Genomic DNA, 453,756 nt, shown 5'->3' with positions numbered 1-453,756 from the left:
GGGTGGGTCCTGGAGTCAGGCTCCTGCTGAGATGGATAACTATTGTTGTCACACGGCTGGCAGTGTGGAGAAGGTATCTGACCAGGTGTGCAAGGATTTTTCTTAGTCCATGGCTCACAGAGCTCCTGTGTACCCATAGTTGGCCCCTTTGAGGGGGAGAGGTGCTGAGGACTGACAGGGACCTGGCAGTAGTGTGGTCCCCCAGCTCAGCCTGAGGGCATGAGCCCCAGATTTGGAGGCAGACCTGGGCTCCACACGTGGCCCTCGCTTAGCTGCGTGGCCTCTAACAAGCCTCTTAGTCGTTCTCAGACTCAGTTTCCTCATTTGGAAAACAGGAATGTCAGTCTCACTCATAAGGTGGTGAGGATAAACAACCTCAGCCTAAAATACGGCCTGCAAGTCCGTAGGTAACTAAATTGCTCTATAATCATGTAAGAAGTGGCGAGAATAACAATGGGGAAATCAAGGCTTTTGGTGGAGAATAAGAGACTCTAATGTTAACAGCAGAGCATTAGGGATTTCCTTTGTTGTGAGGGCTGGACCGGCGGGGTTTCTTTCAGGCTTTATGCTTGATGCCAAGGCCCTCTGTACTCCAGACATCCTTCAGTGGAAGGGGAAGTGGTGTAGATAACACCAAACATCATCCAGTCCCCAAAGCACTAACTGGTACTGTCCCTTGCAGTTAGAGATAATCTTTCCTTAAAATTTATGGAAGAGTTTTCATGTACGTGCTGGCAAGACCGTGGGGACTCTTGCTGGGGAGAATGCCCATAAGACAGAAGGGGATGTCCTGGATTACAAGAATTTGATGAAGAATTGATTTTCATTCCAAATACTTTTGACACAGGAGAGACTCAGCTCATTGAAAGTACCGGATAATGGAGTCAAAAGGGACTTAGACATCTAGTCCACTGTCCATTCCTTTACAAGTGATGAAAGCAGCTCAGAGAACTCAAGTGACTTGCCAAAGGTCATAACTGCTGGGTGGCAGGACCAGGTTGGGAACCCAGGTGTCTTAACACATGGATAAGAACTCCCAGGCCATCCCATCAGAGCCACACAATCCCTGTTGCTTACACTCTTTCCACGCTGACATGGGGACCAGTGACTGCTGCATCCCTAAGTTTCTACCTCTTCTGTTATTGCCTGAGCTTTAACCTTAAGAGAAGCCACATTACAGGAAAATGGCATAGATGATGCTGAGTAGGCTTGGTGGGAAGTTTAGTGGGGCAGAAGGGAGGAAGAATGGACAGAAGTTTTATGTAACTACACAATAAGGTTCAAAGGTTGCTGTCTCTCCATCCATCACCCCACTCCCAACTTTGGGTAGCCTCTAAGGCCTCTCTTGGTAGGAAACCAGATCCAGGGACAGGGAATTAACTGTCACTCCTCTGACTGATCGCCTAACACTCTAGCTGGGGACAAGGTGTTATTGGAGGCAGCAGCTCCAGATAAATTCAGCAGGAAGGCTACCTCTGCAGCATAGGTTGTTGATTTTCCAACTGCTTGTGTCTTGTTAGCTTGAACTTCTCATGTTTGCTGATACCACATTTTACCATCAAGAAAAAAGTTGAATCGGAAAACTGCATGTTTTGATTATTTTAAGAAAACCCAAAACAATGGAAGGAAGCTGGGTAAAAAGGATGCAGGAAGAGAAACTGTTGGAGCTAGCGTGTGTGGAGCAGTGTCTCGGCAGTCTTCCTTGATGTACAGGTATTCCAAAGGCACTATCTGTACCTGGTTTCAGGGACCCTCTTTTTTACTCACCCTCAGACCAGGCAAGACAGAGCACCCCAAAGTGGATGTTTTAAGGGGAGTCTCAAGGAGTATACAGAGACTAAGAAAACCGCTGGAGGGAAAGAAGAAAGGGAATGAATGAAGGAGCAATGGTGACCATTTGTCAATCGTTTGGGAACTGAAAAGACGTGAGAACTGTCCCTGAAAGTAGACAGGGAGAAAGGGGTTGTTAAGGATAGAAAGGAGCAGAATAGCAGAGTGTTATGCTACAGACTCCAGGGCAGGCTGCCTGCTTTGGAATCCTGGGATCCTCTTAGAGCCAAGTTACTTGACCTTTTTTTTTTTTATACTTTAAGTTGTAGGGTACATGTGCACAACGTGCAGGTTTGTTACATATGTATACATGTGCCATGTTGCTGTGCTGCACCCATTAACTCGTCATTTACATTAGGTATATCTCCTAATGCTATCCCTCCCCCCTCCCCACAATAGGCCCTGGTGTGTGATGTTCCCCTTCCTGTGTCCAAGTGATCTCATTGTTCAATTCCCACCTATGAGTGACAACATGTGGTGTTTGGTTTTCTGTTCTTGTGATAGTTTGCTGAGAATGATGGTTTCTAGCTGCATCCATGTCCCTGCAAAGAACACAAACTCATCCATTTTTATCGCTGCATAGTATCCCATGGTGTATATGTGCCACATTTTCTTAATCTAGTCTGTCATTGATGGACATTGGGTTGATTCCAAGTCTTTGCTATTATGAATAGTGCCACAATAAACATACGTGTGTGTGTGTCTTTATAGCAGCATGATTTACAATCCTTTGGGTATATACCCAGTAATGGGATGGCTGGGTCAAATGGTATTTCTCGTTCTAGATCCTTGAATCACCACGCTGTTTTCCACAATGGTTGAACTAGTTTACAATCCCACCAACAGTGTAAAAATGTTCCTATTTCTCCACATCCTCTCCAGCACCTGTTGTTTCCTGACTTTTTTTTTTTTTTTTTTTTTTTTTTTTTGAGACGGAGTCTCGCTCTGTCACCCGGGCTGGAGTGCAGTGGCTGGATCTCAGCTCACTGCAAGCTCCGCCTGCTGGGTTTACGCCATTCTCCTGCCTCAGCCTCCCGAGTAGCTGGGACTACAGGCGCCCGCCACCTCACCTGGCTAGTTTTTTGTATTTTTTTTTTTTTTTTTTTTTTTAGTAGAGACGGGGTTTCACCGTGTTAGCCAGGATGGTCTCGATCTCCTGACCTCGTGATCCGCCCGTCTCGGCCTCCCAAAGTGCTGGGATTACAGGCTTGAGCCACCGCGCCCAGCCCTAACTTTTTAATGATTGCCATTCTAACTGGTGTGAGATGGTATCTCATTGTGGTTTTGATTTGCATTTCTCTGATGGCGTGTGATGATGAGCATTTTTTCATGTGTCTGTATGAATGTCTTCTTTTCATGTGGCTGTATGAATGTCTTCTCTTGAGAAGTGTCTGTTCATATCCTTTGCCCACTTTTTGATGGGGTTGTTTTTTCCTTGTAAATTTGAGTTCTTTGTAGATTCTGGATATTAGCCCTTTGTCAGATAAGTAGATTGCAAAAATTTTCTCCCATTCTGTAGGTTGCCTGTTCACTCTGATGGTAGTTTTTTTTGCTGTGCAGAGGCTCTTTCGTGTAATTAGATCCCATTTGTCAATTTTGGCTTTCGTTGCCGTTGCTTTTGGTGTTTTAGACATGAAGTCCTTGCCCATGCCTATGTCCTGAATGGTATTACCTAGGTTTTCTTTTAGGGTTTTTTATGGTATTAGGCTTAACATTTAAGTCTCTAATCCATCTTGAATTAATTTTCGTGTAAGGAGTAAAGAAAGGATTCAGTTTCAGCTTTCTACTTACATGACTAGCCAATTCTCCCAGCACCATTTATTAAATAGGGAATCCCTTCCCCATTTCTTGTTTTTGTCAGGTTTGTCAAAGATCGGATGGCTGTAGATGTGTGGTATTATTTCTGAGGGCTCTGTTCTGTTCCATTGGTCTATATCTCTGTTTTAGTACCGTGATGTCTCCAGCTTTGTTCTTTTGGCTTAGGATTGTCTTGGCAATGTGGGCTCTTTTTGGTTCCATAAGAACTTTAAAGCACTTTTTCCAATTCTGTGAAGAAAGTCATTGGTAGCTTAATGGGGATGGCATTGAATCTATAAATTACCTTGGGCAGTATGACCATTTTCACAATATTCTTTCTATCCATGAGCATGGTATGTTCTTCCATTTGTGTCCTCTTTTATTTCACTGAGCAGTGGTTTGTAGCTCTCCTTGAAGAGGTCCTTTACCTCCCTTGCTACATCCCTTGTAAGTTGGATTCCTAGGTATTTTATTCTCTTTGAAGCTATTGTGAATGGGAGTTCATTCATGATTTGGCTCTCTGTTACTGGTGTGCAAGAATGCTTGTGATTTTTGCACATTGATTTTGTATCCTGAGACTTTGCTGAAGTTGCTTATGAGCTTAAGGAGATTTTGGGCTGAGATGGATGGGGTTTTCTAAATACACAATCATGTCATCTGCAAACAGGGACAATTTGACTTCTTCTTTTCCTAACTGAATACCCTTGATTTCTTTCTCTTGCCTGACTGCCCTAGTCAGAACTTCCAACACTATGTTGAATAGGAGTAGTGAGAGAGGGCATCCCTGTCTTGTGCCAGTTTTCAAAGGGAATGCTTCTAGTTTTTGCCCATTCAGTATGATATTGGCTGTAGGTTTGTCATAAATAGCTCTTCTTATTTTGAGATACGTTCCATCAATTCTGAATTTATTGAGAGTTTTTAGCATGAAGGGCTGTTGAATTTTGTCAAAGTCCTTTTCTGCATCTATTGAGATAATCATGTGGTTTTTGTCTTTGGTTCTGTTTATATGCTGGATTACGTTTATTGATTTGTGTATGTTGAACCAGCCTTGCATCCCAGGGATGAAGCCCACTTGATTATGGTGGATAAGCTTTTTGATGTGCTGCTGGATTCGGTTTGCCAGTATTTTATTGAGGATTTTTGCATCGATGTTCATCAGGGATATTAGTCTAAAATTCTCTTTTTTTGTTGTGTCTCTGCCAGGCTTTGGTATCAGGATGATATTGGCCTCATAAAATGAGTTAGGGAGGATTCCCTCTTTTTCTATTGATTGGAATAGTTTCAGAAGGAATGGTACCAGCTCCTCCTTGTACCTCTGGTAGAATTCAGCTGTGAATCCGTCTTGTCCTAGACTTTTTTTGGTTGGTAGGCTATTAATTATTGCCTCAATTTCAGAGCCTGCTAATGATCTATTCAGGGATTCAACTTCTTCCTGGTTTAGTGTTGTGAGAGTGTAAGTGTCCAGGAAATTATCCGTATCTTCTAGGTTTTCTAGTTTATTTGCGTAGAGGTGTTTATAGTATTCTCTGATGGTAGTTTGTATTTCTGTGGGGTCAGTGGTGATATCCCCTTTATCATTTTTTATTGAGTCTATTTGATTCTTCTCTCTTTTCTTCTTTATTAGTCTTGCTAGTGGTCTATCAATTTTGTTGATCTTTTCAAAAAACCAGCCCCTGGATTCATTGATTTTTTTGGAGGATTTTTTTTATGTCTCTATCTCCTTCAGTTCTTTTCTGATCTTAGTTATTTCTTGCCTTCTGCTAGCTTTTGAATGTGTTTGCTCTTGCTTCTCTATTTCTTTTAATTATGATGATAGGGTGTCAATTTTAGATCTTTCCTGCTTTCTCTTGTGGGCATTGAGTGCTATAAATTTCCCTCTACACACTGCTTTAAATGTGTCCCAGAGATTCTGGTATGTTGTATCTTTGTTCTCATTGGTTTCAAAGAACATCTTTATTTCTGCCTTCATTTCGTGATGTACCCAGTAGTCATTCAGGAGCAGGTTGTTCAGTTTCCATGTAGTTGAATGGTTTTGATTGAGTTTCTTAGTCCTGAGTTCTAGTTTTTTGCACTGTGGTCTGAGAGAGAGTTTGTTACAATTTCTGTTCTTCTACATTTGCTGAGGAGTGCTTTACTTCCAACTATGTGGTCAATTTTGGAATAAGTGCGAAGTGCTGAGAAGAAAGCATATTCTGTTGATTTAGGGTGGAGAGTTCTGTAGATGTCTATTAGGTCTGCTTGGTGCAGAGGTGAGTTCAATTCCTAGATATCCTTGTTAACTTTCTGTCTTGTTGATCTGTCTAATGTTGACAGTGGGGTGTTAAAGTTTCCCATTATTATTGTGTGGGAGGCTAAGTCTCTTTGTAAGTCTCTAAGGACTTGCTTCATGAATCTGGGTGCTCCTGTATTGGGTGCATATGTATTTAGGATAGTTAGCTCTTCCTGATGAATTGATCCCTTTACCATTATGTAATGGCCTTCTTTGTCTCTTTTGATCTTTGATGGTTTAAAGTCTGTTTTATCAGAGACTAGGATTGCAACCCCTGCTTTTTTTTGTTTTCCATTTGCTTAGTAGATCTTCCTCCATCCCTTTATTTTGAGCCTATGTGTGTGTCTGCATGTGAGATGGGTCTCCTGAGTACTGCAAACTGATGGGTCTTGACTCTTTATCCAATTTACCAGTCTGTGTCTTTTAATTGGACCATTTAGTCCATTTACATTTAAGGTTAATATTGTTATGTGTGAACTTGATCCTGTCATTATGATATTAGCTGGTTATTTTGCTTGTTAGTTGATGTAGTTTCTTCCTAGCGTCGATGGACTTTACATTTTGGCATGTTTTTCCAATGGCTGGTACCAGTTGTTCCCTTCCATATTTAGTGCTTCCTTCAGGATCTCTTGTAGGGCAGGCCTGGTGGTGACAAAATCTCTTAAGCATTTGCTTGTCTGTAAAGGATTTTATTTCTCCTTCACTTATGAAACTTAGTTTGGCTGGATATGAAATTCTGGGTTGAAAATTCTTTTCTTTAAGAATGTTGAATATTGGCCCCCACTCTCTTCTGGCTTGTAGAGTTTCTGCTGAGAGATCTGTTTGATGGGCTTCCCTTTGTGGGTAACCTGACCTTTCTCTCTGGCTGCCCTTAACATTTTTTCCTTCGTTTCAACTTTGGTGAATCTGACAATTACGTATTTTGCAGTTGCTCTTCTTGAGGAGTATCTTTGTGGCATTCTCTGTATTTCCCGAATTTGAATGTTGGCCTGCCTTACTAGGTTGGGGAAGTTCTCCTGGATGATCCTGCAGAGTGTTTTCCAACTCGGTTCCATTTTCCCTGTCACTTTCAGGCACACCAATCAGATGTAGATTTGGTCTTTTCACATAAACATAATCCCATATTTCTTGGAGGCTTTGTTCATTTCTTTTTACTCTTGTTTCTCTACACTTCTCTTCTCGCTTCATTTCATTCATTTGATCTTCAATCATGGATACTGTTCCAGTTGATCGAGTCAGTTACTGAAGCTTGTGCATTTGTCACGTAGTTCTTGTGTCATGGTTTTCATCTCTATCAGTTCATTTATGGACTTCTGTGCGTTGATTATTCTAGTTATCCATTCATCCAGTCTTTTTTCAACATTTTTAGTTTCTTTGCGCTGGGTACATAGTTCCTCCTTTAGCTCTGAGATGTTTGCTCGACTGAAGCCGCCTTCTCTCAACTCGTCAAAGTCATTCTCCGTCCAGCTTTGTTCTGTTGCTGATGATGAGCTGCATTCCTTTGGGAGGGGGAGATGCGCTCTGATTTTTGAATTTCCAGCTTTTCTGCACTGCTTTTTCCCCATGTTCGTGGTTTTATCTGCCTTTGGTCTTTGATGATGGTGACGTACTGATGGGGTTTTGGTGTGGGTGTCCTTTCTGTTTGTTAAGTTTTCTTTCTAACAGTCAGGACCCTCAGCTGCAGGTCTGTTGGAGTTTGCTTGAGGTCCACTCCAGACCCTGTTTGCCTGGGTATCAGCAGCAGAGGCTGCAGAAGATAGAATATTGCTGAACAGCGAGTGTTGCTGTCTGATTCTTGCTCTGGAAGCTTCGTCTCAGGGGTGTACCCAGCCGTGTGAGGTGTCAGTCTGCACCTACTGGGGATGTCTCCCAGTTAAGCTACTCAGGGATGAGGTCTGTCTGTTCTCGGATCTCAACCTCCGTGCTGGGAGAACCACTGCTCTCTTCAAAGCTGTCAGACAGAGACTTTTACATCTGCAGAGGTTTCTGCTGCTTTTTGTTTAGCTATGTGCTGTCCCCAGAGGTGGAGTCTACAGAGGCAGGCAGGCCTCCTTGAGCTGCAGTGGGCTCTGGCCAATTTGAGCTTCCCAGTGGCTTTGTTAGGTGCCCCTTCCCCAGCCTTACTGCTGCCTTGCTGTTAGATCCCAGACTGCTGTGCTAGCAATGAGGGAGGCTCTGTGGGCATGGGACTCTCCGGGCCAGGTGTGGGATATAATCTCCTGGTGTGCCTTTTGCTAAGACACTTGGTAAAGTGCAGTATTAGGGTGGGAGTTACCCAATTTTCCAGGTGTTGTGTGTCTCAATTTCCCTGGGCTAGGAAAAGGAATTCCCTTCCCCCTTGTGCTTCCCAGTCGAGGCGATGCCTCACCCTGCTTCAGCTCTTGCTAGTCAGGCTGCATCCACGGACCAGCATGGAGTGTCCACATGCCCCAGTGAGATGAACCCAGTACCTCAGTTGAAAATGCAGAAATCACCTGTCTTCTGTGTTGCTCACGCTGAGAGCTGGAGGCTGGAGCTGTTCCTATTCGTCCATCTTGGGTGCCCCTCCTGCCCACTTTTTTTTTCATTACTTGACATTTAACACTACAGTCCTCTTACCTGTAAAATGGGCACACTGCAGTGATTGCCTCATATACTTATTGTTAGGATTAAAATAACTACTGTAGGGAAAGCATTGAGAAGGGTGTTGGGCGGAGAGGAAGTCCTGTAGAAGCATTAGCTGGTAGTACTTGCAGTGGGTGGAATAAAGCCCTGGGTTGGGACTTAACATCTTGCGGTTTTCCTTCTGCTCTGCCCTCGACTGTGCTGCCCCAGGTTCCTTCTCTATAAAGTGGGATCTATAATGACCAGCCTACCTTATCGGTATAGGAGAGAAAATCTTCATGTCTGAAGGTCAGTGATCACAAATGGCATACTTGACTTGTGCTTCTTCATTTTGGGGGTCCATGGTATCAATGAACTTATTTTACTTCTGGGCATCTTGGAGTTGCAGATTCCATCATGCAGAATGGCCCTTTGGAGGGTTTCCCTCCCATCCCCCTGCCCAGGTACCTGAACTGTCCAGGGGAGATGGCACTCCTCTTGCCCTCTGGGGATGGAGCTTCCATAATCTATGCCCTCAACCCTCTTTAACCCTCCTAGTGTCTCATGGGAGAGCTCTTATAAAACGGACCCCTCCTCCTCCCTCTAGCAGCCCCTCTTTCTGTTCTGCGGTCCCTTGTGCACCTACTCCCTGCCTCTTATCCCTTTTGTCCTGCTTAACGTAGGGGAAGGTGAGGACAGCTGGTCTCCACCTACTGTGAAGACAGGTGTGGGGGGATCCGCCGTCCAGGGGCTCGCCCCCCACTCCTACCCCAGGGCTGACCCCTGGACAGTGGATGACCCTTTAGGGCGGCGGGAAGGAGGCTTTGCTGGCGGGATTGGAAACTAATCAGCCAGACAGTTCGTGAGATAATCCGGCTGAATTTTTACACTTGAAGCAGGTTGTGGGGCGTCGCCCGGGGCTTGGGGGAGCAGGGAGCGATTACTGTCTCGCCTCTCAGCCCCACAGACCCGAGTGTGTCCTGGACTCAACCCAGCTGCGGGACTGCGCTCCTTTCTCGAGGCCCTGCTCGCAGCGCCCGGGCGCCCAGGGCGCAGCGGGGAGAGCTGGTCTCAGGCTGCGCGGCGCCGGTGGCCGGGAGGGATGGGGGAGGAGGCGGCGGGACGGAGCTGAGCGCGATGGAATTAGCCCCGTGGCGGCATAAGCCTGCCCAGAAGCGCGCGGCCGCGGGCCGGCGGGGTCTGCGTCCACACCATGGCTACTCCCGGGCCGCGTGGTGAGTCTCCGGGCTGGATCCTGGTCCTGGTTTCTGACAGGTGGTTAGGAAGGAGGGAGTGAAGGAGGAGGTGGCATCTGAACTCCCACCCTTAGGGATTAGTGACCCCCAAGGGAGCCTGGGCAGGGTGGTACGCGAAGTTGACCCCGTTTTCCCAGGATAGGGACTCTGTGGGACGTCTATGTAATTTCCAAGACTTTTTTTTTTTTTTTTTTTTTTTAAATCAAGGAGAGGGAAGGTAGGACAACAGAGGTGTGGGGCGGCCGCTTCTCCGTGATTGGTTACCAATGCCCACCTCTGTGATGTTGCCTCTCCTTGTTACAAGTCCTGGGGACGCTTAGCCTACAGCATCTGTGGGTGAGTAAAAAATAAGCAGTCGGAGTGGGTCTAACTCGGCAACAGTCCGCTGAGAACAGAACAAATTTGACTTTGGCATCCCTGGAGTGGCCTCTCAGTTTTTCAGAAGTGTCTTCCGGTATCTTACCCCAAACCGGGATTCCAAGATGAGTCATTTACACCCCAGGCTGCAGGGAAACACACCTATACCTTCCCCAGGGACTTGTCTTAGAAGAAAAGCAAATGGAGGTGGAGTATGGAGAAGGAAGACGTTATTTTACTGCTTTTGGGCAGGACTGACTTTGCCTGGGACGGGAACTTTGTCGGGTGTTGTGTTTCTGGTAGTTCTTGAGAGAGGCATGAAGAGGGAGGTGCTCGCTCCTTTGGCATGAACAATGAGCTGAGTGGACTGGGAGGTGGTGTCAGTCACAGTCCTGATACTTTGTGAGCAGACGTGGGGAAATACCACCCCAAGACCATGTGGAACCTCGTCTGGGACAGAAGGTCCCACTGAGCAAGGTCAGATCTCAGCCCAAAGGCAGGTGGCAGGTAGAGGGAGGATCTTAGACAAGGTGAAGGTGCTTCCAGAGGACTGTGGTCCTCTTGACCCTCCACCTGCCTGGCTTTTGTCCTTGGGACCTGGCATCAGAGCCCCTGCCCAGTCGCTCTGTCACCCTGGCTCAGCTGCTGGGCATCCAGGGTTCATTTGCTCCTCTCAGTGTGTCTTGATATGCACCCATCATTTCCGGAGCCAATTACCTGATTCTTTCCTGTCCAGCAACTGCTTCTGCTGAGTTGCTGCTATGTAGTTACCAGAGCCACTCTGCTGGTTGATTGTAGAGGCTGTGTGAGGGGTAAAGGTGGGATCCAAACACACACACCTCAAGTTCTAGTCTAGTTTCCAGGTGTGCCATCTTTTCATCTTTCATTGTGGGGCAAGGCTGCAGGGTGAGAGGCTTTTGGGCCTACTGTGGAGTGTGTCTATAATTTTCTGGAAAGTACCCGCTCTGTGGGCCCTTTCTGTGGGCTGAGAGAATCCCATCCCACCCTATGCATGACATTACTAGAACACATGCATAGCAGGTATTGGGCTGCTAGGGAGGCCGTCATTGCCTCCAGTACACAATATAATCCATTTGTATTTGTTTAAAATTTGTTTTAAAAATTTCAATAGTTTTTAGGGTACAGGGTTTTGTTTTTGGTTACATGGATAAGTTCCTTGGTGGTGAATTCTGAGATTTTAATGCACCTGTCACCCAAGCAGTGTATGTTGTACCCAATATGTAATCTTGTATCCCTTACCTCTCCTCCCAGTCTTACCTGCTGAGTCTCCAAAGTCCATGATATCATTTTTATGTCTTTGCGTCCTCATAGCTCAGCTCCCACTTATGAGTGAGAACATATGGTATTTAGTTACCCATTCCTGAGTTACTTCACTTAGAATAATGACCTCTAGCTCCATCCAATTTACTGCAAAAAACTTATTTTGTTTCTTTTCGTGACTGAGTAGTATTCCATACACATACATACACACACACACACGCACACACGAACACCCCCCCCCCCATTTTCTGTATCCACTCGTTGGTTAATGGGCACTTAAGTTGGTTCCCTATCTTTGCAATTGTAAATTGAGCTGCTATAAACATACATGTGCAGGTGTCTTTTTTATATAGTGACTTCATTTTCTTTGGATAGATACCCAGTAGTGGGATGGCTGGATCTAGTGGTAGTTCTACTTTTAGTTCTTTAAAGACTCTCCATACTGTTTTCCATAGTGGTTGTACTAGTTTACATTCTCACCAGCAGTGTAAAAGTGTTCCCTTTTCATCACATCCATGCCAGCATCTATTAAAATTTTTGACTTTTTAGTTATAGCCATTCTTGCAGGAGTAAGGTGGGGTATCTCATTGTGGTTTTAATTTGCATTTCCATGATGATTAGTGATGCTGAACATTTTTTTATATTTGTTGGCTGTTTATATGTCATCTTTGGAGAAATGTCTGTTCTCCATAACTAAGTAACTAAGTGGTTAGCGAAGGCCGCTCTTAGGAGATGAATTTGAACAGAGATTGCATTAAATGAAGGAACAAGCCTTGCAGATATCTGGAGAATTATCTAACAAAGGAAGTAAAGGCAAAAGAACCCATGGCAAGGAGATGCTTGGGCTGTGGAGGAATAGTGTGGGGAAGCTAAGGGCTACAGCAGAGGGATCAAGAGGGAGAGAGTTAAGAGCCAGCCAGGTCGTGTGGGGTCTTGTGGCTCAGACCATGTGTTCCTGGCATTCAAAGGGAAACTGAAGACAGTAAGTAACATGGCTCTCAATATCTAATAAAAGGAGACTGGTTTATCTGCACTAAAATATCATGAGTTCATGGTGATATTGATGTAAGACATTGCCCAACATAATGAGCTGTATTTTTGTTAGTAGGTTTTTAAAATGAGTATTTATCACGTGGGCATTTATCGTATTAGTTTTAATTTTAAAAGAGTGATGTTTTTGCTTTAGTCTTTTCTGGTCCATTCTACCCCATTACACTTTAAAAATTGCTATTTGAAAACCATGAAATTTATATCATAACTAATTAAGTTAAACCTGTAATCCTAAAAGTAGTGACTTAGTCATAGGGAACTCTCAATGGCTAATAGTCCATTTGGAGTAGTGACTCTGAGTCTCTCTTTCCTTCCCTGTGTAAGAAAGGGATTCGCGGCACTCCCTCAGGAAGAGTTCTTAGGAAGAGTTCTTAATCGCATTTCCATTTGTTATCCTTTCCTTCAGCCTGCAGAACATCCTGTAGCGTTGCTGGAGGTGCAGCTCTGCTGGTGACATTCTCTCAGCTTGTGTTTCTATGAAAAATGTCTTTATTTCATCCTTATTTTTGAAGGATACTTCATTGGATACAGACGAATGATTTGACATCTTTTTTTCCACCCCCAACCCCAGCCCTCTGGGTATCACTCTTTTGGTCTCCATTGTTTTGACGAGAAGCTAGCCTAGATCCATATTTAAATATTCTTCATTATCTTATTAATGTATAATCTCTTTTTAATCTGGTAGTCTTCAGGATTTGATACTCAGTTTTGGTTTTCAGTACTTTGATTCTGATGTACCTAGGTGTGGTTTTTTTTTGTTTTGTTTTTTAACTTGAGTTTGCTGGACTTAAATGTGTTATTACAAGTTACTGTATTTTATCGGATTTTGAGATGACTTCAGCCACTATTCAACTATTTTTATTTTTATTTTTTTCTTCTTCAACTATTTTTTTTGACCTGCTTTTGTTCTTTTTGTGGAACTCCAGTCACATGAATGTTAGACTCTTTGGTATTGCCCCACTAGTTTCTGAGGTGCTGTTAAATTTTTCCAATCTTTAGTTCTCTGCTGTCTAGATTTGATTACTTTTATTGGATCCATCTTTAACTTCACTAATCCTTTCTCTGCTATCTCCAGTTTGCTGTTAATCCCACCTGATGGATTTTTCTTTCTCATAATCGTAATTTTTAATTCTAAGAATTCCATTGAAAAACAGCTTTATTGAGATACAATTCACATACCATAAAATTTACCCTTTAAAGTTGTCCAGTTCAGTGGTTGTTGGTATATTCACAGAGTTATGTAACCATCACCGCAATCTAATTTAAAGTATTTGCGTCATCCTAAAGAGAAAGTTCACACTCAATGGCAGTCACTCATTTTTCCTCCCTCCACCAGCCCTTGGCAACCGCGAATCCACTTTCTGTCTGTATGGATCTGCCTATTCTACACATTTTATATAAATGAAACCATACAATATCTGACGTTTTGTGTCTGTGTTCTTTCACTTAGCATAATGCTTTCGAGGTTAAGGTGTATTGTTACATGTGTTGGTACTTCATTGTTTTTTATAGCTGAAGCATATTTCCTTGGGTGGAGAGGCTACATTTTGTTTATCCATTTGCCAGTCCATGGACATTTGTGTGTCCTAGTTTTGGTTACTATAAATGATACTGCTATGAACTTTCAAGTACAAGGTTTTGTGTGTACTTGTTTTTTAGTTCTCTTGGGCACATACCTAGGAGAGGAATTCCTGGGTCATACGTTTAACTTTGTCAGACTGTTTTCCGAAGTGGCTGTACCACTTTACATTCTCACCAGCAATTTATGAGGGTTCTGATTTCTCCACAAACTCACCAGCAGTGGTTATTATTCATCTTTTTATTATAGCCATCCTCATGGATGTGAAGTAGTATGTTGTTGTGGTTTTGCATGAACACAGGAGCCAGACAAGCCTGTCACTGGAGAAGGAAAAGCTCCTCTGCCTGCAACCCCCTGAGCATGCTTAGGCTTCCTGGTCTTAGAAGTGTGTGCCTCAATGATGGGAAGGACCTTCCACTTGGACGGCTTCTGTGTGGCTCTTCGACTTCTAAAACATACGTTAGAGAACCGATGATAATACCAGTTTAAGAATCAGAGGGTGCAGGAATGGATTCTACACAATCTGTCTAAATTCAAACGCTCAATGTTGCTGAATGTAGTTAACTTGTGCCTAAATGATTTGATCCAGTTTATAGGTGTACTTGGAGGCATGCCCACCTCCCATATCAATTGGAAGGCAAGCATCTTTCTCTAAATTGACAACATCGATATGTGGCATTCCAGAAGGAGCCTCAAGAAGCGACAGAATCCGTTGGCCAACTACTGTCACACAAGCTCTCCATCCATCCATCCATCCATCCATCCATTTAAAAACCATTTAATAAGCATTTACCATATCCCTGCCTTGTCCTAGGTGCTGAACTGGATCTCAGAGCCTACTTGAGGAGACAAATGTGGAAATGTGTAACTTTAACACAATATAAGGTGTGAATATGCCACCCCAAGCTTTTCATTTTCGGTAGGCCTCTGTGACAAAGACTAATAGCTGCTTACCAAAATCCATGTTCTCGTCTTCTTCCTGAACACATGACTCGACCTTATTTCCTAGCCTCCCTTACAATTAGTTATGACACTGAATTTTAGTCAAAGGAATCTGAAGAGTGACATGTGCTGCTTCTGGCCCTGGCCCCTAGAAGCCTTCCTTGCCTGTTCCTCCATGTGCTTTCTACCTTTCAGAAAACAGGAATGGCAACTTCCAGGGCCATGTTGGAAGTCGTAGTTAAAGTTGGCAGAGGCTCCATCACCCTGGGTTCCTATGAAGCAATGGTGCAAAAGAGCCATCCCACCAAATTGTTTACCCACCTAGAACTATTACTTTAGCAATAAATGAACTGTTATGTCTTATTCTTGTGTATGTGTGGTTTTTTTTTTGTCCATGTGTTATATCAGCTAGCTGGACATTACTCTGACTCATATAGTATCCTTCACCATTAGTGTGGATAATAGTAAATTACTTATAAGAGCATTAACCCAGTCCACTGAGAGACTGTTCGTGTCAAATCTCCATACTTCTAAGCCTTGCTCAGCAGAGCTTTTCCCAAATTTCCACCAACCTGACAGATTTCACCCACCTTGCACTTCTGCATACCACAGGTGGGGAGAGAGACTCAAAGGCAGGGATGGAGGATGGATCTAACTCATCTTTGATCCTTGCTGCAGTGTAACACATGGTAGGTGCTCAATGAACGGGTGTTTCATTGAGTAGATAGTCCAATTGAAATGTTGAAAAGAGCAAAAAGAAACTTCTAGGCAAAGTCATCTCTTCTATGCCTTGTGGTTTAGAATTCTGGAGCTTTGGATTATGTTGCATCAAGTATTCTCGAGGAAAGTATTTTTTTTTTGTTTTTTTTTTTTTGTTTTTGACCGAGTCTCACTCTGTCACCAGGCTGGAGTGCAGTGGTGCCATCTCGGCTCACTGCAACTCCACCTCCCGGGTTCAAGCGATTTTCCTGCCTCAGCCTCCCAAGTAGCTGGGACTACAGGTGCACCACACCCAGCTAAGTTGTGTATTTTTAGAAGAGGCAGGGTTTTAATGTGTTGGCCAGGATGGTCTCGATCTCTTGACCTCATCATCTGCCTGCCTCTGCCTCTGCCTCTGCCTCCCAAAGTGCTGGGACTACGGAGGTAAGCCACCTCGCCCGGCCACAGAGTTTTTTTTTTTTTTTTTTTTAAGTATTGGCCTTGGTTACAGATGCTCCTGTGGCCTACCTCAGGACAAGAAAAAAGGTTGGGATCTTAGCTTATCTTGCTTTTCTCTTTTTGAGACAAGAGTTTTGCTTTTGTTGCCCAGGCTGGAGTGCAGTGGGGCAATCTCGGCTCACTCCTGAGCTAGGAGGCTGAGACAGGAGAATCGCTTGAACCGGGGAGGCGGAGGTTGCAGTGAGCTGAGATTGCCCCACTGCACTCCAGCCTGGGTAAGAGAACAAAACTCCATCTCAAAATAATTACTTTTTTAAAGTATGAGGGTCACTTTTGAATTGGGATCGAAGAGTCCCGTTATTTTTGGCCCTTGCCAATTGTCTCTGTTTGAAACTATTCGCTAACAAACTTTTGATTACATACCTGACTGTCATGAACCTCTGCTTCCAGAAATAATGGAATAACTGGTCCTAGGATACACATTCTCATCAATTATAATACTGGAAAAATATGTAAATCAGTTATTTTCAGGCACTGAAGAAGCACCAGCACAGAAGTACAATCCCTGAGAGAATGGAAACTTAGCCCTCTGAGTGCAGGCTATTTACTGGGGTTCAGGGATCTGGAGTCCACATGGAGGAAAGGATCCCACTGAACTGAGAAGACGGAGATAAAAATTTGGAGCAGCAAAATGAAATTATGGGGAAGAACACAGGAGGAATGTGTATGAAAGGAGGTGTCCAGAGGGCTCTCTGGGGACCCTTCCTGAGTCCTTGGCTAAGAGTGAGGCTTCACATGCACAGGGTGAGGCGTATGAAGTTTGCCAGAGACGCTGCTGCAGCATTGGGATCAGAACGGAAATGGTGGAGGTCGAACGGTACTGGGAGATGTTGAAAGTCCATCCCAGCCAGAGTAGCAAGACCTCATGGCACATGTCCTAACACACCAGGCATGTAGCTGAGACCTCCAGGGGCTTCGTTTTAGGAGTAAGAACCATGCGGTAGAGAAAAATTTGGATGGTCCCTGAAGAACACTAAGGCCAAGCCTGAAAAGATCAATAGGGAAGGCAGAGTTTAGAGGCTGAACCCTTCCAGATGAGAGCCTCTTGAGAAATACCTTGGATTTTCCATGACATACGCTAATAACAAATTCCTACATAAGCTCAAAGTGATCAGCCCATAGTTGAACTTCCTGCTAGAAAAAAAATTCTAACCCTCTTGATAGGAAGATAATGTTTTATCATTCAATGTCCAGCATACCATAAAACTTACTAGACATGCAAAGAAGTAGAGATAAGTGATCCATGAAAAAGAGACAAAGGCAGCCAATGAAGTGGAAGGAAATATTTGACAACCATATATCAGATAAGTTAATATTTACGGTATATAAGGAACTCACAGTAGCAAAAATACAAATAACCCAATTAAAAAATAGGCAAATGAACTGAATAGGTATTTCTCCAAAGAAGACATAAAAATGGCCAACAGATACAGGAAAAGGTGCTCAACATCACCAGTCATTAGGGAAATGCAAATCAAAACTACAGTGAGATGTCATCGCATACCTGTTAGGATAGCTATTATAAAAAAGACAGGAGATAACTCTTGGAAAGAATGGAGGAAGAGGAGCCCTTATACACTGTTGGTGCGAATGTAGTTTCGTGCAGTCATTGTGGAAAACAGTTGGAAGTTGCTAAAGAAAAAAATGGAACCACCACATGACCCAGAAATTCCTGTTCTGGGTGTATGCTGGAGGCAGTAAAATCACTACCTGGTAAATATCTGCACTGCCGTGTTCATTGAACCATTATTCACAGTGGTCAAGATATGGAAACAACCTAAGTGCCCATCACTTTATGGTATAGAATTCTGGAGCTTTGATTATGTTGCATCCAAGTAAATATTCTATAAAATTCTATGAAAATTCTGGAGCTTTGATTATGTTGAATTTAACTACAGAGTCATGTACAAAGAATGAAGTTGGACTCTTTCCGCACTCATACATAAAAACTCAAAGTGAATCGTAGATGTAAATGTAATAGTTAAATCGATAAAACTAGAAGACAGCATAGAAGTAAATCTTCACAACCTTGGTCTAGGTGATGTTTTCTTAATGTTACACCAAAACCACAAGCATAAGAGCGATCTGCATTTGGCTAGGCCACAGTAGCCTGGTGGAAGAGAACTTATGAGAAAATAAAAAGTGTATTTCTCAAGTTTTTCACCCACTAGTTATTATGGTATCTCCAGTCACCTTTAAAGTCTGACCCAGTAATGATGGGAGTCCCTAGGGGTGTCTCCAGTGCATTCATGAACAATTCTCTTGACTTTTACATGGTATTACCATAGTGGTGGATGTTTGCTGTTGAACCTCCTTTTCCCACACACTAAGAAGGCACTTGGCTGCCCTCAAAGATTATTATGTGCCAGGCCATATGCTTGGGGCTTAGGGTACAGTGGTGAACAAGATAGGTACTATGCTATGCCTGTCCTTAAGCAGTGTGCAACTAGCTGATTAAGCTCACTGTCTATACAATATGAATTTACTCATACCAGTTAAAAAAGCTATAACAGAGGCATTTTCTGAACACTTTTCTACAGATGTTAAGTAAATATATTTGGGATATTTTGTAAAATTCTCAAGATTGTTCCTATCCCTCACGTCTGCTGCTTCCTTCTATAACCCCCAGCATCTCACCCAATTCCAAAAACTTCAGTAGCCCGAGACTGGGAGCTATGATTGGAAGAGTTGTTTTAGGCTTTAATCTCAGTCCCAGTCCATTTTGGGTAGAAGAAACCTGTTTCTTCTTCGGAGAGATGAGAATAAGAAAGATATCATTAATATTGGTTACACCCAGGAAGAAGAGATAGGAGACGTTTATGGATGGTGGAGAGTGATGAGGGACATGGAACCCATTGGATATACCCAGAATGTCAATGGAAAAGCAAACAGAGCAAATCTGTTGCACAACAGGTTATAATTGAGTGAACAGACCAGTTTTGACCAATTTTATGTTGTATACTGGTTACTTCCTCATGACATATAAGGAGGGGCATTTATACCTTAATCTCATCAGCCACACTCCAAACCACGGTGTAGGATGGGCTGCCAGTGAGGAGGTTTCATTTAGGCAACTCATCCAAGTCCCAACTTGTAAATTTTGTCATTGAGAGAAGTGCTTCCTGAAATGAATTTCTTATTTGATTACATTCTCAATCAGATAATTCTCTCATATTCTCTTGGTCTTAACTGTTAAGATCTTGAGTCTGATCGTTGACTATAAATGCTATTTGTAAAAAGGCCTTTTTAAAGGGTGAGGGATGTTAAGAATGTCCAGTCGGGAAGGGATTTACCAAGTAATGTTGGCCATTCATCTTCCTTTTGCACAGCATTGCTTAGTGGTGAAAAGTGTGGACTGAGTGTGCTGGTGGTCTTGGACAACTTGCCTGGCCTCTCTGTGCTTCAGTTGCTTCATCAGAAAATGGTAACAACAATGGTACCTACCTCAGGGTTGTCGTGAAGATTACATCAAGTGATACATGTAAAGCGTTTAAAACAGTGTCTGACACATGTAAGGTGTTGGTGATTAGTGTTGTAGTTGTTATTAGCAGGGCAGTTCTATGTTCAGTTCAGCACAGGGGAATCCATCCTGTTTCAAAATTCACTCGTAAGAAAGGAGTCCTCAGTTCCCTACATTGTTACCTCCAAAAGCTTTTAGAGCTCTTATTGCGTCCAGAGTCCTGTGCTAGGAATACAAAGATATAAAAGGCAAATCTTCTGAACTTCTAGAGGACTTCCTTTAGTGGTTAGGGAAGGCTTGGTATAGGAGTAGGACTTTAACTGGGTATGACTTAGATTAGTGGAGAGGACATGCCAAACAGAAGTAACTGCATAGGTGGAGGCACAAAGTGAACATCAGTCTGGGGACAGGTTTGTCTAAAGAGGAATGTTCTTGTCTGATGGAAGGATTTGGCAGCAGAGACATGTAACAACCAGCTGTGTAAGTCTTTGAATGCCAAGTTGTAAGCCTCAAGACAAGGGAAGTTTTGAGTAGCGGTGTGACCAGTGAAATAAAATTTTGTGAATTTTATAAAGGGTACCTGCGTCAGAAAAGCAGTTAGGAATCTGTCCATCCATTTATTCACCTACCTACCTGTCCACCCACCCACCCACCCATGCATTTATCCATCCTTCTGGCACCTTATTTATCCTCGCTACAGCTGGGGCCATCTTTCTAATGTAATATAATTATGTTGTTCTCTTGCTTAAAATCTTTTCACATTATAATAAATTGTGAACCTTGTTAACAGTGGGATTTGGGGTGGTCGTGTGGTTGGGGAGAGAAGTTTAGAGGCAGAAGGGCAAATAAAGCAGATCACCTTCTGGGAGCTGCAGGCGGTTCATTCTCTCTGGAGTTTCTGTGCGTGTGTGGCTGTGTGTGCACAAGTGGAGAGTCACTAGCAGGAGATGACATTGGGAAGGTTGACAAGACTTCCCATGGGCCTTGTAGGCCGTGTTAAGAAGGGTGCACTATACAGATAGGGCCCTTTCTGTGCCCCTCAAATCCCACCATGTAGCTGGCCCCCTTTGGGGACTCTGCAGGCAGAAAAGGAGGGTGAGGAGGCTGGCAGTCCTTGCTCTCAGGAGGGCCATGATCTCAACCAGCCAGGCCCGAGGCCCATTACAATGGATCATACAAATCACTGCCTTTCTTCCTGGAGTCTTCTTTCCTCCTTTGACCATTGGTAGATGCCTAGTTAATTCTCCTAGATGCATGCAAAAACCGTGTCCTCTGGGAGCCTCCCTGACAGCTCTAGTCTGAGCTGAGGGCTTCTGCTTCCATGGATCTTTCATACTTCCATGTTGACTCTCCTCCCATTCTGGAGATTATCTCCTTGTTAGTTTTCCTTCCTCACTAGTCTACCTTCCTTCCTTACTAGTCTACCTTCTTTTCTTATTAGTCACTTTCTTACCAGTCTTCCTTCCTTACTAGTCTGTCTTCTTTCCTTACCAGTCTACCTTCTTTCCTTATAGGTCTTCCTTCCTTGCAATTACCTAGGGCTTGATGGAGGGAACCACATTTTGTTTAGCTTTAACTCCAAATGTTTTATACAATGCCTGGCAAGTTAAATGGGTCTGCAGTGAATGAACAGAGATGTGAAATACTGCATATGTATCATCCCCACCCCAAACTCCCAAAGAGTGGTCAGTTGCTGTGCTTGGAGCCTGGCACGATGGTGTGTGCAATGGGGATATGGGGGGAAGGCAGCAGTGGATGAGTGTTGGGAGATGAAGTGGTCCAGATGGGTAGGTGCGGACTGGATCATGAAAGACCCTGTATGTCATATACAATTTAGTCTTCATCCTAAGAAGAGTAGGAAGCCACAGAATGGGAATAACTTGGTGAGATTGTTTCAAAATGGTGTGAGCTGTGGTGTGAGCCCAGGATGGAAGAGAAGCAAGATTAGTAGTAGGGAGGCCGGCTTACTTCTATCAGAGGGGAACAAGGCAAGGCTGCAAACTCTGGTGGTGGCATCATCAGGAAAGGGGGGCATGTGCATTGGGGGGAGAGGGCTAATTCTGAGCCAAGGCTATAAGGCAGAGCCCAAGAGGCAGATGTGCAAATGGATTTTATGTGTGTGTGTGTGTGTATGGAGGGAACTGGAGAGCAGTCCTGTTACTGTGGCTGCATACAGAAGCTGAGGAAAGTGCTCTCCCACAGGACCTCTGGGGCAAGGGGTGGGGTAATCAGCAGGACCATCGGGCCCAAATTTTAAGCTCGGAGCTTCAAATTTTGGCTGTTGTCCTGGGTCCAATTCATGCAGTAAGCAGGATGAGACCTGGGTGTAAATGTTGATTCTAACTGAAAGGAAGTGACCAGGGCACTTGAGGTGGGGTTCAGGGGGAGGGCCTTCAAATCTGAAAGCACCCAGATCTCTCTGAGGCTCCTACCAGGGCATGCCTTCAGCAGGATCATGGCTGCCTACTCTTTTTAGGATGAAGACCAAATTGTATGACATACAGGGTCTTTCATGATTGAGTCCGCACCTACCCGTCTGGACCACTTCATCTCCCAACACTCATCCACTACTGCCTTCCCCCTATGCCCCCATTACCCACACCATCATGCCAGGCTCCAAGCACAGCAACTGACCATTCTTTAGGAGGTTGGGGTAGGGATGATATATATGCAGTATTCCACATCTCTGTTCATTCACTGCAGACCCATTTAACTTGCCAGGCATTGTATAAAACATTTGGAGTTGAAGCTAAACAAAATGTGGTTCCTTCCATCAAGCCCTAGGTAATCACAAGGAAGGAAGACCGATGAGGGAAGACGGTAGACTAGTAAGGAAGGAAGGTAGACTAGTAAGGAAGGAAGACTGGTAGGAAAGTGACTAATAAGAAAAGCTAGACTAGTAAGGAAGGAAAGCAGACTAGTGAGGAAGGAAAGTAGACTAGTGCAGAAGCCTGGGAGAGTGCAGTTGCTCTGTCTCCCTGCAGGGCAGCCCTGGGCCTGTCTGGTTTTGCTGGAAGCAGTGGTTTTGGGAGGTTGGGGACGGAGGTGGCCCCTCATTTCAGGGCCCTTCATACTTCAGCCGCCAGGAGTTAGGAATGAGACAGTAATGATGCCAAGAGGGAAACTTAGAGGAAAAATCCAACTGCCTGGAAGTCCAGCTCCCTCAGGACACCTCCTCCTCCTGCTGCTGGTCTCTCTTGGAGGCTCTGGAAGCTGCCTAGGTCCCTGCTGACTCACCTTGCCCCCCACTCCATGCCTAGTGATCTCACTTTCTGCCTTTTGTCTGCACAATCTGGCCCTGTCTTGCTCCTGACTGTGTCTCGCTCCTGACTGTGTCTCCTGGTCTCCTTGGCTTTGGTGTTTCCACTGTCAGCTACATGCCCGAACTTCTCTCATTCTTACCAGCTCTCCACATTCTGTGCCTGCCCCTCTCCCCTATTCAGAAGGGCCTTTCTAGCTCTCGGCCTATGCAGTGACCTTGAAGGCTCCTGCCAGACTGTCTGGGGATGTAGCATTATTTGGAGGTCCCAGCCAGAACTCCTGCCTCTCAGCCCCCTCCCCCCCTCCCCCCTCCCCCCATTAGAGATGAGGCCTTCAGGCTATGACCTCTGCCTCATCAGCATGTAGGCTCCTGCCATCTGCAGAACCTTTTAATGTTTTCAGAATGCTTTTTACCAGTAACAGGACATCAGCATGGGCTGTTTGTACTTTGGTGTAAATTAGCTGATTAGCAACAGAGCCAGTGGTTAAATGAGGAAATGGTCGTTGGAAGCCCTGATGGTAGATGGACAGGGGAGGGTGGAATACGGGGCACAGAAGCTGAGGAGGGGCTTTGGGCAGGCTCAGGAAGGAGATTTCGGAAGGACTGGTGCAGGGAGACTCTGAAAACAGGCTTCACTTATTTTTTCATTGAAATTTGGGCCTCTCCATCTTTCAGTCTCTGTTCTTTTCTCTCAATGTCTCTGATCCTGCCCCTTCTTCATCTGCCTCTGTAGAGTGACCTAAGGTACCTGCAGTCCTGCGAGGTGGTGAGGTTGGCTCCAATTAGAATGGACAGAGGTCTTGCCTGAGGCTACTGATATGAAACAGCCAAGACTGTACCTAAAGGATTAAAAAGTGTGTGGTCATCCCTGATGAGTAAATCCACTTGTACTAATGGTGGGGACAGACAGCCAGTGCTTCTCCTGCTTAGTCTGGGGAAGCTTCCAGGAAGAAGTGGATGGTGAGCAGGCAGTGGGCTGGGAGAGAAAGGGAATTCCAGGGACTTGAAGCAGAGCAACTGGAATGAAGTGCAGAAGAGACGGATGAAGGAGGCAGCACCTCTTTCATCTGCCAGGGCAGGGTGGCCCTTGAGTGGACATCATCTTTATCATTTCCCCCGTGACGTATCCAGTGGTCTTGAGCTTTTTAGACGTGCATCTAGAGGTTTCGAGGTCTTCTCTGGGGTAGAGTCCTTCTGTTCCAAGTTCTGTTCTCACCCTACAGAGGAAGTAGGGTTTGATAATTATCCTGTGCATTGTTCATAGCTCATGTGCTTCCAAAGAGTGTTAATCTTTTCTCTTACTGTATCATCACACCCACTTTATGAGGAAAAGATATAATAATGACCCCCTTCCCCCAATCATGGAAGTAGAAACTAAGCTCAGAGAAAGGGCTTGTCTTGGGGCAGGGTGCTGGTGGTGAGGCCTTCCTCCAACAACATCACATGGGTCCTCATGGCCTGCACCTCCTCCCAATCCTGCACCTCCTCCCAATCCTGCACCTCCTCCCAATCCTGCACCTCCTCCCAATCCTGCACCTCCTCCCAATCCTGCACCTCCCAGCTTGTGGAACCTTACTCGTGTCTAGGTTGGAAGGAAATTAGCTTTGCTAGTAGTATCTGAATGTTCTGGTCTTACACCTTGATTAGCAGCTTTTTGAAACAAGAATGGATTGCTTTGGATTTTCTGGGTCCCTAAGGACCAAAATAGTAGGTGGCCCAGCTGGGCGTGGTGGCTCACGCCTATAATCTGAGCACTTTGGGAGACCGAAGCGGGCGAATCACGAGGTCAGGCGATTGGGACCATCCTGGCTAGCATGGTAAAACCCCGTCTCTACTTAAAAAAAAAAAAAAAAAAAAAAAAAAATTAGCCAAGCGTTGTGGCAGGTGCCTGTAGTCCCAGCTACTCTGAAGGCTGAGGCAGGAGAATGGCATGAACCCAGGAGGCGGAGCTTGCAGTAAGCAGAGATCTCGCCACTGCACTCCGGCCTGGGTGACAGAGCGAGACTCTGTCTCAAAAAAAAAAAAAAAAGGGTGGCCCACAACTAGATGAGGAGTGTGTAGGGAAGCGTGGTCTGGGCAGAGGGAAGAATGCATGTAGGATGCTGGGCTGGGGAGCATGGTGTGCTAGAGCAGAGCTGTATGGCGGACCCCAGGGAGCCAGCAGGAGAGGGGGTGGAGAATGGAGGGCAGTATGCAGGGTCCCAGCCGGAAAGCCATGGGAGCCCCATAAGTTTCTGCTCTTGAGGGTGTCATGGCCAGATGGATGTTTTGTAAGGACCCCTGGCTGCCTCGTGGGGAACAGGGACAGGGAGCAGGGAGACCTGTTAGGAGGGCATCACCGTTCTCCAGGTGAAGGAGACTGAGAGCTGGCACTAGGGTGGGACTATAGAGGGGTGAAGAACAGAGGGGTTTGGCAGGTATTTCGGGGTAAAGTTGATGGGATTGATATCAAATGGGATACGGGTCATGAGGAAGAATGGCTATCAAGACTGCTGCTAGATTTCCGGCACGTCGACTGAATGTTTGGTGGAGCATTTGCAGGAGCAGGAAATGCTGAAAAAGAATCCTGTTTTGAAGATCATACGTTTGGATTTGGACATGTTGACTTTGAGGGGCTGGGAAACATCCAAGTGTAGATGCTGAGCAGGCAGGGGAATGTGTGGACCTGGTGCCGGCAGATGTCGTCAGCAATAGGTGACAATGAAGGTCTCTGGAGGATTGAGAGTGCCCAGGGAGAGAGCTGGCACGTGGAGAAAGGCCCAGGCCCCAGCCTTGGAACATCCATCTCCTCAATCCAGACATGGGTAAGCCATGTCCCCACCCTCATGGCACTGCGGTCACCCAAGGATCTGTTGTTCAAGGCATCCTGGAAGGAGAGCCAAGGCAATGGTGAAGGAAGGAAAGATTCTTCCCAAATGGGTGACATGTTCCACAGGCTGTGTACGATGGCCTTTCCTTCTGATTGACCTCATTCACCTCATTCACCTCTTCTAAGCTTCTTAGGGAGTTCTCAAGGTGTATGCTTACCTGCCCCACCGTTCCTGAGGGCAGGCGTCATTCACGTTCCCCTTGGCCTTCCTCTCACGTCTGAAGCTGGCTCCCTTGTGTCTTTATCGCCTGGAGTGCCTCTCCCGAGCTGGGACAGCTGGGATGGCTGAACCGTGGGCTGTGCTCTAATCACTTGCGGGGAGAGGGAGGGAAGGGAAGCAGGGTCCCCAGGCGGCCAGATCTGTGTGTCAGAGAGCGAGCTGGGGGAGCAGCTGCGATGGCTAGTGAGGGCCCTGAATGTCAGCCTCAGACTCCAGGTGGCACCTTTAGGGGATGGTGGTTCCTGGACAGCAGCCGGACCAAAGCTTTGTATTGCCCTTGAATCTGAGCTGCTCTGAGCCATGGGTGCAAATCTGAATGTAGCTGCCAGGGCAGGGTGGCCCTTGAGTGAACACCATCTTTATCATTTCCCCCATGACGTGTCCAGTGGTCTTGAGCTTTTTAGACATGCAGCTAGAGGTTTCGAGGTCTTCTCTGGGGTAGAGTCCTTCGGTTCCAAGTTCTGTTCTCAGGCACTTGGGGGCACAGGTATGCAGAAAGGCACAAGGGAAGTGGGAGGAGGCAAGATGGAGCACAAGGGAGGAAACCCCTGTTTTAGAGCCCTGAGCCTGAGCCCCATCACATGTAAACCAAAAAATATCAGAGACAGGCCTCAACCAATTTAGTTTATTTTGCCAACATTAAGGATGTGGTTGGGAGAGAGGTCTGTGACTTTCTCCAAAGACAATTTTGAGGGCTTCAGTATTTAATGGGGAAAAGCAGGCTGCGGGGGGAAAGGAGGAGTCTGTGGGAATCTGCATGTTGCAAGAGAAAAGGAGCAGTTAGGGAATTGTTGATGATGTGTTCGTCTTGCGCTTTGGACAAGGTGAGTATAGAGTAGCTGCCTGTGGAGCTATCTAGCCTTTTATCTGCAGCTGTCTGCTTAGGAACAAAAGGAAAGGCAGCGTCTTGCCTGACTCAGCTTTCAGCTTAATATTTTCCTTTCAGCAGAGTGATATGGGGTCCTGAGTGTTCGTTTTCCTCCCACAAGGCATGCCCACGCCTGCCCTTCTGTGCTGTCTCCCTAGGGAGTGCCTCCTCTGCCTCCCGGCCGTTCAGAAGCTACCCACCCTCCAGGACCCAGCTCCAGCTCAATTACCCCAGAAGCCGACTTTGACTTCTTAGTCTTTCTGGTCTCCCACAGTGTGGACTAGAGCCCACAGTATAGAAAGGAATGATGAAAGCTTTCCTCTGCTGGTCACAACTGTGTTTCCTGCATGTCAGCTCTATCTTCATAAAGAGATTATGTTTCTCAAGTGCAGGGACCGAATATTCTAGGCCCCCTGAAACTGTGTTGGAGGGCTGAGCACCTAAGGGGCTGCTCCATAAGTTGGCAAAGGGCCAGGAGTTCTATTTCAACAGACCGGAAGAGTTGCCTTTTGTTCGTTCATTCACTGAGCAGGTGCTTAGGGCTGAGTTGGAGGCATAAGGTGTTACTTCTGCTCACTTGGAGGTTAAAATGCAAACACTGACGATTCTAATCACAGCCTTTGATCACGTGCCCTCAGGCTCATCACCACTCTGGATGCTTTGCAGGCCTTTTCTGTTCTCATTCTCACTGCAATCCTGCAAGTGTGAGAGTCTCATTTTACAGCTGGAGAACAGGCACAAAGAGGCAGGTCATAGAGCTGGCCAGTGGCAGAGCTGAGGTTTCAGCCTGGTCACTGGCCGTGCTGCTTTGCTAGGAAGTGTTTCTCAGTCTGACCTGCCCTGAGACCTTGGCAACTCACCGGTTCCAGTGGGGTCTGTGCAAAGTGCAGCTGGAGTATCTGATCCTCAGTTCCCTCCAATTCTAACATGCGGTCATTCCATCACCTACTGGGGACCTTTCCCTTCAGGGGCAACACTGGATTTTTTCTGAAGTGGTCCTGCATTCGTGCTGAGAAGGGACTGCAGACCTCTGGGGCCTGGGTAGAGGCAGCAGGTGTGTGAGGGCCCGGAAAGGACACTGAAGGACAGTCCTTGTTCCGTTGTTTAGAGGGCCCTCTTGGTCTGTCCTTGCTCTCTCCCTGAGGGAGGTGGGGGCTGGCCAGGGTGCCCGCTGGTGCTGCTGCCTACAGGAGAGGCCCAAAGCCTAAGCCTTTGGTATTAATTCAAGGTGTCTCTCCAGGCAGTGCCCCCCCGCCTCCCCTGGCTTGCTCGATGCCGCCCCTTTCTTGTCTGGGGATTATGAGAGATTGTGACAACCTTGATCCGAAGGAGCTCCTGCTGGTGGCTCCAGGCCGTGTGTGTGTGTGTGTGTATATGGCTGTGTGTGTATGTATGTGTGTATGTGTGTATATGGCTGTGAGTGTATGTGTGTGTATATGTGTGTGAGTGTGTATATGTATGAGTGTGTGTGTGTACATTGTGTATGTGAGTGTGTACATTGTGTGTGTGTGTGAGTGAATGTGTGTATGTGAGTGTGTATGTATATGTGTGTGTGTGTGTGTGTGCGCGCGTGCATTCTGGGGGCTGCACTTCCTTCTCCATGCTCCCTCCCCTGTGGCCAGTGTGAACCTGGGCTGTAGGGACTAACCAAGGAGACAGCTGTGAAGCAAAATGGGCCATTTTCTCAGGACTAGTGTGAGTGCGCTCAGTACCTCAGTGTCTTGGATTTCCTTTATCTGAGGCTGTTTTGCCTCCCTTGTCTTTCCCTCTCACAGATATTCCCCTGCTCCCTGGCTCCCCACGCCGGCTGAGCCCTCAGGCAGGGACCAGAGGGGGCCAGGGTCCCAAACACGGACAGCAGTATCTCCAGACACCAGGTGCCCGGGCCCCAGGTCTGCAGGGCAGTTCCAGCCGAGATCCTGGCCAGCCCCGCGGTGGAGAGAGTGCCCGCAGCAGCTCTGTGAGTACTGGGCAGGGGTGGGATTGGGGGACAGGCCGGCCCTGTTTGAGGCCCCCAAGGAGCCTCTGGACCAGGGCATGCTCCAGTTGGGAGCACGTGTGTGAGTGAAAGAGAGAGGCCTAGGGTTTGGGTAGGGTCTTTTCTCCTCTGTCTCCAAGTCAGGCACACTTTCCCAGTGCCCTGTTCTGGTCAGAGGAGGGTCGGGAAAGGAGAAGGCACGGGAGGCCAGTTGATGCTGCCAGTTGGTCTGTAGACCCCCTGGCTCCCCTCCTGCAAGCCTGAGCCTTCTCTGCTATGGTGGCTCTGAGTCTCTCCCTTGTGCCTGGAGCTTCATCTGGTTGCCCAGGTGACCTCTCAGGTGGCTGCAGAGGCAGCTGGGTTTCAAACCAGTAATAAACAGGGAAACACCCACGGGGAGAGGCCGGTCCCTCCCCTGCTTCACCGTGTTCTCTCTCCTCCTCCTCTTTCCACCTCCCCACCTCTGGCGTGGAAGAGAGCAGAAGTCAGTTCCCTGCTGCTGTCTTTGACAGGGCCCTCACCAGTGGCGGGAGAGGAGGATGTGGGGCTGTGAATAGTGCCTGGTGAATTCCCGGGGGTGGGAGGGTAGGGGGCAGGCCAGGTGACTAGAAATTGGTCTTTGTTCCAATGGATCCAGAGAACCTGCCTGTGAGTATTCTGTTTAAATATGTAGAGTATTTGCAGGCAGTGGTGCAGATCTGCAAGGAGGTGAGTGTGTGTGGGCCATGGTGCCTGTGGAAGGGGGTGTGTGTGTTAGAGCGCACTCGGGTAGATACGCGTGTACACAGGCCCCTTCACCTGTATGGTGCAGGCGTGCTGGTGCAGGGAGACAAGGCTAGAGGTGGCTGTGTGTGCATTTGCAGGTGCTTGCGTGTGTGTGTGCAGGCGTGGGCGTGTGGCTCTGTGTGTGGAGGCAGGAGGTACAGTTGTGAGGGGTTTGCTGCTGCAGGTACAGTCTGTGTGTGAGTGTGTGTGCGTGCATGGATGCTGGAGCATGTGTGAAGGCACCAGTGCCCAGACTGTCAACAGGTGGGTGGAGGGCTGTACAAGCTGGCATGACAGATTAACTTAGGCCATTTGGTCCTTTTATTGGAGGCACTGGGGGCCTCTGGGCCTGAGGGGCTTGCTTCTGAGTCCATTTCCCTGAGCCCAGAGCATAGATCAGCCTCCTCTGTCTCTCAGCACTTACTCACCAGACCTTGCCCTGCCTCTCCTCTCTCTCTGGCCAGGTCATCAACAACTATCTGGATGCCAATGAGTCTGTGTCCTTGGAAGCCCGTCTTAGCCGCATGCACTTCCATGACAATCGGAGGAAGGTCGACTATGTGCTCGCCTACCACTACCGGAAACGCGGGATGCACCTGGCCCAAGGCTTCCCTGGCCACTCGCTGGCTATCGTCTCCAATGGGGAGACAGGCAAGGAGCCTCATGCTGGGGGCCCAGGTGACATTGAACTGGGGCCGCTCGATGCCCTGGAGGAGGAGAGGAAGGAGCAGCGGGAGGAATTTGAGCACAATCTGATGGAGGCTGGACTGGAGCTTGAGAAGGACTTGGAGGTGAGTCATGCGGGTGGCCAGGGACTTGTAGATGGAATGGCACCGCAGAACCAGGCTCCTAGTGAGGAGTGCACCTGACAGAGTGCCTCGGCTTTATTCGGCAGGTGGACTTTTTTTCTGCTGGAGAAACCAGATTTTCTTTCTTTCTTCTTTAAAATTTTTTTTTGAGACAGAGTCTCACTGTCACCCAGGCTGGAGTGCAGTGGCGCGATCTCGGCTCACTGCAAGCTCTGCCTCCTGGGTTCCTGCTATTCTCCTACTTCAGCCTCCCGAGTAGCTGGGACTACAGGCGCCGCCACCATGCCCGGCTAATTTTTTGTATTTTTTTTTAAGTAGAGATGAAGTTTCACCGTGTTAATCGGGATGGTCTTGATCTCCTGACCTCGTGATCTGCCTGCCTCGGCCTCCCAAAGTGCTGGGATTACAGGCGTGAACCACCGCACCCGGTTTTCTTGCCCACGGACCTTAGAAACAGTCTTACATTGCTAGTGGTCCTGCCTGGGGGATTCCAGGTAGTAGTAGTGGGGGGGTGGTGGTGTGCCAATCTGTTTGGGAGTTGAGAGTTGGCCTAGTAAGACATTAAAGGCAAGAAATTTCTTCTTGACATTCTCAGGCCACATCTGGTGGCCTTCTCCATATGATTTCCTTGGGAAGAAGACCGAGTTTCCTTGTTGAATTTTGGAATAAAATTCCTCTATATCAATCTCCTTCACTAAGGAATGAGCTTGTCTGGGACCCCCGAGGGGGCTGATTTGAGATATATTTGGAAACTCATCTTGGGACATTGGACGTATTTTATCAACCTGTAAGCTACAGATACTCACACCTGCGGTCAGTGCAAGGGAATATGTGGAAATCCATTCATACACATATCCACCCATCCATCCATCCATTCATCCATTCATCCATCCATCTGTCCACCCACCCACCCATCCACCCATCCACCCATCCGTCCGTCCGTCCATCCATCCATCCATCCACCCATCCGTCCGTCCGTCCATCCATCCATCCATCCATCCATCCATCCATCCATTTATCCACACCACACTGATCCTTTAAAATGACCTTCCCTTGCCAGGCGCGGTGGCTCATGCCTGTAATCCCAGCACTTTGGGAGGCCGAGGCAGGCGGATCACGAGGTCAGGAGATTGAGACCATTCTGGCTAACATGGTGAAACCCTATCTCTACTAAAAATACAAAAAATTAGCCGGGCGTGGTGGCAGGTGCTTGTATTCCCAGCTACTCAGGAGGCTGAGGTAGAAGAATGGTGTGAACCCGGGAGGCGGAGCTTGCAGTGAGCTGAGATCGTGCCACTACACTCCAGCCTGGGCAACAGAGTGAGACTCTGTCTCAAAAAAAAAAAAGAAAAAATGACCTTCCCTTGCCATCTCCCCCAAACTCATTCTTACCCTTCCCACCTTCCCTACCCTCCTCCAGGTCGTGGGCCTCATCTTGGGTATGGGCTGGTCACCTTGACCTCAGGTCTTTGTGCTGTTGCCCTCTCTGCTTTAGGCACTCTTCCTCAGACCTGTGCATCACGTTCCCTCTCTTCAGGTCTCTGCTCAAATGTCACCTCCTTCTAGACATCTTCTCTGAACATCCTAGCCAAAATACCCCCACCCCGTCCCTCTCTGTCCCTCAATCCTGCCTTACTTTTCTTCATCACATTTAGCATTGCTACCTGGTATAACAATGGTGGACTTTTTTTTGTTTGTCTGTTTTTATCTGTGCTCCCATTAGCTCCATAAAGGCAGAGATCTTGTTTGGTTCGCTACACATCCCCAGCACCTAGGACAGACTCTGGCACATAGAGGTGCTTAATAAGTGTCAGCTGAGGATATGAGTGACCTCCCTGAGCCTCAGGTCCCTTATCTGCAAAATAATAGATGCCTTGCTGGATTATACTTAAACATGCCTCACCATTAGATGGGGTAATGAAAATTCCAGCACAATGTCTGGTACATAGTAGGTGCTTAATAAATGCTTATGATGATTTTAAAAGGTGTCATGCTGAGGCTTGAGGTGCCATTTTCATCAGAAGTCTGCCTTATAAGATTTAAGTTGGCTGGGTGCGGTGACTCGTGCCTGTAATCCAAGCACTCTGGGAGCCGAGGTGGGAGGATCGTGAGGTCAAGAGATCAAGACCAGCCTGGCCAATATGGTGAAACTCTGTCTCTCTTAAAAATACAAAGAAATCAGCGGGCGTGGTGGTGCTTGCCTGTAGTCCCAGCTACTCGGGAGGCTGCGGCAGAAGAATCACTTGAACCCAGGAGGCGGAGGTTGCAATGAGCTGAGATCGTGCCACTGCACTCCTGCCTGGGTGACACAGGGAAGACTCTGCCTCAAAAAAAAAAAAAAAAAAAAAAAAGATTCAAGTCAATGCTCTCCTCAAACTGGAAGGGATCCCCAGAGGTCATACATCCTTTCCTTTCCCCTGTCCCCAGGCAGAATGGCATGTGGCCTGGCTCATGCCTGGTGGTGCTGGCCTGTGCTGCTTTGCCAGACCCTTAAGGCAGAAGACACTCTTCTGCTTTCCACCCATGTAGGAAGAGAGTGCTCTCTTAGGGATGCTTTAGGCTTCCTTGCTGTTGGAGTGCTGATTTTCACTTTTTGAAACCCAAAGCTCACTTGGTGGCTCCAACTAGGATCTGCTAACATGGTGTCTCCAAGGTAAAGATGCATTCTGAGCTCCAGGAGCTTACCAGTGTGGGAGCTGTAGTGCATACCTCTGTTGTTGGGTCTGAGGGAGCAGAGGCCACGGCTTCACTCAGCTGCTCAGTTGGGAAGCAGTGCTCAAGAGGGTGAGCTCTTAAGGCCAATTACATATGTTCACATTCCAGGCCTGACTTACTAGCTCATGACCTTGGGCAGGTTACCTTACCCTTTTGGTAAAGCTTCCTGGTCGGTCTATAAAAAGGAAATAACAGGGCAGGGTGCAGTGGCTCACATCTGTAATCTCAGCATTCATCTCAGACGGTGAGGCGGGTGGATTGCTTGAGGTCAGGAGTTTGAGACCAGCCTGGCCAACATGATGAAAACCTGTCTCTACTAAAAATACAAAAATTAGCTGGGTGTGGTGGTGCGCACCTGTAGTTGCAGCTACTCTGGAGGCTGAGGCAGGAGGATCGCTTGAACCCTGGAGGTGGAGGTTGCAGTGAGCCGAGATCGCACCACTGTACTCCAGCCTGGGTGACAGAGCAAGACTCTGTCTCCAAAAAAAAAAAAAAAAAGAAAAGAGAATAATAATAACAGTACCTTCTTCAGTGGGTTATTACGAAGATGAAACAAGGTAACTAAATAACATACCTAGAACACTAACAATGAATATTACTGCTATTATTATTTACAGTTGCCAGGTTTAGCAAACAAAAATGCAGCATGCCTAGTTAAATTTGAATTTCAGTTCAACAATGAATACTTTTTATTTTCTTAGCGTGTACAATGAAATATTGGAGACATACACTAAAAATTATTCACCGTGGATTTGAAATTAAAATGTAACGGTCCTGTCCACCCTTAATGCTACAATCAACACCACTGCCCATCTCGATTGCCCCCGTCTCTCCACCATGCTTCATTCTGGTTTCTGTCGGATGTTCCCTGCTTTGGAGGGCACAGAGGTGGCTCTTGGGACTGACCAGTGTTAGACTGGGGTCCTGGGTGGTGGTTCCTGTTGTCCCTGTTCCTGTCCTAGGCTCCTCCCTCCCAGCCCCCACCCATGGCTTCAAGGCCACTCAACACTTTTGCATGAGGCTACTCCGGTTCGCACAGCCTCCCCCAGCATCCCTGTCATCAGAGCCTCCACCTCTCATTGTGGCCTACTGTCTGGCAGTGTTGTCTCTGTCTTCCAAAAGGCGGTTATTATGATCAGTGTTGGGACCTCGAATGCAAAGGGTTGAGTTTACCCTACTTTTCAACCATGGCACGTTACTATCACTGGTCTGCACAAGAACTCTTGGGTTATCTGTTTAAATCTCCCCCGACCCTGCTCTGCCTGCTACCTCGCAGTCATTCCAAGGCGTCATCATTCTGGAAAAGATATAGTGTTTGTTTTTTAATTAAAAAAAAAAAAAGACTTTATTGTGTAGAACAGTTTTAGACTTACAGAAAAATCGCAAGATGAGACAGCGTTTCCATCTACCTCATTCCCAGTTTCCTGTATTATTAACACCTTACATTAATAGGAGACATTTGTTACAATTAATGAACTAATATTGGCACATTATCATTAACTAAGATTCACACTTTCTTCAGATTTCCTTACTGCTGCCTTTTTTTTTAAACCTGCGATTTTTCTTTCTTTCTTTCTTTCTTTTTTTTTAAGATGAAGTTTTTGCTCTTGTTCCCCAGGCTGGAGTGCAATGGTGCCATCTTGGCTCTCTGCAACCTCCGCCTCCCGGGTTCAAGCAATTCTCCTGCCTCAGCCTCCCGAGTAGCTGGGATTACAGGCGACTGCCTGTAATTTTTGTATAGTAGTAGAGATGGGGTTTCACCATGTGGACCAGGCTGGTCCTGAACGTCTGACCTCAGGTGATCCACCCGCCTCGGGCTCCTAAAGTGCTGGACAGGCGTGAGCCACCACGCCTGGCCGATTTTTCTATTCAGGGTTGTCCTTAGACTTCTCTTGGTGGTGACAGTTTCTCAGAACCGTATGCATTCTTAATTTACATAGAAGGTACTGTTTTATAGCCCATTCTGTTTTTTTACTTTTTTCTGTAGCACTTTATTTTTCAGATCCATTCACATTCTGCATGTACATTGACTCCATTATTTCATTTTTATTTATTTTTGGGACCAGGTCTTACTCTGTCACGCAGGCTGGATTGTAGCAGTGTGATTTCAGCTCACTGCAGCCTCAACTTCCAGGTGCCAGTGATCCTCCTGCCTCAGCCTCCTGAGTAGCTGGGACCACTGGCGTGTGCCACCATGCCCAGCTAATTTTTGCATTTTTTTGTAGAGACGGGGGGGGGGGGGGGCTTCACCATGTTGCCCAGGCTGTTCTTGAACTCCTGACCTCAAGAGATTCATCCACCTCAGCCTCCCAAAGTGCTGGGATTAGGGGGGTGAGCCACAGTGCCTGGCCAGACTCCATTATTTTTATGAATGAGCAGTTTGCAGCCACCACAGTGTACCTAGTCACTCCCCTCGTAATAATGACACTTAGGTTGCCTCCAATTGTGTGCCACTGCAGAAAAGGATGGAGAATGAATCATTGCCTCCTTTGGGGCCAGCGTTCTGTGATACCCCCGCTCCCTCCATGCCATATTGGTGTTCAACCGTGATTGGAGTTTCATCAGCTGGAGCCTGTGAGGTTCTGAACGACTTTTCACCATGTTAAGATGCTCGGCCGTGGCTGTGAGCAGCAGCCTGGAATGGGGCCTCGCAGGAGAGGGAGACTTGCCTGACTGCACCTGGTGGCGGCTTGAAGCGAAGGTGCGGTGTCCCCACTTGCTCCGCTGACCCACCCTTCTGAGCTGGGCTAGCTTTTAGGCTCCAGGTGCGTTAACTTTAAGGCAAATGGAGAGCAAATGGGTTCCTATCAGACCCATTAAAAATGATTCACTTAGCCTTACGGATCAAAAGAACTTTGCATCCACCGAACTGTTTGAATATCAGAGAATTCACTTCCCACCCTCCTTGATAGCTGTGCTTTTGACAGGATGATAATTGGTGCATACTTCCCATTTGGCATTTCACTTTTTCATTTTTTGTGCATATTTCCATGTATTGATATTACCCATATTCATATTCTAAAGACAATGTATTTTATCAAATGTCTTTAAAGTATGAACATTTGCTTTCTTAGTTTGACTATTGGATTAGAATTTCATTTAAAGTCATCCTTGGAGATGCTTACGGGTGTCAGAGACATCTGCACCCTCACTTCCAATTCATATAAATGAGGGCCACCTGTGGGTGCTGCGCATTGCATCAGAGTGGGAGGCTAATGTAAGCAGTTCAGGAGGCTGCCCCAGCCTTGAGTGTCCAGAGAGTTTCCTGTAGTCTTGGCGGAACTGGGAGTGGGTAAGCTGAACAGGCTCTGACACAGCTCTCGGGAGGTCTGGTCGGCCCACCTCCTCCCACTCTCTCTTAAAGAAACCTCCTGCTTTGACCCAGAGAGCGAGCAGGGCAGAGGCAGAGACTCACGTGCACAGGTGTCAACCGGGGCACCTGAGGGAGGAGTCTGAAAACCAGGCACAGGGCAGTCCTGTGGAAGCCAGGAGGACGTGTTTGTAGACTTTGAGTTAAAGGCCTTCTCTCACCTTGCAGGCCCTGAAATCCTAGTGGACATGGCTCCAAACTTTATCCTTGTGGGCAGCTAGATAGCTGACATTGGAAACGGAGAAGACGGCATGACAGGCCAGGTGCACCCTTGCTAGGGGCTGGCTTTCCTGAGATTGGGGGACCAGGGAACTGATAGCAGAAGTTGGCTTTAAAAGTCAGTGTGGCCTGGCATCTCCAGCAGGTCTGTGGCCGTTCTTGGAGGGGACAGCATACCATCAGGGAAGCCTGGGGGCCCATACTGCTTTCGGGAGGTGGAGCTCTCCTCTCTGTCTTGGTGTCAGTTGCGAATCCAGGAATGGCCCAGATCCTTTCTCTGTAGAGAGGAGACTCCCTCCTCTTATGCCATGAGGTGTCTCTGACCCCTGACTCCTCGCCCTGTAGGTGTGGCAGAGCCTGGGTGTCTGGCAACTCAACCTGACTTGCAGCACTGAGCCAAAGGTGGCAGGGGGACATCTCGGGTGTGTGACGTCGTGTCCTCCCATGAGGCCCATTTAGCGGAGAGGACTGAGAAAATCAGAATGTTGTCTTGCTTTCTGTTTTCTGTTTTCTTTTTTCTTTTTTCTTTTTTGAGATGGAGTCTCACTCTGTCGCCCAGGCTGGAGTGCAGTGACGCAATCTCGGCTCACTGCAACCTCCGCCTCCAGGGTTCAGGTGGTTCTGCCTCAGCCTCCTGAGTAGCTGGGATTACAGGTGCCCGCCACCATGCCTGGCTAATTTTTGTATTTTTAATAGAGACAGGGTTTCACCATGTTGGTGAGGCTGGTCTCGAACTCCTGACTGTGCGATCTGCCTGCCTCGGCCTCCCAAAGGCTTCGCTTTCTTAAAACCAGCTGCCACTGTTTCTCGGGCTCTGTCGCCATCCCACTTTCCCACCTCCTTTTCAGGAAGAGGTGGGGGTGGCTTTCAGAAATTCTGTCTTTAGAGCGAGATTTAATCTATGGTTTAAAGAAAGAAAACAGAGTTTTCTGAGTGCCTTTTTGGAGCCTCACGATGTGTGGTTTTGCTTTCACTGGTGCTCATTTAGTCTTCATGGATACCCTGCCAAGGGGGTGTTATTCCCAGCTTGGAGGAGAGAGGCCAACTGGCTTGGCCAAGGTCATACGGCCACTAAGGGGTCCTGCTGGGATTTGAACCCTGTTTGAGCTTTAGAGCTTCTAGGATCCTAGTCATCCCAGGGAGAATGAACGAAGCACTTTATAGCAGTTTTCTGTTCCTCCCTCCCCGGAATTGACGGAGATTCTCTGCAGAGGCCAGCAGTTACTTGTTCAAAGCGGGACGGATTTATGGAGTACCTGTTCTCCCTTTCCAGAAGGAGCATGTGACGCCACGGCCGCGAGCCCACTGGAGTCTGGGCTTTTTGCTCTCGCTGGAGGCTGCTCTGTGGCGTCTGAAGCACAGGCTGGCCCTGGGTGACCATTTTTTGGGATCCAGCTCAGTCCATCGCCTCACAGGGCGAACACTCAGACTCGCTGCTGTCTTCCTCACTCTTACCTGTATAAAATTTGTCTTGAAGCAGTTCTCTTATCATTCTCAAGTCTGGCTTTGGTTTTGCTTTGCTGGGGAAACTAGGGCTTAGAATCCTTAGGAAAACCTTGCTGTTTGGTTTTCCAGGGTGACAGTGTCCCCTGGAGGCCTTCCTGCCCATTGGTCTGCCTTGGGCATCCGCAGACGGCAGGCTGCTGGTGCTGGATCGGGGAGTGGTGTATTTCCATGGGATGGGGATCTCCAGGCCCCCACTGACTCCATTATAAAATGAGTCTGTTTTCTCCTCTGGAGTGGGATGGGGGCGTGTGTTCCTAGGAAAGGATGTAGCAAATGCAGGGAAAATGCAAATGTCGGTTTTAATGATGCCCTCGTCTCTACTATTTGTTGGTGCCACTGCGGTGCTCTCCTGAGTGTAGGGAACAGTCATGCCGCTGCCGCTCACACTAATGACTGGGGAAGATGCGACGATTTCCCCCTGGCCTTGGCTGTGTTCCTGTCCCACTTGTCCCACCTCCAGGCAGCAGGCTGGGACCTTGGGCTTCTCCCTTGCCTCTTTCCTACCCCAGGGGATCTTTGAGGAACATAACAAAGAACTCTGCAGTCCCTGCCTATGAGACCGCACAGCTGAGGAGAGGGAGGCACGGTAGGGCTGGCTGGATTTGATCTCAGAGGGGATGCCTCCAGGCAGCCTGGGGTGGGGATGCACAGGGAAAGCAGGGAGGGGCAAGGGAAGCCCCCGAACCCCCAAACCCAGGTGCATGTCTATTTCCATCTCCAGAGATTTTATAATGAAAACATTAACCTTCAGCATTCTCCTCTGATGCTCCTTTTAGCACCCCCCACCCCCAACCTCCCCAACCCTGAGGAGGTTAGAGCAGCTGGTGTCCTTTCTCACTGACTAGGAAACGGTAAAGCACCTTGTCAAGCAGGCGAGCAGCAGGGCTGGGCCTTGAAACAAGGTCTTCTTGCTTCTGCTCCTCTCGTTCTTTATTATCTTGTACTCCCCAGGGGTGGCACTCATCCAGCCATGGAGATGAACACTGTCCAGGTTTTGTACAAAATTGGGCAGTGGGTCTAGTGAAAAGCAGGCTGAAGGTTTACAAGCAGGAGGAAGGGAGCTGGGTGTGGCTCTTTTCCAAGTCCTTTATGTCTGGAGTCTTTTACCAACTGACACGGTGCTTCTGGAGATTTCTAGGATTCCTCAGAAGGGGCTGGACGGAGGTTTCTGGGCTTTGACATGCCATATCCCAAACTGCAGCACCAGATGGCACGGCTCAGCAAACGTCGCGATTGTCCTTGTCAAGGGTTTCTGGTCTGTGCATCACCTTAGCCAGCTGTGTGCTTTGCTGATTTTCTTTGTTACCAGGTGCCACCTGTGATGTGTGAGAAGGTGGGATCATAGGACATTACAGTCGTAACAGCTTGAGATAATTTCTTTCAATTTCATCTTAGAGCGGGAACTGAAGCCCAGAGAGAGCCTGTGACTGGCACAAGGTCACACTGCTGGTTAATGCCTTAATCGGATTAAATACTGACATTACAGAGTCTATGCAGACAAATAAGCCAAGGGCGTCTGGCTTTCTTACATTAGTCTTTCCCCTAGCAAAGTTATTATCTCCCTGTCCGACTGGTATTCCTGATATAACTGTACCTGGTGTTCGTGGCTGGTGCCTGCCCTGATTCACAATATGTTATGCTGGTTGTTAAATATCTTGAGTATCACCCGTGCTTCCTACTGTCATTCACATCAATGTCTGCATTTGGTGAAGAGAGACTTGGGGGACAGTCGGTCTCTGTCTTGCTAATCATCCGTCTTCGTGGCACTGCTAGATGTTTTGGGCTCTGAGACACACATTGAGGGCGAAAGCCCTTCTCCATCCGTCACTTGATAAGTTCAGGGCCTTTGTCGGTCTGGGGCTGGTTGGGCAGTCACAGCAGCTGTAAAGCAGCTGCCAGGAGGGACCTGCCAGGCTCAGCCTCTGGCCCCTCTCTCCTGCTTTTAATTTAGCAGACATTTACTGAGCACCTACTAGGTGCTAGGTCCGGGGTGGGCTGGGAACTGAGGATGCTGAGGTGAATAAGACGTGGCCCCTGCTTTCAAGGGAAGCAGACCTGACCTGGGAGAATCACATAATAGGGTCTAAAAGTGTAGTAACAGAGGTGAGAAGAGAGTCCTGGGAGAGGGACCGATGGTCCGACGGACTGGGTAGGCTTAACTCTGTTTTGAAGGTCTGGGTGAAATCACCTTCCCTCTCCCTGCCCACAGATGCTGGGTTCCAGCAGGAGTGGGTGAACTGTGTTTCCTCCCCCTGTCAGATCTCCAGGAAGAATTTGCCTTCAGGATGCTGAGTTGCTGGCGTGGACTGTGCAAGTTTGAAAGGTTTAGCTGAAGTGGGTGGTGTACGTGGTAGACAGAGTCTTTGAGGCTTTGAGGTCTGAGGATGCACAGAGTGGTTATATCTGGACTTGCCAGATGATGAGGGTGGTTCTTGGGGCTACTTCAGCCTTAAGTGTCCCTCCTTCACTGCAGACACAGTCTCCCTGCTACCCTGGACAGCTTCTTAGGGTGCTTATATCTGATGTCTCCTGGGGCCATGTGACAGTATCAGGGGTTCTTGAATCTTGAGGGTTTTGTGGATAGAATTTAGGGGTAGAATCCACAGACTTGAACACTAGAAAATTACATCTTTATTTTCATCAACGCTTAACTGACATTTAGTATCTACTTCAGTTAATGATATAGGCAAAAACCTACATGAAGATAAGTTCCTGTGACTGTCACTAGTAGAAATAACACATGGAGGCCAGGCGCAGTGGCTCACACCTGTAATCCCAGCACTTTGGGAGGCCTTAATGGGTGGATCACCTGAGGTCAGGAGTTCAAGACCGGCCTGGCTGACATGGTGAAACTGTGTCTCTACTAAAATACAAAAATTAGCCAGACGTGGTGGCATGTGCCTGTAATCCCAGCTACTTCAGAGGCTGAGGCATGAGAATCGCTTGAACCCAGGAGGTGGAGATTGCAGTGAGCCGAGATTGTGCCACTGCCTTCCAGCCTGGGTGACAGAGTGAGACTGTCTCAAAAAACAAAACAACAACAACAACAAAACAACAACAACAAACACATAGATTTGTATCACATCAAATTTGTTGCACAAATCTCGAAAACAAATTAGAGTCATTTCTACTTAGAAATTATGTTAATTTTTAGATGCGTCTCTAGGTCTCATTATTTCATGTGTTAATAGAGAAGGAAGTCTATCACTACATCAAAAATTTATATTTAACTCTTTGGATAACTCTATTTTCTATACATTTAGTCTCCTTGTTGCCCTGGATAATTATTTTATACATTTAAAAACATTCTGAGAGGGGTCCATAGATTTCATCAGACTGTCCTGAGGTTCCATTCCATGGCCCCCAAATGCTTACAAACCCTTGAACATATTCCCCAAAGCCTAGGAGAAGCCTTAGGTAGAGCGTGGTAGTCCTGCTTGGCTGCTGTATGAAGGGAGATCAAATGGGAACGTCCGCCACCTGCTCTCTGGGGACCCATTGCCCAGAGAGGGCTCCTGAAGAGTCCTGCTGCAGGTGCACTTGTGGAGCACAGGATGATGCTGGGCTCCTGTGTGCGGCTGCCGCTCCATGTGCATGGCTAACTGCGCTTTGGAAGCATGTCATTTAGTCCATGGTGTGCCTGAACCCAAGAAGGGAGCTGAGCACTGGAAGACCTGGGTTCTAGGACCTTGTCTGCTGCCAACTGGCTTCTTTCTGGATCTCGACTTCTATTCTGGAAAAAGAGAAGGTTGGGTGTGAAATCAGGGATTCTCCAGCTGTGTATCTGACAGTACCGTCTTCCCATGACTTGGACTGAGGTAGTCTATACCAAAATAAAAACATTGATAATATTTTTGCAATTTACTAAAAAGTAACATGAATAAAGATAGTTTTCTCAATTTACAGTTGTTCTAACATATCTTTTTGTGAAACCTTTGGAAGCTGTTACTCCTTGCCTACCAGTCAGTACTTGTTGAGGGCAAAAGGAGTGGGTGAGAAGTGAAAGAATATTAATGGGAGCGTGTGGAATTGGCCAATCATGTTTAATTTCTAGGCTTAGTTTGAGTTGAGGGTTTTTCTACAGAATTGTTCCTAGTTTTAATGCTGGAATTAAGCATGTCGGTACGTTAAGGACCTTTGTAAAGGATCTTGCAAACAGCATCATGACCTGTGGGTGTTCTCCTAGCTCCCACCAGTCTCCAAGGCCCCTTCCTACTCTGCTATTCTGTGGACCTACAGCACATAATGATGCATTCTGCTCAGAAGGCCGACGACTCTTGTTCTGAGTGGACTCATGAATCTCTGTGGAGTGAAGGCCGTTCTCCAGAGGAGATAATGCTGCTGTTTACATCCAGGCACCAATACAAGCAATGGTGTGTCCCACTTATTCCCAGCCTTCCCTGTTCTGTGCACACAATTGTAAGGGAAAACAAAGCGAAAGTTACAATGGAAGCAAAAGGAAGGAAGAACAGCTGTTGGGGCTGTTAGCTGTGTCACTGTCTGCTGAGCGGGGCATGCTCTTAGGAGGCCTTACGTTCTCTTATCTCTCTTGGCTTGCCCAGGAGCTTAGCTAAAGTCAGAGGGTTCCATGATGATTCATGGGAATGGACATTTATGGCCTAATGGCTCCTAGGGAACCCTGGGTCCATTCTGATGTCTCCCAGAATGTGTTTACCATTCCTTGAGCATCACTGGCTTGGGAGTCTCGGCTGCTGCAAACCACTCCACTGTGGCCAGCAGTTGGACTCTCTGTCCAGCCCAGCTCCCTGGGCAGTCGGACTCTCGGCTTGGATAGGGTGACTGCTGGTATTCGTATTACTACCTTGTTGAGTTTCCGCTCAGGAATTGATTATTCTCAGGTGTTACGGGCTGGGGTCTGTTTGACTGTGGATATTTTAGCCAATGTTGTTTATCCCTTTTTTCTGGGCTCTTCCGGCCCAGGGAACTTACACTTAGCTCATCCACACTCCATTGGAGGGTGAAGGCTTCTTAGGCCTCAGAGAGGATCTGTGATTCTTAGTACCTTTTCAGGAACAGGAAGCAGAAGGAGTGGAATTTGTTGGGTGTGCTGTTCTGTTGTTCTGTGCAGACACGGGAACCCCCAAAGGCTTCAGAGTGGAAGCCCCAGGGTCCTCGGAGCTGGTGTGGGTTTGCTGCTGTCTCCCTACACACGCGGCCCGTGCGTGGTTACGAGTTTGTGTGTGTTGCTATGTACTGCTCTCACGATGCACTGTGGAGCTGGGGAGGTTGCATTCAGACCAACTCAGGCCACGCCTGTGAGCAGGGTCTGGCATCCCAGCTCTGCCTGCTGAAGGCTGAGAGCATCGGTGTATGTGTGGGAGCTGCCTTCCCCACTGGGCTCCCCAGCAGCATGATGTAGCAAGAATAACTTAGGGTATGGAGAGCGAAGGGCCAGGTTCACGGATGTGTGTCTTCATGCAAGGTTCTTAGCCATGCTGGGTCTGTTTTCTTATCTGGGATCTGTATCCCACACCATTCATGGGCAAAATACTTCATGAATTGTAATGTGTCGTAAAATAAGCCAAAGTTGGCTCTCCCACCCTGTCTACCTTTGTGCTTCAATTTTCCTTTTTTTTTTTTTTTTTGGCCTACTTTATAAGCTGAGTTGAATTTCCATCGTATTTTCTGAATGAATGAAACTGCCTGATGAATGGATGAGACATCCCCAAAGGGAGAAGGTGCAGGGAGTTTACTGTCTAGTTAGGAAATTACAAAATTCATGAACAGAGAGTTAACAATTCAAGGCATATATGCCAATTGCCTCTTTCCTGGGCTCCCCGAGTAAAAGGTTTCACAAATTCCAGTTATTTGAATACCATGATTATGAGTTTGAATACCATGACTTACTAGAGTCACAGTTTTAGGCATAGCCATTTACTATCCGGACTATTATTTGCTGAATGTTTTTGTTCAATTGGCTCACTTTTGAAACTTAAATTTATTTTAAAGGGAAATATTCTGTCATTATCAGAAATGGAGACCCAATATCACTGGCCAACAGATAGACAATAATTATAAAAATAGGCACAACAGGAACAAAACGATATCATTCATTTCTAGCTGAATACTGTTGACTGCAGGAGGTCCAAGACTGGGACCTGCTTTTACTCTGAGAAGGAAGCTTAGCTAGCATCAGAGAGGTTAAAGACATATTGGTAACAAACGGATACTTTATTTTTGCAGGATAATTGAAAGGGGACTTTCTTGTTATTTAAAAATGTTATTTGATGCTATGTTGCATCCATCCATCATCTAATGCCCCTCATTCTGTACTTGGGCAATATTACCAAAGTACCTAGTATACCCTCTGGAGCTATGCTTGCCCCTGGATGGATTGAAGACTTTTAGAACAGAGACTGTGTCTTTCTAATTTATTTTTATTTCTATTTATTTTATTTATTTTATTTTTATGTGTTTATTTTGAGACAGAGTCTTGCTCTGTCATTAGGCTGGAGTGCAGTGGCACGATCTTGGCTCACTGCAACCTCTGCCTCCCGGGTTCAAGTGATTCTCCTGCCTCAGCCTCCCGAGTAGCTGGGATTACAGGCATGCATCACCACACCTGGCTAATTTTTGTATTTTTAGTAGAGACTGTTTACCATGTTGGCCAGGATGGTCTCGATCTCTTGACCTCGTGATCTGCCTGCCTTGGCCTCCCAAAGTGCTGGGATTACAGGTGTGAGCCACTGTGCCCGGCCTTTATTTTATTTTTGAAACATAGAGATGGGGTCTTGCTATGCTCTTGACCAGGCTGCTCTTGAACTCCTGGCCTCAAGTGATCCTCCTTTCTCCCAAAGTACTGGGATTACAGGTGTGAGTCGCCATGGATAGCCTCTTTTTTTTTTTTTTTAAAACAGTGTGTGACACATTGATAATATAATAGCCTTTAGTGCTGTTTGTTGAATGATTCAAAGCAAAACACCTATCAAAGATAATACATTGTACAGTTGCTCCAGGGAGGCAGAGGTGCCCAGGAGCTGGAGTTGAAGGGAAGGCCAACTGGAGAGGAAGCTCTTGGTGCCTTCTCCTAGCCCTGTTGCCATGTATAGCAGCCTGGGATCTCTGCGCATCAGCTCCTATCCTTTTCCCGCACTGAAACCTTCTCCAATTCCTGCTTCTCATTCAATAGCAGTGTTGCCTTTGGTTCTCCCATCTCCTTCCTCAGTCTGGGAAGAAAACACCACAGCAATCTGCAGCCTGCTCAGAGCCACCCACCCTGAGGAGACGCCCGAAGAGAGCAAAGCTAAAAGCTGAGGTGGGAGGAAGGGATGGGGGAGAGAAGGTGAGAGAGAGGAGACCTGTGGGGTAAACCCGAGTCCCTGAACAGGCTGTCCTCTGGTCCAATGTTTTGGGGATTTGATGACCTGTTGGAGAAAGAGGTTTAGCTCTGGGGTGTTAGCAGATTTTTTTCTATCTTTCCACCCTTCCTTCTTCTCTAGTTCTTGCCCTGTCTTCTTTCTTTCAACCCTCTCTGGCTCTGTGCCATTGGGCAGATTCCAAGGTCATAATGATTACTGTTGTCATGGACTTGGATTTGTCATGGGCTCTTCAGAAAAAAGATGCAGACACGATTTCCTAGGTACAGTATGTCAGGAACTGTCTCCTTGTCCTGAAGTCTTCTCTGGTGGTGGGATCTTACTTTTCCAGTCATCAGGAATTTCCTATTCAGTGTTGCCAGGAGTACCTGTTCTCTCTTTCCTGCTGCTGGGGCCTCATGAATCTTGGGCCCCTCCCTCTCTGATCACTGTATTTTTGCTTTTGAAGTTATTAGTAATAACAGATGCTTCTACTGTGCTAGGAACATAAAGTAACTCATTTAATCTTTAAAACTACTCCATGAAGCATATACTACCACTGCCCCTATTTTGCAGAGAAGAAAATCAAAGTTACATCACTTGATCAGGGTCATCCCAGCACCGGCCCCCAGGGGAGTGGGGGAGCTGACATTCCACACTGTCCTCCTTGCCAGAGCCCCAGGTGGCCCCAGGCGCCACATGGCCCTGACATGCCACAGCACCGGGTGCTCCCTTCAGTTCTTTCAGCGTCATCCCCCAGCCTCAGCCCCCGGGAACTCTTGCTGCCAGTGAGGGATTCAGACCCTGAGAGCCTGAGCTGTCAGTCACTGCCACATCCTTCTTCTCCAGGGATGAGGTTCCTGTCGTCTGAGTTTGGCATGGGGAAAGGGGAGTCCTAGCTCCCACCATCTGGATTGTCAGCCACTTAAGAAAGTTCAGGGGAGGAGAACACCTCTGAACTTGAGAGTATCCTCTGCTTATCATTTTTTTTTTTTTTTTTTTGAAATGTAGTCTTGCTCTGTACCCAGGCTGGAGTGCAGTGGTGTGATCTCCGCTCACTGCAAGCTCCACCTCCCGGGTTCACACCATTCTCCTGCCTCAGCCTCCTGAGTAGCTGGGGCCACAGGCGCCCGCCACTGCGCCCGGCTGATTTTTTGTATTTTTAGTAGAGACGGGGTTTCACCGTGGTCTCGATCTCCTGACCTTGTGATCCGCCCGCCTCGGCCTCCCAAAGTGCTGGGATTACAGACTCTGCTATATCATTTTGTTTCCTGTTCCCTTTGTTCTGCTGACCCCGTCTTCCCTCCTCTCAGCCTAGGTGGGAGGTTGTGGGTTGGGAAGAGCTGGATCCCTGCTGATACCTTTTAATTACCCATGGGCTGTGTTCGTGGTGAGAATCAGTCTGCTCAGTATGGCCCCTGAGACAGGTGTATGGGTCTGGAGCCAGCAGGCAGGGGTGAGAGGGAGCAAGGCTTCCCAGGGGGAGCAAGGCTAGAGGATGACACTGCAAAATTTGAAGATCGGGAAGGAGCATCGGGTGCTGTGGCGTGTCGGGGCCGTGTGGTGCCAGGAGCCACCTGGGGCTCTGGCAGGGAGGATGGGACAGTGTGGAGTATCAGCTCCCCCCGCCGGAAGCAGTACTGGGACAAACCCACAGGTGTGCGTGCTGCTCATTCCTGCTACAGGCATCAGGAGAGGTGGTGGTGGGCCTGGGAGGCGTCTGCCCTGGGCACACTCAGCCTTCCTCTTCTGTGGCCTGCCTTCCGTGTGGTTTTCCCATCACTCTCCCTCCTTCCAATCCTGCTCATTCAGACCCTTCAGTGTAACCCTGCTTTGTGGCAGCTGCATTTTTCTCAGAGATCAAAGCCTTAGGTGAATGGCGGTGTATTGGGCACCAGCAGGTGGAGCAGGTTCTGGAAATCACATCATATTGGCTCTTTCCTTTTTCAAAGACCATGGTCCCAGATGGGAGTCCCCCCTTCTTCACTCCAGCTTCCATAAGCTGCATACACTGGAGACTAATGCCGCAGCCACCAGGCAACATTTGGGATGCAACACTCCGTGAGCGCAGAGGCCTGCATTGCTCTGGGGTGGAGAAAGAGGACGATCATGTGGTGGGCACATTTCGGGAGGTCAGTGTTTAATGAAGAAAGCAGAAGCCAGGAAACTGCCCAGGGTCATGCAGGATGACCCACGTCCATGTGTGGGTTTCCTCCATATGGGGGCTACTCAGGGAGCATGAGTGCTTAATCTGTTCACCACCTCCTGCATTCTGGGTCACTCCTTCCTGCTGCTAGGATGCTCAGAAGTGGGAGCTAATTGAGTCATTAATCTTAGCCTAAACCGAACTGAATTACACAGATATGCTGATATCTTCCACCCTCAAATGCAGAGTACAAATCCCTCCAGGACCAAAGGACCAAAGGGCTGCGGTTTATCTGTGCTACCACCTATCATGTGTGCCAGTTTGGATAATTGCCAATTGTGTCTACACACACACACATCTTTGCACATCCTAGCTGTCTTACTGTAATGTTTGGAACCAAGAGTGGCAGAGCTGGGAAGGTTTCTTGAAGAAGAATGTTCTGGTGCAAAGCACAGTGTGACTGCCAGCCGGAATCTGAATTTCAGCTGAGCCACTAAAGCACGTATAACTGTGGGGAAATTATATGGTACTTCACATCACTTCTGTTTTCTTCTCTGTAAAAGTAATCTGGCTGAATTGTTTGAAGAAGGATGGTGCATAGTGGGTCCTTAATATTTGTCGAATAAACAAATAATTAAATGATATAATGTATCACTATACTGATGCATTATACTGATATATCTCTGAGTATAATCTAGCCTGTAAACTGACTGTAGTATACATATACTGATATATATGCAGTGCCTGACATATATCAGAAGCTCAGGATTAGCTGTTCTTAGAGTTTCTTAATATTTGATCCAAAGATCCCTCAAACTCTTTTGTCTTTTTCTGGCCTCTGGGATGACCTACCTATAAGTTGGATGTAATCTCCCATCCTAATTATTCCCCATTCCTCTTCTGGCCTAGCTTTACAGACCAGCATGAGACTTCGACACTGCCCAATTGTCCGGTGCTGTGGAGAGTCTCCATTCAGAAAGACAGCTGCCTTTGTCCTTCCTTGTTTCTAGAATCTCTAAAGCTCTGCCAAGGGCTAAGACCCCCATGTCACATACCTCACCAGGAAGCTGGATGGTCCCTAGGAAGACTCAGCTAAAATCATAGAGACCTTTGCATTCCTGGGTCCATCAATAAGTCATCCACCTTTGTGCCCTGGTTTGTGCTAGAACTCCCCTCCCCTCTCCCCTCCCCCCTCCCCCCTCCCCCCTCCCCCCTTCCCCCCTTCCCCCCCTTCTGTTCCCTTCCCTTCCCTTTCTGATTAAGTCTTGTTCTGTTGGCCGGGCTGGAGTGCAGTGGTGCGATCATGGCTCACTGAAGCCTCTCACTCCTGGGCTCAAGTCATCTTCCGCCTTGGCCTCCTGGGTAGCTGGGACTATAGGCACAGGCCACCACGCCTAGCTAATTTTTAAATTTTCCTTTTGTAGAGATGAGGGTCTCACTATATTGCCAAGTCTGGTTTCAAACTCCTGGCTGCAAGCCATCCTCCTGCCTCAGCCACCCAAATTGCTGGGATTAAAGGCATGACCCATCTCGTCCGGCCTAGCTATTTTGAATGCCATTCTTAAAACTCACATCCAAATTTAAGTGTATTAATATATAGCTTGTTATCATGAGTTTTTTAAAAAAGTGGATAAGCAACCTAATTGATCTGCTTTTTAATCCTGGACTTTCAGATACCAAGTTTGTTCGAAGTGAGGAGCACTGTAACTTTCTCACTATGCTGTGGTGGAAGGGGATGTCTCCTCTTACACATCTCTGAGTGTAAGCTAGCCTATAAACTGACTGCAGGAAGAGGGAATATAAACTGCCTCTTTTGCTCGCTCATGCAGTATCTCAAAACTCAGGAGGGAAGTCCTTCCTAAGATCTAACCGAAATCCCTCCAGAGCAACTGTGTGTTGGCAAAGGAATAAGTCAAATGGCATCTGTGTGATTGGCCCCTCGGAGTCTTACATACATGGGGAATTGTCTCTGGAGCCTCATTTTGAGGAGGAGGGATTCTGTGTCTCTGCAAATAGGAGTTCCTTTCTCAGCTTCATCTCCAACTCAGGACAGGTCATGTGGTTCTTCCCAGCTCTTGAATTTCCGTTCCATTTTTGGCTGGTTTGAGTTCCTCCATCTCGTCTCCTGCAACACCTACTGAGCAGGTCAACTCGCCGTATTCTGCAGAATCATGCGGTCTTGTGCCTCAGAAGCTTGAAGGTCACCTTGTCCATGGCCCCAGCTCTGGACAGGCTGTGCATGTCGGGGTCCTTCAGACTTCTTCCCAGGGGGCTTGCCTATCCCCTCACATAATATCTCCCTATGTTTCTAGAGTCTGATCCAAACCTTTCTTGCTGCCATCTCAAACGCTTGGTCCACGTAGTGGCGGCCTCCAGGGAGGCAAAGAACAGCTGCTTGGCCTCCCCCTTGTTCCTTCCTTGTTCTTGTTGGGGTATCACCTCCATGCATCCAGCTCATGAATCCCCCAGCAATTTCTTTGTCACCAGATCACATTGCAAGCTCCTGTCCAAATGCTGTCTGGCTGCTTCCTGTTCCAAGCATCTCCCTCCCACCTGAGTATTTGTGTTTCTGATTATTTATCCCCAGATGCAAAGGCCGCATTTTTCCAGGTTGAATCTGCTCATTGTTACTTCCTGCCTGGGTTTGCTAACATCTCCAGGTCCCTTTTGCAGCCACCACTGCAGCCTTGCTTGGCGTGGAAATGTGTATTTCCAGGCTTCAGAAAGCAAACCATGTCGGGAATGGGACAAGGAGAGTCAGTGACCCTGCTGAGAGTGGCCCCACCTCATCTGAAGTCAAGGCCCTCCCCAGGAGAACGTCTGAATTGATGAACACAAAAAGCCATCAAAGTGCTGCCGGCAGGGGAATGACCTAGACTGAGACCTGTCCCAGCTGTTGGGCTTTCTCTGAGTCTCCTGAGCCGAGAACAAGGAGACGCTTTCCTGCCCTCTTGGCCTTGACGCTTTCCAAACAGCCATCACCAGTTCTAATTAAATACTCAGCAGATGAAGTGACCGAGCGCCAGAGGGGAGGTTGGGAAGATGCTGTGTGCTTGGCCATTTCCTGTCTGGGCCCCACCCACGGGGAAGGGGGTCGTGGTCAAGCTGCGCCAGGATGGCAGGGGCCACATGTTAAATGCAGAGGCAGAGCAAATACTCCCCCATTTTTTTTTTTTAAGGCAGAGTTCACTTTAGTTTTTTTTTCTTTTTTCATTTTATTTTATGGTAAGCCCTCGATGACTCAGAAAGTCAGAGTTGGAAGGGACCTTTGAGAGTCTTTAATCGGGGTCTCATTTTACAGATGGAGGCCCGTGGAAGTTCAGTAACATACTCCAATTCACAAACGCATTTTAAATAGTCCTCTGCCCTCTAGATGGGGGCTAAACACTGGGCATGGACAGTTAAATCTCTCGTGACTAGGAGGGGCTCAGAAATGGATGTCTGATCCAAACAACCCTGTCTTCCAGGGAGTAAGTCTCAGCTCGCCTGCATTTTTCCTCACTCTTTACCTTGAGCCAGAGCTAGAAGATGACACTGGGTGTAGTGGTGCCTCGCCATCCTCTCAGGGCTCTTGGTTGTCCCTGATTACATTGAAATCCAGGGCTGTGATGTGGGTTGAGTTGGATACTGCTTACGAGAAACCATCAGAACTTGGGTGATGGGGAACTGCTGACAGACTGAACCGACGCATCCTGTCCCCCTTCCCAGTTCTCTTGCTTCCTACCCACTGCAGCTTTGGAGAATTGAACATGTTGCTCGTTAGGAGGGTTCCTCAGAAGATGCTGATGAATTTGGAATGATTTTTAAATTCATCTGGGGAAATAAACAGCTGCAGCTTGAAACACAAACACAGACACTTGTGCTGCTGTGTGTTCCCTCTCCCACCGTCCCTCCTCCCTGATCTGGGAAAAGCACACACACCCAAACCATGTAGAAACACAGAAACCCATATGCATAAACTGAGCAACCACTGTGCGAAGGAAAAGGGATGAGCTGTCCTGGAGACGGGCAGATTCAGTGCTGCACCAGCAGATGGCATGGTTCTAAGAACAGTCATCTGGAATCCGAGGGACCTTGGCATCCCTGGTTTGCAGAGCTCTTTGCAAAATGGAGCTGTTTCTCTCTTTTAGGAACCTTCTATTTCCCTAGGGAAAGGAGAGGAGAAAGGGAACAAACATTTGTTGGTCACCTGAGTCCATGCCAAAAGTATATGTTAACAAAATTGTTGTGAAGTAGCAATTGTTAGATTATTATTCCCATTTTACAGAAACAGAGGCTTGTGGGGGTTAAGCTGGGGCTCGGGTTGAGGTCTGTGACTTTGCATGACACAGGACTGCTTTCTTATTCCCCTGGCGCTGTGGGGATGATGCCTGACTGAGCATCTCAGAGTCCAAGGTCTCTGAGGGACCACGTGATTTTAGGGGACAGCTGCTAACCCACTGAGTGTGTCTGTTTCCTCTCTGAAGATGGGAATCATGCACTTTGGCTATTTGGCTGAGTTGCTAGAATTCTTAATAAGGTGAAGTCTCCAGTTCTCTGAGGTGTGATTAGGAATGACAAAGAGATGTTTGCCAGTCCTCTAAGCTGGAAGCATCACCCAGAGGTGACTGTCCCGATCATTGAGTTTACTATGCATGGCCAAGGTGTTGGCAGACTCCGGAGTCCTGGCTCAGATGGACAGCAGGGGGAGTCTCTTCCATCTTCATGAGAGACGAGCAGCTTCTTGGGCTGCAGCTTGGTTTTACAGGCTCAACTTTTTTCCTCGAGAAACTCCTCTTTCTAAACCCCATTACCCCCTCTAGCTATGGCTTTCTCATTCTCCTCTCCTTTATAGCTAGGCTTTTAAAAAAGCCTCTTTTGGAAGTATAGCATATATCAGAATAGTACACACATTTTTAGTGTACAACTTGATGAATTATCACTAAATGGACAAACTAGAGGAACTGCCATCCAGATGAAGAAATAGAACATTTCCAGCTCTCCAGAAGTCCCCCTTTGACCTCCTTCCAGTCATGACCCCACCCCCACCACTCAAAGGTCATGACTATTCTGACTTCTGGCATCACAGATGAGTTTTGCCTGTTTTTGAACTTTGTATAAATAGAATAGTATAATATGTATTTTGTGTCTGACTTTTGTTTTTGCCCAACATTAAGTGTGTGGGATTCATCTATATGGTTGTGTGTAGTCGTGGTTTAGGCATTACTAGATAGTATGTCATCGTTTGAATGTACCACATTTTCCTTATCCATTGTACTGTTGATGGATGTTAGGGTTGTTTTCTGTTTTAGGATATTATGAATAGTATTGCTATGAGGAGTATTTTACAGGTTTTTTGGTAAATGCATTTCTAAAGGGTACACACCTAGGAGTGGAATTGCTGGGTCATATGGTAGGTGATGACCAGCTTTAGTAGACACTATTGAAAAGTTTCCAAAGTGTGTTTGCATCAATTTATATTCCCGATTAGTAGTGTAGGAGAGTTCCAGTTTCCCTACATCCTGCCAATACTTAATATTGTCAGTCATCTTAATTTTAGCCATTCTGGTACATATGTAGTGGTATATGTCAGGGTGGTTTTAATTTGCATTATCTGATGACTACTAACAAGATAAAAACCTTTTCATATATTTTTTTTCCAGCAATTTGGATGTCCTCTTTTGTAAAGTGCCTGTTTGAGTCTTTTAGGCATTAAAAATGGGTTGTCTCCCTTTTTCATATTGACATGAAGGGATTCTTCATCTATACTTGGTACATCTTTTGTTGAGTATGTATTTTGCATATACCTTCTTCTTCTTCTGTGGTTTCTCTTTTCACTCTTTCGGTGGATAAAGTTTCTTAATTTTATTTTACTTCATTTTATTGATCTTTTCCTTTATGTCAGTGCTTTTTGTGTCCTGTTTAATAAATTATCACCTATTCAAGCTAAGAATATATTCTTTAATGTTATCTTCCATAACATTTATTGGTTAACTTTTCACATTTAAGTCCACAGTCCACATAGAATTGATTTTTTTTTTTTTGGTCTGTGTGTGGCATGAGGTGTCAGTCAAAATTAATTTTTCCCCACTTGGATATCCCATTAACCCAACATCATTTATTGAAAGGGCCATTCCTCCTCATTGCTCCGCTGGATTATTGAAGCCAGGAATCAAGAGTTTGTCTTTGTATGGGATCTCCTTCTGGACTTTATTTTATTCTGTTAGTCTGTTTGACTATCCTTGTGCCAATATCTCATTATCTTAATTACTGCATATCTCACTTTTTTTGGAAGTTATTTCTACTTACTATGCCCATTTCTTTACCTCTCACTCAGCCTACTCCAATCGGCCTCTGCTTCCACTGCTGTGCCTCAGATGCTCTTGTACAGGTGGCCAGGGTAGTAGGTGTTAATCTGAGCAGTTTCTTTTTTCTTTTTTCGGTTCTCAGCTTCCTTAACCTTTGAGCAATATTCAGCCTTCCTGTTGGAAACACCATCTTCCCTGATGCCATCCTTACTTTTCTGACTTCCTGCTTCTCTGGCTGCTTCCTCTAAGTCTTCTTGACTGGGTCTTTCTCCTGTATTGAATTCTTTTTCATTTTCTTTTTTCTTTTTTTACACCTCTCGTGTCTCTGCATCTATCTGATGATTAAATGTTGGACCTTTTCAAAGCTCATCCCTAGATTCCCTTCAAAAAAGAGAGATTTAAGACCCTAAAAATCTTAAGGAGTGACTTTACAGTCACTCTTAAGATGATTTATTTTATGTTCAACATTTCTGTTGCCATCTTTACCGTAAGAGAGCTCCAAAATTTATATTTCCAATTAGAATTGTCTTCAAAAGTTTAAACTATGGATTATCCCAACTGGAATTTTTTCTTCCAAAACTCTTCCTGAATTACCCTTTTAATCCAGTTTTAAATCCTTTAAAAAAAAAAAAAAACCTTTCTACCTATTCTCTGTGCACTCAGATCCCAACCAGTTGGGGCTTCAAATAAAGGATTTAATTTCTTTGAGACTCAGTTGCCAAAAATCATTAATAGGGGAATTATTTCTTTCCTTCATAAGGAAATTTAGAGAATTATTAAAATAATTTCTGTAAATTTATTTCCTATCTTTAGAGACAGATAATATCTTTACACAGTGTTAGTTACCATCCCATTTAGTTTCCTGTGAAGCACGCATCATCTTCAGTGGTACTGTTTTCACCTTCATTCTGACCGTCTAGAAGGTGGGGCTTAAAAGGAGGGGAAAATTGAAGGCATTGTATCTATTAAAGCTGGAGTTTCAATGTTATAAGTGAATACTAATCAGGATTTTAATAAGATTTGAAGTTTTTTTGTGTAGTCTACTGGTTTTCAAGTTTGAGGATTATCAGAATCATCTGGAGAACTTGTTTATGAATACATCTCTATGTGTGGTTTTATTAGTTGTTGCTCTAGGGATTACAACAGATATACTTTTTTGTTTTTGTTTTGATTAATATATATTTTTTATTTCAATAGTGTTGGGGTACAGGTGGTTTTTGGCTACATGGATAAGTTCCTTAGTGGTTATTTCTGAGAGTTTAGTGGACCTGTCACCTGAGCAGTGTACACTGTACCCAATATGTAGTCTTTTATACCTCACCCCCTTTCCAGTCCCCAAAGTCCATTATATGATTCTTATGTCTTTGTGTCCTCATAGCTTAGCTCCTATTTATAAGTGAGAGGATAGAATATTTGGTTTTCCATTCCTGAGTTACTTCACTTAGAATAATGGCCTCCAGCTCCATCCAATTTGCTGCAAAATACATTATTTCATTCTTTTTTATGGCTGAATAGTATTCTGTGGTATATATGCCACATTTTCTTTATTCATTCATTGGTTAATGGGCACTTCGGTTGGTTCTTTCTTTGCAATTGTGAATTGTGCTGCTATAAACATATGCGTGCATGTGTGTTTTTCATATAATGACTTTTTTGTTTTCCTTTGGGTAGATACCCAGAAGTGGGATTGCTGGATCAAATGGTAGTTCTACTTTTAGTTCTTTAAGGAATCCCCATACTGTTTTTCAAAGTGATTGTACTAATTTACATTCCCACCAGCAGTATGAAAGTGTTCCTTTTCACCACATCCATGCTGACATCTATTGTTTTTTGACTTTAATTATGACCATTCTTGCAGGAGTGAGGTGGTATCTCATTGTGGTTTTAATTTGCATTTCCCTGATGATTAGTGACGTTGAACATTTTTTCATATGTTTGTTGGCTATTTGTGTATCTTCTCTTAAGAAATGTCTCTTCATTGCTTCATTGGTTCTGTTGATGTGATGGATTATGTCTCTGTCTGCAGATGACATGATTGTATATTTAGAAAACCTCATTGTTTCAGCCCCAGATCTCCTTAAGCTGATAAGCAACTTCAGCAAAATCTCAGAATATAAAATCAATGTGCAAAAATCACAAGCATTTCTATACACTAATAATAGAGAGCCAAATCATGAGTGAACTCCCATTCACAATTGCTTCAGAGAATAAAATACCTAAGGAATACAACTTACAAGGGATGTGAAAGACCTCTTCACAGAGAACTACAAACCACTACTCAAGGAAATAAGAGAGGACACAAACAAATGGAAAAACATTCCATGCTCATAGATAGGAAGAATCAATGTCATGAAAACGGCCATACTGCCCAAAGGAATTTATAGGTTCAGTGCTATCCCCATCAAGCTACCATTGATCTTCCTCACAGAATTAGAAAAAACTACTTTAAATTTCATATGAAACCAAAAAAGAGCCTGTATATCCAAGACAATCCTAGGCAAAAAGAACAAAGCTAGAGGCATCATGCTACCTGACTTCAAACTATACTACAAGGCTACAGTAACCAAAACAGCATAATACTGGTACCAAAACAGATATACAGACAAATGGAACAGAACAGAGTCCTCAGAAATAACACCACACATCTACAACCATCTGGTCTTTGACGAACCTGACAAAAACAAGCAATGGGGAAAGGATTCCCTATTTAATAAATGGTGTTGGGAAAACTGGCTAGCCATATGCAGAAAACTGAAACTGGATCCCTTCCTTACACCTTATACAAAAATTAACTCAAGATGAACTAAAGACTTAAATGTAAGACCTAAAACTACAAAAACCCTAGAAGAAAACCTAGGCAATACCATTCATGACATAGGCATGGGCAAGGACTTCATGACTGAAACACAAAAAGCAATGGCAACAAAAGCCAAAATTGACAAATGGGATCTAATTAAACTAAAGAGCTTCTGCACAGCAAAAGAAACTATCATCAGAGTGAACAGGCAACCTACAGAATGGGAGAAAATTTTTGCAACCTATCCATCTGACAAAGGGCTAATATCCAGAATCTACCAAGAACTTAAACAAATTTGTGAGAAAAAAACAACCCCATCAAAAAGTGGGCAAAGGATATGAACAGACACTTCTCAAAAAAAGACATTTATGTGGCCAAGAAACAGATGAAAAAAAGCTCATCACCACTGGTCATTGGAGAAAGGCAAATGAAAACCACAATGAGATACCATCTCACACCAGTTAGAATGGTGATTATTAAAGTCAGGAAACAACAGATGCTGGAGAGGAAGTGGAGGAATAGAAACACTTTTGCAGTGTTGGTGGGAATGTAAATTACTTCAACCATTATGGAAGACAGCGTGGTGATTCCTCAAGGATCTAGAACCAGAAATACCATTTGACCCAGCAATCCTATTACTGGGTATATACCCAGAGGATTATAAATCATTCTGCTATAAAGACACATGCACACGTGTGTTTATTGCAGCACTATTGACAATAGCAAAGACTTGGAAGCAACCCAAATGCCCATAAAAATAGACTGGGTAAAGAAAATGTGGCACATATACACCATGGAATACTACGCAGTCATAAAAATGGTTGAGTTCATGGCCTTTGCGGGGACACGGATGAAGCTTGAAACCACCATTCTCAGCAAACTAACACAGCAACAGAAAACCAAACACCACATGTTCTCACTCACAAGTGGGAGTTGAACAATGAGAATATATGGACACAGGGAGGGGAACATCACACACTGGGGCCTGTCAGGGAATAGGGGGCTAGGGGAGGGTTTAGGCTAAATACCTAATGTAGATGACGAGTTGATGGGTGCAGCAAACCACCAGGGCGTGTGTATACCTATGTAACAAACCTGCACGTTCTGTACATGTATCCCAGAACTTAAAGTATAATTAAAAAAAAAAAAGAAATGTCTCTTCACATTCTTTGCCCACTTTTTGATGGGATTATTTTTTTTTTCTTGCTGATTTGTTTTGAGTTCCTTGTGGATTCTGGATACTAGTCTTTTGTTGGATGCATCGTTTGTGAATATTTTCTCCCACTCTGTAGGTTGTCTATTCTGCTGATGATTTGTTTTGCTGTGAGGAAGCTTTTTAACTTAATTAGGTCCCATTTTTTTTTATTTTTGTTATTGTTGCATTTGCTTTTGGGGTCTTGGTATGAATTTTTTACCTAAGCCAATGTCCAGAAGTGTTTTTCTGATATTATTTTCTAGAAATGTCATGGTTTCAGGTCTTTAGATTTCAGTCTTTGATCCATCTTGAGTTGATTTTTGGATATACTTATTTTTTTTTTTTCACAGTCTGCTTAGAATAAATACTTTACCACTTCAAATGGAGTAAAGAAACCTTACCATCTTAGAAGTTCCCTTGCCTTTCTTCCTTTATATTGTATTTGTCTTGTGTATTATAGTTACACAAATTGAAAACTCTGTCAGAAAGTGTTAAAGTTTCTGTTTTCAGTTGTCAAACATTTTACAGAATTTAAGAAGTGAGAATAGTCTATTTGCTTAGACAGTTAACATTTTTCTGGTTCTTTATTCCTGATGTTCTAAGTTTCCTTTTGGTATATTTTCCTTTTTTCTGAAGAATTTCCTTTAGCAATTCTTTGAACCAAGTCTGTTGGCAATAAATTATCTTAGTTTTCCTCACTGAAGAGTCTTTACTTTCATTCCTGAATGGTATTTTCACAGGTTATAGAATTCTTGGTTGACAATTCTTTTCTTTAAGCATTTTCAAAATGTTGCTTCACTACCTTCTGGCTTTCGTGGCTCCTCATGAGAAATCTGTGGTCATTCGAATCACTATTTCCCTGTAAGGAATGCATTGTTTATCTCTGGCTACTTTCCAAACTTTTTCCTTTGTCTTTTTCAACACTTTGGTTATGATGTGTCTAGGTGTGGATTTCTTTGAGTTTATCCTACTTGGGGTTTGCTGAACTTCATAAATCTGCTTATGGTTTATACTTCTCACCAACTTTGGAAAGTCTTTAGCTATTATATTTTCAATTTTTTTAATATGCTGTACTCATTCTTCTGACCTTCTGGAGCGTCAGTGGCATTAATGTTAGATGTTTTTCGTATTGCCTCACAGGTCTCTGATATTATGTTCATTGTTTTCAACATATTTTTACCTCTCTGTTGTTCAGGTTGGAAAATTTCTATTGATTTCTTCAAGTATACTGACTCTTTGTCACTTCAATTCTGTTATTGAGTTCATTCAGTGAGATTTTTCTATTTGGTTATTTGGTTATTTTTTAATTATAACATTTCCATTTGGTTCATTTTTATGTCATCTATTTTTTTTTTTTTTCCTGAAAATGTCTCTTTCTGTTCATTTCAAGAGTGTTTGCTCTTTCTTGGGCTGTTTTTATAATGACCACTTTAAAGCGTTTGTCAGATGAGTCCAATGTCTTTGTCATCTTGGTATTGGCATTTGTCTCTTGTCATTTCTCACAAAACACTTCCTTGTTCTTTGTATGTTCAGTAATTTTAAATTGTATCCTGGACATTTTCAATATTATGTTATGGAAATCTGGGTTTTATTTAAATCCTATTTGTGTTTTATCAGGCAATTGATCTGGTTGGGTTCAAGTTGCAAGTTCGGACCAGAATTCTGTAGGTAGTTTCAAAATCAGTTTCCTTTTCACAGCCTTATGCTATTTGAGTCTATCCTATGGATGCTATCTAGTGGCCAGGTTGAGACCTGGTTAGTGATATATCATGTAGTTCAGTCTTTACTGTCTTAAAGTATATAGTGTGCTATTTAGGGTCAGATCCATGCATACGCAGCTTTAGGGTGAGCCAAAGTGTTCATGAACAGCTTATGGGGGCATTTTGCTGAGCTCTTGCCTCTCCATGATCTTTGCAGAACCTTCCAGTTCCCTGAGACTTTCTTTGCCATCCTTCAGCCAGAAATCTTGGAATCTACTTACCCTCCTCTGCCACATACTTCCCAAAACTGCACCTGTGTCTGGGGCCAAGTGATGAGAGGACACACACAGAAAAAAAATCAACAGGGGTTTGCTCCAACCTCTTGGGAGCAAAGAGGAATGTTCCTCTCACTCTCCTCCTAGGGGACTGTGGTCTAGCATATGAAAAAATGGAGAAAAGAAAAAAATGGGGACTTCCTTCCACTCTTTCTGAGTTTTAAGAGATGCCTTTCTTTTTCTAAAGCCAGATATAGAGGGCTTCTCCTTGGCTCTCTCTGTCCATGCTAATGACCTCTTCTGGGTTTTGGACTACTTGAGTCTAAGCTGGGGGATCCTGGACAAAAAGAAAGTAATTTTGAGGTGGCATAGAAGGAGAAGGTATTTGAAGAGAAATGTTTGAACTCTACACTGTCTATCAGGATTGTAAATGGACATACCCCAAAGGTGGAAAGAGTGGAATGTGATGAGGTCTGAAAGCAAGTAAAAAGTCAAACTCAATGAAGTGAGTTTGGGAGATTCAAGTTCTATATGATCTGTGACTTACAAAACATGGGAAAGACAGACAGTGTTTTCTGTGTCACTGCAAGGGGAACAAGACAGCAGGTGACCAATCCTGTAAGTGAATAGCAGATATTCCACTGTGCTGCAGAGGAAGGCAGTTACTGGAGGAAAAGACGTCAGCCCAGGTTTGTGTAGAAGGCCGTTAAAGATATTTATCCAGCAGTAAGCATGAATTGATTGTGTACCAACTCAGATATTGTACCTTTGTGAATTCTGCCCCTGCTGCCTCCTCAGGGATGCTCCCGTTTCCTATGCATGCCTTTATCATGGGCCTCACTGACTTGCGCTGTAGTTAAACTGCATGTTCGTCTCTACCTTGAGGATGGGGACTGCATCGTTTTCAATTTCTACGTTCCTAATACAGGGCTTGGTAAGAAATTGTTAGGCTGAATTCTTTTTATCTCACAATTTAATGTGTGCCTTTAGGAAAACCCTAGAAGATAGAGTTGCCTAAGAGTATTTAACTTCAGATTAAGGTATTTATAAAGACAAAGCAGTCTCTTGACATATTTTGACATGTGAACCTCTACTCTGAGGTGGGCAGAAGGACCTCTTCTGATGGGGTCCCAAAGGGCTTAAGACGGGACTGTCCCATTGTCTAATGTGCTCCAGCGTGACAGGTTGGAGGCACATTCTGCATTGGCCTGAATGTGCCAGTGGGTTGGCACTGAGGCTGCCAGCACCTCCGAGCAGCTGCCATAGTAGAAGAAAGAACTCTGGCCATGGGAGGCCTTGTTATTTTCCCCAGGCCCCTGAGAGAATTTTTCGTGCCGCCAAGGGCTGAATACTAGTGGGAATTAATCACTTCTAGGCAGTGCTGGTTTTCCCAAGATGCAGATCTAGACAGAAAAAAAAAAGAAAGAAAGAAAGAATGGAATTTTAAGCCCCAGGGGCCAGACTGGAGGGGATCTGGTGAGTCCTATTTTCCATCTGCTTTTGCTTGTCTACAGACACATTGCCTCTGATTGTCTTTCCCTTCTGGACTTTTAGCCTTAAGGGCCTGCATTATTTGTGCAACTCCTATGAGTCCTCCAGGCCACCAGGAGGTAGTAAAGAGGCTTGGAGCACTGAGCGAACCTCTATGATCAGTAGGAAGTTAGTACTACCTTTAAGAAAGAGTTGACTTCTCAGTCAGGCACTGACCTAAAAAGTTTCGTTTCCCCTCCACCTGAGAGCCCCACTTTGTCATTCCTGGGTTAATGGTCTTTCTGGTGGCCAGTGTACCACAGCTGTCACCAGCACAGGGGCTGTGTAAAGAGGAGACCCAGTCCTGGCTCCAAGAGACTGGCAGTCTGGGGAAGGAGATGGGACACATGTAAGATGGGTGTGGTTTAAGAGTCCCACCTTTGTGGAGTTGTCCTGATTTCCTCATCTGCACTCCTGGACGCTTGTTATGCTGACCCATGTTTTAGCAAGTATCTTTTTGTAATGTAATGTAATTGCTTTTTGTCCAACTGTTCCTCAGTAGCATATAAACTCTCTGAGGGCAGGGACCATGTGGAATCAACCTCTGCACCTGTATGCCAGAACAATGTAGCTCAGTGGTTAAGCACTCATGCTTTGTGGACAGACAAACCTGAATTCAGATCCCTGTGCACCACCAAAGGTTTCTTCTCTCTCTCATAAGACTTCACGTTTCCACACACATACACACACAAAACTGGGGGGCATGTTAGTGTCTACCCCACAGAGCTTATGTGAGGGGCACAGAGGATAATGCTTGTAAAAAGCTCAGAGCTGTGCATGGCATATTACAAGTGCTCAAAAAAAGAGTTAGCTCTTCTGCTTCCTTCCCAAGAGTTTCCATCCTTCTCTGTCTCCCTCCTTCTTCATTTCTAAAGCCATGCTCAGAAACAACTGATGTCTGAAAACATTAGTTGAATGACTGAGAAAATGATGGAAGAGAGAAAACAAGTTTTGTAACCCAGTGATATGGCTAGTTGAGCCTCCCGGGGCTAGCCGGTCCTCATTTGCTTGGACGCTGTTGGCAGGCTCTGCTGTGGAGCAGGGAAACATGGGCCACCCTGGGGAGCCGCATCCCCACAGTGGAAGTGGTTTATCCCCAGGGCTGGGCTTAGGAGCCCTTCGTGAGTGATCTCTCATCATACATTTTTACTGAGGGTGCTGCTGTATCAGGTAAGGTTACTTACTTAAATAATTTAATATCAAAAGATATAACTTTCACTTCCCTATATTTCAGTGAATCCATCATAACATTTCATTGGGGTTTGGGGCTAGTGAATGTAGCTCCTCTTTATGTGTGGATTTTACGAATTTCTTACTCTTCTCTGCTTTTGAAAAATCCTAGCCTAAGTTTTAATTATGATCACATTCAAGAGACATAATATTTACTATAAACGTTTCCTTTTATTGTGGTTAAATATATATTACACAAATTTACCATTTTAGCCGTTTCAAAATGTATAGTTCTGTGGCATTAAGTACATTCACATTGTAGCGCAACACAACCATCACTACCATCCATCTCCACAACTTTTTCCTCTTCCTCAACTGAAACTCTGTACGCATCACACACTAATGCCCCAGCCACCCTCAACCCAGCCTTGGAAACCACTATTATACTTTCTGTCTCTATGAATTTGACTAAGGACCTCATATAAGTGGAATCATGCAATGTTTGTCCTTTCATGTCCTTGTATTTCACTTAACATAATGTCTTCAAAGTGTATCCATGTTGTAGCATGTATCAGAATTTCCTTAAAAAAACTTTCTTAAAGTATAATTAATATGAAAAGAAATACATTAATATGTACAATTTGTTGAGTTTGAACACATGCAAATACCCTTGATACCATCACCATAATCAAGGTAATAGACATATCCAACATCTACCAAAGTTTGTGTCCCTCTATTTTTTAATTCTTTAAATTTCATTTTGTATTTGTGGTAAGAACATTTAATATGAGATCTAACCTCTTATATTTTGAAGTGCGTGATACTGTTTTGTTGACTATAGCCACTATGTTGTACAGTAGAACTCTGGAACGTATTCATCTAACATAACCTAAACTTTATACCCATTCAACAACTCTCCATTTCCCCTTAGCCTCAGGCAACCACTGTTATATTTTCTGCTTCTATGAGTCTGACTACTTATTTCACATAGCATAATGTCCTCCAGGCTCATCAATGTCACAAATGGCAGGATTTCCTTCCTTTTTAACGCTGAATAATATTCCATTGTGTGTATATATCACATTTTGTTTTATCCATTCGTTCACTGACAGACGCTTGCTTCCATTTGTCTTGGCTATTGTGAACCATTCTGCTTTAAACATGGGTGTACATATATCTGTTCAAATCTCTGCTTTTCCTCTCTGCTTTTAAACTTGCTTAGGATGGTCTGGGAAGCTTAGACTTATGGGCTAGAAAGGGTCTGTTCAGGGCCTCTCCTCCTAAAACACAGTTCCTGAGTCCCAGGTCAGGACTCTATTCGGATTCCTTTTGGCCTACTCCAGACTCCTCCTGGGCTTCATTGGCAGTAGGGTGTGCAGTTAGCACTGGTTTCCCATGCTCATGGAGAAGAGCAGTGGTGCAGATCTCCAGGAAGACAGATGAGATAAAGTTTGCTTTGGCTTTGAGTGGAGTTAGCCTTAATGGACTAAGGAGCCCTTTCTTGAGTAGGTGTTGATTCATGGTCAGGGTCTGTTTTCTAGAAAGAGGCAGAAATATACTAGCTCAGGAATCTTAATTAGCCATGGACAGTCCTCAATATCCCCATCGTGGCTCACCAAGGATTGCAGGGTGTTGAGGGGCATTTCAAAGAAGTCAGGGCTTGCTAGTAATGTTGCACAGTGGTTAAGGGCTTGAACTCTGGGTTTAGACTGCCTGGATTCAAATCTTGGCTCTGCCATTCTGGGAAAACCTTTCTTAGGTTCACTCTTTTTTCATCTTTAAAGTGGGAAAAAGAATAGTGTCTACTTGTTGAGTTCATTGAGATAATTAGTGATACAGTGCATTAGAAGCCCTTAGTACAGTGCCTAATAGATAGTAAGCTGCCCATTTAAAGTGAGTTATTATTGTTATCGTCTGGTTTTATTATTGCAGCCACTTCTCTTTGGCCAGCTTTGGTCATTGGACAGTAAGCATGAACCTCAGACATAGCCTGGGCTGAATCTTTAGTGCAATTTTCATTCAGTTGCTCTTTTCTCTGCAAAACCTTGAGATCAGCTCACCCAACCTGAGAGCTTGGTGAAAGCTCTGACACCTTGTAAAGCCTCACTCCTTCCTAATAACTTTCTGTGTGAGTCAGGGGCCACCCTGAGTGTTTATACTTCCAGACCCCAGGGGTGGGGAAGGGGTGGTGGCTGCCACTGGCTTCATAGCTTCCAGGCAGCCAGGGCCAATTGGAGAGGCCAGCTCCACCAAAGGAAATTTTGTTTGGCTTCCACGGAATAGGAATATTAATCTGACATGAGGCCAGGGAAGGCTGGACCACAGGGAGATGAAATAGTGGAGTAAGAATGTTGTAGTGCTTTCTGGTAGAATCAGGCAATGGATGGCTGCAGCAAATCAGAACCAGATTTCTGTACATGGTTCTGATGGTGGTGGGTGGGCAGGAGGTGTTCTTGCTTTAGGGTCCCCTCTGCGCTCCATTAGCAGTCCTGGCTGGGGGCTGTGTTTGCCCTTCATCATGCTGTGGGAGAGAGTGGGTTTGCCTGCTGGTTTCCTTTTACTTTCGTTTGGTCCATTTTCTGTTCAGATGGTCTAGAGCAATCTGCAGGTACAGCATGTTGTCTTAGGTCATGAGTTGAGCAAAAGGATCTCAGTGGTGGTTGTTTCTTTCCAATGCACACTCACTCTCAGGCAAGGTGGAACCATCTTCCCAGGGCAGGCTGGCACCTTTGCCTGGGCACCAGGAACAGTTTCCTGGTGTTTCAGTTGCTGTTGCCTGCTCACTACCTCTGGAACAGTGCAGAAAGTGCTGGCTGTCCTGGATCAGTATAAAGATGGCCACGGGGCCCTGTCGAATCCTGCCTTCAGGCCACCTTGCCACAATGCAGTGATTGCTTTTCCTCAGGAGTGATTTGCAGGCATAGCAGTGGTAGGGCCATGGGGGAAGGGGATGAAAGGACAGACTTTAAAGTACGTGCTTGACCTCCACATCAGCCCACATCTGAGGCTGGTCAGGTGGACAGAGGAAGAAGCATGACACCTCTGAAACTGAAGCTGCCCTTGTGCTTTGAAAGGAGGCTCGTAATTTCATCCTCTTCTCTCATGAATTTTGCAATGTCCTGGTGGTGGCAGCTGGAATCACTACCCACAGTGGCTGTTATCTGGTAGTGCCTCGCACCTTGACTGGTGAGAGGCGCAGATTCCAAATGTTCTTCCCTTTATAATGGGGCCATATAATGTCATAGTTAAGTGTGCAGGGTCTGGAGGAGGACTGCCTCTGTAGGTTTCCCATCTCCATTATTTATACCGGTGTGACCTTGGGCCACATTTTTAACTTCTCTGTGACTTGATTTTTTAAATCTGTAAAACAGGAATTTTAATACATACCTGACAAGACTGGGGTTAGGTTTAAGTTAGATAATGCACAGAAAAGGCTTAGAGAACTTCCTGCCACACATGGCTTAATCAATCAATGTTAGCAATTACAACACTTAATTCTAAGTACATGGTGCTATTTAAAGTGGATTTAAGAAATCCGGAAAATGTCAGAGCTAGAAACGACCTATGAGATCAGTCATCTCATCAAAGTCCTCATTTCATAGATGGGGAAACCAAGGGCTAGGAAGGCAAAGTGTCTTGCCAAGCCCCAGTTCCTAGTGGTAGAGGAGTAGGGACTTGAAGTGAAGACCTGGGCTCCCAGCCTAGGGCCCCTCCACACACTGCTTCTTCACGGAGGCCACCTCTCAAAGTTTGAAGAAAGTCATACAGAACATCCAGAGAGCCTGGCAGCTGGGCAGACGTCACACACACACACACACACACACACACACACACACCACCCTAGTGTCAAACACGCACACATGCACAGACCACCCTAGGATTTGTGCTATTTGCAATCAGTGGCGTAAATGACTGAGCAAGAGAAGGTTACTCAGGATGCATATTAAACAGCTAAATGGCATTTCCATGAGTGTTTCTACAGAGTGGTTGTGTATTTGTGAGAAGGCATCTCTAGGTCTGGCTCAGCAGTAGAGTAGGTGGTCCAAACCCTGGGGGACATGTGTCCTCTACCTCAGGTGAACCTCACTTCTAATGGAGGGGGTGTATGCTCTGCACTTGGGCCTCAGATATTTAATTGCTCAGTTTTCAGCATGCTAGGTGGTGAGTGACGGGAAGCCCGGGAAGGGAAAATGGAGCCACTCATGAGATTTTAGGCTGACACAAGCTGTGTGTGTGAGTGGGGCTGGGGCTGAGGGTTTCCAGTGGGGCACGTGGTGGGTGCTGAATGTTCCCTAGTGATAAGGAGCTCAGGCTCTCTTGGAACCCTGGCAGGGAAGCCACAGGAAGCGTCTCTGCTCACGCAGCAGTCGTCTTTGCTCTCGTCTTCCCATTCAGTTCTTGACCTCATCCTCCTTATAATTTCCCCTCTGTCTCTTCCTCTGCCCTCCTGTCTAGCATCTCTCCCCTTTGTGGCTCTGAGGACCCCCGAGTGGTCTACGCAATGCCCTCTGGCCCCAGTTTGATCAAGGTCTCTCTGTTTTCTCCTGGGGCTTTAGTCTGCAGCGGTGTCCTTTGCATCAGGAAAACAAAGGCAGCTCTGTTTGGGGATGTGGGCGACTTGGCTGTGTCCTTTTCTCCATTCCTTTTGCTCCCTCCTAATTGCTCTTTCAGACCACCCAGCGGATGCCTCTCCCACCTTTGACGTTGCCTCCAAAGCTTGGAAAAGAAGAGCCATCACATGACCCCAGTCCTTTGGCCAGTAGTCCCTCTGATGTCTGCCCAAGCTATGAATGTTGTCTGTCTAGCCAGCAGGCCAGGACCTGAAGCTGGCTCTGTCCCTACTGTCTGCCTGTGGGAGGGGAAGAGCAGTGCCCAGCCTTTCTGTTTAATGGTACCATTAACGTCCATGCCTTTCAAAATTCTCTTCCTCAAGTAAAGATAGAAGCAGCGTGGAAGCTTCTCAAGAGGAATGGAGTCTCATTCCAGAAAATAACTCCAAACTGTTTCTCATTTGCAGCATGAAGACCACAAACCCAGTGTTTTATATCCACCTCCTTCTGGTGTACCTGGGGCCCTGATGGGAGCTTGAGTTAGAGGCAGGCATTATTTCTTTAGACTGTAGGATAGGTAATGGACTTCAGTGACTGAGTTGATGAAAGTCAGTTAAAATCTCAATATGAACTTAGAGATGCTTTGACTGTTCCTTTCCTTGCTGTTCTTAATGACTCTTGAAGAAAAAACAAAAAAACAAAAAAAACTTGTTTTGTTTTCAGTGCCCTTCAGCCCTGTCTTTATCTTGTCATAGTTATTTACATTTGAGTTTTCTTTCTTTGCCTTCTTTAGCCACCCACCCACTCATCTCTAACCTTTGCCTGAAAGAGTTAATTCTGTTCTCCAGCCCCAGCCAGGAAGTTTCCATGTGCCAGTAGGATCAGTCCAGGATGAGCATGATTGAAATCACTAATTTATTTCTATAGCTTCAGTCTCCATCCTGGAATGGAACAATGGACCAAAAAGTGTTCCAGACACATTGTTTGTTTAACAAAGGAACATTCTTCCAGCTGAATTGTATGGCTATTGGATTTTATGGTTTGATTGGTTAGCCCTCATAAGGGGTTTATATTTCTCCTGTTGGAGCTGGAGGGAGTGATGGGGGTTTGGGGGTCCATACACCCCTTTAATTGTTATATCATGACTCACCTGAACCTGGTCTCTCACCTAGTCAAAAACTATGACTTCTTTAACATGGAGCCTTGCATCCAGAGGATTGGTTAAAGCCTGTAAATCTCACAAAAATGAACACACTCTATAGCCCCAGGAGAAATTACAGTATTGTCCCTTCTGAATTTCAACCCCTTTGGCTTTGAGAAGGCCGTTGATTTTATTATTGATCATTGAGTTTGATCTGATGCATTTCACAGAGACTTGGCTCTGTGGCTGTGCCGTTGGCTCCAGGGGCAGCAGCTATGCTGATGACGAGTTTTTCCGTTCCCCCCGCCAGAAGGCAAGAGGTGGTAGGGTAGATGCGCATGTACTCCTCCCTTTCTTCTGGAAAGTCTGATTTGGATGCACAGATATGTGGGTTTCTTTAGATGAGATGGTGTGTGTTAAAAATTGCTCTTGACATTCTGCCACAGACAGGGGGATAGATGGAGTGACCTTTGGAAGACCCCTCTCAATAGAATAGTTATAAAGTGTTTTCTTGCTTTTCTGTAGACTGCACATTTCTTTTTTGTGTAGACATGTAGAATACTAGATAACTTAGTCTGGAAGGGATGCTTTGAGGTCATCTTTGTCCATCACTCTGGTTCTGGATAGAATCATCACAAATCCAATCCATAATGAGGACAGTAAGTTCATTTGGAGGTAACCAATATGGATGTGCATCCATCCATCCACCAACCCATGCACCCCTCAATCTACTCATCTATCCATCCATCCGTCTGTCCATCCATCCATCCATCCCCCACCTACCCATCCACCCATCCACCCATCCACCCATCCACCCATCCATCTATCCATCCGTCCACCTACCCACCCACCCATCTATCCATTCATCCACCCACCCACCTATTCATCCACCTATCCATCTCTTCATCCATCTATCCATTCATCCACTTACCCATCATTTATGAAATACCTACTGAATTCTAGGAATGTTCCTAATCTGCTCCTTATTATTTAATTTATTTTGGTATTTCTGTTAATTGAGAAGATCCGTTCAATCCTTGCTTGACTTGATTTTTCTATTGCATTTGAAACAGTTGACCCCTTCCTCCTACTAGACATTTTCCCTCCCTCAGGTGTCCAGGAGACCATGATTCTTTCCTGAATCTCCTCTGCCTGTATGGGCTTCCTCTTATTCTCTTTCATGTGTTCTTTCTTTCTTATCTACCATTGAAATATCAGTGTTCTCAGAGTTCTGTCTTCAGATTTTTTTCTCTTTTTCCTTTCCTTTGCTCTTCTTACCCACACTTTCTGGGCAGTTTCACACATTTATGTGACCTAAGTTACTATCTAACTACCTGTGATGACTCTCAAATGCTCTTTAACTTGCACTTATCCTGTGTTCCCCAGGCTCTTATGTCTGTCTCCTGAATATATGTGCCTGGATTTATGTTTTAGAAACATCTCAAGTTTAAGGTCTTCATAAAAAACTCAGTATCTTCTCTGTAAAACCTGCACCTTCTTTATTCCTTGTCTTGCTGGTTGTCTTAATCATTCTCCCTGTAAACTACAATAGAATCTGGAAGCCTCCCTAGATTCTCTCTCTTCTCATGTTCTGGTGGGCACCAGGTCATGTCAGTTCCATTTCCCATATCTGTTTCCACCTTACCTTCCCCATTGCCACAATCTAATTCCAGCACTCACTGTCTCCCCTTGTGTGATTGAACTTGTTTCTAGATTTGACCCTCCAAACCATCTTCATGCTGTATCAGAGTGATCTTTCCAATGCAAATCTGATTAAGTTATTTCCTCATTAAAATCTTTCAATGGCTTCTAAACACCTAAGAGCAAGTTCACACTTCTTGAGCATGTTGTACCAGGCTTTCACAATTAGTCTTTTGCCTACTTCTTTGCTTTTACTTGACCCCAAATGCACACCCTAGGCTGGAGTCAAACCAAACCACTTGTCATGCTGCTTCTTGCCTCCAGCCCCTGCCCCTGCTCCTCTCTCCATCTGGAATACTCTTTCCTTTCTTAATATGTTGGTCTTAGCTCAAGCATTGTCTCTTCTATGAAGTCTTCCTTGACCCCTTAGGTTTCCTCTTCCCCACTTGTATTGCACCCTGCAAATATTGTAATAATTTGTTTTCATGTCTGTTTCCCTCCTAGATATTGAGCTTCTTGACAATGAGAATAGTGTCTTTTGTCCTGATAACCCTAGTGCTTCACACAGGTCTTGTATTGAGAAAGAGAGCTTACTTAGCACGTGTTTATGACTATACCGTTCCCTAAGATTATTTTTCCTTTTCTGATCTGTATCTGAGTTACAATAACTTGTTTATTTAGACTTTTATCTTATCATGTCAGAAATTCACAAGGAAACTGAAGGGCTTCTGAAATTGGCTTTATTTCTTGGGTTTGGGTATAGTCCCTTCTTATTTACCTGCCTGTAGCTTCATCTGCTGATTATTGATTATTTGAAGAAAAAATTGTTTATGTGGAATCAGCTTCACTTGGCTCCTTAGCTCTGACTCTGCTTCTGCTTCGCTTCCCTGTTCTCCGTCCTCATACCTGGGGAGCAGGAAATACAAACAGCTTCAATGTCAAGCCGTGTTTTAAGTGGAGAAGGATGAAGAACACTGTCACGTTCTCACAGGCCTTCCACACTTGTAGACGCAATAACTGTCCCACTTTTAGTGTTCCTGATAGTCAATTCTTCTTTCTTTCTTCAAACCAAATGTTAAGCCTGAGCAGGACATGATTAGCAATCTGTTTGAGGATAAAATGTTACAAGGTATGCCTTTGTTCCCTGCTCCATCTCCTTGAAAACCGCACCTTCAGTGAAGGTACCAGACAGTGTGTTTCTTCAGGAAGTCTCACATCTTGGTGCTGCCTTTCCTGGCATCTCTAAGTCACAACAGATCCTGTTTCCAGCAAGTTTGTATGGCCACACAAAATGCTGTGTAAATCACTGTGGGAATGTGATGTTCCCAGCAATCTGTTGGCTCATTTAGGGATCGATGATCTCTAGCTTTGTTGGTGTTGGATACTCATTTCTATGTTATCTGAATCCAGCTTAAGAGAAAAATCAATAATACCAACGTCAGGGGCATGCATCCATCTTCTAATTAGTGAATTTATCAAGTGTTTTGGACATACTTGCTATGACCCAGGCATTGTGCCAGGACTGGTAACACAGTGGGGCACAGAACTGGTGCCCGCTCAAGGGGGCAGCGTGGTATTATGGAAAGGCATTTAAATCCTCTAGACCTGAGCATGAATCTCGATTTCAGCACTCCTTAATGTGTGATCCTCACCAGATTAGTCAACCTTTTACTGAGCCTCAATTTCTTCATCTATAAAATGAAGATTATTCTACTTCCTTTACAGCATTATTGTAAGAATTAGAGATAAAATACATCACACACAATCTGGTTGGTATAGTGCCTCATATTTGTTTGACAGAGAGTCATAATTATTATTCCCAGTCGTAGTGGTGATTGTAGTAAAATGGAAAACCACAACTTTGTGTGCCTTGGCTTATTGCAATAGCTAAACTGTATAGTGGTACACTCCCTGATAACAGACATGATTCTTAGTGCTGCATAGGTATTAACGCTTTAAACAAGGGGTCTCCAACCCCCGGGCCATGGGCCGGTACTGGAGGTGAACTGCATGTGAGGGAGTGAAACTTCATCTGTATTTACAGCCACTGCCCATCACTCACATTGCTGCCTGACCTCCACCTCCTGTCAGATCAGCGGCGGCATTCGATTCTCATAGGAGGGTGAACCCTATCGTGAACTGCACATGCTAGGAATCTAGGTTGTGCGTTCCTTATGATAATTTAACTAATGCCTGAAGATCTGAGGTGGAACGGTTTCATCCCGATCCCCCCACCCCAGGTCCGTGGAAAAATGTTCTTCCATGAAACCAGTCCATGGTGCAAAAAGGTTGGGGATAAAAGGTTGCTTTAAACAACCATCTTATGAGCTTTTATTATTTTGTAGCAGGGGAAACTGAGGTGAAGGAAAGTTGAATAGCTTGCCCAAAATCACATAATTGGTAATGGCTGACTGGTGATTTGAGCCCAGCCTGGGCCCCTCACGTTATGTTCTTCTAGCCATGATATCACACTGCCTCTTCATGAAATGCTCAACCCCATCATATTTCTAAGTTGCTAACCCTATGAGACTGCCAGAACAACTACCTCAAATTTCTTGGCTTAAAACTATCAAAATCCACAAGTCCAAAATGAAAGTGCCGGCAGGGTGGGTTCCTCCTGGAGGCTGTGAGGGAGAATTGTCACACGGCCATCTCCGCTTCCCGTGGCTGCTGGCAGTCCTAACTCCAATCTCTGCCTCCATCTTTACATTGCCTTCTTCTCCCTGTGTGTGTCTGTGTATCCTTTCCTCTACTTATAAGGACATCAGTCATTGGGTTTAGGGCCATCTTAATCCACCATGACCTCATCTGAATGAATTCTATCTGCAAAACCTCTTCCATAAATAAAGTCACATTATGAGGTTCTGGGTGGACATGAATTTTTTGGGGTAAGGGCGCTACTCAACCCACTTCAATAACCATTTGCTCTTTACTTTAAAGTAAGAATTGATGAAGGAATGTTTATTTACTGTCTTTTTTTAAAAAATTATGTTTTAAGTTCTGAGATACATGTGCAAAATGTGCAGGTTTGTTACATAGATATACATGTGCCATGGTGATTTGCTGCACCTGTCAACACATCATCTACATTAGGTATTTCTCCTAATGCTATTCCACCCCTAGCCACCTACCACCAACAGGCCCCAGTGTGTGTTGTTCCCCTCCCTGTGTTCTCATTGTTCAGCTCCCACTTTTGAGTGAGAACATGCGGTGTTTGGTTTTCTGTTCCTGTGTTTGTTTGCTAAGAATGATGGTTTCCAGCTTCATCCATGTCCCTGAAAGGATGTTAACTCATCCTTTTTATGGCTGCATAGTATTCCATGGTGTATATGTGCCACATTTTCTTTATCAGTCATTGTTGATGGGCATTTGGGTTGGATCCAAATCTTTGCTATTGTGAACAGTGCTGCAATAAACATAAGTGTACATGTGTCTTTATAGTAGAATGATTTGTAATCCTTTGGGTATATAGCCAGTAATAGGACTGCTGGGTCAAATTGTATTTCTGGTTCTAGATCCTTGAGGAATTGCCACACTGTCTTCCACAATGGTTGAACTAATTTACGCTCTTACCGACAGTATAAAAGCGTTCCTATTTCTCCAGTCCATTGGAATTATGTCCTAGAATATGATGGGGTTCTAAGAGCATTATTTTAATTACTTCACCTGCCTTTTGAGAATAAGACAGATGTGGAGAAATATTGTCTTATAAGACAGATGTGGATAAATACTGTCTTATTCTAAAGAGGCAGATGAAGTAATTAAAATAATGCTCTTAGAACCCCATCATATTCTAGGACATAATTCCAATGGGTATTTGGGCCATGGCCAGAATAGAGGACTGAGGGGGACGCTTCCTTCCTCCTCAGCTGGGCTGGCCCTGTCCCTGGGAACCACACAGACTGAGTCTGCAGAGGCAGTTTGAGGCCAGATACCATCCTTCTTCCCCCATGTCTTCGCCCTGGTCTTCTCTCTACCCAGTGAAATACCTCAAATTCCTTCATTCATTTTTCACTGGCTATGGGCTTGAGTTATTCACCTTTCTCATCTCTCTTCTCTGAATGAGCTCTGGTTTTCCTGACCTCTTGAAATGAACCAGTCATAGAGGGGCTGTTCCTCTCCGTCATTCTAGATGTAGCCTAGGATTTATCATCTTTTTACAGTGGCCACGTTGTGCTGCTGACTGCAGTGATTTTGAGCATTTCACAGCCTCTCTGAGCTCAGTCTGCTCTTGTGTATACTGGAGATCGTTGCCCTTAATCACAAGAATACTGGGAGAGCTAAGCAGCCTGATGTGTTTGATGGTGTCCGTCACCTGTGCAGCATGATGAATGCATTAGTGGTAGTTACTAGGCATCTGCTACAGGTTCAGTTTAAAGAGGCTGGAAGCTCCCACAGATGCTGCCTTCTATGATTGATCCCAGTCCCTGGAGGGTCATCAGTCAGGGATGGTTAGTGTGGGAGGAGACGGAGGAATGGATCCAGGAGCTGGAGTGTCTGGTTCAAACTTTTGATCAGTTGATGTGCCCTTTGATGTAGCAGAAAGGAGTTCCCTTCAAGAGCAGTGCTGAGGCCAGCAGGCCAGCTTGCCTTCCCCTGCAGTCTCTGGCAGGTATGGTCCAAACTTGTGTGGCTGGGTCTTCTTGCTGTGCTTCTTAGTATCTCATGGTCTGTCCTAGTGATGATTTCCTTAGGTCGTTAGATGTGAAACAGGTACTATCAGATCAGGGCATTAAGAGGACAAGCATTTATTGGATACCTATTATAGATAAGGTACAGTATCAGACACTGGGGTTCAAGAGGTAAGAGACACAGAGCTGGCCTTCAGGAAGTCCAGTACAGCAGACAGACCTGTAAACAATTTCGGTGATGAGAGAGGGGCCAGGTGCAGATATGTCTATCAGTAAAGCCTGTCCTAGAGCAGGAGTTAGCAAGCTGTGGCCTGCCAGCCAAATCCAGCCTACCACCTACTTTTGTAAATAAAATTTTACTAGAATTCAGCTACACTCATTCACTTATGTATTGTTTGTGACTTCTTTTGTGACTCAGCATCAGAGTTGAGTAGCTGTGACAGAAACCACGTGACCTGCACTTTACAGAAAAAGTGCTGAGTCCTGTCCTTGACGATGGGTCAGTAGATAAGAGTTCCAAATAAAAAACGACATGGACTCTAATCCGTGCAGGCTGTCTGGATTTCTGTATGTACAACGAACACAATTCAGAGGAAGATGAGCTGGGGGATCTGGCTGGGGGGAACTTTGCAGCCATGTGTGAGGTTTCTGATTGGGAACGAATGCCAGCAGGCACAGCAAGTCTCAGGAGGCACGGGGGGCTTGGTGAGAGCTGAGAGCACAGGGGTGCACGCCCACAGCTGCACAGAAGGGCAGAGAGGGGACAGAGTCAAGCACGGGGCAGGAGGCTTTGACAACAGAGAGGCTTGTGGGGATTTGAGGCCCTGTTGAGATGACAAAAGTGATTGAATATGAAGCATCAAAGAAACGCGCAGCTCTGGAGTTGGGAAGGCCCTCAGAGGTCCTCTAATCCAAGCTCTTGCCTGCGTCGGGCAAGAGAAAGGAGAGGAAGGGAGGTGACTTCCCTAAGCTCACTCAGCTAGTGAATTGGGCGGATCAGGTCTCAGTTCTGTCCCGACCTAAGCCAGGGAGCTCTTCCCCGGTTGTGAACTGAGCCCTCGGACCTTGTGGCCTAGCTCTTTAGGAGAAAGAGCTGGGAAGCTCAAGCTCCATCCCTCACAGCCCCTCTCTTGTAAATTTTCTGTAGCTGTCAACCTCCTGGTCTTTTTTCCTAGCCTCTTTTATGATTGCCCAGTCTAAAAGCTGTTCGAGGGCAAAGTCTGTGTCTGGTCCAGCTCTTTGAGTTCCTCCCTGTTCGTAATGGGGACTCCACAGATGTGTGTAAACGCACTGAGCATTGAGGCCTGTATCCTGGTCTTCCCAAGCATGCAGATGGGAGGTCTGGGCTTCTCTGGGCCTCTCTTGGTTAGGGTGGGGTACATCCGCTCTGGCCTGGTGTCCCTAGAGCTGAGAGGCTCCTCTAAAGGACTGCGAGGCTGCCACTAGCCCTGGAGGGGCTTTGCAGCTCCAGCGTGCAGTTGTCGCATACTTAGTGGCCACCTGCTGAGGCTTTCCTGTGAAACACTTCACCACCCCTGCACAAAGGGCTTCTTTCAATGCTGAATGTGTCCCAAACAGCCCCATTAGCTCAGGGAGGATTCAGTCGGGATGCCATGCATCTTCAGTGATTGACAGAAACACCTCATTTGTTCTGACGTGCTGACGGAAAGGCTGCAAGAGCAGCCAGAGAGGACTCTCCAGCCCAGCCCATCCTTAATCGCCAGGACATGCTCCTCCCAGCCTCTTTCAGGTTTTAAGCAGGCTCTCCTTGGCTTCCTCTATAGCCTGCTGGATGGGCCCCAGCCCAAATTCTTCCAGCGAGGCAGGGGTGGGTTGGAGACGTGGACGGGTCCTGGAGTGTAGTGGGGCATATGGTGTGAAGTGAATTGGATGCTATTTGCCCACAGAGTCCCAGATTCATTTGTCATCTGCACAGCAACCCATGGATTGTCCTGAGTCAGTGACTTAGCCGGTTTAGTGACAGAGCCAGAGAGCAACGTGAGGCCAGAGTTCAGGAGCCTGGGGACACCAGGTGCAGAGAGAGGAGTGGAGGGGCGGGGGGAGGAGAGAGAGAGAGAGAGCTGCCTTAGGCACTTTCAGGCAAAAGTAACAAAGTTGTAACTCTGGTAGGGCTTATAAACTTCTCAGCCCTCACCCCATCTTTATCTGGTTTTATTTATAGCAAGATGGAAATTAGTGATTGACAGTAGCTTTGCAAATAAGGATGGAGTGCTATCCAGCTCGGGTTACCAAATGTTGAAACAAAGAGAGCCTCCAGTGCAAACGGTGCCCTATTGCTGAAGGAAACTAAACATGTATGTGCACCTGCCACATATACACCAGGGAGCGGTGTTTCCCACATCTGTGCACACTGGATCTTCACAATGGCCCCGTGAAAGGTGTTATTTTTCCTGCTGGTGGACCAGGGCTCAGCCTGGTTAAATAACTACCTAGGTGACACAGACAGGAACTTGGAGGTCTGACAGGTTCCAGAGCCCATTCCTTTGCATTACACGATGCCTCCTCCCAGAACCATGGGCACATCTTTTCCCTAGAAAAAGAACTATTTAGAAAGATTTTCTAGACCCCTAGTAGGACTGGCCCTCTTTGTGGGCTGAAATGGAGGTCCAGGTAGCATATTAAAAAAAATTAAGATGTACTTTTTAATACTGTTACGTGCACTCTTCTACAATGTAGAATTGAGTGGTTTTTAGTATATTCACAAAGTTGTGCAAACAGCATGTAGGCGGCATGATTTGAGGCACTTCAGAAAGGGCCCTGAACCTCCTAGTGGGCCTGATACCTGTTGTTAGTCACTGGTTTGAGATGAAGCCTTCGAAGCCCCTGTCACAGTAGAGCTGTGTGGGGTCAGATATTCATCAACCTCCAATACCTTAAAAGGGTTGCTCATCATAGATTGAAAAACAGCCATGTGATAGTCCCCGAGTGAGGGACCCTGGGTTAGACTATGAGCTCCTTGAGGCCACCCCAAGGTCTTCTTTTTTTTTTTTTTTTTTTGAGACGGAGTCTCGCTCTGTCGCCCAGGCTGGAGTGCAGTGGCGCGATCTTGGCTCACTGCAAGCTCCGCCTCCCGGGTTCATGCCGTTCTCCTGCCTCAGCCTCCCAAGTAGCTGGGACTACAGGCGCCTGCCACCGTGCCCGGCTAGTTTTTTTTGTATCTTTTAGTAGAGACGGGGTTTCACCGTGTTAGCCAGGATGGTCTCGATCTCCTGACCTCGTGATCCGCCTGTCTCGGCCTCCAAAAGTGCTGGGATTACAGGCTTGAGCCACCGCGCCCGGCCCCAAGGACTACTTTACCTGGAAAGGATGTGGGTTGAGTGACAGGTAAGCCAGGATGAGCGTGAGTTTTTGGTACTTGCTCTCTGGACGCCCAGGACATAGACCCATCAGAGTGAGGTCAGAGGCAGGTGGATGCTCCTATGGAGAGTTCTGGGAAAAAGCTGGGGGTCATGAGAGGGAAGAAGGACAATGGAAAATGCATTTTGCTCCTGTCTTGTTTACCTGGCCCCATTAAGAGCTGGCTGACATCCTAGAGCTAGTTTCTGGACTGCTTGTCTGATTCTGTCGGTTGTAGGATAAGTAAAAAGAAGTTAGAAGGTTGTGGATTTCCAGTTTTCTCTGCTCTCAGAAACATTCATGCAGCTTTCCTGAGCAGGTCCTGTGGAAAGGCCTGTGAAGGGTTCCGAGTAGGACGAGCTGGACTTTCCAGCACAACCACAGGGGGTCTCTTTCTGGGCTATGAGTTTAGGAGACGTGGATGGTTGCACTCCCCACCAGTGGGTTTCTGACATAAGCGAAAACAACAGAGATTGTATCCATTGGTTTTACTTATTCCATCAAACCGTTTAGAGCAGTGGTCCCCAACCTTTTTGGCACCAGGGACTGGTTTCATGGAAGACAGTTGTTCCACGGACTGGTGGGTGGGGGGATGGTTTCGGGATGAAACTTCCACCTCAGAGCATCAGGCATTAAATTCTCATAAGGAGCGTGCGGCCAAGATCCCTCGCATGCACGGTTCACAATAGGGTCAGTGCTCCTGCGAGTTATAATACTGCTGCTGATCCGACAGGAGGTGGCACTCATGTGGTGATGATGCTTGCTCCCCTGCCATTCACCTCCTGCTGTGCGGCCCGGTTCCTAACAGGCCTCAGACTGCTACCAGTTTGGGAACCCCTGGTTTAGAGTGCATACTCTATTCTAGGTATAGAATGTCCTGTGGACACTTGGACACTGTGTTAGGTTTCCAAGTGCTTGGGACTTAGTGTTGAGCAAAATAAGGACCCAGTCTTTAAGAAATTATTCTTTTATTTGACCCTTAAAAAATATAAATATCCCCAGGAGGGATTCTGCCTGGGCTTATGTGTCATTTACAACCTATGTGGATGACTTTTGTAGATTCCATTCTTGACTGTAGGTTTTGCTTTGGGGCAGTAGAGAGGCCATTACGTGCTCACATCTCTCTCTGGCCGTTTTCCTGTGAGTTGGCATCCAGGCTAAAGATTGGCGCCATGGCAAGTCCATGGGGTGCCTTTATGCCAATTAGAAAAAGGCCTCCCTTCCTCAAGTTGCTGTTTTAATAAAAAATCAACTTTTTTGATATTACTTAATATACTGATTCTGTTAGATCAAAACACTTTGCCATCTTCCAGAAAATGATCATAGTAAATATGCTACTGAATATAAGCTATCTTCTCTTTGGTGGTGCGCCCTTGAAATAGCACCTTTGTGCAGTGCATCACGCGTACCACTGCCTGTGGCCACCTTGGTTAGGATAGCAAGTACCAAACTTCAATACATACTGGCATTCGGCAGCTGGAATGTGCTGCATTTCTCTTTCAGCAGGGAGGTACCTCACCCTGAGTAGGACCTTTGATCTCTTCAAGTTTTAGAATACGAGAAGAGTCGGGGGGACCTTTAGGGAAAGAAGACAAGAAGAGATGCAGTTCTATTTAGATGGTGGAAATCTCGGTGACTCTGTGCTCTAGCTCACATCTGGGTTCTCCCAGGAGGCTGGAGCTTTGCAGCCCATCAAAGTACATTTGCAGTAGAATGATTAAGGCTAGTTCTTCATGCTAAGGTGCCGAGAGAATTCCTGCCCTTCTTGAAGTCACAGGATCTTCAGTAGGAGGGGACTTTCACAGTTCAATGCTGTCATTGTATAGGGAAGGAGAAGGCAGAGCCCTGGGGTGGCTCAGGTCTGACGTTGCTAAGGTGCCAAAGATGAGAAGTGGCAGAGCTGGCACCAGGACCTGGTCTCTGTGTCTCCCCTACTGCCCTGGACTGGGGGAAAGCACCTCTGGAAGGGCGTGGGTCCAGATGAGCAGGAAACACTATGGGCTTCCTTTCTCCAGAGGCCTCTCAGAAAGGTCAGAATCCTGTCGGCTTGGGATGTAATGAACCTGCCATGCACAGCAGGTACCCTAAAGACACCTTCCTCCCCAGGCTTCTCTGCAGATGGATTGCTCTGCACATTTGGCTTTTTACTTTCCCCTCTGTTGTCCCTGGTGCCATGATGGGCTGAGTGTCAAAACAAGTTTTTGGTACTTGCTCTCTTCATCTCCTAAGACACACATGTTTAGTGAGAGTGCCAGTATTCTTGGGCTGCTGGCATGGGGGAGGGCTCTTGCCTTTTTTCAGAGGAGCTGGATTTCACTGTGACTCGAGGCAGCAGTTATGTTTCTTCCTAGGGCCAGGTAAGCCTTACTCAAGTTTCCTGAGAAGGAGTTATACCTTATTCTCCTGATTATTTTTATCGTGATTATTGATTATGAAGTTGTCAGCTGAATGGGGGCAGGTGCCTCAGGGAAGCCACTGTCATCTTGCAGAAAACACTGTCAGCACCGTGGCTATGTGAGGACAGTCCCCGTCACATGGGGGACACATCCACCTCAGCGTTTCCCCTCTACTTGTGATTTGTCTTCTTTCCCTCTGGCCCCTGAGCAATCTCTGGTTTGTGTTCTGGCCTGAGCAAGGGTTAAACAAGCAGTTGACTCAGGGGTGCCACACATGAGGCATCGGGATAGGGCTGAGGGCCTAGAGATAAGGACAGAGAGACCTCAGACAGAATTTTGACCCAGCAGGGGTTGGAGTGGGAAATTCTTCTCTTTGTCATGTTATTGGAGATGATGCCACCCTCATTTTTATTGAAGATTTACCCCCGGCTTTGCTCTGAGTTGGAAGTGGGAAGGAGCACAGTGAGCCACAGGGCTGGATCGTTGTCCCCCTGGAGCTGAGAGTTTGGTTGGAGATAAAAGAGTCAGACGTGGAGTGATGCCCATGGTCAAAACACGGCCCTGCTGAGCACAGAAGAGTAATGAGCAGGGAGACTGGTAGGGCTCACTGTGGGAGTCCAGAAAGACTTCTTGGAGGAGGTGTGACTTGGGCTGGTGCTGGAGCGGAGGATGGCCTTTGGAAGTGAGCCTTGGAGAGTGCGAACGGCCCCACTGGATGGGACCCATGGTTTCCATTTGGACTTCCCTCCAGGCTTCTCGACCCCTACTTGCTGCTCGCCTCTTGCGCCCATTCTCTCATTTGCCACCTGTCTTCCATCTGCTCCAAGCCCTCATCACCTCTGCCTTTTTCCAACTTTCCCTTCCCCTCCAGGGTCTGTGTTTCTGATTATTCCCTCTAGTTGGAGATCCTTGCATTCTTCTGCATTGAATCTCATTTTGTGATTTCCTGTCCCATATTTTGTAAACTCCCCAGGTCCCTTCTCATTTATATCCCCGTCCTCTCTGGTGCTGTTTGCAGAGCCGCCCAGTTTGTTATCATCTGCAGATTTAATTAGCAGGGCTGATGACCCCTTTTCTTCCAGACCTGCGGTCTCAGGCAGGACTGGTTCCATGTGGTGTGCGCGCCGGGTCATGGCTGTGGAAAAGCATGTTTGGGCTGCGTAGAGAGGACACGATCCAGACTGGGCTTTTGCCTCATAGAGGAGGAGAAAATGCCCCAGGAGCCAGCTTTTTCTAGGAAAAAAGGGAGGAGGCTGGAAACTCAATTGCACAAACCCCCTTAATTCAAATTCTTCTGGCCAGAAGACACCACCTGCAGAATCTAATTATTATTAGCATTGAGCACCTACTGTGTGCCAGACATTGTGCTAGGTGTCTTTCTTACATTATTGCTGATATTCACAAGCATTCTATGAGGTCACTATTGCTTCCAGATTCTTCTTTTTCTGCTTGATCAGAAAGGAGACTGAGACTCAGATCATGTTACATATCAGTGTCACACAGGGAGTAAGTGGCAGAGCTGGGATTTTCAGTGGGGTCTCTCTGAGCTCTTCCTTTAGTGCGCCCATATGACCTTCATCCTCTGGCCTCCGGAACACTCTAAGCTAATGGATTATTATTTTTCTTTATTTTAAAAATGATTTTGAGTTTTGTGGGTACATAGTACATGTATATATTAATGGTGTACATTAGATACCCCGATACAGGCATGTACTTCATAATAATCACATTGTGGACAATGGGGTATCTGTCCCTTCAAACACTTATCCTTTGTGTAACAAACAATCCAATCTGACTGTACTCTTTTAGTTATTTTAAAATATACAATTAAATTATTATTGACTATAGTTACCCATTATGCTATTGAATACTACGTCTTATTTTTTCTATTTTGATTTTGTACTCATTAACCATTCCCACTTCCCGCCCACTCCCCTACTATCCTTCCCAGCCTCTGGTAACCATCCTTTCACTCTTATTGGATTATTTTCATAGTGCTCTTGGCAGCTGGGCTGATCTGGATATTTTTGGAAGCTCACAAAGTAATCAAATCCACTGGTTTTTTTTTTTTTTCATTATAGTGATAGGTCTTTTTCTGTGTCCCTGATTAGTTCATCAGTATCAGATCCAAGATCTAGATTTTAGCTAATTCAAGAGCCTTTATTCATAATTCAAGTTCTTTAAGCTCTACCTTAATATCTTTCAAGGCTGAGTCTGGTGGAGTCAGGGCCATGGGACTTGTGTGATAATTGCTAATCCTGCCTTCTGTGTCAGGTCGGACAGATGTGCAGGGCAGCACAGTAATTTTCAACTTCACTTCCCTGAGCCCTAGGGAAGTCTCAGTGGAGGACTGTATATTCCAGGAAGGTTATTTTTTCCTAGGACTTTCTAGTACATCGAAGCGTGTTTGGTGTCTCTCACTTCGTCCATTAAATATGAGTGGTGTTTCCCTGTCATTGTGACAGTCAAAAACCTCATCCATTTCTAAGGACTATAGTTCTTGGGGTTTGCATGCAAGTGCCACAGAAGCCACTCAGAGCCCAAGTTGGGGTTGAGCAAGTGGGACTGTAGTTCTCTGGAACACAACCAGGTAGCTTGTCGAAATATTTGAAGAAAGAGTTCTTTAGCTGAAGAAAGCTCGTGACCAATGTTGTAGAAGATTTTATAGCTTCTTTGTACATGTTCAAAGTCTATACTGCCTCTTTTTTTTTTTTTTTTTTTTTTTTTTTTTTTTTTTTTTGAGACGGAGTCTTGCTCTGTCGCCCAGGCTGGAGTGCAGTGGCTGGATCTCAGCTCACTGCAAGCTCCGCCTCCCGGGTTTACGCCATTCTCCTGCCTCAGCCTCCCGAGTAGCTGGGACTACAGGCGCCCGCCATCTCGCCCGGCTAGTTTTTTTGTATTTTTTAGTAGAGACGGGGTTTCACCGTGTTAGCCAGGATGGTCTCGATCTCCTGACCTCGTGATCTGCCCGTCTCGGCCTCCCAAAGTGCTGGGATTACAGGCTTGAGCCACCGTGCCCGGCCTATACTGCCTCTTTATGTAAGATCTCTGTTATGAAGGATTAATGGCCACTAGAAAGAAGGCCAGAGCTTGTCTTTAGAAAATTGCCCCTTCTGAAGGTCACAGCCTGGATCTATGCCACATGGGAGGCTTGTTCTTTCATTCTATTAGATCACAGCCTAGACCAACCCCAGAGCAGGTGGACACTCCCTGCTATCACTTGTATTTGTTGGTCTCACTGGAGAATGGGAAGAAGTTTCTAATTTGAGCTCCACTGGGAAAGGAGGAAGGCATTTTCTTAAGGGTTCCTTTTCCTTAACTAGGCGGACTCTCTCATCATTTTTCATCTTGTTGAAAATGTAATAGACCTGGGTGAAAGTATGGGGTTGATTTGTCAAGGTCACTGTTGCGAGGTGCATCGGCAGCAGCAGCATAGTGGGCAGTACAGCCAGCACAGGCCAGTCTAGTCTCAGCCCTCTGGATCCCCAGGCTCCACTCGGTTTCAGGCCGGCTGGTCTCCATATGCTGCACATTCCTCTCTGCACCTATGTTCATCCACTTCTTCTCTTCCATGCCGCTCACAATGGCATGTGCGCTTCCCATCATGCGGTGGTCAAAGTGCCGCTCAAGCTCCCTCTCCTCCACAACACGCCCTCTGGCTCCTCTAGCCCAGAGTCAGCTCTTTCCAGTGGTTTCTTATATCAGTGAGAATGCTTGGCCACATTGGCAGAACATCCAACTCAAACCAGCTCCAACAACAAAGGGAATTTATAATCTCAGGTGATCAGGAAGCCCATAAGCAGATCTGGTGAGGCGTGATCCCTCAGCTCCCATGATGTCCCTAAAGACAACCAATTTCTCTATCTTTCTGCTCAACTGTCTGCAGGGTCCACTTCATCTTTTATTTTTTCACTGATCCCCCTTGCTAACCCAGGACTTCCCTTTATGGAGTGAATTGATGGCCGCTGTTATCCCCCAGAGTCTGACAGAAGGAGAAAACTGCTTTCCCTGGAAACCCTGGCCGTCATTTCCTCACATCTTATTGGTTTTGACCACATTACAAGCATATTCCAGAAGGAGTCATTGTAGCAGAGGGTTGGATATGCTGATTGGCTCAAACTAATTGGGCATACCCTGGATTTGGGGTGGGATCAGTTCTGTTAAAAACATATGACTGAGCTCTAGTAGGGGTGTTTCTGTCAGAGCAAAACTTGGCAACTATTGATGAGCGAAAGGGAAGATGACAAACAAATGGTCATTCATAGTCGTCCTGTCCCTTTGGACGTTCATTGCCCCATCGTTATCTGTCTCAGATATTATATATCATTTATCTGGTTTCCAAAGAGAATGAAAATGTTGTGATGGCCTGATGCTGTGAATGCATAATGGTGTGATAGCCTGATGGTGTGGTGGCATGATAGTGTGAATGCATGATGGTGTGAATGCATGATGGTGTGAATGCATGATGGTGTGAATGCATGATGGTGTGATGGCATGATGGTGTGAATGGATGATGGTGTGATGGCATGATGGTGTGGTGGCATGATGGTGTGAATGCGTGATGGTGTGAATGCGTGATGGTGTGAATGCGTGATGGTGTGAATGGATGATGGTGTGATGGCATGATGGGGTGGTGGCATGATGGTGTGAATGCGTGATGGTGTGAATGCGTGATGGTGTGAATGCATGATGGTGTGAATGCATGATGGTGTGAATGGATGATGGTGTGATGGCATGATGGGGTGGTGGCATGATGGTGTGAATGCGTGATGGTGTGAATGCATGATGGTGTGAATGCATGATGGTGTGAATGCATGATGGTGTGAATGGATGATGGTGTGATGGCATGATGGGGTGGTGGCATGATGGTGTGAATGCGTGATGGTGTGAATGCATGATGGTGTGAATGCATGATGGTGTGATGGCATGATGGGGTGGTGGCATGATGGTGTGAATGCGTGATGGTGTGAATGCATGATGGTGTGAATGCATGATGGTGTGAATGGATGATGGTGTGATGGCATGATGGGGTGGTGGCATGATGGTGTGAATGCGTGATGGTGTGATGGTGTGATGGCATGATGGTGTGAATGTATGATGATGTGATGGCATGTTGTGGTGGCATGATGGTGTGAATGCATAATGGTGTGAATGCATGATGGTGTGATGACATGATGGTTTGCATGATGGTGTGGTGGCATGATGGTGTGGTGGCATGGTGTGAATGCATGATGGTGTGATGGCATGTTGTGGCATGATGGTGTGATGGCATGATGGTGTGAATGCATGATGATGTGATGACATGATGGTGTGGTGACATGCTGGTGTGATGGAATGATGGTGTGAATGCATGTGGTTGTGATAGCATCATGGTGTGATGGCATGATGGTTTATATTTCTTTTATATGCCGTAACTCTTAGCATGTAACTCTTAGCACATTGGTAAGCACACAGTTGCTGCCCAATAAATACTTGTTGAATTGAACTTTGTTGGCATGATTGAATCATAGGAAAATAGCGTAGAGATTCTTTAAGGGAGAGATGAGTCACTGCTAAGAGAAGGCAGGGGTGCATCCTTGTGGAGGAGGAGTTAATTACTGATAAAGGATTTAGAGAGGTGTCTTGAGGTTGAAAGGAAAGTAGCAAAATCAAGGAATAATGCAAATCTTAAGTCAGGAGAGACATTAGAGATAGGGATACTCTGAGAGGTAAAATGACCAGTTTTTAAATGCCTGGGAATGCTTCTCTCTGAGTGGGGTATTTTTCACATGGGCCAAATAAATGAAAGACAGGAAGGGGATACTGGGCATTCTTGCTCAAAGGTTTGATGGCTATTAAATGTAGTGGTGCTCACAGTGTGACCCTGTTATTTACTTGTCTAGGCTGGGACATTTTTGAGAATGCTAAAATCCTAAACTTGATGGGATGATGAGGCAGGAGGAATAAACAGGGACTGTTCCAGGCCAGCCAGGACCTACTGATCATCTGTGGTCTGAGTATCTACTAATGATCAGCTAGGGCACCCCTTTGCCCATTGCTCTCTTGCCTTCCATTCCTCAGTGCTCTCCGTGTCCTGGTGGGGGCGAGGGAGAGGCACACCCGTTGCTGAGAGTTAGGATCCACAGCATCTGATTCCACTTGCAGGATGGCAACTGTCCAGAACAATTTCACTGTGATGAACAGGAAAGAGCAGCATTTTCCTTGGATCTTTCCTCACAGTTCATCCAGGATCCCCTGTTTGGGCTGGTTCTGTGTGCTGGAAGCCCAGACACCAGCCTACTGGCCTCCCTGAGTTTTGGGAGAGGCCCTGTTCTTTCTGCCAACATCCTTGGGACTTATGGATTGTCATTCTCTCATTTTTGGTAGAAATGTTGCGTCTGGCTACTTTCAGCCTGTTATCTTTGAGCATCGCAAACTCCCAAGAGAAATGTTCACTTTTATCTTCAACCTCACTTGGTGTTGTTCAGTTACATGCCAGGTGCTCTTGCCTCGGTGGGCTCAGCTGTGATTTTTCTTATGTGGGATCCAAGAAGCACGGTGGGATTCCCATAGGGGTCAAGGACACGTGTTTTTTGGCCCGGGGGGCATGGATATGCCCTGTGCTTTGAGTACCAAGGCAGAGATTTCACAGTGCCTATCCCTGCACTTGCTCTTTAAAAAATCCTTTTGTAGACACTTCATAGTTTACAAAATACCTTCATATGTACAACCTCATTTGATTCTGAAATACCATGAAATCATTATTCACTTTTGAATACTTATTATTAATTAAAAGCTAACAAATATATAACATATTGTTAAGTAAGTAATGTTTATTTAACATAAAACATTATAATAAAAATAATGATTTTTTAAAACAAAGGGTACAAGAAGTGTTGCATTGTTTTACATTTTTGCGTATCTTTTCCCTCTAACCTTTTTGAGGTATAACTGATGTACAATAAACTGCACGTATTTAAAGTATCCAATCTGTTGAGTTTTGACATATGTACAAAACCATCACTGTGAAACCATCACTGTCTGTAATCAAGATAAGGAACAGAACGACCACTCCCAAACATTTCCACGGGTCCTTTTGTCAAGTCTATCCTTCTGTCCTCCAAGTGGTATTATTAATTATTACAATTATTTTAACATTGCCTGTCAATCTCAGAGAGCTTTGGTGGCTTGTTGGAAATGGTGCAGCCGGTAAGTGACAGAGCTGGGGTCCAAGCCCTGGTCCTCAGACTCCAGAACCATGGCCTTCCCAGGGCCTATCTTACATAGTGAGGATTGTTCCACAGTTCTTCCACCTGTAGGATTTCTGAAGTAGAATCACGCCCAGAGAAGCCTTAGTCACACTCTGTTGCTGACTCCCCATAGGTTGGGTCTTTCAAGGTGCCATGCTGCCTTTGGGGGCCTCTGCAGCCATGGGTTGAGTGGAGAGGAGGTTCTTTCACCCTTCATATGTTGGAGGGTGTATTAGTCTGTTCTCATGCTGCTAAAAAAGACATTATCAGAGACTGGGTAGTTTATAAAGAAAAAGAGGTTTAATGGACTCTCAGTTCCACGTGGCTGGGAAGGCCTCACAATCATGGGGGAAGGTGAAAGGCATGTGTTTACATGGCAGCGGACAAGAGAAAATTGAGAACCGAATGAAAGGGGTTTCCCCTCACTGTCTCTACTAAAAAAAAATACAAAAAATTAGCTGGGTGTGGTGGTGGGTGCTTGTAATCCCAGCTACTCAGGAGGCTGAGGCAGGAAGATCGCTTGAACCTGGGAGGTAGAGGTTACAGTGAGCCAAGATTGCAACATTGCACTCCAGCCTGGGCAACAAGAGTGAAATTTTGTCTCAAAAAAAAAAGAAAAAAGAAAAGAAAGAAAGGGATTTTCCCTTATAAAACCATCAGATCTGTGAGCTTATTCACTGCCATGAGAATAGTATGGGGGAACTGCTCCCAGGATTCAGTTATCTCCCATGAGGTCCCTCCCGCAGCACGTGGGAATTATGAGAGCTACGATTCAAGATGAGATTTGGGTGGGGACAGAGTCAGACCATAGCAGAGGGTTTGACTCCTTAGTCTCCCTGGGCTCCCCTCACTGCTTCCTCTTCACCTGGACTCTAAGGAGTTGTTCCTGGGCTGCCTCTGGCTGGAGTGCAATGATGTGTGATACACAGAGTGGAGACTGTGGTGATAGGTCTAGAGATCACCCCTTCTGGGTGTCTGCCCAGGTTGGCACCCAGAAATATGACAAAAGTGGCTGAGTTTTCATGTCCATAGGACCCTGGGTTGTCCCAACCGGTCGTTGGTTGGGAACCAGGTGAAGTCTTTTCTGTAAGAAGGAAGGGTCCTGCTGCTGGTCTTGGTCGGTCTCTGGGATGGGGCTTGGTGGGCATTTGGCTCTGTCTTCTGCCTCTGCTGATGATTGGTCACCTTCACCTTGGCCTATGCAGGACAGGGTTGGAGAGGAGATTCCAGTGCTCTCATCCAGGAGCTCCCAGGAGAGCCAATTTCCATCTTTCCTTCCCTAGGCAGGAAGTTCTTGCCTGTGCTTAATCCCAAATCACTGTGTCTCAGGAGGACCAGGCAGAGCCTGCCTCCGATCAGAGGCTGGACGTTCTTGAGAGCCAAAGGGCAGTGAAGGCTTTGGTCTTCACGATGACACAGGTTAGACTATGGTGTTCCTCAAATGGAACAGATGGGAGGCCTGTCTCAGACGAATTCCTGCTCTTATTTCAAAAGCCCTCTGTCTCAAGGCTACACCTCCCCCTCCTCCTTTGCCCGTGGCGGTGGCTGCCCTGGCCACCGTCTCAGCACTGCTGTCCTGCAGCTGCGTGAGCTTCAATCGTGATGATCTGAGAGTGTGGGGCGCCCAGCAGGCGGGATTGGGGCGCTGGTGATGCCTTAGGGGAGTCCAAGGGAGTCTGTCTCCTCTCTGCCCCTCCATCACCTACAGGCTCATCCCCCACCTTTCCTCATAGCGCCATTCCCAGGCCTCCATGTGCTGCAGCTGATGTTCTCGCCTCACAGCAGGGCCCGGGACCAGAGTACACTCAGGCCCCTTGGGTCAGCATGGAGGTGGCTTGGCAGGGCTGTGGGGAAGGAGGCCTGAGGAGTATCAGTTTCCAGTGTTTGGCTGGGGCTGCCTCCCGCTCACTCTTGTCTCTCTAGAGAGAGGACGTGGTCTTGTTTATTCACATGCAAGCTTTGGATAACAACAAGACATAAACAATGAGGATAACTTCACTGGGAGCGCGGCCTGCAGTCACTGCTAGGGGCCTGGAGTGCTGGAGAGAGGTGGCTGGGGGTGACAGCCCCTTCTTTCCCTCACTCCCTAGCCGATTCCTCCTTCTCCTGCCTCCCTAATTTCTTGTGAAGGGAGGTGCTGCGGGACTGCCGTGGACGGTTGGCAGCTCTGAGGGATGGCAGGGTGGGATGAACGCTGGTGCCAGGAGACCTGGGTCTGCTGGTAATTAGCTGCGTGTCTATGCTCATGAAGCGCGGCCTCTTGGGCTGGAGGCCTTCCTTTGTTACTGGAGAAAGATATGTTCGGTGCGCTTGGAGGTGTTTCCAACTCTAGAGTCCTGTGGCCAAATCAGTTCGCCATTCTCAGATTCCTCTGTGTCCTTAAGCTGGCCCTGCCTTGAACTGTCAGCATGGGGTGGTGACTGGCACCATGGCAGTCAAATGCTTGCTGAGTGAAGACATCAAAGACTGACATTTGAAACCTTGTCTATTTTCCAGAGTATTCCTGATTCTTCTCCTTAATGCTACAACACCCCCAGAAGCCTATGAGACAGAAAAGTTTCAGATATATCCAGTTCAGGTTGTGTTTTGTGAGCATGAGTGAGGCTGTGTCAATTCCTTTGGCCTCTAGGAAAGGGAACGGTGGTCTGCAAATGCAGTGAGCACCTTGGGGCTACCAAGAGGATGGAGAGGCCCTCTACAATCTTTAGATGGTTCCTGGTCAGGTGGAAACTTGAGTAACTTTAACTATCAATATGAGAGAAACATTCAAAATTGATACTTAAGGGTAATTGAATTATTTTCTCAAAACTGAATTAGATTTAAATTCTGTTGGCCAAAGGTCACCAATTACTCTGTGGGCCGTGGTAGCCAATTTTTAGAAATCGGTCACAGGATCCAAATGGAATCCACTAGGAAAACAGTATATGTGTACTGAAGTTGCCAGAAATATTTACTGAGCACTTACTATATGTCAGGTACTGTGGTGGCTGCTGAGGACAAAGCAAACAAGACAGACTAATTCTTTGTCCTCATGGAGCGACACGTCTAGCAGAGAAGGGTATGAGATGCCTAATGACACAGTGACTGTGATAGTGGGTCCGTGCTATGAAGGAGAAAGACAAGAAATTGTACAAGCAAGAGGAAGGGACCGAGTGTAATCCACGGTTCAGGAAGAGCCTCCCTGAGGAAGGAATTTTTAAGCTGAGATTCAAACAGGAGTTGGGTGGGATGGGGGATGATGAGAGCTTTGCAGTGGAGGGATAGAGTGTGAGGAGGCCTCCGGGTGGCAAGCTGGTGGAACAGTCAGATGACAGTGAGAAGGGCTGGGTGCTGGAGCCTGGGGAGAAGGGTGAGAGGGGCTGGTACCTTAGACCATGTGCAAATCATCAGGCTTGCTGTCGAGTTAACTTTAGAGAGGAAGGGGGGTAGGGAGGGAGCGAGACGTCAGCAGACTGGGTAAGGCACAGATTCAAGATGGGACCTGACTTAGCATCTTTGTGAGCTCAGTTCTCTACCAGTTTACTTAGTGGAGGACAAGTCTGGGAAACCAGTGGACATCATGAGTTAAAAGCAATGGACAGGTCAGATGTGGTGACTCATGCCTGTAATTCTGGCACTTTGGGAGGCCATGGCAGGTGGATCACTTGATTCCAAGAATTTGAGACCAGCCTGGGGAAAAATGGCAAAACCCCATCTCTAAAAAAATATTTAAAAATTAGCTGGGTATGGTGGTGCACACCTGTAGTCCGAGCTTCTTGGGAGGCTGAGGTGGGAGGAATGCTTGAGCCTGGGAGGCAGTTGCAGTGAGCCAAGATCGTGCCATTGCACTCCAGGCTGGAAGACAAAGCAAGACCCCGTCTTGGGGGAAAAAAAAAAAGAGAGAGAGAGAGAGAGAGAGAGAGACCAGTAAACTCAGAAGTCAGGCTCTGACTGCGGAGTATTCGTTTCCTTTGGCCACAGTACTCACACCGTCTTCAGGTAACTCTCCCTGATACCAAGACCTAGAGAAGCAGGGTTTGTAGGGCTTTGTGAAAATGGAGTCACAGTGAAAGGATTGCATAGGTTTTTGAGACATTTCAACTGAGTTAGAGACATTTCCTGCTCTGTTATATATTTCACATTTCTTGCCCCTGGAAAAATTACCTGCCTTAGACTGACAGGCCTGGGCCTTCCCACAGAAATATCTGTGCCCTGGTTCTCCCTTCCCTGATGACAAGGACCAAATTATGTGTTACAGCTCATTTTACATGAACTGAAGTTTTAGTTGCCTGTTGGGATTTGGGAGCCCCTCCAGTCATATTGATTACTTATTTATAACATCTTCTTTAGGGAAGGGTTATATCCTCTGATGACTAATCTCTTAATGTTGTGTTAAATTTCCTGTCGATTTCAGCAAGTTATATTTTCTGACCTTGTCCCCAAATTCTGGAGGTGCACTGTATTTTGAACCTGTGATTTCCTTTAGGACATGTGGGATATTTTGAAAATCTTATAGATAATTTTAAAAGTGCAAGGCAATAAAGGAACCAGGATTACTCATTCACAATTTTAATCTAATGGGAACTGGTTTTCCCCAGTGAGGACCTGCTGTGTGTGCAGCCTCGTGGTAGGTGCTTGAAGAATACAAAAGAAGTTTCAGTTACTGTCCTGCAGTCAAGAAGCAGTCATTTTACTGGGGTGGAGCTAATTGCTATAGTAACGCCTGACATTTCTCCGCATTTCAGGAACACCAGCACGGCTTCACCTACTTCATCTGCAGTTCTCACAACAGCCGTGCAACATTTTTCATGCTCCTTATTCGGATAAAGAAAGTGAGGCTCATTTGGTTAAGTGACTTGCCTAAACTCCCACAGCTGCAAAATTCCAGAGGCAAATCATTTTTTTTCTTAATAATTGAGACATAGGTCTCCCTTTATTTTCAGGTGGTGAAGATTCTAGAATTGGTAGGAAATACTGATTCTATCTGAATCTCTAAACTACGAGGGAAGCTATACACCTCGATAGTTTTTGTTCCCTTTCTGATCTTGTTCCATAATTTATTTTGGTTGTTTTCAGTATTCTGCTATTAGGAATAATGCTGTCACAAATATAATTTCTCCTTTTATTTTTAGTTGATATAACTGTACATACTTATGGAATACAGAGTGATATTTTGATACATGTATGCAATGTGTAATGATTAAATCAGAGTAGTTAGCATATCTGTCACCCCAACATAGAATTTCTTTGTGTTGTAAACATTCACAATCCTCTCTCCTTTTTGGAAACATACAATAATATTAATCCTATTCACCCTGCAGTTCTACAGAACACTAGAAGGTATTCCTACCATCTAGCTTAACTTTGGATCCATTAACCAACCTCTCCCCATCCTCCCCTCCCCACATTTTCCCCAGCCCCTAATAATCACAATTCTATGCTTTACTTCCATAAGCTCAAATATTCTTTAGTTTCCACATACGAGTGAGAACATGTGGTGTTTGTCTTTCTGTGTCTGGCCTATTTCACATGACGTGATGTCCTCCAGGCTCATCCATGTTGCTATGAATAATAGGATATCATTCCTTTTATGGCTGAATATGATTCCAGTGCATATATATAACATCCCTTCCTCTCTTGATGGACATTTAGGTTGATTCAACAAATAATCTAATTAAAAACTGGGCAAAGCATCTAAATAGACACTTCACAAAAGAAGACATAGAAATGGACAATAGGTGTATGAAAAAAATGCTTAACATCACTAATCGTCGAGGAATGCAAGTCAGAATCACAATGAGATATCTCACCCCAGTGAGAATGGCTATTATAAAAAAGACAAAAAAATAAAGGCTGGAAAGAACGCAGTGAAAGGGAACTCTCAGGTATTGCTGGTGGGAATGTAAATTGATATAGCGACTGTGGAAAGCAGAATGGAGGTCCCTCAAAAATGAAAAATGGAACTGGCACATGACCTAGCAATCCCATTCCTGGGTATGCATCCAAAGGAAAAGAAATCAGTATATCAAGGGAATACCTGCACCCTCATGTTTATTGCAGGACTGTTCACAATAACTAAGGATTCAGATCTTATTCTGTCTGACTTGGAAGCTCCAAGCTCTTCTACCCCTACTATGCCTACAAGAACCTCCACCCACAAGCAGGGCTGAAGGGACGTCAGAGTGGCCTAGGGGACAAGGGAATTTTTTTTTTAAGTCAGTACATGTTAACCTTCAGGTTTAGATTCCTGGGCGATGCATTCGGTGATGGTTGTGCTCCCTAGCTTTCAAGGGCTTATTTTTTTTCTTTGGAGACATGGCCAGTCACACCAGCTAATATTTCACATTAGTGGGTATCTTTTCCTTTTTATGAGAAGGTAACAATATTGTATAACATGAAAGGAGCATGACTAGATCCACAAAACTGCATTCCTGCTTTTGTTTTCATTTAAAACAAGTTCCTGTTGAGGATAGTGGAGATGCGTGCTTTGCTGGAGGAAGTTAACAACCCCATACTGGGAAACGATTTTGCATTGCTTAGTGTCAGATTAGGCTGCAATTGATAGAGCCTCTAAAATCACCGTGGATAAACAAGGTAAAATTCTGTCTTTCACATAAAAATCTACAGGCAGCCCAGGGCTGCTATGATACTCCCTAGAGCCAGACTCAGTTTCTTTCTTGACACTTCGCTGTTTCTGGCCCGGACTTTAACCTTAAGGTCTAAAATGTCTGTGTCCATCTTCCAGGCAGCAGGTTAAGGGATGGAAGAAAACAAAGGGGCAAAAAGCACCTACTTGCTGTTTTTGAAGAAGGTTACCAGATACTTCCACCTCATGACACTGGCCAGAAATACTGTTTATGGAAACACCTAATCGCGAGGGAGATGTGGTCTTAATGCTGGACGGCCATGTGCTTTGTTAAAAATGAAGAAATGAGAACGGCTGTCAGGGGACAGCTAGCAGTCTGCCACCAAGGTCTTGGAATTTGACCCTTGCCCTCCCAACCCTACCTCAAACTTTGAACATCTGCACCCACTTAATGGATATTTGTTACATACTTGAGCAACCAACCCTAAAGAAAGTTAAAACAGCATTCATCACAATTTGAAAATAAAGACAAAGGGTAATATGTTAACATTCATAATAGTCATGATCTCCTCTTAGCGAGAGGGATGATGCTGTTTGCCATCTTTCACCAGAAACATAATTTCTGGGGCCATGATGGAGAGCTGGGCTTGCAGGTCAGCTTCACAGATGGTTTCTTTTCTTTCCCCTTATTTTCACTTAATTGGAAAAGCTTAAATTACAGTTAGAAGTAGCAGCAAGTGATTGATGATTCTGTCCAGTAGTCCTGCATAACCAAAGATAAAACTGGGGAGATTGCTCACTGAAGGCCACTTTCAGTATTTTGTCAGAACAATGTCACACTTGGGATTGGGAAGGTTTCATCTTAGGGCTGCCACGTAGGTTCCTTATCAACCCTTGGATTTGATTTTAGCCTAAACGCATGCCTTTGTGTTGTGTTACAGTCCTTGGGTGTGTTTCTTAATTATCCTGAATGACTATGTCATGTCTGAAAACTATTTTTATTGCACTATCTGTGTAACTCTGGGCAAATCATTTACATTTTCCCTGCGTTGGTTTCCTCAACTGTAGAATAGAGATAGTGGTGGTAGTACTACTGGCCTTACAGCGTAGTTGCGAATATTGTGTGAGCTAACGCACGTGATCACCTAACTCAGTTCTGGTGCATAATACACACTCAATAAATATGCATTGTGGTGATTGTTATTTTCAGGTATTTTCAAACTCTAGACTATCCTTTTTGTACCAAGCCTTTTGTACCATAGTCCAATCTCCTTGTGAAATCTTGGTTTATTCTTCATTTTTCTGCCTTGTAAGCCATGAGCTTTCTTTCTCAAAGTGAGGTTTGGTTCTGGACGTTTGAATTACTGAATGTATTTTGGAGCTGCCGTTGAAAAATAATAGAGATAGTTTTCACTTGCATTAATGAGTGCCATAAAATATCTTTTTATTTTGTTCATCATTTCAAAAACACATGTGAGCACCTCCATAGACAGTGTTCTTCAGTGGGGGAAGTGGTCGTCTATTTGCCATCTATCTCTCTGCCAGGCAAACTGAAAATGCAGACAGTCAGAGCCTGTGAGTTGATTTTCTATATAATCTTCAACACTAAACCAAGATCAGAGGGCGTACTTAATGAAGGATTGTGCTCTCAGCTTGTTCTTTCTCTCTGAACACAGTGAAGGAGTTTAAACACAACACTTGTGCTTAATTTTGCAGGTAGTTTTAGAAACTTCTCACCAATAATGAGACTTTTGCCAGTTTTTCCTACTTGGTTTTGGCCGCCTTTAGTTTTTTAGTGACAAAATTAATTAAATTCATGTCAGAAAGTAAAGAGTTTTTCCCCGTGTGTGCTTGTTCTGAAAAAAAAAAGTGAGTGTTTATTTGAAGATGCGGTGCCTTCCTCTCATAATCTGACACCTATTTGTAACAGACATGGTGACAAGGCCAGATGAATTGCTGGGTCAGTAAAACCTGACTTTCAAATACTCATCACTGCATTTTCTGTCCTTTTCATTTTTTGAGAGAAATCAGCACACAACACAATCACTTATTCTGAGACGTAGATTCATGTTCTGTATTCATATAGGAGCCCTGTTTATGATATTATTTTGCATTGTACCATTGTCATTATGATTTACAGTATTACTTCTAGGCTCTAGTAGATCACTTTTGTGGTTTGGGGCTATAACAGCATGATAGTAGAACAAAAATACAGACTTGAACAATAAACACTAAAAATATGTGAATGGAGTCAAGTTGCGGGCTATTCACTGAATGCGAGCAGAGGAAAACCAACCACGTGTTATTAAGAGTGTAATGAGATTTCCGTGAAAATCATGATTGCTTATATTTCAAATCTGTGACCAAAATTGTTTTAACTTGTTCTTTTTTTTTCCCCTGAAGCTACCAAACTTCCAGGGGCCACACTTTGGGAACACTATCCTACTGTTTTCGATGAGAGCGTTTTTGGAATAGACTGATGAACGGGGTACAGGTGGGAAGGGACTGGTCCCTGGTGAATTTTAAAGAGAACGAAAATGAGACACTAAAGAACAACGGGTTGGGCTTCTTGTGTGGAACAGTTGGAGAACCAGGAATTTAAGCTATGTACTTACAAGTGTTTCCATTTGTTCTTCCTTTGTACCTTGCAGAATAAAAGCCAGGGATCCATCTTTGTCCGGATACACGCCCCGTGGCAGGTGCTGGCCAGAGAGGCAGAATTCTTGAAGATCAAAGTTCCTACCAAGAAAGTATGAGCATGTTTCTCCTGGGTTGTGGGCCTCCTGAGGGCCGGATGGATGCAGATAGTTTGGGAATAGGGCCAGGTGGGATGTGGGTTTTGTGGAATTGAAATCACACTTGCCTCCCCAGCGACCCATGATGTGGGGGGAACGGGGAAGAGTTGGGGTGGGGAGAGAGATCCTCCCACCTCAGAGCACTGGCTGGGTTTGCTCCACGAGAAGCAACACATTGTCCCTGTCCGTGTTCTTCATTTTTCTGTTTCACCTCCTTTCTCTCTTTTCTCAGGGTCCTAGTACAGTCAGATACTTCTTTAGTGAACAGAGTAATGAGAGAAGGCCGCAAGCCATGCTGACTGCATCAGCAGCGTGCAGGGGAAACGGCACCAAATTTGCTGTGGAGATTCTGATTCTGATTCCGCCACTAAATATTGTGTGGTGGCGGGTTTCACTGATCTCTTCTGTAAATCAGAAGGTTCTTAATCAGGTGAATTGATTAACATCACCTGGTAAGTGTTTTCAAAATGTTCATGCCAGTGTCCCATCTCTGGGAATTTGACCTACTTGGTTGGTATGGAATGAAGTTCTCATCGGTGTTAGGCAAAAAATCTGCAGGAGGTTCTGATGCACATCTGGGTTGACAGCCACACAGTTTAGATGATGTTTGAGGTAGTTTTTTTTTTTTTTTTTTTTTTTTTTAATCCAGGATAGCCTATACATAATTTAAAAATCTACCCAGAGGCCAGGCACAGTGGCTGACACCTGTAATCCCAGCACTTTGTTGGGGGAGAAGTGGAAGGATCTCTTGAGGTCAGAAGTTTGAGACCAGCCTGGGCAACATAGCAATTTTAGAGGAAAGGAGTGGCTATTGACCTTGACCATCGGTGATGCCTCTTCGGGAAGGTCCTGTGGCAGATGGTACTCTACTTTAACCATGGGTGAACTCTGGGTGGTCTCTCTTTCTTTCCCTCCACCCTTCTTCTCCCTCTCTCATATGCACCACACATACACACACACACACACCTCTCCATAGTGTAGTTGTGTAAGTGGTGACTCACCACGGCAAAGATTATCTTGCTCATTGTAACTACCATCATGATAGTTTTCATGCTCCCCACTGTGAACAGAATTCCATATTTGTTGCCTTCTGTACCACCACTGTGATCACCTGCCCCCTCGTCACCATGCCCACTCTCAGTGCCATCATTATAGTCAGCAACACCATTCTGATTTACATTGTGGGCTAACACCATTTTCACCACCAACAGATCTGCTATCTCCATCAAAAATCACTCATCAAATACCAGCATGTGACTGATACCGTCATGAGTCCCCTGCTTGAGAAGAATAAAGTCTATGGATTCTGTTCTTATAGATTTATTACAATGGACAATAACTCCACAGCAGGTGGACAAATGCTTATTAAACAATGAACAAACACAAACATGAATATTAGCTGCAAACATTTTGCCAACGAAAGGTGATTTTTGGTGACGGGAGCGCTGTTCACATGCCTGAAGTGTCTTAGTTTCACAAGGACCATGCTGTGTCTTTCCCCTTCAGTTGCACTGCTGTGTTTTTTGTCTCCTGGTTTCAGTCCTCTCAGTCTTAATACCACCGCCCTCAAATGCGGGCACCATCTTTGTTTTGGATCTCCGTTCCTCCTTAACTAATGTTCTCTGGATTTCCTGGCAACATGACACTAGTTTCAGCTTTGGGTGGAGGCTTCTGCTGCCTGCTGGTGGGGTCCTGTTTTGGCCAACCCTATCACACTCCTCTTTCTTCTGTCTTCCTTCTAACTCCAGTATATTCTTCTCCTTTCTGTCTGGTTTATCTGAATAATGTTTTCTTAACCTCATTCTATTTGTGTCTTGTTTCCTATGTTTTAATCTCTGCTGCTGATCCTTGGAAAGGAGGTGAGCAAAACTCTAATGCCCATGTTATGATTTCTGTCCCCCTGGGTAATTCTTTTAGGGGAAACCTAGAGACATAGGAAAAGTGTGTACTTTTTCAACCTCCCCTCGCTTATTTTCCTTCTTCGCTTTCCTTCCCATCCCTCTACTCTCATGCTTTTCCTTCTCTTCTCTCTTCCTTCCACCCCCTCTTCTGATGCCTCCTCCTAGCCTCCCTCTGTTCTTTGCACACGCTATGACACCTCCACATCTCTCTTTTTTTTTTTTTTGAGATGGAGTCTTGCTCTGTCGCCCAGGCTGGAGTGCAGTGGTGTGATCTCAGCTCACTGCAATCTCCGTCCCCCAGGTTCAAGCAATTCTCCTGCCTCAACCTCCCGAGCAGCTGGGATTACAGATGAGCATTACCACGCCCAGCTAATTTTTGTATTTTTAGTAGAGACAGGATTTCTCTGTGTTGGCCAGGCTGGTCTCCAATTTCTGACCTCATGATCCGCCTGCCTTGGCCTCCCAAACTGCTGGGATTACAGGTGTGAGCGACCACGCCAGGCCAGACACCTCCACATCTCTTGTCTTTCTACCACCTTCTCCTGCTCAGTCCTAGACTTGGCTTCCCCAGTAGTGCTCGCCTTTTGTCCCTCTGGTATCTCCTTTATCCTTTCACATGCTTATGCTTTTTAGAGCACAGTTTTGCATAAATGACATATTGGCCTTCAGAGTTTCAGTGCCCCTATACATGAACTGTTTGGAACTTACATCTGTAGTTTAGGTAGTACCTGCACTTGAAGTTGTAGATGAGTTGGCGAGGGTGAGAACATACTCACCCATAAAACAGCCATCTCTGGGTTTCTCTCCCGGCTTTCCATTTTGGTAGACACGGCGCTAGTTGAGTCCTCAGAAGGAGAGACTTTCTAACTTTGGTTCCGCAGGTATTCGTCGTGTGATTTGGGGAGCTCATCCCATCTCTCAGAGCCTCAGTTGCCTCATCTATGATATGGGCATACTCATACCTGTCCTATTTTTCTTAGAAGGTTGTTGTAAGGATCTGATTCTTAACCAGTGCTGTGTAAACACAGGACGTTGTTGTGTCTGCTTTCTGAAATATTTTAATGTGTATTCTCAATTGTTAGTCCCCCAATCAACTTCCTTTCTGACCAAAGAAGTAGCCAGCACTGATAGTGCTCCCTCTTTGAGAAAGTCCCTGGAGAGGCACTGAGGGAGCAGAAGCAACCCATGCCCTCAGGGTGCCGACAGTCACAGGGCAGCATGGGAGGAGTGCAGGTGCCCAGGCATCAACACAGTGATGGGATACTGTGTCAAGTAGTAACTCATTAGCCCAGCACCAATTCTGTCAATGTGGTGGGTTAGGGAGTAGGGAGAGGCAAAGCCATGTGGTTGCCCCTCCAAGGCTGCAGATAAAACAGAACTTTTTCCCAAAGTTTCTGGGTCCCAGACTCGACTCAGGTGGACTGTTTTGGCTTCCTTTTGGCACATTTCTTTTTTCTTTTCTCCCTCCCCTCCCCTCCCCTTCCCGTCCCTTCCCTTCCCGTCCCTTCCCTTCCCTTCCCTTCCCTTCCCTTCCCTTCTCTTCCCTTCCCTTCTCTTCCCTTCCCTTCTCTCTTCTCTCTCCTTCCTTCCTTCCTTCCTTTTCTTTCTTTCTTCCTTCCTTTTCTTTCTTTTCTTTCCTTCCTTCCTTCCTTTTCTTTCTTTTCCTCCCTTCCCTTCCCTTCCCTTCCCTTCCCTTCCCCTTCCCCTTCCCCTTCCCCTTCCCCTTTCCCTTTCCCTTTCCCTTTCCCTTTCTCTTTCCCTTTTCTTTCTTGATGGAGTCTCCCTCTGTCACCCAGGCTGGAGTGCAGTGGTGCAATCTCAGCTCACTGCAACCTCTGCCTCCTGGGTTGAAGGAATTCTCTTGCCTCAGCTTCCCAAGTAGCTGGGACTATAGGCACGCGCCACCATGCCTGGCTATATTTTGTATTTTTAGTAGAGACGGGGTTTCAACATGTTGACCAGGCTGGTCTTGAACTCCTGACCTCAAGTGATCCATCTGCCTCGGCCTCCCAAAGTGCTGGGATTACAGGCATGAGCCACTGCACCCGGCCCTAGATCTTCTTTGTATCATAGAAGTCAATGGCTTGTAGTGGAGCTGACAGAGGGTGTTATACACAGGTGAGGGCGGATATAACTTGATATGCTGGGTAGGATGCTATGTTTGTAAAAATTAATCTGAGGCTCTGGTCCCAGGGGTGGGGATCTGGGTTAAACCCAGTTCCTGAGTTGAGAGAGGAGCGTAGAAAATGGAGGACGAGACTCGCTGTCTGTGGAGGGCTAGTGTTGGGGCTAGCGGCATGCTGTGTTTTTAAAATGGGTTTGGGAAGTGATCAAAATGAGAAAAAAACCACATTTGCTGAGAGCCACATCCTGGCGGTGAGGGAAGTGTGGAGGAAGAATGAGGCATGGCGTGGGATCAGTTAAGCATTCTCCAGGCAGTGGAGGGTTGGATCATAACTCAGTGGGGTCCAGAGAGACCGGGAAGATGGGGAGGAAATCACAAAATCGAGATCTCAAACCTGGACAAATCCATTGTAATGTGTCCAGGGACTCCAAGTCCTGAACACAGATATTAACGGGGAGGGGGAATCTTGGAAGGAAGCATTTGTTTTCCAAAAACAACAACAGAAGAGCCAGCATTTTGCGAGGGACACTCAAGATCCATGCACAGAAGGGTGTGGGAAGGCCTGGCCTTTGGCCGCGAGCAGCCTGAGAAGGTTTGAAATGGGGTATGGAAGCAGGTGCTTTCTCACCTCTGCTCTTTACCAAGATGGCTCTTCTAGAGATGGTGGTCAACATCTCTGTTGATTTCTCATTTGCTTTTTTTGTATATATGAATGAACACTCTGTTTCTCATCCTTTACATTGTCTTATTCCTCAAGCCTCCAGCAGAGACAAGGTCGGTGCAAGCTGTTAGGGACGACTTTCTTTTCAATGAAATCATGTTAATCCAGCCCTAGTTCACTAAATTTGGAAGAAGTGGCGTGCCTGGGATGGGTGAAAAACCACTTTTGTCCAATCATCAGAGCTTTTGTATCTATTATTAATAGAGTGATTGATGTTGCAGGGGTCTCATTTGCTGTCCCTCAGAGCATGCCAGAACTTTAGCTTATGTGTCCTTTGCATGCAAGTAGATGCTGTTAACTTCCAGCAAGTCATGCCTTTTTAGGAAAACAGGCTCAGAGCTCCATACATCTCCAAAACAGGAGTAATACACATTGTGGAGGGAAGTGGTGATGATGTACTCGAATGCCTGGTAGAGAGGCACACACAACACATGAGAACTGCCGTTATTACTGCTGTTGGTATTGTTATTCATAGCAAGGTGTGCAGGCAGCGCAGTTGGTACAAGACTAGGACTGTGTCTGCTCTTTGATTCTCTCCTCTCTTCTCTGCAGTGTTGGGGGAAGCAGGCCCAGTCCCTCAACTCTGCCAAGGCAGCCAGAAGTACAGACATGAAATCTGTGGAGATGCAGGAACAGATGGCCTTTGGACTATATGCTGGGGATTTCCATTTCCTAGAGCACGGGTCCTTGGGGCGTCTGTAAACACAATGGCTCCACGTGCGAGGTCTGTGGTGCAGTTGCTGGGAAAGCCAGTGAGAAGACTGCTGGGGTCCCGTGGTGCAGGAGGCAGAGCTTGAAGGCACCCATTTTAAGGGAGAGACAGCAGATGTGACAAGTGGTCCACCTGGAGTTCTACTATTGACTGTGCCCCCATTAACCTGGGGTTACTTGATTCATGTCTTAATCTGTTTCCTAAAAAGGACTTGAGATGGATTACAACCAAAAGAAGGAATGCAATGGATCATTTTTCTAAAGGACAGATGAAAAGAGGCATGTAACTGGGGAGGGGAGGAAGTAGGGAAGTGCAAGGGAAATAATGATAGTGGAAACTAAAAATAAGGGTGATGGATGCAGGTAAGACAGAGTTGCATTCTGGGCTTTCTGGTAGCCAAGACAGAAAGGACTGTGGCTCACAGTCATCTATGGGAATCAGCATCTGTTTTGCCAAAGAAGGCAAAGTTTTCCTGTTGTAAAGGACATGAACAATACAACGGACTATGTTTTCAGTAATAAGTTCACACAAGCTTCTGCAGTGTTCTTCATGTGACCATTACTTACACTGATTCTGGATAAAACTGAGGATGTAATGTTAAACTGTACTTGAGGGAGGGTTGAATACAGAGTAATGTCTGCAAATTTTTTTTTTAAATTTATTTTTATTATACTTTAAGTTCTAGGGTACATGTGCACAACGTGCAGGTTTGTTAACATATGTATACATGTGCCATGTTGGTGTGCTGCACCCATTAACTCGTCATTTATATTAGGTATATCTCCGAATGCTATCCCTTCTCCCTCCCCCCTCCCCACAGTAGGCCCCAGTGTGTGATGTTCCCCTTCCTGGGTCCACGTGATCTCATTGTTCAATTCCCACCTATGAGTGAGAACATGCGGTGTTTGGTTTTCTGTTCTTGGGATAGTTTGCTGACAATGATGGTTTCCAGCTGCATCCATGTCCCTACAAAGGACATGAACTCATCCTTTTGTATGGCTGCATAGTATTCCATGGTGTATATGTGTCACATTTTCTTAATCCAGTCTTGTCACTGATGGGACATTTGGGTTGATTCCAAGTCTTTGCTATTGTGAATAGTGCTGCAATAAACATACGTGTGCATGTGTCTTTATAGCAGCATGATTTATAATCCTTTGGATATATACCCAGTAATGGGATGGCTGGGTCAAATGTTATTTCTAGTTCTAGATCCTTGAGGAATCACCACGCTGTTTTCCACAATGGTTGAACTAGTTTACAGTCCCACCAACAGTGTAAAAGTGTTCCTATTTCTCCACATCCTCTCCAGCACCTGTTGTTTCCTGACTTTTTAATGATTGCTATTCTAACTGGTGTGAGATGGTATCTCATTGTGGTTTTGATTTGCATTTCTCTGATGGCAAGTGATGATGAGCATTTTTTCACGTGTCTGTTGGCTGTGTAAATGTCTTCTTTTGAGAAGTATCTGTTCATATCCTTTGCCCACTTTTTGATGGGGTTGTTTGTTTTTTTCTTGTAAATTTGTTTGAGTTCTTTGTAGGTTCTGGATATTAGCCCTTTGTCAGATGAGTAGGTTGCAAAAATTTTCTCGCATTCTGTAGGTTGCCTGTTCACTCTGATGGTAGTTTCTTTTGCTGTGCAGAAGCTCTTTAGTGTAATTAGATCCCATTTGTAAGTTTTGGCTTTTGTTACCATTGCTTTTGGTGTTTTAGACATGAAGTCCTTGCCCATGCCTATGTCCTAATGGTATTACCTAGGTTTTCTTCTAGGGTTTTTATGGTTTTAGGTCTAACATTTAAGTCTCTAATCCATCTTGAATTAATTTTTGTATAAGGTGTAAGGAAAGGATCCGGTTTCAGCTTTCTACTTATGGCTAGCCAATTTTCCCAGTATTATTTATTAAATAGGGAATCCTTTCCCCATTTCTTGTTTTTGTCAGGTTTGTCAAAGATCAGGTGGTTGTAGATGTGTGGTATTATTTCTGAGGGCTCTGTTCTGTTCCATTGATCTATATCTCTGTTTTGGTACCAGTACCATGCTGTTTTGGTTACTGTAGCCTTTTAGTATAGTTTGAAGTCAGGTAGTGTGATGCCTCCAGCTTTGTTCTTTTGGCTTAGGATTGTCTTGGCAATGTGGGGTCTTTTTTGGTTCCATATGAACTTTAAAGCAGTTTTTTCCAATTCTGTGAAGAAAGTCATTGGCAGTTTAATGGGGGTGGCATTGAGTCTGTAAATTACTTTGGGCAGTATGGCCATTTTCACAATATCGATTCTTCCTATCTATGAGCATGGTATGTTCTTCCATTTGTTTGTGTCCTCTTTCATTTCACTGAGCAGTGGTTTGTAGTTCTCCTTGAAGAGGTCCTTCACATCCCTTGTAAGTTGGATTCCTAGGTATTTTATTCTCTTTAAAGCAATTTTGAATGGGAGTTCATTCATGATTTGGCTCTCTGTTTGACTGTTACTGGTGTATAAGAATGCTTGTGATTTTTGCACATTAATTTTGTATCCTGAGACTTTGCTGAAGTTGCTTATCAGCTTAAGGAGATTTTGGGCTGAGATGATGGGGTTTTCTAAATATACAATCATGTCATCTGCAAACAGGGACAATTTGGCTTCTTTTCCTAATTGAATACCCTTTATTTCTTTCTCTTGCCTGATTGCCCTAGCCAGAACTTCCAGCAATATGTTGAACAGGAGTGGTGAGAGAGGGCATCCCTCTCTTGTGCCAGTTTTCAAAGGGAATGCTTCCAGTTTTTGCCCATTCAGTATGATATTGGCTGTGGGTTTGTCATAAATAGCTCTTCTTATTTTGAGATACGTTCCATCAATTCTGAATTTATTGAGCGTTTTTAGCATGAAGGGCTATTGAATTTTGTCAAAGGCCTTTTCTGCATCTATTGAGATAATCATGTGGTTTTTGTCTTTGGTTCTGTTTATATGCTGGATTACGTTTATTGATTTGCGTATGTTGAACCAGCCTTACATCCTAGGGATGAAGCCCACTTCATCATGGTGGATAAGCTTTTTGATGTGCTGCTGGATTTGGTTTGCCAGTATTTTATTGAGGATTTTTGCATCGATGTTCATCAGGGATATTGGTCTAAAATTATCTTTCTTTGTTGTGTCTCTGCCAGGCTTTGGTATGAGGATGGTGTTGGCCTCATAAAATGAGTTAGGGAGGATTCCCTCTTTTTCTATTGATTGGAATAGTTTCAGAAGGAATGATACCAGCTCCTCCTTGTACCTCTGGTAGAATTCGTCTGTGAATCTGTCTAGTACTGGACTTTTTTTGCTTGGTAGGCTATCAATTATTGCCTCAATTTCAGAGCCTGCTATTGGTCTATTCAGGGATTCAACTTCTTCATGGTTTAGTCTTGGGAGAGTGTATGTGTCTGGGAATTTATCCATATCTTCTAGGTTTTCTAGTTCATTTGGGTAGAGGTGTTTATAGTATTCTCTGATGGTAGTTTGTATTTCTGTGGGGTCAGTGGCAATATTCCCTTTATCACTTTTTATTGAGTCTATTTGATTCTTCTGTCTTTTCTTTATTAGTCTTGCTAGTGGTCTATCAATTTTGTTGATCTTTTCAAAAAACCAGCTCCTGAATTCATTGATTTTTTTTGAAGGTTTTTTGTGTCTCTATCTCCTTCAGTTTTACTCTGATGTTAGTTATTTCTTGCCTTCTGCTAGCTTTTGAATGTGTTTGCTCTTGCTTCTCTAGTTCTTTTAATTGTGATGATAGGGTGTCAATTTTAGATCTTTCCTGCTTTCTCTTGTGGGCATTCAGTGCTATAAATTTTCCTCTACACACTGCTTTAAATGTGTCCCAGAGATTCTGGTATGTTGTATTTTTTTCTCATTGGTTTCAAAGAACATCTTTATTTCTGCCTTCATTTCGTTATGTACCCAGTAGTCATTCAGGAGCAGGTTGTTCAGTTTCCATGTAGTTTGAGTGGTTTTGATTGAGTTTCTTAGTCCTGAGTTCTAGTTTGATTGCACTGTGGTCTGAGAGATAGTTCGTTATAATTTCTGTTCTTTTACATTTGCTGAGGAGTGCTTTACGTCCAAGTATGTGATCAAATTTGGAATAAGTGTGATGTGGTGCTGAGAAGAAGGTATATTCTGTTGATTTGGGGTGGAGGGTTCTGTAGATGTCTATCAGGTCCACTTGGTGCAGAGTTGAGTTCAATTTCTGGATATCCTTGTTAACTTTCTGTCTCGTTGATCTGTCTGATGTTGACAGTGGGGTGTTAAAGTCTCCCATTATTGTAGGGGAGTCTAAGTCTCTTTGTAAGTCTCTAAGTACTTGCTTTATGAATCTGGGTGCTCCTGTATTGGGTGCATATATATTTAGGATAGTTAGCTCTTCTTGTTGAATTGATCCCTTTACCATTATATAATGGCCTTCTTTGTCTGTTTTGATCTTTGTTGGTTTAAAGTCTGTTTTATCAGAGACTAGGATTGCAACCCCTGCCTTTTTTTTTTTTTAATTTTCCATTTGCTTGGTAGATCTTCTTCCGTCCCTTTATTTTGAGCCTATGTGTGTCTCTGCATGTGAGATGGGTCTCCTGAATACAGCAAACTGATGGGTCTTGACTCTTTATGCAATTTGGCAGTCTGTTTCTTTTAGTTGGACCATTTAGTTCATTTACATTTAAGGTTAATATTGTTATGTGTGAACTTGATCCTGTCATTATATTAACTGGTTATTTTGCTCATTAGTTGATGCAGTTTCTTCCTAGCATTGGTGGTCTTTACATTTTAGCATGTTTTTGCAATGGCTGGTACCAGTTGTTCCTTTCTATGTTTAGTGCTTCCTTCAGAATCTCTTGTAGGGCAGACCTGGTGACAAAATCTCTAAGCATTTGCTTGTCTGTAAAGGATTTTATTTCTCCTTCACTTATGAAGCTTAGTTTGGCTGGATATGAAATTATGGATTGAAAATTCTTTTCTTTAAAAATGTTGAATATTGGCCCCCACTCTCTTCTGGCTTGTAGAGTTTCTGCTGAGAGATCTGCTGTTAGTCTGATGGGCTTCCCTTTGTGGGTAACCCGACCTTTCTCTCTGGCTGCCCTTAACATTTTTTCCTTCATTTCAACTTTGGTGAATATGACAATTATGTGTCTTGGAGTTGCTCTTCTCAAGGAGTATCTTAGTGGTGTTCTCTGTATTTCCTTAATTTGAATGTTGGCCTGCCTTGCTAGGTTGGGGAAGTTCTCCTGGATAATACCTGCAAAGTGTTTTCCAACTTGGTTCCATTTTCCTCATCATTTTCAGGTGCACCAATCAGATGTAGATTTGGTCTTTTCACATAATCCCATATTTCTTGGAGGCTTTGTTCATTTCTTTTTACTCTTTTTTCAGATTTGAGGCTTGTATTAGTTAGGGTTCTCCAGAGAAACAGAACCAACAGGACACACACACACAGAGAGAGAGAGAGAGAGAGAGGTATCATGAGGAATTGGTTAATACAATTATGGGGGCCGGGAAGTCCCAAGATCTGGAGTTCATGCGATGGAGACCCAGGAGAGCTGATGGTGTATTTCCAGTCTGTGTCCAAAGACCTGAGAACTAGGAGAGCCAACGAATAAGCTCCAGCAGCCTCAAAACACAAGAACTGATGTCTCAGTTCACGTGTGAAGGCAGGAAAAGACTGATGTCCTAGCTTATGCAGTCAGGAAGGAAGGGTTTCCCCTTACCTGTGGGAAGGTCAGCTTTTTGTTGTATGCAGGCCTTCAACTGATTGGATGAGGCCCACCACATTAGGGAGGGTAATCTGCTCTACTCAGTCTACTGACTCAAATGCTCATCTCATCCCAAACACTCTCATAGATACACCCAGAATGTTTGACCAAATATCTGGGCACCCAATGGTCCAGTCAAGTTGACACATAATATGAACCATCACAAGGCTTGTAATTTCAAAGTCAGTAATCCTCTTCGTAATGGAATGAATAGTGACATTCAAAAAATATGTCCAAGACCTAGTCCTGGAACCTGTAAATATAATATTTGGAAAAAAGATCTTTGCAGATACAATTAGTTAAGGATCTCAGGATGAGATCATCCTGGATTTAGAATAGAACCTAAATCCAATGACAGGTATCCTTATAAGAGAAAGGCAGAAAGGTATTTGAGAGTGGAGAAGGTTATGTAAAGAAGGCAGAGACTGGAGTTATGCAGGCTTAAAGCCGAGAATGCCTGGGGCCATCAAAAACTGGAAGAGGCAAGAAATAATTTTTCCCTTATAGTCTTTAGAAGGAGTGCTGCTCCACTGATGCCTTGATTTTAGATTTGTGACCTTCACAACTGTGACAGAATAAATTTATGTTGTGATAATTTGTTATGGCAGCACTATGAAACTAATACACTCTTCTTCTGGGCAGGAAGCAGTAAGCAGACAATTGAGGACAATTGAAGGTCTCTGGTAGGCTTGTTGGCTTTCTCTATTCCAAGAATCCACTTTGCAGATTCTAAGATCACTTGGAATAGTCTTGTTTATTTGTTGCCATTGGGTTTGGGAGTTCTATGGAAGAGTCTTTGTGCATGGATCTTCCTACATGACCTTGGTGTGTCTATGACGACTTTTTCATTGTCCATTCCTGTTTGATGAAATAGAAGCAGAGGCTCACCTTGTTATGAATGGTGAAAGGAGACCCAGTGTGGCTAATGTCAAGAAGAGCTTACTCTACTCAAGAATTATTTTCCTATTTATACTTCTATTTCCAAATTCAGTAATTGGCTTAAGTAACAGCTTCTGCCTTGGTAAGAGGTGTCTGCAAAGAAGGATATTAGCATGTTTTAAAGCTTGTCCACATTTCATAATTCTTACATTTGACTTTGAGGAAAAAGATTCATAAAACCACTTTGAATTATGCCAGTCAAAACAAATTATCTTGAGATCAAAAGACTTATAGTCATAAATTCATAAAGAGATAAATTAATTGAGTTTTAAATATAGTTAATACTGCATCCCATGTGCTAGACCATTTTGTAAGAGCCTTATGTACATGATTTGTTTTTACCTTCACAACAACGATATGAGGTAGGTATGAGCGTTAGCTTCATTTTATAGATGAGAAAATTGAAACTCAGGTTAATAAACTTACCCAAGGTCACACAGCTTGAAGGAGTTAGAGTCAGGGACTCAAAATCATGTCTGTCTGACTCCAAAGCCATGCTCCTACTCTCTCACTTGACTGGAAAATCCCTAACTGGACTTGAGGTAGTGGATAGTGTGGTCTAGAATGGCACTTCTCAAAGTGTATTTTTTACAATGATAGTCTTTATTCTTCTTTTGGAATTTTTTTTTGTTTTGTTTTTGAGACAAAGTCTTGCTCTGTCGCCCAGGCTGGAGTGCAGCAGTACAGTCATGGTTTATTGCAGCCTTGACTTCCTGAGCTCAGGTGTTTCTCCCACCTCAGCCTCCTGAGTAGCTGGGACTATAGGCACACACCTCCATGCCTGGCTATTTTTCAGTAGAGACAGGGTTTCCCCATGTTGCCCAGGCTGGTCTTGAACTCCTGGACTCAAGTTATCCACCCACCTCTGCCTCCCAAAGTGCTGGGATTACAGGTGTGAGGCACCATGCCCAGCCTAGTCTTTGGTTTTACAAAAAAAAATGTTTTTTCATGGTTGAACAAATTCAAAAAACACGAATGATTACAATTTACCAGAACAGTCAAAAGTTTTGAGAAGCCTTGTAGTAAAAAAATAAAAATAAAAAACAAACACACACATATACAAAAACTCGTTCAATTTTTTTCAGGCCTTTTCTGCTGAACGCTTGAACACCTATTAATATCCTGGGAAACCAAAATTCCACAGAACATACTCTGGGGAATTCCATCCTAGATTAAATAATCCTGGACTAGGAGAGGCAACAGATTTTAATGGTCATTTTTTAAAACGATATTGTCTTGCTCAGTGCGTTATTCCACATTCCTGCATCACAGCTTTCTCACCCATAAAGTAAGAAGATTCGCTCCTAAATTATCTGTCATAGCTTTAAAATGTTGTGGTCTACATGTAAAGCAAATGACAATTTGTGAATTTATTTTTTTCCTCTGTTACTGATGTTGGCTGAGGGGCCTGAGGACAGTTACCTTTTATGTTCAGTTACATTCTGATTGTTCACAGATATCTAAGAGTAAAAGTGTCGTATGTCTGTCACCTCTTCAAGTTTTGCTCTAAATAGGTAGTATACTTAGCCTGTGGTGCCTATTCTGAAGCTGCCCTGTGTCTCCAAGCCTGGTAAAGTCACCAGACTTTCTCTGGGTTTACCCATGCTGGACTGCTCTTTCCAAACCACACCTCTCTGTGGAGCCTAGACGGAGCTCTCTGATTTAGACTCTCGTCAAAGCAGAGTACTTTATTCTTTCCTTCTTGGGCTGGAGCCTTTCTAAATGCTTTAAGTATTTGCCCCTGGTCCTAGAATGTTCTTCCCATTCCTGTCTGAATAAACAAATACTACTCATCTTTTGCTCCCCAGCCTAAATCTCACCTCCCTCATAGACCTTTCTTCATTCCTTCAGCCTGAACTGATCTTACCTTTTCTGGACTCTTAGTCAACAGTGAGTATTTATCTTACTTGTTAGTTTTTCTTCAGCTGCTTCAGGTCCTAACTCTTCTGTTTCCAAATATATCATAAACCGCCTGAGAACAAGTACTGTGGTTTATATCTCTTACGTGTTCCCTGCAAACTCTAGTATGGTGTTCCTCAAACAATATTTGCTCAGTAAACACCAGGTTGATTAACATATTGATGCTTCCCCTGCCCGGTGTCTTGTTTGGGTTGTGACCTCCTAGCAGAGTCGCTCAGGATGATAAGAGATGTTTCAGCTCACAGCTGTACACAGGCCATGTGAAATTCAGCAACAGGAGCTGCCCGACGTTCTCTCCTCACCCTGACCAACTCCTTCCTTTATCAGAACTGTTTTTGATAGTTCAGTAAATCCAGAAAGAAAAATCAGGAGAAATTCTCTGAGTTTGTTGTTGTTTGTTTATTTTATTGTTTTATTTACTTTTTTTGAGATGGAGTATCAGCCTCTGTCACCCAGGCTGGAGTGCAGTGGCGCAATCTCGGCTCACTGCAAACTCCTGCCTCCCAGGTTCAAGTGAATCTCATACCTCAGCCTCCCAAGTAGCTGGGATTATAGGTGTGCACCACCACAACTGGCTAATTTTTTTATTTTTAGTAGAGACAGGGTTTCACCATGTTGGCCAGGCTGGTCTCAAACTCCTGACCACAAGTGATCCGCCCACCTTGGCCTCTGAAAGTTCTGGGATTACAGGCATGAGCCACCGCGCCTGGCCTGAGTTTTATTAAGGATGGAGAACTTGCAGATCCTTGGTCATGGGAAGGAGATTCACTGCCAACTCAGCCTTCAACATGACGTTCTGGACAGATTCTTGTTATTATCGTCAGTAACTTTTTAAATGAGCTAGAACTGATGCCGTTTACATAGGGTTGGTTGGCTATAGGTGGGGTCTTCCTCTTGCTGTCATTGCCTGTTCTCTAACATTTGTTTTCAATAGAGGGACAGCTGGAGGGGTGGGGTTTATATTTGATACCTTTATGAGCTTTTCGGTGCATGCTCTTTGATTGCTTTGATTGCTATTTAAATAGACTGGAAAGAGTGCAGAATGCTTTTATTCATTTTGTTTTCTGTAATGCTTCTCAATGTCAAAAATAAGAAAAAATAATTAGTGGTACCTAAGTGCTGCCGTTCCTGTGAGGAACCTGAGGTGGTCCTGGCCGTGTTGTGGATGTGCATATGAGCCTGGGAAGACCCCAGGCGTGATTGACTACATGGAGGCCTGTCAGTGGACAAGTGTGACTCAGGGCCCAGAAACAGTGAAGTTAAAAATATGAAAATGTGTTACAATAGCAAGTTACTCTAAACCATTTTATCAGCATCACCCACAGCAGTGCCTGGTATACAGCAGGCACTAAGTAAACGCTGGTAGTGAACGGACGAGTGAGTCATGTATACCAGATCTCACCCGGTGGTGGTGGTGTGCTGGAGGGTGATGCTGAGATGGATTCTGAGGCTCCATCCAAGGGCAGTAGGCAGGAATCCTGTGCTCCCTGAGGGCTGCCTGCCAGAAAAGGGCAGGGCGTCATGGTGGCACATGTACCATTATAGCTGCCCTGATCTGGGTCCTTTGCTAAAGGCCTCCTTCAGTTAATGGGAACAGATTGTGTATAAGAGATCCTTTGGAAAGTTACATTTTCCATCCACCCAGCCGACCATCCAGTGAGTATTTATTGAGTATTACCATACACCAGATACTTTACTGAGGGCTGGCGATGCAGTGGTGCTCATAACTGTTCCCTGGCCCCATCGGTAGGGGGAGGATTCAGATGTTGTATGGCTAGTGATAAATTGGGAGGCAAGGCTGGGCATGGTGGCTTGCACCTGTAATCCCAGCACTTTGGGAGGCCGAGGCAGGAGGATCACTAGAGGCCAGGAGTTCAAGACCAACCTGACCAACAAAGCAAGACCTCATCTCTACTAAAATTTAAAAAAAGTTAGCTGGGTATGGTGGCATGCACCTGTGGTCGCAGCAACTCAGGAGGCCGAGGTGGGAGAATCACTTGAGCCCAGGAGGTTGAGGCTGCAGTGAGCTGTAATCATACGACTGCACTCCAGCCTGGGTGACAGAGTGAGATCTTGTCCCCAAAAAAATAAAAAAAGTAAGATAAATTAGGAGGCACCCACAGAAGAAAAAGACTGGGGTATGATGAGAGAGCCAACCAGAGGAGACTCATTTAGATGGTCGTGGGGGAGAGGAGGAGAAGGCGCCATTTAAGCTGAAATGTGAGCACTGGGTAGGAGGCTGTGGGTGGGAAGAGCAGGTGAGAACCTTCCAGAAGTGGGAAGGACATGCCCACAGGCTCCAAGGTAAGAAAACCCTGGGCTGCCTGTGGAACTGAGGGGAGCCAGGGTGGGAACAGCTCGGAGAGGGGGGCAGGGGCTGAGGCTGCCAAGGGAGGCAGGAGGCATGGCGCCTAAGAGGCCTTGTCAGCCTGTAATTTTAAAAGTTTGGTTTTAATCCCAACTTTTATAAGTCAGCAAACATTCATTCATGTGTAGAGGACCTGCTGACAACAGAATCAAAAACTATAAACAAATACAGAATTAGACACTAGAGAATGTACACTGTGTAAATGCATCACCCTCTGTCTACACTCAGTGTTGTTGCTGAGGGGAAGTTTACCTGTGGACACGGGTGGGGCCAAGGGGAGTGGGCAGCCCCTGTTCTCGCTGTCCTTGATGTGCAGAGAGAAAGTCTCCCTTTGGCTCCAGGTTGTATCTGACCTTGGCTGCTCCTGGCGCTGTCTCCTTTTTGAGCGGGGAAAGGCTTAACACTCACTTGTATGGGTGAATGCGCAGCAAGCGAGCAGGGACAGATCTCAGCAGTATGGAACCCCTCAGGTCCTGGTGCAGTGTGTGTGTGTGTGTGTGTGTGTGTGTGCGCGCGCGCGCGCACGCACCTCTCGCAGGCATCACCTGGCAGGGAGAGCAGTGGGTGAATTCCACGGCATTTTTGGCTTCTCTTGTTCCTCCCTTCTTCAGCTCCAGAATCTTCCATCCTTGCCCAGCTAGTGACTTGTACCCCTTTCCTGCTGTTTGGCTTCTCTGTGTGTCTGAGCCTTTAGGGTGAGTAGAAAGGTGTGATGAGCATCTTTAGCCCAGCCCTAGCCTCTCAAGATGAGTGAGATACCGTAAGTAATAACCATGCAACTTCGATGATCCAGCGACTAGAGGAGGAGCAGAGGAAAGCACCAGTAAATAAAAAGAGGCAGACGACGGGCATTAATTTCTGTCGACACGTGTACTCCCAGCTGCGGCACACGTTCTGTTTTTACGTCTGGTCTGCATTCCTCCTGGGTGACCTTTCCTGCCTGTTGCTGGGAGAGACACTCTTAGGCCACTGCAGATACTAGTGACTCATGGGTCATTAAGATTATGTGGTTTCTATCTTTTACTGTTAGACCTTTTCCTTGATCTTTGGGGTCATTGGCTCTCCCAATGTTTGTGCACCTTGGGCATGTTAGTAAAACTTTCTATGCCTCAGTATTTTTATCTGTAAAATGGGAACAGTGCCTTGTATACTGTCCAATATATGCAGCTTCATTCCTCACACCCCAGGAAAGCACATGATTTTAATATAAAGAGGAGACATATCAGCCCTCAGACCACACTGCTATGCCCCTCTGGAGAGGAGAGGCTGAGGGAGACGAGGAGGAAAAAAGAAGTAAGAAGACAGTAAACCCCTTAGACTGTGACAGTGTGAGGCCAAAGTGAGCTTTTATGAGAACCACATTTGAGCCCTGGAATAAAAAATAAGAGCAACATACTTTAAAAATTATTTATGATTTTAAGCACATGAAAGGCGTATCATGTACCCAGGGAGGGCATAATGGGGAACAGCTGGCTAGCATGTGTCTTGCCATTTCTGAGGTTGTTCATCATTCTCTGATGTCCAAGAATAACAGTAATAATGATGCCACTGCTGATTGTATTAATAACAATAAAGAGGATTGGGGGGTCTTTCCTGAATCCTGCTGAAGGCAAGAGGAGAGCCTGGGCTGCTGGGTTTGGCAGGAGCGGAAAGGGGCACTACAGCCTGCTTTCTTCTCAGGGGCAGTCCATGGAGCCCAGCTAAGGATCAAAGGACGTTAGGTTGAAGGAAAGGGCTCTAGAAGGGGAAGGCAGGAAGCCTGTGTTCCTGGCATGATTTTACCACTGACTGTGGCCTTCCCAGCCCCTCTGAGTCTCAGTGTTGTCATCTATAAAGTAGAGATGCTAATCCTCCCTGGCAGGCACACCTTACAGAGTTTGTATGGACCGTGGATGAAATGATGCTCAGGGAAGTGCTGGGTACACTGCAAAGCATTCTAAGTACAGAAGGGGTTGTTATCATCCTTGTGTTTCTCCAGGGCTTACCACACTCAACCACCAAGCTTGGGACTGGACATCTAGGAAGTACCCAGAGATGCTTGTGCCATGAATGAATGTTTCTTTTTCATTAAATGTTCAAAGCCATGGAGTGGTAGCCTTGGATAATACTTTTTAAAGTATTTGGTCCAGCTGTCTCTTTTATGACTTGTTAGGTTGGTCTGGAGTAGCGCTCTGTCTAAGGCAGATTATCCTCCATTGCCGAGTCATCTGAGCACACTGCCCGGTGCCCTGTGAATTAGGGGATTTTTCCATACAGCTGGTGGGCATAAGTGCTATTTCCTTTCAGACGGTTCCCTCTCCAGTCTTGGGTACTTTTATCCCACTCATGCACTAAATACTCAAAGGGGACCTTCTGCAGCCCTCTGGGGTGCTGTCCTGTGAACTCTAGTTGCCTTGGTCTCCCCAGACTTAGAGCTCAGTCTTCTCAACTCAGGGAGTTTCCTGGCCTCCACCTGTCTCCTCTCCTCTCCCAAGGCAGTGAGCGGAACTCACAGGGCTCCCCTTGTCTGCCTCCCATCTCTCAGGGATCACTGCCTTTCATTGTCTGATGTCTAATATCTTGAAAATCATTATTTCATGTATTTTGTTCGGGTGTTTTGGTTGTTTCAGGCAGGAGAGTAAATGGGTCCCTGTTACTCCATCATGGTAGGAAGTAGAGGTTCCCTTGTTTTCCCTTTGGAGATGAAGAAGCTGGGAGAAGGGAATGACTTGCCCAAAGCTGCACATCTCATTGGTGTCAGCAAGGTGGCATCCTCCTATCCCCACTGTGTGCCAGCACACAGGAGGGGTCCCTGCTTTCCGTAAGTCCGTGGTTTCTTGGGGAGACAGACAAATCAACTGAGAATTTGAGACAGATGCATAAGTCAAGAAAATCAACCCACAATATATTTTATGAGGCGGGTATTTATCCACAGGGTACCAAGGAAGCATGGCAGGAAGTGAGAGGGCAAGGAAGGGCTCCTGGGAGGGTTGGCACATGAGCCTTGTGGTGAAGGAGAGGCAGGAGTCATCCAGGTGGGAGAGGAAGGAGAAAGTCTCAGGAACCAGTAACACGCACAACAGCTCGGAGGCAGGAAGCAGGTCCCTCACCTCAAGCCCAGTGTGTATGGCGTGGTACTACTGGGGAGACATATGTGTGTTTTATTGTGGATATGCACCTGCTCTATCCCCCTACTGAGTCCCTGAAGTCTGGAAATTTCTTCCAACACAAGTCTGCTGTGATGTTTCAGCCTGGGGACTTTTGTGTAGGGTCTTGTTCAGGGCTATGCAGTTGATGTTACCATGAGGTTTCTGGTGGGACTCTGGCCTTCCACACTCTTGAAGGCAGCCAACAATATTCCTTTCAGTGATACGGAGCATCCTTCATCGAGAAACAGTTGAAACTTACCCCAGTTCCACTCCTGGCTCCAGTAAAAACAGCGCGGAAGCCCACTCCCTTTAGCCCATTTCTCTAGGTGAGCCCTACCAGATCCATTGCCAAGGTGAGGCTCAGGAACTGCCTGGAGGTTCTCAGCTGAACGTCTGCCAGAGCCAGACCCTGAAACAATCGATGGGTTAGAAATCTGCATCAACCAAATGCAGGCATTCCTGGCCCTTGTGGGTGCTACACTCCTGGGTGCTTTTGCACTTGGTAGGGGCAGGAGGGGGAGCCTTTTGGCCTATCAGAGGCCTTAGGCTTTTGGCTCACCTCTAGCCTGGTTTATTTCTACCAAGACCAGACGAGTTGTCTTATGGCTGTTTGGATCCCAGTCTGGGCTCCTCCAGTGACAGAAACTCTGTCATCAATGCTGTTTCTCCAGAGATTTCTCATTCATTCATTCATTCATTCATAAAACAATAGGGAACATTTTGGACAGTATCCTGTCCTCATGGAATTATGGTTTGGTAGGGATGGCTGGACATTCATCAAACAGTCACTCAAATAAGTATAAAATTACAACTGTGATAAGTGTTATGAAAAAAAAGGAATTAGGGCTCATGAAATACAGTGAAGGTGGGACTTGCCATTGTTTGGAAGCCAAAAAATAATAACCTCAGTGTGAACAGAGCTTGGTGAGCCAGTGGGTGGGGGGTGGGGAGGTGGGAGCCATAGGGGCTGGGGAGGAGATGTGCCCAGCTCAGCCAAATACCACATGGGACATAATTATATTAAAAATTTATTGTTTTAACTGTGTTTTTAAAAAGTTTTAAATAGGTTGCAAATATTGCATGGGACCTAATTATGCTCAAGATTGTTCATTGTTTATCTGAAATTCACATTTAATTTGACATCTTGTGTTTTTATTGGTTAAATGTGGCAACCCTTAGCAAGAGAAAATGTGGAGAAACTGGTTATAGACCAGTTATTGTTGTAAACTACTAAAAGATGCTTAGGTTAGGGTAGCAGAGGTGGAGATGGAGAGGAGTGGACAGAGAAGGAATAGTCCTGGTTGGTCCAAATCTGCCATTCAAAGGCATCTGGAAGATAGAGTCCATCAGCTTCCCTCCTACTCTGAAACTAATTTCCGCACACATGCCATTTAAAGACATGTGGGTATGGTATGGTGAACTGCATAGTCTCAGTGCAGGTCAGGTGTCTGGTCAGAACCTGCACTGAATGGCCTGTAAGAGGTGTTCTGTGACAGTGTGAGGTGGTCTTATTTCTGTCTCCATCCCTCCAGGCCAGAGACACCTGAGAGGTGAGTTCTGTGCATTGCAGTGACTGATGTGTATGAAGGAGAGGTTTGGTAGAAAGGTCAAGACCTTTACGACAATAGAGGCAATATTGTAAGTTGTATACCATTTTTCCCCATGACAACTCACATTTTAGCAAATTAAACAGTAGAGTAAAGCAGTCAAGAACACAGACTTTGCCAGGGGTTTTAAACCCCGTCAGTTATTAGCTTGTCTACACTATCTGTGTGATCTTGGCTGAGATACTTAACTCTCTTGGCTTTGTGACATATTTTAAGATTAGCATTAAAGTACCTTGAAAGCCAGGCCCACAGGAGATACTTAGTAAATGGTATATGCTACTAGAATCAACAATCTCCTTGTTTCAGAAGGCAGGCTTACTCTTTGTCTTCTTACACAACTCACTTGATTATCTTCTTAATTCACAGCTCTGGTTTTGTCGCTGTTCACACTCTTCACTGTCTTCCACTGCCTTGTGTAGCAGATCTCCATGCACTCGTCTCAGTTTGCCTCAACTGAGTTTGCATGGAAATCTGCTGCACAAGGCAACGAAATATTGTTGCACATGAAGATTGTCACTATTGCCCATCAGAACCCCTTTGTCCAAGCAAACCAGCTCATGTAACCCTCCTGAAACCCAGCTTGAACATTTCCACTTTTTTGTTTGCCTAGAATGTCTTTGCCTGTATCTGTTCAAGCCTTATTAATCAAAAGTATTTATAAGTTAATGTTAACAGAAATATGAACAAAACAAGATATAAAACATAGGAAATGAAATAAATGCCTGTCACTAGGGAAATGGCTAAACAAATTACTATTCATGTCTACTGTGTAATACTATGCATCCATTACAATAGCTGTATGCAAACTGTCCTGGAAAGATATATATGATATAATGCTAAATAAAAACAGCAAATTATAGAGGAATATGTGAAGTAGGGTCACAGTTGCCTAGGAAGGAACCTAGTTCTATCTATACAGAAAGATAGGAATTAAATATATTCCAAACCGTTAAGCAAGGTTCCCTTTGGAGAAGAGGGTGGGAATTGGGTTGAAAGTCAAAGGAAACTCCTAATATTTAGTTAATATACTTTAATGGTTTAAGCTTGTTCATTTACCTGAGCTGTGTTAATTTTGTAATTGAAATTAAATCAAAATGCATAGAAAAAGGTTTAGAAGAATGAAATAAACTGTGGTTATGTTTCAATTGTTAGACTGGGGCGGCTCTTGCCCTGTCCTTACTTATCATTGTTTTATTAAAGAACAAAATGGTAATGGAAGAAGATTACCCTTCTGCTAAATCCAACTGAAATGCTACTCCCTCAAAGAAACATTTTTCTAATTCCTCAACTGAATGTGCTGCCTCCTTTCTTTGAACCCTCAAAGTACTTTATGTATCTTTTGTGGCATTTTCTCATTCTATCTTAGTGAGTGTTTCAGGTACCCAAGTATGAAGACAAGTATTTCATACCAGTCTTACTGCCCCTCTACATTGAGGTGATGTGAAGCTATCACGGTAGAGAAGGAAATAGGATTTCGAGTCAGAGGGTCTGGATGTCACCTCTTGTTCTGGATGTCCGTGGCAGCCTGACAGATTAGCCCACACTTAGTAGCTGAAAACAACAGCCATTTTATTTTATCTCATGATTTTTTGGTCAGGAACTTGGGTAGAGCTGGGCTGGGTGATTATTCTGCTTCATGTAGTGTCGACTGGAGTCACTTGGTAGTAGCCAGCTTAGAGGTGGGCTGGACGGGAAGGTTCAGGAAGGCTTTAGTGGTATGCCTGCTGCTTGGCAGGGCAACTGGAAGACTGGGCTCAGCTGAGTGCCTTTCCCTCACTGGGTACTCTCGGGACATCTTGTAGACTTCTTATGGTGTGATTCAGGGCTTCAAGGGATAAGGCGGACCAAGGCTGAGGCTGCCCATCTTCTAAAGCAGTGGTCCCCAAACCTTTCTGGCACCAGGAGCTGGTTTTATGGAAGACAATATTTCCATGGACCAAGGGTAGAGGGAGGTGGTGGCAGGGATGGTTTCAGGATGAAACTGTTCCACTTGAGATCATCAGGCATTAGATTTTCATAAAGAACACAATACGCAACCTAGATCCCTCACATGTGCAGTTCACAATAGGGTTCATGCTCCCATGAGAATCTAATGCCACGTCTGATCTGACAAGAGGCAGAGCTCAGGCAGTAATGCTTGCTCACCCACCACTCACCTCCTGTTGTGTGGTCCGGTTCCTAACAGGCCTTGGACCAGTACTGGTCAGTTTGTGGCCTGGGGATTGGGGATCCCTGTTCTAAAGGATGGAACTAGCATAGTGTCATGCCTGCTATACTCCACTGGTTAAACATCCACAGAACCAATGCAGATGCAAGGCGGGTGGGAACAGAGATGCTACCTCCTAAAAGAATTTGTGTAAAAAATGTGTGGCCATCATCAATTTGTCACAGCTTTGCTGTGAGAAATACAACCTTTGTGTCTCAGTGACTCCATTTGCAAATTATAAAGATCCAAAGCTATAATGTATGCAAAGCATGCTATGCATTATAAAAAAAACTGTATGCATTATAAATATTAACATTTACCTTGGTATTAAATCTATGCCTTACTCAAGGCAGGTACTCATTAAATGTTCAATACTTTGAAAGCAAACTCATTTAAACACAGATATTTCCTAAGAAAAACACAAAGAATGTGATGCTGCATGATCACATAGAAGCGTGGCTCGGTTTTAGAGTATAGACTTTGGATTAGGTTGACACGAGTTAAATCCAAGCTCTGTCATCCAGTTCCTATCTATGTGGCCTTTGTTAATTTGCCTCACCTCTCTGAGCCTTAATTGTCTCATCATAATATGGAAATAGTATTACTTACCCAGCAGCGTTGCTGTAAGCATTGGAGCTAATTTGTGTCAAGCACCTAGTAGGGTCACATAGTAGGCGTACAGTTTCTCTAAGATGATATTGAGTCATATAGAAAGTTTGGACTCCTCACTTAATTCCTCTGCACTGCTCACCTCCATGAGCTCAAAGGATTGAGAGGAGCCCAGAGTGCAGGTCCTTGCGAAGGCATTGGGGAAAAGGGGAAGGCCCTCCTTCTTGTTTCTCCAAGGCTCTTCCTCTCTCCAATGTTCACCTCTAGGAATCTGTGTCCATGCAGCTTTTTTTTTTTTTGTGAAGCAATTCCTCTCTGCTGGAACTGGCCCCCTTTTCAGACCTGTGGCTCTTCCTTTCATAGATGTACGAGATCAAAGCAGGAGGCAGCATTGCAAAGAAGTTCAGCGCAGCTCTGCAGAAGCTGAGCTCGCCCCTGCAGCCCCGAGTTCCAGAACACAGCAACAACAAGATGAAAAACCTGTCCTACCCATTCTCCAGGGAGAAGATGTACCTGTGAGTATTGAAGCTGCTGCAGCAGGGATGTGGGAAGGGATGGGAAGGAAAATTGAACGCTGTTCCATGACTCAGCCCTGGGGCTCCCAAAGTGGGTGCCCCAATGCCTGAGAGAGAGGGTAGGAAGCATGTTCTCCTCACGGTGACATTGTCCCTGTGCCTGCTTTGTGAACCCTCTCCCCATGTGAGATTATCCCAAACAGCTGAGGGTGCTTGTCCAGCAGGAAATCCGCCATTTGACCATTTTGCAGGGTGGAGGGCAAACCAGGGAGCAGCCAACAATAAACTTTGGAACTCTGTGAGAAAGTGGTCGGACACCTATGTATCTTCTGCAGGAAAACCTTCTTCCCAGTTGCCAGTCTAATAGGGTTTCAACAGGATATGATAAACCGGAGAGAAGGTGGATGAAGCCTCTGGGTTTCTGGATTCCAACTGCCTACTTGTACATTCATTGACTCTCAGGGGTCTTCCCCTGTCCCTGCACCCTGCCTAGGAAGAGTGAATAAAAGCTCTTCACAGAGATAGTCACTTGGGAAACATTTGGAAGGGGGAGCCACAGCTGGGAAGTGGGGGATGCAGCCGTCAAGTATCAACTTTGCTCTAGGAGCTAATGAGAAAATAAACAACTATGAAGGGTGACGAGAAAATGGAGCAAGAGAGGGAAAGGCCAGGGCATGGAAGGGCAGAGAGGACAGAAAGAAGGACCTTCTCATTTTAGGAGGTGGAAGTTGTGGAGCAGTGTTTCTATTGTCCATGAGAGACCATCTCCTAGCCATCGTTGCTGTGTTCGCTATTATCCTACACACATGCATATGCTGTTTCATTTGCATATATTTACCCTCTCATTCAGTACTCATGCCCCCTTGTGAGGTGGCCGGCCAGATCTAACTATCTTCTATTATAGACACTGAAGTCTAAGTCTGTCCAGGGTCACACCGCCCAAAGTGGCTGAGCTGGGCCTTGCATGGTGACTGGTGGCTTCCTGCTCTTTCTGTGTCCTGTGGTGCTTCCCTGCGTCCCCTTCCCTGGGCCTTCATTTATGCTGGTGCTGGCATCTGAATGGTAACCTCCTAGGCACCTCCGTTCGTTTTACTTCTGTTGTCCTTCAAGACCAGTTCATCAACACCTTCCTTTTGAAGGATATTCTGCTCTTCCCAACCAGAAGCTTGCGCTTCACCCTCTGAACTTTCATAGCAATGGTCTGCATGTTCCCATGTTCTACTCTGTGTCAGTTACTTAGAGAAATGTACATTTCAGTGATTGGAGCTCCTGGGGTGCTGGGAGCATATTTCCTTCCTTCATCACTGCATCCTCTAGCACAGCTTCCTCAGCATTACAGACACACCCCATGTGCTATTTCCTGAGTGAAAGCTCAGTGTATGAAGTTAAAAACAGACACAGCCCTTGCATGATTAAGATTTTTCTAACGGATGAGATGACAGTGACATTAAATGAAATTTTGAAGAATCAGAGTGATAATCCAACACCCTGAAATGATACTCTTTTTGTTTTGTATTTTTTACTGCCTTTGTTCATGCTCCAGTATCTTTTTTACGTACTTTCCATTTGGAACCTTATCATCATATGTTTTTCTAACATGGTGTAATCTTTTTCTATACACAAAGTTTTCATAATTATAAATTTCAATGACTGCATGATACCTTATCTTATAGATTTTGGCATTGCATCTTATTGCTATAATCTTTATTATAAGTACCTTTTCAATAGGCATTTTTTATTTTTGTTATTTTTCTTTCCGTGTGTTGAATTTCTTCCCTAAGATAAATTCCTAGGATGAGTTTTTAGAATTACTCAGTCAAGAAGGGCATAAACATTGTGTGTGTGTGTGTGTGTGTGTGTGTGTGTGCACCTCATAAGTCTTGCTATGTTGCTTTCTAAAGATTTGCTGTGGGCCTGGGGTGGCAGTGGTCTTGGGGCAAGGGTCATGAAGTGAATTTGCCATCTGCTCTCTTGGTGTCTCCAGGTACAACATCCAGGAAAAGGACACCTTCTTTGATAATGCCACCCGCAGCCGCATTGTAAGTAAATGGATGTACTGTGTTAGGAAAGAGGATGGGGAAAGAGCTGAGTCCCTAGTTGGTAGGGCATTCTCTTACCCTCCCTGCCACCTCACACAGTTATTTGCTTGGAGTTGCCTAGCAACTGAGAAAAGTATGCAAGAGCTTCCCCATTCCCCAGAAGAAACAGCAAATAACTGCCCTCACTTGTGGTTTAAGGGGAGCGTCGTCTTCTCTTTATGGGTTCTCCATTAAAGTTCTTAGGAAAAATAACCAGGGAAGGTCATAGTTGCTGCAGGGGTTAGTCAGGTGAACCCCTTGATTTACATAGAGGAAACTGAGGCTCTGAGAAGCAACGCATTGAAAAAAAATTATATAGATCGTTAGTGTCAGAACAAGGACTGGAACTAGTCCTTCTGATGGTTGGACCACTGTGTTTGTTTATGCATTTTCCCTTCTTTCAACCCCCATGACAGAGTCATGTGAATTTATATAACATGGAATGCTAGTTAACCCATTTGCCCAAGAATAATATCACCAGCCCATTCACTAGAAAGCCAACGCTCATGACCATAGCTCTTCTTCCATAGTCCTTTTGCCTTTATGTCAAGTGTTTGAATTTTGTAGGATGATTGATCCTAATAAAAATCTGCATATGGCCTGTGTTTCTGTGGCCCCTGCATGAGCTGTAGAACATCTTCCTTCACCGATGGGTTTATTCTCTATCACCCTAGAGGTCACGTAGCCTATGGGCAAAAGAGAGAAAGAGGGGCCCAAGGAATGCCAGAAACTTACACGTGCCCGCATGGGAAGTATGAAGTGCGTTTCCGTTGATCCTTACCAAAGAACTGAAGTTTCCACAGGAGGAATGAGGGTTAGGTACCTAGAAGGGTGGTAAGAAAATATAGGAATAAGAAGGGACAGGTGATTAGAGGAGGCCAGGATATTTCCCAGGCACACTGCAAACATGGCATTAACTCTTACTTGCGGGATGGGCAAGGAAATCTCAGCTCCCTTAGCCTAGTGTCTTAGGCAGAGTTAAAATGGGCATATGATTTCTTTTTTCTTCCAATGGAAAAAGGCATTAATGTCCCATTTTCTTGGTTGATGCTATTACTAGCCAATGAAATCTCACTGTGGCTTGGGTCCCACGATTGTGGGGGAGTTATAAGGTGTTGTGGAGATTACTCGATAATTGCAAAGTGCTCGTAAAATAATACAATGCCATATAAATGCTGTTACTAATTATTATTGATGTTGAATTACTGCACTGTATTAGGAGCAGAATTAAACACTCTTGGACCCCATAGTTATTTACTTACCACTCCCTTTAGACTGTGGCTGGAATATGCGAATGTAAATAATGATGGAATAACACATCTTCTAGCATTCATCTCTCCTTCTGGAAGTATCTTCCTTTCCTCAGTCTACTCCACACTGAGAACAGGGGAAAAGAGCCTTGAGTTTTGTCCTGAGATCTATTCTGCCCTGGACTTTGGCTGGAGGACCTCACCCTCATCTGTGGATGTCTCCCCTATGCCTGCTTCTTTGTGGGTGTCTGAGCACCTCAGGTTTTTGTTGCAAGGCAGACTTCATTGCTGGGCATCTCTTCATAGACTGACATAGGCTTATCCCTCCCTGATTCTTTTGTGGGAAGTACCCCTTTCCTCCCATGTAAGAAACAGAGTCCCCTGCAGGCCCCATAGGCCAGGGGATTCTGTAGGCTGTTTTGGGCACGTAGGGCTTCAGGCAGGCAAAGCCACTGAGGCAGCAGCTGCTGTGTGCCTAGGACGGTGCTCTAAGACATGAATCTTCAAGGAAGTGTATGATATGCTCTGATCAGGGAGGCAGGATGAGGACCCAGGAAAAAACCATGAAATAAAGACATCAGTGACCAACATAGAGGTAGCTCCTTTGCTGTTTCAGAGTGTGCACGGCCTGACTGGCCTCCCGAGCAGCTCCGCTAGATGGCCCCATTACAGACACAAGCTGACCCTCCTGACGTTTGCTCAGGACCCTCTGTACCTACCTCCGGAGCTCTCTGCTACCCCACTGGTTCTCCCCGTCAGCCGGGCTCCAGGCTGGGGGAGGGGGCCTGCACCTCCCTGGGACCCACCAGACGGAACCCCGCCTTTCCTGAGGTTCCCCGACGTGGGCGGCAGACACTGTCCCCTACCCCACAGAGCCAGGGCTTCCTCCCAGCCCTCCCGAGGCTATGTGGTCCGGGGTGGGCTCCTCTGTTTTCCTTACCTCCTGTGACTGCAGTCCATTTCTAGCCTTTTATTCATTTGTTTTTCTCAGGGTGGGGCGAAGGGGCGGGGGATGCGTGTGCAGGGGGGTTACATCCCTTGTTTCCTCAAAGTCCTCAAGTCTGAGTGGGGTTGACGTGCGGGCCCTGAGCCAGGTACGTGCTTGGCTTAGCCCTCGCTGCAAACGGGCCCGGGCGTCTCCCGCCCCTGCAAGGCAGTGGTGAGGGTGACGCACGGTGGAGGGCAGGGGGAACGAGGTGCTCACAGCTCTGCTGTCGTCCCCTTTTAGGTCCACGAGATCCTGAAGCGCACAGCCTGCTCCCGAGCCAACAACACGATGGGTAAGGACCCCAGCCCGCGGGCAGGGTGCTGACGGGCGCCGAGGCGGCTCCCGCCCTGTGCTTTCAACAGCTCCCTTGGTGGGCAGCAAAGAACAAAGCAAACAAATGCACCCCACGGAGAGGCTGCTTAGCTTAGGCAGAGAAGCCTGCCTTGGCCCCAGGAGCAGTGGGGGTCCCATTTCTCAGTGGGCTGCTCCCAGGCTGTTGTAGCTTCTCCCAGGCCTTCATCCCAGGTCTCCCGGCTTTCTCTTTCTCTTTGCCCCGTACCGCCCACACCTGCCACTGTATCCGGATAATTCTGCGGCTCCTGTGTTTTTCAACATTTCGAATAGTTTTTAATAACCCAAGAAAAGCATCTTAGAGGTCTTTTAGTCCAACCTCCTCGTATTATGTAAGAAGAGATGAACCGCCAGAGAGGGTGCATAACTGGCCTAAGCCCACACAGCACGTGATGGCTAAGTCTGAGTGAGCGTCAGCATTCTTCTCACCGTATCTGGCTGAATCTGTTTGCCCTGTGGTTTGTTTCTTAAATATTAGGGTAATTGTCTTGGAAGCATTTGGGACCAAGTATAAGGCAGGCAGTATAAGGCAGGCAGTATAAGGCAGGCAGTCCAGATCCTGATGGATTGTGTGGAAGACATCCGTGACGGCCCAGGTACAATGTGAGCTGTGCCCATAACCCCCTGAGACTGCTTTTTGGAGAAATGTGCCAAAACGTCACACACAAACACTTTTGCACAGGAGTCATTCTTGCCTGTTGAACCCTTGTTCCCAAGGTGCTGCCATCTCCAAGTGGCTTCTGACAGCTTTGGGAGAGCCGCCTTCAGGATGCGCTTTGGGATGGCAAATCTGGCTTTTGAGGCAGCTTTAGGTTGAAAAGCGTTCCAAGTCATTTGGAGTCCTGTCTGCTGAATAGCGGAGGTGATCAGGCTCAGGAGTGACAACGATAATGACGATGTTAGCAAGCTAATATTTGAGAGCGTGTTGTGGGGCTTGAGAGAGTGCCTGGGTACCCGGGGCACAGTGCTGGAGAAGGAATCTGAATGGGTGTTATGCCATGATAGTCTTTTTAGAATAGTGCTTAACCTCTCAACAGGGCAATTATGTTTGCTTACATTTGCTTTGATATATTCATCTTGCTACAAGATTCCAAATAACAATGCACTTTTTAAACTCAGACCTTCCATATTATGTTATTTGTCCGGAACACGGTGCTGATGAGGCAAGGCTGAGTAAGTGGGTGAGGGAATTAGCCTAAAAAACAGATAAATTATATATATATAAAAATATATATAAAATATATTACATATATAAAAACATATATATATTATATATATATAAAATTTGTATATTAAGCATTAGCCCCCTGACTCAAATGTTAATCACACCCAGGATCAGTACTTTGCATCTTTCAATCCAATCAAGTTGACACTCAGTATTAACCATCACAAGTCCACCCACTGTCAACTTGAACCCATACGCATCTCCTGAGATCATACATAATCTTCAAATAAAGACAGTAATAAGGTCATAATTACACCTAACATAATACAACTATCCTTCATACAACCGGAAATGCACCAATCCCCAATCCAAATACTATTACATAAAATTAACACTACCCAAATGCTGATATGAGGTCAATAAACCTTATGTCACTTGATAAAGGAAAAAGGAAATAAAATGAAGTTATTTCTTAGTGCAAGTGTATACATGCACAAACATGTTGTTAGCAAAAGAAGGAGGAAATACTCATGACAATTACAGTCCTCGTTTCTGCAGCTGGTCATGTGGTCATAGCTGGTATTGATGAGTACCTTCTTCTACTAAACATTCTGTATTCCCTTTGTCTTCAGCAAGCACCTCAGCAGGTCATGGTAATGGTGAGTGGTGCCACTTCCACTTCAGTGCCTTGATTCCTGGACCTGTGAATCCTGGCTATGGGAGAAACAGTACCGTTTATTGGATGCTGATTCAGAGCATACATGGCCTTCTGGGGAACTTTGCCCCAGTCCAGCAAAGTGTTGTCACCTAGTTAGTGTTGTAATTGTGACTTCAAAAGGCCATTCCACCGTTCTGTCAATCCAGCTGCTTCAGGATGATGGGGAACGTGGTAAGACCAGTGAATTCCATGAGCATGAGTCCACTGCCACACTTCTTTAGCTGTAAAGTGAGTGCCTTGGTCAGAGGCAGTGCTGTGTGGAATACCATGATGGTGGATAAGACATTCTGTGAGTCCATGGATGGTAGTTGATATGGTTTGACTGTGTCCCCCTGCCAAATCTCAACTTGAATTGTATCTCCCAGAATTCCCACGTGTTGTGGGAGGTACCCAGGGGGAGGTAATTCAATCATTGAGGCTGTTGTTTCCTATGCTGTTCTTGTGATAGTGAATAAGTCTCATGAGATCTGATGGGTTTATCAGGGGTTTCCACTTTTGCTTCTACCTCATTCTCTCTTGCTGTCACCATGTAAGAAGTGCCTTTCACCTCCCACCATGATTCTGAGGCCTCCCAGCCATGTGGAACTGTAAGTCCTTTTTCTTCCCAGTCTCGGGTATGTCTTTATCAGCAGCATTACTTCCCCAGTCTACACCAATGGCCTCGTGGGGAGCTCCCCGTGTAATGCTTATTATAGTAAATTGGTACCAATAGAGTGGGGCGTTGCTGAAAAGATAACTGAAAAATGTGGATGCAACATTGGAACTGGGTAATAGGCAGAGGGTTGGAACAGTTTGGAGGGTTCAGAAGAAGACAGGAAAATGTGGGAAAGTTTGGAACTTCCTAGAGACCTGTTGAATGGCTTTGCTCAAAATGCTGATAACAATATGGACAATAAGGTCCAGGCTGCGGTGGTCTCAGATGGAGGTGAGGAACTTGTTGGGAACTGATGTGAAGGTGACTCTTGTTATGTTTTAGCAAAGAGACTGGTGGCATTTTGCCCCTGCCCTAGATATTTGTAGAACTTTGAACTTGACAAAGATGATTTAGGGTATCTGGCAGAAGAAATTTCTAAGCAGCAAAGCATTCAAGAGGTGACTTGGGTGCTGTTAAAAGCATTCAGTTTTATAAGGGAAGCAGAACATAAAAGTTTGGAAAATTTGCAGCCTGACTATATGATAGAAAAGAAAAACCCATTTTTCTGGGGACAAATTCAAACTGGCTACAGAAATTTGCATAAGTAGCAAGGAGCCTAATGTTAATCCCCAAGACCATGGGGAAAATATCTCCAGGCCATGTCAGGGACTTTCATGGCAGCCTCTCCCATCACAGACCCAGAGGCTCAGGAGGAAAAAGTGGTTTCATGGGCTGGGCCCAGGGTCCCTGTGCTGTGTGAAGCCTAGGGACTTGGTGCCCTGTGTTCCAGCCACTCCAGCTGTGGTTGAAAGGGGCCAATATACAGCTCAGGCTGTGGCTTCAGAGGGTGGAAGCCCCAAGCCTTGGCAGCTTCCATGTGGTGTTGAGCCTGCGGGCGCACAGAAGTCAAGAATTGAGGTTTGGAAACCTCTGCCTAGATTTCAGAAGATGTATGGAAATGCCTGGATGTGCAGGCAAAAGTTTGCTGCAGGGGTGGGGCCTTCATGGAGGACCTCTGCTAGGGCAGTGTGGAGGGGAAATATGGGGTTGAAGCTCCCACACAGAGTTCCTCCTGGGGCACTGCCTAGTGGAGCTATGAGAAGAGGGCCACCCTCCTCCAGAACCCAGAATAGTAGATCCACTGACAGCTTGCACCGTGTGCCTGGAAAAGCTGCAGACACTCAGTGCCAGTCCATGAAAGCAGCCAGGAAGGTGGCTGCACCCTGTGAAGCCACAGTGCTGCAGCTGCCTAAGACCATGGGAACCAACCTCTTGCATCAGTGTGACCCAGAGTCAAAGGAGATCATTTTGGAGCTTTAAAATTTTACTGCCCTGCTTGATTTCGGATTTGCATGGGCCCTGCAACCCCTTTGTTTTGGCCAATTTCTCCCATGTGGAATGGCTGTATTTACCTAATACCTATACCCCATTGTATCTTGGAAGCAACTAGCGTGCTTTTGATTTTTACAGGCTCGTAGGCGGAAGGGACTTGCCTTGTCTCAGATGAGACTTTGGACTGTGGACTTTTGGGCTAATGCTGAAATGAGTTAAGACTTTGGAGGACTGTTGGGAAGGCATGATTGATTTTGAAATGTGAGGACATGAGATTTGGAGGGGCCAGGGGTGGAATGATATGGTTTGGCTGTGTCCCCCCGCAAATCTCAACTTGAATTGTATCTCCCAGAATTCCCATGTGTTGTGGGAGTTACCCAGGGTGGGTAATTGAATCATGGGGGCTGTTCTTCCGCATGCTATTCTCGTGATAGTGAATAAGTCTCATCAGATCTGATGGGTTTATCAGGGGCTTCTGCTTTTGTTTCTTCCTCTTTCTCTCTTGCCACTGCCATGTAAGAAGTGCCACCCTCCATGATTCTGAGGCCTCCCCAACCACGTGGAACTGTAAGTCTAATTAAACCTCTTTTTCTTCCCAGTCTCAGGTATGTCTTTATCAGCAGTGTGTAAATGGACTAATACAGTAGTCTTGGCAGAAGCATTGCATGCAGGATAGGAAAACCCATATCCTGAGCAAGTGTCTGTTCCAGTGAGGACAAACCTCTGCCCTTTCCATGATGGAAGAGGTCCAAAATAATCAACCTGCCATCATGTAGCTGGTTGATCACCCCCAGGAATGGTGCCATATTTAGGGCTCAGTGTTGGTCTCTGCTGCTGGCAAATTGGGAACTCAGCAGTGTAGCCAGGTCAGCCTTGGTGAGTGGAAGTCCATGTTGCTAAGCCCATGTGTAACCTCCATCCCTGCCACCATGGCCACTTGGTTCATGGGCCCGTTGAGCAATGATGGGGTGGCTGGGGAAAGAGGCTGAGTGGTGTCCACAGAATAGGTCATCCTATCCACTCCACTGCTGAGGTTACCCGCTGGTGAACACTCACATGGGATACAAATATCTTCACAGTTTTTGACCATTCAGAGAGGCCCACCCACATACCTCTTCCCCAAATTTCTTTGTCACCAATTTTCCAATCCTGCTTCTTCCAAGTCCCTGACCATCCAGCCAAACCATTGGCTGCAGCCCATGAATCAGTATATAGTTGCACATCTGGCCATTTCTCCTTGCATGCAACGTGCACAACCAGATGCACTACTCGAAGTGCCCACTGGGAAGATTTCCCTTCACTGCTGTCCTTCAGGGATGTCCTGGAAAGGGGCTGTAGTGCTGCAGCTGTCCACTTTTGGGTGGTGCCTGCATATTGTGCAGAACCATCTGTGAATCAGGCCCGAGTCTTGTCTTCTTCTGTCAACTGATCATGGGGAGCTCTCCATGAGGCCATTGGTGTAGACTGGGGAAGAGAAGACAGGGTGGCAGGAGTGGAGACCATGAGCATTTGAGCCACTTCCTCATGTAACTTACTTGTGCAATCAGGACCTGCTTGAGCCCAATCACGTATATACCACTTCCATTTGATGATGGACTGCTGCTGTGCATGACCCACTTTGTGGTTAGATGGGGCAGAAAGCACCCAGTTCATGACAGGCAGTTCAGGTGCCATGGTTACTTTATGACCCATAGTCAAGTGTTCAGTTTCCATCAAAGCCGTGTAACAGGCCAAGAGCTGTCTCTCAAAAGGAGAGCAGTTATCTGCAGAAGGTGGCAGGGCCTTGCTCCAATATCCTAGAGGCCTGTGCTGTGATTCACCTGCCAAAGGCTCCAAACAGCATCCCTATCTGTGACTGACACCTCAAGCACCATTGGATCTGCTGGGTCCTGTGGCCTAAGTGACAGAGCAGCTTGCACAGCAGCCTGGACCTATTGCAGAGCCTTCTCCTATTCTGGACCCCACTCAAAACTGGCAGCCTTTCATGTCACTTGATAAATGGGCTGGAGTAACACATCCAAATGAATGTGCTGCCTCCAAAATCCAAATAGTCCCACTACATGTTGTGCCTCTTTCTTGGTTGTAAAAGGGGCTAAATGCAGCAGCCAGTCCTTCACCTTAGAAGGAATATCTTGGCAGCCCCCACACCACTGGACTCCTAGAAATTTTACTGAGGTAGAAGTTCCCTGATTTTTAGTCAGGTTTATTTCCCGTCCCCTGGCATGCAAATGTCTCACCAATAAGTCCGGTGTGTTTGCTGCTTCTTGCTCACTGGATCCAGTCAGCTTAATGTCATCAATGTAATGGACCAGTGTGATATCTTGTGGAAGCAAAAAGTGATCAAGGTCTCTCCACATAAGATTATGACACAAAGCCGGAGAGTTTATATACCCCTGAGGTAGGACAGTAAAAGTGTATTAATGGCCTTGCCAGCTGAAGGCAAATTGCTTCTGGTGGGCCTTATGGACAGGAATGGAGGAAAAGGCATTTGCCAAGTCAATGGCTACATACCAGGTACCAGAAGATGTGTTAATTTACTCAAGCAATGAAACCACATCTGGTACAGAAGCTGCAATTGAAGTCACCACTTGGTTAAGCTTATAGTAATCCACTGTCATTCTCCAAGATCCATCTGTCTTCTGCACAGGCCAAATGGGAGAGTTGAAGAGGGATGTGGTGGGAATCACCACCCCTGTGTCTTTCAAGTCCTTGATGGTGGCACTAATCTCTGCAGACCCTCCATGGATGCAATATTGTTTTTGATTTACTATTTTTCTAGGTAGAGGCAGCTCTAATGGCTCCCTTTTGGCCTTTCCCACCATAGTAGCCCTCACCCTACCAGTCAGGGAGCCAATATGGGGGTTCTGCCAGCTGCTAAGTATTTCTGTGCTAATTATGCATTCTGGCCCTGGGGAAATGACCACAGGATTAGTCTGGGGACCCACTGGACCCACAGTAAGTCGGACCTGACCTAAAACTCCATTAATTATCTGACCTCCATAAGTCCTTACTTTAACTTGAGGATCACAATGACATTTTGGGTCCCCTGGAATCAACGTCAGCTCAGAGCCAATGACCAGTAGTCCCTGAAATATCTGATCATATCCCTTTCCCCAGTGCACAGTTACCCCAATGCACAGTTACTCTGATAAAAGGCTGGAGGTCTCTTTGGGGAAGGATAAGAGAAAGATTAACAGCATAAATTTTCAGTAGTATAGTGGGGTCCTTCCTCAAGGGGACCCAACCTCCCCTTCAGTCAAGGGGTTCTGGGTCTGTAATTCCAGAAGTTGATTGATGGGCCATGATTCTCTGTTTTTATAATTCAAATTAGTCTTTTGTCCATTTGACCTAGAAGTTTTCTGCTTATATAAATTAAGTAGGAATGCACTAGGCTTCCTATAAATTTCAGTTGTAGGATCACTGTGATTAATAAGCCAATGCCAGAGCTCTACATGAGTCAGACTATTCTGATTGCTGCCTTGTCTCTGCTGTCCACTATGGTAGCTACGCCCACTTTGCCTTTGATGGTTGAGTGCTGCCATTTGGCCCCTGTCACCTCCGGATCCAATTATTCCCATTGTATTTAAATTTTGTAGTTGAGTGACTGTGGTTCCCACTGTTAGATCTGACATACAGAGAAGAGCAATTACAGGGCCCTTCAGAGATGCAGGTGCTGCCCTCACAAATATATTTTACAAGGCATTGGTCAAGGGTATATCTTCTGGACTTCCCAGCTGCGATGAGTAGGTCTGAAGTAACTAATCCACTCCATCATCCCAATCTCCCTAACCCTTTGGATCTCTTCCTCTACATGAAACTGAGGGAGATCAGGCATTTTCAGCTTGCCACAGTGGGCCATGTTTTAATCCATATTTCAGCTAACCAAGCAAATAAACTATTAGAATCCCTTTTAACTCCCTGGGCTGCAACATTAAATGCAGAGTCCCTACTTAATGAATAAATTCAGCATGATCCCACTCTGTGTTCCTTCCACCATTATCCCATATCCTTAATATCTATTCCCATGCCTGTTGTTATCCGGATTTCTGTTTATATAAATTAGAAAACTCAAGCAGTTATTTTTGAGTGTAGTGCACCTTCTCATGGGTCATACTGTCAACCTCACCTCTAAGGGCCCACTGGGGCTTTAGTCTGTTTATAGGTCTAGAAGCAAACAGGGGTGTTGGGGGTGGCTCTTGAGGAGAATCAACATTTTCTTGCCTGGCAACTGCCTCAGTGAAGGCCATCACTGTTGCCTCTCATTCTTTTGCAGTCAATGCCCTCGCTTTAACAGTAGACACCCAGCGAGGCTGTGAATGCACCTTTCATTGCAGGTCAGCCACTTGCATGATAAGAGCTTGTGTCTATTTTTCCACAATTTCAGCTCTTTCTCTACAGGAGATAAAACTGTCACTCAGGGCAATCTTAGCAGATTTGATGCTCAGAATCTGCTTCTGAAGTTGGGCTTTAGAATCCCCGAGTTCATCATTTTCTTTCATCACTTGGTCCACTGAACTTAGGAGCAACTAACCAGCTTCATTATGTTCCTTGGTTCCTTGCATATGGTCAAAGGTATTATGTATAGAGTCCCTAAACTCCTTGCCTCTCATGAGCAGTGAATCAGGAGTGTCAAATGCATTTATTTTGCATAACTCTCTAAACAGCTCATGCCAAGGACTATCAGTGTTCTCCATACTATTAGAAGTAGAGTCCTTAGCATTTTGGGGTCTAATCATGCTAAGCAGCCAACTCTGGAAACCCAAAAACCAATGAAAGAACTCCATCCTTAATATTCTGTTCCTCTAGAACCACTCCTGGTAGAAAATGTGTATTAGTGTTCTCTAGAGGGACAGAACTAATAGGGTATATATATAGTATTAACTAACTTGATCACAAGCTCCCATGAGCTGAGGAGCAAAGAAAGCCAGTCTGAGTCCCAAAACTGAAGAACTTGGAGTCTGATGTTTGAGGGCAGGAAGGGTCCAGCGCAGGAGAAAGATGCAGGCCAGTATAGCCTTTTCATGTTTTTCTGTCTGCTTTATATTGTAGCCGCACTGGCAGCTGATTAGATGGTGCCCACCCAGGTTAATGGTGGGTCTGCCTTTCCCAGTCCACTGACTCAAATGTTAATCTCCTTTGGCAACACCCTCACAGACACACCCAGGATTAACACTTCACATCCTGCAATCCAATCAAGTTGACACTCAGTATTAACCATCACATCTCCCATAGTTCATGTTTTTTTCTTCTCAGTCTTCATCTTCCACAACTTCCTGCATCCTTCCAAGCCTTCTTTACTGCACCTCCATCTTCTGCTAGTTGTTGGAAGGTGCTGTTGACCTACTCAACTGCTGTCCTTCTGTTTCTCCCTCATGGGTCACGTTTTCCTTGATTTCTCTTCCTTATTCCACATTTTAGATGTTGTCAGCTTCCAAGTTCCTTTGGCTTTTGCACTGTCTATTTTCTCTATATAGATGACTTGCAACCATCTGTTGTTGCTCCTGTTTCTCTCACCAATTGCAGCCCTGCATTTCCAACCGCTGGATGGATACCTCCACTTAGATGTTCACCAGAACCTCAAAATCAGCATGTCCACTTCTCTCCTCTCTCTCCTACTCCTCTTCCTGTTAATGTGACCACTATTTTCTCTATCTTTGCTCATGCCGTTTCCTTTTCCTGAATGTCCTGCCTGTGTTTTTCCCCAATCTCAATGATGCCTATCCCCAGATCAAACATCACTGTCCTCCAGATTCTTCCTTAAAGCCCTTTCCTTGGAGCTCTTATCAAACTGAATCTCTTGCTTGCTTGTTTTCTACACCCATGGCTTAGACTCCTAAGGCAGTGAGTCCTTGAGATGTTTCTGAGTCATCTTTTATGCCCCAATGCACCTCACTGCCTGTCTTGCACATTCTACTCAGTTGATTTGATTGAGTGGATTAATTTAAAAATGCCCAGCCTGCTAGTCCCACAGCAGTTTCTGGTCAGTTTCTGACTCTGTGTGTTCATGGACAAATAACCTCTCTGCATCTCAGCTTACTTTTATGTAAAATGGGGATTATAATCTCTATCTTGCAGAGTTTTTGTAAAGATGAAATAAGTGGCTGTTAGTTTGTTTTGTAAACTGGAAAGTCCTAAAAACAAAAGTTTATTTTGGGGGACGATCCCCAGGTTGTTGGAGGGCCACTGGAGACTAGAGGCCCTCGGCTTTAACACGGATGTTTTGTATTGTGTGTGTGGGAATCTGAGGGTTTTTTGGTGATGTCTCAAAGTCAAATGTCAGGATTTTGTTGTTGTTTTTGAGTTGTATTTATAATTTTGTCTTTCCTTTTTGACATTCAAAAAACATTTAATGAGCACCTGCTGTGTGTCAAATGATGTTAGAGAAATGGAGGGATGCCAAGCTGAATTTAGCGTAATTTCTACCCTTGAGGGGCTCTTAGTTTAGCCATGCAGACAGATGCGGAAACAGATTGTGATGAGGCAGTGTGGTAGGTGCTATAATAGAGATACGTACAGAGTGCAGTTGGAACATAGGGGAGGAGGCAATTAATGCCCATGTGTATGTCTCTGTATGTCTAAGTAGTAACGTAAATCATTGCTCCCAGGAAAATTAGGTATGTCAGGAGTGATCATCTCCAATTACAGATGGACACAAAGAGGATACGTGACTTGCCCAAGGTGGCATCTTGAGTCAGAATTGAGTCTAGAACTTGGGTACCCTTGCCCTAATCCTATTTCCACTACCTTTGGGATGCTACAGACTAGGAGTGGAGTTAGGCTGAGTCTTTAGAGTCTGTTAACTTCACAGTAGCCCTTGAGGACTTACTAGCTTTGTAACAAGGGGCATGTGACTGAACTCCGCTTCTCAGCAGAGGAGAACACCAAAGGCCAGATTTCCAGTGGGTTGACTTCTGCCTATGAAGACCAAGTGCCCTCTAAGCTCTTTGGCCAACTTACCAATCTTATTTAGAAGATAAACAAAAAAAAAAATGAGGAATGTGATAACTCCATGAGGTCCCAAGATAATATGGAGGCCTGAGCCACAGGATAAATTTAGATTTTATTGCCTTTCTTTCTGGCTTATAAGGGGTGGAGGAGAAGCATGAGTGACTAGAATCAGCTTATATTTCTCCAGAAGATTGTGTCCTCATTAAAAAAAAAAATAAAGAAAGAAAAAGAACAGGACTGGAGTTGGAATCGTAGGTGTTTTCATTGATCCTTCACTCTCGGGATTATCTTTTGTATGGTCATTTCTTTTGCAACCAACTTACAAAGCTTTATTCCCTTTCCCATTGTACCCAATTTAAATATTAGAAAATAGAAAAGATACTAAAGATAGTAACAACTTAGAAATTCTCCCGTTTATCTAGTAATGTTTCTTTTTTCTTTGAGACAATACATTTGTACTGAATGCCTACTTTTGCAAAGCTTTAACCTATATACAAGTAGTATGTATTGATATATTTATATTCCTGCCTTGTTCCACAAAATTTCTGGGGTGGCTTACAAGAAAAACAGTAAGACAACATAGTATAAAAATAAATTGAAAAATAAGAACCAGAGAAAATAAATTAAAATAGAATGTCAAAACTAGGAGGAAGAAAATAGAACACATATTCAAACCATAATGTCCTCTAGTTTCTACAGTTGAACTGCAAATTTAACCTTGAACCAAAGTGAAAGGGGAATATGGTCAGGGGTATAGCTCTTGCTGTCTACAGCAATATCTTTCTATACAGAAATCTTTCTAAAATCTATCACACAATTTCCTGCTTGCTTATGTAGAACATGCCTACATATATTCCCCACATAAAGGCATATGAAAATTTTTCTGGATTATTCAAGATCATCATTAAGAACATAATGATTTTCATGTACTCTCAAGGATTATCAAAGCATTATTAGGATTGTTTGCACCACATCGCTCTGATTTCTTGAATTCTTGACTCTGGTAACCTCCCTCCCTGAGTTTTGCTGTCTCAGGTTTGCTTTTCAGTGTGGGAGACAAAAAACAAGCTCATTAGAGTTTTGGGTAAAGAGAGTGTAAAATGCATGGCAGGAGGGTCTGAACGATTCTACTGTGGAAAAGGGACATCACATTAGAAAGTAGGTTTTGTGAAATCTATTTTAGCTGCTCATTTATTTTTTTCTTGTTTCTGGATTTTCTGTTGTGAGAGCTGAGATAACCAGATAAGAGGCCTCTGATAAATGAGGTGTTACTGTCACTGAAGTAATAAGAACTCCTTGCATGCTTGCAGTTGTATGTTTTTCGAAACACTTTAACACTCATTATATCATTTGATCCTTTAAACTGCCAGCAAAGTAGCTTCAGCAGATGTTAATTAACTTTACAACAGAGAGATTAACTGGCACACCCACAGTTAGAACTTTGGAGTTGGATTTAGAACTCAGGTTTCTTGGCTCTTTGTCATTGCTTTTTAACTCATTTAATTAGTAAATGGATAAAGTTATTGGAAAAAGTTTCCCGGAAGAGGTGGAAGCTCAGCCCTTCCTAATGTGACATCCATTCACTCATTCAACACATATTTACTGAGCACTTACTATGTGACATTCATGTTCTGGACCTGGGGAATGGAGTAGTGAATCCAACAGACACAAATTCCTGCCCTTAAGGGGCTTACTTTCTAGTTATGGAAGACAGAAAATAAACCAAGAAGTAAATACAACGGATAGGATGTTGTGTAGGGATAAGGGTCAGGAGAAAGAATAAAGCAAATAAAGGAGATGAAAATGAAGTGAGAGTGGGAAGGCATTTTAAATAGAGTAGTCGGAGAAGGTCTTCCTGATGTAATATTTGAGGAAAACAGGGAGCAAGCCACATGGCTGTGAGAAGACAGATACTTGCAAGGAAAGCAAATAATGCAGAAGACATAGTGGTGGCAATTCCAGAGAATCAGTTTGGGTCCCAATAGGAACAAATAGCACACCCCCATTAGGGTAATTCAAGGTGGGCGTATGTACAGATAAACCATTTACAAAGGGATAGACAGGGAGTTGGGGAATGCCAGGGACAGCACTGTAACCTGGAATTAACAATAGCAGAGCTCTTACCATCCCTAGACCCATGAAGAGAGAGAGAGGCCACTGCAATGTGGAATCGGGTAGAGGAGGTGGCCTCGAGCAGGTGACTATTCAGGCAGAAGGCCAGGGGTCTCAATACTGCTGATAGCAGTACGAAGCCAGAGAGCACAGCCTGTTCATGTCAGATAGAGGACAGTAGAGAGTATATCTGGAAGGGGAAGGTGGAAGATAGGCACACGCCTGGCAAGGCTGGAGAAGTGGATGCCAGTTGCAGCTCTGGGATGAACAAGTTGTAAAACTTCGGTCAAGCCATGTTCCCTGTCTGGGCCTGTTTCTTCCCTCATAAAACGAATGGAGCCTCTCGGTGCTCTCTAAGCTTCTTTCTGGCTCGAACATTTCCCAGACTGTGATTCAAAGGAACCACACGATCTGTACATATGAACCAACGAGGTCCAGGGAGGGGACTGGCTTTTCTGAAGGTTCACAGAGAGCAGGTACCAGGGGTATGGCCAGTACTCGGGGTTGCATGATGCCTGCAGGCCTCAGAGAGGTTGAGAGCAGACAGTTATAGTGAAAGGGAAGATGAGAACAAGGAGCATCCAGAGCAGCTGGTGAGGATGGTTGGAAGAAGTGTGTACTCCTGTAGCAATTCTTTGCATGTGATTATGGGCGATGGTGCTCAGGTATGGTTACATGCAATTGGCCTCAGAATCACCCGGCGTGCTTGCTAAAACCCTGGCTGTCCAGGTCCCATGCCACATTTGCTGAATCAGAATCTGTGGGGCAAGGTCCCGAGATCTACGTTTTTAATAATCTACCCAGGTAATTTTTAGGAACTCTAGAGTGAACCAAAGAAAAATATAAAAATAAAGATAGGGTGCACCGTTGTCGTAGGCTTCGTGACCTACTTACACTTGGGAATATGAAGTGTATTGCAAAGCACTCTGCCTCCTGCCTCCTGGGGATTTGACCACTGGGATTCTGACCACCCAAAGATAACCAAGCCTATCTGTGAAGGGCCTAATTTTGATTTTTCTAGTATTGTATGAACATTTGGCATTCAGTCGCTTTTAATGCCCTAGCCACCAGCTAGGTCTCTGGAACTTCTTTTCCTTTCCTCCCTTCCTTTTCCTTCCTTCCTTCCTTCCTTCCTTCCTTCCTTCCTTCCTTCCTTCCTTCCTTCCTTCCTTCCTTCTTTTCTTTTCTTTTCTTTTCTTTCTTTTTCTTTCTTTCGCGCTCTCTCTCTCTCTCTCTTTGCTTGCCCTTCCTTCCTTCCTCTTCTTTCTTCCTTCCTTCCTTCCTTCCTTGTTTGCTTGCCCTTCCTTCCTTCCTTCTCCTTCTTTCCTTCTCCTTCTTTCCTTCATTCTCCTTCCTTCCTTCTTCCTTCCTTTCTTCTTTCTTTCTTCTTGCTTGTTTGCTTGCCCTTCCTTCCTTCTCCTTCTTTCCTTCATTCTCTTTCTTTCCTTCCTTCTTTCTTCCTTCCTTTCTTCTCCTTTCTGTCTCTTTCTTTCTTTCCTTCCTTCCTTCCTTCTTTCTCTTGCCTGTCTTCCCTCCCTTCCTCTTTCCCTCCCTCCCTCCCTCTTTTCCTTCCTTCCTTCCTTCTTTCCTTTTTTCCTTTCTTCTCCTTCCTTCCTTCTTTTCTTTTCTTTCTTCTTTCTTTCTTTCTTTTTCTTTCTTTCTTTCTTTCTTTCTTTCCTTCCTTCCTTCCTTCCTTCCTTCCTTCCTTCCTTCCTTCCTTCCTTCCTTCCTTCCTTCCTTCCTTCCTTTCTCTTTCCTTTCTCTTTCCTTTCTTCCTTCTTTCTCTCCCTTCCTTCATTCCTTCCTTCCTTTCTCCCTTCCTTTTTTCCTTCCTCCCTTCCTCCCTTCCTTCCTTTCTCTCCTTCTTTCTTTCCCCTGCCCTGTCCTTCCCTCCCTTCTCCTTCCCTCCCTTCTCCTTCCCTCCCTTCTCCTTCCCTCCCTTCTCCTTCCCTCCCTTCTCTTTCCCTCCTTTCTCCTTCCCTCCTTTCTCCTCTCTTCCCCTTCCACTTCCCCCTTCCCCCTTCCCTTCCCTTTCCTTCCTTTTTCTTCCCTCCCCTTCCCTTCCCTCTCCTGCTCTGCCCTGCCTCCCCTCTACTCCCCTGCCCTACCCTGCACCATTTTCCCTGCCCTTCCCTGGCCTCCCCTCCCCTTCCCCTTCCTTCCCCTTTCTTCCCCTTTTCTTCCCTTCTCTTTTTCTCTTATGGGGGGTGACATTTGAAATTAGTATAAAAGGACAAAGCAGGAGGAGCTGACCTTAAAAAAGTGTGGGTGGACTAATGATCAAACTTTTTAGAATTCTTTCATAACCTCAAGAGGAACAACTCAACCTTTCCCTCTTATTTACCCCTGGAAGTGGGAGATTATGGATTAATGCCCACCACATTCAGAGACTGAAAATATTTGTGAGTTTGGGTACTGCATGTTGGTGGAAGTGGGTGAGTGATCATGATGCCTCCTTAATCAATGTCATCTTTCCTAAGGTCAGTTATCAGAGCCCTGAGAGTTGACTTTACTATTGAATAACTTTCTAGTGCAGTTTGCCATGGAAAGAAACTGAAGCCTCACTGACCGTATCAGAGGAGGGTAAACACCTTTCTTGCTCCTTCATATGAAAGTTACTGTTGCTTTTTCATGGACAGAAAATTACAGGTTGATGGAACTATATTTTCATGGACATTTTGGTGTCAGAGCCTTTAAACAAATGTATGCTTTGGGCACCTCCCCTCCCCACTCAGGAGACAATGTCTTAATTATTTTGACCAAAGCCAGACCATGTTGTGTGTTGTAAACATCTGGTTTATCATTCATCCAGCTGAACTGGTTTACATTTTCTTAGAAGAAAAGGCTTGGGATTAAAGGTATTTAAGTAATTAAGCACACGTCAAGACAATTTGGTGAGGGGTAAATATAGTCTCTGTTAAATGCACCGTCTGGGAGCTCTGGTTTAGATTTATGTCCGGCTGGAGTGCAGGGATGAAAGCACAATGCCAGGCAGACTGGGCCCTGTTCTTGGGAGAATCAAAACCAAATGGGTTTTCAGGATTATGGCACCCATTCCTCTAAGTACCTGTCCCAGTGGATAGAAGTTTCCTTTGAGTTTGGCCTGGAGGGAATAGCACTGCAGTCCCTGTCACCGAGCAGCACTTGTAGATTTAATGAGACTCTCTTTGGGAGGTAGACCCTAAACTTCTGCGCTTTGGTTGTTCCTTTGTGTCCAGGAAATCAGATATGTCTATGAAGCTCAATGCTAGGTCTCAGCTTTGTATGACGAATGTGTGTTTTCAGGTACCGGTGCCGAGTCCTAAGCCCGCCCCAGTCATGTTTCTTGGCCCTGCCCCTGTGGATGTGGGACTGTGGTGCTAGGCCTGGTTGTGTCATGCTGCACAGATATGTGGTCCATGCTGGACAGGGAGGAAACATGAGCCTTTTCCTTTGGAAGTTTTTAGTTCTAAACACTAGGCATGAAGTACCTGGTGATTTGAAGGGGACATGGGCACGTCGACTTTGAGGATCAGTGAGGGGCTCCTCAGGGGCTATACTTTGAGCTGAGACATTGTTCCTCTTAAGGAAGACAGGGAAGGGAAAATGTCCTCCGCGCTTTCTCCTTCTCACTGTCCCCCATCCTGAAAGTAATAGGACAAAAGGTTGGGGGTCTCTGTCTCTCCCTGGGTCTAGAGCTGAGAGGAAAGAATATAGATGCAATCTTGAAGAAGAAAACTTTGCCATTATGGCCAGATGGATGGCGCATGATGGAACCAATTAGCCCATTTTTGCTGAAAAGAAAGAAAAAAATCAGAATTTCAATTTTCAAAGCAGGGACTCTTTTTAAAAAACGTTTGATTATTTTCTTCTTGTTTTAAACTGATTTCCATGCTTGTTTGGGGGTAGAATCTTGGTTTCTGAAGTCTGTGGGTGAACCAGGAGGCCAAAGGGGAATCCCTGTTGTTGGGTAAAGTTGTGGATGAATGCTTAAATTTCAACATGCCTCTCCCGCCCCATTCCTCCTCCTCAAATGTACTTTCTTCTCCTTTCCCCTAGTAGCCACTGATGGGGATCACCCATAGGATACCACCTGAAAAGTAGGGAGTACACAGCTAGAGGGAGCAGAGAAACTTCCAGTTGCAGCATTTTGGGGGCTGTGGTTATCTGAGTTAGGACAACCCTGGTTTTATAACTTGAGTCTGCTCCAAAGCAAAGGACCTTTTATCTTGACTTTCTGTCTTAGGAGACAGAACAATCAGCTGGAGTTTAAAAGTTTCTTCATGAGCACAGAATGCTCAACGAAGCAGTGAGGAAGGCGATGAACAAGACGAGTACTGAGATAACTGCAGCCACAGGGCCGGTGACTGTTAGGGCTGCCATCTCTTCTGTGTTTCCAGCCATGAGCTAAGTGCTGTGAGACACACAGGTGAGAGGAGTGCTCTCTGACCCAGGTCAGGCCTCTGGGGAACACAAAACAATGAGCAAACCTTGTCCTGGAAGTGAAGCAAGCTGCCCACTTCCAGCTGCACCGTGCACAGGAAGCTTTATTTGAGATGGGGATTAGGGCGCATAGCTTTAGTGTCCCAATAATTTGAGACATTTCTGAGGATCTGGCAGCTGGGACCAGGAGTTCAGGTTATTGGTCTAATGGCTTAATGCTTCCAGACACTCGGCTACCATGCAAAGTCAAGCTGAGAATTAGCAGAAGAGCTAAGTAGGTGAAACACCTGCTGGACTTTTCCTTGGAGTTTTGGGACTGTCTTCAGGGTATATACAGCTGCCACGGCAACCATGGGGTGTGACTGTAGGGATTGGGTTGGGTAGGTTCTGGGGTGTGGTCTAGCTGGGGCCTTACCTGCCTGTGATGCTTCAGCCTCTATCCAGGCCTACAGCACTTTGTATTTTTTAACTACAAACTCCCAGAAACTCCCCTCCCGGCTTGGGACTCCTCCCTTTGATTATGGTAGGGTGGCTTCATGTTGCTGTGGTTATGGCTCTTGAACTGATTAATGATGCTCGGAGTGAAATTGTAGTCTTGTGAGTCAGACAAATCTGCAGTTCAGCAAACCTCCAGGGCACCCTTCCCCCATCTGCACTCCCTCTCCCCACCCTCTGCTTCTCTCACCCCGCAAAGTTATTTCTCATGTTTTATGTGCATGCCAAGGAGGAAACTTAAAATCAGGAAAGGACTGGCCCTTTGGTGATGCGGCAGTACCAAAACACTCAGCTCTCAACTCATTGGAAGAGTGGCCACTTCTACCGGGCGCCCCTGGCAGCCTCCCGTGGGCCTCCGCTCCCACGTGGGGCCCAGAGAATAGTCTTTGTGCCATCCAATGTCCTGGAACTGTGGCAAATGGGGGCGAGGTTTGAGGAAGAGGAGGCTGATGGAGGGGAGAGGATTGTCTGAGATCCTCTGCGGTCTCTAAGCATGTGGGTGGGGCATTGGGTAGGAGCGGGAGGTGGAAAGCCATGAATTTTAATGAGTAAATGTTGTCTAGATTTGTTATCCAACCTCGGCGTTTATTCAGAGCCATGCAAATGCAGATTTCTTAGCATTTGGACATCATACATCTTTCCCTCCAAAACCAATTATCTCCTCATCTCACTACAGTCTACAGTCTCTTTGGAAAGAATGGTTCAGGGCAGAAAGTAAGTGCGAGACAAGGGAAATCATTGTGTACCAGAAACTCCCCCTCTCCTCCCCCTCCATGATTAAATGTGGATCCTCGTATGGCGGGATCCTTGGTACTACGAGTTGGTGAGACATAATCCCTCCCGTCTGGAAGCCAGCGACCCAGGACAGACCATCCCGACTCAGACAGAACACACAGACCACTTTATAGTCTCTGAAAAAGACCAAGAATGAAACAAGTAAATAACGATGACTTTATGCTGTGCAGAAGGTTCTCTGTTGTGAGTATAATGGAGTTGGAGGGACAGAGCCATTTGTTCATTTCACATTTGTTTAGTAGGGTCTGCTACGTGCAAGTGGTGTGAGACACTGTTGGAATTAAAACATAAATCTCTTGTATAGTTTTCAAACTTTTTGGTCTCAGGGTAACTTCACACTTTTAAAAATTATTGGGAACACCCAAAGGGTGTTTGCATGGCTATGTCGACCAATGTTTACTGCATGAGAAGTTAAGGCTGAGAAATTGTGAAAGTACAAGAATACACAAACACATGCCATTAGCCATAGGGGATGATGGCAGCACATGCTACAACACCCCACTATGCACTTGTGAGAGAAGAGTGAGAAAGAAAATAATGTCTTAGTGCTATTAGAAAAATAGTTTTGCCTCCAGGGGCCCCCGAAAGCCTTATGAGGACTCCCAGGGTTCCCCAGACCACATTTTGAGAACCACTGCCCTATTGCTTTCTGCCCACCTCAGGGATATTATGGTCCAGACGGCAGATCAGTGACAGCCAACACTGCCTTGTGAAACAGCAGGAAGGAGCTCAAAGTGCAGTCGAATGCTCTCACACATACTTTTATAGATCATGATTAAAATGATCCATACAGCCATTCATTCCTATGTGGTCATGTAGCACAGAGATTCGCACCTGACGGTGGTGGAAGGTTATTGGACTGGAATGACTGGAATCTTTGAAGATAGGAGGAATGTGAACTTTGAGACAGCATATTTGATATGAAAACATCATTTTGTATTTAGGGAATGAAAAAATATTGTTCTTATACTAAGAACCAGAGCTTGACAGAAAGTTCTAGCCTGGCTGATATAGAGGAGGATGCACTGATTCTCAGCTGGGGGGCATGTGAGAGTTTAATAGTTATCAAAAAACAAGGGTTAAGTTGAGAAATGCCTGCCCCAGAGTTACTATTTTCATCTCCCTTTCTTCCGTAGGTATTAACTCTCTGATTGCAAACAATATTTATGAGGCTGCGTACCCTCTTCATGACGTAAGTACCATTTTCAACAGCGTGCTCTCTGTAGTCTTCAGAACGTTGAAAACCACAACTTTTCAGTGGCAATGAAACAGGTGAATACCTGCAGGGTGAGGCAGGAGTGAATCATGACATTAAAATACCTTGGCTGACCCTGGACTGCTCATTGCTGACAATAATCCCCAGTTTGATTTTTGCCAATCATCTCAAACTGTCTCGCCAATGATTTCCCCAGAAGACAAAATACGCTGGGCTTTGTCTGAGCTTTCCCTGTACTCCTTGGCTTTGCTTTTCACAAAAGTGTGACTATACAGATGTGGCATGAGGTGATTAAAGGGAGGAGATATGGGTGAGGGTGGTGGATGGTGGTGGAAGGACACTGAAAGGCCTGGGTGATCCCTAACCTGGGCTGTCAGACCCGTAGCTGCCTGAAAGTGGTATTTTGTATATGAGAGTTTTGTGCAGATGTGAAATTCCTCCTTAACATGCAGGTACATATTAATGAAAGATCATTATTTAAAAAAAATTTTTTTTTTGAAGAAAATCTCTCAGAATTCCTTGTACGATGCTTTGGTTAAGTAAAGAAAACAGAATGACTGTAATGCAAGCTCTCCTTGACTGGAGATAATGTTATGAACAATAATGTTATGAACTTCCCATGATACAATGCAATGGTATTCTTCAAGACAACTCATGAGAATGTAACTCGTCCTTCAGCTAAATGCTCCATGGCTTCACTATTCATCAGACTGGTCAGGTCTTGGGCACCTGCCATGCAGTAGTGCCATTTGAGACTGCTGAGGTGGGGCTCCCTGACTGCCCAGCAGGAATTTTTTGGATGGGAATCTTCTCATTCCTGACGTATTTGCAGTGGCGTATGCACTGCTAAGTTCTGCAGTTATGGACAGAGTGAGCATGTCATGGCGTGGGTGGTTTTGACATGATGGGCTAAACCATTTAAAGTCTGGAGCTCTGCGTTGCTACGAGGGGGCATAGGCTGATCTCTGAAAGGGGGTGCATCTTTGTGTGAGAAGTTATCTCAGGAAATGTGGCAAGTGTTGATAGCTAAGAAAATGGAGTATCAGCCCCTTACGATGCCATGCTTTTTTTTTTTTTTTTGAGACGGAGTCTCACTCTGTTGCCCAGGCTGGAGTGCAGTGGCCAGATCTCAGCTCACTGCAAGCTCCGCCTCCCGGGTTTACGCCGTTCTCCTGCCTCAACCTCCCGAGTAACTGGGACTATAGGCGCCCGCCACCTCGCCCGGCTAGTTTTTTGTATTTTTTAGTAGAGACGGGGTTTCACCGTGTTAGCCAGGATGGTCTCGATCTCCTGACCTCGTGATCCGCCTGTCTCAGCCTCCCAAAGTGCTGGGATTACAGGCTTGAGCCACCGCGCCCGGCCCATGCCATGCTTTTGACCTTCCTTAAATGGGAGTGAAAAAGAGCAATGATATTAGAAAACAAAAAAAGAAAATCCTTTCTCCTTTGGCACCTGTTTCTGGTAATTTCATTGGCTTTATCCAGCATCCCTTTTTCTCCCACAGGGTGAATACAATAGTCCAGAGGACGATATGAATGACAGGAAGGTAAGCCTGCCTCACGCAGCATCCTGGACTTTGGGCATGGGAGACTACGGGTGGGTGTGGAAGTGGCTAGAAGTGCCTTAGATGTTCTCTTTACCTGCTTATCTACTTCGCAACAGTTTTTCCAGCTCCCCCGTTTCCCCCACCCAGGTGTTTGGAAATGTGAGTGTGGTTGCTACTGCACTTAGTACCTGGAGAGCCACAATGCCAACTCTCCTGAAATCTATCCCATGCCCACCACACAGCTCTCACCCCACCCTCCCATGGCAAGAGAGCACCAGTTGAGAAACATTGGCTGTCCAAATTCCTTAACTGATAGGTGCAGAAACGGAGACACAGAAAGCTTGAGCACCTTGGCCTGGATCACACAGCCACAGGAAACAGAGATGGGGCTCGGAACACCTCTAGCCCTCAAATCCAGGGTTCTTGCTTGAAACGTGATGATCTGTGCCGTTGTGGCTTTTGGAGGGTCAACTTGAGGTGATTCTTGTTTTCCCTTAGGCAGGCAGGTGGAGTATAGCCTTTCCCAAATTATGGATGAGCAATCTGAGTGTGAGCGAAGCTCAGTTGTGCTTTGTAGTTCAAGTAGCTAGGAATTGGAGGTTACAGTTAGGGGAAGGGACGTGGCCCCAACCTCTTCCGTGGGGATGCAGCGATGATCCCCTCATGCCATCCTCCTGCTGGCTTCTCCCCACCTTCAACAACTCGAGTGAGCAGAGGAGGGTGGGTGATGGCGGGAGGGATGAGGAGCCTGAAGCTCAAGCAACTTCCCTCCCCCACTCTGTTGTCTGGAAAATCATTCATGCCCCAAGTTGCCTTTCGAGCAGGCTTCTTTTTATCCTGCCTATTAGTCCCTGTTATGAAGTGTTAAGTATTAAAAACATAAAAGGTCTTTTCCAGAAATACTGCGGTGATTGCTTACACATGTCCTCTCTGCCTGCCCAGGGAATCTGCTGTAGTATTGTGATGTCTTAACTCATCTGTTTTCTATCCGATGCTAATAGTCTCGGTGTTTAATTTCCTGAAAAGTCCCGCATCAGATTTAAAGGAAAAGGAGAAAGCATGTCTCGCCACATCTCACCTCTCTCGCCCAACCATTTTCTGTCCTCCCACTCTCTAATTTTTCCTTCCTTCCCTTTAAATGGTGATCACCATCCATTGCCTGCCTAAGAAAACTCCTGCTGGGTGGTGGGGACCCCAGCCTGTCTAGGAACATTACGGAGACCAGGAACACACAGCAACTCATAGGAGAAGTCAGTCAGCCTTCTGTCACCTGCAGTAATGGAAGAAGTAAATTGCAGACTATTTACAATATCTATGTTGTAGATATAAAAATATGTATTTGTCTTTGGAAAGATACGAAATTACTGTTAACCACAGCGATGCCTTTTAACAAAAAAATTTCCCATCACAAAATGTTTCTCTTTGGCTGATATAATGAAGGACATGGAGAAGGCTTGGGAGCTGCAGTGTAGGGTGGCCTCTCTGGGGCCTGTAGGGATTATTTACCATGGTGTCCCCACCTGCCCATCCTGCCAGCACCTGGATGTTCTCCTTCACTCTTCCTTACAATCTGTGGCTGTTCCCATGATCTCCCCAAGGCCAGGTTCATTGCAGGCAGATTCTAGGCAAGCCCAGAGGCCCTAGAGGGTGTCAGTCTCCCTCTCCAGAAGCTCACCTGGTGCTATTGTGCAGTTTTCATGACTCAGACTCAGGTAGGGCTGGAAGTCTCTTTCTTTCCCCTCCTGGAGGGTCATTAGGAAGAAGCTTCTGGCTGGGCGCGGTGGCTCACACCTGTAATCCCAGCACTTTGGGAGGCTGAGGCGGGCAGATCACGAGGTCAGGAGATCAAGACCATCCTGGCTAACAAGGTGAAATCCCGTCTCTACTAAAAATACAAAAAATTAGCTGGGCGCGGTGGCAGATGCCTGTAGTCACACCTACTTGGGAGGCTGAGGCAGGAGAATAGCATGAACCCAGGAGGCGGAGCTTGCAGTGAGCCGAGATCGCGCCATTGTACTCCAGCTCTGGGCGACAGAGCAAGACTCTGTCTCAAAAAAAAAAAAAAAAAGAAGCTTCCTCCCTCTTGAGAACAAGGGTTTCCTGCCTTCCTAGAAGCCAGGACAACCGGAAGAGGGAGCAGCCTAGGGGTAGATGGGACCCTCCTGGCTTCCAGCAGCTGCCTAGTTCGCCATTTGCCAGTGCTGTTTAGTGTCCTGGAAATTCCCCGAGAAGTGGCTGTCACCATCTGCTCAGGGCTCCCCAGCACTCACTGACTCTCTGTGGCTTCTTCCACTTACAGGGGAGAACTCAAAGTAGAACTTTGGATGTGACTTCCTTTAGCATTCTAGAAACTCTTAGTCCTGGATTTTCTAGCCTTTGCAGGTGGCTGTCTTCCCTAGTGGATAGGTAGTAAGTGACCCATTGAAAACTGTGGAGAGAGAGTCAGTCCTGCATTTTAAAACTTGCCTTCCTGACAAGAAAGGCACTTTTCTTCTTGGTTTCAACTGGGGATTCATGTTGCCATGCTGCACGACTTTCATGTTACTGTACGGAGAAGCTGAGACCTGGAGAGGTGGAGTGAGTTACTAAAATGTTCAAACGGGTTAGTGTAGCATCTGGGAGTAGAATCCAAGTCTCTTCCATTCAGGCTGCCCCTGTCCCTTACATGCCTCCCGAGATGGCTACAGCATCTTTCTGCCTGTCTCAGGTCTAGCTGCTGTCTGAGGAGCTTGTGGTCTCAGAGAGGGCCATGAGTCCCAAACACCTTGATGTTCTCTGGCATTACAAAGGGTTGTTGCAAAGAGTTTTTCACCCTTGAGTTCCTTTATAGTCTCATGAAATCCTTAAATTGATGACCTCTGTCAAATGTGATCCCTGGGGAGCCAAACTTCCTGCTTCTATGCTCTCATCCATCAGGTGGGATGGTTCCTGCTGTAAATGCTTGGGGCAGACAGACACATCTGGGGTTACGTCCAGGGCTCTGGAATCAGGCACTGTCCATTAAGAAGGAGCAGTAATCCCTCCCTGGTGTATTTGCTGGCTTTGCCGGTTGGTAAAGAGAGGACATGGTGAACCTCTAAGGGAGAAAGGGGATTCACTAAGAGTTGCATTAGAAGGCTCTAGATTCTGCAAGTTTAAAGGGCCTGTTACGTGTCTGTGCTTTACTCACACCATACTGGTCCTTACGGGGCAGGACTCCAGAGTGTGCCTCTCTTCACCCTGCCTGCTGGTCCCTTCTGGGGCCTTGCAAGCTGGAGTTCAGCACGATCCGTGACTAAACCTTCTTAAAGATTGGGAAGGGTCTACAGCACTCTCCACCTCCCTCCCTGCCTCCCCTGCAGGTGACAGAAGGCGTGTGAGCTGGCCGGGCATCCGGGCATAATTGCTGCACCGCCTCCCAGCTTTGGTGCTGTGTCACTCCAGCTCTCTGTTTCAGGGGCTGCCTGATCACTGCCTCCTCTGTATGCTTCTAGCTTTTCTGTATCAAGCCCAGATAGTTCTCTTGGCTCCTCCTCGTCTATATCCACAAGCCGTGGATACATCTTTGTGCTTGAAAGAGACCATGGTGAGAGAGGGACTTTCTGGAAGTCTCTTTCAGCAGGTCTGGGATTCACCCAGGGAGAAGGCTTCTGAGGTCGGCTCTCAGTTGAGGCCATACTGGATTCTTGGAACATTTTCTGTGTTTTCCTCCAGGGCGGTAGCTGATAGGTGTTCTCAAGCTCAGGTTTCGCTGGACATACGACTTGGGGAGGAATTTGCTCCGGAGGTCAGGGTCTGTAAGGCAGACAGTGACGTCCCATAGCTCTCGAGAGGGTGCCCTGCCTGCATCTCCTGATGCAAGCTTATCTCCCTTTGGGCCACACATGATGTCACTGTGACAACCCGGTGCTGGAGAGCCCTGGGTTTGCACTCAGGAGAGTCAAAACTCAGGCATTAGAAGCACAAGATGTGGGAGGAGGAGATGTACTAATAACAAGAAGATTAGGCTAGCCACCGCCCTGGAGTGAGCAGCAGCAGTGCTCGTGAATTCAGATGTTCTTCTGCCTTCATGCGCGGAGTAACCCCTTTTTGTATCTGGGTTTCCTCCATTGCACGTGGTGGAACTGCTGGTGCAGTTTGCCTCTTCAGGACCCGTGTAGTTTCTGGTCCTGTTTTGCAGTGGCTGGAAGACATTGTGACAATAAAAGTCTACCACCCTTAAGTAAGATCGCTGGTTCTCATTTCCATTTTAATGTCATGTCTTGAAAGATTCTTAGGTCAACAGGATGGCTCCCTGTAGGGCTGATGTTCAGACGGGCTTCCGAAGTACCCGGTTAGAGTAGGTTCTCCTTGACAGATTTCCTCGAGAGTTGTGTGTGATGTAGTAGGAGCATAAATAATGTAACAAAATAGCAGCTCTATTATAAATCTGTCACTTCCAGACATATAATTTGATAAAGTACCAGTATTGATTCAGCATGGGTATGTAGATGAGGTCTCATGATGATCCCTTACTGAGTGATTTTATTTACCGGAATTGATAGGTTTAGTGAGACACACGCTGATTCTGATAAAGTTGCTGCAGAAATATTCCCAGATAGCCTGGCCTGATGTGTTCGGTTTTGCCCCTACCCCTCTCCTGGAGCCACTCTTGTCAAGGTGATCGGTGACCTCAAAGCCACTGAATCCAGTGGCCACTGCTCATCTGACCTGACCCATTAGCAACATTTGACACCGCTTGTCCTCTTCTTTTTTTTTTTTTTTTTTTTGAGATGGAGTCTCGCTCTGTCACCCAGGCTGGAGTGCAGTGGCATGATCTCAGCTCACTGCAAGCTCCGCCTCCTGGGTTCACGCCATTCTCTTGCCTCAGCCTCCCGAGTAGCTGGGACTACAGGCACGCACCACCACGCCCGGCTAGTTTTTTGTATTTTTAGTAGAGATGGGGTTTCACTGTGTTAGCCAGGATGGTCTCGATCTCCTGACCTCGGCCTCCCAAAGTGCTGGGATTACAGGCGTGAGCCACCACACCCAGCTATCCTCTTCTTTGAAACCTTTTCTCCCCTTGGCTTCCTGGATGCCACACACTTCCGGTTCTCCTCCACACCACTGGCCGTTTCTTCTGTCTCCTTTACCGGTTCTTCATCCCCTCTTGACCTCTAAATGGTGGCGTGCCCAGGGCCCAGACCTCAGGCTGCTTCTGTACTTACTATCTCTTCTTTGGTGATAACATCTATCATTTAATGACTTTACAAAATGTCCTCCTCTTCAATAACTCCCAAATGTACTGGACTCTTCTTTGAACTTCAGATTGTTATATCTAGCTGCTCGCCATGCCCCTGGATACCCAAAGAGCATCTCAAAAAATGCATCCCCAAGTGAGCTCTTGATTCCACCCCCACTAACCTTCCCACAGTCTTTCTCATTTCGGTAAAAGGCATCACCATGACTCAGTGGTTCAGGCCAAGTTCTTATTTCCTCTCATCCTACATCTAATCCAACAGTAAATCTTATAGGCTTTACCTTTAAAATCTAAGCAGAATCAACTAGTTCTTACTATATCTGCTGCTGCCCCCATGGTGCAAGCCATCATCATCTCTTCCCTGGACCAGTCCAGTAACTTCCCTATGCCTCTGATCACTCTGTCTGTTCTCCACACAGCAACCAGAGTGAGCCTTCTGCAATCTCAGATTGTTTTGCCTCTCTACTGCAAATCTCCCAGTGGCTTCCTTCAAAATCCAAATTTCATCCAGTGCTGATACAAAGATTTTAGCATGGCCTGCAAATCCCCAAGTGATCTGGCCATCCTGGTTCTTTCTGACTTTGTCTCCCAAGTTCTCCCCATGCTCACTCTGCCCCAGCCACACTGGTTCCCTGTTCTTCCTGGGACATGCCATATGCACTTGCCTTGGGGCATTTGCACAAGAAGAGTGTCCTGCCTGGGACACCCTGCCCCCTTCCTTTGTGTCTCAGCTCAATGTCACCTTCTCAGAGAGGCCTTCCCTGGCCATCCTGTCTACAATAGCACCTCACTCCTCTCCCTTCCTTCACATTCTACTCCCTGACCTTGATTAATTTTTCTTCATTAAGATTTCCAAATCTTATCTGTTTATATGTTTATATTTGTCTCTGCACACCAGGGTATAAGCAGACTGTGGCTTACTGCTGTATCCAGCGTGGGGACAGTGCCTGGCACATAAGGAGATGTCACTAAATACTTGTTAAATGAGTGAATCACGAACATCAGGGCTCATTTTGCTGGACTAGGCAAGACATGGAATAAAGAAGATGGGGTTCTGCTCATCAGGTGCAGGACTGCCGCAGAGTGAGATAAAGTTCACCTCTATTGTTTGGGGAAGGAGAAGCCAGTTTCCATAGCCTCCTGATTCTGGACATCTCCCCGTGGATGTCTCATGAGGATTTCTTAGAAGCTGGGCTTTGGGGGTAAAATTCTGACTTGTTAGGATGGACAAACTCAGGTGAAGTTTCCCACCTCTACCTCTAACCTGTTTCCTTATTTTCTTTGTTTAGCTGCTATATCAAGAATGGGCGCGCTATGGAGTGTTCTATAAGTTCCAACCTATTGACCTCATCAGGTAAGAGGTGGTAGGGAACTTTTGGAAGGATCCTGGAGATGCAAGTCCTGAAAGACGTATCATAAACATTTTGACTCTGGCAGTCTTTTGCTCATGTGGAGGGATCTTCTTTTCTAGCTTCTATGATCCCCTCATCTGTGTCCCATGGGTGGGGATGCAGCTGGGGACACGGGAAGGACATGGAGCCTGTGTGGCACAAAAGATCCTGTAGATTGATAGACCATGACCTCCACCTTGAGGTCTTGAATACTGTGGTCTCTGTTCCTGCCGGTTCTTTGGGAGGGGTGCATGGAGCTGTCTCATTTCTTTTCCTTAGTCTTGTCTAGAGAAGAACCTGGATGAAGCTGATTCTTGGGTTATGCCCAAGTGCCAGTGTTGGTCCAGGAAAGGGTGGATTTGGCAAATCACACTGGGAGTATGCTGGCTGGCCTGACAGAATGTGGACTTCTTATGGCTTTTCCAAATTAAAGGGGAGGAGAGACTGGGCCCTGGGATTCCTCCCTTCCTTGTTGTCACAGAATGATGTCCTGTTTTCTGGCATCTTGGACATTTCCCCAGCTTCTGTTGAACATGAGTGAAAAGTCCTTTGAAAGAACTTGCTGGAGTGCCATAGGTCTGACTACTTTAAAATGGATTCAGGGCTCTAGAAACTCAGTCTTCTGACTGGAATGTTGGGCTGCAGCACTGTGTGAAAGCACTGGGCTGAGAGTTTGGAGACGTGAGTTCTGGTCTGGGCCTGGCCACTAAGTGCTACCATTTCTTTGGGCAAGTCCCAATTCCTCTTTGATCTTCAGGGTCCTGGTTGTCCTAACTTGGGAGGCTAAGCTGAGGGATCTGTGGGTTCACATGGTAGAATGTGCTCATTTGGAAAAGATGGGCCACTGGAGCCTGCAGGAGGAGGCTGTGCCATGGTGAACATGGTGGACTCACTGCCCTGCAGTCACCTAATGAGCTAATTAGTCAGTCCGAGAATAGAGCATGTTCCTGGCTGGCTGCCCTGGGCTGGGATTGTGAGAGAGGCAGCAGCCAGGAGAATCGAGTCTAGAGGGAGGAATTCCAGCTTCTTCTTGGAAAGAGAAAGCCTCATGGAGGCCAGAGTTTGGGCAGCTCACCTCCTACACAGAGATGCAGCGGCCCTCCCAGCGGACAGAGCTTGGTTGGATGCCTCTTGGAAGCAGGTGTTTGTTCCAGCTGAGGACTATGAACCAAGGTCTTGGATGGGGGAGCAGGGACATGCGGGGCCTGTGACCGAGGCTCCTTCACCCCGTCTCCCGTCCCCTGGCTGCCTTTCATGTGGCATGGGCCACCTAGACTGTTCTCTGGGCCACACCAAGGCTGATCATTCCATTCTTGGTGGGCTTTGATCTTTCTCTCTGGATCTCAAGTGGCCACCCACTCTGTCGCCTGTTTTCTCCAACTGCTCATTCGTTTTTTTAAAAGTATGATTAAAAAATAAAAATTCTCCCTACCAGAGAGCCCTGTCTTTTCCCCCAGAGACTTCAGGTGACTCGCCGCCAGCTGAGTGGGAAATGGCTCCAATATGCACTCGGTTTTGGCCACCAAGGCAGCCTCACCTGCAGGGGAAGTATTGGCTTTGGAGGGGAGCCCTGCTCTGGGGCCTGGCGGTTCCTGAGGATGGAGAGCTCAAATCTGTCTAGACAGGGCACAGTGTGCTGGAGCAGGGCCGGAGGCTGTCTACAGCTCCTCACAGATCAGAAGGCCCGGAACACTCCCACGGCCCCTGGGCAAGGCCAAGGCTTGGTCAGGAGGGAGAGGAGGAGGGAACCTCAGGAGAAGGGACGTCGAGCAGCATGTGTGTGAGGAGCCAAGGCAGATGGTGGTGGTGGTTGTCATCCCAGTGGCATAAGGAACTCTCTGACCTCAAGAAACTGCTGGAAAGAGAAGTGATGGAAGGGATGGTGGTGGGGGATGCTAGGAGCAGAGGTGGGCAAGTACCTGGAAAACTTGTAGAGAGAAATGTGGGCTGGAGCATGCAGGGAGCAGCTACTGACACTCGGTGAGCTCCACACCAAAATCCTCATTTTATGCTCCTTTACCAAATGGTCCTAACTTGCTTTCCCCGATTCTGTCCAAGTCCTCTCCTTCCTCCTCTTCATGATGACACAATCTGAGACCTCAGTAATCCCTGACTGGCCTCACTCACACTTCCCACTTCCCAATCTAACTCTGAGTCTTGGGGATTCTTCGTCGGCACCATTTCTCTCTTTTGCCACTTCCTCTCCATTATTCCTGCCACCTCCTGTCGGGGCCCACCTGCCTGCAGAGTCCAGCCTGTGGCTCCCTTCTTGAGCCATCCCAGGCCCCACACCATGACAGTTTTGCTCCATGACTAGTTACTACCATGCATGGCACCCTCTGTGTGCCTCACAGAGAAGTTGCCCTCATATGGTCTGTGCTGGAAGAGTGACGGAGCAGGGGAATCTGGCACAGGCGGAACATGATAATTCATGCACAGGCCTGGCCAAGGTCTTTCCCACCCATTTCTTTGGGTATTCAGCTCCTCGTTTTTAGCGCCAAGCTTCTGTTCCTCCTCTGGAGCCCTGGTGCTCCTCCTCTGTGCCAATTGTTTAGAAGATTCTAAAACCTCTGTGTGAGCCATTGAGAGCTCATGGGACGGGAGACCTGTTTGTATGTGGAAGGCCCCGGGACTAGCTCTCCTTCCCCTTCCTCAGGCCTTCAGGCCTCATTTTGAGTCTTGGGGTTTGAGACACCATTCCTGGATATTGAAAGTCGACAGAGGGGAGGCAAGATGCCCTTCCCTGCACCCCTGGCCCCTGCCTCCACCCGGCTGCAGCGTCATTCGTGCCCAGCAGGCTGCACTGTGAGACTGCTAATGGCCTCCAGCCCCATAGGGCTCTCCTCCTGATCCTGCCTCTGCTCTGGAGACCAGGGGCCTGCAGGCCTGAGTGTGTGTGAGCCAGTATGAGAGAGTGTGTGTGTGTGTTAGTGTGAGAGTGTGTCTCTGTGTGTTGGTTGTGTGTGTATGTACAAGAGTGGGTGTGTGTGAGTTCATGTGAGTGTGAGAGAGTGTGTGTGTGCCAGAGAATACTTGTGTCTGGGAGAGTGTGTATATGTGAGGGTGTGTGTGTGTGAGCGTGCATGAGTGTGAACGGGTGAGTGTATGTGTATGAGCATATGGAGTGTGTGTGTGCATGCTTGTGTAGGTGTGTGTGCATGCTTGTGTAGGTGTGTGTGCGAGTGAGTGAATGAGTGTGTGTGTGCGTGTGTGAATGGGTGTGTGTGTGAGGGGTATGAGTGTGTTCATGAGTGTCAGTGTGAGAGTGTGAGTGTATGTGAGTGTGTGCATAAAGTGTGTGTGTGTGAATGAGAGTGTGTGTGTGAGTGGGTATGAGTGTGTTCATGTGTGTCAGTGTGAGAGAGTGAGTGTATGTGAGTGTGTGCATAAAGTGTATGAATGAGGATTGTGTGTGAGTGTGTGGGTGAGGGTGTGTGAGAGCTCTCTGGAAAGTTCCCTAGGGAGGTATCCAGCAGGAACCTTGATGAGTGAGTGTCCCCCAATCCAGAAGACCTCCTGGGTACTTCCAGCCAGCAGCACTTGTGCCCTGGCAGAAACATGGCTTGTGACTGATAATATAAGGAATGACTCCTGAGCTAGACCGAAATGGCTCTTCTAGTCCTGTAGGGAGCTGGAAGAGGGTCCTCACAGCTGGAGGAGGACATTTCTGCCTGCACTTCTCTGGTTCAATGCCCTATAACTCAGGAGGAAAACGGCCCTTATTTTCTGGGAAAACTTGGGGACTGGAGGACTTTTGGATTTGTACAGGTCCGATCCAGTACTAGTCAGGGCCATAATCTATCTTTTTACAAAAATTAATATCTGCTCCCAGGCTGATTTTCTTAGCTTGGACGTTTTGATATGAATGAGACAAAACAATAGGTCTGAAGCATCTTCTGAGTTTGACTTCTCTTCTGACTATACTCTGCTGAAACTTACGTACAAAAAGTTTATTCTAAAGCAGCTGCCACTGCCTGCCTGTGACAACATGGGAAAGAGAGGGTTCTAGAACTGTACTCAGCTCAGAGGGATTGCAACTTGTTGACTTGTGGGAGTTCACCAAGGGGATAATGCGTGGGGAGCTTCACTGTACCAAACTAGGCCTGTAGTCTGAAGAGGGCTAATGGTCCTGACTCACTCCCACCTGTTCCAGGGGTGCTCACTTCATGAGTGAGGCTTCCTGCACTTAAAGTCAGGCCCTGGGCATGAAGCCCACACATGTGGAACCTCAGAAATGTCCCAGCTTGGAGCCTTGAGATATGGAACAGCTTCCACGAGGATCTGAGAGTGATCTCTATGGGGTTACCATTTCAGGAGCCCTTGGGTGGCACTGTGCCCCAACCTTACTACACATCTCTACCAGCCCTCTCTAGCCTGACATGCCAGGAATGGGATCTCCCTCCTACTGCAAGGCACAGGTCACTGTCCTTGCCAGGGTTCCCCAGCACTGCTGCCAGAGACTGTGTGGTTTGATCCATCCCTCCTTGTCTCTGGGCTCCGCTGCCACCCTCCTGAACTGTGATCCATCTGAGCGCCCCCTGGAGGGAGACCGAGGAGGCTGTGTTCTTAGGAGGCTTCTCAGCAGGCCAGGTTGGGGAAGGACTGGCCAAGCCACAGCTGGGTTAGAGGAGGGAATGGAGAGAGAAAAACGTTGATCAATCCGTGATTACTTATTTCCTTAGTCCTGCTGCTTTCTCCTTGATTTTTCTTTGGGTTTGAGAGAGGCAGTTCAGCGCAACACAACACACATTCACTGATGCTTACAATGAGCAAGTCTCTTTGCTTGGCAGTATGGGGAGAGGCAACAACCATGAAGGGAGAGCTTATGGCCTTTAAGATCTAGGAGTTATGTAGGGAGACAGATGTGTGCAGGACAGGATTCAGTGAGGGCTCTCAGGACTATAATAATGTTCAAACCTATCAGTATGGGATCACATTTGAAGAGTAATTGCTGCTAGAGGAATAAGACAAGACTTCCTGGAAGAGGTGGCCCTTGAATCAGAAATGTTGTTTTCTGAAGGACGACTGAGGTGAAAGAGTGTGTCTATCACCAGCCTGGACTGCCCTATATAAGGATTTATAGTTTAGCCTGATATTAATGACTGAAAATCACATTGACTCAAAGCCAGATCCTTCCTCATTGTTGATTGGGAGTGGTGAGATCAAGAACTTGGCTCTCAGACCTTGTCTGTAAGGATCCCCTGCCAACCTGGCCTAAGTCCCTTGCTCTGCCCCACGAATTAGCAGGGAATCCTGGGTTGGAAGGAAATGAGGCTGGATGCATGAAGGGAAGCTAAGGAGAGATGACACGTGGAATCAGCACTATGGCATTTGCACGCGTCTTATCACTTGGGGGTTGGGTTTAGCTAGAAAACATTTTGCAGTCTAGAAGGAAATAATACCTCATAGGCTTGAAGACTATTCTTCCTTTACCTCTGAGGGTGTGAGAGAAGGTAGACAGAAAAAAGCAGCAGCAGCTGGTTGAGGTGAAGCAGAAACAAGGATGATTATGTTCTGTGCTGTTACATTCTGGTCCATTTTATAGATCAGGATATAAGTCATGCTGTTAATCCCATCAAACTGTGGAAAGGCTCTGCTACAGTCTCCTTTCTCTCATTTCCTCCACGGAGTGCTACTCTCCTCCAATTGTACCCTTTCAGAAGGAAGGCTGTTGGTCTTGTGGTTGACCAATGGAAACAGGAGCTGGAGTACAATGCTACCAGCTCCAGTTCAAGGTGACAGCTAATGACTGTGTTGGTCTTCTGAGGGTGGCTGTCTAGCCTCACAACAGCCTTCCAGAGATGGTGGCTCCTGTTTTAAACTTTTCATCCTTCTTCCTGTCGTATCAGCCACATGATACAGATGGTGGATCCCAAGGCACCAGGAGGCTCCACAAGTTCCCCGTGGCCACCTGGAATTCCAGGGCAGAGCTGGGGAAGGAAGGAGCTGTCTGGCACCAGCTCATTGCCTCCCAGATCAGCTTATGTTATGCCCCAGGGAGGAAAAACTGATATTAGTCTGAAAAATATGACAAGCTATATATTTGTGCTATCTTGGCCCTATTGTACAATAAGCTTTCAATTATCCAGAACCTCTAGGAACAAACCATAGCGTCACAGAGACAAATGAAGCTTAGAGGTTAGACAGTTGGATACCTGGCCCTGGAAGGAAGGAATGAAGAATTTTTCTTGCAGCATATTCATCTAGCAAATGCCCAACCTCTGCTTGATTTTTCTTGGAATAGGGAGCACCTTACCTCTGGGACAGTTTGTTTCTCTCTTGGGCATTTCTAGCCCCTAGGAAGTCATGAACTAGAAGGAAAACTCTGCTGTTTTCCCTAATATTGGTCTTAGTTCTGCTTCCTGGAGCTGCACAGAACAAGTGTACCCTGTTGTATAGGCCAACCCATTAAATATTTGAAAATAACAATTGTGTTCACAACAGTGCTCGTATATCTAAGCTTTCTTTCCCACACCCCAAATACTCCTAGGCCTTTCTGCATTTTCATATCAACATGTGTTCCCCACACAGCCTTATCATTGTGATCGTCTTTCTTGGGACTCACTGGTGGTGATAGTTGGAAGAGGAGGAACCTTACATACACCTCGCTGAAGCAGTTAAGCCAACACGTATTTTGCACTATCAGACACTGATCCTGGGGATACGTAGATGATGTAAGCATGACCCCACCCTCAAGGAGCTTGAGTTCAAAGTGAAATCTCCATGCTTGCAGATGACCACTGGGTTTTCTGGAGGCTGATGGAGAAAGTTTATAGAAGGTAGCTGTGAGACTGTAGGAAAACATCATATGGAAAAGATCACGAGGGAAAGTTGGCCCTCGACTAGCCATTTGTGATGATGGGCTCAGAGGTATCAGCTCTGCATCAGGCAGAGATCTTTGGGGATGATTGTAACTCTTTCTAGAAACATCACTGTGATGTGATGCAGCACCATAGATCCCTTGAATTCTCAGAATACTTTTGAAAACCAAATTAGGATTGCATCACTCAGTGATTTACCAAATCATGGTAAAACCTCACATGTGTCTGACTTAGGTCATCACACCTAAAGAAAACATAACCAGGCTGGGACTGTGTCACAGATGGAAAAGTAATGTGATCAAGGATTTGGAGAGGCATCTTTATAATGTTGGACTTAAACAAGTAAGAGTTCCCTATTCTTGGAACAAATTGGAGAAGGAGTGAGGTTGACAGTCAAAAGATGGATAGTGTGCCTGTGTATGTGTTTAAAAACCCTGACGCACCTGCCCAGGGACATTCCTTTAGACCAGGAACAGTGAGTTAAGAGAGAAAAGAACTCAGTTTTACCTCCAGATTTGTTTCCAGTTGATGTAATATTTGGGCAAGTCATTCTCTCTTGAGCCTCAATTTTCTCAACTATGAAATAGGGATGATAGCACCTGTGCTACCTGCCCACAGTATTACTGTGAGGATTCAGATGAAGAGCTGTACAACTGCTGTGATGATGGCTGTAGGTCTCGTTAAATCAATAAAAATTTATTGACTCCCTGTGGGGGAAATTATAATATTCATTAAAGTGGTGGACTATCATATGCTTCCTTAGCTTAAGAGCTTTGACAAATGTATAATCATATTGTATGACTGTAAATCAATACACTGTATGCATTTTCTGTCTGTGACCTCTGTGCCTCACAGCGACCCTGTGAAGTGGATATTGTTACCTTCATTTCACAGGCAAGGATACTGAGGCCAGTGAAGTAAAGGCTGCCCAAAGCCACAGAGCAAGCTCATCTGGAATTCAAACCCAGGCCTGTCTAACTCTAGAAACTTTTAGTTTTTTCACAGTACCCTGTAGCTGAAGGTGCCACAGAGTTTCCATTCAGCGGATTTCAGGCCAGCTGGGTTTCCAGCCCTCTGGTGTTAATCCCTTCGATTACCCATCTCCCAGGGAAAAACCGTGGTGTGGTCTTCTGGTACGGGCCGCACGCTGACCATAGTCGACCTTGGCTTGTAATGGGGCCATCGTTATGAACATCCCTCTTTGTGCCTAGCATGAGTAACGTCTCACTCTCAGGGCCTCCGTTCAGCAACCCCAGAATGCCATGTTTTTGATTTTTCATTTCTATTTTTTTATGATCTTTTTTTTTTTTTTCTGACTCCTTCCATGTTGTCAGATTGTCAGCTGTCACTTCTTGCTTTTGTCAACTGAGTAGCTTCTGTTCCCAATTCTAATTTACTGCTTTGTCTCAGTTGCAGCTTCGGCAACCAGACACCCAAGCAAGTTAGCACTGTGCACAAGTAAGACGCTTCCACGGTTCATCCTGGAATCTGGCTTCTGTCGAGTGGGGGAACTTTTAGAGGGCCTGCTTTTGTGCTGGAAATGTCTGTTTCTGCTTCCCAGTGAGGGTGAAATGATGTTTCTGAAGTTCAGGGGGCCTCAGCACTGGGACCAGAGTGAGGATGCTACAGCAGGGGACCCTCACTATGAAGAGCTGTATTTTTGCCCCCCTTGCTTGTTTGGAGAGGTCATAAAAAATCCACCCTATCAGATATTTTTCTTAAAAATAGAGCTCTGAGTCTGTTAACAGCGCAAGAGTCAGTCCCTGCATCAGGATCTGCTGAATGCAGAGCTTTGTACTGGGTGTGGTATCGAAGCCTCAAAGAAGGGGGAAAATGTGATCTTGAAGGGTACTGGTGGGACACAAGGTACTCACAGAAGAAAACTTCTCGGGTAGGTCACAGAGCTGTCAAGTAGCTTCCAACGGTAACGAATGCACAAAGCTGTGTGTAGCAGTGCTGGGCAAGATAGGGAGAGGCTTTGAAGGACTTAGTAACTGGCTTCAGGGTAGCAGATCACACAAAAATGAGATGTATGGGATAGGTGAGTTTTAAGCAGAAATCCGAGATTTGAAGGAGAGAAGAAACATGGTTGGGGGAATTACAAGATTGGGATTTAAGCATTCTTGGTCAGGAGATGTTGAGGTAAGAGACTTGAGAAGGGGTTAAGGCAGAAGAACGGCTGAGAAGAAAGCACTGGGGCTGAGCTAGACAAGGGACATGATGGTAGGGGAATTTCAGGAGAGGATCTCAGGTGGTTTCTCTGGAATTTGGGCAGGTGGAAAAACAGAGGGCTTAAGGAAGGCTTTCATGTCTCATTGTATTCCCAGCTGGACAGGTAAGAGTAGGCACAAGGAGTTTCAGTTCTTCCCTCATCTCTCCTGGGGAGTCTCTGGGCAAGTCATTCAGCCGCTGCAGACCCGTTGAAGTTCCTCTCCCTATAGTTGCGTCTCTTCTACAAAATCTCTAGGCTGCATGATGGCAGGTGCAGTTCTGTCTGTGGGAATCAAGATCTCAGGTAGACCTGAGGGACTGATCTTGCCTTAGAAGGAGCAAGGGGACTGGCATCGGGTGAGTTACCAGGGACACGGCTCAACTGTTTGATCCTGGGAGCCACTGTTTGACCACATGTTCCTGGAACCCCTGAGCGCCTCAGTCCTGCTAATCATATTCCCTGGAGTGATGTTCTCCACCCACACCACATGGCTATGTAACCAACATAAACAGAAAACGTCTTAACACATTGAATAACATCAGCGGAACACACGTTACAACAACAACCGCAAGATAGCTCAATTTAATTAGCCCGGCATGCCCAGGCTTTTTGTACAGGCACATGCCTCTGTTTTAGAAACAGAAAACCACAGCATTTTGTGGGTCTGGAAGTCACAAACATAAGAAAGGAAAAAAAAAAATACACAAACCTTCAAGATCCCTGCCTGGGAGACTGCTGTCTTCTAGTACCTTCTTGGGATCATCTCAAGGTATTCAAAGATGTTGACTGTTGGGTAGCTGCTAGGAATTACTGCCTGCCTCTGGCAGATTGGTTGGCTCAGCCGTGAAGAGATTGGGGAGCTCAGCCTTAGTCACTCAGCCTGCAGCAGGGACTCGGGAAAGCCTCAGAGCTGTAGGCTCAGCCTCACTGGTTTCTTTCATACAGTCCATATTCAACTGAACCTAGTCAAGAGAGACAGGGGATCGGAGGACTGGGATTTTTAACGTTTCATTTGAACATTTTAGTCTGGATGAGGGCAATGGTGTAATTTCCAGCTGTCATCAACTCGAACAAAATGGCAGCAATTCCTTAGGCTGACATTCTGCCCAGTCCTCAGCCCTGGGGCAGGAAGGCAAGCTGCATGGCAGAGAGAAGCGAATCAGCCGTGTACTAAGGGGGTCCCTGCCCTACTCAGAGACCCTGCATCTCCTGAAAGCCTCAGCTGGTGCCTGGCGTAGATCTCTCTGACTGTGCTTCAGTCCCTCTCCTTTTGTTCATCCTGCAGTGATCCCTTCTTTGTCCAGTCCCATGAGATGACATCCCTTTTAGAAATGCTAGCTCTTTTGACTTCTGTGGATTAAGGAGGTTAGGTCTCCGATGCTGTGGCAGCCAGCTAGCAGCATCAGGAGCATCTTTATGGGGATGACACAAAAGAAAAAGAAGGCAGAGGACCGGGCGCGGTGGCTCAAGCCTGTAATCCCAGCACTTTGGGAGGCCGAGACGGGTGGATCACAAGGTCAGGAGATCGAGACCATCCTGGCTAACATGGTGAAACCCCGTCTCTACTAAAAAAATACAAAAAACTAGCCGGGCCCGTGGCGGGCGCCTGTAGTCCCAGCTACTCGGGAGGCTGAGGCAGGAGAATGGCGTGAACCCGGGAGGCGGAGCTTGCAGTGAGCTGAGATCCGGCCACAGCACTCCAACCTGGGCGACAGAGCGAGACTCCGTCTTAAAAAAAAAAAAAAAAAAAAAAAAAAAGAAGGCAGAGCCCCCAGACTCAGACCTCTCAGCATCCAGGTGGGACAAAGACTTGATGTTTTAGGAAAGAGATTTAAGAAACACATACTTCAGGCCGGGCACAGTGGCTCACTCCTGTAATCCCAGCACTTTGAGAGGCTGAGGTGGGCGGATCACCTGAGGTCAGGAGTTCAAGACCAGCCTGGCCAATGTGGCGAAACCCTGTCTCTACTAAAAATACAAAAATTAGCTGGGTGTGGTGGCGGGCGCCTTTAATCCTAGCTACTCAGGCGGCTGAGGCAGGAGAGTCACTTGAACCCTGGAGGCAGAGGTTGTAGTGAGCCGAGAGTGCGCCACTGCATTCCAGCCTGGGTGACAGAGCGAGACTCCATCTCCAAAAACAAAAACAAAAAACAAACATATAATTCAGTTCAACTTTATCCAGTCTATTCATGGAGCACCTTCTCTGTGCCAGGCACTGTACGAAGTGCTGGAGTTAAAGTGATGAACAAGATAGATATGGACTGATGGTGGGCGGTTAGATAATTGATCATCTTACTGGCGACACTTTTTGGAGTGAAAGTGAGAGCTATTAATAATGATTGGTGTGTACTAGTCAACTACTGTTACATTAATGTTGCATAACAAACGATCCCAAGGTCAGTAGCTGATAACAGAGGTCACTTCTGTATTGTGTTCATGTGTCTTTGGGTTGAATGGGAAAACTCTGTTTCAGGCTGAGGGTTAGTTGGGCCTGGCTCTGGGCTGTGCGTCGTGTTTAGTTTGCCCCAGGTCTGCACATTTTGCTTAGATCAACGGCTTCTGGGACACATTCTGCTCACGGAGAATCAACAGAGCACAGGAAAGAATGAAAATGTGAAGGACTTCTTGCGGTACCTGCTGACATCTCACATTTGCTCGCATTCCATTGGCCAAAGCAAGTCATGTGGCCAAGCACAAATCCATGGAACTGGGAAGGCTAGTATAGGAGTTACTATTTACTGACGCAAATCCAGTCTGCCACACGGCAACAACAGGTAAAAGGCAGGACTGTCTCAGGCACATCTGGACCTGTGGTCCAGCTGGGTCTGGCCTCAACAGAGCTTATGGCCTAGCAGGGGAGACAGTGCATAGTTAATCAGAAGTGTGACACAGATTACTAGAGAGGAGGACAGAAGTGTAATGGGAGTAGAGATGTAAGGCCATCCAACCTAATTGGAGATCTCCCTGAGGAAGTGACATTTAAACTAATAAAATTTGCTGGATGGGTCAAAACAAAAATGATCCGGGCAAAGATGAGGAAAATAATGACAACAGCAACAGTTAGATGCTTGCTGTGTGGCAGGCACTGTTCTACCCCTTCGCATTTGCTAACTCACAACACCCTGTCGAGATAGATACTATCATCCTCCTCCTACAGAAGAGGAAATTGAAGCACAAAGAGATTATTAAGTGGCCCAAAGTCACATGGTTAGTGAGAGAGGTAGGATCTGAACTCCTGAGTCTGGCTTCTCCACCATGTATAGCCCCACTGCTGGGGGAGGGCACTGGGATGCTGGAGCTTCAGCTCTGTAGTGGAGGTACTTGTGGGGAGCCAGATCATGGAGGAGCTTTTGGGCTGGTTAGGGATTTTGGACTGTACCCCAAGGAAAGGGTACATCACTGAAACCTTTGGCTTATGTGGGTGCCCGTGTGTGGGTGGTGTTGGCATGGCCCGTTGTCATCAGTTGAAGGATCAGGGGTTTTCTTCTGGTTGGGGCACCGGAAAGGAACTGGGATTGTGCTTTTTGTGTCTAACAGGATGGTTTCCTCCTATGTGCGCTTTGTCCTACAGAAGGACTTGTGGGCGCCTGGCCATCGTGACTCTGAGCCCAGAGCCTCTTGTCTCTTCTTCTCCTCATCCCCCTGACATCATAAGTAACCTATGGTCTCACCAGGTTGTGCTCCAGCAGACATGAGGCATCTCTCCCTGCTCACCCATGGTGGTTGCGTTAATGGGAATGTAAACGACTGCTGTGAACATATCACTCAGCCTGTACTCATCAAGGGCCAGTTTACCATGCCCTTTGTGTGCATGATCTAATTGAATCGTCATGGTGACTCTACGGAACTTGGCACAATCCTCATCCCCATCATTTTCAAGATGAGACACAGAGTAGACAAGTCACTTGCCCCAAATCCCAATCAGTTTGACACCAGAGCCTATTATCTTAACTGCTTTGCTCCACTTTAAGGGAAGAGCACTGTGTTGATGAGACATGCAGACAACTCCCGGGGAGGTGGTGGGGAGGCGGAGAATATGATTGGATGTGCAGCTGTGATGGCAAAGGGACTCCCAGGAGGTTTTGGAGCAAACAGACCTGTTTCCTTAAGTGAGGGGGGCTTGCCATAGATCTTGAAGGCTTAGGAATTTTAGGTCTGGGAGGGGTCTTAAAAGCCACCCAGGCTCGTCTTCTCACTCTATAAGGGACTGAAATCCTCTACTAGAGCTAAGGAGGCAAGGGGACAGGGGTGTCGTGTCTGAGGCCACTTTCAAATGAAGGGCCTTTAATGTGTGCCACTGTAACCCACTGAAGTTTAATACAGACATTACTGACCCGGAAGTTGGAAGAATGTGTGGAGTCAGAGGTGCTGCATGACGCTCCAGGTAGGTCTATTTACACATCGCCTTCCTCACCTAAAAAGAAAGGGTAGACCAGGTGCTCTAGTGCATTCCTTCCAGGACTAACTTTCTACGGTTCTTCAGAGATAGAATCACAGTCCTGAAGCTGGTCTGGGGGCAGGGCCTAGGATCTCGTAGGGAGGCCAAGTTGAACCAGGGATTGGAATCAAAGAGTCTGGACCTAGTTGAGACTTCATCCATTGGAAGCACCACCCCAGGGGCACTGCCCCCTGTCCCCTCAACCAAGTTCCTGGATTTCTGCCTTCCTCTCCCCCAGCCTCTCCCCCTTCCTGAACACCCCCATCTCTGTTTTCTTTGCCTCTCTGACTTTGATCACATCTGGAGCATTTTGTCGAGTTGATGAGTATGTGTTTTCCTGTTGGGACACATGGTGTATATCAGAGGCACTTAAGGAGCTCTGGACGATGAATGGAAAAGTCTGCGTGGCATCTCAGGGGCTGCCGGCCTGGAGGGTAGATGGCAGCTGCATGGCAAGGGGACCTGGCATGAAGGCCAAGATACTCTCTGGGACGGCCCAGGGGCCCAGCCTGGGAACTGCTGCTCCAAATGGCTTTGAGTTGTCCCGTGGGGGTGGTGCATGGGAACTGTGTATGTGTGCCTGTGTGTGTGTGTGTGTGTATAAGAGGACTGGAAGGGCTCCCTTGTCTTGTTGCCATTGGATGCTGCCTTCAATATTTTTTCTTCATGGTAACTGGAGCTGTTATCTGCACAACCAGTGACATAAACCAATGGTGTGTTGCCTATAGGTGGACAGTGAGTGATGGATTTAATATGGGGTGCTCTGTCTGTGAGAAGTGACAGTAACCTCCAGCATGGGCTGGCAGGGCCAGTGAGCGGTGAAGAAGGATGAGACACAAAGTGGGCTTCCCATGGAGAATGAGCTGCTAACATGCCCAATGCCGTGACCCCTCTTTGCTGTCCCCCAGTATCCCCCTGAGGATTTATCCCCAGGCTTTATAGCTGCGTGTTTCTCCCTCCAAGCCTCTCGCTGGTCCTCTTGAACTTTTTCCTCCTCTCTCCTCCAATAACCTTAAGCCTTCACCCCTTTTCCCTCTCATCCTCTATCTTTACCAATCCATCCCAGCTACTCTCTTTCCATTCACTTCAAGTGACATCTTCCAGCCTTGGGGACAAGTTACCACTGTCTGGACCTGCTGGAGATGATCTTAGAAAGTGATAGATGGTATTTATCGGTCCAGGGTAGGGGTGGAGCTGGGGAATGCCATACAGAGTTCAGCCTGGAAGGTTGTTTATGCTCTTGCATCTCTAACAGAGAGCAGCCCTGTCTATCCATGGCTCAAATTAAATTGCAGATGCCCCTGAACTTGGGGTTAGGAACATAAACAACTGGTGAGTTGCAGACTTCAAGCAATAAGCAAACTCGACAGGGGAGAGGACTGGTGAAGGGCTGGTTGGCGGTGGATTTTTCCAATTGATGTTTTTCCAGGAGGCTTCTCTGACTTCTTGTATTCCAGGGACCAGAGCACTTGTCTTGAACAGCACATCTGGGTAGTGTGGCTCCTCCTTGGTTGTAAGGCAGTGAGGGGAGACTTCCCAGCCCTTCTTTCATTTAATTTGTCCTGCTCCAGGAGGAGGTTTAGAAAGAGGGTAGAGAACTCAGTGACAGGCCCAGGGAGTCACATCAGGGAAGTCTCTGACATTTAGACCTTTGCTTTGCGGCAGAGTCCAAGAGGCCAAGCCTGAGCTCAGGATGCTTTGATGGGGACTTCAGTTTGCCTGGGTTGGCCCCTCCAGTGCAGGAAGTAAGCAGGCACCCCTGTGGTATAGCTGGCTCACTCATTAACTCACTCATCATCCAGTCTACTCAATGATTCCACGAACACCTACACTGTGGCAGGAACCAGCTCAGACAGTGGTAACAAAAAATCCTGGCCCTCAAGGAGCTTATAGTCAAGTGGGAAAAGATGATTAATTAGTCAGCCAACAGCCTGATGAATGCTGAGACACAATATGGCTCTTGGACACACACAAGAAGGGCTTCTGAATCCATCAGGGAAGGCCTCCTGGAAGGTTCAATGCTGAGCTGTTTTGAATAATGAATTGCTATGAGTTGCGTATAGAGAGGGGGATGGACATTCCAGATAGGGGGGAATAGCATGAATTAAGGCATGAAAGGTTGAAAAAGCACAATTGTTGAGGGGTTACAAGTAGCTGACTGTGGCTGGAATGAAGAGTGTGCAGGAGTTTAGGGTGGGATGTGAGGCAGGAGAGGCAGGCAAGGTCAGATTGTGAGATTGTGGCTACTCAGCTAAAGTGATGTAGAAGGATTTTAAGTAGAAAAGTGGTGAGGTAAAGCTTTAAGGATGTTATTTGAGGGACAGGAAAAGTTGCCCGTAGTTACTTTTCCCAGAAGTAGGTCATAGCTGGTGCAAACCAGGGCCTTGTGGATGTGGGGCACAGGCTGGACCCCTAGTGGGAGAAGGGGTTCCAGAGTGGGAGAAGAATGATAGCTTCTTGAGAAGGAAACCTCAGATGAGGAAGGCAAGGCGCAGGAAAGGAAACTCTATAGCCCAGGACCACATAAGCTAATTAGTACCAGAGCTAGGCCTTCTGAGTGACAGCCAAACAGAAATGATGACTTCACAGCCTTGCTCAAGGGTGGCCCTGTCTTCTCCATTTTTAACATTACCTGTTACCTGGTGAAATGAGCGGCAGGAGTATTCATGGGAATGTTTATACAAAGTGCTCAAGCAGACTGTACATTCACCATCACCCTGGCAGTTTGCCATGATACTTCCGAAGAGCTGGGTTGGCTTGTTTGTGTTTCATCTCTTTCTGTTCCCTGTTCCCCTCGGGGTAGAGATTATGAAGAACAAAGCGGGGACTGATTCCTCCGTCAAGAGGGCTGTGTCATGGGCTCCAGTCACTTGCTCTGGGTCCTTGAGAATAGGAGGTATACCTACCAGATTTTCAGCTGTTGCCCCTCTGGGTAAAGGTTACCTTGAGAGAGAACAGAATCAAGATTTGAAGTGTGCTTGACAGGATGAAACCATGAGCCAAAACCAACAAGATGAAATGTAATCATGATAAATGTAAAGTCAGTTAGCAGCATGCAGGACAGAGAGGTCTGATTTGGCAGGCATTTGTGTGAGAGATGGGGAGTGGAGGTGAGTTAAGCACCCCTGAGCATGAGCTCTCAGTGTGTTGCTAAAATATGAACTTGTCTCACACTGACATAAAGAACTTGTTGTATGTAGATTATAGGTAACTGTGGGTCATCACCTTTGAGCTGTCAGTCCACCAAGGAGGACTGTGCTCCGTTCTGGGACCCCATTTGAAGTGGTAGATTGGCTCTAGGGAAGATACACAGATGTGGCATTCTGTGATCTCAGGGAAGATTTCTGCTAGTAGACAGTTTTAAGATTTGGCTCAAAAGATGTTTTAAAAGCATTAAATGTAGATGTTTTCCATTGGAGCCCATGCTCTCTAGCCGTCTTCAACTCCCAGCATCCCCTGTTGTCTTATAGCCAATCCAGTGGCTTACGTTTCCATGATTCCATGTAAACTTGTGACCTTTGGGTTAAAGCAATGGCTCCCAGCTCTAGCAGCGCACCAGAATCACCTGAGAAACCTGTAAGATACAGATTTCCTACGTCTACATCTGGCCATGATGGAGTAACTGGTGCAGGACTAGCTTTTCTGCCATCACCAACTGGAAACCTGATTAAAAAAATACAATAACTGTTTTCAGATGTTAGACAATAGGCAAGTAATCCCTGAAAAAAAACAAGGTTCATCCTACGGTGGCTCTGAACAAATCCTAGATAAAGTAGCAAGGTAGGTAGAAGACTTAAATCCATAATGACAATTACATTAAGTATAAATGGCCTAAACATCAAAATTAAGGGGTAGAAATGGCCAGATTTAATAAAAATGCAATACCCAATTATATGCTGTTTACTAGAAACACACTTCAAATATACAGGCATAGATATGTTAAAAGTTTGAAAAATGTTCTGCCATATAAACACTAATTAAAAGAAAGCTAAAGTGGCTATATTAATATCAGACAGTAGGGTCTGGGAAAAGAATATTATCAGACATATGGATAATATTTATATTGACAGAGGGTTAATTCATTAAGAAGACATAAAAATCCTAAATGTGTGTGTTCCTAATAACAGAGCTTCAAAATAGATGGAGCAGTAATTGACAAAATGAAAAGGAGAAATAGACAAATCAGTTACATTTGGTGATACCATCTTTTTTGGTAGTTGGTAGACCAAATAGATGATCATTAAGGTTATAGTAGACTTGAGCAATATTATGAATGAACTTGTCCTAATTGATATTTATAGAATACTGCACCCAAACTGCAGCAGAAACATTATTTTCATGTGCACATGGACCATTTACCAAGACAGAACATATTCTAGCCTATAAAACAAGTTCCAATGATTTTAAAGAATTGAGATCATACAGCATATATCCTCAGACCACAATGGAATTAATTAAATTAGAGATCATTAACAAAAAGGCCACCCAACAGGTCATCTTGTCTGCTGCCTTGCATTTATGCAGACCATACCTCTTTCATCTGTTGCAAGCTGACCTAAACTATTGCACTTATATATAATTCTTTTTTGACAGACAATGGTGGTCCTTGAAGAAGTATTAAAATAAGTTACATTTATTGACTAAACATTTATTAGCCACATGAAAAGGAAGTAGTTCATGTGACCTTTTTCAGGGTGCCCAAATTTACTGTTCTTTTATGTTCTCTGATTGTCTCTTTGCCTAAAAGATTTACTCCAGGCAAACATCTCAATCCTAGAGATAGAACTTGGTCAGTCTTGTAACCGATATCAGAGAAACAGAATCCAGAGACTCAGCTAGGCACAGGGCCATTTAATGGCTTAGCCTGGAGCACCACCCCTGAGTTCAAAGGGTACAGGCCTCATAGATATTAATTAGCAAGAGTGAGGAGTATGTGTGGAATATGTCTGGCCAGTTCATATTATTTGAATATCTCTAATTTCACCAAATGAGAGCCCTTTTCTAACGTTTATGATGCTAGTCAACAGGCCATTATCTTCACCCATAAAAATCCATTTTTGACACTTTGCATGCTAATTAACCAAGTTCTGGTCATTAATTGTGATATGAGGGCAATGCTCATAGCAGCCGCCTCTAAGCCCTGGGCTATCTGAACACCTGGCCCTGAGCCGTTTTGATTGCTACCTGAGCCATATCTTCAGTTCAATAAGACGAAACTCTCACACTTTCTATGATGAAGTACTTGAAAGAAAATTTTACGCATTGTAACATTTTCCTAGATGGCTTTCCCATCTTTTAAAGATGTCCAGGGAAGGACGCCCGTTGGCTTCTCCTCGTAAGCCATCCCAATATCTCACAAAGTCATCAAGGTTTCCTTTTATCCCTTCCAAAAGCTGTTGCCAGGAACAGATTTATTCTTGTATTCAGGGACTCCTTCAAAATATACACAGCCCCACTGCCTGCCCTTCCTTGTAACTTTGATTTAAGACTCACAGTTCCTGAGGGCAGAGCGGGTTTGGCTGAGTTTCCCAGTTGGTGTGTTTACAAGTGAAGGATCCTCTTGTGGCCATGTACAAGGCCAGTGACTCTCTCTCTGTGGTTGTTGCACTAATTGTTTTATGCTCAGGTAATTATTTCCAACTATCACTTTGTTTACTTGTAGTCTCTACTGAAATCAAAGGAACGACTGAACGTGTTAAGAGCTAGGATGTGCTAACGGAAGTTTCTCTGTTTTCCTCTGTGATGGCTTCTGGAGCCTAAGAAATCAGACATTGCTGCTTAGAGGGCAGGGCATGGAACAAATGACTACTGTAAAAAATAAAGAGATACTGTTTTTCCTTGTTGGTTTTTCTACTTTTTATTTTGAAACAATTTCAGAGTTACAAGATGTATTAGGTTGGTGCAAAATTTTCCCATTAAAAATTAATGATATTTCAAAAATAATACAAAGAACTCCCTATTATCAGCACTCAGATTCGTCAGTTGTTCACATTTGCCACATTTACTCTTCTGATGCATATGAATATATATGAAGCTATAGGAATATATGCATAGAGTTATATTAATAATATGGACATGTTATTATTGAACCAATTAAGAGTGTGTGACAGATATCATGCCCCTTTACTCTTAAAGTAATCTATATATATTTTTTCTAAAAACAAAGACTTTTTCTTAATCTGATTTTCAAAATCAGGAAATTTTACACTGATACAACACCATTACCTATTCTACAATCCATTTTGAAATCAATTGTCCCAATTATGTCCTGTTTTGGCATTTAATTTTTTTTTAGTCCAAGAATCAACCTAGGCTCACATGTCACATTTAGTTGTTATATCATTTAGTTGTTACACCTCCTTTATCATGCTGCTAATAAATGTTTAGTCAATAAATGTAACTTATTTTAATACTTCTTCAAGGACCACCATTGTCTGTCAAAAAAGAATTGTACATAAGGGCAATGGTTTAGGTCAGCCTGCAACAGATGAATGAGGTATGGTCTGCATAAATGCAAGGCACATGAAAATAACATTTAGTTGTTATACCTCCTTTAATCTGGAATCCTTTCTTTGTCTTTCATGACACTGAAATTTTTGAGGACTAAAGGATCATTTTATAGAAGGTCTGCCAATTTGGCTTTGTGTGACGTTTCCTCTTGACTGCATTCAGACGATGCGTTTTTAGCAGAAACCCTACATAAGTCACTTTGGTCCTTTCCAAAACATCCTGAGAGGAGGTGTGTGCTGTTACTGTGTGCCTTTTTTGGTGATGTTACCTCTGGTCTGGATTATGACAGTCTCTGCCAGATTCCTCCACTGTGAGGCTACTGGTCTTCCTTTGTAATTATTAAGTAATTTATGAGGAGGGTCCTTGAGACTATGTGAATTTCCTATTCCTCTACAGATTTTCACCCATGATTTTTTGCATGGAGGAATTCTTGGATGTTACGTCTATTGTGATAGGGTTTAGAAAGAAGAGGGTTTGGAGGAAGTCCTTATTAAAGGCTTTTTTCCCCTGTTTTCTAAAACCTATTTTTCTGAAGAAAATAGGCATTCTAGATTATTTAAATTGAGAATGGAGAAGGGAGATTGATTTGTCTTTAAATGACAGTATTTGTATGTGTTGTGGGAGTTGGGGAGAGAAGAAGTGATTTAAAAGTGTAGAAATGGGAGAAAGGAGCTTGAGTTTGACCAAAGAAAAGGGAGTGAAAAAAGTCTTACTGAGTGTGCTCTTGATTGGACACTGTCAATTCACACTAAATTTTCACAGTTAATCAGATTAGCAACCAATCAGGTTTCACATTTAAGATATAGAATCCTGGATCTAGAGGGATTCTCCAGAGGTCATTGGATTCAACTCTTTTTGTCCTTGGGCAGTAATAACCAGAAATGTTGGCTGGGTTGGGCTTTCTTTCCTTTTCAATACTTCCAGGAAGGAGAGACTCCCATTCTTTCTTGAATAATGCAGAACTGGGAACTTGGGAACCAAAAAATAAATCAGACAAGATCCATACCTTTAAGAAACTTATACTCTTTTGAGGGAGATACCTCACATAATCATTCTGCACCTCCATCAAAATTCTATCAGCCTTTAAATTTACAATTGATCCTACTGTTTTTGAACTGCTCTGGACTCAAGATTTTTTTCTTCTCACTGATCTCCTATGACACATACCTTATTTGGCACTTAACCTCCATTGCCGCATATTGTTCATTACACTTTCCATGTGGAACTGGTCTTGGTTCGAGATGACCATATTTCATTTATTCTAAGAGTCTGCTGATTGTAAGATATACATTTATTTCGTGTGATACTAACACAAAAGAGCATTGCCAATTACATTATGCCATGCCATCTATTGGAATTGCATTTTGATTTCGGATATGTTAAGATGTGGGGAAAGTGCATATTTGCATTGAGGAAATATGGTATAAACATCAGCAGCAAGACCCATCATTTGTACTTGTTCGTTTATTCTTTCATTTATTTATTCATTCAGAGGTGAAATAATGTGACACTTTCTGCAGGATGGTACAAAGAACCCCTTTAGCACTGAGCCAAATTACAGTGAATAAAGAAAAAAATGGAATTAGATACACTTGAGTTTGAATCCTTGTTTTCCATTATTTCCTAGCTTTACGATACTCATTTAACTTCTCTGTTCCTCAGTCCTCGTCTATAAAATAGGGTTAAGAATACCCATCTTGTAGTGCTGTTGTGAAGATTGGCAATAATATTTGAAAACTACTTAGATTAGTGTCTGACACATAATGCTAGTCTTATTAGAGTAGGCACTCAATAAATATTACTAAATAGTTTGGCTTGTAGGCATGCAATTAATCTGCTTTGTTATAAGAGTGGATTACAACTAGGCATTCTGTTTGATGTCTAAATTGCATTCCCTTCTGTCTAATGGAAGCCGTTCTGTTCCATTTCCAGAGGAGACAGGGAACAGCTGGACACCATCCCTTCGATAAAGTCTGAGGACAGAGGTGGAGTCACCCTCACATTAGTCACCTTACCCGTCCCAGTGTTTGACATTTGGGGGCTATTTCTTTTTTGTCCCCTTGGGCAGACCAAATGTCTGCTCCCACCTCCTTGCAGTCACTTTCCTGGCTGTGAACGTTCATGACAGGGCTGGGTGCCGCTGCCATTTGGATTTGTTGACCAGCTACAATGATTTTCCTAGCATGTTCCAAGCTCTCTGAAAACCATGCTATGCATTTTGGTCCCTGGCCGTTCTTTTGTTTTTTCTCCTTTTCATTTTGAAATCTGTATGTGTTTTTCTGGCATAAGGAGAGGAAGATGGGGGTGGGGAGGTGGAATCAAATCCATATGTTTGTGATGCAGTTGCCCTGCAATAATAAGAAAGCATTGCTGGGAAAGAGCCTTTGAATGTCTCAGGAACCATGTTTATAAGCCCCACATTGGCCTTTTGGTTCCCTCAGTTCATGCTGCCACTTGCCAGGCTTTGAGAGGACCAAGTTCACATGGGGACACTGTTCTTATTTCTTCTCCTGATTTTTTGCAGTCTTTGCTCCCAGTGACCTTGTCTCCTTCTCTGTATCATCAACATGAGGTGAAGGACGAATGCTTGAATCTTCACTTCTCTGCAGAGCTCAGTGAGGCGTGCTGGTTTTTGCCACCCCATGACCTCACTGTCTTAGCTAAATATCATTTCTTCTTGTCATCTGTAATGCTGACAACCGTTGGTTAAAGCTGGTGCCTCAGCTACAGTTAACTGGACTCTGTAAACTTCATGTCTGTTAAAAAGTGACTTTTAAATTTCCTCCAAGCTCAGGCTCATATGAGTTTCCACATTTAATTATTTTTAAGTTCATTGATTTTCTGGCCCCTCAATATTTATTCTTTGTGTATTTGCACAGACACTGTTGTACATCCCAGGTTCTGAAAGAACTTCAGGTAGGTTTAAATGGAGGGTTCATGACCCTTCCCTAATATCTAGAAGCTAAGTTCTTTGAGGTCTGTCAAATGTAGGAGCTCTTCTCCTCGAACTTTGGAGTTGTCTAGCAGGTTATGGCATTGTCGTGCCCCCAGACACCTCCAGAGCCAGGCCAAGGTTGGGAAAGTGTGCAACTTTGGACTTAACCCTCAAGTTCTGCTGAAATTCTACATGTGGATACCAATGAGAAGAAGTCAATGAGACCAAGACTGTTTCTAAGATCAAAGGAGCTTCTCATTCTCTAGTCCTTATGTTAAAATATGCTAGGAGAAAGCTCATGGCCGAGTCCAGGCAAAGGTTACTCACATTTAGATTCTTCTGGGTAACCAGGATCCTGGTGACAGAAACTGGTGCTGTCCCTGAATGGCTTTCTTCCTAAATCTCTCTCATGCACATCAGCTGATGCGTTCTTCCACTTGCCATTACTTGACACATGGAAGATGCTCGTATCACACATTCATTTGTTTATGCATTCAATAGGGATTTGTCAAGTGCTTGGAAAGGACAGAGCCTTGTACAATGCCTGTGTGGGAATAAAAAGATGTATAAGTCCTTGAGGTACTTTTAATGAGGCCAAGTAGACAAGACACAACCAGTTACATAACAAGAGAGCAGGCAATGGTAGCCAAAGACATGGTGTAAGTCTCCATATTCACCTATCACAGCTGCTTGGCTCTGGGTCAGTCGCCGAACACCTGTGACCATCACTTTCTTTTACAAAGAGTGGTTGGGAGGATTGCATGTGATAGGGTGTTGCACAATGTCAGTACTGTGGATAGCAGTGATAAAACAGTGGTACCATGCATCAGAAGTAAGTCCTAGAATGTGACGGGTGAGTTATGGGGACATATGTTTGCCAACAGTGCTCATTGCTATTGAGTGGTCTGAGGAAGGACTGTTGGTTTGGAAATAGAGGGTGGACTTTTTTCATTGACTCTTGTGTCAATAGCCTTGGCAAGCCTAAATCTTCATCCTCAATCATGATACGCGAGGATGGGTTTTAGATGGTGTTGGTATTGACAGCTTTTTGAGCTGCTTTTGTGTCAATGTTCAACCCATGCTCCTTTGTTTACTATGCTCTTTACTTGCCAGCGCAGCAAAAACTGTAGTTGGTGCTGGGCAAGACTTCAGGTAGGAAGGGCTTCTGCACTAGTACGTGGTCTCAGAGGCAAATGAGGTCTGTCATGGAGAGATTAGAAGGAGAAAATTGTTCCGACACATTTCTAAATAAAAGATTTATGGTGCTCAGGATGATGCATCTTGATATTTGAAAAAAATCATTGGGAGGTGTTTCATCTTTATTCTTGTATAATTTTTAACATGACTCATATGGGCATATGTGACCTTTTGGGTTAAGATGAGACAATGGAGATTGTTCCTGTTTTGTAGAATTTATTTTTCTCTCTCTTTCTCTCTCTCTCTCTCTGTGCACATAATTATTTCTATTCTCTTGTCCATTAATAATATTCTAGTGGTAGAAAAGGGAGGTGAAATTAGCAGTGGAAAGAAAAAGTTTGGCATTGGCAAAAAGGGCAGTGGAAGAGATCAAAGGCTCTCAAAATAGACTCGAGTTGGAAACCCAGATGTGTAGCTAACTGCATGTGTGAGCGTGGGCAAGGAATTTAGCTTCTTTGAAAATGGTTTTCCTGATCTACAAATTGGGGGAATAATTTCTGACTCAGAGCAGGGATTAAACCATCTATGCATCTAAAAAACAGTGTAGGTGCTCAATAAATGCTCTTTTTCTTTCCTTGCTTGGTGGAAGAAAGGGTGGCAGATTTTGATTAAAAGAAAGTCATCAAGAAGAGATGCAATGCCTAGGTGCAGAACTGACAGGGTTATTTCTAAGGTGAGAAATGCACCTTGAATTTGTAAGAAGTACAAATGAGGGGTCAGCTGAAATTTCACATGGATGAACCTGGGGGCAGGACCTGGGCTTTGGAAATTCAGGATGGGCACAGCCTGTCTTGCTGAAGAGCAACCCTGTCCCTGGGAGGGCTGGGTCCTGACACAGCTCTCCTAGAGGTTCCAACAAAGCATTAGGTATCCTTTGGAAACATTAACACCAACGTTGCCCGTGAGCTTTTAGCGAAGGATGTGCTTTGTACCAAGGCATTTCTTAATCAAACTTTTTACATAAAATATAACTCTTTCCTTAGCACAGTTGTTGCATATGATAGTGCTCTTCTTTCTTTCCCCTTGAAAACATTGAAGAACAACTTTTTTTAGTTTTGAGATGGTCTCACACCGTTTCCCAGGTTAGAGTGTGGTGGTGTGATCTTGACTCACTGCAACCTCCCCTTCTCAGGCTCAAGGCATCCTCCTGCCTCAGCCTCCGAGTAGCTGGGACTATAGGTGTGTGCCACCACACCTGGATAATTTTTATGTTTTTTATTTTTTCAGTAGAGATGGCGTTTTGCAGTTTTTCCTAGGCTAGTTTCAAACTCCTGGGCTCAAGCAGTCCGCCCACCTTGCCCTCCCCAAGTGCTGGGATTATAGGTGTGAGCCACTGCATCCTGCCCAAGAACAACTTTTTGTCATAAGGTGGAAAAGGTTTATTATTATTTTTTTCTGCCATCCCCACACATTATGCAATAGCAAAGTCAAAGAATTCCTCAAGCTCTTCTTATTCTAGTCTCTGGCTGCTTTTCGTTTTGGAAGAATGTGGAGCAAGAAGGCCACGGTAATTCATCTTGGAATCCTCTGCTTTAGAGTTTTTAAAGCACTTTTCATGTGCCGTCTTCATGGACATTCACAGCAACTCAATGAGATAAGGTCATTTTCAATTAACAGTGACGCTAACTTGCTGGGGGACCTGAGCCGGGGCCATTGTATGACAGTTGTGTGGGTTGTGCCCTGAGGAAGGCACCTGACCAGGGGAGTGTGAGGGGTTGGAATGCATCCCGTGCTCACTCACCAAGGCTCAGTTGTGAGCCTTGGTGCCTCTTTCTCATTCCTGCTGTGGGGAGCGGTGGCTCAGCCTTGGAAGGAACCTTTCTGGGCTTTGGTGGTTTCTCTCCATCTACCAAATAGGATTACTTTTTGAATTCTTAAGCTAGAAAGATTGTGAATTTTTGATCCATTTCCCCCTTTTCTGATCCATAACTGAATTAGGAATTAGCACATGATGATCATGATGATGATGATGGTAGCTAACATTTCTGAGTAATTCCATGTGTCAAGTGCTGTTTCAAGCACTTAATTCACTCATATAAATCTTCTAATCTAAGATCCGATTTCTAATTGTGGCTCTGCCTTGCTGTTGGTGGCGATTTTGGACAAGTCTTGTAATCTCTCTTAGGCTCAGTTCCCCAATCGTAAAATGAAATAATTCTAACAGACCAGTAGCTTCTAACTCCCCTGACCCTTTTTTAGACTTCAGAATCTTGGGATTATTTAGAGACTTGGCAAGGAAGGGGTGACACGCTCAAATGGGTAATTGAGGACTACAGGAAATCAACAAAAAATGGGGAAGCACCACTGAGATTGACAACAGTGGGAGGACTGTTAACACCTCTGGCAGGAAGGGACAAGAGAAGGAGTGACTACAGAACCCAGAGAGGTCTGTGGCCAGAGCTGGTGCATGGGAGAAAAAGCTCTGATACAAGTTGTGGCACCCACTGCCAAGGCAGGGCTTCATAGCCAGGGAACTGGGGGAAGTCAACACCCCAGTCTCTTTACTCTCCCATCCACTGACTCCTGCTCATGCCTGCTATTGGCCAGGGAGCCTGGTTGTTGCAATCCACAGACATCAGCCTCCTGGGGCACAGGCCAGGTGGAGCGAGGCAAGGAATGAGTCAGCAGCTCTGTACAAAACCCCTTCTTGACAGCACATGTTTAATCCTCTGGACTCCCTTGGGGGTGGCTATTAACGTCCATATTATGTGGTATATGATGAAGAAATGATTTTTAGCAAAAATATTTGAATTTAGATCTATATATTAGGGGATATTGTACCATAAAGTTCACTTGCATACAATCTTTTATAATATACACTATACATAAAGACGAGTCTATCCTTTTCTTTTTTAACAAGTGTGGCACATGCTGTTTATGCTATCACATTAAATTATGTAAGAAAAAAACAAGATGTTCCAACAAATACATTTTTAAATAGCAGAGTATATCATCTTTGGTTTGGGTAATGATGTATATAAAAACTTAGATTAAAATTTATCATCATATTACAGCCTCAAATTAGACAAAATCTTCTATTTTAACATGAAATCTGATATGTTTGCCCTTTGAGTTAAACATTTAACTGGTTTTTAATCTAATAATTATCTTTTATTCCCAAATGATAAGTGAAAAGAGAAGATTTAGGCTACTATGGCAAGGTCTTCAGTGTAGATTACACTTGGTAGGTGGAGACAATCATTACCGATAATGAAAAGCCAATCGGATGTAATTGATGTAATAACTCCCTTCCCTTTTAACATTGGGTTTTCATAATGGAATTCTTTCTCTGTCATATGATACTTTTGATCAGTTGTGTGCAGTTTATAGATCTGTGTGAACATCATCTAGAGGAAAAATTTATTGATTTCTTATCATTTTTTGTTTTGCTCTGCATTAATATGATATTTTTCACCATCAGTGTTCTTTATGTTTTCCTCTTTATTAAAAAATCTGTTGTGGGTAAAAAGTAAAGCAGTATTCAAGAATGAGAGTAAAAATAATGAAACCCAAACCACCAGGCTACAGACAATTGCAGGGCTAGCTGGGCCATGAGCATGTGTCTCTAATCACCGTTTGACATATACTTGGAAGCTCTCATGCTGTTTAGTAATGAACAGATGATGTTTAAATAATTTCATTTATTGCTTTTTAACAAATAAAACTGGGTCAGATACCATCGCTGTCTTTTCTGATGTGAATCCCCTTTTGGAGGTCACAAGGTTTTATAAACCATTCAATGAAGAATTCTGTCTTACTTTGATTTTTAATTTTGAGACAGAATCTTGCTCTGCAGTGCAGTGGTGCGATCTCAGCTCACTGCAACCTCTGTCTCCCAGGTTCAAGCCGTTCTCCTGCCTCAGCCTCCCGAGTAGCTGGGATTACAGGCACCCACCACCACGCCCAGATAATTTTTGTATTTTTAGTAGAGACGAGATTTCACCTTGATGGCCAGGCTGGTCTTGAACTCCTGACCTCAAGTGATCCACCTGCCTTGGCCTCCCAAAGTGCTGGGATTACAGGCATGAGCTATAGCGCCCAGCTGAGAATTCTGTTTTAGATGATGCTTAGGGTACCTTCCATCTTTTTATAAAATAGAAAATAAATGATAACACTTTTTAAGCTGGGAGACTTAAATCTACATTATCATCTACATGTAACAGTGTCTTAAAAGACACATGCCATGGGTAAGCATAGGTTGAAATTGGGCAGCTTCGAGTCTGCATTCTTCTCATTAACGGTGTGACCTTACATAATTGACTCAATCTCCCTAAGCTGCATTTGCCTCATGCACAGAACAGGGATAGGCTTTATAGCCCACCTTTTGGGGTTTTGATGAGGATTTAGTCATCCATTGAACAAATGCTTATTAAGCCACTGCTATACACCAGGCCCATTCTAGGCACTAAGAATACAACAGTGAACAGGGCAGAACAATTCTCTGCTCTCATGGTGCTTACATTCTAGCGGTGGAGAGGAATAAAGACACAAATTTAGAAAGCAATGTTAGGTAATGATCATTGTCAAGAGGAAAGATGAAGCAGGATGAGAGGTTGGGGCCATTTGGGATGGGGTGATCACAGAAGGCCTCTCTGAGGAGGTGACATTGGAGCAGTTGGAGGAAGTAAGGGAGTGAGCACAAGAAGAGGGCACAACCATGGCAGAGGCGTGGAAGTGGCATCAGGTGTGGTGTGTCTGAGGAAGGGTAAGGTGCCTCATATAGCTGGAGCTGAGCCAAAGAGGGGGGCCAGATCCAACAGGACCTTGTAGATCCTGAAAACTATTTTGGGTTTTCTTCTACATGTGATATAAAGTCAGAAAATCATCCTGAACAGAGGAAGAAAGAATCTGACAGATGTGTAGTGAAAAGATTGCATGGGGCAAGGGTAGAAGCAGGGAGGTCTTTGCAGGGACTGTGGTGGGCCAGAGTGTTGGTGGTGGAGATGGTGAGACATGGTTGGATTTCGTGTGTTTTTGAAAGTAGCATCTACAGGATGTATTGATGAATTGGAAGTAGAATTTGATTTTTTTAAAAAACCAAAGATGATTACTTCCATGTTTTGTCCTGAGCAACTAGGCATGGTTCTGTATGCTGAAGCAGAGGAATCGTTCCAGTGCAACAAGGAAACCAAGAGTTCCACTTTGATCTTGTTAACCTTGAGACCCTTGTTAGCCACTCGTGGGGAAATGTCAAGTAGACTGGTGGATTCATGAGTTTGGAAACCAATGAGCTGGAAGAATATGATTCGCTTTGCTTTTCTGTGGTTCCATCCCATGAACTGGGGCAAATCGTATAACTGGCAAAGGGGATTTCTTGGCTATTTTAGGGTCGTTGGGAATCTATTTCCACTGCTGTGAACTCCTTTAAGGTATTTCTGTCGGCTTCTGTTGCATAGCCTAGTAGTTAAGAGCATGGGCTTTTCTCCCTCAATAGATTAGAGTTTGAATATTGGGTCTGCAACCTATGGGCTTTGTCAACTTGGGCAAGGCGTTTCACCTGTACGCTTCCATTCTCTCATCTATGAAATGTAGATAGACAGCATCTCTCCTTCTCAGGCTGCCACACAGGTTTGTGAATTTTGTGCATTGCCCATAGGTGCCCAGCTGAAGGGGTGAGTGGAGGCTGAAACATAGACCACACTGCTCTTCAAGCCTTCTGCCCTTAGGTGGGACTGTGTATAATATTCAGGGGAAGGACCCTTCCCAAGCCATTTGTTTGCAAAGACTGTATCCACTTAGAGGATCCTTGTGAGGATCCTAAGGGATCATGCGTGCAAAACATTCAGCAGAGTACCTAGAATGAAGGGTGCATGCAGAAATAGAGTGATTCTATTTTACTCTGGGATATTCCTCTCCTTCTGGATGGGGAAGTATGGCTGTTCATGGAGGTCCATCCGCCACCCACTGATAGGAAGGTACAGGCAGGTAGAGAGACCTAAGATCAGGACTCACCTTTACTGTTTCTCTTGGATTCAGATGCGGATTCTGCCAATGCTGTGATTTGGTTTCTTCCTGCTTTGTTTTTCTTGCTGTAATTTACTTTCCTAGCTCTCGTCTCTTGTATGCCTTACTTACCTAAGTGTCACTTGCCCCTCCTTTCTCTGGTTGATCCTGGATTCAGTGTTTGCTCCTCTGGCCCCTGACCCTCTTTCTTGGTCTTTGGGCCTGTTTGCTCCTCTGAATGCATCTGCTGCTTGCAGGACCAGTGAGAGGCCGTGCCAGGCCAGCCCGTCCTGGTTCCTGGTCCCACCTGTACCCCATCAGCCTGGCCCTGCAGCCTCCCTTGCTCTATGCAATGGCTCTTTATTTGGAAACCTTCTTAAAGAGGGGACTTGGTTGGAGAGAGGGAACATCTTGTTAAAAGTGGCACAGCACGGGACAGTGTCATCGATCTAGGGTCCTCTCCTTGCAAATGGTGTTTATTTCCCTCTGTCTTTCTGGAATTTCTGAGCAGTTCTCATCCCATTTGCTGTGTTGTTTCCAGTTGTCAGGACATAAGCTAAGCCCAGCTTCCACAGCACTGCCATCCCAAGCCCAGCCCTCTCTTTTTTTTTGAAACAGAGTCTCGCTCTGTCGCCCAGGCTGGAGTGCAGTGGCATGATCTCGGCTCACTGCAAGCTCCGCCTCCCGGGTTCACGCCATTCTCCTGCCTCAGCCTCCCGAGTAGCTGGGACTACAGGCGCCCACCACTACACTCGGCTAATTTTTTTTTGTATTTTTAGTAGAGACGGGGTTTCACCATGTTGGCCAGGATGGTCTCGATCTCCTGACCTCGTGATCCGCCCGCCTCGGCCTCCCAAAGTGCTGGGATTACAGCTGTGAGCCACCGCGCCGGCCCCAGCCCTCTCTTTACTGTATTTTCTGAACTAGCTCCATAGTAGCAAAATGTTATTTTAATCAAGAGGCCTTTTGTTGGCCTTCCTGGGAGGACCAAGAACTCAGAGCCCTGCCCTAGAGAGTTCTGGAGAATTCCCCAGTTCCTAAGAATTCCTCAGCCCACTGTTGATCTGAGGAGTGGCTACTGTGTCTGCTGGCCCGTACCCAGCTCAGGGGCAGGCAGCCAGGGTCCTGCTGTCGGTTTTGGCAGAGCAGTGACAATCCAGCTGCTGCTGTTCCACAGCCAGTCAGGAGACTTACGGTACAGGCATGGGTCAGTCCCTCGGTGGCCAGGCTGGTGATGAGAAGGCAGGAGCTGGTAGGAGAGGGCTGAGGGGAGGGGCCCAGGTCTGAGGGGCTGTGGCTGTGAGTCCTCCGTGCGTGTCCATGCTCACTGGAGAGAAGGGCCATGAGTCCTGAATTGTGGATCTTGAGAAAGGAGACTGATTAGTGGCATTGTTTAATGAATATAAAGTATCTCTGCTCACAAAACTTTTGAAATCCCTTTTGATATAGACTCTCTTCTTTTCCAACAACCCTTCTGCTTTTTTTTTCCTTTTGCCCCCAGGGAAAGGAAGAGAAGACAAACACTCCCTAGGAGTGGGGTGGCAGGGATATGACCTGGGGAAATTTCTGCCAGCCAGGAAGGGAGAACAAGCCTTTCTAATGAGGGAAGGTCCTTAGAAGGAGAGGAAGAGAAGGGGGGAGGGTTGAGGACTGATTATTCTTGCCCTTGGGGTCAAACCTCGGGGGTGTGAGTGGGTTGTGGAAGCAAGGGAAGGTAGGAACACAGATATTTTGGGGTGAATCCTAGGGCACAGCGTTTGCAAGAAAGCAGCCTTAGAAAATTACAGGTCCTTTAGGGAAGCCCAGTGTCTGGCATGATGTTAGAGTGCCTTGGCACTGCCCAGATAGAAGATTAGGAAGGGTGAGGGACACATCTAGGTACATAGACATGACATAGTACCTGCACGCCCTACAGTCTGCATATGGGGTCTGGAGGCTCCTGAGGTTCTCACGAACCGGTAGACTGGAAGGGGCTGGGGTGGATGGAACAAGGAGGGGACACCCCAGCTCAGACTTGGAGCAGCAGAGACAGGCTTAGTGGGGCCCTCCACTTTTCCATCAGAAGGATAAAATTTCACTTCCACCTGCACCTAGCTGCTACCTTGTAAAGCAGATGGTGGGGGGGAGAAGGGCCCATGCTGACAAGTAGCTCTTGAATTCACAGAATATTTATCCCAAAAAGTTTGTTTTTAAAGACTGAGATACCACCAACTGTTTCACCATCTGAATCTAATCCTAATTCTAACTTTTAACTTGCCTTAGAAGGTTTGGGAAGCATTAGATGAGATACTGTGTTTAAAGCATTTTGCTTAAGGCTTGGCACATATAGGTGCTGAATAAATGTTTCATTTCCTCTCTTTCTCTCCAATCCTCACTCCTTATTCACCATAGTCCATTTATAGTGTCTTGGAGGTTGAGGGTGGAGGAAAAAACATTTGTGATTTTGCATGCAAAAACCATGTTGGCCCTGTCTCTTACGTTCACCCAGGGGAGGCTTTTGCTGTCTTGCCTGGCTTCTTCTGTCACTGGGATTTTCTAGGCTGTCTTCCAGAGAAGCAAGCACTGTGAACTTTAATTAAAGCCTCAGAACTTTCTCTCTGGCATCCCTGCACCTGCCCACGACACTATTAAGAACACCCACATTTGTTTGCCTTTCATCCGTCTCCCGAGGGACCAGGAAAGCCTGACGTCTTTCTCTAAGTCCAGGGAGGAAGGGTCTGAGCCGGTGGTCAGCTTGGTAGAGTTGAGAACAGAAATTAGCCCTCCAGCTGACAGGGCTGGCTCTCCAGGTGCACGCCTTGTTGGCAGCCTGCTCTGTGGTAATCATCCCCTGCTCAACTCTGGTCTCCTGAGAATGGTGCAGCCATTGTTAGGCCTCCATCCTACCTTGGGCTATGCTACCGAATGCCAGCCTTGCTTTTCAAGGCTCACTGCCTTGTTTTTGGAAGCCTTGTCCTTTGTTAGCTTGGCCTCCTATGCTTCCTTCAGGTGAGAACTCCCCTCGCAGGTCAGTCTCCAACTGAGCCAGAATGTTACATATGCTTGACCTGGACTGAATATAGTCTGGCCTGAGAGCAGACGGATAAACAAGATGGCCTCCAGGGAATCTGCTGGTGTGCGTATTATGTGACATGTGCTGCCACTTTTAAAACCTTTTAAAATCAAAGTATAATATACGATAGAAAGGTGTGTGTGCCATAAATATACAGCTTCCAGCATCTTCCATGCAACCAATACCCAGGTGAAGAAAAAACATTATCAGCACCCCAGGAAACTCCAGACCCCATGCTCTCCATTAGTGCCTCCCTGGGGTTGCCTATGATCCAACTTCTAACACAAGAATTATTTTATTTTTGAACTTAATATAAATAGAAGAATACAATACATATATACTTTGGTGTCTGGCTTCCATTTTCAACATTATATTTGTGGGATTCACTTGTGTTTTCATGTGTAGTTGTAGTTTGTTCATTCTCATTGCCGTATAATATTCCATTGGGTGACTATACCAAAATGCATTTATCCATTTTATTGCTGGTAATCACTTGGGCAGCTTCCAGTTGGGGCTATGATAAATAGTGTTGCTCTGAACCTCCCTGTATGTGTCTTTTGGTGCACGTATGCGTGTTTCTGTTGGGCACAGACTTGGAAGTAGAGTTGCTGGGTCATAGGGGATACCTGTGCTTAGCTCTAGCAGATGCTGCAAGCAATTTTTCCAACATGCCTGTACCTGTTTAGAGCTTACCAGAACTATGTGGGAGTTCTGGTTTCTCCACATTTTGGCCAGTGCTTGGCATTTTCCATCTTTTTTCATTTTTGCCACTTTCATGGGTGTGTAGAGATACAGCATTACAGTTTAATTTTGTATTTCCCTGATGATTAAGGGAATTCAGCACTTTGCCTATTTACTGATTACTTGGGTGTCTTTTTTTTTTTTTTAAGTATTCTAGTCTTCTGTTCATTTTTCTACTAGATTATCTGTCTATTTCTTATTGACATGTAGAAGTTCTTTATGTATTCTGGGTACTTATCCCTTATACGTGTATGCAAATATCTGTTCCCATTATGTGGCCTGTTTTTGTCACTCACAGTGGCAGTGTTTGATGAACAAAAGTTTCATTTTCATGGATTTTCAGAATGAGGTAACCAAAAGTGAACATTTATTACTTGCTTACTGTGTCCTTGTATACCTTGCTCGTTCAATTTTCACATTAACATAGTTTTAAATGGGAAAAGTAAAGCTGAGAGAACTTGAGGAGAGACTTTCCAAAGTTAGGAAACAGCAGAGCCAAGATTCATGCCCAGGTCTTCCCACATCAGAGCTTGTGTTCTGTGATCTCTGTTATACCAATTAATATCCCATAGACAATATCCAGTTTTCAGATGTCTTTTGTTTGACTTATGCAATTTTTTTTTCAATTGAATTAGTTACTAATGTTTGAAAATTAGAACTGAAGATTTCCAACTTTTCTTAGCAAATTGTAGGATGTGGCAACGCTGGTCTCATTTTCCCACAAGTCACCCCAGACTGCTGGAGCTGAGTAGTTACTGCTCCCGGGTACCTGGGTTCTAGTTTTCCACTCGAGAGATGTTATGTACAGTTGGTTATGCCCAGTCGGCTTCGATTGTTTTGTTATCTGCCTGGCTTCTGTGGGCATCGGAATTTTTACCTTGCTACTATTTCTCTTACATGGTATAATTCTTTTTCTTCCTTTGTTTCTTCCATTCTTACTTTAACGCATTCTGCCCTTTCTTCCTTCCTTTTCCAGGTATCTAGACTCTGTGCTCAGGCTCCCTGTCCACCTCTGTGGCTGACAGCATTTTTATGGGTAGACAGAATAGTCAACTGTTTATATGGATAGTCAGGAGAGTCTCTCACAATATCCTGCTCCTTCCTTTAAGGCGTGAAGGCACTATATCTCTGTAAATGTAAACATTTTCCTGAAAGAAGTGACAAAGTACTCCAGTAAGCTTTAATTTATCAGATGGGCTTCTAAAGCACAGGCCTAGGAGGCAATGGGAGAAATTTATAAATTGTGTGAGTGGAGAGAGTGGTTACGGAAATCTGTCTCGGAATGATTGAATGCCTCAGATGAGATGCTGTGGTGGTACAGCTTCAGAGTTGGAACAAATCAAGAGAACAGGGGAGAGCGGGGCTGGGGGTGAATGATGGTGGCAGCGGGAGTGTTGGTAATGGATGGGTAGCCATGTGTAGTCCTGTCCAATTAATAAATTTGCCACGGGCGTGTCTCATGCCCAACCATTTTCTTTTCTTCTCTAAATCCTTCCTAGAATTCATTATAATGTAGAGGTTAGAAGCTGGAATCTCATTAGACTTGTTGGATTTGAATCTCGTCTCTGCATCTTACTAGCTGTGCAACCTTGGGTTAGTGAATGTTTCTGTACATTAGTTTCATCATCTGTAATTTAAGGATAATAACATACTACCTTGTAGGGCTGTGAGAACTAAAAAGTAAGAGAATATTTGCAATTTCCTTAGAACACAGCTTGGCAATTAGTCCTCAATACACCTCAGTTACTATTGCTGCTATTACTGTATTGACATGGAAGGGTCAGATGAAAAGATAAAATTGTGACTCTGCCGCGTACTAGCTGCATGACTTTGGGCAAATGAATTTGACCAGGGATCTTTAGTTGTGTCACCTTGAAAAGATGTTGTGAGAATTAGAAGTGAGGTTAAGCAAGATGATCAAGATGAAAGCATTAGGGAAGTTTGTGTTTGTTACCTCTTCTTTCTCTCCTACCTTTTCCCATCATTTTTCCTCTTCCAGAGACAGATAATGTGGAATAGTGGAGAACGTAAGATAAGCCCATGAAAAGATAACTAACATTAGCACATCATAATGAATAAACAAGAATTATACTGATGTCCCTTCTTTCGTTCCCAATATTGGTGATTTCTGTCTTTTATTTTCTTGATTAGTTTTATTGATCCTTTCAAACAACCAGTTTTTAGTTTCATTGACTTTTTTCTATTATTTTCTATTAATTTCATTGGTTTATGCTCTAATCTTTATTATTTCTTTCTGCTTGCTTTGGGTTGAATTTTTGCCTTTTCCCTAAAGTACAAACTTTGATTACTGTTTCAAAGCTTTCTTGTTTTAGAATACTACAAATATCTCTCTACACATAGCTTTAACAGTATCCTACAAATCTTGATATGTTGTTTTGTTATTTTCGCTGAATTGAAAATATTTTCTAATTTTCTTTGTGATTTCTCCTTTGACCCAGAGGTTATTTAGAAGGATGTTGTTTAATCTCCAAATATTTAGGGATTTTTTCCAGATTCTTTCTGGTACTAATTATCAGTGTCAGGGAGAAATACAATTTTTCCTCAACCCTCATACATTTGTCATTGAAACAGATCAGGTAACAAGAGACAAATTAAGAAGAGAAAAGCAAGGCATGATTGACAAGAAAATCTAGTTATTTCTATGGTATACACCATTTTAATATAATAACCAAAATTATGACTAACAGCATTATGCCAAGATATATCATATTTTTAGAAATTTCCTACAACTTCTGGAACACATATTAATAATGTGCTTATATAATTCAAAGAAGGTTAAACATAATTTCTTATTCGACAATACTTTCCATGTAATTTAACGTATCAAATAAGCCTATTTTAATAGTTATTTTTTATAGATCTTTTGAGAGTTCTGGGTCCCTGTGGGATGTCCCAAAGTTGGTTCAAGGTCAAAAAGATTTAATTTTGAATTTGATTTTAGAAAATGTTTTTCAATATAACAAAAGTTTAAAACACTTGAGTTAATAGTATCAGAAATTACTGTATCCCTCATTTAACCAGAGTGACAATTAAAAGACTTCAAGGCAAATGCAGAAATTGACATAGCTGTATGAAAAACCTTAGCTCTTTTAATATTGAAAAGACTCAATTTTCTTAATAAATTCAAGACCTAATACAAGACAACATGAAGCACAATAAATTATTTTGGTAAGACACAAATTTTTGTTTAACTTAAAAGGTGAAGAAAAATTTTTCATTATCTCTTATCAATACTCCAAGAAAATCTTGACATTTTAAAGGAGAAGATCAAATTCTAGTTTTGTTTCAGTATACTTTTGATATTAAGTCTCATTTTAATACCTTTATAATAAATTCATTCAGTTATAGTCAGTTTGAGCATAAAAGATTTTCTTTCACTTTCTCTTCCCAGCTTTCTGTCATCATTAAGTTTTATCTATATCCTTTCTTCCTTCATTCTGAAACAACCTTTAAGTAACCTCTAAACTAGACAAAATTACTCTTTTCTTTAACAAAAAACTCCACATCCTCATACCATTTAACATCTTAGTTTCCTTTTATATTTGCATATAGTGTTGTTTCTCTTATTTTATATATTAGTTAGAAATTTTAACTCTTGGTAACCTTATTTTCTAGTGAAAACCTAAGAGGTAAACAGTTTCAAATCATTATATAACATTTTATAAATACACATTTCATAATTTCTAGAAACATATGCTTCCTCTTAGAACAATTTTTCAATGTCAAACAGGATATATTTACTAACAGACACAAATATTTTAGTTCCTTTGTAATAAGAAGCCAGAAGTAGGTAAAGTTAAACCTTATGTTCAGTGATTAATGTTTTAGTATTTTACGTCACTTGGAAATGATCTAGATATGCAATGAATATCCATCATTTAATTTAACTTAGCAACACCCTAAGAATGTAGTTACCAAAGAAATTTGAGAAACATCTAAAGTAAACATTTCATAAAAAAAATTCTTATTTAAAAATATATTTATAAAATTTTATTCCACTTATATCTATTTAATTTAGTTGTTCTTAACAATTATGCTTGGATTACTCATGAAAATTTCATAAAACATCAAAGCTAGCCATTATCTCAGATTATTTTCCAGTTAACTATTTTTACAGCACATGCATGTCGGACAATTATTGCCAAAGCGAGAACTCTGAAGTTAAATACATATTTTTGTTTTGTTTTGTTTGCTGTTAACTCAGAAGGCAGAGCTGTTTTCATTAATCTAACAATATTAAACTAATCTTATTTACCAAAGAGCACACAAGTCATGTAAACTTGAAAAACATTTCGGTTAGTTTCTATAGTTCTGGCAATATTAGGAGTATTTGGTTTATATGAGTACTGACTTATCTTCATACCCAATTTTAAAAGAACTTTTTAAAAGGGGTTTTATACCATGTAAACATAGATGTACACATGGATAAACATATGTGAACGTATAGACACAAAGAAATCTTACAGCTTTCGTTGAAAAATTTTAACGATAAGACAGGTACAATAATATAAAGCTCACTAGTTTATAAAAGGGCAGTTGGATCCAAATTATGTTTTTGCACATGGGATAAGTTAAGGTTACCTGCTTAGGTGGCCAAATTTTTTTTTTTACCAATATTGGTGGAGAACACATTAAAAATTGTCATTTGCCCTTGCTAGGTAATCCTATGGGGACTGTGGACTAAATTTGGGGTGTAGGACTTCTTATAGCAGTTTGATTTTTAAAATAAAAAGCCCCTTCTTCCCCCCTTTTTTTTTTAGTCTCAAATGGGTGTAGATATTGTTTTAGTTAATTCCTTAGATATTTACATTTCAGAGACATAGTAAGATTTACAATTCCAAGGGACTGGAAGAAAATGCAGGTTTTCTCTACGAAGGAGTTTTGGGTGCGTATTTGCTTATTATCAGAGATCTAGGGTAACTTTTAAGCTTTTTTTCTCTTTAAGTGTGGGACACTCTAAGGAATTTATGTATTTATTTATTTATTTATTTGCTCTGGGGGTCTAAAATCTGGGAAGTCCTGGAGCTGATGAAGTTTTATTACAGTCTCATGGAAGTAAGAGGAGTTTTAAGGTAGAGTAGAACCTGCCAGGCTGCAAATCCCTGAATCTGTGTTCGATTTATTTCCTGGCTGCCAGCTTTTACACAAGTAACCTGTGTACCTTTGGCTTGGAGGTCAGGTAAGAGTGCTTTTTGTAAATCTTGCAGGGAAGTTAAAGCAAACAGTCAAACATTTAAAGGATTTTCTGGGAAAGTTGGAGAAGTTTTAGGTGTTAAAGGAATCTGTTGAAGGGATGGGACAAGATTTTGAGGAGAGGGGTTTAAGCTAGGGGCCCAGATATCTAGAAGACCTTCTGGAGGGCCAAGGCCAGGGAGTTGGAGATAAAGGGAACTTAGAAGTAGGTGGAGAAGGAGGAATTATAGTGGGTGTGTAATTTGACTTTTGTTCTAATTTCTGTTCTTTCATCTTTTTTAAGGAAACCCATCAAAGCTAGCAGTTATACTCTTCTGTGTCCTCTTTTCAATCCCATCTTACCATAGGTACCATTAGGACCGTTGTTTACGATGAGAACTCTCTAAAAAAATTTCTTTTTAAAATATAAAAGTTGAAATAAGATCTATTCACTGTTCTTACCCATTATTCCTTCCATTAAGGTGTGGACAGAGCTGTCATTTCCCTCTTGTGTTTTATGTCACAGGCTTTTGAGAAATGAAATATATTGCTCCTTTGTAGATTACATTTTTCTTCTCAGGCATCCATAATCAATATTATCTAAGGGGAAATTGCTTTTTAGAGGCTTAACTGGTAATTTACAAACTTTGTAAACTTGTAAGAAAAAATAAGTTGGTAAATTTTGTTTCCAAAAGAAATCATTTTTATTATAAAAGTGATTTATTAACAAAGTAGAAAAATTTACAATGCAGAAAGAAATGAAGAAATAATGGTGACAGTGTTTGAGAAATAAATGGTGATTGAGAAAGCATACTTTAGATAGTGAATTGCCTTTGAAAGGAATTAATAGGAAAAATGTCTTTTACTTGTCATCCTTTTCACCATTTCCGGTACTCTGTATTTCATTGTGTAGATCCAAATTTCTACTGAGATTATATTCCTTTTGCCCAAAGATCTTTTTTGTTGTTGTTGTTTCTAATGTTTCTTACAGTTCATATTTGCTGGTAATAAATTCTCTTGGCTTTTACTCCCTAAAATAGACATTGTTTTGCCTTCATTTTTGAAAGAGATTTTATTTATATATAGTATTCTGAGTTAATAGTTTTTTTTCTTTCCATACTTTAAGGCAGCAGTCCCCAACCTTTTTGGCACCAGGGATCAGTTTTGTGGAAGATAATTTTTCCACAGGCTGGGGACAGTGGGAGGATGGTTTTGGGATGAAATTGTTCTACCTCAGATCATCAGCCATTAGGTTCTCATAAGGAGTGCACATCCTAGATCACTCCCATACGCAGTTCACAGTAGGGTTCATGCTCCTTGGATAATCTAATGCTGCCGTGGTTCTGACAGGAGGCAGAGCTTAGGTGGTAATGATTGTTTGCCCTGCTGCTCACCTCCTTCTGTGTGGCCTGGTACCTAACTGGCCATGGACAGGTACCAGTCTGTGCTCTGGGGGTTGGGGACCCCTGCTCTAAGATGTCACTTTATTAACTTTTGGCTTGCGTAGTTTCTGCCAAGAAATTGATTATAAATCCTGTATGATGACTTTGCTCTTCTGTTGTATCTGATTTCCTTCCCCCATAAGCTTAATTAAAAATTTGCTCTTCCTGTCTTTGGTTTTCAGAAATTTGACTATGATGTATCTAAGTATGTGGGGTTTCATTTTTATTTTTGTATTTATTCTTCATGGGGTTCTCTGAACATTGTTGATTTGTGTTTTGTTGTTTTCTGTAAGTTTTGGAAAATTCTTAGCCATAACATATTTAAATATTCTTGTCTCTTCTTTCTTTTATCCTTTTGGGACTCTAATTAAATGTGTGATCCTTTGATATTGTCCCATAGGTCTCGAATGCTAGATTTGTTTTTTTTCCACTCTTTTTTCCCTTCATATTTTCTTTTGATACATCTTTTGAGGTAGATTCTGCTTTAATCTATTAATTAGAGTTATTTAAAAATCCCTATTGCATCATTCTGACATCCAAATCAAGCTTCATTGATTGCCTTATTTCCTAACAATGGGATTTTTAAATTTTATTTGTTTATCGAATGCCATACATTGTGTATAAAATGACAGTGGAAACTGAGGTAAGTAGTATTATGCCTACATGCCTCTTCCATTCCATCAGGTCAGTAGTGAGGAGAGTTGAGTCCATCTAGTTGAGCGAGGTTTCGTTGTTGCAAGAATCACCTTCGGTGCACGGCACCACAAACTTCAGATTCCTTCAGTGATGGTACTCTATTATCTTATACTTTGTGTGAGCCCTGGAGTGCTGAAAATTTGTCCTCTTTGTTTCTCTTCCACTCTCAGATTTCAGCAGTCCCTGCATGCCTCTGCCACAACGGGGTATTTCTCCATGCCCCTCCTGCTCCCCTAGCATCAGACTGTTGATATTTGTTGCTCACTGAGAAGTGGAGCTTATCACTTGTTTACTATAAGTGGGGCTGTAGAGGGAAATAGGTAGGTTTTGTTCTAGGCCTATCTCAGTCTTAGGCAGGCTCTGTGCACTGAAGCCTCAGAAATGAGGGTTTCTTAGAATTCATGTCCTCCCTCTGCCCCTCACAGTTAAACTCTGCCTTTTCCTAGTAGGGATTCTTGGGTGGGAGACAGTTTCCTGCCCTTCCTCTGCAGTAACAGGCTTCTAATTTGTAAGTTTGCAGAATCTCGGGCCTAGGAGAGTTTCTGGCCTTTCCACCAAGGACAATCGGCTGTATGTGCAACCCACCTCTGGCTTCAGAAGCAGTGGGTCTTTGCCTAGGTCCTTGGGTCAGGTCTCTTCTTCCGTTTAAGGCTTTCGATTTGAATAAGAGATGATCCCAGGAAGTGCATGGTTTTTCATACCTGTGTGCAACTTAAGGGGACTGACTCTCTCTGGTCTCTTACCTTACCCATTATCTTCCTTGTGAGGTCTACGGAAGTGACCTTGTGCATGAGGGCAAACTGCTCTTGTGTTTGAAGCTCCCAGTTATTACACTCTGTCATGCTAACTTATACTCATCTTTCTGAATTTTTAAAATTTTAGCTATTTCTTCTTACTTTTATGGGGACTATTGCATCCTCCCATTCTCTGTCAAATGTAAAACTATTCACATATCCCAGTTTTCCTTGGATGGACTTGGCATATTAAAAAAATTCATTTCTCCTGGTTACCTTACAACTTCAGCTCTCTGATGAGCTCAAGAAAAGTTATAATTTCACAGATTATCCAGATTTCTCTTGTTGTTAGGCTGGGAACTGTATTCTCTTGCAGTTGTCTGCATCGTAAATGGAAGCAGAACCTCTGGTGGTGGGGAAATAGATCCTATTCACTGTTCTTCTTACCCTTTAGTTCTTCCATCAATGTGTGGACAGAGCTCTCATTTCCCTCTTGGGTTTTATGTCACAGGCTTTTGGGAAATTAAGTATATTGCTCCTTGGTAGATTGTATTTTTCTCATCAGGCACCCGTAGTCGATGTTTATCTAGGGAGATATTGCATTTTAGAGGCTTAACTGGTAATTTACAAACTTTATAAACTTGTAATAAAAAAATATATGAGTTGGTAAATTTTCTTTTTAGAAGAAATCATTTTTCATTATAAAAGTAATTTATTAACAAAGTAGAAAAATTTTAAGTGCAGAAAGATAGAAATAAAGAAATAAAGTGATATCAGCAAGATGGCAAAATAGGACGTCCTCAGGCCTCACCCTTCTACTGAAACACCTATTTAACAACTATCTATATATAAAATATACCTTTATGAGAGCTCTGGTTTTCAGGTAAGAGGTTGCAGAACCCTGGTGAAGCTCAAGACCTAGAAAAACTTCACTGAGAATGCAGGCTTATGCTTTCTGGCAGCAGAACCACCAACCATGGGCCTGGGAGCAGCCTCGCTCACTTGAAGACCTAGTGACAGCTCTGCCTGTTCACTGCTCATAAGGAACTCTGTCCATATACAGACCCTACAGGAACCTGCCTTCCCATGTCCCCAATGGCATGACCACTTCCACAGAGCAGGAGACTTGGTAACAGATCCACCCACTTTCCCAGAGACCCAGGGGCAGCCCTGCTCATCTGCCCGTGGACCCAGCAGCAACCTTGACTGCTCATGGAAACCAAATGCAGCCCTACTCTCATGTAAATACCAACAGAATCTCTGACTGTCTGTGGCGCAGCAGCCCAGTCCTTGGAAGCAGGCCCACCTGCCCACATACCCAGCAGCAGGCCAGCCCACCCACAGACTCTGGCAACAGGCCCACCCATGGACCATGGCAGCAGATCCACCCTTGGACCCCACTCAGCTTAAGTCTGCCCACAGACACTGCCTGCTGACTCTGGCAGCTGATCCACCCCACAATCTCTGACCAGTATGACTGATGAAGGTCTTTGCCTGCTGAAACCAGTAAGAACTAGAAGAGGTGACTACTTCTCAAATGCACAGACACCAGCCTAAGGCTACAAGGATCACAAAGAATCAGGAATACTCGATACTACCTTATTAGGAGCTGAAAAAAGTTCCAGTAACTTACCCTAAATAAATTGATATCCATAATCTGCTTGACAAAGAACTCAAAATAATTGTCTTAAATGAGCTGCAAGAGAACTAAACAAAATTAGGAGTATAACATGTGAACAAAATCAGAAGTTCAACAAACATAGAAATAATAAAAAAGAGCCAAAGTGAAATCCTAGAACTGAAGAATACAATGACTGAACTGAAAAAATTAATACAGAACTTCAGTAGCATACTTGGTCAAGCAGAAGAAAGAATCATTGTACTTAAAGACAAGTCACTTGAAATTATCCAATTGGAGGAACAGAAAAAACAGAAAAGTTACAAAGTGAAGAAAGCCTAAGGACTTATGGAACGCCATAGAGTGAACCAATATATGCATTTGGGGAGACTCAGAAGGAGAAGAAAGAAAGAGAAAGAGGAAGAAAGCTTATTAAGGGAATACTTGCTAAAAACTTTCCAAATATAGGAAGAGAAATGAACATCTAAATTCATGAAGTCTCAATGTACCCAAATACATTGAACCCAAAGAGGTTAACACTGAGTCACCTTAAAATTGAATTCTCAAAAGTCAAGTAGAGGATTTTGAAAGAAATAAGAAAAAAGTGACTTATCACAAACAAAGGAACCATCATAAGGCTACTAGTGGACTTCTCAGCAGAAACCTTGCAGGTGAGGAGAGAGTGGGATGATATATTCGAAGTGCTGAAATTTAAAAAACCTGCCAACCAAGAGTACTATATCTAGGTCAAAGAATAAATCAAAAAAAGAAATTAGGAAATATCTCAAGACAAATGAAAATGAAAGCACCACATATTAAAACTTATGAGATGCAGCAAAAGCAATACTAAAAGGAAGTTTATAGTGGTAAATGGCTACATTAAGAAAGATCTCAAATAATTAATTTTACATCTCAAGTAACTACAAAAAAAGAAAAAACTAATCCCAAAAGTAGCAGGAGGGAAGAAGTAATATAAATTAGGGAATAAATAAATATAAGACAGAATATGAAAACAGAAAAACAAAAATTGATGAAGCTGTTTGTTGACAAACCCTTAGACAGACTAATGAAAAGGAAAGAAGTTGCAAATAAATAAAATCAGAAATGAAAGATGAGACTTTACACCTGATGTTACAGAAATAAAAAGGATTATGAGGAATTATTATGAACAATTATACAGCAACAAATTGGGCAATCTGGAATAAATGGATAAATGCTTAGAGACATATAATCTAACAAGATTGAATCAAGGAGAAATAGAAAGCCTGTAAAGACCAATGACAAGTAGATTTGAGCAATAATTGAAAACAAACAAACAAACAAAATGAAACAAAACAAAACTCCCAGCAAAGAAAAGCCCAGAAACAGTTTCATGGATGAATCCTTCCAAGCATTCAAAGAAAAGTTAATACCAACACTTCTTAAAGTCTTCCAAAAAAACAGGAAAAGAGGAGAAACTTACAAATTCTTCCTGAGGCCAGCACCACCCTGATACCAAATCCAGATAAAGACACTACAAGAAAAGAACTGTAGGTCAACACCCCTGATGAACGTAGATGCAAAAATATTCCACAAAATACTAGTAAATCAAACTCAGCAGCACTTTAAAAGGATCATACACCATAACCCAGAAGGGTTTTTTTCTTGGGCTACAGGGATGGTTCAACATATACAAATCAATAAATGAAGATAAAAATCACATGAACATCTCAATAGATGAAGAAAAAAATTGACAAAAATCAATACTGTTTCACGATTTAAAATTCTCAACAAATTAAAAATAGAAAGAACTTAAATCTCAACTAGTTAGGAATAGAAGGAACATAACTGTCAATGAATTAGGAATAGAAGGAACTAACATCAAGAAAATAAAAGCCATTCATGAAAATCTCACAGCTAACATCATATTCAATAGTAAAAAAAAGTTTTTTTTCTTTACTTCTCACTTCAACGTAGTATTTCTAGCAAGAGCAATTAGGCAAGAAAAAGAAATAGAAGCCATCAAATTGGAAGGGAAGAAGTAAAATTGCCTTAGTTTCCAGATGACATGATCTCATATGCAGAAAACCCTAAAGACTCTACCAAAAAAAGTTTTAGAAATAATACATTCAGTAAAGTTATAGGATACTAAATCAACATACAAAAATCATTTGCATTTCTGTACACTAACAACCTATCTAAAAAGAAAATTAAGAAAACAGTCCCATTCACAATAGCATCAAAAAGAATAAAATACCTAGGAATAAGTTTAACCAAGAGGGTGAAAAATTTGCACATTGAAAACTATAAAACATTGATAAAAGAAAATAAAGATGACATAAATAAAGGGAAGGTGTGAAAGGAAAATAAAAATTGGGACCCCAACTCACTCTGCCAAAATGAAAAAATTAAGCCGAAAGGTGAATAATGCAAGAAGCTGCCCTCCCTTTTGTTCCTAAGCAGACAGATACGGATAAAAGGCTAAGTATCTCCACAGGCAGCTGCTCTATGTTCACCTTATATTAAGTGCCAATTTGCGGAGCACAAGATGAATACTTAATTGACTATTTTCCTACCCGCTCATTTTCTCCTGCAGCATGTGGATGGCCCTACCATATCTTCCCTCTTTCCCCTCCAGCCCACTAGCCCAATATTTCCCCTTTAAATGTTGAAGCCCTTAAATTCACCATTGAAGAAAGGCACTGATAAATACTGAATCCCTTAAATTCACCTTTGGAGAAAGGCACAGACCACAGACTATTTCTGCGACTGCTTGTTTTTTTCTTCCAGGCATATCCTTAACCTTAGCAAAATAAACTTCTAAATTGATTGAGACCTGTCTCAGAATAAGTTTTGGTTTACAAAGTATACCTTGTGTTCACAGATCTGAAGAATCAATATTGTTAAACTCTTCATACTATTTACTCTTCAATAAATGATATTGGGAAAACTGGACATTCACATGCATAAGAATGAAGTTGGACCCTTATTTTATACCATACAAAAACCCAACTTAAAATGGATTAAAGACTTAAATGTAAAACCTGAAGCAACAGAACTCTTAAAACAGGGAAAAAAGCTTCTACACATTGAACTTAGCAATTATTTCTTAGATATGGCACAGAAAGCACAAACAAAAGCAAAAATAGACAAATGGGAATATATCAAACTAAAATGCTTCTACACAGCAAAGGAAACAATCAGCAGAGTGAAAGTCAATATGCAGAATGGGAGAAAATATTTGCAAACCATGTATCTGGTAAGGGATTAATATCCAAAATATAAAAGGAACTTCTACAATTCAATAGCAAAACAAAGAAACACATAAAAAACCAAATAGCCTGATAAAAAATTTAGTAAAGGACCTAAGTAGACATTTCACCAAAGAAGATATACAAATGACCAACAGATATAGGAGAAAGTGTTTAATGTCACGATTCATCAGGGAAATGCAAATCAAAACCACAGTGAGATATCACTGCACACTTATTAGAATGCTATTGTCCAACAACAAAAGATAAAATGTGTTGGTGCAGATGTGGAGAAAAGGGAACCCTTGTTCACTGTTGGTGGCAATGCAGCCACGGTGGAACAGTATGGAGGTTCCTCAAAAAATTAAAAATATAATTACCATTTGAATCAACAATCCCCCTTTTGGATGTATATATTAAGGAATCAGAGTCAACATCCTGAGGAGATATCTGCACTCCTATATTCATAGCAGCATTATTCGCAATTGCCAAAAGGTATAAGCAACCCAAGTGTCCACTGACAGATGCATGGATAAAGAAAATGTGGACACCCAATGGATATTATTCAGCCTTAAAAATAAGGAAATCCTGCCGTTTGCTGCAACGTGGATGGACCTGGAGGACGTTATGCTAAGTGAAATAAGCCAGGCACAGAAGGACAAATACTGCATGATCCCACCTGTACGACGAATCTAAAACTGTCAAACTCATGGATCCAAAGAGTAGAATAGTGGTTAACAGGGGCTGCAGAGAGGGGAGAATGAGGAGATGTTGGTCAAAAGGTACAAAATTTCAGTTATGCAATGCATGTATGCTCGGAGATCTACTGTATAATATAGAGCCTATAGTTAACAATACTGTATTGTATACTTAAAATCTGCTAAGAGGATAGATCTCACATTAATTGCTCTTAACACAAGAGAAAATATTTTTTTAATTAAAAAAAAAAACAAGGGTGAGAACAAAAGGAAACTTGGAGGTACTGGATAACTTTATGGAGTGATTGGTGATGTTCTCATGGGTGTATACTTATCTGCAAACTCATCAAGTTGTATATGTTCAACACGTACAGCTCTTTGTATGCCAACATACCTCAGTAAAGTGGCTTAAAAATAAAGAAATAAAAACCACCCATAAGCCCATCATCCAAAGAAACCATTACTAATATTTTATTGGATTTCTTCTAGTTGTTTTTCAATAAGTGTGTCTATGTTGGTTTGCATACACAAGTATACATACCCAAATATATGATCTGTGTGTTTTGTTTAAATAAGCTAGTTTCAAAAAGGTGTGTTTTCTTATGGGTTGAGTGCTATGGCACTTATGAAATTATGATGCGTTATTCATGTTTGGTAAAGGTGCCAAAATGTATGGCATATTTTTAGTTTGCTGTTGGGGCTGGATTCTTTCTCGCGGCTGTCTATGTCACATGAACAGCCAAGACAGGTGTGTGTACGTGATTCCAATGGAATGCACTTCATTCCAGAAAAGCTCAGTCGTTGATTCCTTGTGCTGAGGCCTCCCCTTCCCCGTGCATCCTCCATCCCTTTATTTTCATTACAAGAGGAATGAATATCTATGTTGCCCCATCCTTACACATAGAACAAACAGAAATAAGGAAAGTATGTGATGTTCTTAATATGTGTTTCATTTTCTTTTCTTCCTTTTCCAGAAAGTATTTTGGAGAAAAAATTGGACTGTATTTTGCCTGGCTGGGATTATATACATCATTCCTCATTCCATCTTCTGTAATTGGAGTGATTGTGTTTCTTTATGGATGTGCAACAATTGAAGAAGATATTCCCAGGTAAATCAGTTTTAAAGAAAAAGGCTCAGTTGCCATATGTTAATGATTTGGAGTTTCATCCCAGTACAAGTACATTTCGCATGCCTCTTTCCAAAGCCCTCACCCTCTATCATTCTCCTTTGCTGTGGCACATGTAGCTTTCCTCCAGAGACAGATCCGGGAGCTACAGATTCTGGGAATGGCTTCAGAGCCGTGCTAGGCGAGGCCCACTTCCTCTTCTAGTCAAGCTGTTCTCTAGGGCAGGGGGATGTGTCTAATGTGGGCAGAGGGATAATTCCTGGTAAGAAGAATTATGTCAGAGAAATACTTTTTTCCTCTCTCTCTGCTTCATCACTTTTTTTCCTCTCTGGTTTCCCATAAGACCCAAGGCAAGGTGTGGGGAGTGACACTGGGTAGAAACCACATTCGTGTGGTCAGACACTGCTAGAATAAAGAAAGTTGAGAAAGCAGGCAGCTCTAATGCTGAGGAAGGCACAGTCTCTGTTTCAGGAAGTCAGAAACTGCAGAGAGGAATAGCCCAAGGTGGGACTCTTGGAGCGCCAAGAGATAGAATCAAAGCTAGTTTTTATGAGGAAGAGAGAACCCACAAAGGAAATATGGGATGGGTATCGTGGCTCACACCTGTAGTCTCAGTGCTTTGGGAGACCAAGGAGAGAGTACTGTTGGAGCCCAGGAATTTGAGACCAGCCTGGGCAACACAGTGAGATGAGACCCTACCTCTAAAAAAAAATTAGCTGGTCTTGGTTTGGTGGCATGCACCTGCAGTCCCAGCTAATTGGGAGGCTGAGGCAGGAGAGCTGCTTGAACCCAGGAGCTTGAGCTCGCAGTGAGCTGTGACTGATTGCGCCACTGCACTCTAGCCTGGGCAAAAGAGCAAGACCCCTGCAAAAAAAAAAAAAAAAAAAAAAGAAAGAAAAAGAAAAGAAAAGGAAAGAAGCACTTAGACTGACAATGTTATATATTAGCTGTGTGACTGGACAGTTTACTCCCTGAAGCTTAGTATTCTTGGCTGTAAAATGGTAATCACAACACCTAAATCATGGTGCTGTGAGGATTAAAGGAGACTGTGTCTGGCACATAGCAGAAGATTAGTAAATAATTGTTGAATAAATCAAAATATGTGGAAGTAGAGTACAAGGGAAAAAAGATACACTTAGCTAATATTTAGAATTTAAACCTCTTGCCATCTTCAGAATTGTCTTTGCAAACTGAAGCATGGTTAGTATGTTTTAATATTCTTTTGGATGTAAGTGATAGAAATGCAGCTTGAACTAGATTAAGTGAAAAAGAAAATTTGTTATAAGCATTCAAGGAACACTAGAATAGGTACTCCATTTATCTCCTGCCTCTGACTCTTTCTAGCTTTTGTTGGTTTCACCACATATTTTCTCCATTTGGATTAAACATTGCTGCTAGTAGCTCATGGGTGTTACACCTTAGAACTTTATACTCGATTCATCTCAAGTGAAAAAGTACTATGACTCCGTTTGACTTAGGCGGAGGCCCTGGACCAATTCATTGTGGCTAGCGGGCAGGATAGCTTTGTACCAACTTGATGTTCCCTCCATAGCCAGGTGGATGAGGACACTGGGCGGATCATTAGAGTTGGGGGTGGTAATGGGGAAAGTAATGGCCATTCTGAAGAAAAAGTCGAAAACTGCATTTTAGGAAGGGTATGTGTGCATCAGTGGGCAGAAACCTGCTTCCTGGCTCACCTGCTTCCTGCCTGTTGGTGCATACCCTACAGAAATGGTCTTGCAAATCAGATCACCTGGAGATGATGATGTCAATATCTAGAATAAAACTAAATCTGTGTTAATCTATGCAAATGGTCTTGCAAATCAAATCAACTGAAGATTATATTGTCAATATCTGGAGACAAGAGTTTGGATTTTTTTGGTATAAAACTCTAGTATCAGTTAAGTGTTTTTTTGTTTTGTTTTGTTTTTATGGTTTTGTTTTGTTTTGTTTTCAGGGGGAAGGAAAAAAGGAAGGGGGAGAGGGAGGGAGGCAGAGGGCAAGTGTTCTTGATTGGGACTTCTGGGACCTTTATCACAGGAGATGGGTTATTAGGGTTCTGCTTTCCCCAGCGCATTTAGCATGAGGGAAGAGCTAATACTTACGAAATACCTACCTTGTGCTGGGCATAATGCTAGGTGATTGTTATAAACTAGTTTCTTTGATCCTGTAAGAGATCAATGTTATATACGCCATAAATAGGCATTATTATTTCCACTGAACAGAGATTGAGAAACTGATGCTACATGAGGTCACATAAACTGTCCAATATCAACAACTGATAGTTGTCAGGGCTGGGAGTTGAACCCTGTTGCCTCCTGTTCCAAAGTCTTTGCTTTTTCTAATAAGCAGAGAAGTTTTCCAGAGGGCTCATGTCCTGCTCCACAACTCAGTAGCTTCCCGTGGGCTTGCCTGGGTGTGTTCTAAGAACACATGGCTTTTGGGTTTCTCTTGCCAGTTGTGATCCCTAGACATCTGGCCTCAGGTTGACCAAGGGTGGGAAACCCCATACCGTGCCTAGGGAACCAGTTCCAGTGCAGTGGGTGGGGCACCAGTGGGCTGGTTTGTATCAGGATTTAGAACTTGTGCCCTGGGTAATACACGTGGCAGCAGCGACTACAGCTGGAAAGGACATGGTCTGCACATGCTGCAATGATAGACATCTACACACAGATGCACACACCCCACATTTACACACACTCATGCACGTGCTGCAACGATAGACATCTACACACAGACGCACACACCCCACATTCACACACACTCATGCACGTGCTGCAACGATAGACATCTACACACAGACGCACACACCCCACATTCACACACACTCATGCACGTACACATAGATGTCTACACATAGACACACACACCCACATTCACACACACTCATGTATGTGCAGATAGATGTCTACACACAGACACACACACCCACATTCACACACACTCATGAATGTGCTGATAGATGTCTACACACAGATACACACACCCACATTCACACACACTCATGCACATGCACATAGATGTCTACACACAGACGCGCATCCCACATTCACACATACTCATGCACATGCAGATAGATGTCTACACACAGACACGCACCCTACATTCACACACTCATGCACATGCAGGGATATTCCAGTGTAAAGTGCAGTCGTTACTGTGGATGTGTCACATTGCCTGTCAGAATGGACGGTGTTTTACAACTGTGGATATAACAACCACCACTGGTAGGTTGTGGAATCAATTTAATGGGCTTTTAAGTGGACTAAAATAAGATGGGATAAGATAGGCTAGAACACAATGAATACTAGTATTCATTATAAAAAGGATGGGTAAGTGTTGCTTCATGAGATTTTATTTCAGTTTTGTAAGTGTGTTTGTGAGAGTGAGGGTATGTATTTACATGCTGAAATCTGATGTAACAAATCATTTTAACTGTAGGTCATAGTCAAAAAAAGATTAAAATTACTACAAAATTGAAGTTTTGGTTGTTGTTTCTTCAGACTCAGGATGGGGCCTGGCAAATCAGGAAGGTGTAAATACTAGAAAAAAGTAAACATTTTAACAGATTTCTTTAAAAACAGAGGAACTGCTTTTTATACACAATTGTAAATTCATCAGAAGTCCAACTTCTGTGGGTCTGATAGAAGCTCACAAAATGCCACTCCTTATAAACAAAGGGATATTCTCTAAAAACCAATATTGAATCTAAATAAACACATACTCTAAGGGTTTGTGTCTATCAGCCACGCATAACTGTAATGAAAAACTTAACAGTATTCCTGGGATTATTTTAGAGGTTATTAATTTCGTCATCAAGCCTGAAATTTACTGTCGCTCACTTTTTAAAACCTTTCTATTTTGAAAAATTTTAGATTTACAGCACAGGAACTTGCAAAGATAGTACAGAGGGGCCCAGTGTGCCCTTCATCTAGTTTCCTCCCATGGTTTCATCTTATGTAACTACAGCACAACCTCAAAACCAGAAAACCGACATGGATTAGGTGGAACTTTAAATGATACCTTTTATTCCCAGTAATTTAACTTTGATATGTGAGATATAAGCATAAGCTTGTCAGTAATACTTCCGTGCGTGCATGATCCCTCTATAGAACTTCCCTGTCTCTACTTACCAAGGGATTGATTTCATTTGTTAAGCACTTACATGAAGAGAGAACACTAGGACATTTTTTAAAAAGCTGATTAATCTAAACCATATTGAAAAAAGATTGGTTACTTTAGGTCTGAGGCCTTAATAGCAGCTGTTTAGTCTGAATTTCCTGAATGATTGCCTCTTTGTACCTTCTCCCGTTGCGCTAACGGGGCTCTGAATCGCCTAATCCAGGAGCAGTGATTTACCCTGAGGAACGTTGTTCACTTTAGGGTCTTGGTTCAATGGACTGTCAAGCCGTTTATCAAGCTTCTTATGCTTTCTAGAGAAAATAATAAATTAAAGGAATACAGCATTGGATTTGTAGCCACAGTTACTTCTCACTAGAAACCTGTGGATTGTGCAGCTTAGTGAGCACGCTAGACCTGATTTCCACTGTAGGCAGGCTTCCCTCATCTTTCAGCTTGTCTAGAGGCAGCCTGTCTCGGAAAACACAAAGTCGTTTCGATGTCATTCTTAGCCAGAATTCCTCTAGAATTCTGTTAAAATTGATTACATCAAAAACCCTCCAATACATACAGAAAGCGTTCTGACTTCACATTTAAATGATTTGAGGAGAATCCATACCATGGTGGCTGCCATCTTGTACAAATGATGGATAGTTGCCTGCACTCTAATTTAAAAACCAGTAATTTACACAGCACTTAGGTTTCAAAGTGCTTTGCACCCGCTTGGCTGCTAATACGTTTTTCATTCCTGACCTTTTAGCACTGACTAGTTTCAGTTGACTAGGTTTCTGTCTCCTCAGTCCATGCTTAAAAGAAAAAAAATCGCTGAGTTAAATGAAGTCCCTAACATGCGTACTCCAAGAGCAGCATTGAGGAACTCATATGTTCTTGGATGTGACTTAAAAGTGAAAGTCTTTTACTAGAATTTATACAGACAAGTGATTTTCTGTGTAAATCTGGTTTTTAAGGGAGTACTTTCCTCTATGAAAGCAACAATTCCTTCTCAACTACATAGCAAACACAGGTCTGACCCAGAAGACATAAACTGGGCTCTCTAGTCACCAAGCAGAACATGCCCCGGTGAAACTAGCACAGCTGAATGTATTATTAGGATATTACTATTTAATATTTTCGATGTGGATGAGTCATTTTTATTGAACTTTGCCAACGGAGAGCTTAGCGGCGAGTCAGCGGAGGAACTGGGGTTTATCCTCAGAGACCGAGAATTTCCATTCTCTCACACAGAAGGCCTTTCCCTCCTGTGGACTTAGTAGCTCATTAAAAACAGAAGCCTAGGGACTGGAGCTTGACAGAAAGTGACAGCCCCTCAGTAAATCTGCCACCCTTCAACTTCTTAATGAAGGAGGAAATAGACCCAGGCATTCCTTTGGCTTTGCAGGTTTCCTCTGAGCACTGACTTTAGCACACAGGGCACCAGCTTGCTCACCCTAGCCGTGGCTCCCACTTGTGAGTCATGCTCTGTAGCGCCCTCTGCTGCTGCTTTCTGTGGGAAACAGCTGTTCTCAGTGCTGGATCCCCTGCCTCCCCATCATTGTCTCCAGTTGCCCTGTAAGAACAGCCAATGCTTTGCTTTCGTGAAATCTTAAGTTCTCCACCCTTTCCCCCTGAACCATGAGCTTAACCATCCTCCTATCTCCCTGGGAAAATATTACACAACAGAGGGATGAGTTTATTCATTTTCCTATCAGTGTATGGTGTAGAGGGTTATCGGGAAAGCCAGTCAGGGCTGATTCTTTGGTTCTTATTTCCAAGCATTCGTATGAGCCTAAATCTGTTGGATACAGCTAGTCAGCTAACGAGTGAATGGAATTTCAAATATATTCCTCAGTCCATTAAATGGAAATGCACTAAGAATAGGTTGGAATACAGGCCATTAGAGATTATTTGGTTCATGCTCCAAGTATCAAAGAATCTAGACCTCGGAAGAATTTGCCTTGCTCTTTCATTGTCCCTAATCTTACTTCATGGTTATAATAATTCTTATTAGGTTGAGGCTATTAATCTCCATTCTACAAGTGCATCTCCAGCTCATGCTCTTAGAAAAGGGCTTTCCACCCAGATCTACTCCATTCTTCCCTATGTAGAACTTCATCTTCTAGAGGTGAGAGCATGCACAGGTCTAGCCACACACTCATGTTTGTTTCTACTTGGGACCAGTATCACTTGTTTGTGAGACAGCCAGTAGGCTTTACAAAAACAGCCTAGACTGAAGAATGGATGATGAAATCCAGCTTCAGGCTGTGATTTATTCACAACTGTTGATGCATCCCATCCCACCAATCTCATGGACCCAACACGTTCTGAAGGGACTTTAGGAGGCATAATCTAATGCCCAGTATCTCTAACAGATCTCAGTAACTTTCCAGGACACTTGTAGTGACAGGGAGCTCTATACCCCATCTTTTTGTTGTTGTTTTTGAACCAAATATGAGTAACGCTCTCCAGGTGAAGAATCCAATGATCCAATGCTAATTTCTTTAACATTCCTTACTTACGGAGTTGAAAACCTCAACCTTAGATTTGGAAATGGGAGCTATTTGGGGGATGGTTTTTTCTTGGAATGGACCATGCTTGAGCTCCACCTGACCCAACAACCTCCATCTATTGCAGCAGAGAGATGTGTGACCAGCAGAATGCCTTCGTCATGTGTCCCCTGTGCGACAAGTCCTGTGATTACTGGAACCTCAGCTCAGCCTGTGGGACCGCGCGGGCCAGCCACCTGTTTGACAACCCTGCCACCGTCTTCTTCTCCATCTTCATGGCTCTGTGGGGTATGTGGCCATCACCAGGCTTGCTTATATGGGCGGTTCCTTTAAATGGGTAGTGTGACCAAGCTCGAAAGCTCATCCCCTTCAGGTTACTTCCTTTCACATTTTTTCTTCCCATCCCAAGAAGTATTTTAAGGATAATACTTTTCACTTCACTACTCATAGGTGTGAATAGAAATAGGAACATCCTTCATGTCTTTATTTTCTCTCAGATGTAGTCGTGCTAACCTTGTACTAGTTCCGTGTGTGATTTATTCAGAATTTGAACCAATGCCTGTTTCGAAAACCCCTAGCACACCCGTAAGACTCCTCCAGGTACACTGACTTAGGTGAGAGTATAGATATCATGCAGCACAATACTTAGAATGGTGGAGTGACTGCCGTGGTCACAGAGTTAGCTCATGGTAAACGTGGGCTGAGATTTGGTCTCCTGACTCCAGTTCAGTGCTATTGTTAGGACATCGTGAGTGTAGACTGTACTGTCCCTGCACTGTTTAATTTAATATTTATCGCCAGAGTAATGCTTTCAGTATTCTCACCAAAGGGATTTGTGGAGGAAAAAATAATTCCTTCATTTTTCTCCTCCTCACTTCCTCCCAGAGTATGGGGGTAATAAACTTGTTATGAGCCATAGCTATCTGACTGTAAACACACACACACACACACAGACACACTCCTCTTCTCACAAACTGGAATAACGTGGAATAACCACCCCATGGTAACTGAGCATTTCTAAGAAGACACACCCATGAGTATTAGAAAAGGGACCAAGTCAACACATGTCAGCTCATCTGAGTAGCCACCTGCCCCTTTACTCATCACCGAATGTGCAGGCCCTTGGTTTGCACGTTGGACCACAGTGCAACATTGGTCACAGTGCACGTTGGTCACAGACCAGCAGGACCACAGTCCTGCTGCAGAGGCTGCTTGGTTTATCACGGACTCCATGGGGCCCGGAGGATATGCCAGGATGGGCCCTGAGTCACACATCCCTGAGAGTATGAGGAGAAGGAGGAGAGGGAGAGGCCTCTTCTCAGTGGTTCTTAGGAGAACTAGAACACAACCTTCCTCCATTCCCGGTGGACCTTCACTTGGGTGGAGACAGAACTTGACTGGAAAGATTCCTGTATTGCTAGGCCACCAAGAAAAATTTCCAGGGCACACTCTATTCTCTATTATCAGGGAGAGCAGCTGCATCCCGGGAGCACACGGGCAGTGTCAGCCCATCGAGAGTTGGAGCAGGAGGAAATGGAATTGTGACCCCAGAGTCCTGGGACTGTTCACAGGCAGGGTCAGTAGAACACACTGAAGTTGCGGCTTGCTGCCTGGGAAGTCACTGGCAGCTCTGTGTCTCCTTATCAAACAGGAGTATCATGGAATTACTCCAAGACCCACCTGAACTGATTTGGAACCCAGAATACGTATTTATTTTTTGAAATATTACAACTCTAATTCCCATAATTTGTCTTGCTGATATTACCACCATTGAGTAGCTGAAGCCTAATAAACTCCAGGTCTATAATCCTTCAAGAACTTTCTTGGGACACATAATGCCCTGTTGTAGAGAAACTTGGTTTTCAATCATACTTTCTAGTTTCAAGTTTCAACAACTGCCTCTTCTCTTCCCTCGATAGCTGTAATGAACAGCTATCTCCCACCCTTCTGAGATCCTCAGTCTTCTGCTACCCCACCCCTGGACCTACTGTCTTCCTCTCACATGACAATGCAGGGAAAGTACCCAGAGGTGGGATTGCGCCAGAGCTTCCTGGCATAGGGCAGGATTTGGTTTTGTTTTTTGACAGCCTTGCTGTGCTTTATGTGATTGTGTATTCAGTTACAGCAGCCAAGAGCCCTTAGGCAAGATTGTCTACAAATTACAATTAAAAATAATAGTAATGCCTCTCATTACCCTGATTATTATGGTTAGTGGTGCTGTGCTGGGTGGGCCTGGGCCAGGGCCCAGGCCTGCTGGGAATAAGGTCGGGAAGAAATGGCTGTATGTACAGAGAGACTTGGGCTGCTGGTGGCAGTGGAAGGGGCGATGTGGAGTCAGGAGGTCTTGGGGGATACCAGTCAGCAGGACCCGAGTCTGTTGGAGTCTTCAGACCCAGCTCCCCTGTGACTCTGACTTCAAACTCTAGGGAACATTGGGAAAGAGAGTGAAGTCTTGCTGAAAAGGGAAGGAAAGAGATAGCGTTTCAGAACTATTTTCTGAATAGAGGTTAAGGACACTGACCTAGGCAGACCTAATGTGTGTCTCAGTTCTGCTCCTTACCAGCTAGGGATCCCACAGCAGGTAAATGTGAACCTAGTTCTGTGACACTAAAGTCAATACCCTTGACCAAGGTGCCCTGTTACCTTGGGCAGATTACTTAATCTTTGGGCATCGTTGTCCTCATCTGTAAGTTGAGTGAAATAATAGCTACCCCACAGTGTTCTTGTGAGAGGTGGATGAGGTATGCATGCAAAGCATGTAGCATAGTGCCTGGCATAGAACTGGGAGCCACTCTCCATCAGTTTGATGGTCCTCCCTTGCCCTCATGACTCATCTATCCATGACTCTTTTGCCCCTCTCATCTGTCCTGCAATCTGACTTCCTCCCTTCATGGAGACGCCAGTCGGTCAGCACTCTGGGCACTGCTGTGTGCACAGCCCTCCTCAGGAACCAAGGAAGGAGCAGTAGGAAGAGGAGGGACTTACTACCATTCTTAGTATCTCTGGGCCAAAGCCAGTGTTGGGAGGTCAGAATACACTCACTCGAGAAAGGCCTCAAATCCAAGGGAGAAAAACTTGCAAATCAGTGCATGCAAAATGTCATGTCAGATGAAAACATGCAAATCAATGCACCATAATGTAGTAAATGCAAGTAAAACAAATGCACCAAATGCAAGTAAAACAAATGCAGCTTTAAGTAACTGTGTATTCAACCAGTGCATCAGTGTTTGATATTCTCAGTTCTGAGCTGTGACCGAGGTAGACATAGGCAGCTAAGAGCCAGGAAGAGTTGACAGTCCTGTTATTACATCACAGACATGAAGTGCCGGCCAGTAGTCAGGCGTGGAATGTAGTGAAGTGTGCTCAGGCTCCTGCTAGGGGTGGGGTGGACCTGTAGAGGTGGCCTCAGGGAATGTCATGTCCCCTCCCTTTCCAGGGTGCCATGAACATAGGGCAGTAGGAGTGAGGAGGACAGGGTGCCGTGGGGACTGATCTTATGGAAGAGGGGGACTTGAGCTGGGTCAGGATAGGATGAAGGTAGAAGCTGGAGGATAGCACAGGAGAGAGGGACAATGGGCGCAAATCGAGTATGGAGAAGATGGTGAGGGGATGACCCAGCTGCAAGATGTATGTTGACAAATGGCAGGATGAGATTTATATCTCGACATACATAGTCCTGGAATCCAGAGAGAAGAACTTAGACTGTAACGAGCCATTGAACATGTAGGCCGGTAGTGTTGGCATCCTTCCTCTGCCCACTCCTTCCGTGCCCATATGCCATTGTCCTTCAAAAATCAACTTGGATGCCTCCTCTGGCAGGTAGCACTTCTCTTCACAAGCACACAGCGTTTTCATCTGTGTCATTCTTAGGGCCTCGATCACTTTATGCCTTGTATTGTAGTTGTTTACAATCTCTTCTCACAGACTGTAAACTACTTGAGAAGCAAAATCCACATGAAGTTCACCCGATCTCCCCAACAATGCCTAGAATGGTGTTTTGTGCATTGCAGATACCTTAGTTGGGACTGGTGCTTTTGCAGGATTAGAAATTCACTCAAACTTCCTCAAATAACAAGAGATTTAATTTAAGAAAACAAGAGGCAAGCTCCTGGGTGTAGGAAATGAAATATAGCCGGGCCTCTTGGGAACTGGAGCTGGAGATGCTGTCAGAAACTAAGGCCTTCCCTCCTTTCAGGTGCTGCACGGTCTCTCCCTTCCCTGCTCCTCTTTGTGTCTTTTAGTTTCAGTTTTCAAAAGAGGGAATCTGCCTGCTCTATCAGCAGGCCCTGGATCAGGTGTTCAGCTCTGGTATAAAAAACCATAGCTGTAGGGTTGGGCTGGTGGGGGGATCAGGTTCTTCCTAGAGCATGCTGAGAAAGGCATGCTGGTCCTTCAAAGGGCCGTGGGTGGGGCAGGCAAACTGATGGATGTGTAGGTGTGGCAGGCATTCTACAACTATTTGCTAAGCAAATGGAAGAATGAATGCATACCACTTTACAGAGATTGTTCTATCAGTTACATGCAGGATGGGTTGGAAGGCTGAAAGTCTGGAGTCAGGCAGAACTGTTAGGAGACTGTTATGTAACGGCAAAATGATATGATTAGGGCCCAAATGAGGCAAGTGGTGCTGGGGACAGAAAGACAGAAATGTAGGGGAAAAGCGAGAGTGCTGAGGAACGTGAAGGAAGAAAGAATGTATTGCATAGGCAAGATGAGACTTGTCAAAAAATCCTGCAGACCCCTCCCTTTTTATTTTCTTCATCCTGCCATCCTTACTTTACTTCTCCGGATCAGTGTTTACCCTCTTCTCATAACTTAGAAGTGGAGAAAGGAGTGTGTGTGTGTGGTGTGTGTGTGTGTGTGTATAACATATCTATTGACTCTCAAGGATGTGGAGTATTTCTAGCAGTTTCAACTAGAAGTGGGAAAAAGAGGCTAAATGTATTCCAGAGAGCTCCTAAATTTAAAATCTATTAGTTTATCCCCCACCTCCACTGGTGAGCCCAAAGGATACAGAATCCACTCTTCAAAAATAATTGAGTTTTTTTGTTATTGTTGTTCTTTTTAAGCTACCATGTTCCTGGAAAACTGGAAGAGGCTGCAGATGCGACTGGGTTACTTTTGGGACCTGACTGGCATAGAAGAGGAAGAAGTGAGTTCTCTCACATGTTTCTCACATATTTCTGTGGGCTTTTGCTTTGTTTTGACCTTGGAAATGGACTCTCTTGAGTGAGATAACCATGTATGTTTGCTGTCACTGGCTGGGTCTCACAGTGGCTGCCTGTGTAGCTTGGTTCCATGGGCTGGGCCATGGTTGACCTGCACTGAGGCCAAAAGATCAAGTGCCCCCTTTTCCCTTGAGCTGGAGGGCATTGAGCCTGATGTTTGGGCAGATGTCCCAGTGCCCTCCTCTGGGGAAAGAGGTGGCAGAAGATGCAGGAAAACAAGAGGCGAGAGGTCATCTTGAAATCATAAAGCCAGAGAATCAAGGATGTGTCAGAATGCCCTGGGAGCCTCCTGAGGGCCCAAGGACAGGCAGGGTGTCAGGTGCTGGTTGTCTTTGATGTCTGTGAAAGAAGAACGAACCACTAAACCTCTGTGGTATAAGCCCGTGCACTGTGTGTGAAACTGGGGAGTTGCGGAGGCGTGAGCTAAGGGAAAGGGTAGGTTCTTCTAGAGCAGTGTTCTGGACAGATGATCTTCAAATAATGCAAATAAATCAGCCTTCCCTCATAGCTCTTCTGAGGACTAGCCCCCGAGTCTCGATGCTGGTGAGCCGACGATGGGCAGTGTGTCGTGCTTGCTCCCATGATCTATTCCCACCATAATTCCTGCTCCTCCCAAAGCAACCCCACTGCCACTCAGCTCTCCTCCCCTCTTCTTTCACTTCCAAGCTCAGCAAGCTCCTCTGTTCTGACCATTAAAATCTTCAAGGCCTCCTGATACCAGGTGCCACCATGGATGGGATATCAGGCAGGGACTCTCAATAGTGTGGATATCGTGGGTGAGGGGCTGAGGGCCGTGTCTAGGAGGCACTTTCAGTTGCCTGAGTACCCACTTGCAAGGGCAGGGCTGGCCATAGCAGTAAGGCCACAGCAGTAAGGTGGCTGCATGGAACACAAGCCTGCTCCTTACTCTCCTACAGTGATTGCCTTGGACTAGGGACCTGGGGCCTTGTGGCCCTGACACATTATGAGAGAGAAGTGGAATCCCTAATTTAGTCTCTTCCCAAGCCTGTATGTCCCCACGTCTGTGGCATGTCACCATTTCTTCTCCTTAATGCTCTAGGTAGTCTACTTGCCTTTGAGCAGGTGGGCTGAAGAATGGCAGGACCCGCGGGGCAGCTGCATGGAATGGAATCTACCAGTGCAGGGTGTGCTGCCTGAAAGTGCTGGAAGGAGAGATGTAATGCTGTAGCCTTTCTCCACCTCCCATGGGTTCTCACTTAATTGCATCCCCATCCCACTCCACCCCATTGCCTTACCATATATTGGGTACATGCACCCACTCTACTCTAGTCCTAAGTGTTGAGCATATACCCTGAGACTAATACTATCGTGAACTCCGTGGTGAAAGAGATAATATACATAGGCATTCTGCCTTCAGAGAGGATTCAAGTTATTTAGGAAGATACGCAACAGAGAATAATAAAGACAGTTGCATTTCTTGCAAGAAAATTCCCAAACTGGTCCTTCCAATAGAAAGAACTCTAGAAGTTTGAATGCGGGTGATCTAGTGGGAAAATCTTTGTATTATTGGTCCTGTTTGATTTAGCTGAAATATGTCTCATATACATGAGAGAGACAGAGGGAGGTTGGGGGAGATGGGTAGGGTATAGTGCCTACTCCCCTAATGCCATAGAACGTTTCCAAAAAAAGAAGATGCATCCCGGCATCCAAGCCTGTGTAGGGCCAGAGACAAGTTAAGTGTGTCTGCCGAGGAGACTGGAGGAAGTCCTCACATCTCTCTGTTAGAGGGCAAGTGTAAATATACTCTCTCCATCAGAAAAGCCTCAGTTATAACTCAATACCCTTGAAATCTCTGTAACAAGCCCCTGGCAGGAGTGAGACTATAATCCATTTTTCTTTCTGTAGCCAGGTTTCCTGTTTATCTGTTTAACTCAATGAGCCATGGTAACTTCCTGGGAGGTACATGATTTGAGGAGCTCATGTGCTGGCTGAGAGGGGCCTGGCCATGACTGGGTTTACCCGGGGCCTAAGGAGACAGTCCGGATGGGATCTCATGTGAGGTTGCTGCAAGTCTGGTTGGTTCTGTAGTGTGATTGGTGTGCCCCGCATGTGCACAGGCCAGCCTCAACTTTTCCTTTAATGCATTTCTAGTTTGGATTAGCACACATCAATTTCAGTTCAATTCCGAACATGGCCATTAAGCATCTACTACATACTAGGTTTTTGTATGGAATATGGAATTATCTCAGGCATAGTGTCTGATCTCCAAGGGGCTGCATTCAGCGGGGTGCTCTTTGGTCTATAAATATTTAGAATAGAATGGAGAGTGTGCGAGAGAAATTGCTCCGGCTAATGTAGAGAGGAAATTCTTAAAAAATCAGGGTTTTGAAGACTGGTTGGCTTTTAATGGACAGCAAAGGGAAAAAGGGGTGCCCACAAGAAAGAAACAGCAGCAGAAGCCTTGACCTGGGAAAGCGAGGGGTGTAGATAGGCAACAACAAGATATCTTGAAAGCCACGTTGGCTGCAGGGGACAGGGCTCAGTATGCAGTGGTGACAAGGGAAAAGCATAGTCTGGTGACCGGGTCAGGGAGGGTCCTGATTGCTAATATGTATCTCCCAGGCCGTGGGAAGGCATGAAGATCAGGATAGCAAGGTATGAATGACTTGAACAAGGGTCCTAGGACTTATATGAAGCATTTAACCCACATTCAAAATGAGGAGTGAGTGGAAGGCAGATGTTACTTGGGCATTGGAGGGAGGGAGGCAGGGGTCCTTGAAAGCCATGATTAGAAGTTTGTTTTTGTTTTTGTTTTTTGAGATGGAGTTTCAGTTGCCCAGGCTCGAGTACAGTGGCATGATCTCAGCTCACTGCAAGCTCTGCCTCCCAGGTTCACGCTATTCTCCTGCCTCAGCCTCCTGAGTGGCTAGGACTACAGGAGTCTGCCACCACACCCGGCTAATTTTTTTGTATTTTTAGTAGAGACGGGGTTTCACCATGTTAGCCATGATGGTCTCAATCTCCTGACCTCGTGATGCTGCCCGAAGTTTTTTTCTATTTTAACCAGACACCTCCCAGTATCAGGAATACTTGCGAGTCTAGCTGTCTATAACCTTACGATGTCTTTCTTCCCCATGGTATCCAATAGGAAGCACTTGCTTCCCAGGGGAAAGGAGGGTGCCAACTGACATACACCAAAGCTTGTGTACCCTCTAGTCCTCCCACCTGGGTGCCTCCAGCAGGTGGGTCACCCCACGAGGGGTAGAACAAGCAGTAGGGCTTAAGTCCAGCTTGGAAACCAGAGAGAAGCCAGAAGAAGACTGGAGACTGCTTTCTTATGAGGGTGGGGAAAGGAGGCATCTACCAAGCCCAAGAGCCCACCCCCTGGGCTGGTGCAGGTCTGCCTATGGGTGTCCCTGTGGGCATCACCACGGGACTTATTGAAGGACTCCTGTGATCCTGTTTGTCCTTGTTGCAGGGAGATCTGCCAGACCTCCAGAGTTTTATACTCTGGAATGGGATCATCTTCAACTCAGTGGGCCACTCTTACCCATTACCTTCTGTCACATTAGGAATACCCTGGAACTCTTAGAGTGTGGCCTTATCTGAACACAGATATCCTGCCCACCCGTCTCTCTCCCACCCCTCATGTATCACATCAAAGCTTAGATATCCTCAGTGACTTCTTTCTGGTTTCATAGGAAACCAAATCCTCTGCCTACCGTTCTAACCCCAGCTCCTGTCCTTCTCCTTCGTGCTTAGACCTTCCAGCTACCTAGGCCTTCATTCTGTCTCGAGCTCATTCCAGCCTTTGCCCTGGCTGTTCTTGTTGCACAGATGCTTTTCCCCCAGACTCTGCAAGGCCTGTCTTTTCTCAGCTTTTGCATCTCAGTGAAAACATTGCCATCTTCAGATTAGCCTCCTGCAGCTCCCCAATCTGAAGCAGCCATCCTGCTTTATTTCTTCTGCTGTTCTTGTCCTCATCTGCTAGTTTCTCATTCGTGTGCTGGTTTACTCACTGTAACTTGCCTCTACTTGTAGGTGAGCTCCAGGGAAGGAGGGATCTTGTGTCTAGGACTGGCAGGATAGCCTCAGTGCCTGGAAAGAGCTCAGAGTATAGCGGGTGCTTGATGACTCTCGGTTGAAGACGTTTGTTGGATGTATCTCTGGACTTACCTCTTTAGATAAGACAAGTGTGGTCCTGAGCAGGCTTGGGTTCTTCCTCCCAGCTGGCTCCTGGGGAGACTGACCAAATGGAAATAGTTCCCAGAGTCTCAGTGGGAGGGGTGATGATCTGTGATGACTTGGCATCAGATTACCCATCCAGTGCTGTTGTGTTTAGGGAACATCAGGAATAAGGCTGATCTGTTCATGGCTGGGTGTGTCAAAGCAGCCCTCCCAGGGGCTGGATTCTGCTCTGGCCGGGAGCTCAGTTGTCCACTTTTGAGGGATTCTATAACCTCACCCTACTTGCTTGGCTGCAAACAGGGAGGTCCTTGTCAGGCCTGCTTCAGCTGAGTGCAGTGCAGCCTGTCTCTCCCTTGAGTTTCAGATTCCTGTCTGAGTGCTTAGGAAGCTAGGCTTGCTTTAAAAAGATGAGGATTATGGCCAGGTGGAGTGGCTCATGCCTGTAATCCCAGCACTTTGGGAGGCCGAGGCGGGCAGATCACCTGAGGTTAGGAGTTCAAGACCAGCTTGGTCAACATGGCGAAATCCTGTCTCTACTAAAAACACAAAAAAATCAGCTGGACCTGGTGGCATGTGCCTGCAGTCCCAGCTACTCCAGAGGCTGAGGCAGGAGAATCGCTTGAGCCCAGAAGGCGGAGGTTGCAGTGAGCCGAGATCATGCCACAGCAGTCCAGCCTGGGCGGCCCAGCGAGACTCTGTCTCAAAAAAAAAAAGAAAAAAAAGATGAGGCAGCTCTGAACTGAGGCCGAGTGTGGGGGGAGGTGAGCCACAGCCACACCTAGAGGGATTCAAGCAAACTCCTCTGTGTGCTGCCACATCATGCCCTGGAAAGCCAGAGATAATCAGAAACATCCTGCCGGTCAGCTGGGGGTGCCTCCCTTAGCCCCTGTGCGGGGTGTGAAAGGGGAGAGGCTCCTCTGGCTTGAAGAGATTTAGAACCCATGTTCTTCTGGAACTCACTGAAAGATACTGCTACAGTTTTTAATTAAAATCTCCCATTGGAATAATGTAGAAGTAAAGCAACCAAATTTCAGAGGCCACGGGGGACAACCTCAAACCATAGTTCTCAAAGTATTCCTGCAGGTTATTAATTGTTACAGGCAAAAGTTGCTCTGTGGGAAATGATGGGCTTAGGAAAATTAAGCAAGTGTCTTGACAGTAGCACTTTCCAGAATTTTTAATATGCTCATTGTGACTCTCAGAAAGTCGATACATTATAGTGTTTTCCAGTGTTTTAGACCTTAGAGTCCTTTTTTAGCTGAAATTCTCTTGGCACACACATTAGGAAATGCTGTGTTGGAGAACGGATAAAGGTGAGAGACAAAATCAAGTGCACTTTACAAGCATTTAGAGATTTCTGTGTGTTCTGCATGGTGCCAAGTACTGTGCAAAACACAGAATAATACAGAGCAGGTAGCTGATCTTTATGTTAGGATAAGAAGCCTCTCACGTGCAAAACAGCTAGGAAACAATAAAAGAAAAATACGTAATGAAGAGCTGCAATGTGTGGTATAAGCTATAAAAGTCTAGGAATTCAGAGAGGGAGGAGACCCCACCTGGTAGGTATGTTGCAACAGTTGGAGAAGGACTCCTGGAAGGGGTGGGACTGACGTCCCCTTGGAGAATGGGTGACGATGGAATGGCACCACCTGCTGTTGTTTTAGTTATGCTTGTTAGTCACTTACATGGTCTGTCCTCTCCTGCATCGTGGCATGTCTTGGGAAAGCCAGAGAGAGGTCAAGAGCCTGGCCTGTTGACCTTTGGAATCTCTGACATATGGACAGGGATAAGGACATGTGTGTTCCCTGAATAGCAGAGCCCATTGTGAGCCAGTACCTGAATCCCTGCCCAGGAGTTATCGATAAACGATGCAGGAACATGAAGTCCTCACACCTGTAGATGTTTGTTCTTGAGCTGGAAACCGTAAGGAAGACCCGCCAATGAGGCCAGGTGTACACAGTTAAATTTTCTTTGAAGTGAGTCGTGCATCTTCCTGCCCTGGCATCTGCACTGATTTGACCATGGTCCTCTGGATTAGTTAGGTGCTCTTTCCCATGCCTGGTGACTCACGATTCAGGTTTGTGTTGCTGAATGGCCCAGTGAGGTCTCTTGAGCATTGCTGAACTTGCCAATGAGTTACTCACCGAGGCTGTACAGGAAACAGATCCAGGCAAGTGAATTTTAAGATTCCCTATGGCCACCCTTGACTTTGATGTTTATTGGTCACCATTTTAGCTCAGAGAATAATGGAGCAGGGAAGGAGTTTTGTTGTTGCCCTCACTCCCAGCTGTGGGGCACATCTGTTTCTCCAGCTGGGAGCTGGCTTGTTGAAAGTTAGAAGTTTGAGGTCTGACAATAGTTGGTGGGATGACCAGGGATATCCCTCTGCCTGTGGTGAAACGGCTCTGCAAAGTACTGGGCCTCTCTTCGTGTCAACCATCCAGTTAACATTTCCTCTCTCTTTTCTCAACACTGGCGCTATCCCCAGGAACGTGCCCAGGTTTGGTTTTCAGTGTGACAACGAGTGTTGTGTGTCCCTTGTCTCTTCCTCACGTTGTGTTCTTATGTTAGGTTGTGACGTCTAGACGCCTTGTGATTGTGTTTGGTGTGGCAGTTCATACCCAATAGCATCCAATCCTAAACGCTGATGTTAATGTACATGTGTCTGGTTATAACCCACAGGCCAAGGCCATTCTTCCTTTCGTTTACTAACCACTCTCTGCTCTTTGGTTTAGGAACATTCCAGGCCTGAGTATGAAACCAAAGTTCGAGAGAAAATGCTAAAGGAGGGCAACAAGTCGGCTGTCCAGAAATTGGAAACAAACACTATGGAGTCTGGCCACGAGGTACGAGGCTGCCCTCGCTGCTCACGGTCCTCTTTACTTGTTGAGATCCTGTTGTCGTTTTGTTTGGCACACCTTAGTGAAGGGAGACTGGGCTTGAGGAGGGGTTGATGTGGGGCAGGATGGGATGAGAACATGACATCTCACATTGTCCTGCAGCCAGAGATCGTTGGCAATGGGCTTTCGTGATGACTTGACCGTTCTTTCCTGGGTGGTGCTGTCTGGTCAAAATGGGAGGGCAGGTTGGAGGAGAAGCCGTTCAGGCCTGGTTCCTACCATCATCTAAAGTTTGAATAATAGTAACATTTGGCCGGGCGCGGTGGCTCAAGCCTGTAACCCAGCACTTTGGGAGGCCGAGACGGGCGGATCACGAGGTCAGGAGATCGAGACCATCCTGGCTAACACAGTGAAACCCCGTCTCTACTAAAAAGTACAAAAAACTAGCCGGGCAAGGTGGCGGGCGCCTGTAGTCACAGCTACTCGGGAGGCTGAGGCAGGAGAATGGCGGGAACCCAGGAGGCGGAGCTTGCAGTGAGCTGAGATCCGGCCACAGCACTCTAGCCTGGGCGACCGAGCGAGACTCTATCTCAAAAGAATTAAAAAAAAAAAAAAAAAAAAAGTAACATTTAATACCCCACCATAGCAACTGCCACCATGCCTAATCCTTATTGAATGCTTGCTCTATGTTAGACACTGTTCTAAATGTGCTGCATTATCTCACAAGTCTGCGAGGCTGGTACTATTGCTATGTAAATGAAGACTCATGAAAAAAGTTATGTCCACAGATTAAGTCATTTGCCAGAGGTCACACAGCCAGTAAATCATTGGTGGATCTGGGATTCCAAGGCAGGTCTATTAGTCTGTGCACCTAACCACTATGACATACAGCCTTCAACTGCAATGGGAAAAATCAAAGGATGAAGCAAGAAATGGCTCTTAGGGCCTGCAGAGGCAAATTCGTGCCTGTATTTGCTCAAGCTACTCACACAATGTTCCTTACATTTCATTTTATCTCGGTGGGCCTCCAAAAGTGGATACATGATTTTGACCGTGTCCTCTGAGTCATGTCTCTGAGTTTCATGGTGGCATGTAGTCATTAAAACAGAGCTTCGGAATGTGTGCTGTGGTTCGTAAAAATACTGAGTGTGTATGCTGGGGGGACATGGTGATGCTTTTTGGGATACCTGTCTCTGTGTGCCACCCGTCTTTGAAAGCAGTGGTTGAGGGGGGCAGGGAGAGAGAGAGAAAGAGTTTATGACTTTCTTAATCTGGTTCTTGAAAAAAAAATCCACTAGATTGAAAATCTGTTGCTTTTAGATGTGTCTTTTCTCCATCTTGGATTTGAATTCAAATTTCATTTCATTTCACGTTCTTTAAGTTGGAACCATTCATGTTAACATGCAAATTTATGCAAGCATCAAAACAGAAGAATGTGGTGTTTTCGAGCCCAAAATACTGGCACTTTTTTTTTTCTTTTAAGAAAACAGAACTTAAACAGAATGGAGAGGGTGGCCCTCTGAGTTATTTTTTTTCCTAGACGACAACCAAGTCCAAGACCACCAATTATTTAGGGAAATAATGAATTCATTCTTAGGAAAGACTAGTCATCACTGCCACCCTCATCAGAAAGCAAGCATTCTGTGTTCTGTCAGCTTCAGCAACGCCATGCAAACTTCTTTCTCCACCCCATAGCAGTATACAATGGATAATTTTATGGAAATCACATGTAACTTTTATTGACCACTGACTCATTTAATTTTAATTCCATAGACGGGAATGCCAAGGAGCTGGAATTGCATACACTGAGGCTGTGGTTCTAATACAAACATTACTTGGGTATATATGCATGATTGGTCAAATAACTTTCAGGAACCATGAATAATTAAAAAACATCTGAATGCATTATGAATGATGCATATGTTTATGTTTTAGCATTCAACGTCTATTTTCATTACACTGTTGAGAACGCAAAGCTCAAAGCAGCTAATGCTTTATGGGCAGTGGGGGGAGATGACCTTCTCAGATAAGCAGTGTAAGATAAAAATGGCCTAGAATTTGATTGTCAGGATCCTTCTTGTGTTCCCTCCGTTTCTTCAACATTGCAAATGATCCTGTTCTTGCCAAATCCAGCCATAGGTGGGAGATAAAGATGGACGCTGCTCTTGTCTGCAGGAAGAGTTGTAGTCAATACCTGCTGCATAGCATTGCTGCAGGGGCACCATTGCATGTGGAATATTTAGGAAAGGCACCTTCCTCTGAGGAATAGACAGGGACTACGGAATCAAATTCTAGCTGGTGGTCTTGGATGTGCTTGTTTCACCCCAGAAGATCACCTTGGTTCTGCCTTCACTGTAACCCTGATGCTGCATATCCCCACCTCTCCTAACTTTCCTTCCTGCTGAATGGTAAAAAGCTACCATTTACTGACGCCCAGAGTTGTACAGGAATTTGCTTAAGACCACATAGCTAGTTGTGTGGAAGCTGGTAATCAAACCCAGCTCTGCCCGATCCCCAAGACCTATTTGCTTTTTTTTTTTTTTTTAAATTTTAAAGATACCAAGTCCATTTACTTTTTAAGCATGTTTATTGAGATTTAATTTTATACACTAAAATTCACCCATTTAAAGTGTACAATTCAGTGGTTTTTAGCATATTCACAGATTTGTGCAATTATCTACACAATTTATGTTGAAAACATTTTTATTATCCCAGAAAGAAACCCTGTACCCAATAGTTGCCAAGCCGTGGGTAACAACTAACCTACTTTCTGTCTCTATAGATTTGCCTATTCCAGACTTTCTTGTAAATGGTATTGTAGAATATGCGGTCCTCAGCTTCTTTCACTTAGCAATATTTTTTTAAGCATTCATTCATGTTGTAGCATATATCAGTACCTCATTCTTTTTTATTGCCAAATAATATTCCGTATTTTGGATTTGATTCATTTTATTTATCAGTGCAGTTGATGGACATTTGGGTGGTCTCCAGCTTTGGGCTACTATGAATAATGCTGCAGTGGATGTTTGTGTACCAGCTTTTTTTTTTTTCTCTTGAGTATATACCTAGGAGTAGAATTGCTGGGTCATATGGTGACTCTATGTTTAACATTTTAAAGAACTGCCATGCTATTTTTCCAAAGTGGCTATATTATTTTACATTCCAACCAGCTATTTATGAGGTTTCCAGCATCTCCACATCCTCACCAATGCTTATCATCTGTTTTTTAAATTTTATCCATCCCAGTGGTATTTCACTGTAGTTTTAACTTGCATTTCCCTGATGACTAATGATGTGAACGTCTTTTCATGGGTTTTTTGGTCATTTGCATGTCGTCTTTGGAAAAATATTTATTCAAATCCTTTGCCTCTTAAAAATATTGGGTTAATTGGCTTTTGATTATCAGGTTATAAGAGTTATTTATATATTTGGAATATATGAAGTTCTTTATATATTTGGGATATATGAAGTTCTTTATATATTTGGAATACCAATCTTATCAAATAATATGATGTAGAAATAGTGTCTTTAATTCTATAGATTGTCTTTTCACTTTATTGATATTATTTGAAGCACAAGTTTTAAATTTTGAAATAGTTCAATTTATCTAATTTTGTCACTTATGCTTTTGTGCTATATCTAAGAAACCGTTGCCTAATCCAATGTCATTAAGAGCTTTCTAATTTTTCCTCTAAGAATTTTATAGTTTTAACACTTGCAGTTAGGCCTATGATCCATTTTGAGTTCATGTTTGGGTGTTATTGAAGGAGGGGATTCAAATGTATTTTTCTGCATGTGGGTATTCAGTTGTCCCAGCACCATGTGTTGAACAGACTGTTTCCTTACTGGATTATCCTGACACCTTATCAAAAGTCAATTGACCACAAATGTAAGAGTTTATTCCTGGACATCAATTTGATTCCATTGATCTATATGTCTGTTCTTATGTAGTATCACCCTATCTTGATTGCTCTGCCTATATAGTAAGTTTTGAAATTGGGGGTATGCATCCTCTGACTTTGTACTTTTTTTTCAAAATTGTTTTGACAATTCTGGGTGCTTTGCATTTCCATATGAACTTCATGACTAGCTTGTCCATGTCTATAAGAAAGTAAGCTGGGATTTTGGTAGGGATTGAGTTGAATCTACAGACTAATTTTGGAAGAATTGCCATCTTGGCAATAGTAAGTCTTCTATGACTGTGGCATATCTTTCTATTTATGTAGACCTTTTATTTTTTCAACAATGTTTTATAGTTTTTGGTGTACACATCATGTACATATTTTGTTAAATTTATTGATAATTATTTTTATTTTTTTTGATGCTATTGAAAATATAGTTGTCTTGATTTTATTTTTGGATTGCTCATTGCCAGTATATAGAAATATAATTGATTTTTCTATATTGATCTTGTATCCCACAACTTTTCTGAACTCATTTATTAGCTCTAATAATTTTTAACGGATTGCTTAGGATTTTCTATTTGTGAGATCATGTTATCTGTGAATAGAAATAGTTTTACTTCTTTTTTCCAATCTAGATATATTTTGTCCCTGCTCCCTCCACCCATTTCCTAATTGCCCTGATTAGAATCTCCTGTACAATGCTGAATAGAAGTGGTGAGGCCGGGCATGTTGGCTCACACCTGTAATCCCAGCACTTTGGGAGGCTGAGGCGGGTGGATCACGAGGTCAAGAGATCGAGACCATCCTGGCTAACATGGTGAAACACTGTCTCTACTAAAAATGCAAAAAATTAGCCAGATGCGGTGGCAGGCACCTGTAGTCCCAGCTTCTCGGGAGGCTGAACCAGGAGAATGGTATGAACCCAGGAGGTAGAGCTGGCAGTGAGCTGAGACCACGCCATTGCCCTCTAGCCTGGGTAACAGCGAGACTCTGTCTCAAAAAAAAAAAAAAAAAAAAAAAAAAAGGGGGTGAGAATGGACTTCCTTGCTTTGTTTTTGATCACAGGAGAAAAAAAATTTAGTCTTTCACCATTAAGTCTCATGTTAGCTGTAGGCCATTGCTTTTTTTTTTTTTTTTGGTTTGTTTTAAACTCTCTCTAGAAGGTTTCCCTCTAAGGCCATTCTTGCATTGCTATAAATAAAGACTGAGTAATTTATTAAAAACAGAGGTTTGATTGGCTCATGTTTCTGTAGGGTTTAGAAAAGGCATGGTGCTGGTATCTTCTTGGCTTCTAAGGAGGCCTCAGGAAGTTTATAATCATTGTGGAAGGTGAAGGGGGAGCAGGCACGTCACATACTGAAAGCAGGAGTGAGAAAGAGGAGTGAGTTATAGGGGAGGTGGTGCCACACACTTTTAAATGACCAGATCTCACAGGAACTCACTCACCTTTGCAAAGACAGCACCAAGCCATGAGGGATCCACCCCCATGATCCAAACACCTCCCACCAGTCTCCACCTCCAGCACTGAGGATTACAATTCAACATGAGATTTGGGTGGGAGCAAGTATCCAAACTGTATCAGCTTCCCTGAGAACAATTCACATCACATACCAAACTGTATCAGCTTCCCTGAGAAGAATTCACATCACACGTACATGACGCCGATCTGAAATGAAATATTCTGTACTGTCATGAGGTGATAACCGTATATTAGGACCTGGGGTAGGAGTTATGGTACCATTACCAGGCAGCTGAGCCTTCTGGGTCTCTTCCACCTCAGCTGTCATGCAGGGAGAGTAGATGACACAGCCTCCCCAGTTCTGAGAGTCAGCAGTTTTCTTTGCTGATGTGCAGAGATGATGTTGGTCATCAATCCATTGGTTTGGGGGATCGGACCGTCCCTTATTTATTTATATGGTAGTAACTTGGATCTTATACCTTCTCTTACTGATTTTCAAGGATGCGGGCACAGGAGGATGTTAACAATGATAAAATTATAGGTAACATTTATGGAGTGCTTATTGTATGTAATGTGCAAAGCTTTACAGGTATTATTTCCTTTAAGTCTCAAAACCGTTAGGATCCCCAACTCACAGATGAGAAGACTGAGGTCTATAGGGGGACATAAGTTGATCAGTGAGAATACATGGTAGAGCCAGAGTCCAGGCCAGGCAGTCTGATTCAAAAGCAATGCTTTTAACCTCTTGCTGCTGTGTCTGCTGAAAGTTTTCCTTCAACAGATCCTCAGACACTCCTAAAAAGTCAGGTTTAATTCTTCTTTCCTAAACTAAAGACAGAAAGACCGTGGTATTCACTGGAAAGATGGGTGAGAGACAAACTCGCTACCCTACATTAGTGGTTTTGTGTAAATTTTAGTGGGGTGATGCTCTATTTCCACTGAGGACAACAGTGGGGAGAATTAGCTCAGTTTACAGCTAGAGGTTCAAAAGACCGTAGGGAAAATTCGGGAATATAAATATAGGCATAGATTGTGTTTTCAAGAAAGAATACTGAGTCTGGAACTTTTAATAAAAGAATAGCCTGCATTTTTTTTTCCTAAATTAGTTTGAATCTTTTCTAGACTGCTCTGTGCTGGACACATTTGGAGGTTTTCTTAAGTTTCCCTGCAGGGCACCATTTCTCTCTGTTCGTACAAGATGGTAAAGCTCTAAGTTGAGTGCAGATGGCAAGGTGCTGGAGCTGGCAGGTTGAGGAGCGGTGCTGGTCTTTGCCTCTCATCCCTATAGCCTTTCACTCAGTGCTTTCTCAGCCCATGCCTCCTTTGCTTCCAATAAACTTTGTATTAGTTACAGTACAGTAAGAAGACAAAACTCATGCTGTGTGGGTCAGCAGAGGGACAATACATACAAAGAGCTAATTCTAAAGGTGTTAGAAGGGATGTTGAGCCAAGCAGGACAGTGAGCCAATAGAGAGATTAGCATGGCAGGAAGTGGGCACCACCTTAGGGCTACAAGGACGGGAGTGGAGATGGCCTTACCAGAGCCCAGGAGCCAGGACCACCCAGTGGGAGCTGGAATCCCAGAGGAAATGCCATCTGAAGCAGATAGAAAAAGTGAACGAGAAATACCCTGAATTTCCCTCTTCAGCCTCCCAGGCTCCCATCATTACCTCCCATTGGCCAGACCTAATCAAAAGTCAGTTGATGAGTTGTTCCAGGAAATAGAGTTTTTGGGGTCAGTTCCCCACAGCACGAACCAGAGGAAAGGAACAGCGGAATCTGAGAGCAACCGGCAAAGCGCTGGCGTGAAAGTCCAGGCAATAAGTCGATGTAACCTTAGAACTCACTAGTCACAAATCATTTGCAAGTGGGGTCCTTGGTTGGAGGTTGGAGAGGCTATTGGGGAAGAGAAATAAAAATTTGACAAGCAGCACAGGAATGCTTGCCACTGACATAATAAATAAATACACCAATGGTCAGTTTTTCAGACCATTCCTGAACTGTTGAGAGTGTGTGAGTGAGCAGGTGTGTGAGAGTGAGTCAGTGGCATGAGCGTGAGATTGTGTACGCGTGTGTGAGTGTGCCAGTGGTGTGAGAGTGTGTGTGTGGGTGTGTGAGTGTGCCCGTAGTGTGAGAGTGTGTTTGTGTGTGTGTGTGTGTGTGTGTGTGAGTGAGGGAGACAAGGAGAGGGAGCGTGCCTGAGTGATGGTGTCATTGGAGTGACACAGATGGGCTCAGATAACAGGAGGCTTCAAAGAGGAGCAAAAATATATTTTTGTGTCAAGATGCAAAGAACATGAATAAGTAGAGTTGGGGGGATGATGGCAAATGTGGGTTTCATACTCCTGTGAAACATATCACTGAAAGGACTTTAAAACAAAATCCGATTTAACTGGTCCTGGGAGTTTCTTCATGGAACTTGTCACCCACATATTGATTTAGCCAGTGCGCAGGTCCCCAGTGCCCCCATCCCTGCCTGTGCCACCTGAGGTGCTTATTTAATGAATGTTTTATGTTGAGCACTGCAGCTAGAAGGGAACAGGAGCCTAGAGGAGGCTGTGGATAGAGGGGTGTTAATTTACTGCTCAGTTCATCACCCTGGGGACAATTATTTCAAAAGAAAACTCATCTAAAGTTAAAGCACTGAAACATTTACGACAGAGGCCTCTGGCAGAAGCAACAAACAAACACGTGGAATAAATTATGCATAATTGTAGGGCCTTTGCAGAGGCTAGGACAACAGCAACAGGAAGCTGGGACATTGTTGGAGCATGTGCGTGGGTGGAGAAGGGAGGCCCAGCGAGCCGGGGACGAGGGTCCCTCTCGCTTCTCACTCTGGGCCGAGGGAGACATGGTCCAGGCTTTCCAGGTGGTTTATCAGTTCTTTGAACAGATGAAGTTCCCTCGTGCCCTCTTTTGAGGCACTAAATGACCAAATAACCATTTGAGGGTCAAAAACATAAAGAATAAAAATAATTATTGCAGCCTCTTCTTAGGGTTTCTCATTGGCAAAGGGAAACACTAAGGCACAGAAAAGGACTCGTTTTACCAGAGTTTCTTGTAGCAATAGAGAAGCTGAGCTGAGATGTGAGCCTGGTTCTATTTCTGAAATCTGTTTATGGCCTGGTGCTTAAGAGCTCTAAGCATCCTTATTACATGGGCATTTCATGGACTCTGGCTATTAAGGCTAAGTTAGGACACCTGGGACCTTTGTTCTTTCCTGTAAACCTGCATGAGCTGATGAATAATTGGGCAGAAAATGGCCTGGGTTCTGTCCCAAGCTGACGGGTGTTCAGGGAGTCAAGCCCCTGTGCTCTCTCAGACCAGTCCCTGAGCCGGTCTGATAAGGGCTGAGAGGCTGCAGGTTGGTTCAGCTCTGCAGTCCTGTGCGTCAGAGGATCTGTGCACACTGCCCTTGGCCTTCTCATATTTGGTAATAAGGACAATGAAACAGGTCACTTCATTTCAGGGGACATGTAACTCCCTGGAACCTGTGTCACAAAAGTGGAATTGTTACTGAAGGCTGCCCCCTGACAATTTTATGTACTGTTTTTTACACTTTTGCTTTAATTTTTTATTTTCGGCAGCGCATCGTTTCCTGCTTTGGCTCCTCTCTCTTTCCTTCTTTACCCGCCCCCTGTCCCGCCCCTTCTCTGTAATTTCTCATGGAGTGGCCTCCTTTTTCACCTCTGGTCCCAGTCACACCCCCTGCCCCACCCCGGGGCCCCCCAGCCAAGAGAAATGGGTGAGCAAAGGAGTAGAGAAATGGATGCAGCAAGGAAATTTATGGGTAGAGGTGTGGGCAGTCTAGGATGTGGATCTCCTTCGGGGTACTTTAGGATTAAATTTAGAACTGGATCCTGCCTCCCTTCCCCTCATTGGCAGAAGCCAGCCACAAGGCTCCACCTAGATGAGCAGAAGGCGGGGAAATAGAGTCTTTGCCTAGCAACCTCCAAGCAGCAGCTCCAAACTACCAGAGAGACAGCCAACCTTCACGGCCACCACGTCACATGGCGACGCGAGTGGACTGTGAGCAGCCGGACTCTGGGGAGGTGGTAGCGGAGGTAGTTAGAGAACAGCTACTGGTGATTCCGATCGACTGCCACTTCCAGGGAATTGCTGTCGTGGGAAATGAGAAAGGAAGAAAGGCTCTTGAAAAAAATGCCGTAAGGAATTTCAGTGCGTGAGCGAGAAGCGCTCATCCACAGTGTACCCACAGTGTGTTGGAGTTTGGGACTGACCCTTTCTGAACAGAACTTAGCACTCTCTTACATGGCAAGGTGGTTTTGTTGTTGCTGTTGTTTATAATTACACAAGTTATACCTGAAAGCATTTGCAGAAAAATTCTGACAAACATGTCACTGGACCTACCTCTTTTCCTCCCAATGTTGTCTCCTTAGAAGTAGCCAGAGCTAGTGGCTTGGTTTGTATCCTTTCCAGATCTTTTCTCATGCATTTTTATTCATGTATAAATTCATATTTGTTCTGGGCTCTGGTTGTGGGTTTATTTACACACGCGCACACACACACACACGAAAGTCATGGACAAATGATTTCATCAGACCATAGTTCCCAATAACGCAAGACACCCCAGGATGCCACAGCAAACTCACAGAAGTGACGTGGGATTACTCAACATTTCTTAGGGAAGCCCAGCAATACTTGACATCTGTACGCCACCACACAATGTTACCTCAGCCGTGGCAGTGTTCTATAGTACTATGTATTTTAATGTCATCATGTTTTAGCGAAGCTGACTTTTCTATGGTTTCAGCCAGTGAGAACTGCACAAAATCATTGTGGAACAGGAAGCATGAGTGTTGCTGTTCAATCTGATACCAAGATTAGAAAAGTTGGAAGTTGTCTAATAGGTGCACACATCCCGTTAGCTAGTAAATAGATTTAAGAATGAAATAAATTTTTATTATATATTTCAGTTTATGTGTATTTTCCCCAATGACTATTAATTTGTTAGGGCATAAATATTTATTAAGTTATTTGGAGTTAACTACTTAATACATGGAACTGTTAAGTCTTTCTTTCTTTCTTTCTTTCTTCTTGAGACAGAGTCTCGCTCTGTTGCCCAGGCTGGAGTGCAGTGGCGCTATCTCGGCTCACTGCAAGCTCCACCTCCCAGGTTCATGCCATTCTCCTGCCTCAGCCTCCTGAGTAGCTGGGACTACAGGCGCCCGCCACCAGGCCCAGCTAATTTTTTGTATTTTTTTAGTAGAGACAGGGTTTCACTATGTTAGCCAGGATGGTCTCGATCTCCTGACCTTGTGATCCACCCGCCTTGGCCTCCCAAAGTGCTGGGATTACAGGCGTGAGCCACCGTGCCTGGCTGGAACTGTTAAGTACTTCTTTTAGCCTAGGAGCATTGCATAAAACTTGCTGGGACCTTAAGGGTACTGTGAACCAAGAAAGTTTGGAAACAGCTGCATAACGAACTTCCTAGGTTGGGCGCAGTGGCTCATGCCTGTAATCCCAGCACTTTGGGAGGCTGAGATGGGTGGACTGCTTGAGCTCAGGAGTTTGAGACCAGCCTGGGCAACGTAGTAAGACCCTGTCTCTACAAATAATAAGAAAAATTAGGTATGCATGGGGGCGTGGGCCAGTAGTTCCAGCTACTTGGGAGCCTGAGGCAGGAGGATGGCTTGAGCCCAGGAGTTAGAGGCTGCAGTAAGCTGTGATTGTGCCACGACACTGAAACCTGGGTGACAAAGCAAGTCTCTGTCTCTTAAAAAAAAACAAAAAACCAAAACAACTTTTATGTTCAACAGAGATTTAAGAGTGAAGCAGACAGCCAAGAGCAGAAAGCTTAAAAAGATAAATAGTTTTAAAGTTGCAGGAATTTGTTTGGGGATGGCAACATCCTGTGGAAACCGTGAGCTACGAAAGTACCAGGTGGGCTGGCTTCCTCCACACTTGCTCTTTGGGCCTCCCACGAACTTCTGTCTTGGGCCTCACAGTGCATCTGCCCCAGTGTGTATATTCTCTCTCTCTCTCATTGCCGTCTCTCTGCATGTCTGTGCACGCGTGTGCATGTGAGTGTGCTGCATGTTTGTGCACACGTGTGTGAGCTGCATGTTTGTGCATGCGTGTGTATGTGAGTGTGCTGCATGTTTGCACACATGTGCATGTGTGCTGCACGTTTGTGCACACGTGTGCATGAGTGTGCTGCATGTTTGTGCACGCGTGAGTGTGCTGCATGTTTGTGCACGCGTGTGAGTGTGCTGCATGTTTGTACACGCGTGTGCATGTGACTGCTGCATGTTTGTGCATGCGTGTGAGTGTGCTGCATGTTTGTACACGCGTGTGCATGTGACTGCTGCATGTTTGTGCACGCGTGTGTATGTGAGTGTGCTGCATGTTTGTGCACGTGTGTGTGTGTGCTGCATGTTTGTGCATGCGTGTGTATGAGTGTGCTGCATGTTTGTGCATGCGTGTGAGTGTGCTGCATGTTTGTGCATGCGTGTGAGTGTGCTGCATGTTTGTGCATGCGTGTGCGTGTGAGTGTGCTGCATGTTTGCGCACGTGTGTGTGAGTGTGCTGCATGTTTGTGCACGCGTGTGTGAGTGTGCTGCATGTTTGTGCACGCGTGTGTATGAGTGTGCTGCATGTTTGTGCACGCGTGTGTATGAGTGTGCTGCATGTTTGTGCACGCGTGTGTATGTGAGTGTGCTGCATGTTTGTGCACGCGTGTGTATGAGTGTGCTGCATGTTTGTGCACGCGTGTGTATGTGAGTGTGCTGCATGTTTGTGCACGCGTGTGTGTGAGTGTGCTGCATGTTTGTGCACGCGTGTGTATGTGAGTGTGCTGCATGTTTGTGCACGTGTGTGCATGTGAGTGTGCTGCATGTTTGTGCACGCATGTGTATGTGAGTGTGCTGCATGTTTGTGCATGCGTGATTGTGCTGCATGTTTGTGCACGTGTGTGTATGTGAGTGTGCTGCACGTTTGTGCACATGTGTGCATGTGAGTGTGCTGCATGTTTGTGCACGCGTGTGCATGTGAGTGTGCTGCATGTTTGTGCACGCGTGTGTATGTGTGTGCTGCATGTTTGTGCACGTGTGTGTGTGTGAGTGTGCTGCATGTTTGTGCACGCGTGTGTGAGTGTGCTGCATGTTTGTGCACGCGTGTGTATGTGAGTGTGCTGCATGTTTGTGCACACGTGTGCATGTGAGTGTGCTGCATGTTTGCACGCGTGTGTATGTGAGTGTGCTGCATGTTTGTGCACGCGTGTGTATGTGAGTGTGCTGCATGTGAGTGTGCTGCATGTTTGTGCACGTGTGTGCATGTGAGTGCTGCATGTTTGTGCATGCGTGTGTGCTGCATGTTTGCGCACACGTGTGCATGTGAGTGTGCTGCATGTTTGCGCACACGTGTGCATGTGAGTGTGCTGCATGTTTGCGCACGCGTGTGCATGTGAGTGTGCTGCATGTTTGTGCACGCGTGTGCATGTGAGTGTGCTGCATGTTTGTGCACGTGTGTGCATGTGAGTGTGCTGCATGTTTGTGCACACGTGTGTATGTGAGTGTGCTGCATTTTTGTGCATGCATGTGTGAGTGTGCTGCATGTTTATGCACGCGTGTGTATGTGAGTGTGCTGCATGTTTGTGCACGTGTGTGTATGTGAGTGTGCTGCATGTTTGTGCACGTGTGTGTATGTGAGTGTGCTGCATGTTTGTGCACACGTGTGTATGTGAGTGTGCTGCATGTTTGTGCACACGTGTGTATGTGAGTGTGCTGCATTTTTGTGCATGTGTGTGTGAGTGTGCTGCATGTTTGCGCACGCATGTGTATGTGAGTGTGCTGCATGTTTGCGCACGCGTGTGCATGTGAGTGTGCTGCATGTTTGCGCACGCGTGTGCATGTGAGTGTGCTGCATGTTTGCGCACGTGTGTGTGAGTGTGCTGCATGTTTGTGCACACGTGTGTATGCGAGTGTGCTGCACGTTTGTGCACGTGTGTGCATGCGAGTGTGCTGCACGTTTGTGCACGCGTGTGCATGTGAGTGTGCTGCACGTTTGTGCACGCGTGTGCATGTGAGTGTGCTGCATGTTTGCGCACGCGTGTGCATGTGAGTGTGCTGCATGTTTGCGCACGCGTGTGTATGTGAGTGTGCATGGTAGGAGGGCACTGAGGGTTTCTCATCATGGGCATCCTTGTAAATCCTTGGGATTTAAAAATAAACCTGACAACTTCTAATCCAGGGGACGTTGCTTTACTTACAATCTCCAGCGTGGTTCGGGCTTCGTGGAGAAGGATGCCAGAGATGCGTAGGATGTGTCCATAAACATCTCCCTGCGTGGAGCCTGTGACTTATGCATCCCAAGTAGACTCCTCGGGTGGCCCAGGCCATCAGATGGGGGGCCCTGGCCCACTTCAACTGAGAGTCGATTCTTAGTGTCAGGAGTTCTGGCTAAAATAAGACCTTCTCCTCTGCTCACTGTATACATTTCTACTGGCCAGGGTCTAAATTAAGAAGTTACAAATAAGGAGAGCCCTGAGGCCTGGATTATGGAAGCAAAGCTAGAGAGAAACAGGGCAGCCTGTGAAATGAGAGTGCAGTGGGGGAGGAGAAGCAGTGGATCCAGCCTCGGAGCTCAGGCTGGGCAGATTCAGGATGGTATTCCCAGACCCTCATGGCTTCTGAGAAAACACAAGGCCCAAATATGTGCAATGGTTGGGAATGTTGGAATAGCGTAGTTGCTAGGAGAGGCCAGCACATACCATTGGGATGTGTGATGTTAGGCACAATTGACTTGCAGTTTGGACTTTTCTTTTTTTGGTTTAAATGATTTTTCCATATATGGCTAGAAGCACGTAAATTAAATTTGTCTTTTGCTGTCTGGGCCAAGGTCGTTATTTCACTTCCTTAGAATTCACTGGAAACACACACATGCCCTTCAGGTTCCCTTGCTCTTTCTCTCTTAATGTGCCAGAAACTCAAAAGTGCTGGTTTAAAAAATTCCTCCAGGGTCAAAATGTGTTCTGGCTCCCTGCAATTCTTTTGACATGATGGTCAAAAGCAGCTTTCAAAGAAAACGGATGGGATTGCCCTTTTGTGGATGGGGAAACAGAGGCTTTGAGACTATGCGCCTCTGACAATCATTGCCAGCTAGAGGTTGTAGAAACCTTCTCCATCCACCACCACAGCCTGCTCAGCCATGCTCTAGCTGGTGAGAAGGGGCTTGCTGCCCAGATCATCTGAAAGGACCCCACATTCTTTCCAAGTATTACTTTAAATTTTGTAAAGAATAAGCAACTAACATGAAAAGGAAAAAAAAAAACAAAAAAAAAAACAGTGTGCTTACTTTAGATTCTCCCAGACGCAGACCCTGAGCCAGTGATTCAAGTGCAAAATTCTGGGGAGTGGAGTGAGCAAGTGAGAGAGACAAGGGAAGGCAGCCCAGAAGGGGTGCCTGGTCAATCAGGTTACCACTGTGGACCACTGGAGCTTAGTTCTCCTGGGAATTCTGGGAGCTGATTTAGTGTGTGCACTTTAGAGTGGTACCGCATGAGGGGTGAGTGTCTTAGTTGGTTTCTGCTGCTACAGCGAAATGCCTTACACTGGGTAATTTCTAGACAACAGAAACATTTCTCACAGTTCTGGAGGCTGGGAAGTCTAAGATCTAGACCCTGGCAGATTCCATATCTGATAGGGGCTGCTGTCTGCTTCCAGGATGGTGCCTTGTTGCTGCTTTCTCACATGGCAGAAGACCGAGGGGCAAAAGGACACTAGAGTGCTTCCTTCTTTTTTCAGATCATCAATCCATTCATGAGGGCAGAGCTCCTCAGGACTTAGGCACTTCTCAAAGACCCTGTCTCTTAACACCATCACCTTGGGGTTTAAGTTCTAACATATGAATTCTTCAGGGACTCATATATTCAAACCAGAGCAGTGAGAGAGCTGAGTTTCTGTGAGGTCCTGTCACTCACTGTTATGGGCAGCTCCGTGTGTGAGTGTGTGAGTGTGTGAGTGTGTATCTTAATTCTCCGGCACTTCTAGTCTGCCTTGAACATGCACATGGGACGAGAAGGCTCAGGCCACCAAAAAGAAACCTTTAGGCAAAGAAGGGAAGGCGCTGGCCGTTGGAAGTTGGACTCAAAATTATCCTGGTAAGCCTTGAGGGAATTTGGAGCAGACACTAACTGTGTCAGGGTCTCCTAAGTCCTAAAGTGCATGAGTTAAGATCTAGTCAGACAGTTGGAAATCCTGGAGTTCAGTAGAGGGAATTGAATATACGGAGCTAGCTAGGAAGGTGTCGGAAGGGCTGACAAGCTAACTAAGGATGGGGAACCAACCCAGAGCCAGCATCAGCAGGAAGCTGGGGCACCTCCCATCGGTAGGAGGTGGCCCAGGGCCAGGTCCTCTAGTGGAAACTGGAACCATGCAGGAAACTGCATGGTGGAAATTGGGGCCGCCAAGGGAAGGGCAGTCCAGCGAGTAAGGGAGGTATGAAAGGTTGCAGCCACTGCATGAAGCAGATAGAGAGAGGAGAGGGAGGCTCTGGGTCCCCCTTCCATCTGTCTACCTGTCAATCTGGCACCAGCACCTTCCATTGACTTCATCTAGCCAGAAGCCAGTTGGCAAGGGATTCTGAGAAGTGTCCATTTGGAGATCCACTCCCCTTACATTATGTATTAGACCAGGAAATGGCAGATGTGGGGGTACACAGGAAAATGATTGGCACTAATGGTAATCCTTTACCTCACATAAACATATGCTTTCCTCCCCTACCTCCTTTGCTCTTTCTACTACATGACTGTTGGCTTTGTCATCTCCAAAGCAGACTCCAGGAATTTCTATGGACATTGGGTGAACTACGTTTTTGGGAAGGAATAGATGATAGAATGGGGAACATACTCCACACCCTTGTTCACCCCTGTTTTGAAGTATCCCAGGGGCTGTTCCTGTGCCTTGGGTCTTTCTGTTCAGCAGCAGAAGGACCATAAATTTCCTGCCTTGATCATATGGGGTCTTTGAGGAGGCACCGCATCTAAAAGATGCCCTTTGGCGTTTCCCCCTTACTTAGGCTTGCTAACATTTGATGTTTTTGCTCTGTTGCAGTGAGGGATGTGTCCTTCTATTCTGAAGAATATGTTTCAGAACCTGGAGCACATTTGTGTTCTTTGCCTCTCAAGCTATTGCCATTTAGACATGTTGGCTTTTTATTTATTCCATAAACCCAAATGCCAAGATGACAAGAAATAGCAATCTGAATCTGTGCTAACATTCAGCTCCCCCACCCCGGACTTCCATGTGTTTAGTGGTTTCCTTACTGATTCTCCCAACCTTACTGGAAAGAAAGAAGCCTGCCCATGTGGTCCCCTCTTCTTTCAGATGGGGCAGCCCAAGTGAGAGTGACGTGAATTACTGGAAACAAAGTTCAGAGGAAAGCTGATGTAAGTCAACAGTTCCCTGGGTTACTTCTTTAGGTTACTTCCTAAATGGAGCCAACTTCATCCATAATATTCCCCAAGAACACAGGATCTGTATTTCCACTTTTTTTTTTTTTTGAACATCCAAGATGAGATCAATGGATGTATTGAATATTCCTAGGCTCCTGCCTGCAATGAGAATGATGTGCTGTCATTCCATCCAGGCCAGATCTGGAATACAAGGTGAAATACATACTGAAAATGGGCTTAGTGGAGGTGCTAACTCTGGAGGCAAGAGGAGTGGGTGCTTTCATGGGAAGGGTAAACCCAGGATGTTAAGTTACTTACATGTCTTATAGAGCCTTTAGATTTGGGGAACTGGATCAGGGTGTTGCAGGGAGGGAGGTGATCTGTAATTTAACTAGGCTTCTACATCTCTAATCTCTTTACATCAAACCTCTGAGACAAGATGTCCAAAACCAACTCTCTTGGAGTCTTCTTTATTTCTGTTACCTTGACTTTCAACTGAAATCACTGAGGTATGGTTAGAGGAGAACCCCTGCTCTGCAATTCCATACCCTCTGGGTCAATTTGGGCACTCCATTTTCTCTGACAAACGCACTGCGACTTGTCCTCAGTTTGTCCTCCAACTGGTAGGAGGTGGGGGAAGGAAGAGCGATCCGAGGTCTTGCTCGGTGCTGGGCCTCTGCACAGTTCCCACATACTCTTCATGCCAGTTGTTTCTTGCTGTCAGAAGCTGGCTGCAGCACAGCCTGAGATGAATGCTGGCCTTTGCAATGGATGGTTTGCTTTATCAGTCATCCTTTATCCACAGATTGTCCGAAGTCAATTCCGCATGTGGGAGCTGATGCTGGTGCTTTTCTTAAAAAATACTTCTCACGTTTTTCCAGCATTCTGATGCCACATTCATGCTTTTCTGCATCATGGTTTCATTTATGCTTGGTCTAGGGCCGTGGGCCTGTATTGATTTCCACGGCACCTTTGGACCATTTATGTGACTGTGGTGGGAGGTATTTTTCATACCCTTGGAAGAGTTACTGCCTAATGAGGAACAAGAAATTCTTCTGCCCATCAATGGCCCAGAGTTTGTCCACTTCTGGGCCTGTTGGATCCAGCTTCATGATTCTCCAGGAAGGCTAGATGTGGTAGTGTTGAGTTGCCTGTAGACATTTGACATCCAATTCATTTTTATTATAATGGTGCATGGTCTATCAGCCAGCTAACATAAATTTTCTCCTGAATTTGGGCATCTGCATTGAGTTTAGAGAATTTGTGGCAGGAAATTTGCCCTGGAAATGTACTCAGCTGAATACTTGCACTCCTTAGCATGGAAAGACTCCCATCCAAGAATCTCAGCATGCTTGTCTATAAACATGAATGAATTAATCCTCCCAGCACCACTGTGTGCTCTTTGCCAGCTGGGTTATTTTAAGGGAAGTGACCAACCCAGCAGCCTGTAGTGAGTCATGAAACAGCGTGCTGACAACCAGAGAGATTGGACTGCAGGATGGAAAGAGCCAGGGGCCACACTGGAGCTTCCCACCTCCAGTGCTTGAGTGTGAGGAAGGGGTCAATGATTAACACAGTAACTCTGGGATCTGGCCACCTTCTGGCTCTGCACATCCTCCTTCAAGGAGTTAATCACCTGCCCCCTAGGCCATGACTTAGTCAAATTAAATAGCTTTTATTTTTTGGAGTATAAAAATAATATGTTCTAAGTGTGGAAAACCTAAGAAGGGAAGTAAAGAATAAAGAAGAAAAGTAAATCAGCTATTATTTCATCTCCTGTACAGACCACTGTAACCCTTTTTTAATGTAAATTGCAACATTGTTGAATGCTTAATTTTGTATCATGATTTTAAAAATTAGTCTCGGAAAATAGGAAGTTATCAATCTTATTAAATACGGTTTATTAATATTATTTCAATAATTGCCTAATATTTTATCATGTGGATTTATTAGCCCTTATCCAGTGGTTAAACATGTCATGAACATACTTGTGCTTATGTTTTTTCCTGAATTTTGGGCTATTTCAGAAGTGTTATATCAGGAGGATAGACTACTGGAAGCTCAAGATCTTTATTTGGTTTCTGGGTTCTCTTTGCCCATGCTTTTGTGCTCAGTGCAGGAGCTACACAGATATGACCCTCAACACATCACCAGTAGAGAGGGGCAGCTTTAATATAATTGCCTTTTTGTCACCACTTAATCATGAGTGAAGTTGGGTCAGGTTACTTAATTCATGTCCAAGAGCTCTCCCACTGATAGGTGCCTCTCCTGGAGAGCAGGAGGCTGATGCTCTTCTTGCCTGTGTCATTGGGAGAGCAGATGTTCTGGAGCATAGATGGGTCATCGTCTTAGATGCTGGGGTCCAATTCTGGCCAGGGAGATATTTATCTCATCCTGGGAATGGGTGGGTCACTTGTATCAAATCCTGGAACTGTCCACGTCTTCTAACCCCATCATTAATGGAGAAAGAGAATTCTGGGGCAATGGATGGATCAAGAGCTCTTCAGTGAAGGTATTTTATCAGTTGGACTAAGGCCAGGTTTTGGCAGAGGAATCAGTGGGACAAATCGTGATCTGTGGTTTTATGACTTTAGCTCCAAGAGGAAATGTGTCCCGGTTGGTAAATGATTGACCAAAAAAATGCATGAAACTCCCTTCAATAACTTTAACTTCTGGAAGCAATTTAGAGGACAAGTAGGGTCAGTCTGACTTCCGAGAAAGGGAACATTTTTCTTATTGTTTGGATGCCGATTTTTTTTTTTTCAACTTTACAACATGTACACAAAAACAGTGTTGACCTATGGAAAATATTATTAATCCACAGAAGAGCACTTGGTAAGTGCTTTAATATGATATGCTTTACTTTAGTGCTATTCTTCATTTGACAGTGAACTCCCATTGATAGTCACTGTATCTCCCCACAGAACCTAGGGTGTGCCTTCACACCCTTTTGTTGAATCATGAAAATGCAGCATAAACCCCAAAACAAATCTGATAGGGCTCTTTGAATTTGGAATGTGTTTTATGATTTTCCATATCTGCTTTCCCAGTCGTATATAGTTTAGGATAGTGACTCTTCACATTCTTAACTGTTTCATGTTGGGAATCTAAACTGGGCACCTTTGAAATTCTGAAAATATAAATTCTTAATCATGTCTAAAATAAGTAGACCTTATTAAAAGGAAAGAAGAGGAGAAAGAAGAAGAAGGAGGAGGAGAAGAATAAAGAGAAAGAATAGGAGGAGAAAGAGGAGCAGAAGGGACAACAATGCTAGTCCCCATGGACCACAGTGAGCACTGTATCGAAACCCAGTTGTGTGTATTTTTCACCCTTTATCCCATAACTGTAGTGTTCCATGCTATTTCTAGCTCTCTGGAGACACAGGCAGGAAACAGAGGTGGCAATGGCACCCAGTTTGTCAGTCGTGGTGCTTGGCTGACGTTTCTTGTGCTTGGTGTATAACCTGCCATGGCCTTAGCTCTAGCTAGAGATGCTGGGACCAGTCTCCCTGCTTTCTCTGTTCTAATTTAATTCACGTTTGGAGGATAGGAAGGGGAATGCGTTCTGAGGTTCCTCCTTGACCTTCCTTTAGACTCAGAGACTTGGACACATAAGCAGAGATTGGGGCCTAATGTGAATTTGGCTAAAGTGATTCTGTGTCCTTCAAGCCTTTGCCAGACAAAGTTCACTCTGGAGTGATCCGGTAGAGTGGCAGATAATCTACTTGTGGGAAAGTGAAAAGAATGGGCCAGAACTTCAGACAATTGGCAGTGTAGAATACAGGCAGGCCTAGGAGAAGCAGGGAAGTTACTCAGAGTTACAGGCTCTGGGCCACATCCCCATGTTGGATTTTGTTTCTTCCAGTTTTTACATCTCTCCTTCTGTCTCCTTTCTCTGGCAGAACTGAGGACCTGGCAGATAGAGGGAGGGCCTGAGGTGGGTCACCAGAAAAATGAAGTTAGCATCTTTGGGCCAGCTGAGTCCTGAGGGGAAGGGTGGAGATGGGAACACTCGTTCCCTCAGTCCTTTCAGCCTATTGGGTGGACAAAGGATTCAAGATTAACTGACTTTCCCTTGTTTTGGATTCAGCGGAAAGGTCTGGCAACTTGAAATCTGAAAGGTGGTTGGACTGCCAGTTTGAGTCTTGGTAACAACAGTTCTATAAACAAGCCAGGAGTTCCCAGTTCCCCAGAGCCCACCATGTGTCATCTTCCAGCTTTCTTCCAGGAAGATCTATAAACTTTCTCTCTTTACACTGACCCCTCTTGTCTATTTAATTCCTGTGTTGTCACAATGCTGATGACAATGTTGGCACCCAGGGTAGGGGGAATTTAGCATTGCCCTTAGCCACCTGCCAAAGTTCCTCCAAACAGGAACCATCTGCTTTCTGGAAGGGAGTGTTTAAAGAACCTCGAGACCCAGAGAGAGCTTAAAACACTAAAGTTTATCTCATATCTATATATGTGGAGTAAAAATAATGTTACAGAAGTAAAACAAGAATACATGCATGTGGTTCACTCTTGTTAAATGACACCACTTTTGATCAACCCAGTTGTCTACACCAGAAACTTTGGAGTTGTTTTGAATTGAACAACCCAGTTGTCTACACCAGAAACTTTGGAGCTGTTTTGAATTGCTCCTTTCCTCTTACCTGCCACACCCGACCAGCCCCATGGCAGGGTTGAACCACTCACCCTCTTTGGTATTTACCCCTTCCTCCTCATCCCCTGAGTTTAGGGCCTCATCACCGCTTGCCTGGCCTACTTCAGTGACCCCCTAACTGGTCTCTCCACCTTTGTCAGGCCCCCTTCCAGCCCATTCTCCACACTGTGTCAGAGGGATCCATCCAGAATGCAGATCTGATTATGTGACTCCCTTGATTAAAATCCTCTCATGCTCTCCAGAGTTCGGGGGATTATTTTCAAATTTCTTGGCTTTACCCAGAAGGCCCTATGTGGCCCACCTCTCCAACTTCACCTCCCACTCCCTGACATGAGCCTCTTCTGCCAGACATTTCCCAGCTCCCGGCAGCTCTCTGAGCAGATCTTGGTGCGTCACGCCTCGGTGGCTGTGGACATGCAAGCCTTTTTGCTTGGAATCTGCTTCCCCTCTCTATCCAGCACACTCCTTCTCCTAGAAAACGTAGGGCTGATGTCATCTGCTCTGGGAGGTCATCTCTAACTCTCTGGGCAGGCTTAGCTCTTGGCTCTTGTATGCATCTCCCGTGGCTGCTGCAACAAATGACCACAAACGGAAGGGTTTAAAACAACAGAAGTTCATTCTCTCATAGTTCTGGAGGCCAGAAGTCCAGGCTCCAGGTGTCATCAGGCCCAGGCTTCCTCTGAAGTCTCTAGGAGAGAATCCATCCTTGCCTCTTCCAGCCCTTGGTGGCTCCAGGCATTCCTTAAATTGTGACTAAATCACTCCAATCGCTGCTTCCATCTTTACATGGCTCTTTCCTGTGTCTGTTTGTTCTCCCCTCTGTCTGTTACAAGGACACTGGGAAGTAGATTCAGGGCCTACCCTAAATCCATGATGATCTCATCTTGAGATCCTTAACTTGGTTACATTTGCAAAGAGTTTTTTTTTTCCCCCAAGTCAGGTCGTATTCACAGGTTCCTGGGGTTAGAACTTGGGCTTGTCGCTTAGCAGGTGGAGCACAATTCAACTGCTTACCACCCTGTAGCAACCTGTATATTCCTTTGAGGAGAAATTTTACTGTAGATGTTTTAAAGCATTAATTGATACTCCTATCTTTCCTTCAAGATGAACTATCTTTGAGAGCTTCTGTTTGACCTTGTTTCTTTGGCTTCCAGCACAGAGCCTCACTGCAGCTCGGCACATTTCGGTTAAATGTAAGAGATAACTACCTAAGGGCCATTACTAGGTCCTTATCATTAACTTGGGCTGACATATGTGTGCTTGGAGGTAGGATTTGGACAGCATGACCTCTGAAAAGTCTGTTTAGTCAAGAAGTCTGTTTCTGCAGTTTTGTTTGCTTCAGAAGTACATTTTTAGGCTAATCGATTTCAAGGAATATCCAAAGGAGGGCCTCGGAGTATTACGAATCGTGGGGAGGAACCCAAACTCGTTCATCTGCATTCTAGTCTGTATTGTCTAGTGTATGATGATTGCGGGCACATTGTTTTTAAAGGCTCCAAGTGGCTGAAAGGGAGCAGCTTAACATTTTTGAGCGTGTATAGGCACTGTCTGGATTCCCCATATTTCAAATGAGGGCTTGGATTTCAAAAGAGGAGCAGGTCTTAGGGAACTGGTCAGTAAATGAACGCATCTTACATACAGGAGATCTGCAGTTTTTATTCTCCGGGCCTCTGTATGAATTAGTTTTGCATTGCCATCCAGGACTATCTTAGACTGGGTAATTTATAAAGAAAAGAGATTTATGTGGCTTATGGTTCTGCAGGCTGTACAAGCATGGCACTGGTGTCGCTTAGCTTCTCGGGAGGCCTCAGGAAGCTTTCATGTGGAAGGTGAAGGGGGAGTGGGCGTGTCACATGGCAAGAGAGGAAGCCAGAGAGGGCAGAGGGAGGTCCCAGTCTCTTTAACCAGCTCTCACGTGAACTAATACAGTGAGAACTCCCATGAGAATGACACCAAGACATTCATGAGGGATCCACCCCCATGAGTTATACACCTCCTACCAGGCTCTATCTCCAACATTAGGGATCAATTTCTTTTTCTTTTTCTTTTTTTTCTTTTTTTTTTTTTTTGAGACAGAGTCTCGCTATGTCACCCAGACTGGAGTGTGGTGGCGCGATCTCGGCTCACTGCAAGGTCCATCTCCCGGGTTTACACCATTCTCCTGCCTCAGCCTCCTGAGTAGCTGGGACTACAGGTGCCCGCCACCACGCCCGGCTAATTTTTTGTATTTTTAGTAGAGACGGGGTTTCACTGTGTTAGATGGTCTCGATCTCCTGACCTCGTGATCCTCCCGCCTCAGCCTCCCAGAGTGCTGGGATTAGAGACGTGAGCCACCGTGCCCGGCCTAGGGATCAATTTCAAAATGAGATTTGGAGGAGACAAACATTCATACTATATCAGCCTCAGTTTATTTTATTTATTTATTTATTTTTTTGAGACGGAGTCTCACTCTGTCGCCCAGGCTGGAGTGCGGTGGCTGGATCTCAGCTCACTGCAAGCTCCGCCTGCCGGGTTTACACCATTCTCCTGCCTCAGCCTCCGGAGTAGCTGGGACTACAGGCGCCGCCACCTCGCCTGGCTAGTTTTTTGTATTTTTTAGTAGAGACGGGGTTTCACTGTATTAACCAGGATGGTCTCGATCTCCTGACCTCGTGATCTGCCCGTCTCGGCCTCCCAAAGTGCTGGGATTACAGGCTTGAGCCACCGCGCCCGGCCTATTTTTTTTTCTTTAAACAGAATTGATAAGAACATGACTCTCAACTTCTTGATTCTCTCTACTTGTGGTTAGCATTTCCCCTAGGAGTCAGAACTGCCATGTACCAGTCAGTCTCCAAATGGTTCATCTGGCCCTACTGTGTGCTGTTTACTTATCCATAGGCCTGGATGAGTAAAGCCATCCTTTGAAGATCTCATAGTACTTTGGAACATGAAGTTTACGTTACTCAGAGGGTTTTCATCTTTGTTTACAGAAGGCAAATGTGAAAAGCATTTGGCAAGAGACTTCCAGCTCCTGTTTAACCGCTGCCTCCATTCTTTGAGGTCTCCCCATCCCAACCGACATTAAAAAGCCTGTTTATATGAAACAATCTATTAAATCACATGTTCTTTTGGAAATGTGGAGGTCGGGGATGCAAGCTAATTCTCACTGCTGGGTAAACTGTTTACAAAAGGCTTAAATGTTCTTGGTCATCTCTGCCGTGCATCACCGACAAGGGGGAGACCTGAGTGTCAGGCCTCGGGCCTCTTTCTCTTTGTAGAGCTGACGACACCGTTAGTGTCTCTGAGCTGCTCTTGCAGCAGCCAGGACCTGTCCCCTCTCTCCACAGCAATCACCTCTTACCAATTGGCCCTGCTTTCTGGAAGCAAAGTCTCTACATTCTTGGGCTTTCACAGAGGTCTTCCCATCTGCAGGAAGAACTTGTAATTACACTAATCTCACTTTTAAGTTCTTGTCTCTTCTTAACGCCAGCCTCCTGGCCAGTGTTTCTCCTGTTCTATTGAATTCTCAACCCCAGCTACCTAACTCAGCTCACTCACCCAAAGCATGTTCAAGGCCCTGCCCTCTAACTCCATTTTCACTTTCATTTTGTATTTTTTCTGTTTCCCACCACTGTCCTAGATCCCTGGACCATCTCCCCGCCCTTATCCATTTCCTCTTGCAGTTTCATCCATGACCCCAAGACCTTCTGGCCTAAGATGCTCTGTCCTTACAGAGCAGCTGAGGAGGAGAGGGTAAGGAGAGGAGAGCAGGAGCGAGGCTGATGGACACACTCATTTGTCCTAAAAGTGTTGCTTGTAGAAAATATGAATCGACTCTCGAAGGGCTTGACCAGACTGTGAATGAACACAGAGCTGGGTCTGGTAACATAAAGAGCTGGGGAAGCCTAAGGGGCGAGGATGCCGAGGAGGAAGATTCCTGGCTTACCTGGAAGGCCTCTGGTTGGCACCAAGCCCAGGGGCAAATGGAACGTGAGTCCAGTCCAGGATGTGATTCCTTTCTGATTGTAGTAGAGATGAGGTTTAAGTACTTAGAAGGAGTTGAGCTAGAAATATTTTGGGAAAAAATACACTGAGGAGAAGGGAGATCACTGAATGGGAGGTCACCCTCCTTCCTCTCAAAGGCATGATCTGGAATTTGCACATCTCATGTTCCATAGCCCAGAACTTAGGCAGTATCCACTCCTAACAGGAAGAAAGGCTGGAGAGTATAGTGGAGAGTATAGTTTTTCTTCTGGACAGCTGTGGACCCAGTTAAAACCAGGAACTCTAACACCATGAGGGAGGAAACTGGATAGAGGGGAACAACTAGTGGGCTCTGTGGGTAGTACATTTAGTGGATCGTGCACTCAGTAGAGTACTTAAGGGGTGGCTTTTGGAAAAGTGAACCTGAAGGGGATTTTCAAATGGTCTCAGGTGGCATTTTACTGAATAACATATTTAATAAGTGCTTATTGAGCATCTGCTATGTGCCAGCCACTGTGCTAGTGGCCGTGGATGCAAAAGTGAATAAGACACATATGTTCCCACCTTCATGAAGCTTACAGTCCATGGGAAAGAATCGCATTAAACAAGGAAGTAATTATTTATATCATCATTTTATTCAGTGACACAAATGGTGTGGGACTGTGTAACAGGAGAAGCTAGCCTAGTCTAAAGAGTTGAGGAAGGCTGCGCTGATGAACTGACATTTAACTAAGACTTAGTAGGAGCTGGCAAGGCAGAGAGAAGAGAGGAGCTGAGAGGACCTAGCATATGCTGCATGTCTTACCAAGTGCTGGGCCCTGTTTGAAGCAGTTTTAATCTTTATAACATGGGGCTTATGAGGTAGGTGCCTTTATTATCCCTACCTTGCAGATAAAGAAATTGATTAAACAATGGCTCTAAGGTCATAGGGCGTTAGGTGGTATAGCCTGGCTTGGCACCAAGGCACCACCACTTTGAGGCACATTCCCTGAACCACTTTGCTGTGTCACTCTTAACAGAGAGTGCATTTAGCAGGGGGAGGAGGTGAGAGAATGCCTTCATGGTGGAGGGAAGGTTGGGAGAGTTCCTCCAGTGAGGTCGAAGGTCAAAGAGGAGCCAGATCATGCAGAGATGCAGAGCTTTGTAGCCCTAAGAATTTGACCTTTTTCTTAAGGCCAGTGGAAAGTTACTGGAGGGTTTTAGAAACAGCGGCACTGCATAATCAGATTTGCATTGTAAAATGTGCTGTGGAGAGTGTTGGGGATAACACTATGTTCAGAGACATTAGCGGGGAGTCCATCAGCAGATGATGACAGTGTCTTCTAGGATAAGAAGGAGCTGTAGATACGACTGAAGATTACTCAGGAGAGAATTCACTGGGTTTGGTGAAGGGAAAAGAACCACGTGTAGGTGTCTAGTTTAAACAATTGGTAGGTAGTGATTTTATTTACTAAGATGTGGGAAGACTGGAAAAGAAGCAGCCTGGGGGAGAGATCATGAGTTCAATTTTGGATGCGTTGAATCCAGGTGTTTATAAAATATCCACGTGGAGAAGTCATTTAGGCAGTTGGGCTCAGAAAAGAAGTCTGGGACAGAAATAGAAATTTGGCATTCAGATGGCACTGGAGACATGGGAGTGGACAATATTGGGATGTCTTGTCTGTCAACAAATATTGTTTAGAACATATAATTTAGGAAAAATGAACACAAGACAGCTTACCAGCATCAGATAGACTGGTGCAAATTCCACATACGCCATCTGTTCAGAGGAAGGAGAGACCAGGGGAAAGCTGGGACGGCTTCAAATGTTGGAAATGTTTCAAAGATAAACTCAGAAGGTATGTTTAATTTGGATAATTGGATTGATGTTCTAGAAAGTTGATTGGGTATCCTCTGGGGGTGGGGAAAGCTGGGAACACATTAGATCTGGAGAGGACTTCAGAGTCCTGAGTTGGGTCAGAAGACTTGCTTCAGATGCTTTCTAAATGCACCACCTTGAGTCCTCTGAATTTCTCCTGTCTATAAAGGATACTATGGACCCATCCTACCTAACTCACAAAGTGGTAATGACTGTAAAAAACAGACATGATATAGATCTAAAGGAATTATATAAATAGTAAAGCTGTGCAGCTTTGAAAGCTAGATTGTATTAGTCTGTTTTCACACTGCTATAAAGAACTGCCTGAAACTGGGTAATTTATAAAGGAAAGAGATTTAATTGACTCAGTTCCACATGGCTGGGGAGGCCTCAGGAAACTTACAATCGTGGCAGAAGGTGAAAGGGAGTCAAAGCACATCTTACATGGCGGCTGGAGAGAAGGAGAGAGAGTGCAGCGTAAACTGCCAATTTTCAGTTATCAAAACTCGTGAGAACTCCTCACTGTCACGAGAACAACATGGGGGAAACCGTCCCCATGATTCAGTCACCTTCCACCAGGTCCCTCCCTCGACATGTGGGGATTACAATTCAAGATGAGATTTGGGTGGGGACACAGAGACAAACCATATCATATATTGTTAACTACAGTTCAAGATTCAGAGTGATGTCATTGTCCCAAGGTCATCTGGCTGGTAAGTGCAGAAGTTGGGAGGAGAATCCTGGTCTTACAACTTTCAGTGAGAAGCATAAGCATTGGCTGCGAATTAGTAGTTCTGTGTCCTTGGGAGATTTATTTAACCTCCTTGTCTCTCAATTTACTCACGTGTAACTTAGGAGGTAACACCATTCACTCAAATGTCACAACTATTTGTTGAGTATTTACTCAACAAATACTCAACAGATTTACTCACCTGTAACAGGTGCTGCTCTAGACCATGGGGTTATTGCAGTGAGCAAAGCCAAGTACCTATTCTCAAGGAGCTTATGTTCCAGTGGCAGGAGGGTGACAGTGACAGAGATAAAGAAATGAATACATAATACATCAGGATGTGATAAGCACTATGAGGAAAGATGAAGCAAAGTAAGAGGACAGAGAGAAATGGGGCAGTGACTGGAGGCAAAGGCAATACTTTTTAATAGGGTGGACAGGGAAGATCTTTCTGATAAGGACATGTTTGAGCAGACAGCATCATGAAGAATGCATATCTGGGGAAAGAGTGCACAGACAGAGAGACAGCAAGTGCAAAGGCCCCAGGGCAGGTATCTTCCTGATGTGTTAGAGGAGCAGTCAGGAGGCCAGTGTGACAGGATGGGAAAGAGCAAAAGGGAGTGGGGAGGGTATGAGGTCTGAGAGGCAGCTGGAGACTGGGTCATGTAGGGCCTCATCAGCCTCAGTCGGGACTTTGGATTTTAGTCTGAGTGAGATGGACAGCGAAATACTTCAGTTTTATACAGAGACATAAGTGATTTTATTTGTTCTGTTGGTGGAGGTTTTATGAGGAAAAAATAAGGTAATGTGCATGAAATTGCTTTGTGAACCGGGAAGTTAGGTTAAAGAATATTTCCAGGGTCATACAACAGGCCAGGCAGTTGCAAAGCCGGGATAGAATGTACTGTCTCTGACCCTCGGCCATTCGTCTTTCCATGGCATCCCAAATCTCCCCCAAAAGGGCACAGTGTCAACCTAGAAAGAACTCGAACCCTTGAGTGAGGTCAGAGACTCATTCTCATTCCCAAGCCACAGTGCTTTGTGAACCTTGTCGACCTGGCAGCATTTGGCTTTTGAAAGAACCACAGTAGCTTGTGATTTTAAATGGGTAGAAAGAAGGGAGTTGGAACAGTCTGAGGCAGTTTGAGCCTGGGCAGTAGAGACTGTCATAAATTAAATACAGACCTTGTCTGCCGAAGGCTGGACTAGAGAAGCAAAAACATCAGGATTTAAGAGGAAAAACCAACAGTTATGATAGGTTTTGGAGAACTCCATTAATGTCTAGTTAGGAAGCCATAGAGTGGCCAAAAGCAATAGTGTTGGGGTTTGTAAGAATTCTTAGTTGTTTGTGTAGTATTAGATGTGGATTAAGGAGATGTAATAGTGCATGCATTGAGGTACCCAGAAGTAACCTTGTATTGCACTCCCTTTGGAGGACCAGCACCTATGGATGAGTGCGTCTGGCCGAGGGTGCAGCCTGGCCTTCCCTGTGTGTGGATAGATTCACGTGACCCTGGTGGGTGATGAGAGGAAGTGCAACTGTGATTCTTGGCCTGGGAGCCTGTAGACAGAAGTCTCTTGCCCTTGTATCTTTGTTGTTTGTTTAAAATGGGTAGCGTTCATGCTCTTTCCCCCTTTTCTTTCTGCTCTCCTTTTTTCTTCTTTCTCTTTCAATTTTTTCTTCCTTTTTCTCCCCTCTTGCCATGAGCAGATGAGCAATGTTTGATTTGCTCTCTAATAGATTTATAATTGTTTATAAGTTAACTACCCACATAGCTAACACCCAGCGTAAACCCCCAAAAGACAGTATTATCGTGGAATCTCCATTCCCCATAAAACATATCATATATGCCGACTAAGTGGTCTTCATAAATTACCAGCTCTTAAGAAAATAAAGTGTCATAATTTTTTTTCAGTGAAATCTTGTTGGATTCCAACTGTATAGATAAACCATAATAATGTACAATCTGTTAGTGAAATTATGTTTCTGACCCTAAGGTACAATTTTCCCAGAAGTGGCAGACAACTGATATATCAGTTTTAATTACTTTAAGTAGGTTATGTTTTTAAAAATGTAACCACTTTAAGGTCTATGTATTTTTCAAATAATTCTTGTTATAATCTATGATTTCTTTGCAAGCAGTTCCTTCATCTCTGAATCTTGGCAGTCTCAGAAATTAAAACATTTCGTCAGAAAGCTTAGAAAATATGGGACACAATTGGAAATATGCATAGGATGTCCGTGTTTTGGATACACACGCGCGCGCGCGCACACACACACACACCCCATGTACTTACTCTTGCTAAACAAGCTCACTGTGGGGACTTCCAAGGGCAGAATCAGGTCCAAATGCCTTCAGGGAAGACAGATTTCAGATTCTTTGGGGAAGAACTTTTTTAACTGTCAAATCTGCCCACCAACAGAATTGGCTGCATTACAAAGTTCAGTAAAAGGCTGTTCTCCCCACCCCCCCCCACATCTCCCCAGGATTTTGAGAATACCAGAAGCTTCCAGTGACAGGATTGTTATAAAAACAGCATTCTTTTATGCCCACCCATTTAAAAACTATGCTATTATAAAAAGTAAAGAACGAGTTGCTCTCACCAGGGCACGTGGTGAGTATGTGACCTGCTGAGCTGTGAATGACTGATTGGTGATGCTGCAGAAGCCACATAGGCGGGGGTGGATGCAGACTCTATTAGATACTATGGCAGCCTTCATATTGCAGGAGTCCTTGAGGGGTCCCAGACGTTTCTCAATTTTGTTAAGTAGCTAAGGCTTTGAAATATTTAATTGCAATTCTACAAATGTATTATATGCCAAAGAGTCCCTCTTCCCCATCCCCACACTCCATCTTTTTGTTCTTTTGATCTCAGAGTGAAAACCCTCAAAAATAGCACTCATCCTTTTCAGATCAGACCCTGGACATTCTGAATAAGTAATCTTCTATTGTGGTGAGCTCCCCAATTCTGGAAATGATCAAATAGACCACATTTGGTTACACAGGTGAATGGATATTGTCAGAAACATTAAGTCAGGAATTTCTGCATTGGGTGGTTAGAGGAAACTGATACTATTTTTTTTTAAATTGTGGAAATATTTTGTGTACACAGAAAAGTTTAAAGGATAAGCTGCCAGGCATAGTGGCTCATGTCTGTAATCCCAGCATTTTGGGAAGTTGAAGGGCTGATGGCCTGAGCCTGGGATTTTGAGACCAGCCTGGGTAACATAAGGAGACCCTGTCTCTACAAAAAAATTAAAAAACAAAACAAACAAACAAAAACCCCACAAAAAACTAGCCAGGTGTTGTGGTGCATGCCTGTAGCCCCAGCTACTCGGGAGGCTGAGTTGGGAGGATCACTTGAGCCCGGGGCCCAGGAGGTAGAGGCTGCAGTGAGCCATGATTGTGCCACTGCACTCCAGCCTGGGTGACAGCAGAGTGAGACCCTGTCTTAAAAAAAATGCTAATGAATACTCATGGAACCATGACACAGCTTTGCCCATAAAAAAACATTTTATCCTGTTAGCTTCAGATCATTTATAAAGAAAAATGCCATTACAAATACAGTTGAAGCACGTGGGTACCCCTTACTTTCTCACCGTGTTCCTTCCCTTCCTAGATGTTACCACTGCTCTTAACTTTGTGTTTACCATTTTCATAATTTTGTACTTACATTGTGCATACATACACTAAATACTATATGATATTTTTGCCTGTTTGTAAACTTTTTCTAAATTGTATTATACTATGCATATTATTTAGCAGCTTGCTCTTTTTCTTAACGTTGTTTCTTAGATGTATCCGTTTTGATATATGTAGGCCTCGTGCATTGATCTCAACTGAATTACCGTATTCCATGGATTAATATGCCATGATTTATTTACCCAGTTTCCTGTTTAAGGGCACTGAGGTTGATTCCTTATTTTCTACTACCAGGGATGCAGTTATGAATCCTCTTACACATATGTTTCAGAGGCATTTATGTTAGAATTTCTCTAGGAGTGGAATTACTCTTGGAGTATGCACATATTTACAGGATATAATCAAATTATTCTCTAAAATAATTGAGCAAATTTATACTCCCATCAACACTGTATGAAAAGTCTTCTTATTCTATATCCCTATCAGTTCTTGCTGATAATAGATTTTAATTTTTTGTCAATTAATGATTATGAAGTGATATTTCATTTTAACTTAAATGCAGTCAAATGTGCTGATCTTTTCTCTTTGATTTGTACGTTTTTGTGTCTTGTTTAAGAAATGTCTCTCTATCCAGCAAGATAATAAAGCTATTCTATTTTTTTCCTAGAATGTTGGAAGATTGCTTTTCCACATGAATCTTGGAACTACTTGGAATTTATTTTTGTGTATAGGGTGTAGTAGAAATCAATTTCATTGTTTTCTGTGTGATTTTTTGTTTGTTTGCTTGTTTGCATTTTCTGGGTTACCAGTAAGAATGGGCATTTTCTCCTATGCTTGTTGGCCATGTGAGTTGTTGCTCTCTTTAGCTCATTTTGCTGTTGTATCATTTGCTTATTGGTTTATAGGAGCTCTTTATATATTATGGATATTATTCATTGTTAATCATATGAATTGCAAATATTTTCTCCCAGTCTGTGGCTTGTTTTTACTATGACTGTGGTATCATATATTGAATCAGATTGATACTCTTTTGATTTTTTAAAAATGGAATTTACTTGTAAAACATGTGCTTGATATGCATTCTGCATCTGTCAGTGTAGTGTTACTGGTTTTTTAGATCAAGTTTGCTAATTGTGGTTTTCAAATCTTCTGTATACCTGCTGATTTTTTGTCTTCTTACATTATCAATTACTGAATGTGTTTTGTTGAAATCTCCCCTATGATGGAACATTTATGAAAGTTCACCATACACCAAGCCAGAAGGTCTGAACATGTTTCACAGAATTTGCATTATAAAAATCACATTCTTTAACCTCCAATTATTTTTATTTTTATTTATTTATTTTGTTTGTTTATTTTTTGAGATAGAGTCTCTCTCTGTCACCCAGGCTGGAGTGCAGTGGTGCAATCTTGGCTCACTGCAACCTCTGCCTCCAGGGTTCACGCCATTCTTCTGCCTCAGCCTCCCGAGTAGCTGGGACTACAGGCGCCCGCCACTATGCCTGGCTAGTTTTCTGTATTTTAGGTAGTGATGGTGTTTCACCATGTTAGCCTGTATGGTCTTGATCCCCTGACCTCGTGATCCGCCCACCTTGGCCTCCCAGAGTGCTGGGATTACAGGTGTGAGCCACCGCGCCTGGCCTCATTTTCAATTCTTACATTTTGTTTCCTTTTCTAGTTCTACTGCATGGCCAGTGGCTTTAGTACAGTGTTGAATAAAATGTAGGTGCTAGGCATCTTTATTTTATTCCTGTTTTTAAATGGACTGCTTTTAGTATTTTACTGATAAATAGGATATTTACTATAGTTTTTCTGTTGATACCATTTATCAGATTACAGAAAGTTTCCATCTGTTCCTATTTTGCTAGCATAATTTAAATGAAACTAAACTATGAAATGCTCTTTCTGCATCTATTTAAATAATCATGTAGCTTTTCTCCTTTAACTTGCAAAGGTACTGAACTTCATTAATGCAAATCGTAAACTCTTCATGTACTCCTGACAGAAGCCAACTTGGTCATCATGTACTTACTTATTTTAATATATTGCTATATTTGGTATGCTTATATTTCATTTAGGATTTTTGCATCTCTCTTTATTAGTGAGGTTGAGCTAAAATTTTTCTTTCTTGTGTTTTGTGTTTGGTTTCAGGGCCAAGATTGTACAAGCCACACAGTATCAGTTTGAAGTGCTCCTTCTTTTTCTGTTCTCTGGAATACATTATAGAAGGCAGGATTATGTGTGTCTTGAGAGTTTGATAAAAGTCAGTTTAAAAAATGTGTGCCAACTTCTGGGTTTTGTGGGTAGATTTTTAATTTCAGGCTTTTTTTTAGTGGTTTCGTTATATTCATGTTTTCATTTTCTTCTTCATTCCACGTTGTTATATTTTCCTATTTATGTATTTTCAAGTTATTGGTATGAAATTCTTTATAGAATTGCCTTCTGAAGAATTTCTACGTCTTTGCTACCTCTGCCATTATGTTGCCTTTGTGATTTTAAACATTGTTTGTGTTTCTTTCTTTTTAAAGGTCTGATCCATGTGTTAGGTTTTTATCTGTTTTATCTCTTTTTTCAGTCTTTCCAAGAAGCCAGTTTTTGGTTTTGTTCATCCTTCCTATTGTTTGTCTTCTATTTCCTTCGTTCAGGCTCTTCTGTTTATTATATCCTTCTTTCTTTGGACCGAATTCTGTTGTTCTTTGTTGTTGGATGTTTAACTCATTAATTTGCAGACACTAAAAAAAAAAAAAAGCATGTAAACTTTTTGTCATTTAGCTTTTTCATTTACTATTTTTTTCCCCCCATAACTCAGCACATATTTATGTGCCAGGCACTGTTTTAGGTTTTATGGGTTAATCAGTGAGCGAAATAGTCAAAAAGCCCTGCCCTCATAGGTTAAAAATTCAATTATAATTCTTTATTCTCTGAGTTATTTTATTAATTATTTAATTCATTTATTAGAGATGAAGTCTTGCTCTGTCACCCAGGATGAAGTGCAATGGCGCAGGCGCAGTCTCAGTTCAACGAAACCTACGCCTCCCAGGTTCAAGCGATTCTCCTACCTCAGCCTCCCAAATTGCTGGGATTATAGGCATGCACCACTGGGCCCGGCTAATTTTTGTATTTTTAGTAGAGATGGAGTTTTGCCATGTTGGCCAGGCTGGTTTCGAACTTCTGACCTCAGGTGATCTGCCCACCTTAGCCTCCCAATTGCAGGCGTTAGCCTCTGGGCCCAGCCCTCTATGAGTTATTTAGAAGCGTGTTTTGCATTTCTATTGATGTGGGGGTGGATAGGTTTGTATCTTGGCTATTTCTAATTTACTTGCATTTTGTTTGGAGAATGTGGCATGTATGATGTTGATTTTTTTTGGTACTTTTGAGATTTGCTTTGTGACCTGGAGTGTGTGTGTGTGTGTGTGTGTGTGTGTGTGTGTTTAAAGTTCCATGTGTACTTGAAAAGAATGCTGACCAATGATGTTAAGATTCCTTTCAACTTGGCGAGTCAGTGGTTCCGTGTCAATGTCAGATAACCCTGCCTGATCTGGCATGTTGTTCAAAGTCGTGGTTAAAAAGGCCTAATTCCTGTTGAGGCCAATTCAGTATTGAGTCAGAAGTGGTGCTTGGAGGGCCCTCTACTCTAACACAAAAATTTAATGAGGACCATTTCCTTTTTCTTTTAGGGAGCAGTAGGGCAGAGAATCATGGAATATCAGAAAAATCCATTAAAAGTCGTCCACAGCCAGCAGCAAATTAGCGGCTTGAGGAGCTAGTCAGCAGACACTTAGTAGCACTTAGGTATGCGCCAGGCGCTGTTCTGAGTGGTTTTACAAGTGCCAGCTCACTTCATCTTCATACCACGCCTTGACAGAGTTAGCTACTCTCCCTGTTTCTCTGATGAGGAAACTGGACCACAGAGAGCTTGGGGACTAGGGGCTCACAAACAGCAAGCGGCATCATCAGGACTGAATTCAGGCCATCTCTGACCCAGGGCCATGCTCTCAGCCCTGCCACCCATGCTGCCTCCCACGTGGAAATTAATGCTAGTTAAAAAAAAAAAAAAAAAAAAAAAAACAGAAAAACAAATAAAATCAAAAGCCTACTCCTTTGCTCCACTGCAAGCTTCCAGAATTAAATTCTTTCCAGGCACAAAATTTTGAAATTGATATTCTGATGAATAGCCCGATTTTAGAAGTACTGTCAGGCTACCCTCTTCATTTTATAGATGGGGAAACTGAGGCCGAGAGGGGAAAGGAATTTGTTCACTAGTTAGTGGCATATGCAGGAAAAATCTGATTTCTTGAAACTCGCTTCTCTGTAAACTCTTTGTGGGGACACTGTGGAGCTGGCGATGCTAGCACGGGCTTTAGAAGGCCTGGCTCACCACTCACTAGTGGGTCTGAACTGCTCATCCTTCCCCAAAGAGGACCCATGTCGGCTGCTTGTATTTGACACTCTTTCTCTCTCCTCTGGCTTTCTCCTTCTCTCTCCTTTGGCTTTCTCCTTCTGTCCCTATTTGTGTCTGTTTTATTCTCATTTTATTCTCTCTCTCTCTCTCTCTCTCTCTCTCTCTCTGTCTGTCCCGTGAACCCTTCTGCTAAGGAACTGAAGCAGAGATCCTCAAAGCTTTGGGGACTGGCGCAGGTTGGTGTGGTGCACATTTTTTTTTTTGTAGTGGAGAGTTTTGGAATCAAACAGCTGGTTCAAGTCCCAGATCGGCCACCTTCTGGTTTTGCTATGTTGGTGGAGGCCTCACTCTGTTCCAGGCACAAACTCTGGGGCTGCAGCATTGAAAACAAATCCCTGCCCTCAAGGGGTTTGCAGTCTAGTAGGAAGAGACAGACGGCAAATGAATAGGCAGATACCAGATAATGTGTTCACTAGCAATATGTACTATGAAGAAAAACAAAGTAGAGTGAAGTAGTAGGAAGTGAAGAGGCTGGTGGGGCTGCTCCAGGAATGGTCTCTCTGGCACATGGCAGCTGAGCAAACCTGGATGCAAGTGGAGGAGTGGATCATGCAATAGTGAGGGGAAAGGATTCCGGGCAGAGGAAAAAGCCAATGCAAAGGTCCTGATGTAGAGGAAACTCGTGCAAGGAACAGCAAAGAGGCCAGTGTGGCCACAGCAGCCTCGAGAGAGGCAGTGGCTGGAGAAAAAGGAAGGAGGGAGTCTAGGCCAGGGTATGGGGGTGGTCTCTGGATATTTTGAGGACTTTGGATTGACTTTGAATGAGATGGGAAGTCACCAGGGTTCTGAGCAGAAGATCACAGGATGAGTCTGACATTTCTGAATGCCCACTCTGGTTGCTTAGTGGAGACTAGACCATGGGGGCGGGGACAGAGCGGGGAGCCAGTGGAGGCAGTTGCAGTGGTCCAAGGGAAGGTGACAGTGGCCCAAACTAGAGTAGGAGCCACGGAGATGGTGAGACGGGTTCAGATGCTGGCTGTATTTCAAAGGCAAATCACTCAATATTTGTTCATGGAGTGAGTGTGAGGTATGAGAGAAAGAGGTCAAGGATGACTCCAAGATTTTGATATGAACTTGAAGAATATCGGTGAGGGAAGACCTCAGGTATTTACTTGTGAACATGTTACATTTGTGACAGCTGCTACACATCCATGTCGGAATGGGCAACGCTCAAGGGAATCTCTTAGCTGGAGAGCCGCTGACATTTAGATGATTTTTCAGCCATGAGAGCCTCCGAGCTCACCAAATGGGTAGATGCAGGTAGAGAAGAGAGATGCCCCCAAAGGAACCCTACGTCTGTTTGAAGTTTAGAGATGGGATGATGATGGATGCACCGAAGTAACTTAGCAGAAGTGATCAGTGAAATAAGAAGAAAACCAACAAAAAGTGGAGTCCCAGGGGGTCATGCAAGGAACGTGCCTCAGGATGAAGGGAGTTATTAACGTCTCCCATTGCTCTTAATAAACAAGGATTTTACAAGGTGATTGGCCCTCAGAAACATCACTTTTCAATCTCCTTTGTTCTCGGTCTCTCTTCTCCTTGGCCTAGTGGAAACTTTCCCTCACACTGTCTGCCTTGTGAACTTCAGGCCTTGCTACAGGGCACAGGGGACAGCCTTGTGCCATCACACCTCCAGACCACCCAGGCTGCTGACACCTCACTGCAAAATCAGGCTATTTCTTGATGCAGGGGTTTCGCAGGAAAAATGCATGGCAGGTACATGGCACTGCACTCTTGGTGGGGTCAGTGAACTGCCGCCAGGACCTGAACTTAGATTCTTGTCATTTTCTGGACTTGAATATGGCCTAAGACCAGGCCTGGACATAGGATCTTTAAGCTCTTGGCCATAGGGGAAGGGCTTGGGTGAAGCCAAGAATTTGTGGCAACAAATTCAGGAGTGTATACATATTCTTGAATTTAGCATTCACTAACATCCTGACATCAACCAACGAACAAGTCAGTGGCTTAAAGAACTTAAGTATCTTCCTTAAGTTCATCCAAATCTCCAGCTTAAATATAGATCTTCCTTGAATATCTTACATAAAGAAAATGAGGAGGACAAAAATGTAGGAGTCATCCTAGATTCTCTATGTTCCCTCATACCCCATAGCAACTACCTTTGACTACTACTAAAATCTGTCCCTGATCTGAACATCTTTCACTCTGTTCATACTGCAAACCTAGTCCACATCCCCAGCAGTTCTTGCCAGGGGTATTGCATCATCCGCCTGCCTGCTGTGTCTGGAGGCCTCATTCCCTTAGAGTCTAGTCTCCATACATTAGCTGAAATGAGCTTTCTGAACTGTAAGTCTGATCACGTCACTCACCCACCTGAAACCCACCACAGACTTTCCCCGTCGTAGCCCACCAGGCCTCACAAGATCTGGCTCCCATCTCTCTCTCCTTCCGAGCTTCACCTTATTCACCACTCTTGAACTACATTCACTTTTTTTTTTTTTTTTTTTTTAAAGACAGTCTCGCTCTGTCGCCCAGGCTGGAGTGCAGTGGCACATGATCTTGGCCCACCACAACCTCCGCTCCTGGGTTCAAGGGATTCTCCCGCCTCAGCCTCCCAAGTAGCTGAGATTACAGGCATGTACCACTGCGCCTGGCTAATTTTTATATTTTTAGTAGAGACAGGGTTTTGCCATGTTGCCCAGGTTGGTCTTGAACTCCTGGACTCAAGTGATCTGCCTGTATCGGCCTCCCAAAATGCCAGAATTACAGGTGTGAGCCACCGTGCCTGGCCTGCATTCACTCTTCTTTCTGTTCCTCACACACACTAGTGCATATCCACCCCAGGGTCTTTGACTGGCTCCTCCTTCTTCTGGAAGGCTCTTACTCAATGTTGCCTTTGGCTACCTGCTCCTCACTCTGCCCTCTCCTCATCACCCTCTCAGCTCTGGCTGCAGTGATCCGTCTTCCTGCCTTCATCTGTGGAATTTGCCTCATTCCATCTACCAGGACCTGCACTGGTTTTTTTCATTTGCTTCTTTCTTTTTTTTTTTCTGAGACGGAGTCTCGCTCTGTTGCTCAGGCTGGAGTGCAATGGCATGATCTCGGCTCACTGTAACCTCCGCCTCCCAAGTTCAAGGGATTCTCCTGCCTCAGCCTCCTGAGTAGCTGGGATTACAGGCGTGTGCCACCACGCCCGGCTAATTTTTGTATTTTTAGTAGAGACGAGGTTTCACCATATTGGTCAGGCTGGTCTCGAACTCTTGACCTTGTGATCTGCCTGCCTCAGCCTCCCAAAGTGCTGGGATTACAGGCATGAGCCACCGCACCTGGCCCTATTTGCTTATGTCTTTGCCGGCCGTCTCTCCATTTTAGTATATGTAAGCTCCTGTGAGATGGGGGCTCTGTTGGACTTGTCATTGTCATATGCTCCCTGTATGTATCAGTGCATAGCATTTAGTAGGTGTTCAATAAGTGCCTGATAACTGACAATCTGAAATTGAAAATTATTTTAGGCCTAATTTCTGATTTTTATTAGATTTCTGATTTTTATTGGTGTTCATTTTTATGCTCGGGATGAGGTGACACTCCAAATGAATGATGAAAGGAGGTGATTCTTCCTGAGCCTGGGAGTTCGTTGAGACCTAGAGCGAGAGACTGTCTTTCTCAAGGGAAGAGTCGCAGGCTGCACCCACCCTCCGCTCCTAGCCTATGCGTTCTTGCCAACCCGTGCTGCAATACGAGGTGATACTTGGGATGCTTAAGGTCTCTCTGGCACAGGAGGAAGCCTTGGATAATCACTCTTTGGAACTCTTGCCCCAGGGTGACTTGGCTGATGCCCCAGCTGGAATCAGAAGAGCCCAGGCCCAGAGCAAAGGAGACTTTCGTTGTGCCAAGGATGCAGACTTTCGGGAATCCAGAGCTGGCCAAGTTGTGTTAACGTGAAGCTGGCCAAGAGCTTTGGTTGCCTTGTTTCCTCCTGAAGATCCAAAGTCAGTAGCAGCTGTGAATCCCCCAGCGTCAGGGCACCCGATCTTCTTCGACTTTGTTTTTTTAAGAGTATGTTTCTTCAGGGGAATCCACCGTGAGAAAATATTGAGGCTCAGAGGAGGGAAAGTTCAAAGCCAGAGGTTTTGGTGCTGACTTTGGGACTGGATTCTGAGTTTGTTTGAGACCTTTGCCATTTTCCCTGTAGTGTGTTGGTGTCCTCTTCAATTCCATAAGCTTGGCTGAGAATGCCTGTGTTAGGGAGTGACTTCATCATTAACTCCAGTCAGTCAACTGTTTCTCAGCACCAAAATCTGCTTGAGTCACTGTAGAATTGACTTTGCCTTGCTGTGCCTGCGTGTGCAGGGTCTATGGAGAGCCAGTTTCCGCAAGTGTTCTGAGATTTACACATGTCACTGCTGCACTCACACTGCCCACATGGGGCAGTCACCCTAGGAGTTTGTCTTATGTCAGCATCTTGCATAGGAAACATTTTATCCGCCTTGCTTTGGGAGATATCATTTCCTGTTAGAAGACTCAAAGAAGGGAAGTCAAATGCAACTATTTCTTGAGTGCTTACTATGTGCCAGATACCTGGCTGGGGACTCAATAAGGCCATATTTTAAGCTGAGCCCCAAGGAAGATCAAAGACCATGGCAGGGCAGATGTCACTCCTTAAGCCTATCCAGTGCTGTAGGGTTCCCCTACAGGAGTCTACGTCCACCTGCTTATATGTTATGCCGGGATGGAAGGAAAGCACACCAAATTCAGAGATCCTAGGTGAGTTTGGAAGGAAAGATAGAGCCCGTCAGAGCGGTGAGCCAGCGTCAGTGAGAGCTTGGAAGCAGGATCTCGTTTACTGGGTTACCATCAATGAACCAGGAAGCCTGGCCTGGATGTCACGTCTAGGAGGAGCTGAGAGGCCAGGCCTACATTTAGAACAGCAGATCCTAGATTTCAATAAGAAGGCACTGAAGTGAAGCCAGTTTGTGCCTCCCGTAAAAAGCCTGTCCCTGTGCTCACAACCTCATTTCTCCTCGTCTACTCCTGGGCTTTTACTCTAAAATAGTCTCTTTTCTTTTGCATTTATGATCTCTAACTCCTCATATCTCCTGTTCTCTAACCAAAATTAGGTCAGAGATTCTGCTCTCCTAATTAAACTCTCCCTCAAATATATATCTGCCTCAAGTTCCCTTGCCTTTGGTACCAACCTCTCGTTTTTCTCAAGACCATTCTTCTTGAAATTCCTTTGCTTTCCTTACATTCCTTTGGCTTCTTTAGGAACCTTTCAATTTTTTTCCCCAAAATCTCCTGAAACTGGTTCAGCTAGTGATCACTAGTTACCTTCTCAATTAATAATGAGTTATCTTCCTCATCAATACACCCTGTGACTTTCATCTTCTCGTTCCTCATTCCTCCATGCCTCTTCATTTCACACCTAGTGAGATCATAAGACTTGCAGTTCTTGTGCACAACAGCAGGAAAAGGACACAGGAGGCAGGTGTGTCGACCCTCCTGTGTTAGGCAGGAGACATAGAGTCTTCGTTGGCACTTGAGGAGCTCCGACCAAAAAAAAGACCCTCCCATGGGTCAGGGTTTTGTCTTTAACAAAGTGAAGGAACAGGAAGATCCGAGTTAGAGGCACCCCAGACTTGGATGAACTGAGTGCTGCCTGGGTCCTATTACACTTTGACCTGTTTGCAGAGTAATAGGCAAATTTGGATTAAACTGTGTGCCATTGTGTCTTAGGTTTAGATACAGCAGCGTGCCTAATTGAGATTTTCACCTTTTGGGTCTCAGCTCATTATATCTAGGTTCCCAAGGATTTGAGTGGATGCAGATAGGATTAGTCAATATTTTAAGCCTCCCTCAAAAGGGAGTACAAGAGTCAAACCTTTGTTTGGAGACAGCTGGGGCTTTAAGGAGTGACTGGAAGAAAATCCTTTGTGAGGGTTATAGCTGGGGCTTTGGATTAATTAAGAAAACCCTCTGATTAGAGAAGAGAGGGGTGACCAGTTCTGCTGGTGACGGGTTGTCCTTGCTTTGGCCTCTTGTAGCACTCAGCCAGCCTTTGCCTTCTGGTCTCCAGTTCAGGCCAAGCTTCCTTCCCTTTGCTAATTTCCCAAAGCACTGCACATTCCAAAACCATCCCCATTCCCCAAGAGAATGGGTGAGCTCAGCCCCACTGCTCAGGTCCCAATTCGGAGTATAGTTTTGGCATATTTTCCATCATGGTTGTTTCTAGGTTTCATTTTATTCTTCGCTTCTGTTCCCCGCACAAGGTCCTAAAGACTAAACTATGAACCTGTAAGAAGAAGAGAGTGTGGGGTGATGATTAATACAATTTTTCAATGGTCTTGTCAGATTTTACAGGATGTTCATGATGCTACTTCAGCAGTCCTTATGATATGTACCTTTCTTTAATGCTTTTAAATCTCAACACAAGATCAAGGCAAAGTCAGGAGAGAGAACCAGTGTGGGACATTGGACCAGACCTCCTGGTGGTGGTGGTGGTGGTGTTGCTGTTTTTTTGGCAGTCCTGTATTTGCTGTGTAACCTTGAGAAACTGTCTTTCCATCTCTGGGCCTTGTTCTCCCACATACTGAACAGAAGTAGTCATGCTGGTCCCCTCCCTGCCTCAGAGGGAATGAGAGGATGAATGAGATCATGTCTGCAAAGCATGTTGAATTCCTTGGAGAAAGGTGCTGTGGAAATACACAGATGTTGGGTATTTGTGCAGCACTCCGAGTTCTTGGAAACAGGGCCTCATGCAGAGGACACCTTGCACACTGCTAGCATCTGGCCTAGAGTCAAAGCATCCATAACGTGCAAGAGGGACTGGGTGTCCCCAAGCCTCCATCAGGACCCCACCTGACCAGCCCAGACTGATGGATGCCAACTCTATCCATAGAGTTTCTTAAGCAAGGAAATTGCACATGCTTCATTGGAAGTATATCCAGGGTTTCAAGAATCCTCCCTTTAGGGAGGTCTTCTTAGTGTGGAGTTGCACTAACTCTCACTTCGTTTTGTCCTGTATTCAATGGGGTGAAAGAACTGCAGGACGTTCATTCATATTTATTTACTTTTCTCATCAGACACAGGATGAGGTGGTGAAGAGTGCAGTCCTTACGGAGTTGTGGGGCTGGTGGAAAATAACTCAAGGGAGTAGAACAGGAAATGTGTGTAATTCTAATAAGTGGAGGCAGCTCCTTGTCCGATCATTTGGTAACCTAGCTTAGCTCAGTTGGTTAAGACACTGTTCCTCAACTACTCTCAGTCCAAGATGTACCAAGTGCTTAACTCAGTTGATTAAAATAATTTTCCATATTTCCTAGATAGCATCCCTCTTTTTTTTTTTCTCACTTTCTCTTTCATCCAGCGGGTGTCTGTTACCCTTTCCCCCCATCCAGGTTGGGACACGTGCGGGTTAGGACACCCATATGTCCTCTGCTAGGGCTGGGATCTTTCACCTTTGCTCTCAAGTCTGTTTTACAAAACCTACCCAGGTTTCCAGAAGCGCTAAGTGGGACTTGGTGGATGCACATGAGGCTTAAGTGACAAGGTGGGCTCGTCGTGTTTCCACTGTCTGTGTGAGGAAGGAACTAAGGGCATTGATGGAACTGGTGTTGTGATCCCTCAGGACAGCAGGGCTCCCACCACTGCCGTGATCCAGCCTGTAAATGTCAGTGCAGCTGGTGTCCTTGGGTGGGCGCTTGCTGCCTGCTTTGGTGCCACATGCCCACTTCCCAGAGGGGCCCAGGGAGGGGAAGGTGGCCTCTAGAGTAAAGGCCCCCCAACCTTCTCTTAACATGTCCCTGCACCTTCACTGGGATTAATTGCTCCCCGTGTGCTTCCGTGGTCCTTAAATGTACCTCTATTTTATGATGAGTGACAGCCAACTATGGTTTGTGGCACTCCCTAACAGGAGTCCGTTTCCCCTCACCGAGGGAGGGAATAGTGTCTGCTTTATCGTTGTCTCCCTATTAACCCAGCACATAGTATGTGCTTAATAAATATTTGGGAGGGAAAGAGGAATGTAGGAATTTTATACGCTGAAGTTCATCTAAGGGGAGCTCTGGAAATTCCTGTCCATGGTATCTAGTTGGCACCATGGAAAATAGGGGTTTACAAAAGATGTTGATGATGCAAGTAGTAGTCCTGCAGGGTTGACAGGTTCCTATAAGAGCACAATTATGCTTTTCATGTCGTGGGGGTGCAGAGGGAAGTGGAGAGAGTGGGGAGAGGAAGGGGACTTACTGTTGTCGAGAGCTACCCGGGACTTGCTCCTGGGGGAGTTTCCCACCTGCTTGCTAGGTGGAGGTTGTCCCCCTTGCCCGGGGGCTGGCTTGTCTCTGCTGCCTGATACCAAAGCTGATCCTTTTCAGGATGGGAAGCAGCCAGCTGGTGTTCAGAGAATGCTGTCTTCTGCCCTTGAGGGGAGTGCTGCTCCGGCTGTAGGACCGGGGAAATGGCCAGCCCTCTGTGGGCAGAGCAGCTGTTTCCAGAAGCCAAGCAGGCGAGAGAAGCCTACATTGCCACTCTGTTGGACGAGCCAGGCAGTCGGCAGTCGTCCTGGTTTTGTGTGTGTGTGTGTGTGTGTGTGTGTGTGTATGTTGTTGTCGTTGAGACAGGGTCTCACTTTGTTGCCCAGGCTGTAGTGCAGTGGCATGATCACAGCTCGTTGCAGCCTCAGCCTCCTGGACTCAAGTGACTCAGCTCCCCATGTAGCTGGAATATGGGTGGCATGCACCACCATGCCCAGCTACTTTTTGTATTTTTTGTAGAGGCAGCATTTCGCCATGTTGCCCAGGCTGGTCTTGAACTCCTGGGCTCAACTGATCTACCAGCCTCTGCCTCCCAAATGATGGGATTACAGGCCTGAGTCACGGTGCCCAGCCACAGGCTCTTCCTGTGGCTTCTCTTCTCTGTTTCAGTTAGGCAGAGGTGGCATGGTGAGGGCGGTGCTGGGAGTGAAGGAAATGACTTGATCTGACTGGGAGGGCCAGGCTGTCCTGGGACCTTGCCCCTCCCATCCTTCCCCACCATCGAGACTTGTAGAGACCCCTGCAGCCATGCCAAGAGTCTTATTGCTACCCTGTAAGCCCCTGCTTCCCTAGCACTCTTCCTCAGTCCTCTGAGAATGGCCAGGTTCAGAGACAGCCCCCTGAGCCTGACAACCTGAGGACCAGGCCCCTTTCCAAGTGGCTGAGCAAATACTTGGAGCTTTCTTGGCCTTTCCTGCCACTGACCAGCTCAGGAGTGGACAGGGCTCGTGCCTCATGCCCAAGCCAAGGTGGGCATAGGATGTTGCTGGGTCACATGAGTCTCTGCTGTATCTGGCACAAAAAGAACCCTGAGTTCTTGGAGAACCTACTATGTGCCTAAGAACTAGACCATTTACCTACAGTAGGTCATTACAATAGGTTAATGACATACATTGCATGGAGCAAAAGCGGCAGCTCACCAAAACAGGTCATGTGCCTGAGTCTCCCAGGCTAATAAGCAGTAGAGCCAGAATTTGCACCCAGGACCCCGACTCCAACGCCTGTGCTGTGAACCACTGTTTTAGCACTAGCTTCTCTCTGGGATCTCTATAGGGAAGATGAAAACGAGTAAACAATATGGGCTACATTCTCAAGGGAGTCGTAGTCAGAATGGGAGTCAATATAGCACATAGGAAAGAGGCACCAACAACGTCTGCAGCGGGGTGTGGCATGCCGTGTCTGAGACTCAGAGGTTTAGAGTGGAATACGGCTAGTTGGAGTGGGTTTCCTAGATGAGGTGATGTTTTTGAGCAAGACTTTGAAGGCTGGCTCAAAGACAAGTAGAGTTGCTGAGAAGAAGTTGTACTCTGTGGAGGAATGACCTTTCTAGATGGACAGCTGCTCACTTTCAGCCAAGACCACTCGTCCTCCCAGTGCCCCCAGAGAAGGGCAGCTCCCTGCAGAGTGTCCGAGGTCCACACACTGACTTCTTGTACTCACCTGTTTTCCCCACTGCGTGATCTACTTCTCCATGACAGAGACCTCCTCCCGCTCATTATTAGATTGCCTGTGTCGAGCCCATGGCAGGGACTCAGTGAATATTTTTAAATTGGAGCCCTGATCCCTATCCCTCTGAGGAGCAGCAGTCCTGGTGTTAGCTGTGATCCAGGCTGTGAAAAACCAGAGAGCAGCTGGCATTTCTGGTGGGGCTGCTTGCTGACAGATCTTGGTGCCACATGGCGAGCAGAGGAGCCCCAGGGCTCGGTGGAGGTGTGGGAGGGACACCTGGCATGAAGGGTCCTAGGGCATATAGTTGGCCTGCCTATGCCTTGCCTGTGACTGCAGTGGTGGTAGGGAGGGAAGTGGATTACAGTCCCCCCTGCACTCCCTCCTGTCCCTGCACACATCTGCCATGGTGAATTATAGATGTTGGGACACTGTGCTACCCAGGAAGGACCCAAATGGAGTAGATTCAAGAGAGAGATGAAAGTAGGAGGGGAGACAAGACAGCTTGGAGGCTGAACCTTGGAAGAGCCAGGTTACCTGGTCAGGCCAGTGTGCTCACTGCCCCATCTTCCAAGCCCTGGCCTGCCTCCTCCAGGAAGCCCTCTCTGGCCTCCTCTGTCCTCAGTGAGTTCTCTCTCCTCCCTCCTCTAGAGATCTCTTAGACCAATCATCTGTTTGACTTTTTGGTGACTCTGTAGTCTACCATGGTTTCAGCCCCAGGTTTCCTCTAAGATTTCTTAGAGAAAATTAAAATAAGTAAACGGTATGGCGACTCTTTTCTGAACTGAAAATTAGGACACTGCCATGTGACGTGACATGAGACTGGATCTGAAAATTGATGCTGTTCACAAAAATACAGTGTATGTGGCCAACACAGAGATGACTCCATGGCCCTCCTCCAAGGTCTGATTTGCCTATTTAAATCTGTTGTTGTTTGCTTGTCTGTTTTTTTAAACTCACTTGTCTAAGCCTTGTCTCTTCATTTGGATTAGAGTTCCTTGGGGGCTTTTTGTGTATCAAAGGGTGTACATTGCATTTCCTTGATATTTTTGAATCTCTTAAAGACCTCTGCCAGTTCATCCCTACTTTTGATGGTGGGAGAGAGACACATCAATCTTTTTCCTGTTTCTTGATTTTTCTTTTTCCCTAAAATAAGATAATTTAGGTTCTTACCTGAGCTCTTGTTTTCCATCTTTTATTGTGGAGTTAAATAGAGAGAAGGACGTGGAAAACGTACGATGATAATGGGGGCAGAGCTGGAGGTAGGATGTCTTACAATCCAGGATTGACATCTACTTCAGAGTGCACAGGGTACACAGAGTGCACAGTACCCAGTCTCTACTGGGTCAAGGGTGTGGCAGAGAAGAGGCAGGCCTGGGGGTTTTGGTGACATCATCACAGTCCCCAGTAATCAAGGGGTTCATGGTCCCCAGTAATCATGGTCACCACTCCTCTCTGCTTTCTCCTGGGTGTGGAAAAGAACAACTCAGCGTCATCTTGTTCTTCTGTCTGCTTCCAAATAAGGTCAAACTTTACCCATTCCACCCTGATGAGCATCTGTTTTGAATGCTCGAAGATATCTGCTAGATGGTTAGCTCCTTGAAGGTTCAGATCCACAGTTTATCCCTTCATTTCTCACTTTAATTGGCATGGCGGTAGACATATAGCAACAGCTCAAAAAATCCTTAACACATAGGGAAAGAGATGGCCGAGTTCTTCTCTATCACCTATTTCTGAGCTTAAATGCCTTCACATACAGGGCTCTTCCAATGCCTAACATGGTATTTCTTGGCTTGCAGGACCTGACCTGAGCCTGAGGGGCAGAAAGCTCCCAGGACATTTGAACTGAATAGAGTGAACTGCAGGAGCTCTTAGCCTTGTCTCCAGCCCGAACCCTTGACTGCCATAAGCATGGTTCTTTTTATCTCAGACTCATTACTACCCAGGCCTCCAGCCCCAGTGTCACCACTGACCTTTCATATTCCTCACCCTTTGCCTAGCCCTCCAGCCAGAGAGAGAGAGAGAGAGAGAGATCAGAGAATATAGTTTATAACTCATTAAAAGTCTATAATTCAATCTAGTAGAAATGCTCATTTATCTCTTAAAATCTCAAAAGACCAGAATTTTTAGCCTACTTTTTGTTTTTGGTAGATATAGGAGTTGGGAAAATTTAAGAATGCCAAACTGTGGGATAGGAAGCACAGAACAAGAGAAACGGGTCTTAGGATGAAGAATTCAAGAGCCACTGATCTACATGGATCTCGATGCGTTCATTTCCCCCCTTCTTCCTTGGCTAAAGGGAAACTTGATTAAAGAGAAGAAGCTGGTACCATTTTTAAAGTAAACTGAAAGGGAAAGAAATGGACCTCTTTTTTCCCATTGTATTCAATTATCTCTTCCACCCCTCTGTTTTCCAGCAAAATCTGTTCTTATGCTCTGGACCCATGGTGGGAACTTCCAAGACAGACCCTCTGCTTTCTGGGGAGCTTAGTGAAAGTGACGAATAGATTTGTGGGTCAAATAGGGCAATGAGAGAAAAGTAGGGCCATCAAGGAAAAGATGTAACAGCTTAATAGCCTGTTGACTCAAAAAATAACCACGGGGGTCTATAAGTAGTAATGGACTCCAGGGAATAAGAAGAGGATATGAAACTGAATAAGGAAGGAAAAGGTTAGAGGAAGAGAGTAAATTTCCTCCAGGGTGGAAGTGACCCAGAGGACAGTAGGGCATTTGTTCATTAGCTTTTAATGTGACTTGCACTTTTAGCCTCATTCCCAGGGATGTGAGTGGGAAAATAAATGGGGTCAGGATGTCTCAGCCATCAAATCTCCTCCATGCCTGGCCCCAACTCCAAAATCTCCTTAAGGACCTTGTCTCCTGGGACACTCTGCTCTGGCCTCATCCTGGTGGGATATTGACTATACCTTGGGTACTCTGCCCCTCCCCAAATCTTCTGTCCAGTGACCTTGATGTCACTGAGACAAAAGTGAAATTCGTGACTCATAAAAAATGTGAGCAGTAGAGGGGCCAACCTTACATTTCACCAATCCTGCCCTCACTGTACAGAAGATAACACTGAGGCCACATAGCAGAAGTAACTTCCTTGAAATCAGATGGCTGGCAAGCTGTTTTCGGCCCAGATCTTTCACCTGAAGTGCTGCCTGTTGCTCTGGGTTTACCTGGAGTCTCTTTCTTGCTTAGCAATCTCCTCCCCACGTGGAGCAGAAGGCAGTGCCCTGTGCATAGCCCTATGTACAGGTTGTGTGGCAGGAACCAATGTCGGGAGGAGAGAGGACACTGCTATTACCAGGGCGTGGAACTGTACCTAGGCCCCCCTTCATTCTGCTTTTGTCTCGCCTTGAGCCTGGGGTGGAAAAGCTCTTCTGCTCTTCCCTATAGAGCAGGTCTGTCATTCAGAGGCTGGTTCTTATAAAAGATTAACCTTGTCTCCCTCCTATAGCCTAAGACCACCTGTGAGTCACCTCCCATTAATCCAGCTCTGACCAGAATTCCAGCAGGTGCCTAACTGCCACTTATCCCCTATCTGATTCTTACTGTTCCCTGGGATCTTTTCTTTCATCACTACATGACCCTGAATTTATAGAGTCCCAGTTGGAAGGGACAATTTAGGGGCTTCCAGTAATGTTTCTACATATTTCTGGCAGGTGCTCATTTAGTGTCTGTCTGAATACTTCTAGGGATGTCAAATTCACTACTTTATAATGCAGCTTGTTCCCACGTTTGATCAGGGAGCCCACAGTTTCCATGACTCCTAAGGCTGCTCTCTGAGCCCACACACAGGAGGCAGAGCCAGCTCCACAGGGCCGTTCTTCAGATATTTGAAGGCAGCCGTTCTTCCTTGCTTGAGTATCTACCATTCCTACCAAAGCACTTGCATTTATATTAGCCATTCTTTACTTGACAGTGTTTCCAGACCCTCTCCTAGTCTGGTCCCTCTTTCCTTTTTTTCAATATCCTTCTTAATTGTAGGTCCCAGATAGCAACTCCAAAAGTGGGTGCAGGTAGACTCTTTTTCTTTTCATTAACTTTTATTTTAAGTTCTGGGGCACGTGTGCAGAATGTACAGGTTTGTTACGTAGGTAAAAGTATGTCATGGTGGTTTGCTGCACAGATCATCCGGTCACCTAGGAATGAAGCCCAGCATCCATAAGCTATTCCTCCTGATGCTCTTCCTCCCACCATAACCACCACTGACAGGCCCCAGTGTGTGTTGTTCCCCCAGTGTGTCCATGTGTTCTCATCATTCAGCTTCCACTTATAAGTGAGAACATGCAGTGTTTGGTTTCTGTTCCTGTGTTCGTTTGCTGAGAATAATGGCTTCCAACTCCATCCATATCCACACAAAGGACATGATCTCATTCTTTTTTATGGCTGCATAGTATTCCATGGTGTATCTGCACCACATTTTCTGTATCTAATCTATCATTGATGGGCATTTAGGTTGATTCCATGTCTTTGCTGTTGTGAATAGTGCTGCAATGAATATATGTGTGCATGTGTCCTTATAATAGAATGATTTATATTCTATTTATATTGGATTGTACATCCTGTAATGAGACTGCCAGGTCAAAAGGTATTTCTGGTTCTAGGTCTTTGAGGAATTGCCATACTGTCTTCCACAATGGTTGAACTAATTTACACTTCCATCAACAGTGTAAAGCATTCCTATTTCTCCCTAACCTCACCAGCATCTGTTGTTTTTTGACTTTTTAATGATAGCCATTCTGACTGGCATGAGATGGTATCTCATTGTGGTTTTTGATTTGCATTTCTCTAATGACCAGTGATATTGAGCTTTTTTCATGTTTGTTGGCAGCATGTATGTCTTCTTTTGAAAAGTGTCTATTCATATCCTCTGCCCACTTTTTAATGGGGTGGTTTCTTTTCTTGTAAATTTGCGTAAGTTCCTTGTAGATTCTGGATATTAGACCTTTGTCAGATGGATTGGTTGCAAAAATTTTCTCCCATTCTGCAGGTTGTCTGTTCACTCTGATGATAGTTTCTTTTGCTGTGCAGAAGCTCTTTGGTTTAATTAGATCTTGTTTGTCAACTTTTGCTTTTGTTGCAATTGCTTTTGACATTTTCATCATGAAATCTTTGTTTGTGTCTATGTTCTGAATGGTATTGCCTATATTTCCTTTTAGGGTTTTTATAGTTTGGGGTTTTAAGTATTTAATCCGTCTTGAGTTAATTTTTGTGCAAGGTGTAAGGAGGAATTCTTACTTAATTTGCTCCAAATGTCACACGTATGTCAATGCTGTCTGAGTTTTAGAGGTTGTGTCACACTTTTGGCTTATGTTGAGTTCAGATTCAACTGGCTCCCTGAAGGCTTGTCCACCTGAACTGCCATTGACATGAGCTATACCCACTCACATGCTTTTCTGAACCTAAATGTAGATCCTTACAGTTGACCAGTTCAAATGTCCCTTGTTAAGTTCAGCCAGCCTTGCTAGGCACCTGAGATCTTCACGGATACACCTACTGCCAAGCAGTGTTTTATCTGCTTTCCAACCTAGTGATATCTGCAAATTTGAAACTTGATTTTTCTTTATCCAAATCACTGATAAAAAAATGTTGATCAGGAGAAGGTGAAGGAGAGCGGCACACGGTCAAGGATTTTCTCTCATCATTTCATTAATCAATACTCTTTAGATATGTTTGCTTCACCAATTGCAAGTCCTTCTAATTTCACGTAGCACAGAAGACGGCATCCAGTCCCCTTCAGAAAGGCGTTCCAGTAAATCCCTTGGAAAACTTTGAACTCAGTCCCTAATATTTGCCTTTATGTATCTTTTTACATAAAAACCGTGGCCCCAAATGTGTCCATCTTTCCTCTGGCAGAGAGAAGGCTGAAAATTTGGCTTCCTAACCCAGAGCCTGGAGATACCCCTGCCACCCAGTTGGTGCCCTGAGGCTCTCGGCTCAAGTATGGGCAGGCTTGGAGCCAGTGTCCAGGCACTTGTCCAGATCTCTGGTTGGATAGCCCTTCAGAATTCCTAATGTAAATGATGTTGTCACATCTGGTGGAGGGTAGAGATATAGCCATCAAGCTTATGCAGCCCATGTTCCAAACTAAGTCTTTCTCAATCAGCGTCAGGACATCTTTGAGGCCACCCCAGGAACCTACATGTAAAAATGTGTCAGCATCAGTTATCTAGGGACCACTACCTCTGAATCAGGACTGAAAAGTAGTGCTTCTCACAAAGGAGCAAGATTGGTCCACATCAGACCTGAAGGATTTGATGGCTTAAGGGTGGGAAGCTGGGTGCCCTCATTCTCACGCTTTCCCTGGGGTACATTTCTTCCCTACCTCTCTGATCTTCTCTCCTGCTTATCTCGTCCAAACTGCAGGTTTGTTTTCAAAACCTTTCATTCATTGAAATGCCACTCTGCTTTCTCTACTGCTCGTCCCTTCCAAAGATGCCAAGAGGGTGTGGCCTATGGGAGAGAGGAGCCATCTAGGGAGATTGCCCCCATGCTGGAAGTGGGAATGGCAGGGAAGAGGTTCCTATTTTCCAGTGAAGAAAAGCCAGGACAAATGCTTCTTTTCTCTTTCCCAGGAATGAAGCACCTTTTGAAAGGTGTGAGTCCTCATTGGAAGTCATTTCCTTTGGGTAGGTGGCTGAGCCGTCCTCTCTCCCAGTGCTTGACCTCCAGTAGGCGTGGGTGGTGCCGTGGTCAGGGATGGAGGTAGATGGGATTCTCGTGACCTCTGCCCCTCAGAGTGAGGAACATCATAGAGAAGTTTCCCAGCTCATCAGAGGCACTTACCCAAGGGTCTCAGCAGAATCAGAACATCTGTTGCTCCCCTTTCTGCAAATTTGTCTCTTGCTAAGGTGGGAGAGGAGTAGGGACAGAGAGGGGATATGGATGTTGTGAGCTTTCTTCTTCCTCAAAGGAGGACACCAGCTCCATATGGATGGTAACACCACTGTACCTTTTGGGGTCTCTAGATTTTAGGAACAGAGTAATTTCTTTGCTTATATTCTGAAATAGTGAGTGGCTTGACGCTGTTGCCTTTGGGGACATAATGGTTTGCATTTCCTGTTTGTGACAGCAATTTGTCCTCCACGCTACCTTCTCCTTCCCCATGGGTGCCAAAGGCCCCGCCAGCACCACCCCACTGTTCCAGATGTGAATCATGGAGCCTCTTCCTTTTCCTGCATCATTCTCCCCCTCAATCCTGAGATCCGCATCTCTTCTCTTATGCCTGAAACTCCTATATTTCCTTCTTCTTTATTTTTTATTTTTTTGAGACAGAGTCTTACTCTGTCACCGAGGCTGGAGTGCAGTGACGTGATCTTGGCCTACTGCAACCTCCACCTGCCAAGTTCAAGTGATTCTACTGTCTCAGCCTCCCAGGTAGCTGGGATTACAGGTGTGCACCACCACGCCTGGCTAATTTTTGTACTTTTAGTAGAGACAGGGTTTCACTATGTTGGTCAAGCTGGTCTCAATCTCCTGACCTGAAGTAATCTGCCCAGTTCAGCCTCCCAAAGTGCTGGGATTATAGGAATGAGCCACCGGGCCTAGCCTGTTTGATTGTATGTCATCTTTGCAGTACATTTGTAAAGGGACAAACCTTTTATTTTTAGTATTCTACTTTCAGAAACTTAGGATGAGGGGCATTTAAAAATAACTTACTATATATTTTTTTCTCTTTACAAAATAATCTTTGTTTACTGCAGGAAAAAAATAGAAACTCAGATAAGTTAATTTAGGAAAAAAAGCAAAGAACAATTATTCTAAATATGACCACCGTTAACATTTTGGTATAGTTTCTTGTAATCCTTGCATGCATGTGTGTGTTTGTGGGTGTAAATAAAATGAGATGTACTGTACATTTTGTGACCTGAGTTTTCTACTCAATAATTATTGTGAACAGGGAGCCATACTTAGCCTGGCATTTTGGCACGATGCTTCTAAAACCAGAGGGGCCTCTTTTTGTTGTTCATCCCCTGCCTGTGCAAGTGACTGCACAGCATGTTTGCCTCTTATCTAAGCCATGGCTGAGTGTTCTTTTCATTTCTCTCCATACGTCCATGAGATCTTGTTTCTGTGGCTTGACGCCTTTCTAAATGCATATTTCTTACTTTGGTATCTGGGTGCCCAGAGAACATCTTCCCCTCCAGGAGAGGCCATTAGTGACTTTTGCTGCAACTGTGTCTGCTCTTGATCCGGTGACTGGGAAGGTCAGCGTATCTCATCCCCAGTGAGGAGCAGAAACCCAGATGAGGAACGGGAACACAGTGGTGCCCAGAGTTGTCAACCTGGAAGATGTGACGTGGCTCCGAGTCCAGGAGCCTCGTGTCCAGCAGAGGCCTGGAGAGAAATAAGTGTGGAAACTAATGGAAGGAGGAGGCTGGGGTGGGACCTGGATGGGCCTCCCAGTCTCAGAAGGGCCATACAACTGGAAGTACATGTGTCCCACTCTCCATGGCCCTGAGACTGGGGCAAGCACATGAGTCGCACAAATGGCCAGAGCAGATGAGAATGTAGAGATTATTGAGACCTTTACTTGACAGATGGAAAAACGGAATCCCAGAAGAAGAACATTCCTATAGCAAATAACGACAGAGCTTGGTCTTGGAACCACATCTCCTGTCTCTCAGGACAGTTATCCTGTGTCTCAACCTTAGGGCAGATCTGAGAACCGATGATAGCGAGGCGAGGGATCGAGTTACGAGGCCAAGGGCAAGTGTGGGTCCTCAGTGAAAAACGGCAAGTGTAAAGTTGAGTTCCCTTCCTCTTTCCTATAAGAAAGGCTAGGGTTTGGAAATATGAGGGTCTAGAGGAGGTGACAGTTGGCTCCCTTTCCCCCCAAAGAAGCCAGCCAGCCAGAAAGTGCTTCTTAAGAGCCTGAGTTAAGCTAAGACTGAGACTAAGAAATCCAGTGGCTAAGAAGTGGTCTCTGCCCCTAGAGAGTCTGAGGTCTAATAAATTGTTATATTGTGTGGCAGAGACTGTGTATGTTATGGAAGCACGATGGGAAAAGATGGGTACGATGAGCTGCAGCTGGCAGAAAACTCTTGGAAGATGCTGGTTTTACAAGGACAAATAGGTGTGTGTGTGTGTGTCTGTGTCTGTAGAAATGGAGCAGGAAGAGTGTAGTATCTGACCATGGAGTCACACTGACCTAGGCTCAAATTCCAGCTTCTCGGTTACATTCATTCATCCATCCATCCATTCATTCATTCAGCTTATATTGATGGAGGATCAGGAACTGTTGTAGGTTTGGGGAACACAACAGATAACCCCCCTATTCTGTGGAGCTTTCATTCCAGTAAGGCTGCACGGTGATGCTGGGCAACCAACCGCCCATCCCTTAGCTTTCAAGCTGCAATACTGCCTCCCACCTCACAGGCTGTGGGTTTCTAAGAGCCATAACAATGATGATAACATAAGTACTATTTATTCAGCACTAACAACCTACCAATACTCTGCTAAGCATTTTGCAAGGATAATTTCCTCTACTCTTCATAACTTCCCCAGGGGACAGGGCTTTACAGATGTGGAAACTGAGGCTGAGAGAATTGAAATAATGACCCAGAATCAAGTGACAGAGACAGGTTTCCAACCCAGCCGTCATAACCACTGTACTCAAGGTATCCCGCCTGAAGTGTGTTGGGAGCGGCTGGAACTGACAGCTGAGGGGCTCTGTGACCCAGCAGAATCCTGTACTTTTCCTGGAGAGAGCTGCTTCTAGGAAGAGGTGGCCACCACAGCCGATAGAAGGCTGTGACCTGAGTGCAAGCCTCGTGCCAGCCACTTTCTGTATGTGAGGCCGTGCTGCTTGCCAGAAGCTGTTAGTTCCTTCCATTCTGGCTGGCTGGGAGAGATTTCTCATGGCTGTGCGTGGGGAGAGTTGACACGTTTATGTGGAGGTAATGACTGCGTTGACTCCTTAACGAAGAATTAGGATGAGAGCCCAGTTCCCTGTTTGGGGACTTGAATTTAGATTCTCTGGTGGCCTGGAAAAGATGGATACCTTGCAGGTTAATGTAGGAAGTTACCATCCCATGACAATTTTATTTTACTCTTCTTTCCTTTGCTCATTAGCTACTGCAAACTTAAAATTACCTTCAATGGAGAGTGGTAATAGTCTACTTCAAAAACAGCAAATTCCCAGGCATTTGCCCTCGCTTTTGGAATCTTAGCTAAATATTTTTTTCTCTGTGGGATCACCCTCTTTTGCATGTGACTGAGGCAAGCCTTAAAGATCAAGCTGGTCTCAGAGGAGAGGAACTGCTGGTTGGTAAGGATGCCTCAGAGGTGAAAAGGGGAGGAGGAGGGTCTCAGAGAACCAGAAGAGGAATGGGAAAGTCGGCCCTGGAAGAGAACTTCTCACTCCTTCCCCAAGCCTTGCCCTGTTTCTTGACCTCCCTTGACTCCCTGCTCTTCCAGTTCAGCTTTGTCTGTGGGCTGGACTGAATATTGCCAGCAGATAGCCATAAGGACCCATGCCATCCCCCAAATCAGTACTGAATACAAAGAAAGCTGTTATTTTGCTTCTCTGGCAGGAGAATAGGAAGTGACCACTGGCTTGAGAAGGGCTGTGCTACCAAAGTAAACCCTCATGGGGCTGGTTCTGAAATGGTCCAATTCCCTGTCTCTTTAGGATGAATCTCTTTAATCCAAGTACCATTAAATTGGAATGTAGTGATCATTCAGATTCAACTAATGTTTATTTTATGAAGTGGCTACTATGAACCAAGCACTGGGATAAAGTTTTAGTACAGTTAGGCCATTTATTCACTTAAAGAGCAAAGGGCTCAAAGTTTGCCTTTCCATGATCTATGAGAAAAAAGGTTTAGCAAGCAAATGAGTGCTGTATGCAAGATTGCCAAGGCGAGGTTTTAAACCACTTACAAGGACAAACTGCTTCCCAGAAGCCTGCCAGTGCTTCTTAAGTACTCCCTTGCGTGGGCAGACACAGATCCAGGAGACAAGGCCACAAAGTGGGAAGGGCCTAGGACAAAAAGTCAGCAGGCTAGATTCCACTTCTGGTTCTGCACTGAACTAGCCACATGCCTGCTATTGTATGGTGTCATCTAGTCCCCATTTCTTGTCCACAAAATTAGCATGAGCCCTCCACAAAAGCTTTGCTGAGCAAGGGGTTCAGTGTGCCTCTTTTGCATAAAAAAGGGAGAAAATAAGAACAAACATGCACATACATTTGCATGTTCTTCCAAGTTCATAAAGACCTCCATAAGTTTATTCAAGAAATTAATAATCATGGTTACCTATGGGGAGTGGAGAGGTAGATGGGAAGAAGATTCCTCCCCATGGATATATTGGATTTTGTTGAACTGTAGAAATACATTACCTATTTAAAAATTTAATTCATGGGAAGGGCCTCCTAAAATCCAGACATAATACTATGTAGAACTTCCAGACAAAATGAAAGTCACGTTGGCATTACCTGTTCTATTATACTGCTGTTGGCTCTTCCTAATCATTAGTTTTTTTTCTGAGTGCTCCCAAACTGTCCTTAAATTGTTCATTTCTAGACTCTTGCCCGGAGTGGAGGATGTTCCTCAGTGCTAGGTCACTGGGCAGAGATTTTCACTGTTTTGGATCTCTTCTGCTTTCTCTACTTTCTTATTCGTGAAAATATGTGTGCATACACACAGAGACATACACACATACACACACGCGAGCTGACTCCCTTAAACCAGGTAGTTGACCTCCATGGGTCCACACTCTGGGTCCAGACTCAACTGAAGGAAAGTGAACTGAAGGAGGCATTTGTGAATTTGATTCTCCAACCTAAGGACTTTGCTTTTCGAACCAAGAGTGTTCGGAAGGGCACAGACTGCAGAACATGAAGACTTCTGTTACTATTAACATGGTCGCCTGGCTCCATGAGGCACGAACAGCCTCTCTGAGAATGCACCAACAACTCAGCATGCCTTGTAAACAGACCACAATTATAGAGCTTGGTTTTGACTTCTTTTCCAGGGCCTTAAAGTCAGTGTATTTTTTACATTTCCCTGGATTGGAGGGTAGGGGGCATGGCTTTGGGTTTAGCTGTTGCTTTGCTGATTAACTCTTCGCTCTCTGAAAAACCCTGGCAGTGCTGTGGGGAATTGGTGCGGTGGGGGATCGAGGCTTGAAGAGTCAGTGGAATTGCAGACCGAGATAGAGCTTAAGGTGGAAACTTGGATGAAACCTTTAGGCTGTCCCTTCCAGTCCCCAGCGAGAACCTAGGGATCGCCATGTGCAGTGGATGTGGATTGTCACACCACAGGCACCAGAGGGAGTTTCTGAGGTTGCAGAGGTGACTGGCCAATATTTTCCAAGCTCCCTGGTGTATTCTGGTTTGGCCAAGCAATGTGTTGCTGCAAGAGCTCGAGGAAAAGTTAACACATGGGAAGGGAAAGCAATCCACTGGGTGACTACATTAATGGATGGGGAGAGACTTCCAGGACACAGACTGTGGCAAAATATGGTCATCATAAAGAAAATGGCTGAGTATATCTCTAGGGTTTCGAGTATTGTCATTTGCACTGTGTTGTTTTACCCTCCAAGGGGTTATTTGGGGAAAATTGTATACATCCCAGGGTTGAACTTCCAAACAAATGCAAGCTGCAGCCAGTCCCAGAGCTGCAGATGGGCATGTCCCTAGGGTAGCTTTAGAAAAGTGTAATTCTCTCTGTGCTCAGCTCCTTCTGCCCCCTCTGCCCTGAGATGTACACACACACACACACACGCACACAGTTCCTTCCTTTGCAGAAGAGATGAGAAAACCTCTCTTTCTTTCCACTGTAGAGCAATTCCTTTGGAGGACAAAGACTGTTGCAATGATCTTTTTGTCTCCGCAGAGTTTGCTAATACATTTAAAAATAGTTATTGTGAATGGGTTGGAGGAAGTTGCTGTGGGAAGCCCTGTGTGCTATATATACCTTTGCATGCTTCAGCAATGCCTGCCCAGTGCTTTGGGGACTCAGCAGATGTTCACAGATGATGATAGTGACTTTGAAGAACCCCCATATTTCTTGAATTTTTCATAATGACGTGTAGAAAGAGGTCCCAGCACTGGAAAGGAAGGTGGGGAGCTGTTTCCCCTCATTGCTTACCGTGGTCTACCTCTGGTAGACACAGACCTCCACCTTGAGGAGCCCCTTTCTGAGGGCAAGTGTGCTTCTGAGAGGGCAGGTGCCAGCCATGCCTCACAATCTAGGGAGCTAGGAAGTGTGAAGTTGCATGGAGGTAAGGAACCTGGGCTCTAGACACGACTCTGCCTCCAACATTCTGTGGAAACCTCAGGCTTCTGTTTCTTTAGGTCTTGGTGTTCCATGGGTAAAGTGAGACCATGGAGACCCACCTCATGTAGTTGTTGAGAGGATTGTTTAAAATACATGTTTTGGCCAGGTGTGGTGGCTCACACCTGTAATCCCAGTGTCTGGGAGGCTGAGGCAGGAGGATCACTTGAGGCCAGGAGTTCGAGATCAGCATGGGCAACATAAAGAGACCTCATCGCTATAATTTTTTTTTTAATTAGCCAGGAAAGGTGGTGCAGGCCTCTAGTCCCAACTACTTGGGAGACTGTGGTGGGAGGATTAATTGGGTCCAGAAGTTCAAGGCTGCAGTGAGCCACTGTACTCCAGCCTGGGCAAAAGAGTGAGACCCCATCTCTAAAATAAATAAATTTTAAAAATTAATACATGTGTAACATTTCAAAAATGTGAAATAATAGCGAAAATGATATAGTGAACCTTCATGTTCTCTCATCCAACTTCAGTAATTATCAGCTCCCAGACAGTTTTGAGTCATCTCTATTCCCACCCCGAGCCCCTTCCCATTATTACCCCTCAATGCCAGAATATGAGGACTTCGTGGCATGGAACAGTGGCATGGAAGTGCCCTCTAGAGTATCTAACATATAGCAGATGCTTAGAAAATGTTTGTGGAATCTGAACTTTTTAATAGTACATGCTTTATAATTATTACCTACTGTAGCATGGCCAGAGGGTACAGTATTTCTTTTTTTTTTTTTTTTTTTTTGAGACGGAGTCTCGCTCTGTCGCCCAGGCTGGAGTGCAGTGGCCGGATCTCAGCTCACTGCAAGCTCCGCCTCCTGGGTTCATGCCATTCTCCTGCCTCGGCCTCCCGAGTAGCTGGGACTACAGGCGCCCGCCACCTCGCCCGGCTAGTTTTTTGTGTTTTTTTGGTAGAGACGGGGTTTCACCATGTTAGCCAGGATGGTCTCGATCTCCTGACCTCGTGATCCACCCGTCTCGGCCTCCCAAAGTGCTGGGATTACAGGCTTGAGCCACCGCGCCCGGCCTGGAGGGTACAGTATTTCTCACTGCCTTATGGGTGAGATGACCTAGTCTCGGGTCAAGTGACTTGCCTAAGGTCACGCAGCCACGTAGGAATATGGTACTATCCTAGAACCATGGTTCCCAGTTCCCACACGTGTACTCTTGGCAGTATGCTCTGCTGCCTCTGTGTTGATTTTTCCTTTTGGATATCTTCTTAGAGAGGAACAGGAGACTTGTAAAGTTTTATGTGGGCTCACAGTTTAAAGAGAACCTGTTTATGGGGTTGTAATAACTATGTATTCATGGACACAACTGCTTGTGTCTGCGAAGGATCAGCAATTCATCAGACACTTAGTGGGTTACTTTCTGCTCTGATCGTCAGAGTGAAAGGTGAGTAAGATCTCTCAGGAGCTCACAGTCATATGCACTGAGTCACATGAAATAGAGTGCGGAGTGATGAGTGTAATGGCAACAGCATGAACCACGTACTGAGGGTGCATGGAGGAAGGCTGTTTAACTCCTAGCTTCTGTCTTCATTAAGAATTATCAATACTTCCAGCCATTTATGACAAACCCACAGCCAGTATCATCCTGGATGGGCAAAAGCTGGAAGCATTCCCCTTGAAAACCAACATGAGGCAAGGATGCTCTCTCTCACCACTCCTATTCAACATAGTATTGGAAGTTCTGGCCAGGACAATCAGGTAAGAGAAAGAAATAAAGATATTCCAATAGGAAGAGAGGAAGGCGAATTGTCTTTGCAGATGACATGCTCCTGTATCTGGAAAACCCCATCCTCTCAGCCCCAAAGCTTCTTAAGCTGATAAGCAACTTCAGCAGAGTCTCAGGATACAAAATCAATGTGCAAAAGTCACAAGCATTCCTATACACCAACGACAGACAAGCAGAAAGCCAAATCATGAATGAACGCCCATTCACAGTTGCTATAAAGGGAATAAAATACCTAGGAATACAGCTAGCAAATGATAAGCAACTTCAGCAGAGTCTCAGGATACAAAATCAATGTGCAAAAGTCACAAGCATTCCTATACACCAACAACAGACAAGCAGCCAAATCATGAATGAACGCCCATTCACAGTTGCTATAAAGGGAATAAAATACGTAGGAATACAGCTAGCAAATGATAAGCAACTTCAGCAGAGTCTCAGGATACAAAATCAATGTGCAAAAGTCACAAGCATTCCTATACACCAACAACAGACAAGCAGAAAGCCAAATCATGAATGAACGCCCATTCACAATTGCTATAAAGGGAATAAAATACCTAGGAATACAGCTAACAAAGGGAAATGAAGGACCTCTTCAAGGAGAACCACAAACCACTGCTCAAGGTAATAAGAGAGGACACAAACCAATGGAAAAACATTCCACTCTCATGGATAGGAAGAATCAATATCGTGAAAATGGCCCGCTTTATTTGTAGACTCAATGCTATTCTTGTTAAGCTACCATTGAAATTCTTCACGGAATTAGAAGAAACTATTTTAAAATTCATATGGTACTAAAAAAACCTTGTATAACCAAGACAATCCTAAGCAAAAAGAGCAAAGCTGGAGGCATCACGCTACCCAACTTCAAACTATACTACAAGGCTACAGTAACCGAAACACCATAGTACTGGTACAAAAAAGGCACACAGACCAATGGAACAGGATAGAGAACTCAGAAATAAGACCATACATCTACAACCACCTGATCTTTGAGAAACCTGACAAAAGCAAGCAATGGGGAAAGGATTCCCTATTTAATAAATGGTGCTGGGAGATCTGGCTAGCCATATGCAGAAAATTGAAACTGGACCCCTTTCTTACACTTTGTACCAAAAGTAACTCAAAGTAGATCAAGTAGTTAAATGTAAAACCCAAAACTATAAAACCGTAGAAGAAAATCTAGGCAATACCATTCAGGACATAGGCATGGGCAAAAATTTCATGACAAAATTGCCAAAGGCAATTTCAACAAAAGCAAAAATTGACAAACAAGATCTAATTAAACCAAAGAGATTCTGCACATGATAAGAAACTATCACGGAGTGAGCAGGCAACCTACAGAGTGGGAGAAAATTTTTGCAATTTATCCATCTGATAAAGGTTTAATATCCAGAATCTACAAGGAGCTTAAACAAGTTTACAAGAAAAAAAAATTTTAAAAAACCTTAAAAAGTGGGGAAAGGACAGAATGGATACTTCTCAAAAGAAGACATTCATGCAGCCAACAAACATATGAATAAAAGCTTAACATCACTGATCATTAGAGAAATGCAAATCATAAACCACAATGAGATACTATCTTATACTGTTCAGAATGGCTACTATTAAAAAGTCAAAAAACAACAGATGCTGGTGAGGTTGCAGAGAAACAGGAACGCTTTACACTGTTGGTGGAAATGTCAGTTAGTTAAACTATTGTGGAAGACAGTGTGGCAATTCCTCAAAGATCTAGAACCAGAAATACCATTTGACCCAGCAATCACATTACTGAGTATATACTCAAAGGAATATAAATCATTCTATTACAAAGATACATGCACATGTATGTTCACTGTAGCACTATTCACAATAGCAAAGACATGGAATCACCAAATGCCCATCAATGATAGACTGGATAAAGAAAATGTGGTACATATATGCCTTGGAATACTATGCAGCCATAGAAAGGAATGGGATCATGTTCTTTGCAGGGACATGGATGGAGCTGGAAGTCATTATCCTCAGCAGACTAATCCAGGAACGGAAAACCAAACACCATGTGTTCTCACTTATAAGTGGGAACTGAACAAATGAGGACACATGGACACAGGGAGGGGAACAACACACACTGGGGCCTGTGGGGAGATGGAAGAGGGTAGGGAGAGCATTAGGAAAAATATCTAATGGATGCTGGGCTCAATACCTGGGTGATGGGTTGATACGTGCAGCAAGACACTATGGGACACATTTACCTATGTAACAAACCTACACATCCTCCACATGTACCCTGGAACTTGAAATAAAAATAAACATTTTTTTAAAAGAGCTATCAATACTTCCAAAAGTTGTGACCCTGAAACCATGGCAATTTGTACTCATGCTTATACAATCCTAGAAGCTGATTACTAGGTGTCATCTTTTGATGAACTAGGAGTCTTCATTAGGTCAATGTACCAGATGACTAGATTAAGAATGGCCACACCAGGGGAGGTGCCATCTACTTATCTATTAATCAGTATTATCACTGTGAAAATTTAGGCCAGCTGTAAAGAGCTAACCAACTGTGAAGTTTGGGAACTTGATCTACACTTCTGACAGCAATGCAGATTCAGGGGTCCTGATAGTTTGCTAGAAGGACTCATAGAACTCACTGAAGTCTGTTGTACTTAGGGTTATGGTTTATTACAGGGAAAGAATGCAGGTCCCTTCTTCAGCCAAGGGAAGAAATGCATAGGGCGGGCTCCCAGAAAGCAGCAAATGCAGAGCTTCCAAGTGTTCCCCTTCCATCAAGCCAGGACAGTGTTTCTTTCTCAGCATCGGCATGTGACAGTATGTTCAGAGTATTGCCAGCCAGGGACACTCATCCAAGTCTTTTGTCCAGAGTTTTTACTGAGGCTTGATCACATTCCACCTGCATGGTTGACCTTCAGTCACCAGCCCTTCTGGGGGTAGACCTGATACAATGTGGCTCAAAACCCCCATCATAGATCTGGTTAGATTGTCCAATGGCCAAAGCCCCAAGACAAACAAAGACACTCCTGTCAGGTAAGGCATTCTATGGTCCTGGAGATCACTTCCCAGAAGCTGAGGACAGGGGCCAGCTGCTGCAAAGCTGCTCTTTGGTTCAGGTTAATTCTTTGCCCCACAGCCACCAAAGAGTCTTTGTCTGAGAACATCTAAATGGCCAGCTTTTGGAGAAGAGGGGGAAGAAAGGGGCGGACCAAGTGATGAACATAGTTCTGAAAACCGTTTTATTTTTTCAAGGTAAAATTTGGTAACGAGGAGCTTAAACAATTTTTTTTTTTTCCTTCTGGGTCATGAAAACTCACACAGCAAGTAAATAATAGCAGAGCTCAGGTCTGGTGTGCATTTCATGAGTGCTTGTCAACCAGTGGTGATGGTGAGCCCTGACTCAGGGAGTCCTGGGATACCTGCCCAATGATTTCCTCCCCAGACTAAATAAGGGGTGAAAGAAGAGGACACAGGATGGCCTTCTTTGGGAAGAGCAGAAGTTGAGGTTCTCTTTCCTTCGCTTCTGTCTTCACTCCTTCCCTACCATCAATATTTCTCTACTGCATGATGAATAAAGATGGGTGGAAAGGAGAGAAAGACTCTCTTCATTTCTATTATGCATTCATTGTCCTGCTAGCTTTTTCCAGGTTGCCTACTCTTTTCAGTGAGGTAAGTTCCCCTTCTCTTTCCCAGCCTCAACCTTCACTCTTCTGTTTCTGTATCAGAAGACAATCAAAACCTAACACATCATCCACAAATTCTGACCTGGCATGTGCAGGATTCCAGAGAGCCCTGATTACCCTGTGTCCAGGGCCTGCAGTTGGGTGGTGATGATGAGACCAAGGAGAGGGCAAGCTCTTACATTAAGCTGTGCATTTTGTTCACTAAGTAAAGGGTTGCCTCATGCGTTTTCTGGAGGCCAACTCCAGCCACTTCTGTGTGTGAAGCATTTGTTATGATTTGAGCTCATTGGAAAAAAATCCCCCAGCCGGTGGCACAGGGGGGTGGCTCTGTACCCTGTGGTGCAGAGTAGGAATCCTGGCTGGATTGGCTGAGGCTTCAGATTTCCTGGCCGTCACTCCCCAACCATGCCGTGAGTCAGGGCCTGGAGTGCAAAGAGATGATGTGTTGACTCCCTGGGCGGGGGTGGTGGTGGGACCAGGGTGGGATGTGGCAGGACTGGAATGTGGGGCAGGCTGCAGAGTGGAGAGACTCCCTCAGGTGAAGGCACTACTGTGTTGCCATTGGCTCCTGGGTCCTGGCTTCAGGTGGGGAGAAGCAGTTTCTCTTTCTGGAGCAACAAATAAAATCCTTCCGGGCACAGGAGTGCTCACTGCTGGTTGGTTATGCCAGTCTGTCTCTATTCTTAGAAAGAACTACAAGAGGGAGGAAAAGAATCTAGGGAAATAAGTACAAATGGATTCCTCCCTGAAGCAGAAGCTTGGGTCTGCGGGATGAAGCACAGACACAAGGCCATTGTCCTGCCACCCAGCCGCGGAGTCGGAGATAGATGGCATGAATCTAGAATACTATGGGAATGGGTCCTTGCCCTGGGCCAGTAAACATTTGAGACTCAGAGCCAGGAGATAGGATGAGAAGAACGCAGTGATGAGACCCACACAGGGCAGCAGCCATCTCTTAAGGGGTCAACTTGGAGACCAAATCCATCATTTCTTGGAGGTCCAGTAGCCCCTGCACCCTCTGCGCTTTGCGGAGACATCCTGCAGTTCAGGGAAGACACGGAGCTGAAGGGCATGTGGAAGAGGAATGTCACGGAGATGCAAGGGGTTGGGTTATTAGTTGGCTTAAGATCAAATCATTATTTGCTGCCTGAAGAAAAAAAAAAAAAAAGACAACTTGCTTAGGGAAAGAAGTCCTTGTGCTGGTCTCAGGTCAGATGAGGGAGTAAAGGAACTCTTCCAGCTGTCATGGAATTGGGTATTTTGCCACCAAAAAGTTTCATGATCAAATAATGATGATCATAATCAGTGAATGCTGGATTAAACTGAAAATAGTACAGGACTTCTCCGAGCCTTTAATATGAATTTGCCCATGAAATTCCCTAAAAGAGAGAGAGGCTATGCGTATTGAATATCTGTTAGTACCTGGAAAATTCAGTTTTCTGTTTTTGAGTATGGGGGAGAACAGAACTGCGCTTGAGGGTCAAAACAAATTCCTCTGAACAGAGTATGAGGAATCCAGAAGCAATTAAAAGAACATACGATTGGAATTATTCAGATCTGGATGAGAAGCCTGGGTCAGCCGTTTACTAGTGTACTAGTGTAACCCTGGTCAAGCAACCAAACTTCTTGAGTCTTAATTTTCTTATGTATGAGACTAATAATTCATATCTCATAAAGTTATTGAGAGGAATAAGTGAAATCAGATATGTAAAGAATCCTATAAAGAGCCTGTAACATAGTAAGCATATAAGAAATGGATGGACACATGGATGGATGGGTGGATGGATGGATGGATGTGGACACATGGATGGATGGATGGATGGATGGATGGATGGATGGATGGATGGATGGATGGTTATATGAATGGATGGATGTATGGATGGATGCCTGGATGCCTGGATGGATGGTTAGATGGGTGGGTGGATAGATGGAAGGATGGGTAGATGGATGGAACGATGGATGCCTGGATGGATGGATAGGTGGGTGGGTGGGTGGATGGATGGAAGGATGGGTAGATAGATGGATGGAATGATTAATCTTGGCCTACTACCTTAGCTAGATAGGGTCATTGTTCTAGTGTATACCCAAACCACCAAGCATGAGTTTGTGTGTATGCACATGCATACATGTGCACATACGTGTATCAGTACATGTAAGCACTCATGCATGAATTTTCCTGAATCTTTTCCAAAGGCAGAAAAGTCAGAAGCTTTTCCACCATGCTTCCATAATATCCTGGCCATGGCTACATCACAACTACTCCACTGCACTGTAACTGTTTCATAAGCCATCTATCTCTCTCAGAACACTAAGCATCCTGGACCACAAAGGTCACAGCCCAGTCCCTGGAACACCATGAATGCTTATAAAAATCATAGTAAAATGTTTCTTCTCAATTGTCTAGGCAGGTAGGGCCACTGCATCGGTGATATCTGAGAGGTCTGATCCAATCAGCCTATCAGTGTGTCTTAACCCCTCTTGAGGGTCAGAATAAATTCCTCTGAACTCAGCACTCACAAGGGAGTTGGAGGGGGCTGATGACAGGGCTGTTGTCTACAGTAGGATGAGATAAGTTCTGGCAGCCATAGCAGTGCAGAGGTTCCTGCAGTCAGTATTTCAGGGTATGGGCTCAGCATTGCAGCATTTCAGGGACCTGGGCTCAGGTCCCAGGAGCTTCCCTTCCTTGCCACATAGGATGGTAGGTGGGTGATCATGTGCAGGAGCTGAGTCTTAGTTGGATTTGTAGAGTTCATTTAGTCTGCTCTCCCATGCTAAGACCTGCACGTAACGTTGTATTCAGTAGTCCCGTGTGCACAGGGCCTAGTCCTGGGCCCTGTGGTTGAGAGTGGGACAGGAGGAAAGAGACTCTGCCTGCTCATTCACCCACAGTGTAACCATTCCGTGCTTCATTTCCTCTGCTTAATGGATTTTTCTTCCTCTCTTTGGCTCTGCTTTTCCTCTCTGCACCAAGGCTTCTTGAGTTGAGGCCCATACCCAGCTGAAGCTCCTCATGCCAAGGACACAGACTTACTTCTGCCCCTGAGCTGTGGCTCTGTCCAGGATGCCCTCAGCCTAGCAGGACAGGGCAGACTCCTGGACACGGAGAGCACTGGGCCCAGAGAAGAGGCAGGCGTGTGTGGGACATGGTTTCTCCTTGCCTGCAGGCCACGCAGGAAGGAGGGATCCTTCTTATAGGTCATTTGACGTGCTCATTTCAGAACTGGTTACTGAGCAGTGTGTGTTATAGTGACTCCGAGTGTGTCTGCAGGAAGTACCAGGGCCCAGCTTTGGAAACGATTCTGTTCCCCTGAAACGTAATGGAGAACTCGTCCCTCGGGGTGTTCCCAGGTTTGGAGAAGGTCTAGGAAGTGCTTCCCTGTGTCCTACCCAACTTGCCTTTTTTGGGGTCCCATCCCATTTATTCTGGTCTCTTGATTCTAATAAAGAAGAAGAACTAACCACCATTCTCTATTAGTTAACAAAATCTGAAACCAAACCAACAAACATTGCATGCTAGGGGAGTTCAGTGTTATCAAATACCATGATGAGGGCCAATTGCAGTGTCTTTTTTTGGCCAGTTTATTATTGTTGCGAGTTCCTGAAAACAGTTTCTTCTGCCATCCTAGTTAAAAACAAACACTATTTTAGATGTATGTTGTCTGCATCCTGGCGTAAGAGTGATGACTGTCCATAGGTGGGGGCTAGAACTGATTGATGTTGCTAACAAAACAATGAACAATGTTTCTTTTCTGACCAGAACACACGGGTGTTGGCAAGACTCATTATTATGCATGTGAAATTGATTTCAAAGAGCACAATCTTTAAATAAAAATTACCAACACATTTCAAAATGTCATTTTTTTTTTTCACACTGAGAATCCTGGCACCTCTACTTTGAGGGGAGGACACCAACCATCTCTTAAGGCGTAGGATCTAAGGTACTTGTTAAAGTGTTTTGTGTGTAGTGAGAAATTTAAAAACCCAATAAATTCACAAAATACAAGGTAACTACATAGGTCTAGGTCTTCTCCGGTGTGTCAAGCTGATGCTTTGAAAATCAAAACAAGCTTTGACTGCAGGCCAGGCGGCATGCCCACCTTCAATTCTTGCCCTTCTTACTCCCTGAACTACCAAGAGAGTGCAGTGGGTCTGAAGTTCATCCCTGGACTGAGTGTAATCAGCATCTACCCTAGCCCTGTAATCAGCTTGAGGGTGGGGGAGAAGGGAGGGGCACCATGGGAGCAGGTTGGCGAGTTGGCGGGGCTGCCTGACAGCTGGCATGGCGGGTTCTGTGTTGACACCATGCATGAGGGAATTGTCTCCAAGCTTGTTTCCACCCTGTGAACTCCTCTCAGAGAATCTGTTCACAGAGGAACAAGCCACAGGAGTACAGGCTCTGGAGCAAACACAGCGAGGGAGGGGTAAAGAACAGCATCTCTCAGCATTTTCAAAAACAGATTCCTGGCCCTCCCCCAGGTTCTGAGTTGGCAGATCTAGGGAAGGGCCGGTAATCAGTGTATGTTTTAAAGCTCCCCCCATGTGATTCCAAGGATTAGCTGATGTGGGACGCAGTGGCATCGCCCTCATGTCCCATCCCAGCCTCTGTCTGTCACAGTGGTGGCCAGTCTTCCCCATGGCCCGAGCCTCACTGAGTGCCAAGCCCCAGCTCTCCTCTTCCCATCCTCCTGGGCTGAAGGCCTGTGTTTCAAGTCCCCACCCACCCCCAGCACAGTAAGCTGTGGGCAGCCCTTACAGTTCCATCAAGGCACAGAAGGGAGTTGATACAGACAGGAACAAAGGATTGATTCCCTTCCATGTTTATTCAGTAGGAAAACTAATGGTAGGAACTAGGAATATTGAGCCTGAAGAAAATAAGAATAGGAGGAGATTTCATCAAGAACTTTAAGTCTAAATGAACGCTCTAGGGATCTGTTCTCTGGTCTGTGGGCTAGAACATAAAGAAAAGGACCCAAATAAAGCTGCAGGCCTGTAGCTCAGACTAAGAAATTCTATGGGACCCAAAGGGACAGGAAGCACTAGGCAGAGGAGCTAAGTGTGGCTGCAGGATCGCCGTTGTAGAGATCTTTGTGATCAGCACAGGAGGCTCATGGCCTGCTCACTAGAGGCAGGAGGGTAGATCACATCATAGTTGGGTGTCACTTAACACTCCTTGCTGCAATGCATATGAGAAAAACTGCTCTTAAAGTCTGTGGGCCGCGCAATTGACTATTTTTCTTAAACTGTTGAGAGGTTGCTATGAACCTTTGCATTGTTCCCTTCGGTTTTCCTCAGATCCGTGAGAGATTGGCACTGGTGTGTCACCTGAAGCAGTGGCACAAAATTGTTTTGTGGAATTCTTCCTATGCAAAACTAGATTTGACCAACCCAGCGACTGAATACTCATTCCCAATGTTCTGAGCGTGGAGCGCCACCAAAATGAGCACGGCTGTTTTTCCAAACTGATATCCACTCTCTGAGTCATCCATGCAAATGAATTCTGTGATCAGTGTGGTCCAAGTGCTGGCTCCATGTTGAATGATACTTGGAGTTCCCTGCTTTTACGGAGCTGATGTTTTCCTTAAAAAGCCAGTTAGGAGATGAATAAATAAACAAGGTCACTTTGGATAGCAATAAGTGCTGTGGTAGAGAATAACAAGGACCAGGGATGGACAAGGGGCGTGGGAAAGTTCTCATTGTGGGAGTGATGCTGGGATCGAGAACTGAAGGCTGAGCTGAGGGAGCAGCGGGGTGGAGAGAGAGGAGAGGAGTCATGCTAAAGTTTTGCTATGGAAGCCAGCTTGGTGTGTTCTAAGAATGGGAAGGAAGCCAGTGTGGCTGAGAGGGAGTACACAAAAGATTGTATGGCAAGAGATGAAGTTGGAGAGGAGTCAAAGCCCAGATCGTGGTAAGCATTGGAGGCCACAGCACAGGGTTTAGATGTATTCAAAGTTCATAGTCATTTGGCTTAAGATGTTCGTATGATGGTATAGAAAAGGCTGTATATCAAGGATTCATATGTCAAGATGCTCTTTGACTTACTGTGGGGTTATGATGGATAAACCTGTCATAAGTCAGAAATATTTTAAGTGAAAATGCATTTAATGACCTGATAAACGTGTTGTAAAGTTGAAAAATTGTAAGTCGAAAAAATTGTTAAGTAAGGGACCTTCTGCAGCACTGATGGAGGTTGCTGGTAGCTTCAGGCTGGCCTCTCCCTTTTGCAGACAAAAAGGCTCAGAGAGGGATGAGGACTTGCCCCAGGCCTTCCCACCTCATTAGGAGCAACCCATCAGAGACTCGTTGTACCACTATCACAAAATAAAAGGACCTCCCTTGAGAGTGACTGGGGAGAGGCTCTCAAATCCCAATCCAGGCAGGGCACACAGCAGAACAGCTGGGATTTAGGGAATGGCCACAGAGAAGCTCAGCCCAGTACTGGAACCCAGGGAGGACAAGGCAGCAAGCTGAGAAAAAGCAAGGGGAGCTGCAAGCTCTCTGGGAAGCCAGAAAGAGCAGAGTAAGTGAGCTGGACCCCAGGAGGGGAGAGAGGGAGCCAGGGTTCTTCTGTGTCTGCTAGGAAAACCAAGCAGTGGGAGGAATAAAGAATGTTTTCCATCTGAGCCACAAATTACACTGCGTTCTGTCCTGGGCTTTAGGCATGCCTGCAGACTTAGGTGCTGTGCCACATGACTGCCTCGTGCCCCTTTGCCAAGATTCCCCTCCTAGACTGAGGCCCTGTCCCTAAAGTCTTTCTCTACTGCTGGAAGGCTTCGAGGGTCAGTCACAGGTGAGTCCACGGGGCTGAGGGGTGGGACCTGGAGGCTCAGCTCCAGAGAGGCTGGGTGTGCTTGGGCTGTGGAGACCAAGACCATTTTGCAGACTGACATTGTGTTGACAGGAGCTATGGGAGGCTAATGCTCCGTGAAGGGAGGGATATGCACTCAAATACTGGCCTCGCTCCTCTGATCAGGCCATGAAGGCTTCCTGGAGGAAGAAGTATTTTAAGAGGGAGACCTAAAGAGAGAAAGAAGATGATGAAGTTGGTGGGGGAACCTCTGCTGCTATAGTAGGTGCTGTTTGTGAGAAGCCTTGGAAGCTCACCCAGCAGAGAGAGCATCGAGCAGCTTGGGTCTGAGGGGAAAGTGGGACCAGGTGGTGGAATGAGGTCACACAAGGCAGTTGTGTGACTTTGGGATAAGAAGAGCAGCCACTGGGTTTGTGCTGTAGAAAACTTTGCCCGTAATTACCTGGGTTTCCTTGTCAGCTAGGGCCACAGGGTCCCTGGTGGATAAAGCAATGATGCTGCTGATGATTTTAATGATGCTGATGACAATGATGATGATATTGATGACAATGATGATAATGATGTTGATGATTATGTTGATTTTGATATGATATTGATGATGATGGTGATGCTGATAATATGATGATGGTGATGATGTTGATGATGATGCTAATTTTGGTGATATGATGATGATGATGACAATGATGATGCTGTTGATCATCAGATGATAGGTAACAAGTATTGGGTTCTAACTATGTGCCAGGCACAGTCCTATGCATATTTCATGCATGACCTCATTTCATCTCCACAGCAGCAATCTCGTACTGTTGGCACTATTTTCAATCTCTTTGTTGTGGGTGAGGAAGTGGAGGTATACAGAAGTTGGTAACATGCCTGAAGTCACACGTTCAATAAGTGTGCAAGCTGGAAATTGAACCCAGGCAGCCACCTCCAGGCTAGACCACACTGCAGCATTCCCAGAACAGACACGATGAGATGCCCAGCTCCAGCAAGGAAGAAGAAAAGGAGGATGAGGAGAGGGAGAGAAAGACAAATGAGCAGATAGTATTTTTTCTCAAATGTAACTTTATGGTCCCGTTTCACAGATTGCTGGCCCAGAACCTCACTATCTCTTTCTCCTTTGTTTTAGTCAACATATGTATGGAGGGCTAAGGTGGCCTGAAGTCACAAACCAGGAGATCACAGCATAACTCCTCTCAGTTTATGGCTTGCATTTATTTTGTGAAAGCAGCCAGAGTCCCCTCTTTGCCCTCGAACATGTGCCATTCTGTGAGAGGCTGAATTTATGGCATTGGCTGCCGGAATTATTAATCTCCACCTGAAATTGCGCTGAGGAGTCCCCCACACTCAGGGCAACTGATGCACCCAGTGGGCTGGCTCATAAAAATGCGTAAAGCTCATTAACCAGAGACCTTCAGTCATGGGAGACCAGATGGCCACTCGCACCTCGTCCCTGAGCCCAGGAGCACCTGGGTTTTCCTTGATTCTCATCTCTGACAGTGTCCCAAGGGCCCTCAAATGGAAAAGTATACTGCAGTCCAACCTGGCTGACAGAGCAAGACCCTATTTCAAAAAAGCATAACAAAAAAATTGAAAAGTATATTGCACTTCTTCACATTGTTCCTCTCTTTTTGGAGTTTCGCTATTTCTCAACCCTCCCTTCTCTAAGCCCTCCACGTATTGATGTATCCTCAAGCCAGCCCTATCAAATCACAATGTGCCATGGAGGCACCCAGCACAGGAATCTCATAAGTGGTACTTGATCAACTTTAGGAGCTTGTGTTCTTGATGAGGACTTTGGAACAAACTACTGCTATTTGACTCTTTCTCAGACATAGTTGAACCTGGGCTTTAGCCTTCCACCGCCACCCCTAACCCCAACCAAGTCAATCTCTAAATCCCACTCTGCCATGAGTCCATTTGTCTGGGACCAGCTCCTATCTGTCATGCAATTTAACCAGCCCTGGTTTACTGAAGTCATTCTTGGAAACAGGCTCCCCCAAGTGACTTCTCTCAGAAACCCTGTCCCGGCCCTGCCAACCCTCTCCATCCACAGTTCCCTGTGGTGTCTCTGACCAGAGGCATTTGGCCTCAGTCACCTGCCAATCTGTAGAAGACCTCTGCCTGCTGCAATGTCTGGATCCCCTGTCCTGGGAACTCAAGGCAGATAGAGTTTCCCTGAAGACAGGGATGAGAAACTCTCCATTTTATTTCTACCTGCCACTGGCCTCAGTGAATTCTCATAGTGTCTAGGCCATGCCCTGCATGCCTCCTTACATGGAGAGGGATCTAAGTGAGGCTGGTTAAATGTTACCAAGATTGTTTTCAGAGTTGAGGTCCTGATAGGACCTGATAGGAGACACACTGGTTGAACAAACAATTAAAGAGTTTGCACTATGTATCTGACACTATGCTTAGACACCAGCTATGTGGCTCTGCTCTCCTGAAACTGACAGTTCATGAAGAAGAAAGACAAGAAAATCAAAAAGTACAGTGGATGGGGAATGAGTCCGCTGTGCAGGGCCTGAACTAAGCCACCAGAAGTACGAATGGACAGGAGGGGAAGATCAGGAGAAGGTTTGGGAAGTGGACCCCATGACACCTGGGGCTGATCAAATGTGAGTGTGTGGGAGGAAATAACCTAAGGGAATGCCTCTGTTTCAGGCGTCACCTGCTCAAAGAGTCATGGTTCAGTTCACGTGGTTGAGTTAGGATAAAAAAGAAGGTTTAAGGAACAAGGTGATCCATTCTTTTTGGGACATTTGAGCTTAGGACATTCCGTTGAAGATGCTCACTAGGCAGTTGGACAAATGAGTTTGGAGCTTAACAGAGAGATCTGGGCTGGTGATAAGAATTTGAGGGTCCTCAACAGGTGGGTGGTCACTTTAGCTAGGAAAAAAGTATGGGGAGGTGCTGGTATTAAACATCTGAACTCTGCAACCCTGTGTTCCCTCCAACTTCTCCAGAAAGCAAATTATAGCTGCTCTCCCCTCACCTTCCATTTACTTCCTCATCATCTGCAGTGTTGGTTTTACTCCCACTATTCCCTTGAAATTTGCTCACAAAGGTTGCAGATGATCTTAATGATAAATTCTGACAGATGCCTGGCTGCTCTTAACTTACTTGATCTCTCTGTCAAGAGGAGCTGTGACTCTATGTCCCTCCCTGAGTTTTGGTCACCCTACTCTCTTCTGACTCCTTCCAATGTTGTGGCTACTTCATGGTTCATGTATTTTTTAGATGACTATTGCACCACATGAGAGGCTGTGGAGTACATGGCATTGGACTCACACACATTGGATTCCAGAGCTGCCACTTATTCACTTGTGAACGAGTTCTATAACCTTCTGGAACCTTCAGGTCCTACAGCTATAGAATGGGAATAATAATCATCCCTCACGAGTTACTACAGTAGTTAAATGGGCTATGTCTAAGGCACATAGCTAATTGTCAGTCACATTGTAAGCAATTTAAAAGTGGTAGCTCTTATTTTTTGGTGTGTCTGCAGGCAGGGTGGCCATACCCAGCAGAAGGAAATGGTTTAAGAGAGTTAATACAGTTTCCTGACTAGCAGCAACACAGCAGCAGCAGCAGCACTCACTGTACCTGAAAATGTATTAAAAATGCAAATTCTCAGGCCCCATTCCAGAGCCACTGAATCAGAATCTTTGGGAATGGAGCCCAGAAATCTGTTTTAACAAATCCTGCAGATGATTTTGAAGGTACCTGCAAAAGCCTGAAAACACAGTTTTAAGATAAAGGAGAACAAAGTCCTTGAGGAGAGGATGAGATTTAAAGGAAAGGTAGAAAGACTGGCAGTCAGCAAGAGGGAGGGACATCTCTCCAAATGAGACAGAAAGGTCAGATGTGAAAAAATGAAGATAAAATTGTAGATGGCAAAAGGAGAAATTGAGATTCTCACATGATGATCTTGAGGTTTTTTTTTTTTTCCCAATAAAAAAGTGAGGTTATGTAATGAGTGGGAGAAAAGGGATAGAAGAATAGGGGGCTTGTGTAGAGAGAGGGGCAATTTGGACACAACTGATGGGTGTATAGGAGAATGAGAAAAGTATGGCCAGGCAGCAACGGGGGCACAACTGATGTTGCCAGTTGTGACTGTATAGTGACATCAATCCATGCAGTTGTGTTAATTTTTTCGGTGGCACTCAGAATCCTTTATCTTACTGAGAAGTGGGATGGCTGACCTGATTCAATATGAGGTGCTGTTGTGTGGCTCTGTTAGATGAACTCAGGCATGGAAACATGTGTGTGATGTTTAGTATGACTGGAGTAATGGGCCAGACTGAGTAGTGGAAGAATAGGAAGTGAAGAGTTCCAAATATCAACATTACCTGGACTGTGGTGAGGAGCTGCTGGCCAGAGTGAAGTAGGGTTGACATGAGGACATTGAGGAGTAAGTCAGTTTCTGGATCTCAGTTGCTTGTGATGATGGCAGGATTGGAGAAGATGGCGATGCAGATGATAACCACAAAGTACAAGTCCTTATGGCTGAATGGTGTGCCCCACAAAGGAGAGGCTCTCATAGACAGAAGAGTAAATGTTTGGAAGTGATAGGCAGACAGCACCTCAGCTCCCCTCCTCAAACAGTACACAGAACTGAATGCAAATAAGCAATTGCTTTCAATATTTTCCACCATCAGAATAAATCAACTATGGCAATAAAACATAATTCATGTTTAAAAGGTCCCTGGATATTATTTAGAATTTAAAATCTGGAAGCAACCATTCCTTATAAAGGAACCAGTTAGCAACAGCCTTCTCAACAACTGAGCAGAAATATCAGAGGCCCTGTTCTGGTGTTGCCTAGAATGAAGTTGCTGACTAGCCATGGGTGTGTCACCTCTCCTCCTGTACCTCAGGGCTGATCTGATCAGCAAGGAACTGGATTATTTGTTCTCTATGACCCCTGCCAGCCTACAATCAGATGACTTGCTATGTGCTAGCTAGAAGTGTCATTCTGTTCTGATGTTTGATCCTTCATGTCATAATGAATTATGCACCGTAGATTACCAGGTAGTCAGGAATCTGATTTTAACCTTATCTATCTAAAACCCTGCTGCTGTGTATATGTCCTACCCTCTCATTACACTGAGCCATTTGATCATACCGTGTGTTATGGTATCGCCATGCTTTTGCACATGGTGCTTTCTCTGGAATACCTTCATCTCCCTTTGCATCCTGAGAAACTCTAATCATTCTTTAATCACAACTGAAATGTCTCCTAGTCATTGAAGTCTCTCTTTATTCCTCTAGGCTGGAATTCACTCCCTCCTGTATGTTTCCATAGCACTTTGTGTGTCATATCATGTCGTAATTTGTGTTCATCTTTCTCAGTTTCTGCTACTAGTTAGCGCCAAGAATGTGAGCCGTTCTTCTATGTATGCCTACTGCCTGGTGCTAGCATGATGCTTGAGGTACATATTTGATGCTCGGTGTATGCGTCCTGTATAGAAACAAGAGTACTACAACTCACGATTATATAGAACTTGTAATTTTCCAAGTACTGTCACATATGTGGTATGCTCATTGAGTGCTCAGTAAGGAAAGTTACCGGTTGTCCCATTAGAGATGCTGATTTGAGGGCACAGATAATTTGAACAATATGCCCTAGGTCAGCTAATAAAGAGGTGGAGACAGAATGAAGCCCACGTCCTGTATTTCCAAACCCATTATATTTCTCTTCTCTTTGACACAGCCCCCAAAATATTTGCCAGAACATAGGGTCAGTGTATGAACATTTTGATAGAAACCAGTCTGACCTATTCCTGACCCTCTTGTTATTATCTGGAGGGTTGAGGCAGATAATAATGAAACTGCCAGTGAGGATGGCAAGGTTTGGCTTCCTGTCCTTTGTGGGCTTCCCAAAGAATGAGGACCACAGCCTGCTTCTTTTGAAGCCCAAACACAGTTCCACTCCAGTCCTGGTCACTTGGCATTTATTGTCTTCATTCTTCTTTTAGGGTTGGGAGTAACCTGAACTGGTTTCACATTGGTATGACTGAGTATCTCTTCTTTACAGTCCTGCTTTTAGCAAACTCAAAATATAAAAATCTGGATTAAAAACCTAGGAGAATCTGCAGATCCTGCCCCTTCAGAGAGGTGGAGTATAATTCCCACACCTTAAATGTGGGCACTTTGTGACTTTCTTCTGAAGAGTAAAGTATGGAAAGGAGAAAAAAAGAAACTTTGCAACAGAAAAATCTGACAGATATCATCTCCACCAGGAGATCAAGGTTGACATCATCAGTGGTCAGTCATATTCTAGCCTGTACCCTTGATATGATGTGATGAAAATGGCCCCTTCCCTCTTTGGTCTTCTTCCCCCAAATGCATAACCTCAGTCTAATCATGGGAAAAACTTCAGACAAGCCTGTGTTGAGGGACATTCTACAAAATACTTGACCAGTACACCTCAAAACGAACAAAGTCACCACCAATAAGAAAAGTCTGAGAAACTGTCACAGTCTAGAGGAGTCTAAAGGGGCATGACGACTAAATATAATGCATTTTCTTTGAGGGGACCCTGGAACAGAAAATGGCTATTAGGTAAAAACTAATATAAATAGTATATTATTAAATTTAAGTAATATTAGATTTTATATTATATGTATAAGAAAATATGAATAAAGTATGAAGTTTAATAATACTGTACAATATTGGTTCATTGGTTGTGAAAAAATGTATTTAATATAATAGGGGAAACTGGGTGCGGGGTATATGGGAACTCCTTTGAAGCTTTTCTGTAAATCTAAAACGATTCTAGATTAAAAATGTATTTAATAAAATAAAGAAAATAGAGGAAGGAAATACCGTATCTTATTAATGGAAATGCAAAATGGTACACCCACTTTGGGAAGTTGTCTGGTAGTTTCTTATAAAGTCAAACATATACTTACCCTATGACTTGGTAATTCCATTTCTTGGTAATTATCCAAGGGAAATGAAAACCTATGTTCACACCAAAACTAGTGCACAGACACTTTTACGATGGCTTTATTCATAATTGCTAAAAACTAGAGACAATTCAAACATCCCTCAAATAGTGAAAGGATGAATGAACTGTGGTACCTTCACACAGTGGAATATTATTCAGCAATGAAAAGGAACAAACTACCAACACATGCAACCACATGGACAACATGAATCTCAAATGCCAAGTCGAAGAAGCCAAACTCAACAGCCTGCATACTCTGTGAATCCACTTATATGACAGTTTGGAAAAGGTAAAACCAAAGGGGCATAAAACAGATCTTGTCAGGTTCTGGGGGTTGGGGGAGGTGATAGACTACAAAGGGCCATGGGAGAATAATGGGAAGTGATGGTGTTGTTCTATGTCTTGATTGTGGTTGTGGTTATATGACTATATAGTTATCAAAACTTACAGAACTAAACACTAATGAAGGTGAAATGTACTGTGTGTAAATTATATCTTAATTAAAAATGAAGTCAGGTGTGATGTCCTATGCCTGTAATTTCAGCTAATCTGGAGGCTGAGGCAGGATGATCACTTGAGCCCAGGAGTTCGAGGTTGCAGCGAGCTATGATTGTGCAACTGCACTCCAGCCTGGGAGGCAGAGTGAGAGACTCTGTCTCTAAAAAAAGAAAAAGAAAAAAAAAAAGAAGAAAACAACTCAAGGATGATTGCCACTTTACAAAATTATTCTCCAAGGGATTTGTTTAAATAGCACTCTCACCTATTGCCTTTTCAGTGATTTCATTTCCAAATGTTTAGCTTGCCAAAAGGGCACTTATGTGGTTTTATTACCGTGCTGCTTGCTGTCTGGAGGCTCAAAACTGGGAGCCATCATCAAGGGACATAGACACAAAGAGCTGAGACAAAGAAGCTAGCACAGAGGACAGCTAGGCTCCTGTCCTAACAATGATTGCATTAGCTAAGTGCTTTATAGTCACCTGCTTTTGATTATATCATGAAGCTGATTAGACCTTACTTTTATGAGCCTTCCAGTTTACAAAGCGCTCTCATATGCGTGCACTCATGTGATCCACACAATACCTGGGCCACTTAGGTGGGACAAGTGTTATTTCCATTTTAAAAGGAGAGAGAGGTGCTAAGAGTTCTCTTACCTCTGTGTGCCTGCACTCTCTTGACCTGCTTCACAGGCTGGGCAATTTTAAATGCATGGTAATTTGGTGTGATAGATATAACTATATTTTACAGATAAGGCACATAAATTATTTTACAGCTAAAGAAGCTGAGGATCTGGGAATTTCCCAAGGTCATTCACCTAAGAAGGACCAGAGCCAAGAGTTCAGAACTTGGATGTCCTGGTTCCAAGCCTACTTCTCTTTGTGCTGTCTTATATGCTGGCTATAGGATTTGTAAGCAGAATGTATTTAAGTTAAGGATATTTGGTTGCAAGTCTTCATGTTGTTAATGTATCCGTGAATGGAGAGTTTTAATTGGCTTCCATTATTGGAGCCAGATTATTATAAGTAAAGACTACTTTACTCATAGTCATTTTTACTAGTGACTTTGGGAGCTTGGAAGACAGCGGTGCAATGTTTGTGTTCCTCTTGGCTTCTTATGTTGGGAGAGTATCTGAACGCATGAGCACTGTGTGTGTGTTGGAAGCTGTGACTTCCAGAAAAAAGAGATCACCAATGTAAACATAAGAAGGGGTGATTTTTCAACATACACTAGAACGTTATATCAAAATGAGCATTTTTTCTTTCAGTTGCTTTGAGTGGACATTTAATTTGGTTGCTTTTTAGTTATGTCTCGTTTTTATGCAAAACAGTAATGCCACCTTCCTAATCAGATTTAGCTTAGAATTACTTTTCCTTGTTTCCTTGGTGGTCTCTGAGCTTCTCCTGGGCAGAGCTGAACCTTTTCCTCAGCGTGTCCTCAGTATCTAGCACGGAGCCCGGCCCATTGGCACTGTTTAGACTTTGTTTGTTGAGTAGGACTGAACCAAGACTTATTCATCAAAACTTTGACCATAATTGAGCAGGGGGCTCAGGAAAAGTCCTTCCCCGGCCCCTCAAATTTCTCTTCAGAATCCCTATTGAGTGTTATCATCTGTCAGCCCATCCTCAGTTTTCCTTGTCAACAGCTTGAAAAATCTTTTAAAAATACCCTTAAGGGGCCGGGTGCAGTGGCTCACGCCTGTAATCCCAGCACTTCGGGAGGCCAAGGCAGGCGGATCAGATCACAAGGTCAGGAGATCGAGACCATCCTGGCTAACATGGTGAAACACTGTCTCTACTAAAAAAATACACACATACAAACTTAGCCGGGCATGGTGGCACGTGCCCGTAGTCCCAGCTACTCGGGAAGATGAGACAGGAGAATCATTTGGACCTGGGCAGCGGAGGTTGCAGTGAGCCAACATCGTGCCACTGCATTTCAACCTGGGCAACAGAGCGAGAATTCGTCTCCAAAAAAAAAAAAAAAAAAAAAAAAAACCTGTAAGGAAAATGTTACTGTGTGAGTGAAACTAAGAATTAATACTGAAGGAAAATGAAAGAAACTCTGCTCCCTGTTGATGTTTGGCCTAATTTAGAAGAACGTGAATGAGTCTTGTTCCAATCCCATCAGAAATAAGTTCACATGTTCTTATTCCTTCAGAATGGCCACAAGATGTAGTTACCTTGTTCTCACTGTGTGATGGAAAGCCTGTTGGGCTAAGAGTCTAGCAACAGGATTCTATCACTAAGTCTGTGCAAACCTGAATCTATTGCTTGTTTACATAATCTGTAAATGCAAGTGCTGATTACTAAGTGAATTCAGCTATAACATCATTCCCACCACAATTTATTAAGCCAACTGCACCTGTTGCTCAGTTCCAGGCATGAGAATTGTTCCTCTTCTCACATCCCTTCAGGCTCACTCCCAAGATAATCCTCACTCCCAAACTGACCAGGGATTCTTAAACCGTTTGGTGTGTGGGTGTCATCTCTGTTTCCTTAGCCTGTGAGCCCCCCAGGAGTGGTGATCTTGTCAGTTTTCTTCTGTCTCCCACTGTGCCTGGCACCAAGATCAACACACAGTGGGCCCTAGAGGGATTTTTAGAAAGAAATCTTTTAGGATAAGGAGGTCCTTCGCTTACAGTACAAGCTTTCAAAGGCTAGATGGCACTGTTGCTAGCACCAAATCAGGTGTGTTCTGAATATCAGTGGTGAGGAAGGGAGAGGAGAGAGCAGGGGCCCTGGAGCGCTCACCGCTGAGCCGCATTCAGACACCTTGCAGAAGTACTGGTGGATTCTTGCCTTACTGGCAGGGAGTGCTCTGCCATATTCTCGGCACCTTCACAAACACGGCTTCAGATGGTCTTCCCAGCTACCTTGTGTAGTAGGCAGGACAGCTGTATCCATTCTAATTTTATAGAACTGCAGCTCAGAGAAATCAAGTGCCTGAACTAAATTTATACAGCAGAGCCGTTTAATTAGCAGAGCTGTTTGCCATTCATAGCTATTGGCAGCCCCTCCCCTGTCCCCCACCAAATGAGGGTCCTCAGAGCATGCTGAAGGGGGACTCTGGTTAGTGATACAGTTGTCCCAGGATAATGGCCTGGGTGAACTAGACCCAGTCCAAGGGGAAACAGGTAGGATTCTCAGCCAAGTTGATTGAATGGATCAGCTTAACCTGTACCTCAAAATGTTTGGATTTGTGACAAGGGAGAGCACATAATACTACATGTAGCCTCTTTGAAGAACAAAATTGTGGTAATTTGCACAATTCTTAGGCTCTAAGATCAGTGGCTGATGTTTTATTTAACAGATGATCTACTTATGGGATGCTGCCCTGTGGTTGGGTTGTGATCTGTCATTTGTCCATTGCTTTACTGTATTCACATGTTTCTTACTAAAACAAAACAAAGAAAACTGTCCTGTGCAGTAGGCAGGGCAGGTATCACTACTGTGCCCAGTTTACGGATGAGGAAATAAAAGGTCAGAAATGTTAATAAGAGACATATCCAGGATCACACAGTTGATAAGTGGTAGAATTAGAACTTCAGCCCAGTGTGAGGCTGAAATAAAATCTTATCCTTTTTTCATTGTAATTTTTCCAGGCTATTCCAGCTTATCTAGAAATTATAAAATTAGGGGAGTTGTTGATAATATGGAGAGTAAGGCATCAGTGACTAGAAATATATCTATATAGGGTGATAATGATCAATCATATGCAAATATATGCAAATTGAGAGCAAATTAATATCTGTTATTCGGGCCTCCTGATTGTCTCTGCTCTTCTGTTTCTCCCCAGGATGATGAAGATAAACTGACCTGGAAGGATCGTTTCCCAGGTTACCTGATGAACTTTGCCTCCATCTTATTCATGGTAATTTCTTTGAGGGACCACTTGCCTGTGACTGCATGCATGTAGATGCTGTTATGTGACTACTGTGGATTTTATATTCTGCTAGGAAAATCATGAGAGGTTGGTAAAGGGAGAGCCACAGTCCTGTGTAGAGGGGCAGGATCGTGTCTGATAGTGAGGCCATTGACCACACAGGCTAGAAGCTGGAACTTCCAGGGAGTGGGTGGCCAGATGGTGCTTCCACATCGAGACAGACCAGAAACTTGGAGAAGGAATCAGGTAAGATGACTGCAATTGCAGCAGCCTGTTTGGGCTGTGGGGTGGCTCTCTCTGACGTCTGTGGATAGACCAGAGTCTGGAAGCCACAGGAGATAGCCAGCTTGGGCTTGGTAAGTGTGATTCTTCAGCTTTCCTATAGTTGCTGGGTTTATTTCCTTGTGCTGTACCTTAGAATTTGGTACAGCCCTTTTGCAAGACCCAGATGGTCTCAGCTGTGTCAGGGAAAGCTGAGGGAAAATCCTGTGATTTGTATTTGAGTTAGATCAATAAGGTGGTAGCAGTTTATTATTGTTTGCCAGCATGGGCAAGACAGCAGTACCTGAAGCTGGAGGACCTCGGGGAAGGCAAAAATCAGAGGACAATGTTAGGGTTACTAATACCCCGTATCTCTTTATGGAAATATTCCTTACAGTATTCAAGATTGGAGGTTCTGCTTTACAAAGGAGTGTGTGTACTCACAGCTCAGAGCATTTCTAAGTAGGCCTACACGTTAGTTGCAGGGTGGAAGAGGGATCACTTATTCCAAAAATAGGTCTGGAAATTGTTGTAACTCTGACTCTGGCCTGAGGGTTTTTTTTTTTTTTTTTTTTTTTTGCCATTATTTTTGCCATCATGACCTTTAAGTACAGGAACTGTGTTTTCGTCTCAGAAATGGAAAAGGTGAAGGAAACTTAGATATCACCAATTCAACTCCTCATTTTTCAGATGAAGTACAGAGTTAATGGGTGCCTTGCCACAGCTTAGAAGTCTAAATTTGCTTTCTTTTCATTGCTTAACAAGTGCAAGGCATGTGGAATTTATTCAAGAATATGTGGTGAGTTGCCGTGTGTTAAGCTGTTATGACATAAACTTTAATTTAGCACTTGAAAGCCTCCCACAATATGCATACTATTGTTAAAGAGTTTATTCCTTCATTCAATATTTAATGAGTCAAATGATGTGCTTGACACCATTCTTAGACGCTGGGGATACAGCAGAAAACAAAACAAAATAATCCCTCTCTTAAAAAATTTGCAGACAATAAATAAGTAAATAAATAACAACAAATAGGTAAAATAGATTTCTGTCTCCCGTAGTAGTAGGTTAGGATATTTGTAACTTCCCATTTTGCTAAAATTTACAAAAAAAATTGAATGAATATATTTTTCAATCTTCTCAAAGCCTCAAAGCACTGACAGGATAGTAAGTAATACCAGAGGCTAAAATCTAAAGGAAAATGGGAACCAAGAAAACAAATGCCTGGGCACTAGAGCTGCTTTTACCTTGAGAACATTTGCCCATCTAGGCAAACCTAGGCTTTGGTTTTGGTGGTTTTATGGGAGCAAGCAGGATAGAAATTAGGGATGACGGATGGCCCCAAATGGGGATTGTAACAGGATGTCCTCACCAAATTAAATCAGAACTCCAAAGGGCTATGTTCAGAGTAAAGATGAAACTGAACTATACACACCGTTTCCCACTTATGAGACTACAGAAAAAAAAAAAAACTGTTATGGATCTAAGTAGAAAAGGGAGGAAAGGGGAAACAAAACTCTGTCCTTCAGAATTGGCCAGGGGCAATCCCTATTGTGGCTTTCTATCCTGGGTCACCACGTAAGAGGATCAGGGAACCTCAGGTTGTGAACTTAACCCAACACTAGTAGGGCTCCCAGGTGCCCAGAAGAAGCAAATACAAGCTCTCTCTGTAGGGAAGCATATTTATGCCAGGCCTCAAAAAGTCACCCAAAAGAATTTTTCAAGGGCAATGAAGAGAACACAGTCAAAAACAACTAATTGCTCAAGAAATCGAAGCACCATGTGAAAGAACCAGCGGGAACAGACAGCAAAGACCAGAGATACTGAAATTATCAATCACAGGTTAAAACAGCAACCTTCAAAATATACACAAGGAATAAGAAACTATTTTGAAAATTATCTAGTAGATGTGAAAACTAACCAAATAAACCTCTATCTGCTAGAAATAAATATACATATAGAAATTAACAAAAATATTGTTATATATATGATTTTTATATGCCATGTATTTATGTGTATATATACGTGTATACACACACACACCCACGACCATGGATAGATTTTGTTTTTTTTCTTGAGACAGAGTCTGATTCTGTCACCCAGGCTGGAGTGCAGTGGCGCAATCTTGGCTCACTGCAACCTCCGCCCCCCCGGGTTCAAGCGATTCTCCTGCCTCAGCCATGGATAGACTTAACAACAAGTTAGACAAAGCTGAAGAGAGAATTTGTAAACTTCTATACAGGCTGGAATAAATTATCTGTAATACAGCATAGCGACACAAAAAATTGGCAATATGGAGGACAGGTTGAAAGAGAACAGGTAATGAATGAGATCTAAGGACTGGTGGTTTCCTAAGTTGATGCGGAATGCCACTCCACAGATTGAAGAATCCCAGTGAAACCCAAGCAGAAAAGGTAAAAAGAAATCTGTATCTAGATATATCATAGTGAAATTGTAGAATATATGAGACACAAGAAAAGTCTCAAAAGCAGCCACAAATCCAAGGCAAATTACCTTCAAAGGAAAGACACCTGGACTTAAGACTGATATTTTATAGCACATTGGAAGTCAGAATACAATGAAAAGCCCCCTTCATGTGCTGAAAACAAAACAATTTCTAACTGAGAATTCTATGCCCAAGAAAAATATCATGTAGTGATAAGGATGAATTAGAGATATTTACAGACAAATAAAAACTGAGAGTTTGCCATCAACTGAATCTCTCATTAAAAGAAATTCTAAGAATGTGCCTTGGATGTGATCCCATATGGAAGACCATGGTTTTAGAAGGGAATGAAGAGCTTTTAAAGTGGTAAATATGTAAGAAAACCTATATGAACCTTGACTGTAAAAATAATAATGCCAATTTTCATGAAGTTAAAGAAGATAGAACTAAAATATATGCAACAATAATATGTAAGTTGGGTGGGCAATAAATAGAACAATAATGTTCTAAGGTCTTTAGATTGTCCAGTCGATCAACTGATTTTAAGATTTATATGGAAGCACAAAGGCTAAGAATAGTCAACAAACTCTTGAAGGATGGATATGTTACTCTAATTATAAAACTACAATAAGTAAGATAATGTTATATTCTTGTGGGAAGAGATAATTAGTCCCATGGAACAAAATAGAAAACCAAGAACCAGATTAATGAAAGTGGCACTGCATATAAATGGGGAAAAGAATGAACTTCTCAATAAATGCTTCTGGGGCAGTTGGGTGTCCATACAGAAGAAAATAAAACTGGGCCTTATTCACACAACTCAAAAACATCAATTCTAGGTGTATTTTAAAGATGAACTGTGAAAGGGAAAACAATCAAGTTTTTAAATATATAAGAAAATAATATTTTCATGACCTTGGGGTAGGGAAGAATTTCTTGAGCAAGATACAAAAGCACAACCATAATAAAATGCTGGTAAATTTGACTATATTAGAATTAAGAATTTAAGTTAATAAAATACCTAATAAACTCTGTGAGAAGACAAATTATCAGAATGGGATAGTGTATTTGCAACAACTATAACTCAAAGAATTACTCTTAACATATATAAAGAATTAAAAAACATGGATAAAGGTAATTCAGTACAAAATAGGAAAAAGATGAATATGTACTTCACAAAAGAGGAAATCCAAATGGCCAATAAACCTATAAAAGAATACCCAATCTCATTAGTCCTGGAAATTCTAATTTAAACCACAGTGAGATACCATATATGCCCAAAAGTCTGTAAATAACAAGTATTGGAAAAGATATAGATCAAAAGAGCATCTTAAACTCTACTATTGGGAGTATAAGTTGAAAAAACAAAAACACTTTGGATATAGTTTGGCATTATCTAGTGAAACTGAAAGTACATGTATCCTGAGGCCCAGAAATTCTACTCCTGGATATCTGTCTTAGAAAAACTTGTGTCCATGAGCAGCAAAATACATATACAAGGATGTCTATGGAAGCCCTGTTTATAATAACTCAACCTGGAAACAGTCCAAATACCTGTCACCACCAGAATGGATACATAAATTGAGGCATATTTATACAATTAAATACTATACAGTCTTGAAAATGAGCAAACTAATAGCTATGTATAACATCAAGGGTGAAAAAAACAAGATGAAAGAATATATACAGTTTGATTCTACTCAGAGAGAGTTCAGAGACAATACTCAACTAGATCGTTTGAGGATGCATACCTCGGTGTTAAAACTATCAAATGAGAAAGAATGATTATCACAAAATTCTGCACAGTGGTTGGATCCAAAGGAGCAGCAAGGATGGGAGACCATGTGTGTGTACTGGGGAGAAGGGAATTCAAAGCTGCTGGCAGTGCTGGTCTGGGCTATACCGGTGTTTGTTTTATTCAGTGTGTGTGTGTGTATGTGTGTGTGTATGTGTATATATAAAAAAAATGGATTTTTCTGCATGTTCACAATAAAATTTAAAAAGACACAAAATGCATATATTAAATGGGTTGGTCAGGTAAGTTCTCATTAAGGTGACATTTTATCAAAGATCTGGAGGAGGTGGAGGAGCCAGCCACATGGATATTCTAGGGGGAACATTCTGGGCAGAGGAAACAGCAAGAGAAAAGGCCCAAGGGGAGCAATGCCTGGCATCAGGAGAGACAGCAAGAAAGAGCCACAGTGTGGCTGGAGCTGAGCACCCTGCAGGGGGTAGTGCAGACGGGGACACAGTTAGAGAAGTAATGAGGAGCCCTGTAATTAGGGCCCTGGAGGCCACAGTAAGGACATGGGCTAATTCTATGTGAGATGAGAACCCCTAGTAGAGGATTTTGCAGGGAGTGACATGACCTGACATACATTTCAAAAGGATCATTCTGGCTGCTGGAGTGAGAACATGCTGGTAGAAAGGCAGGGGTAGGAAGAGGGAGATCAAGTAGGAATCTGTCGTGATCATGCACGAAGTGTGGTGGCCTGGGCAGGGTGAGAGTGAAGAGTGTTCAGATGCTGGTTCTATTTTGAAAGTAGACTGAAAGAATTTGATCATGTGGTATAAAACTGAAAAGAAGTCAATAATGACTCTAAGGCTTTTATCCTGAGCAGCCCAAAATCTGCAGTTATTCCTTACTTGGTTGCCTTCATGATGGATATGAATCTGGAGTTCAGGGAAGATGTCCAGGCTGGAGACCTAATCACTAGAAGGCATTTAAAGCTATAAGATTGCACGAGATCACCAAGGGAATGAGAGTAGATAGAGAAAATGTCCAAAGACCAAGTCCCGGGACACTGCAGTGCTCAAGTTTAGGAGCATGAGGAGGGGCCAGAAAGGAGAATCGGAAAGGGACAAGGGAGAATACAGAGTCCCAGAAGTCAAGAAAGCATTTCAAAGGGGCAGGGCAATCAATTGTATCACATGCTGCTGGTAAGTCAGGCAAGAAGAGCACTGAAACTAGGAGCTTAGCTGCTGCCTGAGAGAAAAATCTGTATCATCATCATCGTCATCATTATCATCATCATCAACAACAACAAATAGATCACTGGACCACCATTCAACAAATACTAAAAACTGGGCCAATGGTGGATCATCTTGCCAAAATTCTAAGCTTTTTCTTTTTTTAAAATTCCATTGATACCTCCTAAAGCTAGACTGGAAAGTGGGAATATTTTTATTGTCCACAAATAGTACATAATTATCTCTCCTTTGTAAAATCTTCCCTTTCCCAACCCCACCCAACTCCAAATCTTGATATAAATGCAAGATTCTGTGTCAGAACCAATAACTAATTGAGAATCTCACTCTGCCTGGGGTCCCACAACTGCCACCAGCAAGTTCTGGGAACTGAACCATGTGGGCAGAAGCTGGGAGCAGAGTGGTGGGAATGGGAGGAGCCCCCTTTACACATCACCCTTCACAGTCAGGTGCTCAAGCTTGTCCAGGCTTAAGCTTCCAGACCGGGGGAATTATTAATAGCACTTTTTTACTCTCAAAAGTATTTCAGATTGGACAATACATTATATTGTTTCCTGCCTATTTGGTTTTTTAAAATCCTTATTTGAACTAACTTGTTCCCGTTACTTTTTCCCACTTAAAAAAAAAATCCCAGTTTTCTTTATTTTTATTTTTTATTTAAGTTCTAGGGTACATGTGCACAACATGCAGGTTTGTTACATATGTATACATGCGCCATGTTGCTTTGCTGCACTCATTAACTCATCATTTACATTAGGTATTTCTCCTAATGTTGTCCCTCCCCCTGCCCCGCACCCCGCAACAGGCTCTAGTGTGTGATGTTCCCTGCCCTGTGTCCAGGTGTTCTCATTGTTCAATTCCCACCTGTGAGTGAGAACATTTGGTGTTTGGTTTTCTGTCTTTGTGGTAGTTTGCTCACAATCATGGTTTCCAGCTACATCCATGTCCCTGCAAAGGACACGAACTCATCCATTTTTATGGCTGCATAGTATTCCATAATGTATATGTGCCACATTTTCTTAATCCAGTCTATCATTGATGGACATTTGGGTTGGTTCCAAGTCTTTGCTATTGTGAATAGTGCTGCAATAAACTTAGATGTGCATGTGTCTTTATAGCAGCATGATTTATAATCCTTTGGGTATATACCCAGTAATGGGATGGCTGGGTCAAATGTTATTCCTAGTTCTAGATCCTTGAGGAATTGCCACACTGTCTTCCACAATGGTTAAACTAGTTTAACCACTCCCACCACCGGTGTAAAAGCATTCCTATTTCTCCACATCCTCTCCAGCATCTGTCGTTTCCTGACTTTTTAATGATCGCCATTGTAACTGGTGTGAGATGGTATCTCATTGTGATTTTTATTTGCATTTCTCTGATGACCAGTGATGATGAGCATTTTTTCATGTGTCTGTTGGCTGCATAAATATCTTCTTTTGAGAATGTCTGTTCATATCCTTTGCCCACTTTTTGATGGGGTTGTTTGTTTTTTTCTTGTAAATTTGTTTAAGTTCTTTGTAGATTCTGGATATTAACCCTTTGTCAGATGGGTAGATTGCAAACATTTTCTCCCATTCTGTAAGTTGCTGTTCACTCTGATGTTTTCTAAAGAAAAAGGACTTGGCATTACCCTAGAACAAGGTGTGGAGCATGAGACGAAGGGGTCAGGGTGGTGCTTAGAAACAGGTAATTTTCTGTGGTGAAGTTAGGGTAAGCCATAGACACCTACTGTATCTCTCATCTCATTCCTTTCTTCACCCCGTGCTTGAACCTAGGCAGAAGATGCCAGGACCATGGGCATTAGGAAGGTTTCAGGCATGCCATTCTACCAAGTCAGTTGGGAATGCTTTTCACGGGGTGATGAGAGCAAAGAAATGCCCCAGTGCTATTTCATCTGCCTCCTTGTGTTAGAGGCCAGCATGGACAAAGATGAACTTTCTCTCTCTCTTCACCAATCCAGTGTGTTCAGCTAAAGTTTCCTTTTTAGATGGGCCCTCCTGTTTTCTTCTTGTAAGGGAGGGGATTGTCAGAGGCAATGTCCCTCCTCTAGAGCTAGGTGCCTGAGCTTTCCTCCTATGCCCCAGATAATCATTTTCTTACACTTGGATATTGAGAGTCCACCATCAGAAATCCTCCTCCACAGCCTGGATTCTCATCATGGCCCCTTCACTGATCTGCCTTATTTGCACACTGCCCCTGATGGATCATCAGCATGCTAATTTTTAAAACCTAAACCAACTCACATCCCTCCTGTGCTCAAAACTCTCTGACGCCTTCCCATCTCCTGAGGTGTGGAAGCCAACATCCACACACTAGAGGGCGCCCTCCTGGCTGCCCACCTGTCTCCCACTCCACCTGTCCCCTTGCTCACTTCCCTTAAATCCTTCCTTTAGGTCTTTGGTAAAAGGTCACTTCCTCACCCATCTCTTTCCCAACCACCCTGTTTTAAATTGCAACTGATCTCCGTACCCTCTTTGCCTTCTTTGTCTCCACAGTATTTCTCATGCTGAAGGTACTACGTATTTTACCTATTAGTTTATTGTCTATATTTTCCCACTAGAAGATCCACTCTGTGAAGGTAGTGCTTTCTGTTTCCTTTTCCTACTGGGACCTAGAACTGAGACTGGCACAAGGAGGAGCTTAAGACATGTTTTATGAATGACTGAATGTGTAAATAAACTAGGTGGATGTCATAGGCAGCGTACTGTGTCAATGATGAAGTTGCTAGTGTGTGCGCACGCCTGTATTTTTATACTTGAGCTACTATTGTGTGCCATGCTGGGGATCAGCAGAGGTTACTTGTGCCTTGTGCATTGCTACTTGCTCCTTTTCCCTTTACCGGAAAGTTCTTCCTTCTTACTCTTTCCTCTAAGTCTTTCCCACAGGAAACTATCCCAAAATGTTTTTCTGTGGAGTTTTCTCTGACTAATCCCTCTGCTCTCTGCTGAGAGCATACCAGAAGCTCGTGAACAGAGGCCTGTGACTCCATCCAGCTGCTACTAGGCTCATCTTTGTTGTATGTGTGCAATGATTTTCTCAACTTTGCTTCAGAATGCAAGTTCTGGAGGGCGATGCAGAGGCCCCCTCTCTTTCCTGTCTCGCTCTTGGTGTCAAGTAGGACTCTAGACTCTGTAGCCTGGCTTATGTTGCATTTTGTTTATGCCCCAGAAGTAAAGTTGTGATGTGAAAACACCAAAAGCAACAGGAACCATAATAAAATGACCGTGTGCAGGGCAGCCAGATCCCCTAGAGCTGCTGACCAGCAAATCTTTACCAAACCAGTTCTACAGGAGGCACTGCTATGAAGTAGCTTTAAGGCACAGAATGTGGTACAAGACAAACCTCCTTTTGACCTAGTTGGAAGAGACAGATCACAAACATGGAATATACCCAGTGCAGTGGTTTGCGCAATAAGCAACCAGAAAATATGTATTGAACTTAATAAACAAAATCAATCATGTGGGCTGGGCACGGTGGCTCATGCCTCTAATCCCAGCACTTTGGGAGGCCGAGGCAGGCGGATCACCTGAGGTAGAGAGTTGGAGACCAGCCTGACCAACATGGAGAAACCCCATCTCTACTAAAAATACAAAATTTGCCAGGCGTGGTGGCGCATGCCTGTAATTCCAGCTACTTGGGACGCTGAAGCCGGAGAATCACTTGAACCTGGGAGGCAGAGGTTGCGGTGAGCCAAGATCGCGCCATTGCACTCCAGCCTGGGCAACAAGAGTGAAACTCTATCTCAAACAACAACAAAAAAAGAAAAAGTAAATAAATAATGTAACCACAGGTGGTGGAAATAGTACTGGATTTGGTGCTGGAAAACCTGGGTTCTAATGTCGGGATGGGATTGTAGACTTTGGAACCATGGAGCAGGGTTCAAATCCTAAATCATCATTAAATCTCATGTATTAAAGGCATGTCTTGCATGGTAGTTAAAAGAATCACTGCTAGTGAATATATGCATCGAATAAAGACATCTAGAAGGCACAAATAGTTCAGCTGGTATTGATGATGTTATCACCATTAACATCTTAGCTCTACCATATACTCTCCAGACCTTGGATCAATCACATTGTTGCCTCTTGGGCTTCAGTTTCCTTATGTATGAGACTAAAGACTGTACATAGATGATTCCTAAATGCTAAGATTTTAAAATTTCTACCATGATCCAGAGCAGTAGGGTTGTAGTCCACACCTTGTGGACTTCAGCAAATCGCTCCACTTTTCCATGCCTGTTTCTTCATCTGCAAAATGGTCACGTGGCTGGGTCGGTGCTCTGCAAGTTCCTGCAACTTGAAAGCTCTGTGGATCTTGAAATGCTCTGGGAAACACCAAACGAGAGGCTCAGAGCTTGATTTCTGTAGTGGGATAGGAAATCAAGACCAGAGAAGGTAAACCTGCAAGGAATCAGAGAGCTGAGTGAGGTGTGCCGGGAGTGGGGCTAGCGAGGAAGGGAGGGCGGGAAAGAAGGCTTTCCTAGGTAAGTAGAACAGTGCTCCTTGAATGTGAAAAAGAATTATGTTAAAATGCAGGTTCCAGGTCAGTAGGTCTGGGGTTGTGCTTGAGATTCTGCATTTCAGTCAAGCTTCCAGCTGATGCAGCTGGTCCTTAGACAATATTTTGAGTAGCAAAGAGTGTTCCTTCTCTAGTTCAGCAGCTGGGCCTCTTAGAGGAGAACAGAAGCTGATCTTCTCCCCATACCTTCCTCTATGTCCCTCCCTATAAGACCCTAAGCAACGGATGTTTTTGCCATTGTTTTTTTCCCCTAGTCCATCTCCCAATCCCAACCCCAAATACACACACACACACACGCACACACATTCACTCACTCCTCAATACCCTCACCTCTCCAGCCTCATCAATACTTTCATCACTGGTCTTCACTGCAAAAGTGATTTTTGGGGAAAAGAATCTCACACCACATTTTCTAGGCCCTTACTGTCTGGCAGTGACAATCCCAGAGGAATGGAAAGTGAAAATGTCTACATTGTTGGAGAGGGGTGATGTCATGTCCAGGTTTTCCCAGTTACACGGTAGTAGTCCCTACTTAGTCCTGGAGGCTGGCGTTTCTGCCACTCCCCACCCCCACCCTGCAGCAGAAGAGGGGCCTCACACAGAGTGTTTTTCCCATCCAACCTCTCCTCTCCCCACACCCACACACACCCAAACACACACAGCCTTCCTGTGCCCAGAGAACGCCACCTTTCTGCCTGCCTTACCAAGGGCTTCTTTTTCACAACACGGCCCGTAGGGCAATTACTGGTAGTTTTTGAAGCCCACCAGGATAAAGAGCTGAGTCTGCCACCAGCACACCCCAGGTACCCACCAGAGGTCTGAAAACATCCATACCTGGACACATCTGCAACCCATTGGCAAGCCACTGGAGTGTCATTCACACTGCTTGCAAAGCACTGCCCAAGCCAGAGGCCCCCACCTCCCCTCCCCTTTCCTCCTGTGCCTCTCCTCCCCGCCTCTCACCCCCTCCTTCCTGCCCTGCTCCGTGTGTGTGTGTGTGTGTGTGTGTGTGTGTGTGTGTGTGTGTAGTCCAGCACAGCTTATTTTTTCAGGGGAGCCTTCCACCTGTCATGTTCTCTCCCCACGTTTTCTATGTAGTTCTTCATAGCCAGTGCCCATTGTCTGTCCTGCAGAGGAAATAGGACCTGAACAGTTTCCTTTACAGAAAGAGTCCTAAGAAGGAAGCCTTCTTTCTTGAAGAAGTCTTGACTAAAGCAGGTTAGAATTTGCTCTGAGCGGGGCATGCACCTAGCAATTGTCTCTCTTTCTTCTGTCCCCTCCAAGAGGCTTACTCAGGGCACTTTCTTCTCATAGCATCTTTGTTCTTCCTGGAAATGATCCTTTCTTGGTTGTGATGGGGACAGGAGGGGACGTGGGCACAGTAGAAGGAAGAGGGGCTGTTGGGCAGATCTAGGTCTAAGAGTGCCTTATTATTCTTAGGTTCTAGAGAGAGGAAATGAGGAGACCCTTAGAGGTCACGTGGCTATAACCCTCCTTTTGGAGCACAGCAGCTAGACATTTCTGAACCAAATGAGGAATCTGAGTCCTCCATTTCAACTCACCCAGTGGAGAAATCTTACAGTGATATTTTGTTCATCCTGAGGACTGAGATTCCTAAAATCTCACTCCTGATGTATTCCCTCTTTTCTCCTTTGAGCAGCCTTCTTGCCTCTACTTATCAAGCTGTAACTCATCCCTTCTCAGCTCAGGTACCTTCAGTGGCTTTCTATTTGTTCTCATGAAAACTCCATTTTAAATCTCACTGTCTCCACAGACTATTCCCTGGCCACCCAAATTTACTTGCTCCCACGTACTTGGAGTTCCTTCAGCAATAATACTCTTCATTTAGCACTTAATACATTCTTGGGCATTATTTACTATGGTTTGTTTAAAAGGAGTTCATGTTATTTCCATAGAAGATCAAAAGCTCCCTCATGAAAGAAATTGCATCATGTATGTTGAACACTCCACAGGGTCCAGCGTGTTCATCCTTATTGTGTGTGTGTGTGTGATAAATCATTTCAATTCTGATAAAAATTAAGACATCCTCCCCTGGAAAATGCACTTCCCCTCAGAACTCTGCCTAAAAGTTTGTTACCCAGTCAAATATTCCAGACTCATAATATCTAGAATCCCTTGTTACCCACCAAAAGACTCCAGATTAATAATACCTGATAACAGCAAATGGTCCTGTTGGCAGAGCAAATAGTAGATGCTCAAGAATTGCCTGCTGATGTGTATTTTTCTCTGTTTTCCCCAAAACAGATTGCCCTGACGTTCTCAATCGTCTTTGGGGTGATTGTGTATCGAATAACAACAGCAGCCGCTCTGTCTCTCAATAAGGCTACACGCTCCAATGTCCGGGTGACAGTGACAGCAACAGCAGTCATCATCAACCTCGTGGTCATCCTCATCCTGGACGAGATCTATGGTGCTGTGGCCAAGTGGCTCACCAAAATTGGTATTGTGTCACTGAATCTTCTGGCTGTCCTAGGCCCTCTTTAAGTCAATGTGTGTAAGGCTTTTGGTGATAATGAACCAAAATAAAAAAAAAAAAAAGGGACAGGGACAGGACGCTTTGTACAGTGAATTTTAATTAGAGGAATGGGGAAGTACAATGTATGTGTATTTGCAGGGCTGCCAAAGGGCTTTCTCTAAAGGTGGGAATCCTTCCTGTAACATTCTTGATCAAGTCCTCTGGCCTGTGTTGATTGCCTCATGTGACAGGACACTCACTATCCCCTAAGGATAAACCACAGGGTCTGTTCTTTTTAGCCTAACCTAGAAGCAAGGCAGACTTCCTGTTAAAAAGTACAGAACTTCAGCTCTCATTTTCCCAGCAGCATCTATAAAGTTGAGGAAAGCCTCTTGATACTTGAGCCCAAGAGGGTCTTATTGGTCTTATCTATCCCCGTATTGTCAGAGGCCCCAGAAAATCCACACATTCCCCGGGCACTCAGTAGACTTCAAAGAGGCATATCAGACTTCCCAAGCTTCAAACCAGTGAGAAAAATGCAATGGCCTCAATATTCAGACATGTCATTTGAGCTGTAAGCCGCTGTTGCCCAAGCACCACGTTTTGGCATTTGGCATTTGTGCTTATTGGATGGGGGAGGCTGACAGTCGAGACCCTGTCCCATTGTATGTATTCTGGGTGGCCTGGATTCATCCCTTCCCTCTCTGAATGTAGGGATTTCCCTCTCTGACACTAGGGACGAGATTTCCCAACTTCTTGTTAACCTCATAGGGAGGTTGCATTGATGGTGTGTGTGATGCCTTTAATTCACGGACCCTTGATAGGATAACCACCTCCTCAAGAGCCTTCTCCTGATGACTGGAGAATTCCAGAAAGTTGCTCTGTCTGTGCCTTTCCCCTGCTTGGCCTCTACTGAAACACTACCCATGCTGAGCACTTTGCTTTGGCTTCTGCGTTGCTGTCGGCAGCTTAGCATCCTCAGGGGCAGCTCTACTGTTTCCAGGAGTGTGCATATTTATGAGTGTTATCTGTGTTTCTTCATAAGCTTCTTGAGAAAAATAAGCAGAGAATTTTAATTCAGCATATTTAATGATAGACAGGATTGTGTGGAAGCACCTTGGAAGAACATCCAACACTCCTGGGGACTCAGGAGGCTTTGGAGGGAGAGGCATTTAACTGTAGAGCTCAGAGATAAGTGAGAGACAGGCACGCATATAGGGAGGATGGGGTGGGCAGGAGGAGAGGGAGATTCCTGGCAAAGGAAACCAAGCGAGAAATACGGCACTGAAGGGAGTGATCAGGGGGTCAGGAAAAGCATGCAGGAAAGTGGCAAATGAGCCACTTGGGTGGTTGGGAGAGTCTTAGTCGAGCTGAACACCAGCGGAGCAGGAGCTGAGCTCAGAGTACGGGAGAAAGAAAGCATGAAGCATGCGCAGGACGCCAGGGGAGCCCAGTGCCGGGGCTCTAGGTCCAGGGCACATCCAGGACATGATGGAGTGGGAAACTGGGCCGACGGAGTTAACAGCTCGTGTTTTCTTGTTTTGTTTTGCTTTTTGATGGGAAATCTAAAATGCCAGGCTGAGGACTCCGATTTTTTTCATAGATAATGGAAAAGTGTTTGCTGGAGTTCCCAGGGACATTCCGCAATAAACAGTACCATCTTCCTGGCCTGATGACTGGACCAGCTGAGAAATTAGATCAAGGCAAGAGTAGACAAAGCCAAAATATCAGCCGTAAAACTGAGAAAGGCTACATGGGAGGCAGTAGCTTAGGAGAAGAGCCAAAAAGACATTCTCTCTCCATGGCGGGCAGCGGTGGATGGGCCAGCCCTGTGAACTTAGAACTTGGAGGGACATAGAAGAACACCTGCTTCCTGCAGGCCCTTAGCTCCCCCTCGAAGTAGGGGCAGAAAAAGAGGCTAGGCAAGGAATGCCAGCATCCTCTTCCAGACTCAACAATAAGATAAGCTACTCCTCCTTCTCTCACCCAAGAGGAGAGATGGTTGAGCTGGGGGAAGACAAGCTGAGACATTACAACTAATCATACTCCCACCGCATGGAGGAAACATCAGGAGTAGAAATAAATGTCCCCTACTCACTCCATGTGGTCCTGATCTAGCACCACTGAGGATTTTTTTTAAGAGCGTGGCATGACGGGAGCTGTCTGCAAAATTACTTAGCAGGGAAATAGGATGTGATAGAATAGAGAGAGGTAGGAGAGCCAGTTGAAAGGACATTGCTGAGTGTATGGGCAGGAAGTAGGAAAAAGAGGGACAGGAAGTCAGTGGTGATGTAGACCTTTCTTCTTGCTCTTCATTTGTGTTACATTATCTCTCTTTTCTTGCATTGCTCTAGATAGTGATAAAGATGAAAGAGAAATTGAGTGGGCAACAATAGAAAACTCATTAATAAGTATTTAGTGAGTACTTCCCATGTGCGAGGCAGGGCCTTAACTCTTCTGTTTAAAGCCACAAATAAAATGGGCTGCAACACAGCTTTCACATCATGAAGCTATGTTCACTGTTTCTACCGACACACCCTCCTTGGCCAGACCAAAGCGGCTACCCTGGGCTGTTAAATCAATGTCCAGGACTCCATAAGAAAGTCTGTGCCCTGGAAAGGAGATAAAATCCTAACAAGTACATTTTGTTCTCTCTGAGAGTGATACTCATAAAGTATTTTTAAACTTAAAATAAAATTTGTAACTCCATTTCATCTTCACAAAAACTGCATGGCCAGGAAGGGAAGTATTATACCCTCACTTTACTAAGGTTCAGACTCAGATTCTACCTCTAAAATGTGAATCTCTTTTGTGTGACTTTGATGTCAGTTTCTCACCATCTGTACTGAAGTGGTGTGTTGGGTCTCCATCAGGAACCCCAGTGAGCCTTGTTCTGGGGCGTTGCTCTTGTCTACCTTAGACTGGGTACCCCAGAGGGCTCAGAGAGGGACCGCTGAATTTGAGAATCCAGTAGAAAGAAGCTTTGAACTCTAGACCTGGCTCCTTCTCCTCCCACCCCCCAACTGTGTGGCAGTGGGTATTGGGGAACTTTTTTGGACAAAGGTTTGCTGATCCTTCCTTCATCATATTCCTCCTGTCCTCTGGTCATCATGTGTCTGGACGGTTTTCACAGCCTAACGCCTATGCCGTTGTCCTCAGCCTCTTTCAGTGGGCTTCTAGCTTGGAAATCCCCATCCAGCCAACCTTTCCTGAACAGTGGGTTTGGGGACATTGCTCCCAGTCAGCACCCTCAGACAGCTTCCCTTGGCCCTAGAGCAGCTATAGTTAGCATTTCAAGCTCTCAGCTACTTTCTTCCCACTGTGGTCCTCCACCCCAGCTGACCCACTTAGCTCACAGTCACCCTAGCCTCCCCGTGTGGCCCCAGCCCAGCCTTGCTCATGCTGCTGTGACTGCCAAAATGACCTCAGTGACCCCCCTTGAAAGGGCTTCTTGAGGGCTCCTCCTTTGTAAATCCTCTTCTGGCCTCTCAGCCGTCGGTGGTCATCCTCCCCCTTCCAGACTCCCCTGGCACACACCCTCTGTTTCTGGGTTCATCCATCAGCTGTTGATGGAGTGCTTGCTCTGTGCCAGGCACAGTTCTGAAAACACAGCAATGACAAGCGACAAGGTCCCTGCTCTCATTTTGCTTTCACTGTGGCAAGGGAAAGATGGACAGTGAGCAGGGCCATTCCCCAGAATGTGAGGGAATGTCTGATGAGACGGACAGTGATCTGGGGCTGTGCACTCTGGAGGAGTTGGTCAGGAAAGGTGTTTCAAGGTGGTAACTTTATAGCTGAGACCTGGATGGCAGGAGGGAGCCACCCACAAAAGGATGTGGAAGGAGAACTCTTAGGAAGATGGAACAGTAAAGGCAAAGCCTGCAGGTCAAGGCTAAGCTTGGAGCGTCTTATCCACACTACTCATTGGATGCTGATCAGGTGCTATCTGATCTTATCACATTTCACATATATGTGTCTTCCCAGTGTTAGAATAGACTAGGCTCTGCTGGGGTAATAAATTCATCTTGAATCTTGGTTGCATCTGCAAAGTCATCCGTGTTCTTGCTCAGCCCACATATCTAGTGTGATCAGGCAGGGGTCTCTGCTGCACACAGTTGCTCAGGGACCTAGACTGATGGTGGCTGCCGTGGACACCATGTCAAGAAAAGACAGCTGGAGCACTGACTGGGGCTGTTAAATGCTTCAGCCTCTAAGCATCATCGTTCATCCCATTTGCTCACAGCTCACTGGCTAGAATCAGCCTAATTATGAAGAACTTGGAAAATGTGTGAAAGGACATGGCCATTCTGTAAGCAGGACAGGTCTCTGCTACTTGCTCCCAACCAGGCTGCAAGGCTCTTGAGAACAGTGACCCTGTCTTTCATTTATTTTTATTTCCTGCACAGTGCCTGGCCCATGGCAGATCTTAGCACATTTTTGTCATTGCAGTCATTGGTGAACTACGTCTCTCTCTTCATTCATGCATGCAAAAAGACATTTTTCAAGGAATGCCCATAGGCTAGGTATCTTTTAAGCCACAGTAGAGGCTGCAGTGAACATTTATGTATTCCTTATTTCAACTGTCTTCCTACAGAAGGATGTGTGATCTTATTGAGATGAATAAGGCCAGTGCAAAGTTGACACAATGGGATAGTGACTGAAAGAGGCACCAAGGGTATCGGGAGACTTAAAGTTTCCTTAAAGGCAAAGAATACCCACACTAACAGAGACGGTCCCACAGAGTAGGTCCCAGCAGTATCCCCACAGGCAGAGATACGGTTACAGGGTTCCCTCAGGCTCCACGCGGACATAAAGCTATGGATAATGCCACCTAATGGAATGAGAAGTCTGCCAGGCTTAAGACTTCCTTTGCCATTCTCACGCTGGGTTTAACACCCGCTTGGCTTCCTGCCCCAGATGTGTTGATAGTTGAGGAGGCTGTGAGTATGCGCTTTGCTCACCAGGTGCAAACAGCTGGTGTCAGTAACCCCAGTAAGTACCCAAGTGTTTCCCACAGGGCTGAGTAATGGAAGACCAGTTTCCTGGGAGCATCCTTCAAGAGGCTGAGGTGTCAGGCCTATCTGAGGTCCATTCTTGCTACAAATATCTATCACAGAAGGCAAGATTTGTTAACTTGAGAATGATATCTACCGCTAGCAGCAGTGGCAGATAAACACAGTGATTGTCCCCCTGGCTGCCATAACAATAGTTAGGAACTTACATGCAAGGCATGCTGGAATCTGGAGGCAACACAGCACTGGTGAAGCAGGACTGAGCTGAACCCCAGGGTGGTGGGAAGGGGGCTTTCTGGGGAAATGCATGAAGCTCTGGAACTGTGTCTGAGAGGGAGCCCGGCTGGCCAAGGCACAGTGTACAGAGTGTGTGGCCAGCTTCAGCAAGCATCAGTATTGGATTTTGGGTGCTGCGGGGGTAGGATTCCAGTGGACGGGTGGGACAAGGTCTCTTAGTCCCCAGTGATCCGTTCACTCCAGGAGGGGATACAGCTGTAGAGAAAGGGTCCAGGTCCTGGGGGAGGAAGCAGGCAAAATCTGGGCAGGTCACTGGGCCTCTGGACGTACAGCAAACAGGACAGGCTGCAGCATGTTGGGAGGATAGGGCGGGAGGCAAGAAGGCAATGGAGCTGACTGGTGCAAGGTGTGCTTCCTCCTCGGGTCAGGATGCCGGGGTGTATTGTGCCTTTGAGCCATACATCTGGGAGAAGGAAAACTATAGGATCTTAGCATAACAACGTAGGCAGTGGTCAGGCTTGGCCTGGAAAGGGGCCTGTCTGTACTCTAGCTTTGGAGAACTCTTCCAACAGGAGGCAGGATGGAGGAGGCACGGCTGATGGCAGAGGCTTCTGGACTGAATACTCACCATGCTTTTGGCTTTCTGCCTGCTTTTCCTCCTTGTCTTTTCTTTTGAAACTCTGTGCAGAGTGCTGGCTGGTGCACTTCATCCCTCCTTTGCCATCCAGTCTCTCCAAGTCCCAGGGTTGGGCTCATTGTAGGTGCTTGAAGAAAAGAGTACTAGTCAAGTCAAGGTTTTTGTGAAAATGGCTGTGCTTGGGAGCTTCTTGGACATTGCTGATAGCCCACTCCTGAGTGTCACTGCCCCAGATGCTCCTGAAGTGGGGCCAGGGACGGGAGTGAAAGGAGGGATGGGGAAAGGCCCTGAGTTCCATTGAGTGCCCACCTCATACCAACACTGGTTTGCGTACTTTGCCTCACATTATGACAGTAACACTGGGAATGAGTCATTTCTTTCATTTTACTTATGAGAAGGCTGAAGAGGTTTAGAAACTTGACCGAAGCATACAGTTAGTAGTGTGCATGTGTGTGTGTTGATGCACACCCTGCTTACCCTATATCTCACACACATACACACTTGCCCACACACATGCACGCACGTGCGCACACACATACACATACACTCATACACACATATACACACATACACACACACGTACACACACACACACACACATACACACACACACACACACTGCTTACCCCGAACCAAACATTTTTCTAAGCACTTTCCATATATCTGTATTTTTAATCCTTCAAACAGCCCCAGTCGGGTAGGTCATCTTAACACTCCCATTTAGAGACAAGAAGTCAGGAAGACTGAAGACACAGAGCAGAAAATGAGAGGCCCAAGGTCATGGCACTGATAAGTGGTGAGTCTGGCCTCATTGTCCTTGCTAAAACGATGACACTCTACTGCCTTTTAATATGTAGCTGTCCTTGTTCGCCAGAACAGTTTAAATTTATTGGTAGAGCAGAAGGAAACACCACAAAGGCCCCAGAAGATTTAAAATGCACCCACCTGTGTGAATGACAAGAGGTGGAGTGTTTCTGGGGATGGGGACAACCACGTGGGTCAGATGCCCCAGGCGAGGAAGATGGCAGGGAGGCAAGCTGTGAGTGCAGCCGTCTGTCTCACATGCACAGGGAGAGCGGAGCTCCCCAGGCTTTGGGGTCCTGCGTGCTTATAAGTTTTAAACAAGAAAGAAATTTTTTAAAAATGTGCAAGGCCATCAGAAATCTGTCTCTCTTTTTTCAAAAACAGACAGGGTCTCGCTCTGTTGCCCAGACTGGGGTGCAGTGGCATGATCATAGCTCACAACAGCCTTGAACTCCTGGGCTCAAGGGATCCTCCCACCTCAGCCTCCTGAGAAGCTGGGACTACTGGTGTGTGCCATGGCATCTGGCTAAATTTTTTTAAAACTTTTTGTAGAGAAGGGGATCTCATTTTGTTTCCCAGGCTGGTCTTGAACTCCTGGGCTCAAGTGATTCTCCTGCCTCGGTCTCCCAAAATGCCGGGACTACTGGTATGTGCCAGCGTGCCTGGCCCCTCCCGGGAAGTTTTGAGTCTAAACTTTTCCTCCAGTTCTAAGCTACTCTAGCAAAAGGCAATATATTCTTACTGAGGAGAGAAGAGCAGGTGGAAAGGAACAGGACGGGGGAAAAGTCGGTATCACAGATACAAATGGCTGCCAGGGCACCAAACGTTCTTTAAAGAAGAATACTTGGGGTATATATGAATCTAATTTTCTTTTTTTTTTTTTTTTTTTTTGAGACGGAGTCTCGCTCTGTCATCCAGGCTGGAGTGCAGTGGCTGGATCTCAGCTCACTGCAAGCTCCACCTCCCAGGTTTACGCCATTCTCCTGCCTCAGCCTCCCGAGTAGCTGGGACTACAGGCGCCTGCCACCTCGCCCGGCTAGTTTTTTGTATTTTTTAGTAGAGACGGGGTTTCACCGTATTCGCCAGGATGGTCTCGATCTCCTGACCTCGTGATCCGCCCGTCTCGGCCTCCCAAAGTGCTGGGATTACAGGCTTGAGCCACCGCGCCCGGCCATGAATCTAATTTTCTGAATGTGAATAGTGTTTGTTTTTGGAGCCTGGGGTGAAAGTGTTGGCTTTATTGGATGCAGTGCTCTGGGATGAGGGATCTGCTCTCTGCAGTGGAGCCTGATCAGGGACAGAATCCAGCACAGGACATGGGTGGGCCTGGCCAGCGTGGGCGGGAGAGGGGAATGGGGCCTACACCTTTCTGGCGGGGACACCACAGTGCTGGTCATTTGCAATCTGGCCTGAAAGTTGGGTCTGCTGGCTTGTATTCTCTTCCTGGTTTGCACCGGGATCCTGGCGCTCTGGGGCTCCTGGCTCTGTTAGTGGCCTCAGCCTGTGGGGGAGAAAGAGCCTCCCAGGGTGTGACCAGGGGGGATTCTATGCTTGTTGGGGGGCCCCTCCTTGATGTTAGCTTAAATTATTCTAAATGTTGCCTGGGAAACAGAGAGGATGGCAGGAGGCTGTGACTACTAATAAAACGATGTGAGTACGGTTATAGCCCAAGTATGTGGAGCACCCCTACCAGTTATATAAGACTACAGTCATTAATCCCACTGTTTAGAACACTTAGTATAACTGGTAATAATTCCTTCCCAAACATGAGCTGTGACCATGAACACGTCTCTCATTTCCCTACTAAGTTCTTGGAGCACTCATCTCTCCTGTTGGCAAGAAGTCCAGTATCTTCCTCTTCCTCTCCCTCTCTTTGGATTTTCTAGGAGCCCAGGGACTAAAGCATCCAGAAGAGAAGGAAGGGCTGGGGTCCTCCTCCTTCGTTTGTACCTTTTCTCCCCAGATCCCCTCTCCACCTCACTAGGGAACTGGAGTGTTCTCTCTCTCTCTCTCTCTCTCTCTCTCTCTCTCTCTCTCTCTCTCTCTCTCTCTCTCTCTCCCTCCCTCCCTCCCTCCCTCCAGATCCCCAGTTCAGGTGCTCTCAGCTCCCTCAGGCTATGAGCTGGCTGCCTTGTCACCCAGCTGGCTGACTTCTCCTAGGGTGATTTCCACCCTGCCCATGGCAATACCAAGGCAACAGCATCACACCAGGTACCTGGATAGTCCCTCCACTGGCCCCCATTCCCAAATGAAGGGCAGCCCAGATGGTTGTGCTGTCAGCAAACATTGCTGTTTGCAAAGGCATGACCTGCCTTAGGGAGAGGTAAGGGGAAGAGCAGGCACTTTTGCTTGGGCATCCTCTTGTTCTGTTTTGCTGCCATCGTTATGCATTTGCCAGCTGGGCTGTCGAAGACGCCAGTCAGGAGGAGCTGCTTTTCCTAGACTCAGAGCCTGCAGCTGGCGTCCTCTCCTGGCTGTGCTGTTTCCATATGATTAGGATGGAGCTCTGGGGACTTTCAGTCCTGAGCTGGCCCCCTGGGATGAAGCTGGGCTTTCATACTAATTGTTTTCCAAGGCAGTTTACAGCTGGGTCATTTGCACTCATATTTTTTCATGACACGATGCAGCAGAGGATTAACACTTAAAAGAAAAGGGCTGATGGTGGGAATGGCTCTGCACAGAAATTCCCTCTGATTGTCCTTTCTGGCCAGAAGTGGAGTCTGCCCTCTTTGTTGGGATCCTGCTCCACAGGTCGGAAGCAGGTGAAACTTCCAGATGGCCTCTAATCAACCTGGGGTGCTTCCCGGGGGAGGTGCTATGTTAGGCGCACATGAATAACAGAGAGGGTTGCCTGTCTACCTCCTCACCCTCTCTCCATTAGATTCCCCTCCTTCGTATCCCCATAGCCATGGAATTAAAAGTACTTTATTTGGAGTTGTTCAAAGTGCAAGGATGGACCATTTTTTCATGGGGTTCAAATTCAGACTCCTCCAGAAGTCTGTCTTACAAGAAATCCTGCCTAGTGGCCTGAGATGCAGACAGCCCTTCCTGACCTTCAGACGTCACTGTATCCCACCTGGCCTCTGGGAACACTTGCTTCTTTTCTTCATTTCTTTCCTTCTTTTCTTTTTTCTTTTTTTTTTTTTTTGAAGCAGAGCCTTGCTGTAATCCAGGCTGGAGTGCGGTGGCATGATCTCAGCTCACTGCAACCTCTGCCTCCTGAGTTCAAGCAATTTTTGTGCTTCAGCCTCCCGAGTAACTGGGACTATAGATGTGCACCACCATGCCCAGCTAATTTTTGTATTTTTCATAGAGACGGAGCTTTGCCGTGTTTGCCAGGCTGGTCTCAAACTCTTGACCTCAAGTGATCTGCCCTCCTCAGCCTCCCAAAGTGCTGGGATTACAGGCACTAGCCACTGCACCTGCCCGCTTGCCCCGTTTCTTTAGCCATGTAGTCTCTGTCACAGGCAGGTGAGGCCCTCTGTGTTGGCTTGTGAAAGGGATCCAAAAGCCAAAGTGGAGCTCCTGGCTGTGGCATCCCTCCTTGCCTCAAACCTTCATTTGTTCCCTCACTGGGAGGTGCTCTCCTGAGACCCCTTTCCCAGAAGGCTCGGCCAAGCACACACTGTGACTCAGAGCTGCTCTAAGCTGGGGCGCCAAGCTGATTTTGTGGCCTGTCACATGGATTTGGATCGTTTATTGGAAATGCTCCTTATTTATGGTGGCTCATGACCCTAAAGCACAGGCACAGGCTGTTTTTTAGAAATAAAACTCATAAATAATAGCCAGGCCTATGACTTATCAGTATGGAGGAATGGAATCACTCATTTCCAGTTGGAGGAAAGGCCTCTGAAATGACTAGATCCTCTTTGCAGGGAACTTGGAGGAAATTCCTGTAGGGACTGGGAGATCTGAGGACACACAGTTCAAAGGGGATGATAAAATAAAATTAAAGACACGTGCCACTCCATATCTCATCCCGATCACCTTCTAGATATGTTTTCCAAATTTTCAGACCCTCAGATCTGACTGCTTATTTTTTTAGGTGACATGGGCTTAAGTTTTCTTGCCCCAAAAATATTTAAAAGAGATGAGATGTGGTTGAGTTATTGTTAAATTGGACGCCTCAGGCACACTGGACAGAGGCTCAAATTCCTATTGAAAAAAGGAAAAAAAAAAGAAAAGAAAAAACATCCTATTGAAAAGTTCTCCCTTTCTTCCTTCCCGTTTCTTTCATCCCTCCTCCCTCTTCCTCCTTTTTCCCCCTTCCCTTCTCTTTCTTCTTCCTCTTCTCCTCCTCTGCCTTCCACGGTGTCTGCCTGTTTCCCTAATCTCTCTCATTTGTTACCCAGATCAGTCGCTGCTCCTTCCCCATGCTCATCTTGAAGCAGAACCCAGTCCTTCAGCAGTCCCCCAAGAGCAAATCCAGAACACTTTCAAGGAATCATTAGTGAAAATTCCGTGGAGAGGCACACAAAGAGGTCACGCCGCAAACCTCACAGTGGCACTTAATGAAAACTCCCCATGGGCCCTCCCCACACCTGTCAGTCCATTTCCTCTATGCCCTTCCCCTCCCATCGCACTGGCCCTCACCCTGCTGGGTCCTGCCTCCAACTCCAGCACCTGCATCTCTTACGTTAGGTCGGCGAGTTTGAGTCTTCTGGCTGCTCCTGTCGTATGGTTACATCTGTCATCTGCTCTGAAAAAAAGTCCCTCCTTAGAATTTGTCCTCCTTGGAATATGACAGGGAATTTTTAATATGGGACAAATTTTTTTTTCATTGTTCCAAACACTTTTTTCCTATCATTCATTCACTCATTTATTCATCCAATGCATGTTCATCGTAGAGCACATCTGACAATAGCTGGGGTCTGCCCGGAAGATGTCTCTCTGGGACCTTGCTCACGGAGGAAAGCCCTCCAAACTATGCGGGGGTGGGGCAAGAGTGGGGGTGTGGCGAACGCCAGGGTTCAGAGCCGTATGAGGCTGCAGAGTGATGAGATCTCGAAACCGAAAGTGATCTGTCGATGGCAGACACTTCCACTGGGCCTCAGAATTGTCCCCCGTAGTTAAGGGGAATGAGAATCAGGCCAAAGGTGGGGATGCGGCATGTTCAGGCAGGTGAGGACCTGATATGCACAGATCAGGCAGGGAGGACCTGGCCTCTTGATGGCAGGGAGGGGAAAGGCCCAAGAAGCTAAAGATCTTATGGGGCATTTGCTAACCTACGTAACTAAAGAAGAAATGACAGAAGCGGCAGTGCTAGCTGGAAACGGTGAGCACAAATCATTATCCAGATGATTATTTGGTAAGGCAGTGCAGGATCACCCAGATCTTTTATCTCAGGGGGCCATACCCACCCAGGCGGGACCGGAAGGAGAAAACCACAAAACTTTCCACCAGCAGAGGAATATCACAGAAGGCTTTTCCAACTCCTGTAGAATTCCAGTTCAACTCCTGTAGAATTCTAATTCAACTCCTGCTGTAGAATTCTAATTCAACTCCTGCTGTAGAATTCTAATTCAACTCCTGTAGAATTCCAGTTCAACCCCTGTAGAATTCCAATTCAACTCCTGTAGAATTCCAGTTCAACTCCTGCTATAGAATTCCAATTCAACTCCTGTAGAATTCCAGTTCAACTCCTGTAGAATTCCAATTCAACTCCTGTAGAATTCCAGTTCAACTCCTGCTATAGAATTCCAGTTCAACTCCTGTAGAATTCCAGTTCAACTCCTGTAGAATTCCAGTTCAACTCCTGCTATAGAATTCCAGTTCAACTCCCGTAGAATTCCAGTTCAACTCCTGTAGAATTCCAGTTCAACTCCTGCTGTAGAATTCCAGTTCAACTCCTGTAGAATTCCAGTTCAACTCCTGCTATAGAATTCCAGTTCAACTCCTGTAGAATTCCAGTTCAACTCCTGTAGAATTCCAGTTCAACTCCTGCTATAGAATTCCAATTCAACTCCTGCTATAGAATTCCAGTTCAACTCCTGTAGAATTCCAGTTCAACTCCTGTAGAATTCCAATTCAACTCCTGCTATAGAATTCCAGTTCAACTCCTGCTATAGAATTCCAGTTCAACTCCTGTAGAATTCCAGTTCAACTCCTGTAGAATTCCAATTCAACTCCTGCTATAGAATTCCAGTTCAACTCCTGCTATAGAATTCCAGTTCAACTCCTGTAGAATTCCAGTTCAACTCCTGTAGAATTCCAGTTCAACTCCTGCTATAGAATTCCAATTCAACTCCTGCTATAGAATTCCAGTTCAACTCCTGTAGAATTCTAATTCAATTCCTGCTATAGAATTCCAGTTCAACTCCTGCTATAGAATTCCAGTTCAACTCCTGTAGAATTCCAGTTCAACTCCTGTAGAATTCCAGTTCAACTCCTGCTATAGAATTCCAATTCAACTCCTGCTATAGAATTCCAGTTCAACTCCTGTAGAATTCCAGTTCAACTCCTGTAGAATTCCAGTTCAACTCCTGTAGAATTCTAATTCAACTCATGCTGTAGAATTCAAATTCAACTCCTGTAGAATTCCAGTTCAACTCCTGCTATAGAATTCCAATTCAACTCCTGCTATAGAATTCCAGTTCAACTCCTGTAGAATTCCAGTTCAACTCCTGTAGAATTCCAGTTCAACTCCTGTAGAATTCTAATTCAATTCCTGCTATAGAATTCCAGTTCAACTCCTGTAGAATTCCAGTTCAACTCCTGCTATAGAATTCCAATTCAACTCCTGCTATAGAATTCCAGTTCAACTCCTGTAGAATTCCAGTTCAACTCCTGCTATAGAATTCCAGTTCAACTCCTGCTATAGAATTCCAGTTCAACTCCTGCTATAGAATTCCAGTTCAACTCCTGTAGAATTCCAATTCAACTCCTGTAGAATTCCAGTTCAACTCCTGTAGAATTCCAGTTCCACTCCTGTAGAATTCCAATTCAACCCCTGTAGAATTACGCTGCTGTCTCCAGAGTCCCTAGTGGCCAATGCTCTTTGCAAAGTAGCACCAAAGGATTGCTTAGCTTTCCCACTCTCATGTCCCTTCCCAGGGCCATAGGTCCTGAGGTCTCACCCCTGCCTGTCTCTTTAATAGGTCTCTGATCAGGCTCGGACCATGACAGGTGCTGTTGGTCCCCTGGCTCTGCTGCCATTCTCCACTGATACTGTTTTACTACTGTGTCTAACAGCTTAGAAATTTCCTCTCTGAATTACTGCAGTTCTTTCTTAGAACTCCAAAATGTTGTTTAACTTGCTCAGTTTTGGAGGATATGTTGTTTGGATGATGTTGGAATCAGTTCCCAGTGATTTATACTAGACGGTATTAGAGTGTCACACTCAAACACTGTTTCTCTCAAACACACTTCTCCTCACCTACAACTGATCACTGGCTCAACAGGCATATAGGCCTTGGACTTTGGCTCTAGCCACCCTCAGTGACCTCTGGGTCTGCTCAGAAACACTATCCATACTTTCTGAGGGCTTGAGTTGGGGCAAGTCTTTCTCTTCATTTAGGAAAGTTACAAGTGGTACCTCAGGACCTGTCTGTCCCAGTTTCCCTCGCCAGCTGCGGTAGTCAGTTTCAGCACATCTAAATGTTGGAGCATATTCAGGAGAAGTGTTGTAAACCTCCAACATTTAGTTCTTGCTCCTATTGTAGTTAAGCCAGGCATTTGGAGGACAGCCTTCCACATGGTGATTCAGGAATCTGGGCTTCCTCTTTCCAGTGGTACTATCGACATTTTCCCTAGGAGATGAGGGAAGAGAGAGAGAGAGCAGAGGACCTCACAGGAAACACTGAGGCCCAGGCTTGGAAACAGCATATGCCACCTCCACTCATCTCTCTCTGGCCACAGCTCCTTCATATTACCCCCATCTAGCTGTGTATCTAGGAGGAGGGAATGCATGTGATGAGCCCCTGGCCAATCTCTCCCTCCCCATCTCCCCCAGGAGGCTGGGGAGGCCTCACACAAGTAAGACTCTTGGGGGTCTGCTCTTGTACTCCAGGGTTATTCTTCCTGCAACAACCCTTGCTATAGATGAATTTTTAATATTAAAATCTGTATGTGTCTACCTATATTTTTGTTAAATCTTTTACAACATTTTTACTAACTACGGTATTTCCTAAACAATGCATCATACAGTTGAAGATGCTCAGCAAAGTAATCCTGTTCACTACAGTTCTCAGTCCCATTGAGTTTTCTCTGGCAGCTTAGTCCCCACACAAAGACCCCGACATTGGTGGTCTTCAAGCCTTGGACACATTAGAGGCTCTCCAAGACTCAGGGGAGGCCTAGGTGCTTCAGTCTTCCTCTAAAGGGCCATCTTTACACATGCAGTTGTGCAGTGTGAGAGGGTCGTTGGTAATGCACCAGTAAGAGCAGTCATCGCTGGAGTGGCATCATCTCCTAATACTCAAGACAGTGTTGTAGGATTGGCAGTGAATGAAGGGCTCACTGTGCTGTGTGGGAAACTGGAACATGGCAATGTAGCCTTTCCCTAAGACTCTTTCTGCCATGAGACAGGAGATGATACTCTGCTGCTGACAGGTCAGTCTGGGAGAGACTTGGCAGTGAGCAAAAGCCTCTCCAGAGACCTTGCTCAGTGCAACTCCTTGAAGGCGGGAGAGGGAAGCCTTTATTCATTTTGGCCTGGCACCTGACACACAGCTGGTGCTTGATGAATGTGGCCTGCAAAGGACAAATATTTCTTAGGCGCATCAGGCTGGACTGGGAGTGGAAGGTGGGGAGGTGAAAGAGAGTGTGTGATGAAAACAACAATGGGTCAAACATTCTGATGGCAAAAAGTGTTGTTGTTAAAAACTATGTTTTTGAGGCAGGCAGATCTGGGTTCACATCCTACATCTGTCACTTACCTGCTATGTGATCTTGAGCAAGGCTGTAACCTCTCTGGGCCTCAATTCCCTTTATCTACAGAAGTGACACGTAATACCTACCTCACCCAGGGAGGTGAGGGTTAAGTGACGTAATGACAGTGCACACCTATGTATGGTGCCTTCTGTCATACACAGAGGATGGGAGCAGATGCTTTTTTGCAGCACCCGCCTCCCACTGGCCCACCCTGGAGGTGACCTTCAGATGGTTCCTCTGTACCAATGGCTTCCTGCCACTCTGTCTATGAGCATTCTCTGATTGTGGGAGCAGGTTCACCCGTGCATAGAACAGGCTGGAAGAGCCAGGGAGTTAGCCCCAAAGGTGACCTTCAGCCAGGGAGGGGCTCCTGTTTGATCTCCCATTTCAGTGTGCAAATTTGGAGGTGTGCTTCACAGTTTCTTAGGAGGTCTCCAGTGGGGCTGAACCCCAGATGATGCAGCATTACCCTGTTCATGAGCACATTTATCTTAGGTTTCCACTCTCCTCGTTCTCACCATCCCACTCCTTTACAAAGCTTTCTGGGAGCCCCTCTCAGATAATCTACTTCCTCCTAAATCCTTGCCTTAGGAAGACTCCAAACACATGGACTGGAGGAATCAATGATAATGACTGTTGTCAGTTTTCAAAGGGCATGAGTGTGGGTAGTTAACACACGGACGTATAAAGCATAACAGAAGAAAACAAGAATACTAACTACCCGCTGAAGGCATCTAGTAATGCTTCCAGAAAGAAAGCGTGGCACTGTGTGATTTGGAGAGTGTGGTACAGTGTGATCTTGAGGTTGTGGTGCCGTGTTATGTGGAGAGTGCGGTATGATGTAATCTGGAGAGGGTGGTACACAGTGATCTGGAGAGTGTGGTGTGGTGTGAATTGGAGTGTGTGGTACAGTGTGATCTGGAGAGTGCGGTACAGTGTCATCTGGAGACGTTGGTACACTGTGATCTGGAGAGTGTGGTACAGTGTGATCTTGAGGTTGTGGTGCCGTGTTATGTGGAGAGTGTGGTAAGACGTAATCTGGAGAGGGTGGTACACAGTGATCTGGAGAGTGTGGTGTGGTGTGAATTGGAGTGTGTGATGCGTTGTGATCTTGAGGGTGTGGTACAGTGTGATCTGGAGAGTGCGGTACAGTGTCATCTGGAGACGTTGGTACACTGTGATCTGGAGAGTGTGGTACAGTGTAATCTTGAGGTTGTGGTGCCGTGTTATGTGGAGAGTGCGGTATGATGTAATCTGGAGAAGGTGGTACACAGTGATCTGGAGAGTTTGGTGTGGTGTGAATTGGAGTGTGTGATGCGTTGTGATCTTGAGGGTGTGGTACAGTGTGATCTGGAGAGTGCGGTACAGTGTCATCTGGAGATATTGGTACACTGTGATCTGGAGAGTGTGGTACAGTGTAATGTTGAGGTTGTGGTGCCATGTTATGTGGAGAGTGTGGTAAGACGTAATCTGGAGAGGGTGGTACACAGTGATCTGGAGAGTTTGGTATGGTGTGAATTGGAGTGTGTGGTACGTTGTGATCTTGAGGGTGGGGTACAGTATGATCTGGAGAGTGCGGTATGGTGTAATCTGGAGAAGATGGTACACTGATCTTGAGGGTGTGGTACAGCGTAATCTGGAGAAGGTGGTACACTGTGATCTGGAGAATGTGGCACTATGTGATTTGGAGAGTTTGGTATGGTATGAATTGGAGAGTTTGGTATGGTATGAATTGGAGAGTTTAGTATAGTATGAATTGGAGAGTGTGGTACTGTGTGGTCTGGAGGATGCCGTACTGTGTGATCTGGTGAGTGTTGTACGGTCTGATCTGGAGAGTGTGGTAGTAACTCACCTGGATATTAAAGGATATAAAGGATTTCTGCATAAGGAGGTGGGTGAGGGAAGGGTATTCCATGGAAGAAACAAGGTTTTGTGTCCATTCCTTCAGCGATGCTTACAAAAGCTATATGTGAATTTGTGGAGCAGGCAAGTTAGGGGGCCCATACACTCGTCTCATCTGGACACGGAATTCCTCAGGTGGCATGGCCGTGTCGTCACATATCTGTGCTCGGCACACTTTCAGGCTGTGCTTCTTGGTCCACATGATGTAGTATTAGTGCTTTTCTTCTGCCTCTGAAGACTGTGGCCCTGTGCTATAAGCCTAATATTTGTGTTCCCCAAAATTCCTGTGTTGAAATTCTAACTGCCAAGGTGATGGTATTAGGAGGTATGGTGTTTGGGAGGTGGTAAGGTCATGAGGGCAGAGCACACATATATGGGAAAGAGTCCTATGTAAGAGGTCTGAGAGAGATGCCTTTCCCCTTGACCATGAGAGGACAGTGAGACGGTGCTGTCTATGAGCCAAAAAACAGGCCCTCACCAGACACCAAATCGACCTTGATCTCAAACTTCCAAACCTCCAGAATTTGAGAAGTAAATGCCAGGTTTTCATGAACACTCAGTTTATGGTAGTTTGTTATAGCAGCCCAAATGGACTAAGAACACCTTGTCATCTCTTGTCCTTGCCATGCCATTTGTCATGGTCTGTGGAGTCCCTCCTAAGTGTCCTGAACAGTTGTCCACTGGAGCTTCCTGTATCTCTGGTCTTCTGAAGGCACCTATGAGGTTTCTGCTCATTGTCTCTGAGTCCTTCTGGGAATGCCAGCTGACTCCTCTGCTTGGACCTGATAGGACACCCTGGGCCCATGACCTACGAGTCTGAGATCTTAGGCTCAAGCTGTTTGTTTCACTCATCTTGTCTATAACAAGCTTTCATCATTGGAGTAAATGACCGGGAAATCTCTTAGGTTACCTAGAGCATATGCAGATGAATGCTTTCCTGCATTCATCCAAATTAATGCTAAAATTCATTCAGCATTTTTTCTGCTAAAAATGAAAGAGAGAAAGAGAAATCAAGAGGAATCCAGATGGCAAAAGACGGTGATCCTATATTTTTTACCCTTCTGTAACCTCGTATTACCTGGCAGACCACCTGGGCTTCAGATGATTTCAGTTCTGACGTGCCTGAGAGATGGGTCTCATGGTTTTTGCTGTGAAGGAGTCAGCTGAGAGATAGTAGCTCGTGTCTAGGTCAAAACTCTGGAGAGGTGAGAAATCTCACTGCAATCTCATCAGCCTCGCTCTTTTCTTACAGAGGTTCCGAAAACAGAACAGACTTTTGAAGAGCGCCTGATCCTCAAAGCTTTCTTGCTCAAGTTTGTCAATGCCTACTCCCCCATCTTCTATGTGGCCTTTTTCAAGGGGAGGTGAGTATGATGGTGTCATGAGTAGAAAGGCAATTTTTCACTAAGACTTGGTTCTCTACTGTCAGGACAATAGGGTCAGCCTGTCCCCATTGCCCACTTACCCTCACCCCACTTCCACCTGCCTTCCCATGGAGAAGGAATGCTAGCATGCAATCATTTTGAATTAGCATCTTGAGATTCTGATGACCCTGGCATTTTACAGGGATTTGACCGTAGGCCCTGAAGAGAGAGTTTTGAAAGAATTTGTGTCTCTCAACTTTGAGGATGAGGCAGGAGGGAATTTCACATCTAGCCAGTGGCTCCTGGATCTTGTATTGCAATTGTGATGCCAACTACCTAGAGTTAATACAGATTTCACAGGTTAAGGACACAGCCCCTCACAAGACTTCCCTCACTTCACACACCAGTGGCAAGCTCTGGGGTTCTCAGGCCACTTGCAGTTGTGACCCACTGGCTGTAATTCCAGATTTCTCATTACTCCATCAGAGTCAATAATTCACTAGAATGACTCACAGAACTCAGAAATGTGCTATACTTACAACTGAAGTTTTATAGTAGTAGAGGGATGTAAATCCAAATCAGCAAATGGGAGAGGCATATAGAACTAGGTTTAGGAGGTTCTTAATCATGAAACTTCCATGTCTTCAGGATGTGTCACCCTCCTGGTACGTTGGAGTGGCATGATTGATAGAATCATTTGCCATGTGAGTGAACTCAATCTCCAATGCCCTTCCCTTGCCCTGAGATTGGGCTAGTATCACATGACTCAAAGCCTCAACCAACATGGTTGATCCTTCTGGCATGGCTTGCCCCCATCCTGAGTAATCTCATTAGCATAAATTTAGGTATAGTCCTAAGGGTCTACCAGGAATAACAAAGATGCTCCCATCACGGGAAATTCCAAGGATTTAGGTGTTCATGCAGGAACCAGGGACAAAGGCCAGTGAAATTCTTTATTATACAGTCAGTCTGGATGTAAAATCACTTTGATAAATATTTTTTTTTGATCAAGCCAGTTGGCTACCTACAAGAAAATTTCCCAATAGACGTCAACCAACAACACATCAGGAAAGCTTCCCTAGAACTAAAAGCTCGTTAAGCAGGCACTAATAGCACGAGCTGTCATCATCCACACTTGATAATTTCTTACAGAGGTGTTTGTCATCCAAACCACAGCCCCCTTCTCCGGACCTCTCCCCTTGGCTGACATGAAATTATAGAAGCAGAGAGACTGTCCATATGAAGAAGTATACACTTAATTGGTGCTTTCAGTGTAGATTTAGTGGCAATAGCAAGTTACATGCATATGACATTCTAGGCAAGAAAAAAGGATGAACGATGACCCTTAGATGAACGATGGTATACTAGAAGAGATAGTCTTAGCAACAGCACACTGTAATCTCCAGTAAGTGATTATATCCAGTAAGTGATATCATAAGAGGTGTAAAGAAAGTGTTGGGGGAACAGTTATGAACGGAGACAACAAGAAGACTTCAGCAAAGGACAGGCTTACACTCAACCTTAAATGGATGAGGAGGATCTCAACAGGTGAACACGGGGATGACACTGCAGTAGGTAGGATTATTCAGATTGTCTGTCTGGTTCCATGGTGGGCTTGCACCATTTTGCTTCCCCGACCTGCACCGTTTTATTATCACCCAATAAAATAGACTCTACTTAGAAGAGGAATGAGACCAGCTTCTTTTATTCCTTTGCATATTTTCAGCAAGAAGTCAAGAAATTTTGTTATCTGACCCCAGGAGTCTCTATTTGCAACTTTAGTCCATCTCACCCTCCCTTTCCTGGGAATGAAAAACTCTTATTAAGGAGTTGCAATCAGAGCTGTGTTCTTGACACTAGTTAGGGAAGAAGGTGTGACGACAATGCACTTAGAGATAATCCAAACCGCATGGTGTTTAGGCACATGCACACACACACACACACCAGGCCCAGCTTCATCCTCTGCCCAGCTTATCCCTCTCCTCTGACATTTGACTGGGTTAAGAAGTGAACCCCAGGTGTTATAGGGGGTTACTTGTTGATAATGGTGTGCACTCCTATCCCTGAGTGATCTAGCACTTGCCCTGACCAGTGCTTTCGAAGAGGACAGTGGTGGTGGTATTCCCCTCAGAAGACATGTCCTTGAGCCGCCCTGCATGCTCTCTCTTCCCCTAACTCTTCCCACACTGTTTGATTTCAGGTTTGTGGGCAGGCCTGGAAGCTACGTCTATGTATTCGATGGTTACCGCATGGAAGAGGCAAGTACAGCCACTGGTGTTTCATGCCTGGCACCCCAACCCAGCCCCATTCTTATCTCCAGCACAGCATGGCTTCATTTGCGCCCCTGCTTCTCAGAGCTCCCTTTGTTCTAACCAGTCCTTTCCTTATCTTCTCCCTGCAGTGCGCTCCAGGGGGCTGTCTCATGGAGCTCTGCGTTCAGCTCAGCATCATCATGTTGGGGAAGCAGTTGATCCAGAACAACATCTTTGAGATTGGAGTCCCGTACGTAATGAACTCCTCTAACCTCTCTCCTTGCTGCCAGGGGTTAGCCCAGAAGTGCCAGGCTTTCACCAGGTTATCTATGGCCTTTCCTCTTCTTAGACAGCTTGGTGATTTAATTCTCTGTCAGTTTGCCGATAACTTTCCCCATGGGGCAAACCTTGCTTGCCATTCTGATTTGAGATGTTGGAGGCTCAGAAAGATTTACCCTTTGCTTAAGTACACGTAACTAGTAAGTAGCAGAGCCAGGAGTCAGATCTCTTGGCTCCCAGAGTGCATAGTAGTTTAATGCTATTTGTCCTCTCAGTGAGTGAGTAAAAAAGACTTTCGATATGGTAGATAAATGAATGTGAACGATTGAAATGTAATGGAATCATTTAGGACAATCTCTCAGAAGAAAACGTGGAATACATAATCTTAGGAGGGGAGGGAGGAATAGTTGGTGAAATGCAGAATGAGTTATTATCACGTGGATTCCCCCCTATGCTCCCCAGGGTTTTATGAAAATGTCATAGAACTTCTTTCAATCAGGTTTTGCATTGAGATAGTCACGAAAATAAACACAGACTCACTTTGTACTGGACCTAGAAGAAGGGAGGATGGAGCAAGCTAAAATATGCTTACAGGTCAAAGAAAAATGTAACCCCCTCTGCCTTTCCTTCCTATCGCCTTGTGGTTTGGAAGAAGAGTCTGTTTCAGGGGATGCTTTTCGGCAGTCCAGCATCAGAGAGCTAGGAAATGACAGAGATGCCCAGGGCTAACTGAGAGGCTGGGCCAGGTGTGCTTAGGAGGATAGGTGGACAGCTTGTTCCAGGCCCAGGGTTCTTTGTAAACCACTTTAAAGATGACCATTCTGGGTTGGATGTAATCGTCAGACAGTACCCATAAGATTCCGTGACACACTTTCATCTGCTTAGAGATACATTAATTGTTTGGGAAGTCGTCCAATAATGAACCTTTTAAAATCCCTTTCTTTCCAAATATATTTCTTCGTGTTTGCCCAGGGTTCTTAGCTGCAGCTATTGGAATTCAGTGTGGCTACTTTAAGCAACAAAGGCATTTATTTCAGAATAAAGTGACTGACAGAGAATGCTGTATTCTTTAAAGGCCAGAGAGTAGGCGCCGAGCTGCATAACCAGGAATGACACTGTTCACACTGCAGGGGAACTTGCAGGGGATACCACTGTCTTGAGCTCATGGCTCATACTGCTAAGACAGTAAAAGAAAAACATAGATGAAACGGCCCTTGTCTTCTCAGAGCTTAACTTTTTAGTCTGGGAGACAAAATAGACTGCATATATCTGCATATTCTGTGTGTGAATTCAGAATTCAGAATAAGTAAAGGTCAGATGTTTGGGAGCAGTCAAAGAAGCCTTCAAAAGCAGAGAGGTTTCTGGCCAGGTGCGGTGGCTCACCCCTGTAATCCCAGCACTTTGGGAGGCCGAGGTGGGCGGATCACGAGGTCAGGAGTTCAAGACCAGCCTGACCAATATGGTGAAATTCCATCCATCTCTATTAAAAAAAAAAAATACAAAAATTAGCCAGGTGTGGTTGTGTGTGCCTGTAGTCCCAGCTACTCAGGAGGCTGAGGCAGGAGAATTGCTTGAACCCAGGAGGCGGAGGTTGCAATGAGCTGAGATCATGCCACTGTACTCCAGCCTAGCAACAGAGCAAGACTCTGTCTCAAAAAATAAATAAATCAATAAATAAATCAATCAATAAATAAATGAAAAACAGAGAGGTTTCTTCCAGGGTGTGTCTTCCAGGTTTCTTCCAGACTGCCACCATCATATGTTACATGATGGACTGCTATCCTTTTCGTTAAAGAAATAATTTCCCTTAGATGTGTATGTGTGTGTGTGTGTGTGTGTGTGTGTGCGTGCAACTCTGATAGGCTTGGCCAGCTGGGCCCTGAACATGATAGGTTGGGCCTTTTCCATGTTATTTCTATAAACATATTTAAATATATATTTACATAAATATATTTAAATTGATATATTTAAATATCAATGCATATATTTATACATAAATGTATATATACATTTTATAAAATACACCTGTTTCAGATAGATATAAATTTATATACAAATTTTTATATGTATAAAACATACATATATATATAACTTTTCTAAACAAACAGACTGATTCTGGTTTTGTCACAACCACCTATGACCCAGTTGGTGCTACAGGTGGAGAAGGTAAGGCCCAATGAGCTGGCAGTTCTTTGACCAGGGTCCTAGGGCATGTCAGGGACCTGGCAAGGGCAAAAGCCCAGAATCTCCCTCAATCTATGGAAAGATTGTGGAGTCCTAGGTTCTTGGGCTGAATGGAACCACTAGAGGATGTATATCCCAATCCCCCATTCCATGTAAAATTATACTAGAGCCACCTGCTCCCTTGGTCCCCAGAGAAAGCTACCTTTTGGTCTTCCTCAAAAATATATTTGTAGAGCTAAAGTTATAATGGAGACAATTTAATTTACCTGGAAAGAATATCATTTTTAATGAGATCCCTGCTTCAAGGAATGAGAATCCACAACATTCCCTTCTAACACTGGGTGATCTAAGCGCGCAGGGTGCTTTTCTGACCTTGTACTGGGACAGCCTCAGAGGGCACGTGGGCATGTGTTTTCTTTGGGGAGGATTGGCGGGATCATTGGTGTCTGGGTGCCTCACTCCACCTCCTTGCCTAAGCCAGCCTCTAGTCACCAGTCAGGAAGTCAGCAACTCTGAGAAACTGAGCCTCAGAAGCTGTGTCCCGCTCCCTGCTTTCTGGCAGAAAGTCCCTCAGTGGTAAAGTCAAGCAAAGCTAGATGATGCTTGTTCTTGTTCCAGGCAGATGACACTCGTTCTCTCTGAGCTTACCATCTTAGAGAGACACCAGTTGTTATGGAAAAACATCCAGAGAATATGCAGACGGTACCAAAGCTACATCTGGCCCCTTTGAAACCATGAGGCCAACCTCTCCACAACTACAAAGAAAAGTCTTCGTCCCCATTCAAACATCTGGGAAAAACACCAGCCTTCCCGGTACATTGTTATTTTGCTCTGAGTAGAATTATTTACAGCTTGTGGGCATGGAATGCCCATTTTTTCATCCCTGGTCGTCTGGTCTACCACTTAACCCATTCCTCTGGACCCAGAAGGCTTTTATAGAATACAAGAGAGGCAAAATCTCAGGCGTGTGTTTGGACAACACATTGGTATGTCCCCATCCCCCAACTCCATCCACTCTATAACAGGTGAAAATAACGCGTGGCGTATGCCTTGAAGGCTAAATTTTCTTGTATATGATTGACGTGTGCTTAAAACTTTGTATGTTTTAAAATGTACCACCCTTTAAACAATGGCAATTGCACAGTAACTCATAAAGCCATGGGCAAGCTGCTTCTCTAGTCTAACGGTCCTCATCTCTTGATGAATATGGTAGCATTAAAATCACATGTAAAGGTGTCTTCAAGCTCTAGTGCCCTATGAACTTCTCTCTAATGAGCAAAGTTGGTCACTGCTGATTCCAAATACAAGCCACTCCTCTTTCAAAAGATGTTTCCTTTCCATTTCTACTCTGCCAGAGGATGTATACAACATAATTATATAGTTAAATTCAAGGATGTAGAACAAAACTTCTTTTACCAAATCTTAGGGTCTTTTATCTCCAAAGTTCTTTATAATTTGTATAATTATGAAGGTTGCATTTTGAGTTTGGTCATACAAGATCACTATGATTATGATTACTGGATCTTCCACTCTCAATAAATCAGACTCCTTCAATTCAGCCTTGAAGTACCTGGCATGGATGACACAGATGCAACATAAACAAGAAAAGAAGTCTTTCATAGTCAGAAGAGAAATGATGATTGAGCCTGCCAGTGAGGAAGGAGTCGTGTAAATTACAAAAATTAGACCCAGTAGTTTTTAACACATCTGTAGGGCAAAGATTTGGTGGCCTAACACAGTGGTCCCTAACCCTTTTGGCACAGGGGACAGGTTTCCTGGAAGACAGTTTTTCCATGGACTGGAGGGGTGGGGTGTTATTTCAGGATGATTCAAGTGCATTACGTTTATTGTACACTTTATTTCTGTTAGTATTACATTGTAATATATAATGAAATAATTTTACAACTCACCATCATGTAGAATCAGTGGGAGCCCTAAGCTTGTTTTCCTGCAGCTAGACGGTCCCATCTGGGGGTGATGGGAATCAGTGACAGATCATCAGGCATTAGATTCTCACAAGGAGCCCCCAGCCTAGATCCCTCACATGTGTAATTCACAATAGGGTTCACCCTCCTATGAGAATCGAATGCCGCCACTGATCTGACAAGAGGCGGAGCTCAGGTGTTCATGTGTGATGGGGAGTGACTGTAAATACAGATGAAGCTTCGCTCACTCGCCTGCTGCTCGCCTGCTGCTGTGTGGCCCAGTTCCTAACAGGCCAAGGACCGGTACTGGTCTGTGGCCCGGGGATTGAGGATCCCTGGCCTACTAGATCTGGGTTTAAATCCAGGCTTTACAATATACTCACTGTGTGACCTTGGCAAAGTTATTCTAGAAAGATTTGCATCTAACTTAAAAAAAAAGTTTTTACATTTAAACTAAACTAAAAACCAGCTTGGATAAATGCTTAGCTATCTAGAAAACAAAATGTGGACATCTGAGGAAAAAAGAACCATTCTTGGGGTTTCCAGGTGACCAGCATTTTACTGTGTGGCAAAGGCTTTTATGTTTAAAGCTGATGCTTTGGAAGCGTTGCCACTCCAGGGGGTGAAACCAGAGAGAACAACTCGGGGTCAGTCGTTTTCTCTTCTGTTCCTGGCTCAGTGGCTTTTAGTGGGCAGTAAAGCTCTTACGTACCTTCAGAGTCCACATGGAATTCTTTCCCCGAGGGAGATACATATTCATTCTAAAGGCCAGATTTGTTTTGTTTTGTTTTGTTTTTTAAAAAAAGCAGAGGCAAGTCTGGGGAGTTACATGGGTGATTGTGCTGGATAAGAATATTTGGGAATAAAAATGTAATAAGACTTTACAATTAAAAGATTTATCATCTTAGTTGATCCTTTACTTCTGAAAGCAATTTTCTAAGATTCTTCCAAAGAAAATTTTTAAATGTGTAAGAGTGTCTAATTGTCCCTTATTAGTAGGCCAGGTAGGCAGCTATAATTTTTCTATCTCCCTGAGGTTGCAACATTCTCATAGATTCTGTATGTGCGTGTGCACAAACATGAGTGTGTGTGTGCATGTATGTGTACTGAAAAAAATAACATAATTTTGATGGCCTCGAGAATCTTACAATCTAGCAGGCTTCTTGAATTAGAACATTGCTTCCCACTCTTCGGTCATTTTTGAATCAACTTTTAAATCTCCCCACATTATCTATGCAAACAGCTATTTACGTATTAGTTTCCTCCAAACCAACTTGCTTTTTAATTAAAATCCTAACATTTCTGAAATTGGAAAACACCATCAGTTTCCATAAGGAGGAAATAATGTGAAAAACAATACAACAAAAACACACCATTATTATTAAACAATCAATGACATTCTTTCCTCTCCAAGGCTTTTAGACTAAGATCTGCCTTCTCTTTGTGAAAAATGAAAGTACAAGCCTTGGGCGTTGTCAAAGGCAGACCAGTATCAGGCCAAAGATATTTTTCTTAATGGTAATGAGAGACACTGAACAAGAGCGGCAAAGGAAATAACTAAATAACTCTTTCCCGAGGGGCTCTAATGAGATGCAAGGCCAAGTGCAGGATCTTCCGAAGGGTCATACCCCACCTCTACTTCTGGCAGGTGTCCCAGACTGGACCACTGTGGAAGCCACGCTCTGTGTCCAGGTATCTTCCGTCAGGCAGCAGCCGCCCCCACTATTGCTAGGCCTGGCTCAGAGACCCTGGAGATGGAAAACAAAATGCTTCAAAGGGAGGCAGTAAAATGGCGTCACTGAGCACTTGAAAGGCAGCTCTGTGACTAATGCCATGATAATAGAGAAAACTTGGTTGCGTGATCTGGCTTTGGACGGTCCCCACTCACACAACCCCAGGCTCTTGGGGCCTGACACAGTTGTGGCAGATGCTTCCCAGAGAGGATCGGTTGGTTTTAAACACTGTGGTCCCCAGTATGATGTTCATATGCATTGCCTTCTGAGATTACTTATACATGGCGAGCAGCGTGGCTGAATCTGATGTTGTGGCATTTATTACCTGAATCCATGGATGGGAATTTCCCTCCTCCCCTCCCTACACCATGCCTTTCCCATATATGTTCATGCAAGATAGACTTCGGGTCCAAACTGCATAGTGCCCCCGGAACACATGCCCCACCACAGCCCAACTCCTTGCTGTAATTCCATCTCAAATTGAGCTCCGGTCCACACTGAAGCAAAATTGGAAACGGGCTTTTTCTCATGCAGAGAGATGGGTTTTTGGTGAAAGGGTAAATGCCACCTTTTTCATGTGCCAACGTTCTTTCCTGGGCGTGTTTTGAGACAGAGCAGATAGACAGATCAATACTTCCATGGTCAAAATGTCTCGCCATCCCTATTCTGACTAAAAGCTCCAGATCATATCCAAAAATAACTGTTAAATATACCCCTGGACACAGCTAGTAAAATTTCATAAACTTTCTGCTTTCTTTTTGTAAATGTGATAAATGTTATATTTCCAGACATAAAACAGTCTCTCTTTAAAGCCGTCACAGGAGGGAGGTCTGTGTTCTCCTCAAATACAGTGGAATCTGGCCAGAAATCAGAAGTGTAAGGAACAAATTTGAACTTTGTCAGGTATCAGGAAAAGGAATAGGAATACATAGGTTGGAGGTTGATGTGTTCCTCATCTTTGGTCATTTAGGGCTAAGTTCTGCTTCTTTATTTAATGAGGTTAAAGATCTGTGGAGTCAGGTCTGTAGGGACCTGTCTGGGGCCCAGATTCCTGCTGCAGTGAGGCTCAAGGTGTGACGGACACTCACCATGGTCCTGGGGTGACTCTACGGGGCACAGGCAGAGGGAAAGCTCTGAGCCTTCCGGAAAGAGTTTCGGAGACTTGTCATTAAAAAGGGCGGAAAAATAGCAAATAAAAAAAAAAAAGAAAAGAAAAGCAAGGGGTAACATCAAAGGAGTTATTTTAATGAGTGAGTGCATCATACGGTCAGAATCATAATCTGAAGTTTTCCAAAAGCCCATCTGTATGTTGTACAACTTCCAGGATTCCTGTTAAATTCTGCTCCGGAGGGACTTTCTTTATTATTTTTTTTTAATGGTCACTGAGATATCCAGGAGGAAATCTGGGAGTGATACATTCACAGGACTATTTGTGGATATTTTCCCCCACGTTCGTTTTGACCTACCCACACTAGATAGGACTTTGACCACAAAGCCCCTCCCATAGCCCGTGTGTCTTCCCTTGCCTTCGCCACACAGTCTTGCAGTCGGCCTTCTGTTCCCATGGCTCTCCTTCCTTGTCCTTTGAAGACTCCTTTCCCTCTATCCCATCCCATAAGTTTTCTGACACACACTCTATCCATAGGTGGCATTGCTCATCCCTAGGGCTTCCGCCGCTCTCTCCACGACAATTCTCAGATCTCCATCAGTCCCAGATGGTTCCAGGGCTCTAGGCACAGACATGCAGTTGCCTACTGGACATCTCTACTTAGTTGTCTCGTGGGTTTCTCCACTTAGACATGGCAAGAACAACTCCCCCTCTTCCTCCTTATCCTCATCAAAACTGCCTCTTACATTGTGTTCTCTATCATAGCAATCGGCGCCACCATCCACACACACGCCCTAAGACCCTGAGAATCATCACCGATTCCTCGTTGTCCTTCCCTTTCTGTGTACAATCCACCATCCACTTTTTAATTCTACCTCTTTTGCATGTCTCAAATGTCTACTTCCCTTCATGTCCGTTGCTATCACCCCAGACTCTGCTACCATAATCTCTCGCCTAAACCACTGCATAATGTGGTGTACAAGGCCTTTGATGCCATGAGCCTACACTACCTTTCAAGACACCTTTCATCATTTTCTCGATTGTACTCTATGCTCCAAGCAATTTGCATTCCATTCAGTCCTTTCTATGAGCCATTTTCACATTTGCCTTAGGCCGTGGCATAAATAATTCCCCCTGCCTAGAATAACCTCTTCACCCCTCACACTCTCTCCACCTTCCTCTTTCTTCTTCTACCATCTTTCATTATTGAGTCTTAAATAATAAGACTAAATTATTTATTTAATAATTTAAATAATTAAATTAGTTTACACATCTCTTCCTCAAAGAGGACATCGCTACCTTAGGCCAGGTTAGGATTCTCTATTTAATGTTCTCGTAATCACCTAAACTTCTCCCTTTATAATGCTCTTATATTGGTCACTCTTGTTTAAATGTCCCTATTGCCAGTGAGATTACTTCATCAAACACATCACGTGTGTTATTAGTCACATTTTTTTTTTCCTGTAGATGATTTCTAAGAATCCTCTGTTCTCCCGTACAAACCAGAGCTGCCCATTTGCTAAACGTTCTATAGAGCTATCAATCTGAGTTAGCTTCAATACCTTCTTTCTTGGATGGGGTTTCTGTTTGCTGGATTCTGTATGTTTTCTTTGTTGCTTGGTTGGTGAAATTCATCCTCCAGGAACTTCATGAGAACAGATGCATGCATAGAAAGTTAATTTTTTTGAAACCTTGCATACTTAAAAGTGTCTTTAGTCTGTCTTTGACTTTCATGTATACTTTGGCTGTGTATAGGAGTCTATGCTGAAAATTATTTGCCTTCTGAATGTAAATACATCTCTGCAGAGTCTTCTAGTGTCAAGGGCTGATCTGGAGAATTATAACCTATTTTTGATTCCCATTTATTTGTAGAAGATCTATGTTTGTTTCTCTGGATCTGGAAGCTTTTAGAATCCCTTTCATCATTCCTAGAGTTCTGAAATCTCATGACGATGTGTTATGCTGGAGGCTTTTTTTTCACCATTGTGCTGAGTGGGTCCTTCCAATCAGAAAACGCACGTCCTTCACCTCTGGGACATTTTCATATATTTCTTTTGTACTTTCTTCCCCACTGTTTTCTCTGTCTTCTCTTTCTGATTAAGTGTTGGAGTTTCAGGCTCTGAGTGTGGTGGTTCATGCTTGTAATCCTTGTACTTTGGGAGGCCCAAGTGGGTGGATCACCCGAGCCCAGGAGTTCAAGACCAGCATGGGCAACATGGTGAAACCCTGTCTCTACTAAAAATACAAAAAATATTAGCTGGGCCTGGTGGTGCATGCTTGTAATCCTAGCTACTCGGGAGGCTGAGGTGGGAGGATAGCTTGAGCCTGGGGGACAGAGGTTGCAGTGAGCCTTGATCACACCACTGTACCCCATCTTGGGCTATGATCAAGAAAAAAAGGAGTTCCTAGATCAATTAATTTTTTAATATTTTCTTTCCTATTGTCCATTTCTATGTTCTACTTTTTTTTTCTGAGAGAGTGTATTGATTTTTATCTTTCTGTCATTTTATTGAATTTATTTTGGATCTAGGTTTTTCCTGGTTCATTTTTCTCTTCAGAATAAACTTTTTGCTCCTGTTAGTATTGGGAAGTGCTAGTCACCTAGGCAACATGTGTACAGAGACATTGGGGTCTACTGTTCCTTAAGCAGAGCTTTGACCAGTCACCACTCCCTGCCTTGGGGATACCTGGTGCCTCCAACTCCTGAGCCTTTCTGAGATTTTTGTAGCATGAGTTGGCTTGTTTCTCTCTACCATCTTCCACTGTGAACAGTTGATAGCAGCCACACAGCTTTGCTGACTCCCTCGTACACTGTCCGTCTTCCAAGATATTCATCAACATTCCTCAAACACTACTATATTCATGACTATTTTCATTAACCTGTGGTTTTATACATTTTTAAAAATTCATTCATTGTTATTTTAGTGGTATTTCAGAAGTGGATAAACATATGTTTATATTCAATTTTCTATGTATAAATCAAAATTTAGTAATTCTTTACTAAAGATTTCACCAGGTCATCTGATTACTATTCCTGGAGGAGAAGTCTCACTTTGAGTTCTGGTTCTGGACTTCCCTCCCTTTCCTTTTTTCTTTTCTTCTCTCTCTCTCTCTTTGTTTTTTCCTCTATCCTTTCCTTCTGTTCTGACTCACAGACAGGATCTTAACCAGTCCACACTCTTTAGCTTCAGAATCTGTAGGCTCCATCTAGTTTTTCTCAATTTCTTATTATCACAGAATTATTGCTTACTTTTTTCTTATGAATTTTTTACTACTGTTTCTAAATAATTTCAGCCCACTCTTTAAATCCTTCCGTGATAAAGATGATAATAGGGACAATGATAGATATATTTATCTGTGTTTATCTTGATAAATGTCTATCAGAGCATATATCTTGGTACACACTCTTAACAGGTATTAAGCCCTAAATGAAGCATGCTGTATAGATTATGTCTTTTAACTCACCCTATGGGTAAATTCATATTTATTTCTCCATTTTAAAGATAAGAAAACTAAAGCTTGTAGAGTTGTAATAACTTGCCCATGGACATATAGTTGGTGAGTTGTGAAATCTGGTTTTATATAATTTCTGACACCAGAGATGAAACTTGTATCCACTATACTCTTCTACGTCCTCTTGATGGGAATTGATATTAGACCAGAAACTGATCAAAATGTTATTTTGAACTATTAGATTTTCATTAGTTGTTAGAGGCACTTTCAAACAAGGATTGGATGCCTAATCATACCAGGAGTGCTCCTCTGGAAATGTCTACACAGGGATTGGGTGGTCTTGGGTGAAGAATGTTGGGGGACATGGGGAGGTTCCTACATCTAGATGAAGCATGGACTTCAAAATCCCATTTAAACTCTTCAAGTCTATGATTCTGACCGTTTTGCTGTTAGGTCTCCCAACTATTAGGTTGCTGCTTAAAGTAATTGCAGTTTTTACCATTAAAAAGTACTTGCAAAAACCGCAATTCTGTTCCCTATACATTGTGCATCAATGGGAAGTATGAAATAACTCTACCCTAAGGTGTATTTTAACATTCAATATTAAAAATAATAATAGGTATCATCTATTCAATGCTCACTATGTCCAGATATTGTGCTAAGGACTGTATAAACATCGTTTCACTTAATTCTTATATCAACCCTGATAAATTGGGCCATTATTATCATTCTAGACCAAAAAAATCCTGAATGTGTTGTCTTAGTCTGCTCAGGCTGCTGCAACAAAATGCCCTAGGCTTAACTAATAGAAATTTATTTTCTCATAGTTCTAGAGGCTGAAAGGTTCAAGATCAAGGTCCAAAAGGGTTGAATTTCTGATGAGGGCTCTTCCTGGCTTACAGGTAGCTGCCTTTTCACTGTGTCCTCAGATGGTGGTGAGGTATCTCTTTCTCTCTTCCTCTACTCAAAAAGCCACCAATCCTATTGGATTACAACCCCACCTTTTTGACCTCACTTAATCTAAATTATCTCCTAAAAGTCATATCTCCAAATACAGTCACACTGGGGATTAGAGCTTCAACAAATGAATTTCAGTGGACATCATTCAGTCCATAGCAGTGGTGGGCAATGCTTAGCTTGGCTTTAATGGAAAGATGATGCTATTAATGTTATTGAGACTTGAAAAATGTTTCACCTGGGAGGAGAACGGCCCTGTGTTCCCCCGTGAAGAGGGTGGATAGATCACCTGTCGGACAATAGGACTGGCGCTGTCTCAGCATTGGCAGGAAGGGCCAACTCTCTTGTTGCTTTTCAAACAGCAGGAAGAATTCAAAAGGTTTTCGGGCTTTGAAGAAACCTGATCCTTTGTGGAGGGAGTCTGCATGATCTTGATAAAGGACTTCCTCAGGTTGTCTTTAGGAGAAACGTAGTCTCTTTAGTGTCTCTCTATCTCTACTTGTTTTTGGATCAGAGATGGCTTTAGTGTCAAACCTTTGTGTTCTTTTTCTTTTTTCTGTCTGCAAAACCAACCCTGTTCTCCAGAGGCTTTTTGTAACTTAATCCATTTCTTTTCCAGGAAGCTAAAGAAACTATTTCGAAAGCTGAAAGATGAGACAGAAGCTGGAGAAACTGACTCTGCCCATTCGAAACATCCAGAGCAGTGGGACCTAGACTACAGCTTGGAACCATACACAGGACTGACTCCGGAGTACATGGAAATGAGTGAGAACCCATGGTCCTGCCTTCCACTGGGGGCAGGTTCAGACAAGGGGTTTGTGGGGTTGAGGGGGGAAGATAGGGGATTGGGGAAAATGACTGGACAGCCTTTGCTTCTTCATGAGCTTCATGGCTATTCAATGTTCCCTTCAGTGCACATGAAAGTTGAGAAGAATGGGGTAGAAAGAGACCTGGAAGGAGAACCTGGAGCAGCTCAGTCAACAGTTCGGTGGATAATTCTAGGATGATGTTCTCTTTTCTTTGGGACTCCTCTCCTCATCTATAAACTGAAGTTCGATCTCTTAGGCCCTTTCCCATGGTTTCTATTATTGATAAAGCTGAAAGGGAAATAGTAAAATCTGAAATTTAAAAATATAGTTTCCATGAAAGTCTTCCTTCATGGAAAATATCCGATGACACTTGGGTCAAGGATATCTACATTTTGACTTGAAGAATATAGGAGAGTCCCCTACTTTGATCAGATAAGGCTGGATAAGATGAAAGCTTTTTAACAAAAAGTTGGGTCTATTTCAGTAGGGAATGAGAGGTGTATTTCTAGTTGCAGAGCCTCTAGTTGTTTTGGATAAGGTTTGAAGGCGGGACACACATCAGTACAGGATGATGGAACACAATCATTTTAGGTGTGGCTTGGAAACCATGAGTTCTTTATTATGAGAAGGATCCCAGCTTAGACCAGCTGCCTTTGCACTCTTGACTACCTGACTATAATCCTGATCTTCTGTTGGGATGGATGTTTGAGAAGCCTCTTTCCAAGACTTGGAGCTAATGAATTAAAAGCATAGGACATCTAGAGCTTAGGTATAAGCCGGGCGCAGTGGCTCACCCTGTCATCCCAGAACTTTGGGAGGCAGAGGCAGGTGGATTGCCTGAGGTCAGGAGTTTGAGATCAATCTGGCCAACATGGTGAAACCCCATCTTTACTAAAAATACAAAAATTAGCCAGGAATGGTGGCAGGCACCTGTAATCCCAGCTACTTGGGAGGCTGAGGCACGAGAATTGCTTGAGCCTGCGAGATGGAGCTTGCAGTGAGCTGAGATTGTGTCACCCTACTCCCGCCTGGCCTACAGAGTGAGAGTCTGTCTCAAAAAAGTAAAATTAAATAAATAAATATCTTAGCTATAACATCTAAACACTCTAAACATTTACTCAATCTATGGATTATGGGGAACCATCAATAAGATCCATCAAAAAAATCACTCAATGTTTAATTCAACACTTAGCATCATTGCACCTATCATTGTGTTTGCGTACAACTCCTACTCCCTTCACCTAGTCACTTGTAGCAGAGGGCTGTCAGTACCTTTTTGTGCACAGGATACCTCACTCATCATTTCTTTTTTTTTTTATACTTTAAGGTCTAGGGTACATTTGCACAACTTGCAGATTTGTTACAAATGTATACATGTGCCATGTTGGTGTGCTACACCCATTAAATCGTCATTTACATTAGGTATATCTCCTAAAGCTATCCCTCCCCACCCCCTCCCCACAATAGGACCCGGTGTGTGATGTTCCCCTTCCTGCGTCCAAGTGATCTCATTGTTCAATTCCCACCTATGAGTGAGAACATGAGGTGTTTGGTTTTCTGTTCTTGCGATAGTTTGCTGAGAATGATGGTTTCCAGCTGCATCCATGTCCCTACAAAGGACACGAACTCATCCTTTTTATGGCTGCATAGTATTCCATGATGTATATGTGCCACATTTTCTTAATCCAGTCTGTCACTGATGGACATTTGGGTTCATTCCAAGTCTTTGCTATTGTGAATAGTGCTGCAGTAAACATGTGCATGTGTCTTTATAGCAGCATGACTTATAATCCTTTGGGTATATCTCCAGTAATGGGATCGCTGGGTCAAATGTTATTTCTAGTTCTAGATCCTTGAGGAATCGCCACACTCTTTTCCACAGTGGTTGAACTAGTTTACACTCCCACCAACATGGTAAAAGTGTTCCTATTTCTCCACATCCTCTCCAGCACCTGTTGTTTCCTGATTTTTTAATGATTGCCATTCTAACTGGTGTGAGATGGTATCTCATTGTGGTTTTGATTTGCATTTCTCTGATGGCGAGTGATGATGAGCATTTTTTCATGTGTTTGTTGGCTGCATAAATGTTTTCTTTTGAGAAGTACCTCTTCATATCCTTTGCCCACTTTTTGATGGGGTTGTTTGTTTTTTTCTTGTAAATTTGATTGAGTTCTTTATAAGTTCTGGATATTAGCTCTTTGTCAGATAAGTAGATTGCAAAAATTTTCTGCCATTCTATAGGTTGCCTGTTCACTCTGAGGGTAGTTTCTTTTGCTGTGCAGATGGGATCTAATTAAACTAAAGAGCTTCTTCACTCATCATTTCTAATGGATGTTCCTCCTATTCTGTTATAAGAAATTGCATGTGTATGTTAGCAGTGGAGTAATGGGCAAGGTCTAGATCAGATGGCCATGAAAATGTTGTCCTAGCCCTGGGATGTCTACCATTCTAGGCAAAGTCTCAAGCTTTGTAATCTGAAACAACTCATCAGAGAAGAAACAATCATTATGTCTGCTTCAGAAACAATAGATAAAGAAAATATCAAGACCTGGTTTAAGGAAACGTGTAGCCCCTTTATGCTTTTCATGTTTGGCTAAGAGCTACCTCTAATCCCTCTCTGATGCTGTATTTATGCAAAGGTGATTGCTCATATTTCAGATGCCATTCTACATCTGCCATCGTCTCACCCAGAAAGAAACAAAGTGCTGCCAGAGATCGGGACTTCCATTTGGGAAAGGGCTTACATTAGGAACCCCTGAGATCTGTCTGTCTGCCTCCACCCTCTGACCCCAGTGGTCACACCTCCATGGCCACCAGTTAGCTGTGTGGGTTTTACATGCTTGTCAGCTTGTCTGTTCAGCTATTTCAAAGCTTCCTCTTTTGAGTGATTAGAGCAGAGACCCTAAATTTTTCTAGTTCATGTACATAGAGGTGTTCATAATAGCAAAGAATGCATTCCACCTAAATGCTCATCAATGATAGGCTGGGTAAAGAAAACATAGTACACTGTGGACTACCACGCAGCTGTGAAAAAGAATGAGTTCATGTCCTTTGAAGGAACATGGATGGAGGTGGAGGCCATTATCTTTAGCATACTAATACAGGAACAGAAAACCAAATACCGGATGTTTTCACTTTTAAGTGGGACCTAAACCATGAGAACACGTGGACACACAGAGGGGAACAGCACACACTGGGGCCCTTCAGAGGGTGGAGGATGAGACGAGGGAGAGGATCAGGAAAAAGAACTAACGGGTAGTAGGCTTAATACCTGGGTGATGAAATAATCTGTACAACAAACCCGCATGACACAGTTTACCTATGTAACAAACCTGCACTTGCACCCATGAGCTTAAAAGTAAAAAAAAAAGAGAAATAAAACATTAAAATACAACAAAGAGGAGCAAAGACCCTTGAACCATACTTCCTGGGCTCAAATCCCAGCTTTTGACCAACTAGCTGGATAACCATGTGTAAGTTATCCACTTGCCCTTATGAAGACCCCTATGTGTCTCAATTTGTTTGCCTATTAAAAAAGATAATAATATCCACCTCATAGGATTGTTGTGGGTAGTGAATGAATTAGTGTCTGTGAATAGAAGAGGGTCTTAGTGCTTAGTGCTAATATAGTTCTTAGAAGAGGGCCTAACACATACAAAAGCTGTGTATTAAGTGTCCAGTGTTATTTCTCTTCATGGTCCTGAACCCTGAGGAAGGCAGAGTTAGGGAAATATGCTCTACTTTGTCAGGGCTATGCCATTGAATACATATCTACCATATTATTATGTGTTTAAACTTGGGTGCTTACCAAGAAATGAGAAGAGTGAAAAAAAACGTAGCGCTAGAAGATTTACTTGGTGATTTTGGGAAGGGATTCACACCAAGATTGTAGAGAGTGAGATTCAGACCATAGTCTGAAAAATCAGAAACAAAAGCAAACCCCAAACCCCACTCCTTAAAATGAATAAAACAATCTTATACCTGGAATATTGAAAACAGAAAAGAAGAGAACATTATCTCCCAAATCCAACCTTGTAATTTTTTTTTTTTTCTTAGCAGTTTGGTGCTGTTTCTTAGACTCTTTTTGTTATGTACATGAATTTAAAAATAAAATTGTGATCTTACACATTTATTTTTTTATTTCCCATTATATGAATAAATATTTTAAGTTGTCAAATAACATTCAAAATGAATAGCTGTGTAATAATCCCTTTAATAAGCGTGCCATAGTTCACTTACCTGTCTTCTAGTGGAGGCTTAACAATTCTCCCATATTTTAATCCTCTCATAAACATTATCTTTGTGCATGTAGTCTTTTATTTAGGGTATTATTTCATCCAGATAGATTCACATAGGTGTGATTCGGTATAGTCATTGTATGGTTCTTGATTCATTTTACCAAATTACTTTCTGAAAGAGTAAGAACAATTCACCCAGCCTCGGGCAATGTATGAGAATACCCTTTCAGTGAGTGTAAATCACTTAATATCCTGAATCCTGAAGTCATGTGATATGAAAGAATTATCAGCGTATAGGAAGCTGGAGATTCCCAGCCCCTATGCCACTCCATTCCACGTTGTTGACCTGAATGTTCTAGACTCATCCTTAGCTTAGTTTTACATGGTGCTTCCTCTAGGAAGTCTTCCCAGGTCAAACCCCAGTTCCTCTTGAAACAAATCATTCTTTGTTTCTGTCCTAGTATTGTGTTCGGTACACACGCTGATGGCATCTTACTGAATTATGGTAGTATTGCTTACATATATGTTCTTCAACAGACCCAGTCTAGGGGTGACTCTGAAGAGCAGTGGGTAGTGACCATGGCTTATTCATCTTCACAGCTTCCGGAGTCTAGCACATTTCCTGGCATATAACGAACACTCCAGGCCAGGTGCAGTGACTCATGCTTATAAACCCAGCACTTTGGGAGGCCGAGGCAGGAGGATTGCTTGAGGCCAGGAGCTCAAGATCAGCCTGAGCAACATAATGAGACCCTGTCTCTACAAAAAGAAAAAAAAAAGAAAGAAAAAAATAATAGAATGTAGTGTTGTATACCTATAGTCCTAGCTACTTGGGAGGCTGAGGTGGGAGGATTGCTTGAGCCCAGGAGTCTGAGGCTGCAGTGAGCTGTGATTGTGCCACTGCACTCCACCCTAGGTGACAGAGTGATGCCCCATCTCTAAAAAAACAAAAACAAAACTCAAACACTTAGTATGTCTGATACACAGATGAGAGAATGAACGAATTAATGCATGTGTTAATTAATGAGAGAAGATTTCTTGACAGAGGTAACTCTATAATAATAACTTTATAAGACAAGTAAAGAATTTACATTTTCAAAGCAGGGCTTACTTGATGGTGAACTACAGATATTCTGAAGAGGTTTCCAGCTGTAGGGTGGGAGGTTGATTTAGTGATCCCAAGATCTTTCCAGTTCTGGAGATCTACATATAGATGATAAGAACAGAGAAGAACGTTCCAAGGGAAAGGACTGGCAAGTGCAGCGAGTCTCCTGGCCATGAGTAACTGTTTGTTGTTGTTGTTGTTTTGTTTAGAGACAGGGTCTTGCTACGTCACCCAGGCTGGAGTGCAGTGGAACTATCATGGGTCACTGCAGCCTGGACCTCCCAGGCTCAAGTGACCCTGTCACCTCAGCCTCCCTAGTAACTGGCACTACAGGCATGCACCACCAAGCCCAGCTAATTTGTTTGATTTTTTGTAGCCGTGAGGTTTCACTATGTTGCCCAGGCTGGTCTCTAACTCCAGAACTTGAGCAATTCTCTCATCTTGGCCTCTGAAATTGCTGGGATTACAGGCATGAGCCACCACACCTGGCCACGAGTAACTGTTCACAAGGAGAAGCAAATGGTAGTCTTGAGGTATGGAGGGTTCAGAGACAGACCTGGGATTAGTGGAGAACCCTGAAGACCAGACAGGTTGGCCATGAGTAACTGTTCACAAGGAGAAGCAAATGGTAGTCTTGAGGTATGGAGGGTTCAGAGACAGACCTGGGATTAGTGGAGAACCCTGAAGACCAGACAGGTTTGCAATTCGCATCAGACCATACAGAGCAGTTGTAAAATCTTGGCCAGTGTGGTGACTGTGTACTCTTTGCTTGGGAAATTGGGCAGCAAGTGCAGAAGAGGGATAGTAAGGCTCAGGAGGAAAAGAGAAAACACAGGTGCAAGAATTCATTTATCAATTAATTCATCAAACATTTATTAAGCATCTAGAAGGAGAAGCAAATCTGGAGACCAGGACAGTCTCTTCAGCAGTTCAGGTTGTTCCTGATATTGATTGAGTCAACAACTCAGTTGATATTGATGCAATCTTTTCTGGAAGAGGAATCACACTGGATTGGTTCACAGAATTCTTTAGTTCATTTCACTATGACTTTCAAGCTGGATTGGTTCACAGAATTCTTTAGTGCATTTTGCTATGACTTTCAATCTTAAGAGACGTGTTTTAGAGACATGGCTATTTTATTTCATATTTTATTTAAGTGTGAGGACAGTGTTTTCTGGATTAGGTTTTGCTCCTCTCTTTTATCTCTGGACTGTCCTCTTAACCCTTTAAGGACATACTTTTTCTCAAGTACAAAGACTGGACTGCAAAATAACGCTCATCAAAGTTCATCGAACAGCTAAGTGTGGTTAGGGGTGGGTGCTGCCGTTGAACCACTGAGCTTTTGAACCTAACCCTGCTGCATGCTAGCTACATGACTCTGGTTTTGAGGCTTAAAGTCAGCCAGGCCCAATTCTCCCATCTGAAAAGTAGGTTTGATGATAGTAGCGCCTACCTCATAGGACTATTCTGGGAATCAGCTGATGCACGTAGAGTGGTAAACAGTGCTTCCACATGTAGACTCTCAGTGAACATTGGCCACCGTTGTTATTGTCCAGAGTTCAGTTTCTCTCAAATCTGCAAAGTTTTTGACTCAAAACAGCTTGAAGCTCCTGAATATAGTGATCTCTGGAGGTTCTTCTTATACCGTGAGTGTAGGCTGTGCCCTAATGGTTAAAGAATGAGGGTACCAGACCCTAAGGCATATCTAAGCATCAGAAGCCTGAGCTCTAAACACTCCAAGATGTTTGTCCTTTCAGTAAACTCTAAGCCCTCAGGGCTCTATTGACAAGTCTGGATTCTCAAATGGGCTTTTTGTCATCTATTTATCTAAAACCCACAAGCTTTTGCTCCTCTAGTCATCCAAAAAATAATCGCTATTATAATCCTGCCTCAGGAATTCAATTATCTCCCTTAGAGCCTTCCCCCAGCTTCTTAAATGCAACCACAAGTTTGAGGTCCTTGGGCTATTACTGTGGGTGATGAGATGAATTTCTTCTGTCATTCATTCACACAGTCATGAGAGCAGGTCTGATTTTTCTTGGTCCCGAGCTTATAGCCTGTCAAACCCTCACAGAAAGGGAAGTGCCTCAGTGATCGCATGTTTACTTATTCATTTATTTGGAGTAAAAGCCAGATAATTATTTTGAAAGGCAAAGGGCCCCCAGTCTCTCCTGCTCTCTGGAAGTGTGCACCAAGGCCCGTAGAAATCACTGTGCCAGGGAAACGCATGGGGCAGGTCCTCCTGGGAGATCAGACGTTAAAGCTCTTGCAATCGCTTTCAAGTTGTGTCCTGAAATGGCAAGTTTGAGCTTCTGGGTTCAGGAGGAACGTCTGTGGACTGGTGTGGATCCTGTCTTAATCTCCATGACTACTTTCTGACTTTGCATCAACCCTCACTGGGGAGAGTTTCTATTTGTGGCTACTTAACTCGCTGACTTTGCCTCTAGTGAGAATTTTGGATTCTTATTTGAACCCTCACCATTTCTCCTTGGAATTACTGCAAATGCATCCTAGGTTGACTCCGTGCTTCTTTTTTTTACTCCTTCTACCTTTCCATCTTGCTTTTTAGAACGGCTTTTAAAAAATGCAAACCAGATTGTATTCGTTTTTCTGCTTAAAATCCTTCAGTGCTACTGACTTCTTTTCAGATCAAGTTCACACACCCAGTGCAGCAGATGAGGGCATCCCGAGCTGGCTCTTGTTTTGCGTGTGTGTGTCTGGTTATCTCACACTCACGTCCAGTTTGCCTGTGCCATGTCGTCTGCCCGTGACCGCTTGCCGAGTGTCGCAGCCTCAGACACATTTGCTCTTGGTACAATTTTCTCATTCTCCCATTTTCAGTTTTTCTCTTCCCCTCTTCTCCTGTACCTGCACCCTTTCAAAAATGCTTTGGGGACAGAGACAGTGTCTTACTCCTTTCTAGTCACAGCACTCAGCATGGGTACTAGAACCTAATAACTCAATGAAATAATCATCAAATAAATGGCACCTTAAGTCCTTTTCCTTCACTGGTAGAAAAATAGAAGCCCTCACTTCTCTTGATCCCATGACTGTGGGCCACCTTCTTCACTGTGGACATATTTGTGTAATTTTTAATATGCGATAATTTTAGTCTCCTAAGACCAGAGTGAACCATGTGTATCATCAGAGTTTCCCTCAAAGAAAAGTCACCTCTGATTTTAATTTATTCCTTTCCCTTAAGGCGTCAAGTCATTAGTGTCAGTGGACAGGGTGAGAATGACCTCTTTCAGACTTGGTTCTGACCTCCACTCCAAGGCCACATCCCTCCCTCTGCAGTGACGCCCCTCCTGGCCTGCCCCGGGGCAGTGCCGTGGTGTCTGCCCTGCTGCCGGGCACTGGGGACGTGGAGACAACAGACATGCCTGTGCCTTCCGGAGTTTCAGGGTCTGGTGTGAGAGAAATGTGTGAAGGAGCTCAGGGAACTTCACCCCAAAGTATGACTCCCTGGCATAGTCAGTGTTTTGATTTAAAGATCCTAGAGATGAACAATGCTAAAGGAGATTTTTCCCCTATCTACGTAAAGACCAGTCAGACCCACCAAGGAGAAGAATCTCTCCCACCCTTCTCTCAATCCTCTACCTCTCCCCAAACACAGACTGAACTTCCCTTAGCTGCCTAAAAGTCTGGACCTACTGAAGAAAAGAACAATTACTTCGATTCCTTCCCTGAGTTTTCATGAACTGAACCCACATTGCAGGAAAGAAGACTAAAGTCGGTCAACAAACCTGGACAGACTCTTGTCACAAGTCATTGTCTGCTCTGCAGACCCAGTAGACTTTGCCCCAAACCATTGCGTGTTCTTTAAGCCTATGAAATTCCCCTGAAATCACTGTCCCCCTAAAATCACCCGCACTTCCCACGCCCTTTCCCCTAAGAAGCAGGGTATGTAAGCACCTGTACTACACTGGGGTAGTGGTCAATCACTCTGTGATTTTCCCCGTGTGCATAGCAGTAATAAATTGGTAGTTTTTGTTTTGTTTTGAGGCAGTTTCACTCTTGTTGCCCAGGCTGGAGTACAGTGGCGCAATCTTGGCTCACTGCAACCTCTGCCTCCCAGGTTCAAGTGATTCTCCTGCTTCAGCCTCCCGAGCAGTTGGGATTATAGGCATCCCCACCAAGCCTGGCTAATTTTTTGTATTTTTAGTAGAGACGGGGTTTCACCATGGCCAGGTCTCGAACTCCTGACTCTCATGCGCGTCCATGTGAAGAAACCACCAAACAGGCTTTGTGTGAGCAATAAAGCTTTTTAATCACCTGGGTGCAGGCGGGCTGAGTCCGAAAAGAGAGTCAGCAAAGGGAGATAAGGGTGGGGCCGTTTTATAGGATTTGGGTAGGTAAAGGAAAATTACAGTCAAAGGGGGGTTGTTCTCTGGAGGGCAGGAGTGGGGGTCACAAGGTGCTCAGTGGGGGAGGTTTTTGAGCCAGGATGAGCCAGGAAAAGGAATTTCACAAGATAATATCATCGCTTAAGGCAAGGACTGGCCATTTTCACTTCTTTTGTGGTGGAATGTCATTGGTTAAGGCGAGGCAGGGCATTTGCTCTTCTTTTGTGATTCTTCAGTTACTTCAGGCCATCTGGGCTTATACGTGCAAGTCACAGGGGATGCGATGGCTTGGCTTGGGCTCAGAGGCCTGACACTGACCTCAGGTGATCTGCCCGCCTGGGCCTCCCAAAGTGCTGGGATTACAGGTGTGAGCCACCACACCTGGTGGCTAGTTTTTTCTCTGATTAATCTGCCTTATCGTGAGTTGATTTTTCAGCAAACCTTCCCAGGACAAAGGGGAAATTCCATTGGCCCCATATGGGCAAACAGACAGTAAAAAGAAAGGACCTACTGTTCTAGAAAACAGTTCGCCTAGTGATGCCTGCTGCAGAGGCTAGGTCTTTGCAGCTTCTGGTTGACCGGCAGAAAGGTGTTCTCAAAGATCGCCTGCTCTCCTCATTCTTTTGGCCTTGTCTTTGGGTTTGAGAAACCACCTACTGAGGCCGAGCAAACTCTGAACTGGATACAGGAGGCTCTTCTCCCGCTTACTGCCCCACGCTTGTCTTAAGACTTCAGACAAGGCAGGGAAGGCCCCAGACGAGAATCCACTTCGGGGGAAGTATTTCTAAGCCTTTCTGCCTGCAGGCTGCATCCCCTTGACTCTTTTCTGAGTTCTCTGCCACATTAATGGCCCTACCATCCTCCAGGCCCCTGGCTGAGAAATCTAACATCACTGCTCATTCTCGGTTCTGTCTCCACACGCCTCCCATCCAGTGGGCTTGCTGTGCCGCTGATCTTTCCTCTAGAGCTGGGGTGTCCAATCTTCCGACTTCCCTGGGCCACATTGGAAGAAGAAGAATTGTCTTAGGTCACCCATACAATACAGTAACATTAATGATAGCTGATGAGCTAAAACGATGCAAAAAAAAATCTCATAATGTTTTAAGAAAGTTTACGGAGCCGGGCGCGGTGGCTCAAGCCTGTAATCCCAGCACTTAGGGAGGCCGAGACCGGCGGATCACGAGGTTAGGAGATCGAGACCATCCTGGCTAACACGGTGAAACCCCGTCTCTACTAAAAATACAAAAAACTAGCCGGGCGAGGTGGCAGGCGCCTGTAGTCCCAGCTACTTGGGAGGCTGAGGCAGGAGAATGACGTGAACCCGGGAGGCGGAACTTGCAGTGAGCTGAGATCCGGCCACTGCACTCCAGCCCGGGCTACAGAGCAAGACTCCGTCTCAAAAAAAAAAAAAAAAAAAAAAAAGAAAGTTTACGGATTTGTGTTGAGCCACATTCAAAGCCGTCCTGGGCCATATGCGGCCCACGGGCCAGGGGTTAGACAGGCCTGCTCTAGGGTGTCTTAGGAATCTGCTCTGTCAGCTCCGACTCCTCCCTGGTGCTTTTTTTTTTTTTTTTTTTTAACTACATCCTCAACACAGCCACTTGCAGCCACCACCGTCTCGCCACTGCCTCATTTATTTCTTCCAAGGTGTAGTGTTGGTCATATCCCTCCAGTGTCCAAAAACCATTGGGATCCCGTGCTCCTAGCGAGGCCCTCCCAGAGCATCCTTCCCCTGTATTTAATCCTAGGTCCTTCTCCACGTCCTGTGGTCCAGGGAAGTGAATCCTCTGCACCCTACAGCTTCTTCCTGCCCTGCCTCTCCTGAGTGCTCTCCGGGCCCTGGACTTGCCTGCGCCTTCTCATGCACGCATCCAAAGCCCGCTCTCCTGTCACCTGCTCCTTGCCACCTCCCCCTTCCCCCTGCCCCACCGGATTTCAGACAAACTGTCTCCTGAAATAGAGATGCCTTTGGTAATTAATTTCCCAAGGGCAGATTCTTCAAATGGCAGGGCCTTGCCCAGCACCGCCCCCTGGGGCATGGGCACTAAAAACATATTGGGTAAGCCTGTAAAGGGGGTCACTGAATACATGAGTGTATCATTTATGTCTTCAGCTTTCTCTTATCTAGGCTAACAGAATCTCACTTTCTAGTGATGCTGAGCCACGGTCAATTCTCATTTATTTATGGGCTGATAATCCAGTGAGTGGATTATCAAGAGAGGTGGTTATCCTTGTTTCTCTTTCTCCTCTTCCTCCTTCCCTGTCCCCCTCTCCTGCCACCCCTTTCCTTCCTCTACCTCCTCCCCTCCCCCATCCCAGGCCTATTAAACACTCGTTTCTAGCGAGTAAGCCAGGGAAATAAGAGAAGGTGTAATGTGAACCCATCCATGCAGTTGAGAGATAGCAGCTCTGGGGACTAGCGTGGTGGGAGAGAAGACTGAAGTCCACAGCAGATGTCAAAATCTCGTTGGGGGCTGTAGTTTCTGCCATCTCCATGGATAACTAAGACTGGGCGGTAGTCACCATATCATTACTTCTGATTTCTCTGCGCCCTTGTCTTTGAAGTAAAAGCCCCTTCACATCCGCTGCCTCTTTTATCTTTAGATGATCACTGTAGGCAGAGTGAGCATCTCTCCTTCCCATGTTCCCAGTGTGTCAGGTGAGAATCAGGTGCAAATCTAGCTCTGCTTCTATCCAGCAGTGTGGCCTTGGGCATGACGTCGTATCATCTCCCTGGCTTCCCTTTTTCCCTGGAAATTAGAGGGAATTAGACCAGAGAATGAGTTTTTCCCTGCAGTGATGCAACCCACTGGTCTGTGGTCAAAACCAATTGTGCAGTGTGTCACAAGTAATGCACCACTGCCAGTGTTTTAGAAATACAAGGTAAAACACAGTCAGTGCCACCCTCACTTTCTTAGATTTCTAAATGTTTTTTGAGGAAGGGACGTTTCAGCATGCACAAATGGAAGTGCAGGTCATCATTTTTCATTAAGTGTCTTGACAGGGATAATAAGTTTCAGACCACGAGACCAGCTGACCTTCAGGGTGCCTTCCAGTGGTGACATCATGGTTCATACATCCTAGTTGAACAATGCACCTTGAAGCCAAGAGGCCCAGGGTGATGTGAGTTGCCTAAGGTCACCCAGATGACTCACTAGTGGAATTGAGGCTAGAGCCCCTTTCCAGACCATTCTATGGGAGACTGTCTTCAAGACCTATAGGAACTTGGGCTTCTGTGGAAGGATGGAATGAAGTGAGGTTTCCTCCTTCCTTCCCAACTGGCTAGACCTCCCCAATTCCAGAAGGGCCTGTGTCTTGGACTTTGAACAAAAATGAGAGCAATGAAACCAAAGCTGCCCACCGCCTCTGGTGTGCTTGACATGGTGATCCCCGGCCCAGCTCTCAGCTGTCAGCCTCTTTCCCTGAGATCCCCAGGACCACCCATGCAGACAGGAAGTGCGCTGAGCCCACTCTGGGCCTGTCAGTAGGAATGGTGGGGCAGGTCATCAGCCGAGGGAGGCAGCAGGGGGAGATGTATTATATTTACATTTTCCTAAATTGAGCTGGAACCTGGGCTGGGGCCCAGCAGGCTTGGGGGAGGGGCCGCGAGGTGAAGGGAGGCTGGGATCAGCCTGAGGAGGGGCGTGGGGGTGGGGAGCCCCCTCGGGCCGGTGGGTGTGGGGATGGGCTGGCTCCAGACAAAGGGAAACCTGAGAGTGAGGGATTAAGCTGGAGAAACCTGGGAGGGGAGCAGCGCGGGCTTTCGAGGGAATCTCCAATATCAAACCTTTTCCTGAAGGGCTTACTAAGAAGGACTTCAGGAATCATCTCCCACTCCCTCATCTCAGAGGGGAGGAAAGAAAGCTGGCCCAGGAGTTGGCCACGGCGTTAATCATCACTGTCCCCTGCCCCAAAATGGGGCTTCCAAACTCCCTTGCCGCAGGCCTCTCACAGCCCTGTTGTGGGGTTTTCCTCAGGGCCTGGTGAGAGGAAATTCTTCGTTTGCTTTAAGAGCTGCAAGCTTAAGTTCTCTGGACACTTGCAGCCATTTGACTTTTCCTACTGAGCAGAAAGACATAGGCCCAAGTTTAATCCCATAAGAGTTTAGTGACAAGTCCCAGAAGAATCTCTTGGTAAAGTTTTATCACCATGTCATTCAGATAAATAAATGATGTGATTGTCAGTTCTTCTCATCTGAAGACCAATGGCCCAGGGTTATGATACTCACTACATTGTGATGGAAGCTTCTTGAGGGTGAGATGTGTGTTTTATTGATTCACAGTACTTAACCGCAAGGCCTGGCATACAGTAAGTGCTCTATGAATGTTTTCCTAAGAAGCAGGAATGAAAGAAGTGATCCTGTAATGAGGACCTTCTGGGCTGGGTGGGGGTGGGGACGGGCTGTCAGTTGGACTCTGCAGACATGACCTTTCATGAAAACTCTCCAGACATCATTGTGGTATTGATGTAGTTGGGACAACCTACTCCACCTCTTGCAGTGCGAAGTCTCCTTATTTTAAAGTGCTAGTAATTAGGGAATGCTGTCAACCTTAGAGCAGGTCTCCTGTAACAGCATAAATTGATGAACTTATACAATTATCTGGATAGTTCAGGAAAACTACCCCAGATGTTAGACAACTACTGCTATGATAATGCTTTATAGCAAGTACCCCAATGTCCCAGTGACTTAAAACGGAGACAGAGAATCAAAAACAATGAAAATGACGGGCTCTGGTACTGAGTTCCCTGCCTGACAATGATCAGGTGAAAGTGGCCACTTATTAAAGGAGTAGAACAACCTGAGCTTCAGATGGAGGGACAACTTAGGTGACACCACTTTCTTTTCAACTCTGATATTCTTTGGTCATGGATGGCAAAGACTACGACGGGTAATTTCCAAATTTCCAGCAGAGGCTGGATGTAAGTGATCAGATTTTCTAGAATACCTGAGAAACCATCAGCACGGAAGGCCCACATATTCTGTCACAAACAACTCCAAGTGTGTGTGTGCTACAAGCCAATGGCTCAGAGAACCAGGAAATTCCTTTCCCTGGGCCATCCTGTTTACACACACTGAGTCATTCCACTGGATAATGAGGCTCCTGCCATCTTCTCCAAATGCTGTTTAAACACAATTGAGGCAGCATCCAGGAGCTGCTTCTAGCGTTTCTGGGAAGTAGATTGAATCCCAGGTTGTTTCTGTCCTTTCGCTGCTGAGGCATACATTGCTTGGTGTTATCTGCACTAGACTCCCTCCCCATGCATACTTAAGAAAAAAGGCAGAAGTGTATCTGGATACCACAGCCCTCGGTGTACCACAGAAGGCTTCTGGGGTGCAGAAGATGCCTAGTCAGTGCTTGAGGAGGGAGGAAGGAATGCAGGGAAGGCAGTCTTTTACTTTAAAACTTACGAAGAACTGTACTGCTGCCCCATTTCTCTCCTTGCTGTAACAACCAGGAAGCTCGGAGTAAACATTACTGCTCAAACATAGCAGCATTGTGGTTCCCCGAGTTTGCTTACTTGTTTTGTCCTCTTTTCTGTGCTCTTTATTTCCTTTTTCTAAAACCCTGTAAGCCTAATTTTATTTTCATTTTGTTCACTTTTGCACAAACCTTTTGGGAAGAGGTAGAGGAAAAAGAATAAAGCAAAACAAGGTCCTCAGTAATGATTTGTTGCTTGGGAACTTCTTTCCAGTCATGACTGGTTTCATGGCCCTTCGAACTCACACACTAGATTACCACAGTCCAAATGAGAGGATGGAGGGACGGGAGGAAGGATGAATGAATAATTGTCCTTCACACTCCCGTCTTGCAGGTGGATAATGTAAACAAGAGTGAGAAAGCCAGACCATTCATTTGTTCTTTCAGTAAATATTTACTGGAAGTTCACCAGTCTGTCCTCCAGGAAGTGAATCAGTGGATCTTGCCAACTCAAGTCTCCCTAGCTTTGATGTGGGGCTGGAGAAAAAGCAGGGACTGAGTCTCCTTTAAACACAAAGCAATGAAGAAAACTTGGAGCCAGACATGCCTTGCTGGTCTGTCCCAGCATTGCATTGCCTTGCATGCGGTAAACTCTTAATACCTAAGCTGTGACTTCAAGCCTGTCCCTTCCTGTTATGACTTCCCAGGCTTTCTGAATCAGTCCTGATCCATTGTGTAAACCCCCAGGTGACTCCATGTGGACTGAAAGGGAATTCCATGTATTGTCTTTATTTCCTAAGTATTTTTTTGTGAATTTGGATCAGTGAATTTGCAGGAATGATCTTAACTATCAACCATATAGCAAATCTTCATGTGCTCCTTCTACTTGTTCTTCACGTGGAACCCAGTGACGAGTGGTGCAAAGCCTCCATGGGTCTGCTGGTGAGAGTCGATTACTTCTGCCCAGTGTTCTACAGCACTGTTAATGCTGGCATTTTGCTCTCGCCACGTGAGGCTGTCAAGGATTGTTTCCATGCCCATCTTCCCCACAGCATACTCTGAGCCCTTGGAAGGATGCCACAGTAATCTGCTCATCCTTGTGTTTTAGCAATGCACGTGGTCTCCAGTATATGGAATGTGCTCAATAAATGCTTGCTGAATGAATGCATGAGTGAGTGGATGGTGAGTGATGGACATTGAGAACTCTCTTATGTTTCTATCAAGGCTTCACCATTTTTCTAAGCAATGGAGGCCCATGCTGAGGATCTATAATAGCTCGTGCCTTTTCTTCCCACTGTCTTTTCCTATTTGTGTGTTCAGTCGACACTTGCAATTCTTTTTATGCCAGATGTTGTCAGCCCAAAGCAGAGTTGACTTCCCTTGCTCTTGGGAAAAGGGGATTCCCGGGCACAGCCTGAAAATATGGACTGATGAAATAAGCAGTGATGACTTTCCCCTGCTGTGCTCTTACATGAGTATATATTAATGGGCTGTTTCTAGCGGCATCTTTCACTTACTGCCTCCTGAGTGAGAAGACAAGCTCATATCAGTGTGTCCTTCCCTGATTCCCTTGCATTGCTCATTAATGGCTCACAAAAAGGAAGATTTTTTTTTTAAGGATTTTGGTTATTTTTAATTAAAGAAAAACATCCTTCTCCAAGGGCAACAAAGTGAACTGAATGTCAGAAGGAAGCTGGGTGTGGGTTTCTCGCAAGCTCTTGTTCCAAAACCTGGCAGTGAGGAGAAAGGGCCCTCCTGGAGCTCTGGGGAAGGTTGGCGCAGCACAAGGGTTCCTTTCGTGGGGTAGGCAGAGTCGCCACCCCACACATGGTCACGGGATTGGTTCGAGTGGGCTCTAAGGCAACTGCCACGTGTCAGTGTGTTGACATGATCGACATTAATATTCTTGGGGCGGGGGGCATTAAATTGAGGAATGACACAGGGAGCCAAGAGAGTGGCTTATTCGTTTGGATTCTGAATCACAATCAGGAAATAGTGGTTGTCTGGTGCAACCATAATTTCATTTTTCTTGGAGCAAATTCAAAGGAAGTTGAGATCGTTCTGGGGGTCAGTTTCACGCATGGTGCTCCGTGCCTTCAGGATGAAGCTGTGCATGAGGCTGGCACACTGTGTGGTGGTGAGGTTGACTGTGGTGCTCTTGATGGGAACGCCGTCTCTGTTCACCACGATGATTCTCTGCACTCCCCTCTGGCTTTGAAGTCACTTCAGTGTCTCCTCCGCCTCTGGTATTTATGACTGATCCGGTAGTCCTGCATTGCCAACACTCAAAAAGGAGAATTCTTTAGCCCCCAGTATTCAACTTCTTTAAGCAGACTGTGTTGCTTTTATTAAACAATAGAAAGCGTTTTTTTTTTTAAAAAAAAAAAAAGAGAAAAAAAAACTATAATCATTTTCATTAGAATTGGACTCTCCCAACCAACTGTTTTTACTACAACTTTCTTCAAAGTCTTCCGTGCAGATTGCAGCAATGAGAATTGTGATGGAGAGGTGTTAATACTTCAGGTCTACCTTTCTTTTCACCATCATCAAGTGCAATGCTCTCAGTTCACATTTTTGCTTTCATTTTTGGCCGTGTGTGTGTGTGTGTGTGTGTGTGTTTCACAACTGGTGAAAATAAGGTCAGATTTATGAAACAGATACTCTTTGAGCATCTGCTGTGTAAGAGGCACCACAAAAGATGGTGAGTGAGGACTTGGAAAAGAATCAAACAAGACCCCTGGTCTCAAGGAGCTTTCCATCTAGGGAGCAGGTCAAATAAACAGAGAGGCATGTGCAAGGCATTATGGGAGTAAGGATGAGAGATGCCCAAGGCACCCAGTTCCACCTGGGTGTGCTGGTGGGAAATGGAGGTGGAGAGGAGTCTTCATACAGAAGGTGAAGTTTGAAGTTTGAGTTGAGCCTGAGAGATGAATAGCATCCCACTCAGCAGACAAGAAGGAAAATTACAGACAATAGTGGCGTGTACCAAGGCTCAGAAATGTAGAATTCATGGTGAGTTTGGGGAAGTACAAATGGTTTTGGAGTGATTGGAAGGCAGGCGGAGTTGATCTTCAACATACTTGCTAAATATTTGCCCTTAGCACACAATATGGATTGGGAGGAAATGGGTCTGGATATGTTCACTGAAAAATTTTAAATAAATGAGTGAAAAATCAGAATTGTATTCCATCAAAATCTTCTCCACCAATCCCGGCAAGTCCATTCTGTTTTATCTACTATACTGTTTGTGTTCTCTAAACAAATTGTCCTGAAACCTCCTTGCTGAATGTTGTCCTGGTTAGTTTAACCCACTCCTCCTTGTTATTTTAACCTAAACTCAGGAAATCACTGATACGGGAAATGTCTCCAGCATCAGGCAGTGTAGGGCTGATGGTTATTCTAGAAGATCCTTGGCTGCTGAAGGGTGAGAGGAGAAAACGAATGGGGTTTGCATGGAGGAGTTTCCAGCCTTTGAGCTCAGCATTACTGGAGCATTTTACAGCAGGCGTTGTAAAGATTTGGTTGAAAATCAACTCAAAGTTTTCTCCCTAATTGGCTTGGCCTGGTTTAATCTGTTACTGGTCAGGCTGAGCTGGCTTCTATTACGCAGCACACTGAGGATTTCCGGTGTTGCTTTTATCCTAATGGAGGCTTGCTGCTTTTAGAAACAAATCTTGGTGTTGGCAAAAGCCGGTATCATTGTATCCTCTGAAGTAAGCCCAGAAGGACTTCCATCTGATACAGCATTTTAGACCTTTGACTAAAAAGAGCAAACCTTGGATTTGGAATTTGCATGCTAGAGAGTTATGGTTTTATGTTTTATTCTCCCCCAAATAGAACAAAACTTCCTATCTGTTTCTGCCTCTTTGGGTTGAATCCTGGCAATGCTCAGGTTACCCAGTCTGAGCAAGCAGCACCTGCAGCAGTGGGACGTCTGCAGAGAGGACCTGTTCTTGGCCCAGGATACCATGGAGTAACACCAGAAGAGGGGACGGGAGGATCTTGTCACTTCGGGTCCAGCATTGCTGGGCCCGGTCTCTTGAGGCCATCCAGTGCTGAATATAGAGACTTAAATGGTGAGGGGAAGGAGGAGGGACATTTTGTTATGGGACTGGGGTAATGAACAGGAGCTATTAGAGAGCTTCAAGCCAGCACTGGAAGATGTTTGTGTTGACAGAAGAGGGACAACAGAGAGTCTATGTCTGGAGAGTTTGTGAAGGTAAAGAAGCAAACCAGCAGGGAAGCCGCAGAAGACGGCATTCATGTCTGCCTCTGGAGTTCATATGAAGAGAGAAGAGGAAGTGGAGAGTCCCATTTTCCCTATAACCCTGGAAGGAAGTTAGATTTCAGAGAACCACGTGCACGAATGTGGTGAGGGCATGCTGTGTACATTTGCAATCCCTCAGAAGTAAACTGCCCTTCTCCCTCCCCATCAGTCTCCTTGCCAAAGCCTTGCGGAGGCTCTGGGGATTTTGCACAGTTCTGCTGGAGGAAGTCACTCATGATAAGAACATATGCCTGCTGAACTGAGCTCATTAGAATCAAGAAGACCAACTTATAACTCCATAAATATACATCCATCCATACACTTAAACACAGACATGCATTTGACAGGTTTTAGAATGCTAGTCTAACATCTGTTTTCCTTTCCTTGTTAATTCCATTCATCCCCACACCCCCTCTGGCCTTATCCCCATTCCTGACTCCAATGTGAATTCCTCAGCAAAGCCTTATTTAAAAGATGAGAGAGAGCCTGCATTTTGAACGGGCTCCCAGAGCTTGTTTTGGGGGATTTCTCCACCGCCCTCCAATCCTTGTTGGCCAGCCAGCTAGTCAGGTGATCACTCTAAGGTCCCAACCTGGACAAATCTGTGTCTTTCGATGCAGGCGTCTTGCTGTCAATCAGCACCTGCCAGCCTCCTAAGGCCTGCTGGAACCTACTGGGCACCAAGGACAATGGCAGTGGACAGGGTTGAACCAGCCAGAGCAGTGACCCACAGCTGTGGGCTGAGCAAACAGCCAAACCAAAAGCAGTTGGGCTGGGGAAAGTTCCTTGCGTGTTCCCTTTCCTGGAACTTCTATTGTGGTTGCTCTTACGCCTCTGTAGAAATGGAATTTTTATCCCATTCTTGTCATGTTTTGTCATGCTTTATTTGAATATTCTAGACTCATGAAGCTTGTCTAAGATAATGTGAACCATAGCATCACAGCAAATCAGACTTGGAGGCAATATAAACTGGTCCCTTCAATTTATCAATGAGGTTGCTGATGCCCATTGAAACAAACAGGCTTGGCCAAAGTCATACCTCTAGTTAGAAGCATATCCAGGTCTAGAAGTTGAGTCTCTCTCATTCAGTGCTTAATCCTTAAGTTTGTGTCTGTTTAGCATATAAGTACATTGCAGTCATCTGTACACGGTATTTATTCCAATAAGAATAAAATTACACATAATAGATACCATTTATTAAACAGTTATTATGTATCCGACATTGTACGTATTGTACATTGTATGTATATTGTACATATTTTGTATGTAATATCATTTACCCATCTGGAAACCCTACTGGGTGGTTATTACTATTATCTTCAATTTATAGTTGAAGTACCTGAAGCACAGAAAAGTTTAATAATTTGCCCTTAGTATGTAGGGGAGTCCTAGAACATTGTAACTTTTCTGGACTCTGGGTTGTGTTTCCATCAGCAAATATGTACTGAACCCCTAGAGGGGATGGAGGTCTTACCTTCTCAGTGGGAAGTAAAGATGTGTGAGCAAGTCAATCACAGAAGCACACAGTGATGGCTGCACCAGAGGCCTGAACACAGGGTGGTGGGGACCAGAGGAGGAGGGATTGGGCCTCACCAAGGAGGTGGCATTTGAGTGATCTCAGGGATGCACAGAAGCTTGCCAGCCGGAGAGTGGATGCTTGTGCATAAATGAGTGGAAGGAACTAATGTGGCAGGGGACAGTTCGGAGGGTGAGAAGGCAGGACCATGGTTGTTGTGGGGAGATGCTGGGAGATGAAGCTAGGGAGGCAGATTGGAGGCAGATTATAAAGCGCCTGTATGCAGCGCTAGGGAATGTGGATTATATTCAGTGAACAGAGGGGAGCCAACAGGAATTTTTATAAGCAGGTAGATAACAGAATCAGATGACAGGGGCTGTGTGCTGGATAGACTCTAGCATTCTGGGAGACTGGTGACAAGAAACCCCGTCAGGAGGCTGTTGCAATGGTCCAGGTAGGGCTGGACTGTTTCCGGCTGTCTGATGGGCCTGGGCTGTCCCACCACGCTTTTGCTTACACTGCTTCCGCAGCTTAGAAGGTCTCTTTGACTTAATCCTCATGAAAACTGCATGCCCATCTTTCCAGACTGTGGAACAGATGTGTATTCCCCTCCATTTGGGTCTTCTCTATCACTAGTACATTCTTTATTCTCTCTTGGAACACATAAAACCTTGTTGCACGTGTTTGCCTACATTTAACTCTCCCCTTTCAAACCCAGCTTCTTGCAGGCAAGACCAGACCTTTGCCTCCTTAAATACTTGGTACGGGGCCTGACGTTTAGTGAGCTCTCCATAAATGCATGATAGGTGAATGGATGAATAAACTTTCTTTCTTTCTTTTTTTTTTTTTTTTTTTTTTTTGTGACGGAATCTCGCTCTGTCACCCAGGCTGGAGTGCAGTGGCGCCATCTCGGCTCACTGCAAGCTCCGCCTCCAGGGTTCACACCATTCTCCTGCCTCAGCCTCCCGAGTAGCTGGGACTACAGGCACCCGCCACCATGCCCGGCTAATTTTGTTTTATATTTTTTAGTAGAGACGGGGTTTCACAGTGTTAGCCAGGATGGTCTCGATCTCCTGACCTCGTGATCCGCCTGCCTCGGCCTCCAAAGTGCTGGGATTACAGGTGTGAGCCACTGCATCCGGCCGATGAATAAACTTTCTAAACAAAGGCAGTGACTGTAGACATGGAAAGAAGAGTCCAAATTTGGGAGGTGGTTTTTAAAGCTATAGCAAGGGTAGGCAAACTGTGTCTAGCCACTTTATATATTACTTTTGTAAATAAAGGTTTTATTGGAACTCAGCCAAGCCCACTTGTTGATGTGCTGTCTATAGCTGCTTTTACTGTATAATGGCAGAGTTGAGTCATTGTAACAAAACCATATGGCCTGCAAATCCAAAAATGTGTATTACTATCTGGCCTTTTACTAAAAAAGTTTACCAACCCCGAGTTAGATCAGTAGGATTAGTGACTGGCGGTAAAGGGTGAAGGGAGGAATTAAGACATTTTTTTTCTCGTATCTCCCCACCATGCCTAATCCAGAGCTTTGCTCCCAAGTGACGGCATTGACCCACAGGCCTGCAGGTACTTAGAAAGAAATACCGTGTATGTGGCACAGGAGGAAAAGGGAGGCTAAAAATTACCCCATACGGGAAAGAGACCCAAGGAAGAAAGGACGAGGGGCCGTAGCTGCGAGCCAGAAGGGACCTGAGTCCTGCTTGTCCCTGCTGAAGCCCTCATGTGGTTCTCTCTTGCAGTCATCCAGTTTGGTTTCGTCACCCTCTTTGTGGCCTCCTTTCCCCTGGCACCTGTGTTCGCCCTCCTCAACAATGTCATTGAAGTGCGGCTGGACGCCAAGAAGTTCGTCACGGAGCTGAGACGGCCGGATGCTGTAAGAACCAAAGATATCGGTACGTGCCCCTCTTAGAGGTCCCACCAGGCCCATCCTTCTGCCATTCTGTCCCCTCTGGACACAGTCACACCACACCAGGAATCAAGAGGGCTGCGAAAGCCCCTCTTCCCTTTGGGTCCCTCATCCTCATATCCTGAGGTGCAGGGTTGCCTTCTGAGACCACATTATCCACCCCCACTTGTGATCTGAGCTTCCAGACAGGGGGGCTACCTAAGCCTTTCCAGACAAGCCCGTTCTGGGGGTCCCAGCAAAGCTGCTCGGTAGTTCACCTGCGAAACATAACCCGGAGCTTCAGCCTTGTCATCACTGGGCCGAGGGCGGGAGTGAGCCAGACGCTGTCTTTTCTGTCTTGTAGGAATCTGGTTTGACATTCTCTCTGGAATTGGCAAGTTCTCTGTTATCAGCAATGTAAGTACTTACATTCATGACACACCCGCTCTGTGGGAAGGGCTTCCAGAGAAGCTGAGGTCTTCAGAGTGGGAAGCCAGCCCTTGCACCTCCCAGCCTTTTCCATTTGGAGCTTTATTGGTGACAGCACTCTGGTTAACAGCTCACAAATGCCTTGTAACTCATCGTGCTGTCGCTAAGGCTGTGTAGGTTTATTTTTAATTTCACAAGGAGAAAGGTAATTATCCATCAGAATGCATACCTTGGCCCTGACAGTCAAAATCAGATCTCTCCTTGGAGCCAAGAACGATGAGGAAAGAATGCTACATATCTATTCATCTCTTTCCTTTCTTATTCTACTCCTGAGTTAAACAATGCATGGAGCATTGCCCAGGCTGCAGTCCCTAATTACAGTTCCTCCAGGTTGTCAGTGCAAAGTCTTAATTATCTCCAAGGACTCTGGCACTGCGTAGGTTAAGATAGGACATAGCAGAAGAAGGGTCCCACCTGTGGTGACCTCCTTAACTCTCTTGCCAGACGTGTCTACACTGCAGAGGAAATCCTGCTGGGCCCCAGCCAGCTCCTCTTCTGCTGTGTTCTTATATGGACAGTGGCCAGGAAGGGCCTCCTGTCCCACCTCCCAGGAATGTATCAGCCAGCTCAGTGCACACCAAGAACGCCACAGCCCTTTTCCCTGGGGAGGCAAACAGTGATTTGACCTGATTTCCTACTAAGACCACATAAAATGGCTGGAAGGTGTGAGGTGAGGCAGAGAAAATCAGCCCACTGCATTTTGAATGTTGTGATGTAGGAAGTGCACATCTTGAGGCTTAGAAATAAGGTGCAATTTGGAAAACAGATCAGTCTGCTACTTTGAAGTTGTGTCTGCTAGAACAGAAGCCCCGAGTATTAATCACTTTGCATCTACAGTACGAAATGACATGCAGTCTTACTTCCCTGGCCTCTTTAAGCCTTGTTTACTTATCTGTCAAACGGGAGATAATAATAGTACCCACCAAATAAGATCATTTGGGACATTAAATGGCATGATGAAAGGACATATAATGAGGGCCCAGTAAGTTGTAGCTGTGATTACGATGTTATTCCTTCTCAAATATGGTTCTGGCCATTCACATTCACATACACATTCAGAAAACAATATCTGAACTACATTTTGGTAAAGGGCTTTAATTGTTGGTGCGGGATGCAGTATAAACACCTGCCAGAAAGATTGAAGATTTTCTTTGCAGAAAGTACCTCTGTGTTCAAATATGCAATCATTCATTTGTCGTTTGGTTTGCTCCATGGACATTTATAGAGCACTTAGATATGCCAGACACTATGTTGGGTGTGTATGACCCCATCTAGCAGGACCTGTTTCTTTCTCCGCTGCGTCTCCATTTTCTTAAGTAAAATGGATACAAGAATAACTTCTATTACATGACTTGCTAAAAAAGTGTTGAGAGACAATGATCAAATGAGGCAAACTGTGGAATCATGTTCTTGGTATTTCTGGCTTTCTGGTACCGCTCAGGGGCCGAAGTACATGGGCATTCCATTTCCTTGCCCATTACACTTACGTAGTACCCTCATCACTATAGGTAATTTTCTCAGGAAAGCGTGCACTCTGTTTGGGCTTGCTCAACAGCAATGTTAGATATCTCAGAGGTGGTTTAATCCTTCCAGCACCAAATGGTCCAAACTGACTTAGCATCCTTTGCTGCAGTGGTCGACTTGTGCTCTTTTGACAGCCACTGTCTGGTGGACTTATTATACACATTAAAGATGGAAAAGGCAGGTGACTCAGCCGCATGAGCTCAGGGACCTGCGCGTGCTGTATGAGCTTCTGTGTCAGTCAGAGCAGCTCCTTCAGATGGACAGTCCAAGAGTGGACAGTCCTTTTTAGCATCAATCCTGGCTACTCAGTGCTTATGGTTCTGTCCCTCAGGCTTTTGTCATTGCGATCACCTCCGACTTTATCCCCCGCCTGGTGTACCAGTACTCCTACAGTCACAATGGGACTCTGCATGGCTTTGTCAACCACACCCTCTCCTTTTTCAACGTCAGCCAGCTGAAGGAGGGGACGCAGCCAGAAAACTCACAGTTTGACCAGGAGGTTCAGTTCTGCAGGTAAAGTAATCTTCAGGAGGAGGGCAACAGAGGACCAGAGGCAATAGATCCAGATAATAATGGGGATGACCTAGAATTACAACCCTACACAACGTGACGGTGTTTTAGACAACAGACCACATATATGGCGATTGTCCCCCAAGGTTATATACCATACATCTTCTGTATTTAGATATATTTAGGTACACAAATACTTACCGCTGTGTGACTGCCTACAGTATTCAGTACAGTAACATGCTGTGCAAGTTTGTAGCCTGGGAACAATAGGCTATCCCTTATACCCTAGGTGTGTTGTAGGCTACATAGCATCTAGATTTGTATAAGCACGTTCTGTGATGTTTGCGAAGTCACCTAAATATGCGTGTCTCAGAACATATCCCCATCGTTAAGCAACACACAACCGTACATCATTCTCCTTTCCCTCTGTCTCCTGCTCTCTCTCTGCAATTGTTATAAATCAATTTTGATGACTCAAAAAATATTTATGGACTGCCTTTTTCTAGATACATGGAGCAGACAAAGAGCCTTGTCCTCACCATCAAGGGGGCTATGGTCTGGTTAAGAAGAAAATAAGCAGAACAGATAGGAAATAGTAGGTTATTTGCTGAGCTTATGTATGGACCATGAGCATTGTGGGTGCTCAGAGAGGAAGATTACTTGAGGGACTAGAATGGAAAGGGTGGGCCTCCTGGAGAGGTTGCTAGGAGCTATAAGACAGAAAAGAAAAGCATTCTAGGTAGGGAGTCATCATGGGCAAAGTCATGGGGTGGGGACAAATGTGGGCTGTTGGATAAGCACTTGGGGCTAGGTGATATGGTTAGCAAGGAGACACACAGCAAAGGGATTAGTGAAGGAAATACAGTAAATGTAGAAGCTCCTACGACAGCATAAGCCAAAAGGTTGTTGAATTTGAATAGATGGGATAAAGTACCTAATGGGAAGTCCTGAAATCTGACAGGAATTATAATGTGATGCAATAGGAAGGCACTGGACTTTTTTAGTGTTGGGAAATTATAGGATAAAGGGAAGGTTTAGGGAAATTGATCTGGTCTCACTGAGGATGATGGGCTAGAGTTGGTAGGACCCAGGGAGGGCAGCTGGGCTGCTGCATCATTTAGACATGAACCGTGCTGGGCATAGACCAGGGTGGTGGGAGGAATTGCTGAGCTAGGATTATCTCCAGTTTGGACTGAAGTCAGAGGACTGGGAAGTGGTCACATTGATAGGGAGAGGGAAGATGCTGAGAGAGTCTACTTTTATGCTACATATGATGAATTTTATTTCAATCATGTTACATGTTAAGAAATCCAAGGGGCCATTTTCACCCAACTCCTTGCCACACTAAGCTGGGCTTCTGGAGACGTCCAGCTTAGAGTCCAGATTGAAGGCCATCACCACAGGGGTCACCGAAGCCCCAAAATGGAAAACTCTCCATTACTTAGCCAAAAGGGCAAATATAGAGAAGACGAGCACAGGGGAATAATTTATTCAACCTGTTTGTACCCTGGTTAAAAGATGGTCCTAATAAAGCACTTGATGCAAGATCCTACCTCATAAATATAAATCAGAATAATTAATTATACCAATAACAAAGGAGAAGGTATTGTGGGACAAAAATAGGGCTTTCTTAGACCATCACCAATAATATTTGATGAAATATGAAAGCAGTGTTTACAGCTGTGTTTGCAGCGGTGATGACCCTGGGTGTGTCTGCCATGCTTTCTCACCTGGGACCCTGGTGCCCAAGGCCAGCCTTTTGTAAAACAGCCACTTAGGTTCAGATTTGCGGTCTGAGACCATGAACGAGAGAACACCAGTTGGTTTTCCCAACCTGGGTGACTGAGCTAAACAACTGTACTAATCTGTGGTTTAAATAGAAGGGTATTCTGGTTCCAGGAACAAAAACTTCAGGGTTCCACTCTAGTCAACCAAGAAAAGATAAAAAAAAAAGAGGAACCAGACCCAAAAGTGGATGAAGAAATTTACTCATAAGTGTCCATTTGTATTAGCCTAGATGTTTCAGGATTTGTCACATCTGGGCCTATAAAGAGTCTGACTCTTACACTAAAATCACATTGCAGGCAGATTTGCTGCCAGGCCATGCACTGCCTGGGGGGCCCCTCTGCATGATTCGCACCCTAGACTGTCTGTCCATGGTGCTGGACTTGGGTCTGCAGACCCCAACGACATAGTTCCACAGCGCGGTGGGTCAGGAACAGCTCAAGGCCTTTCCAGTAGCATCTAGGTCTTCTCTAGGCAGGGTCTAAAACTCACATCTAAGAGCGCAGGTCTCCACCTCCATCTCCAGTGGGAGGCAGCACCAGTGTGACTTGTCGTGTGCGAAAGCCAGGCTCACATCATCTGTGTCTTTAGTTGCTCTAGAAGCACTTGTCCTCACGGAGCACAAGGGTCTCTGATCTTGCCCTTGACCATCAGATTTTCCACTAACACCTGTGAGTATGCTTTTCAGATATATCTGGCTTAAATTAATAGGGATTTTAATGGTCCCTATGGAAAGTTGAGGGTAGGTCTAATCTCAGGTAGGTTTTCATTCAATCCAATCTGCCCAAATCCAGTCTCTGCCCACCTCCCAGCTCCACTGCAGTCAATGTTGACTGTGTTTTTGAGTTCCATGTGATTGCCAGGAACTGTGGTGAGAAATAAGGAAAATGGGTGCTATTCAGCCAAAACAACCAATGTCCAGGACACCAGGTGTTGTGATTATGTGTGGATCAGATTGAGCTTTCTTGTATCTGCCTTCCAAGTCGCTGGATTTTCCAGCCAGCTGTGAGGCTCTGATAGTCGTCTCCCCATTATTCCCATGCAAGTAGATAAGATCATGACTTGGTTGTGGCCCGTTTTAGAAAAAAGTCTGACACTGAGTAGCAGAATTATCAGTGGGCACATGCATAGCAAGTGCACTTTCATTCTGTATTTCTGCCAAGAAAATTTATTTGCAGAAAACAAATCATCCCAAGATCAAGCCGAAGTGACTTTGAAGCATCCGTCATTTTTGCTTCCTCTCTCTCAGTACCAGTGAGGATTACAGATTCATTAGGCAAATACTTTTGAGACGCTACTAAAGGCTTGGCCTTGGTTATGTAATAGGGAGCAAGACCTAGTGCCTCCCTTGAGAACTCTAGATGGAGCAGGCAAGTAAGCAAACAGGGAATTAAAATTAAAATAGAGCTTTAATGATTGACAGTAGGATAACAACAGAGAGCTAAGGGATCCCTGAGGAGGGAGGCCCTGCACCTAGCCCAGACTTAAGTGTTGAGGGGATGTTTCAAGGGAGATGAAACCTGAAGAATGGCCATGGAGATGATCACATTGAAACTCCTCACTCATGTGGCCACATCAGCCTGGCTGGTAGGCAGGGTGGGGAGGGTGACGGAGGTTCTGAGAGAATACTGTATTCCAGGGAGATAGGCTCAGGCGAGAGGGGTAAGCTATGAGAGAGGAGGCTGAAAGAAAAAGCAAACTCCATGTTAAGGAGAGGATGCTGGTCCTGTTGAGGTGCGTGGAGCCTCTCGTAGGGCCACAGGGTCCCACTGCAGGGGTTTCAGAGGGCAGTGATGAGATCAAGCTTTTTATTGATGTTATGTCTGTGCCTACAGTGTGAAGACTATGGGGTTACACTGAGGATTCCGTTTAACATAAAGAGATGCCCTACTGTAAAATGTAGGTAGATGTTCAGAAAATAGGGTCAGCAGGTGATCTAGACATAATATGTCAAATAGGTGTGCTCTGGGGGCTACATTTCCTAGATTGATAAGGGTTGTTGATGGAAATCTCTGCCTCCTGTGAGTCCCGTCCACTGCCTGCTGTGTGAACTTGTCTGGGTCACTCAATTCTCTGGAGATTTAGAATGCAGAGGCATAACCTCTATGGATGTCTTTCTGAGTCAGGAATTGAGATGCTTGAGATAATTCCATATACATTTATACGTACATGGAAGACAGAGAGAGAAAGAAAGAGAGAGGGGAGGAGGAGGAGAAGGGACTGTGATAGAGGAATATTTTGAGAAACAGAGATAACTCTTTAGCTAGTCCTAGAGCCAGTTAAAACTGCTTCCGTGGTGGGAAACGAGGTTTGCCATGATTTTCTGGCAAATAACGTTGGGAACTTGTTGACCCTTCTTATTCTTAGCTTTCAGTGACCTCTGGAGATAAATGTGGTCAAATAAAACTGAGGTCTGCGGCTCCCACCCAGCCTCGCCAGGGATAGAGGTATCTTAAAAATAGCAATAAAAGTTAGGACAAGTCTCCGGCTGCCCGTTTGAGATGCATTCCCAGCATTTTGGAGCGATGCTTGCCTCAGTCATCTGACTGCTCTGGCAGGGCTGCTCCGTAAACAGTCCCGTGACATCAATCTGCAGGCACGATTAGCAACCATTTGACAGGGTCGAGGGGCCGCCACATCCTGGAGGACGAATGTGGCCTTGACTTCCCAGCTCAGCTGGAAGGGGGCAGAGAGATCTTGTCTCAGAGCTCGAAAAGCCTACCTGGGCATGGTCGACCCAACGGGTCTGCTTGGAGGTGCTTGTTGAGCTTCCAGCAGCAGCTTCTGTGGATGGCTCCTGCCAGGTTTTCCTGCAGGTCCTAAGGGCTTGCATCCCTCATGTCCTGAGAGAAGTCTTTGAAGAGGGTGCTCCCTTCCAGCCCACGGCTGCCTCCCATCTGCTCCCCACCGAAACCAGAGGCTGTTAGCTTTTCTGGGTGTTGCCTTTCCTGATTCTTATCAACCACTGGATTGACATGCTACTCATTAGGTCCTAATTGCCTGCACTGTTTTCCTTTGTTAAGGGCCAGTTCCAGAAGGCAGTTTTAAGTAGCTCAGATGGTATGAAAATATTGTATGTAGTTGTGTTCAGTATTAATATGACATTAATTTCCACCGGGGCTATTAAAATGTTTTTTACGCGCCACTATTTGGAGTTGAGAAATGCATTTACTAGCTGATTTATTACATCACAAAAGCTCATTAAAAAGCTGTTACTGATCGTTGACTTCAGCACTATCCCTGCCCACAGTGACTTTGTGTTGTGATGAGTTGTGGCAGATGTCACTGTCACGAGTCACCCTGCAAGTGAGGACAGGATGAGGACATCTGAGCCCTGAGTCTCTCTCCTCTCTGTACCTCAGTTTTTTCATCTGTAAAAATGGGGGCTTTGGAATAAAAAATCTTCAAAGATTCTTTTCAAAAAACTTCAGGTTTAATGACATGTCATTTATTAATCTAGTTCTACAAAAATTCTAAACATTACAGGCAACCACTCCACCTCTGTCCTGCCTCCACCCTAACCCCTGCCCAACCCAGGCATCCTTCCGACAGTAATAGGGTTATACTTATGGGTGAATGTTTTCTAGGCATTTTTCTATGCATTAACATAGTATTAACTTGTAGAATTTTAAGGTATTTTCATTTTATAATGAAAGATATTTTGAGTTAATGGAAATCTTATTTAAGTCATGTACAAATTCAATTCAATCAATGTGATTTTTCACAAAGTTAGAACAATCTAGATAAAATATTAACATAATTTTAAAGCTAAAATATTATGTTGATTTCTGTGTCAGTTTCATATATGAGTCTGTCGAAATTAACACTATAATTTTGCTCAGGAAGGCTTAATATAAAAATGTACTTGAATCAACTGTATATTGCCATTAATTACATTCATCTTTTACCATTTTGAACTTTTTAATTATAAAAGTAACTTCATAGACACGTATTGTGTATGTATATGAGAAGAAAAGGGTCACTCCTCAGCTCCCACCCCAGCTGTTCTATCCCAGAAGAAACTGTTGTGTTCATTTTCTGCAAAAGCTCCAGAAATCATATTCACATAGATTGTCTTATTTAATTCTCACAGCGTCTTCCTTTAACATGCAAGGTATATGCACACACAGACACGCATGCACGCACACACAGACACGCATGCACGCACACACAGACGCACACATGCACACACAGACATGCACGCACACACATCTATTCATTCACTCCTGGCTGGGATTGAGACAGCTCCTGTATGCTTAGCACTGGGATACACATTTTGGGAGTTGCACTCTGTAGATCAGTGACCTAGGTTCGGAAATGTGGAGTGACTTCCTTGGGCTCTTCTAGGTAGTAAGTGGCATAGCTGATCCAGATGCAGACTAGCTTTTTTTTTTTAGACGGGCTAGTTGTCTCGTTATTGGAAGTCTCTCCTTATTAGAAAACTCGGGAACTCTCACACTTTATGTTAAGCCTCAAGGAAAATGAAGGAGGACTGGAGGGGTGAGGGTGAGATCCAGGAATGTCCTTAAAATATGCCGGGGATTAAACTCTGCATCTCTTTGGGGGGCCATGGCTGGCAGCTACAGGAGGCTGACCAGATGTAGGGGCTCACCCAATGCTGGGGAATTCAGTGGGACTTTGGGAGACCTGAGCTCCCCAAGCCATGGGAACAGGTCTGTTGTGGAGCTGTCTTGTGGCCTCCACCCACCAGCCAGCGCTTGCCCATTTCATGCTATTTACCTGGACAGAGGTCCTGAGAGAAGCCCTGTGCAGCTGTGCCCTTGGCTGACTCCTGATTTGCACTAAAACTTACAGCATTTAGTGCTTGCATGCTCAAAAATCCTCCTGGAAAGCTAGGAGGAACTGGAAGCCGTGGTCTACATGCTCTGGCCTCTTTTAACCGAAAAGGTGTATTCCATAAGTAACTTCCAGTAAAAAGAGAAAGAATAGCTGCTATGTACTGGGTTCCTCTGATGGGCCAGATAGTGTGTGGAGCACTCGGCGTTGACACTCTGTCTTCAGAACAACTCCGTGGTGGAAAGTTCAGGCCCATTTTATAGTTGAGAAAGCTGGGCATCAGAATGTTAGGTAACTTGCAAGAGGACAGAGAACTACAGTGCTGGACAGGGCTTTCAACCCCTCACCTGCTTCCTCCAAAGCACAAACTATTGCCAGTGCTAAGCACTGTGTTTAGAAACAAAACACTCAGCATCACAGTGGTGGAAATAATTAGGTTGATTAGCTACTCTCTTTGGTGAACACTTCTATTCTTAAAGCTAATTATCTCCTGGTTTAATTAGCGTCTTCTGAGTTACTCAGTGAAACATTTGATAAGCCTGACTTCTTAGGGTAAAATTTAAAAACAATTGTGAAATCTGAACTTACGTTGGAATGTAAACAGCGAGTCATTTACCTGGTGGTAGGGGCTTAGGAGAATCAAGGTTTTTCAAACTATGAGTCATGGTTCATTACTGAATTATGAAATCACTTTAGTGGGTCATGATCGGCATTTTAAAGAATAGGGTGGGTTAGGATCAGATACAGTAGAATAGGAAAATACTAGTGCATTGCACACAGCAAAGTATGTTTTGTGTAATTTTTATTGCAGTCTGTGTATGTACATGAATGTAAAATGTATTTCTCACTGTAGGTCATAGTTTTTATAAAGTTAGCTTTGGAAAGAAATGTGAGCAGATGAATATTAAATTGCTCACTGTTCTTTTCTGTAGCATGGCTTACCATCAGTTCTTAACAGAACCACACTTAGCCTGTCTGCATCGAGCTATTTTCGAGTTTTCTGTACAGATCTCTGTGTTAATCTTTCTGCAGATCCTCAATTAGATGGATATGCTTGTTAGACTCGAAACATGTTTTAGACACTGAGGGAGGACAAAGTGACATTTCCAAAAGCTGGGGTGAGTTAATAGCAGAGGTGGAACCAGAATTAGATTATTTATGGATTCTTTTCAGACTGGAAAAAAGAGGGGTGAGCAGTGGCTCGCATACTGAGGTCAGCGAGCAGCTGTTCCTGCAGAGATGGAGCTAGAGAACAAGAGAAATGGACTTTGATTGTAGCAGTAGGAATTGGGCTGAACCTGGGGAAGGATTTCCCCATGGTAAGGAGTATGTGTGTGTGCACACATGTGCGCGTGTGTGTGTGTGGCACCCTCCTCTGGAGGTCTCTAGGAGAGTGAGATAAATTGCCCTCTGCCATGGCGTCCTGTCTGGCGGCACCAGGAGGATAGGTGAGTCTGAGGTTTTTCCCACCCCAAGATGTTCTCATTCACTTAGCCACGCTCTCCCTCTCTCCCATCAGCAAGGATAATCTGGAGCTGGCCGTGTTTCTGTCCTCAGCTGAGGATGGTTATGTTGAATCCTGTGGTGCTCTGCTGGGCTGCAGTTAGCTTTGCTTTTCATCCGGATGTCAAACCAAGCGTGCGGCAGCTGTGATCAGCTGTTGGGAGAGGGGGAGTCGGGCAGGGAGAGGGTAGCTCCTGGCCTCCTGCCAAACCCTAGTCGAGTCCCCAGTGTCCACTTCTCAGTTGTGTCTTTCTGTTGCTGACTCTTATCACTGCACCCTTTTCTATCTTTGTGCATCTCTTTTCCTCTTCCTCTTCTTCTCTTCTCTCATCTCTTTGGACAACGGAAAACCAACAGGCTTTTATGTGGGCCTTTTAGAGCAGCTAATTCATTTATGGCAGGAGAAGGACCAAAGAGCACCTACTTCTGAATGCCCCTACATTGTGGCCATTGGTAAGGTGCCCTATGATAACGGGAAGAAAGCCCAGATTCAGCCAGACTCGCATTCCTACCCTGACTCTGCCTTTACTGGTCGCGAGACCTTGGCCACACACTTCAACTTCTCCAAGCCTCAGGTTCCTCCTGTGTTATGCTGGGGTAACAATGCCTGCCTGAGGATGCTATAGTGAAGATGAAATGTGAAACCTTCCGGAAAAGCCCTTTGCTCAGGGATTGACCTGGGCAGAGACCCTGCCTGCCTTCCTTGGCAGCCACTGTCACTGCTTGGTGGCCTGATACCACCCACCTCTTTCTGTAGCCCAGGACTTGCTTTGCTTTTATTGAGCAGCAAAGAGCTATTGAATTCCATGGAGAAAACTGTTCCAGGAAGGGTCATAGTTCTGGTACCAGCCTCTTGTCATTATTCCAGGCTTAGAAAAATGTGAGTCTGAGGAAATGAGCTAGTTTTCACATGAATCATTCTGGAATGGGGGTGAAAAGGCAAGGGTGAGGGAAAACCCAAGGCTTCTCTGTGGGTCTGAGAAAGAGGCACGAGCTCACGTCAGGCGTTAACATTTTATAGTTTAAACTGTGCAGACAGATCAGGAACATGATTAGCAAAACAGAATACTGATCAACTGTGATGCTTCATGACCCTCCCATCCCAAATTCACTCAGCCTCCAGCTTGGTCTGGATCAGCCTTCTTTCTGGTTCCAGAATGCAGCCTTGAAACAAGGCCAGTCCCTCTGGTGGCTGTAGTCCTGAAGCATCTGGAAGGGGAAGAAGCCCGAGACTGCCTGCTGGTGTCTGCATCTTCCCCGAGCCCCCCGGCCGCAGAGCACCATGCAGGGTGCCTGGGTCTCCCCTACCCACACAGAGGTCACCGGCCAGTGGGAGGCCCAGGTGGACCCACTGGCCTGGACCACCCTCAGATGCCCTGGGCTCCTTTGGGAGTTGAAGCTTGACACCAAAGTAAGCTTTGGGAGCTATTGGAGAGAGTTGTAGAAACATCTTTTTAGGACATTTCTAGGCTGACACTGGCTTTTTTGGACTTCAGTCCTTTTTGGAAATTTGTTAGTTAGACCATAGATTTCCCCCACTTCCCCCTATTTCCCAAGTCAGCGCCAAGGGCATGCGTGCCTGATGCTCTAGCCAGCCCTTGAGGTTTCACCCAGAGAATTACCATCCTGTTCTCCGTCTCCTCCCGATCTTAACACCACATTTCTCTTTGGGCAGGTTTAAGGATTACCGAGAGCCGCCATGGGCCCCGAACCCTTATGAGTTTTCCAAACAGTACTGGTTTGTTCTGTCCGCCCGTCTGGCTTTTGTCATCATCTTCCAGGTGAGTCGTTGGGATAGGGAACAGCCCATTCGAATCCGAGCTGCAGGGGTAAGGATACTGCACTCATTTCTTGTGCCTACCTCCAGGTTCCCGTGGTACTCTGTGATGTAAGAAAGCTTCATGTGTGGCAGGCAGAAGTGAGGGCTTCTTTCCTGGATGAAGCAGGAGGACTCTTGAGAGGGCTTTCTTTAATGGGTGGACTTTGCAGACAGAGAATAAAACACAGTGTAAGGTTACAAGACAGATGTGGAGCAAGTTGCAGGGTGGAGATAGATTCCTGTTTAAACCTAAGGCGAAGAAAGGAAAAGGGGCCATTGAAACCAGAGTCCCAGCCTGGGGCAGACAAACAGCCCCATCTCATCTCTGCAATCATGAAAGAACTCAGGTTTGGAACCTTTCTTCTTGCACTCTGGGCTCCCTCCTTTGTTAGTGTTGTTTTAGCCACTGAGACATCTGGTGGGAAGGGCCCCCAGAGCCATCGAGCCATCCCTGAATGAATAGCAAACTCAAGCCCAGTGATTCCTATCTGGGACAATAGCCACAGCTCCAATTGCATCGCTGAGATTCTCTGAGCTCGAGGGCCCCCAGTTCCCACTCTGGATGCCCCCGGTCTTCAAGCAGGGCTGAAGAACGAGCCCAGATCCTTTTCTCTTTGGCTCCCTCAGGCTTTTGTATTCCCTGAAGGCAGATCTCTGGGGGGCTCTAAAGTATCCTGCCCCCAGACCCCGGCCCAGAAAGTGGAGAAGCCCATCGGCTAGTCTTTCACCTAAAGAAGACAGCCATTCTTCCTCTGGAGAGATGGGGGTGATATGTTTGAATGATCGCTCAGACGTCCCCTGCTGCCCCACCCCCCGGAGTCTCCTCACTTTCCCATGTGTCACATGTCACATTCCACTCACGGCGGAAGGCATGGATTGAGAGGAAGAGTGTGTGACTCGGTGAAGCAGCTCGCAAGCACCCAGGATGCCCAGGAGCCTCTGGAAGCAGCAGTTGGTCCCCAGCGTCTTCCCCTGAACCCCTAGGAACATGTAGGGTTCAAGGGCTCAGTCACAGTCCCAGAGGGGAAAAGGCACATGAGTGCGTAACTGGCAGCCAGAGAAGAGTATCACAATGGGAGGAGTGTGTTGGGTAAAGCTGGGTAAAGTGTGGCTTGGGGAATTAGATGGGAATCAGATGCATTCATTGAGCCATGCCAGGCATTGCTGTCATGTATTCATTCACTGAGACAGTAAATCCTCCAGGGAGAAGCAGTCCTAGCCTACTGTGTGCACCAGCAAAGGGATGTGGCTTAGCAGCCAGAAGGAAGACCACTGCAAGTGTGCGCCAAAGCCTAGACCCGATCGAGGCAAGCTGGACGCAGGGGTTCCCAGCGAGGCAGGGTTAGCTGGGGTGGCTGCAGTGACTGAGAACGGTATAAGGTGAATGTCAGCAGTGCACAGGGTCAGCGAAGGCCCGAAGTCAATGTGAAAACCCCAAGTCCGTCTCTAGCGTAGTGGATAGACAGAGCCAGATGGAGGGAAGAGAGGAGCAAGTGGCACAGTGACAGCCCAGGAGAAGCCACTGGGCTTTGTCGCCACTTTCTAGAAAACCACTTTCCATTTTCTAAAGCATGGAGGGCCTGGAGGCTTAGAGGCCAAGAAGCAAGAACTGGACACATGGGAACACTCTGAGGATGGTGTGGGGGCACAAGTCCTGGTGAAGGGAAGAAGCAGTAGCTACTACTGACGGAGTCCTGCTCTGTGCCAGGCACTGCCGCAGATGTCCCACACGTATTAACCCATTTCATCCTGACAGCCACTCCAGGGTAGGCACTGTTGCCACTCCATTTTATGGGTGAGGACACCAAGGTAGAGTTATGCTCATTGGTTGCGATCACTGGGCTGGTAAGTTGCAAAGCCAGGATTGACATGGAGGCGTTCTGCTCCAGGGTCACCACCTCGCCGGGCCAGGCCTCTCCAACTCGGCCCCTCTCTCCTTGGCTTTCTGCAGAACCTCGTGATGTTCCTGAGCGTCCTCGTGGACTGGATGATTCCAGATATCCCCACGGACATCAGTGACCAGATCAAGAAAGAGAAGAGCTTATTAGTGGACTTCTTCCTGAAAGAGGAGCACGAGAAGCTCAAGCTGATGGATGAGCCAGCCCTGAGGAGCCCAGGAGGTGGGGATCGAAGCAGGAGCCGGGCAGCCAGCTCAGCACCTTCGGGCCAAAGCCAGCCGGGCAGCGTGATGTCGTCAGGGTCTCAGCACACCAACGTGTGAGCAGTTCAGCCTGCAGCAGAGGAGGGCACGGCAGCAGAGACACGCACGTGCACGCAAGCGTGTTCCTACCCCCACACAGCGTGCTGTCTGTCTGCAGGGGCCTGGCTTGATGGGCTCTTGAAGAGGGAGTATGTGTAGAAAGAAAGAGGCTGAGAGAATGGGTGTAGGAAGGAAGAGAAATGATGCTACTTCTCAGAAACTTCAAGCTTAAGTTTCTTTTAGGTCCTCTTTTAAGCTGAATCATTTTGAGGTATCGGAACCCCAATGGGGTCTCTCCACCCCAGAGTTCTCAGGCACTGCAAGCATTCCCACATGCCCTGGGGCACCCTCCTGTACTTCACCATCATTTCTGACTTTGACCAGCTGTAAGAGAAACGCAGTCAGGAGCACGGCATCCCCTACCTACTATCACTAGTGACTCAGAAAACTGAGTCACTTGCAATGGGGCTACCACAGTCTCAGCAGATGCAAATTAAGTTACAGGGCTGATTGGTGCAGCCACTGGACCCGATAGGAAGATGCAAAGGTCCAAACCTGGGCTTGTCTCCAGTTCACGTCACAAAAACATTTGGAGCTAAATGCAAGTAACTGTCATTTCACGAAAGTTCAGATTTAAAATAATAAAATAAATGGACACGTTCTTTATAAAGATACATCTGTTGTCTTTGATGCCTTGTCTCTCTCTCCCTCTCCGTTTCCTCCTTCCTTCCTTCCTTCCTTCCTTCCTTCCTTCCTTCCCTCCTTCCCTCCTTCCCTTCTTCCCCCTCCCCTCCCCTCCCCTCCCGTCTTCTCTCCTCTCCTCTCCTTGCCTTTCCTTTCGGTATTTATTGAGGTTCTACTATGTGCCAGGCATTGTTCTCAGACTGGAAATACAGCAGAAGATAAAGGAGACAAAATCCCTGCCTCATGAAGCTTACATCCTGGGGGAAGACAGACAATAAGTTAAATGTACAGTGTTTTGGACAGTAATAAGTGCTATGGAGAAATATTAGGTAAGAGGAGTAGACAGGAAGTGTGAAGGCATAGGAGGTAAGGGGCTTACCATCCTAAATACAAATTAATGACAAAGCCCGGATGGCGAAGAGGTTACATCTTGCAATACTAACATTATCAACAGGTAGCAGCTTCCCAGAGCGCCATGCTGCGAACATGATGCAAAGTCGGAAGCACGGACCAAACACCACTCATCACTGCCGTTCCTACACCTCGGGCCCACCTGCTGCCCAGAAATCTGGTGCACAGTCGCTTCATCCTAGTTCCTTGCAGGTCAGCCTGGCTGGAGTCCAACTGAATGCCTGAGTGAAAGCTACAGGGGGGATGGTACTCCAGGGGAAAAATGAGAGCTGTGGCTCTGCTGTTTCAGCACACCTGGCAATGTGCGGGCCTGTAGGTGCTGGCTGGTCACCGGTGCCGCCCATCACGTTTCTGGTTCCCTCCTAGGAGCACGCAGAATTGCGTTGACTGCCAACCCGTACTCAGGAAAGCAGTTTCTTCTGTGGGGATAACAGGACGTAGATGCAGCTCTTAGTGACAGCAGTAGGCTAACGTGCTCCAGGCCACTCCTGGACAGGAAATCTTACAACCAGTTTTAATTTCCTCATTTTTTTTTTTTTTTTTTTTTTTTGAGAGGGAGTTTCGATCTTGTTGCCCAGGCTTGAGTGCAATGGCGCGATCTCGGCTCACCGCAACCTCCGCCTCCTGGGTTCAGGCGATTCTCCTGCCTCAGCCTCCCGAGTAGCTGGGATCACAGGTATGTGCCACCAGACCTGGCTAATTTTGTATTTTTAGTAGAGACGGGGTTTCCCCATGTTGGCCAGGCAGGTCTTGAACTCCCGACCTCAGGTGATCTGACGGCCTTGGCCTCCCAAAGTGCTGGGATTACAGGTGCGAGCCTCAGCATCCGGCCTCTCACATCTTAATATGCACATTTACCATTTGAGCTGAGGTTCAGACTACAGCAGTATGGAACACTGCACCATTTGACAACAGGCTTTACCCTGATTTGGGGCGAGTGCGGTGACCAGTGGGAGGAAGATGTTATTGCAAGGAGCACTGATGACATGGAGATTCCAGGCCTATCAAAGGAAGCAATCCCCAGGGATGACTGCCAGTGTGGGAGGCGTTGACATTTGCAGGAAGCAGTGATAGTCCATGGTCAAGGTCAAGGGCTGCCTCCACTGCCATGACACCCACTTGGCTCCAATCGTGCTATCTCCAGGCCCCTTGGCTGCTCATGGCTGGTTCAGGACCCGTCTGTTTTTCTTCCTCTTTTTTAAATTGAAACATTTTTGTATCATCATAAAGGTTAAGCTTGCATACCAAGAAATATTCAGATAGTCCAACAAACAATGAAGCAAATAAAATCACCCATAATCCCCAAATCTATAATCGACATTGGCACTTACTGTGTCTTGGAGACTCTCATCCCCCCCCCCCCCCCCCCCCACACACACACATCTAATTTCTTTTAATCACAATTATGCTATTTTAAAGCAGAAAAGTATCTTGAGACAAGTCTCAATCAATTTGGAAGTTTATTTTGCCAAGGTGAAGGACATTCCCAGAAGGAAAGAACATGGGATCACAGAAAGTCTGTGGTCTTCGCCTTTTTCTGAAGATGATGTTGAAGGTTTCAGTATTTAAAGGGGGAAAAAGTGGGCTGGGGGTGGTAAAGGGGAGGGTGTGATCTCATTACTGAATCCATATGTTACAAGAGAAAAGGAGCAGGTAGGAGGACAGCCCATTATGTGTTTTTCTGGTGCTCAGTAAATCGGCATTTCCCGTAAGATAGGGTAAACATAGAGGAGCTGCCTAGCCTTTTCTGTGTAGCTGTCTGCTTCGGAACAAAAGGAAAAGCAGCTTCTTGCATGACTCAGCTTTCAGCTTCGTTTTTCCCTTCTGGCAGATTGCTTTGGGGTCCCGAGTTTTTATTTTCCTTTCAGGGTATATATGCTGTCTTTTCATCTTTTTTCACTTCATGTATCTCAGCAGTCCTTTTATTCCAATAAGCATAGATTCATCCAAAGTGTGTACTGAACCCCTACGTGTCAGCCTCTGTGAGGCGCTTTGGATGTATCACCCAACAAAACACAGATTCCTGCCCTCAGGAGCTTAGGCTGTGTGTGTGGGTCAGAGAGGCAGAGCCAACAGTGAGAGTACACTATTAATACACAGTGGGTCAGAAGGTGATCACTGCTGTGCAAAAAGAAAAAGAAGAGCAAGGTAAGGGTATTGGTAGTGAGGGAACAGGCTCTCTGGCTGCCACCTCCAGGAACCTCCAAGTGTTCAGCTATCTGGCAGTTCTGGACCCCAGTCCCTTTTGGTTTTTATGGAAGCTTCATCAGTAGGCAGGATTGGTTAAATCATTGGCCATCCTTGACCAACTTAACCTACAGCCCCTTTCCCCTCTCCAGATGTTGGGGGTGGGGCTGAAAGTCTTAACCCTCTAATGCTGCCTCCATCTTTCTGGTGACCAGCTCCATCCTGAAGCTACCCAAGGTCTGCCAGCCATCAACTCATTAGCATACAAAATGACACTTCACTTTGGGATTCCACTGATTTTAGGAGTTACGTGTCAGGAAACAAGGATGAAGACCAAGTGTGTACTTCACTATATTACAGACCAGAGGCAGATTTTCACTCAGGAGGGATTCCACTTTCTTCCCCTCTTCCACTAGAAGGAATACAGGAATTTTATAATTTGCCCCCATTCCCCAGGCCCAAAGTCTCAGCAGCACTCATGTTACCAGCCAGACCACCCGATGTGCTTGCTTTACCCCAGCAGCGGTAGGGGCTTAGGCTAAGTAAAGAGAATGTCCAAAGGACTCGCTAACCTGGGTGAAGACATGGTAGCTGCACTTTTAATTTGAAAATAAAGCAAATAATAAAGGCTCCTTCCCTGAGCTCTTTAAGGAAATAATGAAAAATTTTTATTCTATTGTGACATGCAAAAAAAAAAAAAAAAAAAAATCTGTGAGCAAAAATCTGAAACACTAAAGAAAAAGATATTGTTCATTATCCAATTCCTCCTTTCTAGAAACAATAGTAGTTAATATTTCAGTTTAATTGTGTTCCTATGGTATATGTACCATAACATTCAGTGATTCTTAACAGCATTTATTTTGTTTAATTATAAAAGTGATCCATGCTCATTGAAAAAGACTTGGAAAATACAAGCAATAAAATGTCAATCGAAAAGTTTAAATTACCTGAATTTTTACCTCCGAGAGCTAATTTGCAATCAGTTCTTCTGTTCACTCATTTTCATGTACAATTGATTGCAATCACTCCACACACATTAACTTGTAGACTTAGTTAACCAAGAAATGTCTACCAGCCCTAGGTAGACGTTATTATGAAGGGTTTATTGACAAACAGGGTCTATCACTGAGTGCTTTCACCATTCTTATGAAAAACAAAAATAAATGGAATCAACTTGATGGTTGATTCAAATAAATAATCTTAAGGGTCTTTTCTTTATGTGCTCTTTGTGAAAAAGAATAGCATAAAGTAAGAGATGAGACTTCCCTTCACGTGCTCTCCTTCACAGCCCTTCCAGATCCAAAGGGTCTGTTATATCCCACTTGTGATGATGGAATTATTCTATCCTCAAGAAAGCTTTTAGAGATGTGGAAAATTATCACTACATCTCCGCTCAGTAAAATGGCCTAATTTTGCTTTTCAGTAAGAGAAATGGGAGTTTTTTGTTTTGCTAACCCTCCCAGCACAATATTCTATCTTGCAAGTGAGATTAGTCATTGTTAAGAAAAATAGAAAGGGAATGTGCCAGTTGCTGTTCTGAGTGGTCATAAATTGTAGTCGGATATTCTGATAGATGCAGGAGGAAGATAAGGGGGATGGTCCTTGGAGAATCTTCCACCAGCCTGTGCACTGGGAGGAGGGGGTGGAGACTCGGGAAGTTGGAGCAGTTTGCAGAGGGAGGAGCCTAGCCTCCCCAGTTCCTGGGTGGTAACCTGGAATTCAGTCTGTGAGAGGAGGGTCTGTTAACAGGAACTCCTCTCACTGTGCTGAGAGATTCTTTCCTTTTCACCCAATAAACCCTGCCCTACTCACCCTACAATGTGTCCACGTGCCTAAATTATCCTGGGCATGTGACAACAATTTTTTTCTACAACAATTCTAGCAGGCTGTGGAAGGCATTTCCTGGAGGAAAAAAAAAAAAAAGGAATGAGATGGGAAACCAAGAGACAAATCTTTGCCCCATGGCTTATTTGAAATATATAGCCATGTAGGGTTTGTGGTTAAAAATGAATTGAGAAAACTCTTCACTCTTTTTAAATTGTCATATCTATCTCTTAGTTCACCTGAGTACACTTTCAGGTCGAAAAATATTAACAAGTTGGTGTTAAAGATGCCACCAAAGTCCCTCTGGACGTAGGTGCTCATTCCCCTAGCTGGCGATGGTCACAAGTGAGTCACTGTGGAATTTCCTCAAGTGTAAGGGAGTTGCCCAGGCCATGGTCACTGTCCCACTCTGGGGCAGCCCACATCCAGTGACTCATCCCTGCAGGGAGATAAGACCCACCCTGCCTTGATTCTAACTCTAAATGCTACTCCAGCTCCAGAGCTTTCTGTGGGATTGTCTGAGGCCTCTGTTGCAACATATTGCAGTTCAGCTTCTCCCTCTGCCTCATTCTGCTTCCCTCACTAAGCAGATGCCCCAGGTCTTAGACTCTGCTTTCCAGAGAAACTGACCTAAGACATGAGGTATTTGGGTGGTATATTCTCTGAGCATATACATCTCTGCAATTGCTTTTATGTTGGAACAATGACTTGGCTGGATTTACCATTCTCAGGTCACCATCCTTCCTTTCAAAACATTGTGGCTATGGCGATTAATCCACACTCTTCTAGGGTTTCAGAGGAAAAGCCTCTGGAAGAAGCCTGATTGATATGCCTTTGTAAGCCTTTTCCCCCTACTGCTTTGGTGCTAGTAGGGTTTTGAAATTTATTCTTGTAACTCAAAAATTTCACTGGGCTGTGTCTCCATGTGAGTTTCTTTTATTTAATGTGCCTAAAATGTAATGATCGTATTTGATCTGCACAGTCACTTACTTTTCATCTCTGAAAAGTATTCTTCCAGTACAGGAATGGATCTCAGCATATCTATTCTGAGGTTTTGGTTACTTTGGGAAAACACTGCAGTTCTTCAGTTTTTAATCTTCAGCCCACCACCTTTCTCAACGAGTGATGTCCTTGTCCCATTCCCCTATACTTCAGGACCTCCCTCCTCCCAGTGTTACTCTTTTCTCTGTCTCCTTCCCCTGAATCAATCCATCTATCCTCCCCACTATGTTTTTCAAGCAGCATCTTGAGCTCTTGCTCATATGAAACTCTCACGGAGAGTAGGGCTAACCACCCAAAGCCCTACTCGCCTGCATTTCTCTTGCCGATGATGTCCTTACCTTTACCTGCAGCGTCTATTTTTCAAGACACATTCCTTGGCTAGTGAATCAGGAGGCTGGGCTGGGTAAGCTCTAACATTCATTCCTGTTCTGTCAGGTACAATCCAACAGGTTCTCCACAGTATGGCCGAAGTGAAGAGTGTGGCTCACTGTCAATGACTCAGTCTTACCTTCCACACTGCCATTGTCTTCTGCAACTCAGGCCCTGGGCATTTGTGTCTCAGATATCCCAACCCAAATAAGTGGAGGTAATCATTGACCCTGATTCTCAGCCTTGCCCTGCCTATGGCAGTATCTGATCCACTCCGCTACAGCAGAGGGCGCCAGAGAGCAGAACCCACCACTTCAGGCTCAGCCAAGAAGGTCTGGAAAGCACAGCTTAATTATAGCTGCTCAGAAGGCAGCTGTAATTAAAAAATTAAAAAATAATAGATGTTGCCGTGGATGTGGTGAAAAGGGAATACTTTTACACTGCTGGTGGAAATGTAAACTAGTACAACCACTGTGGAAAACAGTTACAGGGATTCCTTAAAGAACTAAAAGGCTGGCCGCAGTGACCCACGCCTGTAATCCCAGCACTTTGGGAGGCCGAGGTGGGCGGATCACCTGAGGTCAGGAGTTCAAGACCAGCCTGGCCAACATGGTGAAACCTCATCTCTACTAAAAATACAAAAATTAGCTGGGCCTGGTGGCACCTGCCTGTAATCCCAGCTACTCAGGAGGCTGAGGCAGGAGAATCACTTGATCCCGGGAGGTGGGAGTTACAGTGAGCCGAGATTGTGCCACTGCACTCCAGCCTGGGTGACAGAGCAAGACTCAACCTCAAAAACAACAACAACAAAAAAACTAAAAGATCTACCATCAAATCCAGCAATCCCACTACTGGGTATTGACCCAGAGGTAAAGAAGTCATTATTGGAAAAATCTAGAACCCAAACACCCATAAACCAACAAGTGGATAAAGAAAATGTAGTATATATATACCATGGAGTACTACTCAGCCATAAAAAGGAATGAAATAATGGCATTCGCAGCAACTTGGATGGAGCTGAAGACCATGCTTCTAAGTGAAGGAACTCAGGAATGGAAAACCAAGCATTGTATGTTCTCACTTATAAGTGGGAGCTAAGCTATGAGGACACAAAAACATAAGAATGAGATAATGAACTCTAGGGACTTGGGGGAAAGGGTGAGGGAGGGTTAAAAGACTACCCATTGGGTGCAGTGTATACTGCCCAGGTGACTGGTGCACCAAAATCTCAGAAATCACACCTAAAAAACATCCATGTAACCAGACGGCGCCTGTTGTTCCCCAGAAACTATAGTAATCGTCATCATCATAAAAAGAAGGCAGCCCTATTTGCACATCTGGTGAGCCTCTTGCCCCCATCCTCTTCTTTCCTGTTCTCCTCTACAGCAGCAAATCTGTCCCTGGGACAGATCCCTTCTGAACCACGCTTAAGTCATTCTCAGGAATTGCATCCTGACCCGGTGGAACCCACTTAACTCTTCGACCTTCCCAAGGCTTGTACAGCTTTATCTCCAGACAGCAAGTACGAGGCAAAAGCCAGATGGGAATTAAAAAAGACAGCTCTGCACATGAATTCAGGAACCTTCGTGTTTTATTGCACCTCCTTTCTCTCACTTCCTGTCAGCCTAACAGAGAGAGAAGTGGAGGACTGAGGCTTCCAAGCCAGGATGTCCTCTCTAATTAGGGGAATGAAGCCACAGGCCCTAAAGGAAAGAGACATTCTTTTGACACGGATCCCACATCATAACCTGCTCCTAGTTTTCTCCCAGCATGATGGACTCTGGTTGGCCTGCATCGAATTCTTCAGAGTATGTGTCAACTTCTATCAAGAACCACAGTTGCTTGGTCTGGGTGAGGCTGCTAGTTGAGAAACAGATGCGGCCCTAACATAGGCCTCCCTATCATTTTAGATGGGCCTCGTTCCTACTTCTGTGGGAAACTCTTCTTATTCCCTGCCCTGTCAACTTCTTCACACTTGGTTTTCTTATTTGCAAACTCCAGGCTTCTCTAGATCCACTTGTCTCTTTTGATTCTTTTTTCCTTCCTTGATTTCATCTGTCTTCTCAGTGTCTCCAGTCTCCTTCCAGATACCCCGGTAAAGTTCTTCCCCACGTAGGTGGACAGCAGAGGTACAGCACTTTTCCATGTACCTTATGTCAAAAGGTCGTATTGTGAACGTGGGCAGATCCTGGTTTTGTGGGGATAGAAGATTCTGTAATTTTAGAGACTCTTTTTAAAAAAGCACCCACAATTATAAAATAGAATTAGGTGCAATTGTGAGTATTTATTTAGCATGAAAATAGAAATCACAACAAAATATAAATTTCAGGCTAATATCACACGTCATCAGAAAACACAAATAACTTCACTTTTTATGAACTGACACATATGTTTATAATATTTCAATGCTTTCCCCTCCACCTCTTTGGCTGAATGCTCTTTGATTGCTTTTTCATAACAATATTTTCAATAAGGAGAAGAAAAGATAATTCAGTCTTTCTTCCAGCAAGTTTGATCAACATTTGCTTTGCATTTCTGATGGAAAATATCAACTTAGAAAATTTTCTTTCAGTTCCACACCTTATTATTGGTAATTTCATGTGAATCTTACTGTCAAATTTGGGAAAATGTCTATCGAGTTTTTTGGTTTTTTTCCTATATAAGCGCTAAGAAAGTTGTTTCTCCTCCACTATCCATATATCCTTAGAGTCCTGGGCACCCTTGAAAGGTGCCTTGAGGTCAAAACTATACTAGCTTCACTGTAAGTTTACCTGTCATCATTAACTCTGTTTTATTCGGTCACAGAACTGAAGCCTGAAGGGGTTAAGCAAGTTAGCCAAGTCACACAGCTACAAGGACTTCCACTCTGGGGTTTAGACTCCAGCCTGGGCTTAGGAATACGATGCTGCCCACCTTGGACCGCACAGGCCCCGTGGGTTCTCTGTTGGAGGCCCAAGGAGAAATGCCAGTGGACAGGGTGTAATAACAGTAAAACCACCACCATTCCACCTACTAGGAGCCACTTTCTGTGCTAAGAACTCCCCGCCCATCTCCACGTGCAGCCTTCACCAGGTTCTGTGAACAGTTTGTATTGACCATTTTACACGTACCTGGTATGAACCACATACAGCACCAACTTGGATTACAAGTCCCTCTTTTCCCCATTCATCACTTGCATGCCCACATGGTTTTTAACAAAGCCAGATCAAGAGGTCATGCACATTTCCCTCTTGAGGTGTCCTGCCCTGGATTCATCCAAATTCCCCAGGGTGTATTTCGTTCAGAGGAGGTTTTCAGAGGCTCCCCTAAAGAAATATCAGAAGAGTCTTCAGTCCTCTTGGGAAATGCTCTGTGTGGCACATGTGGAGACACTTGCTCTCTCCACACTGATGCTCTTGACGAACAGATTTCTTTTCTTTCTTTCTTTCTTTCTTTCTTTCTTTTTTTTTTTTTTTTTTGTTACATGGATAAGTTCTTTAGTGGTGATTTCTGAGATTTTGGTGCACCCATCACCCCAGCAGTGTACACTGCACCCAGTGTGTAGTCTTTTATCCCTTACCCCGCCACTCTTCTCCCTGAGTCCCCAAAGTCCATTGTATCATTCTTATGCCTTTGCATGCTCATAGCTTAGCTCCTACTTACGAATGAGAACATACAATGTTTGGTTTTCCATTCCTGAGTTATTTCACAATGATCTCCAATTCCATCCAAGTTGCCATGAATGCCATTATTTCGTTCCTTTTAATGGCTGAGCAGTATTCCATGGTGTATATATACTACATTTTCTTTTTCCACTTGTTGATTGATGGGCATTTAGGTTGGTTCCATATTTTTGCAATTGTGAATTGTGCTGTAAACATGTGTGTACAAGTATCTTTTTCATATAGTGACTTCTTTTCCTCTAGGTAGATACCCGGGAGTGGGATTGCTGGATCAAATGTTAGATCTACCTTTGGTTCTTTAAGGAATCTCCATACTATTTTCCACAGTGGTTGTACTAGTTTACATTCCCACCAGCAGTGTGGAAGCATTCCCTTTTCACCACATCCATACCAACATCTATTATTTTTTGATTTTTCAATTATGGCCATTCTTGCAGGGGTAAAGTGGTGTCCCATTGTGGTTTTAACTTGTATTTTCCTGATAATTAGCGATGTTGAGCTAATTTTTTTTCATGTATCTGTTGGTCATTTGTATATCTTTGTTTGAGAATTGTCTGTTCATGTACCTTGCCCACTTTTTGATGGGATTATTATTACTTTTTCTTGCTGCTTTGTTTGAGTCCTTGCGGATTCTGGATATTCGTCTTTTGTCAGATGCATAGATTGTGAATATTTTCTCCCACTTTGTGGGTTGTCTGTTTGCTGATTATTTCTTTTGCTGTGCAGAAGCTTTTTAGTTAATTAGGTCCCATCTTGATGAATAGATTTCTAATCACAGTGAAGTCATGAGCCACACTTGGGCTCCAAGGTTGTCCCTATTGTGCCACGAGGACAAGATCCTGGAGGGTCTTTGCCTCACCACATACCATGCCAAATTCAGCTCTTCCCCAGGAACTCCCAGCTCTTTGTATTAAGCCATGTTCACTAGCCTAAACTCCTCTTCCATGTGGAGACATCCCCTCCGAGGTGGATCCACTCTGATAAAGACTGATTTTGGATTAGGAGTTGGGTATCTTACAGTGTCCAGGAGAATCATTCTAGTTCCTTCTCAGCAAGCAGCTCTCCAAACCAAGATGAATCTAAGAGATTGCCCATCTCAAGCTACAGAAGATCCCACTCTCTCTCCACTCTGAATGGGGTATCATCCCACATTTATGTAAATGTCAGCCCTCACTGAACCTAGAGTCTCTCATCTGACTGGGCAGAGACGGCGTGTGGGGTGGAAGGAGAGAATTCTAACACTCTGTCACACACAGGCGAAGAAACGGAGGCTCAGAGAAACTCTGCCTCTGCTCAAGAACCCAAAGCCATGGGACACCAGAGCCAGAAGTCAGACTGCACCCTGCCGCAGCCCAGAGTCTGCTCCTGACCCTCACTGGAGAAAAGGGAGAGGCGTATTTCTAAATCTATCCCTGTTTGGGTGAAGTATGGCAACAGGTTTCACATGGTGATGAGGAAGCATACTAAAACACTCTCCGTTTCGGAGCCAGACTTGGGTCCTAGTCCCTGCTCTCCATTGACGTAAATGCCATAACTTCTCTGTGCTGCTTTCCCCATCTAAAGGATGGAAATCCCTTCCCTGCCTCCTTCTCATGGTTGTCTTTGGTAAGCCATAGAGCACTAGATCAGTATCAGGGAGGTACTGTAATGAACCCAAGCACATCGAAGAAGACAGACACTATCATCAATGACCAGAATAAGTTTATGTCTAGTATAAGATCCATTGGTAGAGACTACTGTGGCCAATGATGAACTTAAAGTCCAGGTGACGCCAGTCCAAGAGGCGGGCGTATGTGCCGGGAAGTGGAACATTTGTGTGTGGGAACCATCTCTGCTGAGGACACGACACTGCCTGGCTAGTATTCTTGCCATCGCTATGTTTGCTAAACTCTATTTCAGGACTGGGTTTCCAGATGAGTCAACTATTGAGGAAGACCTCAACTGCAATGCCACTGCGCAGGATTCACTAAATAATTATTGTCTTTTCCCCCCAACTTCTGTTAACATGTCTTGGCTTTTAAAACAAATGTCTTGCTTTGACGTCGAATAAATACGTAGTGGTTTCTTAAAAACATTGCACTGACTTCATTACAAACATATCGAGTGGTGCTCAAGTATAAATTTTAGTCACTAGACCATGATTTTCAGAAAATACATTAAACTAATTTTTCACGGTTTTTGTGGTTTCCTTGAGTGGCTCCTTATACGTAGTGACCAAAGAAAAGAGAGTTTATTGTGGGAGAGGGTAACTTCTGTATTGAAATGCTTCATCATCAAGACTGAAATCCCTCAGAAGAAAATCAGCTTTTCAACTGATTTTTGGATGATCTCTCTATAGCTTTATGACACATCTAAAAACCAAGAGGCTGACTCTAGACACACCACTTGTTAGAGATGCTGTGTTAGTCTGCTTTTGCATTGCTATAAAAAAAACCCGAGACTGGGTGATTTATAAAGAAAAGAGGTGTATTTTGGCTCATGGTTCTACAGGCTGTACAGGAAGTGTGGCGCTGGCATCTGTTTCTGGTGAGGTCCTCCGGAAGCTTCCAATCATGGAGGTAGGTGAAAGGGGAGCAGGTATCACATGGCAAGGGAGAGGGCAAGAGAGGGGGTGGGACCTGCCACACTCTTTTTTCTTTAAAGTTTTAATTTGCATTTATTATGAATGAAATTAAACATCTTTTCATTTGCTTAAAATCCATTTTTATTCTGTATCCTTATGTATTTTTTTTCTTTATACCCCTCTGAATTCTTTTTTTAAAATTATACTTTAATTTCTGGGGTACATGTGCAGAACGTGAAGTTTTGTTACATAGGCATACATGTGCCATGGTGGTTTGCTGCACCCATCAACCCGTCATCTACATTAGGTATTTCTCCTAATGCTATCCCTCCCCAACCCTCCCACCTGCCGACAGGCCCTGGTGTATGATTTTCCCCTTCCTGTGTCTGTGTGTTCTCATTGTTCGACTCCCACTTATGAGTGAGAATATGCGGTGTTTTGTTTTCTGTTCTTGTGTTAGTTTGCTGAGAATGATGGTTTCCAGCTTCATCCATGTCCTTGCAAAGAACACGAACTCGTCCTTTTTTTTTATGGCTGCACAGTATTCTATGGTGTATATATGCCACATTTTCTTTTTAAACAACCAGATCTTGCATAAAGTCAGTGCAAGAATTCACTCATTATTGTAAGGATGGCACGAAGCCATTCATGAGGGATCTACCCCCATAATCCAAACACCTGCCACCTGGTCCCACCTCCAACATTGGAGGTCGCATTTCAACATGAGATTTGGAGGGGACACACATCTAACCCCTAATATCAGACGCACACAGGTGCAGTTACATTCCAGGATCACTTAGTCAGAAAATGCTCAAGCACCTGTAAAGAGTTGGTGACTGAGGAAGAGTGTCTTGACTTCCTGACAAAGTGTCTTCCACTGATCAGCAAGGGTCTGCAGTGTCAAATCCATTCCTAGTAAAGGTGGAAATGAAGAGTCAGATGCACATTAAAAAGCACCAACTCAGATAAGAATTTATATTTGGAAAGATATTACATACGCATTTCTCTCCCCCCACTCTTTTTTGTTCGTTCGTTTGTTTGTTTGAGATGGAGTCTTGCTCTGTTGCCCAGGCTGGAGGGCAGTGGCGCGATCTCGGCTCACTGCAACCTCTGCCTCTCAGGTTCAAGCGATGCTCCTGCCTCAGCCTCCTGAGTAGCTGGGGTTAAAGGCGCCCGCCACCACGCCCGGCTAATGTTTTGTATTTTTAGTAGAGACGAGGTTTTACTGTGTTAGCCAGGATGATCTTGATCTGCTGACCTCATGATCTGCCCGCCTTGGCCTCCCAAAGTGTGGGAATTACCGGCGCGAGCTACCGCAGCAGGCCTCTCTGCCCCTTTTTAGTGGGATATGAAGGGGCTGGAATGTGGTTCTGAAAGCAAAGGGTCGGATAAAAGCCTATCTCATTGTTAAAGAGATTTTTAAGAACAGAAGATACTGTTTTGTTTTTTTTTTTAATAGATTACGCACTTTCAAAAGAGATTTGAAGTTGCTATTGTAATAAATTTTGAAGTTGCTATTAAAATAAGCAAAATACAGCTACATGGGAGGCTGAGGTGGGGGATCGCTTGAGCCCAGGAGTTCAAGGCTGTAAAACACAATGATCACACTTGTGAATTGCCATGTGCTCCTAGCTGGGCAATGTAGCAAGACCCCATCTCTAAACTAAAAACAAACAAGAACAAGATAGTTAAACCAGAGAGAGAGATCAGAGACTACACTGAGTGTGTCAGGTAACTGACAACAGGGTTATCAATTCACTAAGTTCACTAAAACAACAGAGGTTACACTGCTTTGCTGAATATCTAGCTGGGTCCTTTGAGTACACAATCTCTGTTGTTCCAGCAGGAGCAGTGCCATTCCAAATCGGTTGTGGGTCCTGCCGCCGAGCCTTCCCCATTGCCCAGCTTTTATGGGGTGGCCCACCCCTGGCCTGGCCTCCCTCTGCATCTGTACCATGCCTACTCAGCTGAGCTCTGTGCCCTTCCCTCAGCTTCATGCCCGGGGTTCCTTCCACAATCTTATACCAGCTTCATCCCCTGTCCCTGGGCATGCCCTTCCCTGGTGCTCCTTAGGACTATAGGGAGACTTCCGATCTGCTGGTCATGGCCATGTGGCACAGGCTTGGGGCTCCACCAACTCCCTCAATAAACTTCTCCTCCATCACCTCCTTCATTCTGTGAGGGGAACTCCACAGCAAGTATGGGTCTGGGGTTGGAAGGACTGTGGAGTGAGAGTGAGGAAGGTGGATAGGGACCAATTCATTAGGACCAGTTTTAGAGCAGGCACATCATATACATTATTTCTAATCCCTGCAACACCCATACGTTAAACATTAACTCTATTTTATGGATGGAAAAGCTGGTGCTGTAAGACACTCTCGAACTCACCCACAGGCAGGTGGCGAATACATTCAAGAGCCAGAAGTGAAACCTTCGTCTGTCTCATAGGCCATGCCATTTCCTCAATGCCAGCCTGCTACCAATTTTCTTCCTGCCCTATTTTCCACTATTTAATTGCATAAACCCTTTACTGTCGCCTCTTCTTCCCTCCCTGTGCCTTCACTGCATCTGGAGTGCTTGTCTTTGGTTTGCTGCCAGGTCGCAACCCTTGGTTTTACACTGACCTGTGGTTCCCCACTCAAGGCTGCTCACTTCTCGGCCACACAGTGAATAGCTGGCTCTTCCCTTTATACCATATTTCACAGACTCGGCCACAGCCTTCTCACACATTCCCTTGTTCTTCAGGCTTCTTCCACCAACCCCATGCTGCTTTGCCTGGGCACTGGCAGCTTCACAGCAGAGGTCCCACTCAATGGAAAGGTACACACAGCCCACTCATCTGCATGACTTCCCTTAAGGGAAGTGGCCGTACATTCATTATCATTAGGATCCGAAGCCTGATACCGTGCCTGGAACACAGTCACATGGTTGATGCTCAGTAAAGATTGGTTGCTGCAAGAAAGGAAGGCAGGAAAGGAGGGAGGGAGGGACGAGGAAACGTGGGGCTGGAGTTGCTGTGGGATATTTAGGAGGTGGGTCCATGACGAGGCTTTCATCAGAAAGCAACAGTGCTCTCCTCTTCCCAGGCCCAATGCGTCTCTCTTCCTTGCTACATCAGAGAGATCGAAAGTTGACATTTGGTTGACACATAACAGCAGGAACATCCCAGGGACTAAGAATATGGAAATACTTTGGTATTAGATTGTAAATGGCTGTTACCCCACAAGTACTCCAGGTGTGCCCCTAGACCATTCCAGCTCCTCCCTGGAGGCCCCCCTCGTCCTCCCTGTGATCCTGGAAGTACATAAAGGAGTGATGCTTATCACAGCAGGTGGGCTCTGGATCCTTTAATTGCTAGGTGTTTAGACTGCACCAAGTGCAAAATGTTAAACTATCTCCACACACAAAGCTACCAATTCCTGGATACCTGATCCTGGAAGTCCCATCAATTCCCACTTGCCCTTTGCCCTGCCCCACCCCACACTGGAGAGTTGCCCCTTCTTGGCTGAAGGCTCTTAAGTCACTGCAGGCGGTCAACATAAACAAATCTGAGTTCATTTCAAAGGAAACGAGTGGGGTAGCTGCCTACCTGCCCTTTGATTCCAGAACATCAATTAGATCCAAGAGGAGAAAACCTTTGGCGTCTGTCAACTTGGCTTCTCGGTGGAAATCTTATCAAAAAGTGTTGGACCTTCCAGATTTCCTGATAAGACTAGAGTGAAGACAAAGCTTTGTGTGTCTCCAGTTCCTCATGTCCCCCTCTTCCCCATACCACCCCCCAAACGCTAGTAATTATAATTTCTAATGTAATCCTGTGGAAATGTATTAATTACAGCCTCAGAGCCCTAGAGATCCTCTGCCTTTATCATGTTCCAGTGAATTTCCTCAGAGACAGTTGAGGTCTTTTCCAAGGGCTACCAAGTGGCTAAGATACATCTACACTGATGGCAACTTATGTTTTCTTAACACTATATCATGGATTTACATGCCGAGAAGCCCACTTTAATGAACACCTGCTATCTTTTCCATGCAATAAATTGTTTCCAGGAGTGGGAGGACAGCGCTTATAGCATTTCCCCTGACTACACTTAATTCATTTCCACCCTTTCTCTCCCTCCTGCCAAGATAGGACCTCAAGATGCTGAAATGTGCCAAACTCTGGCCCAGTTGGTGGTGGCATGACTCAGAGACACCGATGATTCCAATGGCTTGTGGATTTCTCTGTAGGTTACCTCACTCATCCTTCTGCCTCCAGGCCAGGAACCATATCAAACTCATCCCAGACTGGTATGACAGAGGCTAAATGGGGAAATGAGCTCAGGGCCTGGAAGAAATTAGTCTGAAATGAAAGGAAACCATGTTCTGAGTAAGAGAATGGCAACTGGAACAGATAAAACAGACCAGCCTTTCGACACGAACTTGCCCCAGCCTCCAGCCAGTATCATGATAACCTTGGCAAAGGTGGAAACGGTGTTCAGAATACTTGAAATATTTGAGGGGGGCAAAAAACTAATATTTAGAACTTAAATTCAGAATTTATTTGATTCAAAATTGTTTTTAGGAAGTGGAATTCTGTGCCACTATGAAGTAGGTCTAGGGATGTGGGCTGGCTTGGGTGGGAAGCAGCAGGGGTGGGTGGGTTCTGCGGTGAGTCCTGCAATGCCAGCATCCCAGATGGGCAGGCCCCATGGCTTCCTTAGCCATGCCAATCTCCTGCACATAAGGCCTCCCTGCTCAAGGGTCTTTTGCTGAGATCCTTACATTGCTTGTTCCTGTGCTTTATTTGGTTCTCTGCTCAAATATTACTTTCTTAGAGAGGCCTTCCCTGGCTATCTTCCCAGGGTACCTCTCAGGACTTAGGACTGTACAAACTGAAGACATGGTCCACACTGGGGAGACAGACCCAGGGAAGACCACACAGCCTTGCAAATGGGTTTGGAGCCAGACATTCAGGAAATCCTGGGGTCCTGGGTATATGCAAAATGGTTTAGAAGGGGGTACATCTCACTGTGTGGGTAGGGGCATGGCTGGAAGGCAGCTGGAACAAACACACAGCTCTTCTGGCAAGGATCAAGAAGTAGTACTGGTGCTGGTTCCTCTCCTCAAGACCACATCAGGGTTGCCAGGTGGCCTCTGCTCCAGTCATCCCTTCATTCCAGGAAAAGTAAGGAGGAAGTGGAGAGTAGACTGCCTGCTGAGTTAGACTCCTTTCTGAAGGAACTTTCTGGAAGCCCCACCTGAAAACTTCTATCTACATATTATTGTCCAGGACTTAGTGACACAACCACCCCTTTCTAAAAGGGAGTCTGGGAACAGTAGTTTTCTTTGCTGGACACATTGCCCCATCACCTTACAAAGGAGGGGTCTATTGGTGAAGGAAAGAGGAAGATAGATTTTGCAGAGGCAAGCAATAGTCTCTGCCCCCTTCTTTCTACTTCTCCTGGGCCTTTAAATACAGGAGGAAAAGGCTGAGCTTGAACTTGAGGGTAAGTGAGACAGAAATGCTAGTAGGAGGTGAGCCTGCTAATCCAGAAAGAGGCAGGTCACACCAAGTGCTGATGCCATGCTCAGAGTCTCAGAGGCACTCCAGGCTTGGCTTATGAGGCTTCAGGTAGATGCATGGCTCTTGTGCTGTGAGCTCACTATGTCAAGGACTTTTATATACAGTTGACCCTTGAACAACATGGGAGTTAGGGGCATCAACCCCTTGCATAGTTGAAAATCTGTGTATCACTTTGGACTTCCCCAAAACTTAACTAACAGCCTACTGTTGACCAGAAGCCTTACTGATAACATGAAAAGTTGATTAACAGGGTACTTGATATAATTTCAGTTTTCATAAAAGAAGTCTTATTAATAACATAAAAAGTTGATTAACAGGGTACTTGATATAATTTCCATTTTCTTAAATTTACTGAGACTTGTTTTGTGGCCAATCATATAGTCTGTCTTGGGGAATGTTCCAGGTGCTGATGAAAATAATGTATATTCTGCAGTTGTTGGGTAGAATGTTCTGTAAATGTCTGTTAAGCCCATTTGTTCTAGGGTATAGATTAAGTCCATTGTTTTTTCTTTGTTGACTTTCTGTCCTGATGACCAGTCCAGTGCTGTCAGTAGAGTATTGAAGTCCCCCAATATTATTGTGTTGCCATCTATCTCATTTCTTAGGTCTAGTAATAATTGTTTTATAAATTTGGGAGCTCTGCTGTTAGGTGTACATATATTTATGATTGTGATATTTTCCTTTTGGACTGATCCTTTTATCATTGTATGATGCCACTCTTTGTCTTTCTTTAACTGTTGTTGCTTTAAAGTCTGTTTTGTCTGTTACTGAAATAGCTACTCCTGCTCACTTTTGGTTTCCATTTGCATGGAATATGTTTTTCCACCCTTTTACCTTAAGTCTATGTGAGTCTTTATGTGTTAGGTGAGTCTCTTGAAGACAGCAAATACTTGGTTGGTGGATGTTTATCCATTCTGCCATTCTGTATCTCTTAAGTGGAGCGTTTAGACCATTTACATTCAGTGTTGTTATTGAGATGTGAAGTTCTGTTTTATGCATCATGCTACTTGTTGCCTGAATACCTTAGGTTTTTTTCATTGTGTTATTGCTTTATAGGCCCTGTGAGATGCTTTAATAAGGTTGTATTTTGGTGTATTTCAAAGTTTTGTTTCAAGATTTCAAATTCTTATCATTTCTGATAGTGCTGGCTTGGTTGTGGTGAATTCCCTCAGCATTTGTTTGTCTGAAAAAGACTTTATCTCTCCTTCATTTATGAAGCTTAGTTTTGCTGAATACAGAATTCTTCGCTGGCAATTATTTTGTCTGAGGGGGCTAAAGATAGGACCCCAATCCCTTCTGGCTTGTAGAATTTCTGATGAGAAATCTGCTATTAATCTGATAGGTTTTCCTGTATAGGTTACCTGATGCTCTTGCCTCACAGCTCTTGAGATTCTTTCCTTCACATTGACTTTTGATAATCTGATGACTATGAGCCTAGGATATAATTATTTTTGCAATAAATTTCCCAGATGTTCTTTGAGCTTCTTGTATTTGGATGTCTAGATCTCTAGTGATGCCAGGGATGTTTTCCTCAATTATTACCCCAAATAAGTTTTCCAAACTTTTAGATTTCTCTTCTTCCTCGGGAACACCAATTACTCTTAGGTTTGGCTGTTTAATATAATCTCAAATTTCTTGGAGGCTTGGTTCATTTTGTTTAAGTCTTTTTTTCTTTGTCTTTGTCTGATTGGGTTAATTCAAAAGCTCTGTCTTTAAGCTCTGCAGTTCTTTCTTCTACTTGTTCTAGTCTATTGTTGACACCTTCCAGTGCATTGTGTATTTCTCTAAGTGTGTCTTTCATTTCCAGAAGTTGTGCTTGTTTTTTCTTTATGTTACCTGTTTCTCTGGAGAATTTTTTAAACAATATCCTGTATTGTTTTTTAAATTTCCTTAAGTTGTTTTTCAGCTTTCTCTGGTATCTACTTGAGTAGCTTAATAATTAACCTTCTAAATTCTTTATCTGGCAATTCAGAGATTTCTTCTTGATTTGTATCAATTGATGGGGAGCTAATGTGTTCTTTTGGGGGTGTTACAGAAGCTTATTTTGTCATATTACCAGAATTACTTTTCTGATTCCTTCAAAATTATATAGAGTGCCTTGTCAGATCACAATGGAATAAAACTAGAAGTTAACTCCAATAGGAGCCTTCAAAACTCTACAAATACATGAAAATTAAATAATCTGCTCCTGAATGATCTTTGGGTCAAAGATAAAATCAAGATGGAAATTTAAAAATTCTTTGAACTGAATAACAATAGTGACACAACTTACCAAAACCTCTGGGAAACAACTAAAGTGGTGCTAAGATAAAAGTTCACAGCATTAAATCCCTACATAAAAAAGTCTGAAAGAGCAAAAACAGACAATCAAGGTCACACCTCAAAGAAACTATAGAAACAAGAACAAACCAAACACAAATCCAGCAGAAGAAAAGAAATAACAAAGATCAGAAAATAATTAAACTAAATTGAAACAAACAAACAAAATATAATACAAAAGATAAATGAAAGAAAAAGCTGGTTCCTTGAAAAGTTAAACAAAATTCATAGACAATTAACAATATTAACCAAGAAAGGAAGAGAGATCAAAATAAGCTCAATTAGAAATGAAACAGGAGATACTACAATCAATACCAGAAAAATACAAAAATCATTCAAGGCTAATATGAACACCTTTATGCACACAAACTAGAAAATTGAGAGGAGACAGATAAATTCCTGGACATATACAGCCTGCCTAGATTAAATCAGAAGAAATAGAAACTTTGAACAGATCAATAACAAGCAGCGAGATTGAAACAGTAATTTAAAAATTACCAACAGAAAAAAAGTTCAGGACCAGATGGATTCACAGCTATATTCCATAACGCATTCAAAGAAGAACTGGTACCAATCTTACTGAAACTATTTCAAAAGATAGAGAAAGAGGGAATCCTCCCTAAATCAGTCTATGAAGCCAGTATCACCCTAATACAAAAACCAGAACATAGCAAAAAAAAGAAAACCACAGACCAATATTCCTAATTAACATAGAAGCAAAAATCCTTAACAAAATACTAGCTAACTGAATCCAACAGCAAATCAAAAAGATAATACACCATGATCAAGTGGGTTTCATACAAGGGATGCAGGGATGGTTTAACATATGCAAGTCACTAAATATGATACATAAATATAATTAAAAACAAAAATCATATGATTATCTTAACAGATGCAGAAAAAGCACTTGACAAAATCCAGCATCGTTTTATGATTAAAATTCTCAGCACAATCGGCTTTAAGCCATTTATGACAATCACAACTAACATTATACTGAAAGTGAAAAAGTTGAAAGAACTCCCCCAGAGAACTGGAACAAGACAACGATGCCCACTTTCACTACCGATATTCAACATTGTACTGGAAGTCCTAGACAGAGCAATCAGACAAGAAAAAGAAATAATGGGCATACAAATAGGTTAAAAGGAAATCAAACTGTTGTTATTTGCCAATGATATGATCATATACCTAGAAAACCCTAAAGACATTCAAAAAATTTCTAGATCTGATAAATAAATTCAGTAAAATTTCAGGATACAAAATCAATGTACACAAATCAGTAGTACCGCCATACACCAATAGCAACTAAGCTGAGAATCAAATTAAGAACTCAATCCATTTTCCAAAAGTTGCAAATAAAATAAAACACAAAATACTTAATACTTAAGAATATACTTAAAAAAGGAGGTGAAAGATCTCTACAAGGAAAACTACAAAACACTGCTGAAAGAAATCATAGATGACACAAACAAATGGAAACACATCTCATGCTCAGGAATGGGTAAAATCAGTTTTGTGAAAATGACCATACTGTCAAAAGCAATCTCTAAAATCAATGCAATTCCCATCAAAATATTGTCATCATCATTCTTCACAAAACTAGAAAAAACAATCCTAAAATGGAACCAAAAAAGAACTGACATAACTAAAATGAGACTAAGAAAAAAATAACAAAGCTAGAGGCATCACATTACCTGACTTCAAACTATAGTACAAGGCCATAGTTACCAAAACAGCATGGTACTGGTATAAAAGGCATGTGGACCAATGAAACAGAATAGAGAACCCAGAAATAAAGCCAAACATGTACATCCAACTGATCTTCAACAAAGTAAACAAAAACATATAGTGGGGAAAGGACAACCCTATTCAACAAATGGTGTTGGGATAATTGGCAAGCCACATGTCAAAGAATGAAGCTGGATCCTCATCTCTTACCTTGCACAAAAATCAACTCAAGATACATCAAAGACTTTAAGACCTGAAGTCTTAAAAATTCTGGAAGATAACATTGGGAATACTTTTCTAGACATCGACTTAGGCAAAGGGTTCATGGCCAAGAACCCAAAAACAAATGCAATAAAAACAAAGACAAACAGATGGGACCTAATTAAACTAAAAAGCTTCTGTGCAGCAAAAGAAATAATTAGCAGAGTAAACAGACAACCCAGAGACTGGGAGAAAATACTCCCAAACTATGCATCTGACACAAGACTAATATCCAAAATCTACAAGGAACTCAAACAAATCAGCAAGAAAAAATTGAATAATCCCATCAAAAAGTGGGCAAAGGACATGAATGGATATTTCTCAAAAGAAGATATACAAATGGCCAACAAGCATATGAAAACATGTTCAACACCCCTAATCATCAGGAAAATACAAATTAAAACCACAATGAGATATCACTTTACTTCAGCAATAATGGCTATAATTAAAAAATAAAAAAAAAGATGTTGGTGCAGATGTGGTGAAAAGGGAATAGAACATTTTTGCACAGATGGTGGAAATGTAAACTAGTACAATAAGTATGGAAAACAGTATGGAAATTCCTTAAATAACAGAAAGTAGAATGACCCAACAATCCCACTCCTGGGTATCTACCCAGAGGAAAATAAGTCATTACATGAAACAGACACATGCGCATGCATGTTTATAGCAGCTCAATTCGCAACTGAAAAACTATGTAACCAGCCTAAATGCCCATCAACCAACAAGTGGATCAAGAAAATGTGGTATATATTATGTATACCATGCAGTACTACTCAGCCATAAAAAGGAATGAAAAAATGTCATTTGCAGCAACCTAGATGGAGTTGGAGATCATGATTCTAAGTGAAGTAACTCAGGAATGGAAAACCAAACATCATACGGTCTCATTTACGAGTGAGAGCTAAGCTATGAGGATGCAAAGTCATAATGATATAATGGATTTTGGGGACTCGGGGAAAAAGGTGGGAGCCAGCTGAGGGATAAACTACACACCGGGTACAGTGTACATTGCTCAGGTGACAGGTACACTGAAATCTCAGAAATCACACCTAAAGAAATTTTCCATGCAACCAAACACCACTTGTTCCACAAAAACTATTGAAATAAAAATAATTAAAACTTTAAAAAGTCAATAGTGCCAAGAAAGTTAACACATGTTTTGTATACATATTGTATACTGTATTTTACCATGAAATGAACTAGAGAAAAAGAAAATGCTATTAAGAAAATTACAAGGAAAATATATTTACTATTCATTAAGTGGAAGCAGTTCAGCATAAAGCTCATCATCCTTGTCATCTTCAAGTTGAGTAGGCTGAGAAGGAGGAGAAAGAGGAGGGGTTAGTCTTGCTGTCTCAGGGGTGACAGAGGCGGAAGAAGATAAGTGGATCTGCGCAATTCAATGTTGTTCAAGGGTGAACTGCCCGTGATTTCATTTAGTCCTAATAACAATGCCATGAGGTAAGTTTTACGGTTTTCATTTTACAGATGAAGAAATCGAGGCTGTTCAGCGTCTTGCTGAAGGTAATAAGTAGTGCAGCCTGTCCTTTTTCCTGTCTGTACCTGATTCCGAAGCCTACACTCTCATGTTGCCCATGCAACAGCCTCTGGCCAACTGTGCAATGGATGGGGTCTGCAGTCCCTAGAATCTTCAGTCCTCTTTCTGGTTTTTTCCCTTTTCCAACACCCCCCATCCCATTCCTTTCATCGGCAGCTTTTTTCCTTTCTCATGCTCCATGGATCCTGGAAATTCAGGTTGGAAGTATCTCTTTCCTAGGCCCAGTGTGTTTCCCTAGCCTATTCACTCTCCTGAGTAAACGTTTCATTATCTTCCTTCTCCCTTCAAATCCTCAGCACCTCCTCCTTCACCCCGATTCTCTTTCACTGAGGGAGTGGGAGCCATTAGTGAACAACCTCTCCCCTCTCTGGTCCCCAATCCTCCAGCCTGTCTGCCCCTGAGCCTGCACAGCCTGCCCTCCTGTCCTCTCCATGGTCCCATCTGGGACCCTCCCCAACACCAGATTCCACATCCCTCTTCTCTGGGAGGCAGCCACCTCACTTCTCCCACATCACTAGGTTCCTCCAGCTCTTAGATGATTCCTATCAGCATACAAAGAAGCTCTAATATCTCCCATATTTAAAAAAATGTAAAAAGCCTTCTTCCTCTAATTATTACCCCATTTACCTGCTCCTCTTTACAGTAAAATTCACCTACAGAGTTTTAAATTGTAATTGTCTACTCTGGGAAGAATTTTTCTCGTATGTTCTCTTGAACTCTCACCCATCAGGCATGTGTCCCCACTACTTCCCCTAAACAGTTCTTGTCGAGGTTGCAAGCCACTATCTGAGTGCATAACCAGCAGCACGGCATGTGGGACAGCTGGTCGCTCTTTCTGCCTTCCTGATACACTTTCTTCATCTGGCCACCACGGCATCCCTCTCTCTTGGTTCTTCTTCCTCACTGATTGTTCCTGCTCTATCTCCTTTCCTAGGTTTCCCTAATTTGCCCCATGGCTTATTCCTTGGGTCTTTTCTCTCCCTAACTTTTGTCCATTATTTCTCATCCAGTTTCAGGGTTTTAAACACAAACTCCAGATTTGAAACCTGTCTGCTGGATATTCTATGAATATCTACTTTTGATCTCAAATTTAATAGGTCCCAAACCAAATTCCTCCCCCAGGATTCCTACCACAGTAAATGGCCACTCTGATTTCCAATTGCTTAGTTCAAAAGCCTTTAACTGTCTCAATCCTGTAATGCCTTTCTCAGTCCAAGGGCCAGTCTCTCGTCCAAAGACCAGACAAAACTAGAAGGGCCACCCACTGTTTTCCCCATGCTTGTTGATGGAAACCCCTTCCTTTCAGTTGCTCACATCAAAACCTTTTGCACCATCCTTACCTCCTCTCTTTCTTTATACTCTGCATTTTTGTGTTCAGCAAATTCTGTCAGCTCTATTTTCAAAAAATATCTAGAATTTGACTTTTATTTTATTTTATTTTACCAGCAGTATCCCGCCTAAGTCCTGGCTATCTCTGCAGGACTGTTACGGCCGCCGCCTGGCCTCCCTGCTTCAGTCCTTGCTCCCTTATAGACCATTTTCTGCGTTCTCCTCCTGGTAGCCAGGGTGGCCATCGACATGGAAGCCTGCAAGCTGCGCCCCTGCTCACAACTTCCAAGGGGCTTCCCTGATTGTTCAAGGGGAAGAACAACATTCTTACCACCCAATCTGGATGCCAGCTCCCTCTCTGACTTTGGGTGATATTCAAAATGCTAAACAGCACAAAATGGTATGGCCGAGGCACTGATCAGTTCAAAAGCGGTGCCCACTACAGGTCTTGAGGAGGGTTCTGAAGCACTCTAACTCTGCCAGGCATTACCATGGGGGAGTGTGAAAACAACACAAACCATTTTTCCTCTTCTCTCACATCACAACAATCAACACAGAAGACTTCTGTGACCAAATATGCATGAGTTTTTCAAGTTTGAGGGCTCAGTCCCCATGGCTGTCTCCTTTTCAGACATGTCACAAGTCTTAACCTTTGTCCTCAACTTCTGCAGTTTCAAGTTGGGATTCCCTGCCCCCTCTTTGGGTTGGATTAATTTTCTAGGACAGCTAACAGAACTCAGGGAAACACTTACATTTACCAGTTTATTATAAAGGATATTACAGGCCAGGAGCTGTGGTTCACACCTGTAAACCCAGCACTTTGGGAGGCCGAGGCGGGTGGATCACCTGAGGTCAGGAGTTCAAGATCTGCCTGGCCAACGTAGTGAAACCCCGTCTGTACTAAAAATACAAAAATCAGCCAGGCGTGGTGGTGGGCACCTGTAAGCCCAGCTACCTGGGAGGCTGAGGCAGGAGAATCGCTTGAACCCGGGGAGGGGGAGGTTCCGGTGAGTTGAGATTGCGCCACTGCATTCCAGCCTGGACACCAAGAGCAAAACCTCACCTCAGCAGCAAAAAAAGAAAAAGTAAAGAAAAGAAAAGAAAAAGGATATTATAAAGGATGCAGATGAAAAGATGCATAGGGTGAGGGATGGGGAAGCAGCACAGAGCTTTCATGCCCTTCCTGGACACCACCTTCCAGGACTCCACCTTCCACGGAACCTCCGTGGATTCAACCATCTGGAAGTTCCCGGAAGCCATTCCTTTTCTTTCTTTCTTTCTTTTTTTTTTTTTTTTTAATAGGTAGACGTGGTTGACTAAACCACTGGCCACTGGTGGTCAGCTTAACCTTCAGCCCCTCTCCCCTTCCCAAAGGTTGAAGAGTGGGGCTGAGAGTCTCAAACTTCTAGTCCTGCCTTGGTCTTCCCTGTGATCAGCCTCAACCTGAAGCTACCCAGGAGCTGCTGGACTTCAGTCAACTCATTAGTGTTAAAAAAGACATCACTTTGGAGATTCCAAGGATGTTAGGAGTGGTATGCCAGGAAATGGGATGAAGACCAAATATATATGTCATGGCCTATAGCTGCGGGATATGAGGAGTCTAAGGTTGTGGGGGGAAGGGCTGGTGTGGTATGTGAGAGCTCCGAAGAGTGGCTATTTTCTAGCCAGTGTGGAAGTTTGTCAGCGGTGCAATGGTCAGTACTCCCGCACAGGTGCACCCTGGCTGGACACCAGCCTTGCTGCTACCAGCTTCCTCCTTGTGTGCTCACTGCTGCCCTGCTGGCTTCCTTACTGTCATTTGACAGGTGTCCCTCCGTGTGGGAGGCTCCTCTCCCATTAGGCTTATCCCTCACCCCTGCAGATCTCTGCTCAAGTTTTACCTCCCTCAGAAAAGCCTATAGTGGCCACTAGAGCACCCCTAACACTGGTATCTTCCTTATGGGCATTGTTCTCCAGAGGTCTACCAACCATCTGGCATACTATGTATTTACTTGCTTGTTTTTTGTTCCCCGTCTTTCCCCATTGGCATGTGAATTTCAAGGGGAAAGGGGCTTTGCTTTTCTCTTCTGCATCTCCAGTGCCTGTACCTAATAAATACTCACACACATTATTGAATGAATTATAAATTAATGAGCACTCTGTCATTAATTAAAGCTAATCATTAGTACCAGCCATCCCTCTCCTAAAGCTACAGCTTAGAATAAATAAGAGGTTTTGGAGAGCCAGAGCTACCCAAAGGTGGAATGAGCTGTTTCACAGAGCCGGTGTGCTCTCACTTTTGGGAATTTGTGCATTATGTTGGGAAATCTGGGCTCCATTAACCATATGCAATATACGTGGTATGTTGCAATCCCATACATGGTCTGGGACTCACCGTATGCAACATACTTCCCCATGACCTGGGATTCACCGTATGCGATATACTTCACCATGGCCTATGTGTTCTCATCTACAAGATGGAGTGCTATCACTCATGCCACAGGGTTGTGGCAACCATGCTCACAAAGTGCTTGTCACAATGCCCAGTACATATTAGGTGCATAATAAGTACTGATTCCTCCCCCACACCTTCTCTTATCCCTGCAGCCGTTTGGTGGCCCTCAGATGGACATATGGCTTCAAGGACTCAAGAGTAGGTGGGGGACATAGAGTTAGGCAAGGACTGGAGATGGGGGTAGTGGTAGGGATTGGTGCCATTGCTCCTGCTGGGATGGATCCCAGGCCTGCCGAGTTGGAGGGCACAGAGCAGACCCCATCTGTGCCACCAGGCCTTCTGTGATGCTCTGGGAGTAGTGACAAGCGCTAACCCAAATCATGCATATTCAAAGCCCGGTCTGGTTCCCTGGCACAACAGGCCAGAGCAACAAATCAGGTAACAGCTTGCCTCCTTGAGTAGAACTCTGAGAAACTGGATCTTTCAGGTATGAACTAATAGGGCCGGATGTGACCCCAAGAATATATGACATTTTCCTTTTTTAAAAAAATTCAGGTGGATTATCTCTAAACCTAGAATTCTTATCCAAAAGTTGGTGACTCACTAGGCACCTTAGAATAGAATTCAGAGGGCCCAAAAATTCAAATGGAAAAACAAACAAACAAAAAACCCAAAACCTTATTTACTCATCTTTAACTTACAATATATACTTCTGTTTTGACTATAAGCGACAAATCACATTATGATTTGTGGCACTGGTGTCTTTGTTAGCAGTAGAATTTGGAGATAGTTCTATATCATACTCTAGTTGTTGCTGTATTTCAAAATATCATTCATACTCATCATTACTTTGAAATAATGAAATTGTAGAGAATCATTGCAATATCTTGTTATCTAATGCATTACTAAATAGGTTTTTTATCATGATTTGCTGTCATATTGACAGTTGTATTTTAATGTCATTGATTTCATTTTTAATCCTGTGTGTGTGAACATATTCCATATATTTTTAAAACATCATTCTAAGAAGGGTCTACGGACTTCAACAGACTGCCAGGGTGATCCACGGCTCAAAACCATTTTCTAAACCATCTCAAAGAAGACAGGTAGATGTTTGCTGTGCTGTGTGTGTTTGTGTGTGTGTATACACATATATGCTGTACACACACATAGATGTGCTTGTGTTCAGACCCAGAAACAAACTATGAATCTAATTTCAGGAACACTCTCCTCCATGTCAAACTTTTATCCCTTCTTCCTGCCACAAACTAGGTTGCCTGATGTCAGCGGACCTGAAGGATAACTCTGCTGCCCATTGTGCCCTAGTGTCCCCAGACCGCAGTGATGTCACTGGCTCCTTCCCCAGGTGGCTGCCTGGGCCAGTGGACTCCTTCTCCCTGGGCTTGTCTCTCCAGTGCTATCATCATCCATTCACCAGAACCACACTGGCATTGATTATCCCCCTGAGCTTGCTCATCTTTCCCCATCTGTCACTCACAGAAGGGCTGAGCTTCTTTTTAGATCCAAGAACTTCACTCCACTTAGAAAAACAAAATATGGCACCCTCAGTAGAAAACTGGTCAATTGTTATGTCCCTATATAAAGGGATGGATGTTTCAGAAGAGCCCAGAAATCTTTGCTAATATCTGTCTCCAGGTTGTCCCTCTTCACCCCTACTTCTCTGGCCACATTGATGAACTGCTCAACTGGAAACCACATGATAAGCCATCTTTCCTGGTTTTTTTTGTTTTTGTTTTTGTTTTTGTCATTTCAATCAGATAGATTGGGTCAGTGGAGATAAAAAACAAAAATGGCAGAGTGGAATGTTCAGAATTGATCATAAATACCTGTAATGTGGAGTTACGGAAGGCCAGAAAGATCCCTCGATTACTTCCATCTCGAATGGCTTCACTATGCAGGCAGGGAACAAGTGACAAAAACACAGACATGTAAGGAGCTCACACCATCCTTGGCCCTGGAGATGCAATGATGAGCAAGATGATGTCTCTGCTCAAACTCTGGAGAGGAACGCAAAACATAAACAAATGAAAAGAGAACAACATAAAAGAGTATGTTAATGACAACTTTGTAGCTGCAAATGACACAGCTCAATTCAGACTAGTTCAAGAAGAAATAATTCATTGACCTATTAGTGAACTTTAACGCATAGGTCAGCTTTCACTGGATTTTGCTTCAGTAACAACACTCTCTCCCCAAAATCTCAGTATCTTACATTTATAAAGGTTTATTTCTTACCCATGATACGTGGGTAAGAAGGGTAGGAAGGCTGCAGTTCTCCTCTATATCGGTTGACATTTCTGAACCAGGTTGATGGAATCACCTCTTTCTTGTAGAAGAGGGTAAAAGGTAGTTCTGAAAGCACACACTCGTTCTTCCAGTTCCTGTTCAGTGGCAGCATATATCACTTCAGCTGACAATGGCCAAAGGTTTACAATGGTTTCCATTGGCCAAACCAGTCATATAGCCAAATCCAGTATTAACTGTGGTGACAGGAATTAGTAATGGAGCCAGTCTCAGTTTCCTGATGTGGAAAGTCTGCAGGTTAACTTGTCTCTTAGTTCTCTTCCATTCTATGACTCTGATTTTAAAGTGTTCTCTCCTACCTCTGAATCAGTTAGGATGTTTTGTTTACAAGTCACAGAAAACCCTGACTCAAGAGTTTTAAACAATAAGGGGGTTTATTTTCTGACATGGGAAGCTGCAGGCAGAGCCAACTTGGTTTGTGGGGACCCTGGTCTCTCTCTTTGTGATTCTCCTGGCTCTGATCTCTTCCATGGGCTGGCTGCTGCTTCAGGCTGATTCCTCTTGTGGTCAGAAGTTGGCTGCAGTCCTTCCAGGCATCCCATCTAGACATGACAATGTCCAAAGGAGGAATCTTGTATCTCTTGTCAAGAATGAAGAAACTATCATGGTCTCCCCTGGAGAATAAACCCTCTGAAGGTGGATAGCTGAACAATGTCAGGTTCTTTTAGGAGGGTCAAAGGAAAAATGACTGTTGGATAGGTATTAAATAAACTTTGCTTACAATTTACATTTAGAATTGGCTCTTCCTAAGACATCTTCCATTTCTCCCACCCCTGGTTCTTTTTGCTACCTGGCTAGCAGAGGTGGGGAATGTGATATTTCTCTAGCAGAACTCTAAGAGTACTGGCAAGATACAGCCAGCATGAAAATGACATACTTTTTCCGTATGTGACTCTGCAAACAGAAAATAGGATTCATCCCAGGTGCTATAAGTTTCATTTATCTTTCAGTTTTTGAGTAAAGAGTCAATCAGGGAGCATTCTCAGGCTCCAAAGGCGACTATTTCTCAGAGGATCAGAGAGCCATGGCCCGGTGGCCGGAGAGACAAATGGCTTTCCTGTTTTGTGTTTTTCATTGTAGATACCATAAAGAAAGAGAAAAGAACACAAAGGGCTATGTTGGGGACTTTGACCTTCTTCTCAAACCTAGTTCCTAGGATTAGCCCCCTCACCTCCTGACTGAAATTCCATCCCAGAAATGGGCTCTTTTCTTTGGAATAATCTCACACAGCAAACTACTTCTTCTCTCTTTATTAATCTCCAGCCTCAGGGAAAAAAAATCAAAATCACACCTGAAATTGCTTTAGATAATTGGAATCATCATGTGAAGCATATAAAGAAAAATTTGCCAAGCTTAAAGAAATGAAAATCAGACTTTAAAAAATTAGCAAGACCAAAGATTATAAAGGAGGCCAACTAGATTTAAAAATCTAGTTGAATCAAGAATCAAATATAACTTCTAGAAACTGAAAAATACAAAAATTAAAATTAAAACTCAGTGGATGGATAAAACCATAAATTAGACAGCTGAAGAGACAATTAGTGACTCAAGGCAGATTCAAAAAGTTTTCCCAAATGAAGCATAGAGAGACAAAAACAATTTAGGAATTTGAGAACCCAAAATTCTGAAACTTTCTGAGTGCTGACATGACACTCAAAGGAAATGTTCATTGGAGCATTTTGGATTTCAGATTTTAGGACTGGGATGCTGAATTCTAAAATTGTAATAATGGAAATGTTCTGAAAAAAAAATTCCAAAATCCAAAATGCTTTTGGTCTCAGGAATTTAAGATAAGGCATACTCAAATGGTATTTTGAGGATGTTCTTACGTCTGAGGAATTGCATACCCAGGAATTACAGTCGAAGCCTTAGTCAGTCCAACAAATCACAACCATGGTAGAAGAACTCTTGCACACATACATTAGAAGAGACAGACGAAAATATTCATGGCATTGATGCTGAAATAGCAAAGACACCACCACCAAAACACCAAAAACTAAAAAACAATAGAAAAACAGATAAATAAATTGTGAGTAATTTTATATGTGTATATTATATAAAATCATATTGTGATTATGAAATAGTATCTAGAAGCAAAAATTAATGAACTGCTATTGTACACATAAACATAAGCAAGTCATTGAAATAATATTAACAAGAAAAGGAAGTCACAGAAAGATATAGATGATATTCTTTCATTCATACAAAGTTCAAAATCATAAAAAATAGAATGATTTACCATGTAGGAATATATGAATATGTGAAAACCATAAAGAAAAGTGAAGAAACAATAGATAAAAATTTAGGTTATCTTTGAAAGCTGAGAGAGAGTGATGGGATCAGGGAGAAGCACACAGGGAGTTCTATTACTTGAGCTTAGTAGTGGCTTGTGAGTATTTTTTTTTTATTCATATACCCTTGTTATGTTAGAAATACCTTTTAATGTACTCAATATATAAAAATGTATGCAAAATATGTATCAAGCAAATATGTACCAAAAACATAGCAAAGGTGTCAGTTTTATCAGACAATGGATTTTGAGGTAAACATTATCAAAAGGAACAAATAAAGTTACTATATATCAGTAAAATAGTATCCGGTACTGCAGACAACACAATGGCCCCTAACATATATGCACCTAATAATAAAGCCTTGAAGTATATAAATTTAAAAACTGAGACATAACTGATATGATTTCCTTGTGTCCCCACCCAAATCTCATCTTGAATTGCAGCTCCCATAATCCCCATGTGTTGTGGGAGGGACGAGGTGGGAGGTAATTGAATCATGGGGGTGGGTTTGTCCCATGCTGCCTTCATGATAGTGAATAAGTCTCAGAAGATCTGATAGTTTTATAACGGGTAGTTCCCCTGCACACATTCTCTTGCTTGCCATCACGTTAGACGTGCTTTGCACCTCCTTCACCTTCCGCAATGATTGTGAGGCCTCCCCAGCCATGTGGAACTGTGAGTCCATTAAACCTCTTTTTCTTTGTAAGTTACCCAGTCTCAGGCATTCCTTCATAGCAGTATGAAAATGGACTAATTCCATAGCTATAGGAATAAGCAGATAAATCATTTATTATAGTTGGTAATTTTAACATATTCCGCTGTGAAACTAATCAATTAAACCAACAAAAAGAAAAGAAATGGTAGGTTTGAATTACACAATTAGTAAGCTTGAACTAATACACATATGTTTCACACCTAATAAATATAGAATGCATTTTCTTTTAAAGAAAACATGGAACATTCACAAAAGTCAACATTGAACTTGGGTGACAAAGGAGGCTTAATAAATTCCAAAGAGTCAACATCACCTCGTAGACTATACTCTCTGACCATAATGCTATAAAATTAGAAGTTGATAACAAAAGGATAGCTTTAGGAAAATCCCATATGCCTGGAAACTAAAAAGCATACTAATGAATAATCCTTTGGTTAAAGAGGAAATCACAGGGGAAAATATGAAATACTTGGAACTGAACAAAATAAAAGCACCGTATGTCAAAACTTGTGGGACGCAACAAAATCGTTTCTTTGAGAGAAATTTATAGCTTTAAGTATATTTATCACTAAGTAAGAAAGAACAAAAACAAATGATCTAAGCTTTCAGCTTAAGAAGTTAGAAGAAGAGAAGTTGAGTGAACCCAAATAACTAAGAAGGATTGAGAAAATTAAAATGAGGGCAGAAATCATCCAAATGAAGAACTAAGAAAAGTAGAAAAACAAAACCCAAAGTTGGTTTTATGAAAAAGTTTATATTTCTGAGAAGTCTCTGGCAAGGCATTCAGATTTTAAGAAAAGGAGAAAATACACAAATGAAAAAATATAAAATGAATGGAAAAAAAAACCCAAAGACACATCAGTTTTAAAAAATAAAAATAAAAAAACTATCACAGATTATTATAGAAAACATTTCAAAACTTAAGTATGGTTAATAAAGTCCTGATAAGTAAAGCAAAACTGGCAGGAGAAAAGTTAAATAAATAAGTCATAATTTAAAAAATAATTATTGAGACAGGGTCTCACTCTGTTGTGCAGGCTGCAGTGCGGTGGCACTATCACGGTTCACTGCAGCCTCAATCTCCTGCGCTCAGGTGATCCTCCAACTGCAGATGCATGCCACCATGCCTCTCTAACTTTTTATAATTTTTGCAGAGATGGGGTTTTGCAATGTTGCCAGGATGGTCTGGAACTCCCAGACTCAAGCAATCCACCAGCTTTGGCCTCCCAAAGTGCTGGGATTACAGACATGAGCCACCATGCCCAGCCATTTATTTTAAAAATTGAAATAGTAAATGCTCCCCCAAATTCACACATTTCAACAAAGCCCAAAACTCAGAAAGTTTTATAGAAGAGAGTGCTATTAAACTTCAAACAATATATAAATAATCTATCTTATGCAAGTGGTTCCAGGAAAAAGAAGAGAGAAAGCTGCCCAACTTTTTATGAGGCTACTGTAACCCTGATTCCAAAGTCAGCAAATGATAATTCAAACGACTCATTTCACTTTTGAACACATATATGATTACTCCCTATCACACAAAGTATTTGTTAGCTGAATCCAACTCTGTATTTTTTCATATCATGATTAAAGTGGTTATTTCCAGGAAAGGGTAACAATATAAAAATATTTTCAAAGTAATTCACAAAATTAATGGACTAAAGGAGAATAAAATAATATGATTATTTTTGATAGATGCAGAAAAAGAATTAAATAAATTTCAACAACTTTTTAGAGTAATAGTAAAAATAGTAATAGTTCTCACAAAAACTAGTAATAGAAGTCTCTTTACTTTATTAAGAATATATACCAAAATTCTACAATAAGCATTCCCAAGTGAGAAACTTCAGACACACTTTGTTTAAGCTGAGGCTCAGCATAAGGAATGCCTGTCATTGCCATTCTTTAACATGTAGTGAAATTACTGGCCCATGCAATAAAACAACAACAAAAAAAGTATGAGAAACAACAATAGAAAGAGAAGAGACAAAAACTACACTAGTGGCAGGTGGTAGAATCAACCACATAGAGAAACCAATAGAATCATCAGTCAAACTGTTGGCACTAACAAGAGAGTTCACCAATTCTTACAGCTAGAAGCTCAATTAATAAAAAGCAGTAGATTATATTATTTCCACAAAAATCCAATTAGAAATATATAGATATTTATATCTATATATTTTATATTATTATATCTATATATATCTATATATATTATATATATATCTATATATATTATATCTATATATATCTATATTAGAAATATATATATATTTCTAATCCAATTAGAAATATGTAGAAATAAATGAGGCACAACTAAAATAACAATAAGAACTAGGATTAGCCTTTTTAAAAAAGATGTATAAGATCCTCAGGTAGATATGTGAAAACTCAATTAAGTAAGAAACACTTAAAGTAAATGAAGAAATGTATTTTGCTCATGAATGTACAACCTAACATTGTAAAGATGCTAACTCTCCCCAATATAATCTATAAATTCATTGCAATTTCAATTTAAATCTCATACGGATTTTTTAAGGAACATGACACATTTATTCCAAAATGTGTATCGAATAATATAGATCCCAAAACAGCTAGTTAAATTTTGTAAAAGAAAAACCAGTTAGGACAGGTCATCTTACTTAATAGGAAAATACGAAAGTTCTACAAATCCACAGTAGTGCAGTAACAAAATCAGTGTGATAGATAATGAAACCAGTGCGATAGAATTGAGTGATAAAAAAGCGAATTATATTCATATTATATATTCCTTACATTAATTCACATATATTAATCACTACAAAATCAGGAAGATAAAAAGAAATATATTGAGAAAAATTAAATTATATACCTGCCTGACCAAAACTAAATGTTAACTTTTGACAGACTAATGCTCTATATATGAAAAGTAAAATCATAATATTAACAACAGAAATAGACAAATATACAAATATACAAGTTACAAATATACTTATAACTTTGTCATGGAAAGAGATTTATTAAATAATACTCCAAAAATACAAAGCACAAGGAAGTAAAAAAAAGACAGATTTAATATTATCAGAATTTTTGTTCAACGAAAGTCAGCACTGTCAAAGTTAATAAACCAGTAACAGATTGAGAGATGTTTGCAAGAACCAAAAATAAGCAAGGGATTAGTGTCTAGAATGTTCAACAAACACTTGCAAATCAGCAACAAAAACCTGGCAACCCAATGGAATCATGGGAAAAAGGTACGACTAGACAATTCACAATAGAGAAAACCCAATGGCTAACAAGTATATGAAGGGACAGTAACCCTCATTACGACTGGTAATGTTAGTAGTAGCAATAGGAAGTACTACCTGTGCTACTACTAGTAGTAGTAATTACTGAACACTTTCATTAATTTATTAGATCCTCACAACTACCCCATATGGTAATTAGATTAATATTTCCATTTCATAGATACAAACATTTTATAGATGTGGCTTATCTGCTTTTATGTGTCACATAGCAACTAAGTGATGGAATGAAGGCTTGAAACCCACGTTGGTAACTATCACAACAACCCAAACTTTGCATCTGTCAGATTGTTGGCAGAAAGCTTCGTGCCCTGCTAGCAGAATATAGGCTGGTGCAGGTGTCCTGGAGATAAGCCTGGGAAAGTCGAGCTCAACTAAGGATGCTTTGACCTGAGGACCCAAGCGCTGGTCACCAGGGGATGCGAACAAGAAGTTGGGTGCAGATGAGGTTCATATCCCCACGGGTGTGGGTAAGACAAAAGGAGGCAGGTGGACCATGGAACACCAGGCAGCCGCAGTCAAAACCGAGACTTAGAGGGTCATACGGCATTACAAGCAGGTCTTTAAAACATTATGTTAAATTTTGTAAAAAAGGAAAAAACCCAGGAAGTCCATAGCACAATGTCATGTATGTAGATCTCTCTCTGTCACACACACACAACATTTAAAATGTATTTTTAAAAGTATGTTCCCATTCAAAGATGTATACCAAACATATCAGGGCTGGGTAAGAGAACTGGTGACCAAGAGTGAAGAAGACAAAGGTGAATAGAATAAAACCGTAACAGCCTTATGCACAAACACAGTTTACCGCAGTCTGAGGTGTATGATTAACTGTGACTTCTATCCTTAATGTTCATGCCCCTGGCCCCAACAACAGCAGGCCATGGCTCTGAAACTGCCTGGCCATATGGGCCAGTCCTGTGGTTTCTGCCTGGTTGATGTGGCTTCTGTGAGGCTGGGGCTCCCCTTGGCTATGTGAGCCCTAGAAGGCGGAACCCCAGGGTTGATGGAGGACTCACATCTGGGGGTGGGCCTCTGTCCGCAGTGGCCAGAGCTGATGCTGGGCTCTGCCCCACCAGAGATGGAGCATGACTTCTCCTTGCCAAGGCTCTAGCCTACTCTACACCACCTACCCAGTGCTAAGTTCAGCCAGGTCCTCCCAGCAGAATGACTGTCGTATTATACTGCTGGGCTCTCCCCTGCTTGGAGGACCACAGTGTCACCAACCCAGAACTTCCCTTTTCCTTTTCACCCTAGTAACTAGAAGAAAGAGGCCCTTTCCGCGTTTTGCCCTAAGCTGGATAAGAGAGGCTTCTCCCAGGCACCGCATCTGACTCCCATGCCCTGGCTCACACACAGGCCTGGGCCCGGGGCCTTGATGTTCACAGGGTCAGACTTCAGGAGCGTGTCGAGTGTCCACTGACTCGGTCTAGCCTGCTCCTGCACTCCAACTGTGTGGGCTTCAAGCCTTTCCGTGTTCAGTCTGAGCTGTGTCACTCGGCACTTTTCACTGTGTTGCTTTCTAGTAAGGTCATTTCCTGCCTATGTGTTTAGTGTCCCCTGCTAGACTGATAGCTCTCAAGGGACAAGGCCATCCCCCATCCCCCAATTCCTTGAAAATGTGTGTGTGTGCGCTAGGATAACATTGGCACCGTTTGTCAGTTGTGAGAGGGACAGCCCTGAGTACCTTCCTGTCCTAGCTCTCTCACCCTCCATGGGCAGACCTGACCAGGGTGGAGTAGAAGCTGGGGAGGAGAACCCACACGCTCATACGGCGGTCTGGACCTGCACGCTGACAAAAGCCCTTTCATGTCCACTTTTCCATCTCACTGTGCCCACCTCCAGGAGGCTGAGCACCTTGTCCAAGGCCACACAGCTGGCGGGCCACTGACGCAGGTTTGATTTCCTGTCTTCTGAACTGATGTCACCATTCTTTCAGATGTCCTGAGGCTGACGGACGTCTGCCTTTTTCCTGGGAATGGAGATACACTCTGCCTATTGTCTTGAGTTCTAGCCAGTTCTCTGGCCCAGGACCCTACCCTGTCAGCAGAAGCAGGACTCTCCAGGACAATTTCAGCCAGCAGGCAGGAAAAACCAGTTTTAATGCCTTCCCCAAATGGCTCTTTCCTAATCAATCCCAGGAGCTCCCCTTCGGGCCATAGGGAGATGCTGAACGGGATGCTCTCAATACTATGTGCCACACAGTAGCCACATCCACTGTAAATACCCCGAACTGTGTTTAGACAACATGAAAGGCCCAGTTAATAGCAGGAAACTGGGGTTCAGGGCCCTGCCTGCATCCTGGGCTTGCCGGCTGTCTCGCTGCACATGCAGGACAGAAAGAGCCCGTGTTTGCTGTTAGTTTCTTGTGGCTTCTCCACATCATACCCAGCACCTCAGGCAACGGAAGTGAGGACATGGTACATCTCCATCACCATCCCTCAGTGAGGCTGGTGGAGAGAGCTTGTGATGGAAAACGGAGTCCCTGCCTTCTCCGCCGCCACCATCCCTTCCTCTTATGGGTTCAGGGTACTGATAGGACGACAGCTCCAAGGCCGGGCCGGGCCCAGGGAAAACACTGTATTAGTTTCCTGTGGCTGCTGTAATAAATTACTAGAATGTTAGTAGCTTAAAACAACGTAAGTTATTCTCTCACAGTTCTGGGGGCCAGAAGTCTGAAAACAGTTTCCCTGGGCCAACATCAAGCTGTATCACTCAGGGGCTGGAGGGGAGAATCTGTTCTGCACCTGTTCCAGGGTCCGGTGGCTTATGGCCACATCAACTCCGACGTTCAAGGCCCATGTTCTCAAGTCTCTCTCTACTGGTCTCCACACTGGGGCCTCCTCTGTGTGTTTTCAGATCTCTCTTTGGCTTCTCCTTACAACGATGCCTGTGACTGTATTTATAGCCCACCTGGATACCCCGGGATAATCTTCCCATCGCAAGAGTCTTCATTTGCTCACACTGGCAAAGACTCCTGCTTTCCCCCCGTATAAGGTGACACTGACAAGTTCCAGGTATTAGAACGGGAATATCTTTTGAGGGGCCATTTCTCAACCTTTCACAACCACAAACTCCTTATGCTGTTTGTTTACTTGCCCTCTCCGGGACAGTTTCCCCACTTGTGAAGTGAGAGGGTTGGGTTAGAAGCCCTTCTGCGACTGTGACTCCATTTACCTTGTCTCAAGACCCAATCTGCTGGGGCAGCCTCTCTGTGGTCCTGCCGCTCCTCTCCACCCTGGAGAATGTGTCCGGGGTTGGTGGCGTGCTCTCCTTCCCACACAAGGCCGTTTCCTTGGGTGGTTTCCATTGCCTGAGGTGCTGGGTGGGTGACTGCAAGGCTGCTGGAGCAGGCTGTGTTCTCACACATGCATGTCAAACCGGTCGGCAGTGTCTGCACCAACATTCACCCAGCTTACGAGCTTCATTTAGGAGGGGCCACGTGGCCCAGTCCCATGAGAAGGAAACAGGGCTGGAGATGGGAGGGCAGAGGGGCTGGGCCCTTTCCCCTGACCCTACACCTAAGGCATGCTTTGCTTGAGGGCCTCTGACCAAGTCCCTCTGAACAGTCTGGGGCCCGCCCAGCCCCTCTGGAGCACATTGAGGCAGGCAAAGCCTCTGCCTGGTAGCCCCCACCCCTCACCCAGCTGCACGGCTCCCCACGGTAAATGCATGACCTCACGTCTGGCTGCCTGGCATTCTGGAATTCATCCAAGAAGCTGAGGCAGGTGGGTATCCCGAGTCCTCAGTGTGGAGCAACCACAGCCTGGGCAGCGCAGTCAGCCCATTCCTCTGGGATTTGAAAGCCACCTCTGCCAGCCAGCTGCACGCCCTCGCTCTGCCCTCTCTGCTCAGTGTGAGGCAGCCCTCATGTGCCTCCTCTGGGATGTTGTTTATGGTCCTCCTGGGCTGTGTGGCAACCTCTTCTCAACTCCCCCTCAGCATCCCGGTGTCTCTTCTCCTTTCACCTTGGAATGTGAACACGATCAGCAATTACCCCATTATAGCACAGCTTTGGGAGCCCTGCACAAGTCAGGCACTGTGCTGGATGCCTTACACATGTGGTCCATCTCATGTCTCCAAAAAAAAAAAAAAACCTAAGAAGTCTGGGTTGTTGCTTCCATTTTTACAGGTAGGGGACTAGGGACTCAGAGAAGTCATGGATGGACCCATGGCCACCCCACTCGACACGCGGCAGCCTGGGATGTGACCTTCGCTGGCCCCGCTCAAGCACAGGCTGGCTAACCTCCACCCCTGAGCCATCCCACACACCATTCTCGCCCCAACCAGAGAGGTCTCCCATCTGTCTCTTTGCCAGGCATGGCCTTCTCCACCTTTCAAACTGGGATCAACTCTCACCAACATCAACAGCCCAGCAAAATGATGGCTTTTCCAACAGCCTCCTTAGTCCTTGGTTCATACCAGACTGCACAGGCTTTTACTGTAAAATTTCCCTGCAGACACTGGGTTCATGTGGACTGATGCCGGCTGGGGTCTCAGCCAGGTCCTGGGTGGTATTTTCTCATCTGTAACTGGGGGAGGTTGGACATATGTGTTGCCCTGCTGGCCTCACCACTGTCTGGACTTCCTGCACCCGGGTCTCCCCACCAAGCCTGGTGATGCAGCACACATGCCACTGGAGAGAGATCAAGAATCAGTATTGGCTCTGGCACCTTACCTCAATCCCCCAGTCTTTCTGTAACCAACACCATGCAAGGCCTGGAAGGCTGAGGAGACCCACACCTGCCATGGAGTCCTCACCTCCCATCAGCAACTCCAGCCTGCCTCGGGGGACGCACCCTGGCTTGGTTTCTGCCAAGCCTCTCATTCCTGGATTCTGATTAGCCTCCCAGCAAAGGGCACAAGCATTGTGGCCACATTGTTTCAGGTTTCAATACCAGCACCACTCTACTCTGTCCTGGAGCCTCTTCACCCTCAGTTTCTTCTCCCATGCAATGGGGAATACAGTCCTTCAGAGTGCTGTAAAAGATAACACATTGCAGCACAGTCATTTCATGAGGTAGGACTGGCTAAGGGGAGCTGCTCTCACTGGCCTCCCTCTCCAGAAAGCCCAGACCTAGAGCCTGGGATACAGCATCTCTTATGTGGGGGGCTAGACATTGGTGTCCAGTCATGGGCTCGGGTAATGACACTTATCACTGCCTGCTTCCTGGAAGCCCTGTCCCCCAACCTGTCTTCAGGACGGAGCCCAACTGATGTGTGCCTCAGGCCTCCTCATACCTCTGCAGGGCCAGTCTCTGCAGTGTCAGTCCCCTTAAGACTGCAGCCTCCTGACTTGCCCAGTGGGGCCAGGTTGTCCTCCTATCACCCAGACCTACCCCTGGGCCTCTACATGTTCCCACTGTGCTGTTACTTTGTTCCATCTTCTACACTGTCACCCTGTCCCCCTAGCTCTTGCAGCCTCCCCATGGAAAACAGTCCACTACTCACGTGAAGACACAGCCCCGAGGCACCTGCTTGTCTATGAAGCAACCAGTCTGAGGGAGAACCTAGAGCCAAACATATGTACCTTATAAATTGTTCGCAGTGGAATTCTCTGCAGATTGAGAGGGTGCAGAAACATATTTTGAGCGTCCATATGATTACAACCTGTTTTGATCGATGAAGGCGGGATTTTACTGGGGTTAGGTGAGAAACCATAATATCTGATGCACAGGCACAGCCAAGATAGTATAACAATCTCATATGATGTTAGTAATAAAAACCAACAAGGACTCAGAGAATAGGTTAAAAAAAAGTTTCGGTCATTGCACCTCTCCCAGCTGCACATCCCTGTGCCTGAGAAGCTCTGCCTGCCTCCCCACCCTTCCACTGAAATTCTATTCCAGCCTATTATCTCTCTATTATCTCTAGAGCTTTCACCCATGGAGCAAGAGAGTGCCACGGGGCCAGGCTGGCACCTAGAGAGCACGTGGGCTCATCAAAATCACTATAGCTGATTGTGACAAATACAGATTCCTGAGTTGTGCTCCTTGTCTACTGACTGAATTTTCAGGATAAGAAGCCTAGGACACTGAATTTTTAAAAGACTCCCGGGTCATTCTTCCGGGCACCCAGACTGTGAAACCTCTTCGCTCATCTGATCCTCTCACCGTCCAGGTGAGGCATGGAGGCCATGGGGAGCGGTGACTGATCAGGGCTGGGGTCAAACACAACAGGATCCGGTGAACCCACAGAGAGGTCACCTGGCTCCCCTCCTGCCCCGTGATCCCACGTCTGTTGCCCTGCAAAGCATCTGCCCTCAGCTTGTCAGATTATTCCTGTGCACAGGTGTGCTTGTGGCCACCAGGGCTGGGTTCTGAGATCACGTAGCAATTGTGAGTCCCGTCTTTCATCTGTAAACGGTGGGTGGCCATGCAGTTTCATCTTTCCTCTGATTCCGCCCAGGGGGTCGGTGCTGGGCTCTGCGAATGGGGTCCAAGTATGCCATCTTTCCAGCTAATTTTGCCTCCAGGAGAACAGGCCATGGAAAATAATTCCGTGTTCCATTCCAGTGTTTGAAACTTTCTACATGTGTCTGTGTTCTTCTGTAGTTCTGAACTCCGCCGTGGAACGCGTGTTCCTCTTGTACCAGCTCACTCAGGGCGACAAAGTCTTAAGCTGTCAAGATAACTCTCTTTATCTTCTCCAAGGCACAAAGCACTCTACTGAATATCACAGGCCATGTTTCTAATCCGGAGAAGTTAAGAGACAAAAGGATCGTCCAGATTTAACGCATCTCAGCGAAACCGGGGTAGCGTAGGCATTAGAATCTCTTAATTCCTTACGTCTGCACACTTCATAGTCTGCCAAAACAAGGGCAATACACACGGCCTCCTAAAGTAAGGAAAATATTTTCTGCCTCTGATTTCACAGTAAAGAAGACAATATGTCCCCACGGCTTTTTTTTTTTGAGACGCAGTCTCGCTCTGTCGCCCAGGCTGGAGTGCAGTGGTGCGATCTTGGTTCACTGCAAGCTCCGCCTCCTGGGTTCACACCATTCTCCTGCCTCAGCCTCCCGAGTAGCTGGGACTACAGGCGCCCGCCACCATGCCCGGATAATTTTTTGTATTTTGAGTAGAGATGGGGTTTCACCGTGTTAGCCACGATGGTCTCGATCTCCTGACCTCATGATCCGCCCACTTTGGCCTCCCAAAGTGTTGGAATTACAGGCGTGAGCCACCGCGCCCGGCCGTCCCCCCAGCTTTTATGTGGTTTTCCGTTTTGAGGATGAAATGGGCACCAGCCCTCCCCCTCCCCCTCCCCCAAGTACAACATTGACGTGTTTCATAGTTTACAAAATACTTTTAACATATATTATCTCTCTTAGCCCTCAAAATCCTGCAAGATAGGCATCATTCAATCACTATCAGATTCTTAGGAAACTGAGGCTCACTCAGGAAGTTAAAGTGCCTTCCATCCCACCACTCTGTTTCACTGAAGGCAGAGCTGGTCCTGCTCAGGTCAGTCCTGCTCCGGTGGCCTCAGGCTGATTGAGGAGCAAGGGATACCACATCAGGTGTCCCATCCCACCTTCCCCCTCACTCTCCCTCTACCACCAGCAGCGGTTGCTTACTCCTGTTCAGCTGTAAGACAAACCCTGGTTTAGGAGATGACAAACTATTTGAGGCAATTTACGTAGATTGCCCTATTTCCCTCTGAGGAAACCTTGGCAAGGTAGTTATTATCATCTTCTGTTTTTGAGTCAATCCACAGAGACCAAGAGCGTCCTGTAGAATTTCCGTTTGCTGCTCCAGGTCTACTCTCCACTCTTCTCCACTTGCTCCTTGCTGCCGGCTGACCCATTTGGACCACACAAACAGGCCCCAGTGCCCTCTGGCTTGCAGTTGGTCCGGCCTATGCAGAATGCCAGCAGGAGATGTGAGTGAGGGAGGAGAGCGAGGTCAGGATGCTCCTCCCTGCAGAGGTCTCAGCTCCTGCCAGTGAGCCCCCTCCACACTGCCTGCTGTGTCTGCAATTCCGGGAAACACCCCTCTCCTCCTGGTGGGAATGGCGGTTTGCAGCAAGGCTGCAAGGCTCCATATTGCAGCCTGAGGTTACAGGAAAACTGAGCGCCTCTGCCTACATGTCTGTATAATGGTTTTTTTTCCCCCCAAAACTAGTTGAAAAAATATTGAAAATCTGAGAAGTAGATGTCTCAAAACTCACAGCATTATTTTAAGCTTAGATATTTTATTTTATCTCAAACCGTGTGTGTTATAATTTTATTTTCCTCACTGTAATGGAAGCAAATTCATCAACAATACTTTCAGAATCTGCTTTGATCAGCTTTTTACGTGTTTTGCGTTACAACAAATGAGAATAAATAACTTGACATGCTGGATGAAAGTAAAACTTTAGCATGAGATATAAACATGCTTCTTAAATTTGGAAATAAATGTTTAAAAAGTAAGGAAATTGGAAATAGATGATTCATGGCTAAGAGTATCAGTTATAACAAAACCAGCTCAGATCAAATAGAAATCAAAATTTTAAATGTCTTAAGTTCACATTTGAAATGGACATGCAACAATTAAATAAAGTATCTTCAGATTTTGAATTTTTAAGTGTAGAAAAGTTAGAAAGCTGCAGAAAGGTTTTCGTGAATAGATCTTATTTACAAAAATCAGTCACTGATTCTTAAATATTCTGACAATTTAAGTCCTATTGAAATGTCATCCGAAATAGTTTTAACTAACACATAGTATCAATAATTTACAATGCAATCAGTATTAGATTTGAATCTCTAAAACAGATTCAGGAATTTTGCTTAGTGTAGTCGTATCTAAACTTGGACATGGCCTTGTGAATTCTTTTTTTAAACAATACTAGTTACAGTGCTATCCAGGGAAATAAGTTTTAGTGAGCTAAAGTTAATTAACAATTATTTAAGGTAGTCACTGGGTCAGTAGAAGTTGTTAAACATAGCAATTCTTTCAACTGAAAACGGCATAAGTAAGTCAGTAGGTTTCGAAAATAGTATTGATGAGTTTGCTTCCATTTTAAGCCAGGAAAGTAAAATTATAATACATTCTGGTTTTGATATAAATAAGATATTTAAATTTAAAATAATGTTGTGAGTTTTAGACACTTCTCAATATTTTTAAAACTCATTTAATGTTCTGGGAAAATAGTAACCATTAAAAATGCACAAATACACATATATAGGGAAGCACAGTTTTTTCCTTTTGCCTCAGGCTCCAATATGGCTTGGCACGGCATTGTTGGAGCCTGTTTTTATTTAAAATTTTGATATTTTCTTCATCATGGATTTTTTTAACATAAATTTTAACTTAAAAAAATATTGCCTTAAAATATGATTTATCTGATTGCTGAGTTTTTTGAAGTTTCCTTAAATTGTATACCCACAGCACGCGCCTCCTTTGTTTCATCCTAGTCCAGGCCCTGGGTAATGGTGCCTGTTGCTTCTGGCCCTAAGGCACTGCACATCCCTGTGTCTGTGCCTTGAGGTCGTACCGCCAGCATGTAGCAAGGCCAGTGCTCACCTTCAATTCTGTATAATTCTAAATTTCTCGCTCACTCCTCTGGGCTGTGACCTCCCTGGGGAGAACCAGGGCTTGCAGAAATTGAGCCTCTCTCCAAGTGAGCCGGCCTACCAAGGCACCTGTGCTTTCTTCTGCTGTCCCTAGAAGCAGAGCCTGCACCAGGGGCAGGATTCGACAAGCCGCCCCCGCCCCCTTCCCGGTTGGGCATAGTGTTGGCTGTTTTCCTTGCAAGCAGAAGAGTGACAGGGTCCTGGCTCCACCTGGGAGTCCTCAGGCCTTGGGCAGGCAGGCTTCGGGATAAGCTTTGATGCTGGATTTTTTTTTCTTTTCCAAGTCATTCTCTTATTGAAAATGACTCCATGCAGCTGTCAGCCTGGAGGCCTTGGGTGTCTGCACCCCGGCTTGTGCCAATTTCAGAGATCCTGGTTGTGATGACCTCAAGCACATAAGCCCAGGAAGACATTAACAACCGTTTATTTGCGCCTGACGAGAAGGCTCTGGGAAGTGCAGGCCTTGGAGCTCCTAGAGGCTGAAAGTTCCTCTAGTAAACCCACATGCACAGAGACTGTTCACAGAACAGACGGAAGCACGTCCCACCCTGCCCTTCCAGGGGATGGGGCCTGGCTGAGCAGAGGAGCACTTTCCTCTGTTATAAGAAGGGAGAACACAGCCTGCTGGGATTTTGCACCAAAACTTATCCACAGCGTGATTTTCTCTGGCCTCAATTCTTGGGCAGAATTGATCTTCTAAACCCTCTTCCTGAGACAGCAAAGACTGGCTTGACCTTTTCTGGGCCTCAGTTTTCTCCTTGGTAAAATGGAAGTAACTATAGTACCTACCTTTCAGGTTGGGAGGGGAGAGGGATGGTTTTACTTATTTTGAAGAAGGAAAAACAAATACTCAGAGAAGGGAAGTGAGGGGTCCAAATTGTTTTTATTTTTCTTAGAGAAGCAATGAGATTCGATGTTCATTTCCTGAATTCCAAGAGTGGTGTTCTTTGAGCTCTATGATAGACTTGCCCATTCACTTTGTTATTTTACAAAATAAGATATTTACAAATATCAGCAGAATGAATGTGAACACTTAGGGATTCATTCCACAAACATTTATTACCAGATGACAAAAGCAAGGTACTGTTGAAATACTTAACATATGGTGTAGCACACCAGACAGCCAAGGCCCCTGCCTTTAGGGATCTCATCATGGCAACAGATAAGTAAATAAACAAATACATGGTATAATACAGAGCAATGGTAAGCGCTATGAAGAAAACTAGAGCAGGGCAAAGGGATAGAAAGTGAAGGGTGTTGTGGGGTAGTGGTGATGGTGGCTATTTTAGCTCTGGTGGTCAGGGAAGTTCTTTTTAAAGAGGTGAAACATGAGCAAAGCTTAGAATGCCATAAACAATGGTCCATGAAAAGGTCTGGGTCAGGAGGGTAATAGGCACCAGTGCAAAGGCACTAAGGTAGGAATGTCTGGTGAATATAAAGAAAAGCAATACTGCCCATGTGACTAGAGCAGGGTGAGAGAAGTGGTCAGGGCCAAGTCATCTGGGGCCTTTGATTTTATGTTAAGTGTGATGGGAAGGTAGCAGAGGGTTGTGAGCTAAGGATTAACCTAATCTGACTTATGTTTGAACAGGATCTTTCTGCCTGCTGGTTAGAATAGAAGGTGGGAGAGAAGGATGGAAGGAAAAAGACCAGTTATCAATTTTTTTTTTTTTTTTTTTTTTTTTTGCAAAAGAATAGGTGAGAAGCTTGCACTGGGATGGCGGAGGTAGAGGTGGTGCGAATTGGCGGGATTCTGTATATGTTGTGGGGGTGATGCTACAGGATGTGCCTTGATAAGATATGTATAGAACTAGGTGAATGAAGGTGTATCATGTATAGAGGTGGGTAAGACAGGAAGGATGTGGTTAGGGACAAGACTGGAAATCACGTTTGCAAAGAGAAATGCAATTTGAATAAAACTTGAAGAACTATAAATATACAAGTAATATAAGTATCACCCTAATTGATTGTTCTAATTGTTGATCACTGAGTAATCTGGTTTTACCTCCTGACTTTTAGAAGAAATAACTAAATTCAAATCTAATGATTTATTGGCATATACTTGTAGCAGTATTTCGAACCTTTAGGATGGGAACTAGTAAGTTCCTTCAGAGCAGGGATTCATTATTTATCTTTGTCATCTCCTGGGCTTAGCTGGTGCCTGCTTGATTTACAATAGACTTCTAATAAATGTTTTATTAGAGAAAAATAAAGTACTTGCACAAGAAAACAGGGTCAATCCTTAGCAAAACTATGAGTGTGGGCATGACTGGGGCTCTGCTTCCAATCCCTGCTTAGTTCCAGTGACCTCATGGAGGCCTCTCCTGGGGCACTCTGTCAGGTCTGCACTCCTACAAAGGCTCCTTCCTAGCCCTATAAAGGTCATTCCTGCACCCGATTTCCACTTCACCTATCATGCCACTGAGACAGGAGGTAGGATGTGTGCTCCTCTATGTGATGGGTACCATGTGTGACGTAATTCAAAAGATCAAGTCTTTGGGCCGTGGTTTCAGATACCATGGCTGGCCCAAGTAGCTCACACTTTATGGTACCCAGTTTTAAAGAGACCCTGAAAAATAAAATTCTCTGCTGTAAGTGATTGCCTACATGCTTCTATACATAGGGCTGAACTTACAGGAAGTTGTATTTTTAAGAAATAAACGCCAGGTGCAGTGGCTCACGCCTGTAATCCCAGCACTTTGGGGGGCCAAGGCAGGTGGATCACAAGGTCAGGAGATCGAGACCATCCTGGTGAACACGGTGAAACCCCGTTTCTACTAAAAATACAAAAAATTAACCAGGCGTGGTGGTGGGCACCTGTAGTCCCAGCTACTCGGGAGGCTGAGGCAGGAGAATGGCGTGAAACCGGGAGGCGGAGCTTGCAGTGAGCCGAGATCGCGCCACTGCACTCCAGCCTGGGCGACAGAGCCAGACTTTGTCTCAAAAAATAAAAAAAAAAAATAAAAATAAACTAGGCAGTACAGAGGCAGAAAGGGCAGATCACATGCAAGGATGTTCAAGAGGGCAAACTGAGGGAGATGTGGGATGTCCCGGGGGTAGATCCAGGGTGGATTGTCAATTAACCATTGCTGTGTAACAAACCATCCTGAAACAACCAGTGACGGTGACTCAGGAGTCTGTGGGTCAGCTGCACGCTTCTGTTAATCTGAGCCAGGCCTGCTGACCTTGGCTGGGATTGGCTGGAACTCATTCACACGTCTGGGGCTCAGTTGGCTCAGTTGGCTGTTGTTAATCTAGAATAGCATTGGCTGGGCTGGCTGGCACTGCTCCACGTGTCTCATCCTCCCACAGCTTGCCTTGGTGTTCCTTCGCGGCAGCCACAGGGGTGCAGGAAAGGGAGAAGGGTTGGGCAAGGCATCTTGAGACGTGGGCTGCACACCTACACCTTGATACTTTTAGTGCATTCTTTTGGCTAAAGCAGTCATAAAGTCAATCCAGATTTCAGGAGTTAGGGGCTAGGCTCCAGCTCTTGCTGAGAGGAGTGTGAACTCCAAAGGCAAAGGACTAGCACGCAGGAGTGGAGAACTGGGCCATTTGCGTAGTCTGTTTACTCTGGGAACAACCCCGTGTTTCCACTCTTGATATCTAAGGTCCTCATGACGCATTGTTGTGGCATATTCCAGGGGAAGGATGAAAAGGGGACAAGCAGACAAGGGCCTGGGTACTAAGAAGGAGGTCCCCTTCTTCCTGCCCTTCCCAGGAATGCTTGGCCACAAGCTGTCCCATTGGAGGGGAAGGCAGTTCCTTTGTGGGTGTCACTGGGGAGGGTGGGCATCAGAAGCTCACAGCCGTTTAGAGCTGACAGGGACCTGGACAACAGCCAGCACCATCTCCTCCTCCCTTTACAGAAAACTGAGCCCCAGAGAAGGGAAGTCACTTGCTCAAGGCCACGTAGCTACTGTTGGCTCCAGGAGAATCAAGAGGGATAAGAAATGTTTTTTGTTTTTTTTTTTGACTTTTAAAATGTAAAATGACAACCCTTTCCAAAGGCAAAGGAGCGAGTCAAACCATTACGTTTTAGGAAAACATTTTAAAAACAAGAGAGGGATCTCAGGAGCAGACAGATTAGGGATATGATTTACAAAGGTATCAAAAACCGAGGTCCGGGATGTTGGGAGGCCATTCCAGTGCCTCCAAGCTGCCTGGCAGCAACCATAATGGGCTTTGGTGTCAAGGCGCTTGTCTATGGGCAGGTTGTCCTTGAGGGAAGAAAAATTGGGATTCTTTGTCTTTGCTGGTCTAGATCCTGCTCCTCAATCTCCCTTCTGCTCCATCATGCTATGTTTTCTCCATCTCTTCCTTAAAGAAAATGCACAAGCCAGGTCGTAAACATCATTCATTTATTCCAACTAATAAAATATAAGTATTGAATGCACATTCTCTGTTGGGCGCTCTTCTCTGTGCAGGTAACAGTGCAGCAGCCAAAAGGACAGACACAGACTCTGCTCTCAAGGGACTTTGCAATTGCATGAGCAGAGCTCATCCATCAGCGAGCACAAAAATATCAGGCGAAGAGGACCGCCAGGAAGGGGTTACAGCAGGACAGTGGCGGAGTACTCTGGTAACCACACGCTGGGTGGTCAGAGAAGGCATCCTTGGAGAGGCGACCCTTCAAGTTGCAAGTGGAAAGACAGGGAGGCGATGGCCAGGTGTAATCTGAGGAGGTGCCTTCTAGGCAGACGCAGCAGCCAGCACAAGCGCCTCCCTGAGCCAACCCGGGAGGGGTCCTGTCTGCAGCACAGCCTTGCTTGTCACCTCTAACACATAGCAGGTTTTGCTCTCCAAACAAAGAGTTTTTTAAAAAATGCTTCTTCCTATTTGAAAACAGACTGTCAGAGTTGGCTCAGAACCCATTTGCTGGGCTGACCGGGGAATAAACATGCAGGCCCTTTCGTCTCGATGGCCTTAAGTGGAGCCAGCGCCCTGGTGTGTGGGGCAAGAAAGATTTGAACCCTGGAACCGCATCCAATTTCCCCCAAACCCCAGTAACAAGATCTCATAGACCTGACAAGCGGGCCCTGTCCCCACTTCCCTCTGGCCGCCCCTCATTCTCCTGCCCGCACCGTCCCTGCCCCCTGGAATTCATGGACAGAACAGCTGCACTGGGGGCTCAGTTTTCAATGAAACAATAAAATACTCCTGCGTGTCCCTAAGAGTATGGCATTTATGACTGGGGTGGGCTGGCTTCCCTTCGCAGACGCCCCCTCCCCAATTCCCAGGCTCACCAGCCCAGACGCCCACATGTCCCGCAGCCGTCCTTAAGCCTCTGGGAACTGCAGCATGGGTGCCTCAGGAGGTCTTTGCCCAGAACACAGTCCTGGAGGAAAAACAAAAGCACATCCAGTGCGCCGAGCACCTTTGCCAAGGGCATGCAAGTGCACATCTGTGTCGAGGGCCATGCAGCACAGCAGCCTCCCAGAACCCACCCCCCATCCCCCCATGCACACAGCTGCCTGGGTGAACTGTCTGCTCTCTTGTTCCAGGGCAGGAACATCCTCACTGGCTCAGGGAGGAAAGCGAGCGGGTGTGGCCCACATCCCCATCAGCACTGCACCCCCCACCCCTGCTCTCGGGCTCTTCTCTAACACCCCACGAGGTCCTCGACTTCCTAAGTTTCTCTTTTGCACAGCGTGTACATTTGGGCACTAAGCCTGATACCCCTGGACTGCTTTCCAGGGGCCAGATAGGAACTGCCATGCCTAGGGGGCCAAACCTTGCAAGCTTCCACGTGGGGGCGCAGTGTGCCAGTCAACGGTTCCGCGTCACGTCACCAGGCACCCGGCATCTCCAGCACAGAGTTTGTGCAGTTATTTTGCACATTTCATTTAATTTTGTCCTTACAGTTTTATAAAGATGAGTGGAAAGCTGGAGTAGAAAGCACAGATCTCATGAACTTAATATAAATGAGACAAAGATAGGAGTCCTTAGGCACACCCAAGGAAGACCAAAGAAGCCACAGTCAGATGCTTACCAGAATTAGGCTGATTGTGTTCAAATGCATGCCAGGCACGTTCACGCCTTAGGGCCCTGTACCCAGAATGCCCTTTCCTTGATTTCCACACGGCTCACTCCTTCACCTCCTTTCCAAGTCATCGCTCACATCTTAGTGTATCAGTGAGGCTTTCCCTGATCCTCCTGTTCTAAATTGCAACCTGCACTCCACCCTCCACCTGCGTTCTGGATCTTCTCTCTTTGGCTCTGCTTTTTTCTCCCTTTTTTTCCTCCCTATAGCACTTATCACCATCTAACATCTATGATGTGAACTTTTCATTATCCATCTCCTTCTATTATTAGATTGCACGCTCCACGAGGGACATATTCTGAATACCTGGAATGGTGTCCGGTACTGGGAGGTGCTCAGCAAATACCTGTTGAGTGAACACATGTTGAATTGTAGCAGAAGTAAATGAATGAATATGTTCAAAATATGGTTAGTATATTGCAAAAATTATGCATCGAATGTGGGTATAATTACGATTTTACAATCTTTTTTTAGATCTCTGGGAAAACACACCCCTATGCCATATAAATCTCTGGTTGTGCTTTTGAACATTTGCTTTTGGCTCACAGTTCGAGAAACACACTAGCCATGGTTAGTGGGGAACAGCTTTTGGACAAGCTGAACCCAGGGTTAGAGGAGACACAGGGCACGGGCAGAGTTCAAGGCAGGGCAGTGAAATCTGGAGAGGCTTCTCAGAAGAAGCAGTGTGACCTGTCCTTCTTGTGATTGACATTTGGCACGCCCAAGGGCAGATTTTACCAGATTTAACAGGGAAAGCCTAGGAATTGCGGCCAGGGTCTGTCTAGAACTCTCTAGGTGTTTGCTAGCTGACCTTTGAGGCAGGTAAAGCCGCCTCATACACTGCCACGAGGGAGCTGGAGCCAGAGGAAACCCTCTCTGATGGCAAACAGGAGACAAGACGTCTGACTGTTTCCCAGGCCAGAGGAGCAGAGGGTGCAGCTCCCAGTGAGGCCTGGAGAAGAAAGGAGTGGGGGAGTTCCTGGCGTAAGGACAGGGCCCTTGCCCCCTCGAAGTTTCCTCCAGTTCCGTGCATCAAACCCTTAATAAACACGTTCACTTTCCTGTAGTGAACAGTTATGAAGTGCTAGACCCTGTACAAGCACCTGAGCTGCAACGACTCAATTCCCACAACTCCCACGTGCTGCCCATCACTTTTCCTCTGTTTTACTGATGAAGACTGGGAAGAACGGAGGGGTGAGTTTGTCCCGGGACTAGGGTAGGAGGGAGTCAGTGTCAGACCCCAGCTGTTTGGTTCTGGTGCCCACACTCGTAACCACTGTCAAGACCATGAAGGCCCCAGGCCATGCTGGGGGGCCCAGTGGGATTCTTCTCACCACCTCTAAGGATTCCATCAGCCTGCATTCCATCCCAGAATGCAGAGGTTCTGTGGGGAGTGGATAACAGAAAATAAACCCTTTAGGGCCAAAGTGGTAAAAAGACAAACAAAAACGCCTTACACGCAAAATCAGAGAAAATCTTGTTTTGGTGAACCAGAAGGCTGGTTGCCCACAGACAACTTCATCTTGGGTTGAGGAAGTTGTTTCTCTCCTTCTCTACATACAAACCTAGAAAATGTGCATAATTTCACCTTATTCTCACCTCATTCTCAGAACTTTGCTGCGGCCTGGAACCATGGGTCTGAAGAGTGGGTGTCGCTGGTGGGGATGAGTGTGTACGGCTGGAAGTATCTGTTGGTTCAGTTCTTCTGAGCCCCACCTCCAACCTTGACCAGGGTTGACTTGCCACAAAGCTAATGGAGCTTCAGCTTCAGGTTTCTTCGCTTGCCCCTGCCCTTCCAAAGACTGCAAGGCATCCTAGCAAGGTATTTATGTGGTTTGTTATATGATTTAAACAGTTCTGTGGAAGTAAGGTTAAAATTATTCTCATATGAAGAAATAAATTGTAACAAAAAATCTTAGATCATACTAAAAGTATTAATTCATTAAGAGGAAGACATACATTTCCAATCGTTATGATACATTTCCAATGGAAGTAATAAGTAGGCTCCTGGATTGTAATATAACCCAATTAAAGGAAAGGAATGAATTATACTCTCACGTTGGAAAAAAGATTTTCCTTTTTTTGCTGACTCAACGTAAAATCAGAACATTGACCAGGGTAGCATAACTATGGGGCAGACATTGGTGACCGACTGGTTAATGAGTGTTAGCAATTCAAAGAGCATTTAAGATTAATCACTGCATTAACAGATAATGAAAATGTCCTGACATTTATCAGCCCATCTATGAAAGAAACTTGATAGACATTTTCCCAAATTTGGTACCAATTCTGAAAATGTACATGATGTTACTGCTGATAAGTTGTGAACTTCAGACTTTTCCATATAGGAAAAAAATCTGATCAACCATGTTACAAGAGAAGTTAAATTATCTTTCTCTTCTCTGTATGGAAAAGAATATTATAAAACTTTTGTCACATATGAAGATTATTCAGCCAAAAATGTGGGAAGTAAAGTGTGATAGAGGTATGCCAGGTAGTTAATGCAGCTATGAATATAACGTTATTCCTCCATATTTCCAGATTTTTCAGTGGCATCTATCAGCTTTTGAGGTTTATAATTGGTTGTGATTTATTTTATCTCTAGGTATTTGTACTGGTTTGCTGGGGCTGCCTTAACAAAGCCCTACGGACTTGGAGCTTAAACAACAAGAATTTATTGTCTCACAGTTCTGCAGGCTGAAGTCTGAGATCAAGGTGTTGGCAGAGCTAGTTTCTAAGGGATCTGAGGGAAGGCTCTGTTCTAGGCTTCTCGCCTTGGCTTGCAGACGGCTGTCTTCTCCTTGTGTCACCACATGTTCGCCTGTCTGTGTTTGTCTCTATCCTAACCTTCTTTTTCTTATAAAGACACAAATCCTATTGGATTAGGGCCCACTCTTACAATCTCGTTCTAATGACTTCTTTAAAGACCCTACCTCCAAATGCAGTCACATTCTGAGTGGTGGGGGGAGGGCTCCAACATACTCATTTTGCGGAGAGGGCTCCAACATTCTCATTTGGGAGAAACACAGTTTCAGCCCATCAGGATACCCAATCTAGTATTTTTTTAAAAAGAGGAGTCCACAGTTTTTGTTTGCTTGTTTCAAGCACCAGAAAATTTAGACCTAGATACATGGGCATCTCTTTCGTTCTTAAAATCACCTATTCTGAAGTTTATAATCTCTTGTCTATAAGACAAGAAATCTTTCCAATTCAACACACATTATTGAGGGCCTACTGTGTGCCAGGCATTACTGACCCAGGGACTTCACAAGGAAAGCCAGGGATGGTGAGTGCAGGCGGGGAAGCCCCCGCGAAGGGGCGGGGCCACTTCATGGGTGTGGGACCTGGGCGGTCCCGCTGGGTGCTGTGTGTAGAAGAACCCTGAGTTTGTGGTTTAATGTTTGCTGCCACCATGTTGAAAGTCTCCATCATTTATGAATGACCCCGCCTGTATTTGCATTTTGGGCCCTGCAAATTATATAGCTGGTCCTGAGGAGGGGAATTGATTCAACTTACGGTTACAGCTCAAGTTAGCCAGAGAAGCCTTTTCCTTCAGAGAAAGGGAGGGCCACCAGGAAGAGGAACAGTATGTAGCGAGACACGCGGGCAAGAGTCAGGGAGCACGGCTCACGTGTCATCTAGCGCTCTCTCCCTCTGCTGAGGGAAAGGAAACACGCTCTTCATGGAGAGTGTAGAACACTGAAGCTGCAGTGCGTGGATTTGAATGCCAGCTCTCCTGTTTCCCAGCTGTGCCTTCAGGCAGGTTGTTGACTCTCCCTGGAGTCCAGCATCCTCATCTGTCAAGGGAGGAAAGTCATACATTCAAGACCCGTGTTTTGATAGGTGTGCATCACTTTTGAGTCACAGTAAGGAGAAGCAGTTGTGTGGGTTAAAGATGGTGGTCAGGAAAGGATCCCTGGAGGCGTGAGGATGGGGAACAGCCCACCGGTGGCTTGGAAGTGGGGATGTGCAGGTCAGGTTTGAGAAATACGGAGGAAGGCAGTGGGGCCGTTCTCAGTATCAGTGAGGGAGAAACAGCCAGAAAAGAGGCTGGGGCTACTTTGTCAATGACCCCAAATGCCCAGCCAGGAAGCCTGGACTGTGTGTAGACAGCGGGGAACTCCTGAAAGCTTATGGGGTGGGACCTGATGAAAGTGGTCTTTGATGAAAATCCCTGTGTGGGAATGTTCTCGTTCAGCTCCTTTAGAAAGCCAGGTCTGGAGAGACGAAAGCCAGCTATGCTGGGGGGCCTCCTGAAGGATGGGTGAGATCCCACTTCCGGTGCCACCAGGCATGCAACACAAAGGCACACAGCGGGCAGCAAGGAACCCTGTGCTCCTAAGGCCAGCGGCACTGTTCTGTCTTCCCAGCCACTTCAGGAATTGCAGTGTGGTTGCCAATTATGGTTGCTGGCCTGGAACAGGGCCTGTGGGGCTTGGAGGCTGAGAAAGGCCGCAAGACCCACCCCGAGGATGCTGACTTCATGGGGGTTGACAGTCACACTGACACGAAGCAGGGCTTGTGTCAAAAGTTCAGGAGGAAGCGTGACAGGATAAGAGGGAGAGGAAGCAATGTGGACAGCTCAATTATCCTGGGACCAAGATCCAGCATCTGGATTTCCAGCTGCAAGAGACCAGAAAGGGCAGGGACGGAGCTGGTCCTTCCACCAGGGCAAGGGGGTGAGGGAACGTGCAGGGTGGTTCTGAGCGATGAGTCCCACCCAGATGAGGGGGAGGAGTGATGAAGCTGCCCCACCTTCCCCAAACCTGCCTTTCAACACAGCAGCATGCCTGTCCAGGTCGTTCCCTTCCATCTGACTTTGAGCATGTCCATTCTCCAGAGGAGACGTCACAGAGGAGCCTGAGGTCTGCACTGGAGCTGCCACATCTTCTCCCTTGTCTTCAGGCAGACCTGGGTTGGTGTGGCCACAAACAAGCAGCAAGTGTAGATAACACAGCACACCAGAGGGTAGAGAGAGAAGCTCACAGCCCTTCTTGACAGATGAGCCACTGGGACCTATGGTGACCTGTCTATGAAAGGCCACTCCCCCGTGTCACTCCTGCGTGGCCCAGGGTTCCTCTCTTTTGCAGGACTAAGTCCAAGCTCTCTAGCACGGCACATAGGCCTCTGTGTGCTGACACTTGCTCTCTTCACTCTTTAAGTTCCCACAATATAAACATATTTGTCAGCTCCCTTGTACTTTGCAGTATCTGGACTATCCTTCTCTTGTTTCCTTACAGGTATCATCAGCTCCAGGGAGACTTCCCATCCCCTGCCCCACTTAGGTGAGGCAAAGAACCCTTTATCTGTGCCCTAATAGCAGGCCTTCATGAAAGGAATGAAAACTTCAATCACATTGTATTATAATTGTTTGTGTCTCTCTCTCCAGGAGACTGGGCTGCCATCTGTATGCCCAAAGGGAAGGGTGGGAAGGTCTGACACACAGCTGGTGCCCAGGAAGAAGGAAATGGATGTGGCCCAGAGATGCTTGACTCCCATGAGGTCATGCAGTGAGACCGGGGTTCCAGAATTCACATCCATGGCACTTGCTGGACACCAGGCTCCTGCTTGTCTACATGACATTTCTCCCAGCTCTTGCTATCCTGCAGCGGCTGATGGGGTCTGTGAGCAGTCAGCAAATTAAAGAGTCCAGTGGCAATCAGCTCACCCAGTCTTCACCAGGGGCTGGCACAGACTGGGCCCATGTGAAGCTGAACTGAAAGGATGAGGGCAGGGGGCAGTGCCTTGCTCAGGGGTAAGGGCAGGCCTGAGCCCTGCTGAGGCCACCGTCTGCCAGAGCCCCAGAAGGACGCAAGGTTGATGTTGCAAAGGGACCCCATAGAAATCAACAGTCCTCTGCTTTGCAACCTCCTTTCCCATCCAGGTGGTGCCATGCTTTTGGAGCAGGGGGTATTTTTGCAAGCATTTAAGAAAAGTTCCAGATTTAGCCTGGACTTGAAAGTCAAAAGCACTAGAACTGACTCGGGCTACCCTGTAACGAATTTCAGCAAGAAACCAAGGAAGTTCCCTGGAAGTGGAGGTGGCACGAGCGGCAAGGTGTTGCGTGTGTCCGCACAGTGGGGCCGGTGGGCCATAGCATTTCTTCCTCTGGGGGCTGCGGGCACAGGCTCCGTCTCTCAGGGGGAGAAAGCCAATGTTATTGATCACTTCCCAGATGCCAAGCATTGTACCAATGGCCTTACGTGCTTGTCCTCCATCCTGACAACCTCCGTGTGCGGTAGGCAGGCCAGATGTCAGGCTGGAAGGTGGGCCAGTTAGCAATCATGGCTGTCCCAAACCCTTAAGTGATCTCCTACTATCTGGCTGCCCTGGCCCTTCCCCTGGAGACCTCAGGAATTCCTTATGATCCAGCTCTCACTGAAGGCCCAAAGGAGGCACCCCAGGACGTGCTACAGCCTACCATGCTCTACTGGTGTCCAGGTCACTTGCTCCGGCTATAGACAATGTAACTGTCACCCCTGGAGGTAGGTATTATTATCCCCATTTCATAGTGAACTTGAGAAGGAACGAAACCAGGGAACTTGTGCCAGGTCACATGATTATCAGTGGTGGGATCAGGGTTCAAACCCAGGTCTGCCTAACTTTGGCCACTGCATCACAAACATCACAATATGCTTCCTCCATGGATTAACAATATGTGAATGTAACCTCCTCCAGAGGTTGAGGGTCTGATAGCCATGAATTAAACCTTCCATGTGCACAAATCCAGGTTTCTGAGAAGTCCCTGGGAATGTAGAGGCACGTGCTGGCAGAGCAGATGCCGGGGGAGGTCTGCAGGGCACTTACAGAAGCTCTTCTGCTGGCCCAGGGGAGGTGTCTAAACACCTCCCGTCACTCATTCCTGCAGTTTCATGTAGAGGGTGTCTCTTATGGCCGTGTGGCATAACGGAGGGAGTTCTGGACTGTAGGACAGAAGCTCTGCTTCTCATTCCAGCTCTGCCCCACATATAAGCTGTGTGGCCTTGGCTGGGTTACCTAACCTCTCTGAAGTCAAGCTGGCTTAGTAGGTTGGGTTTGGAGGTGGTTCTAGTTTCTTTTTGGGGGGATTCTTGGAGCCCCTTCTGTACAATCTGTATTTGATTGTACAGATTCTGTACTTGACTCCCCTTCTGTACAATCGCAAAGCTCTCATCCTTGCCACTCAGTTTTAAGGTCGCCGGGGTGAGCTCCCAGGATATATTTTGTCAAATTAGAAATGTTTTTATATCCTCTTTTAAAGCAGAAAAACTGCTGGAGGGTTGTAGAGTACAAATAACTCAATTATAGTCCCAAGAAAAGTCCCAAGAGTAGTTCTCTTGATGCAGGCCTGAGATGACAAGAAAGTTCCCTTGGGGTGCCAGAGGCAGAAACCCAGCCCTGGGTTGGGCAAAGCTCCCCACCTCTCCTTGTTGGGGAGCTGCCAGCAAGAGCCAGAGGTACTGGAATTCAGAGGGAGTGGCCCTGCCCATCACCTGCTCCCCACCCCACCCCCTGTCCCCAGGCCTTTCAGCATCTGGAGGGGAACCAGAGGGCCCACCCCTGACAGCAGGACAGAGTGACTGCATCTCGTTCCTCTGGAGTGAAACAGGTTTGACAGGGTGAAAAGCCCCTGGAGAGACAGAAGCAATACTCTGCGTAATGCCCGCCTCTGTTATGGGGAGAATGTGGTGTAACGTCTAAGGTCTCCGATAAAACGTGTTACCTAGTGCTGAAGACCAGAGAAGTAATTTGCGGATTGGGCTATGTGTGCACTATTGCTGAAACTTGGCTTTTGAGTTTTGGCTGAAGATCCTCTGCTTTAATTACAGCTATTAATTGCTCAGAGTTTATGAAAATGTGTTTGACTTCCCTTAGGCATACTGAAATTTCATGCCTCAAATTTCACAGGAGCAAGCATTTTAACCATGAAAATATACAACATGCAACACCAGCCCTGCCCTCCCCCAGCCCCGCTTACTCATTCTCTGCCCTTTTACCATATTGTATTTCTTCTAGGCAGTTACCACCACCTAAATCATTTTATCTACACGTTTGCTTGTTTCTTTCTTCTTCTTTTTTTTTTTTTCCTGTCATACCCTCTACAAGGTAAGCTCCCTTAAGGCATAAGCCTCGTCTGCCCATGTTTGTCATCGTACTAATCAATACCTGAGAAGAGGGCTGGTGCATAGTAGGTTTCGATACAAATTAGTTGAACGAATGCATGGCTGAGTGGATGAATGACAGCTCAATCAAGACTTGATGTTCTTAATTTAAGAAGTATAAGCATAGCCCTGGTTCATGACCTTGTATTTTGTTTTCCATAACTCCACTTAAAAGTTTTCTTTCAGTTTGAATCCTTTCCCCAGCATTTTGCCAATGGACTAATGGAGCCGCCAATCTTTGGACTAGAACAGATGTTATGATTCTATACTACTGAGCCTCTTGCCTGCCCTGACTCTCCGTGGATGTCTAAATAAGTAAACAGCAACCAACCTCCCTCCTCGCTAATCCATTCTCCCTGGGGCTTGACCCAAGTCCTTCTTCCTGTGGTAATCCCCGTTTATCAAGGGGATTCATTCACTCATTTGTACAACAAACATTATTGAGTGCCTACTGATGGCATAGGCATTGTGCTCAGCATTTGGGATAAAGTTCTGACCCATTTATCAAGGGGAGTCATTCACTCATTTGTACAACAAACATTATTGAGTGCCTACTGATGGCATAGGCATTGTGCTCAGCATTTGGGATAAAGTTCTGACGAAAATCAGCATGACTTAGTGACTCATGTAGATGACAGCCAAATGGGGCAACCGAGCAAACAAGAATGATACAAATAATCCCACAGCTGTAATTTCAGTTGTGTTATGTGATAGGATCATATAAATTGTGAGGAAGGGTCGACCATAAGTAACTCAGGAGGAGGCCTCAGGAAAGATCCCCTGAGGAAAAGGAAGGCTGAGCAGGTGGGAATCAGACAAACAGAGCCTAGCAGGAAAGAAGAGCATTGAAGGCAGAGGCAACCCCTGCCCGAAAGCTCTGTAGCAGAAAGGTGTTTCCTTACTTCCAGGATTTTCTTAAGAAAGAGGAATCTTTCTTCCTAACAGACCAAGAGACTTTCAAGGAGTCAAATTAACAACTGAGAAAAGTTCTAGCCCAGAAAATACAACCACGGTAAGTTCTTTTTTTGACAAGAATCTTTTGATCTCAGCTTCCCAATAGCTGGCTTTTTCCTTTAAAAGATAACCTGAAATGTCTCTGAGGGTGGTGTCTGAAGCCGGCTGCTAAGGCCTACAGCCATGCGGTGACACTTATCTGGAGGTGCAGATTGCGCGAGCCTCAGAGTGGTCATTTATTTCTCCTCAGCAATTTCCAAGTATTTTTTCCCACAGCTTCCAAAGTGATCAAGTGGGTGAGCACAAAACCCTTCTGAAAGGGAGGCCAGAACCATAGATTCCTACTGGGAGGCCAGTTTCCCACACCCTGATTCGCTGATGAGTTTATGATTTGGGCTTCCACTGAGCTTAGACTAGAACCATTTGTACATGGAGAGACTCATCTGTGCTGGATTATTTCCAAATGAATAAGAGGAGTTTCTTTCATAATTTCAAGCATACTTCTATCTTAATAACCCGCTGTCTATTGGATACCATTACTTCGATGTCCTCTGAGAGCCTCGCACCCAGTGCCTACAGTTCCCGTCTTCCAATCCACGGTCTTGCTATCTTCATGCATTTGATTTAGAACCATCATGCTTCGAGAAGTGCTACAGTCATCTTCCTAATGCCTTCCTCTTTTGCCTTCCACATCTACTTGGTTACCCAATCTTGTTGATTGCATCTCAAAAATGCTTTTCTAATTCGATATAGCTCCCTACTCCTATTGTCTTCTCTTTAGTCTAGGCCTTCACTTGTGATCAATCTGATTAGTCTGTCCTCAGTCCATCCATCAGTTATACTACCACCAAAATATCTTCTTTAAAAATGCAGAAAAAAGCCCTTGTTGACTCCTCATTGATGAATAAATCAGTGATTCTCCAAGTGTGTAGCAGTTGCAGTATCCCTGGGAACTTGTTAGAAATGCAAATTCTCTGGCCCCACCCCAGACCTAATGAATCAGAAACTCAGGTGATGGGGCCCAGCAATCAGTTTGAACAAGCCCTCCAGGTGATTCTCATGCAAGCTCAATTCAGGAGTTCCCAATCAAATCCAACTTCATAGCTGTTCCCCTCCACCTTGAATTACTTGGTCTCAATGTCCCCTGTCCCACAGTCCTAAAGTCCTCATTACCCCAAACATTGCACGTTACTCTGCATACATTAGGCCCTTTCCCAATTCTGCACTTTTCCCCCGGGCTGTTCCTGTCTAGAAATATTCTCTCCATCTTTCCCTACCAAATTCCTACTCATCCATGAATAGCCAGCTGAGAGGTCACCTCCTCACGGAGGCCTTCCTTGACTGCCTCAGGCAAGCATTTAGTTAGTTGAGCTTTGGTTGACAACCTAGTTATAGCTATTTTGTCTGTAGATTTGGCTTTAACATTGGAAGGGGCTTTCTATTATATGGTAGGAGCTGTTTCGAATTAGAGCCAGCTGCCTGGTGAGGAAGTGCTTATGGAGAGGCGGTGGGAATTATCTAAGTGGCTATATCTTAAGGTCTCATCTTTTCTACTCATTGCTCCTCCAGGAGGGATGACTCCTCAGGTGTAGAGTCCATAGAGTTGAGAAGAAAGTCTGGGGCCTAGTAGGGACTTGACAATTTTCTTTAAAAAGTATCAGTGAATAAAAAGAGATCTCTGTCTTATAAGGAAGGTTAGATTACCGGATCTCAGTCAAAGATCTTGTCCAGATTTGAAATTTCTGTCTTCTATCTATTTGCAAAAGCCCCAAAGGGATATTCCAGATGTGCTGATCCTTGTATGTTAGACAGAAGCACAACCACCTTCCCCCCAGCACAGTGATTCTTCAGTTGTTAGGTGGGGAATGAAGGGTTTGGGGTAAGAGACCCACTCCTCCTCCCTAACCTGCTGCAAATGTCTGCTGCAGGCCGGGCACCATGGCTCACGCCTGTGATCCCAGCACTTTGGGAGTCCGAGGTGGGCGCATCACGAGGTCAGGAGATCGAGATCATCCTGGAGAACACGGTGAAACCCCATCTCTACTAAAAATGCAAAAAAAATTAGCTGGGCGTGGTGGCGGGCGCCTGTAGTCCCAGCTACTCAGGAGGCTGAGGCAGGAGAATGGCGTGAACCTGGGAGATGGAGCTTGCAGTGAGCCGAGATTGCGCCACTGCACTCCAGCCTGGGTGACAGAGCGAGACTCCGTCTCAAAAAAAAAAAAAAAAAAAAAAAATGTCTGCTGCAGTAAGCCAGCTACCCACGAATCTGGCATCTCCCTCAGGTAGAACAATTGTTGGTATCAATTGATCCTGTTCTCTCTTCCTGTGTGCCAAGTGCATGCCACCCTCCTCACTCCCTCCACCCTACTGCAATTCTGAAGCACTTAGTGTCCTCTCCATTGCTGTCTTACTCACATAGTTAAGAGCATGTGCTTCCAAGCCATGTAGACTTCTTGGGTTCCTGTCTGTGCATTTCCTCTTACCCCCTGTACAACTTCAGGCCAAAGTCCTCAGTCAAAAGTCCTCAACGCACAAAAGGGTTGAATCTGCGAGGCTTGTCACCGCGTACCCATGGAGATGTGTACACAGTGCCTAACTTGGAGTGAGCAGCCACCAGTAAGAATGCTTATTATTATTTATTCCTTGGTCTGATCTCATCTCCACCCCTAATCCCAGCACCAGTTTCGAATGCTTTTCCACCAAGTCAGAGAGCCCACAAACCCAACTCCTGTTTTGGCTGCTTGGAGTCCGCTGGATGCCTTTTTTGTCTATAAATCCTCCAGCCCATCAGCCTGTTTTCAAGCCCCAAGAATGTTCACGTTCCATATGCTCCCCAGCTGGCCACTGGTGCAATCTCCTAGAGGTTAACCTTGTGTTCAGGAGCATTCTTTTGCAGGCATTACCTTTCCTTAAAAACATGCGATGCCTCCGTGGTCAGGATATCAAAGCAGCCATGCACACACACACACACACACACACGCATGCATGCCCACCCATTTATATGTCTCACGTGAAAATCATCAAACTCATTAGGCTGTGTTTCACAATTTCCCAATAAGCGTTCACATTTTCTTGCCACAGAGACTTCTGTAATTTACCTGGCAATGTCATTACTGAACTCTGCAACAGTTCAACCCAGCCCAACTCATTGGTGGTAGCCGGTTCCTAGGAGAAAAGACTTTTGACATCCTTGGAGTTTTCCCCTTCTCCACATTTCCTTGCTCCTCCCATTCCTGGCCCCTACAACAGGCACATCTGTGCTTGTTTCATTGGCCTGCTGTACCCTGCAACCAAACACAGGCCGAGGATTGTAGGAAACAAGCCCATAGTCCCTTGGAGGGCTTTTAACCTGCTCTGTGGCTCTGCCCACTCAAGCCGGGCCAGTCTCCACCCGAACCAAACAGAAACCCAGGGGGCTATGTCAGCACAGAGGTTTCTGCATCTCAGCTTGCTGTGAAACAGGTGTGCTCTTTGAGAAGCCCGCTCGCCCACTGTAACGTGAGCAGGGCACATGTGAGGAGTTTGGGTCTCCTTAGATTTGGGGGTGGGGTTTTTGAGAAAGAAGGTTAGGCTGGAGAAGGTTCCAGTTGAATCCATCTTCAGTGACTGCGGCTGTTCCTGGTTGTGGAACAGAGCATGTGCAAGGCCCTGGGGCCAGGGTTGTGGAGAGTGGGGTGTTTGTGTGGACAGTTGGCCGCTCCCCAGGCTTCAGAGCACCCTCACTGAGGCAGAGCCTGTGGTGCAGCTGAGCAGGGCAGGAGCTCAGCGAGGAAAAGCCGGGCTTCACTGAGGACCTGGCATTTGCTTTGCCAGGTCCTTCAGAGTTTGAAGCCTGGGCAGGAGGTGCGTCTTCCTGGTGAAGCCAGACAAATCTCCAGGTAGCAATAAACTGACTACACAGCCTTCATTCCTGAACACGTGTTCAAAAGCGATAAAATACATGCAGATGGCTTCTCCAAGCCTCAGTGGAGGATTTTTACATTGACTAAATGAACTATAAAGCACATATAAACACACATGTGCTCACACACAACACAGGAAAGGGAACAGCCACAGAAAAGTCCTCAGAAATACCAAACCCTAAAACACCAACACCAGCCTATAGGAAGCATTGTTGAATACGAGAGAGAGACAGAAACTGAAAGACAGAAACACAAGAGCAAAGCCGTGCTATAATTTGCAAGGAGGAAGCAAAACATACGTGCACACTCACACGCACACATGTACACATCAGAGAGGCACATCGGAGGAACTTCTCGCAAAAAATTACGTTTCGCTGCTTGGAAGGGTTAGAAATACCTTCCCTGGTTTGTCAACTGAGGATTAAAGGCCTTGTCAATAAGACTGGGCCAGTGGTTTGGTTGACGAGACCTGTATAAAGGAAATGTGCCAATGCCACCCTAAGGTCCACCTCCCATAAGGTCCATGATTAATACATGTTAAGTATGACTAATCCTCCACTATGGAGCTTGGAAAGTCCCACCAAAATTCCAGAATGAGGGGTCCTGCAAACCCTGCAAAAGCTCATCGTCATCAT

At 44.8% G+C, this 453,756-nt stretch overlaps 1 protein-coding gene, 1 long non-coding RNA gene and 1 pseudogene across 2 annotated transcripts; 1 reads left to right on the top strand and 2 right to left on the bottom strand.

Moving 5' to 3' along the window:
* The first annotated feature begins 27,768 nt into the window (after positions 1-27,768).
* ANO2 (anoctamin 2) lies at positions 27,769-389,590 on the top strand. Its single transcript, XM_037988687.2, has 25 exons — positions 27,769-27,895; positions 28,551-28,801; positions 30,049-30,375; positions 96,781-96,879; positions 121,273-121,424; positions 123,409-123,463; positions 125,981-126,032; positions 145,849-145,904; positions 147,433-147,474; positions 153,982-154,046; positions 202,518-202,652; positions 209,421-209,581; positions 214,363-214,445; positions 221,406-221,516; positions 304,286-304,360; positions 316,854-317,049; positions 335,780-335,891; positions 338,092-338,149; positions 338,293-338,393; positions 350,402-350,547; positions 373,238-373,390; positions 373,748-373,800; positions 375,728-375,909; positions 385,667-385,772; positions 387,762-389,590. Exons 1-25 carry the CDS (start codon positions 27,769-27,771, stop codon positions 388,029-388,031), a joined length of 3,168 nt encoding a protein of 1,055 aa, XP_037844615.2. The 3' UTR covers positions 388,032-389,590.
* On the bottom strand, positions 367,529-369,749 carry LOC119620738 (dynein light chain roadblock-type 1 pseudogene; annotated as a pseudogene).
* A 48,924-nt stretch (positions 389,591-438,514) lies between the features above and the next one.
* Positions 438,515-442,027, bottom strand: LOC140712831 (uncharacterized). The gene is made up of 4 exons (XR_012094641.1): positions 441,724-442,027; positions 440,431-440,470; positions 439,816-439,967; positions 438,515-439,419 (listed from the first exon to the last, which is right to left on the bottom strand). It is a non-coding gene; the product is annotated as an uncharacterized lncRNA (long non-coding RNA).
* Between the last annotated feature and the right edge of the window lie 11,729 nt (positions 442,028-453,756).

This window comes from Chlorocebus sabaeus, chromosome 11 (assembly GCF_047675955.1).
Source record: "Chlorocebus sabaeus isolate Y175 chromosome 11, mChlSab1.0.hap1, whole genome shotgun sequence".
Classification (NCBI taxonomy): Eukaryota; Metazoa; Chordata; class Mammalia; order Primates; family Cercopithecidae; genus Chlorocebus; species Chlorocebus sabaeus.
Note: the sequence above shows the minus strand (reverse complement) of the source record. Positions and strands in the feature narration are given on the sequence as shown.

Bases quoted from the DNA above. Each gene is read 5' to 3' on its own strand.
- ANO2 (XM_037988687.2), top strand. From the start codon at position 27,769: ATGCGGTCATTCCATCACCTACTGGGGACCTTTCCCTTCAGGGGCAAC. The intron at 126,033-145,848 runs GTAAGGACCCCA...TTTCTTCCGTAG, and splicing joins CCGAGCCAACAACACGATGG to GTATTAACTCTCTGATTGCA. The intron at 373,391-373,747 runs GTACGTGCCCCT...TCTGTCTTGTAG, and splicing joins TGTAAGAACCAAAGATATCG to GAATCTGGTTTGACATTCTC.